Here is a 473,229-nt window from a genome sequence, read left to right as displayed (position 1 = left end):
AGAGCATCTAGATTGGCACGGACACTTTTCCGCAAAAGCACTTTTCGCAATTGGGGCTTTTTTGCGGAAAACAAATCTCTGCTGTCTACACTGGCCCTTTTACGCAAAAGTTTTGCCCAAAAGGACTTTTGCCCGGATGGGAGCTGCATAGTATTTCCGCAAGAACACTGACAATCTTACATGAGATCGTTAGTGCTTTTGCAGAAATTCAAGCGGCCAGTGTAGACAGCTGGCAAGTTTTTCCAGAAAAGCGGCTGATTTTCCGGAAAAACTGTCCAGTCTAGACACAGCCAAGAAGTAATTCTTCGTCTCTACTCCACACTAATAAGGCCTCAACTGGAGTATTGTGTCCATGGTCCATGTGTATCTCTTTGACCCATGAGGCCCTGCCCCTAGGCCAGGCTGGAAGCCGGAGCCTGGTTGGAGTAAGAGTCATACGGGCAGCTATGGGGAGCCACAGGTCCTCTACCTGGGTGGAGAGTCCAGTGGGTAGTGATGCATGTTAGGGACTGCTCTTGAAGTCTTCTCCCCTTCCCCCCATCCTGGGTACATAGAGAGGATCAGGATCCCTGGTTTGGCTTTGGCTCCCCAACAAAGCTCCAGATTCTGTTTTGGCTGGGATAGGGCCTCAGGGGGAAGAGAAGGAGCAAGGGTGGGACTATGGGGGAAGTGGGACCTTATAAGCCCTCCACTTTTATAAAGAATTTGTCACCCCGCAGTAGATAGTACTGTCATACAAATAGCCATTTTTTTCTAATTGATTTCTGGACTCTAAAAAACTGTCATTGTTGCTCTGACATAGAGGGGACATCATTCATAAATTCCAGGAACTCCCACGCCTTGTTGATCTTGTGGTTTGCAAGAAATTGTCTTTCTTTTTGAAGTTCACAAAACTTCTCTAACAGACTCCCCCTACTTAACCAGCCAACATTTTTGTGCTGCTCTAGGTCACTGTGTTTGGCCAAAATGTCTTATAGAAGAACTATAAAAGGACAATATGAAAGCTAGAAATTGAGAGCATGTAGTTCACTAATCTCATCACAATGCCCATTGTTTTTTCAAATCTCCAGACAATTTACTTCATGGGACAGTCTGGTAAATGATGCAGTTAAGTATATTTAATGAAGGGTAGAGCAAAACAGTTCTCTTTGCCTGCCAGGGAGGATATCTCTCTGTAACATTCAAGTATACACTTCGCAGATCTAAACAATTTTTTTTCAAACCAGCCTTTTGCCTTTTCAAAAATATTCTCTCCTGTGCTGTAGGTTTCCTAAAATCCTTCCTTGAAAATCTTGCTTTCATAGAATCTAACAAACACCTTGGCAGTGTCACTTACATTGCTTGATTCATCCCATGAAAGAGACGTATACTTGGCATTTTTAAAATCTGAAAGCAGTGATGACAAACAATTCTTGAAAATTACCACTAATCTTTACATTGCTGTGGAATCAGATTGGGGAACTTGCTCCATACAGTTCGCAATATCCTCTTTGTTTTTATCTCTAGCAAAAAGCCCCTCCAGCATCTCCAACATGCACTCTCTTCATGTGCTGGCCATCCAGGAAAGGATCTTTCTTTTACCTAGTACCTCCTACACCCACTATGTGAAGAGAAGCAGCTGTTGCTTTTTCCTGTATAATTGCTGGTGATGTGAGAATGACATTTGAAGGGTAATACAAAGACACCGGATTTTTAATTCTGTCACATCTTGCAAGGAGGATAGGCCACATTGAAGTTACTGTGCTTTGATTCATGGCACCTCATGTTGATGACCTTACAAACGCGTAGAGTGGCTTGGCATATTAAACAGAAAGGTTCTGTGTTTAAGGGAGGTGGCTTAATAAAAATGAAATCTGCTGTCTGCTCTGGAGTAAAAGTTCAGATTTTGCTCTTGACTTGACCACATTTACTCCCACTGGCATTCATTTTTTTGTTTCATTTCCATCAGTAATGAAAAATAGGTTGTGTCCTAGGTGAACTTACATTTCGGCATCCTTTCTGTGAGTTCAGCCGAGTGGTGTTAGCACAGTTTTTGTAGCAAGGGTGCTGTAAGACACTATAAGCCCTACCTATGATGAAAACCATTTCAAGCCAGGGGGTGCTGCTGCACCTGTAACACCCTTCGTTCTAGCACTCCTGATTCAGCCCTGTGCAGTGGAGCTCTGGCTGTCAGCCCCACATGGTGAATTTAATTATAAACTTTTTTTATAAACTAAGTCCCTAGTTTGAGTTAACGTTTGACTGCAGGGCCTGAGAAATGGCACACTGAGTGAACAACGAACCCCGGAAGGGGGGGCTCAGACTGATGTGGGCAGTGCTGAAGGGCAGTGTCCTGAAGAGGACACCATGACCCGGAGAAAGAGGGGAGACACCCAGCTGGCAAGAAAGAGCTGATTCCCAGGACAGCTGGCTGGTGGCGCTGTGGTGGTGAGTCGGCCCCGTGACACCCCCTCTTGTGCAAGAGCCGTTCTTCCTCATTTTTTCAGGAAGTATGGCTCTTGTGCAAAACCTCTTGTGCAAAAATGGCTTCTAATTAATTATGCAAATGAAGTGCAGCAATATGCTAATCTGTGTTTCATTTGCATAGGCTTTTGCGGAAGAGGGAAGCTGTGTAGACGTAGCTGTGTAGTATGAAATGAGCATGGCTCTGTGGTGATGTCAGTGGTGATTTGCCCAAAGTCTTGCAGCAGGTCAGAGGCAGAACTGGGAATAGACCTCACATCTGCTGATTCCTGTTCATAGTATTTTCTGCTGATGGAATTACTGTGGAAATGAAAACACTTTTGTGAATTGAGTGCTAATGCAGAACTGCTGGGGCGCATCAGAGCAATAGTTACTGAGCTTCAGAGGAGAAAAAAATGTATGTTTGAATGATGCATGTGTGGTGGAGTATGCATACCCGTTGCAGGAGTGAGAATATTCCAGGGCCGTCAGCCATCTCTCTAGTCCATAAATATCCCCTTGTCTCTGGGTAATGCAGAGTCCATAAGCAGCCCTGCTCTCAGGGCAGTATGGCCCAATGGCCAGAGTCTGTTAGCAGCCCTCCTCACAGGGTAGTATGGCCTAATAGCTAGGGTCTGTAAGCAGCCCTTGTCTCAGAGCAGTGTGGCCTAATAGCCAGAGTCTGTAAGTTGCCCTTGTCTCAAGGCAGTGTGACCTAAGGGCCAGAGTCAGTAGGATTGGGGGCCTGCGCCCCAGTATAGGGATATTAAATATCAGTTAATTGAATAGTCGAGTAACCTCATGAATTCTTATTGGTTAGTTGACTAATCTATAGTCCCCAGGGTTGGGGCCGCTAGCCAGTGTGCTCTGTATCAGAGGCAGCAGCGCAGGGGTGCCAGGCAGGTGCTGGTCTGCTAGGGGAGCCAATTTAAAAACCATCTCCCCTTGCAGACCGGCTGCCTATTGCCCTGCACTGATAAAGAGGCAGAAGCGTTGAGTAGCAGTAGCCTGTGTTGGGGGAGGGGGGGTCTCAGCTCCCAGACCCAGCATGAGCTGGAGCTGAGCCAGGTTGCCTACCTGCCTGACTCCTAATACACTTTAAATGCAGAGCCGCAGCAGGGGTAGGTCCTGGACCTGTTGCAAGCCAGGACTAAGCCAGGCTGTTGGCCATCCTGCTAAAAAATTTAGGGGCAAAGGCAGGGGCAGGGAAATGCGTGTAGTCTGTAGCATTAACCTATAAGCTTTTGCTTATCAGTTAATCGACTACACTATTACATCCCTACCTCGGTAGGGGTACCTGGGCCCACCCTGCTCCACCGGGTCCTGACCCAGGGCCTTGTAAGCAGCAGATCAGTCTATGGCCGAAACATGCCGAGTGTACCTGGGCAGGCGAAACCGCTCCTGCACCCTCTCTGGGTCACTTACTACCAGTGCTACTGGGATGTTGTCCCACATAGCGTCTGGGTCTCCCGGTTTCCCAGCGGTGGCTTCTCACTGGGGCTCTGCTGGTGCCGTGTACTGGCAGTCTCCTGGAACTTCAGTTCCCGCTGTCTGGATCGCTGGCTATTACAGCTCCAGAGCTCTGGCTGGAGGTTCCTTCCCTTCGCTGGCCAGCCCAGACCAAGCTGCTCTCTTGCCTTTTAGGCTGCTCCAGCACTTGGGGCATGCCCAGTCTGGATGAAGTGACAAGACTTCCTCCGCCCACAGGTTTTTCACCCTCCTGCTCTAGTGCGGGGTATGCACACCCATCACAGCATCTCTAAGAACAATGCACTGAGTTGTTATTCTTTGACTACATTCCTATGGTCAAACACTCTTAAGTTCCTGCTACCACTACTCAGAATCTTTTGTGGGAAATGTGGGTTTAGCCAGCTGACTGGTTGATATGGGGAGTGGTAATCAAAGCAGTTGTGGTCTACTGAGACGTATAAAAATGGTGTCAAATCTATTTAATGAAGAACTAAAGCTTCAGATAGGACTCTCACAGCCCACTCTGGGATATGCTAGTCTAACTGTTTCAACAACTCTACTCATTAGTTCTCCTAACCATCAAGTGGAAAACTTCAACTACACTTTTGTCATGTTTGGCCCCTACAATGACGGTGTGACAATAAAGCCCAAGCGTGTAATCCTGATGCAATGTAAAGACCTCCCCTACTATGTCGCTGAATTAGCCAGGGAGTGTGTCATTCCTGATGGCATCAAGACAAGATTGTTTGTCAGGCTTATTGCTTCTGACTCACCCGCTATGACATACTGTCTCCTCCAACACACAGGCAGGCAGACAAATTGTCCAACTGCTTGTAATAGCCATTTCTTGCTGAGAGTTATTTTAAATAATTTGAAATAGAAAATGAATGTTCACACAACATAAAATTAAGTTGGACGATACATTCCCCTTCTTGGCAGCCTTGGAAGTCTTGACAAATGCTAATGAATAAGATCTGACACTTCAAAATTCTATTTGGTGGCCCTTATTTCTGTCCATGAAGCTGGGTGGATTATTGCATGCTAAAAGCGAGTTGTACAGATGAGTAAAGATCAAATATCACTTCAGTTGTCTGGTGATTGAAGTAATCTGTTTTGTGCCTTTCAATGTCATGAAAGGTGTCCAATACAGTAATCGTTCCCAGCATGCCTGGATGTTTTAGATGAAATACCTGGCATTTTAGTGATGCGGTCAAATGCTTATGTGAAATAGTCCCTTGACCTGTTGACTGAAAGTCTGCATATTATTATTATTATGCGCGATGACGCCCCTGCCAACATTGGGGCCCTATTGTATTAGACACTGTATATATGCACAGCAACAGACAATCCCTGCCCTTAAGAAGACAAAAGGCGAGAGGAAGAACAGAGGGGTAAAGTGACTTGCCCAAACTCTTGTAGAAGGTCAGTGTCAGAACTGGAAATAGACCTCAGACCTCCTGATTCTAATTCAAAGTATTTTCTGCTGATGGAATTACTCTCACAGTTATCCCTCCTCAAAAAGGAAGCCTTCTAGGGCAGCTGAAGAATGTCATTCACAAATGATGTTCATCACATTCAATGTTCCTACAAATAAAACAAAATAGCTTTTTTTGTGAATTTTAAGAAACCTTTTTGGAAGCGAGCTACATCATTTCCCAGAGATGTTGAAGTGAGCATGTATATTAAGGAAGGTAAATTTAGGGACTTAATTAGAGCAGAAACTAACTAGATACAGGAGAAAACAAAACAATGATGAAATACTATTTTTGCAACTTTAAAATAAAATTAAAATATGAGAGTCAGAAAAGTTAGGATTAATTGTATGGATTTGTGTGCAGCACAGTAGAGACTATTTTACTTAGGGTAGGGAGCACAATGCACAGTTGAGGGTGCAGACTGGAGAGGTAGGGTTGGGGGCATAGGGAAGGGGTTGGCGGGAAGGTGGCATTGTGCAGAGAGTTAGGGAGTGAATAACTGAGGGTGAAATATTCCATGTAATCAGTTTCTTAGTGTAGTAAGCATAGATGGCATGTTTTGTTTTATTTTGCTTAGTAATTTACTTTGTTCTGTGTGCTATTACTTGCAACCACTTAAATCCTACTTTTTATACTAAATACAATCACTTATTTATTAATAAAGCCAGTGTAAATAATTCTTACCCGGGGTGGGGCAAGCAGCTGTGTATATCTCTGTTTACATATGAAAGAGGGTGAACAACATGAACTTACTCCAGGGCTAGGCAAGATGCAGCCTGGGAACTGGATTGGGCCCACCTAGCGCTTTCATCCAGCCCACAGGCTGCATCTGTCTGCTTCCTATTTATATTCTGCTGCTTGTGCCACCAAATTTCCAGGTGGTGGCTCAGGTAGCAAGATCCTATTTAAATTGCTCACAGTTCCCAATTGCGGCATTACCCTGGCAGGGGCCAGAGCTGCAAGCCATTTAAATAGCCTCAGCGACCCCGGATGACTGCCAGGCAATGCAGTAGCAGTGGGGCCAAGAGCCTATGAGCGTTTTGCTGTGCTTTTAATGTAAAGCCTCCAGCCCCAGACAACCCAGGAGGGAGGCTGGTCTCTAGTCCTGCCCCTTCCACCTCAGGCCCCACCGCTTCTGGGGTGGAGTCATCCCATGACCATGTACCACAATTCATTAAGTGGGCCCCCAATGAAAATTATTGCCCACCCCAGCTTACCCGTATAAAACTTTATTCAGAGTAAGATGGATTTATCTGGAGTTCAAGTCTCATGGGGGCTGTGCACCTGGATCCTGATGCAAGTCCTTTAACTGAGCTATCCCAGAGCTGAACTGATTTCAGTGTCTGTTTTGCACTGGGATGTCTGTATTGTTTAGGGATGTGATCCAGCTCTGTGTCAGTGCCTGAGGAGGCTAGAGAGCCTGGCTCAGCAAGACAAAGTATAGGGGGCACCCAGGAAGAAAGAAAGGTTGGCTCAGTGGTAGTTCAGCACATCCAGATGTCTGTGATTGAACCTGTCCCACTGTGCTCCAGCCATAGGAATTATCCACCTGTGGAGAGCTATCATGCCTCATGTTAGAAAGGGGCCATGATCGGGACACACAGGAGTGCAGCGTCAAAATGACGGAGCTGCAGAATGACTACCACAAAGTGTAGGGGGAAAGTCACCTCTCCATTGCTGTGCCTGCCACCTGCAGGCTCTGCAAAGAGCTGGATGTAATAATTGGTGCAACCCCACCTAAACTGTGAAGACCCGCGTGGATACTTCAGAGACTCAGACGCCAGTTAAGAGTCAACTGAGTCAAGAGGAAGAAATTGTGGACGAGGATGTGGAGGGGGACCCAGAAGCAGAGGAAGATGCAGTGATCAGAGATGTACACAGCAAGGAGCTCTTCTCTCCCAGCAGTCAGTGTGATGAAGCAGAAACAGGAGAGGGGGCCCTGGAAAGTGCCTTTGATATTTGGGAGTTGGTGAAAGCAGTAACTGGGGAGTAAGAGGGTTGTGTAAGGCTGGCTTGTTTCTGTGTGCTGAGCTTGGGGTGGGGAAGGGATTTGCAAAAGGCTACTTTGTCTCTGTGTGATGCGCATATCGCTACTTGCCTAGTCAGAGCAGTGGAACAGGGTGTTGATGGACTCCCTCGCTTCATGGGAATTTGCCCTGGAGATTTCCACAATAGTCTCATGGAAATTCTGGACAATACATTGCTATAGATTCTTTGGCAGAGCTGCTTTATTTCTTGTTCCATTAAGGGTAACGTTCCCATGCAACTGTGCCATCATTTTGGGTGGTGTGGGGGACCACTGCTTCACATTGGTGAGGGGAATAAGGGTCTAGGTGGAAGCCACAGTGTTGGAAAGACTTGCCCTTTATTACGTGGTCCTCTTCAGCGGGGAGGGATCTTCATTAATGAACTCCACTTGTAAAAAATGTGGAGACAGTAATGATTTTAATGCCTCTCCTGCTGTGCTGGCTCGCCTCAAGAGCCAAGTGCCCAGTACTGTTCTGAACACTGAATTTTCCTGCCTCTGCCCCTGTGGTTGTTCACCATTTGAAGGGGGAGGGGGAGTTAAACACCAATTCAATGGCCTGTGTGTTGCAAATTGTTGCTTTTTGGCTGCACAGATATGACCTTGGGAGCCCAGCTTTCCTGTTTATCAGTAGCTGAATGGTTGTGCAGAATTAGAAAGTGACCCCAAATAGGGAGGACTTTGTGGGATGTTATGCAGCATGCCAGAATAAAGCCACGGAGCAGCTTATACATGTTATGGAGCACCAAGTGGTCATGCTCCAGGTTCTTGTAGGACTGCAAACCAAGCAGCTCTGCACTGGTCCTTTCCAGCAGCCGCTGTTGCACAGTTACTTCTGTCTGCCCCTCCCACCAGACCTCAGTTAGTATTCCACACCTGCTCTGTCACAGTGTGGCTGTGCAGAATCCCAGGACCCACTGCACTCAACCCCTTTCCTCTGCAGAGTAGCTCTGCTGAAGTACAGTACCTGCTGTGCTCTACTCCAAAGAACAGCATTGCATAGGATACCTGGACATACACAAATCTGTAACTGTCCCTGGACTCCACCCTTTCTCCCTTTTGACCCCTTATTTTGGGAGGCATTCATACAACAGCAGATTAGTAAAGCTGGTTTGTAAATTCCAAAATGCTCTGCTCTTTCATCATAGGAGATTTTGGACAGTGTGCAAGGCCAGCCCTGTTGTCATGAAAATAACAAATGATGTGTCTTTGGCTATGGGTTCATGTGTTGATTCTGTCGTGGGTTATAACAGCGCAGTTCTGCCAGCAAATCTCAAACTCAAGGCTGTCTGTAGGCACTTGCAGTATTATTGCATGACGAGCTTCCCACTCACTGTAAAAATCACTGGGTCACCCTGATTTCTCTAACTCTGCCTTCTGTCTTGCCTATCAGAAAGTTTTAAAGCACCAACAGTACATGCTAACTTAAGTATACTGGAGTATCTGCAATTCCATTTATTCTCTGACAAACAGTAAAAGAGAGAATTGCAAATATATAAAGTATGTAAAGGCCAAATTAAGTGCCAGTCCACTGCCAGTGTAGATTAGTTAGTTGTTGTGAAAACGTGTTTGGTGTTAGAAGGAAAAGGAAAATAAAGCACCAAGTTCCTATCTGAGGGTTCATCTACACTGCACCGTAACTCGAAATAAGATAAGCTACGCAAATTACGTATCTTATTTTGATGCTATTTCAAAATAACTTATGTAATCATTTGGCGCTGTCTACATAGCACCAAATTTTGAAATAAAGCATTATTCTGAAATGTCCCTTATTCCTCATACAATGAGGTTTACAGGGACATCAGAATAGCAAGCCTGAAATAATGGGCTTGCTGTGAAGATGCGGGACAGCTATTTCAGGGTACTCTGGAGTCTTGAAATAGCATTGCAGTGTAGACAGCTAAGGGTGCACAGTCACTACACAAAGGATGAAGTAGCTTTTGTGGGCCCGTGTGAAGGGGTGTCTGCCCCACACTGGCCCTTTAAGGGGTTAAAACCCAGGCCTGGGTGAGGGCTGGAGCCATGGAGCAAGCAGCTGCAGCAGATAGCTGCCAATTAGGGCCCAGCTGTGGGCTGTATAAATAAGGACTCCAGGCAGGTGGGAGGGAGAGACAGACTTGTGCTCTGGTTGGGCAGTAGGACAGACTTAGTGGCTAAGGAAGTTAGAGGCTTCCTGATTTTAGAGCAGGGCTGAGGAAAGTCAGGCAGAGGTGAGGAAGCTCTGGCCCAGGCTGCAGGGCCTGAAGCAAGGTCTCTAGGGCTGTGGGGAGAGAGCCAAGGTAAGCAAAGGCAGCAGGTTCACAACCCCTTACCAATGATGAGTGGCCATTTCAAACTGCAGTTTGCCCCTGTGGCAGGGGCTAGAGGAAGACTGGCAGTGGGTCAGTGAGGCAAGGTGGGCATAGGGGGATTGGTGGTTCCAAGAGGGGGAAGACTCCAGAGTGTGGGGCACTGTGGTAGGGCAGTATTCAGGTGGGAGGGCACCACAGTCTGGGAGAGATGTGGGCCCTGATCTAAAGTGGTGGAGAATAACAGTAACAGGGGGGTAAGACACTAGCCAGAAGGGGGTGCTCCAGAACCAAAAATGCTAATTCCTTGAGCAACCAGCAGGGGCACCCTTGGTGGTGAGGCTTGCCCTGTTACGGCCCATATTCTACCCTGCCGTGAGGAAGTATCCGCTCACCAGCAGAAATTCTGCTTTCTCCTCTGACTTCTCCAGGTTCCATCTCCATTCCAGAAGAAAAAGCGGGAGGGACTGGAAGGGCCAGATGCCTGGGGATAAGGGCGGGGGAGGAACACATTCAGCAGGGAACCGCAGCAGTAAAAGGAGCAGAATGTGGGGATGCCCATTAGCCCCTGCCTGCTGACAGCATCTGCAGGCCCCTGGGCATGGTGTGGGAGGAGGAGCTTTGCACCCCTAATGGGCCTGAGACCTTGGGCGGAAGGTGCAGGGCTGGGGCAGCTATACCTCAGTTTTGTCCAGCCCACAGCACTGATTCCCCCCCTACACACACACTCACACACATGCCCTCAGAGGTGTGTAACCCTTGTGCCAGGTAGGGCTGGCAGCAGCCAGGGCTGGGTTCAATATCTAGGGGTCCATCTCACACAGAACTAGCTCGAGCCCCCACCCAGTAGCCTGGGAAATTCACACACCCCTGGGCGCCTCTGAGAGGCAATGCTTCCCCACTCACAAGCACAGAGTCTGTGTGTAGAAAATAAACTTTTAATGAAAGAGAGAGAGAAGTCACATGGCATTAGCTTGGGAAAAATACCACAAACAGGCTATGTCTACACTCCAGGCTCCTCGCACAAGAAGGCTGTGTGCTTTTGCGCAAAATCTTGCCACCTGTATAAACTGGCCATGAGTACTTGTGCAAGTACACTGACGTTCTAATCTAGGAAATCAGTGCTTCTTGCGCAAATACTCTGATGCTCCCGCTCAGGGATAAGCGTTCTTGTGCACCTATTCTTGCACAAGGGGCCAGTGTAGACAGGCAACATTAATTTCTTGTGCAAGAAAGCCCGATGGCTAAAATGACCATCAGAGCTTTCTTGCGCAAGAGAGTGTCTACACTGGCACGGATGCTTTTGCGCAAAAGCACATCTCTTGCGCAAAGGCACTTGCCAGTGTAGATGCTCTCTTGCGCAAATACTTTAACGCAAAAACTCTTGCGTTAAAAGTATTTGCGCAAAATCATGCCAGTGTAGACGTAGCCAAACTGTTTTGCGCAAGAGTTCTTGTGCAAAAGGTCTTCCACAAGAGCGCGTCCACACTGCCATGTGTTTTTGTGCAAGTGTATCGATGGCAGTGTGAATGCTCTCTTATGCAAGAAAGCTCTGATGGCCATTTTAGCCATAGGGCTTTCTTGCACAAGAAATTCATGTTGCCTGTCTACACTGCCTTCTTGTGGGGAGAGGAATAAATCTTCCAGAAGAAGCCCTGTTTTCTGACGCTGTACTGTAAATTTACTTGCGCAAGAATGTGCGTGCAGTGTAGACGCTCTGCAAGTTTTTGTGCAAGAACAGTGACTAGGAGCTCCAGGGCCTGGGGAAACTGCTCACATTGTCTGTCCCCATCAGTGGGCCTGGGCACAACCATACTGGAGAAGCTGCAAGTGTGGGGCCACTGGGCAAACCCACATTCTCCTCCTTTTGCCACTGCAGTTTCCAGGAGAACCCTGTAGTTCAGAAATCAGTATCCTACATGGCGAGGACAGAGTTCCATCTTCCCCTCCCCCCCCCCCCCACCGCCCTTACCCCTGGTAATATGGAATAGGGAGGGGACGGGGAGAGTGTGGGGATCTCGGACTGGGGGAGGGACGGGGAGGAGTCACATGGGGTGTCATGGGGGAGGTTACATGCCCCCCCTTTAGTGCTGCTGTTTTTTGTGTCCTTCTGTGAATCCATCCCCTGAAGTCATTCCTTAGCGACATCGCACCAAGTAGAATTCCATGCTATGCTGGGAGCATACAAACCCTCCTTTGCCTACCTACTAGTATAGGCACACAGGTTCAGTAGCCATTTGAGACTTGCCTCACCTTAAAGTATTTAAATGGAATAAGAAATACAGGTAAACTGCAATTCCAAATACAACCATTGTACTGTGGCATACAAAATTATGCAATTAATCATGGTTCTATTTTCTCTGTATAGAGGCTTTCAACTTCAAAGGAGTGTGTCTGCCAGCAGGGGCAGTCGACACTTTGCAAGTCTGAGTTCTGGCAGTGTTTTATATCAGACGCACACTCTCATTCAGATGTTAGTTTAATCATTTCTCTTCAACTAGAACAAGTCATTCAGACTGAAAGTATGCAGTTTTTTCTTCGTGTATGGAAAAAGTAATGCTGGGCCAAATTCATCTCTGATGTAACCCCATTGTAACCAATCAAGTAAAAATAGTTAGATATTTATTTTATCCTCCTAAATTTAGACACAAAGTCAAGTGTCCAATTCTATTGAAAAGGTATGTGCAAGTTTAAATTAGGGATCACACCCCAGATGCTCCCACATGCTCTTATTATGATCAGCCATAGTTTGTAGGCTCTGAATTGTACAAGTTTGTGCAAACACAATTGTTCCCATTCAGATCCTCAGTTTCTGTTTTTTATACACACATCTCTCTGAAAATGTAGCCCATGTTGCACAGTTTGGCCTTAAAGCAGAGGTGCAAGGAATGGAACCCTGTTAATTCTGCCACCTCTTTTCTCATGCAGGGGAATAGAACTCCTCAGAGTTAAGAGTTAACATTTCGTAACATTTTTGTAAACAGTGAGGAAACTGCATATTGTACCAAGCCTTCCATGTAGGTTCTGTTTAAGTTAAATCTCTGGAGTAGGCACACAATATTTGCAGCTTTGTCTTACATACAGTACAAAATAACAGTTGACAGGAACTAGTCTCTTGATTTAATTCACTGCACCTGCTATCTTGCCTTACACATGGAATGAGACATTATGGTTCATTAAAGGGAATGGGAGTCATGTAGCTAAAATTCCATGCAGTTCTTTGAGGGCTTATGCACCAGTTACCAGAAATGTAACTAAACCCACTTGCCTAGCTGTGTGTTGCTATGGAAGTTTTGCACAGCTGTAGTCAATGGATAGGGCTCAGTTCTGTTTGGTTCTGACTGCCTACTACAATAGGTTGAGTATCCTCCATTGCCATTGCCTTCTGTGGAAGTGGAAGATTCTTAGGACCTTCCAATATCAACTCCACAGTTTTTGCTAAAGGAGAGCGGAGAGTGTATACATTGCTCTTGTTTGCATTGTTTGCAGCTGTCTTCCTTCAGTAATTCCAAGAGGACTACATAGATATAATCCACCAATTTACCACACCCTTGGTTTGGCCTGGCTGTCCATCCATAGTTAGGAAGCATGAGCTTAAATTTTTTGTTAACTAGGGCAATGTCTACATTGCCCTCTCTTGTGCAAAAAAATATGCAAATAAGGTGGTGTATTATATGCATAATTAATGAGGTTCTATTTTTGCGCAAAACCCCCCTCTGGCGCAAGAGCCATTCCTCCTCATTTTTTTCAGGAAGAACAACTTTTGCGTAAAAGCCTCTTGTGCAAAAACAGAGCCTCATTCATTATGCAAATGAGGCAGGGCAATAATCCATGCCTAGGGGTCTCAGTGCTTTAAATTAAGTTTGTTGCAGTGAGAAGGGCCAGAAACAATGCCCCTCCCTTGATAATATTCCTGATTTCTACCTTGGCCACAAGGGCCACAGCTAGTGAGCCATGCAAATGAAATAATTAAAACTACCCTGAGAACACATATGGTTCTGTAAAGTGACCACAATTTGATCTGACACAATTGTTCTTTTAAAATAATAGAATTTCCCCTGGCTTTATTGCTATGAAGCACCACTGTATGTGAAACCCCATAAATTGTTGGCCCTCTGTAAACAGAAAGCATCTGGGTTTCCTTTAATAGCTAAAGAACTGTAATTAAAGTAACTTTTGTGGAGCCAGATCTTGGAGAACTTAAAAAAATTCATTTATGCACAATACCATCCCTCTGAGCATCATAAACCTCCCCCCCCCCCCCCATCTTGTCCTTCCAGCCCTGTCAGACCCTCCAGTGTGTTTCATTTCTGTGCCAAATTGCTGGTTTCCATTTCAGGGTATGGAGTTAACTCCTGACAAGGCCCTGGATTAGAGCACAGGTATGCTATGCACAGCTTAAGTTTATATGAATGTGATGCATGTGTCTGTACAAAATGGACATTATGAAAGGAGGAACTGTAAATATTTGATATAATTGGGAGTGCATCAGATCCCATGCCTTAATATTACCAAAGTGTTCCAGAAACAGTGTGTTCTGATGAATATTGCAGGCCCATAGGCAGAAATTTGTGTGTGGCGGTGCGTGCACTTTTTTTGTAAATGTGGACCACAATTTTTTTAATATAAAAATTCAAAATTGTCATGCAATGAGTGTGCATTACAGAGGTTAATGAAAAATCTGAGTAGAAACAGTGATTGGTAAAAATGATTTTGTTTTAACATACTATAAATATATACAGTAACAAAGGTTTTATAGAAATTGCCTTTTGGGATCATAGTGGGCAGCGCAACTGGAATGGCCCCTGCTCCCTTGGCTGCCTCTGCCTGCTGCTGCTCTATCTGCTTGGCAAGGACAGCACCAGGTGAGTACAGGCAGGGCTTTCAGACAGCGGGGCCAGGCCTGGGCCACTCCTCGCGGCTGAGGGGGTGCCATTCCCCTGGCCCCACCACGCTGCCACCAGCCCTGCCTGCTCAAACCCCACAGAACAGCGCTCTCCCATCCCCCTAACAGAGTCTCCTCATGCTTGCTTAGGGGATCACGAGGGGTGCATTTGTACCCTTTACCCACCTTCCCACTCCCCCATGTACAGGCCTTCACAGGGTTGAAAGAGATCTTTCCAATCCCTTGCTAAAAGCAGGACCAATCCCAGCTAAATCATAACAGCCAAGGCTTTGTCAAGCTGTGGCTTAAAAACCTCCAGAAATGGATATTCCACCACCTCCCTAGGTAACCCATCCCAGTGCTTCACCTCCCTCCTAGTGAAATAGTTTTTCCGAATATCCAACCTAGACATCCCTCACTGCAACTTGAGACCATTGTTTCTCCTTCTGTCATCTGTCACCCCTGAGAATAGCTTCTCTCCCTTGTCTTTCGAGCCCACCTTCAGTTGGTTGAAGGCTGCTATCAAATCCTCCCTCACTCTTCTCTTCTATAGAATAAATAAACCTAAATCCTTCAGCTTCTCCTCATAAGCCAATCTCCTAAACATTTTCATTGCTTTTGGCTGCACTGTCTCCAACGCGTCCACATCCTTTCTGTAATGTGGACCGCAGAATTGGATGCAATACTCCAGATGTGGCCGCACCGATGCTGAATAAAGGAGAATAATCACTTCCCTAGATCTGCAGGCAATGCTTCTACTAATGCACCCAATATGCCATTAGCCTTTTTGGTTACAATGGCACAATGTTGACTCATATCCAGCTTGTCATCCACTGTTATCCCCAGGTCCTTTTCTGCAGAACTGCTCCTTAGCTAATTGGTCCCCAGCCTGTAGCAATGCTTGGGATTCTTCTGTCCCATGTGCAGGACTCTGCACTTGTCCTTGTTGAACCTCATCAGATTTCTTTTGGCCTAATCCTCCAATTTGTCTAGGAGACTCTGGACTCTATTGCTACCCTCCAATATAGCTACCTCTCCTCCTACCTTAGTGTCATCTGTGAATTTGCTGAGGGTGTAATCCATCCCCTCCTTCAGGCCATTAATAAAGATGTCAAACAAAACTGATATTCCAGCACAGAGGCTGCAGAAGTGGATCTCTGACTAGGGTGTGTAGCTAAGCAAACATATGTGCACACCCTTTGCAGAAGGGCTTGGAAGTGCATCCCATGGTGTGCTCTCAGGCTGAAATGTGTAGGAAAATGTACCCTTTCATTCTACTGATCCCAGCACAATTTCCCTGTGCACAGCCCAATAAAAAGTATTGTGCCCAACTTCGACTCTTTGCTCCTAATAAGCGGAGGGTAGGGAGTGCAATTCCCAGCAAGAGCTAATTTTCATGGAGCTAGCATGCTAAAACCAGAAAGTAGCATGGGACCCAGGCTAGGGACCCAGAGACAGTCAGGCTAGTAGCTGCAGTCCTAAGCTCATACTCAGAATAGCTAGTCCCCAATTTTACACTGCTGTTGCAGCTACCATGTTTAGCTCTCTAACTCCATGAGATTAAGCTCAAATATGTCTTCTTCAGTTGGGAATCACACATCCCCAGCTCCAAGTGTCCAGTTCCCTTCAGGTTCATTAGGAGCACACTCCGCCTCAAGAAACCCACTTCACTTTTACAGATGAGAAAACTGGGGCAGAGAGCAGCACCGTGATGTGCCCAAGGTCACACAGCAGCACATGTGGAAAATCTTGTGTCTCCCCTGCTCTGACGGCTGGACATTGTGCTCCTGGGAGATTGGCGGAGGAGAAAAAGCTACCTGGATGTGTTGGCTCTGTGCAAATATGAAGAGCCCTGCAGGGATAGGACCCAGCAGTGGGTAGGTATGGGATATAGCTTACCTGGAGCTGTTGCACTAAGCCAGCTGTGGCCAACCCGCGGCTCACAAGACGCATGTGGCTCTTGTTCCCCAAAAGTGCAGCTCGCGAAGTCTCTCCTATGCCCCCCCAAATGGCCCCCACACCCAGCTGGCTCCCACCTGACCCAAGTTTCCATGTGCTTACTGGGTTGGAGCTGTGGGGCTTTAAAAATGGTGCCCAAGATGGCGGCCATCTTAAAGGGACAGCCTCCTTTTAAAAAAAAAATTTTTTTTTTGCTCAACAATTCAGTTCTGAGGAGCTTTTTTTTTTTTTGGGGCTTGACAATTCTGGTGCATCTTTTCACATTTTTTCTGCCGCTGTTTTGGCTCTCTTTGTTAAATGGGTTGGCCACCCCTGCACTAGGCTGTTGCACCAGGGGCTGGCTGAAAGTTTGCCTGGTACAGCAGGAGTAGCCACCCTTGCTCTGTCTCCTCCTTGGCAATGTGAGGGGTTGGGGTGAGTATCAACAATCAGCTGGCTCCGGCTTTAGCCCCAGCCCATTGTGCCCCATGGCCACTGCTGCTGCAGCAGTCAGCCTGGACCCACCCTCCTCCCAGGGTCTCATGCCCACCAGCTCTGTCCTTGCTGCCCCTCACTTTTTTAGAGGCATGCATGCTTTCCCAAGTGCTGCTGCAGCCACCGCCGGATGCAGGGGAGGCATCATCCTAGCCAGGCTGTCTTCCCCTGTGCTCCAGACAGCCCGGGGAGCGGGGGAGGAGGGCAGAGAATGCAGGAGGGGTGCACTGACCTAGCCTCCCTCTCTTGTGCTCCAGTCAGCTCAGGAAGGTCGGGGCTGATTCTCTCCCCACATCCCTGGAAACTAGGCCCCATCCCTGGCCTTGCTCCTAGGGTAGGGAAAATCAGCCCCAGCCTTCCCCTGATGGCTGAAGCACAGGGGAGGGAACCCAGACAGAATTGGGACCATGGGAGGAGTGCATTTGCACCCTTCACACACACCCTGTGTACAGGTCTGTATTGTAATGCCAGGTATCCATCCTTCTCAGAGGGTTAAGGGCACTTAACTTCTTGTCTCACAAGTAACTGCTGTGACTGCATGCTATCTCCTGTGGAAGATAGGCCAGTTAATGCACTCTGACAGGAAAAATGCTGAGGGATGCTGAAGCTAGTTGGAAAAACTAGGGTTATAGAATTTCCCCATTGTGTTATGTTATCATAGATTGGAATGGGCTTGTCTCTCCCACATCTGGATGTACAAGGTTTGGATGGGAAATCTCATGGTTATTAGGACATCCTTGGGGAACCAAGGCATCAGTGCAGAGCCCCTGACCCTCTGTGGTTCTCCTTGACATGACCGCCATGGCCAGCCAGTCTCCATCTGGCCCTGCCCTCCCACAACATGAAGAGAAGGCAGGGGGAACCATGTGATGAGGTGATTGACAATGATAAAGCTTGAATGTCTATGAGCAAAGCTGTAGACTGAAATACTTTTGTTCATAAAGAAATACATGCATCAAACTAACTAATTTGCTCATAAGCAGGTCACCATTTCCATAATCTGCTAACAATAAATGGAGCCAACTTCAAAGAATCAAGGTGGTGCTCTGAATAGTGCGTCCACCTCTAGGTGGGACAGTGTGCATGTTACTGAAGGCTTCTCTGCAATTTGAACCATAAGAACTCTTTACATGTATATAACCAGGAGGCCTGTCATTTAAGCAGGTGCTTCAGTTACATTTCAAAGCCAGTAGGAGCCATCCTAAGCTTTTCTCAGCTAGAAGTTTAGTCATTTTCTCATATATTGAAGCCTTCCCTGATAGGGAATATTATTCCTAAAGGAAAGGATACAGTAACAAAAATCTGTATGGCTGTGTCTAGACTGGCAAGTTTTTCCACAAAATCATCTGCTTTTGCGGAAAAACTTGCCAGCTGTCTACACTGGCCGCTTGAATTTCCGGAAAAGCACTGACGATCTCATGGAAAAACTATGCTGCTCCCATTCGGGCAAAAGTCTTTTTCCGAAAGACTTTTGCGCAAAAGGGCCAGTGTAGACAGCATAGTACTGTTTTCCGCAAAAAAAGCCCCGATCGTCAAAAAGGCGATTGTGGCTTTTTTGCGGAAAACCGCGTCTAGATTGGCCACGGATGCTTTTCCGCAAAAAGTGCTTTTGCGGAAAAGCATCCTGCCAATCTAGACGCGCTTTTCTGAAAATGCTTTTAACGAAAAACTTTTCCATTAAAAGCATTTTCGGAAAATCATGCCAGTGTAGACGTAGCCTATGTGTTTAGCTTATAGAAAACCTGAAAGTCTGGACTGGTCTCAATCAACTCATCTTTTAATTTTTTTCTGGTTCTCAGAATCCTCGAATTTTGGAGACTGGGCTCTTTTCAGCCAACAAAAGGAATGTACATAGCCACTGATGTTCTGAGTCTAGCCAGGCTGTGAGCTTTCCAGTGGGCTGACACACAGTCAAGTGTCCAGCACAATATACCTAGCACCTGACCTGGCCATGGGCCATGGCTAGCCATATATTTACTTTCATTTTTCCAATGATGTAAATGTGTGCAGAGCCTGATTTCACATTGGCTTTCCCTTGTTGTGCCTACAATTCTTGAAATACAAATAGCTGTGGCTGTAATTTTGCTCTCCCATATGAGTGCAGACATAATTTGTCATTTAAATGTTTACCTACCATATTATACCTGCATATCTCCTAGTAAGACACATCAATGACAAAGTATACCTGTTTCTTACATTTAATGTGCAAACATGTCTTGTGGAAGAGAGAATTTCCTGTCCAGGAAGAATTAGCTTAGCTAGGGGAGTTTTTTCTGAACTTCCCCAAACCTTTTGCAAATGGAAAAATAATGTTTATAGTTCAGGAATCAAACTGAAGACTCTGAAAAACACAGTTACATGAAATTCACTCTAAAGTGCTAACTGAATTGGCAGTGAAATATTGGATTCAACCATTATTTTTGGGAACTGCTGGGGGGATAAATGAGAACCCAGAGGAGTGGAAAAAGCAAAATTCTTAGTTTTGAGAGAGAGAAGGAGATGTGGAATTTACAGGCCACTGCATTTTAACTTTAGTGGGAGCTTAATAAAAAAATTACTTGGTCACTATGTACTGAGAGGAAAACATGATAATAAATACAAAAACCACATGGTTTGTCAAACATATGCCAATTTAATTTTTTTTTAATCTTAGCGGGGAAAAGTGCATTGAATGCAATAGCTCTCATTTACATCTATTTTAGGAAGGCATTTGCTGTCATTCCGTATGACATTTTCCTAGGGGAACTAGAGAAATGATGTAAAGTTGACAGAGCAACTATTAAAAGGAAATAATTACCTACAATCCTAAACTAAATTGGATCCAAAAAAATAAGGTTGAGATTTTAAAATCAAGTGGTGGGATTTGCTTTTGTTTGGTTTTCGCATATAGAAAAGTAAAGTAATGCTAAGCACGGCTTAGAGTCAGATAACTATATTATCTGGTGTGCAGTTACTTATTTTCAAGTGGGGCTCAGAGGAACTGATTTGAGAGTGCAATGTGCTCCACTAATCCCTGGCTGGTAGAATGGTCATTACACCAAGTTAGAGCAGCTCTATGGTCCAGCAGCTGCTTTAATTTGTGCTGGAGGATGGTCTTCTGCCAGCCCCAAGATCAAGAGGAGAGCTCAGAGCTACCCTTGCCTCTGCTCCCTTAGCTTTTGTTCAGCACAGCTGAGGCTTGCATTCCCTTGTGAAATTCCCTCAGAGGTTCATCTTGGTCCCAGTGTCATTCAATCTGCCTAGTCTTAGTGTCTTGGAAAGATGTATCGAAAAGCATGTTAATCCAATTGGTGGCTGGCATGAATCTAGGAGGAATCTCAAATTCTTTGGAAGATACAGTAGGATTAAAAACTCAGCTGGTATTTATAAAATGGATAACTGGGTCAATATAAATAAATTTAGCTTCTCAGAAGAGGAGTGATAAATCGCATAACTACAGACTAGCCCCGTGGTGTCCAACCAGTTCTGAAGCAGTAGCTACTATAGGGACACTCAAACTAGTCACACTCAACTGGCCAAATAGCCACATGTGGCTACGGTCTAGCATGTTGGCCACCACGGGACTAGAGAGTGCCCTAGAAAAGGAACCGAGATAAGAATGGATAATACACTGGATGTGATGCTGAAAAGAAAAAAGACAAATGCTGCATTCGTGTTAAAGACTGAGCCATGGCTGGTCTGATCTAGCCTATTGTTAGACCAGCGGTTCCCAACCATCAGTCCACAGACCGCTCTCTGTTGGGCAATGTCACATTGCCAGGCCATGCCCCCAGCTTTTATATAGCCCCACTGTCACGTATCTCCCTCGCAGGAGCTCTCCTTGCGGGGTGCACTACCCTTTGCCTGCTGTAAAGGCCGGTTCTAAGCCCTCGGTGCCGACCGTGAGCGGAGGGGGACCTGGGCCCTCCCTCTCTCCAGGTTCCAGCCCAGGACCCTAAGGACAGGCGTCTTGGACACCCTGCCCGACTGGGGGGCTATCGCCGCAACTCACCGGTCCCCGGGTCTCCTTGATCCCATCTTGGGCTGCTTCCTCCTTTCTGGCCGGCCCTGGGCTATCACCACCAGGTCCGGCCGTTACTCTCACCCCGTCCTGGCGAGCCGATCCTCCGACGCCGGCCCCGGTGCTCTGGAGGGTCCGGTCTGGTCCCGGCTTGTCCTGGCTGGTCCCAAGCAGCTCCCTCTCTCCCCTCCTCTGGTTCCCGGCTGGGAGGCTTTTTGAAGCTGGTGCCCCTTCCCCGGGGACGCCGGCACATGCGTTCCGGACACTTGGCCCCTCCCCCGGGTGTATGCCGGGGAATCCCCTGCGCCTGCGGCCACCGCCGAACAAGCTTGGCAGAGCCGCTCGGGCTCCCCGGCCCCTGCACTGTCCAGCGCCCGAGTGCAGGGCACGGGGCTAGCCTCCACAGTCCCTGCCGCCCCGTCACACCCACCCACTGGGGTTCCCCAGGAAATTCCTTCCCCCCCACTTACCCATGCAGCAGCAAGGTGAGTGGGGCAGCGGGAAGCCAGGTGTGCTGCAGCTGGAGCCGGGACTGCAGTGAAGCTGTCCCTACTGAGGCAGCCTCACTGTGGCCCTGGTTTTAGCTCTGGAGGCTGCGACTGGCCAGGCAGGCAGGCAGGGCAAAACACCAAGCGGAGTGCAGCTGCCCCGGCCAGTGGGGCCAAGAGTGAGTGGAACACAGCTGCCCCAGCTGGTGCGCCCAAGCACTGAGGGGAACACGACTGCTCCAAACGGTGGGCCCAAGCTCTGAGTAGAGTGCGGCTGGTGGGGCCAAGCGCTGCCTGGAGCGCGGCTGCTCTGGCAGGTGGGGCCAAGTGCCCCGTGATGGGCAGCTGCCCCTGAGATCCCATTCTCCTCACCGCCCGCTCAGTGGGACCCTCCCTGGGCCTCCAGCTGCTCCTAGCCAACAGGTACACACTATACACGTTATTATTATGCATTATTAAGTGCAAAGGAAAATATGAATATGCAGAATGTGTCAGCATAGTCAGACCTGTTAACTACTGCCTATTTAATTCTGGTCCAATTGAGGCAAAAGGTTTGGACTGGAAAATACTCTTTAACAAGTATTAGCAACTATTTTATTGTTGTTTTTGTTAAAAATGTGTGTGTGCAGCAGTTTTTCAAATTCTTGTTAACCATCATGTTCACCCTCCTTTGATTTGCTATGGGCTAAAATTACCATAATGAATATGCAAATATTTCAGTGCTAGTCTGCCAACAGTTTTTGAATAGTAATAGAAGTGTAGCCGTGTTAGTCTGGGGTAGTTGAAGCAAAATGCAGGACAATGTAGCACTTTAAAGACTAACAAGATGGTTTATTAGATGATGAGCTTTCGTGGGCCAGACCCACTTTTTGATCTGAGGAAGTGGGTCTGGCCCACGAAAGCTCCTCATCTAATAAACCATCTTGTTAGTCTTTAAAGTGCTACATGGTCCTGCATTTTGCTTCAACAGTTTTTGAATGAGTTTGCTGGTTCGCAGTATAAAAAAGGTTGGGAACCACTCGATCAGAGTCCAGGAATGAGCTGAGGATCAGTGCCAGAAGGACAGAAAGCTAATGCCAGAGCTGAAGGGCAAGCAGATTATAGGTGACAGGCAGAGCCGAGGATCAGTACTAGGAGAGACTCTGACTCTGACTGACAGGTCCAGGACCTTTTATTATCTCAGTGGTGCAAAAGTTCATATGATTGACTGTCCTGTGGCGTGCAACTCCTGAGGTAAAAGAGTGTTCAGGAGCTTGAGGTGGGAAAATCCAGTTGTAGCCGGATTGACCCAGCTCTGCCCTTGCTAATGTGATCAGGCCCTTTCACAATGGAGTCTCTCTCCCTGATTCCATCTGAGACTAAACGAAGACCGTGCAACTCCTCATGCTGCCCAGGTCTCTAGCCCTGAGGAATTCCACCAGTGCTATCGTGAAGGAAGGAGCAGATACTTACCATCACAGGATCCACAATTGTCGCCCCTCTCTCCCCTGGGATCTCCCTGGTGTTCCTCCTGATGAGCTTTCAAATAGCTCAATGATTGAGGTCCCAGGTTTCACTCTGTACTTCACTTCCATCGGCATTGTAATATAAACTTCCTTATTGTCCAAGGTCTGTACTTCCACTCCTTTCTTCCTTTTACCACCTGGGATATTGTGGGTTCTAGGCTTCATGCCTGATTAATAGTTCCTGTACGGTGTTTTAAGGTGTTATACTTTACGGATACTGGCTGTTTATTATTGATTGTTTAATCATTTCCCCTAATTATTATGAATTATCCCTCAATACATGTGTTAACTTATTTTAGTGTCTGTTTTTAATTTACACTAATTGGGTAAGATCCTTGCTGGTGATAGATACAGTTTTGCCCAGAAGGCTTGCACTTCTGAGACAGGGACAACCCAGATTCAGGGTTTGCTTCATTTTTATAGTTGCCTTTGTCCCTGAGGTAACAAGAGGCAGGAATTGAATGCCAGAGCCAGGGGGTTAACCATGGGAGAGACAGGAGCTGAAGGGGAAATGAGGCTGGAACAAGAACTAGAACAAGGGCTGCAACAAAGTGGGAACAGGGACTGCACCAAGGGCAAGTGTAGCTGCAGGAGTGATTTGCATTGAGCAGCCAGAATCAGCTGCCAGCCAGTCCCCCTTTCAGACTAATTAGGTGGTGAAGTCAGGAGACTGATTCTGCTGCAGGGCCTGATCCCTGACAATTGGTTAGAGAAGCAGTGCATGCAAAATGAGCAGGGCAATTATTCTGCTCTACTTGGCTTTGATTAGCACCACCCTGAAAAAATACACCGAAATTGGAAAGCATGCAGAGGAGAAAGAAGAGTTCTGGAAAGTCAGGTCTATGAGAAAAAGTTAAGTGAATTTGGCAAGTTGTACTAGAGAATAAAAGACAGAGGGGAGACCTGGTAGTTTTCTACACATGACTGACTGATATGACTCATCAGAGATTGCTTCTAAACCCAATGATGATATGAAATCAGGAAACATAGCCAGATCAAATTTCAATAGATCAATTATTAAACATCTAAAACCAGGACCGTACTCTGGAAACACAAGGTGCAACCAGCGGAGCTGCAACAATTTGTATAGTAAAGGTGCTGACCATTTACAAACGGTAAACCTTGTATAACATGGAAACCACTTTAAGCCAGGGGATGCAGCAGCACTCCCAGCACTCTTGTTACAGCATCTGTGGATGCAACTTTTATCAACCCTGTTTTATTCTTTTCCACCAACCAAAATAGGACTTCATTGTCAAAGTCTGGGCAGAACACAGTATTTCATTCTTGTCAATCCACAGGCATTTGTGCAACTTTGATCCTTCTATTTTTGTGATCAAAGTATCTGTGTTTAAATTGGTGAGACTGATAGCCCTGTCTGGAGCTAGATATAGTGTAGGCAGATGCTATGCAAACTTCTCTTGGATAACATCTGCCAAAGCATCTCATTCCTCGCATACTATGCTCTCTGCTCTGTCAGTCCTTGGGCACTCCTCATTTCTACCCATCTACCTGAATTTTAACCTGTAGCAATTGCTTTTATTGGTATTTATCTAATATATTTGGTATTTACAGAGTGCACCATCACCATAGTATCTCGGGACCCGATTTTTAAAGGTATTTATTTGTTTTTCTTAGGATTGCAGTGCCTAACTAATTTAGGGGCCTCAGTGTCATTTTCTGAAGGGATTTAAGGCATAAACATAAATCTGCTCATATCTTTCTGGAAAATGAGTCTGAGGCTCCTAAACCAGTTGGACATTGCAATCCTGAGCAGCAATCCTTAAATACTTTTAAAATGTGGGTCAATGTATGTCCTAAGCAACTTTGTTGAGCAGTGTGACAACTGTGGAGTGTTAGGTTAAGGATTTGTGATCTGGGCAAACATCTCTTGGGAACTAGACAGAGAGAGTCCAATAGACGGTTCACTTGAGGCAAATGTGAACTCAATCTTCAGATGTTAATTTCTCGGTTTCAGTGGTTTTGGTAAGACCCTTCAAAATAGAAGAAGTTAGGAGAATAGGGCAGAGGAATGATGCTCCTGGCTCACAAGAGTTGCTTTGCACTGCCATGTATCTTTTTTTAGATTGTAGAATTTTAAGTGATGAATTACTGGGTTAATCCAAGCTTGAGAACCAGAAAAATCTGTAATGGTTTCTCTGCCATTTCCTATTTTCTTGGAGATCACAGCCTTTGAAGTGATATCATTTGTATTTTTGGTTTATGCACTTCAGTGTGGACTAAAGCTTGTAATAAAACCTCTCTGTGGCTTTCTTTCTTAATCTGAGATTGTGCAGATTGTCTGAACTCCTCTGTGGTCTCTGCTGACCTGGAGTTCAATGTCAACTTCAATCATTCTCTAGGTTTGATTTATAATGATGAAGAAAGGACCTTTTTGTTGTTGTTGTCTAATTTACACTCTCTTGCTTACTTTCTTTTGCCCTCTCACTCCCCTCCCCTCATTTCCTAATCTTTGCTCTTATTTCAACAGTATGTGAAATGTACTTTTGGAAGGCACTTGGAGGGTTGTGTAAGAGAGAGTTTTGAATAGAAATCAATCCTCCTTGTTACTCATAGGGTATGTCTACACAGCAAAGTTATTTCGAAATAACAGCCCTTATTTTGAAATACGTTCCTAGCGTCCACACAGCCAAACTGCTATTTTGAAATAAAATAGAAATAGCAGAGCGCTTATTTCCAATTTGGTAAACATCATTCTACGAGGAATAATGCCAAATTCGAAATAGCTGTTTCGAAATAAGTGCTGTGTAGACACTTATTTCGAAATAGGGGGCCTCCAGCCTTCCCAGGGTGCCCTGGTGGCCATGCTAGCCTCAACCAAGAACACTTCTCCCCCTCCCCACCTCCACGGAGCCGTTAAAGGGGTAGACTCTGGCCACAGTGCCTCTCCCAGCTCCAAGCCTGCCAGCCCAGAGCCAGCAATCACTGCCCCGACCCAGTGGCCCCAAAACATGAGCCAGCAAGCCACTGGCAGCCAGCCCTCCACCACTCCCCAGGAGCAGTCTGCCAGCTCCCAGGAGCCTGCCAAGGCCCAGAGAAGGTGAGCGCCTTCCTGGTCCAGGGTGGAGATCATGGACCTTATTCAGGTTTGGGGGGGATGCCCCCAACGTCCATGATCTCTGCACTAGACAGAGGAAAGCGGACGTCTATGGAAGGATAGCTGCCAGCCTGGCCACCAAAGGCCACATGCCAACCCAGGACAGGTTTGCATGACAGTCAAATTGGTCTGGCAAGACCCCCCAACCCTGAGCCCTGAGCTTCCCCTCCCCCTTGCTTCTCCTTTCCAGCTCCCTCCTCCCAGGTTTCCCCTTCCTTTTTCCCACCCTCTCTTCTCCCCTCTCCTACCTCCTTTCCCCAGTCTCACCAGAGTTTCATTCCCTCCCCCACAGTTTTGTTAAATAAAGAGAGTTTGTGTTCATGAAAATAAGTGTATTTTATTTTACATCAGGAAGGGGGGGTTACGGAGGGATAAGTGGAAGGACGTGAGGGAGGAATGAGGCACAAGCCCCCAGTGGAGCAGACCAGGGAGGCTCTTAGTGCTCCTCAGTGTGGAAGCTCTCCCGCAGGGCCTCCTGGACACTGACAGCCCGCCGATGACCTCTCGGATGGCAGCCTGCAGAAAGTGCAGCCAGGCTCTCAGCAATGCATCCAAGAGAAGCATCAGAGTGCCCAGGGTCAGCTCTGGCTCCATGTTGCAGAGTGCTGTGGTGTCCCCAGTGAGGGCAACCAGAGCATTCAGAGACAAAATGCTTTGCTGTCCCTTATTGAGGTAGACAAGAAAGCAGGGAAACCTGAGAACTGGCTGTCCGGGGAGGTCCTTTTAAGCTCAGACCTCATATAGCCTCAGGCAGCAGCCCCACACAGTAAGTCCTGACCTGGTGCCCTGCCGGAACTGGTTCTGGCCAGCCTTAAATGTGATTCAGAGTCCACTCAGTGTGGACGTGCTATTTTGAAATAGCAAAATGCTATTTCAAAATGCTATTTTGAAATAGCAAAATGCTATTTCAAAATGCATTTTGTGTGTAGACACATTATTTTGAAATAAGGTATTTCAAAATAACACTGTAGTGTAGATAGACCCATAGTTGTTGCCTTTTCTAAAGCAGAGAACTTTTGGTTGACAGTGTGCCATGGTAAATATTTATCTGTGAAACTTTGCTTTTTTCTGAAACTATTTGTTATTCCTGCTTCAGGTAAGTGGTTCTTAGGAGACCATTTTTAACTCTATCCTTTTTCACTAGCTCCCTTGTTATCCAGTTACAGAAGAAGTTGGAAAGCCTCCAAGCTTGTTGGTATAAATCCTAATGACCCTGTTTCATCATCTCTGACATTACAATCAAGTTTCTGAGATTAACTGAGGTTGCATTTGTTTCCAGACCATGATTTAAATCTCGTGCACATGTTACTTATTTTTCAGCAGTACAGTTTCATTTACTGACTTTTCTATTTATCATTATCTTTCCCCATCTTCTCCCATGAAAGGCACGAATTACGCAACAGTTTCAGGGCATGGGCCTACATGTGATTTTTGGCTTAATTCCTGACCTAAAAACTCACAGGTTTGATCACACAACATCACAAAAGATCTTTCAGGAACTCTGAGGCACAAATGTAGCTGGAGCCTTGCAAGGAAACACTTTTGTTGATTATTCTAAAAGTAGTTTAAAAAAGTAAGAATGTTGGTGAAAGGCAGGCTGGTTAAGTGCTGCTTTGACCAATGATTCCTTTTGTAGGACTCAGGCAAAGTCTAATGGAGTGATGCTAGATGCTCTAGCCCAAGTACTCAAGGAGCTAAAAGCCATATTCAATGAGTTTGAACAAAATTTAAAAAGATACTGTAATAGAGCTTAGGGTCTTTGACTTCTCCTTTTTATTAGATTAACACTTTTTTGCTCAAAAATTAAAGAGTAGGGAAAATGAAAGGACCAATCAAAATCATCCCCCTGTCTCTGTAGGCAAAAATCTTGGGGGCAGCAACAGATGCTGACTCTGAACTAATTTCCCCCAGACTCCTCAACTGACTTTTCACAGGTCCCCAAATCTGTGGTTAGTGAGAGGGCAAAGATGGGGGCCATCCACTATTAATGCATCACCATTTTTATCTCAGCAGTGCAGTTAGGACATTGAGCTAGGACATAAATAAATATGGAGCCAGTATTAACTCATTTGCACACATGCCTTGTGCTATTAAGTAACATGGGCTACCGTTTTTATTGGGCTCTCACAAACCTAATGTACCGTGTTTCCTTGGCAGAGCATATAATTAATAACCTCTATTACCAGAGGGGCATTGGTGTCACTGATAATTTCACAAATGTCAAAATCTATTGAGGAAAAAAAATTGTATGTTGAGCTTCTAATCAAGTTAGTGTAAAATCTGCAAAGATCTCTTTCCACCTCAACACCGCTGCACCAAGTCAGTTAAAAAGGAGCAGGTGCTGTACTGAGCCATCCAAATGGAAAGCAAGTATTAAAATCATAGGAACATGGGTAGAGTGAAGGTCAGAAAGGGAAATAACAAGGGTAAATGAGGCTATGTCTACACAGCAGCATTATTTCGGAATAACTGACACTATTCTGAAATAACAAAGTGTGTGTCTACACAGCAAGCCATTATTTCAAAATAATGTCAAGCTGGAGGACTGTTTACTCTGACTCCTGTAACCCTCATTTCACAAGGAATAAGGGAAGTCGAAAGAAGAGTGCTTTTCCTTCGTCTTCCTGCTGTATAGACAGCACCAAAAGCCGAGTTAAGCTATTTCAACTTAAGCTACACAATTGATGTAGCTCAAGTTGTGTAGCTTAATTTGATTTTTGCCCTGCTGTGCAGACATGCCCTAACAATGCTAGAACAACAACCCTAAGGCTCAGTCTGGAGCACTGATAGCAGTTCAGGGTTATAAGAAAGAAAGGACTTTTTCCTAGGAAAGAGTAGCACTGATTATCAACCAGCACAGGAAGGAAATTTACCTCAGTAGGGTGGCAAGCTATTTGGTCCACGTGCCATAGCAATATCTGGATAGATGGACCCTGGAATGGAGAAACACCACTCAGATGAGAGAGACTGCTGTTGGGAAGCTAAGGCTGCAAAAGAAAGGAAAAAAAATAAAATAGCTTCAGCATATTTTCACAGCCCATTTGAGTTTTTGCTCCTGACAGTTAGTGTGGAGATGCTGGCAGTTCAGTGTGTGGCCTCAGGCCTGAAAGAGCAAGGTTACTGCAGGTGAGCCAGGTTCTAAATCAAGGTAAAACAGGAATCTCCAGGCTCCAGCAAGCATTTGGAGATCACCCCAGGGGGAGGAGGGGACAAAAACCTTTTTGTAATTGCAGTTCAGCAGCAAAGTTTCCTAATGGTGGATCCAGTTATAGAAACATATGTGGTTAATAAATGATGGACATCCTCATGACCCCATTATTGGAAGATTTACTGTTCTCAGGAGAGACTTTCCTGTCATCAAAATATATTTCCTTCAGTTCTTCCTGCAACAACTTGATTTCACAGGTTCTGGTTTATTGTTTCCAGTCAGTACCATAGAATCTTTTACCGAAGTGAAATGGTTTAATGTAACTGTGACTAAGAGCATCATTATGTCTTCATGGAAACATAGAGGGCAGTCTCCCTTGTGAAAGCAAGCCATAAAATGGGTTTGGAAGGGAAGAGATTAGGACTCTGTTCTTATATGGCATAACTGCAGTTTCCATATGTGTGGCCTTGACTGCCCTGGGTAAACAGAGATTTTCACTTGATGTTTTTGTAAAATGTATCAAAGGGACTTGGGATCCCTAGCCCAAGTGAAAAATGAAATTTCACATTAATGGTCACTAGTTAAGTGCAGAGTCTTCATTACTAATTCACAAAGTACATACTTTATAAATTATCTCTCAATTTCTAATGGTGTTCAGAATAAAAGGTGCAGCAATACTGAGGTGTTTAAGATGCTTTTGAAAAAAATTGCCAGGTGTTTGATACTCTCTTTAATGTTCACAGTAGCCCACAATAGTTTTGGAGACTTGGAATAAGAACGTGCCAAGATTTTTAGAAGTGCACACATATTTTTACAAGTATCCTGACTCTCAAGCTTCCAAAATTCCCTGTGTTGGAACTCAGCTCCTGATATGTGCATGCAGACTGATATGTGCATCAATATGTTAGAAACACATTGGCATTTCTGAGGCATATACATTCTTGAAGAAAAATGCCTTTAAACTTTTATTCCTTGGTGGGTTTTTTTTGCCAGAGGTGAATACAACCCTTTTGAAATTTGTGCAGTGTATACCCACATTCTGCCTCTAACACTCATACGCCATTTAAAAATGCTCCTTTTTTTCATCCTAATAACAATTGCCCTTTCAAAAATGAAGCATCTTGGAGACTCTGTAGGGAGCCCCCTTTTAATATTCTTAAAATCCTTCATCATAGAACTCAAAAGCTGGCCATGGCATGCATGGTGACCATGAATCTTTGCAGGGAACCTCAGGTAAGTCTGCCCCTCATCTCACTATTTTTCTCTCTGTCCCAAGTTGTCATGACAACTTGCAGGATTGTCATTGCACTGCAGTACATGAGGCCTATCTGGCATTATATTGTATACTGGGGAGACAAATCAGGATAACACAGCTTCACAACATTATAGTTATTTATCCTATAGGGCTCCAGAAAAGGTGCTCAGCCTACTCTGTAGGGGTATGTCTAGATTACATGCCTTTGCTGACAGAGGCATGTAAAATAGGCTACCCGACATAGTCAACGAAGTGGGTATTTAAATATCCCCAGCTTCATTAAAATAAAAATGGCTGCCGCGCTGTGCCGGCTCAGCTGATTTTCGGCACAGCGCGCGAGTCAAGACACGGATCGATCAACAAGGGAAGCCTTTGTCGACCGCTCTCTTATACCTTGTGAAACAAGGTTTACAGGAGCGGTCAACAAAGGCTTCCCTTGTCGACCAATCTGTATCTTGACTTGCACGCTGTACCGACAGTCAGCTGAGCTGGCACAGTGTGGTGGCCATTTTAATTAAGTTGAAGCTATTTAAATTCCCACTTCATTAACTGTCGGGTAGCCTGTTTTACATGCCTCTGTCGGCAAAGGCATGTAATCTAGACATACCCTAGGGCTGTGTCTACATTGGCACCCCTTTCTGGAAAAGGGATGCTAATGAGACCAGTCGGAATTGCAAATGCCGCGGGGGATGTAAATATCCCCCGCGGCATTTGCATGAACATGGCTGCCGCTTTTTTCTGGGTCGGGGTTTTGCCGGAGAAAAGCGCCAGTCTAGCCGGGATCTTGCGGAAAATAAGCCCTTTTCCGGAAGATCCCTTATTCCTACTTGAAAGGGAATAAGGGATCTTCTGGAAAAGGGCTTATTTTCCGCAAGATCCCGTCTAGACTGGCGCTTTTCTCCAGCAAATCCCCGAGCCAGAAAAAAGCGGCAGCCATGTTCATGCAAATGCCGCGGGGGATATTTACATCCCCCATGGCATTTGTGATTCTGACTGGTCTCATTAGCATCCCTTTTCCGGAAAGAGGTGCCAATGTAGACACAGCCTAGGTGTGCTCTTCCCCAGAAATGCTTTTATTTTACTTGCCCTCTCTTTTGATTTTGCAAAAGTCTAGATGTCATTTACCTAAACCTTCAAACCATTTCAGTGACTCCCACTTTTTTTGCTGCAACCCCCAGACATTTTTGATAATACACTCAACTCTCTGTTCTAGTAGACAGCAAGCCTTTTTAATGGGCTTTGGAGAGGTAAATATGAAGACTACAAATGATGGGAAAAAGAAAGGGGAAAAGTGTGGGATCTGGATTATACCAGTATTTTAAGACAACTTGACAAAAATGTGATGTGCATTGTAGAGATTAAAATTGCTTTGTCCAGGATATGAATCTGGAATTCTCTGGGGAGCTTCTTTCCTGGCTTGCTTTGTCCCTGTAAGGACTTTTCTATGACACAGATGGGCTTCTCTTCTCAGAGCTAACATGCTTTTTGAACTTGCTGTGTGTGTCTGGGTGGAGGGAGGGTTTCTGATTTTTTTTCTTGCATCAGGGATGCTTCCCTCTTACCACTCATGGTGCAGCAGTAAATATTTTCCATTTTAATCTAATCACAGCTCTGCATGTCTGAGGGATGAGGTCATGCTCATTCAGGGAGAGACTGTCAGCAACTTCTCTGCAGTCCCTTGTGGGGGGCACTTCACTATCTCTGTAAAGGCAATAGGACCATTGACACCACACTCAATGCAGAACTTAAGAACAAACTAAAATTGTGTGGACTGCACCTTAATCAATCACATCAAGCTTCCTCCCATATTCTTTGTGTGTGTCTATATATATATATGTAACGTCACATATGATGGCAATCCACTGAGCAACTTCAAACAGTCACATCCCAGAGAACATAAAATAACCTGCCAGAGACATGGCATCTTTTTCTATTTCCAAATTTTAAAAAAAATTCTGCCAAAATCTGCTTGCCCTGAAGTGCAGGATAGTCAATATTAAGCTTTGGAATAGTAAACAGGCTGAAACTCCATTATCTTTTACCACATCAGGTCTATAAGTGAGATATTTATATCCTTGGAAAGAGAAAGGTTTGCAGCTTTCCAGTGAGCAATTAAGCTCTTATTTCTAGCCCTGGTAGGTCCCAAGATATTGGATTTTAAAGTCACAATATTATGGGTAGACAAGCTATTTTAGGTGATGTGTGGTGATTTCTCACAGTTTTAGTTGTAAATCTCCCTGAGGCCTACACAGCTGGACTCATGGTAACTTTTACTCAGACACATGAAGGCAAAAAGTAGCCCCTATTATTATTATTATTATTTAGAACTCCCTCCCATGTTACTAAAATAGCTCTTTGGTAATACGTGGCATGTACAGAATGCATTACAGTGGCACTTGTTTCGGATTTGCTCTACTTCACCACTTGTTACCATTTCAGATGTTCCAGACACAGGCCAAGTAAACCCTTATAGTGTATCACATGATCACATGGTGAATATAAGAGTCTCTCTGTGTATATAGGATATTATTTGATAGTTATATATTTATTCACAGCTTTGACTAAATACAAACGTAATCCTGAGAACAAGAAGCGTGCTTAAAATGAGCATGAACCAAGTGTCTGTACGTTTGTTACCAACACAAGCAGATTGCATCCACATTAGAAAGGGCTGCATGCTTTTTCACTTGGACAAATGAAAATTATGTAAATATTGAAAGGACCAAATAAACTGCTAAGGCAAATACAATGAACATGAGAAGACAGAGAAATTGAATCTGTTCTCTAATACTTAGTTCTGCTTTCCCTTGCCCACTCGGCACTGCAGATTTATGAGTTCTCCACTTCTTTGTCGCCAAGCACTGAAGCTACCCCCTCTAGATTAAGGATTTGAGAGAGATAGGAAGGGATTTTTCCTTTTGCAACAATCCTTTCATGTTACTATAGGTGTTTACAGCGGCTGTAAAAGCCCCTTAGCTGGAGGAGGGACATTTCCTGTCTGATGTAGGCACTGCAGAGGCCAGTCATAGATGGTGTTTCACACATGCCCCTTGCATGTCCCATGGTAGGAGGGATGCTGTAGCTATACTGTACTTTATGCAGCTACAGAAATTCTCAACTGCTATGCTGCAGACTAGCCCTTTGCCAGCCTGGAGGAGGGTATGTGGTTGTATGCCATAATTAGAGCAGTTCCTGGTAGCTCCTTCTAAATTACACCACAGGGTACACTGGCCCCTGAAGTAGCTCTGGTCTTAAAGTCAGCTTTGATCCCTTTCCCCACAGGCTGTACCTCCTGGAAGTGGAGGGAAGACTTCAGATGCAGATTAGTTGAAACTGGGAATATATCACTGCCACAGCCTGTTGACTAGACTGTACCTCTCAGCATTAGGAGAAGGCCTTGAAGAGACTAGGTGCTCTATAATTACCATTAGTATGGACTCTTAATTTTGTACAAGGAAGAAGCAATATGCAGGAGTCCAGGCCCAGTACTTGGTTCTGGAAGTCTTTCAGAAAAGTATCGGTCTCCAAGAGCTATAGAGATGTCACTGACATATCTGAGACAGAAGAGAAAGGGCTGTTCAGTCAAGAAATGTGAGCTCTGACCTAGCCCTGCTGTTAGAGCAGCAGAGGGTAATAAGTACCCCGTGGGCTGGATGTAGTTCTCCAGGCTAGCCCCTGGCGGGCCACCATACTATTTATCTACCTGTGTGGTCACAGAAACAGCCACTTGCAGCTACTGTTGTCCGCAGTTCACTATTCTAGGCCAATGGGAGCTGCGGAAAGCAGTGTGGACTAGGACACCACTTTTTGCAACTCTGATTGGCTGCAAACAGTGATCCATAGCCAATGGGAGCTGCAAGCAGCTGTAGCTGCAGAATTGCTGGTAAATAAAATGTCAGGCAACTTGCCAGGGGTTAACCCTGGTGAACTGTGTCTGGCCTGCGGACTGCTTATTACCCACCCCTGTGTTAGAGAAAGTGGAAACCAAGGAAAAGAGAGATTTAAAAAAAAAAAAAAAAAAAAAGGAAGAACAGCTCTTGTGCAAGAGGGCGGTTTTGTGCAAAAAGGAGCTGTTTACACTGCTTTTTTGTGCAAAAGCCTCTTGCTCAAAAATGGCTGCTCATTAGTTATGCAAATGAAGCATGGTGATATTCCACGCTGAGCTTCATTTGCATAAGCTTTTCCGCAAGAAGGCTACAGTGTAGACGTAGCGCTAGTACGAGGAATTCTCTGTGTGCCACAGTCAGATATATCAATACCTATAATCTACATCTACATCTCCCTTCATACAGACTGAATCAAAAGCACCTCACAAAAAGAGTTAGATGTTAGCAAAGCAGTGACTGGATAGGCAAATAGATCAGTTCTTTTGCACTTTACTTTTGCACTTTACTCTGTTGCAAACCAAATGGTGCCAATGCTTGCAAAGCTTCTATGATTTTTTCTGTAAAAGATCCATTGAACTCAATAGAGTTGCTCACAGGATTAAAATTAAGTGTGCTGCTGCATTAGGATCTTAAATCTCTCTTTGCATTTCTTTATTTTTTAATTAATGTTGCCATTTTTCTTTGGGCTCTCATTCAATTTTCAAGTATAATATAATGATTAATGCAAATGGCACCTGCACCAATAGATGGTGCTATCTCTTAGGCTATGTCTAGACTGCACTGTAAAATTGAAAAAAGATACGCGATTTGTGGTATGCCAAGTCCATATTTTTTTAAATTTAATTTTGGAAGAGGCTATTTCACAATTTGGCATGTCTACACAGTGCCAAATTTCAAAATTAAGTGCTCTTTCAAGCCATCCCTTATTCCTTATAGAATGAGGTTTACAGGGATGGCGAAAGAGTGCATCCACTATTTTTATTTTTTTTCCGAAATAGCAGACGTGTTCCTTGGATGCAGTGTTGCTATTTTGGGATACTTCCAGTATCCTGAAATAGCAATGCAGTCTAGATGTACCCTTAGTGTTAAATTATATTGTTATGTTGTTGTATTTGATCTGGGGGAAAAGAGGGTTAGCAGGAAGTTCCACCTCTCTGTGTGTGCTGGAGACGGTTCTTGCAGTATTTCAATAAATCACTGTAATTGGATGAGTGTTACAATGTCACATCAGTAAAACTTCTTGGCTAAAACTATGAACTGGCAACCATGGGAAAGAAAGCAAAATACTTTTGTCCCAGGTGGGATGTCTGTTATGTGTTAAAGTGAGTAAGGGCATGATTTCCAAAGTGGATATCCAATTAGTGGCTATTTAATGAAATCTGGCTTCAAGAACTCAGGACATCAGTTCCGGATGAGGGATTTTCCTTGTTGGCCTTAGTTCATCTCTCTCCAGAGCTTCCTGACATAAAAGAAAAAGGAAAATGATTACCATTGCCTAGCTTCTGTATAGATGAAGACCCAAGGTCAGGGTGGAAACCAGAAATAGCTCGTAAGACCCACTCCTTGAGCTTTCAGATGATCATCTAGGTCCATCCCCAGGGAGGTGTGGGGGCTTGGGACAACCCCCCCATCCGCTCAGGCTCCCTCTCACACTTGCCTCTTCCTGCCCCTGCTCCATCTCCTTTGCAGCCCTGCTCTGCCCCTTCCCCAACTGACATGGCCCAGGGGATTTGTGGGAGTCTTGGCAGCAAGGGTTAGGCCTGCCCCTGTACTCACCAACAATGGTGGGAAGCTGAGCCACCTGGCCACAGATTGCTCCACTGTCTCACACCTGCATCACTCTGCTTCCCGCCCCCAGTGAGTGCATGGTGAGGGGGTTCCACCTCTTCCTCCAAGTCCTTTCTCCTGACGGGAGGTGGTTGGGTTGCTTTGCTTCCTGCTGCTGCCGGTTGCCCCGAACCATTCAGTGGATGGGACGGTTCAGTGGACATCCTGTTTTCTCAATCCCCCATAGAATTATAGGAATGTAGGGCTGGAAGGGACCTCAAAGAGTCACTGAGTCCAACTGCTTGTGATGAGGCAGGACCAAATGAATCTAGACCATCTTGACAAGTGTTTGTCCAACCTGTTCTTAAAAACCTCCACTGATGGAGGTTTTAAACAATCTTTAGGAGCCTATTCCAGAGTTTCCCTACCTGTATAGTTAGAAAGTTCCCCCCAATATCTAACTGCAATCTCCTTTGCTGCATATTAAACCTTTTGCTTCTTGTCCTGCCTTCAGTGTACATGAAGAACAATTGATCTCTGTCCTCTCTGCAACAGCCCTTAACACATTTGAAGATGTGGGGGGGGGGGGGGGGGGAGGAGGAGGACAGAACAATTTTCTTTTCTCTAGACTAAACATGGTGAATTTTTTTAACCTTTCTTTATAGGTCAGTTTTCTAAACCCTTTCTAAACTGTAAACTCGTTGTTCTCCTCTTGACTGTCTCCAATTTGTCCATATCTTTCCTAAAGTGTGGCATCTGGAAATGGACACAGTACTCCAGGGGAGGCCTCATCAGTTCTCATCTGATAATAACTTCTTGTATCTTACATGTGACATTAGGGTTAGTATATCCTAAAATATTGGCCTTTTTGCAACAGCATAACATTGTTGACTCATTCAATTTGTGATCCACTATAACTCTCAAATCCTTTTCATCAGTACAACCATGCCAGAAATTTTGTGGCTGCACATTTGTTTTTATTTTCCTAAGAGTAGTACTTTGTGTGACGGCACGTTGGGGATCCCCCGACCCTGCACCCCCATCTGCAGCCACACGTGACTCCCAGCCAGCCAGCAGAGTAGAAGATTTTATTGCTTCTCAGAGACACATGGTAGCATAGGAGTGATGTTAGCACAGGAGCCAGGGTAGACAGCCTTATTCCTCTCAGGGGGAATGGGCTTAACCCCCTTCCTTGGTCTAAAACATCCTCACTCCTCCTAGCTCAGCCGAGACTGCCTCACCCCCACAGCCACTGCTCACTCGCCCCAGGCAGCCCTGTCTCCTCCATTGTCCTCCTTCCAGGTCCAAGGTGTTATCTGTTGTCTCCTGGACCTCAGGAGTATGTCTACACTACCACCCTAGTTCGAACTAGGGTGGTTATAATGTAGGCAACCGAAGTTGCAAATGAAGCCCGGGATTTAAATATCCCGGGCTTCATTTGCATCTTGCCGGGCGCCGCCATTTTTAAAGCCCCGGTAGTTCGGACTCCGTGCCCGCGGCTACACACAGCACGGAGTAGGTAGTTCGGATTAGCCTCTCTAATCCAAACTACCGGTACACCTCAAGTACCGGTAGTTCGGATTAGAGAGCCTAATCCGAACTACCTACTCCGTGCTGCGTGTAGCCGCGGGCACGGAGTCCGAACTACCGGGGCTTTAAAATGGTGGCGCCCGGCAAGATGCAAATGAAGTCCGGGATATTTAAATCCCGGACTTCATTTGCATCTTCGGTTGCCTACATTAACCACCCTAGTTCGAACTAGGGTGGTAGTGTAGACATACCCCAGGGCTACGTCTACACTGGCCCCTTTTCCGGAAGGGGCATGTAAATTTCAGGAGTCGTAGTAGGGAAATGCGCGGGGGATTTAAATATCCCCCGCGGCATTTAAATAAAAATGTCCGCCGCTTTTTTCCGGCTTTTAAAAAAGCCGGAAAAGAGCGTCTACACTGGCCCCGATCCTCCGGAAAAAGCGCCCTTTTCCGGAGGCTCTTATTCCTACTTCGGAATAAGAGCCTCCGGAAAAGGGCGCTTTTTCCAGAGGATCGGGGCCAGTGTAGACGCTCTTTTCCGGCTTTTTTAAAAGCCGGAAAAAAGCGGCGGACATTTTTATTTAAATGCCGCGGGGGATATTTAAATCCCCCGCGCATTTCCCTACTACCACTCCTGAAATTTACATGCCCCTTCCGGAAAAGGGGCCAGTGTAGACGTAGCCCAGGAGAATAGTGATAGAAATGTAGCCTTGTTAGTCTGGTGTAGCTGAAACAAAAAACAGGGACTATGTAGCACTTTAAAGACTAACAAGATGGTTTATTAGGTGATGAGCTTTCGTGGGCCAGACCCACTTCCTCAGGAGGTGAGAGATTGCACATACTTCCCCAGTGAGTCACACCCTGCCTCCCCCTCCTCATGCAGCTCTTGGGTAAACTGAAGCATGCACACCCCCCCACACAGTGTCACTACAGAGCAGCATAGGACAGTAGGATCACATATAACCCCATAAGACAAATGGTAAATGCAACACCAAAGCGAACACAGGATTACAAAAATAGACAGCACCCCCACTATGTCACACTTTGCATTTGCCTTTTATCAAATTTCATTTTGCTGATTTCTGACCCAATTCATCAAGGCCATTTTGAATTCTAGCCATGCCTTCCAAAATGCTTGCAGTCCTTCCCTGCATGGTGTCATCATCTGCATATTTTATAAGCATGCTCTCCTCTCTCACTATCCAAGTCAGTAATGAAAACAGTAAATAGTGCCACCCACCAAAAATGCCCTCCCAGTTTCACAGTGAAGTATTGATCATTACTCCTTGAGCAGAACTTTCAACCAGTTCTCTAGGCACCTCATAAATATTTCAGCTAGACCCCATTTCCCTACTTGGCTTATGAGAATATTGTGTGAGACTGCTTCCAAAGCTGTAATAAAACCAGACTATATTGTGTCTACTCTCTTCCTCTACCCGCTAGCCCAGTAGCCCTGCCATGGGATGGATGTGTCTGTAGCTGCCTAATAATGGCTGGCCAGCAGGCTCATAAGGTCCCTGCTTGTACATCTGAGGCGGATAACGAGCCCCAAAAGTGATTGGTTCTGCTGAAGTGAGACCTTGTACCGTGGGCTGCTCCAGTACCAGAGACCCACCAAGGCCGCTGTGTTTCAGGGCTGCAGAATGCCGGGCAGAGGGGCAGGGCTTCGCTCGCAGCCTGCTAACAGCCCGATCCCGCGGCTGGGGGCTCCCCAGGGTCTCCATCTGCGCTCTGCCTGCGAATGGCAGCTGGAGCGACGCTGAAAGCGCCACGTGCAAGGGACCTCCCCTTGGCGCCTCTCGGTGCCTCCCCCAGGAGAGGCCCTCGCTGCCTCCTCCCCACCTCCTGGACTCTGCGGCCGGCCTGACACTCACACGCCGGCGTCACTGCGCGGACCCCCCAGCTGGCACCAGCCTGCGTTGCACAGAGCGGCGGCTGCAGCCTGCCGGGCTCCCTCCCAGCCCGCGCCTCCTTCCTCCCCCTCCCTCCCTCCCCCGACTTTGCAGCGCTAGATCCATGGGGGCTTGTCCAACTCGTGCACAGTGCGGCGGGGAGCAGCAGGACCGGCTCCTGCTCCGCCTGCGTCTCTGCCTCTGACAGCCTGCGGCTCTCCGAGAGGAGGCGCGTTGCTAGCTCCGCCGGATCCCCTTGCGCTGCCCGGTTTCCAGGAGGAGCCGCAGGGAGCCGCGGGGAAGAAACTTTGGAGAGCTGCTTCCCTGTGCGCTCCTTTTCGGAGAGAACTGCCACCAGAAAACGCTTCGCCAGCACCAAATGGATTATCTCTGTGTCATGCTGTCTTGCTTGTTTCCTCTCAACTACTGCTTGGCTACAGTGAGGGCAGCCAAACCCGAAGGTAGGAGAGTTCCTTTCCCTCATGGCTCGAGTTGGTTTTTCCTTTTAACCTACAGCATCCAGACATCACTTAAATCAGCGAGGTCAGAAGGAGGAAGGGGAGAGTCACATCAGCAATTCCAACAGGGCTGCAAGGGGCGAAAGAAGCGAGATAGGGGAAAACTAGTTTTAACATTAAGAGTGTAATTCCTTTACATTTCTCCTGGCTCCAGTGTGAATTTCTCTATCCGTCTGTCTGTTCATCCTTCCTTTAACTATTTTTAGACTTTCAGTTATTTGAACTGGTGGGAATTTAGCATTTTTCCATATTGCCAGAAAGTGCAGAATAATACTTTCTGTACATCAAAACTAAACAAAGCAAAAAACCTTTCCTAGGTCTTATTTACACTCTGAAGATGGGATAGGGGCAGGGAATGGAAATCAAAGACTCAAACGGAAATCATCACACTTACTGCAAGTGCGGAGCCTTCTGTCAGATTTGCAGAACAATTTTAGTGGGCATGTAAGGGTGCCTGGGAACAGTACAATTTGCATTCTGTCACCCACTCTCACTGAAAGCACAGGTTACCTTTTGGTGTCCCATGTTATTTTTGTTGGGCTAAATGTACATAGCGTGGGTGTGTGGTGTGTCAAATCTGTGCAATAACATGCCAATTAAAAAGATCCATTCCTATATTGGAGTTGAAAATCTTAGACTCATTGCATGCTTGTAATTTCTATTTGTCTGCATGTCTGGCTGGTTATTTTTTTCCTTCTCTGATTTAGGTGGTAGGAGTGTTTTAGGTTGGTAGGTGTGTTTGTTTTGTCAGGTGTATTTTTATGTAACTGGCTGGAACTGTGCTTTGTTGATTGTGATAGGTAATTGCAATAAGGTGGCATGTATGTTTTGGGAATCCATTGCAAACATTTTTTAAATTGACACTGATATATTTTTATTGTAAAGGGCTTCCTTATTTTTGAGAAGTAATGTTAGATGGAAACTGTACAGTCAATAGTTTGTATGCTTGTTGTTAGTGGGGTATGCAAAAGGCATAAGTGTATGTCAGAATGAGTTTATTCTGCTACATTTGATGTCCCTGCCGATTTAAAAATACAAAGTAGACACAGAATATTCAGGAGTTTATAGGAGGGGCAGAAAGTTTATTGGCTTGACCATATTTGTCTAATTTAACAAGAAAATCCAGTGTCAAAGCGGCTATGAAATTCCTGATGCATATGGGAATTAACATACAGCAAGCACTATGGGGTAAACACTTGTCATGATGACACATTCACAAAGGATTGCTCTTTGCTTTGAATGTATTGACATCTTTCTGTCTTTATTTCCACTAGAGCACCTCCTGTCTGGAAAGCTGAGTGAGTATGCTGTGATTGTGCCCTTCAGTACGGACTGCCAGGGACGGTTCCTCTCGCACATGGTATCTAGCTCAGTGGTGGCAGGCAGTGGAGAAGCCAGCACTCCTTCCACCCCACCCTCTCCTCGGCACAGAGTGGCCCGCAGCACTCTGGATGAGCCACTGCACCACGACAGAGCTGGAAATCACTTGTTCTACTTCAATGTCACAGTCTTTGGGAAGGAACTGCATCTCCGACTGAAGCCCAACCGTCGACTTATGCCACCTGGAGCCTCTGCTGAATGGCAGGAAGATTTTCAAGAGCTATTCCGAGAGCCCCTCCAGCAGGAGTGTGTCTTTACCGGGGACATCTCAGACATGCCAGGTGCCACTGTGGCCATCAGCAATTGTGATGGACTGGTAAGCAGAAGGCAGTTCATCCTTTTTCAGGACAAATGTTTCCTCTTTCTCTTCTGCCTCGTTATTTAACCGTTGTTGTCTTTGTATGATTGATTATTTATTTTTGGCTTTGTATCGAAGCACCTCGCATCAGAACTTCCAGTACCTCTTTGCTGGCAACCTACGGAATGAGCAGAGAACTATAGCAAGTTTGGCAGTATTGTATCATTGTTAAAATTAAACCTTCCATCTAAAAATGTAACAGGAAGATGCTGGTTGCTTATTTGCAATGTTCTTCTCCTGCCCTGGAGATCCTGTTTGCTCCCAACATGTCCTCAGTGCTCCTCCTGCTGCCAAAAATACATGACCAGGTCTATAATGTGAGGTTATTTCTAGTACAGAAGGCTATGTCAAAGCCAAGGGGACATTTTCCCTGTATGTTAACCCCACTGGATCTTCTCTTTTAGCAAAGAGCAATGCCAGGCTTTCCTAGAAACTTTCTCCACTGTAGAATGTTGACGGCAGGAATCGTCTGGCCAACTCTGTGTGTGTCATTAGATTTTGAGTTGTAGTGCCCTGCGTGTGGTGCTCTTGAGAGATGAACTAGAGATCCAATTAGCTACGTTATCAGGTGGTAGGTTGATCACCTGCAGCATGCAACAGGCTGTCATTCATGAGCTCATTGCCACAGATTTACTTTCCTTGAGTTGACTTACACTGTATTGTCTATTATTTCCCTCAATAGGGTTCTGCCCTGAGAACAACTGTTTCCCCTGCCTTTCACTTACATCTCTCACTGCCTATAGGTCCTCTTGTTTTTGCTTTCTTGCATCAATCTTCTGGCCAAGGAGCATAGGACCAGAGTCTCTTTAGAACCCATCAGCATTGTATAATTGGCTCAGAGGTCAATGTTGGTGTAACATGTCTGTTCTTCTATCTTTTGCCTAGAAGCAGGAGGTTTGTCAGACAGCCTTTCTTATTGTTGCCCTAGTCAGTGAAGCTGCAGGCACCTTTTCTGTTCGTATAACTTTAGACTCTTACAACATTAATATAATTATTATGTCTTACATTGAGATAATGCAAGTGTAAGACCTTGTAGTAGTTTACAAAATATAACTATCTTTGTGTATTTAAACAATGTAGAATCCACTCACCCCACTACTAGTTTGCATCCTGGAATGGAGGAGGTTTGCTGTCTTGGTTCAGGAAGTTTCACAGCCTGATGTAAATTGCACATTAAATATTTTCTTTGAGCTTTGTTTTTGTTTTTGGTTAACTTTTAATTTTATTGAATGAGCCTTTTCAAAAAGGACTGCTTACATAGTATTCTCCATTCTTGTTATTTAAATATATATGATGCTTCCGCATACTATTCTACTATTCTTTTCCTAGATGAAGTATGCTTTGGCTAGGAAATCCACTACAGCTCCAGTGCTTGTCCCAGGAGTGTTTGCATTGTATGATTGCTGCTTCCCAACTCTGGCTATAGTACTGGGTGAGAGCATTCCTGGATCCAACTGCATGCTATGACTAAGAAGGGATTTCTCTGAGCTTGGGGGCAGGAAAGCATGTTTTGTTACCTTAGTCTGCTCCATCTGTGCTGCCAGGCCCAAAAAGTGGTCCCTTATAAAGTAACCTGATTGATATTCATTCTCTTTATAGCAAACTCGGCCACCTCAGCATTCATCCTGCTTTCCAGATTGCTGATAAATGCATTATATTTGAACCATGCAAGTCCTGATTCTGTTCCCTGGGGCAGCCTAAGAGTACAGTTTCCACACTCAGAATGGGGCACTTATTTTACTTGGAGCTTTCTGTCTTTTAACCAAAACAGGTCTTTTTGCTTTCTTCTTGTGGAGGTGGTGATGATCATCACAAATGCTTTTCGTATTGCACCAACAGTATATGCTAGGCACTTTACAGACATAGCTCCTGATCTTTCAGTTAGTAAAGTAATACAATGGTGAGGCCTCAGTTCTGAAATGAGTTCTTAGCAGGCTCATGATGAGACCACCTACTTGGAGCCCATTGTAGGATCAAGGGCTAGGTTGAAGACTTCCCAGTCTAGGGGCCTGATTCTGAGAAGGGCACACACTGGAGCATTGATCCCTAAATGACTGATTGTTTTAATAATCTTTTGTGAGGAGCTTCATTTACAAAAATGTGAAAATCTCAATGCTTTGTACTCGTTGGTTCCCTTTTAGACACTATCCTGTTAACTCCTCTGAAAACTCCTAATGGGTTGTAGCAGTGTGACTTGGTCTTTTGGCTTTATGATTTTATTTTCAAGGAATTTCAGTTTCGTGCTGTTGAAATGAGGTTAAGTGATCTACAGAATTCCTGAGATCACACTGAGCACCTTTAGAAAAACCGTTATTAGATTGCTGCACTCCTTTCTTCTGGCAAACTATGGTAACTTTTTTCACTGATAACATACATGTTTTGGTAGTAGCTCAGCTATTTCAAGACTTTAATCAAACTGAAAGGTGAACAGCATTTAGTATTGCAAATTTATTGCTGCAGTGTTTAAAGTTTTGAGTTATTTCACCACTTCTTTATACCCTTGGCATCCAAATGATATTCCCACAGGCTTCCTAATTTTGATACACTTGGAAAATTTCTTATGACATATTACATCTTCAGATTTTATCTGACTCCATTTATTCCTTATCCACATGCCAATACTTGTTATTTTCTCATAGTCTCATTTGAGCTATATTAAGCAACCTCCATTCTGAACAAATGGATTTTAATTTTTAACCTGAATGTTATGTTATGTTTTGGTTATGTTACGTTCACTGCTTTTGGGTACTGATCAGCCACACTCACTGCCATTTCTTAATCAACTCTTGCATTTGACTAAGGCCCAGGTAAGAGTAGTATCTGCTCCAAAATGAGCTGCTCCAAGAAATAGTTGTTTATGGCACTACATCCTCTGGGATGTTCAGTCAGCTTCTCTTTGGGTACTGGAGGGCACTGCTCATAGTTACTAGCATTACCCATGCCATTGTGATGCTAGACGTACACTTGGCCTCCTTCCAACCCACTGTTCCTGGGAGTGGGGAGGCTTGGGCTGGCTCGGGCTGCGTGGCTCCCTCCCATACTGCTACTCCTGGGCTGGCGAGGCGGGAGCCATGTGGCCTCCTCCCTCCCCACTGCTCCCGGGGCCAGGGAAGCTTGGTCTGGCTCGGACCAAGGGGCCTCCTCCCTACCTATTGCTCCCACGGCCGGGGAGGCTTGGGCTATTCAACCTTTTCCCTCCCCGCTGCTCCTGGGGGCGGGGGTTGGGGCCATGGATCCTCTTCCCTCCCTGCTGCTCTGGGTATGCTGGGGCACGCTTGTGCATGTTCCTCCCCTCCCCTTGGTGGGGCTGAGGACCTGCCTCTCCCTAGAAACTTCTAAAACCTTCTCAAATGTTCTCTGTGACAGACAACGTGATGGACACCTCTCCTTTTATAATAGTGCATAGATTCTAGTGTCTCTATCATGTTGCATCCTTGAGTTGTCCAATTTCACCATTACCGTTTTATCCCTTAGACTAGTTGAACTTCACTTGGATCACAAGAATGCAAACAGAAGACTCTGTGATTTTCTGCAAGATTTCCTGTGCGTATAATGATGGATTCCACTACAAATGGCAGAATATTTCAAAATACACATTTTTCTTCACATGTACAGATTTTTAAGGTTGCCCTTTTTGCTGTTTGAGAACCGTATTCTCTTAGGGTATGTCTACACAGCAAAATTATTTCAAAATAACAGCCGATTTTTCAAAATAACTTTGCTAGCGTCTACACAGCCAAACTGCTATTTCGAAATTATTTTAAAATAGGGGAGGGCTTATTTTGAAATATGTAAACCTCATTCTACGAGGAATAGCACCTATTCTGAAATAACTATTTAGGAATAGGCACTGTGTAGACAGGGAGTAGGGGCTATTTCAAAATAGGGGGCCTCCAACCCTTCCCGGGTGCCCTGCTGGCCACTCTGGCACACACCAGGAAAACTCTTCTCCTCCCCTCCAGAGCTCTTAAAGGTCCAGAGTTTGGCCAGAGCCTTTGTGCCTAGCACCAGCCCTGCCAGCCCTGAGCCACTCTGCTGCTGCCCCTGACCCAGTGGCACAAAATGAGCCAGCCAGCCAGCCCTCCAGCGGTCCCTGGGAGCAGTTCTCCAGCTCCCACCAGCCTGCCAGGGCCTGGAAGAGACGGGCGCCTTCCTCGTCTAGTGCGGAGGTCATGGGAGGTATTGAGGTTTGGGGGGATGTCACCAACCTCCATGATCTCTGCACTAGATGCAGGAACGTGGCCATCTATGGCCAGATGGCTACCAGCATGGCTGCCAGAGGCCACATCCACAGGTGCGGATGAAGATAAAATTTCTGCGGCAGGCCTATGCCAGGGCCACAGGGGGCAGCTCCCAACCAGGGGAGACACACAGAGCTGCCCCTACTTTGATGCCCTGGACCGCATCTTGGAGGACGAGACAGTCCATTCTCCCCAGGTGGTCATTGACCCTGGGGCAGAGGGCCCTGATGATGGCACAGATGAGGATGAGGAAGGCCAGGAGACAGAGAAAGCCAGAGTCACCATGCCGCTCAGCCAGGACCCCCAAGCCGTCCCTGTGGACCTGTCCAACGTGTTGTCTGAAGCTGGGGAAGCAACTACGTGTGAGTGCCATCACTGCCCCCTTATGCTGGGAGTGGGGGGTGGAAACTAGGGACTGCATGCGTGGGCCTTGTTGGCCATGGATCACACAGCAACCTGTGCACATGTGAGCATGTGCCGTGCCACCCCTGGGCACATGACCCCAGCTGACTGCCACACAGGGTCCTTGGCCTGTTAGCCACAAGGGTGTGTGGAGACACATCACATGCTCCTGACCCCGGGGTGGGACATGGCAGGATGCCCTTCCTTCACAAGTCCCCTCTACACAGAGGCAGGGAACATCTCTCCCCCCCACACCCACACTGGTATACAGCACAGGGGCATGGGTGCAGTCTCAGGGCAGCTCCCGCTCCCACTCTGGGGGATAGCAGGACATCCCGAACATGGCCTGTGTGCAAGCACATTGGCTCTGATGGTACGGAGAACTGTCATCCTCACCTTGCAGAGGGGGGCTGGGCTTCATGCACTGTGTCCCCAGGGAGAACTGACCACTTCTCTTGGTTCTCCACAGCTACATCAGCTACGAGTGGAGGGTGCACCACACCTTCCAGGACATCCTCCTGCACACAGACAGCGGCCCCTACTTTGATGCCCTAGACAGTCCGTTCCCCCCCAGGTGGACGAGGGCTCCACAGGCATGCCCGTCCTTTGGACGACTACCAGCGGCTGCACCTAGGGGCACTGCGAGCCCTGCACCACACCCTTGACCACTGTGTGGAGGAAGATCTGCAGCTCCGGTGGGAGAGCTGGAGGGAGCAGCTTGCCCAGGGCTGTGCCATCTGTACCCATTTGCAGACCCTGGTGCCTCCTGCCACTCCAGACTCTGCTGCCTCCCCAGCTACCGCTCTTCCTCTCACTCCTCCCTCCACCCTTTCCCCACTGGGGAAGCTGAGGCCCCCACCCTGAGCCTCTCCTCCCCCTTCCTCCCCTTTCCTCCCTCCTCCCAGGTTTCCCCCTCCCCTCTCCCATCCTCTCTCCTCCTCTCTCACGCCTTCTTTCCCCAGTCTCACCTGAGTTTCATTTCCCCCCTCCCCCCAGTTTTGTTGAATAAACAGAATTTGGTTTAATGAAAACACATGTCTTTATTTTTCACCAGGAAGGGGGGTTAGGGAGGAGTAAGTGGAGGGACGTGAGGTAGGAATGAGGCACAAGCCCCCAGTGGGGCAGATCAGGGAGCACTGTTACTGCTCCTCTGGGTAGAAGCTCTCCCTAAGGCTGTGTCTAGACTACATGCCTCTGTCGTCAGAGGCATGTAGATTAGACACATAGGCAAATGATCGCGGCTTCATTTAAATTTACATGGCTGCCGCGCTGAGCCGACAAACAGCTGATTAGCTGTTTGTCAGCTCAGCGCGCTAGTCTGGACGCTCCCCTGCTGACATCAAAGCCCTTTGTTGGCAGCCCCGGTAAACCTCATTCCATGAGGAATAACGGGGCTGCCGACAAAGGGCTTTGATGTCGGCAGGGGAGCGTCCAGACTAGTGCGCTGAGCGGACAAACAGCTGATCAGCTGTTTGTCGGCTCAGCGCGGCAGCCATGTAAATTTAAATGAAGCCACGATCATTTAAATCGCGGCTTCATTTGCCTTTGCCTATGTGTCTAATCTACATGCCTCTGACGACAGAGGCATGTAGTCTAGACACAGCCTTAGGGCCTCCCAGATGTGGACAGCCCACCAATGGGCCTCCTGGATGGCAGGTGTGCGGGGCTGTGTTTACAGGCTGGCCAAGCACTCTGCCTCCACCACCTAGCCTGGCAGGAAGGCCTCCCCCTTCTGCTCACACACATTGTGCAGCACACAGCATGATGCCACCACGTGCGGAATATTCCGCCGTGAGGTCCAGGCAAGGGAGGAGGCACCTAAACTGTGTCTTCAGCCGCCCAAAGGCACCCTCGACCACGATGCAGGCCCTGCTGAGCCTGGCATTGAAGGCATATTGGGAAGAGTTGAGGTGTCCCGTGTAGGGCTTCATGAGCCAGGGCTGTAGGGGATAGGGTTCATCCCCCACCAGGCAGACTGGCATGTCCACATCCCTGACCCTGAAGTGCTGGTCGGGAAAGAAGGTCCCGGCGTGCAGCCTCTGGCACACAGAGGAGTTGCGGTACATGCGTGCGTCGTGTGCTTTGCCTGACCAGCCAACATTAATGTCCAGAAACTGGCCCCAGTGGTCAGTGACGGCCTGCAGGATGACTGAGAAGTATCCCTTCTGGTTTATAAACATGGAGGCCTGGTAGTCTGGGTCACGGATTGGGATGTGTGTCCCATCGATGGCTCTCCCGCAGTTGGGGAAACCTAGGGCGCCAAACCCCTTGATGACGGCATTTACGTCGGCAAGACGATGACTCTGTGGAGCAGGACTCTGTTGATGGCCCTGACCACTTGACAGGGACATACAAAACAGAGTCACGGGGGTGTCAGGGCGCCTGAGAGTGCCCCCTCCCCGCCACTGCCCCACTACCTGGGGGTTGGGTTGCTACAGCTCCTGTGAGGCAGCCTGTAGAAAGTGCTGCCAGACTTGCAGCAACATGTCCAAGAGCAGCAGAGTGCCCTGGGGCAGTTCCAACTCCATGCTGGAGAGTGCTGTGGTGTCCTGAGTGAGGGCAACCAGAGCATGCAGAGAAAAAAAGCTTTGCTGTCCCTCAGCGAGGTAGGCAAGCAAGCAGGGAAACCTGAGAACCAGCTGTCTGGGGGGAAGAGGGGTCCCTTTAAGCACGAGCCTCAGATAGCCTCAGGCAGCAGCCATACAAGGTAACTCCAGCCGGCCTTAAATGCGATTCAGCATCCAATCAGTGTGGACGCGCTATTTCAAAATAGCAGAACGCTATTTTGAAATGCATTTTGTGCGTAGATGCGTTGTTTGGAAATAAGATATTTTGAAATAATTATTTCGAAATAAGATATTTTGAAATAATACTGTAGTGTAGACATGCCCCTAGTCTGTGATCTGTGTCCATCTAGGATGAAGATCCTCTTTTCTTTACATTTTAGTGAATTTAGATCTAAAGTGAAGGATGCCCAGCTAACAGCTCTGGAGACTGAAATCCTCTGCGCAATGAAAAGGAATAAGCATAGGCAGGTAGAGTTGAAGCCACACTACTTCACCTCCGACCTGGAGAGATCACTGCAAGAGGTCAGAGGTGTTCCTTCTCTAGGCCCATTTAGTCCTTAGGCTGCCTGCTCAGTGTACTAACAATAACATCAATTGTGGAGGTAGTTTGTGAGGTGGATGCTCCTATACTTTAGGCTTGTCTATCCAGAAAAAAATTAATGTTTGAACTATATTGGAATAGTTAAAGTAGTATAATCCCCCTGTGTGAATGTAGTTACACTGATATAAAGATGCTTTATACTGGGATTGCTGTTCCTATATGGGAAAGGCAATGAGCAAAACTAGTGCATGTTACCTGTTTCATTCTGTATCTGCACCCTAACTAGGTCTACTACTGTATAACTATATTGGTTAAAAAATAAATAAAGTATACCCTAACCAAAATAATTAAATCAGTACAAAGTCTGAGTATAGGGCAAGCATAGGAAATGGACAAAATTCACCTATTCTTTTAACATTGGCATGGGTATATAGTGCTGGATTTTGCAACAAACTCAAATTTTCGGAGTAGCATGGAAAAATAATTTTTGAATGGAAGTTTTTCTATTGAATTAAATATTAAAATACATTTTGAAAAAGGCCTTTGTTATGTTAGTTTGCTGTAGAAGTTAGAGAAGTTTGACATGACGTCTAGGAAGCAGTGGTTGGTGTGATGATCAAAATGTTGGTCACCTGGAAGAAAGGAATGGTGGCTGGGAAGGTAGAATTAAGATATTGATCAAGAGGAGAGCAGCTTTACTTAATTATTGGGTAGGTGGGTAGGTGTGCAAAGCCTCTTCTCTTCCTGGCTCTTGAGAGTGGAGATCTATGTCTCTTTCCTGTTAGGTTTTTCAGGAGTTTTTCTTCTGTCTCTTGTCATCTGATAGATATGCTCCTTCTTTTTCCCTTTACCTGTGTAACAGCTTCTTCTTCCACTGTTCAGATAGTCAGTGACACAGTGAGTAAAACAATTCTCAGCCATGTCAGAGATCTATACGTGCCTTTTTCCATTGGCTAATTTACCATATATCACTAATAGGACATGAAGATTTTGGTAGCCTAAAGAAATACCAAACTGTCTTGAAATATTCTAGTATTAGATGGATAGATATTTATGCAGGACCTGCTGATTTGCAGAGCAGGATTAATTGTTTTTTTTGTTTGTTTGTTTGTTTGTTTTGTTTTTGCTTTGCAGAGGAAATTAATAGAATTGCAGTTTTCTGTTTTTCAGAGTTTCAGTAACCACATAGTCTAAGAGCTGCAACTCAGTTTTTGGTATCTCCGTCATACAAGCTAAATCAACCCAAGATGTTACATTTTTTAAAAAAGTAAATATGTTGTCTTTCAGTATTTCCTTTTTTTATAGCTCCAATAGAATTATGGAGAATTTTTCCTACCTCACCTTTCCTACTCTCTTGCTAAAACATAAGTAGCCTTGCCCCAAACAACAAGTTCCTTTCCAACATTAGTCCAAGTCCATGGAACAGGTGTGGCATCTCCAAGTTGGGAGAGAAAGAATCAGAAAGACAGGATCTGAGTGCAGACTGCGATTTCAGGGTATCAGATAACATTTTGCCCAAAGTAGTATCTAGTGTTGCTCTTCTGCATGCCAAGGACAAATCCTCAGCTAGTGCAAATTGCCATAGCCCCATTCCCTTCATTGGGGCTCTGACAATTTACACTAGTGAGAAACTGTCCCCCTAAAGAATTTATAAGGTTGAAGGGAAATAGTAGCTTGTTTTTTAGTGGATAAAACTCAGTGGTTCATCAGACACTCAGGGAGCCAGACAATGGGCAGAATTTTCAAGGCAATATTTACAGTTGCTTTTCTGACTGTGACCACACTTTATTTGCAGATGTGATTAAGCCCAGAAAATGTGGGTGTATTGATTTACAAGGGAAGCAGTAAAATAACTGGGAAATCTAGAATAATATGTACATAATCACATGGCAGATCAGTACAAACCTGCCTCTTTAATAGGGGAGAATCTGGCCAAAGGGGTTTCTCTGTTTCGTTTTGCTAGGCACATGTCCTGTCCTTGTTGCTAACTTTACTAGCAGCTATCCATGAACTTCAAAAGAGAGAATCGAGCCCCAGCATTTCAGCATAGCTTGTCTGGGTCACATAGGATTTCTTCGTCATCAAGGTTTATCTACACTGTTGTAAAACACGGGGCCCCAAGACTCAGAACCCAGATCAATTGTCTCTGTATCACGAGATTCATTCTGTGGGACTGAAAATAGCAGTGTATTTGCTCGGACTGAGCCCTGGGTTCTTCTTCGAGTGATGTCCCAGTGGGTGCTCCACTGTAGGTGCTGAGCTTGCCCCAGCGCCACAGGACAGAGATATTCAAAGTCATACTCAGTCGGACTGCGCATGCGCGGGGAGCATCTTGCGGCGTTCGCGCTCTCCCGCACTGCGCGATCCGGTCTTATCCAGTTCCTCTCAACCACCTCAGGCTGCAGACGGAGCAGATCTTCTCCTCATTATCGACTCTTTTGTGAGACAAAACCAGTTAATTTCCTCAGCTATCTTGTTTCTAGTTAATACTTGTTGACGCTACTGTTCATGTTCATATATATACACACACACACACACACATACATACAGGGGTCAACGATTACGGCAAAAGCCATTTGCCAGCTCCGCACCGCGCATGCACGAGACCCACATTGCGCAAGTTTCAAAAAATGCTCCCTGTGCCGCAACGCCATGCCTTCCTTGGATGGCCATGGGCGTGTCTCCACTGCCTTGGCGAGAGCCATGTACCACAGAAGTGCGTACATTGCTCAAAACTCACGACTAGGGCCCGCCGTGATCGAGAAATACGGCTTAGGATGATTGTTTTTGATAAAGCTCTTCAGCCTGCAGGATCATCCTCTCCGCCAAGTATCAGTCAGCAGCCTCAAAAGAGGAGTGCCTCGTCTCCAACTACAGCATCTCCGAAGAAATCTAAGCCATCCCCCACTAGATTGCTGCCCTTAACTTCCCATGGCAGAACTAGCTTGGGGGCTAAGTCAGGCACTTTGCTTACTAGTGCCCGTACATCTTCTTAAGTACACAAAAGGGCCGATCCGCCTCAAACATCAGGCCACTCAGCCGCAACTTCTTCAGCGGCAAAACCAACAGTATCCGCACTGAAGCCATCGGCACCGACCATGGCGACGGAACTGCGTGCACAGTCGGCACCGGTATGAGCCGCTCCTGTGTCCCCAGAGTTGGACTCAGCACCACAACAATCACCGCCTTTGCAGCCAGCACCGACCCCGGCACGGGAGCGAACGTCACCAACCCTGGCATGGGAGCGAACAGCGCTGATCCCGGCACAGGAGCAAACGGCGCTGACTGTGGCGTGAAACCGAGAGTCACTGACCCCCCCTCTCTCGTGACCACCTGGTACCAACCCCAGCACGCAAGTGAGAGGTGGAACGGAGGTGTGAGGCACCGACTTGGCCTCATCGACAAATGGCCCCACGCTTGGCGCCGGAGCAGACAGCACCTACCTTAACACACGCAGCGGGCTTGGCACTGGAGCGATCAGCACCTGCCAAAGCACAAGTAAAGACCCACCATCTCTATAGTCCATCTCCAGCTTCATCGCCTCTTGCATTCTCGCTGGCCCCATCGCCTTCTCCACCTTCACCATCAATAAGAAGATCTCCCTTGCTTTCTAGGAGATATACCTCTCCTGATAGACTACCATCTCTGTTTCTGACATCCCCAAGAGATACCAGAAGATACTCTCACTGTTTCTCTGCTTCTCCCTCCCCACTGCCGAGAAGATCTTATTCTCCCTTTCTATCCCTCCATTCATGGAGATCATCTTCTAGGCATGACTATACAAAGCACCATCCTTACAAGTGCTCTCCTTCACGGTCATCGTACTATCACCGGGACCGCTATGATTACTCGCTTTACCACAGGAAATGCTCACCGCGTTATCATGAGTACCGTTATTCACCGAGATCTCCACCCAGGTCTGCTACGGGATATTCCTCCTCCATGCACTCCCCACTCTTGCCCCTCCATTTCCTGAACAAGACCCATTGCCAACCCACCCTCTTCCTTCTGACCAGGAGGCGAGGCAATTAACCACAACGGACACACAACCCCCTGAAGTGTCTCTCACAGACCAGTCCGCCTCGCCGGATGAGGCGGTCATACCTGGTGATGTCTTTCCACCAGATGACTTAAGGTAATTCCAGGACCTTTTTAAAAGGGTGGCAGCTTCGCAAGAAATACAACTAATGGAAATGAAAGAGAAACAACATTGCCTACTTAAAAACCTACAGACAACCCAGAGCGCCAAATTAGCTATACCTCTGGATGAAGCCATCTTCGAGGTGGCCAATGAACTATGGCAAACCCCTGCTTCTGCCCTTCCAACTAACAAACGTGCTGACAAGAAGTACTTTGTGCCACCAAAAGGGTCAGAATTTTTATTTACCCACCCGCAACCCAATTCCCTTGTGGTAGATGTGGTGCATCAAAGAGCAAAGGCACCCCAATATAAAAGCAACTCTGTGGACAAGGAGTTAAAGAGTCTCGATTTAATTGGCAGGAAGGTGTACACTTCTTCAACTTTACTCCTTAGAATAGCCAACTTCTTCGCACACTTATCAAACCATAATTTTGATAATTATGAGAAGTTGACTGTCCTGATGGAAGCACTGCCGAAGTCCAAAAGACCGCTGCTCAAGTCCCTCGTTCAGGAGGTCTATGCATCTACATGAGCAAGTCTGCAAATTGCTATGGATGTAGCTGACACGGCAGCTCGCACCACCGCTACTGCTGTAGTTATGAGAAGGGCCTAATTTCTTCAATCCGCAGGAGTCCCTATAGAGTTGCAGACAAAAGTAGAAGATTTACCTTTTGATAAAGACAAATTATTCGGTGAAAAGACAGATTCCATTCTACATTCTAGTAAAGACTCTAGAACAACACTTATAATGTTGGGAATGTACACCCCACCGTACAGAAGAAGGCATTATACACCATTCCAAAGATGCTCTGACTGCTTCCATACCAGACAGCAATGGCAACATCAGCAACATCAGTTCGACCAACCACGTCATCCTCAACGTCAAAGACCACTGAGAACTTCACCAACCGTATGCAGACTCAACCCGGCAACAAACAGCACATCTGATGTGTTGGTCGAGAGCAAGCACACAACCTTCCCAAGCCTCCATATGTTCCACCATCGGCTAAGGCCCTTCTACCATCAATGGGTCAACATTACCACTGACAGATGAGTTCTGGAAATAATCCAGTCTAGGGCAACCATCCCATTCCTTTCTCTTCCTCCCACAACCCCACCATCTCCGTCCCTTTTCAGGGACCCATCTCATGAGGTCTTATTACGCACCGAAATCTCTCACCTGCTTCATATAGGTGCAATAGAAAGAGTGCCTCTTCAATTTCAAGGGAGAGGATTCTACTCCCGCTATTTTTGGTACAAAAGAAAACCGGTGGATGGAGACCGATATTAGACTTCCAGCAACTGAACAAATACCTCCAGAAACAACACTTCAAGATGGTGACCTTAGCCTCCATAATACTTACTCTGGAGCGGGGCAATTGGTTTGCTGCTCTCAACCTCAAAGATGCTTATTTTCACGTAACAATTCATCCCGTGCACAGGAAGTTTCTACATTTCACAATTGGTACAGACTACTTTCAGTATCGAGGTCTACCCTTCAGCCTCGCAACAGCACTCAGGGTGTTCACAAATATGCTGGCAGTGATAGCCGCGCATCTCCGACACAGAGGGGTGATAATATATCCCTACCTAGATGATTGCCTTATAAAAGGAATCTCGTCAGCGAAAGCATCTGAAATAGTGTGGATTACGATCAAAACCTTCCTTTTTTTAGGTCTCCTTATCAACGAGGACAAGTCCACTCTTCAGCCTACTCAGAATATAGAATTCATAGGTGCTCGCCTGGACTCCATTTCAGCAAGGGAGATTTCAGATGATACAAAAACTACTGGACGAACTCCTCTACAAACGCTCAGTACAGATTATAACAGTGCTCAAACTGATGGGCCATATGGCCTCCACAACATACGTCATACCCCATGCCAGATTACGTTTTCGGCCGCTACAACACTGGCTGCTCAAAGTCTACAATCTGATGAAGCACAACGTATGCAGGATGGTGACCATTCCTTCCGCAGTCAAATCCTCTCTCCACTGATGGACCAGAGACGACAACTTGCTGTCAGGCACCTGATTTCATCAGCCGCCGCCTTGTTGTCACATTACCATGGATGCCTCCCTCATCGGCTGCAGTGCTCATAAGGGCAAACTTTCCATCCAAGGCCGCTGGTCGACACAGGAGTCTCTACTACATATAAATCTATTAGCGCTCAGGGCGGTTGCCAACGCCTACAGGCATTTCCACACATACCTTCACAACTCCACTGTGGGCGTTCTCACAGATAATATGGCAACCATGTATTATATAAATCGTCAGGGGGGTGCACAGTCCCGATCACTGTGCGCAAAGTCAACCCGATTATGGAACTGGTGCATTGCCAATGGCATAACCCTTGCAGCGTCTTATTTACCTGGCATCACCAACAGAATAGCGGATTCCCTGAAAAGGAATTTTGCAACAGATCACAAATGGGAGGTTCACCAGGGAGTCCTCATTCCATTTTTCAACTGTGGGGCACTCCTCAAATAGACCTATTTGCCACTGCCAACAACAAGAAGTATCACTGTTCCTGCTCCAGGGCAGGCCTCGGCCTCAATTCCTTGGGGGACACCTTTCTCCACAATTGGAAAGATTCCCCTCATGTATGCTTTTCCACCTACGCCTCTTATATCCAGGGTCCTACAGAAAATCAAACTCAACAAAGTGACTGTGATATTATAGCGCCCGCATGGGCATATCAACACTGGTATCCACTCCTCCTACGACTGGCCCTATACCCGCCAAACCAGCTCCTGTTAATCCCGAACCTCCTCACTCAGGAGCAAGGGTCTCTTCTGCATCTGCAGCTGCACACCCTTCACCTTTTAGTGTGGTACCTAGTTGGCTAAATGCTTCTGAAGCTCTCTGCTCTGACCAAGTCAAGGACATTCTCATCCACAGTAGAAAACAGAACACATGATCTACTTACCTTGCAAAATGGTTCACCTCCTGGTGTTCTCAATATCATATGGATCCTCAAATAGTTCCCATCCATGTTATTCTTGACTATATGATGCACCTAAAACAGAGTGAATTGGCCTTAGCATCCCTAAGAGTCCATCTCGCAGCACTGACAGCCTTTTGGTATCCAATAGATGGCGTGTCTTTATTCGCCCACCTCTCACTAAAAGATTTCTTAAGGGTCTAGTAAACCTAAACCCACCTACACATGCTTCTCCTCCCTTGTGGAGTCTGGACTTAGTACTTGGGACTCTCACTGCACCACCTTTTGAGTCTAGCTACAGTTCCTCTCCACACCTCACGATGAAATTGGTCTTTCTCATCGCCATCACCATGCAACGAGTGAGTGATATTTCAGCACTTACGGCATTACCTCCCTACACCATTTTTAACAGAGACAGTGTTATCCTGAGACATCACCCAGCCTTCATCCCTAAGGCCTCTTCAGACTTCCACCTTACTGATCCAGTGGTGCTAGCCGCTTTTTACCCAAAACCTCATGCATCATCATGTGAGGCAGTTGTCCACACATTAGATGTGTGCAGAGCACTAGCCTTTTATATAGAATGCACTAAAACCTTTAGAAAAACCGACTGGTTACTTGTCTCCCTCGCTGAATGTTCTAAAGGGGACCCTTTATCATCCCAGAGGATATCCAACATCATTATTTCCTGAATAACCCAGGGTATGTCTACACTACAACCCTAGTTCGAACTAGGGTGGTTAATGTAGGCAACTGAAGTTGCAAATGAAGCCCTGGATTTGAATTTCCCGGGCTTCATTTGCATATTGCCGGGTGCCACCATTTTTAAATGTCCGCTAGTTCGGACTCCGTGCCCGCGGCTACACGCGGCATGGACTAGGTAGTTCGGATTAGGCTTCCTATTCCGAACTACCGGTACACCTCGTTCCACAAAGAGTAATGGTAGTTCGGAATAGGAAGCCTAATCCGAACTACCTAGTCCATGCCGTGTGTAGCCGCGGGCACGGAGTCCGAACTAGCGGACATTTAAAAATGGCGGTGCCCGGCAATATGCAAATGAAGCCCGGGAATTTCAAATCCCGGGCTTCATTTGCAACTTCGGTTGCCTACATTAACCACTCTAGTTCGAACTAGGGTGGTAGTGTAGACATACCCCCAGTGCTATGCCATACGAAATGTGCCACTTCCACAGCGCCCTAGAGCCCACTCTATGAGGGCGGTAGCGACTTCTATTGCTTTCCTAATGGGTGTTCCTCTTTCTGATATCTGTAGGGCAGCCTCCTGGGCCTCTTACCTCATGTTTGCCAAGCACTAAGCTATTCAGTGCAGATGGCTTCTGGATACTTTTGTAGCATCTGCTGTGCTTTCATCCATGAGCAGATAAGAGCCTCTGAATCCCACCTTCCTTTCAACGGGTGGGTACTGCTACTCAGTCACCTATAGTGGAGCACCCGTTGGGACATCACTTGAAGAAGAAAGCGAAGTTACTCACCTTGGTGCAGTAAGTGTCGTTCTTCAAGATGTGTGTCCCTGGGGGTGCTCCACTACCCACTAGCCTCCCTGCTTCGGAGTCTGTTTCTGTCTATTGCAGATTCTGAGGCAGGTCCGAGGAACTGCATAAGACTGGATTGTGCAGCACGGGAGAACGCGAACACTGCGAGACGGCTCCCTGCACATGCACGGTCTGACCGAGTATGGCTTTGAACTTCTCCATCCTGCGGCACCAGAGCAAGCCCAGCACCTACAGTAGAGCACCCACAGGGACACATATCTCGAAGAATGACACTGCACCAAGGTGAGTAACTTCGCTGTCTGAGATTCCTCACCCTCATGGTATGAGCCTGCACATCTAACGCTGTTCACCCCACAACCTAAGCCCTGCTAACCTGAGTCAGCTGAGCCCAGCCGTGGCCATGCTATGTGTCTTTTATCACAGTGTATATGCACCACACAGTGTTGATAAAGTTAAGTGCTTCAAATGAAAAAATGTGCACAGATAAAGTGTGTTGTGTAAAAACTGGAACCAAGATTTAAAAAAAAAAAAACTGCTTAAAATTATTATCCAAAATCCACATTTAGACATGTAAGTAGGTGGCCTGATTTTCAGAGGAGTTGAGTCCACACAGCCTGTCCCATTTTAATGCTTAGTCATAGGCACCTGTGTTTGAAAATTTTGTTCCGGGTAGCTCAGGAGCATATGTAATAGGCTGTTGAGTCCTTGTCTTCCATATTAGTTTCAAAGGCAGTCCTGAGTTCAGAAACAGTGGGAATAGAATAGCTATAATCTTTTGACTTGCCATCACACTTTCTCCTCCAGTTATTAGCAGGCTCCTTAGTTTTCTTGGACTTTAAGGAATCATTTTTTTTACCATGTTTTAGTACATATGCCCATGAAATTGAGCTAAGATTCCAAGTGTTTTTATGGGAACAGTACAGGCAGTCCCCGGGTTACGTACAAGATAGGGACTGTAGGTTTGTTCTTAAGTTGAATTTGTATGTAAGTCGGAACTGGTACATATTGTAGGGGAAACTCTAGCCAAACATTTCTCCAGAGCTCAGTTTTATTCTCCCACACCTCACTTCCCTCAGTCCTTTATTCTCAAGCTGAGGTGTCTGCTGAGAAAAGCCGCTCCACGTCTCCCTGGTCTGCTGGGGAGGGGGCACTAGCTTCGCATCTCTCTGGTCTGCTGGGGGGAAGCAGCTAGTGCGGGGTTGCCTCACCCCGTATGTAAGTAGGGATCCGATGTAAGTCGGATCCATGTAACCCGGGGACTGCCTGTAATTAGAACAAGTGAGTGTTGCATGGACACAGATCAGCAGCAGAGTCCTGGAAGTTTTTACTGCTTTTCTTTGTGTATCTTGCTTATACAGTGTTTTGTTAATTGCAGAGGTCATTTTCTGGTGGGGAGAGAGCGTATCCTGTTGTTACAGGAGTCCAGGGATTTAGGTGTAAAGATGGACTCCCATTCTGGGGAAATGCTAAAAAATATTCTTGGCCACTGTTCAGTTTGATCAATGCCTGTATCTTTTGTCATTTTCATTACTAATTATCAAGGATATTTGTGATTCTTCTTTAAATCACTTCTCTTTCTCCTTTTTGATGCTACAGTAACAATACAGTAAGGATGTTAAATTGCAGTTAGCTGGCTAATCATGTAGTTGATACAATTTTATCAACTACACAATTAATTAATAAGGGGCCACTTTGCAGAGCCGCAGTGGGGGGTAGTTCCTGGAGCTGACTGGAACCGGGACTTAGTAGTCCTGGCTTGTGCCAGCTCCGAGAGCCTCCCGCGCTGCAGTTCTGCATTTTAAATGTAGTAAGAGCCACTGGGCTCTTACTACATTTAAAATGCAGAGGCACATCATCCAGAACCAGCGGCCATGCACAGGGGCTGGTGCCGGAGCAGCATCTGCCGGTGGCAAATCTTGACCCTGCCACGGGTAGAGTCTGCTTCACAGCAGCCTCCCATCCTACTGCTGCCTCTCATAGAGGCAGCAGGGAGGGGGAGGCAGTCAGCACTGCAGAGACGGTGCTTCGGGAACTGTCTTTGCATACTCACGTGCTCCACTCGACTACCTGATAAGCTTATGCTTATCAGGTAGTCAAGTAATTCACTACTCACTAAGGGTATGTCTACACTACCCCGCTAGTTCGAACTAGCGGGGTAATGTAGGCATACCGCACTTGCAAATGAAGCCCGGGATTTGAATTTCCACGAGGCGTACAGATAGTTCGGAATGGCTTGCTAGTTCGAACTATCTAGCCCGTGCCGCATGTAGCCGCGCGGCACGGGGTTCGAACAAGCCGGCATTTAAAAATGGCGCCGGCCGGCTTATGCAAATGAAGCCCGGGAAATTCAAATCCTGGGCTTCATTTGCAAGTGCGGTATGCCTACATTACCCTCCTAGTTCGAATTAGGGTGGTAGTGTAGACATACCCTAACATCCCTACAATACAGTTCTGAATTTGGGAAATCACGATCACTTCTAGAGGAACAAACGTGGGGTGAAATCCAGACCCCACTGAAGATAACAGTTTTGCCATTTTTTGATATTTTGAACACAAGATTGTGTCTTCCCAGCAGGAACCAGTTGAAGATTTTAAGTTGTAGAGATGTTTTCATTTATTTAGCAGTGAGTCTTATTCTCTGTTATCCTGCAACTTGTAATTTACTCTGGGGCAAAGTGAGTGTAAAGTGTTACCTCATCAGGCTGCTAGGATTTTACAATTAGGCCCCACTGTCTTTAAGAAGCAGCAATAAAAAAAAGCAAAGGGATAAGTATATTGCTTTTTAAATCTTTCTCCCCAGATTTGTATAGTATATAACAGGGGTGTGCAAAAGGGCCTCCGTGGGCTGCATCCAGCCCGCCAAGGGGGTTGATGCAGCCTGAAGAGGCCCTGCTGCTCTCCCACCCCCAGGCCAATCAGGATCTGGGGGCTGGAGAAAGTGCGCAAAGTTTCCCTTGCCCTGCAAGGAGTTCATGGTGCTTAGAAGTGCCGCGTGCTCCTGCCAGGGTGGGAGGAGACTTTGCGCGTTCCCCTGCCCCCCAGACCAATCAGGGCCTGGGATGGGGGGAAGTGCACAAAGTTTCCTCCACCCTGCAAGGAGTGCATGGCACTTCTAAGGGTTGCCAGATGGTTGAAACAAAAATACCGACCCCTCCCCCCAAAAAAAACCACTGCAAAAAAATTCTGTTGAAGGAAAAAAAAGGGGGGGAGGGCCAAAAAAAGGACTCCAAGACTTAAGCAAAAAAAAAAAAAATTAAATTAAAAATTAAAATAAAACAGCATTAAAACAGCATGTCCCCTTTAAGAGTGAGTGCAGGGATAGGAACAGAGGAGTGGTTGAGCACTAAGACCCTTGGTCAGCAGGCAGCCTTTTGTGCCGGCAGCCTTGCGGAACCAGGTAAGCATGGGCGCTGGGGTCCGGGGGCTGGGGGTGTTGGGAGCCAGGGGGGTTGAGGAGGGGGGTGGGGGGAGTCCAGGGGCTGAGTGTTTGTAGGGTTGCCAGGTGCCCGGCATTTTTGACTCCTGGCCGGGGAAAAAATCAGAAAATACCAGACATCTCAGATGTCCAGTATTCTCTGAATTTTTTTTACCGGACAGGAGGCGAAAATACTGGACTGTCCGGGTGAATACCGAACACCTGGCAACCCTGGCAGGAGGAGACTTCACATGCTCCCCTGCCACCAAGCCCTGATTGACCTGGGGGCAGAAGGGGGAGTGAGCGAAGTCTCCTCCCACCGCCAGGTGCATGGGTATCTAGGGAGAACCTCTTGGGGGAGGCAAAGACTTTACACGCTCCTCCACCCCAGACCAATCATGGTCTATGGGTGGGGTCTATGGGTGGGGAAGAAGGGAAGTGACATGGCCCCGCCCCTTCTGCTTGAGGCCCTGCCCCTTCCGGTGTGGCCTGGGACCACTTTAAATATTTCTTAAATGGCCCCTGGTAAAAAAATTATTGCCCACACCTGTTATATAAGGTCCTCCTCAAGGGCTATTCCTGCTTCCTTAGTGATTGTTTTGCCAATAGGAGGTGTGTTGGACCCCAAAATGTAGCTGTTAGTTGTAGGTTTATGCTTGTAATTTCTGGAGCATGGGCTTAGTGTTAGAAGGGAAGCAGAATACTTGTTTAAATGTTCAGAGGCAGGTGTATCTAATTTTTTATTGTAGGTCTGATATCAAGCGCACTGAGACTAATTTGGCTGTAGTGTATCTCTATCATTTGCATGAAGTTACTCCTAATTTGCAGAGGTGTGAGATCAAAATGAGGCCCTAGTTTGGTTGAAGAGCTAATTAATGGAGTGATTCTTTCCCCTTGGCTTTCACCTCTGCAAAATCTAGATTCAAAATCCCACTTAAGGCACAAGTAACAATGAAGTCAGACTATTTCATGTTCATAGACATCACAAAAACACCATTTTGACCCCCTTTTGTGCTGTTGGCAATCTCTGATAAAGAGAAGCCCATAACGAGATCAGGGAGGTTTTTGCAAGTCAGGATTGATGTGAGTAGGCAAGGTTGCATGGAGGCCCAGAACCAGACCAGTAGGAGATGTTGAAGATCAAGACTGAGATATGTTGGCAAATGTTTGCTGGAAAAACTTGCAGAGTTCTTGCTTGTGATGTGCCAGGCTCAACCAAATTCTATTCTCTCATTTTTCATGAGCATTAAATCTGCTAAAAAAAAAAAGCTATCAAGCTTTCATCTGATTGGTTGCAGAGCCATGAGTATAATATACAGCCTGTTATTCTTTATGGAAGATTGAGCAAGTGAAAGGAGGAAGCTGCTGGGCAAGTTAGCTTGAATAGGAATCACGTTTCTCAGACATAGTTCTGCACTAATCATGTACATATGGGTCCCATTTCAATAATTCTCTTAACATTTGAAGCTAATCTTTTTGATTACTGATCATTCAGCTTCAACTCAAAGTGCTGTAGAACTAAATGTCATGCTCAGGATAAACGAGTGTCCCGTTCTCATTGACTTTAACGGGAATGAGACAAACATACTCGAGAGAAGAACTCACTTTGTAGTCTGAAAGCGGAGCATTTAGACACATTCCACATCCCCACGCAGCATGTTCTTGAGTCTGTGACTCAGGACCAAGAGGGTAAATAAAGCAGATTAACTTCAGCTAGCAGAACTATGCTGGATCAACCCCTTATTCATGTGCAAGTAATGCAAAGGTCTAGAGTTATCCAAGTGGCTAAAAAGGCCTCTAATTTAGTTTTAGTTTATTTGTTCCATACTTTGCTGTGTTTTTTAAAATTTATTCCACATGTAACAGTGTATAAAATATACTGGAAGTGTGTGAGACTGCTGCCTAAATTATGACATATGGGATCTGCCTAAGATGCAGAGTATTATGCCATAACATATTTCAAAAAGGATATTAATTTCATTATATTTTAAATATATTGTCACATTTGAAACATACCATCTGGGCAATAAATTTTATTACTGTACAGAATTTGGTTTTGAATAGTGCCTTTCATAGTTAGGGAATTGTACGTAGCTTGCCAAAGCAATGGGCTGGATACAGAGTGCTCTGGGTAGATGCCACAGCCATCATGCACTCATGACAGCAATTGTTAAACATCAGAACCTGTTTTTTCAGAGGGGGGAATGTGGGTACGGGTGACAGGTTTATCCTTTACCCTTTTTAGTGCCAGATTCTGATACCTCTTCTTTAATTGCAGAGCATTATAGACTTCAGTCAGACTACTCCTGGAGTATGATGCTACCCAACATGAGTAAAGATCAATATCTGGCCATTAGAAATGTATCAAGAGATCAGTTTCTTATGAAATAGACAGTTTCTGCCCATACACACCCATAAAGTGGGCCAACATAGTTTCCAGCTTAACCCAATGCTACCTTCTACTGCAATGGAATACAGTAAGGATGACCTCATACTGATGGATTTCCAGGTGAAAGAATACTCAGTTTATTGTCTAAGCTGGAAGATGGCACCTCTGCTCAAGTAGCACTTCTTCTCAGTACTTTTAATCCACATGAAATGATAAGTTGATATTTCTGTGGGAGTTTGAGCCTCTTTTACTTGCTGATTATAGAGGAAGCATTAATGTGGGGAGAGATTTATCCTTGGCTCCATGGGCCATCTCTGGGCCTATCTGCCTGACTTCCATTTTGAAGCCTGACATCTCTTCAGCTCTGTAAATTCCACCGTCCCTCAATGTACATTGACAGTCAGTAAAGAACTACCCTTTCCCATTCCTCATCCCCATCTTTCTTCCCCTGTACTCTTTGCAAAGGTTGAGCCTGGTTAGAAATAAGTTTCTTGTAATATATTTACTAGTGTTTATGGTGGAATCCTGTCACAAAGGCTGATTAGGAAAAGCCCTGCTTTGATAATTATCTTTGTCTGAGAACTACACACAGCTCCCTAAAACAGTGAGTTTCTTAAGATACAGTAAAACTCCATTAGTCCGGCATCCAATGCTCCGGGACTCCTGATGGTCCGGCACCATCAGGAACCCGGAAGTGCTGGGGCAGCCGGACAGGCTTCCCCCATTCAGCTGCTGCTGAAACTGACCAGCAGCTGAATCGGGGAAGCCGGAAGCAGAGCAGCTGGGGTGCTGCCAGGTTGGTCTCGTAGCGCTGCGCCTCGGGGCTGCGGGACCAAACCGGCAGTACCCCAGCTGCTTTGCCCCAGGCGTCAGGATTCAGCCGCTGCTGATACTGACCAGCAGCGTCAGTTTCACCAGCAGGCTGAATCCGAACGCCTGGGGCAGAGCAGCTGGGGTGCTGCGGGGTTGGTCTCGTAGCACTGCCCCTCGGCACTGTGGGACCAACCCGGCAGGACCCCAGCTGCTCTGCCCCAGGGGTCCCCACATCAGCCGCTGCTGAAACAGATCAGCGGCTGATTCCAGGAAGCCTGGGGCAGAGCAGCTCTGCCCCGGGCTTCCTGGAATCAGCCGCTGATCTGTTTCAGCAGCGGCTGAATCGGGGACCCCTGGGGCAGAGCAGCTGGGGTCCTGCAGGGTTGGTCCCGTAGCGCCGTCCTTTGGACCAACCCGGCAGGACCCCAGCTGCTCTGTCCCAGGCGTCCCCAAGAGCAGCTGGAGTGCTGCTGGGTTGGTGCCGTAGCGCTGCCCCTCGGCGCTGCGGGACCAACCCGGCAGCACCCCAGCTGTTCTATTGCAGGCATCCCTGATTCAGCTGCTGCTGAAACTGACCAGCAGCAGCTGAATCAGGGATGCCTGGGGCAGAGCCGGACTATCGTAAGGGGGGGCTATGAGGGGTCTGGGGTGGCATCCCCTCCCACCCCACTCCAGACCCCCTCATAGCTCCCCCTTCTGATAGTCCAACATATCTGATAATCCGGCACCCCCTGGGTCCTAAAGGTGCCGGATTATCGGAAGTTTACTGTAGTAACAATATTTCTGTCTTGCCAAAACAGATTTAGTTCTAGTTAGTCTTTTAAAAAGTACAAGTCATGCCAATCAGATTATAATTGGCTCTAATTAGCATTCCTGCAAGTTGTGCCACTTTTACCAGCAGCTGATTGGCATTCAAAACAATATGAAACTCTTTCCTACACCTGAAAATATCAAAGGAAATAACTTGAAACGTATTCCTTATGATCAATTATCCGGGTAGTGAATGTGGGTTGTAGCCCTTCACATTACTTATATTGAGTAGTATCTTATTTGGTAAGTGATCCGGATTACTTGTGGAGTAAGGTACTATTTAGGGTGAGCATGGATGGCAGAATCTGTTCTGTGAGACAGACAAGTACCCAGAAGTTAACTACTTCAAGATAGGCCCAACAAGGAAAATAGCAGAACACCACTGGTCATCACCTATAGCCCCCAACTTAAACCCCTCTAGCGCATCATAGAAAATCTACAACCTATCCTCGAAAACAATCCCTCACTCTCACAGGCCTTGTGGGACAGGCCAGTCCTTGTCTACAGACAGCCCCCGAACCTGGAGCAAATCCTTTCAAGCAGCCACACACCACATCTCAGATACACTTACCCAGGAACCTACCCCTGCAACAAAGCCCATTGCCAATTCTGTCCGCACATCTTTATGAGTGACACTGTCACAGGACCTAACCACATAAGCCACAACATCAGGGGCTCATACAACTGCACGTCCTCTAATGTGATATATGCCATCAAGTGCCGGCAGTGCCCCTCTGCCATGTATATTGACCAAGCTGGACAGTCTCTATGACAAAGGATAAATGGACACAAATCAGACATCAGAAACGGTAACACACACAAACCTGTAGGGGAACATTTTAATCTGCCTCGTCACTCAATCATAAATTTCAAAGTAGCCATTCTTCTATAAAGCAATTTCACCACCCAATTACAGAAAGAGACTGTAAAACTGGAATTCATCTACAAATTTGACTCTGTTAACCTGAGCTTCAATAAAGACATTAATTGGTTAACTCATTACAAAGCCAATTTTCTTTGCCTTTAACATCCACATTTTCACATCAAAAGTTACAAATGGGACACATCCACACCACTTACTTAGCTTCATTAGCACATGTCTTACAATTGACAGATACTTCTGTTACTGTTATATATGTCTTGGTTTCCATTATTTCTACTCCAGCTCATCTGATGAAATGGGTTTTACCCACAAAAGCTCATGATACTATATAGATTTTGTTAGTCTCTAAAGTGCCACAGGACTACTCGTTGTTTTTAAAGTTCCTGACTAACATGGCTACCCCTCTGGGACTTTTTATCCTGTGAGCGATAGGCAAATACAGCAATATCAGTAGAAAATGATGATGGAAAGTAATTGTGTATTCAGATAGCTAAAGTGCTGAGTAAAATCAAATTGCATTGCCCTGGAATGGAGCCCATTTAATAAAGCCCTGTCACAGGAGCATATTCCCCACGTTGCATGTGCATGCACACACAGGCTATGTCTACACAGCCACATTTTTTTTGAATAATCGACCTTATTCTGAAGTAACAAAGAGCGTGTCTACACTGCAAGCCATTATTTCAAAGTAATGGCAAGCTGGAGGACTTCTTACTCCAACGCCTGTAACTTTCATTTCACAAAGAGTAAGAGAAGTCGAAGGAAGAATGTTCTTCTTTCAACTGCCTGCTGTATAGACAGTGCCAAAAGCTGAATTAAGCTATTTCAACATCAGCTACATAGTTTACATAGCAGAAGTTGAGTAGCTTAATTGGACTTTTGCCCTGTTGTGTAGACATGCCCACAAAGAGAGTCAAGCACTGTACAAGGCATAGGTGCTGATAAGCAGGAACTGAGTCATGAACTCCTTATTTAAGCAAAGCTTTCTTGGGACTACAAAGGGATTTGTTTTAATACATACTTGAGGATTTATCATGGAACTATCTCATAGATGCGCTAACTGTAGGGATAGGGAGGAGCCTTGTGCTCAGAGTGCCCATGTGACTCTAAAGATATCAGAAGCTAAGGGTATGTCTACACTACCCCGCTAGTTCGAACTAGCGGGGTAATGTATGCATACCGAACTTGCTAATGAAGCCCGGGATTTGAATTTCCTGGGCTTCATTAGCATAAAGCCGGCGCCGCCATTTTTAAAAGCCGGCTAGTGCGAACCGGCTAGATAGTTCGAACTACGTAGCCATTCCGAACTATCTGTACTCCTCGTTCCACCCTAAGAGAATAGGATGACTGATGCTGACTGATGCTGACATCAAGCTGTACTTGCAGAATGCGGGGGGAAGGAGAGATAGAGTGGAGACCATGCTTTCTGATTTCCACAAGGCAGGTCCAGTACTTAAAATGGTGTGTCACTATTGGATCCCCTGATGTCAATGGATGGAGTAGAGATGTGGGGGCAAGACCAGAAGTGGCAAACTCATTGCATCATTGATGACCCAATAAACCTCTTGAAAACATTCAGACTAAGTATTTTGAACCAGAGTTTTTGCATCTGAGAGCTTTTTGCAGTGTCACTTTAGTTCGTATACAGCTGAGATATTTAAATAAATACTGGTTATAGAATGGGCAAACTTGTACATTCCTGGTGCCTTCCTTCTCTTTCAGAACCTGAGAGGCTGATGTAGTTTGTGTTTTATTTTTTAATGTATTAGAACCCTTTGATTATAGTTTATGTCTGCACACTAGTCATTAGAGTTTCACTGGTGGGAATTCTGGACTTTGATAAATGGATTGGAAGCTTACACTCAGCATCACTGTAAGACTTTACAAATGACTCTGTGTCCCGTGCTGGTAAAAATGCTCTTTTGTAATTTCCTTAGGTAATACTCAGTCTATTGCAATTCATATCTCCATGCTTCCTACAACAGCAATACACTAGATAGACTATTTATTGTTTCTTCTTCTTTTTCCAATAGTAGAACAACACCAGTACTGTAAACAGAGGTAAAAGTAAGCTGGCGTGGCCTGGCATGGCACACTGGTAAGAAACTGGCCAGCTGGGGATGGGGGCCTTAATCCTGTCCTTCTCCCTTCCACTGCCCAAAGTTGAGGTCACTTGCCAGGACCCTGAGGCCAGCAGCCAGGAGAGCCCCCGGCATGCAGCTGCATGGCCAGCGGCAATAGAGCTCCCCATGGGGCAAGGCTTGTGGCTGGAGAGCCCCTGCCCCTGGGGCCACAGAGCCTACCTGGAGGTGCAGAGTTGGTTGCCAGAGTGCCCCTCCAGGCGTTGGTGGCTGGAGAGCTCCCCGGGGATGGCAGGCCCAGGGGGGCTAGAGAGCTCTGGGTATGCAAAGTCTGCATCCAGGACTTTGCTGGGTCAAAATCCCAGGGGAGCTGCAGTACCGAGCCTACCCTTAGCTCCCTTCCCATACCTAATAGCACTGCCCCCACAACTCCCATTTGGCTGGAAACAGGAGCAGTGCAAGGCAGGGTCACAAATGGAGACTGCCTCAGCCCTGAGCCTCCCAATCCTCACTCTACCTTACACACTCACACTCCGAGCCCCCTTTCCTGAGCTCCTAACACACCAGCCCTCTACCGTGAGCCTCTTATACACTTGAACCCTGATTCCAGCACCCCCACCCCGCACATCTCCAGCCCCCTGCCTTGACTCCTGCACCGTCTCACACCCCAACCCTCTGCCCTGAGCCCCCTGCATTCCACCCCACACTTACATTTCTTACAGGTGCTGTTGTATCTCAACCCCTCACCCACTGCCCTAGGCCCCTAAAGGGGGGGCGGTTGTGATAGGACAGTACCTGTAAAACATGTAAGTTACTTTCACCACTGGTTGTAAAAGGCCAATGGGTTTTTGTGCACTGAATCTGTTCATGTTTCTACACGGACATGGCAAGCTCTGAAGTTCATGATTTTTCAAATTTATAATTGACAAAATCTTCTGTATCTTAAGCTATAATCACCTTCCCCATATCACTCTAATTGCTGGGACTCTAACTTGTACAAGGCATCTGGCAGTGATCACAGGCAGCTGGCAGTGATTGCAGACATTGGCAGTGACTGCTGAAGTACTGCCTGCTGTCCTCTTGTCCTGAAGCTGCCAGGGTTTTGTGCCAAGCAGTCTCTCTCAGCTCTGACCTGCTTAGACTCTGGAGCTGTTCTGCAGAGAAGATTCCTGAGGGAAATACGTGATTGAGTTCACTGAAATGGTTGGTCCATCAGGAGAGGTAAAATTATGACATTAGGCTCCTGTTTTGGTTCGGATTGGGATTTGTCATTAACAGATGTACGGCTCTGACTTTGTTCCAAATGAAAATTCAAAATCACCCAGGTGTATTCAAGCAATGGAACTTCTTAAATTGCTAAACACACCATTGTCTATTTTCTAAAAGAAAGATGTTCCTGTTTGCAGCATGACTAACTTTCAAGCTGCTCAGTGACTACTTGAGTATTTTGCCTTTGCTCTTGACTAAGGCTGGATGCTTCAGAACAAGGCAGACCTCCCCCCATAATGCACTGCTAAAAATGAGTGTCAGTATAGTGTATGAAGGTGGGGATTATTTCTTCCAGTTGCCAGTTCATTTCTCAAAACATGGAGATTGAAAGCCCTTGAAGTTTAATTGTTTAGTTTATATTCATAGTGGATTCTCATATAGGATCAGATTTTCAAAAATGAAGCAGTTAAAATTATTGTACTTGTCTAACATATACATGGTGATTCTCTATGTGCTTACCGTAATCAACAATTCATAATGTATGGGCAGGTAAGCATCTCAAGCAGTTGATTTACACATGCATCAATGAGTTGCAAACATAAATTAGAGAAGCACGGTGATTTGGATTTGTTTGACTTTGAAAATCTGGCTCACAATGTCTAATCCTCTTTTGAATTTTACTGAGTTGTGTGCCTTGATATTATTCTACAGCAGTTAGCTTCACAGGAATGTAAAGAATAACAGGCAAGTCATTTTGTCCAAGGCCATCATGGATTTTGTATCTAATTGACAAGAAAGTAAGATTTTTTTTCCTTGGATACACAACTGCCACTGATTAATTATGTGGCTTTGTTCAAGTCACTAAGGCCTAGATTTTTAAAGAGACAGAGGGATTTAGGCTGCCTAACACCATAATCCCTTTTGAAATGAGACATAAGCTCCTAAATCAGATAGGCATTACATTACTGAGTGCAGCAACACCTAAATATATTAAAAGTCTGTGCCTAAAGGCCCACTTCAGTGATTTCCTTAAATGCATGTGTTACGGGGTGCCCCCGTCCCTGGGTGCGCCCGCAGACAACCCCGAGAGCCGGGGGAAGAGAGCGGAGACCGGCTCGCTCCCCCGGCAGTGCGGCGCATGCACCCAGGTCCGCCCGCCGCATTTAAAAAGCAGACGGACCAGCTGGGCAGGGGGCGCGGAAGCGGCGGAGAGCGTGGTGCCGGCCGGGGCGTCCCAGGGAGCGACCGCAGATGCCAGCCAACGCCGAGAGCGCGGAGACGAGCGGCAGGCGCCGCGGCAGGGCGACCCGGGGTGCCAAGTCGGCAGAGGCGGCCAGGGAGGTCGCCCAAAGGCGAGACGGCCCAAGATGCCGGCCCCTTGACCGACAGACCTGGAGGGGCCGTGAGTAACCCCCCGACGGGCGCCGGGTCCTCCCCATCCCAGATTACGGGGACTCTCCCCAAACCGTGGGGAAGCGGACGGCTTGCTGGGCGGTAGGTTGGTCTCTCCCAAATAAGTTGGCGTAGACCACGACCTAACCCCCTCAGAGCGCAAGCCTAGAGCAAAGCTAGGGAGTGGGGCCTCCGTGCAGTAAACACGAGGACCCATTCCCACATGAGTTTGGGGGGGGAGGGAATGGGGAGGATCTGTGACAGCATACTTAAAAATAGAATGCCCATTGACTTCATGGAGTCTCACTGAGTTCAGTGGAACTACTCATGTGAGTTAAGTGAAGCATATGAGTAAGTTTGTAAGGTCAGGTCTCAAACCTCTGTGCTTTATACTCCATCTTTAAAAAAGGGAAATAATAAATACATACTTTTTTATGGATATTGTGAATATAATTGGTACAAACACCACCAGCAATTTCACAGGGGTTTCTAAAACTTGAGTACAAGCTAGCCAGATTGGTTAATGCCACAATGAATACAACCGTACACACATATGAAGAACTTAAAAACAATGAATAGTCTAGTAGCACCTTAAAGACTAACAAAACATGTAGATGGGATCATGAGCTTTCATGGGCACAACCCACTTCTTCAGATGACTGGAGTATTAGAAGTCTAGATCCAAGAATAAATAAGGGGAAAGGGAAAGAGGAGAAAAAAGGAGAGAAAAGGAGGGGGAAAAAAGAGAGAAACAGTGAGTAGATGGTTCAAGTAGTTACAAGAGGATAAGAACAAATAGCACCTTCTTTGGCTGCTTGGTTGGTTGGTTAATATGAAGGAAATCAAATAATGCAGACAAGCTTGGAAAGGCCCTAGATTTGCCTTCCTTGTCCCTTCTAAATATGTCTCCCGAGTAGTCATTTGTTTGTACTTCTGGTAAAAAGTGAGGCTTTTACAAACACTTCTAAAATGAAAAGAAAAAAAAAATTCCAGTCGCCTAGTATTTAGGGTTGCCAACTTTCTGATCGAAAAAAATTAAACACTCCTGCCCCACCCCTTCTCCAAGTCCTCTGCCCACTCATCCATTCTCCCTCTTTCCCTCTCACTCCCTTGCTTATTGCCACTGAGATGGGGAGGGGCCCTTTTTGACTAGGTGTTCGGTTGAAAACTAGTAGTAGTGATCCAGTATGCACAGCCCCAGCACTCATAGGCAATGCTGTAGAAACAAACCTGTATGCTCAGCCTGGTACTCATAGGCATTCATATAACAATAAGCTAGGCTATGTCTAGACTGCAAGCCTCTTTCGAAAGAGAGCGTCTAGACTGCACACGGAACTTTCAAAAAAGCAAGCCGTTTTTTTGAAAGAAAGCAGCAAGTGAGTCTGGGTGCTCTCTTTCTAAAAAGCCCTGTTGCTTTCAAGAACGCCTTTTTTCGAAAGAGCACTTTCGAAAAAAGGCGTTCTTCCTCGTGGAATTAGGTTTACCGCCGTCGAAAGAAAAGCCGCGTTCTTTCGATTTAATTTCAAAAGAACGTGGCTGCAGTCTAGACGCAGGTGAAGTTTTTTCGAAAAAAGGCTACTTTTTTCGAAAAAAACCCTGAGTCTGGACACAGCCCTAGTGTGGGGAGTCTACCATTCACAGGCAAGCCTGCGGGAACAAATTATCGTATATGTGCACAATGAAAGTCAACAACTTTCATAACTTGACAGTGTTAAGTTTCAAACTCTTGAAGAAGCCTGTTGATTAAAAACGAGAGAAAAACCCATTTAAAACCGTGAAAGATACTTATTCCTGCGTCTGGAACAATGTTCCCTCTAATCATTTCCACCCATGTGTGGGTTTTTTTCCCATCCATGTGCAGAATAATTTTTATGTGCACCAAGGCATGTGTGAATGTGCATCACCAGTAGAAACAAAACCTAGCTGTGTGTGCTCTGCTAATCAGTTGGATTTGGTGAGCTATAGACCATTGTGCTTGTTTTTGCTAAAACTAGGCATTGTGCAATTTCCTTTTGTTTGCCTAAGGTCCTACCCAGTTGGAGTTTCGGTGCATAAAAGAGCTGGTCAATTTCAAGGTACATTTAATGGAAGCTTCATGCTAGTTAAGAACAGGTGGTAGCCAGAAAACATTTCTAATAACATTTGTTATTTCATACATCTTTTCCTTGTCTGAGAAGCATTATTAGTCATAATACTTTGTATTTATAAAGTGCTTTCCATCCAATGTTTTCAAAAGGCTTCCAGGCTAAGGGCGATGAGCCTCTTGTAGCTGTGAGTGGAGTTAATATGTTTGGTAGAATGGCTGATTTTCCTCCCATCTCCTCTTTAGGGAGAGTTCTGGATAGTTGGTAGCATTTGAAAATGGGAGTACATGGTAGATGATGGATCCCACAGGGTAGATAAGTTAAACAGAAACACTTGTAATTAATCAAAAGAAAATAGATTTTTATAACCACATAGGAGCTTAGTTTGAAATTGTTTTTCATTCATTTTCATTCATTCATTTCTCTTTTCCATCAAGAAAGAGAATTTGAGGGACCTTGTATGAAAATTGTGGTAAAGAGTCTAAGAATATTAAACAGCTAAAAGATGCCCACTCAATCTGCCAAAGAAATTACTGCTACTTGGACTAATTGAAAGCTTACAGACAAAGGCTGCTTGTGGGACATGATGAATTGTTCCTATACATGTTACTGTAAGGAGAATAATGAGGCATGGAACACAAAGGGGATGGCAGTCCCCTTCAGAATGTTCACCTACCTCCTCTTTCTCCTCTAATTAAACCTGTCTTTCCTCAAGCACCAGCATTCAAGGTTAAATAAAAAAGTATTTCTACTATTTTCCATTACAAATATATAGTATTTCAGCTACAATATGGGTTAAATAGGCTTTTGTGGGCTAGTCTGAGAACCTAACTACTAGGGATGTTAAAAAGCGGGTAATTGGGTAATCGTGTAACCGCTGAAAATCTCAGGCTAGGTCTACACTACAGAGTTTTTGCACAAAAACTTGCGGAGTGTCCATACCTCAAGCTCTTTTGCACAAGTAAAACGAAAGAACAGAGGGGTTTTTCTGGTGTATGTATTCCTCCTTCTACAAGGAATAACTCCTTTTTGCACACGAGCTCTTGAGCAAAAAGGTGTGTGTGGACAAGGAATGGGAGGTTGGGGGGGTTGTGCAAAAAGAGGCAATTGAAAAAAGCACAGGTGCCCTGGTGGCCATTCTGTAAATAGCAATCAGAGTTTCCTTTCAAGGAAAGTGGGTCTGGCCCACGAAAGCTCATCATCTAATAAACCATCTTGTTAGTCTTTAAAGTGCTACATAGTCCTGTATTTTGTTTCAGCTACACCAGACTAACACGGCTACATCTCTATCACAGTTTCCTTTCAAGAGAGTGTCCATGCAGTCTGGATGCTGTCTTGCACAAAAGCGCATCACTTTTTCGATGAGCTTTTGCAGTATGGACGCACTCTTGCGCAAGAAGCCTGTAGTGTAGACATAGCCTCAGTGGTTACACCATTACACACTGCAGGCACTGTAGTATAAAGCTTATACTGCAGAGCCCACCATGTAGCCAGCTGCCTGGGAGCAGAGCCTGCTGGCCCCACTCCTGGGGAGTTGACTGCACTGTGGGCTCTGAAGTATAAGCTGTATACTGGAGCCCCCGCAGTGTGGGACAGCAGCCAGCTCCCTGGGAGCAGGTATGCACTGGAAGCCAGCTTTTACGTCGGCTCACCGGCTCCTGCCTGCCAGCCCCACTCCCAGGGAGCTGCTGCCTCTGTTACAAAGGCAGCAGCATGGAGTGGCAGTCAGCTCCTCAGGAGTTGGTGCACGCCAACTGCTACCCTAGGGACTCTGATACGGAGCTAGCAGTGCATATCAGTTTACGGTAATTTATCAGATAACCATTTAAATGGTTATTATATTACATCCCTACTAACTACCATTTATAACACTGTTTCTTTGGGAAAATGTGTTCTAAATTCCAAACAACTGACTTACAAATTAACTTTTGCAACACAAGTTGGGGACTTCCTGCATTGTTTTTGTAAATTATCTTGGAACAGAAGACAGTGTTTTCAAATAGAAGCAGCTGAATGTATCAGTAAAGTTCTTTATGGATGTGCATTTTATTTTACAGTATACACAGGTGTATTAGGTTCTTCAGAGAAAATTCAGAGACATTAGGTTCCACCTCTAAAGAGCTTTTGCCATAAGGAACCAATACTCATATTCATTATTGTGTAGTATCTTTCTGTGCAAGTAGTCTCATCAGTTCATTTCCCTGCCTGGGGACAAATTCTGTGAATAGTGGTGAAAATGTCTCTGGTAATAATGTGAGGTCTAAGAAGGGTAGAGGGTCAATGCACATGCAAGGGAATGACTTTGATTTTAAGATAATAAGTAAGGTGAATTTGCTGACTTCAGATTAGCCTGATTTCTATCATCATCTGTCATTGGTGGTAGTTTATTAATTAAAATACAGTATTAAAGTTTACTTTAAGAGTTGTCTATTGCATTGCACATGACACTTACGTACCTTCTTCCTTTTCCTTTTTTTGCAGTGAGTGGTGATGTGCTAGTGTTAAAGAGTTTAATGCAAATTACCTTTGTCCACATTGTTTTGGAGGATGGTCTTGTTCTCTGGGGTTCCTTTTTACTCCATGCTTGCATGTTCCCTTGAATGCACTGTGGACACCCCTCTTACTGCTTTCTGTCTGTCACCATAGGACAGCATGGCCTAGTTGTCTGAGCCTATAGAGTGGCCCCTGCTGGCAGAGTGGTGCAGTCTAACTGCCAGAGTCCACTGAGTAGCCTTTGCTGGCAGGGCAGCTTGGCCTAATGCTTAGTACTGAAGGGGCCGTTAACACAAAGAGGGGGATACCACTGGTAGGAGGGCCCAGGCCCACCCAACTTCACTGGGTCTTGTCTTAAGGCCCTGGAAGTGGTTGAGTGGTCCACCACTGGCTCAGCAGGGAATCCCAATGAAACACACTCAGCTCATTTGGCTGGGAGGTACCACTTGCACACATTTCCTGGGGCACTCGCTACCATCTTTGGTGACAGGGCAATCCATGAGCCTTCAGGGTCCCCAGGCTCCACAGTGCAAATTACTCCCCAGGTCTCAGTCAGTTCTGGAGGTTTGTTCCAGTCTCCTGGGTCTCAGGCTCCCTCTGTCAGGTTCTGTGGCTGATCTACCTCTGGAGATCTGACATCCAGCCCAGGCTGAGCTGAGTTGCTCCCTCTTATACTAATCCAGCACTTGGAGCATGCCCAGTATGGTGGGGTGGGATGGGGAGGGACTTCCTCCAGCCACGGTGCATTAACTCCTTTTGTCCCAGTGTGGGATAGGCACACCCTTTCACATGCTCTCTTTTAGCAGTACAGTGAATGTATATATATTTTCTTCTTTCTTTTTCCCCTTTCTGTTGTGTGTTTTAGGCTGGCCTGATTCGGACGGACAGTAGTGAGTTTTTCATTGAGCCTCTGGAGAAGGGGCAGCAGGAGAAGGAAAAGAACGGGAGGGCACATGTGGTCTACCGCAGATCTGCTGTCAGACAGGAAAGAGCAGAATCACAGAAGGATCTTCATAATGAAGGTAGGACAGTGTGTGTTGAATACACATGTACACATCCTTTACTGCACCCTGCACGCACATGCTTCATTAGCTCTGGCTGAGCTGCACTAGGACACAAAATCTGATTAATGAGGGGAGCTTGCAGCATTCTTGGTGTTTATTTGAATAGTCAATTAACCTTATGAATTCTTATTGGTTACTCGACTAGTCTATAGTACCTGGGAGTGGGGCTGGCAGCCACTGGGCTCCACTCACACCCCTGAGGAGCCTTCTGCCACTCTGCGCGGTTGCCTCTGTGGGGTGCCAGGCAGGAGCTGGTCTGCGAGGGGACCCAGTTTAGACACCAGCTCCCCTCACAGACTGGCTGCCTGTCGCCCCATGCTACTGCCTCTGATACAGAGGCAGCAGCATGGGGTGGTAGCAGCCTGTGTCCAACGGGGGGGGGAGGGGTCTGAGCTCTTGGACCCAGCATGAGCTAGAACTGAGCAGGGCTGCCTGCCCGCCTGGCTCCTAATACACTTTAAAAATGCAGAGCCACAGCAGAGGTATGTCCCAGAACTGGCACAAGCCAGAACTGAGCTGGGCTGCTGGCCAGCCTGCTAAAAAATTTACTGTTGGGGGGAGGAGGGATGATGTGTGTAATATATAGCATTAACCTATAAGCTTTTGATTATCGGTTCTTAACTGACTAGATATTACATCCCTAGTCCACGGTGCTTCTTAGAGCACTTTGGCAGATCTAACTCCAGGTGGACAATAAGCGACTTGCAGGCCAGACATGATTCACCAGTTAGCCACTGGCAGGCTGCCAGATGCTTTATTTACCTGAGCGTCTGCAGGTATGGCCACTCGCAACTCCCATTGGCCGCAGTTCATTGTTCCAGCCAGTGGGGACTGTGTGTGGGAAGTGGTGCAGGCTGAGCCACTGCTTCCTGCAACTCACCATTGGGCGGGAATGATGAACCGCAGCCATCAGGAGCTGAGTGTGTCTGTGCCCATGGATGCTCAAGTAAATAAAGCATCTGGCATCCTGCCAGGGACTAACCTGCAGACGCTCAGGTAAATAAACCACGTCTGGCTGATGGATTGCTTATTGCCCACGCCTGCTCTAGATTGTGCTAAGCTACCCACAGCTCCCCAGGAACTTTCTAGCAGTTGACAATCACTGGTACCTGTACTGGGAAATGAGAGGAATCCTGTTGAAAATCCTTTGGAGCCCAGTGAAGCTTAAAAGCCACTTTATGCCCTAAAGAACCAGAGAATTTGGCAGCTACAGTCTCCTAAATCCAGTGAAAGTACCCTCGGATGAATCAGATCCATAATTTTGTTCTGATGAATGGGAATGATTTGTGTTTTATCTGTAGAAAAATCAGAGGGTATGTGACTGTGTGCAGAGAAAACCCCAAGTCTCCTCTTCCTGGATAAACACTGAAATGCAGGAGTCTGCTGTCATTGAGTTAATTTAATCTCTTCAGTATAAGGCATGCTTTTTAATTCTGGTTTCAGTGCAATTAAAGATCTGATACTTGGTCATAATGCTGTAAAGATGCCTTTCCTGGAAAGCCAGTTTAAAGCAACCAGTAACGATAATAGTAATACTTTGCATTTCTTTAGCACCTTCCAACTGAAACTCTCAGTTATGTCTAGAATACCCTTGGTTTCCGAAAGAAAATATGCAAATTCGGCATGAATTTGCATATCTTCTTCCGATCCCTTTTTCGGAAAGTTTTTTCAGGAAAAAAAAAAGCAGTCTAAAAATGTGGAATTTGCATATCTTCTTTCAAAAGTAGGGTTGCCAGGTATCTGGTTTTTTACCGGACAGTCTGGTTTTTGTGCCCTCTGACTGGTAAAAAAATTCAGAAAATACCAGACATGTAATGTCCGGTATTCTCTGTTTTTCCGGTTGGGTGCTGGATGGAAGCCTGGTGGGGGCGAGGGGAGTGGCTGGGAGGCGGGGCCTCATTTGGCGCCGGGAGCCTGTGGTCACGTGCAAAAGCCTGGTGGGGGTGGGGGGAATGGCTGGGAGTCCCAGCCACTCCCGTTGCATCCGCCAGGCTTCTGCACGCAACCAGAGGGAGTCCCAGGCTGGGAGGCAGGGCCGCGATCAGTGCTGGGAGCCTCTGGTTGCGTGCAGAAGCCTGGTGGGGGTGGGGGGAGTGGCTGGGAGGCAGGGCACAATCGGCGCTAGGAGCCGTCTGCTGACTGCGTCTGAGGAGGAGTGACGCCTTGGGGAGGAGGAGAAGCCCTGTCCCTGCTGCTGAGTGCTGGTCAAGCGCGTTGTGGCGCCGTAGTCCAGGAGAGAAGCCCACAGGTGCTTTGTAGTTGCGTATAGGCGCCTTCCATGGGCGCTCAGGCAAAACTGACTGGGGTGGCATTTCTGCTCCTTCCCACTTGGACACCTAAAGATCTGGCTATGGGGGAGTCACCTTCCTACCCAGGTTGCCCCCCCCTCCTGCTCCACCATTGTGTTGCCTTGGGGTCTGCCTTTTTCTGCTTTGGGTAGCAGGCGGCTGCTTTGCAGAGCAGGCTCTGCTGCTTCCCCCTTTGTTTCCAGCTTGGTGGCTCGGGGTAGTAGCTGCACAGGATGTGTGTTCGGGGTGGGTGGTTTTTTTTGCTCGACAAATTTTTAGCCCGCATGTTCAGTATTTTTGGGGAGACCATTTGGCAACCCTATTTGGAAGCCGAGGGTAGTCTAGACGTGTCCTCAGGGTACTTCATCAACAGAACTGATTAAGCCTCACAGCACTCCTCTAAAGTAGGTTTTGTAACAAAGGCAGTTAAGAGACTTTCTCAAGGACACCTGGCTCATTGTCAGGCTGGGTGCAGCCCTGATTAGAATCCTCTATGTCAGGGGTGGGCAATAATTTTTGATGGGGGGGGCCACTCCAAGATTTTGGCAAGTGGTCAAGGGCTGTACCCTTCCATGATATTAATGGAGGCGGTGCGGGGTCTGGGATGGAGGTTGGGTGCAGAAGAGAGCTTGTGGTAAGGGATTCAGGTGCAGGAGGGCCCGTGAGGTCTGGGAGGAAGTTTAGGTGAAGAAGGCAGTTGTGAGCTGGGGCATGGAGTTGGGTGCAGGGGTTAGTGTTGTGACCTAGGGCAGGAGGGGACTGTGATCTCAGGCAGGGGATTGGGGTGCACAGTCAGGGAGGAGGTATTGGCTCAGGAGGGGGGCAGAGGGTTTGGGTTATGTGGGGAAGGGAGATAGGAGTGGGGGGACAGAGGGCTGGGGGGTGGGAGGAAGGAGGGACTGGGGTGCCTGAGGCAGGCTCTGGTTGGGAGACTTACCAGTGAGACTCCTGTCCAGTAGCTCAGTACATTTCTCAGGAAGGAGCTTTCCCCACCCCTACACAGGCTGCAGGGCTGTGCGCTCTGTGAATAAGTCTGAGAGGAGAGGGGATTGGTGCTTCCCGCACTGCCTGTTCTTGAAACAGACACCTCCCATTGGTCAGAAACTGGCCAACAGTATTGTGCTGGAGGTGGGAACAGCTGTGAAGCATCACTCCCTGCTTCCCCTTGCTCACAGTTTGTGAAATACAGTTGGTCCCACAGTTGCTTTTCTAAGTGACGTGTGGGAGCAGGGCAAGCAGGGGAGTCTGCCTGAGGCTCTCTGCTGCATCTGTGGGCCAGATCCATTGGCTTGGCAGGCCAGATCTGGCTCACGGACTGTGTTTTGTTCAGGCCTGCTCTATGTTTAACTGGTTAACCTATTACATGGGATTTTACATCCCTAATATGCATGCAAAAGTGGTTAGAGGATCAACACCAAAGTTTGAGAAGTACTGTGTTAATAGCACTTTGGCTATGTTTGAGTAGGAATTAATATTCTTTAGCATTATCTCCTTTAATATCATACTAATTTCCATGGCTACTAATTGTGATGTTAAAAACACAGCATGAAAGCAGGAGCAGATACATCTTTACAAAGAAAAGAACTTATTAGCAACCCTATATACTTCAGTAGTAAAGACGGTGATGGAAAAACACACTAAAAATGCAGCAAGTACTGGGAGAAGAATTATCTCTGAGGAGAATGTGATGTTAAAAGTTTCTCATCTGTTTTCAGCTGTTCTTTAAGATTAAGTATAGCTAATAAAAACATTTGCAAAGAGCTGTAAAGCAATAAGGGAAAAGAGAAGGTGATGAATGACTTTTTGGGATTGGTCTTTCATGTTTGTCACTAGTTTTTATTTAGAGAAGGCTGGAGGACTGGAAGGCTCAGGTGATGAGGGTGCCATCCAGAAATCACTGTTTCCTGTGTGGACCCAATCCATCTAATTCTGTTTCCCTGCATCTTGTCTCACCATTTACACTTCTGCAGAGTGGATGTAAATCACTATTGCATCAGAATGGGGGTAAGTTGCCCCCACTTTGCACTTATAATGTCTGTGCAGGGTTCAGAGGAAGGGGAAAATCAGGCCCTGCACGTAGCCATCACTTGTTGGCCATCTGGTGGGTAAATAGATATCTTCAGAGTTGCCAGTCAGGCATTTTTCATGAGCACTAAGTTCACTAGAAAGAAAGGCCATGCCGTAGGAGGAGTGAATACATCATCCGAGGCAAAGCTCTCTAGCTCTGTTTACTTACTTGCATTCTTGTTGGGTCTTTCCCATCTGTCTGCACAGCCTATGCTGTAACCAGGCACTTGGCCAATGGGGACATCATGTAAGAGTGGATTGACAACTCCGGTGCAAATGTGTTATGTGTCTATCAAAGCTTGCTCTGTAAAACAGAGAGAGGGTAAAAATAGAGAAGGAATTTTTTGAAACACTGTGACTGTATAAGTTATTTTAAAGAGGGGTAGGATGAGGGCCTAGGGCCAAAGGCTGAGTTGTGGTGAGAGTTTAGCTTTTTTTGCTTTGCTCTATTTAAGGTTCTTGATCAACGTTAAACACATTTTCACAGCTTGGGCCTCGCAATCTTCATCCGTCTGCTTGAAAATGAAGCCCCTGTTGGCAAATACAGAAATTCCTGCAGGATGTGCTGTGCAGAGGTCAAAGCTCTTAAACCGCTTTATGTGACTCTCTGTTTGGAATAATGAAATGCTCCTAATATCATCTCTCTTTATTTAACTAGATGGCATACTCCCAAGTAGGGTACAAGTATCAAAGAATTAAGTGGCTATCAAGAGGCCTGGGAGTGGAGAGGTTGCCTAGCTTTGCCTATAAGTTATTATTGTCTTCAGAGAACCCTTCAAACTCATTTTGGGGGCACTTACTCAGAATTTTGGCTTGGGTGACGAATTTAGTGTTGATAAAAGTCAGGGGTGGGATTGTTAATGTTCCTGCTTCCCATGCTGTTAATGTCCATGGACGTCATCTCCCTTTGATGTCCTGTCTTGTACCTTTCACCACCATGATAGACACCGTTAAAATAAAACATGTCCAAGCCCTTAATTAATCCTTTCTAGTTTTGGCAATGCTTGCTCTCAGTGGCCATTTAGAGGTGCTGCTTCCAGAAATGGCATCTGATGGAGTCTGGCCCAGAGCCTCAAGGCATTTAGCTGCCTGTTGCCCATGCTCTGGGCCTTAACTGTTTTGTTATTTTTTTTTGTCTCCTTTTGATCACTCTTCTCATCCCCATTAGCTTTCCTGTGATCTCCTGTATATCTGTATCTTACCTGTCTATGTGTATTGCACAGTTTCTAGCACAGTAGGGTCCCCATCCCAATAGTGAAGGAGAAGGGGCATTCTTATTGCTGTCATTAGTGATTTTAAGCAAGAGAGTAGCCAAAAAATGTTTGGACTCGCTGTTTTACTGTCAGGACTATGATAACATTTCGCTGCAGAAATAAAAGCGTCAGAAGTAGCCACTTGTTCCATGTTATTGGCAGAGGCAGAAGAAGGTAGGCACGATGTGGGATCTTAAGGTATGTGTCGACATGGGGAGTGACATTCCTCTTGGTACCTAGGATAAGCTGTCCTTGGGGCTTGGAGAAGTCTTGATTTGCCAGAAAAAGCTGACAATTAGAAGTGGGCATTGGAAGCAAAACTGCATTCCAGTTCCTCAGTGAATAAAAACTGGAGCATACTTGCATTCTCTCCTTAAATGGAATAGAAGACCAGACACTACAGCTTTGTTGGTAAACAGCCACCAGGCACTTTATTCCTTAGGCTGACAAAACTTGGTCTTTCTTTCCATAACCTTCAGGAGGAGGGGCAGGGAGCTGAAACAAACACAGGGCTCTCTGTCCACAGACTTCTCCCCTAGAGTTAATATACTGGCAGTGTCTTCCTCACCAGCTACTGTTGAGTTGGGGTATAAGGGTGAGTGAATCAGTACAGAAAGCAGGCAGGTATTTTATCCACTTTCACACAGACAGATGACTCATGCATATAAGAAAATGGACAAGTAACTGCATTAGATCCAGGAAACAGCTCTAAAGCCACATTGTTCTGCATGCAGTAGCCTTAACATATCTCCCCATTTCCTCTTTTCTCTCATCCCCATCAGCTCCAATCCACAGTGTGGGTGAGCTCCCAAATTCACTGGACCTGATTGAAGACCGGCTTGGTGAAGTGGATCGGAAGAGGCGCCATGCCAAGAAGAATGACTACAATATTGAAGTCTTGCTGGCAGTGGACGATTCAGTTGTGCGTTTCCATGGGAAGGAACACGTCCAGAATTATGTCCTCACGCTCATGAACATAGTGAGGTTTTCTTTTCTTTTATTGTTTACTAAGCACGGGTGCTAAAAGGGATGTGGGAGATTGCAGGATGAAAATAGAAATTGGTAGTGATAATTACTATTGAAAGTCTTGCTTTGTTTACATTTGCCATGGATATAACATTGTATGGCAGCAATTCTATAGCCAGTTAGTTCACTAGCAGTATAGATGAGTCATGAATATCAGTCGAGTAATCCAGGTATATTTCAGCATTCCTTAGATGTGGATTTGCCTGATAAAGGCTGTTGGTTCTCCTTTCTGGACATTGAAGAGGAGTTTTCACACTAAGGTCAGATAGGAGACAAAAGGGATCTATGTACAAAACATAGATTTATTTTCAGTGTAATTTCCCCTTCTTTCTTGGCTATTTGGATCAGAGTTAAGGATGCCTCCCAGCATGGCCCTGTAGTGAAGCCCTGACCCCCGGTTTGCCATCACAGTCTTCTGACACAAAACTTATTGTGTTCTCTCAATCGATTGTTCTGAAAAACATACCTTAGGAAGTGTTGTCTTTGACAATTAGCAAATGGAGTGGCTGAAATAACAAAATGTGGACATGAGATAAAAATAGTTTTATGCTCATCTCTATTATTGTCTCAAGAACTGAAAATGGTGCACGGATCAGTGTTCATATCACATTCTCTGTCAGGGTATGTCTAGACTACATGCCTCTGCCGACAGAGGCATGTAAAATAGGCTACCCGACATAGTCAATGAAGCAGGGATTTAAATATCCCCAGCTTCATTAAAATAAAAAGGGCCACTGCGCTGTGCCGGCTCAGCTGATCGTCGGCACAGAGCGCGAGTCAAGATGAGGCTCGGTCGACAAGGGAAGCCTTTGTCGACCGCTCCTGTAAACCTGTAAAATAAACCATTTTTATTTTAATGAAGCCGGGGATATTTAAATCCCCACTTCATTGACTATGTCGGGTTGCCTATTTTACATGCCTCTGTCGGCAGAGGCATGTAGTTTAGACATACCCTCAGTATCCAGCTTGGGCCAGGGAAGCTAGTATGAATCCAACCAGCATGAATCCTGGTCATGAGCCACCCAAGATATGTTGTGTACACACTGAGAAGACTGTATAGTGTCCTCCATAATGTTACTGGTCTGTATTGATTGGTGGCTGTGCGTTTTCATATGGGTAGGGTTAATTCATTGTAACCTAGTCGTGCCATTGCACCATCAAGATGTATGTTCATTGTCATTGCAGATTGTCTCAAAATTGCTTCTTAACCTATGCCTCTTGTTCGTGGGAGTCCCAGGAAGGGCAAGCAGGCAGTGTCTGTTGCTATCTGGTTGGTGTTGATGTATTTCACTCAGTTATTTTATTTAAGGGGTGAAGATTTTTCCTTCTCTTTCCCCATAGGTGAGCTTAGATCTTGAAGACCGTTTTGAGCTAAGCAAGCAGGCTATATACCATCAGCAATAAAGGAGGGAAAAGAGAGGGAGTGCAGATAAGGCATAGTTACGGGAGAGAACTCAAGTGAACTATCCCTTTACTGCATTGGTTGCTCACCTCTTCTCTGGCATAGCGCACCTCAATATTTTTCATTATTTTGAGGCACGCCACCATATTGTTTTAAAATGAGTCACCCTTTTAATGCCTGTTTACTACCTGCACTGTTCACAGTCTGAACAAAACAGTTAATAACATTAAAGTCTAACATCATTACCTGTATTATATAGATTGGTACAAGTATTCTCAGTCAGTTCACACATGTACACCAGCAAGACACCAAATTAAAACAATTGTTTTATTATGTGATGAACAACAAACAATACAAAAGTTGTACTAATAAAAACATCAACTAATGATATTATTATGTATCAAGATGTATACCCACGGGCTTTTGAAGTGAGCAACATTAGAAGCCAAACTGCAGAGATTGCAAGCCTAACTCTACCTGACATGGACTGGAACTCTGCAATATTGCCCTGCATTCGATGCTCACTGTGGATACATCTGCATTGCAACGCTATTTCAGGATACCAGAGTATTCTGAAATAGCTATCCCACATCTTCACAGCAAGCCCGTTATTCCAACGTCCCTCTAAACCTCATTCTACGAGGAGCAAGGGACATTTCGGAATAGCACTTTATTTTGAAATTTGGCGCCGTGTAGACTGCACCGAATGATGAAAAAAGCTATTTCGAAATAGCATCAAAATAAGATACGCAATTTGCGTAGCTCAAATTGCATATCTTATTTCGAATTACGGTGCAGTGTAGATGCACCCTGTAATTCACAGTCTGTGATGAAGGATCACAAATTATATAGAAAAAATAAAAATAAATAAAAACATTTTTAATGAGACACATGAGCGTGTCTTGATGCGCAGAGTAATCTAACCCCAGGTAAAAATACTATCAGTGCCACTCTGAACTCTTGCTTTTTTTACCTCAACTGCTCTCTTTTGTTGTTCTTGATGTAAGTCAGGCTTGGAAAACTTAACGTGCACAGGTATCTTGTTGAAAAGGGCAATAGAATGGAGACAGGATAGTCAGAGATTACAGGATATTTGCCGTCCAGCTGCAACCAGAAAGAGTCCAATGGTGTATCTAATCTGTGTATATTAATTTTCCTGAAGTTAGGACGATTTTGATCTCTTCTCTTAGCTCAGACAAGCAATTCTGTAGGGTTATAGATACAAATACAAAGAGCATTATAGTTAGGAGAGGGATAGCTCAGTGTTTTGAGCATTGGTTTCCTACACCAAAGGTTGTGAGTTCAATCCTTGAGGAGGCCATTTAGGGATCTGGGGCAAATCTGTCAGGAATGGTACTTGGTCTTGCTGTGAAGGCAGTGGACTGGACTCAAGGTCCTTTCCAGTCCTAGGAGATAGGAATATCTCCATTCATTTTTTTTTCATTTTAAATTTGTGAAGGAAAACCAGTGTACTTCAGTGTGCATAAGTAAACTCTGTTGCTCCACTTCAGTTTCCTTACACAGCAAGGGCAAAAGGTGTGATATTAAGGCCAACAATTTTATAAAGTTTATTTTTTTTACTGTTTCATCCAACACTGAAGACATTTCTTTTGGCAGTGTTTTGGTGAGAGCTTCATTGTTCAGGAAACAGTGGGTCACCAACACATCTGGTTTTTTTTCTCTGACCTCACTTATAAACCCCTTTGCTTTGCTAGTCATGTTGGTTGCCCCATTGGCACAAACAGTCCAAGCCTGACTTACATCAAGAACATCACAAACAGTTTCCTATTTTCACCACCTTTGCTTGAAGGAATAATTTCCAACACACCAATATACAACACACTGACCTCACTGCTCCCCCCTGCCAATCCCACAAGAAGAAGGCTTCTATGTGGACCCCCACCAAGGGATGTAACGAAAGTCTGGATTTCTACATCGACTGCTTCTACAAACGTGCTCGAGCTGACATTATCAGCAAACAACAACATATAACTTACAACCTCAGTCATGCAGAACGCAATGCTATTCACAACCTCAAAACCAATCCTAACATCATAATCCAAGAAGCTGACAAAGGAGGCGCTGTAGTCATCATGAACAGGACAGATTATGAACAGGAGGCGAACAGACAACTCACCAATATCAGATTCTACAGGCCTCTCTCCTGTGACCCCACTAAGGAATACCAAAAAAACATGAAAAAACTGCTCATGAAACTCCCTGATGCTACTCAGGAACAAATTTACGCTAACACCGCCCCTAATCCCCGACCAGGAACTTTCTATCTGCTACCCAAAATACACAAACCTGGTAATCCCGGATGGCTCATCATCTCCAGCATTGGCACACTTACCACATGATTATCTGGCTATATTGAGTTCTTCCTCAGACCCTATGCTACCAACACTACTAGCTACCTCTGTGATACCACTAACTTCCTGAGGAAACTCCAAAACATCAATAATCTTCCTGAAAATACCATCCTAGCCACCATGGATGTAGAAGCCCTCTATACCAACATTCCACACAAAGATGGATTACAGGCCATAAGGAACACCATCCTTGATAATAACACACTGCACACCTGATTACAGAGCTCTGCGACTTCATCCTCACCCACAACTACTTCCAATTCGGAAACAATTTCTATCTCCAAATCAGCAGCACCGCCATGGGCACTCGCATGGCACCACAATATGTCAACATCTTTATGGCTGACCTTGAACAACGTTTCCTCAGCTCTCGCCCCCTAACACCCCTACTTTACTTATGCTACATCGATGACATCCTCATCATATGGACCCACAGTAAAGAGACTCTCGAAGAATTCCACAAGGATTTCAACAACTTCCACCCTACTATCAACTTCAGGCTGGACCAGTCCACAAGGAAAATCCGCTTCCTGGACACTACAGTACAGTTAAATAATGGACAAATTTCCATCACCCTATATCGGAAACCTACTGACCGCTACACTTACCTTCATGCTTCCAGCATCCATCCCAGACACATATTTCAGTCGATTGTTTACAGCCAAGCCCTACTATACAACCGGATTTGCTCCAACCCCACAGACAAAGACAGTCACCTACAGGATTTTTACAGAGCATTCCTAAAACTGAAATACCCACCTGGGGAAGTGAAAAAACAAATTGACAGAGCCAAAAAAAATACCCAGACATGAACTACTTCAAGACAGATCCAAAAGAGAAAATAACAGAACTCCACTTGTTGTTACTTACAGTCCACAACTCAGACCCCTCCAACGCATTATACACAATCTACAACCCATCTGGGAAAATGATCCCTCACTCTCAGAGGCCTTAGGAGAAAAACCTATTCTTGCTTACTGACAACCCCCTAACCTGAAACATATTCTTTCTGATAACCATGCCACACAACCTCATCATAAACCTCCAGGAACCCAGCCCTGCAACCAGAAAAGATACCAACTCTGCCCACATATCTACACTGGTGAATTCATCACTGGAACAAACAACATAATCCACAAAATCAAAGGGTCATTTGACAGTACATCCAATAATTTGATCTATGCCATCAAATGCCAGCAGTGCCCCACTGCTATGTATATATTGGACAAACTGGACAGTCTCTGCAGGAAAGAATTAATGGACACAAAGGGAACATACAGAAGCCTGGTGGTGAGCATTTCAGCTTGCCTAAGCACAGTCTGACAGACCTGCAAGTAGCTGTCTTGTCACAAACCAGCTCTACAAGCCAAATACACAGAGAAGTCCCGCAATCCCAGTTCATCCACAAATTTAATTCACATGCTAATGGACTCAATCGTGATATGGGCTGGTGGGAACTCTACCTACTTAATAACCACTGAAGGTGCTAACAGCTCCCTGAGTGGTATCCTTCCTGTTTTAGGAATTATCTGCTTAGGTTTAAGTACCCATTCTCCAGATACTTAATGATGCTGTCTCCCATCCCCTCCCTTTTTTTTCTCTCCCCCCTCCCCTTCCCCTCTCCTATTTATTTCGAGTTTTCATATCCCCAACTCATAACTCCGGTCATCTGAAGAAGTGGGCTGTGCCCACGAAAGCTCATGATACTATCTACATATTTTGTTAGTCTATAAAGTGCTACCAGACCATTTGTTGAGTTTTTCTGGTGATATTCTCCTGCTTCATGGTAGGCTGTCACACTGAATAAATCCTTTCCAGTCATTTGACCTGGTGATTCTTTGCAAAACAATTTTTGTAATACTTTCTCCATCAACATACCTTGCATTAGTCAAGAGTTGAGCAAGGCACTGATATCTGTTGACTCGTCAAGTTACAATGTACATTTTCCACTTGATTTTAATTTTTCTTCGAGCATCATCTCAATATCACCTGGTGTCATCAATGTGGCACCTTATCTTGTTACTAGATGGCTTACCCAGCATTGCTCCTGTCCTTCAGGGCAGGGGGCTGGCAGAGTGGTGTGTGTGTGTGTGTGTGTGTGTAGATTCAGGGCAGAGGGTTGGGTGTGGGGCGGTCATGGCAGGGGGTAGGAGTGCAGGAGTCAGGGCAGGGGGCTGGGAGGGGTGTGTGTGGGGACTCAGGGAAAGGGGTGGGGGCTTAGGCTAGGGGGATTAGGGCAGGGGGCTGGAAGGTCTGGAGGGGGCTGCCCATGGTGGTGAGGATGGTGCTGAAGCTGCCACCCCAACTCTTCTTCGGGAGGCAGGGGTGTGCAGCTTTGCCCCAGCCCAGGGCACGAGGAGTACAGATAGTTCGGAATAGCTAGCTAGTTCGAACTAGCTAGCCCGTGCCGTGTGTAGCCGCGCGGCACGGGGTTCGCACTAGCCGGCTTTTAAAAATGGCAGCGCCGGCTTTATGCTAATGAAGCCCGGGAAATTCAAATCCCGGGCTTCATTAGCAAGTTTGGTATGCATACATTACCCCGCTAGTTCGAACTAGCGGGGTAGTGTAGACATACCCCAAGATAGTAGTCAATTGGGGATGGGGCTTCCCCTTTCCCCCACCCAGCTGCACCTGGGGAGTACCAGCATGGGGGAGGCCTGCGTAGCCCCCTGCCTTCCCCTCTGCCCCATAGCTTGTGCTGGGGATCACTGATGCAGGGAAGGCCTACACCAGTGGTCCCCAACCTTTCGGGGCTGCTGGGCGCCCGGGGGTGTGGCCGCTCATGCACTGGGCACCCAGGGGCAGGGCTGCTCATGAACCATGTGTCCAGGGTCTGCCCACGTGCCACCCGCTTGGGGCCAGTACCATACATGTGCCACGCGCCCGGGGCAGAGGCCGTCCATGCGCCGCATGCCCGGGGCCAGCACTGCGCATGTGCCGCGCGCCCGGGGCAGGGGCCACCCATGCATCGCGCCCGGGGCCAGCACCGCGCATGTGCCATGTGCCAGGGGCGGAGCTGGCCCAGATGATTTGGCGGGCGCACATAAATGCCCTGGTGGGCGTCATGGCACCCGCAGGCACTGCGTTGGGGACCACTGGCACGGTCCCCTCTTCCCTCCTGCCCCAGGGAATGCCCGTGGGGGAGGCCTGTGAGGCCCTCTTTCTTCCCCTCCTCCCCAGTCTGGGCCCATGGAGTTCTGGCCTGGGGGAGGCCTGCATGGCCTCCAGCCCTGACTCCCCACTGCTGGCCCTGGCCAGGCCCTCCTTCCTCAACCCCCAGCCCTTGTCCCGGGTCTCTCTTCCCTGGGCTGGCCCCCTTTCCCAAGCCCAAGACGGGCCCCTCCCACATCCCTGGATTAGGCCCCCTACCAAGCACTGGGCTGGCCTGCTCTGGCCTTCAGAAGGCCCCAGGGAATCCTGGCAGGAGGCTGCATGGTCCTTTCACCACTGCTCCTCTGAGCCTGAGCCGGACCCGGGCAGTGCTGGGAAAGTCTACTACTTTGGGTCATAAATTCAAAATTCACCACTGTAACTTCTGAGATTTGTAAGATCTGGAAAACAAACTGACTACCACGTGATTCCATAACATCGGGTTCATAAGATTACAATGTAATGTTGAATCTGTCATAGACCACTCTTACTTTTATCTCATGAATATTTATAAACTGATCCAGAATGAGGTTAGTAGAGTTAAAACAACCATGGTGGCTGATGTTAGATCGCAATCTGTCTTTTGTGCCAGAATTAACATTTTTCAAGAGTGGAAAGTAATATTAAAGCTAAATATAGGAACTCTGGACAAAAGCATGCTCAGTGGAGAATGTGACGTGTGCTTGAGAATAATATTTTGAGATGACTAGCAATTAATAATCTTTTCTTTTCATTCCCAAAATAGCCTACAAAGTGTGTGTAATTATCTCTACTGCTATGAAAACTACTGTTTTTAAATGCAGTGTAATTAATCTAATGTAGTTCCGGGCCCAGCTCATTCTGGCTTTTACTGCACTAGTAAGTGTAAAGCTTAGGCTTTAATTGTATGTTTCTGTATGTACATCATCATCAAAGGCTTATTGCAATGCATTGCATTCATCAGGGTACATCATCTTCGTTTCCTTTTTGTCTCTCTTAACTTCACTTTGGGGAATGGACTTTGACGCATGCATAATATTTGACAGGGGCCTTGTCCCTCAAAGGAAAAGCACAGTGCGATCTGGCTCCAGTACTAATTAAAATACATGGGAAGAGTTCTTTGTTCTCACATGTAGTTTTTCAAAAAATCCTGCAGCACACCTGTTCAGGCCTGGTGGGTCTGTCCTCATTGCAGGGAGATATTAGCAAGAAAGGCGTTGCTTTCTCTACAAATATATAAACAATTCATGGTTTTGGAGAACACTTGAGAGCGAAAGAGCTGGGGTTTTATGACTTTTGAACAAAAGGCTATGTGTGAAAATTCTGGCTAAGGCCTTGTGGACTATGGCTGCTGTCCAGGACACCTGTTTGAGAGGCACTGAAGTTGGGTGGGCAGATTGGGAGAAAGGGAGAGGTGATTCCATTCAGAAAGAAAGGAGAGAGGGAAAATGTGGTGTTTATTCACATTACCTTCTTCAGCAAAGACAGGCCAAGAATGTCCAATTTATTTTGGATGTTCCCAAGAGGGAAGGAAGCGAGAGAAATGTCACCTCCTTTGGTCCCTCTCCAAAAGCTGTCCTCATAATCCCAGGAAATGCTGTGAAAGCTGCTCTACCACAGTGAACAAAGAAGGACCTCTTGCTTTTAGTGTTTTAAATTAGTGCATCATATTGACAAAGTATATAATTTTCAGAGGTTCCTATGTCATGTCGGTGCTTCTGAAAATTGTGCCCAAAGAGCAGCAATTCATAATGAAAATCAGGAACTTCTCCCTCATATCGAAGCTCCCCTGGGCAATCCTCTGCTCCTCTCCATTAGGGATGTAATAGTATAGTCGATTAATCTATTAACCAATAAGCAAAAGCTCGTGCTGGGTCCGGGAGCTCAGACCCTTCCCCTCCAGACAGGGCTGCCCGGGGACTATAGAATAGTTGACTTACCAATAAGAATTCATGAGGTTAATCGACTATTCAATTAACCAATATTTAACATCCCTGCTCTCCATCAGTTCTGACTAACCTCTCATGGTTTTTTCTGAATCGTACTCCAGTGCTTCTCTTCCATTGCCTGTAGGAGTTTTCCTTTAACCATTTATTAAGAAAAAAGAATTCAAAATATGCATATTCCTAAAGAGCTGGTTGACCTGGAAGACTGCTAATCGTTCAGAGCATTTGTACCATTGAGCAGTTAGTACCTAAATAGCTGCAAATAGTGAGCAATCTTCGCAAAGCATTTTATCTCTCTCCTTGCTCTTCCCTCAGTCTTCAATTCCTTCCTCGTTCCCTCCCTGGCTGAATATATCGTGCTAGGACAGAGTAGATGCAATATCTGTGTACCAGATGGGGCCTGCAGTGAAATTCCTTCTAACCCTGTTGTCTTTCCTGTTCTCTTGTTGGCTGCTTTGGTGTCTGGAGGCTAGCGATGTGGTGCTTGAAGCCCTAATTATCTTAACTGGGTTCCCAAGTTACGTCAGGTGGACCAGCTGAAATGTATTGAATGGTAGCTTCTGTATAGTTGGAAACTGGAGAATAGCTTTTGTGTGTTTTCCTCTCCTCCCCGTTTCTATTCTTTTCTGCAATGTTATGGAAAGTATTATGGAGGCATGACCAGTTCTGAAGTGACAAATCTATGAAGACTTTTTAAAATGTAGAAACCAAAACAGCATTAATTCACATTGCAGCCAAATCTATGGTGCTAATCAGGGTGGAGGTAAATTTTAAGAGTGAGATGTAAGGATTTACTTGTATGTCTCCCATTACACATCTGCTAGCTAGTTATCATCTGAAGTCTGAATTGTAAAACATAGCATTTTAACAATAAAGAAATAGTAATGCTTCATGGTAATATTTTTCTGATCATTGCCATAAACATAGTTTTGATGTGGATAAGTTACTACAAACCTACTGTACTGTGCAAGTCCTCAGGCATTCCTAATTGTCATTGTCATCTCCATTGCTATCTTGCATTATTATTTAACAGTGTTGCCATCTCCAAATGTAAAAGTGGGCTTAAAATTACAGAAAGATTTAAATTTTTAAAAAGTATATGAAAATGTATTCTCATTTATTCTCCTGATTTATGTATGAAGCACCAAGCTCCATTTGTTTAGTGCTGCACAAGGTACAAAGAAATATGAGGCAGAAAAGATAAAACTCAAAAATTTACTTTGAGACCCTTAGCATGGTGATAACTTTAGGCCCTTAGATCCTGAAATTATATATGAACTTATTACTTATTTAGCTTTATGCATGTGAATAACCTCATTGAGTACAATTTAGACTACTTGCATATGCAAAGAGTGTGGGTAAATGTTTGCAGAATTAGGGCCTGGAGGTTTCACTATTTTATTATATAATTTTACTCTGCATTTGTTTTTATTTCAGTAAAGATTTAAGGCATGGGTGCCTGGGATAATAGGTGGGGGAAGGCATTGCCTTCCCAAACCGCCGTCCTGGCTCTGCCTACACGCTTCCCCCAGAATATCTACTATAGGGGTGTGTCTAGACTACAGGGTTTTGTCGACAAAAGTATACCTGCGTCTACACTACCGCCGAGTTCTGTCGACATCACATCGACAGAACTTGGCAGTTTTGTTGATGGTGGTAAACCTCATTCTACGAGGAACAACGCCTTTTGTCGACAGAATTCTGTCAACAGAAGACGTTATTGCATCTCCACTGTCCTTTGCGTCTACACTCTCATGTCGACAAAGCGGCTTGCTTTGTCGACAGAACCTGATGCAGTCTAGACGCTCTTTGTCGACAGACGCTTTGTCGACAGTATCTGTCAACAAAGCCTCTGTCGACAAAAGCCTGTAGTCTAGATGTACCCTAGGTGTTCTGAGGACAGAGTGTTGCTGTCCCCAGAGCCCGTCCTCCCTGTGCTCTGGGGCGAGGGAGGTTGAAGTGCATGTGTCCACATACCCTCCTCCCCTCCCTGTGGTGGTGGGGGGGCATGTGGTGCACTGCCATTCCTTCCCATGGTGGAAGGGGGTGGGGATGTGGCTTGGCTCCCTTGCGGGTGGGGCCGCAGCAGAAGGGATGGGGCTGGAGGCTTGCCTCCCCCCCAGCCCTACCTTCACCAACCACCCTTGGTTTGGGGCTGTGTTTTGTAAGTGTGGTTTAGCATTGTGAACTGTATAGGGGCAATGAGTTTTTCAATGAGAAACCTGAGTGAAAAAGAAGGCTAGATATGAAGTATACTGGACTAGGAAGGGTATTGTATGCTTGTGCGGAAGGGGAATATGGAAGAAGGTATGAAGATGAGAGTGAGAGAGAAGGAAGCTAACAGAGTGGTGAAAATCCAGTTCCCTCATTACATACCTGCTTGACATTAAGTTTGGAATTGCATTTCCATCCAGCAACAGTTGATGACAGAATTGGGAATTACTAGAGAGAGTTGCATATCTGTGTCATCTTCAGCTATTGCAGAGGAAATTCTGAATCTTGTCATGGAATTTGAAGTGGTATCTAGAGAGGTTCCTTTGGCAGAGGTGGTGTCTTCAGTACAGCTTTCAGATTTTTTTTTTAAAAAAAATTCAGTTAAAATTTTTAGTTAGCTGAAGAAGCATCAGTGAATATCAGAGCCTGAATGAGTTTAAAAGATGTATAATATTTCCCTGAAATATAAAAAGACAGTTTATCAGGGGCCCCTTGACTTTATTTCTATTTGTGAGCTCATTAATGATAACAATTGCTCTGTCAACCTGTAAAACAATATGCCTGTGCAAATGGGTTTCATGTGCCTAAACCCTATTGTTTGCATGCACAAGTATTGTACATGCAAATCTTGTATGTGTTAATGAAAACAGATTGAGATGAGAACCCTTAGAAAATTTGCTCCTAAAGTTGATTTGTTGGTTTAAATTGTTCTGAAATCAAGCAGGGAAGGGGTTACATTCTCTGACACCAGTCTCTCCCCACACTGGTGGTGTCACAGATGATGTCATTTTTTCAGCTTGGGGGACAGCATGGGAAGCTCAGAATTGTCAGTTTTAATCAAAAGCTTTATTTTCAAACACATTTCATGGTTTATACGCAGCAGGGAGTGCTTTTCACTGTGTGACTGTTCAGGATGCGATGCTGAGTGAAAGAGGGACAGCTGTCTTTTCACATAAAGGACCCATTGGTGAGTTTAATGAGTTTAAAAGAAAAGATCAATAAAAGGGGAAAACATGACCCCTGTGGGTAATATGCAAAATGAATAGTTTACCAAAGCATTTCCCTTCAAGGAGGCCTTTTTCTTTGCTTTCTTAGGTTTTTTGCTTCTGGCTCTGACACATCTCTTGTGCTCAGTGGGCGATACTCACTGTTTAATGGACTCCCCCACTAGTTATCCATCATTGCTGGGACCTGTCTGAGTCTTCTCTTCAAGCCATTGCCCCCACTGTGTCATGATGTCACAATGGGCTATAGCATGGGTTCCCAAAATGGGGGAGCATGAAGAAATTCCGGGGGGGAGCGTTAGCGACCCAGGGCCCCCCATCAAGTTTTGCTGCTCCAGTCAGTTCCTTTCCTCCCCCCCAATAAGTTTTGCTGCTATTTTTTGGGGGATGGGGGGCCGTGAGTGTTTCTCAAAAATCAAAAAGGGGGCATGATGCTGAAAAGTTTGGGAACCACTGGGCTACAGGATTTGTATAGGAATGGAGAAGGCATCTTGGTGTGAAGTTTTCCACACCACCCCTACACACTTTGATAAGCTTGCTTCCCTTTTACATATGGTTGCAATACAATTTCCTAAATTAGGGTATGTCTACACTACAAAGTTAATTCGAACTAACAGACGTTAGTTCGAATTAACTTTGATAGGCGCTACACATACAAACCGCTAGTTCACACTTAATTCGAACTAGCGGAGCGCTTAATTCGAACTAGGTAAACCTCATTCCACGATGACTAAGCCTAGTTCGAATTAAGCAGTTCGAATTAAGGGCTGTGTAGCCACTTAATTCGAACTAGTGGGAGGCTAGCCCTCCCCAGCTTGCCCTGGTGGCCACTCTGGGCACCACCAGGGAAACTCGTCTGCCTCCCTCCCGGCCCCGGAGCCCTTAAAGGGGCACGGGCTGGCTACGGTGCCCGTGCCAGGTGCCAGCCTGTCAGCACCCAGCCAGCAGACCCTGCACCTGGCACGGCACGAACCAGCTACCCACTGCCACCCAGCCCTCCGCCTCTTCCCAGGACCAGGCTGGCGGTTCCCGGGAGCCTGCCCGGGTCTGCAAGAGGCGGGCGCCTGCCTGGTCTAGTGCGGAGATCGTGGACCTCATCCACGACGTCCGCACTAGGCACAGGAAAGTGGCCGTCTAGGGCAGTAGAGCTGCCAGCCTGGCCACCCAGGAGCAGGTTTGCATGAAAATCAGGGTGGTCCAGTGAGACCCTGGACCCTGAGCCCTGAGCTTAGAATGGCCGTACTGGGTCAGACCAAAGGTCCATCTAGCCCAGTAGCCTGTCTGCCGACAGTGGCCAACACTAGGGACCCTGGAGGGGATGGACCGAAACAATGACCAAGCCGTTTGTCTCGTGCCATCCATCTCCAACCTTCCACAAACAGAGGTCAGGGACACCATTTCTACCCCCTGGCTAATACCACTCCATGGACCCAACCTCCATGACTTGATCTCACTTCTCTTTAAATTCTGTTCTAGTTCTAGCCTTCACAGCCTCCTGCAGCAAGGAGTTCCACAGGTTGACTATTTGCTTTGTGAAGAAGAACTTTCTGTTATTAGTTTGAAGCCTGCTACCCATTCATTTCATTTGGTGTCCTTTAGTCCTTCTATTATGGGAACTAATGAAGAACTTTTCTTTATGCACCCTCTCCACACCACTCATGCTTTTATAGACCTCTATCATATCCCCCCTCAGTCTCCTCTTTTCTAAGCTGAGAAGTCCCAGTCTCTTTAGCTTCTCTTCATATGGTACCTGTTCCAAATCCCTGATAATTTTAGTTGCCCTCCCTTCTCCCACCCTCTCTCTTCCTCTCTCCCACCTCCTTTTCCCAGTCTCCCCAAGTTTTGTTCAATAAAGAGAGTTTCTATTTTTGAACACACGTTTTCTTTATTTTGTACATCAGGAAGGGGGGCTAGGGAGGGGTAAGTGGAAGGAGGTGAGGGAGGAATGGGGTACGAGCCCCCGATGGGGAGGACTGGGCTTGCTCTGCGGGCTTCTGGGGGTGGAAGCTCTCCTGCAGCCCCCCAATTGCCCTCTCCCCCCGGATGGCAGCCTGTGGCAAGTGCAGCCGGGATGATGGCCGAGTGCTGTGATGTGCCCAGTGTGGGTACTCCAAGCCAGGAATGCCTTGCAAGCGGGGAACCCTGAGAACTGTCTGTCGGGGTGGGGGTCGGGTCCCTTTAAGCACAGCCCTCGGCTAGCCTGAGACAGCAGCTCCACACTCTAAGTCCTCATCTGATGCCCTGCCGGCACTGCTTCCGGTCATCCTTAACCTCGGTTCTGGGTCCACTCAATGTGGACATGCTAGTTAGCATTTTGCTAATTCGAACTAGTTTTTAGGTCTAGATGCACTAATTCGAATTAAGTTAGTTCGAATTAGCGCTGTAGTGTAGACATACCCATACTGGCTTCAACAGAAAAAGGGTTTTAAAATTCACTTGGTGAGCTAAAAGTGCACCTCAGATTTGGTGCTATGAGAATTACATAACAGCCAGAGTGTGAAGACAGGTCATAGCACTGAAAAAGACTGTCCTGACACTACCGAGGGAACACAAGAGTGTGCTGGACAGTAACATTCCTCTACAGCAGTTCTCTGCTTTTCTTTTTTAGGACTGAAAACAAGTTAGTGGAATGTGCATGTCAGCCACATAGCCTGTGCTTTGGAGTCTGGAGGACACAGGATAGAGGAGGATGCTGGGGTGGGGGGTCATTGGGAAGGAGTGTGCAGGGGGACGATGCCAACATCTGTAAATCACAACCTGACCAAGACCACACAATTGAGTACTAATCCCATTAGTTCCAGGCAACGCTAAGGAGGAGAGGTTTGGCTGGTGTGCCATCAGGGAGGATTTAAGGAGCCGGTGGCTCAGCCAGAGCAAGGCGGAAGTGCAGTATGACTAACTAGAAAGAGTGAGGCTCAGATGAAAGCCAAAACTTCTGGAGCTTTGAAATCGAAATACCTATACATCTTAGATGAGGGGGTTAGATGAACAATGAATTCAGAAACTCACCAAGAAGTGTTTGCAACATTTAGAAGCATTACAGCTCTTAGGGGTAGCATAGATTCTCAATGTATTTTATGCCAGTGGGGAGTGGGCCATTTATTCAGGGGTTTTATTAGGCCCACTGGTGCTTTTAAACTGAGATGCAGAGGCTAAATTGCCACAAATATTTTGAAAAACCTATTGCCTTGTATAATGAGGATTCAGTCAGACATAAATTATTTTTAGTTTTTGTCCAGATCCTGTTTCTGAAAATTCATAACCTAAGAAGTACATCATATAACATATACACAGAATTACATTTATTTATTCCAGCAATTTCCAGCTCAGGATGAGGCCTCTTTGGGTACATCCATATTGCAATGCTATTTTGGGGTACCAGAGTATCCCGAAATAGCTATCCTGTTTCTTCACAGGAAGCCCGTTGTTTCAGGCTCGCTATTCTGATGTCACTGTAGACCTCATTCTGTGAGGAGTAAGGGAAGTGTTGGAATAGCGCTTTATTTCGCTGTGTAGACAGCGCCAAATGACAAAATAAGCTATTTCAAAATAGCATTGAAATAGGATACACAGTTTGCATAGCTCAAATTGCATATCTTATTTCGAGTTACGGTCCAGTATAGACTGGGCTTTTAGCCCAGTGCAGGGTCAAAGTCCTTTCCACCACTGTTTTTGCCCTTGTACAGTAATTAGCACTTGTCAGCTACTGAACAGTAACCCGACCACACCCCTTCCCTCAGTGCTTCTGTCCATTATGGAGAGTCTTTGGGCCAGCACAGTGTGTCAGGGGCTTGATGATATAGAGTGAACCGTGTTCATCTCCTTTACTGATGACACTACTGTGGTTGAACACATCAGGGAACTGTCGCCCCAAATGGCATCATTCACAGATTGCTAATTTGTTGCCACTGATCTGTGACTCTGAAATAACACCCATGACCTCTGGGTGAGCTCAGTTCCATACTGCAATCTAGTCACGTCTCTGAAGCACCAGTGGTCTGACAAACAACAGAAATGTCCCAAAGATCTTTCCCTCCAGAGTTCATGCTTGGTTAACAACCTGCGCTAAGAAGAATGAGACAGTAGCCTTTTAAAACACTGCCAGAAGGCTAATGGAGCTCTTGCTATGGAAAACTGTGCACGCTACTGGTACGCCTACACAGCAGCGTTATTTTGGAATAACTGACATTATTTCAAAATAACATTGTGCATGTCTATACAGCAAACCATTGTTTCAAAATAATGTCAAGCTGGAGGATTTCTTTCTTTGACTCCTGTAGCCCTCCTTGCACAAGGAGTAAGGGAAGTCAAAGGAAGAGTACTCTTCCTTCGATTTCCTGCTGTGTAGACAGCGCCAAAAGCTGAGTTAAGCTACTTTGATTTCAGCTACGCAATTGACGAAGCTGAAGTTACATATCTTAATTCAACTTTTGCCCTGCAGTGTAGGTGTGCCCTAAGAAAGATGGGAATTCTGCCCTAAGGAGCTCTGAGGCCCTGCAAGGCCTTAGATATCCACTTTATATCCGTGTCCGCAGATGTGGATGCAGAGCTGTGCGGCTCATTTTTTTAAGTACATAGGTGGATACAAATTTTCTGACTGGAGCCCTGTAAATTTGTGAGTATTGGCTTTATATCCACAGGTATCCACTAGAGCTGTGAAAGTATAATCATGTACGCAGTTAACCAGTGAGCCTGGGCTCATTGGTTAACATTCACAGTTACACAAAGGCTCCTGGTACATGCAAGAGCCAGCTTAAAAGCTATCTTTTGGCATGTAACAGCTCCTGGTGAGCCACCTGCTCCCCTGTGCTGGTGCTTCTGAGAATATCAGTGGCTCTCTTGTAAGCAAAGGATAAATCTTTCTCTTTTCCAAGAACACAAATGCTTATTGAACTATACTTTCCTCTGGTAAACATAATGTTCATTGCTGTATATAGATACTGGTTTAGTATCCTCACCCATCTGGAAGTATGTTGAGCTTGCAAAGGTAAACAAACCAAAATATTTGTCAATATTCTCATATATATGCAGTTTGTTTTTACATGTCAGACATCCTATGCCTTCTGTTCCTGATACCCTTGTCCTACAAAAGCTGGTGGTTCGTATTTTATACCTCTGCACAATTGGGTTGTAATGATAATGGCACTTCACTTCAGCAGTGCAATAGAAAAAGTGAAGCAGGTTGCAGGAGTTCTGTCTAATGGGATTACCCCTGGTAAAAGAGTACAAGATGGAAAATGTAACACCAGCCGCCAGGCTGTACTGTGCCATTAGCCCATCAGCTGTGTTAAGTAGAATGGAGTAGTACTTTTAGAGGAGAGTAGTGGGGTTGAGACTTATCACCATAGCGCCTCCTGCTGGTCACACCGGGAATTAGCTTTGTTTTGTTTTTAATTGATAATCTCACATTGGCAATGTCTCTTTAGGAAAACTGTTCCCAAATCCATTTTACTTGTGGTTTGCAGTATGCACCTTCATTTCTCCACTTGAAAAATGTATATCCTTGTCTTGTGCTGGGAGGAAGATGGGTACTATGTAAAGAGCCTCTCTGTAAGGTCGAGGTACATAAACATTCTAATGCTTCATTTCTTATGGCTTTTCTAGCATGAGCCTCTCTTTTTCCAACAGCTACTAATTTTAGAGGCTGTAGGGTAAAGTTTATCCTCCTGTCCTGTGATGCACCCATTAGCAGTTGGAACCCCATTACTGAAGTGAGTGCCCTAATTTTAATGCAGGATCTTTAGGTGTCAGTCTAAAAAAGGCTGGTGTCATGGTGCAACACAGCTTTTAATGACAGTGATAGATGTGTCCATTGCAGGGTGGAGGGAGGGACAGAGAGGGAATGAAACCATTGTTATAGCAAGTGTGTTTCACCAAGAAGTGACTATATTAGAATTTCCAAACACCATTTCTGCACAGGACGTAGAGTAGGGAGAGCTGACAACCTTCCAAGTACCAGAGATCCTGCTTCAAATCATGTGAATCTGTAATAAAATTAAACCATGATCTTTGGGCCAACTTGGGAGGCCATTGTGGAATGCTTTAAATTGCACCAGGCAGCCAACTGTCCAAGAGAGCTACTGCAGCAGCTGGCCATTGCTTGAAAAAGAGGCACTGTCTCACCCTGGCCATGCTCCCCTTTGGCCAGCCATGCTGCCTGTGCTGTGAGGGTATAATACAGTCTCAGCTATGCTGGCATTATGTCAGCAGGGTTTCTTGTTAGGTTGGGAGGATCCTCAGCTGGCAGGTTAAGCTGGCTTCTGACCAGAGCAGTTTTGAGAATCAGGGACAGTACAGGTATCTTCATCTCAGCCAGTATCGGCCAAGCCTGAGAGTCAGTCCCATTGTATTTGCTATGACTAGTTGAATGAGTGTGTCATGTATTCCAAGACAAACAGGCTGGAAGCTCTGAAACCATACTACTGTACAGAAATCCAAACAGCAGGACAGAGAGAAGGCTCTCAGAACCTTTACCAAATAAACTCCCCAGCACTGGGCTTTCCAGACCTTGAGAGGAAAAAAAGCTCTTTTCCCACATGATTCTCTGCTTAAGGACTTTAGGCTGCTCTTGTGAGCCTGTTAGCTTTTCATTAGGAGAGCCCACTAGTTCCTGCCACCTTAATCTGATTAGAGGGGGAAAAGCCTTCCTGTCAAATTCTCACACTGAGCTGGGTTCAATCTGTAACAGTTACCATTTGGCATTAACGGGGTGGCCTGATTATCCAGTGTCCCAAATGCTGGTTTTGGAAGTAGATGGAGCCAGAGGAGGGAGGAGTTGGAAGAGTGTCATGTATAGTAGTACATAGACTTTATTGTCAGCTTGGCATTTGTCAAGCTCAATACAGCACTGCTGCAGTTAAGGTTCTGTCACTGTCTCCTTTGTCATGATCTAGTGGCCAACTGAGAGCCACTTCAGGCTGCTCTAAATTGCACAAGACAGACCCTTTATTATGAATTCACTCTCAGATAACTTGCTGATAAATTGTTAGTCATTTGCTTATTTACTTTATTCGGTTGCAGATAATAGGAAAAATCAGGTGTCGGATTTTTGATTGGCTTTGAGAATTAGATGAAATACCTTATCTCCCCTGATTTGACTGCCTCTTTGTGCTGTTCTGAAGGATTCATCTTTGTGCCTGTGCATGTACGTGTTTATTTGGAGTACATGGGTGATTTTCATTTTAAATGGATGAGTTATTTAACCAACGAAAAGCTAAAATTGCCAGAGATCACTCTGTGGAAAATTTAGAAAACATAAATTTTCAAGCTACAAATGGATTTTGAAAACTTATTTGTGATGTAAAAAAAGTTGAACCAAAACCAGATGATATGGAGGAAAAACTATGGTTTTTTTCTATCCACGTTGATACTGCATTTGGGATTCCATGGGAGCAAGCAGTAAATGGATAAGGAACAGCTCCTGACACTTCCGGGATGTTTTGTGGCTCATGGAGAAATGGGGAAAGATAGGAAATCAGATTAGATGATGTAATGTTCCTTTCTGGCATTAAACTGTATCAGACTGAATGATTGACTAACTTACATACAGAAGTTTGAGATTTGATCAACATAAGCATCTTTGCTAGTGCTGTATAACTATATATTTAAATTTTCCATGCATGCACATATTACTCAGTTAGAATAATAGAATCATAGAACACTAGAACTGGTGAGAGGTCATTGAGTCCAGTCCCCTGTCCTCACAGCAAAACTAATCACTCTCTAGAGATCATCTCTGATAGATGTTTATCCAACCTGCTCTTATATATCTCCAGTGATGGAGATTCTACAAACTCCCTAGACAATTTATTCCAGTGTTTAACCATCTTGACAGGAATTTTTTCCTAATGTCCAACCTAAACCTCCCTTGCTGCAATTTAGGCCCATTGCTTCTTGTCCTATCATCAGAGGCCAAAGGAGAACATTTTTTCCCCTCCTCCTTGTCACTAACACCCTTTTAGGTACTTGAAAACTGCTATCATGCACCCTTTCGGTCTTCTAAATTAAACAAGCCCAGTTCTTTCAGTCTTCCCTCAGAGCTCATGTTTTCTAGACCTTTAATTGTTTTTGTTGCTCTTCTCTGGACCTTCTCCAATTTCTCCACATCTTTTTTGAAATGTGGTGTCCAGAACTGGGCACAGTACTCCAATTGAGGCCTAATCAGACAGAGTAGAGCGGAAGAATGACTTCTCATGTCTTGGTCACAACACTCCTGCTAATGCATCCCAGAATCATGTTTGGTTTTTTTGCAACAGTGTCACACTGTTGACTCATATTTAGCTTGTCGTTCACTATGACCCCTAGTACTCCTTTCTGCAGTACTCCTTCCTAGACAATCACTTCCCATTCTATATGTGTGAAACTGATTATTCCTTCCTAAGTGGAGCACTTTGCATTTGTCCTTATTAAACTTCATCTTATTTACCTTAGACCATTTCTCTAGTTTGTTCAGATCATTTTGAATTTTGACCCTATTCTCCAAAGCACTGGCAACCCCTCCCAGCTTGGTATCATCTGCAGATTTAATAATCTTACTCACTATGCCATCTTCTAAATTGTTGATGAAGATATTGAACAGAACCAATCCCAAAACAGACCCCTGCATGATTGTGAACCATTAATAATTACTCTCAGAGAATGCTTATCCAGCCAGTTAGGCACCCTCCTTATAGAAGCCCCATCTAGGTTGCATTTTCCTAGTTTATTGATAAGAAGGTGATGCAAGACTGTGTCAAATGCCTTACTAAAGTCTAGGTATACCACATCTACCACTTCTCCATTGTCCATAAGGCTTGATATCCTATCAAAGAAATCTATCAGATTGGTTTGACATGATTTGTTCTTTACAAATCCATGCTGACTGTTACCTTATTATCATGCAGATGTTTGCAGATGAATTCCTTAATTACTTGCTCCATTATTTTCCCTGGCACAGAAGTTAAACTGACTGGTATGTAGTGTCCTGGGTTGTTCTTATTTCCCTTTTTATAGATGAGCACTATATTTGCCCTTTTCTAGTCTTCTGGAATCTCTCCTGACTTCCATGATTTTTCAAATATGATAGCTAATGGCTCAGATACCTTCTTTGTCAGCTCCTTGAGTATTCTAGGATGCATTTCATCAGGCCCTGGTGACTAGAAGACATCTATCTTTTCTAAGTAATTCTTAACTTGTTCTTTTTTTATTTTAACTTCTAAACCTACCCCATTTCCACTAGCATTCACTATGTTAGGCATTCCATCATCATCATCAAACTTCTTGGTGAAAACCAAAACAAAAGTAATTAAGCACCTCTGCCATTTCCAAGTTTCTTGTTATTGTTTCTTCTTCTTCACTGAGCAATGGGCCTACCCTGTCCTTGGTCTTCCTCTTGCTTCTAATATATTTGTAGAATGTCTTCTTGTTACCCTTTATGTTTCTAGCTAGATTTAGCTCATTTTGTGCAAAGCCAGGTTTACAATAGTGCACCCAGCAGCTCTGATTGTTATAACTGATGATCCAATATAGCAAATCTTATGGTCCTATTCATATAGAAAAAAATAACAGTCACTCAGTAGTTCATTTATGGAGGTGTGTGTGTATTGTGATTCAGATCCTGCATGTACTTTTAGAATGTATTGCTCACTCACTGTATAGCATGATCCTTCAAGAACATTAATGTAGAATAGCTGGTAGTGCATATCCTTCTCTATCATCTTCATTCAATTTCCTTCTTCTCCCACAATTGTTTTCCTCTTACCATTCTCTTTTTAAAGCTTTTTCGCCAACAAAGAACTTAGTATAAACCGATTATATAACTGAGATAATTAGCTAAGTATACATCCTTATACAGGGAGATAAACATTTAGTTATCTGTATTGTTATAAAGCTCATACTTTATAAAGTTTGTTGCCTGTGGGGCAAATAATATTAGAATTCCTGTTATTAAAAAGATTAGCATTTTCAGTGACAATACATTTTGTGTGAGAGGCACTGTATGGCAGTCGGGTTCCTGGGGGTGGGAATTAAGACTATATCTAACACTGAGGGACAGCGGAAAGGAAATGTTTTGTACCCGGCTTTGCTTTTCAATCTGTTGTCATTCTTTGAGCTCATGAAGAGGGAATTAGCCAATTAAGACTGGGGCTTTGAGATTCTAAAGCCGAGACATGGGAAACGTGATTTTAGGATTAAAGAATAATACAAAGGAGTTGTTTCCTCCTTTTACCTTGGCATCACCATCCTGTTCACTGCCTGTTGCTACTACCAGGGTTCATATCATAGCAGGAGGTTTTGGCCATGCCTCTAAATCCTCCTGAATTTCTGAAAGGTGGTGGGATAAAAATGGACCATGCTGGAAGGTGAAAGTTGTTGGCTTTTCCACCCTTCATACTCTTCCCCCATAGGGCAGGAACTTCATCCTGTTCATTGTATGAGGTTTTTTTTGTTATATGTGTGCATGCACCTTTAATCCCTTTAAGGAGATTTCATGGGGAACATTGTCACATAAAGGGTGTCATTTTGCTTTCTCCTCTGGAGTTTCCACCAACATTTGTCTAGATACTTATATTTTTAATGATTAGGCCAAACCCCAGTATGACAAAATAAGAGGATTGCATTAAATACAGAAAATGATTGGCTATGGCTCTATACATTGATATTAGCATATTTGGGCTGGAGCACGATTAGTTAATAAATTGCTCTTGAAGAAACTTGGATAGGACTTGGAGTTTGCATTCGGTTCTGATTTGGAGGAAAGGTGCTGGCACAACAAGAACCTATAGGCTGCGTCTAGATTGGCATGATTTTGCGGAAATACTTTTAACGGAAAAGTTTTTCCGTTAAAAGTATTTGTGCAAGAGAGCGTCTATACTGGCATGTGCCTTTGTGCAAAAGATTTGCTTTTGCGCAAAAGCATCCGTGCCAGTGTAGATGCTCTCTTGCGCAAGAAAGCTCCGATGGCCATTTTAGCCATCGGGCTTTCTTGCGCAAGAAATTAACGTGGCTGTCTACACTGGCCCTCTTGCGCAAGAGGGCTTATCCCTGAGCGGGAGCATCGGAGTATTTGTGCAAGAACCACTGATTTTGTACATTACAAAGTCAGTGTTCTTGCGCAAATACTTGCGGCCAGTGTACACAGGCAGCAAGATTTTGCGCAAAAGCAGCTGCTTTTGCACAAAATCATGCCAGTCTAGACGCACTCATAGAGAAATCAAACAGATAAAGCTATATTCTAAAAATAAGGCCTAACTTAAAGCAACCAACCATGTTCAGGTAGAGAAGGCTAAGTGTGCTATGTGGCACAAGACCATATTGGCTAGGAGCAAATATTGGCAGCAGGGGAGCTACAGTAGCTGCAGCCAAAGGGAATAGGAAAAATAAAGAGTAACGAGTGTGAACTTATAACAGAGAAAACAGAGGGACATGGTAAAAAGCTTGATTCTATTACTGTTTTGAACAAGCATAGAGTAGGAGCCCTGTGTAACTCCCCAGCATCAATCCCTGGCTTGTTATCAGATTTCAGAGTCCTGCTCTCTTTTGGTCAGCACAAATAGTTATAAAGAACACAGCCAGAACCCTTCAGGGGAATTGGAATTTCCACTCTCCCCTAACCAGGAGAAGGTCGAATTTAACAACTTTCAGGTTATACTAGTGCCTGGTAAGTGCCTTTCAATTAGATCATTGCAGCATTTGATTTCACAGGTGATCAGAAGATTTACCCAAAGGGGAATCATTCATACTATATTTTTCAACTGAGCACAGGAATGAATTGACAATGAGGTGCAAAGTGATGAACTCAGGGGGTTGGATTTAGTTCTCATTCTAGGTCCTGAAAGCTGCCTGCAGAGCTAATTCTAGGCAGTTTCTCTCTTCTTGCAGAACCAATTTTAGACGTGCATTCTGCTTACAGAATTCTGGGCATGTTATCCACCTGCAGAACAGAGAGAAGAGGCAGAGTAGAACCAGTATAATTAGATATGAAGATGGTGTTGATATAACAAAAATTCTGCCTTCTGCAGCGGGAAATTCACTGAATTGCTGGAAGATGAAGAATGACTTTCATTTTATACCTCTGTGTAGTGGAATGGGCAGGTAGACAACAATATTTTTCACTGGGGCCAGACTGTAGCCTATGAATTTTACTGATGTTATTTTCTCACTGTACTCCTCATCTACCTAATCAGAAAACCTGAGTGGTATTCTATTTCCAGTGAATTTTCTTGACAGTACAAAGTTACTTAGTATTACTGTTTTGGGTTACTAAGGAAACCTCCAGAGTTAGAGTGTTACTAGAGGAGTGACTTACATCCTACCATTCTGTCACACATTTCATTGTTTATATGTTTTCAGCAAAACAGAACTTTGTAGATCCTCATTTAGAGATTTTAGAAGACTCTAAACTTACTTTTTGTTTTAACTTGTGATTGTTTGGTGGTGATGGAAAGTAGATAGAGAATACACTCAAGAGAAAAAAAATTCCTTTGGAAGAATCTTGCTAGAGAAACAACTGCCTGTAATTGTAGATTTCTAACTCTGGAAAGGGGATTGCCACATTGGGGAAAATCTTTTAGAACAACAGGCTTACACTTATCCTTTCATGGATTACAATTTTCCTTGACAGTCTTATCCAAAATATTTGTGTTTTATCCTCCTCAGGCCATTTTTATTTTTTGCCTAGATCTTGCTGTCCAGTCACAATGATGGATTTCTGAGATCACACCAAGTTGTTCCCATGATTGTGATATAAAAAGTAAAGTATTACTGTGAATTTCTGAAAGGTCAACTAGTGAATATGGTGCTATTTTGGGTTGGGTATGGAGGAAGAAAGCTCTTATACTAGCACACAGCTTCAGCCATGACAAGGTGAATACAGAAAGTCACTGTCAAAGTTTATGATTTAGGCATGACTGGCTTACAAATTTACTTTGGTGTGAAAAGTCCCTTTTAACTGCTGACATTGGGGCAAGGATTACAACTTGGTACAGTAACTAATCCCAGTGTTTTGGAGCTATCACTACAGTAGCCTTATTATGAGAAAAGACTTGTTGGGAGCAGCAAGGAACAGTCTTAATCATACTAGCTCAACCAGCTGTGTGTGACGTGCTCCAAGTTATGAGGTCCCATTTTTATTTCAAAGTTCTTTCCAAGTCCATATTGGCATGGGAATCAGGACAGAAGAAGTTAGTTTGAGATGAACTTGCTGAGCTGAATCTGAGATCTGGGATTTTGAAATGTCAATTATTGTACTTATTTGAAAATTTCTGTTTTTTGTAATGTCATTGCTCAAAGACAGTTAAGTCTAGAAATTGCAAATGTGTTTTGTTGTTGTCACGTAGACTTCCAAGGACTTGCTGTGAATTAGAAGTTCACCTCCAGAACTAGACAAATTCAGAAAGGATCTGATGGAACAGGCAAGTTTATCAAGTGACTGACAGGAGAGGTAGAGTGAAGTATTTTAATGCTCACTTCCTTGTTTTATTGCACCAGCATCATCCACCATGTCAGCACAGTCTAAGAAACTTTGATGTTACCTACTGCTATATAGCCAGCCAGGGTCATACAGATTGATTTTTCTTGCTGATAGCATCTAAATCATAGTTAGACTGTAGGAATTTACAATAATGTTGGTGATAAATAGACATGTTGGGTTTGGAGAGCATTAGGAAGGGTGAGTTTGAGAGTTTTACACTGATTTCATGCAGTCTGGTCCCTTTTACAGATCCGTTTGTGAAGTGGGTATTTGCACAGAGGGGTTTTCTTTTAAGACACTGACCAGCTAATGGTATCAGCAGGGGGCATGAAGAATCATGCCATTCACTTAATGTGCCTCACATTACACACCGGGAAAACATTTTGTTGAAAGAAAATAAAAAAGCGAGGGGGGGGGGGAGACCAAAGTTGTTGAGCAAAAAAGACTCCAAGAACCTGGATCAGTGCTAGGGGTTACCAGGTAGTCATTTTAAAAAAAAATCCAAAACCCCGGACACACTTCATGGGGCAGGGGGGGAGAGGACCAGCCAGGAAGGTAACGGTGCTGGCCGGGAAGGGGGGGGGTCTGGAAACAGCTAATGGGGGGGAGGAAACGGGGCTGTCCAGGAGAGATGGGGGGGCCAACGGGAAGCAGGGCTGGTTGTGGGGGGGAGGGGGGGGAGGGCGGAATGGGGCTGGCCACGGGATATCAGGGGAGAGGGGACCGGCCGGGAGTAAGGAGGGGCAGGAAGCACAGCTGGGGGGGATCGGGAGCTGCGAGGGTGGCTGGGAGGAAGGGGGGGGCGGGAAGCAGAGCTAGTGGGGAGAGGGGTGCAGCGGTGCTGCCCGGGGGAGATCAGGAAGAGGAACAGGCCAGCGGGAAGCAGAGCTGGCGGGGGGGGGGGCTGTCCGTGGCGCTGTCCAGGAGGAAGGGGGGGCGGGAAGCAGAGCTGGCGGGGAGAGGTGCAGCAGCGCTGGCTGGGGGAGATTAGGAAGAGGAACGGGCTGGCGGAAGGCAGAGCTGGGGGGAGGTGCAGGGGAGCTGGCTGGGGAAGATCAGGAGGGGAAGTGGTGGAGCACCGTCTGGCCAGGAAGGGGGGGTGAGCAAATTTGGCTGGCGGGGAGCAGGAGTGACCTGGGCATTTGCTGCCTGTCCCGTGCAAGCTCCTGGCGACGCAGGAGTGAGAAGGAGGTTTCCCCTCCTCCTCATACTCAACCAATTGAGGGCTCCCGGCAGCAACTGCTGCCCCACCTCCCAGCTGGGACTCCCAGCCGCTCCCTCGCCCATGCCAGGCTTCCGTCCGGTGCGCAGCCGGAAAAATCAGAAAATACCGGACATTGCACATGTCCAGTATTTTCTGATTTTTTTTACCGGACAGAGGGCGCAAACACCGGACTGTCCGGTACAATACCGGACACCTGGTAACCCTACCTTCAGCTGGTTCCTGACTTTCTGGCTGGGTGCTCCCAGTGGTCTGGCCCAGTCCTCTGCGGCTCGCAGGTCTGTGGGGCTCAGCTGGGCTCCTGGTGCAGGTGGCGTAAGGTGTCTGGGTCAGTCCTCAGGATCAGGCAGCAGCAGCAGTTTCTCCCGGGGCAGGGGCTGAGGCATGGAATCAGGCTGGTCCTCTGCAGGGTCTGCTGGGGTAGGCAGGCCGGGCTGGGCCGCAGCTTTGGCCTCCCAGGCAGGTAGGCGGTATGCGGCTTCTGGCTCCTGAAAGGTTGGAGGTCCAGGCCAGGCCTCAGTCACAGCCTCCCAGGCCAGGAGCAGGTAGTCGGCCTTGGGCTCCAGGAGAGTTGGAGGCCCAGGCCAGGCCTCGGTCACAGCCTCCCAGACTAGGAGTCCAGAGCAAGCCTTTGGTCCCTCTGCAGGCTCAGCCCTGACTGAGTCTGCTGGCTGGGCTTTTATAGTTCTAGCCTTGCCCCCTGGCTTCCGGTAAGGTGGCTGGGCAGGATCAGCCTTGGCCCAACATGGTGGCCGAAGGGGTTCCTCCTCCTCCGCATCAGTGGGTGGCCACTCTGCCCCACCACACAAAGGATTAATCACTTCTGAGTTATGAAGACAAGGGAAGGCATTTAATTCATTTGGTGGAGAGAAACAAACTGCTACCACTTGGCAGATTGAGGTTGAAGTTTTTCATGATGTCGAGTTGCCCTTTCTCCCTTCTTCTCTCCTCTTTTCCATCTCTCCTCCCAAATTCTTGCAGCCCATCCTCTCTCCCTGCCCTCATTCTTACCTCCTCTCCCTTCCTGCACTCCAGCCAAGTCCAACCCAGTTGAGGGGCGGTGTAAGCTGCCAAAATGCTTCTTAAGGCACTTCAGGTCAGAGCTGTCAGCTTCAGAACAGAGCTGGCATTTGGTGTGCTTTTGAAGCTCTGCCAGGTTTTCTCTAGCTCAACACGCACTTTAGCCCAAGGGCAGGAGGAGCCGGCCGTGCTGGCGTCCCTCCTAGCAACTCTCCCTGACTGGGGTCAGGCATATCACACCAGAGAGCAGCGCACCCTTGTGTGTCTGGCCAATGCAGAAACTCAATCAATTATATAACATGGCTATAAAAAATGTGCTGTGCAGTGTACTTTGGACAATCCTGATTCACATGTGTTCTTTTTTTTAAATTAACCTGTAAACATCATATTCTTCTTGCAGCAGTGTCCCGTGGGTGCTCCATTGTAGATGTCGGGCTTGTCCCGGCACTGCAGCTCAGAGATCTTTTTCAGCTGTAGCCCGCCGGACCACGCATGCACGAGGCGTGTCTCATGCCTTTCTCACTGTTTGTATGCGTGCAGTCCAGCTCCTGCCAATTCCTCCCGACCATCCTCGGCCACGGACGGAGTGAGTGCTCTCTCGTCATCAATCCTGTCAGGATTTGAGAGACAAAAATGTTTATAGTTATTAGTTAATTATATAGTTGTTATTCTTATAGTCGTAGTCCTAGTTAGTTATATTGTTATTCTTGATATCGTTTAAAAAAATTATATAGTTTTAGTTAGTGTGTTACTTAGTTAAAATAGGGAAAAAATGCCCGACTCAGATGGGCACTCATTCTGCATAAGGTGCCTTGGGGTGTGTCTACACTACCACCCTAGTTCGAACTAGGGTGGTTAATGTAGGCAACCGAAGTTGCAAATGAAGCCGGGATTTGAATTTCCCGGGCTTCATTTGCATATTGCCGGGCGCCGCCATTTTTAAATGTCCGTTAGTTCGGACTCCGTGCCCGCGGCTACATGCGGCACGGACTAAGTAGTTTGGATTAGGCTTCCTATTCCGAACTACCGGTACACCTCGTTCCACGAGGAGTAACGGTAGTTCCGAATAGAAAGCCTAATCCGAACTACCTAGTCCGTGCCGCGTGTAGCCGTGGGCACGGAGTCTGAACTAGCGGACATTTAAAAATGGCGGCGCCCGGCAAGATGCAAATGAAGCCCGGGAAATTCAAATCCTGGGCTTCATTTGCAACTTCGGTTGCCTACATTAACCACCCTAGTTCAAACTAGGCTGGTAATGTAGACATACCCTTGGTGAGGGACATATTCCTCAGAAATGTCCCCACTGATCTAAGCTCACGGCGCAAGCTAGGCAGGAGAGAGAGATGAGGCTGAAAATGCTCTTGTTTGACAAGGAATTGCAGCCACCAGAGACTGACTCCTCCCGCCCAACAGACTCCACTGTAATTAGCAGGCGCCAGCCCTCGTCACCCAAGCCTACTCATTCGAAGAGGAGACCTTCTCCCTCATGCTCCTTACCCCCGATGCGCGTTAGCATGGGGGATAAACCAGGCACATTGGGCACGATGTCCACTCATGGACCTGAGGGCTGCAGCACATCGGCACCTAACCCGGCGCCATCGAGAGAAGCAGCACCGAAAGTGTCTGCCGCAACTTGACCGTAACTGAGTCCTGAACCGGCACCGACATAGGCACTGATAACTGTATCAGCACCAACCACACCGGCACTGGCACCGACTGCACCAGCACCGACCATACAACCGGCGCTGCTATGATATCCAACGTCAGCATCGCTGACACAGTCGGCACCACCAGAGCATCCGGCACCGCCAGCACACCCGGCACCGCCGTGCCGATCAGTGACAGCACTGATTCTCCATGCTACTGCGCAGCTGGCACCTAAGCACATCTCAACCTCGGCTTCATCTTCACTTGATCAATCCCCGGCGCCGGCAAAGTCTTGCCAAAAGTCCCGCAAGCTGCCAACTCCCTCGCCAAACCCCGAGCAAATTGAGTTCTCTCCAGAGCCTCCTTCACCATCTCCAGCTTGTTCATTTCCTTCAAGGCATTCACCAGGACATCATACCACTAGGCAAAGTTATTACTCACCGCCATATACTTCACCTCATTACCACCATCGACAACAACGTTCACCTGCATCCTCCATGCACTCAAGGAGAAGGTCACAATCGCCCAGATCTCCTACACTCTCCAGCTGCTCTGGGCACTGTGAGATACATAGGAGCAGATACTCCTCCAGATATTCCCCATATAGCACGTGATATTATGACTGCCCTTACAGGCACTCTCACTACAACAGACACCGTTCATACTCTCCACGACGGGACACAGTATCATCACCATCCTTTTACCAGCCTCACCCCTCACATACCAGAGTTCACTCTCCTACCCTATCTGCAACAAGACCTCCTACTCCTACTGGAATTGAGCCTTCCATGCCACAGCATGCAGAACTGCAGCACGAGTAGTCATCGGATCATGAGGAAGCACAAGGGCACTTGCCTACAGACCTGTCATCATTGTCACCCGATGACACTGTCTTCCTCGGCGATGCATCATCAACTGACGACCTCTGGCAGTTTCATGAGTTGTTCAAAAGAGTCGCCAACTGTCAACAGATGCAACTCTCTGAAGTACAACAAAACCAACATTGTTTTCTTAGAAACCTCCAACTGTCCCAAAAGTCAAAAGTCGCACTTCCACTCGACGATGCAATTGTGGAGATAGCGGACAACATATGGCAAATGCCAGCATCAACTCCTGCTACTAACAAAAAAGCGGACAAGAAATATTTTGTTCCTGCTAAAGGCATGGAATTCCTCTTCACGCATCTACAACCAAATTCTCTTGTGGATGCAGCACAACAGAGGGCTAAGGCTCCTCAGTTTAGGGGCAGCAACAATGACAAGGAGAGCAAGTGTCTGGACCTGTTTGGACGGAAAGTCTACTCTTCCACGACATTAACTCTAAGGATGGCCAACTATGCTGTGCTCTTGACCAACCACAATTTTGATAATTATTCAAAATTGGTTCCACTCTTAGAACATCTGCCAGATAACAAACGCAATATACTCAAGGCGGTGGTACAAGAAGGGTACACAGCTTCCAGATCAGCTTTGCACATAGTCTTTGATACCTCAGATACGACAGCGTGGACCACCACCACATCTGTGGTCCTGCGCAGAACATCATGGCTGCAACAAGCAGCGGTGCAGAAGGACCTCCCGTCAAAGGTTGAAGATTTCCCTTTTGATAGGCAGTCTTTTTGCGGAAAAGATGGACCAAGTCCTCCATTCTGGCAGGGACTCCAGAACTACATTCAAAACTTTAGGCATGTATACCCCATCTTACCGCCAAAAGAAATATACACCCTACCAAAAACAGACTGTTTTCACACCCAATGTCCCAGTAGGAACAACAATGCAACAGGCAGAGACAACAGAGAAGACGACCTCAAACTAAAGTGTCCAATCAGCAGAGCACCCGGCAGCAAGTTTGGTGCCTTTGTCAAGTGACTGCAGGCCGTTCCACTGGCCACCCACCTTTGTGCCACAAATGCACTGTTTCACCATCGTCTAAGTTCATTCCATCAGCAATGGACCTATATTACCACCGACAGATGGGGCCTGCAGCTAATCACATTAGGCTACACCATCTCCTTTCTCTCACTTCCTCCTCCCAACCCCCCCGCTCTGTCCCTCTTCAGGGGCCCAGCTCATGAGTCTCTCTTAAAACAAGAGGTGGCTTATCTCAGCTATTGGAGCAATAGAGAGGGTTCCAGATGACTTAAAAGGCAGGGGGTTCTATTCCCACTATTTCTTGACCCAGAAAAAATCAGGAGGTTGGATACCCATTCTGAACCTTTGATGATTAAATAGGTACATTTGCAAACAACGCTTCAAGATGGTGGCCCTGGTGATTATCATTCCAGCATTGCACAGTGGAGATTGGTTTATGTCCCTCAACCTACAGGATGCCTACTTTCATGTGACCATTCACCCAGCTCACAGACGTTTTCTACACTTTCAATTAGACTCAGACCATTTCCAATACAAGGTCCTTCCTTTCGGTCTCTCATCGGCTTCCAGGGTCTTCTTGAAGACACTGGCAGTAGTAATGGCCTACCTGCGACGACTGGGAATCATCATATTCCCTTACCTCGACGACTGCCTAATTAGAGCACCTTCTTTCAATGAAGCGCTCCATGCTACCAACATAACGAGATCCATATTCAAAGCTCTTGGACTTATAATCAACATTCCAAAGTCATCTATGATACCACAGCAATCCATAGAGTTCATAGGTGCATGTATAACCACCACCAGGCAGATTTGAACCTGGGACCTCTGAAGCGGAGTATAGAAGCCTCTACCCTCTGAGCTAAAAGCCAGCTGGCTCCCAGCCCATACTGTAGAGGTCTCTTGATCTTAACCGTTGTTGTGGTCTAGGTACCACTTGCATTGCTCAGTAACCACACTAGGTGTGTAGGTTACACATGCCTCGATTCCACCAAAGCATGTGCATACTTATCCGTGAGCAGATTGTAAGCAATTAAGACCTGGTACAGGATCTCTCTATGGGTATGTCTACACTACCCCGCTAGTTCGAACTAGCGGGGTAATGTAGGCATACCGCACTTGCAAATGAAGCCCGGGATTTGAATTTCCCGGGCTTCATTTGCATAAGCGGGGCGCCGCCATTTTTAAAACCCAGCTGGTTCGAACCCCGTGCAGCGCGGCTACACGGGGCATGAACTAGGTAGTTCGAACTAGGCTTCCTAGTTCGAACTACCGTTACTCCTCATTTTTACTCCTCATACCCTATCAGTCCCAGAACGTCTAACCTCACCTGCCTACAGCTCATGGGGCATATGGTGTCTACGACATACGTCGTAGCACATGCAAGGCTACACTTCAGATGCCTGCAGCATTGGATTGCTTTGATATATATGTCAAACAACCAAGATGTCCACAGGAGGGTCATGGTACCCTCTCACATAAAGAAATCATTGGTGTGGTGGAGCGTCTTTGACAACCTGATGGACAGAATACCTTTTCATCAGCCTCAACCAACAATACAACTTACCACTGATGCATCACTGCTAGGTTGGGGCGCCCATCCACAGGGTCAACAAACCCAGGGACTATGGTCCGCTTACGAATTTCTACTACATAACAACCTACTCAAGTTGTGGGCAGTCTTCAACGCATATCGGCACTTTCTTCCCCTGATCTGCGGTCGGGTCATTTGTGTCCTTACCGACAATATGACTATGGTATACTATTTAAACAGACAGGGTGGAGCTCAATCCTGATCCCTTTGCATGGAGGCAATATGTTTATAGAATTGGTGCAACCAGCACAACATTACAGTTATCTCAGCATACCTCCCTGGCGAGCAGAACTCCACGGCTGATGCTCTGAGCAGGCATTTCTCCACAAATGGGAATTGCACCCAGAGGTAATCCATGCCATATTCCACCACGGGGGGTTTCCATCTGTGGATCTTTTTGCCATGCACCACAACGTAAAGTGCCCTCAATACTGCTCGAGAGCCAGGATAGGACGGAAGTCCATGGGAGATGCTTTCCTATATGATTGGAGTCATCATCTTCTGTATGCCTTTCCACCTACTCCCCTTATTCCCAAAGTTTTGGAGAAAATAGCAATTGAAGGAGCCCCTGTAATACTGATAGCCTCATTCTGGCCACGACAGACATGGTTTCCTTACCTGTTTTGCATGTCGATCCAGTCTCCATATCATTTTCCCAAATGCTACAACTTGCTGTCGCAGGACCACGGACAATTGATACATCCTCAACTCGACCACTTTGCTCTGACAGCCTGGTTCCTAGTTGGTTCCAACAAACAGAGATGAATTGTTCCCAAGCTGTCAAACACATCCTGCCACATAGTAGGAGATCTAACACGCGTAACACTTATCTGCATAAGTGGCAATGCTTCTCTTCATGGTGCTCCAGTGCAGGCGTGGACCCATACTCGGTCCCTATTCATCGCATTTTGGATAATCTTTTAGATCTTAAACACTCTGGCCTGTCTTGCTCCTCCCTCAAGGTGCATATTGCGGCAATCACTGCCTTTTGGCACTCTGTGGATGGCTACTCCGTATTTTCCCATCCAATGATAAAGAGATTTATGAAAGGGTTGGCTAATCTCTTCCCATACTGCAGGCAGCCCACAGACCCATGGAACGTGGAGCTAGTTTTGGATGCCTTAATTTGGCCCCCTTTCGAGATTTGGCAACTTGTGACTTACACACCCTAACAATGAAGGTGGTTTTCTGTTGGCGATAACTTCAGCACGTAGGGTCGGGGAATTATCCGCCCTCTCGGCATCACCTACACAGTGTTTACTCCCCATGGAGCAGTACTGTGTCCTCAACCAGCCTTTTTACCAAAAGTGAATTTGGACTTGCACATAAATGAACCAATAGTTCTTCCCACATTCTACCCTAAACCCCACTCCTCAGCACAACAGGCACGTCTCCATACTTTGGGGCTGTGTCTTTTGGGGCAGCTGCTTTTGCGGAAAACCTTGCCAGCTGTCTACACTGGCCGCTTTGAATTTACGCAAGAACACTGACGATCTAATGTAAGATTGTCAGTATTCTTCCGCAAATACAATGACTCTCCCATTCGGGAAAAAGCCCTCTTGCACAAATGCTTTTGCACAAAAGGGCCAGTGTAGACAACTGAGAACCGTTTTGCGCAAAAAAACCCCGATGGCGAAAATGGCAATCGGGGCTTTCTTGTGCAAAACCGCGTCTAGATTGGCGCGGACGCTTTTCCGCAAAAAGTGCTTTTGCGGAAAAGCGTCCGTGCCAATCTAGACGCTCTTTTCCACAAATGCTTTTAATGGAAAAACTTTTCTGTTAAAAACATTTGCGGAAAATCATGCCAGTCTAGACATAGCCTCTATGTCCGTCGAGTGTTAGCGCTCTATATTGACAGGACACAATGCTTTCATAAATCTCAGAGCCTCCTAGAGTCCACCATGGAACGTTCTAAAGGCCATCCCTTGTCGGCACAATGTATATCCAGAGTCATTGTCTCATGTATAATATAATTATTCCTTACAGAACAAGCCTTTTCCACATACACTGAAGGCTCATTCAGCGAGAGCAATGGCAACCACAATGGCCTTCCTCAAAGGGGTTCCCCTACGAGACATTTGCCGTGCAGCTACTAGGTCTTCCAGGTTTACATTTGCCTAACATCCTCATGACTGGTGCAGCAGTTGCCTCTGCCATCCTCTCCACGGCAGCAGGGCATTAACTCTGAATCCCACCTCCTTGAAGCAGGCTACTGCTGTGAACTCACCTACTGTGGAGCACCCACAGGACACTGCTCGAAGAAGAAGAAGAAGTTACCTTGTATAGTAACGATGGTTCTTCGAGATGTGTGTTCCGTGGGTGCTCCACAACCCGCCCTCCTCCTCTCTTTTGGAGTTCCTTGTTTATTATGTCTTTCAGACTCTAGAGGATCAGGAGGAACTGGTGGGAGCCGGAACGTGCACACATAAACGGCGCGAAAGGCGCGAAATGTGCATCGCGCGTGTGCGATCTGGTGGACTATGGCTGAAAAAGATCCCAATCTCCGGCGCCAGGACAAGGTTGACACCTACAGTGGAGCACCCATGGGACACACATCTCAAAGAACCATTGTTACTGCACAAGGTGAGTAACTTCTTCTTTTCTTTCTATCAGCAATGGGTACTTTAGTTTCCTTCTAAAGTTCTGTAGATACTATTCTGCTCGCTATCCAGAGATAGAGAATTAGATTTCCGCTTCAGCACACATGTACATAAAAGGTAGGAACTACTAGCTGAGAGCAAAAGTTATCTGGAGTAGATGGTAGGCTGAAGTTCCTTCTGCACATAGCTGTCCTGATGGGAGTTAAACATTCCAAGACATTTTTTAAAGAGTAGATGGAATTCCTTCTCTCAGTAAAACAATTTCCAATGCCCTAATTTTTACATAATCTATTTTTGAGCTCATAATGTCTACAATCATCCCATAGAGGCATTGTGCTACTCTAGATCAAATCTGAATTAATTGCCCCGTGAAACACCTTTTATATATATATATATATAAAACTTAGTATGAAATATGTCATACTGACTCCAGTTTTCTTCTCAGTGCCAAGATATTTTCCTTGTCTATTAAGAAACTGTGTTTCTCATTAATAGAATTGTGCTAAAAAAGATGCTCATATCTTGATACTTAGATACTATGATGATGAATATACTGGAAGATCCAAGATGGATAGATAACTGCTTATGACTTTCAGAGAACCAAGGTTTCTTTTTCCAGTAAGTCTGGATAAGCTAAACTAAACTAAAAAGGTTTCAGTATTTTTACAAAATACATCTCAGAAGGCTTACTAATATGCTATGAAATATTATCACAGCTCCCTGAACTACCTTTGCTGAATACATTATTAAAGAACATTTTGTGATGTGTTATCTTTGCTATTTTGTTGGGCTCATTTGCTTGCTTACTGGACTTGTTGAATAAGGGCCTATAGAGTGAACTTTGCTTGCATGTGTAGTCAGTTTCACAGGAAGCACTGAGACAATCCATGTGAGTAAGGGCTGCAGGATCTGACCTTAAATGTTTGAGGCAACTTGTAGCTTGTTACGTGTGGCCAGATTGTTGAGTGCAAAGGCAGCCCTATTGACTTTATTTGTGTTAGCCAGTGTACAACAAGTTGCAAGATTGGGGCTTAAATTACTCCTTTGCAAACATCAGTAATTCTCAGTAGCTGTATTAATAGCTGGAGAGATTTAGCAAAGTTATTCAAAATTGACAAATACTCCAGTTTTTTTACTGATACAATTTCAAATATAAAATAAGTACATACATTCTAGGTTCTATACATTAATAAGTATTCATATAGTCTGGAAAATTGCAATTCTGGCTTCATACAATGTCTGTTTGAATTTTAAAGAATCCATAATGTTAGCCATCAAAACAGAAAAGTCCCATAAATCTGGATGACATATTTTAAATGTTCTTATAGTCTGGAAATTTATGAAGGCATAAAGGAAAAATAGTTTTCTCTTGGATGAAATAGGGAAAATATTTAAGCTAGCTTGCCATTTTTACTATCACACTGTACATTTTTTTTACTGAGTATAGCTGACAGTTTTAAATATATTTCCTGATAGTTGGCAATCCAATTCACCTTTTGCTTAAATCTGTAAGGACTCTGGCTTTTGTAGTTTAAATCTTTAAATCTGTAACCACTCTGGCTCCAGTGGTTTAGTTGGGAGACAAGCAAACAACTCTGACTGTTTTGGAACCCTTTCTATCCCCACACTCCAGCTGTGTGCCCCTATTGCTTTACTAACCTGACCAGCATTTGAAAAAGGCAAGTCTGATGTTATAAAAATCAAAACATTTTGTAGACCAGTGTTTTCTGCCAAATTCACATCTGTTTTGTGGGTGGCTGAGGGCCACAGATGTCTGTCTTGCTTCTGTGTATATTTTGTCACTGGAGCTGCACGCACAAACTAGCTTTCTTGGCATCTGTGCAAGTGTTTTGCTTAGTGGCTGACTTCATTAACAAAACTGTTTTAAAATGCATTTTCAATATTTCAGACTATATTCTTTCTACTTCTCAGACAGCTCTGTTTGTGTTTCTGCCAGGATAATTGGTTTGATGGACTACATGTCCCAGAAGCCACTAGTGTGTTAAGGAAATTATACTGGGATGCAAGTTATCACTGCAGACAGATGTGGTTCATTAGTCTAAAACAGAGCTAGGGAACCCAAGGTCCAGGGACTGGATGCAGCTCCCAGTTTGCCTGGATCTGGCCCCTGGTGCACAGGGCTCCACGTAGCATTGGGGAGCTACACTGGTGGAGGGTGGTGGTTTTTTTCTCACTTATGTGCAGTCTCTGATTGATTTTTCTGTGGGTTGGTGGCCCCTGACCCAAAAAAAGGTTCCTCACTCCGGTCTAAAAGATCATTCCAAGCAACTGTTTACTGTAAGACTTTCCAATAGCCTCTGAAAGAAAGGACTGAGAAGACTACGGAGGAGAATAGCAGTAGCAAGGTTTAACAAAATCTCCAGACCTAGTTTGAACTTCATGATAATTGACAAATTCTGTCATGTACAGATTGTTTCATGAAATAAATAGGCATGAAGAGTACCTACACATGCTACTGCTCCTTTCTACTGCAATGGCCTATACTTCTTCAAGTGATGTCCCTGTGGGTGCTCCACGGTTGGTGTCAGGCTCATCTTTGATAACAGTGATTGGGTGGGCTGCACATGCATGAGCGGAGAGCAGCACTCCAGCCTTTGAAGTAGCATGCGCGGTGCGCTTCTCTTCCTTCTTCGCTGCCCTCAGCCACAGATGGAGCTCAGTTCTCTCCTCCTCAGCGCACTCTGGAGGACAAAGCATAAGATTACCAGATTAGATAGTCCTGAGGCACTCCGGACTACCTTCTTTTTACACAGAAAACAAAAACAAAACAAACAAACAAAAAGCCGCCCCCACCAACTTTTACCGCCATGCATCGCCAAGCCGCAGTAAGCAAACAAAAGAAAAAGGGAACAAACCAGCGACCCACAAACAGTCTCAGCTGCTTGTATACCTATAAATAGCTTTGGGAGACTTGCCAGATTCTGCTAAGGAGAAAAGATGTGGCAAATGCTGAGAATTTATGCCAGCCTCTGATGCCTACAGCGAATGTATATGCTGTTTGGGGGACACATGTACTTCAGAAATGTGTCCATTGCTGTAGCCTCAAAACCAGAGCTCACAAAGAAAGGGAGAACACAGTGCACACGCAGTCTATGGATAGAGCCCTGGACCCCCATAATTATGAAGGAGCAATAAGGGCTCAAGTGCAACTTCTTCTCAGGGCAAATATCCAAGCCCTTTTCCTCAGAGAACATGCTCAGAACCTAGACCCTCACCAGCCCAATCTCTCACCTCAAGAATTAGCAAAGGAGATGAGCCAGGCACTTCAGGCACGGCAAAGTCTCGAACCTTATCAATAACGGGCTCAAAGATGCACTCGAAACAGCCCTCAAAATCAGCTACCACAAAAAGAGCACCTAGCAAGGGCCCTGAGGTGATAGAGGTGCCACTGGCATAAAGGACACCTGGCTTGCCGCAGGCACATTCAGGATCCCTGGCACATTGCCACCTGTGGTACAACATTTGCCTGTGGCACAGGAAACCGATAGGGCTACCTCCAGCCGCCCCCTAGTACCCTACACTAACTCTAGGTCCCCTCGGGTCACGGCTATATACATGCCACCACCACAAGTGCCGACCAGCGCGGAAGTGGGTCACAAGCCTGCATCCCATTGCCATTCCTCAGGTCACAAAATACAAGGGCCACCAGGACATGACGGGGTCTAGGACTCTGTCCCCTCCTGAGCCTTTACCATGACACTGTTTACAATCCCCACTAGGAACAAAGGGCTCGCCACGATCACTGTCCTCATCACAATTCAGTGCCTACCACGGGGATACAGGGAGTATGTTTTCCTCACAACACTCCTCCCCTCTGCGAAGAGATAGGTCTGTTCAAGATAGGTCTCCAACCTCCTGTTCTCTTTTTGGTGAGAAAGAACAGGAGGTTGGAGACCTATCTTGAACCTGCGCCAATTAAACAAATATCTTCACAGGCAATGCTTCAAAATGGTCATGCTCACCACAATAATTCCAGCACGGGATGGGGAGACTGGTTCACAGCCTTAAAGACCTTAAAGATGCATATTTTCACATCACAATACACGCTGCACACAGGCGCTTCCTATGATTCACGGTATCCTCAGACCACTTTCAATAAAGAGTCCTCCCATTCGGACTTTCCTCTGCCCCAGAGTCTTTTCCAAGACCCTTGCGGTGGTCACGGCATATCTAAGATGCAATGGAATTACAATATTCCCCTATCTAGACAATTGTCTTATCTGAGATCCCTCACAATGGAGCATCAAAGACATGATCACATTCACAAAGACCACACTTCAGTCACTGGGCTTCATCATGAACAAGCAGAAATCCATACTACGCCCCATACAATCTTTGGAGTTCATAGGGGCTTGTATAGACTCCACAACAGCTCGAGCCTATCTCCCCAATCACCAGTTTGACAATATAAGAAATCTCGTTATGACCATTACCACCAGCCCAATGGTACCCATTATAATGTGCCTCAGACTTATGGGGCACATGGTGGCTACCACATATGTGGTCCTGCATGCCAGGCTGAGCTTCTGTTGTTTTCAACACTGGATCTCTTCAGTGTACACACCAGCCAGTTGTCAGATGCACAGGTGCATTTCCCCTCCCCCAAGAGTTCTCACTTCCCTACAATGGTGGACACAGGCACATAACCTCTACAACGGGGTGCCTTTCCACCAGGACCAGGAGCGGCCTGAGGCCGGTTGCGGCAGTTGGTGCCCCAGGCAGGCGGCGCAATTGGCGTCCCCACCTGTATGGCCGTGACGTCATCATCGGGCGCCCGGGGTAGCGGTGCTCTAGGCAACTGCCTAGTTTGCCTAGGCTCACGGGCTGCCCCTGACTGGGACCAGCCATCCAAACAAATTATGATGGACGCCTCACCGATGGGATGAGGGACACACTTCCAAAAACAGTTTGCACAAGGGAAATGGTCCAAAGACTAGTCAAGACTGCACATAAAACTGCTCAAGCTTTGAGCAGTCCAGAACTCATGCAAGCACTTCCTCCCTTACATCCAAGGCTCTTTCATGTGGATCCTCACTGACAATATGACAACTATGTTTTACATCAACCGCCAAGGGGGTGCGAGATCGCAGTCACTATGCACAGAGGCAATCAGGCTTTGGAATTGGTGCATCCACCACAATATTACCTTTCGGCAGAATACCTGCCTGGAGACAAGAGCATTATGGCAGATACCCTCAGCTGCAACTTCCGCACAAGAACACGAGTGGGAACTACACAATCAGATCACCCAGAAGCTATTCCATCGATGGGGGATACCACAAATAGATCTTTTTGCTCCGAATGCCCCCCATACTGCTCCCGAGTGGGCCTTCCCACCCATTCCTCTCATTCCCAGAGTCCTCCAGAAGATACAGACGAATGGGGCCGAAGTGATCTTGATAGCCTCAGCCTGGTCCCGACAGACATGGTTCACAAATCTTTATCACCTGTCTCTACGACCTCCCTACTCACTTCTGAACAACCCAGACCTGCTCTCTCAGAACCAGGGTCAGTACTTCACCCCCAACCACAAATGCTACACCTGACAGCATAGGACCTATCTGGTTCTTGGGAGTGGCGCAACAGTGCTTCCAACAAGTGAAAAATATTCTGCTACATAGCAGGAGAAAAACGATATGCAAGACTTACCTATACAAGTGGCACCGGTTTACACAGTGATGCGCACACAGTGCACTCGAATCATCCAGGGCACCACTCTACCACGTATTGGAGTACAGCATGCACATGAAACAACAATGTTTGTCAATTTCATCACTTCTGGTGTATATGGCCACCATTAAGGCTTTCCACCCTTCCATTGAAGGGTTCTCCATATTAGCATACCCCATCTCAAAAAGATTCTGGAAGGGCCTGCAGAACCTTCACCCACCTCAAAAACCCATTCCCCCTATGTGGGACTTAGAATTGGTAGTACATTCACTCACAAGACCACCCTTTGAACCAATGGCAACTGCACCACTTACCTTTCTTACCATGAAAACATTGTTCCTTCTGGTGATCACGTCTACAAGGCAGGTCAGTGAACTCGCAGCTCTCACGTCCTTGCCTCTATACATGACCTTTCACAAGCACAACATCATCCTGCGGCCATACCTGTCCTTACCCGAAGTGAACTCAGAATTCCATATCAATGAACTGATAATCCTTCCCACTTTCTACCCAAAACCACATCATTTCAGGGAAGAAGCCATATTACACACCTTGGATGTCATAAGGGCAATTGCCTTCTATCACAGTAGAACTTAATCCTTTCGATCATCCCGGAGATTGATGGTTTCTGTGGCCGAGAGGTCCAAGGGAAAACCACCGTCTTCTTAGTGCATATCAAAGCTCATAACATCATGCATTACTACATGCTATCAAGTATCAAAGGTGAAGCCATGTTAGTCTGAATCTGCAAAAGCGCCGAGGAGTCCTTTGGCACCTTATAGACTAACAGATTTATTGGAGCATAAGCTTTGTGGGTAAAGACCCACTTCATCAGATGCTTATACTCCACTAAATCTGTTAGTCTATGTCATAGGCTCCTTCCCCACTCTGGCACGATAAATGCAGAAGTGGGGGCCTGCAAAAGTACCCCAAAACCTCTTCTTTCCAAGCTTTGGTATAAAACTTCCCTCCAAAATCTTAAAAACCTAGATTTTGGGGATAAAAATTGGCTGCCACCACCCCAGTAATGATAAGAAAAATCAGGGGAGAGATCACTTGGGAAATCTTACCTTAAAGTAAAAACCAGGAGAAACAAAAATTAACCAATGCCAGGTTAATAAAAAGAAAAGAGAAAGAACATTTATTATTGCCACAATATTTCTGTTGCAAGCATAATGACTAGATGGAAAAGCCACAAATTAATATAGTAATGGGGGGAACCCCACCATGGGCCAAGACTTAATTACAAAGGAGAGCAAAACCCATTTTTTAAAATGCACAGACATCAGATCCCATTTCCCAAATCATAAAACAATAAAACCATAGGGTATGTCTACACTACCCCGCTAATTCGAACTAGCAGGGTAATGTAGGCATACCGCACTTGCAAATGAAGCCCGGGATTTGAATTTCCCGGGCTTCATTTGCATAAGCGGGGCGCCGCCATTTTTAAAACCCCGCTGGTTCGAACCCCGTGCAGCGCGGCTACACGGGGCTCGAACCAGGTAGTTCGGACTAGGATTCCTATTCCGAACTACCGGTACACCTCGTTCCACAAGGTGTACCGGTAGTTCGGAATAGGAATCCTAGTCCGAACTACCTAGTTCCACAAGGTGTACCGGTAGTTCGGAATAGGAATCCTAGTCCGAACTATCTAGTTCCACGAGGTGTACCGGTAGTTCGGAATAGGAATCCTAGTCCGAACTACCTAGTTCGAGCCCCGTGTAGCCGCGCTGCACGGGGTTCGAACCAGCGGGGTTTTAAAAATGGCGGCTCCCTGCTTATGCAAATGAAGCCCGGGAAATTCAAATCCCGGGCTTCATTTGCAAGTGCGGTATGCCTACATTACCTTCCTAGTTCGAACTAGGAGGGTAGTGTAGACATACCCTAACTGATTTATCTAAACCTTACCCTACTTATAGATAGTGAAGAGTCTGTTCTTGGAGGGAGACATTCTATTCCCTCAGTAGCTGGAGAGAAACTGCCCAGAGACAAAGGAGGGAAAACTCCCCAAATTCCTTTGTCCAAGTATGAAATTCCTACTTGCATTCCTATTGGCTAACTCTACCTGGCTTAGCTAAGGGACATAGTTAACCCCTTAGTCCTCAGGCTGCTGGCTAACCCTCATAATCATGACAATCTATAAGGTGCCACAGGACTCCTCGTCACTCCTACATGCTACTCGCTCCAGAATAGGGCATTACCAACGAATTCAAAGGTCCACTCTACCAGAGCTATGGGGACATCAGCTGCTTTCCTAAAGGGAGTCTTATTCCAGGAAATATGCAGAGCAGTGACATGATTGTCTAAACACACCTTCATAAAGCAATAGTGATAGAAATGTAGCCGTGTTAGTCTGGTGTAGCTGTAACAAAAAACAGGACTATGTAGCACTTTAAAGACTAACAAGATAGTTTATTAGGTGATGAGCTTTCGTGGGCCAGACCCACTTCCTCAGATGAAATAGTGGAAGAAAATTGTCACAACCATATATACAAAAGGATACAATTAAAAAAATGAACACATATGAAAAGGACAAATCAAATTTCAGAACAGAAGGAGGATGGGGGTGGGGAAGTAAATGTCTGTGAGCTAAGGATATTAGAGGTGATAATTGGGGAAGCTATCTTTGTAATGGGTAAGATAATTAGAGTCTTTATTCAAACTTGAGTGTAAAGTGTCGAATTTAAGCATGAATGACAGTTCAGAGGATTCTCTTTCAAGTGTAGTCTTAAAAAGCCTTTGAAGCAGGATGCAGGTTATCAAGTTGTTGAGACAATGTCCTTTCTGGTTGAAATGGCAAGAAACTGTTTTTTCTTTGTGATCCTGTCTAATATCTGTTTTGTGGGCATTGATCCTTTGGCGAAGTGTCTGAGACGTTTGTCCAATGTACATAGCAGATAGACACTTTTGGCACATGATAGCATAAATTATATTTCTGGATGCGCAGGAATATGTGTTCTTGATGTTATAACTCACTTGGTTAGGTCCAATAATGGTATCAGCAGAGTGAATATGTGGACAAAGCTGGCAACGGGGTTTGTTGCAAGGGAAGGTACCAGGGTTGGTATTAGTGTGGTATGTCCTGTGGTTGTTGGTAAGAATCATCTTGAGGTTAGGTGGTTGTCTATAGGAGACTATGGGTCTGTCTCCCAGAGCCTCTCGGCGTTTAGTATCCTGTTCCAGTATAGGCTGTAGTTTATTGATAATGTGTTGGACAGGTTGAAATTGGGGGCTGTAGGTGATGACAAGTGGTGTTCTATTGTTGGTTTTCTTGGGTCTGTCTTGAAGTAGTTGGTTTCTAGGTATTCGTCTGGCTCTTTCAATTTGCTTTTTTATTTCTCCGGGTGGGTAGTTGAGGTTTATAAATGCTTGATAGAGATTCTGAAGTTTCTGGTCTCTGTCAGTGGGATTAGAGCAGATGCAGTTGTATTGAAGGGCTTGGCTGTAGATGATGGATCGTATGGTGTGTTCTGGATGGGAGCTGGAAGCATGTAGGTAACTGTATGAGTAAGTGGGTTTTCTGTAGAGTGTGGTGTCTAATTTTCCATTGCTGATTTGTACTGTGGTGTCCAGGAAATGGATCTCTCGTGTAGAATGGTCCAGGCTGAGATTGATGGTGGGGTGTAGGTTGTTAAAATCTCTGTGGAATGTCTCCACTGTTTCTTGGCCATGCGTCCAGATCATAAAGGTATCATTGATGTAGCGTAAGTAGAGAAGGGGTAAAAGGGGACAGGAGTTGAGGAAACGTTCTAGGTCAGCCATAAAGATATTAGCATATTGTGAGGCCATGCGTGTACGCATGGCTGTGCCGCTGATCTGGAGGTATAAGTTGTTCTCAAACTGGAAATAATTGTGGGTGAGAACAAAGTTACATAGGTCTGCTATCAGATTAGCAGTGGTGTCCTCTGGGATAGTGTTTCTAATTGCTTGTAATCTGTCTTCATGTGGGATGTTGGTGTATAGAGCTTCTACATCCATGGTGGCAAGGATGGTGTTATCGGGGAGGTTATCGATGTTTTGTAGTTTCCTTAGGAAATCAGTAGTATCTCGGAGATAGCTGGGGGTGTTGGTTGCATAGGGTTTGAGAAGAGAGTCTACATAGCTGGATAAAACAGTAGTGAGCGTGCCGATACCAGAGATGATGGGACGTCCGGGGGGTCCAGATTTATGGATTTTGGGAGGCAGATAGAACAATCCTGGTCGGGGGTCAGAAGGTGTTTCTGTGTGGATTTGTTCCCGAGTAGCTGTAGGGAGGCTTTTAAGGAGACAAGTATCAGAGGGGTAGCCGTGTTAGTCTGAATCTGCAGATTCAGGAGACATTTTAAGGAGACAGTGTAGTTTCTTTTGGTATTCCGAGGTGGGATCAGAGGAGAGAGGTTTGTAAAATGTGGTGTTGGAGAATTGTCTGGTTGCCTCCTGGTTATAGTCAGCCTTATTCATAATGACCACAGCACTCCCTTTGTCAGCTGGTTTGATTATAATGTCCAGGTTGTTTTTGAGACTCTGGATGGCATGGTCATAAAGCATTACACTATTCCACCATGCTCCACAACAGATACCGCAGTAGCCAGTGCGGTTCTCTCCACAATCTGTATCAATTGATCGAAGCCCACCGTCTGTGGAGCACTCAGGGGACTATCACTTGAAGAAGAGAGAAGTTACTCACTTCGTGCAGTAACGATTGTTCTTCGAGATGTGTCCCCCTATGGGTGCTCCACTACCCGCCCTCTTCCCCACTTCTTTGGGCAATAGTAGCAGCCTATGAGGGCGTCAAAGAAGAAACAGAGGAGAAGCAGGCTGCACGTGCTACTTCAAAGGTGGGAGCACCGCTTCTCTGCTTGTGCATGCGCAGCTGGCCCTATTACTGCTATCAAAGTCTCTGATCTGTGGTGCCAGGACAAGCCTGACACCAACTGTGGAGCATCCATGGGGACACACATCTCGAAGAACAATCGTTACTGCACAGGGTGAGTAACTTCTCTTTTCCTGTGCCCCTAAAGCTGTCCAATATGTTCTAGCTTGGTGAAATACTGCAAGAAAACCCTTTCTTGAATGATGAAAGACAAGCACTAGTGAGAATAGCAGTAAGAATTCAAACCCTGGATTTGTCCCTCTCGAAGATGACCTACAAAGAATAAATTATGGCTTTGTCCCTATTCTCCATGCTGTATAATGAATGTCTGAGGGCCGCGGTCTTTAAAAGTGACTAGTGATTTCTGACATTATACTCAAAGAGGCTGATAAAGGAGGTGCTATTGTCATCACATATAGGTCAGACTACCAAAAGGAGGCTGCCAGACAACTCTTCAATACCACGTTCTAGAGGCCACTATCCTCTGATCCCACTGAGGAGTACACAAAGAAACTACACCATTTGCTCAAGACACTCCCTACAAAGGCACAGGAACAAATCTACACAGACACACCCCTAGAGCTCCAACCAGGGTAATTCTATCAACTACCCAAGATCCGTAAACCTGGAAATCCTGGATGCCCCATCATGTTGGGCATTGACACTCTCACTGCAGGACTTTCTGGATATGTTAACTCTCTATTCAGACCCTACGCCACTAGCACTCCCAGCTATCTCCAAGACACCACTGACTTCCTGAGAAAACTACAAGGCATTGATGATCTTCCAGAAAACACCATCATAGCCACCATGGATGTAGAAACAACGAGAAGTCCTGTGGCACCTTATAGAGTAAGACAGTGGTCCCCAACCTTTAGAGGCTCCCGGGCGCCCGGGAGGTGGGGCCTCTCACGCGCCGGGCGCCCGGGGGCGGGGCCGCGCATCCTGGGGCACGCCAGGGGACAGGGATGCCCTTGCACCCGGTGCCGGCATGTGCCCTAGGGCCGGGGCTGGGGCCGCCCAAGCGCCTTGTGCTGTGGGCCCGGGGCCGGCGCTGCCGCCCGAGCCGCGCGTCTGGGGCCGGCCCCGGTGCCGCTCGAGCGCCGCACACCCGAGCGCCCGCATGTGCCCTAGGGCCGCCCGAGCGCCGCGCACCCGGCGCCAGTGCGTGTCGCACGCCTGGGGCCGGCACCTCCTGTGCGCCGTGGGCGGGGCCGGCCCAGGTTGTCGGCGGGCGCACACAAATGCTCTGGCGGGCGCCATGGCACCCGCGGCCACCGCGTTGGGGATCACTGGACTAAGAGATTTATTGGAGCATAAGCTTTCGTGGGCAAAGACCCACTTTGTCAGATGCATGTAGTGGAAATTCCAGAGGCAGGTATAAATATACAGGCACATGAAAAGAAAGGAGTACCAATCAAGAGGAAGGCCAGAGGTAACGAGGTCAATTCAGTCAGGGAGGATGTGGCCCACTTCTAGCAGCTGACGTGGAGGTGTGAATACCAAGAGAGGAAAAACTGCTTTTGTAATTGGCTAGCCATTCACAGTCTTTGTTTATTCCTAAATTGATAGGCGGCCGGACGGGAACATGCAAATAAAGCCCGGGATATTTAAATCCCGGGCTTCATTTGCAACTCCGGTTGCCTGATTCACCTACCTAGCTCAAATTAACGAGTTAGTGTAGACATACCCTGTGAGAGTGAGACAGGTGATTAATGACAGACTTTCAGATGATTAATTTATTCATCTTCATAAGATCTCGTATCTCTCTAAAATGCCATTTTTCTCTTTAAAATGCCAGGATGTTAGGACATGAAACATTTCCTTCCACTGTATGAGTTCAGACTTTCTGCTCATGGAAATCACTCATTGCTGCATGATTTAAGTTGATACAATTGCCATGGAAAATCTAACTGTTCTGGACTTAGTTGACAATACCAGGGATATCATCAGAGAACAAAGCACCCAATCATTTGGTTGTTGCTTTATAAAAATAGACCATACATTAAAAGAAGAAAGACATTAACTCTGTACCTGGCCATGCATGACCTTGTAAATCAGAATCCAAGTGAGGAAAGGAGTAGGAGTGCAGCTAGGCTTGGCTTTGGGGCTGTGTTTAAGTGTTGCTATGGAGACTGTTCAGATAGACTGTACATGTGTGTGCATGCGCGCGCGAGTTTTAAAATATTTTTTTGGTGTTACATCTTTTGAAGAGAGTCTGTCTCTTGCCTTGTGTGGAAACAATCAGCCCTCTGTGTTCCTGAAATGAAAGGCGTTTTCATGTGGTTATATGATAGGCGCCCCGGAAAAGAAGGATATTCTAGCTTTGTCATCCTGCTGTCAGTTCTGCTTCACAGTGTTTTTCTACAAACAGAGCAAGGGAAGATTATTTTAACCATTTCCAGCTCCTGGAAGGCATGTGAATTAGGACTTCATAAGATGAATGCATAGAAAACATGAGAGGCGAAGGGGTGGGAGGAGAGAGATGATGATGTGGTCTGGGGCAGTGTTTCTCAACCAGTGGTACGAGTACCTTTAGGGTACTTGAGAGAAGTCTGGGGGGTACGTAAACACAACTGAAATTTGGAGAAAACTGAAAATTTGTTTTACGTTTTTCAGCACTTTATTATTTTTGTACTTTTTACACCCAAACATTTCATCGCCCGCCTGGCTACAGTAGGTACTGGGGGTACTTATAATTTTTTTTTTTTAAAAGGGGTACTTTATGAAAAAAGGTTGAGAAACACTGGTCTGGAGAGATCTTGCAGAGTGAGTGGGAACAGAGTGAATTCAAAGTTTGTTAAAGGAGGAGTGAGGAAAGGTCTTGTGTACTGAAGGGGGAAGCGAGGGGGGAATTACATCTGCAATCTAGCAAGTTTCCTTTATCTGTGAATGATATTCTGGTGTCTCTGGGACATTTCTGTCAGCTGCCCTTCAGAAAGAACTCCTCATAGGACCTCTTCAGGGTGGCAGAAAGATAATTCTCTTCAGCAAAATCCACAACAGCAAAGGATGCTGGAAGAGAGACTGAAAACTTTGTGTCAGAGGCTTTTCCTGATTTTTTTTCCATGGGGGATGGGTGTGAAGTGCTTTTAGAGGGCTGGGGGTAAGGCAGTGATGTATCAAGGCAATAATGCACATTCTAAAACATTGCATCAATGCCACAGAGTTAAATTGCTGGACTTGAAAAACTTTTCAGACTGCATAACCATTGACGGTCCATAGTGAGGATAGGTACCTGCATCCAGCATATTTTTGTCTCCTTCAGTTGGGAGTGATATGGAGGGGAGTGTGCTTTCTGGGGCTGTACACCTGGTCGAGAGGCTACTTAACAAATACAATGCCTTTTCCTTCAAGGAATTAGCAACATGATCCTTTTGGAGAGGGAACCACCTCTGTGCAGGATGATTGTGTTGTGTTCCCAAAGAGGGTTTTAAAATGGATGTAATGAGAGCCATGAACAGAAATACCTGCTTCTTAAAAGATTGTTACACTGCTTCTCCTGAACTGGGATACGACATAGATAAATCCTTCCCCCAAATCAGAACTACTCAAATAGGAACCTCTCTATATGTAGGCATAGGAGGAGCTCAGAACTGCTAGTTACTATACTGGCACTCATGCGAGGGGAAAGAGGAGTACCGCTGGCACTGTGCTGTAGTCGCTCTCTGGAAATTAAAAAGCATCACGCGTCTCTATCACACAAAGATGGACTAAATCCTTGAGGTTTCGCTCAGCGGGGGATCTCTTGACTGTGGCTCACTAGAGAGTTCCAAAAGAAGTTGAAAAGCTGAAAAAGAGTATGAACCTTCAGAGAGATACTGCTTGTTCCAAGTCTAACTGGAAAGAGATCTGCAGTTACTATCTGTGTTATTTTCATGTGGTGAAGAAGCAATTGTGAGAGACAAAATATTAAACTGCTTTTTAAAGATGTTGCCTGCCAGTGTCTCTCTTCTTACTGATTCACTGCAGTGGTTCAGATGAATAGTCCTGTGAAGAAAACTAGCAGATCCTCTGTACTGTCTTAGCATCTGGAGAAGTTTGTCTGTTGTTATAGGCATGGGAACATTTTAGAAGTCAATATTTGGGTTATTTTTAACTTTATTTTCTATTTTGTTTTTCTCCCTAGGTGGATGAAATTTATCATGATGAGTCCCTAGGGGTTCATATTAACATTGTCTTGGTCAGAATGATCATGGTGGGATACAGACAGGTAAATACAGGGGTATGTGAGCAGAAGATGCTATATGGAGGGGGGGTTGTTTCACAATTTGTATCATGCTCAGGCTTGGGCTGAGGGATGCAATGAACGTCCAGACTGGGTTATGTCTATAAAAAGAACATCATTAGCTAACTTCCTCGTCTGTCTGCACCCACTGCTTTCAGATTGTGTATATGTCTGGGGAGATGACTCAGGATTCAGTCTAGTTATATATTAGTGTTTGCATTAGAGATCCTCTCTCTCACAGCCAAGCTTCTATATGAGTTAATCATCAGTGCAATATGTGTATGATATCAAAATCTGCTACATAGAAATGATTGGGATCTCACAAGGTCAGCAACCAGCATTCTAACTTCAGCACAGGACCTGCTAAAATGCAGCTACAATTATTAAAAATAACATGCCATGCAGTGCTGTAAATTTGCCCAGTGCTTTACAAACAGTTCCTTGCTCTGAAGATCTATTTTTGATCTCTTGCTAAAGTGTGAAAGTCAAACAGGTTTCTGTTCAAACATATTACAGGAGTTCCATTCCCTCTGTAAGCAGCTGCACATGCTGTGGCTTTGCTAGACTGAAATGAAACTATCTTGAATCTCTCTCAGTTTACTGTGAGACTTGCTAAAATTCCTAGACTCCAAAGATTTTCCTTCTATGGAAGGCAGACATGAGGACATCTCTGCCTTACAGTACCCCTGTGTTTTTATTGAGAGCTCTTACCCTTCCCCCACTGCTGCTGCTGACTACAGCTCTGAGCTGGCTTGGAAGGGGTAGGGCAAGAGGGTTAATCTCCCAGTAATTAACATCTTATTTGGTTAACTGAGGTTAATTTTTGGTTGCAGGGATTTTCTGTCACATCACTATGCAGAGAGAAGCTTTTTGAATGGGCACTGTGGAGTTTGTTTTTTGTTTTAATATAGCTGTACTCATTTTGTGTTCTTTACCAAGACAAAGAGCACTGTGGAGTGTGTGTGTAATATGTAGTAAGAGTGAAGGCACAACTCTCCCCTGTCATCTTCAAAAGGGAATTAAGTGAATAGCAACAGTGTGGGGTTAGTGTCTATTGGCAGTAATAATTAGTCCTTACATATGCCCCAATTCAGGAAAATGTTGCTGCTCAGGAGAGGTCATACACATATGCTCAAGTCCTATTAAATTCCAGTGAAGCACGTGCTTAAGTGCTATCCTGAATAGGGAAACACACTTAAATAATTGCTTTTGCAAATTGGGGCCTTCACAATTCTCCTAATTTAAAGCATGGAACAACTGTTAATCAGTCCTCACAACAGTTCATAAGGTAACTTTTCATTCCTATTTTACAAGCAGGGAAACCAAAGCACAGAAAGGTTGGGTGAATTGCCCAAGGTCACAGAGTAAATCAGTGTCAGGATCAGGATTGGAGTCGGTTAGTTTGCTGCTTGGTCCAGTGGACAACATTACCTCTCAGGACATGTCTATACTCAGAAATTATTTCAAAATAACTTCTTTTGAAATAATAACTCCTAAAATAATAATTTTGAAATAGCATGTCCACACTATGGGGAAGCCTTGAAATTAGTCCAAGGCAGACTCCCCCCTTAGGCTACATCTATACTACTTCCTTCTTGCGCAAAAGCCTATGCAAGTGAAGCGTGGATTAGCATATTGCCATGCTTAATTTGCATAATTAATCAGGGGCTGTTTTTGCTCAAGAAGCTTTTGTGCAAAAAGAAGCTGTGCAGATGGCTCCTTTTTGCACAAAAACCCCTCTTGCACAAAAAGGAGCCATCTACACAGCTCCTTTTTGCACAAAAGCCTCTTGCGCAAAAATGGCCCTTGGTTAATTATAGAAATGAAGCACGGCAATATGCTAATCCATGTTTCATTTGCATAGGCTTTTGTGCAAGAAGGAAGCAGTATAGATGTAGCCTTAATATGCATGCACTACCTCGACTTAGAGCCCCAGCAAGCACTGGGGAGTAATTACTTTGAATGACTCTGGGGAGTACTTATTTCGAAATAGCAGCAGTGGAGCATCCGCACTACCACTATTTCAAAATAATTATTTCAAAGTAAGTGTTACTCCTTGTGGAAAGCAGGAGTTGTTATTTTGAAATAACCAGACCCTTATTTCGAAATAATGGGCTGGGTAGTGTGGACACTCTGCTTGTTATTTTGAAATAACTCCCTAGAGTAGATCAGGGCTCAGTGAGTGGGAGTAAAATCTTATAGGTTCAAATCCTGATTTTGTCACTTACTCACTGTAATCTTAGACCACTCTGCCTGTTTCCCTTTCTGTAAACAGAATATTTAAATCAAAGGGCTGTCAGCTGATGTGGAACACCAAGATCCTCTCATTAAAAGCGCAGAAACGTACACCATAAACCCAGTGTTGTGATCATGCTAACACAAATGGGCTACGTCTACACTGGCCCCTACTTCGAAGTAGGAATAAGAGATCCTCCGGAAAAGGGCTTTATTCCGGAGGATCGCGCCAGTCTAGATGCTTTTTTCCGGCTTTTCCCCAAGCCGGAAAAAAAGCGGCGGCCATGTTTATTTAAATCCCGCGGGGGATATTTAAATCCCCCGCGGATTTCCCTATTCCCAAGTTCAAAATTAGCATGCCTCTTCCGGAGAAGGGGCCAGTGTAGACGTAGCCATGGAGTACAAAGCTTTCTCTCAGGTGTCAAACACCTACACCGTTAAAGAGTCAAAGGATATGCCTGCCCTACCAACAGAGCTATGTTGGCATAATTGTGCTGTCATGGCCCTGTTATGTGGATGCAGCCTACATTGATGGGAGGTTTTTTCTGTCTGTGTATAACCTTACTGTTTACTGAAGCAAATAGACATTTGATGAGCTGCTGCAGATACAGAACAGCAGGCTTTCCTGATCAATATATGATGACAAGAAAAATATTCCTGGTGAGCAGAAACTGCATGCATCCTGTAGATAGTTATCATGGTTTCCCAGGAGCATGAGGAGTTTGAGGCAGCCCACAGCGTGGCAGACAGCTCCAGACAAGTGACAACAGAACATCATTTCCATATAAGGAAGAAGATTGGGTGTCTGGCCTCTTTGCTAAGGTGTTCAGGATGGCATCAAATTGATGATGTCCTCAAAATGTAAGGGAGTCAAAAGCAGAAGATCTAAGACTTGAGACGTGAACTAGGAGCCACAAGTTGCAATCCTGACAGGACTGACTCAGCCTTAGCCTTCTACAGTACACCAAGGACCACGCAATGTACTGTGTGGGGTTACCCGAACAAGACCTTAAAAACCAAGATCCTTGCTGTTGTACTTGAAAACTTACCTAGGTTTTCATAAACGTAGGCACTTACTTTGGGGTCTTTGTTCAGCATTAGCCCTCCCCACACTGCTGTTCTGTTTACTGTGTGACAGCCTTCATTCCTGGGTGTGCTGCATGTCTAGTTTCAGGGACACAGTGTTGTTCATGTGTAAGTGTAATCCTCACATTACTGGGCTTGGTTCCCTGTCCCATGTAGTGGCACTTAGACCACTTACAGAGAGAAAGAATGCGTTACAGCCTCAACTGAGAGCTAGCTGGCATTACAGCTCAAGCTGTAGATGCTCATGTGCTTAAACTCCAGAGAACCCTGGTTCAGTTCTACCTCTTGGTATTACACAAGACAGTGTACAAGGAAAGTTTTTTCCTGTCTAATGGGTTCTATAGGATTTTTTTTTGGTCTCCTTTCTCTGAAGCACCAGAGATGGCCGTGAGTGGAGATGGGGCAGTAGCTGGAGCGGGTCAGGGCTCTGAGGTGGCACAATGCATTTTCTCAAGCCATACATGAGTTTAGGAAGGAGTCTTCTCCCAGGTCAGTTGACAGTGACCTGTTTTTTCCCTCCCTATCTCCGCAGCATGGGATGTAGGCCATTTGCTGGGATCAGCTGGGTGTACCTCAATGGGAGAGGCCTTGGGCATTGGTGCACCTGTCCCTTCCTGTATTCTCTGTGTGGCACACAAGAACTTAGTCTCTTGAAGGCTGTAATTTTTCTGTCTGATTTTGGCTGTTGGCTTTAATGTGCAGGTGTTGGGTGGTGGTTTGTGCTTTCTGACACACATGAGGTCCAACAAGATCTGGTAGTCCCCGCTGGCTTTAAGCTGAAATTTAAAAATATTATGAAATTTAAAATACTATGTTTTCATTCTTAAATGTTGTGTAAACTTTATCCGTGGAACTTCTGTACCCTCTACCCAAAAACTCTGGACAGATTCATTGTCACCCAGTAATGCCTCTCCTTTCTTTTCTCTCCCCAGTCAGTCAGCCTGATAGAGCGGGGGAACCCGTCTCGCAGCTTGGAGCAGGTCTGCCGCTGGGCCCATTCTCAGCAGCGCTCAAACCCAGACCATGCTGAATACCATGACCATGCTGTATTCCTCACCAGGCAAGATTTTGGTCCTGCAGGTATGCAAGGTACTGTATTCATCTCAATCATGTCTTTGCAGTTTGCTGGGCTTGGGGGAAAGCCAGCAATTGGTAGGGATTTCCTGCTGACACAGTCTGGGTGCCTACAGGCTGTGGTTACTGTCTAGCAAGCTTTTGAAATAAGTTATCAAAATTAGAACTTAATAAAAAGAAAGGAGAAAAGACAAATTTGCATGCCATGAGGGTCTTATTATTAACACTATTAGGATTTTTTATTGCCAGTGGACATTGAGCAGAGGTTTTCAGAGAACTATCCACAGTGGCACAAACTATCTTTCTTGAGTGGTAACATAATTTTGGCCTCATCATTTTGTATGTGTAGTTGGGATTATGTTTTTGAATGTTTATTACTTTGCATGTATCCACACTGCATTTCATCATTTTTTTGACCAGTCACCCAGTTTTGTGAGGTCCCTTTGTAATTTTTTGCCGTGTGCTTTCAACTTAACTATCTTAAGTAATTTTGTATTATATGCAAATACAATGTTTACTCCTTTTTCTGGATAATTTATGAATATATTGAACAGCACTGGTGCCAATACTGATCATTGAGGGACTTTTCAAGCGGATTCATCCCGCTCTCTCTCTCCATTCTGAAAATTGGCCATTTAGTCCTATCCTTTGTTTCCTGTCTTTTATGCAGTTACTGATCTGTGAGTTGAAATCCTCCATTCTTACTGAGTTCTCTGTTTTTATAGTCTCTGTAATCTCCTTGAACATTTCACAGGCACTGTCTTTCACAAAAAGTGTCACTCCTTCACTAATATGACCTACTCTGTCATTCTTATATATCTGTTACATTGGTATTACCGTGTCTCATTGATTATTATGGCCCCACCAAGTTTCTGTTATGCCTCTTAATCAATATCCTCATTTAATACCAGGCAATGAAATTCACCTCTTAGACTCCTAACATTGATATACAAACAGTTATAAAATTTGTCAGTATTTAGTTGTCCACCTTCATATAATGTAATTAAACAGTACTTCTTTTCATTTGACTGTTTCATTTCAGCTCCTACCTATACTTTATTAATTTCTATTCTCTCCTTTTGACTAGGCATAGAAAATCCCTTTGAATAGATCTTCTCCTAAAGTTTGGTCCCTGTCCAAACCACGTGCTCCTTTTCATCTGTCAGGTTCCGTACAGCCCTTAGTTTAAAATCTCTTCTATTATCTTTTTAATTCTACATGCCCACCAGTTTAGTCCCATTTTGGTTTAGATTGGGTCCATCCTTCCCATAAAGACTGTCTTTCCTAAAAGATTCCTCAGTTCCTAACAAACTAAAACCTCTGCTCCACTACACCAATGTTTTATCTATGCAATGAGATCCTGCAGCTTTGCTTGTTTAACTGGCCTGCACATGGAACTAGAAACATTTTAGAGAAAGTTACCATGAAGCTCATGGATTTTAATCTCTTACCTTGCAGCCTTAAATTTGCCCACCAGAACCTCTCTCCAACCTTTCCCTATGTCATTAGTTACTTACATGAACCGGAACCACCAGCTCCTTCCCAGAACAGCACATACGTCTTTCTGTGTACTTCAAGTGGCCCAAAACCTTCACATCTGGCAGGTAGCTCACCATGTGATTATCATGGTCATCACAATCCTAGATATGACTCGTTGGACATTAGACACTTAGGGTATGTCTACACTACCACCCTAGTTCGAACTAGGGTGGTTAATGTAGTCATTCGAAATTGCAAATGAAGCCCGGGATTTAAATATCCCGGACTTCATTTGCATCTTGCTGGGTGCCGCCATTTTTAAATCCCCGGTAGTTCGGACTCCGTGCCCGCAGCTACACGCGGCACGGAGTAGGTAGTTCGAATTAGGCTTTCTAATTCGAACTACCATTACATCTCGTTCCAACCAACTCAACAATGTAAAGAAAGCATTAAACTTCAGCTTTGCTCATTATGCCAGGTAGAACAACCTCTGAACACATATTTTAAAATCTGATTTTTAAATGGCCAGTTCCTCAGCCACCATAGTGCTGAGACTGGGACCATTCCATGAACCCATAAAAGCCTTCTGCCCTTTCAGTTTCCATGCTTCTGTTAGGCCATTAGCTGTAGAGGCTGATACTGTGCATAGGAACTCAGAAGCTCAGATATAAGGGTATGTGATGAAGTGCCTTCTGGCTCCTTTCCATTTTGAAAAATGAGTGTCTGTGGCAGGGCTTCTGTGACCATATGTGGGTTAATTCCTCTCCCTGTCTTAGCATGCTCCATTTTTTTAAAATACCATCATCTTCAAAGGGCTATTTCCAGACTTCCTTCTACTCATTCACTCTGTGATGGCAATGTCTGAGATTTTTGATGGAGATAATGCAGTAACTGGAATATTGCATAAAACAGATTCATTTTTGTCTTGAGTCATTCTGGTATATGTGGGAAAGAATCAGGGGAAACACATTGATCCTTTTCAGAAACATGCTAAAATGCAGCAGGAGTTTAAGAGTCCTTCATGTTAGTGAGGTTAAGGCAGAGTTTACATTTTGGCCTCTCATGGCGGATCTTTTCAAGCTGGAGCTGGAGCTTGGCCCTGGCAAGAGCATGGTCAGGTCACAGTCAGTGGTGTGCATTGATTGCACGTGAGGTACATCACAAATGTTTCTGCGACAGATCAGGATGATGGCACTGTCCTGAATGGTGGTGCCTTCAGGTGACCTCACTGTTGCTGGTGCCAGCCAAACAGGTGTTTGAAACTCCCAGCTCACAAGAGGTGCAAAGATCAAGGGCATGCAGGCTGTTTCCTTTGAGGCTACCCTTGCCACATTGGCCAATGTCCGTGGTGCTTCCAGTTCATACCCACAAGGGCATTAGCTTAACATTGGGGGTATGTCTAGACTACATGCCTCTGCCGATGGAGGCATTCAGTCTTACCAATAGTTGGCCAGGAAGTCAACTAATGTCTTCAGGACATTCATATAGGAGGATTCCTCAGGAAACTGTTGACTTTGCTTTGTTTTATTATCCGTGGCCAGCTGTACAAAGTGCTGATGCACCGAGCCATGCCGTTTATGAATTAGATTCACATCTGCTCAGACTCCTCCTCTTCCTTGTTGCAGAATAATTAATATTAGTTATTCTGTCACCACTGGAGTTCTGGAGAACAAGTGGCCTGGAAGATACATAGTACAGAGAGGTCATTGCAATGACAAACTTCCTGGAAAAGAAGCAGAATAACATCCATGTTCAGAATAGGGGTACCAGCCAGGGGAAGGAGTCAGGCTGAAACAGTCGCTAGAGCACATGTTGATGATTGTTCTTCTTACAGAGGGTCCAGTGCAGCTCCTCTTAAGGTGAGCTGCATTGATTTATTTTAGTTTGGGTTTAAAATGACTAAACACAGAAACTACAACAACTTAGAAATCACAGTGCGATGGGGTGTGATCACAGACAACCACTTCAGGCTGCTTCCCAGGGTGCTGACAAAGCCACTGACACTCGCCTCCTTGCTCTCTAGGGCTTTTCACCACCCTGTCCTGGTGGGCCAGATCTCCTGGTCTTCCCCAGCCAAGGCCCAAACCTGAGATCACTGCCACCCATCCCCGAGGAGACGCTGAAACTCTTCAGATATGAGGAAAATGCATTTTTGGGCCCTGCTTTCAGCGAAACCACTCCCCAAATGGGATCAGAACTCCAAATAAATTATTTCTTTAACAATGAAAGGAGGATGTACACACTGATTACTCCCCCAGGTAACAATTATTTACACTGGGCTTGATAGTAAATAAAAGTGATATTATTAAGTACAAGCAGTAGGATTTAAGTGGTTGCAAGTGAAAACAGGCAGAGCAAAGTAAATTACAAATTTAAAATAACAGAAAACTCATGGCTAATTCTAACACTAAAAGCTCAGTACAAACTTATCCTAAAACAGTACTTATTTCAGCTAAACCTCCAAGCCAGGGAACATCTTTTTTCCCTGTGGCCTCTGGTTCATTCTCTTGGGAGAGACATGGCAGCCAAAGACAAAGGGACATCTAGCTTCCCATTGTTTTATAGATTCCACTTTGGGCAGGAATTCTGTTTCTACATTCCACCCTTCCCTGGAAAATTACCTGCTCAGATCCTACCAGTTGGGGTGGTCACGTGATTTCCTAAGACCAAGCACTGCTTAGACTCAAAGGACAAAAGAGGCTGTTTACAGGTGATCATCCAGACATCGAGGGAAATGTCTGTTAATGGCTTTTATTTGAACGTTTAAAACCACTAATCATTCCATACTTCATATCTCTAACTTTACATACAAGAATGATACATACATCAAAATAAGATACACAGATCCAGCGGACTGTGACATTAAAATTGATAGATTACATGAGGTATTTTGTCCAAAGCATTTTCGAATTATGCCTATTTGTGTCCATAAGTAAGTCAATTACATAAAGCATGGGGCAGAGGTAGCATCACACACAGTTAATAAATCTGCCCACTCAGAATTTTGATACTGTGTCTGTGCACATTTCCTGTCTCTTCTTGCCATTGAAAGAAGTCCATGTGCTTAAAAAGGCTAATTTTTCAGGATAGTCCACAGATCAGTTTCCAGAGCATGGGAACAAGATGGCCAGCTGCATGGAAAGCAGACAGGCTCCCTGATTTCAGGGGACTCTTAGCTGACATCTGGCCATGCACAGAGCCCTTCCCTGTGCCCATCCTCTTGAATGCAGGCTTTTCTGAGCTGGCATTGTGCTGATGGAGCACAGTGAGGCAAACACCATTGGGATGCCAACAGAGGGATGCGGTCTAGACATACCCAAAAGTTCCACTGGAGGACATTTGCGCAGCGGCAACATGGTCCTGGGATCACACCTTCGCAAAGCATTATTCTCTTGCTTCTGGTTCTCTATGACATACTAGACTAGCAAAAGCTGTCCTGCAGATAGCATACTTACCCATCCGAAGTCCCTATTTCCATAACGTGGATTGCTTGTAGTCACCTACTGTGGAGCACCCCCAGGGATGCCTTTCGAAGAAGAAGAGGAGGTTACTCACCTCCTGTAACTAATGTTCTTCAAGATGAGCATCCCTGGGGGTGCTCTGCTACCCTCCCTTCCTCCTCTCTACTTCAGAAACTCAAAAAAGAAAAACGAAAAACAGCAAACATGTAAATTACACTACTCCGCCGGGTTCCGGATAGAGAAGGAACTGAAGGGGGGGGCTGTGCGTGCTCATAGCTACTGGGGGAAGCCCGCATGCTCAGCACACTGTGCATGCACGGACTTTAAGCGCTGCTAGGCAAAACTCCATCCAAAGGTGCTGGGAAGCTCAACACCTACTGTGGAGCACCTCCAGGGACACTCATCTCGAAGAACATCAGTTACAGGAGGTGAGTAACCTCCTCTTGCTGAATCTTCTTGGAATCTGAATCTCCTTCACCATGCACAGCTGACTCACTGCATGTCCCCCTTGATCGAGGGACAATGCACTGGGTAGATGCATGTCCTTCCCTGTTCCCTGGTCCTACCTCAGTTCCTACTGGATATTTGTCCAGATCCTACAAGAGGCATTTTTGTAATTTTTGCTCAGCAGAGCACCAGGATGTGTATAGTGGAGATCTGCAGGTTAGGATGGAAGTTCAGCATTGGCACAGCTATGGGAGTCTTCATGTGCGTTGCAGATTAGCTCAGAGATGCACTGAAAAAGCTGCTTGTGGAACCTTGCACACATTTTGCTTACCTCTCATCCAATCTGTCATTCCCTTTCCTGAAACCCTCTATTGGAGCTTCTGCTCTCACTGGGGTGTGTTTTCTAGGGCCTGTTCTATACTGACTTTCTTCAGAGCAATCAGAACCATCAGCTGCACTGGGTGCTAATTGCCAGAGGCTCAGAAGGTGGCAGCCACCAATGTTGACATTGAATCTGTACATTTGTCAGTGGCCTGTAGAAGGATATGGGGTTAAATTGAACAGTGGTACCATTGTGCACATGCAGTCTGGCTAGTCAAGAGGCATTACTATTATGGAGTGCAAAGTACTAGGAATGTTTGGGTATTTCAGTGTAATATTAGCCTTTTCCTGGCACAGGCAGGCAAGATAACCTCATGGGAAACCATGTCCATGTCCCAGTGAGTACTGACCAGTTGAGATATTTGGTCAACTCCTTGGCTTAAGTTTTTTTTTTTATGATAGTGTTTGTTTTCCCCTTTTGTCACCTGCTTGACATGTTGCTCTCTTCATTCTGCCTGCTGTGGCAGGGCTCCAGATATTTTCACTCACTGCTGAAGAACTAGTGCAAATTAAATCAACTTGTGAGAGAGACAGGAGAGAACTTTCCACTCCTCCTTGACCAGCTCTCTCCATTTGCTTATTTCCCCAAAAGAGCCCGGAATGCCAGGGAGCATTCCAGGGTCAGAGGAATTTTTTAAAAATTTAGTGCTGATGAATGTTGCCAGATAGACTATCCCTTGTATGCCCATTGCACTGACAACAGCAGTGTGCATGCTGCTCTGTACCATCCTTCTCCTTGACCTGGAAAAGCTGTGGTGGTAGATTGGGTTTTAGTCTGATTAAATCTTTGTCTGATGAGATTGTCAGTTGATGTGCACCTCTCTATTAGAAACTGGGCAGAGACTGTCTGTCCTTTTTACATGGGTCCTTAACCAGAGGCATACCTATCCCTGGAGATACTCAGAGGTCTTTCAGGAGGTATATCATCTCATTTAGATATATGTAAAGCCCTGCAAATCCACAGTTATCTGCAGGTATTTGCATATGCAGATATGGATATCTGCAGTTCATTTTTGCAGATACAGATGTGGATGCAGATACAAATTTTGCATCTATATACTTACAAATTTGCAGGTATCCACATCTGTGGAAGTCAATGTGGATATCCTTTTAGTGGGTACAGATGTGGCTATGGATACAAATTTTGTATCCGTGCAGGTCTCTAGATATTTGCCTAGTTTTACAGTACGCAAAATTGTAAATAGACAATGACTTGTTTATACTGCTCTATATAATATGTGTAAATATAATATTCATATTCCAGTTGATTTATAAATATATAGTAAAAATGAGAAAGTCAGAAGTTTTCTGATAATAGAAAACTGATAATAGAGTGCTGGGACATGTATGTATTTTTACAACTGATTTTGTAAGCAAGTAGTTGAGTGAAACTTGGGGATACACAAGACATATCAGGATCCTGAAAGGGTTACAGTAGTCTGGGACATTGACAGCCACTCACCTAGGATATCGAACAGCCAACAGATTATTATATTTTTCAGCAATTGTGGATTGGGCCAGAGTCAAAACAGCAATCTCAGGGTGAAAGACTCTATAACCCATGAGCAGTCCCTTCTGCTACCTACTATAACAAGCTTCTGAGGAAAATTACACAGGAAAATACCATGAGATTAATCTGCGAAGAAGCTGGCAAATCAGACATACAGTCAAAGATGTGAATAGGTGCAGAAAGGGGTGAGGGCTCTGTCAAATATGTTTTCTATCCAGCTGAACAGGTGGCCATTGGAGTATAACAGTTGCAAGTGCATTTGTTTAAGATACAGACTATGTTCGCTGTTCCCGTAGTGTGAGACTGAGTCAGGAATGAAGGCAACACAGTTATTGCAGGTGGCACGGCAAGGTTCAAACCGTGTGTAATTCTAATACCCTCTGAGTCCATTTGTCTCCATGGGATATGAGCCAGTGGAACATATGATAGGCTTCATTTATATGCTTGAGCAGCTGTGGAGTCCGTCCCACTCAGCAGGAAGCTGGGCATGAAATACATTTGGAATGGCTCTAGCTTGTGGTTTTTCCCTTCTCATGAACTGCCTCTTGTTCTTTCTCTTGCTTTATCTTCTGTCTCACTCCAGGGTATGCTCCTGTCACGGGTATGTGCCACCCACTACGCAGTTGCACTCTCAACCATGAGGATGGTTTCTCCTCAGCATTCGTGGTTGCCCACGAGACCGGCCATGTGTAAGTCAGCGTAGGAGACAGTTGGACATTTTATCTTTTTTTTTTCATGATTGTATAGTGGCTCATCAGGCTGTTTAGTCTCCCTAGCTCAGCACTAACATATGCAGTCGATTTGCTGCTATATGAGAAGTTGTGATGTGATGAAATAATGGCCCTCCAAGTTACTAACATGGCTGCTAAAACTGGCAAATATAGGAGTGAATCAGTCTCTTTTTTGTATAGTGAGACCAATGAACAACTCAAGAGCAATCTCTGCATTGGAGTCTACAGTCTACATGTCTGCATATCACAGTCTATCACCTTCTCACTAGAATGAATATAGACATTAAATGCATTTGGATTTTGTGTTTTGTTTCTAAATGAATTGTAGGTGGAAGTGCTGTAAAGTGGACAGAAACATAAAACCTCACTTACTGTGCATGTATAGCTATAGTAAATCATAACCTCCAAAGATATTTAATTCCCAGACACATTCTGATATATACACATGCCCCAGGTTGTCTGTCTGCTTCTCTAGTGGACATAGCAACCTCTCAATCAGATAGAGAGTGATTCAAGGGGCTGTGAGAGGGAATCATGGATAGCAATATTTGGTGTGTAGAGAAGGAAATATTTCCAAAAGTAAGAAACACTAGACTTTGAGCAAAGTGATAGAAAACCCTATTGTCTGAGTAATTTCAAACTAGACTGGACAAACAGTCTGTAAAATATTGTTATGAGCAATCTTGATAATAGATCTCTTCCATCTAGTTTCTGTTAGTCTGTTTTCAGCATTGCTAAAGACAATATATATATATGTATTCAGTGGCAACTCACCCCCTGCATTAACACAGAGCTAAAGTTGCTTGTTGGTATATCATCTCCTACTCGAATGATGACTTGAGCAAAAAAAAAAAAAAAGTTTTGACAACCAGGAAATACAGTCATTCACTTTCACTCACAGAAGTTCAGCTAGTACTATTAGGGTATGTCTAGACTTCATCCCTCTGTCGGCAGAGGGATGCAGATTAGGCAGGTCGACATTGCAAATGAGGCAGGGATTTAAATATCCCGTGCCTAATTTGTGTAAAAATGGCCACCACGTTTTGATGACTAAGCACTTTGTTGGCAAAAAGAGGCAGTCTAGAAGAGGATCTGTCGAGAAAGAAAGCCTTTTTCGACAGATCCCTTATACCTCCTGCAAGGAGGTTTACAGGTTCACATATCTAAATTGTGTTCCATGGCACAAAAAATTATTGTTTGGTGTTCCTCGGTCTTAAAAAGTTTAAGAAACACTGATCAAGATGAAATGTTATCTGCTGAGACCTGTAGTGTTTGCAACTCTTCCATTTCTAGGACATCATTATTAAGGATGTCAGCTGTGAAGATTTAGATGTAAGAAGTTCCTGTCTTAGACAAAGACTTTTCTTATACCATTGTGTTGAGCCTGGGTCATACCCAATCAGCCAGCTCATAGTTTTAATAGCCATCGCTGGCAAGTTCAGTTCCTTGCATTTTATTCCTGCTCTGTCTCCATGCAGAACTACACTCTTACTGGTGCTGGAATTGCATAGTATGTTGAAAAGTGTCAACAGTTGGTCCAACTAGTGGAAGAGTCATGTTGAATATGCCTCCTTCCTCACCCACTTCAACAGGTTTTTACGGGAAATACTCATATTCAAAATGCTGATAACTGTTTTTCTGGCACATCCCTTTGGAACACAGCTCACTGGCTTTTTTAACAGGTTAGGTATGGAACATGATGGCCAGGGGAACCGGTGTGCAGATGAGACCAGCATGGGAAGCATTATGGCACCGCTGGTGCAAGCTGCATTCCACCGTTACCATTGGTCCCGATGCAGCAAGCAGGAGTTGAACCGATACATACAGTAAGTAGGTCAATTTCAACAACTATGATTTACACCAGCCAAGGGCAACCTAAACTAGTGAGTGGGCCGTGTGGGTGGCCCTTCTTCTTCTCAATGGGCCGCAAGATTGTCATAACCAAGACGGTCTCCCAGGATAGGGTAGTTTTGCTAACTGTACTTGCATACTGAGAATTTGCAGGGTATGCTGACTGAGCTGTAGCAGCGCTCACACTGGAAGAAGAGGGGGTATGTCTACACTACCCCGCTAGTTCGAACTAGCGGGGTAATGTATGCATACCGAACTTGCTAATGAAGCCCGGGATTTGAATTTCCCGGGCTTCATTAGCATAAAGCTGGCGCCGCCATTTTTAAAAGCCGGCTAGTGCGAACCCCGTGCCGCGCGGCTACACGCGGCACGGGCTAGATAGTTCGAACTACGTAGCCATTCCGAACTATCTGTACTCCTCGACAACGTGATTACTCCTCGACAACGTGGGGGTTGCCCAAGGCCCCACACTTCCCTAGAACAGCCCTGCTGGTCAGGGAGAGGCTCTCACAGGCAATGTCGAGCCCTGCTGATTGCACACAACAAATAATGTACTCGACTCACCCGTGGTGAGTAGATTACAACCCAGAAGAGCCGGCGCAGAACGATCTGCACATGCGCAGAGCGCAGAACTGCACGGCTGGCGAGCGGGGCTCACGTTGCTCGGGGAGGAGCCTTTGGGTAAGGGGGATCAAAAGGGAAGGGGTGGAGTGAGGCGGGTGGGAGCAGAGCAGAGCCGGAATGAGAGTGGGGCATACAGCAGGTGGATTGTCCTGGCCCCACATCTGGGGCATTGAGGGGGCGGGGGTTGCCCAAGGCCCCACATTTCCCTAGAACAGCCCTGCTGGTCAGTCTGTTTTTATTGCACAGATGAATGACTGCATGCATTTGTATGAATTAACAGATGCACAGAAGAACGAGTGGAAGCATTTTTATTGTAAAAATACATTTGAATAAGGAAAGCAAAACCAAAAAGAATCTTGTTCAGCCAATATAATAGAGCTGTAACTCTGATCTCTGAACACTGACCTTGAAACATGGTTCTTGCTATGGACTGATGACCATTGCTGAATAGGTTCAGAACATACCATACTCAATACATTAAAATTGTGTTGGGGGGAGAGCCCCGGGTCACTCCAAAGCTCATGTTCATATCTTCACTGAAAATTGCTTATGTGAAGATGACTTCTGCTGAACTGATACTCCGGATCACCTGAGAGAGCCATTCAGAAACACAGCAGAAAAACATGTGACCTCCTCCATGTGACCTGCCTTAAGAAACCAGGCTCTTACTCAAAGGACTGTGCAAATGGTAGCCTGAAGAAAGATGCAGATATGAGGAAAGCAGAAGTTCACAAAAAGTTTCAGTGCAGGGTTTATACCAGGGGTGAGCAAATTCCGGGCTGCAGGCTGGCTCCGGTCTGCAGGATCAGTCCCTGGCAGCAGCCCCCTCCATGTTTAGCTGCACCCCCATAGCTCTGGTTGGCCACGAATTGTCCTGGTCCATGATGCTTCCCACTATTTGTATTGGTGACGATCAACAGTTCGTGGCCAACCAGAGCTGCAATTCCCAACCCCTGCAGAGGTGCAGGTAAACATAGAGGCAGTGGCCCACCGGGGACTAACCTTGTGGGCTGCCATTTTTTATTGCCTACCCTAGGTTTACTTACTTACACACACACACACGCACGCACACACACATCATTGCTATTTAGATGACACATCAAAACTGATATTAAGTACTTTTATAATTTGTGTTGAGCAGTTCACACATTTCTACCTGCAGCGCTCCTGCCTAACCTTTAGACAGGCCAGTGTTGCATCTTAAAGAAAAATGTAGCACACCATTAAGTCGTGCATTTGAACTAACGTTTAAAAAGAATTACCGGAGGGACCTATTTATATAACCAGCTGAATCCTGCCATGATTTGGTTGCTTTTCAATCTTTTTTGTCTTGGGCAGGAGAAATAGCAATAAATTCTGATCTGGAAATAACAACTTTGAATGTGTTTTGACAACAGCACCTATCACTGATGTAGAGTTTTTCCTTGACAGTCACAATAAGGCATCAGGTAGTGAATTTGCTGTTCTTCACACCAAAGGAGGAGTTGTAGTGATTATGTTCACTACCAAAGAATACATTTTCCGTGAGGGAAATGATGAAAAAATGCACATGCTTATGGTGGCTCTTGTAAGGGTTGCGGGGGATGGTCAAAGACAATAAAGATCTCTTAGTGCGGGGGAGAGTAAGGATAGAGATACGTAAAACTACACAATAAAAAAGAAAGGTGTGATGAAAGAATACATTTTGCAACATTCAACCCAACTTTTTTTTCCCTGATGTCACTGCAGTTCCTATGACTGCCTCCTAGATGATCCCTTTGAGCATGAATGGCCCAAATTACCAGAGCTCCCAGGAATCAATTACTCTATGGATGAACAATGCCGCTTTGACTTCGGCGTGGGTTACAAAACATGCACAGCGGTGAGTATTGTTCCTACTACGATAGGGTTTGTTTTTTTCCTCTTTCTCTTGCTGTAGAATTAAAGGAAGTTCCCTCGGGGACAGATAGTCCTAAGGAGGCAATGGAGAGGGTTGCTTGGTGGTCTTGTGGGCCAAGTGTAGTCCTGGGTAGAGGTGCCATTGTATAGACAACTGCACAATTAACCGATAACCCTGGGCTTATCAGTTAATCTTGTCAGTTACACGCATTTCCCCCCCCCCCTTTCTGCCTCTGTATCAGAGACAGCAGTGGGAGTGGAGAGCAGGAGTCAGTGCCAGTGGAGAGCTAGCTTAAAAGCTGGCTCCCCACAAGCACTGGATCCACTTGCTCCCCTCACCCCTGCACTGCTTCCTCTGATAGAGAGGCAGCAGCGCAGAGTATGAAGGGGGCAGGCTGCAGCCAATAAGTGCGGGGAGCCGGCTTTCAAGCCAGCTCCCTGCATGAATCAACTTCCACGGACCTGCCTGCTCCCCCCCTTGCTGCCTCCTTCAGAGGCAGTGGGACTAGGGGGGAAGGCAGGATCCGTTGCTGGGGAAGCCGGCCTGGGCCTACCACGGACAGAGGCTGCTCTGCGGCAGTAGCCCCTGTCCATGGGGAGCACGGAGCACCTCCCCACACATGGACTGGGGCTGCTGCCACCCTGTGGTCTGCACGGGGAACTGGTTTTTAAACTGGCACTACCACCTGCCACCCCAATCTGCTGCCTCTGTTAGGCAGGGGGGTCCCCGGAAATGGGGCCAGATTGCACTGGCTGCTGGCCCTGCCGCCGAGGACTATCGAATAGTCATGTAACTTCTAAGATTTCATGCGGTTATACAACTATTCAATTACACAATAGCAAACATCCCTAGTCCTGGGATTGGTAGCATCTCCTGATGTCTGTGGGTATTGAGTGGTATGGTTTATTAGCCTTATTTGGTCTCCAGGAGGATTATGATGGAGGGCCTATCTCCAGTCTTTTCCTTTCCCTCGTGTTCACCAGACTGGATCAGAAGTGATAGTGCCTTGTTTGCCCTGATGGAAGAGCTGCATCAAATTTCTGGACTGGGGGTTAAAAGTTCTTCACTCTACCTGCTCTCTTTCTTACATGCTCATCATTTCAGGGCTGGGAGGCCCTAGATGAGGCCATTAGACTATCTACCCATTAAAATAACAGAAGGGCTCTTGTTTGCTTCACAGTTCAGAACCTTTGACCCTTGCAAGCAGCTGTGGTGCAGCCATCCAGACAATCCTTACTTCTGCAAAACCAAGAAAGGGCCCCCCTTGGATGGGACTGAATGTTCATCAGGCAAGGTACCTGTGGTAGTTGGAAGGATACAGACTGGATTCACTATTACTGGGAAATAGACATCACCCTCCTCATAATGTTGCATTAAAAATGTATGTGCACTGTAGGGGTTCACTGTAGGGGGGGGGGCGTCCGTGTCCCCTGTTTCCCAGACAATGCACTCCTTTGTACGTATTTGGAGTTATCAGGTTTATTAAACTCTATTGCCTTACAAATCCCGTAACGCGATCGATCGCCCTCCACACGCTAGGGAAGGAGGTTCGGGCCCACCCTCGCTCCGAACCCCGACCCAGGGCGCTAAGGTCAGGACTCTGGTCCTCACCTAGCGGAGGGGGTTGAAACCCTAAACTCCCCCACTCTCGGAGTCCACGCCCCTGCCCTGGGCTGCTTTTTCCCTAGCCTCTGTCCGTGACTAGCCAGGGGACCCCGGGTTAGGACTCACCCAGGGTCTCCAGATCTCTGGCCCGCCAGGCTCTGACTTCCCGGAGATCCGTCTCCCCACCCTCAGGCATGGAGCCTACTTTTAAATTACCCGCCGGACGCGGGGGGATGACGCTCCCCTTGATGTCATCCCGCCGCGCTGCCTTGGGCCTCGGGATGCTGACGTCACTGCGGATGTCATCGCGGCCGGCACCCAAGCCCCGCAGATGTGCTCTGTGACAGCGTGATGGGATCTACTGGGTTGGGAGGGCTGAAACATCCCAGCCAGCTGGCTGTGGTGTTCAGCCAGAGGAGGCTGCGCCGTGCTCCAGCTGATTGGGCAGCTTTCCCTCTGCTCCAGCGTACGTGGAGTGTGGTACACCCTGGCTGAGCGCCATGGCCAGCTGTCCAGGCAGCTGCTCCTCTTTGCTCCAGCCCAGCTGACCTGAGCTCAGCCCAGGGAGGCTGTGCCTCAATCCAGCTGGGCTGGAGCAAAGAGGAAGGGCTTCCCAATCAGCAGGAGCATGGCGCAGCCTCCCCTGGCTGAGCTCAGAGCAACTGGGCTGGAGCAAAGAGGAGCGGCTGCCCGGCCAGCTGGCCATGGTGATCAGCCCAGGTGCACCCTTCTCTGCAGGAGAGGTGAGTTGGCCCCAGAGGAGGCACACGCTGGGGCTTCCCTGCTTCACGGGAAAGGAGTCCTGGAAGGAGGCGGGTGCAGGGGACTCCCTGCTCCCACTGGCACCCTGTCCCCTGCTGCAGAACCCTGCCCCCCAGCACCCTGTCCCCTCTCCCCCACTGCCACCCTGCCCCCATTGCCACCCTGTGCCCTGCCCCTGCACCCACTAGCACCCTTCCCCAGTAGCATGTCCCCTGCCCCCACCAGCACAGTTGGGGCCACATTAGTGAGACTTGGGGGGGGTTGGAGGAGGGTTTTTTTCAATCTCCCTTGTGTGGCCCCAACTGATTGTTCTGTGGGTCAGTGACCCCTGATTCAAAACAGGTTTCCTGCCTTTCTCATAAATAAAGACAATGGAGAAACTTTTTGTGTTTGACATAGTCTTTATTTAAAAATGAAGCCTGGCCAACAAACCCCCAAGTGGGGCCAAGCCCCCATCTGGCCACAGCATTATAACACTCTTGCACCCCCAGACACTAGATCTGAGCCTATCATAAACTGGAACCCTCTGCCCTGAGCCTCTCACGTACCCCAACCCAAATTCCTGCACCCTCACATCCACAAGCCTCGGGCTTGCTTAGTAGCCCAACCTCCATCTGACCTCAATGCTCCCCAGCCTGGAGTCCCCTCCCTGACCCAGTGTCCCCTTCTCCACCTCCCCCTGCATCCAGATTTCCTCCCAGAGCTTGCGCCTCTCTCCCCTTCCCAAACCCAATCCCTTATTCCTACCCCAGAGCCCACACATCTTGTCTCAACCCAGTGAGGATACAGCTAGACTGCAGGAGTTTTTCCAGGATTCTAGAGATATCCCGGAAAAACTCTTCTGCATCCAGGGACGCGTTTGTTCTTCCATTTTTTTAGTGGAAGAGCAAACATGCTATTTCAGTAACCCCTATATTCCTTGTTCCACAAGGAATAAGGGGGCTGCCAAAAGAAGGGTTTTTTTCTGACAATTGGTCCAATCATGACAGGCTAAATGTTGGAAAAATCTCTTCCTTCAGAAGAATCGGGAAAAAAAAGTGGCAGTGTAGAGTGTATAAGGGCTGGGGATAACAAGTGATGGAGAGGAGGAGAATAGAGAGGGCCAGGCTTCAAGGAAGGGGTGGTCTCTTGGGCGGGAGAGGTGGGGCAGTAGATCTTCACTTGTTTTGAGATTTAAAAAGAGATCTTGGGTTTAAAAAGGTTGGAGACCACTGAACCCGTATGTCTATGTTCAGACAATGGCTTTTCTTCCTCACAGAGCATCTGCTTCTGCTCCTGCTGCTTGGTTCTAAAGTGCTTGTTAACTTTGTGATATTACAATCATAGCCATGGTAACAGCCTGTGATGTCAATAATTCACAATTATGACTTCATCACAGGATCTGTCTACTTCAGGGTTTCTTATAATGCACATTGTGGCTGTATACAAGTGCCAGTGAGTCAGAAGAGCAGCTGGAGTGTTGTTCAGACATGAATCCCGGAGGCAATGACAGCAGAAAACTGCATTTTTGAAGATGGTGCCCTTCCCCCTGACTTATTTGAAGAGGAAATATAGATATAAAATATTTAGCTGTTGTGCAGTGAAGCCTCCTGTTCCATATTATGCCAACATTTTGGAACATTCCCTTAACTCCTATCCTTAATTTTGCCCTGGTTGATAGGTATATCTCCATATATATCTATCTCATACAGCTGAAAGGGACTTTGAAAGGTCATTGAGTCCAGTCCACTGCCTTCATAACAGAGCCAAGTACTATTCCTGATAGATTTGCCCCAAATCCCTAAATGGCCCCTTCAAAGATTGAGCTCATAACCCTGAGGTTAGCAGGCCAATGCTCAAACCACTGAACTATCCCTCCTCTGTTATGGGGTGTGTTCATGTTACATGTAATGGTGGTGAGGGTGCTGAGACCGTAACATCTGTAGACTGAAATCTGTGGTTTATCCATGCAACAAGCATAGTATGGGCAGTGTGACCTCATTGTATCAGTGTTTCTCAATTCAGACCATGAGCTGAAACTATCTTTCTATAGGTGAAAGATCTTATGAATTATCTTTCTAGAGGTGAAAGTAAGTTCACTCTACAGACCTGCTCACTTCCCTTCCTCTCTCCTGTGGCCAGTTGTGGTGATGGTTTGGTGTCAAGAATCCTTGTCCGTTGGGATCTGGACTGAAATAACCAAGGGTATGTCTACACTACCACCCTAGTTCAAACTAGGGTGGTAATGTAGTCAACCGGAGTTGCAAGTGAAGCCCGGGATTTGAATTTCCCAGGCTTCATTTACATGTTGCCGGGTGCCGCCATTTTTAAATGTCCGCTAGTTCAGACTCCGTGCCCCATGGCTACACGCGGCACGAACTAGGTAGTTCAGACTAGGCTTCCTATTCCGAACTACCGTTACTCCTCGTTCCACATGAAATAAAGAGGAATGACAAAGGGAGGCAGAAGAAACAGAGACGAGATGACTGCCTCAGGTCACACAGCCATTTAGTGGCAGAGCTAGGAATATAACAGGTCTTTTGCTTCCCAATCTAGTAAGTCCTGCTAAAATGCTTATAGTTTGTTATTTTTTTTTCCATATTTTACTGCCACCTTACACTTATTTTCCTACTGTTTGGGAACTTTCCTGTTTGGCAAATATTTTGGTACCTGGTTTCTCAAGAAGCAAGCCAGTCTTTTTCAGAAGTTACCAAATGCTTTTGAGATAAGGCAAGTCATTTTCTAATCAAACTAATATTTGCTCCTTAGAATCAGATTCTGAAATTCATACTCAATTTTTCTTGTAGCAAAATTCCAACTGACTTCAACAACTTTTGCTTACAGAAGGGCTCAGGAAGCCTGTTTTGGCTGATTATTCTTATTTGATATCCTATAGAACACAAAAGTCAATCCAAAAAAATGTAAAAAGCTACCGAATATTGAATGCAAACAGACTTTTGCAGACTGCAGCACTAGTGACAGGGATTATTGGCATAATCAATGCAGTACATGTAGGAGCGTCTGAACAGACTGAAAGTTAATAGTTGAGGGAAAGCCAAGCAGTGAACCCCCAAAAAGCTTACATAAAAAGGAATCTTAAAGAGCATCTCTTTCAGGTGAATCATCTAATGATGTGTGGTTGTGCATTCAACAGCTTCTGGCAAGCTTTGTGCATTCATAGGTAACAAACGTGAACTTGTCTTCCTGTACGTTGTGCCTCTGTCTCTACAGGAAGTGGGGCAAACATACATTAGTGTCATGAATAAACAGTGGCCATTGTGCTTTTCAGTTTCTGAGATACAAAGTAATGATTTAAAACAAAATAAAACACCACAAAAACCACTCCAAACAAACCAGATGCAAGATTTTCAGTTGGTGTAAATCATTATATTGACTGCAGTTGAATTATGCTATTGTGCTCCAGATGAGGGCCTGGCCCTATATAGTTACCAACTAGAGGACATTCTTCCTCCATTTTTAACAGTTCTAAGGAAAGTCACTTTTTTGAGCCTCAGCTGCTTGACAGTGTTCCTCTGGTGCATTCTAGACTGTTAGTCTTGGCCACAGAATCATTCTAGGCTCTTGTGGCACAGCCAAAGGATTTGGATTACTTTGCCATCTGTGGGATACACTCTGCAGTCAGCAATAATTAGATGCAGGGTACCAAGCCCAAGGCCAAAGTCAACAAAAACCATGGCTCAGGTCTTGGGGTGCCATGCTGCCACTTCGTGCCAGTGCTACTCCATTATTGGAATCTGGGCACAGAACTAGCATAACCAGCTACACGGTTTCCTCCAAATGTAGCTCCCCACCCCTGGGATGCCAGCATAAAAGGGGTGGCTGAGAGAAAGGAGGCATGGCTAGGACATCTCTATGTTCTGACAGTGCCCCAGTGCTGTATGTGCTCTTTAGGACCATTGGCAACCTGAATTTAGAGCAGCTTTTGTTACTCTTTCTGAACAGAGCTATGTGCTCTCTGGTGGCAGCTGAAGTTCTGGGTTCAGGCAATTTTCACGGAGATTAATCTCTGATTTATGGGAGATTTTGCTATGACATTGGTTACTGAATTTTGTGTCTGGGCAAGTGAGGTGTTCGTTGCATTAGTGAGTACCAAATGTAGTAGAGGCAAGTGCTATATCAGCTCTCTGCTAATGCACCTCAACCCACATCTGTGATGTCAGTTGTTGTGTTGGCCCTGGGACACAGAGAGCTGTACCTGTGCAGTGAACCCTGCCAATCTGTTCCTAGCTCTCTTCTGAGCATAAGTTTTACCTAATGTGATGTGAACAAATGGGACCCCGGATGAAACCATCAAACTCAGCTAACTTTCATTGGTGACTTATGTCAGATTTGAATTTGGCTCGTTAGTTCATTAGCCCACAGTTCCACCTAAGCCCCCGAGACCTTTCTTTATTAGGTTCTCCGCTTCACAGTCGCCACTGTCTGTCATGTCCATCTGACCAATGGGAGTGGGAGAACCAGATTCTAAACCTTGTGGTGATAGAACTGCTCTGCTCACTAACACTGGACAGTTCTGAAGAGGCAGGTGTTCAGGTAACCCCTGTTTCTTCTCCTGTTCCAGTGGTGTTTCAAGGGTCACTGCATCTGGAAGACTTCAGAGCAGCCTTACAGCCAGGATGGCAGCTGGAGTTCCTGGTCCAAATTTGGCTCCTGCTCCAGGACATGTGGGGGTGGGGTGCGCTCCCGCAGCAGGAACTGCAACAACCCACCGTAAGTTTGGCTTTCTGCTAATTCTCTTAGTGCTTGCCACATTGTACCTGGCAAAGAGCAAGGCCCTCCTCCTTCTCCCTCCCCAGGGGGTCAGTCACCAGGAAGGAGAGAGTGTTGCTCTGGACAATTGAGTAAGTTGGAGAAAGGAAGGGACATACATACCTATGTACCACAGCACTGAGTGCCAGAGCATTAAAGGAACTCTCTTTCCCAGTGCCTAGCAAACTTCAGTCATATGCTTGTCCATCTGTTCTATAGCTCAGCTCTGTACTATAAGTCATGGGCAGCTCTTATGGTCAAATATATAAGATGGGATTGTCAAAGGAGCCTGAGGGAATTAGGCTCTTAGCTCCTATAGGATTTGTCTTCTGCTCCCTTAGGCTCCTTTGAAAATCCCAGCTATAATCCCTAATTTAAACACTGAGATACAATTTGTTTAACTTCTTGTCTTCACATGCACCTAATAGGATTGAAGCTTGACGTAATCAAACTGAGCTGGTCACCTTCCTGCAACCCAGAGGAGAGCCAACATTAAGAACTGCTGTCAAGGCAGATGGGCTCCAAACAGCTCGAACCCAGCTTCTTGGTTCAGTAGCCTGTTGATAGCAGCTAGCAGTTATGCCTATGCATGTGTACTTTGTACCACTTCATTGCTCTTATCTGCTGGCAGGGGATCAAAATCCTAACCTGTGAGCCAAGTGTGCTCCCATGGACTCTCAAACTGGCACAAAGTTGATAGTGGTAGGTATGAATTGTAGGCTCCCCACTTTGGTGCTTTCAGTGACTAACACGATATAAATAGGTCTTTCTGTGCATATGTATAGGTGTTTGTCCTTTAATGTGAGCATAGTTTAGACTTGGCTATGGGAAAGTCAGTCACGTAAAGAGAAAAAAGGTTTCATAGAGATCTTTGGACAGTGTTACTAGAGTTAAAGTTTTCCTGGGTCCTCATGCTGTTGTTCTAGAACAGAGGAACTTCCAGACTTCACAGAGTCAGTCATGAAGGCCTGTCTCACACAAACCCAAGTAGAACTGTGGTGCATCACCCCTTGCTGAAATAGTTTCACAATTCTTTATTCCCCTTTTTATTTTCTAGTCCAGCCTATGGTGGGCGCCATTGTCCAGGCGCCATCTATGAGTACCAGGTATGCAATACTGAAGAGTGTCATGGCCCCTATGAAGATTTCCGTGCCCAGCAGTGTTCTAAGCGGAACTCCTACTATACCCACCAGAACTCCAAACACACCTGGCTTCCTTATGAGCACCACGATGGTGAGTGGAAATGGAGCATTTGGCCAGGCAGTGCTAGTGTAGCCATTGACCAGATGTGTGTGGGCTGTGTACATCTTCAGGGGACCATTGAGAAGAGATTGGAGAGGCTACAGTATAGTAATGGGGATAGCTGTTTCTTTGGACAGTTTTGGAATTGGCTCTGGGTTACCACAATTTATGGCCTCTGTGGGTTTTTTCCTTGCTATTGGAATGACACTGCTGCCACCACTGTTTGCCTACTGCAGTGGCTCCTACAAGTATACTTGATTATCTCTTCCACCTTGCTAGGACACTATCAAAGCCGTGTTGTCATTTAAAGAGAAAAAAATTGAATTGGTTTTTCTGTGATATCTTTCATACGTGTCTGATTTCAGTGCTCTTTAAAGACAAGGGGTGAAAAGCTCCATACTCCATCACCAGTCCTTCGGGTTCTCCAAAATCACCATCTCTTACTTACAGAGGTCTGTGTTGAGGGTTTCCACTACAAGAGCTAGGGACACCACAAGCACTCATAGACTCATAGACTCATAGACTTTAAGGTCAGAAGGGACCATTATGATCATCTAGTCTGACCCCCTGCACAATGCAGGCCACAGAATCTCACCCACCCCTCTTAGTATAATCCTCTCACCTATGTCTCAGATATTGAAGCCTTCCAATACTTTGAAGGCCCCAACATGCAGAGAGTCCTTCAGCTGTGATCTGTGCCCAATGCTACAGAGGAAGGCGAAAAACCTCCAGGGCCTCTGCCAATCTACCCTGGAGGAAAATTCCTTCCTGACCCCAAATATGGCGATCAGCTAAACCCTGAGCATGTGGGCAAGACTCACCAGCCAGACACCCAGAAAGTTCCCTATAGCAACTCCTATCATCCCTCCATTGACCTATTTCCAACTGGAAATGAATGGTCAATTAGTTACCAAGATCATGTTATTTCATCCAACCATCCCCTTATCATAGAATCAGAACTGGAAGAGACCTCAGAAGGTCGTCAAGTCCAGCCCTCCGCTCTAGGCAGGACCAATCCCATCTAAATCAACCCGGCCAGGGCTTTGTCAAGCCGAGACTTAAACACCTCTAGGGATGGAGACTCCACTACTTCCCTAGGTAACCCATTCCAATGCTTCACTACCCTCCTAGTAAAATAGTTTTTCCTAATATCCAATCTGGACCTCTCCCACCACAACTTGAGACCATTGCTCCTTGTTCTGCCATCTGTCACTACTGAGAACAGCCTCTCTCCATCCTCTTTGGAACCTCCCTTCAGGAAGTTGAAGGCTGCTATCAAGTCCCCCCTCACTCTTCGCTTCTGCAGACTAAACAGACCCAAGTCCCTCAGCCTCTCCTCGTAGGTCATATGCTCCAGACCCCTAATCATTTTGGTTGCCCTCCGCTGGACCCTCTCCAATGCGTCCGCATCCTTTTTGTAGTGGGGGGCCCAGAACTGGACACAGTACTCCAGATGTGGCCTCACCAAAGCCGAATAAAGGGGAATAATGACATCTCTGGATCTGCTGGCAATGCTCCTCTTAATGCATCCTAATATGCCATTAGCCTTCTTGGCTACAAGGGCACACTGTTGACTCATATCTAGCTTCTCATCCACTGTAACCCCCAGGTCCTTTTCTGCAGAACTACTACTTAACTGGTTGGTCCCCAGCCTGTAACTATGCTTGGGATTCTTCCGTCCCAAGTGCAGGACTCTACACTTGTCTTTGTTGAATCTCATGAGATTTCTAGTGGCCCAATCCTCCAATTTGTCTAAGTCACTCTGGACCCTATCTCTGCCCTTAAGCGTATCTACCTCTCCCCCTAGCTTAGTGTCATCTGCAAACTTGCTGAGGGTGCAATCTATCCCCTCATCCAGGTCATTAATAAAGATATTGAACAAAACCGGTCCTAGAACCGAACCTTGGGGCACTCCACTAGAAACCGACCGCCATCCTGACATCGAACCGTTGATCACTACCCGCTGGGCCCGGCCTTCTAGCCATCTTTCTATCCATCTTACCGTCCATTTATCCAATCCGCATTCCCTTAACTTGCTGGCAAGAATATTGTGGGAGACCGTATCAAAAGCCTTGCTAAAGTCAAGGTATATAACATCCACTGACTTTCCCATGTCCACTGAGCCAGTTACCTCATCATAGAAGCTAATCAGATTGGTCAAGCACGACTTGCCCTTTGTGAATCCATGCTGACTATTCCTGATCATTTTCCTCTCATTCAAGCACATAAAATACAACAGGAAATTGCTCTTTGCGTTAATTACAAGGGAAATAAAGACCTCTGCATCTAAAGGTATGTCTACACTTGCACCCTCTTTCAAGAGACAGATGCAAATGAAGACATTTGAAATTGCAAATGAAGCTGGGATTTAAATATCCTGTGCCTCATTTGCATATTTGTGTTATGGTGCTATTTCAAAATAGCACTATTTCGAAATAACAGATGTTGTTAAGACGCAATTATTTCGAGAGAAAACCCTTCTCTCGAAATAACTGGTAAACCTCATTGTATCAGGTATAAGGGTTATTTCGAGTGAAGGTTTTTTCTCGAAATAACCGTGTCTTAACAGCATCTGTTATTTCGAAATAGTGCCATAATGCAAATATGCAAATGAAGCACGGGATATTTAAATCCTGGCTTCATTTGCATCCCTCTCTCAAAAGAGAGTGTAAGTGTAGATATACGCAAACTGATTTTCAGATATATAAGGACCATGTGCCTTGGGTGTTCCTTGATGCAGTCCATAAGTTGATCTTACTGACATCATGGTTGGGGAGAGTGAAGACAAGCCAGCAGAATAAGGGAATTATAACCAGTTCTCTGATCTCTCCCCCACCATCTTTCACCCATAGGCTGTGTCTAAACTACATCCTTCTTTCGACAGAGGGATGTAAATTAGACACTTTGAAAGTGCAAATGAAGCGGGGATTTAAATATCCCGCGCTTCATTTGCATAACCACGTCATGACACGGTCTAGATGCGGTTCTTTCAAAAACGGCACGCTTTTTCAAAAGATCCTGTACACCTCATTTTTTGAAGATATTTAAATCCCCGCTTCATTTGCACTTTCAAACTGTCTAATTTGCATCCCTCTGTCAAAAGAGGGATGTAGTTTAGACACAACCATAGGGATCTCTGATTCAAGATCTCTATGTGTTTTAAATATAAATGTATCTGTCTGCTCTTTTTAGATTGGCTTTTTGTCCCTTTTTTACAATCTTTTCATAACATAACGTATTGTTTTACGCTGCAAATTCTGTCCTTAGATATGCACAACTCTCATTGTATTTAAGGAAGCAAATACCAGCTGACTTAATGTGTTGGCAGTTGCGAGGATGTCAGTGGTATTTGCATGTGCGAATCTGCAGGCAGAGTTTGGTGTTTCATTACATACAGAATAATTTCAGATTTCTACAAGGTGTTGAAGTAGCTTGCCCAGTCATGTCCTTCTTACAGCAGGGCCAACAGCCACCATGGGCCAAGGGGCAAGGTGGGGGGCAGAGCCTTGGGCGGAAGGGGCAGGGCCAAGGACAGTCTGTCCTTAGCACAGCCTGGAGCAATTCAAAGGGACCCAGAGCTCCAGGCCCCTTTGAAATACTGGGCCCTGGGGCAGTGTCCCCTTTGCCCCCCTGGCAGAAAGTATGCCTTTTAAGGTCACTCTGGGGGCCCAATAGTTTCTTTGGCTGCTGGGCAAGGTATGGGGGGCAACTTTGCATCCCCAGAAGGGTCAGAACGGAGGGTATGTCTACACTACCCCGCTAATTCGAACTAGCGGGGTAATGTAGGCATACCGCACTTGCAAATGAAGCCCGGGATTTGAATTTCCCGGGCTTCATTTGCATAAGCGGGGCGCCGCCATTTTTAAAACCCCGCTGGTTTGAACCCCGTGCAGCGCGGCTACACGGGGCATGAACTAGGTAGTTCGAACTAGGAAGCCTAGTTCGAACTACCTAGTTCGTGCCCCGTGTAGCCGCGCTGCACAGGGTTCGAACCAGCGGGGTTTTAAAAATGGCGGCTCCCTGCTTATGCAAATGAAGCCCGGGAAATTCAAATCCCGGGCTTCATTTGCAAGTGTGGTATACCTACATTACCCTCCTAGTTCGAACTACGAGGGTAGTGTAGACATACCCCTAGAGTGGAAGGGCCAGGGTCAGGGCCAGAGTCAGCCAGCCCTCAGTACTGCCCAGAGTGTGGTGCAGAGACCTCCCTCCCCCAGCCTTCAGAGCCATGCAGAGTGGCACTCCAGCAGCAATTTAAAGGGCCCCAGAGCTCCAGCTGCCACAGTAGCAGCAACTGCCCTCTTCCCCTCTCCTACTGGCGGGCCTGGATCACTTCATTTGCTGGCTCTGCCAAAGTCAGATTTTAATAAGTTGTGGTTAACATTCACCTGCCTAAATTTGTTGTAAGAGAATATAGAATACTCAGTGGCAAAAGTAGGAGGGAATTGGAGATAAGAAGGGAATGGGTCTGGAGAATATTCTAATCAAAAGTAGCAAATTCCTCTTATGAAGATAATTTTGACTCCATTGTGCGTCCATGGACATGGGTTTTCCAATGTTTTGCTGCAGATGCTCAGAAGTGTGAGCTGATTTGTCAGTCACAGGAAACAGGAGATGTGGTGTTCATGAACCAGGTGGTTCATGATGGTACCAGATGCAGCTACAGAGACCAATACAGCGTCTGTGTCCGGGGGGATTGTGTGGTACGTATGTCACCAGACTTGGGGCCTAACAGTATTGGCCTGTCCACTATTCAAATGAGAGGAAAAGAGAAAGAGCAAGCATGCACCTTTCTGGAGTCAGCAAAATCTTAAACATTTATACATTTTTTCATACTTTTCTATAGAAGTCTAAAATTCCTTTCTGAACTGGAGCACTGTGTGAGAAGCAAATATAGAAAAGGTTCAGGTGTGCTTTTACCCTGGCTTCTCTAGCAATCAAAATGATAGGAAAGCTATGCATGTGTAAGAAACAATTCATGTGCATGGCACTTGCAATGTGAGGAAGCCCATTAGATACTTTGCTCCAGGTTGTTTTATTGCATCACACTGTTGTCAGAAACAGAGACTCAGAGGGGTTTCCACTGCGGAGTGACTGATCATACTGGTAGAGGGGCTAAGACTTCCATCCAAAGCTGGTATCCAGCTTTGGACTTGGAGCTTTCACATGTGTGTGTGGGGGGCGGGGAACACGACTTGGAGCTATCTTATGGTGGTCAAGAGGAAAAGAGACTTGAACCAGGACAACCCTAAAGAGTTGCATCAGCCTAAAAGCTCTTGAGCACCATAAAAGGAGTAGGGCATAGGATATCAGATTTGTCTCCCCAATTGGCATGATGTGAGTGACTGATGATTCAGCAACTGGCAGAATTTTGTGAAGGCTTGCACTGAAAAGTCACTACCATGCTCCCCTGCCATATACATCTCCACAGCTTTTATACTGCTTTCAGGCTGGAAGGTGGCTAATGTGCAGGGTTAGCTATGAGGTGTGTTGCCTGCCTTGAATTTTGAAGCTCTACATATATGATCTTTTTTTTAATAATCTCTTTTTCTCCCTCTGGTGACAGCATGTTGGATGTGACAAGGAAATTGGCTCCTTAAAGCAGGATGACAAGTGTGGTGTTTGTGGGGGTGACAATTCCCACTGCCGGACGGTGAAAGGAACTTTCATCAAGTCTCCAAAGCAGCCAGGTGAGAGTCTGGCCCCAGAGTAGGGGAAGAGTATAGCTTTAATACACGTTTGCACATAACAAATATAACCAGGGTAAAACTTACTCTCAGCTCTGCCTGTGTAAACCTATTCTAGAGTAAGCTCTGTTGAAGACCATTGGTCCTACAGATATACGATATGATGTATGAGATGTACAACTACATCTCGTAGTTTATTATCAGTAGTAGTAGGGTTTATTTGTATTAACCGTAATGCCTAAGGGCCTTAGTTGTTTGCAAGGAGCCCATTGTGACAAGCAGTCTACAAACTCAGAGCAGAAAGATGGTTAGAGTGGTATTGCTGCTGAAATGAAGACTGTCTTTCTAGCCACAAGAGTATCCATAGGCTCAGAATGCTTGCTTATGCCAGTGGCACATTACTTAACAGGCTCTTGCATACAGGCTTTGTGTTTTGTAATTTAAAAAACATATTGAAAAAGAGGAGTAGACCTTTGCCTTACTCTGTAGACACTAGGTAAACACCATTAAAGCCCAGAAATTTAATGGGCATATGCTCAGAAGTGACAGTCATCAGCGTATCATTACTTACTGACTTCAGTGGTGCTCTGCTGGTTGACAGTACCTGAGGGTGTGGTCCTCAGTAACTGACAATGTGATAGCTCCCAGCTGTGCTTGGTCTTGTGTTAACTGAGTGAGGGTCCCATCATTTCTTTAGTTAATTACAGTTACTTATTTATGGGATCTATTTCTTTCTGTCTGACTATTATCTGGCTATTTATGATGATTCAAGCTATTGCCCATCACTGATGTAAGGCACTAGAGGAAAAAACTGCCGAGAAGTTACGGTTCTTACACCATGGTGAATTAAATGTTAAACTGCACAGACTGGCATAACATAAGAGGTAGGGATCACCAAATGAAATGAATAGGTTGCAAGTTTAAAACAAACAAAAGGAAGTTTTTCTTCACATAGCACACAGTCAACTTGTGGAACTCCTCATCAGAAGATGTTGTGAAGATGAGAACTTTACAGCATCTTCCAAAGCCTGCTGACTTCAGATCAGGCTCTGGTTGCCTGTTGAGTCCAAGGCTGAGGTGGTCCTCCAGAAAACCCTTGGGCTACATCTACACTGGCAGCTTCTTGTGCAAGAACTGTTTTGCAGAAGAGTTCTTGTGCAAAAGTCTTCCACAAGAGCGTGTCTACACTGGCATGTGCTTTTGCGCAAGAGATGTGCTTTTGCGCAAGAATGTCTATGGCAGTGTGGATGCTGTCTTGCGCAAGAAAGCTCTGATGGCCATTTTAGCCCTAGAGGCTTCTTGCGCAAGAAATTCATATTGCCTGTCTACACTTCCCTATTGCGCAAGAGCTCTTCTGCAAAACAGTTCTTGCACAAGAAGCTGCCAGTGTAGACGTAGCCCAAGCATTTTCTGGAGGATCACCCCAGCCTTGGACTCAACAGGCAACCAGAGCCTGATCAATGGGCAACTAGAGCTCTTGCGCAAGAGGGCTTATTCCTCGTGGGGAGAGGAATAACTCTTCCGGAAGAAGCTCTGTTTTCCGACGCTGTACTGTACATTTACTTGCGCAAGAACACATGTGCAGTGTAGACACCCGGCAAGTTTTTGTGCAAGAACATTTGTTCTTGTGCAAGAAGCCGCCAGTGTAGATGTAGCCTTGATGTGCTGGGAAGAGGCTATCTCAGCTACTGCTTCCCTATCTGGGCCCACAGGTGGCAGCTTCGTTTAGCTCTCTGCTGTGCCTTGTGAAGGTTATGGAGCTTGCCTCTGTGGTAGATCAGCCTGAGCCGCCTCCAACCTTGCCATCTTCAGTGCATGTTATAAGACTGCCATCCTCATGTAGGTATTTTGCTTCTTGGAGTCTGACCCCTCTAATAAAACACTATGAAGGAAGTGAGAAAAAGCTTTGCTGAGGGTACTGCTTTCCATAAGAGTGCTGAAGATGCTGTTGTAACTTTAGCAATCCATGTGAAAATAAGGTTTTACCTATTCACCTGATCTTTTCCAGGGGTTAGGAGAAGGTCAAAAGAGTGGAAAGGCAAGAGCCATTTTAGAGAAACATGGTGTTGCAAGAAGGGAGAGATGTGATAGGTGCAAGGAAGAATGCAAAGGTTAGCCACAGAATGCTGAGAACCTGATCAGGAGACGAGAAGTTTTGCAGGATTGGGATAATCAGAAAGAGAGTGACAGGAAGCTAGAGCTCTCATTGAAGTAAGAAGTAGGGAGAAGAAGGGGAGCTAGGAGACTGTTAGTTAAATCTTGGGGAAGCTTCACGAGAGGAAACAGGGAGTTATGAGAGAACTGCAGAATGGGAGGGCAAACAACTCCGATTCACATACATTCTAGAATCCACATTTTGTTGATGATTAGTTGAATTAAATGACTGGATCATGCATTTGACCCATAAGTTAATACAAACATAGATTTCCTGTTACCTCAGTAAACTGCCTCCTAGTGTTTTGCTGTATTTATGATTAGCACTGTTGGGTTGGGGCTGATCCTTCAAACATAGAGTTATATAAACCAATCTTTTACAAAGATCAGCAAAAGCAACAGGTGAAAAAAGCACCAACTCTAAAGATCTTCTTCATTTACTTTTGCTCACTGAAGAATCCTTCAAAACCTAGTGGGAATGTAACACAGAATTTAACCTTGACTGCTCTGCTGTCAGTTTTGAGAATGCTTTACTTTGGTTTAATTTTCAGTAGGAGCTTTGAAAATGTTTGAGATGCCGGCTGGGGCCAGACACATTCAGATAGAAGAGATGGAGCCAGCTTCCCATAGCATTGGTGAGTAGTGAACAACCAGAGAGCACAGACAGGCTCAGAGACTAGGACTTAGCTAGTTTGGCCTAGAAACGTTTAAGGCTCAGGTCTAAAATAAATGTGGTAGTCATACTTTCCAAGTATATATAGAAGTGTACACAATATTCAGGTGCATGGATAAAATGGGAAACTGAGTGTAAAAGTATGATTTATCACCCAGATCTCAGTAAAAGGAGTAGCTCTCAGTTCACTTTCTTGCACAAAAGTCAGAGAAGACGAATGTTTGCTCTTATCACAAAACTGCCAGACAATTTAGCCCATTTCTGTGTGACTATGAGCTTCTGCTTAGGAGGAGCCAAGTGACGAAATAACAGAGGGTGGTGACAAAATGAACTATATTGGCAGAACTGGCAGGGGGAGATGCCCACGAGTGGAATAGCAAGGTGTGTTCTGTGATACAATTGAGGTATGATGTCAAAACTGGGGCCAGCAGGCCAAAGAATTTGTACAATATTTGCCTTTCGTCATGGCTGGTGCTAGCCAATAGTTCTATTCCTTCGCTTGCATAAGCACTACCACTCACCTGAGAAAAAAAGAAAATATAAAATCCTAGGGTCAGATCCTTGGAATGAAGCCTTCTGTGCCTGGCACATTTCAGAAGCAGAAGAATGGTAAGGGACATCTCCCCAACCACTCATGTTTGTACTAGGGGCATAGGGGGTAGTGTAGGAGCAGCTATGCTGGCTCTGGGCTGCTTGAGGATTTCTCCACAGATGGGGAAGCCCACGTATCTTGCTAAGCCAGATTTATAGCCCATTTGTGCTGCTAAAACAAGGTCAGGGAGGCACAGAGTGAAGATGGAGTAGCTGTTCCCCAGCCTCCTGCATCTCAATTTGCCGCTCTCCTTTTCTGCTGTCTCCAGAAATCCTTGTTAGTGAACCTTCCAGTGTTGTTGGCAAGTTGAGCCCTGCCTGTGTGATCCTTCAGTGCGAACTCACACAATGCTCCTCTGTGTGAGGTATAGTCTCCGAGGGCTGGGCCTTGAAGCCAAATCTCTTTCAGACATAGGAAGGGTGTGTGTGTGTCTGTGTGTTTTCTTTCTGCTCAGAAGACCATTAATTCAGAAGATGAGTTGGAATGTCAGAGAGATTGGTATGTCAGCAACACTGTCAAACCAGACTGACTGTTTAGAGAAGATGAAGAGAGTTAACATTAAGAAAGCAGGGGGACCATGCAGAGATGAGGGAGTCTGATTCTCTTACAGGGTGGGGAAATAAGAGATACTGGCGGGAGGGGCACAGACTGTGTGGAGCTTGGTCACTTAGATTTTACGCATTTAAAGGGTTATTGCCTGCCAAGACTCCTATCTTGATCACCAGCCTTAAACACACATGCCTGTTCATTCAGGGGCACATATACAGGCTCTTCCATGAGCAGTTGCTCACAACCTTGTTCATCTGCATGTGTGGCCCCTTGAATTCTGGGTCTGAGTCCTCTGCCAGGGCCTCTCAGTTCCAGCCGGCATACACCTTGCAGTTCTAATCCTAGGCCCTAGACAGCTGTGCCAGTGCACCTCACTGTTGAGCTACAGCATCTCTGCTATCTCTTTTTGGGGCCCCCCATATGTAAATTCCTAGGGATTTTATCTTAAATGGTCAGTTTGTGATGTGGGAAAACCCATTTCACTTGCCATTGAAGCTACTAATTGAACCCAGATTTTTTCTGTAAAAGATGTAGTGCATTGACCTCTGGCATAGTCCAGCCCTAGCTCTCACCCGTGAATGAGGTTACTTTTGCCCTTCTGGCAGAGGACTAGGCCACAATGAAAAGACTAATAGGACTCCCTTTGCTTGCAGTTGATAATATACAATTAATATACGGGGCCAGAGTTGCAGATGCTGAGCTCCTATTTTGGCACCGAATCCAGAGCCGGATTTTCCAGATTGTTCAGCTCCCAGCTGCTCCCACAGTGACATTTTTGGCCAGATTTTCAAAAGACCAACCGTCTGAGCCTGAATACTGAGATATTTTATATAAATATCTGGCCTGCCATAGGGAATATTTTCACCGTGAAGGTCTATCCATAAAATGCCCATCCTTAGGGATTTTTTTCTGGTCAGTTAAATTCCCATGCATTATGCTCACAATTCATTTTTCTGTTCCTAAAGGACTTTGACAGGGGGAAATTACTTTGTGGGCTTCTTTTTCCAGCTGTAAAGAATCAAGCTAGTGGTGACTTCATCCTTAATGCCAAGTCCAAGGAAGCCAAAAGCAAAACCTTCATTGAGATGGGCTTGGAGTGGGAATACACCATTGAGAATGGCAAGGAGAGCTTGAAAACCAGTGGTCCCCTGCATGAAGCAATCAGTGTGCTGGTGAGTCACACTGGCTTGTCCTGTCGAGATATGATGGGCACACATCATATAGCAGAGCACGCTGTGCAATCACAGTTACAAATTCTACAAGAGCTTGGTACAGAATGTTGAATGGAGTAGAGGAACTTCACTGTGGACGCACAAATGATGTAAATCCCACAAAACTCTTAAAAGTTATTAAAATAATTGAAATCAACTAGCCACATTCTAATGGCAATAAGATACTTCAAGATATTCAGAATCAAAGCATAAAATCATTGCCTACCAATACACACTCTGTTGTGGCTTATACACGCATTAATGGGAGTTAAATATCTAGATTCCCTATGCCTTCATGGATGAAAAACTCATCCTCCCTTCCCCCAATCTCTTGGATTACATGTTCACTTACTGGTATAGACTGTTACGAACAATGCTTCTATGCTTCCTTGTGTGTTAAAAGTTATAATATAGGTTCCTATTTATGCAAACAAGGGAGTAGGTTCTGTGTATGAAATCTAGAGTTTCAGCATGTATCATGGGCATGTTCTGCATGTGCGCAGTGGTCCAGTACAAAGCATGTTCTGTGAGTATTCAAGAATCCTTCAAGTCATTTTAGATTTAATTGAAATATTTTGAATGGATCAAGAGTTCCTCATATTAATTAAAAGTTTTCTCTTTCCTACCTATGATACTTGTTCAATTTCTTTCTTGTTACTTTCTTCTTCTTTCTTCTACTTTTTATGTAATGTATCTACATGCTACATTGTCATGGTTTGTATCCTCTTTTAATTACTCTCCTCCTTCCTCTATCATCCTTTCCCACAATTTCATTCTCTTTCTCTTGTCTTTGCTCCTTCTATACTGCCTTTCTTCTTTCTCTGTTCCCAGGTTATTCCACAGGAAGATGAGTCCAAGAGCAGCCTGATGTATAAGTACATTATCCATGAAGACCTGCTGCCAGTGATTGGAAACAATAATGTTCTTCTTGAAGAGATGGATTCTTATGAATGGGCCCTCAAGAGCTGGTCTCAGTGCTCAAAGGCATGCGGAGGAGGTCTGGTTCTCTTTTATATGTCTGTAAAAATGTGATACCTATACACAATTGCCTGTATGTCACTATCATATTTCTTGGACCTGTAGGATAGTAAGAGTCATACTAGACCTCTGGGTTCTAAATTTCCATATACCTTAATTACCATATTCTCTATTCTTTGGCAATTCTAAGTCTTACATTCCAGAATGCTTTGCAAGACAATCTAACATCCTTTGGCAGTGCTTTGATAAACTGCTTTATTTAAATATGGTTGGATGCCTCATCTGATGCTCCAATTTGCTTAAGATTTCTAGGGCTTTATGGAACCTGGTAATTTGAGTGTCACAGGAAGATTTCCTTAACTGAGATTACAAAAATTTCTAGTGCACCTGCGATTATGCAAAAACAACATTCACACATAAGAAACGGCACCTTGTGGCAATGGCCTACTTAGAGCTACTCCCTTTTACACTCACACTGTGTCTGAGCAGAACTTGGTTGCTGTCAGGATACATTCAGGAATCCAGTTCTAATTTTCCAGAGATGAAATGACATAACCTTTTGCCTACATAGCAGCTAGCAACCGTATGTGTCAGGCAGGAATATGGGAATGACCAAGGTATTGTAGACTGAGGTAGCAATATCTCTTCATTATCTCCCTGTTGACTGCAAATATATTTGCTGGGTTTGTGTGTGTATAGACTCCTAGAGGAAGTATTGTCTGGCTGCATTATGGCTCTTTGTATGACATGCTGAACTCCGTTGTTTGAGTGCAAAGTCATAGCAGAAAAAAAGCAAGAGGAGCTAGTTAGTGGGATCCAACTAATGGTCATGAAGGTGGAGTTCTAAACCAAATTGTGTGTCAAGGTCATTCTCACCCAGCTGCATAAGGCACCCGAAAATGTGTGGCACCACTGGGTCTTAATGTGCACCTATCTGCTCCTTCTATTTCTGTTCTGTGGCAATTGCAGCCTAGTGACTCTTTTTCTGGAGATGAGTTAGTTAATTTAAAAGTGAAATGGCCCATGAAAGAATCATTCAAGTGGTAGGGAAGCCAATTAACAGGTATATACTGTCAGTTTCTGAATTTACTGTTAATCTATTGGTCCTTAATTTCAAATTTGCTTTAAAATTTTAGTATGTTGTTGAAGATTATAAAATCATATACAGCTTGAACCTTTGTGATCCAGGACTCTCTGGTCCAACAATATCTGTGGTCTGGCAGGAGCACAGATGTTGCAGGATTAGAGAGCCCCAGCAGCAGAGGTTGCTGACTGCTTGGATTGGAGCCAACTGAAGGAGCCTGCGGGGCACCAGAGTCCACAGCTGGGGAGAGGAGGAGGGGTTGGAGCTCATGAGCAGGGGAGCTCACAGCTGGCAGGGCCGCTGGGAACTCAGGCAGGGTTGCTGCGAGGCTGGTAGGGCCACTGGGAGCTCCGACAGGGTGGCAGGGCTGCCACAAGGGCAGGAGGGCTGCCAGGAGAAGACTGGGAGAGGAGCCCAATGAGGAGGCTGCCTCTCCCTTCCAGACCTTGTCTGAAACCGGTCAGGTTCCAAGGCTGCCAGACCAGGGAGGTCCAACCAGTATTTAAAAATTGTCCCTCCCCCTTGCACTGCCATTGGCTATAGAGTCACCTATTTAACAGTACTGCATAGAGTCCCATAAATCTTAAGGAAGTTCCTGTTGTGTGTGTACTGGCGATTCACTTCTTCCCTGTGTGTTGTTCTGTCTGTGCTTCTTTCAGGTATCCAGTACACCAAGTATGGCTGTCGGAGGAAAAGCGATAACCGGATGGTGCATCGAAACTTCTGTGATAATGGCAAGAAACCAAAGCCAATCCGGAGGCGATGTAACCCTCAGGAGTGCTCCCAGCCAGTGTGAGTTCTCTCGTGCTCTGTCTGCAGTGCCTGCATGAAAGTGCTCAGGTTTAAGGCAGGAGGCACTGATCAGTTTCCATTATTGGTGTTGGTGCCAGAGCTACCATGAGGTGCCCTTCTCCCTCCTCCTGCCTATGTCAAAGAGGTGGAGGGATCCAAATACTGCAATGAATGTGTTGTTTTCTGTTAAATCCCTCCCCCTGCTAATAGACCCATTCTGAAAAGTACAAAAGGAAAACATCTTGGCGACCCAGTACTGTCTGTATAAGGCAGGTACATGTGCAAGGAAACTGACCAAGACATAGGTCATGGAAAGCATAACCATTCCTAATGGGTTATGTAGGCTGTCCTGGAAGGACCAAGACAAACTTGCCATTGTTTGGCCATCTAGAGTCTAACATGTTTGATCAGCACAAAACCCAACTGTAAAGCTGTTAGGGACAGATTCTCAGTTTCTGTAAATCAAGTAGCTCCATTGGATTCAGTGGAGTTGTCTCGATTTACACCTGCCAAGGATTTGCTCCTTAATCTGAAGACTATGCTACAGCTGAGTATATGAGCTTCCAGATCTCTTCCAAGGACTCTTAATCTGTGACCTCAAGTCTCCAGAAAGATAAGCCAATCAGAATCTGAAAAAGTCCAACTGTTCTCCCCCTCAGCCCTTTGACAGTGCTGTATTTTAATGATTCAGCTGGATGGCAGAGGAATGGGGAGCCTGCAGCAAGTCCTGTGGCAAGCTAGGAGTTCAGCTAAGGGTGGTGCAGTGTGTCCATCACCTTGTAAATGGCACAAACCGGACGGTGCACACCAAATACTGCACAGGAGATCGCCCGGACACACGCAGGGCCTGTAGCCGATTGCCCTGTCCAGCCCAGTGGAGGATGGGGGCCTGGTCTCAGGTGAGTAAGCCTAGGTTCTGTCATGAATGTGATGTTGGGACAGAATAAAGCTTTTATTCCAAGGATCTGCAGATCTGTAGTTGTTTGCTTCCTGATTCAAAAGCCCCAGAAAGCACGATCATCTTCTATCTCGGTATCCTGTTGGTACCCTTCTATCTTGGTACCCTACTTTCAAAAGAACTGGCTTCCCTGCTAAGGATAACTCAGCAATCTTTGGTACTTGGTGGCCTTGCTGAGTAGCTGGGGATTAGCACTGAAACCTCTCTTATGTGGTGCTGAGAGTGTTTTCTCAGTCAAGGAGGATATTTTTATACAGCACACACAGTGTAACATTATCTGGAGAGCTATTTCATTCTAAGTGCCTGAGCCAAAGCCCAGTGAAGTCAATAGCAAGATTTCCATTGAATTCCTTGGGCTTTGGATTGGACCCTAGAGGTTTATTCTTATCAATAAACTAGGCAAATACAACTTAGATGGGGCTACTATAAGGCTGGTGCATAACTGGCTGGATAACCGTACTCAGAGAGTAGTTATCAATGGTTCACAATCCTGCTGGAAAGGTATAACAAGTGGGGTTCTGCAGGGGTCTGTTTTGGGACTGGCTCTGTTCAATATCTTCATCAACGATTTAAATATCAGCATAGAGAGTATGCTTATTAAGTTTGCAGATGATACCAAGCTGAGAAGGGTTGCAACTGCTTTGGAGGACAGGGTCATAATTCAAAATGATCTGGACAAATTGGAGAAATGATCTGAGGTAAACAGGATGAAGTTTAATAAGGACAAATGCAAAGTGCTCCACTTAGGAAGGAACAATCAGTTTCACACATACAGAATGGGAAGCGACTGTCTAGGAAGGAGTACGGCAGAAAGGGATCTAGGGGTTATAGAGGACCACAAGCTAAATATGAGTCACCAGTGTGACGCTGTTGCAAAAAAAGCAAACATGATTCTGGGATGCATTAACAGGTGTGTTGTGAGCAAGACATGAGAAGTCATTCTTCCACTCTACTCTGCGCTGGTTAGGCCTCAGTTGCAGTATTGTGTCCAGTTCTGGGCACTGCATTTCAAGAAAGATGTGTAGAAACTGGAGAAGGTGCAGAGAAGAGCAACAAGAATGATTAAAGGTCTAGAGAATATGAACTATGCAGGAAGACTGAAAGAATTGGGCTTGTTTAGTTTGGAAAAGAGAAGAATGAGAGGGGACATGATAGCGGTTTTCAGGTATCTAAAAGGGTGTCACAAGGAGGAGGGAGAAAGATTGTTCTTCCTGGCCTCGGAGGATAGGACAAGAAGCAATGGGCTTAAACTGCAGCAAGGGAGGTTTAGGTTGGACATTAGGAAAAAGTTCCTAACTGTCAGGGTGGTTAAACACTGGAATAAATTGCCCAGGGAGGTTGTGGAATCTCCGTCTCTGGAGATATTTAAGAGTAGGTTAGATAAATGTCTATCAGGGATGGTCTAGACAGTATTTGGTCCTGCCATGAGGACAGGGGACTGGACTCGATGACCTTTCGAGGTCCCTTCCAGTCCTACTATTCTGTGATTCTATGATAAGTCCTGTATTAATGCAAATCACCTAGAAAGCAAGTAAATTCTATAGTGAACTCGATAATGGCACTGAGAACAGGTGAAAACATTGTTTGGGTTTGTAGGAAGACAAGAGAAAAGTTGAATTCCATGTAGTCCCTTTAGAATAGACAAGGGTGTGTAGGTGGGCAGGGTAAAGCCTCCGGCTAGCCCAGAAGAAAACTATGTCACTGGTGGCAAGGTAGGTATGTGGGAATAGAGAGGGCACTTATTATGGGTGACCAGTGGTATCAAACCTAGAGGGAAATATTTGGTATTTAATGTGCTTCAGTGTATTTGAGAGAGTCACACCTTTCATCTCCAGAAATAACTGTTATGATATGAAGAGGAAAGTCATTCTGCCTTGGAAGGTTTAGCAGTATCTAGGCAAGAAGACAAATTTTCCCAGAGCCAGGAAGATATCCTTTAGTTGGGTGTTTATATACGTAGTCTTGCACATGTGCACAGACACACACTCACTACTTTTTGAAGCCCCTTGTTGCATTTTGATGTCTCCATCCACTCACTCCCCCTCCCCATCACTGATAGGTGTCTTTTTTCTCCCCCTTGGTGGTTTGATACAGTGCTCAGTCAGCTGTGGAGAAGGCATGCAGCAGCGCCAGGTGGTGTGCAAGGCCAGTGACAATAGCATCGGGCAATGTGAGGACGAGAAACCTGAGACTGTCCAAGTCTGCAAAATGGCAGTGTGCCCAGGTGAGAGGAGCCGCTATGTCACTGGAGCAGACTCTCCTAGAGTCAAACTGAGAAATGATCAGTGATGTAGTAAAAGCTGGACCCCTTTGCACTTAGCAGGTCTATTTCACTGATGTGTAAGGCTAGGGAAGGTGATGTAGTTTACATGCTCAGGAGCAGAAGAAGGTGTTACAAGATATACGTTAAAAATTCAAGTTGTTCCTGAAAATCCACGACCCTAGGTACAGGAAGTCACACGTTCCCATTTGCTTCAATTACGGCAGCTGCTGTTACTATCTTGATAGAGTACCTGTGCTGTGCTCTAAATGTACTAATCAATAAGCCCTGATGTTCCATCAGCTTCAGGGGGATGTTCATGGAACAATGGCAACATCACAAGTGACCTTGCGGACCAGCAAGGAAACAATTTAGCATATAAGAATAACTTTGCCAAAATGTACAGCACTCCTGGTCTTTCCAGTCTTCATCCTCTCTTTAGGACCAGAGGTCATGTACATTTTTCTGATGGTGTTGCAATGTGGGAATAATGGATGATTAAGGTGAGACCATCAAACTTATTTTAATACTTGGCTGAGATTTTTAACTGTGATTTGGGATGCCTTAGTTTTTGGGTGCCCAATCTAAGTTTCCTTAAAGGGGTCTAATTTTCAGAAAGCCAAACACCTGCTCTCAGAAAATTAGGTCTTTTTTTAAGGTGCTCAAGTTGCACATCCAAAAATTGAGGCACCTGAAACCCTTTTTACTTTAAAAGTCTTGACAGATCTCTAGAAGACAAGAGCTGGGGCAAGGAGCTCTCCCCAGCACATACACTACACACTGTATTGTAGAAATGCCTCTGTGTGGCTAATTTTTATGACAAATTGTTTTGGCCTGTATCTACATACAGGAAAGCTACCGAATATTGCAGCAAATGCAGACACCAGTGATCATGTGACTCCGAAAGTACAGTGGGTGCCCCAGGATGGGCCCAAGAATCCTGTAAACAAGATATCTTCAAGTAAGTTTCCCCTCTTCCTAAGTTTGTCTCTTGGAGCAGAAGTCTCTTTGCCTGCATTACTCAGTAAGAATTCTGCTATTAAATATTTATAAGTCGCCCTCTTCCTCTTCCATGACTGAAGTGGAAATAACTTAATGGAGGACACCAATTTTTGGAGGCTAATGGACACCTTTCTCAAAGGGAAATCAAAAGGCTAATGCCCCATAGTGGACACCAGTTGAGAATATAAGCGTAGCTTGGTTGCACTCTGAAGTTGTCAGCTACCACGCTAAGATGGGTTAGCTGGGAAGTGCCCCACCATCTCTCTGTTTCATGCCTAGTGAGACTGAAGTTAGGCCACTCATGCTGCTCTTTGCCCCTCTCTAAAGTCAGCATTCAGCACTCACCTGAGATACCTGTTCAGAAAACAGACCTTTGTGACACTGTTCAAGTGTCATTAGTTCTCTTCCCCATTTCTTCCCTGCCACCTCCCTGCTCCCCTGCTCAAGTTGGAAGAAGACTCAGAATCTCTTCTGAGGGCTTGTCTACACAACCCGGCTGTCCACCTAAGTTACACAACTTCAGGTTATGTGAATTAAGTAACTAAAGTCAGTGTACATAGGACAGCTTACTATGGTATCTTCACTGCAGTAAGTCAACAACTGATGCTGTCCCGTCAATGCTGCCTACTCTTCTCGTTTTGGTGGAGTACCAGAGTTGATGGGAGAGCACTCAGCTGTCAGTTTATCACATCCCTTGACAATTAAGGTATCACCTTTGTCCATAACCCTGAAATTAGGGTGCCACCTAGTGGCCCTTATTATTCAGTTGCAAGGATTTCCCTATTAAATAGCAAGATCCGGACATACAATTCAACTCTTCTGTCATTATGGGCATTGTGTCTTTGTTTAGAAAGAAGGTGGGCACTGCTCTTGGGCACTGCTTACTTTATTTCTATAATTTCTTCCCTTTCCTGTTTGTCTCAGCTGACAGCAGCTGTATGGGATAATTGGAAACCCATGTATGCAGTGATTTTGGATATGTCGTGCTCGTTATTTTTGTATGTCCTGGTTACACTCACTGTCTTCTTTATGCATATGCTTGTCACAGAAGAGCCTTGCCTTGGGGACAAGTCCATATTCTGCCAGATGGAAGTTCTGGCTCGCTACTGCTCCATCCCTGGCTACAACAAACTCTGCTGTGAGTCCTGTGGCAAAAAAGTCTCCACCCCCAGTGTGCCACCTACTGTAGACCACGATGCTTCAGAGACTGGAACTCCCAAGGGTGCTCTCTCTCCCAGCCTGGTTACACCAATGCCCTTTCATCCCACTGCCCAGCACCGCCTGCATAGGACACAAAGCACAGCTGCCAAAGAGACAGATGGGTCCCAGGCTGCTCATGTCCAGCAGTCCAGCACAGAAGGTTCAGCTGCCCATGGAACCTCTTGGGCTAAAGCTGCCACCCCATCGCGGGGCATTTCAATTGATGATACTTCCCAAGTTGACTCCTCAAGACTACTACCTCCTAGCCGGAAGGCTGCAGCAGGGCAGAGTCCTGGGGAACTTTGGGGCAGCACTGCCTTTCAGTGGTTCCCTCCTGCCTTGAACAAACCTTCTGCTGGTGCACACAGTGAAAGTGATTCTTCTGTCCCATCCCAGGGCATAGCACGACACCGAAGGCTCAGTACAGGATCCGAACAGCTGGGGAACAGTCTCAGGGCCTCCTCCCCTGTTGTGACATGAAACATTTCCCCAACATCTCTCTTGGCGATGGTTTACATGGGCAGAGCAGCCATGTTTCTGAGCGACTTCCAGAAACGGCTGAGACACATATTTAAAAACCAAACAGAAGGCTTCCGAAAATATGGCTTTGTTTTTATGAATTTTCAGCCGTGGCACTTTTAAATTCTTTATTGGAATATCAAAAAATAAATCAGCTCAAAGAATCAAACAAAAGGACAGAACAGCAGTGGCCACTGGGTTGCTAATGAACCACAGACAGTGGCTGAGCGGGCATAGCTTGTGTAGCCCACACCTGGTTACCTCAGAGACTGGCTTGAATCCAGGAGGCATTTCCTTCCAAGGTGCTACAAAGAGATATTTCGAGCAATAAAACAAAATGCAACAGAAACAACCTTTGCCCCTTCTCAGCCCAGTCCGCACTCATCTGCTGCTGTTATCCATGTGGCTTGGACCATAGTGGACTCTGAAATCCTCTTGGAAATGGTGCTGCAAATAGATTTTCTATTCTTAACCTCAATGAGGCGTAGAGCAGGGGACAGGGGAACAGCAGGCCAGATGGACTTGTACTCCATACTCGTGGATGGGGAGATCCTGTTTCAAAAGCAGGGTTGGGGAGGAGCTGTCAGCATCCTGGCCCAGCTGGGAGAGGGGTGGGACAATGCAGGGGTGTTTGGTTTCTTTGGGAGGAGGAGCGTGGTCATTGGAGCACTGTGCTCACAACCTGTCTCCAGCTGGGTAGGGTGTCCTTTCAAGGCTGGCAGCCTGTGTTTGTGTATGGAAGCCCTACACAGTGAGGCAATAGCAAGGCCAGTCTCCAAAGAAAGGCAGAAATGGAGGAAGAAGGATGGAGTGAACTGCAGCGAAAATCAGGGAATTCAATACATAAATATGTTACAGATTCCTCTGTTTGGGAAAGAGGAGAGCAGCCCCTGTGCAGAGCAGCTTGGCTAGTGACTTGTGACTCCTGCAATGCACTTCTCTTCATTTGGCTGTGGGGGGTGTGTGTGCTCATCCTCAAACACTGTCTGGAACGGGGGGGGGGGGGCGCTGTTTTGATTCTTGCTGAGACCCCCTGGGTAGGGAGGGGCTAAGAGCCCAGGCTCAAGCCCCCCCCCCCCCAAACATCTTCACTGCAATCAAATAGCTTGTGGCCTGAGCCCCTTGAGCCCAAGGCAACTTACACAGGCCAGCCCTGAGTGTTTACATTTGGCGTGGACTTACCCATGTGACTCTGTTCCTGCTCCCCCTGAAATCAGTGGCAAAAATCCCACGAGCAGGCAAGGTGCTGAACAGCTCCTGAGTGGGCTGACTTCAGTGGCAGGTGAAGATTGGAGCTGGTGTTTGTGCTTTGCAGGAGCCAGGCCTAATCTGGACATGATGGACCCAAATTAGACAAAATAACAGTTGGGGAAAGGCAGGGGAGGGATCACTGCCAAAGAGAATAAAGTAGGCAAGATGGCTGGAACAGGAGGGTCTAAGGGAGAGGCCATGCGTGGCAGATGGATGGTGAGACATGAGTTCGGCTGCAAATCATTTCTCAAAAATACATTTTTCCGAAGTTGATGCTTACAGTGGGCTTGCTTTTGCTCCCACTGAGCTCAGTGGCACAATTCCCTGCCGTGTTCAGAGGGAGCAGGATTGTGCCCTGTATCTGTCACTGGTGCAGAGAAGAGTGGTGGTCAGCTGATTGGCAATATTCCTGCAGACTCTGGACTGCCCACCCCAGAGAGGTAAGGACAGGTCAGAGTTCAGAAAGCATTAGAACGATCTCATGCCTCATGGGAAGGGCTGAGCCCAGACCGTCTCTTGACTTGGCTGCAGAGGAAGTTCAGCCCTTTGTAAGAAGTGCCAAGCTACCTGAAGGGAAGGGTCCTATCTAACCTTCTCCTTGAGTCAGAGACCACGCTGCTCACTTGCCTCAAACCAGTGCTAGGAGTCATCACATCTGTAGGAAGGTTTGGGGCAGCTGCCCCAGCCCCCATGCTTTGGGAGACCCCACAGGGCCTAGGGTGGCCTGGGAGATTACAAGGGGGTTTGGTGCCAGCGGCAGGAGTTGGGCCTGCCTCCACAGTCACCAGCAGTGGTGGGAGCCATGGGAAGCAGAACAATTCAGCCCCAGCCTGTTCACTTCACCGAGGCAGCAGAAAGCAGAGTAGCCCAGACCCCAGCCTGCTCTACTCCACCATCTGCCAGCCTGGTCTCCGTGGCAGGAAGCAGAGTGACCTGACCCTAGCCTGCTCCACTCCTCCAAGTGACATGGTTGGGAGCTGGGTTCGAAGGGTGGAGTGGGCTGGGGCCAGGTCACTCCACTTCCCTCTGCTGCGGTGAGTGTGTTTGTAGGGGGCCTGACTCTGCTGCCAGCCCCAGCCCTAGCTCTCAGTAATTCCCCAGATTGCGTCAATGAGGGGAGGAGGTTTGGGGGAAGAGATGGAGTGGGAGCGGGGTGGGAAGGGGCATGGCCTGGGGTGAATGGGGAGTGTTGTTCAAGGTCTCACATCCCCCTAAAGACGGCCTTACCAATGCTGTGAAAAGAAAGATACTTTTGTTCCCTTCAGGGCCCTGGAGATGTTCCAGCTGGGAGAAACAATTGATGGAGTCTGGTATTTTCTTTGCTGCTGTCTTGTTTATTTACAAGGAACGTGCACAGCCCTCTTTCTCTGATCCTAGGAGGAACCAAGAGCAAAAGGAGTATTTCCTTCGCTTAGTGTCCCAAGCCTCCTTAGCCAGCGGGCCCCAATTTTTTTTCTCACTAACTTTGTCCAGGGTCACACTTTGCTCACCGGCTATTGTCTGGCTTTCTTGGTTTTTCTGTGCCTCTCTGTTATTGTCTCTCTTCAGTTTCTGTGTGGTGTTCTTGTGTCCCCCAACTCAATCCCTCCACCAACACACTTCAGAACTACTGGCTGGGCTCTCTTAGGCTTGTTATAAGTATGGTCCCTTAAACGTCTCCCAGCTATCTACCTACGTGGAGGGTGTATGTGTCTGTTTCATTGTGGGTTTAAACTTAACCCATACAAGGTGTATCCCATTCATATCCATATATTGTTGGTTAGTGCTTCTAAGGCTTTGTTTTTAAATGATGTGTTTGGAATAAGAGGGACTCTATAATATGAATGCAATATATATATATATATATATATATATATACACACACACAAGAGTGATAAAAGGGGTAAAAACACCCAAAAACATAATAATTTGTTAAATTAATGAAATTCTTTGAGGCCTTTTGGAAGGAAAGGGGAGCAGTGAAAATGGTTCTTTCTTTTCTGCCTCTTACATTTTTCCATGTTTTACCTTCTGCTCTAGGGGTATGTCTACACTACCACCCTAGTTCGAACTAGGGTGGTAATGTAGGCAACCGGAGTTGCAAATGAAGCCCGGGATTTGAATTTCCCGGGCTTCATTTGCATAAAGCCGGGCGCCGCCATTTTTAAATGGCCGCTAGTGCGGACTCCGTGCCGCGCGGCTACACGCAGCAAGGACTAGGTAGTTCGGACTAGGCTTTCTAGTCCGAACTACCGTTACTCCTCGTGAAAAATGAAGTAACGGTAGTTTGGACTAGGAAGCCTAGTTCGAACTACCTAGTCTGTGCCGCGTGTAGCCGTGCGGCATGGAGTCCGCACTAGCGGACATTTAAAAATGGCAGCGCCCGGCTTTATGCAAATGAAGCCCGGGAAATTCAAATCCCGGGCTTCATTTGGAACTCCGGTTGTCTACATTACCACCCTAGGGTGGTAGTGTAGACATACCCTAGAAGACTTGTGACATTATAGGCTAAAGCAAAAAATGCTGAGTATCTGGGTTGGAAGTGATTATCTGCACCCTTACACGTGGCTGTGAAGATGGGTGGAGAACTGTCTCTCTGTACCTGAGACAGGGCAGGGATAGCTGAGGTGGAAATAAGATCCTCCGGAAAAGGGCGCTTTTTCCGGAGGATCGGGGCCAGTGTAGACGCTCTTTTCCGGCTTTTCTAAAAGCCGGAAAAAAGCGGCGGACATTTTTATTTAAATGCCGCGGGGGATATTTAAATCCCCCGCGGATTTCCCTATTACGATCTCTGAAATTAACATGCCCCTTCCGGAAAAGGGGCCAATGTAGACGAGCCCATAGGGTATATAAAATGGGTTTAGTAAAAGCAAAAAACCGATTGGCTTACAAAGGTGCCTTGGATCCAGGGAGCTAGTAAATTTCATGCCAAACCATGGCAGACTTCTTATTGAAATGTAACAAACAAGCATTCTTAAAAATAATAACAAATACGTAAGGACATGCAGTAATAGGATGTCTGTCATAGAGGCACACACGTTTCAGGAACCATCATGGACCTGTTCATAGGTTTGCTGAAGATATTGGGCCCACTTCTGGTAACAGCTTCACCACTGTGCATCTAAAGTAACCCACTTACTTCAGATTTATACTGGTGTAACAAATCAGAACCTGGCCCTTAGATGACTTCTTACTCCAAACTGCACATATTAGTGGTTTGTCCCTCTAATTGAAATGTCATTATGAACTCTTTAAGGGAGTGTTTATTATGCCAAAGATAACCTTAATTTTGTGTGTTGTTTACTCTTTAAAGAAAATTCTTTGAAGCTTATATCTCCCACCAAGGGACATTACCTTGATGGCAACATCCACTGGGAGGAACGGGTTGGGAAATACTAGCATCATCCTCTACAGTTCCTGTTGGTAGCCAGTGATCATCCCTGATTAGTACTGTGAGCAGGTTCAGCAGTGGCAGAATGCCGCACCTCCACATCAGCCCCAGCTTCTGGGGAGTTTGGGGCGGCGTAGGAGTAGTTCTCCATATAGCCAACAATTACTCTCCGAACACCAGCATGGTTAAGGTCTGGGAACCTGTCAGATGTAGAGTGATACTGAAAGCCCTGAGATCAGGATTTGGGTTTGACACGTTATATAAACAGCACACAATAAATAGAAATTATGCACTAAAAAAGAAAACCCTGTGGCCTTTGCTTTGAACCCACAGGGAAAAGGTGAGAGGAGGAAACTGGACTCTAGTGGGGGCGGTAACATATATCTCTCCAGTTAGTTCTGTGGCCTGTGACACTCCATACAGTGTTGGGATTAAGATGAACATGGGCAGTTCTTCAGCTTGTTCCCTCTGAAGTAAAACTTTTCTCTCAAGCGGATACAACACATTTGCTCTTTTCCCCACACAAAGTTTGTTCACATCAAGCATTAAAAAGATTGATAACAATCATTGGCTGGAGTATCTTCAGATAGCAGGACATGTGCAAGCCCTTGCACTCCACACAACAGCTGTCCTAAGTGTTGTTTGAGTTTTGCATTACAACATCTGGGAGCAAGTCTTTGTCTCAAGACTGGCTGAAAGCACAGTCTACTGTAGTTTGCCGCTGCTTGAGCAGGAAGCTGTAGGCTTAGTTACACCAGTGCACCCATTCCTGCCTCCTATGTTCCATAGTGCAGTGAGCCAGATTTGGAAATTACCCCATCTTCTCATTCCCTACAGTATTACTGAGCTCTATCAAATGGTGCTTCAAGGCGCCTGGAACCCACTGGTACAACAACAATTGTAAGAAAGATTGTGTGTGGCTGTATCAAGATAGGTCTGCAAAAGTAGTAACAGTTGATGTGATTGATGGCCCTGAAATGGTTTTGTTGTGTAGTGTACACAGATCTATAGTGAGTGGGGCATTTGTTTGATGTTGGTGAGGTCCTACATCCCTGTTTTGCAAAACCAGATCCAGTACTAGTCACCACCAGAGCTGAGACTCAAATGTATATGTATGTGAAGGAGGTGCAGTTTAAAGGCCTTGCACAGGATGTGCTTGTGTCACACCAGCTAATCACACTATAGCTACATCTACACTGCTAGTTTTCTTAGGCAGAAGATATGCAAATCACACTGTTATTTGCATATCTTCTGCTGATCCTTTTTGTGGAAGAGGTTTTGCCGCCAAAAAGCCCCATGTAGACGGGGCCATTTGTCAGGAAAAACCCTTTTGTGCAAGATCCCTTATTCCTCAAAAAATGAGGTTTACAGGATCTTGCGAAAAAGGAGGTTTTCCCAACAAATGGCCCCATCTACACGCGGCTTTTTAGTGGCAAAACCTCTTCCGCAAAAAGGATCAGCAGAAGATATGCAGACAAGAGCACAATTTGCATATCTTCTGCCTAAGAAAACCCGGCAATGTAGACATAGCTTCCATGTAGGGGGTAAGTCACATCACCAATCTCTTCATCCCACAGTAGTGAAGATTTCACTTCCCCATGTCTGCCACTCCCACCCACAAGATTGTATGTTGCAGCTGATACCTAACGGTGGGTGGAGCTGGGACTTCTGATTGCTTCCTATCTCCTGATTCAATGAACACATGAGATCATTCCTGTGATGTACCCTTGTCCAGTGTTATGATGTATACATTTTTGTACTTATAAGAGTCAGAGCTTTTTATTTATTAATTTTGTTGGTGTTTTTAAAAAAAATCTTAACAATGTAAAAAAAATCCACTGAAGACTCCCCCCCCACACACACACCTTTTTCTGTTGGTTTATTTTTGAGGGCAGAGGGGAAATATACCATATGAATAATGCAGTCTCTGTGTGGTTATTAAGACTGGGTTGAGCAGTAGCAGGGCCAGATAGTGATACATTATGCAAGAGGGAAGGAATGGGCAGGAACTAGATTTCATTCTGGGTTCAGGAAGAATGGTAAAGGGAGGGAAAAGTCCTACTGTGAGACAAAGCCAAATGCCAAGTGCAGGAACCCATTGCCCTGGTTTGTAGAGCATTTTGAGGCTTACATGGGCCCTCATTCTCCTCTGCCTTGCACCTGTTTAAGTTTACAAGTCTGCTGAGTTTGGGTTAGTGGGTGTAACATCCAAAGAGTGAGCCTCGTCCATATTTCAAACATTAGAGGACTGTATTCAATAACCCTTTCCCCACCTCCAGTCTACCCTCTGGCTGGGGTATAAATCTGAGGCAGTATCAGTTAATTCAGACTTAAAGGAGAACAGTATTTCATTTCTTTATTTAATTTCAACAAACCCCATAGACACACCTGACTGGGTCCCATGAAATCTTAGAAACATGTTGGCAATATTTCTATTCAGTAAATGAGTGCCCCATGGAACACACAAACACACACACTTATAAATTAGCAAGCACACTGAAAGGACTGTAATAACCACATTTCATAAAACCAGACAAGCCTGTTTGATTCATTCAGTCTGACCTACTGCTACAATGTTTGGCTTTAATCATGTTTCATAGTTTCTGTGCAATGAGACATGCGGCCATCTGTTCAGTGAGTAAAATGGGAATGGATTCATTCAAACAAACGCCACCCGTTCTACGAAGACTTAAGGGCCAGAGAAAGTTAAAGGGCCAGAGAAATTGTCCCCAGTGGTTTTAGGCTACTATTTAGGAGTAAAAACTTAAAAAACAACAAATAGTCTAGTAGCACCTTAAATACTAACAAAACATGTAGATGGTATCATGAGCTTTCGTGGGCACACCCCACTTCTTCAGATGACAGGAGTGTTGGAAGTCCAGATCCAAGAATAAATAAGGGAAGGAGGGATGGGGGGGGGAGAAAGAAAAAATGGAGGAGAGGAAGAAAAGAAGAGACAGTGAGTAGATAAGCAACAGAGGGCAGAGTTTCTTCTCTGCTTCAGTCTGGGTTTCCAGTTTCATCTGACAGTGAAAATATGGGTGGTGTTCTTTGGCTTGAATTGGTCAGTCACCTTCAGAAAGTCTAGATTGATTTTTATTTTTAATATGAAGGGGGAAGAGAGCCTTCGGCCCTCTCTTAATTGACATAAAAGGTGTGATTTGTAATCACATTCGCTTAATAAGACTTGAAAATTCTATCAAGACACAGGCTAACACATGTGAAGTCATGTTAGCAGGTTGTTTTCTAGCCAAGGGTAGAGCCTATGTTAAAACAGGACCAGATTAACATGGCTTCAAAAACATGTGAGTCTGGATCTGGATGAGCCTCCGCAGTCATATTGAGCTAAATCAAATGAGCTAAGACATTTTATCCATCAAGGTAAAACCCTGACAATTAAACTGTACAGAGAACAAGGATGGAACTGCCATGAGTTACAAATACACTTGGATTCTATCCCGGGATTCCAGTGACATTCTGATCTGAGAATGGAGGTCATACTCTGTCCATGAGATGGGATTTCCTGGTGTTTGCATTGCTACATGTTTAAAAGTAGGATTAACCCTACTTCACACATATCAAACAGGTTGATAGGAAAAAGTGTAAAATGTCTTTTAGGTCCTCCAGCAGGCAGTTATATACCACAAGAGGGCACCAGACACCATATTACTGCAGGAAGTGGTGAGCTCAGAATTGCGGTTAATCCTTCCGCTGTCTATGCAACAAGTGCGTTGTCATTTGAGCAGAATGTGCTGCCTCGGTAATGCTAGCCAGACCGGAGAGATTGTATCCGTGACATCTCCACATTTCTCAACACAGCACAGCAGCCTACTGTCAGAGCCGTGGTTTGGGTTAAAAGTTCTCTAGAACACAGCTTGCGTGTTGCCAGCTGCTGGGTGCATGCCCAGCCTAGTGAAGTGGTGGAGAAAGATGTCGTAACTAAAGAAGCTCGCTCCATCCCCTTAGGCCCCAACCCAATAATGGAAGACAGCCTGTGTGCTGCAGTTCAACATCCTCCAAGCTTTGGGGTGTGTGAGGCTGGGATCGGAATGTTGCCTCTTAGCCTGTAACACTGGATTGGCTATAGCACGAATAAAGTAAACTTGAAAGGCCCAGCCTGGTCCTTGTTTCCTGCCACCTCCTTCTCCCTGTATGACAGCCTTGTGCTGCAAGAGAGCCCAACCTCACAGAAGCTCAAGGGTGTGCTGTAGAGGAAAGATGCCGGTGAAAGTGTCTGATAAAGTCCCCTTGCGACTGAGACAGGATATGGTTGATAACAGACTTGGGGATCCATCCCTTTAAAAAACAGAACAACTTTAAATAAGCTTGGCAGAAGATTTCAGTGCGTTGAATTTGCCAGCCTCAGCTCAGTTTCGGAGAGAGTGGCTGGAGGGACTCCATCTAGGCATGAAGTAATGCGGGTGCAAATTCAGGAGTCTGGTGCCTGGAGTCCCTGCTGGGGAATGCACCCACAGGAGGAGGGAGGCATGCACTTTGCCAGGTGCAGAATCAGCTCTGTCAGCTTTGTGCTCCCATTGCAATAGCCCCAGGGCAGGAGTCATAGAAGACTAGAGGAGGTAGGACAAACTGAGGTGGTCCTGGGGGCTGGTAATTAGCAAGTCTGAACAATGGAGGTGCAAGATGCCACCTCTCAGTCCCTGCTCCTGTGCCTGTACAAGCATGAATCTTGCCCCCATCCCATGGCACATCTCCCCCTCACATTTCCAAAGCTGCTATAATCAAGACAGATCTGCAGTAGCAAAAGCTGGACTTTATGCCCCATTTAGAACTTTGCTTCTTCCTTGTCTATATAGGCTTAATGCCCGATTGGGAAAGCATCAAGCTGTGCCAAGAGTTGGCAGCGTTGGGGTTAATGCTATCTTCCTCAGCAGGCAGAGAGATCACAGCTGCAAGGCTCAGTGCAGGGACTGGCGGGGTGGGAGAGTTTGACCAGCTGTGGATAATTAAGCACAGTCTTCCTAGTACACTATAAGGGGGCTGTGCTCTCAGGAGCTTGGGTTAGCCAATATTAGGGGTGTTAGGCTGTAAGAAGTGGTTAGTGCTGCCGCCCTAAGAAGCAATGTTATTAGCTAGTGACAGTTTATGGAATAGGTAACTTAAAATACTTCTCTAATGCTATTACTTCCTTTGAAAGGATGGGGAGTGTTTCTACTACTAGTGTGGAAGCTAAGCTGAAAGAGACTGACTGCATGGTTAGGTAGCAGTGTGTGACTCCACTAGCCTGCATAGGAACTAGCCTGGGATGTGGCCTGAGCTGTAATGCAGCAGATGTAATGCTGATCTCTGACTAGCAAGTTACTGAACTCTGAAGAGCAGAAATTAGAGGCCAAATCAAAATAAACCAGAGAAACTTAATTCTAGGCAGCAATGCACACAAATCCATGCCAATGCAGTGCCCCCCACAAGCATTACAGAATCATTACTCACAGCCTTGGGTCTGGAGAAGCACAGAACATTTATGGGAAAACATCTCAGGGTAGGAATAGTCAGCTCTATGGTCTCTTAGCCACTGGGAAAATGATGCTGCTGGCCTGATCAGTTGTTCCTTTTACTTCTGACTAGGTACATGACCTCCTGTGAAGATCCATCTCAGAACCCAACCCCCTATTGTTTTGGGGAGGTGAGGTTCTCTATTTTACTATTGAATACCCCTTTAAAGATCTTAATGGTCAAAGTGATATTCAGCATTTGGGGGACTTCCTTCATGCATCTCTTGACTTATGAAGTTTTGTCATTTATGCTGACTTCATTGTATGATTCAGCACATGCATTCATCATCTCCCTCAGTTAATTAGCGTAATCTATGCATTATTTTATGGTCAGGGTACTTGGTGGTTTTATAAAGAAACTACACACTGATCTCTGCAAGAGGGCGCAAAGGCTATGAATTGTATCAGTTTGCTTCTGTTTAAAAACAAAACTATTCGGGTGAGTGTAGACTGGCAAGATTTTGCGCAAAAACTTGCCAGCTGTCTACACTGGCCGCTTGAATTTGCGCAAGACCACTGACTTTGTAATGTACAAAATCAGTGCTTCTTGCGCAAATACTTTCCCGCTCCCGCTCAGGGATAAGCCCTCTTGCGCAAGAATACTTGTGCAAGAGGGCCAGTGTAGACAGGCACCTTAATTTTTTGTGCAAGAACGCCAGATTGCTAAAATGGCCATCGGAGCTTTCTTGAGCAAAAGCGTGTCTATACTGGGCATGGATGCTTTTGCGCAAAAGCATCCTTGCCAATCTAGATGCACTTTTGCAGAAATACTTTTAACGGAAAAACTTTTCCGTTAAAATTATTTCTGCAAAATCATGCCAGTCTAGACTGTTTACTGTTTTCCAGTTTACTGTTTTCTATGACCCAGTACAAATATCTAACAGATGATCACACAAAGAGGGGCTGATCCTCCCATTCTGAGTTCCAGCTTTGGTCTCAGAAATCATTCACTAATATATCTAACAATGACCAATAGAAGTTTCCTACAATTAGGGTGCCCAAGGGAATTGTTTCATTTCCTCCTTCCTGGTTCATATGGTATCCAGTACCCATAGCCCCATGAAGCCCCCACGCATGCAAATCTCCAGATATGTGCTTCACGTTCCAATTTAATGCCTGCTCTTTTTTCTGCATTTAGTTTCATGTCCAGTGCTCTCACTAAGATGCAACAGTTGTTTGTAACAGGCTCGACCCTTCTAAACAGCCTGAGTCCCTCTATGCAATTTCTACAATGACATCCCAATCAATGCGATGTCACAAATCCACAGCATAGGGTTACCCTGGCAATCAGGCCCCGGGGGGGGGAGGAGAAGGTGCAGGAAATATGGAATGCTTGTATGAATGTTAAATGGGGTGTTGCTAAGACAATGCATCCTCTATTTCTGGGATTATATCCTGCCCGTGCATTGAATGGCATCAACATTCAATACATTTTTCTCTCCTAAGATCCTCTATAGAATCTGTGATCCCAGGTCTAGTGGGTATGTGGAGTATCTTACCACAAGAATATTCAGTTGGACCTCCACTGTCACTCTTGGCTGACTGGGAGGGGTTTTTTAAAGCAAGGTTTTAAATGTTGATTTTGACTTACATGGCTTAGGACCTATCTGAGAGCCCTCCCCCCCATTCCCTGTGACTTACTGTCACAGCTGACATCAGCAGAGGAGCTTGACGGGAAGCCCCACTGGCATATATACAAAGGGGCTGTTGGTAGAGTGTCCTTAACAATGGCCCCATGGTATTAGCATTCACCCTTCTCCTTGGCCTGAAATGGCTCCAGCCTGCTGACCTCCAGGGCATGCTGCAAAGTTCAGCTCTTTATCCAGGCATTGGAAATGGAGGGAAGTGGGGGGATGAGGAGATTTGAGCTCCTAAACTGCCTGGTTTGGTGATGGAGGGTTACATTGAATGGCCCTGCTTCATTTTAGCTATGTATGCATTTTGGCTGCATTTTCAAGTGCTGTCAAGGGTCCCAAAGGCATTTCTAGAAATGTAAATAAATAACTGCAGGAGACGTTGGGCGAGATTTGTGACCAGGCAAGCCAGTGATCGGGGGAGAAACTGGTGGCTGTAGAATCCCCAGACCCATCTCTCCATTTTCCTTGACTCGTCTAAGGGTAGGATGCCACTCAGGCATTTGCTCCACTATCTCCAGCAGCTCATAGTATGGCTGTTCCACTGGACCATCCACACCGTCTCCATTCGGAAGACTTTGCCAAGCCTGGGAAGAACTGGACTCAGTACCACCTCTCCTTTTCCCTTGGATGAAAGCTCACAGTGTAATCCTGACCACAATGTGATAGTTGTGAGAGCATCGTGACGCAGGCCTATCCCATTTATCATCCCACACGCCCTGCTAGGCCATGAGCTGAGGGGCACTGAATCATCACTGACATAATGGGCCTTTCTAATAAATGACTTTGGTCCTTCTTCATCACCATTTGTTTTATAGATGAAAGTCATTACACTTGAATCATGCCACTATTATTTATTTATAAAATTTCATCACCAGAGATCCATCCAGTGCTTGCTGTTCCCGTTCAAGCTAAAGGAAACTATCCTTCTAAAGATCTTAATATATAAACTCATAAATAAAAAAAATTCAGAACACAGCCATGATTTGATGTCTGTTAATTTTGTAAGATAAACATTCTGGACTTCCTTTGGGACTATGACTGACTGACTTTCCCCCTCAAAGCCTTTTTCATTTTGTCTGGTTTTGAATGTATTCATGTGTGTGTAACAAATTGTCTGTTTCCTTTCACATTGACCACAAGGTACAACGGTTTACTTTAGGTGCTCATGTGATTTATTTACTTTTGTGAATCTTCACTCATACCATGAGCTCTAGCAGCTGCACCTTCTCACACACAGCCTACTAGCTTCTCAAACCAATTTGCCCACACTCCTTTCTGTGCACAGACATATGGAAATAGGCCTTTCTCAGTTGGTCATCTAACACTGGCTTTTTAAAGGGGCTCTGTGGTGGTGGGCATTTCTAAAGATAGTTATTCAAAATAATAAGAGGAAGTGATGGAAGCTGATTCCATCTAGCTCTGTCCCTGTCTCTCCGCCCCTCCCTCCTCCCCCTCCACCTCTGTTTGCTTGCTGAAAGCTTTTTTGGACTACAGTAGCAAAGGTAACAAATGCAAGGACTCTACTTGGTTAATTACTGTCTGTCAGAGATCTTGCCACTGCAATATCTTGATAACCTTGTGCAGGGTGGCTTTCCCGTGCTTCACATAGGAAAGCTCCATGTTCGAAAACCAGCTGGGGCTAACTTCAGTGCCATGTTCTTGATCCGCAACTATAGGAGCAAGCACAAAGTACTTGTCCAGGAAAGTTCCAAAGCCTCCCTAGTTTGCCAGTATACCCTAGTGTTTCATAAGGAATCAGAATACATGATGGATCTGTGAGGTGTCAGAGAGGCGGGGGGAGGGCACTACAGTGTACACTGATGGGCCTTTAGCTCAGGTCTGAATCCTCTCCAACTTTTGGAGAAGTCCAGACCTGAACACCTGTACTTGGGGATATCTCCAATGTAGATACAGAACAACAAAAATGATTAAAGGTCTAGACAACATAATCTATGAGGGAAGATTGAAAGAACTGGGCTTGTTTAGTTTAGAAAAGAAAAGACTGAACGGGGACATGATAGTGGTTTTTAGATGTTATAAGGAAGAGGCAGAAAATTTGTTCTCCTTGGCCTCTGAAGATGGGACAGGAAGCAATGAGCTTAAATTGGACATTAGGAAAACTGCCTCACAATCAAGGTGGTTCTACAATGGAATAAATTGCCTAGGGGAGTTTCAGAATCTCCATCACTGGGGATATTTAAGAGCAGGTTAGACAGATCTAGACAGTGCTCAGTCCTGCTGTGAGGGTAGGGGACTGGACACAATGACCTCTTGAGGTCCCTTCCAGTTCTATGATTCTATCCCATTGCCAGCTACCCATTTAAGCCAGTTTTCCCATCACTGAGTTTAGAGGCCTATGAGTCAGGGTCATGGCATCACAACTGTGGAATAAAATATCTTTAAAGTGGAAAACCATTTAAACAGGTGGCTTCTTAAGCAATAGCATTAATAGTCAAATAAACCAATATCAGCAATATGCTGATTGGTCCAGTCACCTCACATAGTATCATGCCAGCATTCTATAACCAAATTTTCCTGAAATCCAACCAAGTATATAAAACAGAATGAAAAGCTTCTTCCACAATAGCCACACTTCAGCTTACAGAAGCCTAGTTTTGACAAACAGGCACCTGAATCTACATCACAGTTTTTACCATGATAAGAAACTGGTTTTTAGTGCAATGTATAAAAATATCTTTAGTGATCTTGGCTGTATTGGTCAGTAGAGTTGGGATACAACTTGATAAAATCAGTTTATGAAAACCATTCTCAGGAGTCTGTCACTATCTATATGCTGACTTGCTGAAAAGCATTTTTAAAAACTTGCTCTTAAAACAAGTTCCCAACAATGATGTGACAGTTTCTATTTAGTAGCTTTATATATAATCCCATTGCCTCTCCAACCAGTAAGTCAAAAGAAGAGTACAAATAGCTCCTATCTACAAATGTAGATGGGCCTACCCTATACCCACTGTCTAGATATAACAAAACACTGTTGACTGGACTCAACTTTCACTACAAGCCCTTGGGTTTCATTTGTGATGAGCCCCTGTAGTCTCTCTTACAAGTCTCAGGATGAACATAACATCGGTTATTACAAAAGTCTGGCCACTAGCCAATACTGAGAAGGTATTGAATTATTCAAAGTATTGAGACTTCTCGTGTGAGGAGAATAACATTAATTCTATGCTCCATACAGGCACACAAAGTCACTCCTGTATAAAGTTTAATGCTGGGGTAAAAGCTCTGTAATTCTGCAATCCTCAGGATCAGCAAATGTCAAAAATTGGAGGTAATTTGGAGAAATTAGGTCTGTCAAGCAATTACAAAATTTAATTGCACTTAATTGTGTGCTCCTCCCCAGCTGACCTCAGGCTCCATGCAGTGCTACCCCTTTGAAGCACCAGGGCAACATTTCCAAAGGGCAGCGCAAGGCAAAGTGATAGACAAGGGTGATAGACTTAAGGAAATACCCCAGCCTCATCTGCATTGAAGATAGAACAGAGAGACATTTCCATTAGCATACAGAATGGAGAACAGCACTTCCGAAGCAGGAACCACACTTAACTGTGGGATACCAAAAGCAGAGAAGCACTGCCTGATGGGAAATCTCTGCTCCAGATGCTAATGAACCCAGGCCTGCTCACACCCAAATTAGTCATTACCAGACCAGTTCTAGTAATGGATCCTATTGATATCCAAACTACTGAAACTGCCTAATTGCCTTGTGAGCTCATTCAAGAAACATCACCCATAGTCAGTCTCTATTGTCTCGCCTCTGTTTACCCATTAAGAAATCTAGCATTCTAAATACATTCTTGCAAGCCTATCACCTATCTTGAACAACACTAATATTTAGGTGAGCTGGTCTGGTTTCCACCTATGATTTTGTGAGTGCTCAGATGACGCGTCTAGCGTTGGCTAGCACTGGCACCTGGTTTACCAGTGTTATACACACCTGTGTGACCAGAAGGGGTCAACTTGAAACTGTTACATGGATGTGTGGCTAGTCAAGGCCTTAACTCTGCGATGGTGGTAATTGTTGTAGGACCAAGGCAGGACAAAGCATCAGGGAAAGTGAACGTGCTTCTGGGTGCCAGTTGAACTCAGCAGGATCTGAATGAGCTTTGCTCTGACTGCCACAGCTCTAAAAACATCAGTAACAAAAGAGACAGAGAAGTTCTTCTCCTTGAAGTTTTGGCTGTGCACCATGGTACATGGCTGCCTCTGTACATCACCATTAAAGTCCAGTCAGCCCCTCAGAGTACTGTTGGAGACAATCAGTGTCTCCTGTCTCACTCCAGCAGATAGTGGCCATTCTTAACAGTTGCCAGTTGCTATTAAATAGCTTGTCCTCACATTTTGCAGTTGTCAAGGTATGGCCTTAAGTATTTTAAATACATATTTAAACAGCAGTAATAGCTGCAATCTTAACTATGAAGCGCCAAGGATTGTTTCAGAGCAGGGAATGCTGCAGATATTGAGGAAATTATATTTCCTTAGGGTAAAAGTGACACATTTTTTTCAGGGTAACCACTTAAACTCTTCCACTTTAGAGGCCCCAGTGTATACATAATTATATTTTTAATCAAGAATGTGCTGCTATGTATGTAATTTCCTGTTTGACTGCAGGTACTACAGCTCCTCAGCTGGGCTGCAAAGGCCTCTGTAAATCCCAGGAGAACACATGGGAAGTTAAAGGAAACTCGGAAGAAGGTGAAACTCTGGAAATACGCTCAAGTAGTATGTTCACATCTGGCAACCAGACCATTCTGTTGATTGGTTTGGTTTGGTAGTGAAGGAGTATGATCATTTAACCCTTTGCTGTTCTGTTTCAACTGAGGTATCAAAATAATCTTCCCCATGCACCTTGCAGAATAATAAGGCTTCAGATATGAATTAAAACCCACTCAGGTCTCATGCTGTGGCTGCCTACTGTGGCTGCCAATTCATAGAATCAGTTACAGGCAGGGTTCACCACAGAATTGTGTCATTAGCAGCTGACACTTCAGCTCCAGGGAAGTAGCTAAGCACAATGACACATGCCAGTGGAGCTCTGAGGTGCTTTAATTCAAACGGGAAGGACAGGAAAGCAGAATTGGAACCAGAGAATCAAGCTGGCCGGCATTAAAGCTGTTGGTGATGAGAGAGTGTAGGGCCATACAGGGAAAAGTTAAAGATGGAGTGGCAAGTAAATGAGACTCAAAAAGGGACACAGTTTATTGATAGATAACTTGAATTTGAAAGCAATTTGAAGCCCAGAAGTCTAGAAATATAACAAGTGACACATGCTCCTTCCTTCCACAGGCTATGTCTACATGACTGTGGTTTTCTGGGATAGTAGGTATCCTGGAAAAACTCCGCCGTGTTCAGGGAACTCATCTACTCTCCTGGTTTTTTTTTGCAGAAGAGCAAATGCGCTCTTTTGGAAGCCCTGTCTTCCTCCTTCCATGAGGGAGAAGGGCTCTTCTGAAAGAGGAGGCTTTTCCAAAATTTGGCCCAATGTTGAGCGCAATTTGCGTACCTTTTCCTGATAGATCAGTGTAATCTAGACATAGCCACGGTCACGGGGTAGTTCTGCCATTTAGACAAAGCAGCAGGTTACACTGCAATTACTCTATATGAGTTTGGGCCTACTCAGTGCAAATTACCCAATAATCTGAGAAGTTTGAGCTGCTCAGAAAATGAACATTTTACCAACATCTTGAGTGGCATCCAAGCCCTTCACAAAATGGGAGACTCTGGGATAATGTTGGGATGGTTAGGCCTGTGAAGCTCCTAATCTCACAGGATTTATGGTCATCTCTCCTGGGGCTCCTCAGTTCCATAGATGCAGAGCAGAAGAGCTCCTGCAGGGCTTTGGAATTTTGTGAGAATTTAGCGTCAGCCCTCTGGAACTTCTTAACATTGAAGCTGTAAAGCTAACTCCTATTCAGCTCCTCATAATGTTACATATAGCTGGCTTCCAGGACACCATGCTCTCTGGCTTCTGCTGGGAAAGTAGTTGTTTTCTACCTGCATTCTCATTCTGTTCGCATGTGTGGAAAAATAAGTCCATTAGCCCAGGGGCAGCTCTGGCTCCATGTTGCAGAGTGCTGTGGTGTTCCGAGTGAGGGCAACCAGAGCACGCAGAGACAAAATGCTTTGCTGTCCCTCATCGAGGTAGGCAAGCAAGCAAGGAAACCTGAGTACCGGCTGTCGAGAGGCGGGTCCCTTTAAGCACAGGCCTGAGAGAGCCTTAGGCAGCAGCCACACAAAGACACCCCTGACCTGATGCCCTGCCAGACCTGGTTCCATCTGGCCTTAAATGCGATTCAGCATCCACTCAGTGTGGACGCGCTATTTTTTGTGTAGATGCATTATTTCAAAATAAGCTATTTTGAAATAACTTATTTCGAAATAACACTGTAGTGTCTACATACCCTTACTTAAGCACAATCCTATTTAACTTTACATTAATTTTCTATAATGTGTTTAATTATTCTTTCTAATCCTGAAAGCTGTGTGGGTCAAAAGTTAGAAGTTATGCCAGAGGTGAATTCACCCTATTTAAACAAAGGATTTGCCATTCTCAGCCTCATTTTTCTTTCTGGATTTGTGACATCATCATTTCCCTGGCAACAGAGCATGATGTCACTGAAGGATTAAGTAGAAGAAGTTCTAGTTGTGAGAGAACTGAGAAACTCCTCTTCAGTTACAAACACTTTTAATTATACCAAAAGAAATGTATAATTGCTCACAGAATGTTCAGCTTTTTTGTCTTACTGCTTTTTCCCCAAAAATCAAATACCCCTAAAAATGAAGCTCCCCTTTTTCACATGGAACCCTATTATAGTTACCAAATCTTGCAACATTGGATTCCATTAGTTTCCTCAGTCCCTGGAAGTTTTGACCAGTCTCTCTGGAAAAGCTAACTTGATTGCAGTTGCTCAGGTAAGTGGGAAGAAATGTGTCTATTGGCTCTCCATTCTGGGTATCTTCTCTCAGCACACTTTTGTAATACTGGCTGAAATTCACCTTATGACTCTCAAAATAAAGGGACTCAGCTGTGACACTTATGGTGGCCCAGTTTTGCTTCTAAGGGACCATCCCATCTGGAGCATGAGCATCTCAGGGAAGAGTTCATGATAATGCAAATTCTTTTCCCCTTCTTGCTGTCTTAAGGATTCTAAAGGTCAGACCCAGAACATGTTAATTCTTTTACTGTTTCTTTGAGTGTGCCAATAGGATCTTGCACATTTCAGAGTGAGCCCTTTACAAGAGACTTCTCTTGATGGACTGTAGGAATTCATGTCCCACTACTTTTGGCGTCCTGATTTCAGTATATTTCCCTGCAATAGGTTCACTCATTTTTCATGTCAGTTAAAAGCAGACGCTTGTGTGAACCAGAAAGGGCTCTGGGCTGCCCATATCAGTCCCGGTCTGGCTCATGGAATGCAGCTCATTGAGAGTTGTAACCAAGGAAAAGGGAGGAAGGATAAATCCAGTCCTAGCACACATTGATTCCTCTACTGCTCCTTTGCCTCTGTCAATAGGATCTTGCACATCTCAGAGTTGGCCTTGTGCAAGGGAAGCTCGCGACCAGCAATAGTACCCTGTCTCCCCTTGCGAACAGTGATGCTTTGGTTCAGTGATGATTCAGAGGTTGTAAAGATTTCTCTGTTGGGCAGAACAATAAGAAAGAACATCAGAAGTTAGGAGACTTTAGAAAATACAAGATTGGACCCAACTTGTCTGCTCAAATCAGTCTGCTCCATTCTGATGGGCAGGGCTTGACAAATTATACAATCTACTCACCCGTGGTGCGTAGATTGTAACCTGGAAGAGCCAGTTTCGGGCGATCTGCGCATGTACAGAACAATCTGCGCATGCGCAGATCACTGGACAGTGCAGCTCGCGAGCAGATTCATACCTCACTCATTCCTTAAAAGTCTGATCTATTGGGATGTTATGACACATTCTGGCAGGTGTTTTTTTTAACAATGGGGATATATTGCCCCTTGAAATCATTATTCTATCCATGTTATACAACAGTGCTGTGAGTTTAATCTCTAGCACAGGTTAACTAACACACTCTAAGACATTTCCCAACATTTCACCACACTGGGCAGGGAAATTTTGCGGATAGTTTCATCAGTAATGCAGATGGGGCCTAACTGTTTCCATGGGAGGATGAACCACTGCTGTCTGAAGTGATCCTTCTGCTCCCAGCACCTGATTAAAATGGGCAAGATTCTTAGAGAACAAGTTGATCTCTGACACTTGTCTGGGCCTCGGGTGGAAGAGGCAAGGACTTTCAGGAAAAGCTGTGGAGAAATGAATAACTCCTCAAGAGTTTCACTCTTCAAAGGGCTCCTCTAATTGCCTGGTTTTGAGGTGTGACCTGTAGATGAGGTTCCCTTCATGTCCCTGTGGTATCACTGGTGTGGTTAAGAGGCCCAGGGCTATTCTATGGGAGCATGTCCATTTATTATTGTAAGTATTTCAGACAGCTCAGCTATATGCAGCCCTGTTAGTCTGAGTTAGTTCATAAGTCATGGGAACAGTGCCCCGGTGTCTGCCCCTGACGTCAAACAGCAGCAACAAACTGCTTGACATTTATTTATGTCAAGAAGGAGCAATGAAGGATTTATCAGCAGCAGCCTAAGAAAACAGTGATGTTATATCTGGGGTAAGATCAATACTGGCATTAGGCCCAGCAGTTACAGTACAAGAGAGGTTTATCACCACAGTCCTGTAAAAGACAGCCCGACATTCTTCTAGGCACAGGGCTCCATCTTAATACTCCTTAGGCTGACTAACTCTCCAGCATCATCCAAAGCTTTCTTTAACCCTTTACTGACCTCTCCTGATGGAAGGACTAATCAAAACCTGCTTTAAGTCCAATTCTGGACAACCCTTATCACACACAAATGAAACAGGGCAATAAATAACTTGATTCTTATTGGAAAGTGAGAAGTGGCTTTCGTAATGGCTTCCCCTCTTGTACCCTTAGCTTTTGTGTCCCTGGATATCTCAGATGCTCACGACAGTGTGGAAGGCCAAGCACTGCTGGAAGTAGTCAGCACTATTGTCAAAGTTTTGAACTGAGTTCTTGGTTCAGGAAGATGGGGGGAAATAGTGCATGATTTCCCTCCACACCTTTACTGCCACTGGAGTCACAAACTAAACACTATGTTTGGTGTGAGAGTGTCTCTGATGGGAGGAGTGCTCTAATCCCTGTCCCTGAATAGAAAACCACACCTAGCAGATCCTGGACTAGAATATCTCAGCTTACCTGTAAGGGAGCTGCTCCTCCCTTAGCTGCAGACACATGAGCACAGGACTCCCAGAAAATCTAACTGCTGTATCAAAATTGATTGAGGCTTCTGCCTCTGTCTGGCTTTTCACACTGGCTTGAAAGGAAGGGGCATCAATTTCTGCTGTGAAGTCAATGGCCAGTCCACCCCTGCAATGGGAAAAGCATAAATTCGGTCACTGAACACGGTGTCTGTGCAATCCTGGCACTCTACAATTTCATTATTTCTTAGCTGTGTGGTGCTTCCTGATCCTGAAGGAAGGGGAGGTGCCGAAAAATGTTATTTAAACCCATCTGTCCAGGTGAGGCTTTTAGCCTGATCTCAAGTACAGGCTATGGGAGCTTAAAGACAGTGATGAGTGACAGGTGTCTATGTTCATAGGGAGGCAGATCTTTTCAGAAGTTGCTAACTTCTTTTTGTGAGATCCCTGGTTCATTGGGGTAGGTTTCTAGGAGCGTGTAACAGGTGTAGCTCTCAGAGCTGACAAAAAGGTATAGGGGACACTATGCTGCTCCCTCACCCCAGTATAGAATGTGTACTGGTGTATTTGGTGGAGAAGTGACGGCTGAAGAGCATGGAGCTCTAGTTATCTCTGGCCAATCTATAAAATAGCCCCTTGGGGCTGTTACAAAAATTGGAGCAGCCCTAGATCTGTTCTATTTGGAGCAGCCCTAGGCTGTTCTAATTGACAGTAGGGGTATGACTAGACTACATTGCTCCGTCAATGGAGCCATGTAGATGAGTTTACTAGACATAGGAAAATGAAGCGGCGATTTAAATAATCGCCGCTTCATTTACATCAAAATGCCCACCACGCTGTGCCGATCAGCTGTTTGGCGGCACAGCGAGGCAGTCTGGACGCGCCGTGGTTGACAATGGAAGCCTTTGTCGACCACTCCAGTATGCCTCATGAAATGAGGTTTACCGGAGCAGTTGACAAACGCTTCCCTTGTCAACCGCAGCGCGTCCAGACTGCCCCGCTGTGCCGCCAAACAGCTGATCGGCACAACGCGGTGGGCATTTTGATGTAAACGAAGCGGCAATTATTTAAATCGCCGCTTCATTTTCCTATGTCTAGTAAACTCATCTACATGGCTCCGTTGATGGAGCCATGTAGTCTAGACATACCCTAGGTGCCAAATTCCTAAGTCTCCAACCAGAGTGTTCAGAGACTAAATAAGTTTTCTCTCATTTACCTTGTTTTGATGCTGGTTCTTGATTCTTGCTCCCATATATTCATATCAATGGTTGCAGAAATATCTAATCCAAGTGCCCCCTGAAGTTTAACCACGGTTTGCAGCCCCGACTGAAGTGGAATTGCCTGAAGAATAGGAAAAAAAGTATTTCTTTAGGTTTGAGAAGCACCTTTCTTGATCATAGATGTTCATCCAAAAATGCTCAACAGCTGCTGGCCCGTGGGGACACTGACTGTGCTGAGCTCCCACGCCGGCTGGCCTGGGCAAGGGAAGGCAGGATGGAAGCCAGGTGAGGAATCCACTTCTCAGAACCAACTCAGCCAATACGTCACATCCTTTGATCAAGGACACTCTTGGCTAGATTTGACACGCACATGAGTATCGGGCATGAGCAACTGATTGCAAGCTGGATATTCACTGAGCTGCAGTATACCATGGTGCCCGTTCACAGGCAGCTTGGATGCACACCATACGACCATTACCTGCTCATGATCCATCAGCAGGACATTCCCTTTCACCACGCTGGTTGGCTCTCCGCTGCTTAAGAGGACCTTGGCCATTAAATCTGCATAACCTCGGAAGAAAACAATTGGCCGTAACTGGACATCGAAGAAAATGGCGGACATCCCAGCCATCAGCTCCTGTTCCTCTTCTCCTTCAGTGCCACTCTCTCCCAGCACAGCATCCAACCCCTGGGCTTCAAGAGAGACCTAAAATACATAAGTGGAGAAAATGTGCTGCACAGGGCGAGGCTTTCTCCAGGGTTGATTTTCACTACTTCCATTGGGGAAAGCTGGATAAAAACACCCCCCTGCCTTTTGAGGGTAACTCAACTGATGTGCTGATAGAAACACTTGCATTGGGAGTAGTTAGTTTTACATCCATGTACTACTGATTCAAGTAACAGCTGCCCATGGGCCTACTGAATGGGAAGGTGATTGCATTTAAAGCCTAGTGAGCCTGGTACAAGACTGGCCTGTCTCTCGAGCAGTCATTTACAGCCAAGCAAAGTGATTGCTAAATACTATTGATCTGATTCGGTATCATTTTACACCATTTTGGACAAGTGCAAATAATACAGGTGTCATAGCAGGGGAGAATTGGGTTCTAGTATTTTATATTGTTTCTCTGAAGGATGTTAATTAAAGTAGAGAGGAGGGATGTCCACTGGTTAGGATACCAGCTGGGGACTTGGGTGACACGGTAAAGTGTCCTGCTCTGTCACAGTGATCTTGGGCATGTCCCTGAGTGCTTTGTGCCTCAGTACCCCATCTGTAAAATGGGAAGAATAGTAGCTACCTACTTCACATGGGTGTTGTGGGATAAATATATTAAAGATGATCAGATGCTTTGGTACTACAGTGATGGTGGGCATGTAAGTACAATAAATAGATAAAAATAAAAATTTCATTTATAATTAAGCCTACAGAGTGATTAGCACCATAGAAATCTTACACTATGTCTACACTCGCGGTTTCTTGTGCGAGAAATATGCAAATGAGGCTAAGCACGGAATATCGCTGAGCCTCATTTGCATATCTAATGAGCCACCATTTTTGCATAAGAGGCTCTTGCACCCAAAGCAGCTGTCTACACTGCCCCTTCTTGCGCAATGCCGTTATTCCTGAAATTAATCAGCATAACGGCATTGCACAAGAGGGGTTTTTTTGAGCACGAAGGGGCAGTATAGACAGCTGCTTTAGGTACAAGAGCCCGCAAAATGGCGGCTCATTAGGTATGCAAATGAGGCTTGGCAATATTCCACGCTTAGCCTCATTTGCATATTTCTCCTGCAAGAAGCCACGAGTGTAGACATAGCCTTAGAGGGGTTTCAGATCCACAGAAATCTTAGGGGGGGAGGGGCAGATCTCTTTGCATTGTGTAAAGCGTGGATCAGACCATGATGTAAAATTGTCTCTTACTAAAGCATGAGCATGCGAGCAAATTTCTCAGAATATGGGGGCACTCAGTAGCTTCCAGATTTCACCCAAGCTCAGGGTGACCTACTAATGTTAAAACTCCAATTGACTTTAGGGCCAGGAGTTCACTCAGTCTTTGCAATAGTAAATTTACAAACATCATTATTTATAACAGCAGTGTCTCTGCTCCAGTCTTTTTGAAGATGCCATGGGCTAGATCCTCAGCTGGCATAAATAGGTGCAACTTCATCAAAGTCAATGGAATGAAGTTGATTTACAACAGGTGAAGATATGGGCCCATATATCCATAGATGGAAGATGAAAAAAAAGTTGTTGTGTGGGACGTTTAGCCAAGTTGAGAAAATGTCAGTAGAGATACTCTTAAAATGTCAAACAGCAGGTTTGTCCTGGTTCCTACTTCAGAACAGTGAATAACACAGATAACAGCTAAGGCATTAAGCTTTCCATGTGTGACTAGATGCAGCTGATGTTCTGGAGGCTTCAGAATATATACATGAACTTAAATACTAGGAACCACCAGCTCTACAAGGAACGTGAGAGAGGAGATATTGAATGTGCTGGCATGATGCGGGAATTCCAAGTTCCTGCATGTGTATCTGCTGCTCAGGCATTTTAAAAGTGTTTCACCCTTGGGGACAAAAGCTAATAGCAGACCTGAGCTGCCTGAAGCTGGTGGCCATGGCTTTGTAGTAAGAAACCAGAGACGCTCTTCCTCAGGAGACCACTCTCAGTGAATAGCAGCTCCAGACTGAAAGTGGACAGCATGTCCTCGGTGACTGAAAGACAGAAAGAGGCACCAGCAAGGGGAGTTGTACAGCAGCCAGCACTATTTTAAAATATCCCACTACTGGCTAAAAGAGGAGGGACACACTGAAATTATCTGAATGGACAATAAAGAGCTTGGAGGCCTCCCATGTAATGTAATGGGAAGGTTTGAAAATGTTGGCATTGGAATTGCAGAGAAGACCAGTGTGGCCTTCTGTGTTCAAAGTGTCAAATTAGTGAAGAGCTCTGAGGAGGGTGCAGGGAAATTACCTTGCTATATAACTTGGTGGGTTCCTGGAAAAATCAGAGATGTATCTGGAGACTTTTACTAACCTTATTCAGATCACATCACTAGAATTCAATAGCTTCCAGGCTATGGTAGATGAATAACACCATCCCACACATAATCAATTAACAATCTGACCTAGGAGCTGAAATAAGAGGGATGCTGCAGATCTACCAGAAGAGTCAGAGGGCAGGGGAAGCAGGGATTATCCCCTGGTGTGGATCCCTCCCAGCAGAAAGGCTGTGGGTGTTCCAAATGGGAAGAGGTGGGGTGCAACTCTAGCTGGAAGGGCTCGGTGTGTATGTGTGTGTCCTGGCAGACAGAGAGAAGAGGACTCACAAGGAGCCCAGGTGTGGTGGAAGACACTGGAGTATGACATGGAAATATTTCCAGCAGAGACTGGTGTGGGGGATGGCCTGCTGGGAAGAATGGGGCGTTAAGGACTATATGCCCTGCGTGTGGTAGGGGTGTTGTTTAAGTAAGAGAACCTGATATAGAGTTACTGGAGTCTCTAAAAGGGGAAACTGAGGCAGGTTTATTTGGCAAGCTGTGGCTGTCCCAGAAGGGTGCTCCAGGTGGGGCTGTCCTTTGACAAGTAGTAGGTCAAAAACAGGTGTGTCTGGGTGATGGGAACAGGAGGAAGTGTTGAGGTTGAACAACAGCCTCCACACAAACCTATCAGCCAGATGCAGAGTGGCACTGATAGGCTTTGTAAGGAATCAAGAACAATGGCTCTGCCAGTGTGTGTCCATGTCTGACTGCTTCTGTGCCTCACTTCATAAAGGAGTCCTTGTGCTCTATATATGGAGAGCCGCTTTAGGATTGGGATGGCCCTACCACAACAGTTACTTTCCCTCCCATATCTTTCCATCTCCTTTCCTTTCCATTGCTCTTAAACTACACACAAATACAGGGAGTGGAGAAATAGCCAGTGTGCTTAGACATCTGAGAACACATACAGAGGACTCTCTGCACCTCATGTAAAATTTGGGACTGTCAGACAAGTTAAAGATCCCTTGTAACTCCCAGGACCCTTTGACAATGGATTCCAAAAGTAGGCTCTGCCTACAGGTCCTTTCACTTAGCCTTTTGAGATGAGCTTAAACATAATTTTGTCCATGTTGTCACCTGCCAATGGTCCCAAGAAAGAAGAGGAACTGCCCAGTTTGGAGAGGTAGTTGTAATTATTGATGTGTGGATCTTTCAGAATTTCTTTCATTGCTTTCCTAGGAGAAAAAAAAGTAGGAAAAGGTGTGTATGGGTGGGACAGAAAAAGAGGAAAATCTAGTGTCTGAATCTAAAGCAACTCAGAAAAGACAGCTGCTTTTTTGGAAGGTTTTATAGACAGGGCAGGAGATATGCACTTAATTATACATAATATAAAGGACACACTAAGAACAGCTTAAATGGCATGAAAATAGCTATACTTAAACACACTCCTTTATAATCTCTCTCTTCTTTTGTATCGCATTAGGGAGGGAGAAAATAGCTTAGTAATATCCCATATGGCATGGGCAACTATTAATGACATGTATAAGTTTGAGCCTTCATAGTGGTTATAATTAGTGGCTCTGCAGCACAAGAAGAACAGAAGAACAAAAGAACATGGAGCATGACAGAAGAAGAAAATGAGGGTGAGACAGTAGAGCAGAGTGGAATTATGAAGTGGTATAAAAGCCTTCCCTAGCTCAGGGTTTCCTGGGTCTGAGTGTAGTTATGTTCCTACAAGAAGAGAAAGTGATGTGCTAGTGCTGGATGAAGTATTCACACAGGCCAATCTTCTTCTATTATTGAATTATCTGCAAACTTTTTTAATGAATTAGTCTGTTACTCAGAATGATTTAAGTACTGGTTTCTGCCAACATATCCTGGCCTGTGAATTGCTTACAAATGACTTATCCCGAGTACTGCTTTGATTAACAGTTCTCTCCAATTTACTATTCAAGGGTGTAATAGTAATGCAGGTGACTGTGGTATTGTTTCTTTCCTGACTGGATGCTTTCAGGATGGCTATGCGAACACTCCTGTGAATAGCTGTTCACTGGAGCATTACAACACTTTCCCTTTCTGCATATATCTTTGTGAATGAAAAGCTGCTTGTTATAAATGTTTGCAGAAAATAAATGAAGAGATTGTGAATACCTTTGCACTGGATTCACTTTTTTACCCGAATAAATGTATTCAAATACATTGGTGTGATATATCATGGATTCTAAGTCTAGAAGGGATTGCTGCAAAAATCTGACCTGAGCTCCTGTATAACACAGGACACAGAGCTCCCCACAAATAATTTAACATAATCATTCAATCTTGTATATAAAAATGCTCCTGAGGGAGAATCCACCCCCCTCCCGTTCCTTAAATTTACATCTTATTTCTAGTTTGAATTTGTTCTGCTTCAAACTTCAGCCACTGGATCTTACTATCCTTTGTCTGCTAAATTTAAAAAGCCCATTACCAAATATCAGTTACCCATGTACGTGCTTACAATCTGTGATCGAGTTACCCTGTAACCTTCTCTTTTGTTAAGCCAAATAGACTGTGTTCCTTCACTCTACCACTATTTGCCTAGCTCAATAACTTTTGCATTTCAGTCAGCTGTTGATTTGTTGATTTTCTTTTTGAGAATCTGGAGAGTCTGATATCATTGCTCATATGTCTTGCAAACCTGGGGTTTGGCTTCCAAACACCTCTATGTTTTACACTGTCATTTTGGGGTTCCATATAATATTGTTTACTGCTTTCAACTGGCCATCACACAAGGAATAACACTGGACTGAGGCAACAAAGCTGGGAACGTAAATCAATTTAGTTTGCTTAAAGGAAAAAATAACAAAAAAGATTAACAGATGACCATGAAGAGAGAGAATGGTGAGGAGAAGGAAAAATGGGAAAAAGAAGGTGATGGAGTGACTCTAGAGGACAAAGGAAAAAAGGAGTTTGGGTCTGACTGACACTTAGTACTTTCCGGTCTCCATACTAACCAGGCTGGGTGATGGTAAGAATGTAAACTGGTCTGGATTTTCGAAAGTAAAAATGTTGACATTTCTGCTTCCAGCTGTCTGGTGGCCAGCAAGATATTGGTGAGGTCCATGGGCAAAGGCTCATTGTCCAACAGAATTCCAGCAGCAGACAGTCGACAGGTTTTTTCATAGTTTCTGTTTGTCTGATGGAAAATCCTCCTCATTGCCTTTTTCACCTAATATTAGGATATCATTATAATTTTACTCCTCACCATTCCAACACCACAAATACCATAATTGCATGTCACGCTACAATTTCATGTTACATTTTGCATGTTAGATTTTGGGCTTTGAACAGGTGGTCTCCTACTGTTTACAACTCCAAAAAAAAAATCAGAAGTATAGTCATCACCAGTGCTCTGCAGGGCCACTTCATGTTCTTAGTGTAGAAGAAGGGAGGTATGGCCTGGAGAATGCTGCCTCTAAAAGAAAGGTTGAGACCTCTAGAGATTAGAAAGATATGCTGAGATGTAGGCTATGGATAGACTGCAGGCTTCTTTCAGAAGAGATCTCCCGAAAAAACTTCTTCCGAAAGAATGCGTCCACACTGCCAAAGTGCATCAAAAAAGGGATCTGCTTTTCCGAAAGATAGCATCCATTCAGTCTGGACGCTATCTCGCATGTAAACTGTGATTACTATGGGCGGAATGGCCACCATGGCCATTCTGAAAAAACTCTGTAGTGTAGACATACCCACATGTCAGATTTAAAAAGAGTAACCATATATCACTTCCTACTGACTTAGGTTTTGGAGATGCCTATGAGCCACAAAGGTTCCAATTTCAGCTGCAGTAATATGCATAACAAGTTTCAGCAAATCCAGTCATCACATAGAGACTCTGCTATTTGGATAAATCTGTACTAGCATCTAAGCGTACACACCACTTATTCCTTCCAGGTTCAGGACAGAGGGACTTCTGGGAATAGCAGGTAAAGCTTAAGGAAGGATTTTCTCCCAGATGCACAAGCTGGAGATGTCTGGTAGTTATCAAGAGACTAGGTGAGAATTATATCCCAGGTACTTCCTGGGACACAGACACCTGGGCTGTTTCATGGAAGGCTGCTTTAAAAGAATAAGGAAAAGGTCTGATTCTAAGTAGGCTCATTCCATACCTCAGTAGTGATGTGCTGAGAGGAGAACCTTTGTAGGGCAGATACTGCTGTACCTGAGACTGCAGCAGACCCTTCCTCTGCATAATGCAGGAGGGTAGGAATGGTTTCAGGGAGCAGGGCATTCTGCAGGGACAACAGGTAAATGATTATCTCAGAGTTGTCCTCGGTCTCTCTTAATCTTCTCAGAACAGTTTCCATGCCAAGTCCTACTTCCTGTTTATTTGGAGGAGAGAGAAACAGAAGAGGGTGAAAAAGGAGCATGACACAATTTTCAAGATGCCATGGGATAAAAGGGGAGGTCTAAAAAGAATAACTGGAGTCAGGAAACCTACCTGCAATCCACACAGCTTCATCCGGCACAACTTGCCAGCTAGTGAGCCAATGACAATTATCCCTGTTTCCCAGATGGCAGGGTCTAACTCCTTTCCATTCAGCTTATCCTGGGAGAGCGGGCGTAAAAAATTAAGGCAGGACAAGTGGGAAGAGAGAGAGAGAATATATTTTAGTTATTACCCCACAGGGTTTATTGAGCGAATCTCTCCAGTCTTACTCTGACCTGCCTTAGAGGTGGCAATTCATGGCCTAGTCCCACAATATGCTGGTTTCCATAGCAGGCAATTAAGTTTTACTGACTGCAGCTCACTGATATAAAGCCATGCTACACATTTCCTCAGAATGTTTATTCCCATTTCAGGTATGCACGCACAATGCTTAAGTTGGCATTTCATCATTCTCCTTTGCAAGAGCATTATCCTGCTCCACTGAAGTCACTGAGAGTTTTCCAATTAACTTAATCAGAGCAGGATGAAGCCCAAATCCAGTAGCCGGATTACCAAAGAGCAGAAGGGGAGAGAGGAAATGACTTACTAGCACCAGGTGCAGAAGTTCTTTTGAGGGCCGAGGAGAGAAGGCTGCAGCATAGAGAAACTGCTCCAGCAGGGGCGCTTGCTTTTTATTGCTAAAATCTAGAAATTCAGAGAGCGCCGCCAAGGAAGCTGTTGACTGGGCAGCCACTGCAGCATCAATGAAGAAGAGACTGGAATGAGAGGAGAAAATGGATTATGAGCACTATGTACAACTGAAGATGGGGAGATGGGACCAGATCCTTCACTGGTGTAAACTGGTATAGATCCATTAAAATCAAATGAACCCACACTGATATACCAGCCGAGAATATGATCTCTTGTCCCTGTTTCCCCTGATTCTACATAAGGAAGTAAATTCAGACTTCCACTGATGTCAGTGAAACTGCACCCACAGACATCAGGACTAATTTTGGCCCAGAAGCTTTTAAAAAGTGTGCTGGGTAATTCCAGCTCGCTGTCCAGTCTACCTAGTTAAACACCCGCAGCAGCTTCAGTTGGATACATTATAAACATGAATAACAAGCTGCCTTTCCTAGAGAAGCTTTCCTCCATGGGTGAGCTAATTTGCAGCAGCTGATGAAGTGGAACCATATATGTAATCACATGTAGATTTCACCTACCACTAAAATGCAACCACCTCTTGGGTGGAAGGCAGCAGCCTTTAAAAGCACACACTAACACCACACAACAGTTCAGGATAGGAAGTGGAAAATGGCATTGTCCTGGAATTACTGAATGGGATATGTAGAGCAGGGCGTTTATATGGGGCACGTGATTCTGAAAGATTCACTAGAGCATTTACACTAAAAATGTGCTGAATGTGCATCAAAGACATCCCAGTGGCTTATGGTGCCTTGGAAGCCGATGCCACATCCTTAAAACAAATGGTCCTTGATCTTCAGACTGGTCATTTGAGATGATGGGAATGACAATATGCCCTTTTCATATCTGCCTGAATGAAAGGTAGTTAATGCTTAAAAATGAGTCCAGAAACTGCCCACTGCACAGGTGTCAGTAGGAAAAGCTGCAGCCTTTTCTGGAAGGACAGTCACTGCGGCGGGATTTACTTACACCATCTTCTCCGGAGCTTTCCTCAGCAGCTGGAGGACATCCCTCTTCTTGGCATCCCGCAGAACGTGGATGAACCTGTGGAACCACCATGTTGTTGACGACTTGGAGACATCCATTTTGACTCTCTTGTTACCAAAAGTCTTCAAATAGCTTTTGAGCTGAAAACAAACACTCATCATATCAATCACGGCAATTGTACATAGGTGCCACAGCAAGGGACAAAATGGACGTAGTATATACACAGGGATTATTTCACCTATCACTGAAAAGCGGCCGTCTCTGGGATGGACACTGGCAGCCTTTGTACAGTTTGCAGCAACATAAGATCCACATATTCAGGACTGGTAACAAGAGTGCCCCAGCACTGCATGGGGAATTTTGGAAGGTAGAATATTATGGTCCAGCTGGAATTTGGCCAGAGCTAATAAAAAGTTCCATGAGATGCTTAATGGCCATTGACAATCCGTCTCAAGCAGCAAATGGTTCATCATTTCCTCTTCCCCTGGCAATATCAGAGTGGGGCTCTGATTAAACAGTGACTCAGAGGGAGGAGTACTACCTACTGCATCAACAGCAATTCTTCCTTCTGCAGTGTCTTGTACTGACCCTGTCCAACCCCACTTGTATTACGTGGGCTGACAACTTCAAAGTGGTGGGGCTCCAGGCTACTAAGTACTTTTGGGGCTCTTGTACATTTCAAAGGCTGAGGCGCTGCAGGGAACATGGAGCTAGCAAGGGAGTCCCTGCTGCTAGTAGGGCTCTTGCTACAGCTCAAAGGCAGAGGCGCCCTTATAGACTATATAGTCAGAGGAAATCCCATCGACTATTTGATTAGTTAATTAATCTAAATTTAACAACCCAACCTCTGACCAGTCAGTAAGTGAGTTCATAATAGAGCAAAGGGCTGGTTTTGCCTTTGGAGCAACCTGACATAAGACTGAAAAGTTTGTGGCTAAGATCAATGACTCCATCCATAAAATTACAAAGCCAAAGAAAATGCATTTAAATGAGCTGGTGTACAAAACATGTGTTGCAGTGTAGACATGAGAGGGAATCTTGTGCTGTGCAGTGACAGTTTAATAGCTGTGGCTGGAACAGTGAGAGACTGGAATGCTATCATGAGTCTGACCACTTTAATAAGGCAACTTGTACAAGGCATGGTCCAGTGGATAGTGCACTGGATTGGGTGTCAGAAGATGTGGATTCCGATCCTGACTCTGCTACTACACTGCTGTGACCTTGAGCAACTCTCTTCACATTCCTGCTTCCCCTCCCATACTTGTCTGTTTCAGCTGTAAGCTGTTGGGGCAGAGGCTGGCTCTCACTATCCTTTTTATGGGGCTCAGCACTGCTATAATAGAAATAATGTTTAACAATCCTTTGTATAACAAGTAGTCCTGTGGTACCTTCATCTGATGAAGTGGGTTTTACCCATTAAAGCTTATGATTCTATATATTTGTTAAGTTTCTAAGGTGCCACAAGACTACTCGTTTTTAAAATTACAGACTAACATGGCTACACCTCTGAATCTTTGGTATGAAACTTTCAGTAAATGGTTCTTTCCATCTGTGATGCCTACTGTTTGGGTGCTATTAAAGAACCCATTGCACTTCCAAAAACAACAGCATGTAGCCCCAGTATCCTAGGCCACATTTCCTTTCTCAGTTCACTAGTTTTAATGTCTATGGCTCTGTGTGTTATTACAAAGTACTTAACAGCAGCCAGGTTTATCCAGACTCCATGGCTTTACTCAGAGAGCCCTTTACGTCAGTGCTGCAGATGAACAATAACATTTTGAAACTGTATGTGGAGCTTTGGGGACTCTGCATAGCACTATAATCAGATGGGGAACAATGGAAAATGGTAAGAATACCTGACATACAGTAAGTATTTCATGTGCCTACTTGGCGCTGTCTGGAGCAAGTTTCTATGTTTCTCCCCGTGGGTACACTAGAAAAAGCATCTTTACACTAGACTTTAGAAAGAAAATTCTTCTGCAAGTGTTTGGAGCTACTCACCGATGGGCACCGCATGCAGGTTCTCCTGAAAGGCTGGCTAATTATGCTTATGGGATGGTGCTTTTCCAGTATGCCAGCCAGAGCTTCCTGAAGGCTTTGTCCAGGAGTCTCTGCAGGACCAGGCATTGAAGAAGACAGAAGTTCAAGCTTCTGTCTAGTGAGAGAAAAGAGGCTCTTGAGAAGGGTTTCATCTTTTAACCTTCCCTTTGTTCTGGGGCTGGTTAGGACATGTACTGGTATGAGTATGGTGTAGCTTATGGTGAAGTGACATGGACCCAGTGGTAAATGAAGGGGATTTAGTATTGCAGATGGGGCAAGGGAAAAATGAAGAGGCAGGTAGCTAATTTTGGGTGTGTTTGTACTTCTGTAGACTGAACTGGGATTATCTGGGAGACTGATGAACTAGAACCGTCCTGTGAAGATGAAAAACAGAATGCAGACAGGTCTCCCTGGTGGCAGGGTGGCCTAGTGGTTAAGTCCTGGAATTAGCTGGCAGAAAAGGGTTGCAGAACCCTGATGCTGGTGCCCCAGCCTAGAAGCTCTGGCCCAGTATATGAGAAAAGTCCTTCAGTTTGGGGCGTGGCCCCAGAGTCCAGATTTTCCCCTTAGCTGGGTTCTAGCAGGTTTCCCCCTTTGTCCCAGGGGCAGAGTCGGAGGCTTATTTTCTCCTGTGACTGGCCAAGTGGACCGGTTTTGGTTTCTGCCCTGCAGACAGCAGAACCACACTCCTGTCTCCTTGCTGGTCAGCCCCTAACTGAGCCAGGCTCTTTCCTTTTATTCTCCCTGCAGGCTTGGCATTGGCTACAGGTAAAGCGGGGTTAGCTGAGCCAAAAGGCTTTATTTACCCCCTGTGATGCCAGGCCCTCCTCTCTTCACTCCCTCCCACGGAACATATAAGTCCTCCTACTGGAACAATTATGTCCAGTGAGCTTAGTTGGTATCTCACACCGTCTCCCCACAACCCACATACAAGGGTGTCACACTTGCACAAGAGGAGAATCTCTCCGTGCTACCGAATCTGGTAGGCAGACATTGATCCCATTCCTGCCTGGAACCAGCACATCGCTAACCTGGAAATGATCTTGGTGCCAATGGAGGACTTCAAGGCTGGCGAGACCAGGTGGCTTTCCTCTGAGAGCACTGACTGGATGAGACTTCCTTGTACAGAATACAAGCTTTTGCTGGTGGCTTGCCACAGAACTCTGAAGATCTGTAACCAAATTGAACAAACACATGAACTTTTCCCCACTCTAGTCCCCTCTTCTCCTTCCAGTGTCCCTCCGTCCCTTCCCCATTTTGTTTCTAATCGTTGTGCTTATGCATTTGATAGTCTGACCTTTGAGCCTAGTGGATGAAAGAACCACCTTCTCCTAGAACCACAACACACTTTGACCATGTCATCTGAAGAATGACTCCAGTCATCTGAAGAAATGGGCTGTGCCCGAGAAACCTCGTGATACCATCTACATGTTTTGTTAGTCTATAAAGTGCTACCAGATCATTTGTCGTTTTGACCATGTTGTCAGTTTCTAGTCAGTAGGGAAGGTGCCTAGCACTGAACTAATAAGAAATGTGCTTGTGGGGCTTGAGGTGCATGGCTAGAGCAATGTGAGATCTAGGACTACGATGGCAGGGTGCTGCATTGTATATAGAGGCATTATTGCAGGGGTAGGGAACTAAGACCCGGGGGCCATATGCGGCTCTGGATCTGGCCCCTGAGGCTCAGGACTCCCCCCAGCATTGAGGACCAGCCTCCCCACCATCCCACCATGGGGTTAGTGCACACAAAATCTACTATCCTGAGCTCCACTAGGCTCTGGTGTGCTAGGAGAATGTGTAGAGTGTCTTTCTCCTTCTCAGTAGAGGGTCACATCAGTGATGGCTTGTTTGGGTTGTGATTTTTTGTTTGTTTGTTTTTCTTTTCACTTGTGTGGGGCCCCCAACTGATTTTTCTATGGGTCAAAGGTCTCCAACTCAAAAAAGGTTCCCCACACCTGCTTTCTTGTATGGACTCCAGGACTATGATGACAGAGCATACTGCAACTTGAGGCCGAAGTGCAATAACAGTACTAGGAGGCGGTTCAGGACTGGCATAGCAGAGGGGACAGCAGATCACAAGCGAAGTACAGAGACAGAATAATTTAGGAACCCGCAGCAGGCATACCAGTGATTGTTGCAGGTTAAGACTGGTGTCTATTTGTTAAATTGAGCTGGGATCTAGTAGCACTCTATGAAGGTCTGCTTCAAGTTACAACTGAGGTGCACGGAAGAGCTGTGAGGTGGCACATCCTTGGAATAGCTGGTCACAGTGGGGAAGGCTGGCTGAGTGGTAGAAGGGCAGGACTAGGACACTAAGGGTATGTCTAAACTACATGGCTCCGTCGACGGAGCCATGTAGATTTGTTTTTTTGGCAAAGGCAAATGAAGCCGTGATTTAAATGAGGAATAATGGGGCTGCCGACAAAGGGCTGTGATGTTGGCAGGGGAGCGTCCAGACTAGCGCGCTGAGCTGACAAACAGCTGATCAGCTGTTTGTCGGCTCAGCGTGGCAGCCATGTAAATTTAAATGAAGCCGCGATCATTTAAATCGCGGCTTCATTTGCCTTTGCCTATCTGTCTAATCTACATGGCTCCATCGATGGAGCCATGTAGTCTAGACACAGCCTTAGAGACACTTTATCTGAGAGCTCAAGTGCATTGGAATAATTCTGTAGGAAGGGAATCAGAGACTGGAACAGTGAAATTCAGTTCCTGCACTGTGGGCTGGCAGAGCCATCTTCACCAACCTTGGGGGGTGCAAATCAAGGTTGTTCTCGCACTTCTACTTTCATGAACAGCAGAGTCATCTTAGACAAAGCTGATAGTTACTCTTAGGGCATTCTCTGGGTATTAGTAGGATCTGGCTAATCCCTTTGCTTCTACTAGATACATGACTCCCGCATACATGACTCCCACAAGCAATTTTCTGTAAGTGGAACAACAGGCTGTAAGAGGAACATCAAGCTGCATGGGAGGAAAGGGTCTTCTAAGACACATCTGGTACCACATTCAGCTCCAGAGCACTAGAGAGATGTTCTCTGTCACGTTCCCAGGCCATGGCTGAGATTAGCATGGAGGAACAGTAACACCTAGTGGAAGGTTCAGTGTATTACAAGTTGTCATTGCCAAAGGCTTAGCTAAAAGAAAATTAGTGACACTTTCTCATGGTGAAAATAGCTGAAAGGGATTTTGGACTATAGGGGGAAAAATTACGCTCTGGTGTCAACCAGCCTCTACTCACTCATGTATAGCGCAAGACTGTACAATCAGTGATCTAGGAAAAGGACCTGAATGTGGGTTTTGATACATAATTGTGCTTAGTGGTTTTGAGCTATGGGCAAACATCCCAGGGACTATATTGAGCTCACCAAATACATTTCACTTTTGTCTTACTCCATATTTGAGCCCTGATCTCCAGAGATGAACAACAAAATACTTTAATACAGTGCCTCTCTTATGCTTTGGGTGGCTTGGCTATTCCTTTTAGCCATCAAGAGACACATAGTGCTCTTTGCAGTCACTAGCTAAACAAATGGGAAATGAATGCCTTGCAAAGCAATACAAATGGATTCTGTATGGCATTCCATCAGCCTCTGTTGACAGCATTACAGATCTGACTGTCTACTTGTCTGTCTTCAGCTCTCTTTCTAGGTAACTCCCTACTTCCTTTGTTTCATATCACACTTCTGCTCACTGAGGGTTCGTCTAGACTAAAACTTCACTGTGTTCAGGGAATGCCTGTGCTCTTCTGCTTTTTTGTTTGCAGAAGTTCAAACACTCTCTTTCGGAAGCCCTGCCTTCCTCATTCCACGAGGAAGAAGGGCTCTTCTGAACGAGGGGGATTTTCCGAAATTTGGCCCAGTGTAAATGGGCCAAATTTCAGAAAAGCCTCTTCCAAAAAAAAAAAAAAAAAAAATCGGAACAAGCTATGAAAAGTGCGCTTTGCATGTCGCGTAGCTTTTTCTGAAAGAAAAAAACTGAAGTGTAGACCTAGCCAAACATTCAGACAATCTTGATAAATATCCTCATCCCAACCCTCAACATCCTTACAATTAAGGGATAGATACCCAGAAAAGGGAGAATTGTGGTTTAAGGAATTAGAATTGATGCTATAACATCTTTTATAAACGGTGCATAAATATATTCCTAATACACGGTGGCTACGTCTAGACTGGCATGATTTTCCACAAATGCTTTTAATGGAAAAGTTTTTCCGTTAAAAGCATTTGCAGAAAAGAGTGTCTAGATTGGCACGAACACTTTTCTGCAAAAGCACTTTTTGCGTAAAAGCGTCTGTGCCAATCTAGACGCAGTTTTGCGCAAGAAAGCCCTGATCGCCATTTTCGCGATCGGGGCTTTTTTGTGGAAAACAATACTGTGTTGTCTACACTGGCCCTCTTAAGCAAAAGCATTTGCACAAGAGGGTTTTTGCCCGAACGGGAGCAGCACAGTATTTCCGCAAGAACACTGACAATCTTACATGAGATCGTCAGTGTTCTTGAGGAAATTCAAGCGGGCAGTGTAGACAGCTGGCAAGTTTTTCTGCAAGGAAATACTTTCCAGTCTAGACGCAGCCAGTGAATATGTCTAGACTATGTGGTTCTGTCAACGGAGCCATGTAAACTAGTTTACCCGCCATAGTCAATGAAGCGGGGATTTAAATAATCCCCACTTCATTAAAATAAAAATGGCCACCGCACTGTGCAGACAATCAGCTGATCCGGCAGAGCACGGCAGTCTAGATGCGGATTGGTCAACAGGGGAAGCCTTTGTCAACCGCTCTTGTAAACCTTATTTCATGAGGCATAAGGGAGCGGTCGACAAAGGCTTCCCTTATTGACCGATCTGCGTCTAGACTGCCGCGCAGTGCCGAATCAGCTGATTGTTGGCACAACACGGTGGCCATTTTTATTTTAATGAAGCGGGGATTATTTAAATCCCCGCTTCATTGACTATGTTGGGTAAACTAGTTTACATGGCTCCGTTGACGGATCCATGTAGTCTAGACATACCCAGTGTGACCAAATCATATTAAAGTGGCAATGTGAGGGGATCTTCTGTGGATATAGAAAAGCCTTATTCTGTAGCAATGTCAGTCCAATAATAACGCCCTGCCCACAGGTGTCCTGTGAAAAAGTTAAGGCCAGAGAGGGAAAACCTCCAGGGTTAGTGTACTTGTTCGCAAGGCCATTCTCCAAGTCAAAAAGGGAGAAACAGCAGAAATAATCAAAAGTGAATCCAGGCCAAAAATGTTGGCTCCTTTGCTGAGCTGCACAGTGACCCAGTGTGAAATTCTTCCCCCCATCCCTCCAAGAAATGATACACTTGCTGGACTTCACCATCACCTCTCTGCTGCCCTAAGCTTCCTTCACAGACCTCTGAGAACTTCAGATGCTATCTGAACACCTGGATCATTATCTGGAGGATTTTTTATGAATGGGGGAGTCACAGAGGAAGAACAGAGCTGCAGGAAACAGCTAGGTTTGCTTTGTGATGTTTGTACGAGACACAGTGACTCCAGTGAATTATAAGAATAGTAGCTATGCTTTGCATCTGTAGATTTCAAAGCACTCTACAAACGTGGGTCAGTATCATTAGCATTATTTCACACGTGGAAGACACTGGGTCCTGATCCTGATCAGAATTTCCATTCACTCAATGGGAATTATTAGATATCACACACACATACACCCCCCTGGCAAACACACACACACACACACACACACACACACACACACACACACACACACACACACACACCCCTGGCAAATCTGTGTCCTCATAAATTTGGCCCTCTCTGGTCCATTATTTTCTCTGGGAAAATGTGCCATGTTTACATGTAAATGGCCTTTCCTGTATAAATATTCCTGTTAGGTCACACAAAGTGCAGTCCTTGCCAGTGCATATTTATAGTGTACAATTCACTCTTGGTATAGGCAGGTGTAAAGTCACTAACACCGGTAGAACCATGCCTAATTTTATCAGGTCTGATTTAGGAATGTAAGAGGTTAGCCAGTTACTCAATAAGCATAATTGGCCAGCTTAACTGGTAACTGGTTAACCTGCCCTGCCAGAGCAGTCTCCCACCTGCAGCATGGGCCTGGCCGGCAGGCCCCTGTTTACAGTGCAGTGAGCCATAACAACCCTGTGGCTGCAGCACAAAGTGGCAGAGCAGCCCCCAACCTGTGGCGCGGGCCTGGCTGGCAGAACCCCAGCCATGGTGTGGCGGACCTGAGTAACCTCCCACCCATGGCCCAATGGTTAACTGGTTAAAAGACATAATTTTAATCATTTAACCAGTTAACTATTTGAATGGGTTTTTACACCCGTAGTCTGAATGCCTGAAAAATTCTAGTGGAGCTTCTGCCACTTCCATTGTCACACTGTTGCACAATCCAATTGAATTTCAATGTTAGCAAACATTTCTGGATACCCAGTCTCCTTTGCTCCTTTTGCTTAGGACAATCATTTCTTCTGATTCTGCTTTAATTCTTCAGTAGCCAACAAAACTTGGGCAGAAGCAAACCTAAGAGCTTCAGAAGTGAGCTCTTCTTACTTTTCAAAACTTTCTGTAAGCCCCTGCATGAAATGATCAGAGTGCACTGAGACAGTTTACTCTAAGAACTCCCTGGAGTTACTGACTCTATGGAAAGATCTGGAGAAGACTGCAGTATGTTTAAATGGAGGGTCACTAGGGCAGGAGCTTTCTAACCCATCACCATCAATGTAGGAATGGACTTACTTTGTTCACAGAGGTGAATCCAAACTTTGGCCTTGTACAGCTGTGCAGATCTTTTGTCTTTACAATGGAGTCCTTAGAAACATCATATGAGACTTGACAGCTCCCAGAAACATCCTCCTAAAGCCAAACAAATATGAGAAATTGTGTCATGAAATTACAGTGTTTGAGTAGAACTTGTGGCAAAACAAACTACAGTTCACTGTACATAAATGGTGCAATCTAATTGAAACACGTTATGTAGAACATTTGCACAGAGACAGGGCCATATTTTAAAAATAAGGCCCCAAAACCACACACCTATCACAGCTAGCATAGTTACTGAAATAGAGTGTATAAAATTAGACAATTGCACACCCAAATAAATGTTTGACATTTAAATCATAGCATGTAAACACAAAAAAAGGCATGAATATATTAATGGAAATTCTGAAAAACATTATTGTAAGAGGCATTAATTGGCACAGGCATAATAGAAGAATGGGTTTGGAGAAGGAAAACCCTCTCACTCCAGAAATGGCTTTAGTAATGTACTAATATTAGGTTTCTAAACTATTTTTCTTGAAAACAGAACTATATTCTGTACCTACCTCAGTTGCTGTCCCAGAATGCAGCTGGAATTGGAGGAGACTAATGAGACCTCGTTTCAGATCCAAGACCAGGGGCCTTCCTCCTCCATCTCCAAAGATGCCTTCAACCTATAAGGAGACATTTATGATGTGTGGGGGAGAATCCCTGATACTACTGAGAAAGGGGTAAGAACTCAGCATGAAGATATAGAGGCTACGTCTAGACTGCAAGCCTCTTTCAAAAAAGAGCATCTAGACAACAAGAAGATTTTTCAAAAAAAGCGGCTTGCTTTTTCGAAAGAGAGTCTGGATGCTCTCTTTAAAAAAAAACCCTATTTTCATGTAATAGTGCCTTTTTTTGAAAGATGACTTTCGAAAAAAGGCGTTATTCCTTGTAGAATGAGGTTTCCCGCTGTCGACAAAACTGCCAAGTTCTTTACTGGCGACAGAACGTGGTGGTAGTCTAGACGCAGGTAAATTTTTTTGAAAAAAGGCCACTTTTTTCGAAAAAATCCTGTAGTCTAGACACACCCAGAGATGGCATGGTGATGAACATGATAATGAGAGAATTCCCCTCTCCCCAGGCTCTCAGAAGGTGAGGGGGCGGTAAGGAGAACTTAAAGGTGGGACTTCATGGGAAATGAGAAAAACATTCATTATCCTATCACTGCACTAATACTAGGCGACAATTTCACTGCTAATACTCTTCTACCTAAAATATTGCCCTAGTGCCACTACTGTTGACCCAGACTGCTCAAGCCTATTGAGTTGAACAGAACTACCACACCTGGAGCCAGCAGTTTTGAAAGGCTTCAGATGAAAACTGATATCCCTGACTAGCACAGGTTTAATTTCACAATAAATGTATGGCCGGGGAATCTTTTATAAAAGAGAGGCCTCCCCTCTTTGCACACACCACAAAGCAGTGTCAGTTCTACCTGGGGTACCTGGAATACTGCTCTGCTGTGAGCACTGACAAAAGAAATCAAAGTAACATTAATTTGTCCTTATTCTATGAGACAGTCACAACTGTTAATAGTAAATGTAGGACCAGTGCAGGAACAGTTACCGTAGACCACCACAATGTGTAATGATCGACAGAGTAGCAATCGTAGGACTTGAGAAGTGTGTCTGTACTTCCCTACAAGTCACAGTAGAGATGAGACGGTATGGCAGGGGTGGGCAAAAGGGCCTCTGTGGGCCGGATCCGGCCTGCCAAGCAAGCTGATCCAGCCCACAGAGGCTCTGGCGCTCCACCCACCCCCAAGCCCTCATTGGCCTGGGGTGGGGGGAAGCCACACACTCCTTGCTGGATAGGGGCAGGGTGGGAGGAGACTTTGCATGCTCCCCCACCCCCCAAGCTAATCAGGGCTTGGGGGCGGGGGGAGCGTGTGAAGTCTCCTCCCACCCTGCAAGGGGCTCAGCACTTAAAGTCAACCACCAGCTGCTGCTCAGCTAGTGGTTGACTCTAAGTGTGGTGCTCCCTTGCAGGGCGGGGCCAGGGAGTGAGAGACTTCACGTGCTCCCCCTCCCCAGGCCCTGATTGACCTGTGGGCAGCAGGGGGGAACACGTGAAGTCTCCTCCCACCATCAGGGGAATGGGTACCTAGAGGGAATTGCCAGCTGTTCAGAACAGCTGGAAGTTCCCTCTGGGGGGACAAAGACTTTGTGCACTCCTCTAACCCCAGACCAATCAGGTGGAGAAGCACGGAAGTGTCCTGGCCTCGCCCCTTCCTCCTGAGGCCATGCCCCTTCCAGGGCGGCCCAGCGCCACTTCAAACATTTCTGAAGTGGCCCCCCAGTCAAAAATTATTGCCCACCCCGGCCGTATGAGTAGGGCAGGTGTAAGAATTCTTTCAAGAGTTTGTTCAAGAATTTTCTTCAGTAATGAGCTTATATGTAGCAATGACTAATACTCTTCTACCTCTAATTTGCGCACTCCTTCTACCACTGCTGTTTGGGACATCCACCTTTGATTTCTCTAGTCTAGTCTAGTCTAGTCTAGTCTAGTGCCCATAGTACCTTCCCCACCATAATACTGGAGTGCCTTCCACTAGTGCACAAAGTGAAGTGACTAAGTGTCTGGGCTGACAGGTGTTCAGACTCTGGGTAGGACACTTATTCCCAGAAAGGGAATGCTGCCTGCGACTCAGCAGTCCTTCCCACTAGCCCGTTACCCAACAGCCGTGATAGCAGCTGAGTGGTCCAAGGCCAGAAGGGGGGGGGGGGCTATCATGTAGAAAACGGAGAGCGGCAAAAATGTAAAGTAGGGAAAATGAGGGACTCCTCAGGACTCAAATAGAGATGTGAGGGGCTGTCTGTGTGTCTGAGCGTGGGGTACTATCAACACACCTTCCCATTGTTCCAGTGGAGAAAAACTGGCAGCTGAAGCTCCGCGTTGTCCTCTTTGCCCAGCACAATCATGGTGGATGGATTTCCAGTCAGATTCTGACTCTTCTCATGTTCTGAATCATGGTAGGCTTTTAGGTCTTGGAGCTAAAACCGTAAAAGGCAGATGAAAGCTATGAGGGTGCGGTTCACAGAGCATGTGTGTGTCCCAGTGCTCAGCAATTCTGGCCTTTTGACTGGAGGAAAACCAGAACGTTCATTTTTAACATCTCTCTGACTCTTCACAGACCCTGCTTTTGTCAGAAACAGAAGGGCTGTGTCTACATTGGCACCCCTTTCCGGAAAAGGGATTGCAAATTCCGCGAGGGATTTAAATATCCCCTGCGGCATTTGCATTTACATGGCTGCCGCTTTTTTCCGGCTTGGGGATAGGCCGGAGAAAAGCGCCAGTCTAGACATGATTCTCTGGAAAATAAGCCCTTTTCCGGAGGATCTCTTATTCCTACTTTCACCTGTTTACTTTCAAGTAGGAATAAGAGATCCTCCGGAAAAGGGCTTATTTTCCAGAGAATCACGTCTAGACTGGCGCTTTTCTCTGGCTTATCCCCAAGCCGGAAAAAAGCGGCAGCCATGTAAATGCAAATGCCGCGGGGGATATTTAAATCCCCTGTGGAATTTGCAATTCCGAAGTCTACATTAGCATCCCTTTTCCAGAAAGGGGTGCCAATGTAGACACAGCCTAGATGTACGGGACTGAGTGTTTCCCATGCCCATCGGCTGAAGTTAGCTTTCTGCATGTTTACTCGGTGAAGGAACTCTCAGGCAAGCCCTAACTCTGGCCTTAAATTGGCTTATTCATGTTTGGGTAAGGACAAGCCACTGGTCAGTTTCTCCACAGTCAGCATGCCCGAATAAAAACTTCATGGGAGGAAACTGTTTGCTGTTGGAGCACAAAATGATCCAGCAGCAGCAACTCTCCCACTTCAGTTCAAAGGAAAGCTTCATTTTCAAAGGAAAATCTATTTTCAGACCTGCAGGGGACAATACCATCACATACCTGTATCTGGAGAAGCTGCTGCCCTGCATGATTTCTCCAGAGCAGGTGCACCTGAACCAAAGCTTCAGCCCGCATCCAACTTCCTCGCAAGGACAACCTTGAGACATAATCTAGCTGCACTTGCAGTGAGTAGTGGTATTGATACAGGATTCCAGGCTGGAAAGATGGTGTCTCCAAGTTCCCTAAGAAAGGAGACCAGAACTCAAGTCACCCATAAGCTTTCACTCCTCACTACACGTGATTGACTTGGATTCAAATTTATCTCAGCATATAGGTAAAGTGTCCTATTGACCTTAATGGGTTTTGTAGCAGAACCTGTCTGAGATAAACACATATTTTCTTACTCTGCTTGCTCCTGCTGCTAAGGCCTGCGTTGGTAGAAAGAACTTCCTCTTATCCTGCCTATAGTAACTCCTATTCCTGGGCCCTTCGGGATACTAGTACAGGGGTACTAGTAGGAGTAAAGATTAAAAAGGACTTGGAACATACCATTATATTTGACTGGGCTTCCTGAGAGCTTGTGTCTGAGCTTTTCTTTTCCCTAGTCAGTGCCAATTTTCAATGGAAATAAAATGTAATCTGGTGAATCTGGTAGCTAAATAACAGACTCACCTTACACCAGTGGTCCCCAAACTTTCGGGGCTGCCAAGCATCCGGGGGTAGGGCCACTCATGCGCTGGGTGTCCAGGGGCAGGGCCACTCATGTGCCGGGCATCCGGGGGCGGGGCAGCCCATGCTTCGCGTGCCTGGGGGCAGGGCTGCCCATGCGCCATATGTCCGGGGCTGGCACCATGCATGTGCTGCGTGCACGGGGCAGGCGCTGCCCATGCGCCACGCACCCAGGGCCGACACGGCACATGTGCCACGCGCCTAGAGGCGGGGCCAGCCCAGATCATTTGGCGGGAGCACATAAATGCCCCAGTGGGCGCCATGGCACCTGCGGGCACCACGTTGGGGACCACCGCCCTACTCAGATGATAGATGTTTCCAAGACTAAGAGCCTTTAGGTGGTACTTTGCAGAAATTGCCAATGATTTATGACCTTGTGAGAGTTTTAGCCCAGCAATAGATCTTGTACCATGATTTCAAATTTAAAAAGAAAAAAATCTGGCTAAATACGAAGAAATGCTTCCCGGTCACAAGCTCTGTAGCCTGCGGTGTAATCTCCCAACTGGTGGAACTGCCATCCAGGCATATTTAAAATCAGACTTCACAAAGAATTTAAAACACTGTACAAATGAGAGGGTAACCCAGTACTGGCAAGTGGATGGGCCAGGTTGCTTAAAAGACCTTTTCTATTTCTAATGTCTAGGACAATACTGACAATGTGCATTTCCAGATGAAGTTCGTAGTGTGACACCAGGGATGAATCTGCTCCCATGTCTGACAATTTTGGATTTCTCTCTGTCCAACTCCACTGTCACTGAAAGTTTGAAAGTCTGTATGTAACACCTTAAAAACTGCATTGTGCTATTTGCACTAAAGCCTAGGCGTTAGTGGCTGGCAGGGGAAATAATGCTTTTATCTTGAAACAACAAAATGATCTGATTTGTCTGACTGTATCTTCCATTTTACGGAGTAACAACAACAGAGGAGAATAAACTAAGATGAATTTCTTTTAAAAAAGTGTAAAAATTAAATGTCAAGGCCCTGTACGCTCAATGTAAATTAGCCCAAACTTCAGTGAAGCTACCCCCAATTTACAGCTGCTGGGGTTCTAGTCTCAGAGGAATATCTGGGTGCTGCTGTTCTGAAATGAACAGGATGGCTCCCACAGGAGAAGCTCAACCCGGCTTCAACTGATTCAGCTTGGGGTAGGGGGATGCCCCGTAGCACTAATGGATGCTTGAGAGGATGGAAAGGGCTGATCAAAAGCTCCTGGATACAATTCCATCGCCTGACTGAAGGGTGAACTGGGATGATACTACAGCTTTTGATTCACTGCTTTCTCTGCCTGAGATGACTTGTCCCTGAGCTTGTGAAAATACTTCTTAATTGTATTGCTTTGATGTTTGAAAGAGACAATATTGTACCACTACTGGCAGGTGGATATAATGAGGTTTTGTTAGAAAACACATCATCCCCCAGTTCTGTCACCTCTTCAACCTATACAAGTAAGACACTATAGTGCATTGTCAATATACTCGTAGGCTACGTCTAGACTGGCATGATTTTCTGCAAATACTTTTAATGGAAAAGTTTTTCCGTTAAAAGCATTTGCGGAAAAGAGCGTCTAGATTGGCACGGACGCTTTTCCGCAAAAGCACTTTTTGCGGAAAAGTGTCCGTGCCAATCTAGATGCGGTTTTGCGCAAGAAAGCCCCGATCGCCATTTTTGCAATCGGGGCTTTTTTGCGCAAAGCAATACCGCGTTGTCTACACTGGCCCTCTTGTGCAAAAGCATTTGTGCAAGAGGGCTTTTGCCTGAACGGGAGCAGCATAGTATTTCCGTAGGAACACTGACAATCTTACATGAGATCGTCAGTGTTCTTGCAGAAATTCAAGCGGGCAGTGTAGACAGCTGGCAAGTTTTTCCGCAAAAGCACCTGCCTTTGCGGAAAAACTTGCCAGTCTAGACACAGCCATTGTATTTTGCAGGAACAGATAAACATTTCCACAAATGCCTATAGCATAAGTCAACAATATGAGTCAACAATGTGATGCTGTTTCAAAAAAGCAAACTGATTCTAGGATGCATTAACAGGTGTGTTGTGAGCAAGACACGAGAAGTCATTCTTCTGCTCTATTCTGCACTGATTAGGCCTGAGTTGGAGTATTGTGTCCAGTTCCGGGCACCACATTTCAAGAAATATGTGGAGAAACTGGAGAAGGTCCAGAAAAGAACAAAGAGAATGATTAAAGGTCTACAGAACATGCTCTATGAAGGAAGACTGAAAGAATTGGACATGTTTAGTTTGAAAAAGAGAAGATTGAGAGGAGACATAACAGTGGTTTTTAGGTATCTAAAAGGGTGTCACAAGGAGGAGGCAGAAAATTTTTTCTCCTTGGCCTCTGAAGATATAACAAGAACCAATGGTCTCAAAGTGCAGAAAGGGAGGTTTAGGTTGGACATTAGGAAAAACTTCCTAACTGTCAGGGTGGTTAAATGCTGGAATAAGTTGCCTCGGGAGGTTGTAGAATCACCATCTCTGGAGATATTTAAGAGCAGGTTAGATAAATGTCTATCAGGGATGGTCTAGGCAGTACTAGGTACTGCTATGAGAACTGGGGACTGGACTCAATGACCTCTTGAGGTCCCTTCCAGTCCTCGTATTCTATGATTCTCTGATAAGTCTGTTTGCCCAGTGGTCCTACCCCTTTCCTTGGTTGTGAGAGTGAACCCCTTGCTCATACTTCTCTGGGGTATTTGCAGTGGTCTGCACTATTTACTGTGGGTAAAGTTACAGAATAGCCCAATCATACACCTTTGGGTAGTGTAATATAAAACTCCAGGTACTCACAATGTACATGGAACCTTCAATCTGTTTCTTAATCTTTTAGAAAATGTTGAATTACAGATTGCTGCTATCATAATACAATAACATTTACTATTGGCAGCCAGTCGAAATCTGTAAAAGCTTTTTTCATTTAGTGCAGTTCTTTTCTATTGTATTCTGTGCAGGTGCTATATAACACACCATCATGGTGCTATTGGAGTGTCAGGAGATCTTTTCCTAAGGTTGATAGTGCTTAATTCATTGCCCTCTAGGGATTAGCTTCCATAATTCTGCTGAAAGTTAAAAATATACTGGAACCGGCTGTGGGACTTCAAGACCTTGTGTGGAAACTTGCAGAATAGCTCTCAACAGATGACTTCAGTCCCCTTTACATTTCCTATGCCTGTCCACTGCTGCGGGTCCCAGGGTTTTCTTCCCAGGGAATGAATTATAGAACAGAGGGTCCCCCCTATAAGTCGCCCAGGTATACATCCATTCCACACTAAAGTCGTTGACGCTTGTAGGAGCTGATGCATAATAAGTCCTCCCATTCCCCACTATAAGTCATGTGAAACACTCCCCACAATTTGCTTAAATGGAAGTCAGCCACGGGAATAAAATTCCCCACTTTAAGTTGTTTCGCTATAAATCCAAGTTTTTTGAAACATATCTTGGACTTATAGCGAGGACCCCCTGTACTGTAGCTCAGTTAAATGGATATGTTCATGCTCAGCAAAGTCTGAAGAACCCTAACAGAGATGGCTATTCATTCCCACAATACCTTAGGCAACTACTTGAGGTGAGGGAAGAGATGTGATACTCCTCCTTTCCGCCATTCTTTTGCCTGTTTCAAAGCAGCAATGATGAGAAGGCTAGCTAAGTCATAATCCCCATCCCTAATTTAATCATTGACCTAACCAAAGCCTGCTAAAATAAAGATGCTGGAGAGGTCTTGCCTCAGAATGTTTTTGTTTTTATACCTCAGCCTTAATGTTCTTTAATTTTTCATTTCATGTGCGTGTCCTAGAATGATCTGAGATCAATCTTCTTATGTATTTTATTCTTTGTATATATTTCAAGATTGATTCTGATTTTTATGATCACTTTTGCCATGAGGAATAATCAGTATAATCCAGTGCTCTCCAACCCTTTTAACCACAAAATCACTTTTTCAATTTAAATGCAATGTAAGATCTACCTCAAACCCAAATACCCTTGCCCCGCTTCCTTCCCGCTTCTTCTTTGAGGCCCTGCCCCTGCTCCACCCCTTCTCCAAGGCCTCACCCTGCTCACTCCATCCTCCTTCCTCCCCCATCTTCATTCACTTTAGCCAGGCTGGGGTAGGGGGTTGGGGAGCAAGCTCTGGTCTTAGGCCAAGGGGTTTGGCATACGGGAGGGGCTCTAGGGTTAGCCCAGAGTGGGAGATTGGGGTGCAGGAGGGTTTTCAGAGTGCAAGTGCTGAGAGACTCACATCTGGAGCAGGAGGTTGGGTGTAGGAGGATGTTCAGGACTCAGACAAAGGTTCAGGTAGCAGGCTCTGGCTGGGCACCGTTTAACTGAGAGGGCTTCTGGGTGATGGAGCAGTGGGGTTAAGGCAGGCTTACTTCTTCCCTGCCTGCACCACTCCTGAAAGCAGCTGGCACGTGCAGCAATGGCTCCATGGCGCCATATGCTGGCCCTCAACTACAGGCACTGAGCCCACAGCTTCTACTGACTACAGTTCCCCAGTATTGATCAATGGGAGCTGCAGGAGAGGTGTCCGCAGGCAAAGATAGTGTGTGGAGACTCCCTGCTCTGCCTTTCTCAGGGGCTACAGAGACATGCCAGCCACTTGCAGGAGTAGCAGTTACCTCAGGGATTATGACTCCAGTCACGACAGGTTCTGCACGTTAGAACTGACTTCTCAAAGAATTAAATGTAAGCATGAGAGAGAAATGAAAATTATGAAATGCACAGACCAGTCCAAAACCAAAAATAACCCACTTTGCAAATAGTAAAAGAAGCAACAACAAAAACAACCCAGCATGTGTTGAGTCGGCAGATGAGAGTGAAGGACAGTGTGTGTTTTTGAAAATGACAGACACACACACAGTGTGAGGCTATGGCTACGCTGCCTTTTTTTATGGAAGAAGATATGCAAATCGCGCTCTGATTTGCATATCTTCTTCTGATTCTTTTTGCGGAAAAGATTTGCAAATAAAAAGCCCCGTGTAGGCAGGGCCATTTGTAGAAAAAAAAAAACCTTTTTCGCAAGATCCCTTACTCCTAAAAAAAATCAAGGTTTACAGGATCTTGCGAAAAAGGTTTTTTTTCCCCCAACAAATGGCCTCATCTGTGTGAGGCTTTTTATAGGCAAAACCTCTTCCGCAAAAAGAATCAGAAGAAGATATAAAAATGAGAGCGCAATTTGCATATCCTCTTCTGCAAAAAAAGGTAGTGTAGCTGTAGCCTGAGAGTGACAGATTTGCATTGCCAAGTCCCTCCATCCCCTTCTCTCTTGTGAAGATAGAATAAGGAGTGGGGGAGGGAAAGGGGCACCCTTACATCAGCACCCCCTCACACTCTGCACAGCAAGCAGGAGGCTCTGAGGGGGGCAGTTCCAAAGCAGAGAGTGGGAGCATCATGACAGTGAGTGGAGGGGCAACAGAACTGCCAGCACTTGAAAGCTTTCCTAGCCAAACCAGTCAAGATCATGTGTCAAAGAATCCAAGTTCTACCAGCAGAACCCAATCTACTGGATGGTGACCACTGGTATAATCTTTTATTTAGAGACATAATTGTGCTTAAAATTTTCAAAGGAACCTACTGTTCTTCCAATTCATTGCGAACTCGGTAGGCTACAGAAGCATTTTGGAATCTGTCATCTGATTCTTTAAAATGATCAGCAAAATAGGTTTTAAAACTCTCCCCAAAGGATGCCAAAATTTCCATGACTGGAAAACTCCACAGTAGATTCAGGCATATACAGGTGTAAATCTAGCAGAATTCCTGAAACCATTTTCTGTGCATCATATGTAAGTGGTGCCTGACTCTTTTAGATGAAATTGAACTTTGACAGACCAATATTCCTAGGCACCTAGGAAGAAGCTTCTAATTACAAAGCCAAAAACTAAGTCATAGCCACTTGTCCCTTAATTCTGGAGGTGTACAAGCTGTTGTTAGTTGCCATGCTAATAGATTAGTAATTTATTGGTGAAGATTTGAGCATTTTCAGAGCTTTCCTTCAACTTCCTTCTTTGAGCATGGGACTGTACTTTTTTGCTTTAGAATTACAGTATGCCCAAGGCATTATACAGAGTTTTGTGTAAGGAGATAAGCATCCTGTTTCTCAGGTGCACAAGATACTTCCCCTTTCATGTTACTTCAAAAGCTGAATTGCAAAGTCGCTTACCTTTTGCTGAACTGGAAAAGAAAAAGAAAATCAGCCAAACGTGTCCTGAAGCTGTGAGTGAATACATGGTGTGGATTGTGTGTGAGCAAAACAGAGTGCTAGAGAAAGAGGAGAAGGCTACAGAAAAGAGCTGGAGCAGGAAGGGGGGCAAGAGGAAAATACAGCAAACCCCCTTCAGAGTGGCCAGAATTGACAGGATTCACAATGTCAGGTGACCAGGCCTGACCTTCTCCCTCTCCCTGAATTACACATTAAAGGAAAAGCAAATCATTAATCCCCTGCTCCAACCCCCAGCAGCAACAGCAAAAGAATAAAAGGTTTGGAAATCACTTGGATTTTCCAAAGCCTGAAACAAGGAAATCAACAAAACCTGCAAAAAGGATTTTTTTTGCCTGGGGGTTCGGAAGAGCAGCTCTATCCCTTTAACATTTACCCTCTCCCAACTCCCAGCCCCTCGCCCTCTCTACCATAAAGAAAAGGGAAAGAAAGGAAGAGAAACTGACAGCAAAGTGGCAAAAAAGCTGCAGCAGAGTCATCCCTCTTCCTTCCCTTTTCAGAGGCTGAGGCGTTCCAGCCTCTCGTGTCAGATTACTTAAAGGGCCAGGCTGGAGCAGAATAAGAAAGCTGGGCTCTGTGAATGAAGCTTATTGAATAGACTGAACACACACACACACACACACACACACACACACACACACACACACACACACACACACACACACACACACACACACACACACACACACACACACACACACACACACACACACACACACACACACACACACACACACACACACGAAAGCTTTCCATCCATCACTTCACCCTGTGTCCGGGAGAGATGATCAGAATTAATCTGTTTTGAAAGGAAAGAATAAAGGATTCGGGAAAGTAGAGCGTTAGGGACGGGTTAGGAGGATAGTACTATGTATGCAGTCATATGTCAGGACACAGACAAGCCACAAGACCAGGGGCTCCATTTCAGATTTTGTTGTGTGCGAGGGCAACCTGTGCGTGCCGTGATGGGGGGAAGGGAGGAGAGTGAGAGCATAGGGTTAGACTGAGGAAGAGGCTTCAGCAGTGTTACTGAGCATGCTCAGTAGAAGCCAAGCACCAAATGGAGCGGGGACAAACCCCATCTGTCACCCACACACACATATCTCTATTCAGGGGCTACCAAGGCACTGGAAAACTACTTTTTTTGGCAGACAACTTAGCAGTTAGCTGATAGGAGCACTGTATCTAATTCCTACATAAAAGAAAGAAAATTAAATATTAGACCCTGACAAAGAATTTTAATCCAAGTGTTCGGATGGGGGTCCAAGCCCCTTCCAAATCAATTTCAGACACCCTTCTTAAGCAACCAGCTTTATTCAGGAATGCATTCCAGGACAAAAATCTCTAGGATACTCTCAGGAAAGTTTTGCAACTTCCCAGCAAAAGGCAATGTCTTTTGTACTATCTTAGGGTGTGTCTAAACTACATGGCTCTGTCGATGGATCCATGTAGATTTGTTTGTTCGGCAAAGGGAAATGAATCGCGGCTTCATTTAAATTTAAATGGCTGCCCCGCTCTGCTAATCAGTTGTTTGTCGGCAGATCGGGGCAGTCTGGACGCTCCCCTGTCGACATGAAAGCCCTTTATCGACCTCCCCGGTAAACCTCATCCTACGAGGCATAATGGGGAGGTCGATAAAGGGCTTTCAGGTCGGCGCAGGAGCGTCCAGACTAGCGCACTGAGCCGACGAACAGCTGATCAGCTGTTTGTCGGCACAGCGCGGCAGCCATTTAAATTTAAATGAAGCCGCAATTATTTAAATCGCAGCTTCATTTTCCTCTGCTGATCAGCCTAATCTACATGGCTCCATCGACGGAGCCAAGTAGTTTAGACACACCCTTACATGGTAATCACCCCTTTCCCACTGACCACTTACAGTTACACACATATACAGGTCATGCCCTCTGCACCAAAACTCCTCCAATCATTACCTACCCCCTCACATTCCCTTCTCAGGCCGTACAACAGGTTCATACCAGTAAAATAGGTTTATACCAGTTTCACCTATCCCCTTCTTGTTGCATACCTGTGACCAAGCATGTACCCCTTTACAAAGACCAGGCTCAACATCCAGGTCACACAGAGGTCATACTGACAATAAATTAATGTTATCCTTCAACCCACTCAGCTCTAACGCTAACATATTCTGACATCTTGTGGCACGTCACTTAAGGGCACGTAGATGTAGGGCCATGTAGATTAGGCACGTCACATTAGCCTTAAAATGTATTGTATATTCTTACTTTGTTAGTAACTCTGTGGAGAGAGACAGACTTCGTCAGGACTTCTGGGCTCTATCTTAGCTCTGGAAGGGGAGTCAGGTCTAGCAAGTTACAGCAAGGGGGCAGATACATTTCAGGTCTGTATAAGAACATCAGAACTGCCATACTGGGTCCTTCTAGCTCAGCATGCTGTCCTCCAACAGTGGCTAATGCTGGGTGCTTCAGAAGGAATAAACAGAAGAAGCAATTATCATGATCCATCCCCTGCCCATTCTAGCTACTGTCCTCCTTGAATTTATTTTGTTCTTATTGGAACCCTGTTATAGTTTGGGCCTTTCCACCATCTCCTGGCAAAGAGTTCCGCAGGTTGATTGTGAAAAAATAATTGTTTTTGTTCGTTTTAAATCTGCTGCCTATAAATTTAGTTGGGTCAGCTTCTTGTGTTAAGTTAATGAAGGAATTAATAACATTTCTTTATTCCACTTTTGCACACCATTCATGATTTCCAAGACAGCTAACATATCCCCTTACTCGTTAGTCATTTCTTTTCCATTTTCTTTTTTTCCAGTCTTGTTAATAATCAGTTATCTTATGGTAACTGTTCCTTACCCCAATCATATCTGTTGCTCTTTCTATACATTTTCCAAATCCAATATATCTTTTTTTTAGATGGGATGACCACATCTGCATGCAGTATTCAAGATGTGGGCATACAATGACTTTATTTAGAGGCAATATGATATTTTGTCTTATCTATTGCTTTCCTAATTATTCCAAATATTCTGTTAGCTGTTCCAGTGTTTAGACAGCCACTGAACACTGAATGTGTAGATGTTTTCAGGAAACTATCCACAATGATTCCAAGATCTCTTTCTTGAGTGGTATCAGCTATTTTGTATGTATAGTTAGGATTATATTTTCCCATGTGCATTACTTTGCATTTCTCAACACTGAATTCCATCTGCCCTTGTGTTGCCCAATCACTCAGTTTTCTGGAATTCCTTTGTAACTCTTCAGTCAACTTTGGATAAGTCCCTGTTTACCACTTTTTCATGAACTTTGGTAAGTTTCACAGCAGTGATACAAATGCAAACTCCAGCAGCACAACACTCATTCCTACTTTTCCTCTCTATAGTTTAAGTGGTGTACCCAGCAATGTTTTCATGATGATCCTTCAATTGCCTGCATGCCAAGCCTTTTATTGTTCTTAATGCCTCTCTCTTTTTATAACAAACTTCCTGCCCCAAAGGCAAAGCTGCAAACAGCTCAAACTCTGTTGCATTTAAGAACTGTCTCTGGAGTCAGGGCATGCAGCTTTAAGTAGACCTCAGGTATGAAATCCAGGGGTTCCAACCTCAGGAGGGGGCTACTGTCCCCCCTAGTTCGCCATAAATAGCGCCCTTGCACACGTCATCCAGATCTAACTAGTCTTTTGTTGTTATTTGTCATTAGGCGCACACAACACAGAAGAAGGAATGGCCTTCACCAGAAAGAGCATAGACCAGACAAATGCATAATTAAAAAGCTGGGGAACTGTGATCTACAACCTATGATGAGAGGTTCAAGTGGTAACTAGCCTTGCTAGGTAACAAATGCTGTAATAACTTAAAAAACAACAAGTAGCACCTTAAAGACTAACAAAACATGTAGATGGTATCATGAGCTTTTGTGGGCACAACCCACTTCTTCAGATGACAGGAGTGTTAGAAGTCCAGATCCAAGAATAAATAAGTGAAATAGTGAGTAGATAAGCTTCAGAGGGCTTCAGGAATATTTGGGGGGGGGGGGGGGAGGAGGGAGGTGAAGAGGAGAGAGGAGAAAAAGGAAAAAAGGAGAAAAAAATGGTGGAGGAAGAAAAAAAGAGAGACAGGGAATAGATAAGCTTCAGAGGCCTGATAACCCTGAAGCTTATCTACTCCCTGTCTCTCTTTTTTTCTTCCTCCCCCCTTTTTTCTCCTTTTTTCTTTTTTTCCTTCTCCCCCCATTCCTTCCCTTATTTATTCTTGGATCTGGACTTCTAACACGCCTGTCATCTGAAGAAGTGGGTTGTGCCCACAAAAGCTCAAGATACCATCTACATGTTTTGTTAGTCTTTAAGGTGCTACTAGACTATTTGTTGTTTTACCCCACTGAAGCTTTTGAAAATGCTGTAATGTTAACTGTAGAAGTGGGAGTCTAAGTCACTTAGGATGTGTCTAGACTACATCCCTATTTCGACAGAGGGATGTAAATTAGACACTTCGAAATTGCAAATGAAGCAGGGACTTAAATATGCCGCGCTTCATTTGCATAATCGCATCATAGCGCTCTTTTGAACAAGCGCCATTTCGAAAGTAAAACCGCGGTCTAGATGCGGTTCTGTTGAAAATGGCAGGCTTTTTCAAGAGATCCTGTGCTCCTCAAAAAATGAGTACAAGATCTTTCAAAAAAGCCTGCCATTTTCAACAGAACCATGACTAGACTGCGGTTTTACTTTCGAAATGCTGCTTGTTCAAAAAAGCACCATGACGTGATTATGCAAATGAAGCATGGGATATTTAAATCCCCGCTTCATTTGCAATTTCAAAGTGTCTAATTTACATCCCTCTGTTGAAATAGGGATGTAGTCTAGACACAGACTTAGGCTGTGTCCAGACTCAGAGGTTTTTTCGGGAAAAGTAGCCTTTTCCCGAAAAAACTTCCCCTGCGTCCAGACTCAAGCCGCGTTCTTTCGAAATTAATTTGAAAGAACGCGGCTTTTCTTTCGATGGCGGTAAACCTCATTTCACGAGGAAGAACACCTTCTTTCGAAAGTTCCTCTTTCGAAAGAAGGCGTTCTTCAATGTAAATAGGGCTTCTTCAAAAGAGAGCATCCAGACTCACTGGATGCTTTCTTTCGAAAAAGCAAGCCGCTTTTTTGAAATTTCTCCGTGCAGTCTAGACGCTCTCTTTCAAAAGAGGCTCTTTCGAAAGATGCTTTCGAAAGAGCCTCTTTCGAAAGAGGCTTGCAGTCTAGACATAGCCTTAGGGTTTATCTAGACTATGCTAGAGTGTTGAAAGAGGAACTCACTTTTGAAAGCAGAGCTTTTGAAAGTTAAAGTAGTTTAGATGTGGCTTTTTCGGAGACCCCCCCCTCCTCGTTTGTCGAAAAGCCGCTCTTCCTCAAAAAATGAGGAAGTGAGATCTGAAGAAGCTATGAAAATTCCTGCGGAATTTGCATATCCTCTTTCGACACTCTAGCGTAGTCTAGATAAGCCCTTAGATCTCCTGTGAAAATTACAGGCATAATATTTTAATAACACAGTGAATATTTGTGTATGGTGCATAATCAAGCACCCGATTCAGAGGGGCTTAATCAGTTTTCATCTCTGAGTTGCAACTGAAGTGGGTTTCTTGGAGGGGTTTGCATGCAGACAGAGTAATGACCTCTGGAGAGGAAAGATAACCAAAGAATGCATCTTGTGGTGTGTCAAGGATTTGGCTTGAGAGATCAAAGGAAATGATGTTCACCTACCACATCCTGATGAACCACTTACCCTCTCTCCCTCAGGATCTTGCATCTGACTATTCCAAGTGCTGTCTGCATCACATTTCACAAGGTCTTACATTTCAGGCAGATGTTCTGGCAAGGCAAGAAAGTGTGATGCAGTCAGGGAAAGGAAGGGAAAAACAAGAGCTCTAACAAAGGATTTTTGTGAAGAAGTTTGGCTTAATTTATTTACAAACTCTTAACTCGGGTTATGGTGTGATGACATGCTCGTGACCAGTTCCTCACAGATTGCCCAGACACAAAATAGGATAAATTTAAAAAACAACAAATGGTCTGGTAGCACTTTATAGACTAACAAAACATGTAGATGGTATCATGAGCTTTTGTGGGCACAGTCCACTTCTTCAGTCCAGTTGAATCTTGCTCCATGGCATTGTTCTTGGCTCTGCCATTGTCTCCGGAGCTAGTTATTTAGGCCTCGTCTATACTGGGACGTTAGCCACTGGTGCAGCATCACTAATGCAAATCCTTAGTGCATGCACTATCTACATTGGAGCAATGCAATCTGCAGCTTACCCTGGCATTGAAACAGGTAGCTAAAAGTTCAGTGTAGCACTGTTTGTAAGACTATGAGCTCCCTTTCCTGTAAAATGGCATCAAACCCAACCACATCACAAGGGTATTTTGGAGCATTTTGAGCTCCTCCATGGAAAGTAACATACATGAGCAAATTATCAAGGTTGGCAATTATTACAGAGGCAGTGCTGGCTGACTAAGGGGTAGCTTCATTCAAGGAAAGAGACATGTGATGGTCTCATCTCCCATCAGCCCCCAGTGCTCTTAAAACCACTGTCCTTTTCAGCACCAAATTTGGAGTCACTTAGGGTATGTCTGGACTATATGCCTCTGCCAGCAGAGACACGTAAATTAGACTACCCGACAGTCAATGATGCAGGGATTTAAATATCCCCTGCTTCATTAAAATAAAAATGGCCACCGTGCTGTGCCGGCTCAGCTGATTGTCAGTACAGCACGTGAGTCAAGACGCTTAGTTCTGTGGTAAGAAGAAGAAATTACTCACTCTGTGCAGTAACGGTGGGTCTTTGAGATGTATGTCCCTGTGGGTGCTCCACTCAAGTCTCGGTGTGTCTCCGCACCAGGGATCAGAGATTTTCAGTAGCAGTGCCCTTTGTGTTGCAACTGCGCACTCAGCGCCTCCCCCCCCCCTCGGAGGCCGTGGAGCGCACACGCAGCGCAAGTCGCATCTGTTCCTTTTCTACCTGAAGTCCTTGAAGACTCCAAGCAGAGGGGAGGACAGGAGGGTAGTGGAGCACCCACAGGGACACACATCGAAGAACCATCGTTACTGCACAGAGGAGTAACTTCTCCTTCTTTGTCGAGTGGTTTTCCTTAGGGTGCTTCACTCAAGTGACTCCATAGCAGTATCCACTCAATGGTGGTGGGCATTGGAGTCTCTCTAGGTGGAAGGAGGAAGGACCACATCTGCTAGAGATGTGTAAGGCATCAACCCTTTGTGTAGGGCATAGTGATGCATGAAAGTATGGTGTGAGGACCAAGTGGCTGATCTACAGATGTCCACCAGTGGCACTTTATTGAGGAAGGCTCTTGTGGTGGCCATCACATGTGTGGAATGCGCTCTGATTGGGTGCAGTGGCTGTCTGCCCTTAAGTTGATAAGCGGTGTGTATGCAGCCTGCAATCCATTTGGATAGGCGCTGTGCGGAAACTGCTGTTCCTGTGCATGGTCCTGACCATGCAACAAAGAGCCTATCTGATTTTCTGGTCACTCTAGTTCTATCAAGGTAGAACGCAACTGCCCTCCTTGCATCCAACGAATGTAATATAGCCTTCTTGGGAAGGCATGAGGTTTAGGGAAATAGGCAGGTAAGTAAATGGGTTCATTTACATGAAAGTTGGATATAACCTTAGGGAGAAACCTGGGATGGGGTCTAAGTATGACTTTATCCCTGGTAAATGTAGTGAAGAGAGGATCCGCCATGAGCACTGCGATTTTTCCTACCCTTCTTGCTAATGTTATCGCCACTATGAATGCCACCTTCATAGACAGGTATTGTGGTAGTGTAGTGGCTAATGGCTCAAAAGGTGGCCTAATGAGCATGTCGAGGACCAGATTCAGGTCCCACGGTGGCACCAGGAGGTGGATGTTTGGACGCATTTTCTGTAAGCCTGTGAGAAAACATTTCACTGGTGGATGTGTGACGAGGGAGAAGCCGTCTACTGGATCATGGAAGTCCATGATTGCGGACAGGTGAACCCGGATGGAGCTGATGGAGAGGCCAGCCTCACTGAAGTCCATGAGGTAGTTGAGTAAGGTAGGTATGGGGGCTGTGATGGGATGCAAATTGTGCATCATGCACCATTGATGAAAACGCCTCCATTTGTACTGGTAGGTGCTTCTCGTGGAGGGACAACAGCTGTTTAGAAGAGCTTGTTTGACCCTGTCCAAGCAGGTAAGTTCTTCATTCTGGAACCATTGAGAAGCCAAGCCGTGAGTTTCATGGTCTGGACATTGAAGTGATGTATACTGCTGTGGTGCTGTGTGAGGAGATTCAGCACTGCTGGGAGAGGAATAGGTTGATATATGGACCAGTAGGATAGGTAAGGGAACCAGAGCTGTCCCGACCAGGCTGGGCTATTAAGATTACTGTGGCCCGATTGGATCGAATTTTGTTGATCACTATGGTGATGAGCAGGAATGGTGGAAAGGTGTAAAGAAGGGGAGCTGTCCAGCGGATGGTGAAGGTGTCCACTTCTGACCTCTTGCCTAGCCCTGCAAGATTCCCGAGAGCAGAATCTGTGGCATTTGCGGTTGTGCAGTGTTGCAAAGAGGTCAATAGTTGGGAAACCCCATTTGTGGAAGATTGAGAGGAGGACATTAGTATTGATCTCCCACTTGTGCTGATCTGAGAATCTCTGCTCAGTTTGTTGACTCTGACATTCTGTTCTCTTGGCATATACATTGCAGTTGGCATTATGTGGTTCCTGATGCACCAGTTCCAGAATTTGACTGCCTCGGCACTTAGAAAATGTGATCGGGCACCCCCCTGCCGGTTGACATAAAACATGGATGGTGTGTTGTCCATGAGGACACGGATAGTTCTGCCCTTTATGAGGGGAAGAAAATGGGCGCACGCCCTGAGACTGGCTCTGAGCTCTAGGATATTGATGTGGAAGTGTCTCTAGTGTTGAGCCCATGTGCCCTATATTGACGCTGCACCACAGTGGGCTCCCCAGCCCATGAGTGATGCATCTGTTGTTATAGTAACTGAAAGGTCTGGTCGGTGGAAGGGTATGCCGGCAAGAAGGTTGTGCAGAAATGTCCACCATTTGAGGGACTGCAGTACCGGTGAAGGAAGCGGGAGGTGTTTCGTGATTCTGTGTCGGGCTGGCATATAGTTGTTTGGAGCCAATGCTGTAGGCAATGGATGTGCAATCTTGCAAAAAGAACCACAAAAGTCGTGGCCGCCATATGCCCCAGCAATTGAAGGTACGTCCGGACTGTGGATAAAGGGACCTGTTGAACAAGGTCGCAGATCACCCTGAATCTTTGCAGCAGAAGGTAGGCTCTCGCTGTGACTGAGTCTAGCAATGCCCCAATGAACTCTATTTTTTGTGTGGGCTGTATGGTGGATTTTTGCATGTTGATAAGTAGGCCCAGTTGGGAAAAATATTCCCTGGTAATAGTTGTCATGATAGTGATTTGGTGATAGGTGAGGCCCTTAATTAGGCAGTCGTCTAGGTAAGGCAAGATAATGATGTTTTGTGTTTAGAGAAAAGCCATGACTATGGATAGGGTCTTTGCAAAAACTTGAGGGGCTGTAGAAAGGCCAAAGGGGAAGACTCTGTACTGGTAATGATCTTGTCCCACAACAAATCTGAGGAATCTTCTGTGGGACGGGTGGATAGACACGTGAAAATATGCGTCTTGTAGGTTGAGGGCTGAGAACCAATCACCCTCATCCAGTGCAGGTATTATTGTTGTTAGGGTCGCCATTCTGAATTTTGAGTTTCGAATAAACTTGTTGAGTTTCCTGAGATCTAGTATCAATCTCCAGCCACCTGCTTTTTTGTCTGTGAGGAAATAATTGAAGTAGAACCCCTTTCCACGATGTTGTTTGGGCACAGGTTCTACAGCTCCTAGGGTAAGTAGCTTCAGGACCTCTGCCTGTAACAGAGGTTCATGAGAAGGGTCCCTGAAGAGGGATGGGGTAGGAGGATGGGAAGGGGGCATGGAAGTAAAGAGGATTGAATAGCCCGATCTGATAACTTCTAGGTCCCATTTGTCTGTGGTAATTAGGGTCCACTGATGATAAAAAGGACTCAGGCAGTGACCGAAGATAACATTGGACTGCACGGGGGTTGTGGGGTGGTCGCTCAGACCCCTAACCAAAATTTCAAATTTGCTGTTTGTTGGAGGTGGACTGGTTTGTGGAGGACTGGCTTTGGTGGTTCCTTCTCCTATTAGAGCATTGCTTGGGCCTGTTACCATATGGCCTCTGCTGCTGCCTGTAGTACTTGTAATTATAACCCCTTGGTTTCTGATAAGGAGTGTATTTGCGCTTCTTTATAGGAGGGGTGTACATTCCCAGGGTACGTAAAGTTGTGTGAGAGTCCTTCATGGAATGAAGGATCTCATCTGTATTCATAGCAAATAGCTGTTTTCTGTCAAAGGGGAGATCCTCCTTCTTTGCTTCAATTCTCTTGGGACCCGATGACTGCAGCCACGAGGACCTGCGCATTAATATGGCTGTGGCTGCGGTTCTGGCCGCGGTGTCTGCAACATCCATAGTGGACTGAAGAGCCATTTTTGCTATTGATAAGCCCTCCCTCATGATGGATTGGAGGTGAGGGCGTTTGTTTTCAAGAAGGTCCTGAAACAAATCTTGTAGATCGGTATAATTGGCCAACAATGCTGTGTAATTAGATATGCGGAATTGGAGTGTGGCCAAAGACTACACTTTGCGGCCCAAGGTGTCTAGGCGTTTATGATCTTTGTCATGGGGCGTAGATTTAAATTGTGGATTCTTCGCCCTGTGATTCACAGTCCACCACCAGCGAATTTGGCTGTGGGTGGGCAAATAGAAAGTCCATGTCCTTTGCAAGGACAAAGTATTTTCTGTCCGCTCTATGGTTTGTGGGCGGGACCGAGGCTGGATTTTGCCACAAAGCATTCAAAGGTTCAAGGATAGCTGCATTGATCGGTAAAGCTATTTTGGAGGATGCTCTGCTCCGCCCCACCGCTTCCCCAAATCTGCCACCGCTGAAACTAATTAGCGGTGGACTTGGGGAAGCGGTGGGGCGGAGCAGAGCAACTGGGGTGCTGCCAGGCACCGAGCAGGGGGGTGAGGGTCAGCGCTATGGGTCCAACCTGGCAGCACCGCAGCTGCTCTGCTCTGCCGCTTTCCCAAGTCCACCGCTGCCGCTGCTGAAACTGATGAGCAGTGGACAAGCAGTGGAGCAGAGCAGCTGGGGTGCTGCCGGGTTGGTCCCACAGCGCTACCCCTCATCCCCCTGCTGGGCGATAACTACTGCAGTCTGGGAGGTGGGGAGACTGCTCCCCTCCCGGAAACTCTCGGCGGTGGCGTGGGGCTTCCCCCGCCTTCCTGTAAAACGGCGGAGGGTTCGCACCTAGCCGCACCGTTCCCCGCCAGCAGCTCCATTTGTCTGGCTGGCCGGAGCACTTCCGGGTTCCAGTTGGTGCCGGACTATTGGGAGTGCTGGACCACTGGATGCCGGACAATGGAGTTTTACTGTAATACGGTGAGTAATTTATATTGTTTATCCTGCACCTCTTGTAGTGTAATTTATTGTGACTGTGCTACCCGTTTAAAAAGTTCCTGAAAATGTTTCAGGTTGTCTGCCGGGGAGAAGGTGAGATCTGAAAAACTGCTTCGCCCTGTTTAGACCTGGACTCACGGGAGGAGGTCTCTGAATCCAGCTGAGGTAAGTGATCCTGCTCAGTGGAGCCTGCCTGTGAATTTACTGAGGGTGGGTGAGGAGCATGCAGATATCGAGGGTGAGCGCCTAGAGATGTGGTGTTGCCTAGATGTAGAGGCCGTGTGCCTCGATTGATAAGTGTGAGAGGACTGCGGTCAGCATCCCTGTCGTGTATCCCAAGGACTCCACTGAGGCGGGAGCAGATGTGGGGGAAACATCCATGGTTGGGTGGGCCAAACAGGGTGTTGCTGAAGGGAGTAATCCCTGTATGAATGCCAGGAAGTCAGGGAGGGAACAGGGGAGGAATGGCGTGATGAGATCCTGCTCCTATGTCCGCTACCATAGTCAGATCTTGGGGACAGCGGTATAGGCTAATGGGGGCCACTCTGAGAGGTTTCAGAGTGTCCCTGCACTATGGAGCGTGGTGAGGCAGTTACTTCTTTTGACTCAGGCTGAGGAGATCTTTGTAGGTGCCACGTCTTGTGCAACGCTTTCTTATACTGCTGTGCCATAGGGCGGTCCCAATTACTCTGCCTGTTTAAATTGGGTGCTCACCAGAGCTTATGGAAGAGGCATATGTGGCACTGATTTGCATTTCTCCATGGTACCAGACACTGATGGTACCGGGTAACAAGAGGCTCTAGACAGCTCGGACAGGGAGCATGCCGGGGAAGCCCTTGCGGCTTGAGAGCCTTTGTGGTGTGATGAAGGTGTCATACTGGAGGGCTTTTGCTGCACCCACATGTCCTCTGGTTTGTCCCTTAGTGACTGAAGAGACTTTTCCCAGATAATTGCTTTGAGCCGCAATTCGTGGTCTTTTCTTGCCCTTGCCGACATGCTCAGGCAATGAGGGCATTTCTGTGCCACATGAGACTCCCCCAGGCATTTGACACATGAGGCATGGCCATCTAAGGTAGGCATTGAGTCTCTAGAGGAGTCACATCTTTTAAAGCCGGGGAATCCGGCATTGTAGTGAAAAAGAAAAGCCGCCCCATCTGCAGCTGCTGCTTTTTTTTTCTCTTGAAGTTAACGTTGAGAAGGTTAAACTAAGTAAAACTATGAGGTAAAGGGAATTAAATAACTAAGGATTCAAATTTTCTCTCTCAGGAGGAAGAGCACTGCTGAGCTCCGTCTTCAGCCAGGGACAGTTGTAAAGGAACAGATGGGACTCACGCTCTGGTGTGTTCCATGGCCTCTGAGGGGGGAGGGGCACTGCTACTGAAAATCTCCAATCCCCAGCGCAGGGATGCACCGAGACCTGAGTAGAGCACCCGCAGGGACACCAGTTGACGAAGAACCTCCCATTTCCATGACATTCTGCTGCAAATGCTTACAGTAGTTTGAAATTTCTGTGGCAACATGAAATAGTAATACAACACTATGGTTACAGCACCTTTCCCCTAAGCACTTCAGAAATCCTAATTAAGCCTCTCAACATCTTCAGTTTCTACTCGGAGTCCAGTAGCCCTAGCACAGTGTCAGGGAGATAAGCTGGCTACACAAGGAGGTAGTTTATTCCTAAAGGGACCACAGGCAAATATTTGGAGTCTTACATTTTTTATTGATATGCAATGATATTAGTAACAAAGAAATCTGCACATTTCAGTAACCGAGTCAGGAGGACACAAAGACATGGAAGATTGTTATAAAATCCACATGGGAAGAAAAGTCATATTACAAAAGGAATTTTACTACTGCAGGCCACCACAGCCACCTGAAAAGACAGGAGCATCAGTGGTGGATCCAGTAAGAACAGGCAGCCATAAGTGATTTTGACAGAATGCAAAACATGCATCCTCTACAGATGCATGCATGAAGTGGGTCTTTGCCCATGAAAGCTTATGCTCCAATAAATCTGTTAGTCTATAAGGTGCCACAGGACTTCTCATTGTTTATGCAGATTCAGACTCAAACGGCTACCCCTCTGATACTTGTTAATATGTTGATGACTCTCCCACCCAGCATGGCTCTATCTCCTCCAGTGGCTTTAAACAAGTACTGACAGGACTGATCTGCGTCCTTTGGAATGGTGAGCAATTGCTCAATGCTACCCCTGGGATATTAGAGGAAGGACTGAAATGCTTAATGGCCAATCTTTCAATCAATGACTCAGCCCACTTCAGGGATCATGGTATCAAAGCTGCACCTCCTGTCTCTGAGACCACTGACAAAACACTGCCACATTCTCTTTGTGATTCCACACATTACCCAGCTGGAGCATAGCAGAAGCAGAACTTTAAGCAGCTATAGTTATGGGGAAGTTTGAAATTTCAGAGACTCATTTCATTTTGCAGTATGACTTAATGCCAATGGCACAGGCATTAAACAAATTCTGTTTAAACTTGCCATTTATCAACATTAGATCTCAAAATGAAGTGAGAGATTAGGGGATACTGCATGCCTTTCTTATGTATTCTACAGAACACTTTTTCACTAGAACTTTTTCACTAAGTGAATAATGAGAGTAAATCAGTACAGTTATAGCAGGAAATACATTAGCATGTTAGCACTTCTTGAGCTTCTTCCATCAGGAATGAGAGATGATTCTATGTTAATTAGGTGGATTTGGCAGGTTCTACTTTCCATCCTGGGGTAAAGGGAACTGGAGAACTTCTGCAGTACCCATATGCACTGAAAATGAAAAACACATTTGGGATGGGTTGATGTGGGTCAACACCAGTTATAATCACACAAAGGAACTCCTCTATTCATTGTCCAAAGACCAGACTTTTAAAGGCATTGAGGCAACTACAAATGTAGAAAGTCATCTACTAGGATTTTCAAAAGCCCCTAGAACACTATTTCCCATTGAAATCAATGGGAGCTAGGTGTCTAGCCACTTAAAAAAAATTCAAACTAAATGTCTATTTGCATATGAAAGCATCTAAATATCTTTAAAAAATCAAGGTCACTTTTGAAAGTGGGATAAGAGTCTCAAGAATTCTTGAAAAAGTAGCTCCTTGTTTTCACTCATTATAACAATGCACTTTATTTAGCTAGAAATGACAAAAATTGCTCATGGAAGTGTTCATTGTGATAAACCTCAAGATTTGGAAAAACAGACATTTGGAAGTAGTGCCAGGTTTGTTTATTTGCATTTGAATATTTTCTTTTTTGAAAACTGGAGCTCAGGGGAATGGCAAGTCGCAACATATTTTACTCTTTAAAAATTGAATGTACTTATTTCTACCAGCAAGGATATATCACTTAGAAGAATGTTTACAGCAAAACTAAGGATCAAATTCTATCCTGATCCCATGCCCAAATTCCTGTTAGGCTGAAAACACTCACAGGGTATGCACTATTGTTCATTCAGAAGCATAGGTGTGCACATGGGGTGTGCTGGGTGTGCCCAGGCACACCCTAATGTTTCAAAGGGCCACCCTGGTGCGCTGGGAAACGGACACTGCACTGGGTTTGCCATGCATGCACGGCCAAAATCGGCAGGTCTTAGGACTCCACGGAAACAGGCGGCAGGGAGCAGCATTGTCATCCCGCCTCCCAGGCAAGCGAGGTAAGTTTAAACCCCAGGCGGGATGGCGGGGTGTGTGCCCCGGGCAGGGGATCGGGAGCAGCGCAGCTGGTGTGTGTGGGGGGGGTCGGGTCAGGAGCAGCGCACCTGGGCTCGGGTTGGGGTAAGGCGGCTGGCCCGTGGTCGGGGGCAGCACAGCTGGCCTGGCCCGGCCCAGCCTGGGGTCGGGGGAGTCCGGGGGGCAGCGCAGCTGGCCCAGGAAGGGAGGGGCCCAGGGTCAGGGGGGGCTGGGGACAGCGCGGCTGGCCCCCACGCCCCAAGAGCTGCTTCCCATCCCCCCAATTCCTCCCAGCCAACCTGGCATTCCTCGACCTCCCCCCAGCTCTGCTTCCTTCCTCCGGGCCCCGCTTCCTCCCTGTGGCCCCTGGTCCCCAGCCAGCTCAGCTTCCTCCCCCCCTCCCTCCTGGCCATCCCCCCTCCAGTCCAGTCCCTCCCCCTGGTCCATGATTAAGTGTGTCTGGTTTTTTTGGGGGTGGTCTACCTGGTAACCCTACCAGCTGTAGCTCCTCAACATGCTCAGGGACAAGGCTTCTCCTCCCCAAGACATCAGACTCAACTAGAGGATCCCAGAGCTGATCGCTCCCCACCTTCCAGTCATTCCCCCCGCCGCCACTAGGCTTCAGTCTGCTGCTAAGCCGGAAAACCAGGAAATACCAGACATTGTATGTGTTGGGTATTTTGTGGATTTTTTTACCAGAGGACCCAAAAACTGGACTGTCTGGTAGAAAACCGGACACCTGGCAATCCTACGAGTCAGACCCGGAGCAGGCACCAAGTGATGGGGAGACTGCTGGAACTTTGGGAACCAGAGACTGCGGGGTGGGGGTTTGTGGCCCAAAAGGTGGCTGAGAAACTTAAGAAAGACAGAGTAGGGGGAGCATCAGAAGGGTGATAGTCAGGGTGACCCTAGAACTCTGTTACAGACCAGCTGGTGGCTGCTGGAGGAGGAGGGAAAAATAGGCGGAAAGGGTCAGAGAGGAAGGGGCTTGTGCTGAGGGGAGGGGGGCAGGTCGGGAGAAGAAAGGGGAAGGCACCAAGGGACAGGGTGGAGGAGAGAGACAAATGCCAGGGGGCCAAGTGGAGACAATGAGGAAAAGGGAAGGAGGGGAAGTGTCAGTAAGGGGGGAGAGGAAAGGGGAAGGGCTTTGGGGGCTAGAGGGGAGAAGGGGAGGTGCTGGGAGAAGTCTTGAAAGAAGGAGTGCACATGAAGAAGGCAGGGATGGAGCAAGGCATGTGTGAGGGCACAGAGGGGCATGAGGGGAACAGGGGCAATGAAGGAACAGGGAGGAACCAGGAGGGTGCAGGGGTAAGGGAAGGTGCAGGTGCCAGGGGATTCTGGGGGTGAAGCAGAAGGGCAGACACCTGCAGAGGAGGGACCAGCACCAGAGGAGAGCGGCAGGGCAGGTGTGTAGTGGGAGGTGTTAGGAGAGGGGATGAGGAGGGGTAGCTCACATGATCAGAGTGGGGCTACTGGAGGAGTGGGCACAGGGGGGAGAGAAAGGCTGGTGGAGGGGGGCAGGTCTCAGAAATGCTGAGGGCACTGAAAAGGGCAGAAGTCAGGACAGCAGAGGTGGGTGAGGGGTTGGGAGAGGCAGCAGGCACCAGGGGATCTGATGGAGCAAGGGGAGGAGACATGACAGCAGAGGGAAAAGGTAGAGGTTTATAAGATACTTATTAATAACTTGCGTGCCACAGTGGCACATCCAAACAAGCCACAAACTCAGTATTGGTGCATAACACAAAGGGTGTGTCTAGACTACATGCCTCCTTCGACGGAGGCATGTAGATTAGCCAGATCGGAAGAGGGAAATGAAGCCGCGATTAAAATAATCGCGGCTTCATTTAAATTTAAATGGCTGCCCCGATCTGCCGATCAGCTGTTTGTCGGCAGATCGGGGGAGTCTGGACGCGATGCCCCGACAAAGAAGCCTTTCTTCATCGACACAGGTAAGCCTCGTGAAACCAGGCTTACCTGTGTCGATGAAGAAAGGCTTCTTTGTCGGGGCATCGCGTCCAGACTCCCCCGATCTGCCGACAAACAGCTGATCGGCAGATCGGGGCAGCCATTTAAATTTAAATGAAGCCGCGATTATTTTAATCGCGGCTTCATTTCCCTCTTCCGATCTGGCTAATCTACATGCCTCCGTCGAAGGAGGCATGTAGTCTAGACACACCCAAAATGTATTGTGCTCATGGGAGGAAACTCTTAGGGGGAACACGTCCCCCAGCCTCTCTGCCCCAGAGTTAATGTCACACACATTGGGTTAATGCAATTGCAGGATAGTTGCATGAGGGGGGTTTGGTGAGGGCCAAACTAATCCCTAGTGGTAAAAGGATGGTGGGAAGAATCCTTGGGGAGGGGGGGTCACATGACACCTTTTATTTCTGGTCATGTGTCCATATTGCCCCGAAAGTATTACCTCCAGAGGTGTGGCTAATGGGGGTTAGGGAGTGTGCCTAATGGGGGGGTCAAAGAGTACATTTAAAAAAAATTATTTGGGTGCACACCCTAATGAAATGTGCTGCGCACGCCTATGCTCAGAAGTAACCACACAAAGGTTACTTTAACTCCGACTGTGTTACCAAAATATAGCCTGCAAGGAATTTGCTGTCATTTATTTGTCTATCTGTAGTACAATCTTACACTCATAATACAGTGTGAATGTACTATGAATGTGTGATCAAGTGGTTAAAGCATTGCACTGGGAGCCAGGATCTCTTTAGTTCTATTCTTAACTTTGCCACTGGCTCACCGTGTGACTCTTGGCAAATCATTGAACTTCACTAAGGCATCATCCATAATATGGTTAAAATCAGGCCCACCAACAGCGGGAAGGGGGAGCAAAGAGGGCAGTTGCCCTGAGCTGCAATTATTCAAAAGGGCCAGGGCTGCCTCCACTATCACAGCAGCAGTGATGGCTGGAGCCCTGGTCCCTTTACATTGCTGCTGGAGTGCCAGGTGGCATGTTCTGGGTGGCGCTAAAGGCAGGCTAAAGGGGGTGTGGCATGGCACGCTCCTGGCACTGCGGAGTCCTGGCTGCCGGAGCCCCACTCCTTCCATCTAAGGCCCCACCCCTTCTAGCAGTACAGAGCTGCCCTCCGCCTTGCCCAGGGGCTTGGCAATTCTGTTGGCCCCCTGGATAAAATACGTACCTACCTCCAAGGTCTGGTAATTAATTAATGTTTATAAAATGCCTTAAGATCATTGGATTCAAAGGGAGTTTGTAATCAATATAAAGAATGTATTTAATATTTTTACCTGGCTTGTCTTCCTCTGGAATGGGTTCTTGCTTCTGTCTCTGAGACAATCTGTTATGAATAACGGCAGAGAAAATTAAGTATTTTTCTAACTCTAAAATTCTAAATTTTGAATAAATCTGGTAGTCACAGAAATGAAGGGCTGATGATTGCACTAGTCCGCCACTTTGCCATTCACATCCTGTGTTTATGTGTATTTTTAGTTTCTACTTACTCTGCTCATGCTATTGACTGGAAGTTCACATGCAAGTACTGAATCCAAGCCCCTGAACAATTTGAACGGTTCACCTTAATCTCTGACCCATGTGCTATTGAAATCATGGGCCTCCATTGAGCAATGACTGCAAGCTGTACCATTGACTTAAATGGGCTTTAGATCAGGCCTTCAGTTAAATCATTAGAAATGCAAGGGGAGGGGAGAGTTCAGTAGGTGTTCTAATCAGTTTTACTGCTTGCATGGTGAATCTCTTTCTCTCCTCTAGCTGCTGTTCATGCAAAATAAGGTATCCAGTGTGTCCCCAGTGCTCTAAGTGAAATGTTTCAATTCTCTGTCCCACTGAACATCCAGTTAAATAGTTTTTATTAGAGAACCTGATTGGATGATTCCTTTCCAAGAGTTGCCCTCTGCAGTACAGGCTCACTGCAGTCTGGGACATCTGGGACTGAAGCCTCTGCTCCATGCTGATGCCTGAGGATTGGGGCTCCGGTTTTAGGTTGGCAGTTGCAGTCTGTAACATCTTCATAACAAGATCCTTTTCTGGAATGAGAGAAAGACAAGTAGAAAGCAGAAGAAACCATATCTCACCTGCAATCCCTGCCCCCCCCCCCCCCCCCCCACACACACTTTGCTCCTCTCAAAAAGTTCCAATCTGGAAACATTTGAATGTCATAAATGTATTCCCCCATTTCCTGTATTCTGTCACTTTCTTTGCCCACATGCTCTGCCCTATATACTGCATGTGTTCAAGCAAAGTAGAGAGATGGGCAATCAGAACTACAGTAGGACTGCAGTGATAGCCTGTGTAATGGTCTCTTCTTGCAAGACAGATCCATGGAACCATGAACTACTATGTTACCTAAGACAGAAAAGCTGCTCCAGATCCCACTGTATCCCTTTTTGGGGAAACAGGGATTTTCCCTACTCATCTGGTGGACACCCAGAATAAATATCCTTAAAATGAATATAATAACTACAATTACAATATTACGTTCCTACAGTTGCACTTTTATATTGGAACTCAGTAGTGCAGCTTGAATTCAGCAGCAGCAGCAACATTACCTTCAGCTGCAGCCTGTAATGCAGAAGCTAAATATTCAAACATAAAAGCCTAGAGTTAAGCATCTAAAGTCATATTTAAGCAGATAGATCAGTAATCTGATTTTCATAGGTATGAGCATCTGAAGCCATTGAGTCTATGAGAGCTCAGTACCTATGGAAATAATTTTGGTCTCCAACTTTTACATAGAAATAATCCTTTAATCTAACATTGGCCATATTCAGTAACTGTCAGTGGAACCCAAAAGGCAAGAAAAAACCGAGACCAGTGAGAGACAATTTTTGGAAAGCCATGCACGCCATTCTTCTGTCCAGATTCGATACCAGTCCCATCACTGCAGCAATTGAGTCTTTGAATACAAAACAAAATTCATATCCTTAGTTCCCCCAGTTACTGCAAACTAGGATATTAAAAACCCTAACAGATTCCATACAAAGGAACCTTTTCTCCAGAAGCAAACCTTTCCTCAAAGAAAACTGCACTTCAGAAACGTGGGTTGACCTGAATTGCTATGAAGTGTGTATTGGGACTAAACTAGTGGATGCTGAAGTAGAGATAATTAGGGTGCCAAACTCTGAGAATAGAAGTGGGTATCTATTCCTCTTGCCCAGGCACCCTGTTGAGGTTCCAGGTTCTCCTCACCCCTCTGACCAGCTGTGAGCAGCCATTGCTGAATAGCCGATAAGGAGTCTGTCTGCAGGATCTGACACAGCAGCTCCAAAATCTGTTGGCAGAAGAGCAAAGTAGAAAGTGACAGCATGATCAGGTCAGAGTGACACTTATTGTATCTGGAACACAGAAAGCCAGGAGGTCAGAAGGGTATGCACACACAGGCACCTTGCTTATCTATGCACTGTATGGGTGTGGACTTTGTTTTTCAGTTTTATGAGTTACTGTTCCCTGCCCAAGGTCTAATCCACACATTACAAATATAATAAAAGTAGACGCTGATCTATCAAAGTCAACTGCATGCATGGGAGATGATCTGTCCTCCCAACAAAGAGAAGGATAAGGCCCTGATCACTGACCAGGACACTGAGTCTTCTGTTGCATTGCAAGCTCGCCTCTTTCATACTCTCCCTGTATGTAGGCACTCGAACGCACGACATAAGAGTATGTTATCAGTTAGGAGTGAACTCATGTCTCCAGGTTCTATGTTGTTTTTTATCATCTCTTGTTTCTATCTGTTGTGCCTAGAGCTAACAAATCAGAGGCAGGCCTGGTCACACTTGCTAGATGCCCAACTGGAACTTCTCATTCTCCTCCCAGCCTACAAAGGACATGAATTTCAAAAAAAAAAAAAAATTGTCACTGCTGCAGATTTTCATGACTCTCTCTCCCCAGTACCCCTTTCAGTTGCCTTGCTGCAATTAACCTGGTGCTGTCTACTGTCACATCATCATTTAAAAACAAAATAACAAATTCATGATGAGAGAAGCAAACTGACATCTAGTATATAAACGTGTGTCCTTCTCGAAGGGAAGAAATGACTCCTACCAGGGCAGGATTCCCTTCCCTGTCCACTTCAGCCTGTTATCAGTTAAAATTTTTATGTATGACCTCAAAGTAAATATCACAATATTGCTGATAATCTGCAGATGACACAAGATTGGTGGAGTGGTAAATAATGAGGAGGACAAGGCAATCGTACAGAACAATCTGGATCACTAGATAAGATGAACCCCTTCAACTAAAATATGTTTGCCCACAATCAAAGACAAAGTCATACAGCTAGGAACAAAAGAATGGCTAATGCTGTCCTTGGGTGTATAAACAGGGGACTAGTGAATAGGATGAGGGAAATGATTTACCTCTGTATATGAGACTGATATTGGAATACTGCATCCCTTTCTGGGGTCCACATTTTTAAAAAGGTTCAAAAGGGTGCAAAAAAGAGCTGCAAAATGATTTTAAAGTTTGAGAAAATGTCTTAAAGAGCTGAACTGAATGTCTTAAATGTCTTAAAGAACTGAACTCTGTTCAGTTTATGTAAAGGACTATTGCAATTACATGATTACAATGTACAATAGAAGAAAATGTCAGATATTAAGTGGCATTTTAATGTTATAGCAAAAGGCATAACAAGAACCAACAGCTAAAAGTTGAAGCCAGACCAATTCAAGTTAGAAATACGGCACATATTTTAACCGTGATGCTTATTGTACCACACTATGTAAGGGCAGTGGTGGATACTCCATCTCTTGATGCCCCAAGTCAAAACTGAAACCTTTCTGAAAGATAGGTGTTTTTTTCTTTTCTATGTAGATTCTTCTACCGCCCTCCCAGAGTGCCTTTCTATACCTCAGTTAATGTGCTTAGTCAAACATACACTATTGGGCTCAATGAAAGGGTATGTGGATTCAATGGCCTTTGATAAACAGGTCAGATTAGAGTTGAAATTTATTAATCTATTAATTATCATTCATTTTATCTGTCTTATTTAGACTAGAAACTCCTGTATGCAGAGTTTTTGTGTCCTTACTTCTCTCCTTTTCTTACTAAAGCACCATGCACATTTATAGGCTACTCCTTGTGACTGTGTGTACCTAAGCACATCATTCCTAAGAGTGTTAACTGTGCTTTGCAGGCTGAGGAAGCCCCATTCCTCTGCCCCTGCTGCATTTGCTCAGCCTAGGGACACAGAGGCGTAGTCAGGGCATTATGTGCCCGGGAGCAAAGGCAAAATTTGTGCCACCCCCCCCCCCACCGCTGGTGGGTCTCCAAACCTGGCGCACAGCTGAGCCCGACCCTGGGAGGAGAGGGGGGAGCTTGTACCGCGTCATCCCCTGCCCCCTCCAGTCTGGGGCTGGGCCCCCGCATGCACTAACCCACCGGCGGTGATGGAGGAGGGTTGGGCTGGGGGAAGAGAGGTGGGGAGCAAGCTCCAGCCGGCAGCAGCAGGAGGAGGTGCAGGTGAGCTGAGGGATGACAGGGGGAGCAGAGAGGGACTAAATTGGTGCCCCCCCCTAGAGTGGCGCCTGAGGGCAAGTGCCCCCCTGCCCTCCCTCACTATGCCACTGAAGAGGCAGGGTTTGAAAGGAAGCAGCCCAACTCAGTCTAGGCAAACTGTGAAGGGGGAGGATGCAGATTCTCTCCAGGGAGCTGCTATAGGCCCTGGTTATGGCACCACAGCACACAGCGCTCCAGATGGGCTCTGTGCTGCCTGGTGAGCCTGGAGAAGGGTTTGCACCAGCAGTATCTACATCACTTGAGGACCCCAGAGACCTGGAGGATAAGTGAGGGTTGTGGAGCTTGCTGAGGGAGAAAGTCTAGAAAGCAGCTCAGGGGACTAGTATTGTCTGGTGAATGAACCAGGGAACCAGTCAGTGTGTTCTGGGAGGATCCCTGCTGATTTGGTGGTAAGAACCCGCATCACTGCCAGAGCTCTGGGCTGGCTTTGGAGGAGCAGGAAGGACCCAAGTCCCCTACCAAGGGTGCCACACACCCTGAAGTGATGCCCCACTTCCCAAATGGGCCATTCGGAGATGCAATCCCACAGAGCGGGCTACTTTATTGACTGGCCATTAGGCCATTCCTTAAGCAGAAGGGTCACACTTATTGAGTCTGGCCATTAGGCTGTAATACAGGTTGGACCTCCTTGGTCCAGCACCCTCGGGACCTGGCTGGTCCCAGATGAGGGATTTTGCTGGAGCAGGGAAGGTTATTTCTGGGCCCACCCCTGTCACTGCCACCTCCCCCATCCATGACCTTGCTGCCAGCTTCCCAGACGGCTTCACCTGCCACCAGCCCCTCCGCACGCAGGGCTCCTGACCCCACCACTGGCACGAATAGCCCCACTACCAGGCTCCATTCCCGTGGGGCAAACTCTCTACTGGGGGGTAGTTGCACTGCTGAGTGACAAGCCTCTCTTGGGCAGCCCCACTGGCTGGGCAAGCCCCACTGCCTTCCAGCCTCACCAGGCAACTCCTCCGAGCAGTGGGGCTGCCAGGCTTTTTGCCGTGCCGTTGGGCAGCCCCACTCCTGGGTTGCTGGCCCTGACTCCAGGCAGCCCCGAGGTGAGGCTCCTGGCCCCGCAGGGCAGCTGCGCTGCCTCCCAGTCCCGCCAGGCAGCTGAGCCACTTGGCAGTAGCAAGGCTGCTGGGTTCCTGGTTGTGCTGCTGGTTGGCCCCGCTGCCTCCCGGTCTCGCAGGGCAGTTTCACTGCTTGGCTCCAGCTCTGCTGCCTCTCATACCCCATTCCCACAGTGTTGGCACCAGGCAGCACCCCTAGTAATGGGCTCCCGGTGGGCTCTCACCCACCAGCCCTCCACAAGGATTCTCTAGTCCTGGAACATCCATGGTCCTGCCAGACCAGGTATGTTGCTGGACCAGAGAGTCCCGGTTAAGTCCTGGTTAAGATAAAACCTGTATCATGTTTTATAGTCAAGAGTCAAGAACACAGGGCCTAACTAGCTTCTATACAGGAAAAACTTAAAAAACAACAAATAGTCTGGTAGCACCTTTAAGACTAACAAAACATGTAGATGGCATCATGAGCTTTCGTGGGCACAACCCAGAAGAAGTGGGTTGTCTATTTGTTGTTTTTTAAGTTTTTCCTGTTACAGATTAACTTGGCTACTCCTCTGTAGCTTCTATACAGTTTTTCACACCCTTCTTACCAGTGGTTACCCAGCACATGGGATGGAGTGTACCTACAATCCCAAAGGAAAAACAGTCACACAAGAGAAGTGAACAACAGAAAGTGCTGGATGTAGCTACTTTTTCTCATTATGTTCTACTCACTACCAGCTCTTGGTCTGGCAAAGACAGGGCAGCATCTTTGCCTTTGTTCTTTGCATTATTCCGGCACAACTGGTGGGATGAGTGGCGGGTTGTTGTCCGAGAGGAAGGTGGGATGAGACGCCCAGTTTCTGCTGAGTATTGTGTTGTTCTCCGGGGCTCTTCCACCTGTTAAAATGCAAATGCATACACGCTTTCTGAGGAGACCCCCTGAGAGTGGTACAGGGGTAGCACAGGCGATAAAATGATTAGAACAAGGCTGAGTGTAAAAAGGCTGTGACAAAAGAGGAAATGTTCACATCACATGAACAAAGAGGTGCTTGGATGTTACAAAAAATAACATCTGCTGCTGTTAAAGTGAAGCTACTTTAGAATACCAAAAGGTCACCTTGAGAGGTGAGTTTCTCTCTAAACGTGATATGTGCACTGGTTTTGCCAACCATTTGTTACTGAAGATTGAAACTTGTGGGCCACCTACTGTTGTGAGTCATAAGAAACACAGATCTGAACATACAAAATCTAAATCTGCACCTAAACCCAAAGCTATCTTTATGCAGCTATAATCCTGTATAATGCTGAGACTCCCAGACCCAAGTATTAAAGAATATTAATACAGGCTGCTGAATTTGGTGATCTTGAAAGTGATTGATTGGTTGATAGCACTCACTTGAGCTGATACAGTGCATGCAGGGATTGTGTAAACTTCCTGTACTGAGGGCTACATATTCATCTCAGGCCTGATCTGTAATACACATTGGTGTCCCAGCTCTGGCTCCCCACAGCACTGCCAATATCCTTCAATCTTGATCTAAAGCACCTCTGCTCTGTCCGGCTATGTATGATCTTTCACATTTGGCCAGGTCTACACTAGGGAGCAATGTGAATAGCATACCTGGAGTCAACGTACCTTAGTTCAAATTTCTGCAGCATCCTCACTGTGGACAATCCATGGGAGAAACTCCCACATTGACTTCCCTTTCTCCTCATGACACAGGGGAATACCGGAGTCCACGGGAGCACAGTCAGTGGTCAATTTAGTGGGTAATTACTAGACCCGCTAAATCAACCTTTGGGAGACTGATCGCTGCAACGTCTATCTCCTAGTAAGTGGAGATAAGGCCTTTCACACAGTTTTGCTCCTTAACCCTGATCCTCCCACCACTGAAGATTAACCATTGTCCTATTGTGCAATTGTTTTGTGATGTATTTCTACAAGAGTTTGAAACCAATTTCATTTGTACTCTATCTTTACAAAACAGATTTCCACGCGACCCTTCAAGTCCTGATGCTGTCATCAACAGATGTGGATGCATGACCCACAATTGTGATACAGCAGCCTCTCTGCAGGTTTTTTTGCTCCCTCCCCTCCATTTCTTTAACTTCAGGTGTTAGTTAGATGATACTCAATAGCAAAGCAGCCCTAAGAGTCATGCTCACAGTATGAAAGACTCACCTGCTCCTTTTGCTCCATTTCAGTGGAGGAGGAAGCCAAAGCACTAACTCTGGCAGTGAGTTCCCTCAGTTCTTCTCTCCATGCATCTGACAACAGGCCTGTGAAAGGTGTGAGAAAGCTCAGTAAAGAAGCACCACTTAGTTTCTACTGCACTTACAAATCTTGCATGTGTCTGAACACAGACTGCACCTTGAATTCCTCCCGCTATGTATCTGTGATTTCCTATTTTCACTGTGTAAGGGAATTTGCACATCTCATCCTGAGGCCAACAGTTGTCCTGTAGAGCTTGGATGGAAGTGAGATGCAAATAAATGGTAACAACCCTTGGATACACTGCAAGGTATTATGGGATATACTATATCTTGAACAGTGACAGTCTTTGTATGAGAGAGTGGAAAGGAAGGTTCCCATATTTCACACTATGAGTAGCCCTAGAGGTAACACAAACATGTACTTGCAAAAATGGTGGTGTAATATGAGAAGGAGACAGAGGTTCATACAAGAGTGTTACAGAGCTAGATGAGACGATGAGGAGGGAAAGGAAGAGAGGGGGAATCTCTCAAATCTCTAATCTTTTCCATTGTTAAAACCTCCTATATGGGCTTTTCAGGGAGGGTGAGAGTTGCAGGAATACAGAAGTCTAAACATGAGAGCACTAAGGAGGCAAAGGGAAGCAATGCCTTCCCTGGTTCTTAGTGCTCAACCTCTCCCCTCTTCCTATCTGTACTCTGAGCATCCTAGCAGGCTCTCACAACCTGGTGAGTCTTCCTCCGAAGTGGAATTTAGGTCTGGCAAGCTAGAAGGCTTTTCACATTTATTAGCATAACATTGAACCTGTGAAAGAGTGATTAAGTGGTAATGAAGCCATTGACAGGGAAGTATATACTTCAAGTTTTTGAATTTATTGACAAACATAGCTATGCATTACTGTGCTATATTTACTGGACCTTAGCTTAAAATTTGCTTTAAATATTTCATTAGCTTGTTGCTGAAAATTATAAAATCACATCTCTAAAAATAATCCTTGCATAGATATTTAGATTCACTATCTGAGTATTCAGCATTAGACTTAAACGCTTGGATCTTCAGACATAGTTTTGAAAATAAATTTTTCAAAAGAATACCATTATCTAAAATACACATTTTAATTACTATAGTAAAAACTTGCTTCCAAAGTCTTCCTGTCATTTCTATCCATCTTTGTTGTAATTTTTTCCTTCACCCCATTTTGAAGAGAGTCCTTAAAGGGACAACATCCCTTTTCTTCCTGATAGGAAAACTCATTTGTCCAGTTTTCTTTACTTCTATTTGATGAACTAGTTTTAAGAGAACCCTTATCCAAAATCAGAAACTTACTAAGATGTCATAGAATTATAGAACACTAGAACTGGAAGGGACCTTGAGAGGTCATCAAGTCCAGTCCCCTGCCCTCATGGCAGGACCAAGCATGGCCTATATCCTCCCTGATAGATGTCTGTCTAATCTGCTCTTAAAAATCTCCAGTGATGGAGATTCCACAACCTCCCTAGGCAATTTATTCCAGTGTTTAACTGCCGTGACAGTTAGGAAGTTTTTCCTAATGTCCAACCTACACCACCCTTGCTGTAGTTTAAGCCCATTGCTTCTTGTCCTATCATCAGAGGCCAAGGAGAACAATTTCCCCCCCTTCTCCCTGTGACACCCTTTTTAGATACCTGAAAAGCACTATCATGAAAATCTTTTATTATTATAAAATAATAATATTATTGTCATATCATATTATTATTATAATATAAAATCCTTTGTTATACCTAAAATCTTTGGAAACATTTTTTTAACAGATGGTGAAATGTCATAAACATGTTTATTGTTACAGAAATCCCACAAAATAAATTAGTGTCCCTTTTTTTGAAAGCAATGAACTTTGTTATGAATACTACATTGTTTAAACACTAAATTGTTAACTTATTTAAAATAATGTCATTTTTTTCAGCGTGTTAAATATTTAGTAATCTGGAATGATTATTTTATGAAGGCTTAAGAGTACATTCAAGACATAAAATCAGCTTAGAAATACTGATTAAGAAACTGTAAAACAGAGAAGAGCTGCACCATGTATTCCATAATATTTAATGTATTCAGCAAGACAACTGACTAGCTCTTTCTACAAAGTTTTTGTGAATAAATCACTGACAAACTTGGCAAGGTATATATAAAAAGCCTGTGACTGACATTTTTATTCCCAAATTGAGTGCTTTTAATTAGGGACCTTCTGCATGTCTAGTCTTCAAAATCTGGCATGCAGTGAAAAACATACTCAATTTTCTTTACAAGTGTTTCTGATTTCCAAATGTCATTTGCTGTATTTGTGTTCAGGGATTTGGCTGGAAGGAGTGAATAGGGAGGGGGAGGAGGAGGGAAGAGAAGAGGGATACAGTGGGGTGTGTGTGGGGGTGAGGTCTGGGCAGAATGAGGGCTGGGCCTGGATACAGCAAGGGTGGAATATGAGCGGGGCCACAGGCTGGGGGGCTTGCCTCCCCAATCAGCAGCTTCACACACAGCCCGTGACAATTGCTCAAGATGGGCAGTTCAGAATCAGACATACTGTCCCCTCCTTGGATTCTGTTGCACCAAGTGGTTGGTGCAACACCAGAGCATTGTGCGTGTCTGAGGTCTGATGTCTTCCAGGTGACGGGAGAACACATGGCTTCATATTACCAGTTATAAAGTTCCTGGGGACTGGGGAGGAGTCCAGAACAAAGGGGCACTGTGCTCACAGCCGTACCTCTAAAAGATGGGAAAGGACAAGCAGGCATCTCTATCCTGGTGGCTCTCAACCTTTCCAGATGACTGCTCCTATTTCAGGAGTTTGATTTGTCTTGCGCACCCCTAAATTTCACTTCACGTAATAACTACTTGCTTACAAAAATCAGACATAGAAATTCAGTGTCACAGCACACTGTTACTGAAAAATTAACTACTTTCTCACTTTACTATATAAATATAAAATAAAGCAATTGGAATCGTACTTACATTTCAGCTTATAGAATATAGAGCTGTATAAACAAGTCTGTATGAAATTTGTACTAACTTTGCCAGTGCTTTTTACATCACCTGTTGTAAAACTAGGCAAATAACTAGATGAGGAAGATCTCTGAGTATTCACCATAGTATGAATTTCCTGGGTTGAGAACATCTGCTCTAACCTAAGAGGCCATAGCATTAGGAAATAATTACTCTCACTCCATTTATTTGACATATTGATAATTAGGTTGTTTGCAAGGAGCCAAATTAAACCTGATGATGATATTTAGTGGCAAGGCCCACAGTTTAATTGCCATGGTAATTCCACTTGCTTGTGATGTGTACAAGCAATTAAGTGGCTATCAAAGAGGGCTATCTGTCCCTTGTGACAATGAAAAACTGATGGTGCTTTTGTATGCCACAAGCAGACCTTTGGTAGGGCAAAGCTGCTTTTCCACCTGTGTTATGTAACATTAACTTTTCAGGGTGGCAATACATGTTGTCTCTGAAACCCACCATTATATTTCTCTACTTCACACCACTTCAGCTCAAAGGCGCAGGAAAAATAATCAACTGAGATTTTTGTCAGTATAAAACCAGAGCTACCTCTAGACCTGTAGGGAGCCAAAACAAGTGAAACAAAATTATTTGAGGACCATTTCAGGTACAATGATTAATTCTGTTTATTAAAGAATCCCACTTAATTGGACAAAAGGCAATTGAATGGGACATCCTGATCAGGCAGTCTACCACACCAGAGTATGTGAGCAGCACACTGACCTACAGTTAGCCGGGGGATCAGATTACTATGTGGATCTCCAATTGGCAGTTGGGCCCCAGGCACCCCCAGTACAGTAGTAGAGAGCTGGCCTTTTATCATTGGATGAGGCGATAGAGGGGTCAGCACAGACCACCCATCATTAACCATACAGATGGGGGCGCCATTTAAGCCTACAAAAGAAAATGAAGAGAAGGAAATATCCGTCAGTAACGCAGTGGAAGAAGCACACAAGAAAATAGTGTCTTTCACCTTGCAAAACACAAGGTGTTTTTACTGTTACTTTCTGTCAGAATAATACATCTGTAGGTGCGTGAGTTCTGCTGTGGCATACTTATATCAATTTTTGTCTTCTGCCCAAATAATACTGAATAGATTGCTGAAACATATGTTTATAGATCTCTGCTCTGCCACTCCAAGTGCCTCTGAGGGCTTTGGGGAGAATGCACCATGGTCTGGGCACAGCTAAGTGCTGACTGCTCTCAGCCCTACCTCTTCTTGAGATGCATAGCTGCCCCCCCTACACTCCCCCCCCCCCCGTGCCCGCCATCTAGCCATGGGGCCCATGGTGGCTGTCAGCCCCAATGTTAGTGAGGAAATACAGCTTGGATGAATTACACTACAGCCTCTATCATCTTTAAACAGGAAGCCAGGCCTGGGATAAATTCCTCAAGGGTGTACATTGGAAACACACAGCTGGGATTATGTTACTTGGTTACTGCCTCATCTGGATGTCTGACATAGGCCTGGGATGGAGCAAAGACTTGCATGGGATTAACCTAAGAGTCTCAGGGTATGTCTACACAGCAAAGTTATTTCGAAATAACAGCCCTTATTTTGAAATAACTTTCCTAGTGTCTACACAGCCAAACCGCTATTTTGAAATAAATTCGAAATAGCGGAGCGCTTATTTCGAATTTGGTTAACCACATTCTATGAGGAATAACACCAAATTCAAAATAGCTATTTGAAATAAGTGCTGTGTAGACGCTTATTTCGAAATAGGGAGCCTCCAGTCTTCCCAGGGTGCCCTGGTGGCCACTCCAGCCTCAATCAAGAACACTTCTCTCCCTCCCCCCTTCCTCGGAGCCCTTAAAGGGGTTGACTCTGGCCACAGTGCCAAGCCTGCTAGCCCAGAGCAAGAAGTCACTGCCCCTGACCCAGTGGCCCCAAAACATGCGCCAGCAAGCCACTGGCAGCCAGCCTTCCACCACTCCCCAGGAGCAGTCTGCCAGCTCCCAGGAGCCTGCCAGGGCCCAAAGAAGGCGGGCACCTTCCTGGTCCAGGGCGGAGATCATGGACCTTATTCAGGTTTGGGGGGGATGCCCCCAATGTCCATGATCTCCACACTGGACGGAGGAACGTGGCCATCTATGGCAGGATAGCTGCCAGCCTGGCCACCAAAGGCCACATGAGAATCCAGGAGCAGGTTTGCATGACAATCAAGTTGGTCTGGCGAGACCCCCACCCCTGAGCCCTGAGCTTCCCCTCCGCCGCCTTCTCCTTGCTTCCCCCTTCCAGTTCCCTCCTCCCAGGTTTCCCCCTCCCCTATCCCACTATCTCTTCTCCCCTTTCCCGTCTCACCAGAGTTTCATTCCCCTCCCCCAGTTTTGTTAAATAAAGAGAGTTTGTGTTCATGAAAATACGTGTATTTTATTTGACATCAGGAAGGAGGCTTAGGGAAGGGTAAGTGAGGGAGGAATGAGGCACAAGCCCCCAGTGGGGCAGACCAGGGAGGCTCTTAGTGTTCCTCAGGGTGGAAGCTCTCCCGCAGGGCCTCCTGGATACTGACAGCCCCCCAATGGACCTCCCAGATGGCAGCCTGCAGAAAGTGCAGCCAGGCTCGCAGCAATGCATCCAAGAGAAGCATCAGAGTGCCCAGGGGCAGCTCTGGCTCCATGTTGCAGAGTGCTGTGGTGAGGGCACCCAGCGCATGCAGAGACAAAATGCTTTGCTGTCCCTCATTGAGGTAGACAAGCAAGCAGGGAAACCTGAGAACTGGCTGTCCGGGCGGGGTCCCTTTAAGCACAAACCTCATATAGCCTCAGGCAGCAGCCCCACACAGTAAGTCCTGACCTGGTGCCCTGCCGGAACTGGTTCCAGCCAGCCTTAAATGTGATTCAGAGTCCACTCACTGTGGACGTGCTATTTCGAAATAGCAAAACGCTATTTCAAAATGCATTTTGTGTGTAGACGCGTTATTTCAAAATAACACTGTAGTGTAGACATACCCTCAGATCATCACTGCTGCTTAGAAGAAATACCAGGGTAACACTTACTCTATAAATATGTTGTCAGAGTTCTGCTACTTCCCTCATATCTCACTGTGCTCTGCAGTCAGACCTGTACTGAAACATTTTATGAATTTCCTCCTATCCCATCTAACCCTGCTCCTCAGAAGAGAAAAGTCACATCAATACCTGCCTTCAACCCATGTTTCTTGCCCCATCCTACGGCCATACCTTGCAAGTGGGTCACTCGGTGCGGATGGGGGTTGTGCCGTGAGAAGAAAGAATGGTGACTGAGGTTGCCAAAGCGAGAGTTGTTCTTCGACTGGGGTCTCATGGCCTCCATACTAAACTGCAGTGGCATGTTCAGGGCCGCATGTGTGAGTTTTCCTGCAAATGCTGTGATGTCTTTTCCTTTGAATGGGCCAGCAACTGGGCTCCTTAGCATCTCCATCTTCTCCTTAGCAGATGTACACTTGGTTTTGGAAAGAAAGAGAAGAAAACCACTTATCATCGTGCAATCACATATTATGAAAATGTCTGTATCTTAAGTGTGAGCCAGGTTCATGAAAGTAGAGTTTCCAAGTAGGCACTGAACTTCAGTACAGATTATCTTTCCTCTCATGGATTTCTCCTCAAATCCATTCTGACCAGGCAGAGAGATCCACTATCACTTATTCTTTTCCCCCGCTTCTCAAGGGATTGCAGCAAACTGATGGAATCCTTTTCCTTATTGACACTGGAACAGACTTGGTTAGAATGTTTTATTTACAGAAAAGGAAATCTTGGATCTGAATTTTGTACCCACCTGAAATGCACTTAATGGTCTAGACTAATTTACTGAGAAAAACAGATTGAACAAAATAGTTGAGTGAAGAGAAGCTGATAGGAAAGCTTTCTGTGTGTGTTGAAAAGATCTGTTCTGTATTTATGAGAACACCTTGTGACCTGTAGGCCAGCAAGAGCTCACATGAGTCTGAAATCTGAGAAGCAAGCCCACACAGACTCCCTTGTTTCTGCTGACATGCAGAAAAAGGAGCCGTCCAAGGAAATCCCCATGAAAAGAACTGAGAACTTTCCCAGCTGGCAGCTTTGGAGGTGACTCAGAGTCATGGCTGAGACAGACAAGGTTAGGAGTTCAACTTTATCACAGCACTGCGATCAGATTCTCAAGACTGACAAAAAAATCATCTACTCAGAGGTTTGTTAGCTGGCTTTGCTTCATCAGATGACACTTGGCTTTATCAGCATCAACACTAATAAAAGGAGCAGGAGCCATTGTAGCACCATGCTCATGTTTCACTGCATTCCTTAGCTAGAAAACACATCAACCCATTTCATTGGAGTGTTTGGCTCAGTATTCTGCTTCCTAGATCAGAAGCAGAGGAGACCCAGGAACATGTGTTCTGATTTTTCTTCACAAACATCTTAACTCAGCTCTGATCTTTTTGAAGTGCAACACAACAGACCATTTCAGGTCTCCCCACATACTTACCTGTAGCAGCCCACTGAGGGCACATCTACATTTCGAAATAACGTGCTTCTTATTCCAACTTCTATAACTCTCACTTCACAAGGAGTAAGGGAAATTGAAGGAAGAGTGTTTTTCCTTCAACTTCCTGCCGTGTAGATAGCACCTAAAGCAATTAACATAGCTGAAGTTGCGTATCTTAATGTGACTTTAGCCTGCAGTGTAGACGTACCCTGAATGACATAGCGCTCTATGCTTTGGCAGGAACAAAGCTTTCAAAATGCTCTCTGATGCAGCAGGAGAATAATATGCAGTGAAGTTTTCTTTGGACTGGCATGTCTACACTATCGAGAAGATTGAACGATTGGAGGTCAATCTTCTAGTGTTCAATTTAGCAGGTCTAATATAGACCCCAAAATTGAACTTTGAGGGCAGCGCCCACAGGTGACCTGTACACCTCATTCTGTGAGAAGTAAGGGAAGTTGATGGGAGCATGTGCTTCTGTTGGCCTCCTAGGGTACGTCTAAACTACATGGCTCCGTCGATGGAGCCATGTAGATTTGTTGTTTTGGCAAAGGTAAATGAAGCCGCGATTTAAATGATCGCAGCTTCATTTACATTTACATGGCTGCCGCGCTGAGCCGACAAACAGCTGATCAGCTGTTTGACCGCTCAGCGCGCTAGTCTGGACGCTCCTCTGCCGACATCAAAGCCCTTTGTTGGCAGCCCCGGTAAACCTCGTCCCGCCTCAGCGCAGCAGCCATGTAAATGTAAATGAAGCCACGATCATTTAAATCGTGGCTTCATTTACCTTTGCCTATGTGTTTAATCTACATGCCTCTGATGACAGAGGCATGTTGTCTAGACACAGCCCTACTGTGTGGACACTGCAACGGCTCAGCTTAAGGTAAGCCAACTTCAGCTATTCATTTTGTGTAGCTGAAGTGACATACCTTAAACTGACCTGCCTGGTCTAATATAGACCTGGCCGAAGTGTTTAGCAAGCCCATACAGTATTTCAAATAGGGGCTGTTAGACGCTGAGTAGAGCTGAATGAATGCTAGATTTTGCCTGAATATCCATTCCGAGCCTTTCTATAATTGCTTTACATGAATGCAAGTTTACTGACAGGCATGTCTGTAGAAATGGCATGTGTTCAGGCAACTCTTGTAGAAAGCAAATTTGAATTCATTACCATGAGTTTTAGCTCCAGAAAGCTGATTCTAAGCATTATGCTTATCCAATCAGGGAATGGAAATGTATGTTTTCTGGGCAAAACTTGGAGTGTTGGGGAAAAGATGGTTTAGAGCCATCTTTGTATTCCCTATTGGGCCAGGAGCATCCAGAGGACAATTCATCCCCTGCTGTATGTATAAGTCCCCTAGTTGGCTGTTCTGCTGTCTGAGAATTACCAACATGCCTCTTCCCCCTGACATGGGCCCTGTCTTTGGAGCAGGGCATAACGAGGTGCATACAACTGGCTACTCTGCTTCTATACCAGCCTAGTATTCATCTACAAAAAGGGAATTCCCAGTAATCCTCCTTTATGCCAGGAGCAGAGTAAAAGCTTAACTATAGAAACTCTAGCCATAGGCATCCAAATAAAATAGCTCACTCTGAAAGCACTGCACAGTCACAACAAATTGCTCATAAAGAAGCCATAGATCAAGGAACATCAACAGAAATTACTCAGTGGATAATTTCGTACAGCAAATACAGCTCTGAAATTTTTTTTCTCTTTTTCAAACAAAGCGGGAACAGAAGACAAAATGAAATTCATTTTGAATAATTTGTCACAAATGAGTCACCCAGGTTTAGTCCTCAGAATGGATGCTGCCTCTGTAGCCAGTCACCTATGGTTTCAAAATGGAAACCCAAATCTGGCTCTTTAATGGAATGTCACTCAGTGTTATAACAGCACACTGTCACTTGAATTCGGCTTATGTCCCTGCACAGGACATCTGGTGTGTGCAGCTTCATTAGCTAACACACTAAGTTTCAAGCAGAATGTTTCATTTGTCTGCCTGATGAAGATGGGCCCAGCAGCAATGTTCCCTCTAATTTTTTCCATCCACATGCAGAATAAATTTTATGTTCGCCCAGGCATGTGCGGATGTGCACTACCAATAGACCAGTGTTTCTTAAACTTTTTAAGACCGAGGAACACCAAACAATAATTTTTTTTATGGGGAACACCAAGGATTTTTTATTGAAAAAAAAAAAGAGGGAAAAAGGGTTAGAGGAAAAGTTATTGAGGAAAAAAAAGGATTGAGGGAAAGGTATTGAGCAAAAAAAAATTACCTTTATGGGTGGCCATTTTGAATTCTGTTGTGCTCTGTGGCACACCTCCAACTGCCTCGTTTAAGAAACACTGCAATAGACATACGTGCTGATGGCTGTTAATGCTGTGGGCTCTCTCCTAGGTGGCTGCCCAAGTGCTTAGCTTCCAGGGAACACTGGCCAACAGACTTTCCTCACTCTTTGTCACCACTGAGACACCCATCATTACCCCATATGACCATTTCTAGTTAGCAGTCCCAGTCTCTCATTTACTGTTTGCAGGGGTACAAGCTATTGTTTCCCCACTTGCTCACTTAGGGCATTGCTACTTAACTGTTTCTTCCACCTAAAGGGAATGGCACTTGGGTACTTACTCCAGCTGCTGAAGAACAGGTTCTCAGTTCTTTGTCTCTATTGCATTTTAATAATTCTATGAGAATACAGAAAAATTGGTGATTATTCCAGCATACCTGGCCACATAGTCCAGCTGGGAATTCAGACACATAGATCTATATACAAGAACTATATCTGCACTACACCTACTCCTAATATTCAGCAGCACCCCAACAATACAATCACATGTAAATGGTGCCTTAAGTTCAGCCAGTCTTCACTAGCCATCACTGAGGTGACACCTTAACAAGTCACTGTGAGTTGTTTAACTAATGTTCATTTCATTAAATCCTCTGAAAACAATCATTTCCCCAGTAACTTGGGACTGGTTCTTCCCTTTGTGAAACAGACTTGTGGCAGTTTCAGACTACTGTGATACATCTACCATATGAAATCAAATTGTGAGCTGTATACATATAGTTGGTTTCCCGGCTAAGGTGTAGAGGATTGACATGTGTTGAACCTTAATTAGATGACCTAATACATCTTTTCCATCCCTCAACTCTATAACTCTTTGAAAACTCCTTTCCTCATGAAAATGTATTTTAATTCAGATGAAACCTTCCTAATAGCAGCATGCCTAGAAAGCATAGTAAGGATGATCTTGTGGGTAAGCCACTAAACTGCAATTTGGCAGATAAGACTCAAACTGTAGCTGTGACACAGATTTCTTGTGTGACTTGAGGCAAGACACTTAAGCTCTCTGTGATTCAACTTCTCCATTGTAAAATGAGGATGATGGTATTTATATTCTCCCATGGTTTGTTTATATTATCTATGTATATACATTGTATGCTATTTAGAGCAGGAACTGGTTCATACTATACATATAAGTACACAGCAGGTAGCACAATGGGGCTCTGATCTTGGTTGGGGCCTCCATGTCCAATGGCAATGCTAAATAATGCCAGAAGGGATGCTGCTGAACATGCAAATAGTCAGCTCCAAGAAACAATACTAGCCTGACCCTGCAAAATGCTGAGTATTCCTGCTGAAGCCAATGGGAGTTGAGAATATTGAGCACCTCATGGGATCATGACAGAGGTCTGTAAAATCATGACTGGTGTAGGAAAAGTGAATAAGGAAAAGTTATTTACTTATTCCCACCATATAAGAACTAGGGGTCACCAAATGAATAGGCAGGAAGTTTTTCTTCACTTGGTGCATAATCAACCACTGGAACTCCTTGCCAGAGGATGAGGTGAAGGCTAGGACTTTAACAGGGTTCAAAGAAGAGGTTAGGTTCATCAATGGCTATTAGTCAGGATAGGTAGGAAGGGTGTCCCTAGCGTCTGTCTGGAAATGGGTGACAGGAAAGAGATCACGGGAGGGTTACCTGTTGGGTTTCCTTCCTCTGGGGCATCTGGTATTGGCCACTGTCAGCAGACAGGATTCTGGGATAGATGGACCTTTGGTCTGATCCAGTATGGCCATTCGTACGTTCTTATGATCACGTACAAGATAAGAAAAAATACAAACAATAATAACCAATGTAATGCATAAGAGTGGACACTCGAATGTGAGAGCTATAAAAGCAGAAGCATTAAGTTTCAGACTTTGGAAATTACAAGGCTACCTACCAATGTTCCCTCTAATATTTTCCATCCATGAGCGGAATGAGTTTTGTCTTGTGCACCAATATTGAGGTCATGCGTGCTTGTTTGGATGTGTGCCACATATCATCCAAGTTATTAATATTTTTTATATATTTTTTAAAATGCTCTGGAAGAAAGGATACTAAAATAAGGGATAATTAGCAAAGTGTGTGACTTTAAATGTTTATTTATTTAATGTGAAGTCAAATAAAAAAATTAATGTTGCAAAATTTTCAATAGCCAACTTTCTCTGTTTACAGCCCTCTACTAGACCCTGCCCCAGCTGGGCTTCCTCCTCAATTAAATCTGGTTCTCCTTTCAGAGAACTATGTGAAATGGCTTTTCAGAATAACATTTCTGAACTTGTGTAGAGTATCCTCTGCATTGCACACCTGGACAACAGCTTATTTGGATCAGAGGTGAAGTCAATCCAGTGTCTCCTCATCACTGACCTGAGTTCTTTTTATTTAGACAGTTCTTTTTATTTATTATCAATAAATAGCCAACTTAGAAAATGTAGTTAACCTGGAATGCTTGCTCTTCACACAAGACATAAATCAGAATTAAAGCTCTCTGATGAATCAAATGCATATTTCCCTTGTCTGACTTGATCAACTCATAAGCATTCTTCGAAGCTTAAATGTCTATTAATACAAAAATGTATATGAAAGGTGACAAATAATATTCTTTGCTTTATGCCAGAGTGCACAGGCTGTCCAGCAGTAACTCGGACAGCTCTGTGTCAGGATGGCCTGTACATTCAGGACTCATGAGTAGCTGGACAGGGCAAGTAAATCCTGTGCAGCCTTCCTCCTTCAAACTCTCTAAGGTCCAGTGTACCTTTCTTTTCACACAGAGGTAGCCTGGGACCAAAGCTTGTCCCTACATAGTTGCATAAACCAAGTCTTCTTTCTAGAAGCTCCCTCCCCAGCTTCCGAAATTGCAGAGGGCTGCTGTTTCAAAGGGGAAGTTACAACTGTAGTATTTGAACAAAGAAGAACAGTAAAAACCAGAAACTGGCCAGTTATTAAATATATATAATGGGCCTACTTACCATGTACACTGCTTCCACAGATTGGGGAATGAGTCCCCCAGCTGTACCCAGGGCTCGGAGGGAGACTTGCAAAGTTACCTCACTTGTGTTAAAAAGTCTGTTTACTTTGTGCCTGATTATGTTCAGGTTGCTAGGTTACACTTTTGGTGGCAGCAGCCAAGCCCCCTGCCTTCCTTCTGCCAGTGTTCCATTTCCTCTCCTCCTCCATCCCCCCAAACAGGGCACCCAGCTGCTCTTTACCTGACTAATCTCATTATCAGTTGCTTTCCATAGTTACATTTCCAGGCTTTCCATGACAGAGGCAGGTAAGATCAACTGGGTGTGTCAAAGTGGGAAAAGCAAATTCCAACACTGTATGTTTGACGCTTAAGCACTCCTGGACCTAAACAAGCCCACAGCCAAACTGCATATGCCTCCTCTAAGACAGATAATCTTGAGAAAGGACTAGGCTACTTGAATTCCTAATGAGATTTGTTTTACATTCTGGTGTTAATTTTCTCTTCTGGGATCAGTGGCATAATACATAGTTCAATTCTGTAGGGGGAAAATGTGTGTCTTGATATCAGGAATGATCTTACATCATTTCCCTGCTCATTTAAAAACCCCAATGATGCAAAGTGTGATACATTTTACTCCAGAATTATTAACGCACATATACATTGCATATAAATAGGAAGGCAGATATTTAAACAGGTGAAGCACATTCTGCCCTGGACACCTGCCACTATGGAGATGCTATATCAATTGAACCAAAAAATGCACAAATGATTAATACACCCCACTGCCTTACCTGCATTTATACAAGCTTAGGATAAGATTTACATCAGCTAGCAATCTTTATGCTTCACTTCATGAGATGATAATCAGCTGCAATGAGCAAGACATTCCCCTACCACCTCAACACAAACACGCCACACAGCTATAATATGGGTATTTTCACCTTTCTCTGCAGCATTCATTAGAGGTTCCTTCTAAGGAGAGAACACAGAACTAGATGGAATGTTGATCTTTCTTGTGTTTCTCCTGAAACATTGTTAACCCATTGTATGAATATATATTGACATTCATCTATTTTGCGTGCTACTAGTGTGTTAAAGTACGCCAGTTTGCACCATAGGCTCAGTAATGCATTCTTGCACATTACGCTTTTATTACATGTACAGTGAAAGCTTTGTTAACCGGCATTCTGTTAACTAGAAAACTTTGTTAAACGGCATAGCCCCCAGCCACAATACTGTCACATCTTCAGTCGCACAGGCCTGGCTTGGTTTACCATGATTAGCTTAACAATTTTTTATTTAAGAAGTACTAATCATCTTTAACTCAAAACAGAAATGTGAGATCAACTGCCTCACACTACAAAACTATCAATATTAAAAACTTGAGTTTTACTATTATTGTCCATTGGATTTTTCTAGGTTGATGGGACCCTCAGATAACCAGAATTTTTAGATAACCGGAATGCCCTAATCCCCGAGCATGCTAGATGACACAGGTTTTACTGTTCTTGTAAAGATAAGGCCTTTTTCAGTAGCCATATTATAAGGCCTAACTTGTACTGTCTTCATTTGCAGCCAGACTGAAAGGGTGTGTCTAGACTACATGCCTCCGTTGACGGAGGCATGTAGATTAGCCAGATCGGCAGAGGGAAATGAAGCCGCGATTAAAATAATCGCGGCTTCATTTAAATTTAAATGGCTGCCCCGCTCTGCCGATCAGCTGTTTGTCGGCAGATCAGGGCAGTCTGGATGCGACGCGCCGACAAAGAAGCCTTTCTTGATCGGCACAGGTATGCCTCGTGAAACCAGGTTTACCTGTGCCGATCAAGAAAGGCTTCTTTGTCGGCGCGTCGCGTCCAGACTGCCCCGATCTGCCGACAAACAGTTGATCGGCAGAGCAGGGCAGCCATTTAAATTTAAATGAAGCCGCGATTATTTTAATCATGGCTTCATTTCCCTCTGCCGATCTGGCTAATCTACATGCCTCCGTCGACGGAAGCATGTAGTTTAGACGTACCCAAAGATCAGAAGCCGTTAGCTGAGATATAGGATGTCAGAGCCTCTCCACACAGTCTATCTAAATGACATTAATTTAAAATAGTGTAATATCAGGCCGCTAAGAAGGAGACCCTGCCCTAATGGTGTACAATATCACCAGATAAGGAAACAGATGTTAAGAAGGTTAAAGAAAACTTAGTTTGATAGCATCCTGTCTGACAGGAAACTATTTATTAATAGTTGGGGTTGCAAAATCTTCATTTCATTATTGCTCTGACATTATGTTTTCCACTTCCCTATTGTTCATTTGCGTGATCTCTGTCTGGATCTTTACTTGTTTCTGTCTGTTGTATAAGTGCCATCACTGTCCCCTTCCCAGGGGTGGGGAGGGAGACCAGGGACTGTGCACGTGGGCCTTGCTTACCACAGATCACGCAGCAACCTGTGCACGTGCAAGCACATGCCGTGCCATCCTTGGGCAGGTGGCTCCAGCTGCATGCCACACAGGAGCTGTGGCCTGATAGCCACACACGTGTGTGAAGAGACCTGACATGCTCCTGATCCCGGGGTGGGACACAGCAGGACGCCCTCCCTTCACAAGCCTCTTTCAACATCTCCCCTCCCACCTCACCCACACTATACACAGCACAGGGGCATGGGTGCGGTCTCGGGGCAGCTCCCACTCCCGGGGATAGCCGGACATTCCGACCATGGCCTCTGTGTAAGCACAGCAGCTCTGACAGTGAAGGACACGGTCATCCTCACCTTGCGCGGGGCTGGGTTTCACCCATTGTGTCCCCAGGGAGAACTGACCACTTCTCTTCTTTCTCCACGGCCGCACCAGCTGCACGTGCAGGGCGTACCACCCTGCCACATGCTCCCGCACCCGAGGGCTCCACAGGATGACTTACAATATGGCAGGGGTCCCGAGAGCAGCAGCTAGGGGCCCGGCAAGCCCTGACCCGCATAATGGAGCAGCAGGCACAGGAAGAACAGGAGTTCCAGAGGGAGCTGCTCGCCCAAAGTCGTGCCATCTGTACCCATCTGCAGCCCCTGGTGCAGAGCGTGCTGCCTCGTGCCGCTCCAGCACCTGCTGCCCCCCCAGCTACCATTCCGCCTCCCACTTCTCCCTCCTCAACCTCCTCACCCTCCTCCTCAATCTCCACATCCCCCACCTCAACCTCCACACCCTTCTCCGCACCACCCCGGGGACGCCGAGGCCCCCGCATCCGCCGTGCTGGGAGATATGTGGCCTGATGAGACCCCCACCCCGAGCGCTGAGCTTCCCCCTTCCATCTCCCTCCTCCCAGTTTTCCCCCTTCCCTCTCCCACCCTTTCTCCTCCCCTCTCCCGCCTCTTTTCCTCAGTCTCCCCGGAGTTTCATTCCCCTCCCCAGTTTTGTTAAATAAAGACAGTTCGTGTTTATGAAAAAACGTGTCTTTTATTTGACATCAGGAAGGGGGGCTAGGAGGGGTAAGTGGAAGGACGTTAGGGAAAATGGGGCATGAACCCCTGGTGGAAAGGACCGGGTGACTCTGAGGGCTCCTCGGGGTGGACGCTCTCCTGCAGGGCCTCCTGGATCCTGACAGCCCCCCGATGGACATCTCAGATGGCAGCCTGCAGCAAGTGCAGCTGGGTTGATGGCAATCACCCCATGAGATGCACCGGCGTGCCCAGAGGCAGCTCTGGCTCCATGTGGCCGAGTGCTGCAGTGTCCCAAGTGTGGGCACTCAGGGCACTCCAAGGTAGGACTGCTTTGCTGTCCCTCATCGAGGTAGACAAGGAAGTGGGGAACCCTGAGAACTGTCTGCCTGGGGTCCCTTTAAGCACAGAGCTCAATTAGCCTCAGGCAGCAGCCCCACACACTAAGTCCTAACCTGATGCCCTGCCGGCACTGGTTCCGGCCAGCCTTAACTTCGGTTCAGGGTCCACTCAGTGTGGACACGCTATTTAGAAATAGTAAAACGCTATTTCAAAATAGTTTTTGTGTATTGATGTGTTATTTCGAATTAGCTTAATTCAAATGAACTATTTTGAATTAAGTTAACTCTGTAGAGTAGACAAATTAATGCTGTAGTGTAGACATACCCTCAGAGGGGTAGCTGTGTTAGTCTTTAAAAACAATGAGCAGTCCTGTGGCACCTTAGGTTATAACTCACTTTATTCCAAAATAAGAAAGTCCATATTTATACTACAAGCTGTTATTTTAATATAATGTCAAAATAATGTCAAGCTGGAGGGCTTCTTACTTAACTCCTGTAACCCTGTTGTATGAGGAGTAAGGGAAGTCGAAGGAAGAGTGCTCTTTCTTGGACTTCCTGCTGTGTAAATAACATCAAAAATTGAAATAAGCTATTTCAACTTAAGCTACACAATTGATGTAGCTCAAGTTGTGTAGCTTATTTCGGCTTTCGCCCTGGTATGTAGATGTACCCTGAGAGACTAAGGGTATGTCTACACTGCACAGCTATTTTGGGAAACTGGCGGTATCCTGAAATAGCTTCCCCATGTCTACACAAGCCACCTGTTATTTCAAAATATTTTTCAAAATAATGGGCATGCTATTTTGGCATCCCGATGACCCTCGTTCCACTAAAGGTAAGGGATGTCTTGAAATAGCACGTTATTTCGAAATTTGGTGCTGTGTAGAGGCACTACATTTCAAAATAAGCTATTTCAAAATAGATTGGAAATAAGATATGCAATCTGCGTAGTGGAAATTGTGTATCTTATTTTGAGTTTGGGGTGCACCTCAAGTTTACCACTGCTTCAGACACTTCCCCGCTCCCCCACTACCTTCTTCAACATGGGTACATCTACACAGCAACATTATTTTGAAATAACTAGCATTATTTCAAAATAACTTAGTCCATCTGCATCTAGAAAGCCGGCAGTTATTTCGAAATAATGTTGAAATACTGTCAAGCTGGAGGGCTTTTATTCCGACTCCTGTAACCCTCATTGTACTAGGAGTAAGGAAGAGTGCTCTGTTTAGAAATGAGTGCTGGAAAAAAGCTATTTTGAAATAAGCCATGCAATTGGCGTACTTCAGCAGCTCTCAGGCTATGTCTAGACTGCAGGCTTCTTTCAGAAGAAGCTTTTCTGAAAGAGCTTTTTTAAAAAAAGGCTTCATAGAAAGAGGTTTACCAATGTCGGGAAAACCCCTTTGTTCTTTTGATTTTTTTTCCGAAAAAACGTGATTGCAGTGTGGACACAAGTGAAGTTTTTTTGGAAAAACGTCCATTTCCAAAAAAACTCTGCAGTTGGTACTGCATGGTGCTGCATGGTACTGTATATGAGCTATTATAGGTTATTGTGTGATGATATAGATTTCCTCTCTAAAGTAGAACAAAGAAATAGTCATAATTTGATTCCTCATATGCCAGGTTCAATTGTGTCCCAAGAGTAAAATTTCAGATAATTGTTTAGTCAGTTGCAGATGCACAGTGAAAGCTTGTTTTTGTAAATCTACCAAGTTTCTTAAAAGGGCAGTTTAGAGAAGCACAATACAAATAGTGAATCTTTGTTTCACATAAATTGGTGGCATAGTGGTTAATATTGATGGTCTTACAATAAATGAAGTTTTCCATGCAGCTGAGCTTTTTTAAGAGGAAGGATAATATTATGTTTAAGCCCTAGACTGAGTCTTAAGAGAAAGGGCTTTAATTCCCTGCTCTGCCATTTATTTCTTGTATGATTAAGGGCAAATCACTTAATCTATGATTCAATTCCCCATTTGTAAAATGGGAATAGCAAAGCTTCTTTTCTCCAAGCTCTCTAAGGCTGGGACTGCCTTACTGTGTACGTATGGCATCTAGACAAATCTCAGTTGGAATCTCGAGATTGCAACTTAGTTGTGCCACCAGTTTTGTTACCGGTAAGTGTTGCTTTAGCATGGCAGATGGGCCTTCCAGATTCTTTCCTTTTCAACTGCTTAAGAAAACTATTATCTGCTATCACTGGTAAATATTGCCATCTTCAAGCCTCCAGGGGATCATGTGAAGATTTGAATTCCTTGTGTTTTTTTACACAAAGGTTCACGGCCTCTGACAACTTATGTATAGTGACTGAACTCATTGGCTGAAGGGTTGCTGTGGGTAAGGAAGGATGGATTAACTTGAAGTAAGAGGTTAGACTCCAGTAGCAACATGCTCCAGGCGATTTCTGAGAGATAGGCAAAAACGGGGACATTTGAATGTGGGTCACACTTATCTAAATATTTAAATTTGGGGATATTTCAGGTAGAAATATTTGTCTGTTTGTATGACGGACAATAGATCTGCTTTTCTCTCTGAGTAAAAGAGGGAGTTCCTGCAGCCACTTAAGGCTATGTCTACACTACTGTTTGTGTTGGTAAAACTTTTCTTGGTTAAGGGTGTGAAAAAATACACACACATACACACTTTGGCATAAGTTTCATTGACAAAAGCGCTGGTGTGTACATGGTTATGTCAGCAGGAGATGCTCTTCTGCTAACATAGTTACCACTACTCATTGGGAGTGGTTTAATTATCCTGACAGGAAAGCTCTCTCTTGTTGATATAGAGCATCCACGCGGGAGTCCTTACAGCAGCACAGCTGCAGCAGTACAGCCTTGCCACTGAACATTAAAAAGCTTTAAACCCAGTTACAGAAATTCTTGCTCTCCTGGGATATTCTGAAGTCTGAGAAGCATGAGTCACTAGTCCAACATCCACTGCTTTTTATGGATATTTTCACAGTACAACAAGTTGATAAGATTGACATGTCATATACAATTTGAAAGCATGTTAAGTGGAAGGGTATGTCTACACTACAAAGTTAATTCGAACTAACAGACGTTAGTTCGAATTAACTTTAATAGGCGCTACACATACAAACCGCTAGTTCGAACTTAATTCAAACTAGTGGAGCGCTTAATTCGAACTAGGTAAACCTCATTCTATGAGGACTAACGCCTAGTTCGAATTAAGTAGTTCGAATTAAGGACGGTGTAGCCACTTTATTCGAACTAGTGGGAGGCTAGCCCTCCCCAGCTTGCCCTGGTGGCCACTCTGGACACCACCAGGGAAACTCTTCTGCCCCCCTCCCGGCCCCGGAGCCCTTAAAGGGGCACGGGCTGGCTACGGTGCCCGTGCCAGGTGCAAGCCTGCCAGCACCCAGCCAGCAGACCCTGCACCTGGCACGGCATGAACCAGCCACCCGCTGCCACCCAACCCTCCGCCTCTTCCCGGGACCAGGCTGGTGGCTCCCAGGAGCCTACCCGGGGCCGCAAGAGGTGGGCGCCCGCCTGGTCTAGTGCCGAGATCATGGACCTCATCCATGACCTCCGCACTAGGCACAGGAAAGTGGCCGTCTAGGGCAGGAGAGCTGCCAGCCTGGCCACCCAGGAGCAGGTTTGCATGAAAATCAGGGTGGTCCACTGAGACCCCTGTCCCTGAGCTTAGAACGGCCGTACTGGGTCAGACCAAAGGTCCATCTAGCCCAGTAGTCTGCCGACAGCGGCCAACACCAGCTACCCTGGAGGGGATAGACCGAAGACAATGACCAAGCCATTTGTCTCGTGCCATCCATCTCCAGCCTTCCAAAACAAAGGCCAGGGACACCATTTCTATCCCCTTGCTAATACCACTCCATGGACCCAGCCTCCATGAATTTATCTAACTTATCTTTAAACTCTGTTATAGTTCTAGTCTTCACAGCAAGGAGTTCCACAGGTTTACTATTTGCTTTGTGAAGAAGAACTTTCTGTTACTAGTTTGAAGCCTGCTACCCATTCATTTCATTTGGTGTCCTCTAGTCCTTCTATTATGGGAACTAATGAAGAACTTTTCTTTATGCACCCTCTCCACACCACTCATGCTTTTATAGACCTCTATCATATCCCCCCTCAGTCTCCTCTTTTCTAAGCTGAAAAGTCCCAGTCTCTTTAGCCTCTCTTCATATGGGACCTGTTCCAAACCCCTGATCATTTTAGTTGCCCTCCCCGATCCCACCCTCTCTCTTCCCCTCTCCCACCTCCTTTTCCCAGTCTCCCCGAGTTTTGTTCAATAAAGAGAGTTTCTATTTTTGAACACATGTGTCCTTTATTTTGTACATCAGGAAGGGGGGCTAGGGAGGGGTAAGTGGAAGGAGGTGAGGGAGGAATGGGGTACAAGCCCCTGATGGGGAGGACTGGGGTGGCTCTGCGGGCTCCTCGGGTGGAAGCTCTCCTGCAGCCCCCCGATTGACTCCCCCCCCAGATGGCAGCCTGCGGCAAGTGCAGCCAGGCTGATGGCCGAGTGCTGTGATGTGCCGAGTGTGGGCATTCAGGGCACTCCAAGCCAGGACTGCTTTGCTGTCCCTTATCGAGTTAGACAAGCGAGCGGGGAACCCTGATAACTGTCTGTCCGGGGTAGGAGGTCGGGTCCCTTTAACCACAGCCCTCAGCTAGCCTGAGACAGCAGCGCCACGCTCTAAGTCCTAATCTGATGCCCTGCCGGCACTGCTTCCGGCCATCCTTAACCTCGGTTAAGGGTCCACTCAATGTGGACATGCTAGTTCGAATTAGCAAAACGCTAATTCGAACTAGTTTTTAGGTCTAGATGCACTAGTTCGAATTAGCTTAGTTCGAATTAACTAATTCGAATTAAGTTAGTTCGAATTAGTGCTGTAGTGTAGACATACCCGAATCCTTTAAGCACCTCTGGAAATGTAAAGAGCATCAAAGACAACAGTTTACAGGCACAAGATTAATGTAATCAACATAGACATGCTTGATGCTATAAGTGCCTTCTCTTAAAAGTAGCTTGAGCATAAACATTCATTTAATTTAGGAGCTATAGAGCAGTGGTTCCCAAACTTTTTGGCATCACGCCCCCTTTTTGATTTTTGAGAAACCCTCACGCACCCCCCAATAGCAGCAAAACTTGTGGAGCAAAAAAGAAAAAAAAAGAACTGACCGGGGCCAAAAAACGGCAAAACTTAGGGGGGGAGATTAACGGGGGGAAGGGGAGTTGCCTTGCGCACCCCCTGGAATTTCTTCATGCCCCCCCAAAGGGGCATGCCCTCCAGTTTGGGAACCCATGCAATGGAGCTTGACAAATTTGCTTCTGGACTATTGAGACTGTTTTCTGTCAGATCTTTTTCCTGTAGCTATATCAGCAACAGCAATTAACCACATTTTAAGAAAGTGATCTTTCCTAGTGATCACCTACAATTTAGCTGCAAATGCTATCCAATTATATCTAGGAAGCCTTATTGTTTTCTTCTGTGCATGAGTCATAGCTGCTCTGTTGGGAAATGGGGCCAGTATTCTTTGCAGTAATTTGAATTTCCTGGGCTTCATTAGCATAAGCGGGGAGCCGCCATTTTTAAATCCCCGCTGCTTCGAACCCCGTGCAGCGCGGCTACACGGGGCTCGAACTAGGTAGTTCGGACTAGGTTCCTATTCCGAACTACCGTTACTCCTCGTGAAACTTCAAAGTAGGAATAAGACCCTCCGGAAAAGGGCACTTTTTCTGGAGGATCGGGGCCAGTGTAGACGCTCTTTTCCGGCTTTTTTAAAAGCCGGAAAAAAGTGGCGGACATTTTTATTTAAATGCCGCGGGGGATATTTAAATCCCCCGCGGATTTCCCTACGACGACTGGTGAAATTTACATGCCCCTTCCGGAAAAGGGGCCAGTGTAGACGTAGCCATATAGTTTGTATTGTTAAGAGTTTTCAGATAACTATGTTACATTTAGCGAGTTTTGTAATACTTTGTTACTTTAGATCATTGAAGGTTTGCCCTGTTGTATTAAAATGTCTAAGTCTGTTATGAGTTGATGGTCGCAGTTTCAGCTTACCATTTCATAACAGACCATCAAGGAGGGGAAATGTTAACCCTGAACAGTGCACTATATGGACTATATAACTAACATCTATAAGATGATAGATTCAAAATGGAGTTTGTGGACTGAGGGATAATTCAAAATGGGAACCTGAAAAGCTTTTGCCGCCAAAATTACCATCTGCACATGGCACATGGCTGTGCACACTGCACCACAGTGCTGCACACAGTGCGAAAGTTTGCACCCGACTCTAGTTTTGCACCCAGCACTAAACCCTGCTTTGCAGTAGAGACACTTAGAGTTTTCCCACCTCGAACTTTATAAAACCCAGAATCCTGAGGAGATCGGGTCGGCAGTTTTACTACACCATCGTGGAAGAAGGAGACCTCTAGTCAGAAGACCGTGGTGAAGGCCCAGTCGAGCTGACAGATCTATCCATTCCATTCCTGCCTCCCTCAGGGTGCTTCGGCCCACACAGTGGCAATAATAGTGAGCCTTGGCTACCTGATTGCTCCCTACATATAATCAGAGCAGGCCCCATTAAATTTCATTTACTAGTGTGCCTTTGCTGGTAACATACCCTTGAGTTAGGTTGAAGCTCTAAGGGAGGAACTCCAGGGAGATCACAGCAGAGACCATCTATACTGGTGGTGTATCTTCTCCTTCCCTCATCACAGCTTCTATGGTGGTCCGGTGCTGACAGCAGCATAGATGGAAACCCACATCCTCCCCTCAGCAGCTGCGCAGGTCTTTAAATCCTTTCTGTGGTGTGAAACTCTGAGGTGATAGAATGTTCTGGTTGGGCGGGTGTGATGTTGTGGGGGTTTTGTCTGCTCTTGTAATCCTGTGTTCACTCTGGTTTTGCATTCACTCTTTGCTTTGTTGTGCTTTATGTGATCCCTACTATCTCATGCTGGTCTACAGTGATTCTGTGGGTGCAGTGCCCAGCAAGGGGATGGGATCTCTGGGAGAGAACTCCTGAGGGAAAGCACATTGGGAATGGCCCAGGCTGGCCTGACACCTGAACTAGGTGGAGGATTCAGTCAGGTGACCCTTTGCCCGAGAATCTGAACAAAGCAGGTGGAAGGGCAGCCTGGAAATAGGGTGACCAGTTGCTGTGAGTGTGAGGTTAGTTTTTCGGCTGGCTAGAGTAGAAGGGAGCCTCGCTGGCGTGAGGGGTCCTTAGGTCAAAAGTTCACTGTCTCCATTTTGACTGGTTTTTACATTAACTCCTTTAGTCCCAACATTTCGATGAAACTAGAGACAATGAAATCAATTTAAAAGGGAAACAGAAGATTGCCGTTGAGACCATCAGTGTTGTTTGTGACACAATAATAGTGCAATTGCAGAGTAGGGGTGAATCTCTAAGGAAAAACCTTGATTTATTTTGCCTGTTTTTTGACAGACATATGGCTAAAGATACTAAAAGCAACTACAGTAAGAAATTAAGTAAATTCTACCTAGAAGACATAGACCCACATTTTTGTGAAGGTGAAGTGAAACATTTCATTCATTTTATCGAAAATGATGAGGACTGTGCTTCAAGATCATTGGTTGATTTGTGTAGACTTGTACATGACGCAATCTTTCCAAATGTAGAAACCATTCTGAAAGTATTTTTCACAATACCTGTCACAAATGCTTCCGGTGAATATTCTTTTTCTGTATAGAAATGAGTTAAAATTATTTGTGAAATGTGATCAGTCAGGAACATTTGATTAGTTCAGCAATATTGACAATTGAAAGTGCCTCTTTACAAAATATTACTTACAATGACTTAATTGACAATTTTGTAAAGAAAAAGAGTAGAAAGAAAGCTATCTGAATAATTTTTTTTCTAATTGAACAAGTTTCTTTAGAGGAAGTTAACTTTTACTTTTCCATTCATGCATCATCTATACATTTTATTTTTACACATTTTTCATGTTTGCTTCATGCAAATACAAGCTTTCATCTAGACCAGAAGTTTTCAAACTGTGGTCCGAGAACTCCATTCAGGTGAACTGAGGAAAGGTTATTATGTGGATCTATCTATCTATCTATCTATCTATCTATCTATCTATCTATCTATCTATCTATCTATCTATCTATCTATCTATCTCACTCTTATCCAAAGCACTTTACAATAGTTAGCTCATGATACAAACAATATTTGGAAAGATCATTAAGTGGTCCACTAAGACCCTGTGGAAAAAAATGTTAGACTACAAAAAACATCAAGGTACCTCACTTTATTTTCATTTACTTCTTATTACTTATAATATAGGAGGAGGATAAAGAAAAAGGAATGAAAAATGGGAAGGCAGGAAGAGTGATTTAACTCTAAATCTGCCACTGGGTTCCTCTGCTTTCTTCATTGTGCACAGCACTTTATACCTTGGTGTATTGCACCTGGCATCTGTACCTGCCCTTCACAGGGCCCAGACTGCAGTTTGTCCAAAATCTGCTGGGCCCAGCTGGGGCAGAGTTACGACGAAGGTGTGTTTGGGAGATGCTGTGATCATTATATGGGGTGAGGCAGTTATGAGATTGTTTGTTTTCCTGAGGCTTATGCTCCCCATGGCTAATGCAATGCTCTGTCTACTGTGAAGTTACAGTTCTCTCCACTCAGGAAGGAAACAATCCATAGGACTTAAACCATCAGCGTATGTCTACACTACAGAGTTTTTTTGGAAAAACAGTAGTTTTTCCGAAAAAACTTCAATTACGTCCAACTGCAATTGCGTTCTTTCAAAAGAAAATTGAAAGAACAGAGGGACTTTTCCTACAGTGGTAATCCTCTTTCTAGGAGGATTACCAGTGCATGTCCTTCCTGGTCCCCTGATCCTCCTTTCACTCTGCCCAGGAGACCAGGAAGGACATGCACTGGCAGCAATGGAAAACCACAAGCCCCCCACAGCACTGGAAGGGGAAGCTTCTCTGCCCCTCAGCTAGGCTCTTGAGTAGGGTGGGAGGGGAGCTATTTCCATCCTGTTTGTGACCCAACCCTGCAGATCCCCAGGCAGGGGCACTTCACATCCTCTTCTTATGCTGCCCCTACCCTAGGTTCTGTCCCCAGCGAGTGTTGGGGGCTGCTCTGCCCCTTAGGCACCCGCCTCTGTTAAGCCACCTATCTGGCCCCCAATCCCTGGCTCTTGAAGGTAATGCCTTATATGTTAGGCCACTGTGTTGCACAGGGAACACTGCAACGATTAATTTACTCTGATTAAAGTGAACTTAAGCTCATGCTGACTATCTGGTTATTATATCATCCCGGTTTCAGAAGCGAGATTCGCCCGAGACCGTATCTATCACTGGTGGAGTTTTGAAATAATAGACAGACTCTCAAGTTTGGGGCCAGATCATATATTGTAAATGAATTTAGGTAGCATACACAGAATATTGAACAGCAACTTGTGAACCAGCCCTAACCCAGAAAAGAAAGGAGATAGTAAAGTCCCTTAAACAATAGGTATATACATTACAATTACTCAGTCGGTTGATAATGCAGCCGTTGCTCACAACCTCTACACTTTGGCTAATGGAAAGCCTCAATGGAGGAACGGTGAAAAGATCCCTTGAGCTCAGTCACCAGGTCTTAAGACACTGGTTTGTCTTAGGATCCTCGGCTCCTCGGGTAGCAGTCACACACAGGAATCATGGGAAAGCGACTGTTCAGCACGCTCACGGCAATCCAGAGGCAATAACGATGATGGCCTAGCTGCCACTACTCCTGGCCTAATACCTCAATGCGGGAATATACCATGCGCAGGTGGCCACAGAAATAGACAGCTAGTTAAACACTTGCTGCTATACTCCAGATGATAACAATTGATCTATCAACCTCACACACACTCATACCAAACCTAATAGACAGTCTTGAGTAGACAGACAAGACAACAGACTAGCTCCACACAATCTGGTAGGTACGAATCCACAGAAGGAACAAACCCGAACCTTTCAAAACAAGGAGGTTTTATTGCCTCTAAGGCGGGAAAATCTGAGGAGGGCTGAGTGCACATCTTTGGTTACATGTGCACATAGGTTACCTAGGGTGGTGTGCAGATCTGAGGTGCGAAGTGCATAATGGGTGGTGTGCATAGCCTTATAGTGTCATGTGCACACTGTTAGGATGGGGTGCACAGACTAGTAATGAGTGCAAGGCGTAGATTAGATGGGAAACTCTGAGTTGGGAAACCCTGACCTTTGCCTTTCACCTAAAATAGAACCCATTGTGACTCCATTTTGTATTTATTACCACATTATCATACACATTTCAAAATCCATGGTAACAACTGGGACCTACCCCACTCTAAGTACCCTTTGTTTTTTTATGTCATTAGGATGTGGATTGTAGCAGACCATCCAGCCAACATCTTTGTTGAAGGAATCAAACTTGTAAATGAAATTAAATTCTATAGCTCATGCCTTATCCTCCCTCCCTTCTGCCAATGCCAGCTCTAGGAAGGCTGGTGGTAGGACTCAAACCCACAACCCCAGGCTCTGGAGGCTGATGCCTTATCCTCCCTACTTTCAACTGATGCCAATGCCCCACTTTGAGGTGCTGGTGGTGGCCGCCCAGCTGTTCTAGGGTCAAGAGTGGGACTTGAACCCACAATTCCAAATTTGTGGAACTGTGTCAAATTGTATCAGATCAGGGATGGTAAGAAAACTGGATACTCCTCTCAATGAAATACCACCTTTAGCTGGGGGTGGCTACACAATATGGCTATTCAGTTGTCTTGTAAGAATGAATAATAGAGGTGTAAGGGATCAACCCAAATACCACTGACCTGACCTATTTCTGCACACAGGTGATTACTGCTGTGGAAAAGCTGTACCATGTCAGCCATGTAACCTGGAAACTGGGTTAGATGCTCTTTAGCTGTAAAGATTAGCTTAACTTATTACTTCTAAAAACTCACTTGTGGCTTCTCTCTGGACAATTTATCACTGTTACTGTTTATGGCTGGAATTAGTCTGCAGTGCAGGGGGTAATGATTTTTCTTTTCATTGTGTGATCATAGAGAGTTTAGAAAAAATGTCTTGCTGAGATGAGGGTGGAGAGGCGATTCTGGGGGTATGTCTACACTACAATGTTAGTTCGAACTAACGGACGTTAGTTCGAACTAACATTCATAGCCGCTACACTAGCGCTCCGCTAGTTCGAATTTGAATCGAACTAGCGGAGCGCTTAGTTCGAACTAGGAAAACCTCATTTTACGAGGACTAAGCCTAGTTCGAACTTACTAGTTCGAATTAAGGGGTGTGTAGCCCCTTAATTCGAACTAGTGGGAGGTTAGCCCTCCCCAGGTTTCCCTGGTGGCCACTCTGGCCAACACCAGGGAAACTCTATGCCCCCCTCCCGGCCCCGGACCCCTTAAAGGGGCACGGGCTGGCTACGGTGCCCGTGCCAGGTGCAAGCCTGCCAGCACCCAGCCAGCAGACCCTGCACCTGGCACGGCACAGAGCCACCCACCCGATGTCCCCCAGCCCACCCCCTCTTCCCGGGACCAGGCTGGCGGCTCCCAGGAGCTTGCCCTGGACCGCAAGAGGCGGGCACCTTCCTGGGCTAGTGCGGACATCGTGGACCTCGTCCACGATCTCCGCACTAGGCACAGGAAAGTGGCCGTCTAGGGCAGGAGAGCTGCCAGCCTGGCCACCCAGGAGCAGGTGTGCATGAAAATCAAGGGGGTCCACTGAGACCCCCGACCCTGAGCCCTGAGCTTACAATGGCCGTCCTGGGTCAGACCAAAGGTCCATCTAGCCCAGTAGCCTGTCTGCCAACAGCGGCCAACCCTAGGGACCCTGGAGGGGATGGACCGAAGACAGTGACCAAGCCATTTGTCTCGTGCCATCCCTCTCCAGCCTTCCACAAACTTTGGGCAGGGACACCACTCCTACCCCCTGGCTAAGACCACTCCATGGACCCAACCTCCATGACTTGATCTCACTTCCCTTTCAACTCTGTTCTAAGTTCTAGCCTTCACAGCCTCCTGCAGCAAGGAGTTCCGCAGGTTAACTATTTGCTTTGTCAACAACAACAACAACTTTCTCTTACTAGTTTCAAGCCTGATACCCATTCCTTTCCTTTGGTGTCCTCTAGTCCTTCTTTATGGGAACTCAGGAAGAACTTTTCTGAATGCACCCTCTCCACCCAACCCCTGCTTTTAGAGACCTCTATCCTGTCCCCCCTCCGTCTCCTCTTTTCTAAGCTGAACAGTCCCAGTCTCTGTAGCCTTTCTTCATCTGGGACCTGTTCCCACCCCCTGATCATGTTAGTTGCCCTCCCCTCTCCCACCCTCTCTCTTCCCCTCTCCCACCTCCTTTTCCCAGTCTCCCCCAGTTTTGTTCAATAAAGACAGAGTCAATGTTGGAAGAAACGTTATCTTTATTTTGTACATCAATAAGAAGGGGGGCTAGGGAAGGGTAAGTGGAAGGAGGTGAGGGAGGAATGGGGTACGAGCCCCTGATGGGGAGGACTGGGCTGGCTCTGTGGGCTTCTGGGGGTGGAAGCTCTCCTGCAGCCCCCCAATTGCCCCCTCTCCCCAGATGGCAGCCTGCGGCAAGTGCAGCCGGGCTGATGGCCGAGTGGTGTGATGTGCCCACTGTGGGTACTCTGGGCACTCCAAGCCAGGACTGCTTTGCAAGCGGGGCACCCCTTAGAACTGTGTGTCCGGGGTGGGGGTCGGGACCCTTTAAGCGCAGCCCTCGGCTAGCCTGAGACAGCATCTCCACGCTCTAAGTCCTCCTCTTATGCCCTGCCGGCACTGCTTCCGGCCATCCTTAAGCCCTGTTCAGAGTCCACTCAATGTGGACTTGCTAGTTCGAATTAGCAAAATGCTAATTCGAACTAGTTTTTAGTTCTAGACGCATTAGTTCGAATTAGCTTAGTTCGAATTAACTAATTCGAACTAAGTTAGTTCGAACTAGCGCTGTAGTGTAGACATACCCTGAGACTGATGACTATTTGTATTAAATAGCAGTGGAAAAAGTATCTCAATCAATAGTCTATAACAATTTGAACCCAGGTGTTAGAGCTTCATAATTAACAAGGTTCTGAGCTCCAGGGTCTTAGAACAAAGGATCATGGGGTCCACCTGCATCAGCCTAAGAACCCCTCCCTTTTCACCCGCAATTGATTCCTCGAGTATACAAAAGGTAATATGGAGAAACTGCACATAAATGTCAAACTAACTGTCTGATCTTTCTTTGCACCTCCCTGTAAAGAATCTTGAACGCGGCAGGACCATTGTGGTTTCATTTGGGTGAACAGGACAGGATTAAGAACAGGACTTTAGGGGCTCTGGCCCAATTCCCAGGGCTGGGTCGCGGGCGGTCTCTAAAAACATCTCCTGGCTGCCCAAAGTCCAGATTTTTTTGTGAGGTCCCTTTAGCTCAGGCCCCTGGACTGCAGGCACTGAAGCCCCTGTGTGTTATCCAGCTCTGCCCGGCCATGAGGGAAGAGGGAGGCAGCTACACTTGCTGCCATCCCCCGCCCCTGGATCTGCTGGAGCTGCATCACCATGAGCACCAGTGGAAGCTCCATACCCATGCTGCCCTTGCCCGCAGCCACTACCTCTGCAGCACCTATTGATTGGGAACCCTGGCCAATGGGAGCTGTGGGGGGCACTGCCTGCAGGCAAGCGCATGGCAGCATGGGCCACCTGGAGAGCTGCTTCAGGTAAGCGCCCTGCACCCCAAACTCCTGCCCAATCTCTGAGTCCCTTCCTGCACTCTTAAGTCCCTACTTCCTTGCTAGACCCCACAACCCAACCCTGAGCCAAGTCTGGCACCCTAACTCACTCCCAGACCCAGCACTTCCACCCTATCTCCTCTCTTGAGGCCTCCCTCACACTTCAAAACCCTTGGCTCCAGACTGGGGCCCCCTTCTGCACCCAAAACAGCTCCTCCCCAGCCCCACCAGAAGCCTGCACCCCCAGTTGGAGCCCTCACCCCTCACAGATCCATCCTTCTACCTCAACCCACAGCCTTCTCTTGCACTGACAGCCCCTCATTCTTGGCCCCACCCCAGAGTTTTGGGGTCCCACAAAATCTAGTAGCCCCAGCTCCCAGAAGAGTTAATCCAGCTGTATGGATGAGTGCCCAGAACATAGGATAGCAAACACAGAGAAGCCAAAGATTTTCAGGTTTGCAATCCAATGTATAGAAGAAATCTTTTTTTGGGGATGGGGGGGGACAGTGTAGGTGGAGCCATAACAATACAAATCCACAAGCAGTTCCACCTGTAGAACAGAGTGGCCATGCTATTGTGCCATGATCTAGGACCCACTTCATGGTCTGGTTACTCAGGCAGGGTTCTGAGAAGAGAATTTGGTTTTGCTATTAATTATGATAGTGCCAAGAGGACCTGAGTGGGGGATTCAGGACTCCATTGGTTTATATACCGAATACCACATAATAAAGAATTCCTGGCCTGGACATTTCACAATCCAAGTATGTTTACATTCTGCCCTGAAAGACTGAGGGAAAGCCTCTTACTGTTATTGAAGCTCTAAAGAAATCATTGGGGAAATTTACAGTGCCACACTTTGAAGACAAGAGTCATAAATGTGGCATCATTATAAATTCAGGACCATAATACAATTTTTGCAACAATCTAAGCATATATTTCTAATCACAGTGTTTGTCTCCAGAATCCTGTGCTTTCATGTCAGTGATATTAATGTCTCCAATACCATCAAGAAGAGGATGTGCTTTTATCAGCAGAAAAAGTTGAAAAGTTGGAGTACAACGTAAAGGCTCAAAAATCAGAAGGTAAATAAGAAGATCCCCAACTCTATTATTTGAAAAAAAACTTTGTGATTTTTTGAGGGCTTTACTCATGAATTTTGAATGCTTGGGGTTGACAGTGGTAATATTCTCATCAACTGTATAGCAATATAGTGGAAAAAAACAATGGCAAAGAGACAAGTAAATCTAAACCCAATTCTCTTTCTCCATCATCAATCTACTGCAATTTTCATGGCTCATCAAGGCCTGACATTTCATTAAACAATGCTTGCTGCTGAGCACCATGGACATCTTAAGGTTTTGAACCCTTTTTTCTTCTTCTACCTTCATCTCCGCACTTAATCATTTTGCAAATTTTTACTGTGTGTATTTTAAAATGCTTTGTCAGTGTTTTTCTCCTGTTGTATATTTGCACTTGTCAGATTGTTAAAACCAAAGCCAGAAAACTTCTCTTGAGTAGAGTTATATGTGGCTCTGGGAAACTGAGCAGAGTTTTTTTTTTAAAATCAGGAACTAGACTTATACCTATTTTGTCTTTTTCTGGTACATGGTTATAATCTGTAACCCAACTCAGATCTTAAATTCTGAGGAAATATTAAAATTTATTATGACCTTTTTAATTTCTGGGGACTTTAAATATAAATATTTGATTTAGCTGAATGTTGTATTTCTTTTTCATACATTTTTGGATGAGAGCACTTTGATTGCCTCTTGAGTCCAGAAGGGTGGCAAATGGAGGAAAGCATCAACCTTTTAAAAAACCCATCTGTTGCTGTTTTAATCACTCACCAGATAATGTTACTGAAATAGGTGGAACACAAAGTGTCCTACTACAGAAAATAACTATAATAGTCTGTTTGTTTATTTATAAATCAACCACCAATCAGTTGGAAGATTGTAGTTAAACAGGTTAGGGTAGTGGTGTTAGTCTCTAACTCAGGGTTTCCCAACCTATGGGTCGGGACCCAAATATGGGTCTCCATTACATTTCAAATGGGTCACCAAGTGTCTCCCCAGGTGACTCCTCCCCCTGTTTTTGAATTGCATTGGGTCACAAAGTCTTCCTGACTTGTCAAAATGAGTTCCCATGTGGAAAAGTTTGGGAACCACTGCTCTAACTGAAAAAACTTAAAAAATAACAGTCTTGCAGCACCTTAAAGACTAACAAAAATGTAGATGGTATCTTGAACTTTTGTGGGCTTTTGAAAGTCACCATATTATTTCAAACCAATTTCAAAAGCTGTGACGGGGAAGCTACAGAACTTAATTTCATTTACAGGTTTGATTCCTACAACAGGGCTGTGTCTACACTGCACCCCTTTTCCGGAAAAGGGATGCAGATGAGACAAGTCGAATTTAAATATCCCCTGCTTCATTTGTATAAACATGGCTGCCGCTTTTTTCCGGCTCGGGGCTTTGCCGGAGAAAAGCGCCAGTCTAGACGGGATCTTTCGGAAAATAAACCCTTTTCCGAAAGATCCCTTATTCCTGATTTTAGGAATAAGGGATCTTTCGGAAAAGGGTTTATTTTCCGAAAGATCCCGTCTAGACTGGCGCTTTTCTCCGGCAAAGCCCCGAGCTGGAAAAAAGCGGCAGCCATGTTTATACAAATGAAGTGGGGGATATTTAAATCCCCAGCTTCATTTGCAATTCCAACTTGTCTCATCTGCATCCCTTTTCCGGAAAAGGGGTGCAGTGTAGACACAGCCCAGAAGTCTGAACAAAGATGTCGGCTGGATGGCCTGATACATTCCACATCCTAATGGCATAAAAAACACCAAAGGGTACTTACAGTGAGTACTAAGTGCTCTTTTCAGTTTCATTTAGCATGGACTTTCTATTGACAATTTCTTTCCCCCTTTTTCCTTCTCTCCCCTAAGCCTCCCTCTGCTACTTATTTGAAAACTGGGTCTCTTAAATTCCATTCATCTGAAGAAGTGGATTGTGCCCACAAAAGCTCATGATACTATCTACATTTTTGTTAGTCTCTAAGGTGTTGCAAGTCTATTCATTGTAGTTAAACAGAAGTGCTAGTTGCATTTTTGTGTTAATCCACCACAGAGTTTCATGAGAAACCTTAAGTCATCTTAAATATTTTATTTCTCCAATTAAGAGTTAGTCCTATCTAAACTATGGCCAGGCGTATGCAAAGATTTACACATTTACTTAACTTTATGTACTGCAAGTAATCACTTTTACTTGGCAATACATACAGTTAGGCACAGGCATAATTGTTTGCAAGATCAGGAACTACATTTCCTTGATCTGGGTGTATAACAATTATGTATGTAAGTATTGTTCTTATAACCAATGACTGCTACCTTCTGTCCTCCTCAAAATCACATAATTGCACTAATAAAACAAATAAAATAAATAACAGGAGAACTGCAGTATTTTTTGTGTTAGGTTAGTTGGATTGACTTGATATGGTGAACATTCTATTCTAGATCTTCAGAAACCATTTGCAGTGAACAATTCATTCAATGAGTTATATTCCTTTATTTTTCCTGAATTTGTCACTTTAAATTTAATCTATAACTTGAAAGTATTCAAATGTATGTGAATAATTTTCAGCCTATGAATTATTTACTGACATTATCTACCCAGGTTTTCATTAGTGCTTTGACATAGGCATGGGTAGTAGGTGTGCAGGGGTGCCACAGTGTAGCCAGACAGACTAACCCCATATCATCCATCTTATTTGCCTCTCTGAAGCACAGGGCAGAGAAGGAGCAATAATATCAGCATAGTCTATGCTGGCTCATCTAATCCTGAGGAGCAAAAAAAAAAAAAAAACAAACAGATATGTGGATAGAGAGCAGTTAAGTCAATAAGCTGGCCTCGAGGCTGCGGCTGGCACCTATGTTGATTCGAACACACACACAGTCCCTGGGAGAGGAATTTCCCACTGAGAAAACAATGTCCCGTACTTCCAATTTAATCATCTCAATTCTCTCTTACAAGTGTAAATTAAGTTCACAACTCCCTTGTAAGAACTGGTCTCACAGCAGACAGACCAGCATCAATTGGCATTACAGACAAGAAAGAGAAATACGTGACCCCATGGGTATATAAGATGGGCCCAGCACACACTCACTTTGAGTGTCATTCTACCCTCTACCTGCTGGTCGGGTTAGGTGTTTGACCTCCCGAGGTTCTATGGGGACGCCCACCTCGTATTTTCGTCTTTCCTAGGAATTGAGGGACCGGCCCTGGCCTGACATGCTGGAGTCGAGAGGCACAGAAGGGGGTAAAAATTGTACCTGGATGTGGTCCTCTGTCTTAAGTGTACACATAGAAAGAGTAAGCTGTTACTTGGTACCATTATTTCTATTTTTCTATCTTTATCTTTTTTGTAACCATTTTTAAGATCTATATTTTGCTAGTAGTTAAGAAATAGAACAATAGCCATTGCAACCATATGATTTATAAGCTTCTTTAATAAACCTGTAACTGTTTAAGTTTTAACCTGACTCCTTCAGTTGCTGTAACAGAACCAGGCACAATTTAAAAGAACTTCAGCCGGTCTTAAGGGACAGATATAGGGAGCCCTGACCGTCGGCTGGCACACAGCATCCCAGGATTTGGACCAGATGTCTCCACCGCTGGCCCCTCGCCTGGGGGTCCTGGTCACCAGCCTCTCTGCTACCCAGGATCCCTGCTGCCAGCCCTGGGGCTTTGCTGCTGGTCCTACCCATGGGCCTCAGCTGTGACCACAGCCTTGAGATTGAGGGATGCATAGAGGAGTAAAGGGGGAGGCAAAGCTTAACACTCCCACCCTAAAAATTGTTCCAGCGCCACTACATTTTGGTCACATTATATTGTTTTTGTTCCGAATAAGTGAAAATGTTATAAAGGGTATATGTTAGTATCTTAGTATGAGATCTAGGACTTCGATTTTCTCAGGAAAATTAGTGAATGAGGTTTGGAATACCTACAAGCCTCGCCTGAAACAACACTACTAGACAATATATTTTAATACTGGCTCAGGGTAAACTTAAAATTAATGTTTTTTTTGTGGTAATCCAACAAAATAATTGTACGTGGTGTCAATTGTAAAGAGGATGCATGAACTATTTAATTGCATCTGTGCCAGGGTTTTAGCATGATCATAGTTCTGAAGGATGTAATTACATACTCTTGCCTTCTCCTTTAAATATTAGTGTAAGAGAGTTAGCCAACACAGGGACTCCTTGGAGTCTGCAATTTTACAGCTTCTTTGTGCTACCAGAGAAGCTCACAGAAGCTGTAGCTGGGTGGATCAGGCCCACAGCCACAAACACTATAATTTTAGTCAATCAGTATGGAGTAAATTAAAAGGAAATGACATCACTGTGATATACAACACATATATAAGGTATTTTTAACAGCCAACATATTAAAGGTTGCAATTCCTGTTTGTAGTCACATTGTGGAGCTATGTTTTACATTGGAAACACAGGCTTAGGGAGTATGCATTATGTTTTGAGAATTGTGCTTGGATTTTGTTTATTGAGGCTTAATTGTTGGTTCCCATTTTAATGAGTTGGTATTAGGCTTAGGTTAGTAAACTTAACTTTGTGCAGTCCTGTTTTTTGACTTTGACCAACATTTGTTTCTACTTGTAGCCTGAATCATTTGATGTATGACTGATGTATTTCTAATAGGGATTTAAAATCCTGTTTAATTGGTTCACTGGTCAATCAGAGAAGCCCTGTCTGCAATGTGGCCTGTCCTGCTGCAGACAGAGACTGCTCTGGATGACCAGAGCAGCTCCTGTCTGCGGTGGGCTCCGTGATGCTGGAGCAGCACCCTGCCTGCTCCAGTCCCCACTGGTTAACTGGAACTGGTAAGCATCAGCCATTAAGGGTGATGCTTACCAGTTAACCTTTCACCTCCCTAATTTTCAGTAGCCTTGTTGTGACACCTGTTGCCTTGCTGCAAAGAGCTTTCAATCCATAGAGATGAGACGTCGAAAAGGTAGTGGAGAATCAGACACAGAGAAATGAAGTGATCTGCTCAAAGTCAGTGGCAGAGCCAGGAACAGAACTGGGATCTCCTGATTCCCAGTCCAGAGCTCTTTCTACTCCACAGCGTCTTTTTTTTTTTGAAGATCCATCCTACATTGAACTTCTGGTTGACATTTCCACTTCCTTTTTTTCTCTTATAAATTTATTAGAGTGAACAGGTTACCTCTGATATGGGACCTTGATGTCATCTTTATGATGTTCTTCAGCAAACTAAGCCCTACATACAGTCTTCAGCTAGGTAGCACTAAAGTTTTGAACACTCTTATTACCGGCTTTGTGTTGAAGAGATTGCCGACAAAATAACAGGCAAGAGGCTGGCTTACTCTTTTTAGTTTACTGAAAGTATTTTTATGTAGGTGTTGCAACCCTGAACAGCCATTTTTCTCACTGGTTTAGAAATTGCAAAGAAAATACATTAACCAAGAGATGGTAGAAAGATCAAGTGCTACTGACATTTCCACTTTCAAAATCTTTCTTCTAAACATTTCTTCTTACAACAGCATGTTAAAAAGGGGGGGGGGTATTGTGATCTAGGAACATGTTGATGCCAACTGGCAGGAGGCCCAGAGGGCACAAGGTTTTTAGAAGGCTCTTTTGGGTTAGATATATGCATAATAGTTCACCAAAGATTAGCAGGTGGGGTCTCTGACAGTCAAGAGCCCATTGGTTGTCATTATCATAATTGGTTGTCATAATCATAGTATGTTTGAGTAATACTTAAGGAGTTATATATCTAAACTAAAAATTACATTCTTAAGGTTAGGAGTTAAGAAAGTTCACCAAGAAGTGACACACTTTGGGCAAGTTCCTTTCAGACAGGAAGCAACAGATCCTTATCTCTGTGCCTGGTCATGAGAGTACTATGTATTGTCTGCCTCACAATGGATGCTTATTTGCATATTGACCCAAATACCAGTTGAAAGATTGCAAAATCCACAAATGAAATTTTACATGAAAACACAATCAGAAGGGAAGTGTTCTATTTATGACTAAAATTAAAGGATTCGTCTGGAGTATCAGGGAATGTAAAGAAATGCAGGATCCTTCACCCAAGAAGGCACATAGACAGCATGTTGTTTCTCATGAAATTGAGGTCACAGCCAAACCTGGCTGTATCGTGCTTGTGAGGAAAACTGTATGAGTCATGAGAGTATCTTGTTAGCATGCATTCTGAGCCTAGACTTAATTATGATTTTATTATACACGTAGCCATTTGTTTCGATAAATTTACTTGCTATTGCTTTGAATATCTGTTTTGTTAAAGAAACCTATTTTTGATTTCACTATTGTCATAATCAGGAGTGCTGACCAGCACCCGATGACTAAGGGGTTAACTTATGTACCTTGCCAATCACAATGCATTTAGGAAATTCAAACCGGAAAAGAGGGGTTTTTCTCTCTTTCTTCTTTGTTTGAGATTCAGAGCAGTTTCTCCCAGGGATTGAGGGAGATGGGAAACACTTCTCTCTCCAAGAACAGACTTCTTAAAATGTGTAAGCAGGGAAAAGTTTTAGATAGTCCATCAGGGTTTATTGTTTTCCTTGTTTGGAGTTTTGGAAATAATGTCTGAGCTTGCTAATTGTTTTTTTCTCTTTTGTAACTAAGCCCTCAGCCCAGGGGCGTTCCCTGAGCATCTATATCAATGGTGGCTCTTTCCATCTAGCCAAATTACTATGCTTGCAACTGTAGTTTTGTTTTGATAATAAAATATTGTTTTGGTTTTTTAATGAACTGGTATTGGTGGATTGTTGTGTCCTTACGACTTAATGCCTAGATACAATGGCAGAGTCCATTGTTGTCTGTGGATTCCCTCTGTTTTTTCCCACTCCAAGCAAAACAGATGTTGGGGCAGGGTGGAGAGCTTTACCTTAGGGAGGGGATTTCCTAAGTGATCTCTTCCCTGATTCTCTTGGAATTACTTGGGTGGTGGCAGAGGGTCCTCCTAAATCTGAGTATTAGGATTTTGTGGGGGGAAGTTTTTATACCAGAGCCTGTAGAGGCAAGGTTTTGGAGTGATCTTGTGGGCCCCCAACTTCTGCATTCGCCGTACCAGAGTGGGGAACAGCTTTGACAACCATAAGCATCTGAGTTGGAATTTGTAAGCTGGGATGTGCTGTTTCTTTGGAAGCAGTAGATCTATGAACAGTGTAAGTGTCCAATGAAACAGAGAATGGAAACTCCAGAGAGATGTTCAGGTCTTGGAGGTTGGAATGTGCCTATTGTTAACTTGAAGAGAGATGGCAGAGCTTCTGCAGGCCTAATCAGGAGTGCTTATGCTGCCTGTGGCCGGTGGAGTTGGGGAGCTGATCCATCAAAGGCATAGACAAGGCTTTATTGCCAGATGGGCAGGTGGTAATAAGAATCCTAAACCCTGGAGACCTCCTGGAATTGTCCCAGATCAGGCCCGCACACAGGAATTTCTGTGGGGGTGTGTGCTTTTTTTGTAAATGTGGACCACAAGGATGTGAATGCACCCTCCATGGTCCCTCAAGTAAACAGGAAAATCAGCCCCAGTCTTTCCCTGGCTGGTCAGAGCATGGCGGAGGGAGGCTCGGGCAGTGCGCTGCTCCCACCTTCCCCTTGCCGACAGAGCATGCTTACTTGAGGGACCATAGAGGTGCTTTCGCACCCTCCCCCTGAGTATGGGCCTGCAGATATAATAGGGCAAGCACATAACAAGAGTGTTATAGTTCAAGCCATCCAATTCCTTGCTGCGGCTGGGATAACATGATCTCCTAATAGTAGTTCTAGCTACATGAATTGGTGAAGGAACATGCTGGTGGTGTAATTTTCTTTCAGTGGTTGAGCAACGGAGATAAAATAAAGTAGAGATGAAAGGACGAATCAATTTAGGTCACATAAGAACTGCATCATTCCAACCCCCCTCCTAAACCTAAATGTGTGGTTTTTCTCCCCTTTTTGAAGGTGAGGGTGAAATCCTTTGTACTTTTAAGGCCTATCCATGACTAGAATTAAAGTGCTGAAATACCACCCAAGACCCTCATCCTGCAATCAGATTAATGTGGGTTCAGATTCATTTATGCAGAACTCATAGCAGGCTCTGGGCCCAAGTGTCTCTGCTTTGCCCCATCTCAAATCTCTTTCTTCCTGTTAGCTCTGCAGGGGTGTGGAAACAGACAGGAAAGGGCTAAAAGGTGTGGAACATGTGCATGTTCTACCAGACTCAAGTGCTTGGCACAAAAGAAGGAAGTAAGCCGTGGAAGTCTGGGTGGGAATTGACTACTAGGCTAATATAAAGAAAGAGAGAAGACTGGCCTCCCATTTGCACCCTAAAAAGAACAACTTTTATTTGAAGGATGGCGGATAAAGTTTGAGGAGGATACTAGGGTATGTCTACACTACAGCGCTAATTCGAACTAACTTAGTTCGAATTAGTTAATTCGAACTAAGCTAATTCGAACTAACGCATCCAGACTAAAAAACTAGTTCGAATTAGCGTTTTGCTAATTCGAACTAGCATGTCCACATTAAGTGGACCCTGAACCGGGGTTAAGGATGGCCGGAAGCAATGCCGGCAGGGCATCAGATGAGGACTTAGAGTGTGGAGCTGCTGTCTCAGACTAGCCGAGGGCTGTGCTTAAAGGGACCCGACCCCCACCCCGGACAGACAGTTCTCAGGGGTGCCCTGCTTGCAAAGCAGTCCTGGCTTGGAGTGCTCTGAGTGCCCACACTCGGCACATCACAGCACTCGGCCATCAGCCCGGCTGCACTTGCCGCAGGCTGCCATCTGGGGAGAGAGGGCAATTGGGGGGCTGCAGGAGAGGTTCCACCCCCAGAAGCACGCAGAGCCAGCCCAGTCCTCCCCATCGGGGGCTCGTACCCCATTCCTCCCTCACCTCCTTCCACTTACCACTCCCTAGCCCCCCTTCCTGATGTACAAAATATAGGACAATTGTGTTCAAAAATAGAATCTCTCTTTATTGAACAAAACTGGGGGAGACTGGGAAAAGGAGGTGGGAGAGGGGAAGAGAGAGGATGGGAGAGGGGAGGGCAACTACAATGATCAGAGGTTTGGAACAGGTCCCATATGAAGAGAGGCTAAAGAGACTGGGACTTCTCAGTTTAGAAAAGAGGAGACTGAGGGGGGACACGATAGAGGTCTATAAAAGCATGAATGAGGTGGAGAGGGTGCATATAGAAAAGTTCTTCATTAGTTCCCATAATAGAAGGGCTAGAGGACACCAAAGGAAAGGAATGGGTAGCAGGCTTCAAACTAGTAACAGAAAGTTGTTCTTCACAAAGCAAAGAGTCAACCTGTGGAACTCCTTGCTGCAGGAGGCTGTGAAGGCTAGAACTAGAACAGAGTTTAAAGAGAAGTGAGATAATGTGATGCAGGTTGGGTCCATGGAGTGCTATTAGCCAGGGGGTAAGAGTGGTGTCCCTGCCCAAAGTTTGTGGAAGGCTGGAGAGGGATGGCACGAGACAAATGGCTTGGTCACTGTCTTCGGTCCATCCCCTCCAGGGTCCCTAGGGTTGGCCGCTGTCAGCAGACAGGCTACTGGGCTAGATGGACCTTTGGTCTGACCCAGTACGGCCATTGTAAGCTCAGGGCTCAGGGTCGGGGGTCTCAGTGGACCACCTTGATTTTCATGCACACCTGCTCCTGGGTGGCCAGGCTGGCAGCTCTCATGCCTTAGACGGCCACTTTCCTGTGCCTAGTGCGGAGGTCGTGGATGAGGTCCATGATGTCCGCACTAGACCAGGAGGGTGCCCGCCTTTTGCGGTCCCGGACAAGCTCCCGGGAGCCACCAGCCTGGTCCTGGGAAGAGGGGGAGGGCTGGGGGGCATTGGGTGGCTGGCTCGAGCCGTTCCAGGTGCAGGGTCTGCTAGCTGGGTGCTGGCAGGCTTTCACCTGGCACAGGCACCGTAGCCAGTCCGTGCCCCTTTAAGGGGTCCGGGGCCGGGAGGAGGGCATACGAGTTTCCCTGGTGTTGGACAGAGTGGCCACCAGGGAAAGCTGGGGAGGGCTAGCCTCCCACTAGTTCGAATTAAGGGGCTACACACCCCTTAATTCGAACTAGTAAGTTCGAACTAGGCTTAGTCCTCGTAGAATGAGGTTTACCTAGTTCGAACTAAGCACTCCGCTAGTTCGAATTAAATTCGAACTAGTGGAGCGCTTGTGTAGTGCCTATCAAAGTTAATTCGAACTAACGTCCGTTAGTTCGAATTAACTTTGTAGTGTAGACATACCCCTATAGTTATCTCATATCATAAGCCCCTGCTGACGGTATGGCTGTTTCTTTGTCAGGCTAGTCTACTGCAAACAACTGAGGGCTAGTTTGTTTTCATTTGGGCGTAGTCTGCTCACACGTTGTCAGCCAAAATGGTCAGGGCAGTTTGTGCGTGTGTGTTACACCCAAGTCTTCAACTGCTGAGACGCAAAGTCTCGTTGCAGTGGGCAGCCTAGGAAAATAGTTTAACGTCTGTGACTTTACTGCTAGGACTGGGGTCCCATCGCAGAGGGCAGCCAACAGGCTCTCAGATGCCCCGAGTTTATAGGAAGAGCTTATTACACCTCAGATTTTAGCTGCTAGGATACAGAAATCCCTTCGCAGCGGGCAGCCTGGGGAGGCTGAGAGGTGCCCCAACAGATCTGTCCCCGGAAGCGACACGATCCAAAATGCCGAAGCTCTTCCTATACCTGTCCCTTTTGACCGGCTGAAGTTCTTTTGTTTGTGTTCGGTTTGGGTACAGCAGCATGGGTTCAAGTCAGAAGCTTGACACGCACTGGCTTGTTTATAGGAGAAAGAAAGAGAAAAGACATAAAGAAACTTGGTTCAGTATATATATATTTATAAGTGAATGAGGGCACCCCACTTATTCCCAAAGTTTATAGCTAAATCACCTTACCAAAGGCAGTTTACAATAGAAATGAAGCAGCTTGACTTAAGAAAACTATAATAAAGTAACTAAACTTACAACAGAGTGACAATTAAAGTGTACACATAAAGAAAACACATTGCAGGTACAATTCTCACCCCTGCGTTCCAGACTTGGCGTGGCCAGTGTCTTTCTCTCAATCCCTCGGGAAGAAGTAGGGCGAGGTTGGGCGTCCCACGGACCTTGGGAGACAATCAATACCTGCCAGCAGGTGTAGGTGATTGGAGCTCAAAGGGGGTGGGCTACTAAACCCCTCTTTATACCCCTTGGGTCATGTAGGCTTCTTCCTGGTCTCAAGTGGCCAATTAGGAAAAATGGCTTTGAATGCCAAGTTTCCCACGAAAGGTGCAAAGCATAATTCACACCTGGGAAAATGCAGACAATGGACACCTCTGGTATGTGATGGGCGAAGATTCCTCTCCTGAGACAGTGCAGGCGTGTCAATTACTGATACTAGCCATCATGGTGATGGGAGGCCTCCCAGTCGTCAGCTAGCCCATTTACTGTCTGGTTTCTGTTTATGGTAGAGTCAGGGACAGGCACCACACCTGCGTTCCCAGGGCATCGAAGGCTGACTGCCTTTCTCTTGCTCTCTGGGGGGGGGGGGGGGAAACAAGATGGGGTTCATGTCTGGCTACACACCTCCAACATGTCTAGTGTCCACCCAGATACCTGCTCAGTTAAAACACTCTCACCTCACCTTCCACTCATGTATTTTGTTTTAATACACCCACTCTAAGAACATTCCTAACCCAGTCTCCTAATTCTAAATAGAAGATGGAATTTTTCTGCAGCAATGTCATCCCTAACGAACTATTCCATGGTGCCATACAGCATGGGGTCAGAATGGAGGAACTTTATTTTTGAAACATAATTTAATGAATATGTATAAAGGGTTTTGAGGTTCATTTCCTGTTTCACAGCTCTGCCATTATTACAACACTACACTTTTAGGTCACTGTCGACATGCCGGTCTTCAGGCTGGTGTAATCCTGTAGCTTCTTTTTGTGCCATGAAATGATGTCTGAAAAAGGTAATGAAAAGATAATGTCATTAGAGGAGGCTTTGGAAAAAATTGATAAATTAACAGCAATAAGTCACCAGGACCAGGTGATAACTGAAGGAACTCAAATATTAGGGATGTTAGCTATCATGTATTTGAATAGTTGTGTAACCATATGAAATTTTATCAGTTACATGACTATTTGATAGACCCCAGGGGCAGGGCTCTACTCCTGGGGAGCCCCCTGCCACCCTGTATTGCTGCGCCTCTATCAGAGGCAGCAGCATAGGGTGGCAGGCAGGAGCCAGTCTGTGAAGGGAGCCAATTCAAAAACCAGCTCCCCACACAGACCGGCTGCCTGCCACCCTGCACTGCTGCCTCTCATATAGAGGCAGCAGTGCGGGTGGCAGCAGCACCTGTCTGTAGGGTGCAAACAGAGAACAACATTCTTCGCTCTCAAGAACCTAAATTTTTAAAAAGGACACCATAGGTGATCTTGGTAATTATAGGCCAGTAAGCGTGACTTCAAACTAGCTACAGGCATAAAGGGAAACAAGAAGACCTTTTATAAATACATTAGAAGCAAGAGGAAGACCAAGGACAGGGTAGGCCCACTGCTCAGTGAGGAGGGAGAAGCAGTAACAGGAAACTTGGAAATGGCGGAGATGCTCAATGACTTCTTTGTTTCGGTCTTCACCGAGAAGTCTGGAGGTGTGCCTAACGTAGTGAATTCAAGCAGAGAGAGGGTAAGTTTAGAAGATAGGATACACAAAGAACAAGTTAAAAATCACTTAGGAAAGTTAGATGTCAGCAAGTCACCAGGTCCTGATGAAATGCATCCCAGGATACTCAAGGAGCTGATAGAGGAGGCATCTGAGCCTTTAGCTATGATCTTTGAAAAATCATGGAAGACAGGGGAGATTCCAGAAGACTGGAAAAGGGCAAATATTGTGCCCATCTATAAAAAGGGGAATAAGAACAACCCAGGAAACTACAGACCGGTCAGTTTAACGTCTGTCCCAGGGAAGATAATGGAGCAGGTAATTAAGGAAATCATATGCAAACACTTGGAAGGTAATAAAGTGATAGGGAATAGCCAGCATGGGTTTGTGAAGAACAAGTCATGCCAAACTAATCTGATAGCTTTCTTTGATAGGATAACGAGCCTTGTGGATAAGGGAGAAGCGGTGGATGTCATATACCTAGACTTTAGTAAGGCATTTGATACAGTCTCGCATGATATTCTTATTGACAAACTAGGCAAATATAACTTAGATAGGGTCACGGTAAGGTGGGTGCATAATTGGCTGGATAACCGTAGTCAGAGAGTTGTTGTTAACGCTGCTAAATCCTGCTGGAAAGGGATAACAAGTGGAGTTCCGCAAGGGTCTGTTTTGGGACCCATACTGTTCAATATCTTCATCAATGATGTAGATATTGGGATAGAGAGTACGCTTATTAAGTTTGCAAATGATACCAAACTGGGTGGGGTTGCAACTTCTTGGAGGATAGGGACATAATTCAAAATGACCTTAGCAAGTTAGAGAAATGGTCAGAGGTAAACAGGATGAAGTTTAATAAAGAGAAATGCAAAGTGCTCCACCTAGGAAGGAAAAATCAGTTCCATACATACAAGATGGGAAGCGACTGTCTAGGAAGGAGCATGGCGGAAAGGGATCTAGGGGTCATAGTGGACCACAAGTTGAATATGAGTCAACAGTGTGATGCTGTTGCAAAAAAAGCAAATATGATTCTAGGTTGTATCAACAGGTGTGTTGTAAGCAAAACTCGTGAAGTCATTCTGCCGCTCTACTCTGCACTAGTTAGGCCTCAGCTGGAGTACTGTATCCAGTTCTGGGCGCCACATTTCAAGAAAGATGTGGAGAAATTGGAAAGGGTACAGAGAAGAGCAACAAGAATGATTAAAGGTCTAGAGAACATGACCTATGAAGCCAGGCTTCATGAACTGGGCTTGTTTAGTTTGGAAAAAAGAAGATTAAGGGGGGACATGATAGCGGTTTTCAAATATCTAAAAGGGTGTCACAAGGAGGAAGGAGAAAATTTGTTCCTCTTGGTTTCTGAGGACAGGACAAGGAGTAATGGGCTTAAAGTGCAGCAAGGGAGGTTTAGATTGGACATTAGGAAAAAATTCCTAACTGTCAGGGTGGTCAAATATTGGAATAAATTGCCAAGGGAGGTGGTGGAATCTCCCTCTCTGGAGATATTTAAGAAAAGGTTAGATAGACATCTGTCAGGGATGGTGTAGACGGAGCTTGGTCCTGCCTTGAGGGCGGGGGGGCTGGACTCAATGACCTCTCAAGGTCCCTTCCAGTCCTATGATTCTATGAGCACTAGGCAAACTGGTTGAAATTATAGTAAAGAACGATGTTAGCAGACACATAGATGATCATAATTAGTTTGGAAGAGTCAACATGGCTTTGTAAAGGGCAATCATACCTCGCCAGTTTACTAAAATTCTTTGAGGAGGTCAACATACATGTGGGCAAGGGGAATCCAGTGGATATGGTATACTTAGATTTTCAGAAAGCCTTAGACAAGGTTCCTCATCAAAGGCTCAGCAAAGTAAGCTGTCATGGATTAACAGGGAAAGTCCTCTCATAAACTAATTACTGGTTAAGATAGGAAACAAAGAGTATAAATGAAGTCAAAATGGAGAGAAATAAATAATTGTGTCTCCCAGGGGTAAGTTCTGGGACCAGTCCTATTCAACATTCACAAATGATCTGAAAAAAAAGGGGTGTGGCAAAATTTACAGTTGATACAAAACTACTCAAAATAGTTAAGTCCCAGGCAAAGAACTAAAAAAGGATCTCTCAGAACTGGGTAATGGAAAGCAAAATGGTAGATGAAATTTAATGTTGATAAATGCAAAGCAATGCACATTGGAAAACATCCCAACTCTACATATAAAATAATGAGGTCTAAATTGGCTGTTACATCTCAGGAGAGAGATCTTGGAGTCATTGTGTATAGTTCTCTGAAAACAACCACTCAATGTGTAGCAGCACTCAAAAAAGTGAACAGAATGTTGGCAATCATTAAGAAAGGAATAGATAATAAGACAGACAATTGCATATTGCCTTTACATAAATAATGCATAGTACACCCACATCTTGAATACTGCAGGCAGAAGTCGTTGCTCCATTTAAAAAAAAAATTTGGAATTGGAAAAGATTCAGAAAAGGGCAACAAAAATGATTAGGAGTAGGAATGGCTTCCATATGAGGCGAGATTAATAAGACTTGGTCTTTTCAACTTGGAAAAGAGATAACTAAGGGTATGTCTACACTACCCTCCTAATTCGAAGTAGCAGGGTAATGTAGGCATACCGCACTTGCAAATGAAGCCCGGGATTTGAATTTCCCGGGCTTCATTTGCATGAAGCCGGCCGGCACCATTTTTAAATGCCGGCAGTTCGAACCCCGTGCCGCGCGGCTACACGCGGCACGGAGTAGCTGGTTCGGATTAGGCTTTCTAATCCGAACTAGCTGTACTCCTCATTCCACGAGGAGTACAGCTAGTTTGGATTAGGAAGCCTAATCTGAACCAGCTACTCCGAGCCACGTGTAGCCCCGCGGCACGGGGTTCGAACTGCCGGCATTTAAAAATGGCGCCGGCCGGCTTCATGCAAATGAAGCCCGGGAAATTCAAATCCCGGGCTTCATTTGCAAGTGCGGTATGCCTACATTACCCTCCTACTTCGAATTAGGAGGGTAGTGTAGACATACCCTAAGTGGGGATATGATTGAGGTTGATTCATTCATGACTGGTGTAAATAAAGTAAATAAAGTAAGAAGAGTTATTTATTCCTCATAACACAAGAATTAGGGGTCACTGAATGAAATAGGCAGTAGATCTAAACACAAACATACGGAAGTATTTCTTTGTACAGTCAACCTATGAAACTCTTTTCCAGAGGATGCTATGAAGGCTAAGACTATAACAGGGATCAAAAAGGAAGTAGATAAATTCATGGAGGATAGTTCCAACAGTGGCTGTTAACCAGGAAGAGCGAGGATGATGTTCCTAGCCTCTTTTTGTCAGAAGCTGGAAATGAGAGACGGGGGATGGATCACCTGATGATAGCCTGTTCTGTTTATTCTCCAGGAGGCAGCTGGCACTGGCCACCGTTGGAAGACAGGATACTACTGGGCTAGATTGACCTTTGGTCTGACCCTATATGGTCATTCTTACGTAAATGATTTGAGTGAAAAGCTCACTGTAGGCACTGGCTGCAGTGACTACTGACACAGCCTCGCAGAAGAATGAGTGCTGAGAATGACTTCATGATTCTGAATGCTAACGCTGACTATTTCCCTCCCCCCCCCCCCCCGATAGTGAAGCAATAATATCCAGAGAAAGGAAATTGCTTTTGTAATGGGTTAACCAGTTGAGATCCTTATTCCATCCTGAGTTGATAGTGTTGAATTTGCAAATGAATTCCAGTTCAGCTGTCTCCTTTTGTAACCAGTTTTTAAAATTCATTTATAAATTCTTTGTAAAAGGATCCTAAAGATTTAAAATGCTGTGAATGATCCACTTCTACCGTGACTTGATTAGCTTCATTAACACAAGCAACTTCTCCCTTATATATACTCCTGTTTCTGTAACTTCCACTCTGATTCATCTGATGAAATGGGTCTTACCCATGAAAGCTTATGCCCTAATAAATCTGTTAGTCTCTAAGGTGCCACAGGACTCCTTGTTGTTTTTGCAGATAGAAACTAACACAGACGTCCCTCTGAGGCTTAGCATCATTACATTAGCTTGCTGTGTCTTAGACTTCACTGGGTTGGGACTCTGCCATCTTCCTCATCTTCCTCTCTCTCCAAGGATTTTACTTCCACGGCCTTTCCCCATCTAGACCATTAATACAGAGAAAGCCGATCTTTTCCATCCATTGTTCCACGTTTGCCCCATCCCTCCACTAGTGAATATAAAGGTGAAACTGATCTTTCTGAAGATTGGTTTCTCTCTACTTCAGACACACCTTTATCTCCTTCATATTCTGGTTTTATTAACTGTTCAGACAGTACGCTGTCATTTATCAATGTCATGTGTTGTTCATTTTTGTAGCTTGTGTGTTTTGTGTACATAATTATTTTAGAAGTGTAATTTGGAATATTCCCTTACTGTATGCTCTATCAATCTTACTGTCTTGGGGCTGTGCTCTGCTGCTATAAACACGAACTTTTCCTACAGCAGCAGGCAAAAGGGTTGTAGTGTGTGATAGCCTGGGGACTGTCAGATGAAATAGTATCCAGAGGAGATTAAACAGGGCTAATATTTGGGGATTGGAGCTGAAGAATGAGCATGTAGGCTAGTTATAAGCCTGATTGCCAGTACATGTATTCTAAAACTGAAAATCCAGTCTTTCTGAAGGCAGCCATTAGTAGTTGAATGTTGTTCTGTTGTCCTCAAGAGTATGTGAAAGTAAGTTAATGCCTTCTTCCATATTTAAGGTAAATCTAGCAGTTAGCACACTTGTTTGACATTGAATGGGATGGCTGGTTAATTTACTGCCCCTTAACTGCAAGTTTTACAATGTTCTAGAAAGAGTGTTTCTGACAGTGAAAATGCTCTGCCTTTAGTACAGTGACTCCCTGAGGTAGAGTGGGGATGGAGCACTGTATGCAGAAAATAAAGCGCTCAGAGTTATGTGTGTACGCATGCAAAAGCACTTGCAAGAAGTTTGTACAGCATTTAGAGCAGGTTGAAGGTTGTGGAAAAGGGATGTCTGAGAGGGAGTGTGTGACTTTCAAATACCTAAATGATTTAGGAGTACATGGCACTTAGGAATGTTGGAAAATCTGATCCACTCTCAAAAATGCATTGATCAGCAGCTGTTCTGCTTATACTGAACATATATCAGAGTATTTTGTGGTAGCAATGTTCTGGGTGTGCATTGAAATAACTAGCTACATGACCAAACGTCATCTTGAACAGGTTACTATACTCTTATTCTATAGGACCTTTTTCGGAAGGTCCAGAGAAGGTGGAACAAAAAATGTTACAGTGGCCCTACATGTTTGTTGTCTTTTCATTCCCTCTCTTTGTCTTGTGATCTGGTGGCTGGATCTTCACGGCTACCTACAAGGGGAACATGAGCTGTGATTTCTATTTACTATTAGAATTTCAGAGAAGTAATGTCTGGTGTTGCCTATATATCCATGTGTAGTATATGGGCTATCTCACATTACATTGAGGAAACTTTGCAATAGCCAGGGCTGATGCACAAGTCTGTCATGTGCAAGAGGTCAGCTGACAAACAGAATCTAGTTTTCCTTTAACCACAAGTGAGGAAGCAAGTAACTTCACCAATTAGGCTGCATTTGAATTGGGATAACTTGCTATGTGCAGCATATTAATTATAGGTTGACACACGGTCTGATTTTCTTCAAGCTTGTAATACATGGACTTTCTTCCACAGAAATGCAGAACAGAATTTACCTGTCAAATGTTATTTTTTTATGAACGACGTAAACACTCCACAGTATGGTCACGGTGTCCTTGTGTTCCAGAAGCCATACTTTATGATTGATGCCTGCTTTGATCTTAGTCTTTTTCTCAAAGACTGCCTTGAGAGTATCTTGTCTTGCTCTTGATGACCTAAGGAAGCAGCATAGGTCCTTTCTATACTACATAATAGAGATGTTAGCGAGTAGCTATTTACATGAGTAACCCGTAAGCCTGGGCACACTGGTTAATCGTGAGGGTTATATGGTATCAGTGGCAGCAAGTGGGGGTGGGGTGGGGAAGGCAGGAGTTGGTGCTGGTGCTGGTGCTGGTGCTGGTAGGGAGCTGACTTTTAAGTTAGTTCCCCACGTGTGCTAGCTCCTGCAGAGCTGCCTGCCCCCACCTCCCACAGAAGTTAAGCTGACTCCCTGTGAGCACTGACTCTCACTTGCCCCCCACCCCTGCATGGTTTTTAAAGGTGTAACCGCTAAAAAAATCCTGTGGTTACACGCTTAATACACAGCTTTTGTTGATAAAACAGTGGAGGTGTACAGTGCTCCTTTTGTTTATGAAACTTTCCTGCTTGGCTGACAAAATAAAGCCATTTCAACAGGAGGCATAAAGCTTTTTTGTGGCTGCCTTTTATCTACAAAGTGCCGGTGTAGATGCTATACTTGGTTTTGTTGCTGTAAACGGTCTCCACAGAGTGTCCCACAATGCGTATCCTGACCACTCTTGTTAGCAATTTGAACTGCCCTGCAGCTATAACCATCCACCTCTCCCTCTTTAAAGGCCTGGGGATTTTTGAAATGTTGCTTGTGTGGAGAGCTCAAATTGCATTTTCCCAGCTCTCCTGCTTAGACCACTGTGGAGCTTTTGAATCTGAGAATACAGGACAAGAAGCTTTCCAGTTCCAGCTCCGCTTCAGCCATAGGAATTTTGATATTTATGAATACCCCTGCAGCACATTAGAGACTGCCTAACAAAAAATGTAGATGGTATCATGAGCTTTCATGGGCACAACCCATTTCTTTAGATTGCAAAATAAATAGCAGAGAAAGAGAGGAATGGGGAGGGAACGAGAAGGGGAAAAAATGGGGGAAAATGGTCAGTGTCCATGCTAAATGAAACTGATATAAACTACTTTTTATTTGATTCTTGTGTCCTGGAAGGTAACAAGAAGTCTGTATGTAACAGAAGCTTTGTGTGTGTCTGCCTAGCCTTGGAGATCAGCTGTCAGAGATACAGTTTGTTTTCCTGTGCTTTTTGCTGCTTTTTTCAAGCTCTCTTGTAGCAAAAGAGCTTGGGGTACTACGGAGAAGGAATTTTAAGAGTTCCTTCCTGTTTTTTTCAGGGTTAAATCACTTGATGGTGGTAGCTTCCCCCCAAAGTTGGTAAATCTATGAGACTGGGTTTTTTTTGTAAATAGAGCCTATAGAGGCAAGGTATTTAAGGTACCTTGCAGGCCCCTATCTTCTGCACTTGGCGTGCCAGAGTGGGTATCAGTCCTGACACAGCACAGGTCTCATCCTTTTCACACAGGGATGGCAGGTGCACAGTAAACAGGACCATTGACAAAATGCTGCAAAAAAAGAGTGTAGTGTGAACATGCAATAGTGATGTAATTGTGACACTTCGATAGTCAACCTAAATTTTCTTGAGAAATCTCTGTAGTGCAGAAAAGGCCTTGTCATCTCAGCTATTACAGGGTGAAAACAGGGATTCTCACAGAATTATTTTGTTCCTTACCTTGTCCTGGAACTAAAATTAATTACCTTGTTTTGGAAAACTTTTAGAATGTAATTTCTTTGAATTCTAATCTGAGTTGTTCCCATCTCTTTGTAAATAATAGTGTGTTCAAACTATTTTAATTCTTCTCCCTTCTTTTAAGAGATTAAAGAAACTAAAAATGGCAGCTCTTTGTGTAGACTAAATGCTTGAATGGTCTTTCTATTGCTTTTGTATTAAATGGGCTCCTTCAAAGAACTATGAGCAACACTTTTATGCTTTCTTCAGATTCATAATGAAGTCTGTGGAGCAGGAATGCCTCAATTTCAGTTCTTCAAAATTGGCTGGCTTTTTTGAGAGCAGCATTTGGCCTGGCCTGGTGTTGGCAGCTAACATCAGGTGGCAAGGTGGGGTGTTTCCTTAAAAAAATGAAATCCTTATTTCATAAAATGTGCACACAAATATAAACCAAAACTTTGGCCTTTTGAGCCTGTGCCCCTTCAAGCTGACCAAGAAAGATCCATGTATACAAGATGTCAATAAAAGCATATGCTCTATTTTGAGAGCTATTGCAAAACCTTTTGTTGTTATTACAGTGTTGGTATTTAGAGATTGGAAGTCTTCTGTTATGATTGTAGCAGAGAAGGTGGATCCCTGATGTGTAATAGTTTCATTCAATTAGTGAGTAAACAAATGGTCTTGTGAAATGATTGCATGACTCTACCATAGAACCTTAGAGTTACAAACACCAGAGTTGCAAAGTAATTAGTCAACCACACACCTCATTTAAAACCAGAAGTATACAATCAGGCAGCAGCAGACTAAAGCTAGTGCAGTACTTCGTTAAATGTAAATTACTGAAAAAATCAAGGGAAGCAACATTTTTATGCATAGTAAATTTCAAAGCTGTCTTACATCAACATTCAGTTATGAAAGAATAATCATGTTTTGTTCAGTTACAACCTCCATTTCTGAGGTTTGTAACTCTGAGAGTCTTCTACATGGGTAAATTGTGCCAGGCATTGTGTTAGAATTAATCAAAAAAGGACAATTACTGTACTCTAGTCTGCTTAATAAAATTGCCTACTACTAGATGTCAAATATCTGTAGTGCTGCTGATACCTTGGCATGGTGCTGCAGTAATGGTAGAATTTGTGCTTTCGAGAGGCATGGGAAAGTATGTTATCTACAACACAGCAAGCAAACTATATCAGTCAACTAATTTCTATAGAAAAGTCATAGAAAACAAAACTGAATGTATTGGTATTTTGTATCCAAAGAGCTTTCAAGTCTTTGCTCTTCTATGAATTGGGAGAATGGGTTCACTTTAGGAATCTAGAGCAGGAATCGGCAACCTATGGTTAGTGAGCCAAATGTAGCTCGCTAGGGAGGCAGATGTGGCTCTTCTGGAGCCCCAACTCAGCCCCCCCAACAAGGAACCCATGTGGGTGCTACAGCCTTACAGCCCCTCTCTTCCCCCTCCCCCCCCCCGCAATATTGGAACATGAGTGCCGGCATGGGACTGCAGGGGGACCAGGGAGAGAAAGGCCTGAGCCACCCCGCTGGATCAAGTGTGCAGGGAACAAGTGGAACTAAAATTGATTCCATGTACTCTGCCATTTTCCCTCTCCTGGGACTCTTCTTCCGGGACACACTTCCTGGAGGCTTCCCCTGTGAATCCTCCCTGGAGGCTTCCTCCCGGTGACTGGGAGCAGGAGGATGCTGTAATGCAGCATGAAAACAAGTAAGTGCTCCCCCACCCTCTCATGCCCAGACCCCACACCTTAACTTCCTCAATCACCCTCCCTCCCTCCCTCCCCCGGCCAGACAGCCTGCCCCTCCCCTGCATCCAGACACCTTACTCCCAGCCTGCTCCTGCACCCTACCTCCCATCCTGAGCTGAGGGGGACTTACAGAATCCACTAACCTTGGAACCTCTGAAAAGGAAATCTGGCCTGAGGCCTTGAACCTCAGTCCTCCCTGTATCTCCCACCATGGGGCTGGAGCACCTGGGAATTGAGGTGTTTCAGTTGGGGGGGGGGCACATCAGTGAGGGTTGTGGGTTTGGGGTTTCCCCCTCACTTGTATGGTTCCTGACTGATTTTTTGTTCTGTGGGTCAATGACCCCTGACTCAAAAAAGGTTCCCCGCTTCTGCCATAAAGACAATGTTGAAATCTTTTGTGTTGAACATAATATTTTACTTTATTTAAAAATGAAGCCTGGCCAACAAGTCCCCATCTGGCTGTAGCATCATAACACTCCTGAACCCTCCTCCCCACACCAACTATGAGCCCATCATACACTTGAACCCCCTGCCCTTAGTCCCTAATACCCGCCAAATCCTCAAACTCCTGCATCCTCACATCCAGTGCTTTTTTTGTGACGGTACTGCCTGGTACGCAGTACCAGCACCTTCAGTCAGAGCTCAACAATTTTTCCCCTGGAGTACCGGCATCTTTTTTTTTTAAACAAAAAAAGCACTGCTCACATCCCCAGTCCCCTACCATAACACTCCTGCACCCCCTACACACTCCAAATCCCATCACAGTTTCCTGCATCCTCACATCCCTGGGCCCCTACCATAAGATTGACAGAAGACAGCCTGAATGCCTGCATGAAGCTGGATTTGACCAGTTATAATGTAAACATCAAAGAAATGTGTGAAAAGATGCAGTAACTGAAGTCCCATTAAATAAAGTCTGTATGTTTCATTTATGCTATTATTAATCATTGTGTCAATTATCAATAATATTAAGTTGTATGTTTTCAGTTTTCAGTCATGCAAATGGGCATTGTTATACTGGCGCTTTGTTGACCACTTATTCTGAATTTTGATGTAGTTTGGCTCTTTGGTTTGTAAAGGTTGCCAACCCCTGATCTAGAGGTAAAATCAATAGCTCTTAAGTCAGTCAAGAGGGTTAGTTTCATATTGGTAAGATCTGCTGCCTAGAAACACATTAATTTTTTTTAAAGACTTGGGATAAAATTTTCATAACTGCACAATGGATGCTGCTCCCTTGTCCCATTTCCCAAAGATAATTAGGAGTTATTAAAATGCTACCAAGTCTTTTGAATGAAGATGTGGAATAACTGGTCTATTTTAAGAATGGAGAGAGGTGAAGAGTAGTGTCTCATCAGTGTCTGTACTGGGACCAGTCTTGTTCAAGATATTCACATGATCTGGAGAAAAGGGTAAACAAAACTTGCAAATGATCCAAAACTGATCAAGATAGTTAAGTCCACAGCAGACTGCAAAGAACTTCATAAGGATCTCACAAAACTGTGTGAGTGGGGAAAATGGCAGATGGAATTCAGTATTGATAAATGCAAAGTTATGAAGATTGGAAACCATAATCTCATCATTTTACAATTGAGATCTAAATTAGCTGTTACTGCTGAATATAGAGAACTTGGAGTCATTGTGGATAGTTTTCTGAAAACATCCACTCAATGTGTAGCAGCAGTTAAAAAAGCGAGCAGAATATTGGGAATGATTAAGAAAGCGATACAGAAGACAGAAAGTATCATATTGCCTCTGTACAAATGCATGGTGTGCCCACATCTTAAATACTGCATGCAGATGAGGTTGCCTCATCTAAAAAAAAAGATGTACTGGAACTAGAAAAGGTTAAAAAAAGGGTAACAAAAGTGATTAGGGGTATGGAAAGGCTGCCATATGAGGAGAGCTTAATAAGATTAGGACTTTCCATCTTGGCAACAGTGTTCCCTCTAATCTTTTCCATCCACGTGCAGATTTTTTCCATCATTGTGCAGAATAAATTTTGTGTGTATTGAGGCATGTGTAAATGTTCACCACCCAGAGAAACACAAACTTAGCTGTGGGAGCTCTGCTAATCAGCTGGGCGGCACTAGAATCTCTCCTGAGCAGTTACACAAGCAGCCAGCTTACAGGGAACTCTGCTTGGGAAAGAGATCATTTAGGAGGGTAATGTAAGAGAGGTCTATAAAATCATGACTAGTGAGGAGAAGGTAAATAAGAAAGTCTTGTTTACTTTTCATAACACAAAAGTTAGGTGTCACCAAATGAAATTAATAAGAAGCTATTTTAAAACAATTAAAAGGAAGTATTTCTTCACACAGTGCAGTCAACCTGTGGAATTCTTTGCCAGAAGATGTTGTGAAGGTCAAGATTATAAAAGGGTTCAAAAAAAGAGCTAGATAAATTCATGGAGTATAGGTCCATCAATGGCTATTAGCCAGGATGGATAAGTATGGTGTCCCTAGCCTGTTTGTCAGGGATGGAAATGGGCCAGGATGGGTAGGAATGGTGTTCAGAGCCTGTCTGTCAGAAGCTGGGAATGGGTGACAGGGGAGGGATCACTTGATAATTACCTTTTCTATTAATTCTCTCAGAAGCATCTTGTATTAGCCACTGACTGAAAGAATACTGGTCTAGATGGACCTTTAGTCTGACCCAGTCTTGCTGTTCTTGTGTGCCACCTAGAAACTCACCTATTAACATAAAGCTGAATCATATTTTCACAAGTGACTTGGTCTTTGTCCCTTGGGTACCTTTGAAAACTTTACCTCTGAGAAATGTATGTATTTGTAAATGGAGTTTAGTAAATTTGGCATATGCAGCATTTTGCCTGCAATTCAGAGTAAATGGTGTTGCTTTGCAATTGGAGAGCATTTGTTTATCACTGGCAATCAGTATTTAACTTTCTAGCTGGGACAACTGTTAAGGGCAGGCAGCTTTCTGGAGTTTGACTTCGTGATCAAAATCTTTGGTTTGCATGTGAAGTCTTGATCCGATCTTTATTTTGCCCTTGGGTTCCCTTGGGCACTTCATATAATTACATTCTTTAGGACTTGCTTAACATAGGCCCCTGTCTGTCTCACTTTTAATGTTTTTTCCCCTTTGTAAATGAGAACTTGGAATTCTTCTGTTTTATTCTTACTGCTCTGTTTATTCAACCTCCAATATATTTTTATGCTAGACCTATAATAAGCCTTTGCATAGCTAGTCATCCTGATTTGTTGGAGCTCACCCAGCATCTACACACTAAATCCAACAATGAAAATAAGACTAAAGTCTTACAACACATAAGAGGAGAGAACAGTCAGAGGCAGAGAACAAGAGAGACTAAGGTGCACCATTGCCTCAGTCTCCCACAATAGCAGGGAAATGAGTGAGAGAGACACCCAGGTAATTCTGCCAAGTAACCTGCACTAACATACTTTAGAGCAGAGGTCAGCAACCCCTGGCATATGTGCCACAAGCTGCATGTGAGCTGATTTCCCATGACACACGGGACGGGAGCTCAGCTCTGCCCCTCCCCTCGGGGCAGCCAGGAGCTCATGCTGAGGCTCTAGCCTCAGCCATGTAGCTGCAGACTGGAACACTAGCTCTGGCTTCCTGCTGGGAGGGAGGGATGGGAGAGGCACATGTGTGTGTCCTCCTGGGGTTGCCCCTGTCCAGCCTGGGTGTGCAGCTCCTGGGAGTTCAGGGGTTAACCCCTGCTCCTGCGTTACAGGCTTCCTGCTTCAGGAAGGGGCGGGGCTGGGCAGCCACCCACATGTTGCGCATGGGGGCCTGGGCTGCTCCCCACAGTCAGTGTGCTGGGGCAGGAAGCCCCTTCCCCAGTGACCTGCTGCCCGTGGCTGGGCTAAGGCCAGCCCAGGCCAGCCCTGGAGCTGCAGGCAAAGGGCTGTTTTGGGCTGAAGAGATTGTGCTCCCCCACCTCTCTGCGCCCCAGTGCTGCTGCCCTGCTGAGTGCGCTGGGGACACAAGAATGTGGGGGTAGGGTTGCTAGATGGTTTCAACAAAAATACCGGACACACTTGACATTACATCACAATCTACATTACATCTTATTAGAAAATACCGGACATTTATATTTTCTCATTTATATTTTCTTGATTTGTTTCCTGAACAGAAAGCTCAAATACTGGACTGTCTGGTTCAAAACCAGACACCTGGCAACCCTATGTGGGGGCGGGAGAGGGGTGAAGGATGATGTGGGGGCAGGTTAGGAGGGGTTGCAACTGAAGAGGATGGGTAATGCCGGGGATCAGATTGGAGGCATCATGGGGCTGAGGGGAATGAGGCCAGAGCAGAGAGATGTGAGGGGGATACAATTTTACTTTGCAGAAGCTGCACTTTTCTTTATTCTTCTCTTCTTTGCCTCCCTCCCCAACTAGCTATTTGGCTGCATTCTCACCCTCTCACCTTTTCTGCATTACTCCCCCAGCCCCCTTCCGCTCCCAAACGTCCTCATACCCACACCCTCTTCTGCCGCCAAACTCCCTTCTAGACTCTGTCCTGCACCCCACCTCCCACCCAGATCCTACATCTCTATTCTACTCACTGGCAGCCCTGTCCCACACATTGAACCCCTCATTTTAGTTCCCACCTCAGAGGCTAAGATGGTTTACAAAATCCACTAACTCTGGAACCCCAGAAAAGTAAATCTGGCCTATGAGATGACCAGAACCTAAGTCCTTCCTGTCCCTTCCCCTCACCCTGCGTAGCTGGAACGCAGAGGAGTGAGGTGTTTCAGTTGGGAGGCCACATCAGTGAAGGTTGGGGTTTTTTGGAGATTTTCACATCTCACTTGTGTGATCCCCAGCTGATTTCTCTGTGGGTCAGTGACCCCCAACCCAAAAAAGGTTTCCCACCCCCTGCCATAAAGAAAACTTTGAAACCTTTTGTACTGGGCATATTTTACTTATGTTTATTTAAAATGAAGTTTGATAAACAGAAAGTTAAAATGCTTGATCTGTTTAATAATTTAAATTAAACAGTTCTCCCTAACTGCAGCCCTAGCAAAATGGCTCAAGTGTAATTATGTAATTAACAGTGAGTTTCCATTAGCAAGTGGTAAATCAGCTCAAAGATTTGCATTGAGCCAGGGTGTTCACAGGGGGCCCGGTGGAGAGAGCTCTTCCCCGGAGAGCAGCACCACCGAGGCAGAAGAGTTAAATCTTAGCAAGCTTCTTCGGAAAGGCTGCTGATCCCTGCTTTAGAGGAAGGTGAACTATTTCTCAAGGTCACTCAGGTTGACCTGGGGACAATTCCTTCCCCACACCAGGCAGAGGAATGAGTGAGCAGGAACCAGCCTAGCAAGCCCTAGAGCAGGCATGCGAACTGGCGTTTGGCGCGCCGCCAGCGCATTTTTATACAGGAATAAAGCGCGGCCCCATGGCCGCTCGGAGCACGTGCCGACTGCAAATCACAGTCGGCCGGGCCGCGCTCCGCCCAGTGTCTGCTCACGTTCGGATGGGCCGCTGAGCGCTCTGCGCACGCGCTCACAGCCGGCCGGGCCGCTCAGCGCTGGGCGTTCTGCGCACGCGCTCACATCCAGCCCGGCCACTCTGCGCACAGCGCTCACAGCTGCTCGCTGAGCTCGCGCCGCCGCAGCGCGCCTGAGGAGGAAATGAGCGGCGACTCCGGGACCCAGGTACTAGGTGTGGGGGAGGTATTGGGGTGGGGGTGCCTGGCTCTGGGGGAGGGGGGAGGTATTGGGGTGGGGGTGCCTGGCTCTGGGGGAGGGGGGAGGTATTGGGGTGGGGGTGCCTGGCTCTGGGGGAGGGGGGAGGTATTGGGGTGGGGGCGCCTGGCTCTGGGGGAGGGGGGAGGTATTGGGGTGGGGGTGCCTGGCTCTGGGGGAGGGGGGAGGTATTGGGGTGGGGGTGCCTGGCTCTGGGGGAGGGGGGAGGTATTGGGGTGGGGGCGCCTGGCTCTGGGGGAGGTATTGGGGTGGGGGTGCCTGGCTCTGGGGGAGGGGGGAGGTATTAGGTCTGGGGTGCCTGGCTCTGGCCAGCATCTGGTCCCCTCACCTTTGCCCGGTATCACCAATCTAGTCCCTTGGTGTAAGCTTCATGTTGGGGGGGAGGAGAGCACTGTCCTCCCCAATTGCCTACTATGGGCACAGCCACTGGGGCTGGCAATTGGAGGAGGGCTGGAGCTGGGCTCTGACAGAGGCCACTCTCTGCCAAACCTGCAGTGACAAGGGCAGCTGGAGATGGGAGGTACCACAGTGGAGGGAGGATAGGATAGTGGGAGACCCTCAGCAGGGAGAGGTGTGTATATATACTCACAATTGTGAGGAGTAAGGGAAACCAATGGGAGCGTTTGCTCCCATTGGCCTTTTGCTATGAGGATGGAGCCAAGCTTGGTGTAAGATAAGTTGACTCCTGCTACGAACTTTACATAACTGGAGTTGTATACCTTAACCCAACCTTCCGGGTCTAGTGTAGACTTGGCCTTAATCGACCATAGTAATCTGATCGACCCACACAACCAGAGGAGACAGGTCGGGGGGAGGAGGAGGAGGATCCTGTGGGCTGCTGGTTATGTGACACTCTCCACCCCAAGGAAGGACTGAGACATACCTGTCTGTTCCCTGCCCTTGCTCTGTCCCCATTCCACTTCTTCCCCAAACCCAGGCAAGTGGAGCTGGCAGCAGGGGTCTGTCTGCCTCACCCCACAGTGGCAGAGGAAGTGGAGCAAAGCTCTTACTCCCTGCTCCCCCCTTGCTGCCTCTGACACAGTAGTAGATTAAATAAGGCTAGGCTTATCGGTTAATCAACTAATGATTACTTGTTCACATCCCTAGTCTGGACCATGGATATTGCTGGATCAGAGTGCTCTGGTGGTTGGGAACATGGCTTTGACCTCCTCGGGTCTGGCAGACTCCCTGGTTTGGGACTGCTCAGGTCCCAAGGATACTGGACCAGGGAAGTCCAACCTGTACTTCACTGGCAAAGCATTCCTACTATGGATGCTGCTTATACAATACAACTTGAATCAATTTGGAGTGCAATGTTTAACAAGCATACAACATTCACTAGATAAAAATGAGTGCAGGCTAAGTAAAGTTTGTGTTAGCCATAATGTCTATTGACACATTGAAAAATGGAACTGAGTATTTGAACACTTTCTTCAATATTTTGAGGTATTGAATTATAAATGGGTGCTAAGATGAGACAACTGAAGTATTTTGTATACACCAATCCAGAAAATGTGCTGAAATGGTCATTCTAACAATCTCCTTGTGCTGTCACATGCTTTTAGATGTAGATAGCTGTATACAATTTGGTCTCTAGAAATAGATCTAAACATACCCTTAATTACATAATGAGCATAAGATTTCTTTTGGTACTTAAAAAAAAATCTATACTGCCATTAAAACGTAGTCTTAGTCTTCACATGATTTTGTGATCCTCCTGGGGGAATTCTTTTTCCTTATGAGATCTTATTTTTAGCTCTTCCTATAAGTCAATTTAATGCTAGTGAATGTTGCCGTTTTGATCATGGAGACTTGCATTTTAGTTATGCACTCTGGCAGCAAATCAAGATTCTTCATATTAGCAATTGTATGGTCTGTTAATTTGCTGTACAGGGACCCACTAAAGTTTTAAACTTCATTGCCAGGATAGTAATTTTCTGGCATAACAACCATGTCCACTTTGGTTAACTTGTGTGTGTGTGTGTGTATATATATATATATATATATATATATATATATATATGGTGATGGACTTTTGCTGTGTCTCTCTGTCATTTCTTTTGAGGTGTAAGATGGTAACAATTGTTCCATGTTTGTAAAGGTAGGACTGCTATACCTAGAACGAATTAAATCAACTAATGGATTTAAAATATAAAGTCATCAGGAGATTGTCCCAGTTTTTATTGATAAAAGCACTGCAGTTGCCCAGGCTTCTGAATAAATACATAAATAAAAATAATGCAAGTACTGAAGATGTAAATATTTGAATGTTTATTTCCAATATTTGTGTCATTCTTAGCATAGTACTTTGCGAATTTGTCATCCTGCCCCACCTCTCAGCCAACCAGCACTAGACAGGGGCAGAGATTCCTCCAGAGCGGAGGAGCTGTTTGCTATGCAGTGGGAGGGCCACATGGAGCTCTGCACTGCAGCCTTAGAGCAGCCATGACCTGGACAGCAGAGCTCAGCTGGTGGCTGGGAGGCAACGCAGGGCTAGATGAGGAAGGCGGAGCAGGCACTGGGGGACTCTGGGAGTGGGACTATCAATGGGGAGCGCTAAGGTGCGGGGAACTCTTAGAGGCAGGGGGTTGACAATAAATGTTACTGGTCTGCCAGAAGTTTGTGAATGGGCTTGCTGGACTTCAGTATAAAAAAGGTTGGGAACCACTGGCTTAGGGAATTGTTTCAATCAATTAGAAACATGAGCACACTGATAAGGTCTTAGGAGTTTTTTTGCCTTAAGTCAAAGTCCCTCAATCACAGAAGCTGATTCATGCCATCTTGTGTTTCTCCCATAACATACAAATCAGGGTGAAATAGGTTTGTATTTTTTTCCACAAGGTTTTGTAGGTACATAAATGTTGATTTAATTTCTCTTCAGGCCACTGAGCTTGCCCCTCCTTTAAAGTGAGTGATGGAGGAGAAGAAAAGAAGGTCGATTGACTTCTGTAATGCTAAAAATATCTTCCCTTTAAGCATGTGTGGTCAATAGTTCCATTGCTGAGTCTTGCTGAAAGAAGCAGCAGAAATAAAATAAATGCGACCTGTCTGAAAAAGATTACAATGGAGAAAGGATGTTAAATATCGATTAATTGAATAGTCGAGTAACCTCATGAATATTGGTTAGTCTACTATTCTGTAGTTTCCGGGGACGGGACCAGCAGCCAGTGTACTCTGACCTCGCTCCTGAGGAGACCCCTGTCACCCTGCACTGTTGCCTCTGCATCAGAGGCAGCAGCTCAGGGGGGCAGCAGCCACTGTCTGGGGGAGGGGTGTCTGAGCTCCTTGACCTGGCACAAGCTAGTACTGAGCTGGGCTGCCTGTCCACCTGGCTCCTAATACACTTTAAATGCAGAGCTGCAGTAAGGGTAGGTCCTGGACCCATCGCAAGCCAAGACTGACCCAGGCTTTTGGCCATCCTGCTAAAAATTTACTGGGGGCAGGGAGGGAGGGAAATGCATGTAGTCTAGAGCATTAACCTATAAGGTTTCGCTTATCGGTTAATTGACTACACTATTACATCCCTACAATGGAGAGGATTGTTATCTCTTGTATTTGGGCAGAGGACTGTGGTTTGTAGGATTTAATCAGTGCATCTCTGTGCTAGTGTCCTGAAAATAGCAAATGGTGCAGTTGTATCTGAAGTATGAGCCTGAATAAAATTAAAATTCGACTTACGGGCAAGGATACGATTTAGTCATGTATTCCATAACTTTACCAGACCTTTGTGACTTCTTTTGGCATCTGCTGTGAGCGGCTGGAGCTGTGCACACCTTGCACTCTGCTCTTTGGCTTTGGTAGAGGCCTTGCACACTCTGCTACTCCCCCTTGTGGCTGAGGCTGGTGGAGAAAGGGCTGTGGCCGTCCCCTTCCTCTCATGACTGTGGAGCTCTAGCTATCAGCCTCTTTCCCCCTCCTCCCACGTTATATTTAGTGAAGTCTTAGACAGGTCAGCAGCTTCTGTGAATTTTTATCTGTTGCTGGTGACCTGTCTATGATGTGTGCTAAAAATAACCATGACAAAATGTTAATCTTAGTTTTTTGTGTACAATGGAATGAAAAACACACAGAATCATTGTTCAGGACTTGTGCCAACTGCCTCCTTGATATAGCTCTATTCAGAAGAAAGTGAGAAGTGTGTGTGACTCATTAAGTGCTGCAGACTGCAAAGAGTTAAATGAGCTGTATGGATCAAGCTATTCAGATTTGTTAGGAAAGGGTATAGAACTATGGTAAGCTTGAAAACAGCATCGTTATACTGATTCAAACAATCCATTCCAATTGGAATGAATTAGTATGGACTCTCTTTTTTATATTGTTTTGGTTTTATCCTATTCAACTCTAAAATGAGAGATGCATTCTAATTTACTGATTACTTTTGAGCAGGGAAATTCAATCTTTGTGTATATTTTAAAAAGTTTGTGTCTGCCCAGCCATCTATGGGTCTGTTTGTTCGAGAACTCCTTCTAAATGGTAAGAGCTAGGACCACCAAATGTGATATGCAGCTTTCTCTTCTTTTAGCTTAAAGCAAGGTCAGGATTTGATTGTGCCAGGAGTATGGGATGTACCTGGACTGGGATTGTTTTCCATAACATGGAAAGGGAGGGTCTGATAGAAGGGACAGTTATATTGCAGTGACCCCAGGGGGTGGCCGATGGAAGAGAGCAGCCAGCTGGGGCCAGGACTCTCCTTGTTGCTGGCAACTGGCCTAAGTAAGTGGGCCCCTCTGTCCTAATTGCCTCCCCACCCAAACTCTGGGCCACAGCACCAGATGAGGGAGAGGGAGCCCTGCTAGCCAGCAACACCATCATCCTAGAGAAGCTGCGGGCCAGGACCAGGCAATGGAATATCCCTGTCCCCAGACAAGCTGGAGGCCAGAGCCAGCCAGTGAAGACTCCCTGCCCCCTCCCAAAGGAGTTCCATTGGGGGTGAGCTGCATAGTCCCTCCCCCCAAGCACTGCTTGGGCTAGGGCCAAGTGATGCAGCCCTCCCCTTGCCCACCCCGAGGATCATGGCCATGGCCAGCTCATGTAGCTCCAGTCCCCTTTCCTGATGAACACTATCCACTTCTCATCCCCACCCCCTTGGAGAAGCACTGCGGAGGCTGGACACTGCAGCCTCCCTCCTCCAGAGGAGCTGGGGAGGGGGCGGCTGCTCCAACACTGTTCTCATGGCCAGTGGGCAGCCCTGATGAGCCTCCCAGCCCTCTGCCCTGATTCCTGCACCTCCACTCCCTACGCGGAAGGAGCCAAGTAACGCCAGGTACATTTTCTAGTGTACTGTCAATTGACATGTTTAAAATGCCCAACACTTTACCATCCAAGAAACTCCAAATTAATAAATAAGGCATGAATTGTTGTTTTACTCCATTCCCTCCCTCCCCATCCTGATTTCCATCTGTCTTGGTTTTGGTCTCCTTTCACAGTTCCCCTGACTAAACCAGCATTTCCTTCCTGAACTGAAATCACTTTTTAAAAATAGTAAACCCAAGGGCTACGTCTAGACTGGCATGATTTTCCGCAAATGCTTTTAACGGAAAAGTTTTCCATTAAAAGCATTTGTGGAAAAGAGCATCTAGATTGGCACGGACGCTTTTCCGCAAAAGCATTTTTTGCGGAAAAGCATCCATGCCAATCACAACGCGCTTTTCCACAAAAAAGCCCCGATTGCCATTTTCGCGATCGGGGCTTTTTTGCGCAAAACAAATCTGAGCTGTCTACACTGGCCCTTTTGTGCAAAAGCTTTTGCCCGAATGGGAGCAGCATAGTATTTCCGCAAGAAGCACTGATTTCAGACAGTAGGAAGTCAGTGTTCTTGCGGGAATTCAAGCAGCCAGTGTAGATAGCTGGCAAGTTTTTCCACAAAAGCAGCTGATTTTGCGGAAAAACTTACCAGTCTAGACACAGCCAAGGAAAATGGCTGAGGAGTAGGGGAAAATCCTTTTCCACCCTATTCCTTCTGCCCTCCTCTGCTGCTGAATCCTTGCTATCTCACTGTTTTCTGTGCAGAGTGTTTTTGGGCCACTAGTTCTAGAAATGGAAGCAAATCTTATGTGTGTGAGGATTAATCGCATCAATATTTATTAAGTATTAATAGTTGATAAAATTAGAACTGGAAGTGTAGCTCTGTAAACACGGTCTTGTAACTACACAGTGGAGTTTCTGCAGCGAAGTACCACACTAGGCATTCAGTTGTTTATAAATTATGTGAAGTACATGGAGAGTTAAACAGTAAGTCAGAGCATGGGCATGGCTATGGTAAAGTGGACCAGAGGCCTTTGTAGCATTTGTGTGTATGCTGTAGCCATGCTACCACTGAGAGTGAACTCATTGGTATAGTACCCTTTCAATGCTTAGGGCATATCTTCACTACAGCCGTATGCGACAACCCCTCTAATATTTACCATCCATATGCACAGTGAATTTTTCTGTGCATCGAGGCATGTGCACCACCAATAGAAACACAGCCTAGCTATGTGAGGTCTGCTAATCAGCTGGGCAGCATATGAATTTTTCCTGAGTGGCTGCACAAGTACACAATTCACAGGGAACACTGGCCCTAAGTAGATCTTTTATTAAGTTAACTTACAGCCAATGACTGAAATGTGTGTGGGGAAGATGGTTCTGAGAACCTGGGCTTTAGCTCCTTGCTGGAGCCCACCTGGGTTCCTTGGCTCCCTGAGTGGGAAGCCTTGGAGCAGCAGCCTGACTGGAGCTGGGGAGCTGGGCTGTAGCTGTTCTGCGTTACCAATTTCATGCTGGAGCCATGAAATTGACAATACAGTTGATGTAAGTAAGTGCCTGTACAAACACTGCATTGCGTTGTTGAAATGAGCCCTATGAAGAAATGGATTGTTGCACTGTTGAAATGAGCCCTACGCTGAAGTGAGCCCTACAACTCTTATGGAGATAGGAGTTATGATGCTGATGTGGTAGGACACTTACAACTGTGGACTAAGGCTGTAGTATGTACACTGACATAATTAGGTCAACATAAGGCATCTGTGTAACTTGGACTTATTGGTTAATCTTAATGATAGAGAGGCAGCAGTATGGAGGGGAGCAGGTATGTGCAGGAAGCCGGCTTTCAAGATCTATTGGCTCTCGCAGAGTCACTTGGCCCCCGTTAGTGCTTGTGGGGACCTGGCTTAAAAACTGGCTTCTGCCTTGCCCCCCCCCCCCCATTGTAAACATGAACTGTTAAAAATATTTAGCGGTTCCATGTTTACAAAATACCCATTGATTAATGTTTTGTTAGTCTATAAAGTGCTACCAGACCATTTGTTGTTTTTTCCCTAATTAACTGTTACCCAGGAACAGCTCCCCCTCCCATTTAATCCGTTAACTGGTTAAACTTAATATTTAACCACTTAACTAATTAAACAGGATTTTATATCCCTAACCTGCACTGGGGCTGCGGTGCTCCGCTTCTTGCTGCCGTGGTGAGGCAGAGTGACTGGGCTGGCCTGGGAGATGGTGGCAGAGCAGAGGCTGCTGCATTGCTCCACATTGCCACAGCTTCTGCTACTGCAGTGACTGGGGGGTAAACTGACTCCCGCTGCCAACCTATTTCACCCTGGTAATCCCCATGGTCATATCCCTTGTGGGAGGAGACTTGAGGGAAGGGGTGGGATGGGGTAGAGCAGGTTCTGAACTTGGGGGAAGGGTACAGATACCCCCACCTTCCCAAGGGCTGCAGGCCAAAGTGTAGGACTGCTTGGGCTACTGATGGCCCACTGGCTGTGAATTTGACACCCCTAGTCTAGCACTTGCTTCTCCTGCGCTAATCAGGAGCACAATTGATGGCAACTGACGGCCTGTCCTAATTATGGGACACGTAGCTGTATTGCTAACCTCAAATGTTAAACAATCATGAGATGGACTTAAGGGATGTAAAAGCCACTCAGAATAATTAACCAATTAAACAATGTATTTAACCAGTTAAACACAGGCTGCAGGCTGGCAGGGGGCCTTCCGGTTAAGGAGCTAGCTGGCAAGCATGCTGGTAAGGTGTATGCTTGGACTTCAATATCACAAGAGTATGGAAAAATAATAATTTGGTTTTTTTTTTATTTGCCTTGATTTTGAGCCTTAGGGTGCATTGGGGTCATGTTTTGAAGCTTTCTCTACAGACAGAAGGCTAAAAACTTCCTTTTTCTTTAAGAATGAAGGCTGAAGTCAGAGGCAACTAATGAAGGAGAATGGGGGAGGATCATTGGCCACACCTCCCCCTCCTGCCCAGGGAAGGCCCAGAACAACCCCACTCCATACCTCCACCCTGCCTTTTCCCCCAGTTGAGGCAGCCTGGGGGGAATAATAGGGCTGGTGCTAGCAGCAGGAGTCCGCCCTACCCTCCCACCACCTGCAGTCACCAGCAGCTCCAGGGAAAGTGGACCAAGGTGGTGCCAGTTCACTTTGCTCCCTTCCTGCGAGTGAGTGCGCAGGTGGTCCCACCCAGCCCCCAGGAGAGACATGGCTGGAGAGTGGTATGAGCAAGGGCCTCCTAGTTCTGCTTCCCGTGCTGCTGCTGTGTGTGTGTAAGAGAACCCCTGCTGCCAGCCCTCCAGCTCCATTAGTCCCACTGCTGGCCTGTTGGCTGGCCCCTCCCACTCCCAACACTTGAATATTTTAAATAGAAAGGTGGGGTAAAAATATTTAAATAAACACTTGAGGTGGGGCGCACAGCCTCTCGTGTCCCCCATGCTTGGCCTTGGCTGAAATAATCATTTATCTCATTGGCCCCAGAAGTTGGGGCTTTAAGGAAAATCATAATTATTGTGAGTTTTATAATAAAATTATGACAGTTGGCAACACTGATTTTAGCTGCAATATACTGGGCTCCTTTCCAATAGGAGCACAGACTAGCTGGCAGTCAGTTTAATGTCTGCTTTAGGCAAGCTCTTTTTGAATGCCCATATTTGCAGTAATTTGAAGAGGTGTGGCTGACCTTTTGTAATGTGATGTTTTTTCTTTCTTTCCCCCTCCTCCCCCAGGATACCTTTGTTCCCTTTAAAGAAATTGTGCTGATGTATTTAGAAAAAGCCAGGAACATCGTGAATGGACAGTTTGCTGGGATTGAACCTTGGCAACTGATTGGCTCAACATTTGCTTCTACTCTGGTGGTGGTGTGGCTGCATGGTATCCTCTTCCAATCAGAGAGTGAGTACCTTGGCGCACATGTCTGGAGTTGGGGTTTTGTGACGGCTGGGCTTTTTTTCATATAAATATTTTTCTGTTTATAAACAGGCTTCTGGCATAAACCAGTGTGTGTCAGTAAAGTATTTGGCTATTATATTTAAGGTCAAGATTTGGCAAAGTTTTAATAGCTAAACCATTTCATATCATGGAGTGGTGGAACGCCATCTAGAACAGGGATGGACAATAATTTTTGATGGGGGACCACTTCAAGAATTTGGTATGCACTCTTCCATCATTAAAAGAGGAGGTGCAGGGTCTGTGTTGGAGATTGGGTGCAGAAGGGAGCTTGGGGTAGGAGATTGGGGTGCAGGAGGGGCTTGTAATCTGGTACAGGGAATTAGGGTACAGGGTCTGGGATATGGATGCAGAAGAGGAAGGTGAAGGGTGCAGAGTCTGTAAGGAGGTTGTGACTTGGGGCAGGGTATTGGGGTGCAGAAGCTGGGCTGAGATGTGTGCATGAACGATGGTGCAGATGATTGGGGAGGAGGGGATAAGGTACCAGGTACAGGATCTGGCTGGGAGACGCTTACCTTAGGCAGCTCCTGGCCAGCAGGACAGTCAGTCAGGCAGGTTCCTTGCCTACCATGTCTCCATGTGCTGCTTAAGGTGGTCAACTGCAGGGGCCATATGCTTCTCTGTGCATCACATGCCTGGGGGGCAGGGAAACTAGGGATGTAAGTGACTAGTTGACTATCCGATAAGCATATCGGATAGTCGACTAGTGATGAGACTAGTCGCTTCACCACCCCCTTCTCCCTCCCACTTTGCTGCCTCTATCAGACAGAGACAACAAGGGGGGAGCGGGAGCCAGCTTAAAAGCTAAACTACTAATGACTGACTAAACCATATTCTTAAATCGCTTTTGCTGGTAATCTGGGGCAGATTGAAATTTCATTCTTCAGTGTGTTAAATCTCTGCACATCAATCTCTTCTTCATTGTTTCTTTTAGCCAAGAATTCCTGCCATATACCAGCAGTACTAATCTTTAGGAGTTTTTTGGCTTATTAGATCAGAGCAGGCTGTTTAATTTTGTTTTTTGTTTCTCAGGTTTAACATCACGAAGCAAAAAATGGTTCTTCAAAGCTCTAAGAAAAATGCCTTTTGTTGGTACAATAGTAAGTATTTGAACAGCTTTCCTTAATATTCAGCCAGCACTGTCTCTCCTATTTGTATTGCAGTAACACCCAGGAGACTTTTGTGCTAGGTGCTGGCAAACCTGTTCTAGATGCTTACAGCCCAAGTAACTTTTCTGTAGCAGTATTGACTTCAGAAAAGGGAGATGACATTTTTGTTACCAGTAATCCCAAGTACCTGAGTTTCTGCAACTCCTTTGTGTATTATCAGACTTTCCCAAAATAGCTTTAGCTGGTGGATAAAGGCCATAGAGTTTACTATGGGTTATTTTTCTGAGCTAAGTTATCATTCTACTTGTGTTATCCACATCTGGTTATTGGTCTGCAGAAATATGATAACTGAACCTCGCGTTAAGCAAGATGCAGAGGTTATTCTCCTTGTCTTTGATTGGTTTAGAGCCTGCATTAGGATGGTTTGGACTCTTTAGAGAACAGAAGTGATGTAATAATTAAAACAAGAAATACAATAGAGGTTTGTTTTTTGGTGGGTTTTTTTATTGAAACTTAAACCTGCATATTACAAGATTCAGCAATTCTACTGCCATTCCTTGTAATTATATGTCAGGAATTCTTGGCATCAACAAGGATAGAGCTGCTTTTAAATGTATTTGGTAAATGACAGTACTGTATTTGGTGGCTATGAAATACAGTCTTTGTCCTGAAAACATCAATCACAATAGACAGACTACATAAAATGGGGTATTCAGGTGCCAGGTTGTTTCTATATGTAACAGACGAAAAACAGTAGTTTTCAACCTTTTTCATTTGCAGCCCCCTAAACATTTTTGAATGTTGGTGTGGAGACTTTTAAAAATCTTTAAACATAGTCTGTGACACTCCCTCTTCCCCCATAGGTTGAAAACCACTGGTTTAGCATGATAGAGTGCTTTCTCTCTCAGATCTTCCCTTAGCATTATTACTGATGTATGGAACTAGTTTAAAAGCACTATCCAGTTCAGATAAGCTACAAATACCTCCCTTTTTAAAGGAGTTGATGTCCTGACCAATACATTCTACCATTGTTTGACGTGGTTATCATAGCCAGTGAGTTTAGCAGCTGAATTCATAACTCCATATTATATTCCACTTGTCTGTTCTTTGCTTACTGTTAGAGCGCGCACACAGTAGTTCTGGACTCCCTACAACTGTTTCTTATTTTTACATGACCCATATTTTCAGGATAGTGCTACTGAGATGTTGGCCCATTTCAGAAGAACAGTTTAGTTTCTCATTTGCTTAGAGCTTCCACTGATGAGTAGAGTCTGACACATAAGCCTGTCATATTGCTTACAAGAGGCCTTGACTCCCAGGCATTCCAATGTTCAAAAGTCTCTGGTACTGATCAATATCTCAACAGCTATTGTAGATAATGCTTCTGGAAGCATTATCTGTGCTGCTATGAGAGCACTGTCTGTGCTGCTATGAGGGCAAATCTGGGCCTTCAAAGTGGGGGAGGAGTGAAAGTGTCATAATCTTATCTGTATGTTCAGATATGTTTCATTTGGTATCTCATTGTGCAACAGTGATATTTTTCAGGGTTTCTAAAAGTACAGCTGATTTCTGAAGCAAGATGGTCCAAAAGTTAATCCATTTTGAAACTATATCTGATATAAAATTAGTGATTGTATTATCATGGTCTTGAACACCATAAAAAGCCTGGGGGGACCCCGGGAACTTGTTTTACTACATTTGACAATATTATTTTCAAGGTTACAAATAGGCATTAAGGGATTAAATTAATATACACAGCATTTGACAGTATCTGTTCAAGGAGGTAACACACTTCAGTGTTGAGCTCAGTGTTCCAGTGACTAGCACTGAGTGTTCTGTGCAACATAAAATGTATGGACCCTATTGTTGAAGGCATTTTTTTCTTTGTAGATACAAAAGCAGTTTAACAAGGCCTTGGATGACGTAGCCTCTGGTTTGCCATTCCTGAAGGAAGGAAAAGGTTATATCAAAGCATTGCCAGCACAAGGCCTGAGCCAACCGGCCGTACTCGAGAAGATGAAAGAGTACAGCTCTATGGGTATGGCAGTGAGCTCATACTGGTATATTGCAAGCAGAGACATCATGTTTGTGAATTCCTGGAGGGTGCTTAACCCCCACTCTGCCCCAGACCCTGTGCCTTCCTGGTCTGCTTTTTCCCTCCTCTGATCGTGCCCTGCCCTCTCTCTTTGCTTTCTCACTAGGGCCTCCTGCATGCTGTTGAACAGCTGATCTGTGATGGATAGGAGGTGCTAGAAAGGCAGGGAAGAGCTGCTGGGTTTTTTCCCCAGGATGCTCCAGCCCCAGTGTATGCAGGTCTCTGTATGGCACCTGTGTATGCAGGTCTACTTCATAGGCCTAATATTAGAATTATGCTATATGTTTACACACCTATAAAAATAAAATTGACTCTGGTGACTGCTATGAATAGTTTAATTGAATACATGTCTTAGTATTCATCAACTGTTAGTCATTTACAGGACAGCATAAATTAATACCAATCCACATGTTTCTAATTAACTAATACTCAGACATCCCATAAACTCAGGTGGCCAGTATTAACTGGAGGTAATAGAAAAGTAATTTAGTTCCATTTTGTTCACATCGTGGTAGTGAAATATAATCCAGACCATTTGTGTTTGAGGGTAATGTTTTCAAAGGTAATTGGCAAGTTTTTATTGTGTTTCACTGACCTGTTGGAACAGTAACGAGGAAAGGATAAGGAAAGGTTACCTGGGGTGGCAGTGGGCAAATTTGACCAATTCTTGTCTTGGGAACCTTTTTCTAAAACAGATGCATCAATCTTCCCTCCTCTTCCACCTCCAGTTCTAAGGGAAATAAATCAGTGGCAGCAGTGTAGCTCTCACAAGCATCCCTGTAGTAACAAATCAGTGAGCATTCAGTGGGAGGGTGGAGCACTAATTGCCATTATTGAAAGAAGGAGATCTCTTTGTAGTTGGGGTGAGGGTTTGAATAGGGGCTCCAGGCTGGGGCAAGTAATTGGGGTGAGGGCTCTGGCAGGAGTTGTGGGCTCTGGAGTGAGGCTGGGAATGAAGGGTTTCAGGTGGAGGAGGGGGCTCCAGGTTGGTGGGTGGGGCCGAGTTATTTGGAATACAGGAGGGGATTATGCGTGGGGTCTAGGAAGGGATGAGGTCTCTGGAGTGTGCCTGGGGATTCAAGGGGGAGTCTAGGGATTCTGGGCTGGGGAGCAGGAGGGGATGTAGGTTCTGGACTGGGAGTGTAGGCTTTGGGACAGGACAGGGGATGAGGGCTTTTGAGTGTAGGAGGTGGCTCTGAGTTGCAGGGGCTCAGAGTGGAGTGGGGCTTGGGTTTACCTGGGTAGTGGTGCTAAGACAAGCTGCTTGCCTATACTTGAGCATAGTGCTGTGCCCTGGAAGTGACCAGCAGGTCCAGCTCCTGGAGCAGGAAGGGGCTTGAGGCACTTGACTCTCGCCTGCAAGTACCACCCCCTGAGTTTCTGTTGGCTTGAAGCTGTCCAATAGGAGAGAGGGTGTGCAGAACTGGTGCTCAGGCCTGGGGCACTCTGCCTATGAGTTTGACCTTCTGCTGGTTACTTCCCTGCTGGTCTGAGCACAGAGCTGTCTTGGCTATGGCAGCTCCATGCTCAGGTGGGGGAGAAGGGCTCCTCTTCTCCAACTGCAGCACTTTGGATCTTGGGTAGAGGCATCTTTCCCAGCTGCATCCCTGAGCCCCCTGTAGGACTTAATGGCCAGTGTGCAGGGATTAATAAGAAGCTGCATGGCCACATAGATGAGGGCAGTTGCAGACTCCTGATACTTTTTGTCCCAGAAAAGCAAGACAAATTTCCTTTTGATTGACACCTGTAACTTGGAAAATATTTGAGTCAGGTCTCATGCTTCAGAACTACTATCCCAGTGTTAGACTCTTGCCAGAAGCATGGTTTGTTTTGTTTTTGTACAGCAAAGTACAAAACAAATTGTTTACAGGGATTTCTTGCTTATCTCAGTCACTGAGACTTGCAGTGTGCTAGGTGCTAGAGTGTTTCCTTGGCTTAGATCCACATAGACAGCCTCTGAAACTTCACTGCTGAGTTGCTTTTGTAGTCTGAAATTTCTTCTCCAGTTAATTTACCTTCCACATTCTAATAAGAAAATTTAGGAGGATTTACAGCTTCCAAAAGAAGCTGATTAGGAGGACTGATTTAATATTTTTTGACATTGGAACTTTCTTGAAACAGTTTAGCTATCACTAAATCTGAAAAACAATATTGCATGTAGGAAAACTTCTACTGTTTTTCTATTCTCCACAATTCTTCTGGAGCTTACTGTGTCCTCTTTTTCTACATCTGTTTTCCCTTACACTAACTTTCTGGTTTCAAAATGCTCTTTCTCCTAGACTCCCTCAAAGGTATTTCTCTCCTCCCTCCCTCCTCCTCCCCCCCATGCCCTGGTCAGTTGTTCACTGCTCCTTTCTCCAAAAGCTATTTGGGAGGGAGGCTGGGACCTGAGTCTTGTATCTGTAAGTGAAGTTGATACCCCTGAATTATGAAAGCTGCTTCTTCCGAATGGAAGAAAAGGAACTCTTTTTGAGAGTTTAAGAGGAGGAGGATGGTAAAACAGATAACTGAATCCCATTGAAAAGATTCTCTGAAATGATGCATTTGTTACAGCTTTTCTCTTATTGGTGGAAGATTACCCAGTTAAAATGCTTGGATGATAACATGTTGAGATGCTTCTTGATTATTATTCACCCTAGCACTATCAGACATACGTGCTATGTTCGGAAGCTGCAGTAATTTACATGCACTTTTAGATGCAAACAGTTACTGGAGTTTGCACTGCATATTTTTAACAGTACAGTTTGGTTTGAGCTGTTTTTCAGATACTTTGTAAGATAGTTGAATGTTGTTGGTATAGATTGAACCTCCGAAATCTGTGATTCTCTGGTCCAGCAACATCAGTTGCTGGATCAGAGAGCCCCGGCGCCTGGGGATGCAAACTCTGTCCCTGGGGAGTCCCGGGTAGCTGGGAGAAGTGGAGCTGTGGCAGCAGAGGCGCTCCACCCTGTGGAGCCCTTGCCAGGTGGGGCAGCAGCAGGACTGGCAAGCCTCATCCCCGGAGATTCCAGGCCAGGCTGGGGAGAAGGGGGGCTGTAGAGGCTGGGGAGCTCTCTCCCTGGGAAGTCCCATCTGGGTGGGTAGCAGTGGGACCAGTGAGCCCTGTCCCTGGGGGACCCCTGGCTGGGCGGAGCAGCAAAAACAGAGCAGCTGGCACACTCCGTCCCCAGGAATCCCCGGTTGGGTAGGGGAGAAGCAGGGCCATGGCAGCTGAGGAGCTCTGTCCTGGGGAACCCCAGCAGGCTGGAGCCCAGTGGGAGTGGGGCTGGAGCAGAGCCAACTGCAAGGAGGGGGTACAACCTGGGAGTCCAGTGGCAGGAGACCACTCCATATCTGGCAAATTCCCTCATTTGGGATGGGCCTGGTCCTGAGAGTGCTGGACAAGGAAGATTCAGCCTGTACAGTTACCACCTTCAATGAACAGGATCCGGCAGTGTGGCCAGGTTTTGGAATCTTCAGTGGGAATTACTGCACAATTGTTGGTTTGTTGTATGTACTTTGCTGTAGGTACACATTGCTCGACTACTCCATCTGTTCGAGCCATTGCATTTGGTAAAATGTGATGGAGTACTTATGGTTTCTAATTTTTTCTTGTGAAATTTTGTTTATGCTAATCATCCTGATACCAGGGAAGCGGGAAATGTACTGTAGGGAAGAGTTTAGCATTTTACATTATTGAATGCTCTCACCCCAAGTATAGTCTGGAAGTAACACACTAACCATAGTGTTTTTTTCTCTCCAAAGCTCTTTATAATTGACTTACAATGAAGATAACCAAAAGTGTATGGGCGGGGAGGGGGCGGCGGTGGCAACAAAAACGCTTGACCTAACCATCTTCAGAATCTGGGCAAACCTGTTTAGGACTTGTCGGTGCTTAGAAGTTGCAAGTCCATCAGGCACTCCATTTAAGTTTCTTTCTTTGCTCTGATTTTATAAAGTAGAGTTTCTTCATGTAATTCTCAGCTTTATTAATGCTAGAATGGAGAAAATAGTCAGTGCTAATCAGTAACTGAGAAGATCATGCTTGTGGTATGTATTCTTACTAGCATTGATGCCATTTTTGTGTGTGTGCAGTTTTGAGTAGCTTTCATACCAGGATGGCTGGCTATGCGAACTTTTGTTGTTTATGCTTTTTTTATTTTTCAGCTGACGTACATTGGGAGGATGGGAAAGTTTCTGGGACAGTATACAGTGGGGAAGAGAAGCTCACTCACTTGCTAGTGAAGGTAGGTAACTGTTCAAAATTCATCCCATAAAGGTATTTGTATGAATTCCCATAAACGCTTCAATTCCTTATTTATAATTCCTATTTATCTTATCTTGGAATATGGTAGAACAAAGCATTGGTCTGAAGCCAAAGGAAAAGTTTGAGATGGATATGGCTGAGGAAGGAAGAGAGAGCAAACCATTTGCACCATGGAATATCAGTGGTCCCCAACGCGGTGCCCACGGGCGCCATGGCGCCCGCTGGGGCATTTATGTGCACCTGCCTAGTGACCAGGGCCAGCCCAATCCATTCTTGCACCCCAGGCACCCAGCGCATGCACGGTGCCGTCCCCGGGTGCATGGCGCGTGCGCAGCGCATGTGCTGCTCTGCCCCTGCTCACCCGGCAGCCCCAAAAGGTTGGGGACCACTAGAATAGATGCTCAAAGGCTGTGGTTGTCAAAGCTCCATTGCTGTAGATATTCAAGAACATATTAGGTAAAACATTTGGCATGGTAAAGCGAGTTAAACTATAAGAGAATGGGTAAACTGACATTGGTTTTCAGCAGCTTTACCACCACTGGTTCTGTGAAAGCGAGGCACTGATTGGACTACACTGAATCTAGCAAAGCTGCATGACAATAGTGACTGACTACACCTTGAATCTGGCCTGCAGCTACCCATTCCAGGACTAGGCTTTTGTGGAAGTTGTAACTGGGACAGCCTTTTAACCTGGGCTGCTTAGCCAAGGGTAACAAATGGTACAATGTAGCCAAGATTCATACAGTAGTAAAAATCAGATGGCTGTTTTGCTGATATGTCATAGCTAGGAACTTTTCTCCTTAGAAGGATTAAAGTTATAAACAGTCCAAACAAGCAGCCATTTGTTCTCAGCTTACCTCTATTAAAAGAAAACAGGTGTATTTGCATCTTATAACTTATTTAAACAACATATGTTACTGAATGAGGCCAGTCCTTGTGTCATGGTTTATTTTTGTTTTGTTTTGTATTTTTGTTGGTGCCTAGGGGTAATGGGCAACTAAGTCCAGCTGCTTCTCCTTGCCACTGTGGCTGAAAATAGCTATGTTACCACATTTGTTACCCATTACTAATTTGTTAAATCATAATCCAGACCTTTTTCTGCAATATGTCATTGAGAGACAGACATGCTGTTTTCTTTCTGAAGGTTTATGAGGAGTTTGCATGGAGTAATCCTCTTCATCCAGATATATTCCCAGGCTTGAGGAAGATGGAAGCAGAGGTGGTGAGGATTGCCTGCACGCTCTTTAATGGGGGACCTGATTCCTGTGGTGCAGTAAGTAATGTAGAACCTAAATTTGAGTTCCTGCCCCCTTAAACATATGTACTTCCTTAATATTGACTCTGCCTACTTCCTTTTCTACTGACTGTGCTAATTATCCCTGTATGTAGTCTTAGGCTTTTTCTGCAATAGAAAGAATTTGCGGGATACCGCTCCACTGGTAAAGGTTGGTACTGGAGATTCAGTTTATACTGGCAGAATTCTTTTGTCAGTATAGTTTTAGTACAATTCCCTGAAAGAGATATGTTACTCTGGCAAAAGTCTTTTTGCCAATATAGCTACATCTGCACTAGGACTTTGCCTGCATAACTGTATGTGCATGTCCTAACTGGCATAGTCGCATAGCCATGTCTTAATGAACAATTGTCTTCTGATATTGCTATATTGGCAAAATATTGTAAGCATAGACTAGGCCTTAGGTGGAGGAAAGGGGGACTACCTACTATAAAATGTAACTAGGGTTGCCAGGTGTCCAGTATTCGTGCCCTCTGTCTGGTAAAAAAAAAATTCAGAAAATACCAGACACGTGCAATGTCTGGTATTTTCTGTTCTTCCTGCTGGGCGCCAGACGGAAGTCTGACAGGGGCAGGGGAGTGGCTGGGAGGCAGGGCCACGATTGGCGCTGGGAGCCTGTGGTAGTGTGCAAAAGCCTGGCGGGGGCGGGGGGAGTGGCTGGGTGTTCCAGCCACTCCTCCTGCCCCCGCCAGGCTTCTGCATGCAACCAGAGGGAGTCCCAAGCTGGGAGGCAGGGCTGCAGTCTGCGCTGGGAGGCTCTGGTTGTGTACAGAAACGGGGCGGGGGGAGTGGCTGGGAGGCAAGGCGCAATCGGTGCTGGGAGCCCTCAGCTGATTGCGTCTGAGGAGGAGTGACGCCTTGGGGAGGAGGAGAAGCCCTGTCCCTGCTGCTGAGTGCTGGTCAAGCGCGTTGTGGCGCCGTAGTCCAGGAGAGAAGCCCACAGGTGCTTTGTAGTTGCGTTTAGGCGCCTTCCATGGGCTTTCAGCCAAAACTGACTGGAATGGAATTTCTGCTTCTTCCCACTGGGATACCCAAAGACCTGGCTATGGGGGAGTGACCTTCCTACCCATGGGTCACCCTCCCCTGCCCTGCCATTGTGTTGCCCCGGGGTCTGCCTCTCAGCTTTGGGTAGCAGGCAACTGCTTTGCAGAGCAGGCTCTGCTGCTTCCCCCTTTGTTCCCAGCTTGGTGGCTCTTAGTAATAGATGTGTGTTCAGTTTGGGTGGTGGTGTGTGGCGTGTGTGGGTTTTTTTGTTTGTTTGTTTTGCTCATGTGTTCAGTATTTTGGGAGACCATCTGGCAACCCTAAATGTAACTGGCTTGGGATGGTGTGTGTTTATGTGGATGGGGGAGGTAAGCTGTGTTTAGTTTTGCTCTAATCTAGAAATCTATCAGCTTGCCAAAACTAGGATTGCAAACCATTCTGGCTGGTTGGCTTGGTGACTACTGAGAAGCAGTTGCGGGTATTATATGTCTTTGATCACAAGGGTGTGGTACATATTGTTCTTGTCCAACTTCAAAGCTGTCTGAACTAATTTGCTTGCATGGTTTTAAAGCTCACAGGACCTGAAATTAACAATTTGAAATCATTGAATTAGTTACTTGCAAAATGAGTTTTAGTCCATGTCACTGGTCTCATACTTTTCAAAGGTTTATGCTCTTTGTTGTACTATCAAATGGACCCTTCCCATAAGAAAATACATGCTATATTTTTGTGTTTCTCTTGTCTCGGTTGGATTGTTAAGCTTCTCAGCTGGGGCTTTTTTTTTTTTTAGTTTGTGCAATGCTGAGCACAGTGGCACCTTAGTCACTAAGGGTATGTCTACACTACCCTCCACTACTACTAGGAGGGTAATGTAGGCATACCGCACTTGCAAATGAAGCCCGGGATTTGAATTTCCCGGGCTTCATTTGCATAAGCGGGGAGCTGCCATTTTTAAAACCCCGCTGGTTCGAACCCCGTGCAGCGTGGCTACATGGGGCTCGAACTAGGTAGTTCGGACTAGGATTCCTATTCCGAACTACCGGTACACCTCGTTCCACTAGGAATCCTAGTCCGAACTACCTAGTTCGAGCCCCGTGTAGCTGCGCTGCACGGGGTTCGAACCAGCGGGGATTTAAAAATGGCGGCTCCCCGCTTATGCAAATGAAGCCCGGGAAATTCAAATCCCGGGCTTCATTTGCAAGTGCAGTATGCCTACATTACCCCGCTAGTTCGAACTAGCAGGGTAGTGTAGACATACCCTAACTGATGTGTCTCAGGGCTTCTGCAATGTAAGTAAGAAGTATGCTGTGTTTGTAAGTTATGGCAAACTAATTATGTTGTGGACAAATAAGTACTGGTAGTAAATATGAATTTAGTTTTCAGAATCTGCCATGCAGTTGCTATTGGTGATGTGCAGCCCATGTGCTGGTGTACTGTATGGCCAGTTGAAGGGTTTTAAAAAAAAATCTTTATCTCAAAGACACTTATTCTGGTCTCTTCTCCCATACTGACTTGCAATTGCATAGAACTTTTAAGTCATCTGGGCAGGGTAGGCTTGATCAGTGTTTCTCAATTAGGAGTACTCAAGAGAAGTCTGGGGGTACATCAACACAAATTAAATTTGGAGAAAACTGAATTTGTTTCAAGTTTTACAATGCTTTATTATATTTGTACACCCAAAAATTTCATTGCCCGCCAGCTATGATTAAGTTGTTAAACAAAAGTGTTGCAATGGTTGAAAAAATTTGTGTGTCTGAAAACTGGGGGTACTTATAAATTTTTTTAAAGGGGCACTTTATAAACAATAGTTGAGAAACTGGACTAGATCACACCAGTCTCTGTCTACAATTGTGATTCTAATTAGTCTCTAATTTAGTAGTTATTCTGTACTTAGCAGAGTTTTGCAACACTCTTGCACGTTTGGAGAACTTTACTCTCAAACTTTCAACACCTCAAACTGTTATTTTCTTTTAATTGTTCATGATAGCTTTAAAAAGTGTCTAGCCTTGGGCCAAATGTTCTTGCCTAAATTTAAAATAAAATGACATGAAGGTTAATGCAAGATTCACTAGTTGCTTCTCTCTTCAGAACTAGAAAATAAATGACATTAACCCTCCCCAAATATCCTTGATTAAAAGTGCCAGCACTTGTTCTCCCCCCTTTCCTAAAGCCTACATAGTTAAATGGGCCTTGCTTCATGCACGAAAGCATGTGGGTTGGATTATAAGGCATAAGGCCTGCTGAGATTCAAGTAGAAGCCTAAGCAAAATAATCAGGGTAGTGTTACATTTGGTGTAGAAGCTACATACTGCCTTGTTGAACAATTACCCAATATGCAAGGCCAGGGGGACAGTTGAAGTGGTTAATCAGAAACTTCTAAAAATGACCTACCCATGTAACTAACATCTTGAAACTAGTCTTGCAGATATTTGAGTTCCTGCAGTGTACAAGTTGGGTGCTTTGAAACCGCAAATATCAAAAATGGAATTAGCAGTTTGTGACCTAAGGACTTCTTAGTGCCTCCGAATGCGGTGGAAGTGTCAGAGAGCTAAAGCAAGGCATTGTCGAGGAGATGTAGAGATGGTAGTGTTTTGAGCACAAAAGTGTGACATGATCTCTAAAGGTCAGAGGTGGGCCTTGATTTCAAAATAATAACTTCTAGGAACAGGGCTGGCCTTACCATGAGGCGAACTGAGGCGGCTGCCTCAGTTGCCAGACTGTGTGGGGGGAGCGCCACTAGGACACAGAGTATAGAAAATTGTGTCTGCTGCTGGTGCATATGTATTCTCTCTGCTCCAGATGCACAGACGGTGGAGTGCCATGAGAGGAGTAGAACAGGAAGAAGGCAGAACTGAGACCTTTCAAAGTTTTGGCCCAAGCAACGGGATATGGGGGCCTCATTTGAACTCCCCACCTCAGGTGCCAAAATGTTGTGGGTCGGCCCTGTCTAGGAAAGATTTTGATCTTAAATATTTCATCAAAATTTCTGATAGCTCAAATAGTCATTCCAGAGAGTTGTGCCAAACAATAAAATAATATTTATTTATAAACTTTTCAGACTTAAATGTGTCCCCCCCCCCTTCTGTTTTTCAAATTAATATGTAAGATCACTGTCTCTCAAGGGGTGGGGGGGGAGGAGGGGGAGAAAAACATTTCTGTTTGTCATGTGGTGAGGTCACAGAAGACCCTTTTGGGAGTGCCTTCCAGAGGGCTGACAAGGCCACAGCCACTGCTACTCACCTTCCTGCTTTCTGGGGCTTTTCACCGCCCTGTCATGCTGTATCAGCTCCCTGGTCTCCCCCAGCCAAGGCTCAAAGCTGAGGTCAGTGCCTCCCTGAGAAGTAGTACAGACACTGAATCTCTTCAGGTCCAAGGAAAATGTAATTTTGGAACCAGCTTCTTGTGATACCACTCACCAAATGGGATCAGAACCCCAAATGAATTATTTAGGAAAGCCCCCTTTAACATGAGTGGGGTAATATATACACTGATTGCTCCCCCAGGTAACAATTATTTACACTGGGCTTGATAGTAAATAAAAGTGATTTTATTAAGTATAAGTAGTAGGATAAGTGGTAATGAGTGAAAATAGGCAAAGCAAAGTAGATTACAAACTCAAAATAACAGAAAACGCTTAGCTAATTCTAACACTAAAACCTCATTATAACTCATTACAAACTCACCCTAAAACTGTTCCTTTTCTAGCTAATCCTTCAAACCAGAGCAGCTCCTTACCCTGGGGTCTTTGGATCACTTTCATGGGAATGCCCCAGCCAAAAAAAAAGACCTGCTAGTTTCCATGGCTAGGTCTACAATAAGAGTTTTCTCGGAAAAAATATGCAAATGAGGGACTCATTTGCATGAGTCACGATCTCATTTGCATATTTTCTGCTGCTCTGTTTTTGCTCTGGCATACTGCAAGATCGGTAAACCTCCTTTTTTGGGGCATAAGGATCTTGCGGGAAAAGGGGGTTTTGCGCAAAAAGAAAACATCCACACTGCTTGTTTTTGCACAAAAATGCAAGAGCAAAAACGGATCGGCAGAAAATATGCAAAAAAGATTGCGACTCATGCAAATGTGTACCTCATTTGCATATTTTTTGAGAGAACTCATTGTGTAGATGTAGCCCTATTGTTTTAAAGATTCCCACTTTTGCATGAGAAGTGATCTGGCCAGTCCCTACCAGTTAGGGAAGTCATATGACTTCCTAAGACCAACTACAGCTAAGACTTCAGGACAAAAAGCAATTTACATATGATTTCCCAGACATTGAGGCATCCCAGCATTGGAAACAGCCTTGATGGCTTTCCTTTGCAAGTTTAATACCATAAACCATTCCATACTCCATACGTCTAATTTTACACACAAGAATGATACGTTCAGCAAAATAAGCTAAACAGATCTAGTGGATTATGACATGAAGATGGATAGGTTACATGAGGCAATTTCTCCAAAGCAGGTTTGAATTATGCATATTTGTGTCTGTAAGTCCATGTCACAAAGCATGGGGAGTACAGGACCTGTCACAATGTTGACCTTGTATGAGGCAATTAGCCTTCTCTCTCTCTCTCTCTCTCTCTCATTCTTTCAGACTTCAAAAGTCAAGCATTTTGGTGGGGACAGGGTGAAGTCACAAAATGAGGCTGATCATAGGCAGCTGTAGTGTTTGAATCTACAGTAAACTTCCGATAATCCAGCACCTTTAGGACAAAGGGGGTGCTGGATTATCAGATATGCCGAACGGTCGGAAGGGGGGGCTATGAGGGGTCTGAGGTAGAGTGGGTGGAATGTGCCCCTCGGTGCTGCGGGACCAACTCGGCAGCACCCCAGCTGCTGTGCCCCGGGCTTCCCGGAGTCAGCCGCTGGTCAGTTTCAGCAGTGGCTGACTTGGGGAAGTCTGGGGCAGAGCAGCTGGGGTACTGCCAGGTTAATCCTGCAGCGCCGAGGGGCGGCGCTACGGGACCAACCTGGCAGCACCCCAGCTGCTCTGCCCCAGGCATCCCCAAGTCAGCCGCTGCTGAAACTGACCAGCGGCTGACTTGGGGAAGCCGGAGGCAGAGCAGCTCCAATTGTCTTGCTGCCCGGAGCACTTCCGGGTTCCAGATGGTGCTGGACCATCAGAAGTGCCGGACCATTGGATGCTGGACCACTGGAGTTTTACTGTACTTCAATCTGCTATCCTTTTAAAAAAATCGAGTAGTCTGAAAGTTGTTCCTTTTTAATGCATATAGTTTTATTCCACCTATAGTTTTGTAGTTTAAAATACTCAATGTCTCCGGGAATTGTTGGTCAGAACTGCTGTTTTTGAGACATCTAGGCTGCCCACATCTGGAGACATTACTGTCTGGTTTCTTTTGTTTTGGATCAGGAGTCTGCTGTTACTAATCTGAATTAAGGAATTTGAACTTTTAATACAATTTCAGTGTTGCCCCGTCTGTGGCCTGTTAAGGCCTGTGCACTCTACTGTTTTTGTTTTGTTGCGAGAACTGGTATCCCACAATGCCTGCTGTGATGGCTGTGCTTAGTGATTTGTGATCTCTGCTGCTCTGCATGCATGCGCCCCTCCCCTTTCAAAGCTTCGGGAAGAATCTGACAGCTGAGCGAGCTACTTCATTTGGGAACAAAGAGCAAATCATTGGTATGTTTCTGCCCTGAACTAGCAATACAGTGGCAGGCAGACTGCTGCTCCAGGGGGAGGGCTGGAGAGACCTCTGTGAGGCTTTGACAGCACGGACTGCTCACAGACCTACCAGGAAATCCCAAGAAACGCAAGGATCAGCTCTGTCTTCCCACAACACTGCACAGTGGGATGCTTAACCATGTTGCTTTGCTTTGCTTTGCTAGCAACTCTTACATGTCAACAGCACCTTTGTGGCCAAAACTTCCCAATGTAGACATAGAACTCATGAGAGAAATTCAGGTCTACTCGTGTATGACTGTTTTGAATGATACTGATGCCTTGGATTACTATTTTGTTTTTACACTCAATCATCACTGTTAACTGCTACTGGTTAGCTTTCTTTGATAGGATAACAAACCTTGAGGATAAGGGGGAAGTGGTAGATGTGGTATACCTAGACTTTAGTAAAGCGTTTAGTATACTCACATGACCGTCTTATAAATAAGCTAGGGAAATACAACCTAGGCAGGGTTACCATAAGTTACCTGGATAACTGGCTGGATCAGTGTTTCCCAATTTTATTTGGCCACGGGACCCTTTTAAACTTGAAATAATATTGGAGAACCCCTAATAAGTCTTATATATGAAGCTGAAAAGGTAGACCACAAATAAGTAAGGAGAATAATAAACAAATGGTAAACAAAGTCATGAGATCAACATTTAGTTTAATTACACATATTTAAAAACAAAAATCACATTTAATGTGTACAAAAAATAAAGTTCAAAAACTAATATGCATTATATTGGCAGTTTTTCAGTGCGAAGAATGGTTTTTCTTCTTTTCTTGTCAAATTCTTTTTATATTTGCTTTAATACTGGAAAGTTGAATTCCCATATCTGGTGCAGCATTGTCGATTTCCGTATTTTGTTTTTGTTGCTGTGTAATTTGAGAACCCAGTTTCGCAGAAGTATATGCTGGCGAAGGGTAACAACTCACGAATTGCACATCTTGATAAAGCTGAATATTTTTGACATAAGCTGCCCCAAAATGTATTGAGAGAAACTTCTATAAAATTTTTGTATTAATTGGCTGTCTGAAGCGATTTCGATCAGCTTCAAATTTGTCCGACGTGGCTCTAATATATTTTTATTCAGTCACTCACATGATCCACACTCTCTGAGAGTATGGGAATTTACGATGATATATAACAGGTGTTATATAACAGCACCACTAACTGTGCATGCAGCGCTGAGTAGTGACATCATCATCCCCACACTCTGGCTAAGCTGGCATTACACAGGGACACTTGTCATGGCAAACACAAATGAAAATTGTTTTCAATAAAATTCATAAATGCTTAAATATATTTTTTAAGCCATAAAATGTTATTGTAATGGAATTTTCTCACTGAACCCTTATTTTCACTTTGCTGAACTCCGGGGTTCTGTGGAAAACCATTTGGGAAACACTGGGCTGGATAATTGTTCCCAGAGTAGTTATCAGTGGTTTGCAGACATACTGGAAAGGCATAACATACTGGTTCTGCTTGGATCAGTTTTGAGACCAATTTTGTTCAATATCTTCATCAAGGATTTAGATAATGACATATAAAGTACATTTTATAAAGTTTGCAGATGATACCAAGTTGGTGGCAAAGTGCTTTGGAGGATAAGATTAAAATTCAAAATGACCTGGACAATCTGCAGAAATGTGTCGTGAGAATCACAGGTCCGATGATGCATACCCAAGGGGGGGAAGGACAGAACCAGGTAGACTGTTTTAGCAAATAAAATATATTTATTTATAACAGTGATGAATTTATAGTATTTATTCTAAGATTTTTTAATAGACCGTGTTAATAATGAATTTACAGTATTATATTTATTCTGCGATTTCTAGTTAAACATGTCAGAATTATAAGGATGGGAATGGCAAGGGGAATAGTCTCTATTCTAAAGATATCCAGCTACACTAATTAATAAGAATAATAACTACAAACTATGTGTACTACCAGAAACAACTACAACACTAAGCTTATACAACAAAGAAAATCAAATCATACATACCAACTTACACAGCACACGGAACATTTCAAAAATATCGGTTCGGTTGCGAAGGCCTTGGTTACGCCCGAGAGTTGGGGGAGGTGGCTGGTCGGTTGATCAGGTCGGCAGTGCTTTGGAGTATACAGGAAGGCACACGCATGGTGGTACGTGTGTTGCAAAGACCTCCTCAAGCGAACTGTGCGATGGGTATTTAGCCCCAAATCTGCACATTGCTTTCCCACGCTTGCATATTACCATATACGGCCCAACGGTCACCAAGTGGGGGGGGGGGGTCTGTGTCCCAGGGGTTGGGCTGAAACTGTGCAGGTTTCATGCGAGCAGGTAAGCCCCACAGTTCTCCTGCCAAGGTGACAGGTGGGAGCGTCTGAGGCTATTTTCCCCTTTTCACACCTTCCCTTTTTCTAAAGGCAATGATACGCAGGAAGGGTGTGGCCAGTTTCTCCCAAGGAGTACTGCAGCCCACTATAGCAAGAGCGGTCTTGCCAAACTTTTTACTGCGGGGCAGGGTTTTTTTCCCCTAACAAAATGGTATAAGGTAAATAGGATGAAATTTGATAAGGACAAATACAAAGTGCTCACAATCAGTTTCACACATACAAAATGGGAAATGGTGGTCTAGGGAGGAGTACAGCAGAAAGAGATTGAGAGGGTCATAGTGGACCATAAGCTAAAAATGAGTCAACAGTGTGACATCGCAAAAAAGGTAATTATCATTTTGGGATGTATTAGCAGGAGTGTTATAAGCAAGATATGAGGAGTAATTCTTCTGCTCTGGTCTGTGCTGATTAGGCCTCAGCTGGTGAAATGTGTCCAGTTCTGGGTGCAACATTTCAGGAAAGATGTGGAAAAATTGGAAAAAGTGTAGAGAGGAGCAACAAAAATGCCTAAAGGCCTACAAAACATGATCTATGAGGGAAGAGTGAAAGAATTAGGTTTGTTTCTTCTGGGAAAGAGAAGACTGAGAGGGGACATGATAACTTTCAAGTACTTTTATAAGTGGTTACAAAGAGGAAGGACAAGGAGTTCTGTGGCACCTTATAGACTAACAGATTTATTGGAGCATAAGCTTTTGTGGGCAAAGACCCTCTTTGTCAGATGCATGTAGTGGAAATTCCAGAGGCAGGTATAAATAAAGAGAAGGGAGGAGAAATTATTCTCCTTAACCTTGGAGGGTAAGACAAGAAGCAATTGTCTTAAATTTGAGTAAGAGAGGTTTAGGTTGGACTATAGGAAAAACTTCCTAGTTGTCAGGGTGATTAAACACTGGAATAAATTGTGTACAAAGGTTATAGAATCTCAATCATTGGAGATTTTTAAGAGCAGGTTACACAAACTCATGTCATGGATGATCTGGATGGTGCTTGAGGACTGGACTCAATGACCTCTTGAGGTTCTTTCTGGTTCTCATATTCGTTCTAGACATGCTCTCGAAATTTCTGGTTTTCACCCCCCCCTTCTTCCCCCCCCCACACATTTTTCAAGATAATGCTCAGCTTTCTGGAAATATTTTCAGCTAGTCTTTTCCAAGAGGAAAATGTTTCAATTTTTTCTTAATTCTCTTTATTGTAGCACTTAATTTTAGGAGGCAGTAATAAGAGAGTCAGGGAATCAGTTTTGAATCCTTTCATGTTCACTTCATAGTCTGGGAGTTTCTTTCTCTTGTGATCTGGGGTTGGAGTCTCAAAGGCAAGCTTTCTCTCTTTGTAGAAGTCCTTCTGAGAGTGCTTGTGGATTTCCCCTATAATTCATGAGAAGAGGGGCTTTTTCCATGTAACTTCGGTTAATGATTTTCCTTTTTTCCTGTTAGGCAGCAAAATCCATGACACATTAAAGACTAACACCAGGTTTCAGTGCTGTGCCAGACAAGAAGGGAGCACTAAAAAAAAAAAAAAACCAGCAGCATTTCCTTCAGTCCGATTTCCCCTCATGCCCACCCTGTCCTCAGCTAGAGATGAGCTGTCAATGTGGAGCTCTTTCACCGACTTCTGTGTGCATATGTTTTTGCTACCATAGAGGCCTGGTGTTTTCTCTTTAAAGCTTTGTGTCTTAAGTTATTTGCCTAAAATTTTTACATGATGCAGAAAGAAGAGAGAAAGATGAGTCACCCATGTGAGGTAGCTAGTTTCACATTGGAAATCAGCTTTTAAAAGTGAAATGTGAGCACTGATCTTGTGGACTTACCTAGGACTTGCCCTTCTGCAGGTCTGTAAAGTTTTATCTACCAGTAGTGAAACTGGAACACATTGGGATGTGTAAATAGGGGGATTGGTGAGAGATTGGCTTGTAGCGGCCTTGTGTGATGCTGTGACCATGGAATAGCTGTGTGCTGATCCGGGTGTACATGCTTTCCCAGCAAACTACAATTTGTTAATATCATTCATAGGGCTAGTACAACCCAGAAAACCTTGAAGACATTTTGTCAGCTTTGCCTCCTGTCTCTAAAGGTTTTGTTTCCTAGTCAACAATTAAGCAAACTCCAGAACTCAGTTTTGCAAAAGGCCTTACGGTAGGAGTCGGATGTATTTCCTTTTAATGAAGGGGTAAATGAAAAAGGATGAACCACCACCTTAAAACCATATTAAGTTGTAAGGACCAATAAGTTTTCCTTTTCTTGATAATGAGACAAAGATAGTCTAACTTTGGTTAAACATCACTTTTACTTTTAAATGCTAACTTCATATGAATAAAGAGGTACTGTACTTGCTTTTGAAGTTCAAAGGGAATGTATAAAGTTACAAATGGCAAACTTTAGAAATGGTAAAGGGATCCTGTTCTTCCTTTACCCTCCGTGTCCCAAAACATTCTCCCGTTCAAGATAGTTTTTGTTTTTGCATGCACTTGGGAAAAACACAAGTGGTATCTGATTTTAGTCTTTTCATACTGGGCAACTTCTGTTGTTGTAGACTTTTTTTTTCTTTTGAAGGGAGCAGAAGGAAATATCTAACAAGGCTGTGGGCTGGTGCTGATTCAGCCTGCATTGGCCAATTGCCTAGCTCACCACAGACGCTACAGGAAGAGAGGTCGTGTGACAGTGATTCAGGTCTTATGTACACGAGAAACCGTCTGCCAGTATAGCTATACTAGCAGAAGTACCCAGCGTTGCTCAGGTCTTTAATGGAAGTAAAAAAAAATGTTTAAATAAATGAAAAATGTACAGGCTTTCTTCAATTACTATTTTTCTACAGTAAAAGCTGTAATGAGTTCAGAGTGAGGAGGGGTAGGGGATTGGTGACTTAGGGCAGAGGGAGAGAGGTGGGGAAGCTCAGGGCAGGGGGGAAGGGCAGGGGCTCAGGCCAGGGGTTGGGAGTGCTTACTAGGGCTGCCCATGGTAGTGAAGGACCACAGATGTTCCTGGATCAGAGAACCCTGGCAGTCTAGCGGCAAGAGGGCAATCCAGGAGGGGCTGGGCTGAAGCAGTGGGACAGGGCACTGGGACTGGGTTGAGGCAGCCCCCAGCAGCACAGGGCTGGGGCCAGAGCCTGCAGCGGAGCAGAAGTGCAAGCCCACAACAGGGAACTGTAGGCTGCAGGCTGGAACTGGAGCCAGAGCCCTCGGCAGCCCAGGGGGATGGAGCTTGTGGCAGACCATGGCACTGCAGGGGGATGGAGCCTGTGCTAGGCCACAGCAGCGCAGCAGCAGTGGGACCAACAAGCAGCTTGACCAGGGCTGGAAGTAGTGGGGGGCTCCCCTGGAGCTAGCAGAGTAAGCTTCTGGAGGCCATGGCAGGGCACTGTTATATACTGTATCACTCTTTCCACTGGGAGGATTTGCCAATATCTTCTTTTTATTATATTATAGTCAGAGTCTATCTGTGTGTCTACAAGTCTGTTTAAGAACTCCTTCTAAACCTTAAGAACTAGGACCACTGTATTTGGCATGCAGCTTCCTCTCACCCTACCTTAAACAAAAGTCAGGGTTTGGTCGTGCCCAGAAAACACGAAGCACCAAGAATAGGACTTTTTTCTATAGCACAGAAAGGTAGGGCAAAAAGGAAGGATTTGCTACTGCGAGTGGGCACTGAGGCAGCTGCAGCACCAACAACAGGGCTGGGCAAAATATTGTCCACAGGCTGGATTCGGCCCACAGAAGCCTCAGTCTGTTCCCTGCCCCCCTCAACGCTCAAAAAAGCCGGCTGTGGGGCCAGAGAATTCCAGATTTGGGAGGTGCAACCTGTACTTCAATAAATAAGTCATATATTTCATTTAAATACCACCAATTATTAATAAAGGGAAACCGTTCTCTCAGTATTATATTACATTTAAGTAAGGAGGTCTCCGAATGTATCAGCAATTTTTTTTAAAATAGGTAAGGAGCTTGCAGAAGAATTTGGGAATAATTGGTATGACTTACAAACAGCATGTTTATAATTTTTCTGCCACCACCTGCTTGCTTAACAGTAAACACAGCTGTTTTTCCCCCTTCCTCTCTGCCAGTTTGAAGCTCTGTTACCTCAAGCCTTTCAGTTGATGCTTTTTCAAACTATGAAGATCACAATTTGTTTTCAGATCCATGGTGTGGATACTGCCTGAAGCAGCTGTTGCTGCTTGGCACAGAGAGCAGCAGGAATAAATACAGTGGCATTTTTTGTTTCTGTGACCTTTATTCTTGAGATCTGTGTGTTTTTAGTCACTGTTACGCTTTCACACTTAGTTTTGCAGATGAAGCTTTCTATAGGCATAGCAGACCAGCAATACATCTTAAAGCATGAAAATATTGACTATTACCATCCTCCTTTCTGCAAATGTACTTAATGTTTGATTTGTTTTTCCTTTTCACAATAGATGACCTCTGGTGGGACTGAGAGCATTCTGATGGCCTGTAAAGCCTACAGGGATCTGGCCTACGAGAGAGGAATCAAGCATCCAGAAATGTATGTAGCTACCTCCATGGCTTGTGCTTTTTTTTTTTTTTTCTTCCAAAAAAATGTGTGATTTTTATTGCTCCCAAAAAATGATAATCCCTCTGCTCTGGTTTGGGGCAAGCTGTATGTTTACAATAAGAGATAACATTGACATTAACAACATTGTTCGTGATTAATTTTTTCTTTTTTGAATTTGAGCGAATATGTTTGGGGCATAAGTATACTTGACTCTAAAATGGGTGAGAAGCATTTCCATTTCTATCCCCCAAAAGCTTTCCCAACACCTAAATGTTCACTTACAAAACCCAGAACATTTCAGCTTTGGATCTTTCTAGAGCAGAGTTTTTCTCCACTCTGAAGAGTGTTGGAACTTAGGTTTGTTCAAATAAACCTACCAAAATACCTCTTGCATATGACTTAAGGTAGAATTTGAAATGCTGTTGTATTGAACACTACATCATCAAGCCCCAGTGATTTCTTCATGCAGTGCATGTTTTCTTAAAGCTTGTGAAGCAAAGAGTATGCATAAATTGCTTTTGGAGGAAGTATTGTGGATAAGAACAGCATTCCAAATTTCTAAGCCTGGAGGAAGGATCCCTTTTCCTGTATAACAAACTGTTGCCAACTACTAAACAGTTGAAAAGTCTCATGAATTCAAGTGTAGCATCTTGGGTTAATCTTTTTCAGCCTTCGTCACTGCCATCTATTGGGCTTATTATAGGTTGCATGTTACTTTTGTTTGGCTTACTTGCTTCTCCACTCCTTTTGTATTTTGATGTATGTTTGCAGAGCAAACCTCAGTGATATTGCATAATTTTCAACACTTTTTATGACAGGAAGTCATTTTGGAAGACATAAGAGAACTTTATTTGAAAGAACTGGAGAATTATGAGTTTTGTTTTTACTACTTCTAAATCCATATAAACAAAAATAGTCCCCTTGAAGCAGTTTCCTCTAAATGTGTCTTTACAATTTGAGCTGAATGGTGGAATAGTGTGTATTTTTTAATTCAGAAAAGCACAAGCCCTATGTGGTCAAAATAGTCTTTGGCCCATAATTCCTGATTTTTTTTTCTTTAAATCATGCCATTAGGCTGACAATCCTGCCTGCCAGGAATAAGGTTTTAAAATGCCTGATGTATGAATTTTGATGTATACCTGTATAGATATTCAGATGCAACCTAAACATTCCATGGTTGAAGTATGGCCTTTCCTTTTCAGACTGGTTCCAGTGAGTGTTCATGCAGCATTTGATAAAGCAGCTCATTATTTTGGGTTGAAGATTGTGCACATACCATTGACCAAGACTATGCAAGTGGATGTTCAGGTATAGCTCTTGGCACTAAACACCTCTTCTGTGGAAAACTTTCAGTAATGTTCCTGAAATCAGTTTTTTGCTTCAGAGATGGGTTGATAGGTAGGGATAGTAGTGATGAACACTGATTATCATAAAGACCAAATAAAACTGCAGCAAAAATAATTGTTTTTGCAGTTTACATTAGGCCATGCTGTCAGCAATTTAGATCTAAACTGTTCCTTTGATTTCACATATTAATTGAGAATTGAATATATCTTTGAGTCTAGGCAGAAGCACACTTAACTGGGTTTCAGACAAAATACTAGAAAACCTGGGATATGCTCTTACATTTGCTGGGTGTGGGTTAAATGACTTAATTGATCTCTTATGCCTGTAAACAGCACTCCTTCAATAAGTGAGGAGTGTGCTACTTCATTACAACAGCTATAAAAGGGAAGACACAGAATACAGACTGCTATGGTAACAGAGTTACAGTAATTTATAGTTCTTCAGAAGGCAGACCACTTACCTATTGCCTAGGCACAAAGGCCCTCCTATACACTTTATAAGCTCTGTTCATGGGTTTATCTTAAATCTAATAGCATCTAATAGCATTTTGGGGAGGGTGGAAATTAGAAAATGGCATATTTTTATCTTCTCTCTTTAAATCTTCAGGCAATGAGAAGGGCTATTTCTAAGAACACTGCAATGCTGGTCTGTTCGGCTCCCCAGTTCCCCCATGGAGTTATAGACCCAATTGAGGAAGTGGCAAAGGTAGTGTTCCCTTGAAATGTAAGGTTGCAAGGGAAGATGAATTAAATAACATTTGAATATCCTGGGCAACTGCTTTCTTTGTAGAAAATGATGTGAATGCAGAATTGAGGCGTTGCTGAATGAAGAAGGAAGAACAAGCTAGTGGAAACATAGCTGCTCTTTTGAAGCAGATACAGCTGCTAATCAGCAATGAGGTTGGAAAGCAGTTGGGGAGGGTGGGTAGTATAGCATTGTCAGATTTGGGTATAATTTATTACATATTAATTTAAAAGTTGTCTGAAGAATGCAGCATTTAAGCATTTGAAATGACAACTGGATATTGTTGTAGAATCAGCTATTTAAAATGTGAGCTGTTTCATACAATGATATGTCGTGCTGATGAGGATTCTTGCAAAATAGCAAATTTTAAATGCATGCTTCTGTCCTCAAAAGCAGAATAGACTTCCAGTCTCTTATCTTCCGTCTTCTATTGCTGAAGATGCTTTTTGTAATAGTCTGTTTCGTAATTATCAGGCACTAGACTTCACTGCAGGGTCAAGTCTGGGGAGAGCTGGAGTGGAGTGGGGTGTTGGAGGAGAAATGGTTTCATTTAAACAAGCATGGTTAGAAAACTACTTGAGAGAATATCAGGGGTTTAGAAATTCCTTTCAAGTAGGTTCATAAGTAGGGTGGTGGGAAGAAAGACCATTAGATACTTTTTTTTTTATGCAACAAATCATGGGGACTCAGACTTTTAAGATGCGATCTACTGTAGGAGATAGTGTATCAAGGGCACTTATTCCCATTCAAGTCATGCTATGTCCCAGGACAGTAATACATTTTAAACAGTGTCTTAATGCATTTTTTTTATGCCTAGAAGCAAGAAGAGACTACATCAGGAGTGGGCAAAAGGGCCTCTGCGGGCCGGATTCGGCCTGCCAAGTGGGTTGATCCAGCCCACAGAGGTCCTGCCGTTCTCCTCCCCCCAGACCAATCAGAGTTTATGGTCACAAAGTTTATGGTCCGAGGGTGGGGAAGCCCGGAAGCAGCCTGGACCCACTCCTTCCGTTTGAGGCCCTGCCCCTTCCTGTGCAGCCCGGGGCCACTTCAAAAATTTTTGAAAATAAATTATTGCCTTTCCCTGGACTACATCATATAATCAGCCAGGTCTTCTGGATCCCCACCAAGTACTCCAGAATTGACGCAGTGATGCTTTTTAGACCTCTTTGGAGTTCCCAAACACTGTCTTAAATGTGAAATGCAAAATTAATGTGGATCTCCCAAGAACGCTATTAAATGTACCTCTGGTTTAGTTACTTGAGTAACTAACTAAAACTTCTTGTCTGGGTTCAGCTGGCACTGAAGTATAGAATCCCCTTCCATGTGGATGCCTGTCTGGGTGGCTTCCTCATTGCTTTCATGGAGAAGGCAGGATTTCCGCTACAGTGTCCATTTGACTTCCGTGTGGAAGGTGTGACTAGCATTTCTGCAGATACCCACAAGGTGAGAAAGGGAAGCAGTTGGGAGCATCTGTCTAAGTAAATGACATTGCAGAACATTGTAAGAGACTGTCTTTGTTTCAAGTGGAGTAGATATACCTGTCATAATGGACTTTCAAGGAAGAGTTCTAATGTCATACTGTCTTTAGCGTCCCTAATTTACTTTGTATTACTTCCATTGCACTCCACTGGACTTGAGCTGCTAAGTGCAAGATTTGACAGATACACAACAGAAATAGAATTGCATGTGGCTATGAGAACTGCCAGTGCACAGAATGAGCACTTTCGTATGCTCAGATTTTATATTCTTGCTGGCATTATTGGGGGTTGGTGGGCTTTTTTAGGTGTCTGGAGTAACATTTTTCTGCCTGGGAGTGGCTCAATTGTACTGTATTGCAACAATAGGTATTTAAATGTCTCCTTTTTGTTATAAACCTAGGTTCCAAACAAGAAGAACATTGCAGATTCACTGCTGCTGTTCAGAAAAGATGTGCTTCATAATGGGTACAAGAAGTGTGGTTTAGCTCCCTTTTTCAGCCCTGTTTTTAATACAAAAAGAAACCTTTAATGAAAATAAAGGGCAGTCCAATTTGGGGAGAGGTGGGGGGGGGAGAAAATAAACTCTGCTTTATATCGTATTTTATCATTCTGTGCATTTTGTAAAAACTTAAAAAACAACAAATAGATGAGTAGAACCTTTAAGACTAACAAAACATGTAGATGATGGTATGAGCTTTCGTGGCGCAACCTACCTCTTCAAATGAATGGAGTATTAGAAGTTCAGATCCAGGAATAAATAAGGGGGGCGAGGGGAAGGGAAAGGAGAAAAAAATAGAGACAGATAAGTAGATGGTTCAAATAGTTACAACAGGCTCCATTGTTTGGTTGGTTGGTTAAGTCATCAAAAGGTGTAAGATAGTGTGCGAGCCATCCTATTTCCTGGTTCAGACCATTTGCATAAGAATTAAACTTGTAAATGAAGTTAAGTTCAAATCCTTCTCTGTGTGTGTATTTGGCTTGTGAAATTGGCCTGAAACAAAACAGCGACTTAGAGATCCATTAATGAGTGTCCAGGTATATTAAAGTGTTCTCCAACAGGTTTTTGGGTATTGTCTTTTTGGATATCTGATTTGTGTCCATTAAGTCTTTCCCGTAGAGACGGTCCAGTTTGGCCAGTATACATGTCCGTGGTGCATTGTTGTCATTTAAGGGCATCAATCACATTAGTGGATGTGCAGTTAAATGAGCCTCTGATTTGGTGGCTGATGTGGTTGGGTCCAGTGATGAAATCGTTTGTTTAGATGTGTAGGCAGAGTTGGCACTGGGGCTTATTGCAGAGGTGGGTTTCTGGATGATTATGATGGAGGTGTGTGGCTTGGTTATTGGAAAGAATTTGTTTGAAGTGAGGGGGTTGTCTGTAAGTGAGGACTGGCCTTTCCCCCAAAGCCTCTGAGAGTGAGGGGTCATTTTCCAGGATAGATTGTAAATTGTTGATAATGCATTGGAAGGGTTTAAGTTGTGGACTGTAGATAAGTGGAATTCTGTTGTTTTCTCTTTTTCTCCTGTCTTGAAGTAATTCATGTCTGGCTACTTTTTTGGCTCTATCGATCTGTTTTTTCACTTCTCCGAGTGGGTATTTCAGTTTTATGAATGCTCTGTATAGATCCGGTAGGTGTTTGTCTCTCTGTGTGGGATTAGAGCAAATCCATTTGTATCTTGGGACTTGGCTGTATACAATAGATTGAGAAATATGTCTGGGATGGAAGCATGAAGGTAAGTGTAGCAGTCGGTAAGTTTCCAGTATAGGGTGGTAGAAATTTGTCCGTCGTTTTGTACTGTAGTGTCAAAGAAGTGGCTCTCTCGTGTGGACTGATCCAGGTGGAGATTGATGCTGGGGCGGAAGTTGTTGAAGTCCCTGTGAAATTCTTCAAGGGTCTCTTTCCCATGGGTCCATATGATGATGTCATCAGTGTAGTGCAAGTAGAGTAAAGATGCTAGGGGGCGAGAGCTGAGGAAGCATTCAAGGTCAGCCATAAAAACGTTGGCATGTTGTGGTGCCATGTGAGTGCCCATGACTGTGCCACTGACTTGAAGATACAAATTGTTTCTGAATCAGAAGTAGTTGTGGGTGAGGACAAAGTCACAAAGCTCTGTAACCAGGTGTGCAGTGGTGTCATTGGGGATGGTGTTCCTGATAGCCTGTAATCTGGTTTCATGTGGAATGTTGGTATAAAGAGCTTCTACATCCATGGTGGCCAGGATGGTGTTTTCAAGAAGATTACTGATGTTTTGTAGTTTCCTCAGGAAATCAGTGGTGTCTCGAAGATAGCTAGGAGTGCTGTGGTAGCATGGGGTCTGAGGAGAGAGTCAATATAGCCAGATAATCCTGTTGTAAGTGTGCCAATGCTTGAGATGATGGGTCATCTGGGATTTCCAGGTTTGTGTATCTTAGGTAGCAGATAGAAAACTCCTGGTTGGGAATGGGGGGAGATTAGTGTAAATTTGGTCCTGAGCAGCATTAGGGAGCTTCATGAGTAGTTTCAGGTTTTTATAGTACTCTTTAGTGGGATCACAGGAGAGAGGCTTGTAGAATCTGGTGTTGGTGAGTGGTCTGGTCGCCTCCTGTTCATAATCTGATCTGTTCTTGATGACTACAGTGTTCCCTTTGTCAGCCTCTTTGATTATGATGTTAGAATTGTTTTTGAGGCTGTGTATAGCGTTATGTTCTGTGCATTTTGTATTGAAGCTGGATTTTTGAACTCTGTCCTCTCAAATACACTAATTATAGGTACTAGATATATGTATTTTTGTATATTTATCTTCTCATCTTATAAGTTGAACACGTAGAATTAGAATGGACAATTTTATGACCCCATAATAGTACAGCTGTGTACTAAATAAGGGGAAAATACAACATCATGCTTCGGAATATAAGTTGCTTCCTTCCTGCTATAATTGGGCATTTCTGCCCAAGCAGCCTAAGTGATTAGATAATGGCCAAAGCTTGGCAAAATCTTTCTGGTGCCCCCTCTGTACCATAAAGTAGCATTGATGTCCTGAAAGGCATGGGGGAAGCAGTTTTAAAATGAATGATTTCTGTATTTGGATACTTCAGGACATGAGAGAGTAAATGTGAATGTAAACAATGCTTATTTAATGTGACCTTCAATTTGTCTTTTGCCTGTGTACATGCTCATGCATATCCTTTGTCAATTTAATGCTTGGCCTGTCATTGTGTGTGTCTCTTGCAGTATGGCTATGCACCAAAAGGCTCTTCAGTGATATTGTACAGTGACAAGAAGTACAGACACTATCAGTTCTTTGTTGCACCTGATTGGCAAGGGGGCATCTATGCCTCCCCCACCATGGCTGGCTCCAGGCCTGGTGGCATCATCGCAGCTTGCTGGGCAACCATGATGTACATGGGAGAAGACGGTTATGTTGAGGCTACTAAGAGGATCATTAGTACAGCGCGGTTCATTGAATCAGAGTATGTTTTTGGCCTTATTTTTGTCTTTCCTTTTGACCCCTTCTGGACCTTGCACATAGAACCTATCGCAAATTCCCTTAACTTTTGGCAAGTAGTTAAGGGCCACGTTTCTACCGAGGGGGTTTGGGTCTGGGACAGAAGCTTGGTGCAGAAGGGAGTTTGGGATAGGAGACTGGGGTGCAGGAGGCAGTGTGGGGTCTAAGAGGGAGTTTGGGTGAAGGAGGGGGTTGTGATCTGGGGCAGAGGCTTGGGGTGTAGAGTCCAGGAGGGAGCATGGGTGCAGGAGAGGATTCTGGCCTGAGGGGAGGGGCTCTAGTTACATACTGACTCTCTGAACTGACACCCATTCCCAAGGGATTGTGGTGCCAAGGGGACTGTCTGTATCTTTCACTCAATGGCTCTAGAGCTGTGGAATTTCCCTCCTTTTGGACCTGAGGAGGCCCACAACACAGTTGTCTTTCTGTTGAAAAAATAAATCGCTTCTACCTGTTTCAAGGTTGCGGAAAATTGATAACATCCTAATCTTTGGGAAACCTGAGGTGTCTGTCATCTCTATCGGATCAGACATGTTTGACATCTATCGGCTGTCCAATTTGTTAAGCATGAGAGGATGGAACTTAAATATCCTGCAGTTCCCATCAAGGTAAGTTGACTGCCAAAAGGGAATTATTAATTTAGATGAGAGGTTCTCAAGCCTTATTGCCATACAACCCCCTACTGACAGTAAAATTTGTATAGGATGCTGGGGATAGAGGGTCAAAGCATGAGCCCTGCTACCCCTGGTGTGAGGGAGAGGGGGCCAGAGCCCTTTCATGCTGGGTGGGGATGGAGCATGGGCTTTAGCTTCAGCCCTGGATTTCAGGAAGTCTAATGCTGCTCCTGCTGACCCCATTACAATGGGGCCATGACCCACTTTGGGGTTCCGACCAATATTCTCTGGAAGCTATGCATTCCTAAGGCTGCTCAGGAAAGATTCCATTGGCACTCAGCTGATTAGCAGACCGTCCACACAGCTAGGTTTGTGTTTCTCCTGATATATGCACTGAAGCATGTGCACTAACAAAATTTATACTGTGTATGAATGGAAAAGATTAGCGGGAACACTCGTCCTCCCAACATTCCTATGCAGGAAATAGGTAAGTAGCATCCTCGCTTTACAGATGGAGGGTTATATGACTCCCAAGGCTACTGTGTCAATAGCTGTCTGAATTAGAATTTCAGAGTTCCTGAAATCGGTCACTTGTATGTATGTCTATACCCGTGGACTGTCTCTCTCTAGATCTCTGATTTTCAGGAGATTGTAGTTGTCTGTGGTCCTTAGCCAAGCATCTCTGAAAACTGATTTCTAAAATGTGTTAAGAAAAAAACAGGCACAACCATGTCACCCACACAACACTGGGAGAGGGGGGAACATTGCAGTGCAAAACTAGAAGGTAATCTAAATTATGCTGGCATCCCAGAGTTTTCTTGGAAGCCCAGAAAGTTGCAAGCTTTGTAAATTTCTATAATACTCTCATTTAGTTTACTGTATTTGGCCTATTTGCATATCTCGACTTTAAAAAAAAAATTACTTTGTGTGGCCTGTTTACTCTTTCTTTATCAAGAATTGGTTATGCACGTCTGTTAACGACATGTATTTGGCCTTTGTCTTCACTGATCATCAAAGCATGGCAATTAAAATCCTAAGAAAGACAAGGCAGTTCATAGCTCGAACATGAGTTAGATAAAGGTAAACTTTAACTCTTTACTTCTGCCTGCTAATGTGTGAAAACCACAAACTTCTTTCTTTGCTAGTATTCTATCTCATGTTAGCTAATATGTTAGCTTAACACAAGGTTAGTGAAAATGCACACTAATTACAGAGCATTTGAGGGAGCTTGTTAGGAGTAGATCACATACAACAATCTGCTAGAACTAGGTATTTCCCAAAGGGTGGGGCATGTGAAGTGGCACCTGTGGGGGAGGTGAGGACGGAGCTCTCATATGTTCTTCAGAGTCTCATTTTGCAATTTTTAAAAGAATGTGCAGTGGTGGCAAAGAAAACCTTCAAAACGTGAGGGTAAAGTAAAGGGAGTTCATAGAGCTGCTTAAACAATAGCTTTAAGGTGGGAACTGCCCTAATTCGTTTCAAGAGATGCTAATTCAGAGGGGGGAGTATGTGTGTGCGTTGAGGGGGAGGATGTGAAAGAAAGGTGGGATGTCATGTATTAAGTTATGTGCGTCTTTAACATGTGGTGAAGCTGCAGAGGGAGTGTGACTGTCATTTCTGTGGCGGAAGAAAGTCCCGGCCTTCAAAAGTTTGGGAAACACTGCTGTGAATTTGTATTTTCCCTGGATTTATTGTATTTAAATGGGTGAGAGCAGTGCGTGAGATGCTTTCACTTTTTGAAAATCAACCTGATTATTCCTTAGAACGCCTGGTTGAATCCAACACATTCCTTAAGTTTTCAAAGGGGTCTCAACTCCTCAATCGGAAGAACGGTGTGACTTAAACCCTCATCCTTAGGTTTTCAGAGTAACAAATAGTTTTCTGCCCTTTCTATTGTGAAATAGCTTATCTTTCCTCTCACCTTTGCCTGCAGCATTCATCTCTGCATTACGCTGTTGCACACACAAGCTGGGATTGCAGAACAATTCTTGACGGATGTCCGAGACTGTGTCTCAGAGATCATGAAGGACCCTAAAGCCAAGACTACTGGCATGGTAAGGAGACCGTGGACAACAAGTGTGATTTAAATCTCTAAATTCACACATCCCTGTTGGGATGAAGTTCTCCTGTGTAATACGTTTTTCTTCTTCTTCTTCTTTTTTTTTTTTAAATCATAGGGTGCCATCTATGGAATGGCGCAATCCATCCCAGACAGGAACATGGTAGCAGAGATTTCTCATGCATATTTGGACTGCCTCTATTGCACAGACATCCCTTCTAGTGACAAACACATGAATGGTTCTCCTGGACACCCTTGAATGTAGTAACTGGTACTTAACCAGACAGCTCTGGGGGTGGTGTTCCTGGAGAGAAGAGATTACACTAAGCGACTGTCTTGATCCTGCAAATGCAGGTCTAGTGGCAGTTTTGTCTACAGAGCTTTCCTCCCCTCTCTTTCTTATCCCTCTACTTCCTGAAATCAACTTTTGAGTAATTTCCACTGTCTTTGCCATTCTCAATTGTTGGTTTCGTTTTAATTGTTCTATTTTATCACCTTAGCTGCTAAGACTAGTCCTAAAAGTCTTGGATGGAATGGCATTTTTCTGGCAATTGAGTGCCCGTTCCACAACCTCCTAACTCCTCAGGTATTTTGCCTCTGTTTATTCTGTACTATTTCTTTTTCTGGGAGAAAAGCTGTGGATCCTTTATTTAGTGAATGCTCCACTAGGATCTGGATTCTCTGTAGTTATCTGAAACAGAGGCACTGTAGCAGCCTCAGAATTTGGAGACAGAAGTGAACTGAACACAGTGTAGTATTTAGAGACTCCAACTGTACTGCTAACTACTCTAGGAAACTGCATTTAACAAGTTGTTTAATGGGATTATACAATGCTAACTCTGTACATGATTATCTTTCTTTTATTGATTTACCAGTCCAGTCTTTGAATTGTCTACATGTGGAGATCCAGTTAGGTACAGTTCTCAGTTTATAGTTAGCGATTTCTTTGGATGGAATTGTTAATGTAAGCAATTCTTCCTGGGCTTTGCAAAAATTGCAATATAAAAACAAAATGTGTTTTAAACCAAATTGTTAGAATAGGGGAAAAAGTCTGAAGGTACTCCTCAAGAACCTCTCTTATACAGTCTCATTGCTTTCCTGCCTCTTTTTCTAGAACTTTTACATTACCACCCATAATGCTATTGTATCTTGCACAACTCTGGAGGAGAGAGAACTGATTATTTCATTGTATGTAACTTGAAGATTTTGCACTATCCTAAAATGCTGCAGTGAAGTCAGTTGAGCCCTGCTCTGTGTAATGGCTGGGGATTTATGTGCAAACATATGGCACCAAAGTTAACTTTTTTTACACCATCTTTAGTATGAAGTGGTGACTTTTGTAAAAGAAAGAAATGGTTTCTATCTGCTCTTTGCACTGTCTCTTTTAAGGCACATTTTCAAAGGGCATTCACCATTGTGCCTTGACCCCGCTCCAGCTTTTCCTTAGACTCTAGGAAGTGTCTGATGGATCAGCTACTGACTGTGATGTTGCTATGGTCATTTCATTATGGTACTCTATTGAAAATAAGCACCGTGGCAAATTGGACTCAGGTACAGTACACTCCACCCTCAATGTAATAGTCCTATTGAGCCTAGTGTTTTCATTGTTTATAAAGGTGTTGATACAGTGCTGAGGGTGAGGTGGTATGATGGCATCTAATTAATATTAAAGGTAAGGTTCTATGGAGGAAGAAGAAAGGAAGGAGTCTCTTAAAAATGAGTTCCACCGTGCCTACTTTTTTGGCATAATTTTGTCTGTTATGCATTGAGTAGGCTTGTAAAATGGTTGCAGTCCCCTAAACAAACAAGAAAAGTTTTTTATGCTAATCAGTGCTGGGGTTACCCCTGCAGAGCTTTATAATTAGGGTGGAATGCATTTTCTACTACTCATTCTTTTGATCCGTTTCTGCATACTACTAGCTACTTCAAATGCAAATAGCTCTCACAAGAGTTGGTTGCACTATGCAGTGCTTTCTGGGGGTAGAGGTGCTGAAAATCTTAAAGGAGGCCCCCTCAACCTCAGTACTAGATTTGCTTGCATACAAAATGCTCCAGAGTGGCTCAACATGTCTGAAGTGCACACTTGTGTGGTAGCTGTGCAAATGAAAGTGACTTACTAGGCATTGCTAACACAAATTTAATGTTGGGTTCAAAGTCTGTGGGCAAGGATACCTTTTTTAATATACATCTACCATTCTGTACTCTGAATCTATTCAGATTACGCTACTTATAGATATCAGTAAGATATGGCAGGCATGTGCCTAGTCAGAATTCTTTTAGGCCCTCTTCTTGAAACATTTCATTCAAATTGCTGGATACTTCATTTTTATCTTGCTGACTTAGTCAATATGTATTGGACCTAATATGTCTATTAGCATCCTTCCATCTGAGGATCACTCCATTTCATAGTATATTGTGCTTTGGAAAGAGGGTCATCTAAGTAGCCAGCAGTTTTGATGTCTGACTTCCAACCCAGACCTAAAAAAACAGAAACATGGTTTTAAAAAAAATCCTTCCCAATTCTCCTCGTTCTCTTTCCCAGGAATTACATGGGACTAACAGATCAGTGTTGCAATTCACACTTTTTAAATGTATTTGAAGAGGTATTTCTCTCTCTCTCTCTCTCTCTCTCTCTCTCTCTCTCTCTACTCCATTCTGTGTTTCACATACTGTTAATGACTGTGACTCTTTTTGATTGTTTTATGTACATTTGATCAATATTGTAAATGTAGTCTGTTCTGGATACTGTATTTTACTAATAGGCAGTCTTTATTTGCCTTTGTCATTTAATATAGAATCTGTATCTGATTCATCATGCATACTGTTTTTAGAAAAATGGGGGACTTAATACATTATGTACTGGGTTTTAAAATCTTCTGAGTTGGTTATAATCTGAAACTTGATGGTACTTTTTAGGGACAAGGAGGTTCCCAAAATATCAAATTCTACCTTTCTGTAAGAGTTTTTCAAACCAAGTTTTAAACATGGGCATTCTTTCAGTGTAGAGAGGAATTAATGTACATATGAAGTGCTCACAAGGAAAGTAGCTGCTCGCAGATGTTAGTCTTCCATTTGATAAATAAAGGTCACTCTCCTGTGTACAGTGAGAGGGTGCAGTGGATACTGAGCCATTGAATCCATCTGTGCTTTGATGCTTTCAAAAAGATTAAAATGCATATAATGAGACTATTGCACACATTAAAAATATACCCATTGCTTTTAAGGGGCTTGAAGGGCAGGATTTGCTCTGGTGGTGATATTCTGTAACATTCATTCTAGCTTATTACTGTTTAAAAATGCTGTAGTGGAGGGCTCATTTTGTATTAAAGTGGTTCACTTAATTATCCAAGCCCACTGTGTTTGTGTTTTATTTAAGAAAGGTTTTCTGAACTACTAGCCTGCATCCTTGATGATCCAGCTCTGCTTTTGTAAGGAATGGTATCTTTTCAGTGTTGATGCACAAGTCAGGAGTAGTGATCTAGACTATATATTAGTGTGGTTTCCTGTTAATTAATGTGAATTACAGCTTTTCATCTGCTTTTCTTTCTGCTGCCCAGATTAGGGCACCAACTGACTCTTTTTTTTTTTTTTTTTTTTTTAAATGTGGTATTAAGGGGAGATTGTAATAAGGAGCTGTTGAATTCTGAGGTTAGACAAATATTCAGCGGCTGAATCTGGAGCCAGTTCCGACTTACATACAGATTCAACTTAAGAACAAACCTACAGTCCCTATCTTGTACGTAACCCGGGGACTGCCTGTACAAACTAAAATTTCATACAGTGATTTGTTTATATCCATATACTCTATATTGAAATGTATTTATTCCAATTTATGTATTTTATAATTGTATGGTACAAATGAGAAAGTAAGCACTTTTTCAATAATAGTGTGCTGTGACACTTCTGTATTTCTATGTCTGATTTAGTGAGCAAGTAGTTTTTAAGTGAGGTGAAACTTGGGGGTCCAGTAGCCCAGAAAAATTGAGATCCACTGGCCTGCCACACCTCCAGTATAATCTTGAATACTGACTCTTCAATCCCTCTTACCCAAGGACACCTTTCCCTGTTAAGAATTATTTGGTGTTTTTTACTACTGGTTTTATCAGCTCCATTTCGCTGGAGATATCCTCCTTCTAGACCTTGTTATTTCTTGGTTTGTTTGTTTTTGTAGTGCCATTCCACCTTGAGGTACTAATGTGTAAAAGCATATGCAGTTTCTCCAGAAGGTATTTATGCAATGACATGGAGATTTGTGGAGTAGATAGGGGAATGGGAAGAGAAAATAAATTGAAAAAACTACGCAAAGTCATTCATAGTTCAATCAAAACTACACAATGAATGATCCCTTCAAATTGACAACTTGTATATTATGAGAACTTTATTGTAAACATTAGATATTTTCAGCAGACTTTCTTGGCTCCCATCTCTGTATTATGGCCAGTTACAACACAGGTAACCCCACAAACCTGATATAATACTATTTGAACAAAGCTTACAAATGTAACCAAACTGCACATCACAGATACTGGTCTGCTAACAGAAGAGACCAGGCAACATAAGCTTTGCCATGGACAAAACAGCATAATTGTAAAGTTGGAAGCAAGTAAAAATAAACTCCAACTGCATGCACAGACAGTTAAGCAATACTGTTCTCTTCTGCTAAATGCCATATATGCCAAAAGTGCTAGAGGTCAAGTAATTTTACACGGTGGTCACTGTACCAAAAGTGGAAGCAAACCATTTAAAAGAGGCAGCTTTCCTCCTGGTGACTGGTAAGTAGAAAGTATATTTACGCTAACATAGCTCATTCCCGTGGAAACTTTGAGCTGTGGTGGAAGTAGAGCTGGGCATAGTATCATCTTCTGCTGGATCAGTAACTGCTTTGGAACTAGCAAATGTGTTAAGTTTTAAGAATGAAAGAGGAGATGGTAGCTGTTCAGTCAATTCAGGCTTATGTACTTCCAGCCTTGTTCAAGCCAGAGAAGCTGCAACTTGCTCTATGAAACTGGCCAAATTGATATCCCGCTCAGATAAGCCAGCACACTCATGTGTGCTCAGGATAATGTGAACCTAAGAAAATAAAAAAAAACAACCTGCAGTTGGTGGAAGGAACAGCCATATTCTAAGCTTCTCCCAACATTATAAATGGTTGTCTATCTGAAGTAGTGAAAGTATTTCCATTACTTTTTCCTCAATAATACCCATAAAAACTCTAATAGGTAGGACAGCAGAAACAAGACTTCATGTTGTTAAACCTGAAGTACCATCTATGTTATGAGATCTAATTGCTTGCTTCCATCCTTTACCTTGCTGTAAACGTTGAACCATTCGGGGTGGTGGTCCAGTTTTTCTGCCTGCAAAGCTACTCTGGTCATGAACCCAAATGCCTTTCCAGGATGAAAAAAATACAAGTTAGCTGTGAGTTAGCTAGTGGTGGCTCATAATTTCATCAAGAATGTGTCAACCATAAATAATTAACTTCCTTTCCTTTTTGGGAATCCAGGCAAACACAAAACTTGCCTATGCTTAGGATTTCCACAATTGACCACCTGTTTGTGTGGAAATTTCTGCAAAAACCAATCATTGCCTGGTTGATCAGTTGAATGCTTCAATAATCGATGCTATAGCTCAATCAGAAGAAGCTTATGAATGGGGTGCAGGAATTACTGGGGGAGATTCTATGGCCTGTTATGCAAGCATTCAGAGCAGAGGAGAAGGATCCCTCCCAGTCTAAACCATCTATGAATAGAGGGAAACAATTTAAATAAAATAAACACAAACTTCCTTGTTGGGATGCCTGAACTGAAATGCAGACCACTTGCAGTATGGGATGAAAGAGTCCATGTCTGTACCCGATTGAAGTCCTTGAAATGGAATTCTTTGAAGATGGCATCTCTCCCTTCCACCTCATTCCACCCTACCGCTTTCAGGTTTGGCAACAGCTGCTCCCTCTCCTCAGTGCTTAGCTGGTGGGCTTTTCCTGCCTAGGAGAGGAAAAAGGAGAAGACTAGACCAAGACGACCAAGGCTGTTGACATTTGCTTGAGCAGAGGTAACTCCCCTCTGTCCTCCTTAATCGTTGGGTAGTTACACTAGTATTTATTTTGTGAATCATCTGTACAAAGAAATAGAATGATGGTTTTCTCTGGCTCCAATAGTTTGAGGGGATGCAGAGCCCCAAAGGCACTGAGCAGCTACTGTTTCTCTAGTGTGGGTTTCTGTTTTTGTGTGCTCCATAAGTATGAAAACTACTTGTATGCCCACTTTTAAGCTCGCTGGGCTATAATTATGCAAGAAAAACTTAAACAACAAATAGTCTTTAAGGTGCTATTAGACTAACAAAACATGTAGATGGTGGTATGAGCTTTCATGGATAAAACCCACTTCTTCAGATAACCAGAGTATAATACGTCCAGATTCAAGAATAAATAAGGGAAGAAGGCAGGGGGAGGAAAAAGGGGAGAAGACGAAAAAGGGAGACAGCGAGTAGATAGTTCAAATAGTTACAAGAGGCTGGAAGAACCCTTAGCACAGGGGTGTCCAAACTTTTTTCAAAGAGGGCCAGATTTGATGAAGTGAACATGCGTGAGGGCCGACCATTTTGCCTGACATTCTTTGAACCATTAAAATTAAACGCAAATTAACTATTTTATGCAAAGTTTATTGCAAACGGCATACTTTTCATTTCGTCACATGGATGACAAATCTAAACAGGTGTTAAATCACTCTGCCTTTCATATCTGAAGGCCAGATGAAAAAAAAACAAAACAGGAAGCTGAAATATATGTCAGGAACATTGTAAAGTACATTACATATTATTGGTAATAAAGGTTGTCTGTCAACTTTTAAGTTCAAAAAATATGAACAGGAACATAACACCAAGTATACATGTTGTGTCCAAATATATTTATAACTGATTTAGACCAACTGACATTAACTGAGATTTTACAATGTATTCATCTCAATACATATGGATTCGTTGGGGGCCATAAAAGATAGATATTGCCAAATTACCTGTGGGGCCGTATTAAACCGGAACACGGGCCGCAATTGGCCCGCGGGCCGGACTTTGGACATGCCTGCCTTAGCACCTCCATTGTTTGGTTCATTGGTTAAGTCATTAAAAGGTGGAAGATAGTGTGTGAGCCATCCTATATCCTGGTTCAGACCATTTGCATAAGAATTAAATTTATGAATGAAGTTAAGTTCCAATCGTTCTCTGTGTATGTGGCTTGTGGAATTGCTCTGAAACAAAACAGCAACTTGGAATCCATTAATAAGTGTCCAGGAAGATTAAAATGTTCTCCAACAGGTTTTTGTATGTTGTCTTTTCAGATATCTGATTTGTGTCCATTAATTCTTTCTCATAGAGATTGTCCAGTTTGGCCAATATACATTGCAGTGGGGCATTGCTGGCATTTGATGGTGTAGATTACATTTGTGGATGTGCAGTTAAATGAGCCTTTGATTTGGTGGCTGATGTCATTGGGTCTCGTGTTAAAATCGCTGGTATAGATGTGTGGGCAGAGTTGGCACCGGGGCTCATTGCAGGGGTGGATTCCTGGATGATTATGATGGAGGTGTGTTATGCATGTAGACAAAGGCACACTATGTTTTTCTGCTACATCAGGATTTCTCATAAATGTACCTAGTAATTCAGTAATGATGATATACAGGTAAGTGTGCCTATGCTGTCGCTAGTAACACCCAATGGGCTACAGAGAAACTGTACTGGAGAAAGTGTAAGATGAAACAATAGGTTAAATGTGACACTATTGAATTTATTTCAGAACTTCAGGTATATAATATGCGAGATTCATTAAAAGTGCATTTTGAGAAAAGATTCCTTGTGCCGGCCTGCCAGCAACCTAATTATAAGCACCATTCTCTGCCCAGCCTGCCACTTCCCTTGCAGAAGCATTACTTTTAATGGTATCCCTGTTTCTATTACTGACTTCAGCCCTGTCCCCCATCCAGCTGCTTTGTTGTGTGATCCGAGGCAGAGATTTTTTATTTATTGAAAATGCAGCGTAAACACTGCTCAGCACAGCAAAACCTCAGCCATTGCCCTTTGTGTGATCTCTAGATAAGCTTATTCTACGTATCTTAGCAACCAGAATAAAGTGGGGATGGAAGCTGACTTACCATAACGCCATCAGAACCAGACACTTTCTCCTGTGCTGCAGAGACACTAGCTAGAAGGGAATAGCTGTTACAAACATACAGCATATGGTATGTGTTGTGTGTGTGTGAGGCAGGGGCTGGGTGTGCAGGGGAGAATCACTTAACATTTCAGTGTTGAAATAACCTTTCTGGCTGCCTGGTAATCTAGAGGTTAGTGCTCCAGGCTCAATCTGCCTTGCAAGAGCAGAGGAAGAGAAGTCTGGCTGGAGTCTGGCTCTGCTATTTCTATTGCTTTGCTCTTTGTTTGCTATAAAATGGCCAGAAATGCCTGAACAGCTGCGAACTGGTTAATAGTCTAGCCACACTGTCACTGTGGAAGTGCGTCAGACTTCTGTGCAAGCATTACAGTGGGGAGGGACTGTGATGAAAGCAAGATAAGCTAGTGATGACTAAGCAGAGGACAGGTGTACTTTCCCCTTTAATAGGAGAACATAACAGCTATGGTCTCCTCACCTGTACTCCGCCCCTCCCCCCCCTGCAACTGTCTCTTACAAAACGGCAGCTGTTGTAACACACTGCATGGCTATAAAATACACTGTGGGTGTCTCTAGGATGACAGGTCCTCAGTGCTGCACATATGTTCAAGCTGACTGCTGAAATCAACAACGTTCCAACCGGATGGCTGATTTTCCCATGGTCTACTAGACCCGGTCTGCACTGGGGAAAAAATTGATACATGTGACTCAACTCCAACTATAAGAATTGTGTAGCTGGAGTCAGCATAACTTGAATTGAATTTCTGGGACAGCCCCACTGTGAGAGGTCAGGAGAAACTCTCCCATTGACTTCCCTTACTCCTTGTGACCCTGTGGAGTACTGGGGTCGACGGGGCTGCCCTCAGCATTCATTTTAGTGGGTCCTTAATAGACATGCTAAATCGAACCCTGGAAGATCAATCTCTGCATAAGTATAGACAAGGCATGCCAGCCTGACAGTTCTTTGTATGGTATTCCCTCCATCTTCCACCTGTGACCTTGGGCCCAGCTGCTTCTGCACTAAGCTTTACTTGCCTATTGAATTGAGGGTATGATGATGCTATGAGATTTTCTAAATCCTAACTTTGCAGTTGGGCTACTGCAAACACAAATATATGTTTGAGTTGCTCAAAGTCAGGATGAGGTGCCATGGCACGGTTGAGTAAAGGGGCAAAATGGTAAAGCCAGACTCTCTCATCAAGGCTAGAACATGCTATAAGAAGGTAGAGGCTTTTGTAGGCCCTAGTCATCTTTAGCTTCTCAAGCCTCTGGCTCTCTCTTCTCCTGACAGGTGAGCAAACTTGCCCTCCTCCCAATTACCAAAGCTGCCTGAGTTCTCTAAACCCAAATGCTTCTATGCAAGCTCCTCTGCTCTCTTCACAGTATTAGAAGTGTCCTAGTTTTTCTGTCCTGAATTCTGGCCACAGTGGACTGCTGCTTCGTCACAATTGCCAGCTAATGCCTTCCACATGCTCTTGTTTGTTAAAACATGTTTCCCATTACAGCAAATTTAATAAATCTTAAAATGTTTTGCTGGAGTTCCCAGCAGCCATATTGTTTGTTCCTGTCTGAAACGCAGCAGATTTGCACACAATATATTTAGCCTGGACACTCTAATTGACAATATTTTCCCCCATTTTTTCCTTCTCTTTCCCTCCCCATCCCCTCTCTTGCTCTGCTGTTTTTGTATCCTGGACCCCTTAACTCTGTTCATCTAAAGAAGAGGGTTGTGCCCACAAAAGCTCACAATACCATCTACCTTATTGTTAGTCTCTAAGATGCCACATAGTCTCTAAGATGCCATTCATTGTTTTTTTTAATTTTTTTCAGTTACAGACTAACCCAGTTACAGACTGAAACTATCAGTCTTTGTAACTTTAACCTTAACAAAAGTTCCAGTAATTTCCTTTTAGAGTTTGCTTGGTGATTATGAAGTGAGAAGCCAATATTACTGGCTAGAGGTAGATATACTGCAAGCAGGACTGCAAATGACCAAGCAGTGCATCTCAAACCTGACATACAGCATCTTCTGCTCTTATAGTGCTGGGCCCCCAACACATATCTGCCCATTCACCTTAGCTCTGATCAGCAATTTCTGTTGTTCTAACCCTAGGATCCCTTGAAGCTGTTAATAAGATACAAGTCCAACTTGTAGCATCCTTGCTTTAGCTGTACCAGAGCTCTGGCCCTAAGCATCTGTGGAGGGGGGGAGGGGGGAAGCAAAGGTTTTCTATGCAAAAGTTAATGGAACCGTATATAAGAGAACCAAACAGTGTTGCAAATCTGTACCGATGTGATTCACAAGATAAAGTGATTGCAGTGGAAGTTGTATCTTTGGAGTGTTAGTGGGGACTAGTCATATTTGTAACTCCTTTTTGCAGAAAGGGAAAGCCTAACAAGCCCCCCTCCCACCAGTCCCTGAAAAGAGACTCCCACTGGTGAATACCCACTACGTACTGGAGTAGCTGCCTATAGGTTTGCCTGGGCTAGTCATTACTGAATAATAAAGCTTTGTTCTTTCTTTTCTCCCTACTCTTTTACAATAGAGCAGCTGGTTTAAACTTTCTGCCTTTCCAAATTAGCATAGCTGTCACTTACAAAGCAAAGGCTGGCTGTCGAAGCCATGACTTACCATGGTTGTTGATTGCCTGGGGACTCAGTGACTGGTATTCAGATGCAGCAAATGCATGTGTATGTGAAAGACTAGATGAGCAACAGGCAAAGGCACAGCTTGTGTCAGAGCGCTCCTTGCAGATAGTAAGGGAGGGAGGAGAGGAGGCGTGGCAAGTGTGTTTAATCCACCCACTACAAACAGCTGCATCTGCTGCCCAGGTCCTAATGATTTACCAATTGCAGAATCAAAGGGCAAAGCTTATCTGTTTCCTGTAGTGCTCTTTCATGTACATAGCAGGACTGGTTGGCTATCTTTTGAGACATACTAAAATTGCCCTGTGTGTTCATTTGTTTTATGTAGTGACACAAGCTGTGTGCATCCATCTTTCCTTTCTCAGATGGAGACCAACCATTTCTGCTATCACAGGTGCCTTGTTGAAACAAGAACAGGATAATGATTAAAACAAAAAGGTTTTCTGTACAGTTGATGGTGGAAATACATTTGATTACATAATCAGGTTGTTTGACTAATCCTGAGAGGTTGTGATAATCTTATTTACCCTTCACTCATTAGATTGCACAATACGGTTTCTGAAAAATAATGCAAATGAAAATTTTAGTGGGGACTATTCAGATTAGCATTTCGATGTTATCTACCCAAAGTCTTTAGATGCATGTAAATAAGTTAGGGGAAGAGATGCAGTGTCAATAACCCCTCTGTAAGTCATTCACTTCTATCACTAGAAGAGACTGAAATTACATGCACTCAAGTTCATCCAGCTCATGATCTCAACAGATCCTTCATGACAACATAAAATACTCTTGTTTCAGCAGATCCACCACACACAGGATTCTCAGTCTGTTCAATTGGAAAGTTATTCTGACTCTGTATTACTGAAATAATTGAGACTCTAGTGCAATACAAATAACACACCAAGACTTATTTTTATGATGTACAGCTCTGTGTGTACACGCTGTGCAGTTTCTTAAACAAAATGCTTGGACAACTTAAAGCTTCTCCCATAAACTGTAAACTTTGTGTGTGCACGTGCTGAAAAAAATAGAGCTAAATTAATCATTACTTTGCCACTACTGAAATTGTCATTTCTGATGTATAATGCTGCAAGTATTTGATGGAACAAAGTGGTGTTGTATGATGTAGGCAGAAAGTAAAGAATACAATATCCTGTTGAAATGGTAGATGGAATGTAGAAAAGCAGAATGGAATTGTTCACACTTAAATTTGCCCTTGGCTAAAATCTGGCTCTTGTGAAAAATGCAAAGGAATTTCTGACACAGACCAGTTGGGGCCTGTGTGGATGTGTCAGGGTTAGTGAGACTCAAGTCTGCCGACTGATTTTTTTTTTTTTTTTTTTTAAGTCCAGAGCTGGAGCATCTGCATTCATTAATGACCAAAGGTTTACAGTTTTGCAGCTGGGTCTAGAAACTTGGGCTCCAGCATTCACACAGCAGTTCACAGCCAAATCAAACCACCATATCCCAGGCTTCCTAATGCTCTTCCCAACTGCAGACATAGGAGTCCTTGGCTTGTGGTGCAGACATCACTTCCCTCAGCTCCCATTGGCCAGGAACAGCAATCTGGCTAACGGGAACTGCAAGTGGCTGTACCTGCGGATCTGCATGTAAATAAAGCATCTGGCAGGCTGCCAGACAATAACCCTGAAGAACCATGTCTGGGCTGCTTATTCCCCACCCCAATCTGCCTGGAGGCTACATGCAAATATAATATAGACTGTCAAGGAACACACAGTTGTTCCCCCTCCCCTAGCACGTTTCTAGACTACATACTTCCTACAGCCTTCCTACAGCCAATAATTCTGGCCTACGTTTAATGTTCTTCTCTTCCAATCCCCACCATATCTCTACACAATTTATTGTTTAAAGGAGGCTCATTAATTTGTGACCTTGCCAATTTGTACTGCATGGTGCACTAAAAGAGAAGACCGTATAAAGTTCTTACTTTTTACACCCTGGTGCATCTTTTTAACATTGAACAAGTTTCTTGTTTAAAAAAGAAAATTTTGTTTCAGCGGTGTTTACATGTCTTGGCCTCCACTTTGAATTCCTGGAGGAGAGGGGGGGATGCTAAGATACTGGACAGCAAATTCATGCCGCTTTCTATGAGTTGTAATACAATTTGTAGTGGGCCATCCATTAGAAATCCTTCCTATATGAATAGCCAGTGTGGAACCAGAGACTTATAAAGAATAAGGTTCACTCTGCTTGTATCTCAGTGGTCAGAATAAAATGGAAGGGTGAAAGTCAGACAGCAGCTGCCCTTGAGTCAGTGAACTACTTTCTTTTCTTGGGAATCACTTGGCCAGCGTAGGAGGAGAAAGGCCACTGTCCCATGGGATTGAGAGAGAGTGCTGACGGACACTCAGAATCAGGCCTAGTGATCCTGGCCCTAGCCATGTCCATACTGCAAAATGATGAAATTTGGGTCTGAGATATGCAGGATTCAGCTTCAGCCTCCACCCTGCAGAGTCCTGCAGCACAGGCCCAGAAGGCTTGGTGGCCTAAGCCAGATGGTCTTGAGTCTAAGCCTGTGTTACACTGCTGTGTGGATGTGCCCTGTACCACATCTTGCCCAAATGACAGCACGTCTGCTACCAACAGCACTCTACAGATGGGAGATCTGGGAAATATACTTAATCAAATATACCACTTCCTGCTCTACTCTAGGCTTTCCTTGAGGGTTTCTTGGCCAGCACTGGATAGGGATGATCCTGCTTACCCTGTCGAAGCTATTAGGAAATAGGGAAACCTAATTCACATATATCACAGCTCGTTAAGGTGAACTTTTTGTCGGCTGAGCAGTTATTCCCAAGTAGAGCAATGTGAACACAGCAAGTCATTATGTTACGTCTAGTGCTTTCAGTTAATGATGGTTTCCTTCTAATGCCACTTTCCCTTCATTACTGCTTTGTTATAATTTAACACTTTTCCATTTATCCGTTGGTGGTTGACAAGCATGTCTCAAATCACAGTGTTTACATGTATATAAAATCACAACACGAATGACTGCTCAGGCACAAGAGTGGGTTTTTTTTATACTTTTTTTAATAGATTTCAAAGTACAAGGATACATTTGTATTTAAAAAGTGTCAGTGATGGAGTGATCACTGTGACCCTAAAGAAGTTATTCTGATGGGGTGCATCTACACAGCAGGGCTTACCTCGAAATAAGCTATGCAAATTGAGCTACGTCAATTGCGTAGCTTATTTCAAAATAGGGAGTGTCTACACAGCACTTATTTCGAAATAGAGCACTCTTCCTCTGACTTCCCTTACTCCTCGTAAAATGAGGGTTAAAGGAGTCAGAGTAAGAAGTCCTCCAGTTTGACAGTATTTTGACATTATTTTGAAATAACTGCCTGCTGTGTAGATGTGGACTAAGTTATTTCAGAATAACGCTAGTTATTTTGAAATAATGCTGCTGTGTAGATGTACCCATGGTTCATTACCTTCACTGTTTTTTTTTTTTTTTTAAAGGAATGTATGCCTTATTTGTATTCTGAATTTGTCTAGCTTTGACTTCCAGGTAGTGGATCTCATTGTACTATTTCTGCTATACAGTAATTACGCGTTTAACACATTTTTGCAATAGCACGATTTTTGGGGGGGGACATTTTTCAAATAACATGACCGTCCCCAAAATAACACGAAAATAATCAAGTGGCGGACTACTTTGTGAGGCAGTATAAGTTGGTGAAAACAGTGGTAATACGCATGAGCGGATGAATACACGTGGTCACAGCGCTCCACTCACTCACTCACTCACTCACTCACTCACTCACGTGTTTATCTTTGTGTTTTAACAAACTGCAGTGACTTGTGTTGCTAGATATCTAATGTTGATGCTGACGACCCAGCACCAACAAAAAATTGACTTTGCCACCACCACCTGAAACACAACCCCCTCCTTTTCCATGATTTTTAATGGGAAAATTGACCCCGTATAGCACATTTTTGCTTAGTACGAACGTTTTCAGAAACGTATCTATAGTGCTAAATGAGGAATTACTGTACTGAAGAACCAAATTTCTGGCCTCTATATAACTGTGTAGACTGAGAGCAATTCACTCTTACCCTTCCTTTGTAAAGCTACAGTTATTGAGCTCCTAGAGTTGATTGCTATAAGGCATGTTTCCCCAACATCTTTAGCCATTCTGGTGCTATGACTCTGAACCCTCTTCAATTTTATCAACATCATTCTCAAATGTTGGGTACTAGAACTGGATGCAGGAGCACTGGAAGTTCCTAGCAGTGGGAGCCATGCCCAAAGTGGGGCCTGGCTGCACCACTCTGCCCCTTCCTCCTAAGGTCTTATCCCTGCTGTACCCTTTCCCATAGGTCCTGAGCCCACTCCACTGCTTCCCCCTGAGGTCCTGTCCCCACCACTCCTCTCTATACCCTTCCTCCCATTGCTGGCTGTTAAGGCAAGTAAAAAGTGCCTGAGCCATGGCTCCCTGCCTCCACCCCACCCAGTCCAGCATGCCTGACTGGACACAGCTATATTCCAGTAGTGACCACAGTTGTGATAAATACTGAGCTTAAAATAACCTTCCAATGCAAAGTTCCCCTGCTCATACACCCAGGCTCATAGTATCATGTTGAGAAGCTAAGTTGGCAAGACTTATTTACTATAAACCCATATTATAATTAATTCTGAATGGCATTAATTAGCCACCTTTAATTATTGAGCCTGTGATGAGGTGTCCAGACCGACACTAAAAGGGTTAAGGGGAGCTAGAGTGCTCAGGGTGGTTGGTGGTAACTACAGGGCACGTCAGGCTTAACTAAGAATGAGGCCCAACTGGAGAAGAGCCAGGCAGCTAAGATAAAGAGCTTCAAGGCAGAAAGGAGGAGGAAGCTTGGGGATAATAGGGTTCAAGGTGCTCTCCCAAGAGCAGAGCTTTGGTAAAAGTTTAGAAGACACACTAAGCTACAGGGGTAGAGTAAGGTCCTGGAGTGAACATTGATAGAAAGTCAAGAACTGGCTCTCCAGGGAAAAAATCTGGGCCAATAGTGTCTACAAAGGGTCTGAGGAAAAGGGCCAGGAGATAAGGCTAGGTAGGGAATAGACCAGCAAAGAGTCTCAGGAAACAGATCTTAGCTACTTGCTACAGGTCCCTGGGCTGGGAACTTGAGCATAGGGAAGGCTTGGCTTTCTCTAATGACCACTGAGGAAGGTGGTGTAGTATGTCATGATACAAAGCGTAAGGACTATTGAAAGCCCAGAGACAAAGCATGTCAGGATGATTGGGCCAAGAGGTAGGAGGCTAATGACCCGGTGTAAGATCACTGGATCATGATTTAGGGGACTCTCGCCTCAGAAGGATGGGAATGAATGTGACCTGGATGGAGGGCTGTGTCATGAGACCACTAGAGGGGTGTAATGTAACAGGTCATCTGGGTGCACCGTTGTAAGGGTCAAATCAGAGCAAACTGCTTAGAACTAGGGCTACTTACAGCCCAAGACTGAGGGTCTTTTTCTATAAGGCACCACACAAGAGACAAAGAACATGTCAGCTGCTCATCTGGCCAGCAAGAAGTCTTCTAAACAATTCCCTTAAACACTCCAGCTTTACTTGTGCCACAACCAGCACCACTCTTTACACAGGTGAGAGGTTCTCAAAATCAATCCCACCAACTCCAAACAGGTTCTACTGATCCCAAAGGACCAGCCGTATTTTCAGGTCAATTTATACCTTAGATCTTACCCAAAAGAGCACACTGTGCCAGTCCTTTAGAATAAAAAAACCTAAAGGTTTATTAATAAAAAGAAGAAAAGGTCAAGAGTAGAACTGTTAAAGAAAGCACATTATGTACATCAATCACCAAGTTTTTGGTGCAGGATCTTAGCAGACATGTAATAAACTGCTAGCTTAAAAGTTTCTGGAGTACATCCTTGTTAGGATGGGTCAATGCTCCTTCCCAGCTCTCTGTTTACCCCAAAGATGCTTCTGAAATGAAGAGCAGGAGTGAAGACAAAAATGGAGGAACCCCTAGGCTCCTTTTATAATCTTGCTCATGGGGAGGGAAATCCATTGTCCTCCAGTGTGGTGGTACCAGTGTGGAGCTGATCGCATGATTAAGTAACTTCTCCGTGTTCTTATTAGGCAAGACATACCTGCTAGTCTGCAGGTTCCCAGCAGAATTCCTCAGGTGTTTATTTGCAACACTTAAGGGTGAGCCATTGTCCATGCAGCATAGCTATTCACTGAGTAACCACCCCCCACAATAGGTGGTTGACACCTGTGGCTGTCTCGCAGACAGAAAACATTTAAAATACAAGTACAGAGCCTATATTCATAACTTCACATGCAAACATACATGTATATGAGCAGTATAAATAGAATCAGCAAAGAACAAGTTTTCAACAGATACTTCACTTGGTCCACTTTGCAATGGGCATACACACACCACTATGTGCAATAATGATCTGCATGCAAACATTAAAATCCAATGTCACAAGGGGCTGCTCGCATCACAGGGGGTCTTGGAAGACCATCTGCTATGCCATTCCCAGCAATGAATGGTTGCACTCGGAGGTAAGCCACGCTCCTATGTACAGAATCTAATATCAGGTCTTCTGTCATCATGCCTGGGGTTGATGTCAGGCTGACAAGTCTATAATTATGTGGGTCAATGCTGCTGTCTTAACCTTTTAAAATACTGGTACAACATTAGCTTTCATCCAGTCCTCTGGAACATCACTGAATTTGTCCAGAGAGCGTCTTGACTAGATTGTTTAAAACTTGTAGAGGAAAGTTATCTGGATTTGCTGTCTCACTCTGGGACTTCTTGCTACTGTTTAAGATCTAAGAGAGTTACTGTTGGACTGGAAAGTATTTAGTCATGTGAGTGGAATACATGTGTCTTTTTCCTGAATACAGAACAGAGATATTTGCCGAGCATGTATGCCTCTCTGGCATTATTACTGACCATTCCACCGTTTCCACCTAGTATCTATCAGTACCTTTATGGCTGGAAAGCCAAAGGACACATTGAGGCACAGAGCCTCCCGGAGCGCCTCCTTGCATCCAACAGGCCTTCCCCTGTCTGACATAACATAGTCCTGAGTGCTGATCACAACAGCAATTTACACTAGTGTCAGCCGACGGTCAGGGCAGTGTGTGTGTGTATGCTTCCGAGAAAAGGTTTAACGTCCGTGTCTTTACTGCTAGGACCGGGGTCCCGTCGCAGAGGGTGGCCAGCAGGCCAACAGACGCCCCGTTATATAGGAAGAGCTTATTACACCTTAGATTTTAACTGCTAGAACACAAAGTTCCTTCACAGCGGGCAGCCTGGGAAAGGCTGGAAAGGTGCCCCAACAGATCTTGTCACCTGGGAGTGACACAGATCCAAACGCCCAAGCTCTCCCTATGTCTGTCCCTTTATGACCGGCTGAAGTTCTTTTAAATTGTGCTTGGTTCTGTTACAGCAACTGGAGGAGTCAGGTTAAAGCTTAAACAGTTACAGGTTTATTAAAAGACTTATAAAAGCATATGGTTACAATGGCTATTGCTCTATTTCTTAAATGCTAGCAAATATATATATGTCTTAAAAATGATCACAGGAAAAAGGTAAAGATAGAAAATAGAAATAATGGTACCAAGTGACAGCTTAATCTTTAAAGAGCTCTAACACTATGTATATATATACTTAAACAAAGGACCACATCCAGGTACAATTTTTACCCCTTTCTGTGCGCCTCAACTCCAGCGTGTCAGGCCAGGGCCGGTCTCTCAATTCCCAGGAAAGACGAATACGAGGTGGGCGTCCCCTTGGAACCTCGGGAGATCAAACACCAAACCCGACCAGCAGATAGATGGTAGATTGACACTCAGAGAAAATGCGCTGCTGGACCTATATTTATACCCCTGGGGGCCCGTATTCTCTTTCTTATCTAAGATGCCGAATTGTACTGGTCCATTTTGTGGCGCCAGTTCTTACAAGCAAGTTTCAAGTTAATTTACACTTGCAAGAGAGATAACTAAATTGTGAATACTAGACATTTTTTTTACTGGGCGAGAGATTCCTCCCCCCGCGGATGGATGTGTGTTCGTATCAATATGGGTTTGAGTCAAGGGCACTCCTTGGCAGCCTCTTGGTCAGCAATTGGCGTATCTCTGTTTACAGCCATTCACGGTCACACAGCCTGGGCCTTCTGCTCTGTGTGCCCTGTATGCTCCAGGCAAGCAAAAATGGATGTTAGAGGGGGGTTCCTGTCTGGCTACAACTAGTTCATATGTAAGTATATACAATTGGTGCTGCTGTTGCTATGTTATAAGGATAGAACTTGTTGCCAGTTTTCCTTGTGATCTCCTCCTCTTATGTTCAAGCATGGTCCATAATCACTGATAATGGCATCTGCTAGACCTGGAGGGATGAGGTGTGAATGAGTTGTTGTGAATGTCAGTATGCCTGAATATTTCACACTGCATTTCAATGCAGCTCTGAACAGAGGAAGGACTGTAGGTTATACTAGTTCAGATCAGCTTCCCATTGTGAAAGCTCCCAAGATAAAGTGTCGTGCACTTTTCACTGTGGGTAAACTGTAAATTGTATTTGAAATCAAATACTTTATAAAAATCGGCATGCCTGGCTCACCTCTTTAGGGTGACCATATTTTTCCAAATAAAAATGGGACAACCCTGGGCTGGCCTGAGATCTCCATCCTCACCCTGCTAATTGTCCCACCCAAGGTTTTTTTTAATTAAAGTAGGTCTATACTCAATTTGCTTTTGTTAACCGATGATCAATTGGCATGAGCAAATGGGACACATGCTCATTTTTGTCAAAAGTCAGGAATGTCCAGGACAGTGCCAAAAAAATGGGACTGTCCTAGCAAAAACAGGACCTATGGCTACCTTATTCTTCCTGGAAAATAACATTATTTGTGACTCCCTCGGGAAAGAGGTCTCTGTATTTAAGATTATCAGTTACCCACTTTCCATCTGTAATCCTGGTTTAAAAATCACATGGAGATCTTTGCTGTTCAAATTTGAATAAACTATTCTTGTTTGAACAGTATCCTTATTTTCCTAGTAGATGGTGTTTGACTACTGAAAGAGCCCAAATTTGCACAGTAAAGCAGTTCTCTTTCTCACTTTGATTCATAGCACACCTCTCACTCACTGGCACATCTGTCATGCTGGTGTCTTACCAGAACCCTCTTCAAGTTCTCTTCATTTTGTGAGGTAGAATAACAATCACTCTTTGTTTCTATCACAGACCTTCAGCTAGCAGACACTGTGAGGGCAGTGGGACTATTTTCCATGCACAAAGAGGGAGCATCTTTTGGGGGTGGGAGGGGCAAAAGAGTTGGTGTTTGGGATTCTATTCTGCTTTTTAAAAAGTCAGAATAGAAAGTGGTAGCCGTGTTAGTCTGTAACTTTAAAAAACAATGTATTTATTTATGTATTATCTATATCGATATAGATAAAATCATGAGCTTTTATGGGCAAAACTCACTTCTTTAGATGATTCATATATATATTTTTGTTAGTCGCTAAGGGTATGTCTACACAGCAGTGTTATTTCAGAATAACTGATGTTATTCCAAAATAGCAAAGTGCATGTCTACACTACAAGCCTTTATTTTGGAATAATCTGAAGCTGGAGGACTTCTTACTCTGACTCTTAAAACCTTCATTTCATGAGGAGTAAGGGAAGTCAAAGGAAGAGCGCACTTTTATAGCTGAATTACGCTATTTCAACTTAAGCTACGCCATCGACATAGCTGAAGTTGCGTAGTTTCATTTGACTTTAACCCTGCTGTGTAGATGTACCCTAACGTGCTACAGGACTACTCGGTATTCTGCCTTTAGTTCATCCATTCGAGGAGACTGCAGCTCCCATGTTGAGGAGAAAAGTGGGACAAACAACCTCTATTAGTCTCAAGACCTCTGTGTGCATGCATTTTCAAAATCTAAATCCAGAGTGAAAATAACTTAAATTTCTTACAGATACTGTCCTATTGCAACCCGGTTTCCTGCTAACTCCTTAAATAGATCCCTGCTGGGTTTTGCCACTGCTTAGCCAGCTCTTGCCAGAGTTGCAAGCCAGGCTGCATCTGCCTACTTTCACCTCTGCCTAAATTTACATTAGAATCTTTGATTATTCAATGTCAGTATAACAGAGTTAAGGCACAGCATAGGCAGGAAAGATTCAAGCTTCCTCGGACTAGCCCCCTAACATACTTCAATGCTGATTTGGAGGGGCTATTATTAGAGGGGCGTGGGTAGTTTAGTGTCCGGATGCAATTATCTTTGACCCCTCTGCTTGTATTTATAACGTTACTATTGGGATATAATAGGTTTAATTGGAGGATTTCTTAGGCTTTGGGGATTTATGGGATTTGTGACTACTTTACATTGACCAAGGGCCCAGATAAATAGAAATGAATTGTTAATTGTCCCAGTGAAACACTGTTTTGTCAAGTCACTTTACCAATGTCGTTGAGGACTTTGGATTCATGTCATCATAATGAATAAAACAGGTTGGAGGCCCATAAAAACTGGGACTTCTCTAGCCAACTCACACAATGTGCGTGTTAATTTCAGATAGGGGTCTTGGCAATGTAGAGGATCAGAGTACCAGACTGTCTTCTGCTTGGGAAAACTAGATTTAATAGATTGTGTTAAAGGGAAATACAGCTGAAAGGTGTCGAGGACATTAACACCAAGGGTGGAGAGGAATTGATCAGGGCTGCAAAGGGGATATAATAAAGAGGAAGGAGATGAAATGAAGCCAAGGAATCTAGACTGAACATTGAGAGGGTGAAGGGGGAAGCTGCTTTTGGTGGTGGAGTAGTTTACCAGAGGAAGTGGTGGAAGCACAATTCCAGCACACCTGAGACTATATTGGAAGGACCATTCCTACCCTGGTAGGGCATGGATTACATGTTCCAATGGGGCTTTTATAGAACTCCCATATTTTCATGATTTGGAGAGAGAGAATGAGTCTGGTGTCCTCAATTCAGGTTTTGTGGCCAATGAAATGTCACTCACACTTTTATATATTTGCTGTTTTGTACAAAAGATATTTGTAAAATCAGATAGTATATTAGGTGATGAGCTTTTGTGGGGCAGACCCACTCCTTGTTAGTCTTGAAAGTGCTACATGACTACTTTTCTTGTTTTACCAAGATAAGACTAACATGGCTACCTGTCTGTAAAATCAGTGCTCATCTAGACTACACTGAAGTTTCGAAAGAGGATATGCAAATTCCGTGCGAATTTGTGTATCTTCTTCCGATCTCTTGAAATTAGTCGGGGCGCAGTTTTTTTGAAAAGAGGTATAAAATTCATTTTTTTGAGGAAGAGTGGCTTTTCGAAAAAGGGAAAAGGTTGCCAAAAAAAAAAAAAGAATCGCTCTGATTTAGTCCAGTTGGCAATAGTCTGCATAGCTAGTGTACTTCACGCTCTGGTCACACATCCCCATAATTGGCATGCCACATGCACCGCAGGCTGTGGGCAGGAGCCATATAAATGGGATATGCTGGCTCTGTGTTCACTGGGGACTCCCCCATGCTAGGAGAATTTCCAGATGAAGGAATGTAGCAGGAAGATTTTGCTTTCTTTGCGCCATCGAGTGGCCGAAAGGCAACAGGCAGTGTCTGGGGTTGACTCCTGACTGCATTTTCAAGAAACAGGAAGAACTAAAGTGTCTTCTGTGTTAAAACTTTGCCAAGTTATATGCTAGAGCATACTTAGGAGTTACTAATCTAATGTAACTGTTTAGCCATACAATCCCTGCATATGTGACATATATGGAGCAAAGAAGCTGTTAGATGTATGTGGCACATTCTCTCCCTTAGGCTAGGTCTATGCTACAGCTTTCTCCAAATTTTTTTGGAAGAGGCTTTTCTGAAATTTGGCCTGTCTATACTGGGCCAAATTTTGGAAAATCCCCTTTTTTCAGAAGATCCCTTCTTCCTCATCGAATTAAGAAGACTGGGCTTTTGAAAGAGTGCGTTTGCCCTTCTGCAGGAAAAAAGCAGAAGAGCAAACGTGTTTCCTGGATGTGCTGGAGTTTTTCTGGGATACCATCTCGGAAAAACTCCGTACCCTTCGTTACTGTCTGCTTTTGTGAAGTAGCTAGCCTCCAGTGATCCTGTGGTATTCATTTTTACCCTATCCTGGTGAGTTTGTGCTGCAATTTTACAAACTCAGTTTGTATATCGATCACACTGCCTCCATTGTTTGTCCAAAGCAGGATAAAAGTACATTGGATAATAATGCTAAGAACCATAATACCAGTGTGACTTTCCTATAAGGCAGGCATGTCCAAAGTCCGGCCCGCGGGCCAATTGCGGCCCGTGTTCCGGTTTAATACGGCCCCACAGGTAATTTGGCAATATCTATCTTTTATGGCCCCCAATGAATCCATATGTATTGAGATGAATACATTGTAAAATCTCAGTTAATGTCAGTTGGTCTAAATCAGTTATAAATATATTTGGACACAACATGTATACTTGGTGTTATGTTCCTGTTCATATTTTTTGAACTTAAAAGTTGACAGACAACCTCTATTACCAATAATACGTAATGTACTTTACAATGTTCCTGACATATATTTCAGCTTCCTGGATTTTTTTTTAATCTGGCCTTCAGATATGAAAGGCAGAGTGATTTAACACCTGTTTAGATTTGTCATCCATGTGACGAAATGAAAAGTATGCCGTTTGCAATAAACTTTGCATAAAATAGTTAATTTGTGTTTAATTTTAATGGTTCAAAGAATGTCAGGCAAAATGGTCGGCCCTCACGCATGTTCACTTCATCAAATCTGGCCCTCTTTGAAAAAAATTTGGACACCCCTGCTATAAGGGGTTATAAAGTAAATAAATAGTGACCTATTTCAGATTTGGGGGAACAGGGGGGAGGAAAGGCCTTTCTACAGATCTGAAAAAAAGAGATGAATTAGAAAGTTGTACTCCAGACTTCTTACACCTGCCCAGTGGCAACAGAAGAATCGAAGTATTAATTCTCTGGATGGACTGGGACACGTACCTACTCTCTACAGCACAATGGTGTTGTGCTCATTTCTAGCACTTTAACTTACTCCTTCGTCTCCTGTTACCGTGGTATCTAAGTGAGTCACAGTTTTTAATGCATTTCTTGTCCACACCCCAGTGAGGCCAGGAAATACGATCCTCTCCACGTTACAGGTGGGAAACTGAAGCACACAAGGAGCCTTGCCCAGAGTCAGACAGGAAAACTGTGACAATGCAGGTAACTGAACTCACTTCCCTGGAGTCCTACACCAGAGCCCCAACTACTGGTCAATTCTGAGGCGTGAGCATCAGTAGAGACTAGAGATTGTCAGGGCCTGTAAATATATATGAATCTCTGGTTAGACTACTGTATGTGGTGTTTACTGTAGCATGAATTAATAGCAAAAAGAGTTATTTTGGACAGCTTAGATTTAGACCCTTATGAAGTTAAACTATTCAGAAGGGTGGTGGTTGCTGGCCCGTGCTACATTTGATGGTAAGAATTATCTCAGGAGTTAGCTAGGTGGCGCTAGAGCATCCCATATTGTGTGTCTGTACTAATATGATTTTGGAAGTATAATCTTTGTGACTGGCTGGAATGACCTGCTGTAAAGAAGTAGTTTTTGCTGTATGTTACTGCAGCTTTCTGCATAGACAATACAAGCCAAAACACTGGGGAAAAGTGCTAGAAGCCATAGTTCTGAGAAATAGTGTCTCAGCAGGCCTGGGGAAAGGAATCTTCTACCACAGCGTGAAAAGGGCAGCTGTACAGCTGAGGCATGATTAAATAATAGAATCCGAACCCACTCCGTAACAAGAGCCTTGCTTCATTTTGGAAAGCACCAGCCCTTCTGTAAGAAGAACAAAGGGGTGACTCCATGGGTAGTTTGCTCAATGCTGAAGGTGAAATTCCAAGGGCACTTTGGAATAGCAACTGACCAAGGGATACAGGGATAATAGTATTTTTGTGAAGAGAATTTTCTTAACCTCTAAGGTTTTTTCCTGTGGCTTTCCACCCTGGCAGGCCCACAGGTTGTGCAGCGTGGCTAACCAGGGGGGCCTGCTGAGCCCCTGGGCAAAGTGGGGAGGCATGCTACCATAAGGGGAGTGGCCTCCGGCAGAAGAGGTGGTACTAGGGCAGGCAGCCCTCAGAGCTGTCTGGAGCATGCTGTGCACAATGGCACCATTTATGGGGGTTATGGGGGTCATTAGCCCTCCTAAAATTTAACCCCCTGGATTTCATACTTGAGGTCTAGTTAAAGTCCATGCCCTAGCTCCAGAGGCAGTTCTCAGCTACAACAGTTTGTGCTGCTTCCAGCTTTGCCTCTGAGGCAGGGAGTTTGTTTATAAACAGATAGAGGCAGGGTGATAAAGATTTAAAAAAGGGCTTGTCATTCAAGTAATTGAAGGATCGATAGAGCAGCATGAAAGCATTGTTGGGTTCTCCTTTTAAAAGGGGGGGGGGGCGCACAAAATAGGGATCAGTAGTGGTATGGTTCAGGGATCTGCATATGGACCCCTACTGTTCAACTTTTCGTTAATGTTCTTGAAAATAGGGTAAACAGTGACAAGGCAACATTTACAGGGGATACAAAATTACACAAAATAATTAAGTCCAGAGCTGACTGCAAAGAGTTATAAAAGGCTCTCACAAAACTGGGTGATTGGGCAATACAAGGGCAGATGGAATTCAGTGTTGAGAAATGCAAAATATTGCTCATGGAAAAATGTAATCCCCATTACCCATACAAAAACGATGAGGTCTAAAATAGCTGTTACCACTTGTGAAAGAGTGGGGTAACCTTTCACTCCAGCAGGGCCACGGTCGGGCCCTCGACCTTACCCCACTTGGGGGTTTCCCAGTCTATTCTGCCTCTCCAGCAGTTGACGTAACCCTTAGGTTGTCCAATGGTCTTTCTATTGTACCCGCTTTTGGCAGGTGGTGTAAGGGGACCTGGACCCACCCTCTCTCATGGGTTCCAGCCCAGGGCCCTGAAGACAAGTTCAAACACACCCTTGTCTGCCTGATGGGGACTCCTGCTGCAACTCGTCAGTCCGCGGGCTCAGGCAGGGAACCCCGCCCTGGGCTACTTCCTACCCCAGTTCTACCCGGAGAACTCTGTGTGTCCTCTCAGTAGTCTCCTCAGCGTACATGGGCTGTACGCAGAGGCCACCAAACCTCCCCATGACGGAGGGAAAATCTATCCCCTGCTTGCTCACTCAACTCCCCCCCCCCAGCTCTCTCCCGCCCCTTTTGTATCTCCTGCCCCGCTCCCACTGCTCACCCCTCCCTCCATGATGCCTCGCCGACGTACTCTGGAGCTCCGACTCCCCTTCCCTTATGTCACCAGCGGCAGGGCCACACCGCGGCCACAATGCCCCGCCCCAGGGCTGGGGTGCCATGCCGCTCAGCTGAGCCATGGCCTGCGAACAGTTGGCACAAGTGGTGGGCCATGCCCCGCGCTCCCCATACAGTGCGGGTGCCAGGGCATTCTGAGTGCGGGGCGACGGTGCCCCATCACACCACTCAAGAAAAATCTTGGAATCATTGTGCACAGTTCCCTGAAACATCTGCTCATTGTGCAGTGGCGATCTAAAAATCTAACAGAATATTGGGAATCATTAGGACAGGAATAGATAATAAGACAGAAAATACCATATTGCCTCTATATAAAGTCATGGAATGCCCACTTCTTGAATTCTGCATACAGATTTGATCACTCTATTAAAAAAAAAATATTGGATTTGGAAAACGTACACAAAGGATAGGTCCATCAGTGTCCACTAGCCAGGATGGGGAAGGATGGTGTCTGTAGCTTTTGCCAGAAGCTGGGAAAGGGTGATAGGGGATGGATCACTTGATGATTGCGATTGCCTCTTCTGTTCATACCTTCTGAAGCATCAGGCATTGGTCACTGTTGGAAGACAGGATCTTGGGCTATATGGAGCATTGGTCTGACCCAGTGTGGCCATTCTGATGTTCTTATATAGAGCCCAAATGTATCTGCCCCCTTGCTGTAACCCACTAGACCCCCACTCCTCTCCCAGGCTATGTCTACACTGCAAGGCTTTTCCGCAAGAGGTAATGCAAATGGAGTGCTCATTTGCATAAGTCATGCTCATATTTGCATTTCCTCTTCGGATCCCTTTTGCGCATGAGGTTTTTGCACAAAAAGAGCTGCATAGACAGCTCCATTTGCATTTCCTCTTGTGGAAAGCCTTCCAGTATGGACGAAGCCCTAGAGCTGAGAGATCACCCAGAAATCCTGACCGTGGCTCTCTCCCCTCCCCCCACTCACTCCCCACAGAGTTAGTAACAAAGTTAGGAAATATATTAAAATTTTAAGGCTAACCAGTGTCCCTTAAGTGACTTTCCACAAGATGCCAGAATATATCAGTATTAGAGCTGAGTGGGTCTCATATTTATTTAATTTTCTTTCTTTTACATAGGAATTGGCCCGTCAGCTAATTGCTTAGTTATCTGCCAAAAGCCCCTAGTTTTCCAGTGCCTTGGTAGCCCTGGGAAAGAGGTGATGTGTGTATGTGTGTGTGGAGGGGGTGGGGGGCAGATGGGTCAGACCCCCCCAATTTGCTGCTTGGCTTGTACTGAACATGCTCAGTGACACTGCTGAAGTTGCTGTCCTCGATCTGCCCCTTCATGCTCTCACTTTCCCCCGCCCACAAGCATGGCATTCACAGGTCAGTCCTCCCCCCACCAAAATCTGAAATGGCACCACTGTCTGCACGGTGCTCTAATGGTGATATAAACAGGTTAAGGCTATAGCTGCCACTGCTCTTGTGGCAGCGGCTGGGAGCCCCAGATGCATTTGAAGTGCTGGGCCCCAGGCAACTGCTATCTTTCCCCTTCTGCCCCTGTCAGCAGGTGTGGGTCCAACCAGGTTATTGGACAGCTTTGGAAGTCATGGATTGAGGAATTAGTGCTTGAAAGGGGAGAAGGCTGGTACCAAAGTTTTTCCACTGCTGACAGCAGCAAAGAAGTGGAATCACATCCTTGCTGACTTTCGAACCCCTCCCCCCAAAAACCCATAAGCAGATGAGAAATATGGTCAACTCTGTCAAACACAGGGTATGTCTACATTACAAAGCTATTTCAACCTTAAGTTCTGGCAATGTACAGCCACTGCAGTAATTAAACTGCTTTTGCATGTCTGCACTGTGCTCCTTGATTCTGGGGTGCATGTCCCCACCAACCAGTAGCTGCCAGTGCGGGGCATTCTTGGATAGCTTCTGAAAGGAAGTGACAGTTGATGCAAGCAAGGCAGCGTCTTCTCTGACACTAGCTACATCAATTTGACTCTGCCTCTCATGGAGGTGGCATTAACTCAGTGCAGAGAGCGATTTACATCAACAGGAGTGACAGTTCAGCATAGATGCTTACAGAGTTATGTTGCCATAAGCTTCCTTACATCCATCTAATTCTGTCGTGTAGACCAGGCCACAGACTGCCAACATCCTTAGAGAGGTACAAGACTTAGTCCTGACAGGTTGTGAAAGAAAGGGGGTGTATTTGTGTCTCGTGCAACTTCACTTACTCTTCTCTACATGGGAGTCAGCACTGGGACCAAAAAGTCAAAGGAAAGCATGCCTTGGAAGTGGGTTTAATGAAGCCTTTGGGTGAGGCAGATCTGAGATATTGGCAAAGAAAGGAAGGATCACTATGCTATAAGAAGCTTCAGGGGGTAGCCGAGTTAGTCTGTTAGGGTATGTCTACACTGCCACCCTAGTTTGAACTACGGATGCAAATGCAGGCATTCAAAATTGTTAATGAAGTGAGGATTTAAATACCCCGCGCTTCATTAGCATGATCTCGCCGGCATGCTAGTTTGAATCACAGCTGATTGGAACAAGGAAGTGCGCGCCAGGACGCGTTAGTTTGAACCAAATCCCTTGGTTCGAACAGACGTTACTCCTCGAAAAATGAGGAGTAACATTCGTTCGAACCAAGGGGTTTTGTTCGAACTAATGCGTCCCGGCGTGCACTTCCTGGTTTGAATCAGCTGTGATTCAAAATAGCGCACCGGTGAGATCGTGCTAATGAAGCGCGGGATATTTAAATCCCCACATCATTAGCAATTTCGAATGCCTGCATTTGCATCCCTAGTTCGAAGTAGGGTGCAAGTGTAGACATACCCTTTACAGAAAAAAACAACAAATGGTCTGGTAGCACTTTATTGTGCTACCAGACCGTTTGTTTGGGGTTTTTTATGCTATAAGAGTGGGGCCTGATAGAGAGTACAGCCACCAGCACAGACCTAGAAAGCAGCAAGTCCAGGACTGAGATGCTGGGACACTAGCTATTCCAGGCTATCTGAAGCAATAGTAATGGCATTTCTGAGCAAGTGCTTCACATTTTAGACGTGTTAGTGATGTCTCTGTTTTGTCATCGTTCACTAAACAGCGTGAAAGCTCCCACTCCTGTCTGGAGTATCTGTCTTCCGTAAGTAGCTATTGATTGATAATCTACAATAGATCTCTAGAAAAAGTAAATATAAATATATATTGATGAGCTGTCTGTCTGCACCCATCTATCTATGTCTGTACAACATGTGATCAGGCTGGTAACATAGGTTTCAGTTTAGAATGATAACTACAATTGACATTTTAAGTAAATAATTAGTGGCCCCATGGATCTTCAGCTCCTTTGAGACAGGACCTCAGCTTTGAGGCTGAAATTGCTCTCTGTGTGCCCTGAAGCTCAAACTTGACCCAAGGTTCATGTGTTCTATAAGCAGCAGCTCCATTTGTGTTAAGTGGGAAGTAGCTTTTTAAAAGTTTATTCTTGACATACAGACTGTAGCAGAAAACTAGCATTGATCCATCAAAGTGCCTTGAGCTAGGTAAAGAGATGCTGTGGAATTTCACATCCCTTTTGTTCTTTGGAACAAATGTCAAATTAGGAAAAAATGCAATAAGTTTTTATGAAATGTATCATTGACATTTTCAGGATGCAGGTAAGTTCAGCAGATTCCATGCTGTCTGGAAAAATGGATGGCAAATATGGGATCCTTCAGGGAGGTACAGGGACTGTCATTCCCACAGTGTAAGAACTGATGCAGAGTAAAGTCTGGGATCAAAATGGTTTCTCTCGGATTCTTCATCTAAGACTAGTCCTTAACAAAATGGACTGTTTTGCCAAATTGTTTCTTGACCTCTGAAGTATAGGCGACATTGAATTTATTAAAATCAATTTTAATTCCTACAATGAGAATATTAAAACTTTGAAAAGCTTTTATTAGTGCCATAAAGGTTAGATATATGTGACTTAGTACCATAAGGGTTAGATACGTCAATGGGCTGCATGTTATATGCAAATTGTTGAAACAAAAGGATTCCTAGGAAGGATGAATTTGTTTTGCCTCAGTGGTGGTCTCTCTCAGTGAAATCTGAGAGGATGTTTCAGTTCTGTCTTCATGCAGCTACTCAATTAAATTAAGAGGCGGAAATCCGTAGGCTGTGTCTAGACTGGCAAGTTTTTCCGCAAAATCAAATGATTTTGCGGAAAAACTTGCCAGCTGTCTACACTGGCTGCTTGAATTTCCGGAAAAGCACTGATGATCTAATGTAAAATCATCAGTGCTTTTCCGGAAATACTATGCTGCTCCCGTTCGGGCAAAAGTCTTTTTCCGAAAGACTTTTGCCTGAAAGGGCTGGTGTAGACCGGATAGTAGTGTTTTCCAAAAAAAAGCCCCGATCGCAAAAATGGCGATCGCGGCTTTTTTGCGGAAAACCGCGTCTAGATTGGCCACGGACGCTTTTCCGCAAAAAGTGCTTTTGCGGAAAAGCATCCTGCCAATCTAGACGTGCTTTTCCGAAAATGCTTTTAATGGAAAACTTTGCCGTTAAAAGCATTTTCGGAAATTCATGCCAGTCTAGATGTAGCCATAGTGTAGTTGAAAGGAAAACTGGTATACTGTTTATCATTTCTTATTTGAGGAAGAAGGTATTTAGTTTGCCTAATAGCTCACAAGCTGCCATTGCTAGACATAAGCATAGTGTGCCAGTGGAATCCTGAGGATACCATTTTTTGTTGGCCTGTTTCTCTGAATTCTGGCCTAGACATCAATGAGAGATCAGATCTTGAATCTGATGGGTCCAGTCCATCAGACATCCTAGTTGGTTTTAGTACTGGTGTAGGATTAAAACCAGCAAGTCCTAAATCTTGGACTAATAAAATTTTCAGTTCTCATAAATAACCCAGTAATATTTCTTACTGGTGTGCAGGTTCTTGACTTCCCATCTTTTCCTGTTCTAGGCTTTGTACATACACCCACACAATGTTCCTGCCCCAAAGAGCTTGTAATCTAAATAGACAAATCAGAGTAGAAAACAGGAAGTGTCAGTTGTCCAAACTTTACAGTTATAGAGCAGGTATCCTCATCCCCAGCCTTAGCCACAAGACCGCTCCCCCTCAAGCTTTTATTTTGCTTTTATCCAATTAACCAGAAAAGATGAAAAAAATAGAATGCTTAAACCTCGAACATCCAGGGATGCCTCTAGCATTGGAACTTGGCTACCAGTCTCTTCCTCTAAGCCAGGGGTGTCCAAATTTTTTTCAAAGAGGGCCAGATTTGATGAAGTGAACATGCGTGAGGGCCGACCATTTTGCCTGACATTCTTTGAACCATTAAAATTAAACACAAATTAACTATTTTATGCAAAGTTTATTGCAAACGGCATACTTTTCATTTCGTCACATGGATGACAAATCTAAACAGGTGTTAAATCACTCTGCCTTTCATATCTGAAGGCCAGATTAAAAAAAAATCCAGGAAGCTGAAATATATGTCAGGAACATTGTAAAGTACATTACATATTATTGGTAATAGAGGTTGTCTGTCAACTTTTAAGTTCAAAAAATATGAACAGGAACATAACACCAAGTATACATGTTGTGTCCAAATATATTTATAACTGATTTAGACCAACTGACATTAACTGAGATTTTACAATGTATTCATCTCAATACATATGGATTCATTGGGGGCCATAAAAGATAGATATTGCCAAATTACCTGTGGGGCCGTATTAAACCGGAACACGGGCCGCAATTGGCCCGCGGGCCGGACTTTGGACATGCCTGCTCTAAGCACTTTACCATATAGATTCTCAGATCCAAACTCTGCTTTAATCACAATTAAGTGGGCTGCAGCAATTTATCCTGGGCACATCACTTTAAAACAGGAGGTCAGAGATATAAACAAGCCTTTGTTACTTGCAGTGAAGATGAGCTGTGATCCTACAGTTACACCCTCCTCATCATTATAGCTATGTTGTTAGTAGCTGAGATGCCATTAGAGTCTGTCTCCTCCCTGCCTTTGCTAATTAATCACCTCTCAAAGGGACAGCTTTTGACAATTAAATACTTTTCTTTAGTATCCAGGGCCCAACAGCATGGAGGAGTCCAGTCCCTCTCTTGTCATTACATTTGAGTTCAGCACCAGGAAGTGACATCAGCAGGCCAGCCTATTCCCTACTCGCCTCCTGCTTCACGTTTCTTTCTTAATGATCACTGGCCATTCTGGGTGTGTGTGTGTGTGTGTGTGTGTGTGTGTGTGTGTTGTTGTATGTTGCTTTTTAGGAGATTACACAGGGTAAGTAACTCCACCTTCTCTCTTTCCCAAGGGGACTTCAGTATAGAGCCTTAAGAAAAAAAAGAACAGCATCCTTTTTAAAGGTAGATAAATAATGCATAATTACTCTCATTTTGTCAGTAACCTAAGAATGGTTGTCCAGGTCAAGAAAGAAGAAAGGACGATCAATATTTATTGATGTCTGAATTATGTTCCTCCAGACTGAAAAATTAACTTCTGCTGCTGCTTATCAGAATCCACCCTGTAAGTTGACAGATCCTGGTGCGCATTGCCAACCAGGGAAGGAGCAGTTGGATTTCTTGGACAATGTGACTACATTCAGCCAATGAGTAGAGAGAACAGATTGGCATGTATTTGTGACAATATAGTGCAGGAGGACATCAGTGGCCACCCACACCATTGTTAGGTAGAGCAAGCACTCAGTTAGGGTATGTCTACACAGCAAAGTTATTTTGAAATAACTGTTATTTTGAAATAACTTTCCTAGCATCTACACAAGCCACCTGCTATTTCGAAATTAAATCGAAATATTAGAGGGCTTATTTCAAAATTGGTAAACCTCATTCCATGAGGAATAACACCACTTTCAAAATGGCTATTTCGAAATAAGTGCTGTGTAGACATATATTTCGATATAGGGGGCCTTCAGCTTTCCCAGGATGCCCTGGTGGCCACTCCAGCCTCAACCAAGAAACTCCTCTCCCTTCCCCCTCCCTGGAGCCCTTAAAGGGGTTGACTCTGGTCACAGTGCCTGTGCCAGCTCCAAGCCTGCCAGCCCAGAGCCAGCAGTCACTGCCCCAACCTGTTCTTAAATGTATTATATCAAGTGCCTGACTGCTCACTGTAGCTTGTTCATTGATTGACACTGTAAAAAGGAAAACGACAGTGATTACCTGAAGTGAAACTGAATTTTAAATTGTCATCCGGTGCCTGCAAAACCCTCTTGCCCATTTGTAAGTCTACACAGCAGGGATAACGTCGAATTAAGCTACGCAACTTCAGCTACGTCAATTGCATAGCTGAAGTTGAAATAGCTTAACTCGGCTTTTGGTGCTGTGGAGGCGGTGGTGCAGGGTGAGCACTGGCAGCTGGTTACTTCCGGAAGCAGGCAGTGTTCCACCCCTGCTCCTAACCCTCCCACTGTGTTGTTACATAACCGTTACACTTTACTTTCTGCAGGAGACAAGGAGTCACCCCCCACAGTGGAGGAGACCAGGCCTTGCACCACCAAGGTTGAGCAGTCTCCTGCCACCACTGCGAGGAAGAAACGTAGGGTAGTGGTGGTTGGAGACTCTCTTCTGAGGGGAATGGAGGCACCCATCTGTCGCCCTGACAGTTCATCTCGAGAGGTATGCTGTCTGCCAGGGGCCTGTATCCGAGATGTTACGGAGGCATTGTCGAGGATTATCCGGCCCTCTGACTACTACCCCATGCTACTCATCCACGTGGGCACAAATGATACTGCCAGGTGTGACACTGAGCGGATCAAGTGTGACTACAGGGCTTTGGGAGTACGGGTGAAGGAGTTTGGAGCGCAGGTGGTATTCTCTTCGATCCTTCCTGTCAAAGGTAGGGGCCCGGGCAGAGAGAGGTGCATCCTGGAGGTGAATGCCTGGCTACGAAGATGGTGTCGCCAGGAGGGATTCGGCTTCCTTGATCACGGGGTGCTCTTCCAGGAAGGACTGCTTGGCGGAGATGGAGTTCACCTTTCCAGGAGCAGGAAGGCCTTGTTTGGACACAGACTGGCTAACCTTGTGAGGAGGGCTTTAAACTAGGTTCGACAGGGACAGGTGAGCCAAAGCCCACAGGTAAATGCTGAATGTGCGGGACTGGGAGATGGGTTGGAAATGGGGGGGACTACGGCCTATAATGGCAAGGAGAAAGGAGGGTCAGGGCACAACAGGGAGGCAAGATCAAATCAGTATCTTAGATACCTATATACAAATGCAAGAAGTATGGGTAATAAGCAGGAAGAACTGGAATTGCTAACCAATAAATACAACTATGATATCATTGGTATTACAGAAACCAGGTGGGATGGGACGCATGATTGGAATGTTGGTATGGAAGGGTACGGCTTGCTCAGGAAGGACAGACAGGGGGAAAAAAGGGAGGAGGGGTTGCCTTGTATATTAAAAATGTACACACTTGGACTGACGTGGAGATGAACGTAGGAGATAGCTGTGTAGAGAGTCTCTGGGTTAAGCTAAAAGGGGTAAAAAACGAGGGTGATATCATGCTAGGAGTCTATTACAGGCCACCTAGCCAGGTGGAAGAGGTGGATGAGGCCTTTTTTAAACAATTAACAAAACTATCCAAAGCCCAAGATTTGGTGGTGATTGGGGACTTCAACTATCCAGACATATGTTGGGAAACTAACACAGCGGGGCACAGGCTATCCAATAAGTTTCTGGACTGCATTGGAGACAACTTTCTGTTTCAGAAGGTTGAAAAAGCTACCAGAGGAGAAGCTGTTCTGGATTTGGTTTTAACAAATAGGGAGGAACTAGTTGAGAACTTGAAAATGGAAGACAGTATAGGGGACAGTGATCATGAAATAATAGAGTTCATGATCTTAAGGAAAGGTAGAAGGGAGACCAGCACAATTGAGGTAATGGATTTCAGGAAGGCAGATTTTGATAAGCTCAGAGAACTTGTAGGTAAGGTCCCATGGGAAGCAAGACTGAAGGGAAAAACAACTGAGGAGAGTTGGAAGTATTTCAAAGGGACGTTGTTAAGGGCCCAAAAGCAAACAATTCCGCTGTGTAGAAAATATGGCAAAAGACCAGCTTGGCTTAACAAGGAGATCTTGCATGATCTCAAAATAAAAAAGGAGTCATATAAAAAATGGAAACTAGGACAAATAACAAAGGATGAATATAGACAAGCAACACGGGAATGCAGGGGCAAGATTAGAAAGGCAAAGGCACAAAATGAGATCAAACTAGCTACAGGCATAAAGGGAAACAAGAAGACCTTTTATAAATACATTAAAAGCAAGAGGAAGACCAAGGACAGGGTAGGCCCACTGCTTAGTGAGGAGGGAGAAGCAGTAACAGGAAACTTGGAAATGGCATAGATGCTCAATGACTTCTTTGTTTCGGTCGTCACTGAGAAGTCTGGAGGTGTGCCTAACGTAGTGAATACAAGCAGAGAGAGGGTAAGTTTAGAAGATAGGATACACAAAGAACAAGTTAAAAATCACTTAGGAAAGTTAGATGTCAGCAACTCACCAGGTCCTGATGAAATGCATCCCAGGATACTCAAGGAGCTGATAGAGGAGGTATCTGAGCCTTTAGCTATGATTTTTGAAAAATCATGGCAGACATGGGAGATTCCAGAAGACTGGAAAAGGGCAAATATTGTGCCCATCTATAAAAAGGGGAATAAGAACAACCCAGGAAACTACAGACCGGTCAGTTTAACGTCTGTCCCAGGGAAGATAATGGAGCAGGTAATTAAGGAAATCATATGCAAACACTTGGAAGGTAATAAAGTGATAGGGAATAGCCAGCATGGGTTTGTGAAGAACAAGTCATGCCAAACTAATCTGATAGCTTTCTTTGATAGGATAACGAGTCTTGTGGATAAGGGAGAAGCAGTGGATGTCATATACCTAGACTTTAGTAAGGCATTTGATACGGTCTCGCATGATATTCTTATTGATAAACTAGGCAAATATAACTTAGATAGGGCCATGATAAGGTGGGTGCATAATTGGCTGGATAACCGTAGTCAGAGAGTTGTTGTTAACGGTGCTAAATCCTGCTCGAAAGGGATAACAAGTGGAGTTCCTCAAGGGTCTGTTTTGGGACCCGTACTGTTCAATATCTTCATCAATGATGTAGATATTGGGATAGAGAGTACGCTCATTAAGTTTGCAGATGATACCAAACTGGGTGGGGTTGCAACTTCTTGGAGGATAGGGACATAATTCAAAATGACCTTAGCAAGTTAGAGAAATGGTCAGAGGTAAACAGGATGAGGTTTAATAGAGAAATGCAAAGTGCTCCACTTAGGAAGGAACAATCAGTTCCATACAAACAAGATGGGAAGCCACTGTCTAGGAAGGAGCATGGTGGAAAGGGATCTAGGGGTCATAGTGGACCACAAGTTGAATATGAGTCAACAGTGTGATGCTGTTGCAAAAAAAGCAAATATGATTCTAGGTTGTATCAACAGGTGTGTTGTAAGCAAAACTCGTGAAGTCATTCTGCCGCTCTACTCTGCACTAGTTAGGCCTCAGCTGGAGTACTGTGTCCAGTTCTGGGCGGCACATTTCAAGAAAGATATGGAGAAATTGGAAAGGGTACAGAGAAGAGCAACAAGAATGATTAAAGGTTTAGAGAACATGACCTATGAAGCCAGGCTTCATGAACTGGGCTTGTTTAGTTTGGAAAAAAGAAGATTAAGGGGGGACATGATAGCGGTTTTCAAATATCTAAAAGGGTGTCACAAGGAGGAAGGAGAAAATTTGTTCCTCTTGGTTACTGAGGACAGGACAAGGAGTAATGGGCTTAAAGTACAGCAGGGGAGGTTTAGATTGGACATTGGGCAAAAATTCCTAACTGTCAGGGTGGTCAAATATTGGAATAAATAGCCAAGGGAGGTGGTGGAATCTCCCTCTCTGGAGATATTTAAGAACAGGTTAGATAGACATCTGTCAGGGATGGTGTAGATGGAGCTTGGTCCTGCCTTGAGGGTGGGGGGCTGGACTCGATGACCTCTCGAGGTCCCTTCCAGTCCTATTATTCTATGATTCTATAGTTCCAGTAGCTAAATGTTGCCTCCTCTCCCTTGCTAAAAAAGAATTGGTGCAACTTTCCTGTGGCTGTCTCTCAACTGGTCTCTTCTAACTTAAAATCTACCTCTGTGCCAGTGTAGGGATTAGCACACTTCCACCAGCCCACTTACCTCATCGTTCCACTCAGGTGCTTTACGTTAGTCTTCTCCTGGGTTGAAGCAGGAAGTTACTACTTGACTCCGTACCACTGCTGGGTGCCCTGACTACATAATTCTACACCTCTTTACTCAGCATTCCATGATATGGCACAGGGCAAGCAAGTAGTTTGTTTTCTTCTCTAGCACAGTGTCCCTGGAGGATGCACCATGCAACGGAGAATATGCTGCCTGTAAAGTTCAGAGCAAAGGACTGTTTCTGAATATATTGCATTTAATTCAGCCCCACTCCTTCACTTGTTTTACAAAGAAAAAAACCAATCACTCAGCTCGTGTATTAGTGAGTAAGTTCTGAGAAGGTGTTATTCAGTTGTAGTAAATCATAGAATGGAACCATGCATTCATAAAACATTTTATGCATCCATACATCAATATTTCAACATGGAACACAGACATCAACATTTCATTTTAACTACATTGCAAATTTCCCTGTCAGGGAAGAAATTTGAAATATTTAATCCAGCCCAAGATGGTCTCTAACTCCCACTTTCCCAAGGGGTCATGATGACTTCATATTTGCAGTGCCATCATATATGAGACACCAGGCCTGATTCTAGCCTAGTAAATCTCCATTGCAGCCCATGCAGTTACACAGGAAAAACCCGACCCATTTTTGCCCTTGTCTAGACTTCTCTTTTCACAGGATAAAGGGAGATCTAAAAGCCATGGATGAAAATATATATACGGGGGAAATGTTGCTATCAAAATTTCCAGAGTACTGTGTCGGTGGGAGATGCTCTTCTATCGATTTACCTTATCCTTCTCGGTGAGATGGAGAATTGGAATTGACCAGAGAGTGCTTTGCCCTCAAATTAGTGGGTCTACATTAGCCTCACTAAGTTGACACCTGCTGCATCAATTGCAGCCATGTGGATCTTCCCAGTATTGAAGACAAGCCCTCACAGTTGTTAAATATTAACTTGGCTCAGTGATACAATTAGATGGTGGACACTTTGGTAATCACTTCAACAGAATTTAACAAAATCCTCTTCAAATATCTCTTTTAAGCACAAAGCTCCGAAAGGGATGGAAGGGATTCTGAACAATCCAGGAATCATTATAGAACCAGCTAACCAAACACAAGAAAAGTAAGAGTGAATCGTGTGTGACCCCTACTGGGAAAAATATGAAAGGTTTAGGTCATCTGCAAGTTTTTCAACTGATTTCCTCTTTCATGCCTATCATACCACAGGTTCTGGGATTTGCATTCACAAGGACAAGGTAATGAAAGGTCAAGACAAAGTTGGCTTCCTTCTGCTGTTTCCATAAAGTAAGATGTCTACATGGCTGTCAGACAAAACTATTCTCCCTGAATGTTGAAGAAGCTGAAATATTGATCTGTGAAGATACACAGAGAGAACTCAAGTTACTGAGAATGTACTGATCTAGGATCTTTTCCCCTTTACCTGGCAGCTACTACTGAGTATATGTGAAAACATTTTCTTCCCCTAGAATTGCCAGACCTCATTAAGGCATGGAGGTCTTCGAAAGAGAACACATTAGAAATCAGTGAGAATCTCCTAGGAATTTTTATGCAGACAGTGGAGTAGAATAAAACTTGGTTTTTAAAGGCACTGTGTCTTTGTGATATCTTGAGTTTGAAAGTACTTTACGAACCATGAGTACTAATAGGCAATAACTAGTCAGTGAGTATAGTGGCTACTGTGTTCTCAGCAATAGCCCCCACAGAAGGGTGGGAATGCGGGAAATTGTCCAACACACTGAACTGATCATTTGTTTTCTACGAGCATGCCGAGGTCTTACCTTGATACAGTTTCTTTAGTTCTAACACTCTTCCAAATCTGTACCGCAGTAACAGCATTTGAGTATGATTCCACCTTGTGACATGGGACTTTGAACTATGATTTGCCCCACCCACAAGAAATCTGTCCAGGGAGACTGATGGTAGCACATAAACCACCATGGATTTCTGGGCCTGGAGGAGGCTTGTGTGTCTTTGTTTTGATATATTCTCAGAGTCCTGTCTCAATTCTTTAAGTGTATTTCCCATTGATACAACCCTTAAAGTAGAATTATAGGCATTACATTTCCTGCATAGGTTAAAAAAGACAGCATGTGTGTAACCTTTGAGATCTATATTAAATAGTAATGGTATCTGTCCCTCACCATAATTTCTAGGTAAAGACTAGTTGTAACTCAAGACTAGGAGTGTGATAGTCTCTATAGAGTTGGTAATGATCATCCTGTCCTGAAAAAAGAGAATGTGTAGTGTGAGAAGCACCTGCCCCACACAAAGAAATGGGAACTGACTGGGGGGAAAGAAAGCGCTCTTTCCTTGTTAGTGCATCAAAATGTGGATATGTGAAGATATGAAACCTAATGGCTCTGGCTCAGGAAAATGTCCTTAAAAGCATGTAATCAAATTAAGACAATACATATCAAATAATTTGATATTACTGTATATGCATTGGCTGCAAATTCAACAGTTCCTCCAGACAGGCATTTTAAAGACATTAGCAAGCCACTTGTCCATTTGGGTGGTGAAGTAAATTTTTCTTTCTTAGTGGTAGCACCATAGCACAGCTGCAGGAGCCAGGAGGTTGAGAGATCATGTCAGCTAGGGGAAAATCCCTCTCATAATTAGAGGGCTTGAGAAGAGAGCTCCTTCTTGGATGAAAGCATTAGCACCTCTATGTATGTTGTGGTTTTAAGAATTCAAATCTACTCGATAACAAAGAAAGGGTATGTCTGCACTACCACCCTAGTTCGAACTAGGGTGGTAATGGAGGCAACCGGAGTTGCAAATGAAGCCCGGGATTTGAATTTCCCGGGCTTCATTTGCATCTTGCCGGGCGCCGCCATTTTTAAATGTCCGCTAGTGCGGACTCCGTGCCGCGTGGCTACACATGGCACGGACTTGGTAGTTCGGACTAGGCTTCCTATTCTGAACTACCGTTACTCCTCGTGAAACGGAATAGGAAGCCTACTCCAAACTACCTAGTCCGTGCCTCAAATCCCGGGCTTCATTTGCAGCTCCGGTTGCCTACATTACCACCCTAGTTCGAACTAGGGTGGTAGTGTAGACATACCCAAAAAGAGAGGCCGTTGTTTTTGTGTCTAGCACTAGGGTGGGCAAGACAGCATCCATGGGCCAGATCTGGCCCACAGCTGCCCTGCTGCTCCCCCACTCCCCAGGCCAATTGAGACTCCTGGCCTGGGGGCAGGGGAGCATGTGAAGTCTCCTCCCACTGTGGTACCTAGAGTGAACTTCCAGCTGTTTTAAAAGAGCTGGTGCTTCTCTCTAGGTGGAGGAAGGGGGAGAGGGCAAGGGAGGGGTAAAGTCTTCATGCGCTCCCCCACCTCCAGGACAATCAGGGTCTGTAGGTGGGGAGGATGAGAAGTCTCCTGGCCCTGCCTCTTCTGCCTGAGACCCTGCTGTTACCCGCACATATTTCTCTATCCCTTCCACACTTTAGGGACATACACCTTTACCCAGTTCCTAGGGCTCAAGGTGCAACCCTGTTAATTTAAACACTCACCCTTACCCAGTTCCTTGGCTCAGGACGTAACTTGCTGTGGATTTGCAGGATCTTTTGCCACTGAAAGAGCCTTACACAGTAATATTCTTATTCTCTATTTATTGACAATTCGAGCAAGCAGAATACACATGCTAAGTACACAGTGTCATGCTCATCAATCCTGATAAAGGCAGGCAGCCTTCCCCTGTTGGCCAGGCAAGGCCAGTCTCTCTGGATGTTAGCTGCTGCACATCATGGTTGTGCAGAGGAATCCTGGTAGCTCTGGTGTTAGGCTGTGTCTCGGAGGTGAGTTCTTCCAGGTCTTCCCTCCTCCTTCTTGGTCTCCTCTCCTCTCCTCTCCTCTCCTCTCCTCTCCTCTCCTCTCCCCTTTTCCTTCTTTTCTTTTGCTTTTTGGACCCCAGTTTATATAGTGAAACTTGAGTCCCGCTTAGCTACACCGTAACCAATTATTTTAGTATAATTTTACTAAATTATACAGCAGACAGAAACAGTTACAAACCAGACAGAGATCACACAGACGAACAATAGGAAAGTGAGGACAATAATCATAGAATACGGATTCCACAATCTCAACTATTGATAAGCAGTTTCTTGCCAGACAAAATGCTCTTAACTAAGTTTTCTCTACCCATCTTGATAGCTATGTCTTTATCTGGTGACAGTGGGTGCTATTAGGACAAAGTTTCCTTCTCACAACCTGGTGTGACACTATTTTAATGCAATTTAGATGGAATGTGAGTATGTGACTCCAGGCTTTATAGCTAATGGCTTCTGCTCTTCAGTCTGGCTGCAGAAGAAGGCTTCCAATACAGAAAAAACATATTGTTACACTGCCCCTTCCAGGGTGGCCTGGGGACACTTCAGAAGTTTGTGAAGTGGCCTCCTTTTAAAAATGATTGTCCACTCCGGTCTAGTACCTTGTTTTATTTGCCCTGAATGCTGCAATTCTGGATTCCATAATGGAGCGTTACACTTCAGACCACAGGAGAATGCAGATAGAACTGGATTTTATTCAGCACCTAATGCTGAACCTCCTCAGAGAGAGTGAATGCTGAACCTGGAGCTGAAACAGTGAATTTCCCCCCCTAAGATCAGTAGCAATTCTCAGATTATGCAGAACAACAATAAATCACTGGAAACATGCTAAAATAATGAGAGCCACGGGATAATGTCTGTCTTCATGCTTAATTGCTATACTCATATATCATTAAATGTACGGGTTATATGAAGTTTCACACTGTCCACACAAGTATACAGAATATACACAGGATCAGGTCCAATACCTGTTGAAGGCAAAGGAAAGGCTCCTTTTGTTTTGTGGATTTGGAATTAGTCCCTACATATAAGGAATTATGGCAGGTGTATTGGAAAACATCACAATCCTTATTTTGCGTCTGTGCTGCGCCCATCTGCTCTAACCTATGTACTTTTTTTTTGTGGGGTGGTGGATGGGCATTAGAGTTTAAACTCTGTATGGTAGCACCTGGCACTATGGGATTCTGAATCCTGACTCAGGCCTCTGATATCTATTGCAATAAAAATAAAAGTAATTAGTGTTAGAAGTGAAAAGCTGGGTTCTTACTACATTTAAAGTTCACAGCATAGTGGTCCTGGGGTGGAGTGAGCCAGGACTGTTCAGCTGCCCCTGAGAGCTAACCCGCTGCAGCTCTGTACTTTAAATGTAGTAAAAGCCCAGCAGCCACAGTGCCCCTCTTTATTGACAAATCGCGTAGCCAATGGAAATTCCATCGACTACATGATTAATTAACTGATACTTAACATTCCTAATCAGAAGACTAAATGGCAGGTGAAGAGCCTCCGGGGAGGAAGCCCTGGTGGTGATGCTCCATCCCAGAGCAGGAACCTTCACATGTAAGCTCACCAGCTAGGGTGCTGAGATAGGCCCCTTGGTTCGACTGAGGACCAGGGCCCTATGAGAGCTACAGAACACTCCTGAGGGCTTTGAGATAGGCCTCGTTGGACAGTGTACCCTGGAAGGGGGGATAATGTAGGTGGCTCAGCCAGAAGATTGAGTCACTGAAGATCCACCAAGAGAGCCATTGGCTGGAGGGTGGTGCTTGTGAGAGGTGGGTGTTGTCCTGATGAAAAGAGCTTAGCGATTGCAGGTACTATTAGTCAGAGAAAAGTGCCATGTGTGAGTGGCAAGTGCTGACCTGTTAGAGGTTGATCATTTATAATTGTGTTGGGTTTAATCAGGGGTGCCATGTAGGGGGGCTCTCGGTGCTCCTGAATTTTGTACTTGGGATCTACTCCAGGGGTGGCCAACCCATGGCTCTCAAGCTGCATACAGCTCTTTGCTTAAAGAAATGCAGCTCTTGCTAATTCTGAGCCGTGTGCCTGGACTGCTCATGGCTGGCTGCTCTGTGCACGCGCCCCAGTGCCTGGAGGGAGAAGCGCATGGCGATGGCGGCAGCTTCAGGACCAGGCATTGGGTTAGAGTGAAGGGGGGCTGGGCTCTGGGGGAGAGTAAGGGGATTGGATTAGAGGGGGAAGGGATGGGAATGTCTGGCTCTGTGGGAGAGAGATGGCATTGGGTTAGAGCAGGGGGCCTGCGAGTGCCTGGCTCAGGGGGACAGGAGGAGGATTGGGTTAGAGCGGAGGGATGGGGGTGCCTGACTCTGGGGAAGGGGTGGGGCATTGGCTTAGAGCGGGGGACTGGGGGTGCCTGGCTCTGGGAAGAGAGAAGGGAGATTGGGTTAGAGTGCAGGCAGGGGACTGAAGCATCTTAAACTCAAAGTCTTCATGGATGCAGAATAAGGCAGCCAACACAGATGTCATATTTAAATTCCAGGGCAAAAAAAGAATCAGCATGTACCTGGTTTACACTGTTTTTTTAAAGAAAATTCAAAGGCTATTGTTTGCCAAGCTGAAGCAATTATTCTGAGATATGAGTCTCTCCCTTACTGTTTTTGAACCTCTTGTATTTGCAGTCTGGGACAGACCTGAATTTTTAGAACTATAAAAAAGCCATAATCTTCATAAGTAAAAAAATGAGGAAACCATACCGGAAATCAACAAGCTGGAGTAAAGCAGGCACTTCAAATTGTGCTAATTTACATCTTAGTTCTGTTTAATTTTAAAAAGCTCACAGGACGTAATAGGGCAGTAGTGTTAAATTTAAAATACATGCTGAGGATGGTTTTTTTTAGGGTGAGAATATTGCGGTGTTTTTAAAGGTTTGGGGTGTTTTTAATTGATGTTTGTTCTTTGTCAAGTTCTCTGAAGATCTATGGACTGGCCATGATTTTTTTAAGTGACTAGAGATTTTTATATTGTTTTTTGTCCGAAATGTCCTGTAATGTTATTTTTATCACTACATTTTGTGTACTATAGCTATCTGTTTATTGATCGATTGATTGATATATAAAATAAATATATAATACCTGGCTCTTTGCACTCTATCCACAGCTGTTTTGGCTCTTCATCTCTAACTGATTGGCCACCCCTGGTCTACTCACTCTAGCCCCAGGCAGAGCTCTTAACTACTATACGGCCTGAGTGTGATCTGTGACGAATTTGGAGGCTGGGCATAGCAGGGCTTTTGGGGAAGAGAATTTGTTTATAAAAAGAGACAGTGTGATAAAGTTTGCCATTTAATGATCCTTAATTTACTTTAATGATCCTGAAAGCATTGTCAGGCACTCCAGTTAAAAGGCAGGAAACAAAGGATGGGAATAAATGGTGAGAAGTAAATTGTGTCCCCCCAGGGGTCTGTTGTGCTAGTCAACATAATCATAAATTATCTAGAAAAAAAGGGTAAACAGTGAGTTGGCAAAATTTGCAGATGATACAAAATGTATTCAAGATAACTATGTCCAAAGCAGACTGCAAAGAGCTACAAAGGGATTTCACAAAACAGGGTGACTGGGGAACAAAATGGTAGATGTGGCTAGATCATCAGAAAGGGATAGATAATAAGACAGAGAATATCATTGCCCCTATATAAATCCATTATATGCCGACATATTGAATTCTGTATGCAGGCTTCGTCACCCCATCTTAAAAATATATATATTGCATTTGGAAAAGATACAGAGAAGGAAGTATTTCTTCAGTTAACCTGCGGAACTCCTTGTCAGAGGATGTGGTGAAGGCCAAGACTTTAACAGAGTTCAAAAAAGAACTAGATACATTAATGAAGAATAGCTCAATGGCTATTATCCAGCATGGTCACATATCTTTTGCAAGGTCTCATCATCTGTTTGCCAGAAGCTGGGAATGTGTGATGGAATGAATCATCCAATGATTACCTGTTGTGTTCATTGCCTTTGACACACTTGGCATTTGCTATTGTCAGAGGATAGGATACTGGGCTAGATGGACCTTTGGTCTGAACCATTCTGGCCATTCTGTTGTTCTTACATACAAGAACCCAGATGTATCTGCCCTTGCTGTAACACACTAAACCCTACTTTCTTCCCAGGGCTGAGGCAGAACCCAGGAATTCTGATGGGCTTTTTCTCTCCTTCCACAGAGTTAGTAAAAAAGTAAGAATCTATATTAAAATTGTATACCTAACTGTATCCCTTAATGACTTGCCACAAGATCTTAGAACATTTTGTTAGAGCTGAGTGGGTCTCATATTTATTTGTCTTTGTTTTATATAGGAATTAGATGCAGGGCTCCTGTCAGCAACTGCTAAATTATCTGCCAGAAAACTAGAGCGTTCAAGTGCCTAGCTAGCCCCTGGAATTATGCTTAAAACTGTCCCCTTCCAACCAAACCTGAAATGATGCCCCTGGGTTTAATGTATCTTAAGCCAAGTTATGTATCTCATAGCTCATTGTACCTGGCAAGAGGAACTCTTAGAAAGAGAATGGAGAGAACTTGCAGATCAAAGCTGAGACTGAACTTTCTAGGAAAGTTCAGCTTTGTGATGATACATTGACTGGTCCCTCTTTATATCTAATCAACAGATTGCATACCTGTAATATTCGAATTAAAGCTAGGTTTGAGATTAAAGCACCACTCTGTCTCACTCTCCTACACAGGGCCTGGTCACTGGATCTGTCTGCACTGTACTTGCCACAGTGTATGTGTATGTGTGGAAAGAAGAGGTGCTTTAAGGCATATTTCTGCCAGTTGGAACAACTAGAGGACTGAAATACTCTAAGCCAGCTGTATTTGAACTGAGGAAGTGGGTCTTGCCCATGAAAGCTCATCACCTAATAAACCATCTTGTTAGTCTTTAAAGTGCTACATAGTCCTGGCTTTTGTTTCAGCTGTGCTAAAGCACAGTTAAGGACCACTCCACTTCCTAGATATCGCTGGAGTTCATTGGTGACTGGCTCCCCCCCTTTCCACCAGTCCCTCTCCCCACCCAAGAAGGCAGCCTACGTCAGACAGGAGAGGCAAGCGGTGGGCGGCTGGTTAAAATAGTTTAACATTGTTCGAAGAATCGCCATGGCAGGAGAGCATGCCATCTTTCCAGAGTGACAAAATGGGAATGGAATTTGGAGCCAACATCAGGAGGTTTGTAACCCTAAGCTCTCACTAAACTAGAAAGGAAAGAATGCAAAATAAAGTCCAGTTCAAGCCAAAGTCCTGGCTCTAAGGGTATGTCTACACTAGCCCCCTAGTTCGAACTAGGGTAGCCAATGTAGGCATTCAAACTTGCAAATGAAGCCCAGGATTTAAATATCCCGGGCTTCATTTGCATGTTCCCAGGTGGATGCCATTTTTAAATCCCCCTTAGTTCGAACTGACTGCCTGCGGCTACACGCGACAGTCAGAAGTTAATCCGAACTAAGTTCTTAGTTTGGAATAACTGTTACTTCTCCTGCAATGAGGTGTAACAGTTAATCCGAACTAAGGATTTAGTTCGGATTAACTTTAAACTGCCGTGTGTAGCCGCGGGCAGTTCGTTCGAACTAAGGGGGATTAAAAAATGGCGGCCGGACCGGAACATGCAAATAAAACCTGGGATATTTAAATCCCGGGTTTCATTTGCAACTCTGCTTGCCTTATTTGCCTACCTAGTTCAAATTAACGAGCTAGTGTAGACATACCCAAACATGACCCATGTTAGGCTTCTCTCTTCAGTCATGGTGATTTGTGTTGCAGCCCAACCTCCCCTTGTATTTTGTCTATGTAGGCCATGAACGCTTTGTGGGAGGGCTCTTTATCCTTATATTCTATAATAAGCCTACTATCCTGGGCATAAATAAATTATAATAGCAATAGCTTAGCATGGAGGGAGAAAGGGGGAGAAAAAAGACCTGTGTTTCCTTCTGCAATAAGTGAATCTATTTATATGGCTACAGAGCTGTTCTGTCCCTATCCTATACAACACCCTGAATCCCAGAGCACATTTGAAATAAATCAGGGAGTCATTTGTCTAAAGAGTGTTGCTACAACCACACAGTGGGAAGAGTCCCTGGGTTTGCCTTCTCTGGCACATATCACATTTCATTACTTTGATGAGACCAAGCAAATTCTTCCAGTTGTGTTAATTTGCCCCCAAGCCAGTTTGTGTCATGTTTGCAAGAAGCCTGTGTGACACTTTTTAGCCTTCTCGGTTCCTCCTGGTTTTGAGACCTAAAATAATAATTACAGCACATTTCAGTGTATCATTTCTGAAGTGAAGAAGGCTTGGCATGTGGCGAACAAGGCCCTCTGTTGTAGTGGAACAAAACTTGTAGCTGTGGCAACCTAGAAGGACCCTGAAGAGATTTTTCCTCTGGTCACATAGGACACCAAATGTGTTCACCAGTGGAATGAGTGAGCAGCAACACACTAAGCCAGAGTGCATGGCTCTTTCCTCTCCAGGCTGAGTCTGCTGAGTGGCATATTTCTCATTCTTGACAGAAGGGTCACTATGTAAAGAGAGCCTTTTGGGAAATGGCAATTGGAGGGTGAATCTTTGAATGATTTTGATCTCTCCAGCCAGCAGACCAGGCAGTGGAATAATTTTTTGTGTGTATGTGTGTGTATGGCGGGGGGAGGATTCTTCTATCTTCCCTGGCAAAGTGTACCGTTCTCATGCTGCCCACTACTATGACATGCGTGATTCCTGCATGAATATGTACTGATGAGAGGCTATTAATGGATTTGTTACAACTTCCTTGGTGCTCTGGATCAGTGGCTCTTAACCTTTCCAGACTACGGTACCCCCTGTGAGAGTCAGATTCTCTTGTGTAACCCAAGCTGCACCTCATTTAAAAATGACTTGCTTAAAAATCAGACATAAAAATACAAACGTGCCAAGTATGCTATAACTGCAAAAGTACTTACTTTCTCATTTTAGCATACAAATATAAAATACATTTATTGGAATAAAAATATTGCATTTAATTTCAGTGTATGGCATACAGAGCTGTATAAACAAGGCATTGTATGAAATTTTTATTTGTAGTGATTTTGCTAGTGCTTTTTATTTGGCCTGTTGTAAAACTAGGCAAATAACCAGATGAGTTGATTTACTCTATAGAAGGTTGTTGGGGGTGTATACGGGTTAAATAAGGGGTCTTGGTAAATGCGACCATGGTAATGGGGAACAGCACAGGCAGACCTTGATTTTATTGATTTACAGGGTTGTTTTGATTCCTCCTTCCCTGCTTGCTTGGGATAGATAAGCACCTAATTGTACCCAGGATGTAACTTTTCATGAACAGTCTATGATGTGTTAATCATGCTATCCTCCTTTACCCTCTGTCATGAACAGGGGGAGTGCTGACCAGCACCCAGTAACTATAGCTACATCTAGACTACAATTTGTGTATCTTTTTCTGCTTTTCTTTCGAAAGAGGCTTTTCCAAAATTTGACACGTCTACACGGCACCAAATTTTGGAAAAACCTGCTCTTTTGAGCCATCACTTCTTCCTTGTAAAATAAGGTTTACAGGGATGTCGAAAGAATGCGTCCACTCTGAATTTTTTTTCTGGAAAAACAAACATGTTCCTTGGATGCAGCATTGCTTTTCCGGGGTACCTCTGCTATCCTGGAAAAGCACTGCAGTCTAGACGTAGCCAAAGGGATTAATTTATGTACCTAGCAAAGGTGTCAGCCAAGGGGCTGGGAGAGTCAATCGAGACAGAGGCTTGAAATTTGAATTGGATATAGATTCCCTGGCTGCTTTTTTGTGTGTGGGAGAGTTAATACCAGGAGTTGAGAGACACCGAGGCTGCGTCTAGATTGGCATGATTTTCTGGAAATGCTTTTACCGGAAAAGTTTTCTGTTAAAAGCATTTTTGGAACAGAGCATCTAGATTGGCTTGGAAGCTTTTCCGCAAAAGCACTTTTTGCGGAAAAGCATCCATGCCAATCTAGACATGCTTTTCCACAAAAATGCCCTGATTGCCATTTTTGCGATTGGGGCTTTTTTGCGGAAAACAAATCTGAGCTGTCTACACTGGCCCTTTTGCGCAAAAGCTTTGCGCAAAAGGGACTTTTGCCTGAACGGGAGCAGAATAGTATTTCCGCAAGAAGCACTGATTTCTTACAGTAGGAAGTCAGTGCTTTTGTGGAAATTTAAGCGGCCAGTGTAGACAGCTGGCAAGTTTTTCTAGAAAAGCGTCTGATTTTCCAGAAAAACTGGCCAGTCTAGACACAGCCCGAATGATTTAAACCCAGGCAGGACTACCATGTCGCCCCCCCCCGCCCCCCCCAGCAGAATTCAGGGCCTGAGAGTAGGCTGAACAAAGAGAAAAATTAGAAGTGAGTACCAGGGAAATGTGAGCCCAATCGCATTCAGGGTAATTTTTCTTTAGTTTGTGGTTTGGTTTAAATGCTCTGTGTGTATCTATGCTTCCCCTCTCCCCTTACCATCTAAGCATTGTGCCAGTTTTTTTTCTCTGTTTTTTAAATTTCTATTTCTTGGTTGCCCTGTAACATCTAGCAATTAAGTATGCTTTATCAAGTTTATCTTTTGTTTTGTAATAAAAATAACTTCTTTTAAGGGGGTGATTTGATTCTTATGTCTTGGAAGTTCTGTCTATGTGTATCTACATGCCTCTATGAGGGGTCAGCTACCAGAGACTGCAGCTTGTTTTTCTCTTTTCTTTTTCAAGTTCCTTTGGGCAAAAGAGCTTGAGTACCCCTGGTTTCAAGTGTTCACCCCTGTTTTTTAGAGATCAAAAAGCACTTGATGGTGGCAGTGAAATTCCCAAAAACCTGTGTATTGTGATTCTGGAAGGAAGTTTTTGTAATCAGAGCCTGTAGAGGCAAGGTTTTGAAGCTCTCTTTCAGGCCCCCACCTTCTGCATTTGTAGTGCCAAAGTGGAGAATAGCCTTGACACCCCGTTATCTGTTCCCATTCACGCTGAAGTATACATTCAGGGTCATGTAGCCTTTCCCCCTTCTATGTTGCTGATACAAGGAGTTTTGGGCTGTGAGAACTACTGACATCAACTAAAAGCTGTAAACAGTAAACAGGGATGGGTATAATTATATTCATCACATGGTTATGATTATGCATTATATGAGTATTTACATTACTAACTTAGGGCTTAAAAGTGATATAATTGATAAGTGTATTTACATATTAACTAGGATAAAAAGGTGTACTTGGGGTTAATTTGTTGCTCATTCACATCCCAGGTAGGGGGGATCTGAGACAGAACAGGTATCAGCAGTAAAGGTGCCCTTCTACCTCATCTGCCTCTGGGCAGCCTTTTCTTTTTTTTTCTAACAAAGGTCTTGGTGTACCCCTGGTTGAAAGTCACTGCCGTAGGTGCGTGGTTTGTGAAGCACAATGGGATACCTAGAGAAGATGCTAAATGTGAAAGGTTCTTCTGTCTGTGCGGACAGTCACTGACCAAATGCGCCCAATTTCATGTTCATGACATGTTTCATAGTGCATATGAAACCAAAACTGAATTACTACATTGAGCTAACAGTAAACATCACTTAAATGAGGAAGAGCTTAAAAATAAAAGGATGGGTTTAGATGAGAAGTAGTGCTTTTTATCTTGAACCTGAAGCATTCCCTCCTTTTCTCCTCCTGCAGCTTAAGTTTCATAGTTTATATTTCTGACTCCATGGGTTATGGGTGAGACTCAGAACTGTTTTGCAAAATTTTAGTACCATGCCATTATGTAGGATGTACTTTCACCTATATTATTAATATTTTATTAAAGTTTTAAAAAATAATCATAATCCTGCTTTTCTTCAATCAGAATTTTTGCAAAGGAAAAAATAAATTTGGCTATTGAAAAACTGGTTTTAGTTGTTGCATCCCACTCTTTAACAAAATTTTTTGTACTAGGGCGAGGTGTGAATAGCACAAGGACTCAAACTAGGCATGGTTGGGGAGAGAAAATTAAACACTGATTATTTTTAGGAGACATGAAAATGTACTTTCAAAATACTTCTACCATGAAGATCATTGTGAGGGAAAAAATATCCTAGGAAAGAAAGCCAACAGGATTTGAGAGCATTAGGAAGACTTATCATCTTCATTGAAATGTGCCTTTTCTATAAAGATTGCTTTCCCCATTTATATACCGGGAGAGATATGGCTCAAACATAATTTTGAACATAGGGAAATGTTTCAGACTCAACACAAAAGTGCCTTGATTGCACACAGGGGAGTCTTAACATTGAACATAGAAAAATCTTAAAGTGATTGAGGAAGTACCTCAAGCTAAGCATGAAGAGGACTTAAAATGAACTTAGATGTATCACAGACTGATTGGAGTGGAGGGGTGTGTGTCTTAAACAAAGCACAGATAGCCTTTGACTAGACATAAATGTGTGTGAAATCAAACATGAGATGTCATTGCTTGAACATATGCAGATCTCATAAGTAGTGGATTAGAAAAATCATCATGTAGAAATTCTGAGGCAGGAGGAAAGATAAATTGTAACTTAAGGCTTTGAAATTTGTTAGCTTAAGTGCTTTACACTTACATCACATGAAGTAACTATTTTTATATGTACCTTAGCTCAGTCATACTTGTACAGATGAGAATTTAACTGTGTACTGCAGATCTGTGTACTCTTACAAAAGAATATTTTGGAATCAGATGAGACAATGGCTACAATTATGCGGCCTAACATTCCTGATCCTCCTTTTACTCCTCCTTCATGGTGCATAAGCAAAACCTTTGACATTTCCAAGAAATCTAGCACCTAAGTGTAAACACAAGACTCTCCTCGAAACCAATCGCAATGAACTTGAAATATTTATATTATTCTTTATGAATATAGTCCAGGCCGCTGTGTGTTTCTGATAGGTTACTTGGTATGGAGTTAGATCAAAAGGGGTTGTTAGAGGAAAAGCAAAACAATGACACAGGTAAGAGTGGGAAAGCTGTTTACTGGGAAGTACACTCTATTGGGCTCCTTCTAGGATGGAATGGTTTATTCTTCCCAAAGGTCAGGCTAGGATCAAAGGAGAGTCTGCACCATTGCACCATGAAAGGATCCTAGAAAAGGGAAGGGGTCAGAGTGAATTTTGAGAGGCTTATCAGAGCGTGCTATGACAGCTGACAGGCATGCAAGGAGACCCAGACTACATCTACATTGCAATCTCTGGGGGTGATAGAGCTCATATACACATACCCAACCTAGCTAGCACTGGTAACGCAGTAGTGGAGCTGCAGCAGCACATGCCCAGAACCTGTGTAGAACTAGTCTACAGTGATGTGCTGCTGCAGCTTCCCTCCTCTGTACCTGAGCTAGCTAAATTAAAACTAACTTGGGTATCTCTACATGAGCTACACTTGCAATTGCCATGTAGACATACCCACAGAAAGATAGTGAGATAGCAAAAGGGCACCATTTGCTTCTCCTAGCTCAGTTGGTAGCGGGAGATCTTTGTACCCTTTGCTGTAAATGCTTATACCTTAGAGAGAATTAATAAATAATGCCTGGTTGTGGTGGGGCAGCTGCCCTACAATATCTGGGTGTGGGCTAAATCACAGTGCTGGCCAATCATGAGAGGCTTTTTTGTAGCCTAGCAGAAGGCAGCTTGCTGGGGGAGCTCTGCATATAAGGAGCTGCCCAACAGAGAGAGCCATTGGTCCTGCACCCACCAACTGGTTCTGCACCCACCCTCACCAGGGAGGGTACAGGACCAGTTCCCTAAAACGCATGTTAGAGCAGGGCTGGGCAGACTCAGGGGAACTAGAGACGGGGCTCTAGCCTGATACAAGGGTCAATGAGATGCAAGAGTAATGCGGGTAGAGGCCCATAGAACAGGAGAGAGTAAAGAGGGCAGGATGAGGCTGCTGCCAGAGGGTCCCTGGGCTCAGAGCCAGAGTAGTGGGATAGTAGTGAATTTCTCCTCTTTCCCCTTTATGCCACACCTTGCCACAAAGAATAGTGGCCTGTACAAACTGTGGCTTGCCCCTGAGACAATAGGGCTACATGTTAGGGTCATGGTTAGCTACAGTGGCAGGTGAAACTGGGAACTGCTGATAACCTCCCACCTCAGGAGGGGGTGTGGCCCATACAGACAGTGGCTTGCCCTGAAGCAGAGCCATTAGGCTTTGGGGCTACAGTTGCCACAGAACCAGGTGAAACTGAGTTCTGCTGATACCCCTGGAAGGGGGACAAGAGACCACTGGGGAGGGCACTGCCAGAGGGCAATATGCTGAAAAGGACGCTGTGGTCTGGGAGCGACATGGGTCCAGAATGTGAGGGTATGTCTAGACTACCAGGTTTTGTCGACAGAAGTTTTGTCGACGGTACCTGTCGACAAAACTTCTGTCGACAAAGAGCGTCCAGACACATTGAATTCTGTCGACAAAGCAAGCTGCTTTGCCGACAGAACCCTGTAGTCTAGACGCAACCCTACAGGCAATAACACCTGCTGTCGACAGAACTCTGTCGACAGAAGGTGTTATGCCTCGTAAAATGAGGTATACCAGCGTCGACAAAACTGCTGAGTTCTGTCGACGTTATGTCGACAGAACTCAGTGGTAGTGTAGACGCTGGTATAGTTTTGTCGACAAAAGTTCACTTTTGTCGACAAAACTCAGTAGTCTAGACACACCAGCCAGAAGGAGGACCCCTGCCGACGATCGAACTAATTCCCTGGAGCTGCCAGCAGGAGGTGCCACAGTAGTGAGTCCTGTCCCGGGACACTTGTTTTGAAGACACTGCCTTTGAGTCACTTCAAACAACTCACTGGTCACAGTACCCTAGAGGGGCCTTATAAATGCTAACTGAGCTGGGCCTGCCATGGTAACATAGGTGGGAGATTATGGCTGGATCTATGGGAGGCAGCCCCTGAGGGGTAGAATCACATGATTTTGCCAAGGGAGGGACTAAAAAGGATCTACAGGGCAGTTTGCTCAATAACCATGACACTAGTACATATGCAATCAATACATAGCCGGGGTTGGAAGGCATGAATCCCAGTTTGAACCTCATGGATGCAACTTATCTCTAAACTTTCTAATCCTGAAGAGAAACTGCTGCTGTGAAGAAGAGCTTGTTAAATAAGCATGATTCAGTTTTGCTTAAAATGAAGTTGATGTAATGAATCTGTAGAATGGCCAGGTACTTGCCTTATTTAAGAGTATTGGGGCTTTGGAGGCTGAGTACTAAAGGCATTTCGTTTTTATTTGAGCTGTTAATTGAAAATCAGTTGATTTGCGCTGTTCATTCGGCAGCTCCTCTCCTCCTTGTCTCTTCTTGCCTGGCCTCCCCCACACAGATACAATAACAGCTGTTAATGCTACATCCTGAACAACATGTTAGTAAAAATGTGGCATGTGGCCAGACTTTCAACTTGTGGTTTATTGATTTAATTAACCATGGTCTTGCAAGTACTCTGGAAGTATGATATCTTTGGTAAAGTGGAGATGAGTGAGAATCTAACGTCTCATGGGCTGGATCCTCAGGCAGTCTTTATGCAGCAGCAGTAAAACAAGGGTCATATGATTAACTTCAGCTAAAGAGAATCTTGTTTTGGAGTCATGTGATCAGCCACCTTGTGAGTCACCTTTTTTTTTGTGGCACCTTATAGTCTAACAGATTTATTGGAGCATAAGCTTTCATGGGCAAAGACCATGCATCTAATGAAGTGGATCTTTGCCCATGAAAGCTTATGCTCCAATAAATCTGTTAGTCTATAAGGTGCCACAGGACTCCTCGTTGCTTTTGCAGATTCATACTAACATGGCTACCCCTCTGATACTTCTTTTTTTTCTGTTTTTTAATTTCTTTTCTCTCTGCCTTGCAATAGCAGACTGAAGCTGATGAACTAGGGAACAGGCTTATAAAATAGCTACTGATCGCTCACGGAAAAACTTTTTATTTAGAAAGAATTTTCCTTCCACATTGCATGTTTCCATTGTTCTGTTCTGTCTTTTACATACACAGACATTTGCAGGAAAATAAGGTATTGCTTCAAGGTGATCCTAACCTAAGGTAACTTTTTTTTTATTAATTAATTTTATGATGACATGCTGAATGCTCCAAATAACCAAGGTAATTGGAGCATTCATTAATAGGTCTTAATTCTAAAACTCTTCCTGTGTGCTGCCTCACAATGTCATCTTGATAGTGCACATGAGCTGAGCATTATCAGGCTTACTTTATTCTTTGGTGGGATGCTTCCCACAAAAATTAAGGGTGCTGCCAGATTTGGTGTTGGATGACTTACTGTCATCTTCCTTCAGAATCACTCCTGACATGAATGTCCATCATGATGGTAGAGGCACTGTTCTGATGAAGGCATTAGATAGTATTTTGGATGAGACATAAAATAGAAGCCCTGGCCACTTGTGGTTATTAAATATGCTTTGGCATGTATATAAAATAAATCCCATGGTAATTTTCACAGGGAGAGGCAACTGGCTCCAGCATCTGGACAAACTGCTCTATGGGCAGAGATTTTCAAAACTACCTGCATACATCTGGATGCATTAGCTGGTTTTAGAAACCTCATTCCTGTTGTAATCATGTTCCCAAATGCCATTGTGAAAACAGGAAAAACTTAAAAAACAACAAATAGTCTGGTAGCATTTTAAAGACTAACAAAACATGTAGATGGTATCATGAGCTTTCGTGGATACAGCCACTTCTTCAGATAGGAACAGTTTGCCTATGAAAGTTACAGTGAGATTCTTTACAGTTCTCTACCTCTCTTGCTAAACCAGTATCTAATCTCATTCTAAGCGGCAGCCTTCACAGAGATCCTGTAATCTGCCTCGGAGGAGACTGTTTTATTGGTGGGTAAAGTGATTCCTCTGCATAGTTTCCTGGTATCCTTGAAGGTGAAAGGTGGTACACGAATGAATGCCAGATTTCATTGAAGGTTATCATTTTAACTTACCACTTTTTAAGTTCCCCTGATGTCAGAGACTGGCAGCTCCTGTTCCAAGCATTTACTGTTGCATGGAAATTTTATTAAATGTGGAGTTGGTCCTTGGGAGGGTTGGAGGTAAATGCCAGTATTTAGCATAGATTGCAGTTGTTCAATTATATTTAGTTATTATTTTTAAAGCAGTGGCTGACCATGGTATTGCAGGTTCATTTCTGACAACTCCAGAGAAGAGTGGCCAATACATTGGTTATTCCATTGGTGGTCTGGTAAAACACAGCTAATATGTTTTTCCCATGGCCATGAATAATGTGATCCCTCCAAGTCAATGAGTAAATGGGAAAGGAGGGAGGATGGAGCAACCATGATGGAAGGCCAGTTCTGATCCTGACTATGATACAAAGCATGGTTGAAATCTTAATCGGTGGCTGTGAAGGAAGTGAAAAAAGTTTTTTTTCTCTCTCCCCTACCACAATGTCTTGAAATTTCAAGTCTGCAGATTTGCCTGGACAGTTAAGGGACCTTCGCTAATTGGGCTGTTATATTAGTAAGAGGGCCTGATCCAGACGTGTCTGAATCTGAATCAAATCTAAGTTAGAGTAAATTACATCACTCTTGCCTATCCACTCACATCCTCTACATATATGATGCCCCTTGATTGGCTCACTCAGATTCATTCCCACCTGCTGCTAGTATTTTGGACCTAGCTTTCCATCTCCAGAGCAATAGACCCATATTTAGGGAACAAGCATAGCTTTCTCTTCTTAAGTTTCATCCATGGCTATCATTAAAGTTCGGAGATACTGACTTGTGATTCAGTGAGGAAATATAAGCTACCATATCTAAGATGCTCATCTGACAATAATGCTCATCTCATCAAGTTGATGGAGCTGAATAATTGGATGAGGATAAGCCAGTTGAGACTCGGTACAGACCTGACTGAAATAATAATAATAATAATAAACCAAAGAATTGGATATCTTTGTTGGGGGTTTGCATGACATATGGGAAAGAAGGCATGGCTACCAAGTAATAGCCTTTTTTAAAAAAAATGTGGATCATGTCATAGTCATCCCAAGATTAGATTATTGGTGTGCACAGAACTCTAAATGAGACTATATATGAAACTATATCTTATCCTCTAATCATAACTCTGGTCATCTGAAGAAGTGGCTGTGCCCACGAAAGCTCATGATACCATCTACATGTTTTGTTAGTCTATAAAGTGCTACCAGACCATTTGCTTGCTGTATTTTTTCTGTAACAGACTAACTCAGCTACCCCCTAAAGCTCCTGAGCATCAGTTAGAAACTTCAGCCACTATAACATTTTGCAGCTCATTTGTAGGGCAATCTTTTCTGAATGAAGTACATTGAAACAATGTTGAAACAGTAGTGCATTGAACAGCGTTGTGAGCTGCATTGTCAGTTTATTTCCAGGTGCAATTTAAGATACTGAATTTGACAAAGTCCTAAATAGTTTGGGACCTAGCAATCCAACAATTCAGATCAGCCAAGGTATCTGAGTTGCAACTGCCAGTCCACTAGTTTAAACACAGGGCAATCGTGGGAAAAGGCATTCTATAAGTACACCTGGTTTGGAACTTGCTTTCCCTTCTCAGACCAGTAGAAGTCGAATCTAGTAATTTCAGCCATACAGCACATTCAAGCTATTTTTTTTCAAGTTTCTGAGGAAAGGGAAAGTACAAGAAGTCATCTTTGTGTAGGATATACGAATAAAGATTGATTATTTACTAATAATAAGTGTAAGACTTGTTACTCTTTTTACGGTGTATGCAGATGAGGAAGGATATGTTTTTAGAATCTCAAATAAACAAACCATTAAAAAGGTCTCTTGCCGTTTCCTTAATAAAACAGCTTCTTGGCACCACGGAGTCATAATGACATCAGATTAATGCATCCAGGAGCATCATTCTGAATAGCGTCTGGAGATCTAGACAGTTACGAAACCTAACATGAAAAGAAAATGTTTGTAATCAGTTATGTGCTGCATTCTCCTCTTAATACAGCAACCTGGAATATTCAACATATAACAATAACTAAATTAAAAATATATTGCAAGTCACCCATAAAAAACCTTAAGATGCTATTTTCATGCAAATGTTCCTGTATACTAAAGTGAATTTAAGAATCACAGTAAGCACACTACATGTGAGGAAAATACTTTCTAAATGTAAAAAGTTTCCCAAGAGATGTCAGAAACTCTAAAAAGTGTATTTCCCAATTCTTTCAGCAGCTTCTCTTTGCGATTGCCAGGGAAAAAACAACATTTACCAAAACGGAAAAGATTCTTAGTACTGTAGTCGTTGCACTGAAGAAACAACTCTGGAGAGATGATAATGGAACAATGACATTCTACCATGCTCCTTTTGGGTTTTGATGATAATCAAGATGACAACAATATCAGAACTATTTTTTCTGGCTTCAAAATGAGACCAACCTCTCCCCCTCCTCTGTCAAATGGAATGTTGCATGTTTTAAAACCAGAGCAAGCCACTTCTCCAAACCACACAGAATGCTCACACGATACCTTTTTCTAACAGGAAATTGAGTTTTAAATGTAGGTGGTTTATTCGTTGGAACCAGAGATGGTCAATATTTTTTTTAGTTTCAAAATTTCTAAGACATATTGAAATTAGTAAAAATAAACAGGAATATATTCTGGGAATTTTGCCATTTACTTTAGTCCACTGGAAATCCTTTTAGAATTACAATTTTTTTTCCCTAAAATTTCTTAGAAAACCTGAGCACTGAAAGCTCACCTACAGTGGAACATCTGACGAGTGCTATTAACATACCCTCAAGTGTGTCCATGATGAAGAACCTTCCAAAACAGGTGTGACATTCATCATTGTTAGCCATTTTACCACATGAATTCCTATTCCTTAGGATACAAACTTGGATCTGCTGAGATGACATTGGAACACTTAAAGCTGCCTCTTTTCCCAGCAGCATGAGATCTATATTTTTATGTGGAAAATCTATTTAGTCCTCTGATGGATGAAGTAAGAAGCTCAGGTGAGCTTCATTCTACCGAAGGATTCTCAGCTTGCCATTAACAATATTACATCAGCTGTAACTGTGCTTTATTAAAAGTTACAATCAGAGTGCTATAAATGGGTAATTCAGCATATATTCTAGTATAATGTAATGCTTGTCCCTGGCACTAGCTTCTTTGACTCTGTTGCGGTGTGTGCAGCCCAGCAATCCCACAGTCACTACTGTGGTGGAAAACACACAGTCCCTCACTTAAATAATACATCCCCTCCTGCTCTAGCTCAGCTTTGGTTCAAAGACAGCCCCTTTAAAATTTAATCAGTAGCTTTATCATTGCCTGCAGGCAAACGGTACCCTGCAAAAATGACTTTGGAGCCGAGAAAACTGACATCTAATGGAATTGTACCCTCCTTCCCTTTCCTCTTTTCATTTAATCTTCATAAAAATGATACAAAATAGTACCAAAGAAAGGGAGGGCAATTTGAATGCTATTGTCATTGCTGAGTACTACTTCTCCAGTGAACATATAATACTAGATGTCCCTGCTATCAGTCGCCCCCGGTATAGCACATCAGTTCCTACAAGCATCAAGGACTTTAGTGTGGAATGGATATATAAGTCCTCCCATTCCCTGCTCTTAAGTCACACCACTCCCCTCCCCAATTTGTGCAAATGGAAGTCAGCCATGGGAAAAAAAATTCCCACTTTAAGTTTTTTCGCTATAAGTCCAAGTTTTTTGGAACGTACCTTGGACTTATAGCAAAGACGGCCTGTAGCTGAGTTCTCAGCACTTTTGCGACGAGTACAGTGTGGGTGAAACTCAAGCCCTCTCCCACAGAGCAACTTATGAAGAAACAGGCACTAACTGCTCTTTGCCCCAGAAATGGGTGACTGAACATCTACCCTGTGGATGTGCATGTACATTTTTTATCACTAGCACAAACCATTTCTGAAATTTCAAAATGGTATTTAAAAAAAAAAACATGAAGATATTCCTGGAAGATAGCCAGCTGTAGGTGTGTTTGTGGGAAAGATTAGAAGCAAAAGTTGGGAGGTGGAAATTTAATTAACAGTTTTCTGTTGGGACTCGTGTACTTTATTCAAAAGCCCACTGTTACTTTTTCTTGGAGAAGAATTTAGCCACAGACACGGGAATGTAATCAAACATATCATGAATATAACAGTGGTGGGAAACGTGGTTGGGTGTGGGTCACAGCACAGAAGAACCAGGACTAAAATTATTGGAAGAAATTGGGATGGGATGAGAAAAGAGTTAATTTCCAGAAGTGGTGTTTGGCCTAGAGTTTGCCCTCCTGTTCAAAGGCTGTAGTTCATTCTTCCTTCTTGAATGAAACATTACCTTTTAGGAAGAAAGTAGTCTCTAAGTTCATCTTCTTAGGTTCCTTTCTGATATCTAGTCACATGGACATAGACAGGTACATAGTCGTTTGGTGCAGAACTTGTATATGTGGCTTAGCATGTAGGCATTTACTAAGTATCTAAAAGAAACTGAAATCTTTATGGTCCTGTTACAATACAGTATTATCTTGAGGAGGTTGTTCATCTTTTCTTACGTCACAAGTAGGCCATTGACTGAGGCCTAGTTTTCCTCAGACTGGCTTAGGGACTATTTGAACCATGCTGTGATGTCTCCTATCTCATACAGATTCAGTTTAGCCTCATTGCAACTGCAGGGTTTTCTCTTGTGCTCTGTAATGTGAGAATGCATTCCCTCACTGCTGCTGCTAATATGAAAAGCTTCTGTGGTTGTGCAGGTTTGAAGATGTAACAGCCTTTTAAAAAATCCTGTTATGTCAGATATACTGTCAGCTTTTATAATAAGTGTGTCTAAAATGTTTGCAATGGCCTGCAGTCTCAGAAAATGTGCATATGACCCACTTGCCCACACCTGCAGGAGACAGGGTTGCCAGATGGTTTCAACAAAAATACCGAACACACTTGACATTACATCACAATCTACATTACATCTTATTTAGAAAATACCAGACATTTATATTTTCTCAATTTGATTCCTGAACAGAAAGCTCAAATACTGGACTGTCCGGTTCAAAACTGGACACGAGGCAACCCTAGCAGGAAAGTTTGGGGCTATTTGCTACAATGATGAAATCCTTGGTTATTTCATTGGAGTTTTCTGGCGAGGAGGTAACAAGATGTATCTGCCCAAAGCTGTGGTTATGGTTCTCTGAATTCCCATATTTGTGCTGCAACCTCTATTTCAGCAGGATTCCTAGAGATCATAGAACATAGAACCATAGGGCTGGAAGAGACCTTAGAAGGTCATCAAGTCCAGCCCCCTGCTCTAGGCAGGACCAATCCCACTAAATCAACCCGTTTGAAATACAGGCAGTTCCCGGGTTACGTACAAGATAGGGACTGTAGGTTTGTTCTTAAGTTGAATTTGTATGTAAGTCAGAACTGGTACATATTGTAGGGGAAACTCTAGCCAAACATTTCTCCAGAGCTCAGTTTTATTCTCCCACACCTCACTTCCCTCAGTCCTTTATTCTCAAACTGAGGTGTCTGCTGAGAAAAGCCGCTCCGCATCTCCCTGGTCTGCTGGGGGGAAGCAGCTAGTGCGGGGTTGCCTCACCCCATTTGTAAGTAGGGATCCGATGTAAGTCGGATCCATGTAACCCAGGGACTGCCTGTAAACTTGTTTGAGATACAAAACACTTGTGTTAAGCGTGACTGGTGGATTTGTCTCTTTTTGGTCTAAACAGACAGACTAAAATAATGATTAAAAAAATTAACTGAATCTTTTTCCAGCTCCCCCCTGTACCTCTGATGAAGCTTGAAGATCCTTCCATAGTTGCTCTCACTTTACCTCTGAACCTCCATGGCCCCAATTGCATCTGTCATTCTTCCAGCCACAAAATAAGTGATGGGTCTCTCTTCAGCTCCTGTTAACATTGCTCAGAACAAATTTAAAATAGTTCTTCTTTCCTTCAGCCCAGTGGCTGACAGGGACACTATTTAAGGCAAGCTGGGGGGGACTTACCCCTTCCCCCGGTTCCTATTCTAGCAGGACACTTTCTCCTGCCTCCCCTCTAGCCAGGAGCAAGAGCAATGCAGGCAGCTTCCTTTGTTTACTCCTCTCCCCTTCCCTCACTGGAATGAAAGGACTGCAGGCTCATCAAGTACTACAAAAGCTTCTGAGATACTGGTTCCATCTTGTCAAAAACAGAACTGCAGCAGCAAAGGCAAAACACAAAGGTGAACAGCCACACAGCTTGCTGGCTTGTCTTGGCTTGCTCTTCTCCCCTCCCCTCCCCACCCAGCCAAAAGCTACCTATGCTGCTGTTCCTCTCCAGGCCTTCCCCCCTTCTCCACCTTACTGATTGAAAAGCTAGTTAGTTCACTCTTCTCTTCCTGGCCTCTCCTCCTGGCTGGCTCTTTGCTCTACCACCAGGAAGGCAGGGCTGTATCTGGCAGATCCAATAGCTGGGCTGGGAGCTTCTGCAGCACTTTTAAAATAATTCATTGAGACAATCAGGCTCAGGGAGTGGTGGGTGCTCAGAACAGGATTGCTGCAGATTTCATCATGGTCTGCCCTCATCCTCCCAGGCTGCTATGTTACAAAGGCTGGGAGGAATAAGCCACTTGTGACACCAGTAGACATAGGGCTGCTCAGGCAGGGGAGAGGGTGGCTGTCCCATCCACATTAAAGTTAGTCAGCTTTGGATGCTTTAGCACTTCATTGCAGGCACAGCTGAGCTAAAGAATGACCCCCGGGGATCTTTCCCTGTTGTCAGGAAACAGACATGAGGTCATACCACAAACATTGTTTAAATTACACTTAAATCTTCCCCTCTTTCCAGCTCTCCAATTTTTGGAGGGAATGGCAATCCCCCAAGGTGGCCACCTTTTCTTCCATTTAGTCCCATTTGTCTGTGGGAGTCTTTTCTTTGATGACAATGGGCTTTGGGTCCAGTTACTAGGTAGAACCATACAGGCTGTTACACACAAATGTTGGTTCCTCAGCAGGGTTACAATTGCACTTTTTAATCCTAGGACTTTTTCCCAAAACAATTTTTTAAGGAGCTGCTGATTTTTTACATGGGCAGATACAAACAAATGCTGCCCTAAGCAGCCAGACATTTTATAGCGGTGTGTCTGCTGTTCTGTACATCCTTCTCTTCCAACTGGCATGATAAGTCTTCTTAGCTCCTGTTTACATACTCTTTAATATTTCTGAGGGTGGCAGCATCTCAAATACTCACAAATCCTCTGAGCAACACACAAGGAACCCCCTTTCAATCTGGAATGTGGTTTGTTTTTCAGTAATTTATTTATTTTTAAAGATTCTCGGAAGAAATTCACTATCTTATTCTCCTCATCACAATTTGGACCATAAGACATTTAAAAATAGCAATAATTGCAAGGCTAAGCAGATTTTATTTCTACTAAAGATAGTATACAAAGTATCGAACTTGTGTTATGGTTCCAAAACTGACACCTCGAGATTTGGGATTGGAAGTATCTTGTTGCTGATCTAAATGTAGCGCCCCCTCTCCACCCAGTTACCTTCTTTAATGCCAGTCTGCTTACAGGTTTTGATGGACAGGTCTGGATTCTTCTGGATCGTGCCACCCACTCAGCAGGGTGTATCCTCTTTATTTTTCCCCATGCATTTATTTGGCGGTGGCTCCACCCCCCTCACTCCTTCCTGGCAGGGTCACCAGGGCAGCTTGGGAGGAAAATTCTAACCACAGGGTAATCCCTCCTTACTTGCCAGATAGTTGGAGACTTCCAAGAAATAACACAAACACATACAATATATTCAACACAATAATTATATTAAACAGGAGACAAATATAACATAACAGGGTAAAACACTGTTTTTAGGTTCATTGGTACCCATGCTGCTAATACCTGTGACTTGCCCCAGTCATGTGACTTGATGTAGCAAATGTAAGATTAGTGTCCCGTTGGTACGTGTACTTTGTTGGGGCCCTTGATGACCTATGACCACAAAATTCTTCTTTAGCAGTGGGGCTGACTGGGTTCAGTACAGCCCAAAGGACTCAGAATCGGGAGAAGGTGGTAAGTCCCTCCACAGATTTAATATGCAGCAGGTTATAAAATCCCCAAACCCTTACTCCCTGATTTGAGGACACAGTTCAGGGAGTAGGGGGTTCCCAAAACAAATTTCCTGACTGACTGACTAAAAGATGGTGCGCTCACAAACTCTATGAATGATCCTCAGGTTCAGAGATGACTCTGGACTCCTCAGTCATTGCAGAGGCTGATCTCTACTAGAAGCAGGGGCGGCCCATGAGCCAAAGCAGACGAGGTGGTCGCCTAGGGTGCCACCAGCCCGGGGCACCCGATGATTACATTACAGCCATTGATGGCTGTGCAGGCGGGGGCGCTGATCGCACCTTCCGCTTGGGGCGCCAGCTGCCGCAGCCGGCCTCAGGCCGGCCTGGCTAGCAGGGATCCTCTTCAGGCAGGAATCAGGGTGCTTCGGTCCCAGGATTTCCCCTCACCACTAACGGGTGCAGATTACACAACTGTACTAAAATCCAAACTGTAGTCTCCTAGCCCAGCGCCCAGACACACACACAGCAGGCAGCAGCCGTGAACTAGCAGACAGAGCAGAGCTCTCACCTAGGGAGCTGGAGGGCTAACTCAGCCTGGCTGGGGAAGTTTCCCAGCAAACTCTACAAACTGGGAATCAAGAGTGGAGAAAGGAAAAGCCCAGCTGAGGGATCTTGCTTTCGGGTCCGTAAAGGCCAGTTCTCAGGGGGAACCCTGCATGTAGGCCTGGGGCTTACCAGCTCCCCACACAGCCAGCCCTGCCCTTGCCTTGGCTCGCTCCAGGCTCCACCAAAAATAAAATGGCTTCTCCCCCCTCCTGAACTCCCTGGGAGGGTATCTCACTCCCTGATGGTTGCCAGGCAGACTCTAAGTTTGCCTTGGTTCCCCATACCTACCAGAGACAGTGTGCCTCTCCCTGAACTGCCAGCATACAGAGCCCCAGGAATCTAGGTAATCTCCTTGGGGTTATATAAATTTACAACTAAACTTAATATGTGGCTTTACTTGGTATTTGTTATATTTTTTCTTTATAAGAATTAGGAACACTGCTCCTGTCAGTTAATTTCTAAGTTATCTCCTGCATACAAACAACAAGCAAACAACAACAAAATCCAGGAGTTTTCAGGTGCTTAAATGCCTGGAACAGAATTATGGCTCAAATTACCCCACCTACCACAATCTAAAATGGTGCCCCTGCTGGCTGAGCTGCTCTCAGAATTGTTCAAGGGCCCACCGGGCAGCCCACGGTCAGAAAGGCACATGGGTGACTTATTTGGCTACCTCTCCCACGAGGCTGTTCATCCTCTGCATTTTTCATATTCAGAGTGGAAGCCTTTTTTTGTTATAAAGAGCAGAATCTGCTGCTCTACCATGGAGATTGCTTTTTCATGTCATTGCAGGGACAGAAATTGCCTTCCTCTCTGTGCTGCCGGTGCATCGCCACAGTCTGTTCTACATGAGCACAGAATTCCAGTTCAGACCTTCCCTTCTCTCAAGAATTGTATCCAAAGTCAATTCCTGATTAGCACACAGTTACATTCAGAAAGTGATTTTGGGGGAACATTGGCATGGATGTCAAGCAAATAACTTGTATCTTTAATCTCTTTCTGCAGGGGGGTTTTGCATAACGCAAGCATTATGTCATCAAATGTTTTATTAGTGACTATTTGCTGTACATTGCAAATAATTCTAGAGGTGTAGATGGCTTGCCACTTGCTAATTGGGAGTATTAGATATTCAAAACTTGTAGTGTGAAACATTTGTCAGTTTTGGTACGACATACTGACTATGTGTTCCCAGTGGCGGCCCGTCAATACAGGCGACCTACGTGGTCGCCTAGGGCACCAAGAAAAACAGCTGTTGAGGGCTTTGGAGACGGGGGCACCGATCGTGCACCGATCGCTCGTTTCGCCTAGGGCACCAGTTGCCGGCGGCTTGTCTAGGGCCACTCCTGTGTGTTCCCTGATTTGAGAAGACTAACTTTGTTCGAATCAGGTTTATAGTATGAAAACCCATGTTTATAATTCACCCTGTGAAGATGCTTCAATTTTTCCTTAAAATTCTTTCTTTCAGCAAATATTCTTTTGCTAGAGTATTCATAGACATTGATCACAAAAGGGATAAAACAGCCAAAGTGAATTAAAAAACCCCTCAAGGCCCCAAAAGGTGTATTTGTAGAAATTGTGGTCAGTATTCACCTGGCTCTGGGGAAGGTGTGGCAGATACCCTGCAATATCCTTAGGAGAGCTTAGAGTATCTTTGTGGTCCCCTGTATTAAATTAATGGCTTATGCATTGTGGCCTGGGATTGTACATAACCTTTTGATGGGGCAGATATGAAACCTGGAGGTTCGAAGGACTACATTAAACCATGTGCCAAACAAGAACGCACTCTTGAAACAAAACACATGAAGTATCTTTCCTTGGAATATCTACCGGGTGGTTAATGCAAATTGTTCCCCCTGACCTTTTGAAGCTATGCTCTGAGGAGTGGGCCCCTGGCTGCTGATCTTCAGAGCAAACCCTAAACTGTCCAAAGGAAGAGACTGAACTATTGCTGGTTGTTCTGGCTGTGAATCTGAGATCATCATGAGCTTGTAAGCATGGGGAAGGAAACCATGTTGTATGTTTAAAGGACTGACTTGTGCCAGAGTTGGAGTCTGGGTGAGGCTCCTTTGAGCTTTTTAGCATTCAAGTATGTTTTATTGTTTTCAGTATGTTTTCGCTGTGATGCTTTTCCTTTGAGGATAAGTGTGGTAACTGATAACTGTTGTGGGCCATTACACAGTGTAAGCAGCAAACTGGAGCTTGGAAAAAGCCCTGGTCAGGAGGGAGAGAGATGTGGGTCTCTGCCAAGAAGAGGTGAGAGCTGAGGAGTCAGGAGCCTAGGGTAGGCATGACAGAGGAGGGAATACAGGTACAACTGCCCTGACCTGTGACTCCAGGTGCATGGGGCAACCTTGCATATGCCACACACCTGGCATGTCAGGGACTTTTTGTGGGTGGGGTCTGAGGGAAAATCTGAGGAACATGGAAATCCACTTCATTTTCTTCTCTTCTAAGGGCCTATCTACATAGACAAAATGTGAATTTGTTACTGAATTAAGCAACATCTATGTCAGCTGCTTTTGAATTGAGGTAAGTGTCTTCAGAAGAGACTTGCAATTATTTCCCTAATTTGAACTAGTTAAATTGATACAATGTCAACATATCTATCAGCCCAAAGGCTGCTTGATATGGACAAAACTCAACCCAGGCTCCTCTCCTCACTTCTACTGGTCTGAGGGCTCCTTCTCTCTGCCTGACACTAGTTCACACATCCTTATGTACCATTTCACAGATGGCAGTCACCTATAAATCCCGATCTGGAGCTCTGAGCCCTTCTGTTTATTCTGGCTGTGGTGTTAGTTTCTACCAGCAGAGTGCCTCCCACACTGAGAAATAACTGCTCAGCACAAAGTAGCACTGACATGCAGGAACATGATCAGGGCACCAAGAAATGGGTTAATGTAGGATTCCAGCGATCAGATAAAAGTGCTGAGTCTTGAGAAAGGTAGATTGGCAATTGGCTGGGGACTGGATAACCTGTACTGACCAAGATATACAGTGTGCAAGTTACTCTCCCCACAATCTGCAAGCACAACACTACAGTGTGGCCATTCTGGAAATGTAGTACTAGTTCGCATAGGCCTCGATCCTACAGCTGGATGCACACAAACTGAATCTTATGCTAGCATGCAGTCCTGCTGAAACCACTGGGGCTCACTTGGGCACAGGAATTTGCTTATTTGTGAATTAGATTGCAACATCAGGCCTGTAGTCTCCATTCAGATATGGGGGAAACTCCGGATATGAAGTATGGAGGTTAAACCAGAACCAGGGCTGGATTCTTGTGCCCATTAGAACTCTGGTCTCTTTTCACCCCTAGCTAAAGGCATGTTCTGTACAGTACCCGAAGAAGGCTACCCTGTGGACAAAGCAAGTCAAAAGATCTAGGTTTCTTTTCCATCTCTGTCACTTAATTTTCCTGTGCCTTCTCCTCTCCTATTCAATCGGCTACCTGCCTCCGTCCAGGGGACTGTGTGAAGTTTTTTCATTAATGGTCGTAGGGTATTCTGAGCTTTTCAGAGGTAAAGTATTATTCAAGGGTATGAATACAATCTAAGATGTAATCCTGACATTGTACCACCTAGCCCATGTGTTTGTGGCTATATTCTGGGCTGTACCTCTTAGTTGAATGGGGCAAAAATGACAGCAGAGTTGCTGGTGGGGATGAAAAGTTGGTTCCAACCATTTTTGTAACTTCCAGATTCTTCCTGTTAGAGGCCAGCAGTTTAGGCATACATTTGAACATCTCTAGGGGCTGCTGTAATTTATGGTGGGTTCCTTGACAGCTGCGTAGGGGTGCTCTATGACACAGGATAGGCATAGTGTATGTAGCCATAATGCTGGGTGGTGGTGATGGCATTTTGGGGGCTGTACACACAGCCCTTGGCTACTCCCACACTTAGGAAATTCACTTTGGGAGCATTTGCAAATTCTATACAGCCCTTGGTTACCAGGAGTATAGGAGCTTGAGCAGTCGCACATGACCATGGGTTGCACTTGGTCCATAGCTTATATAAACAAGAAAGTCTTCCCTTTTGATTTATATAGATACCACGGCCAGAAGGGAACAATGTCATCTTCTCGTCTGACCTCCTGTATAACACTTCCCCAAAATAACTCCTAGAGCAGATCTTTGAGAGAAATATCCAACCTTGATTTAAAAATCAGCTGTGATGGAGAATCCACCGGAGGCAATGAGTTGCATCTGTTAATCTTAAAATTTACCTTGGACTCTAATTCTACCCTCCCCATTCTAAGTAATGGAAACTGACAATTACCTGTGCTTTCTCACACAGCTCTGTTCCATTTAAAGTGATTGGAGGAGATGGGCTGAGGCGTGGGGTAGTAGATAAGAGGGGCAGCAGGCAGGTGGGGAGCAGGTGCAGGACAGATATGAAGTGAAAAAAGCTTCAGGGGGTAGCCAAGTTAGTCTGTACAGGATAAACTTAAAAAACAAATAGTCTGGTAGCACTTTATAGAACATGTAGATGGTATCATGAGCTTTTGTGGGCACAGCCCAGCTCTTCAGATGACTGGAGTTTTGAGTTTAGGATGTGCAGACCCAAAATAAATAGGGGAGAAGAGAGAGGAGGGAAGGAAAAAAAATGGAAGGGGGCAGGAAATAAGGAGCAGAGGATATGAAAATATCAAAGGGAAAACCAAATAGGCAGAACTGGAAATCAGTAAGCAGCTAAAGATTGGACAGGATAAACTTAAAAAATAACAAATTGCAGGAGAGACAGTGAGTCTATGCCCCAGCTGCAGATGTAGCAGGTTGGCCCAGGAGAACTTACAAAGGTATAAGTAATATCAATGCATGCAGGCATTCCATTGGTTTTACCCTTTGCCGTATTACAGTCATTGCACCTTTTGTTACAAAGCTGCTGTTTGTGTCCCTGCAAGCGTACACTTTCCCAAGCTCTCAAAGGGAAACCTGTACACATGCCAAAACCAAGTTGGATCTGTGTGATTAACATGTTGGGAACCCAGGGATTTCAAAGATCCAATCTAAGTGGCTGGACTACCTCGTTTTACCCAGAGTACGGTGCAGGAATCTGGGCCTGTCACTGGTGAGATGCTCTCCAGAGGGACTAAAAGGAGTCTAAGGCATGGTCCTCTCTGTGCCAGCAGCAGAACTAATAGATCTAACAAAGTTCCTGTCTCACATCTCTACCCAGGCAGTCCATCCCCTATTCTCAGCTGAAATTCTCCATGAATTCCCTTGCCCCTAATGTTCTGAGCTAGGATCATGGGTTTGTTAGTTCAGTAAACATTTTTCAACAGTAAACGACATGAGTAAATCCATTTCCTCCCCTCCAACTAGTTCATTATTTAAGGGGAGCAGATGATTAAATCTAGTACAGCTGTTTTAAATTTTCTGTTAGGCAGGAAGAATGCAGCCGACTGGGATCTGTCAAGGCTCGGTGTTTGTATTCATCAGCATCTTGTGAGAAGCAGAGAGGCCAGCTGCATGGAAACTTTCATCTGTCTTCTATTTCACTTTCCCTATTTTTTATAGCTTTTGTGTTTTTCATTATGGGGGATGGATCGGCTATAGGGAGCTGCTGCTGCTTGCATACAATCCTCAGGGCATAGTCACCCAACAGATCACCTGGGCACCGCCATGGAATGAGGGAGATAGACAGATCTTCTTCAGAAGAATATTGGCCACTCCTGTTTCTGAAGTGAGCTGGTGACCTCTTTTTCTGCGCCCCTCTTTGCTTCCTGTGTGCCAGCACTGCTTGCAAAGAGAGGTTTAATGGTGAGAGCCAAATTCTCTGCTGGTGTCACTCCACTGAAGTCACTAATTACACTAGCAGAGAACATGGCCCAATGAGCTGGTCACTCTGTTGGAGGGGAAAAAAGGTGGGTCCCTGGAGTGATGGTGCGTTCTTGCCCTCAGGTTGTGCCAGGCTTCAGGTTTCCTTTCTCAGTGCCACTCCTTGAGGCTGACTTATAAAATCTTGCACAAAATAGTCTGTGATGAAAGTCCCAGCATGAATTCCATTCCTCGCACCCTAGGTAAATAGTCATTGAGATCACCTGACACCTCAGCCCATGACACACTACATCGCAGACCTGGACTCGACAATCTCCTCTTGTCCCTGGTCTAGCACTCCAGCTCTTCCAGTAGAGGGGACTTCTACTGCCCCTCTGCTGGGAGCTGAAGAGCATCTCTCATTCCCACAGCCCTCTCATGTTCCTCTGGATCTTGTATCTGGCCCTGGAGAAGTCGGCAGGTATACTCTACCACTCCCCCCTGCCGTCAGCTCTCTTTGGGCCCTGGATCCAGTTCTCTGGCTTAGAGCCAGAGGGTAGCACTTCCACCGCTACCTGGTCCATCCTCTTCTCCTTCCTGCCCCTCTCTTTCCCATTTCCACTGTGGATTTCCCTTCCTCTGGCTGAACTTCCTCCCTATAGATCTTTCTACATTTTCTCAATTTCCTTCCTTCCTCTTCCGTTTTCTGTCATTCTCATTCATTCCCATCTGGCTCAGCATTCTCCCCTTTACCTTGCCAGAGAGTAGCAGGCAAGAAATATGGAGACATTTAACCTGTAACTTTTAAGCAGGATCAAAGTCAGACTCATTGGAAATACTTTGTTATAAATTGTAAACTGCTCTTTTTAAAGCTCAATATCAGGAGGAACTAATTACATGTTTTGGTTTCATATTAATGAGTCTGATATACAGAAAAATCATTTGCATTTTGGCATAATCCAAGACGGTACAAATAGGAAGGTCTGGACTGGTGCAAGCAGGTTCCATTGCCCTCTGTTACTTGTTCTGTTGCTCTGTGATACTTGGACTGAGGCTCAGGAGCTGTAAGTGGCTCGTTAATGTATCTCTTGTGGCTCATTCTGCCACATGATATTAAACCACAGTGTGATTTTTAATTATTAACCATTCAGGGTGCTTTTACTCTGTTATTAACCAATTGTAGTTGATAAAATAACATTCGGTCAGAATAAGTACTTGGCCAAGAAACTATACATGTAAAAAATAGCGATTGAAACAATGATTTCACACTACAGAGGCTCTTTGGGGTAGTGTTGATCACTGACTTGGCTCTTGAATGACTGAGGCTATGTCTACTCAACAAAGATAAATCGGAAATAGAAATACAATTTGTGGTATGCAATTTGTGTATCTTTTCCCGGTTTACTTCCGAAAGACGCTTTTCCAAAATTTGGCCCATCGACACGGGGCCAAATTTTGAAAAAAATCCTCTTTCAGAACATCCCTTCTTCCTCATAGAACAGGGTTTACAGGGATGCCAACAGAACATGTCCGCTTTTCCGACATTTTTTTCAGAAAAGTGGATGCATTCCTTAGATACGTCAGAGCTTTTCCGGGATACTGGAGGTACTGGAGGTATCCTGGAAAGGCTCTGCAGTCTAGACATAGCCTGAGGCTTGAGTATCACTGTCATAGATGCTCTCTCTGATATCCCTTTGGGTTTGTGATCCTGCTTGGGTATATGAAAAGCACATTTGATATTTATTTTGTTTAGACTGCTGTGCTGGGCACAGGATTTTCTCTGCAAAATGTCAGTTGCAGGATCAGGGCCCTGCACAATCTATACCGCATGCCACCGTGAGCAAATTATCAATTCTGTGTTTGCCACTTGAATAGCCTTAATAAAAGGTCCAGAAGATTGTAATTAATTCTGTCTCTGTGTTATTACAGCCATAACTGGCCCTTAAAGTTAATCTGCCTTTTGGGAATAGCTTTCAGAAGGGAACAAATCTTACAAGAGGTCAAAGAGGAGAACACCAGCCTGTCCCAGTCAGAGCAAGGATGAAAACTTTTGTGACTTTGGAAGTGAGATGCTGCCCTTGTCTAGATGTCTCCCAGTGACTTGTGAGTCTGGGGATTTTAATGCCTCCGTGCAGTTTATCTGACTGAAAGTAGCCAAACCTTTTAGGAATTGGTAGCTGATACCGGAGTCTCCAAATGGATCATGTAACATTTGGACATTTGCTTCCTGTAACTTTTCCTTACATGCATGTAGACCTACAGATGGTGATTTATAACCTTTTCACACCTTTATTGAATGACCTGTTCTGCTGTGCCTCATTAATTACATATAGGCAGCCTGACCTTCTGGGTTGGGTGTTTTAGCACTAGTTTTTGGGTGGAGTTGTCTTGAAAGGCATGAGGAGCATCACAAAATACATTCATTGATACGATGATAATTTCAACATGCTGTTGCCATTGATGGTTATGCTGCAGCGTGATAATGCACCACACACATGTCAAAATGCCTCTTTCTCCTGGAAGAAAGCCTTTATCTTATTCACTCTGTGCATGTACTGCTCACTCATACTAACCACTAAATTCTCTGGGTAACTGTAAACCTTATGGATGTTGCCCCTGTCCACCATCTTTTCCCTTCCTTACTACTTTGTTACTCTCTTCAGTATATTATTTGTATTGGCAGAAATCTCGTGTACAGCAAGGGTGCTATTGAAATGATAAATAAGACTGCACAGAGAGGTATGCAGGATTCCTTTCCAGCTATGCAAGCTGGGCTGTGCAAAATCCGTTTCTCCTGGGGATGTGGTGAGCTAGCATTCTTAGGGTTAACTGGCAAGTTCTTCTATACTTCCTTCTTTTGACCCTGGAAAGGCAGAGGTGATGAATCTCAGTGTCTGTAAAAAGATTCTCATCAGAACAAATGCAGCAGGGCCGTCTTGGAAAAGGCATTGTCTTTTTAGTTTCCTAAATGAACAAAAACGGTGGGGTAAGGTTGAAAATGCAGTTTAATGCCAACTTGCTAGTATTTAACAGTATCTTCCCTGACCTTGTCCCATGTGCCTGATAAATGCTGGAGTGGAGCTGGCTGCAGCATGGAGGAACTATCAAAGCTGCTGGTCTCAAGGAGTTGGAACTTGGCGAATCACTGACAGCTGGAAATGCCAACCTGTCAATCAGGAAGTAAATATCTAGCAAAAGAGTCTGAGAGAGATACTCGACTTCATCCATCCTCACAGGCACAGCTCACAGTAGGCAGGAAAATCTCACTTCATTTGAACCTTGGGGAAAGTTCTGGGTAGCTGTGATGGATGGCAAGGAGCCTTCTGGACTTCAGATAACTAGCTCAGGATGCATCCTTTTCCCTGGCATGTGGAGAGATTCACATTGGGGGAAATGTATTCATTAACAACATTCGACCATTCTGCAATATGTGACGTCCATGAAAAGAGCTTTCAGAAGCCCTTGGAAATGGTGGAGTGTCTTCAAAATTAGCCGCTTACTTGGAAGTTTGTTTCTTGGGCTGAATGTATGATCATGACCGCTGCCTAGTTTGAACATAGGGTTCTGGGGAAGTCCAGAGAGAACTTTGTCTTCTCCACATGTAGTTGTTCAACTAAGCTCTTTTTTATCTCTACTGTTATACTTCCAACTTCCCTCTGGATTCCTAATGGCTATGATTGCTTCAAATGCAGCACCTTTCATGAACTCCTGAAATGATTTTTCAGGCTCTCTCTTGCTGTGTCTTGAGAGTCATTAAATTTACTGCTCTTTAAAAGTAAGGTTTTCTCTCCTCACCATCCTGCTTCTAATCCTGTTATCCTGCAAAGAAATAAAAAATGCTGAATTTTTGATGTTGCATCAATTAACATGCACTTGTATCAACATGCTTTAATGTCATAAATATGGGAGTCTGGCTACACAGCTGGATTAAGGAAGAGGAGGGAGTGAAGAGGGGAAGAGCTCTTTAAAATCCAAACTGAATGCTTGCAAGAGCTAGGGAACCAGAAAATTACTCACAAAGTAAATTGTTTTGCTTAACTGCACCCACTCTCTTTCCCTTCTCTATATTCTCCATTAAGAGGGAGCTGTTACAGTCTTTTAAACTATGCCCTGGCCTAATGACACCCATTAGAGATTCCTTAAGCTGTCAATCTGACTCTCCATGTGCAGAATGGAAGCCTGCATTGCCTATAGACTGCTTTTCAGTTTCTTTCTTGCTCACTTTTTTTAATCAATCTGTGAAAATAGTGGCCCAGATGGTGCAGTTCTTACTTATGTGAGCAGTGCTTTTGGCTTCAGTAGGACTACTGACACAAGGCAGTGCACCTCAGGAGATGAAGGGCTGCAGGAGATTCCAGCGTGGACATGAGAGGATATAATGGTGGCCTTGCAGTATAATAGCATCATTGAGCAGTAAAAGTTTCTATCACTAAAATGTATAAATCACAACTGCTCTGTCAGCCTCCTCATACACCAAAAACATCTCTGTACTTGGGCTGAGTAACCACTGCCAGTGCGGGGAGAGGTCTGGTCGTGGCATATGTCCCCAGACAGTACAGGCAGTCCCCGAGTTACACGGATCCGAATTATGTCGGATCCGCACTTACGAACGGGGCTTTCTCGCCCCGGAGCTCGCAGGCAGCGGGACCGCCCAGAGCGCAGCGGTCCTGCCACCTCGACCTCCGGGGCGAGAAAAGCTGCTCCGGGTGCCCCTGGTCTGCTGGGGACCGTCTCCAGCAGACCAGGGACACCTGGAGCAAAGCCGGGGAGGCGGAGGGGTCCCGCGCCTCTGAGGCTTTGCTCTGCCACCGCTGCGGCTTTGCTCCCGGTGTCCCTGGTCTGCTGGAGACGGTCCCCAGCAGACCAGAGGCACTGGGAGCAAAGCCACAGTGGTGGCGGGGTCCCGCGCCTCTGAGGCTTTGCCAGAGCAAAGGCTCAGAGGCGCGGCACCCTGCCGCCACTGCGGCTTTGCTCCCCGTGTCCCTGGTCTGCTGGGGGGGGGCGCAGGTAGTGCGCCCTCCCTCCCCCAGCAGACCAGGCTTTTGTTGTGGACCCTGGAGCAGAGCATCTGGGGTGCTGCCGGGTTGGTCCTGCAGGGACCTACCTGGCAGCCCAGCTGTTCTGTCCCAGGCTCGAGATTCAGCCGCTGTTGAAACTGATCAGTGGCTGATTCCAGGAAGCTGGGGGCAGAGCAATTCTGCCTCCAGCTTCCTGTAGTCAGCCCCTGGTCAGTTTCAGCAGCAGCGGCTGAACCTGGAGCCAGTTCCGACTTACATACAAATTCAACTTAAGAACAAACCTATAGTCCCTATCTTGTACGTAACCCGGGGACTGCCTGTACAAGAACACTGCCCATTTCTGTATGTGTAAGTGAAATTACAACAGGGCGAGATGAAAAACAAGCAAGTGTTACACTTAAGACAAGTTTAGCCTGTGCTTCATGCTGCTTCAGTTGTCTCACATGGGATGTGGTGGCCTCCTAATCTCCCAACTATCAATGTTTGCCACAGATGCTCACCTTAGAACCACTGGCTGAACGTTTAGCCTTCACAGTTCATAATTATGTACAAAACCTGGACGGGAAGAAGGCCGATAACTTCATTACCACCTGAAAGCCAACTATTACACACAGTATCTAATTTCAATGCTGGCCAAATGCTCCTCAGCAAATATGTGATTTAATGAGTCTTGCTAATTTTCATTAAATAATTTATTCAACGAGAATTTATTTTTGCACCGTTCGACCCATGTGTGAAGCTGATCAAATGCTGCTCATGCATCATATTCCTTGAAGAATAGTGGTAACATCCTTTAATAACATACATATTTTGCTTTTGTTTAAATGCAGAATAGGATACTTCTTCATAGGTTGGTCTATTGCATTGTTATTTGTATAGTGCCATCAGCAGGGCAGGTGCTATACCGGAGTGGGCAATGATATGGCGACGGTTTGCAAGGGTGAGTTCCTGTTGGCCGTGGATCAATGTTTCTGGTCAATGGGAGCAGCAGAAAGCAGTGTAGACTGAGAAGCCACCTCTCATTGGCTGCGAATGGTGATTTGCAGCCAAGGAGATCTGCAGTCGCCAATACCTGCAGCCTTACAGGCAAATATATTGATGGGATCCCACCAGGAGCTAACGCTGGCAGACCAGCTCCAGCATTCAGGCTGGTATTTGCGAACTTATCATGATAAATAAATCATAATTCAAATCTAGTCTCTTTTACACAGTCTCAATCGAGTAAAAAAAGAGCTGCCTGCTTGTTATGGGTTTGGAGGCATTCAGGGACACAACCTTATCTTCAACTTTTCCAAATACATATTCAGGGAAAATTGACACTGGAAGAAGTGCAATAGAGAGGAGGGCAGGGAGTGGTTGATGTGGCGAAAACAAGAAATTAAATGTGGCAGCTATCTCTGCATTCCCCGATGAAGTACATCACAACCCACTCTTGTCTAATGCACCTTGCCACACATGAGCTCTGCACAAGGCAGTGTTGATCAGAAGAGACTAACTTTTAAAAACTGAGGGAGTTTCCTGAATGTGAAGTGGTGGCACTTACACGTAGAAAGCAGTGGACTGACAGTTCTTTAATAGTTTGATCAAAGCAAGTGTTCACTTCTCGAGTTCTAAGTAACTGCCCTATGAGATCTGGTGGGCGAGGAGGTCTGGGGTATGCAGGTCACTCAAAGCTTTATATGAAAAGGATTAATCTTTAAAAACCATTGTGCCTAGCTCATCCTGGAGGTAGCTTCATTGAGTTCCTGGCATAATTCCGCTGGATGAATTTGGCTCACTGTGCTGAGGCTTTTAGATTCAATTTGGGGGAGGACAGGAGAAGGATGATGTGACCAAAGAAGGAGACAGGGTTTGACTGATCTATTCTGGATCCACAAATTGGCACTTGAAGCATTGTCAGGAAGCAGGGCAGAATTGGGAGTGTGGCTGTGATGGAGCCTTGTCGTCTTGCCTGTGAGCAAAGCCTCTTAACCCCAGCGACTTATTTCTCCCCTGGGTGATGAGAAGCTGATGGATTGGGACTGAATGGCTATGTCTACACTGGCCGGTTATTACGCAAGAACGTCTGTTCTTCCACAGAGCGTCCACACTGCCCACCCGCTCTTGCGCAAGAAGAGTTACAGTAAAGTGTGGTAAAGAGGGCTTCTTGCGCAAGAGCTACTCTTTTCAAACAGGTGTAAACTCCCTTGTACAACAGCTCTTGCGCAAGAGGGCAGTGTGGACGCGCCGCAGAGGTTTCTTGCACAAGAAAGCCCTATGGCTAAAATAGCCATCAGAAGTTTCTTGCACAAGAGAGCATCCACACTGCCATAGGTGCTCTTGTGCAAAAGCACATCTTGTACATGGCAGTGTGGACGTGCTCTTGCGCAAGACTTCTTGCATAAGAACCCTTGCACAAGATATTCTTGCACAAGAAGCCACCAGTGTAGACATAGCCAATATGTTGACATATGCTCAGGATCCAGACTTGTACCGTGGCCCTTTGACACCAATGTACAGAATAAAAAGGGCTCTCCATGGGAGATCCGGGGCCTGATTTGGCTCTAAGTGAAGTCAACAGGACTTTTACCTGTGACTGACTGACTGGTGCTTGCCCCTTATGATTTAACACATGACCAAATCCTGCTCCCGGAGGTGCGCACAACATGGTAGATCTGAGCAGCACAGAGCCACATCAGTAGCAGAGTAATAACATGGTAAGTGCATGGTGGCTCTGTAGAATCTTGTGGTGATGTAGGTTAAATTGTTGCATTACCTGGCATTAACCAAGGAGCTAGATTCATGACAGCATCAAACAACTGATCCGTGAAACTCTCTTTATTTCCTCCATATATGCCTGCTAACCTATGGCTCTCAGACTACTTCTGCACTCAAATATCTCTAAGGAGCAAGGGGAATTCAGAGAATCACTAGGCTATTTTACTAGTCTTCGTGATTTGCCACACATGATGAGAGAAATAGGTGTAAAATATTGCAGATCTGCTCCATGTTTAATCAACTGCGCTGTAAAAGCCATGTAGGGCCTAATTCAGAGTGCAATCAGGTGAGTGGAAAGACTCCCTTTACATTCCAATGGGCTTGAATCAAGTTCATGCTGTACACGCAACTACATAAACATTGCAAAATTGGCCATTTTTATAAAACTCCGTTATGGCACAATATTTTTTAGACTGGAAAAATGTTCAATCATATTCTGTTAGCATGCATGGAATTTCAGACATTCTAAAACTAAGACAGTTTCGTGAGATTGAAGTGCTAGTCAAGTTTTCAGCCAGGAATAGGCTGGATTTTCTAAGGTGCTGATCATGTTCAAATGAATGAGGCTGCTTGTGTGCAGAAAGGGAAGCATGTGTGTAAGTAGTTGCAAGATCAATTGTAAAGATTTCCTTCTTTTTAGCATGCTCATGTTCATTATTTCTATTGTTTTAAGTACTGATTTTTCTCTTTGCTGTGTCTTTAGATGTATGTGTTCTATAGCGGGTGTCTGCTAAACTATCATTTTTAAGGATGCATCAGGACTTCTCATAAGGGTCAGGAAAAATCATTGAAGCCAAAGTTTTCCATGCTCTTTCCACAAGGGTGCTTTGTGTGTGGATAGTTTGAACATATTAAACTTTTTAAGCATCAAAAGTTTGTATTTACTTATCTAAATTGCTATTCAGAGTTTCTGCTCCAAAGAGTTAACAATCTGAATGAGATTAACATGGGAAGCTACTGCAACAGAAAAGGAAATTAAAGAGAAGGGAGAAATCTGTGCTGACCATAGGCAGGTGCAGGATCTATGGGACACCATATAAACATAAGGAGGCTAGTGGATGGTGCCCCTTTGCAAGATGAGTGGCTGTTGGCTTCAGGGAGAGATGAAAGGAACAATAACAAATAGGAAGAGGTTAAAGCAGTGTTCTGAATTAAGTTTGAAAGTACAAGATTTTATAGCTTTTGGGACTAATGCAGATAACCTGAGATATGAGGCGAACTGTTGGAAATAGTGAGTGTGAAGGAGAGATTCGAAGGCAGGGTGAGGATGGCTTGTGGCCAGAGAGAGTGAGGTCGCATGGGCAGCATGAGAAAAAGAAACAAAGGCACAAGTGGGAGGAGATATGGCAGAGTGTGAGTCATGAGGTGGGAAGCAAGCATGCACCAGGGCTCAGGTGTAGGCCTGTGCAATTGTGCAGCATCTTGATAACGAGGCAATTTATAGTGGTGCTCAGCATGGGTAAGAATAAGGATCTGAATGTAACAAATATGAGGAAGATTTTTTATTGAGGCCACTGGGCACAGACAAGACCCTACAGGTCTCTTTGGCTTTCTAAGCTTCCAGACTACATAAATAGAGCCTGTAAAAGACAAACTCCTGGCCTGGCCTAAGCACTCATGGGGAGGACTGTTAAGAACAATGAGTTCAGACCTGATGCAGAAAGGGTTGGTCAATGAATGTGCAAACAAAAGGAGATGAAAAAGCCAAAGAGTGGGTGGAAAAATAATCACTAAATGCTGCACGTAGGAAGCATTGAAGGGGACAATGGTTGGGAGAGATTCTATTTTCTTCATTTAGATGGACCCATGATATAAAGTTATACCTAAGCATTACTGTCTATGAGTAATTTGAGTGATTGTAGCTTTGAGTGATTGTAGCTTAAATATGGAACTTGATATGGGGTGTGGGACACTAGGTATCAAAAAGGGAAATTCCTTAAAGGAACATTCACCCTCTAATAACTGTGAACTTTATGGACTTTCACTGACTTTTCCCATATTTTGTGAATTAATGGTAGAGTTTTGGTGCTTTTTGTTGGAGATGCTAATCTTTGCTGTGTTGTTAAGTATACTTTAAAAAGTGTATGTTGGAATCATATACTCGGAGACTCTGTAGCCAAGTGGATAAGGCACTGGACTGAGATCCAGGAGCCCTAGCATCTATTCTTGGTTCTGTGAGTGGCCTGGACAAGTCACTTAACTGCTTTGTGGCTCACTTCACCTGTCTGGAAAAAAGATACTCCTTTGTACAGCCCTGTGAGATTGCTGATGAAGAAACATAAGACCCAAGCAGGGTGGGTGACAGACTTTGCTGGGTCCTAGGCAATGTGGGGGGACCTCAACTCTAGTGGCCCCAGAAGGGGTGGGGCCTCAGGTGAAAGGGGCAGGGCTTGGGGCTAACCAGCCAGTCCTCAGCATTGCCTGGACTGCACCACTTGGGGTTGTGGCAATGATTTAAAAGGCCCAGGGCTCTGGCCGCTGCAGCTGCTGCAATAGCAGCGGTGATGGCTTGATGCCCCTTTTAAATGGCCAGACCCTGGGGCAACTGCCCCCTGTGTTCCCCTCGTTAATGGCCCTGGACCTAGGTCTTATTAAAAATAATAATTACTCTTAGATCCCTGTCTCATATGAGGCTATACATAATGGGGCACATTTTCAAAACAGCTCAGAGCACTGAGTGCTGGGCAATTCTGAAAATTTGTCTGGAAGTGCCATAGTGAGCGTGGAGCACTCGGTAATTTGGTTTAGTGCCTAAATGGAAGTTGGGCTTGTGATGGTCTGGTCCCCCCTCCATGCTTTATGAAAATTGGTTTATGAATATAAATACAGGCAGTCCCCGGGTTACATGGATCCGACTTACATCGGATCCCTACTTACAAACGGGGTGAGGCAACCCCACACTAGCTGCTTCCCCCCAGCAGACCAGGGAGACGCGAAGCTAGCGCCCCCCCCCCCCCCCGCAGACCAGGGAGATGCGAAGCTAGCGCCCCCCCCCCCCCAGCAGACCAGGGAGACGCGAAGCTAGCGACCCCCCGCAGCAGACCAAGGAGACGCGGAGCGGCTTTTCTCAGCAGACACCTCAGCTTGAGAATAAAGGACTGAGGGAAGTGAGGTGTGGGAGAATAAAACTGAGCTCTGGAGAAATGTTTGGCTAGAGTTTCCCCTACAATATGTACCAGTTCCGACTTACATACAAATTCAACTTAAGAACAAACCTACAGTCCCTATCTTGTACATAACCCGGGGACTGGCTGTATGCATAACTTGGAGATGCTTTAAACAAAATACCTTATGTAAGTAAATTTATCAATTTTACTGTTACAACCTGCTGAATCTGCACCTCCTGTTTTGCTGCATGTATCATTCTTCTATGTGAAGGTAGAAATAGGAAGTGTGAATCTGTTTATAATTTAACATTTGTTAATGAGAGCCATTACTGGTGCCCCAGAAGCCTACTGACTTGGTGATCAACTCAAAGACTTGAAAACAGCCTTGTTTGTCCTGTTAAGTCTAGAAGGTGGTTGGTGCTAGAAAGACATGTGGCCATACCATCTGGTACTGAACTCTATTTTAATTCTGAAGTCTTACCATAGGAACGGGGAATGCCAAACAAAAGATTCCCACTCTGGGGGTGAGTCTATCGCCTCTTTGTCTTCAGCTGGCTTCCGAAACTGCCCAGCACACTCTAAAACAGACGTAGGGAACCTCAAGCCCGGGGGCCAGATATGGCCTCCAGCTTCCTGGATCCAGCCCCCCCCCAGCATTAGGGACCCCACACTGACACTCCAGTCCTCCCACTGCCCTACGACGGGGCTAGAGAACACAAAATCTTCTAGGCTGAACCCCTCTAGGGGTCTGGTGTGTGAGGGGAATGTGGGGAATGTCTTTCTCCTTCTCAGTTGGGGGCCAGTCAGTGAGGGTTTCATTTATTTATTTATTTATCACATGTATGCAGCCCGTAACTGATTTTTTGGTGGGTCAGTGGCCCTGACCCAAAAAAAGATTCCCCACCTCTGCTGTAAAAGTTAAAAAAGACCGTTAAAGAGGACTGGATACCAGTGTTCCCTCTAAGCTGCAGGGCAACACATCTTCACAGGTGATCAATCAGCCCCACCCAGTCAGTCAGCTCCCTGCATAGAGCCCTGAGCCTCTGACTGGGCGGGGCTGATTAATCACCTGGGAAGCTGAGCTGCCACCCACCTTAGAGGGAATGCTGCTGGTGGCCCAAGTCAGAGTAAAAGAGTTTGTTTCTAACTTGAAGATTATGCGGAAATAAGAACAGCTGGTTAGGGTAAGAATCTGCATGCAATACATTTCTTAGGGCACATAGGGCTGGCCCACAATATTTAGGCACCTGAGGCAGGGAGCTCAAATGATGCCCCCATGCCACCTTTTCTCCTGCTTGCCGGTTACGTCTCTTGTGCCTACCTTCCTCCAGCACAGCACTCCACCATCTCTGTGCATCTAGAGCAGAGCGAATACATATGAACCAGCAGCAGACACAATTTTCTACACTCTGGGTCCTAGTGGCGCTCCCCTCCACACACAGTCTGGCACCTGAAGAGGCTGCCTCAGTTCACCTTATGGTAAGGCCAGCCCTAAGGGCACATCTACACAGCAGGGCAAAAGTCGAATTAAGTTACACAACTTGAACTACATCAATTGCGTAGCTTAAGTTGAAATAGCTTAACTCAACTTTTGGTGCTGTCTACACAGCAGAAAGTCAAAGAAAGAACACTCTTCTTTCAACTTCCCTTACTCCTCGTAAAATGAGGGTTACAGGAGTTGGAAAAAGAAGTCCTCCAGCTTGCCATTATTTCAAAATAATGGCTTGCAGTATAGACATGCTCTTTGTTATTTCAGAATAATGTCCGTTATTCCAAAATAACACTGCTTTGTAGACATAGTCTTAGTGAATCAGAGTTAGCTATACCTTTTCTTTTCATTTTAATTTAGTAACTTACTTTGATCTGTCTGTTTTCACTTGCAACCACTTAAATCCTACTGTCTGAACTTATTAAAAACATTTTTGTTTACTATTAGGCCCATTGTAAATAACTGGGGAGAGTAACCACTGTGCATCTCTCTCTTTCACTGATAATGGGAACTTACCTGATGAGCTTTCGCTGTGTAAAACTTTTACACAGAGAAAGGCAGATTTATTTGAGGTTTTGATTCCTTTTGGGGGTTGGTTTCCTGGGTGCCGTGCCCTAAAACTGCACCCTCCCAGAGCTGAACTGGTTCCAGTGTCTGTGGTGCTCTGCAGGTAGGTTGTAACCAGAGTTCCCTCTAATCAGCACAACTTCCCAGGTGATTAATCATCCCCGCCCAGTCAGAGGTTCAGGGTTCCATGCATGGATCTGACTGACGGGGCAGGGCTGATTAATCACCTATGAAGCTGTGCTGCCATGCAATTTAGAGGGAACACTGATTGTTATCCCAACTCTGTTCCTTGTCTGGGGGAGACCAGAGAATCTGTCCCTACAAGACAAGATGGTGAGGAGCCCCAGAGAGCAAGATGGTGAGTGTCATTGGCATGATCAGCACACTGGGGAACAATTCTAAGGGGATCTCTGGGACCACACCCCATCATAGGGCTCTTTTGAAAATCTTGCCCCATTTGTGGGTGCTGAGCTCCTAAACACCTGACACTATATGAAATATACAGAAAATATATGTTTTTATTTTATCCATGGGTCCTTTGCTTTTAGAAAGGCAGGCACCGTCAGCTTCACATGGCCGAGTGCATTGCTGCTCTGAGAGCTTTCAGAATGGAAAGGAAATCAAAAGCTGCTTCAATTATTTAAAAGAAAATATTTATGATTATAACTGACCCCATCAATCTTTCTCTGCTCTGGCAACGTTAGCAAAGCTGGAGCAGTAAAGCTGGTACCCTGTATGAGTGAAAGGTGCTGTAATTCAAAGGAACCTGAAAGGAGCCCAACCTGAAAAGAAGCATTTACCCTTACTATGGCTCAGAGGAAGTGGAAGGGTAATTCACTTATCCTGTTCATCCCTGGAGAGCTACAGCCTAGCTAAAATAGAACCCTCTCAACACAGGGCTGTCTCTGCTGGCTATTGCTGGGGAACGGGAATCAGGATTCCTTTTGGTTCGACTCCTCTTTTTAACAATAATTCAAAGAGGGACTAATTCTAACCCCTCATAGGTTAATGGGAGTGTGTGTCTTTCCACTGATTTCTTTGGGCACTAGATCAGGTCCAGACTCCTCAACACTCCTCTGTGCCTCAGTTTGTCCATCTGTAAAGTGGGTAAAATCATTTCTATTACTCACAATTGAGAGGCTTGGTTAAATAGTTTGTAAAGTGCTTTGAGACCCTTAGCTAAAACACAGGACTGTTTTCTGGCCAGTATGAGGTTTTCCTTCTGGTTTGAAACCCCTCCCCACTCCTCAGACACCCCCACTTGGTTTCAGCTCTATATAGGGGTTATACTTTTGTTACGCTGGAAGCTGAAAACTTTACGCAAAGCAGACTCCAGGCTTGACCAGTGCTTAATGCACTTAGCCACCTGTTTCCACCCTCTGCTGATCAGTCTCTTCAGAAAAGACCCCTTAATTCTTTAGACAAATATTTTATGTATTGTCTATATTATAAATTAGCAAAATAGAAGAGACACCACGCCTCTGGTTACTACAGTGATCTGGGTACTCACTGTTAGAGGAAAAAAACTGCCCCCCCCAGTAAAAAGTTTGGCCAGGCCGCTCTTGCTATAGTGGGCTGCAGTACTCCTTGGGAGAAACCGGCCACACCCTTCCTGCAAGGTGTGAAAAGAGGAAAATAGCCTCAGACTCTCCCACCCGTCACCTTGGCGTGAGAACTGTGGGGCTCACCTGGTCACATTAAACCTGCTCAGTTTTGGCCCAACCCCCGGGACACAGACCCCCCACTTGGTGACCATTGGGCCATATATGGTAATATGCAAGTGCAGGAAAGCGATGTGCAGATTTGGGGATTAATACCCATCGCACAGTTCGCTTGAGGAGGTCTTTGCAATGCACGTACCACCGTGCATGTGCCTTCCCGTATACTTTAAAACTCTGCCGGCCTGATCAACCGACCAGCCACCTCCCCCGACTATCGGGCGTAACTAAGGCCTTCGCAACCGAATCGATATCTTTGAAACGTTCTGTGTGCTGTGTAAGTTGGTATGTGTGATTTTATTTTTTCTTGTTGTATAAGCTTAGTGTTGTAGTTGTTTTGGGTAGTACATAGAGTTTGTAGTTATCACTGTTATTTAATTAGTGTAGCTGGATATTTTTAGAATAGAGACTATTCCCCTTGCCATTCCCATCCTTATATCTCTGACATGTTTAAGTAGAAATCATAGAATAAATATAATAAATACTGTAAATTCATTATTAACACGGTCTATTAAAATCTTAGAATAAATACTATAAATTCATCACTGTCATAAATAAATATTTTTTATTTGCTAAAACTGTCCACCTGGTTCTGTTCTTCCCCCCTTGGGTATGCATCATCGGACCTGTGATTCTCACGACACTCACAAGTCTGCTAGTTAATGATTTAGCAGCCTCTTGCCCACTCATTCCTCCTTAGCATAATGTGAGGGCCCTATTGCTCCTCCATTCCCTATTGTTTTGTTAATTACTAGCTGAATGTTTGTCCCTTACATTCTAATTCTCATCTCTAGATGGCAGCAAGTGTTAAAGCTGTTAGTGCCAAAACCCTGGCAGAGAGCACAAAGCTCTTGCGCACACTCACACTATAGTATAAAGCTGGCAGTATTAAAGGCTGCTCAAGCTGCAAGAACTATGTTCATAACACGAATCACATCTTAATAGCAAGATCATCTTATAGGTACTTCTATGCCCCTTCACAATCCTTCGGATATCTTCCCTTCCCATTGTGATCACATAACATCCCAGGGTCAATTTCAGCAACTGGTTATGTGGAAAAATTACATTAGGAAACCATTTATTATATTTTTGGTGGTCTTGATCCAATTTAGCAGCTGGAAACTCAACACCATGTGATACATGCCTCTTTCAATGGGCTCCCAACAAATGCTTCACAGCACAGTTTGAGAACTTTTATAAAAACAATGAGGAGCCATCTGGCATCTTAAAGACTAGTAGATTTATTTGTGCATAAGCTTTTGTGGGTAAAAACCAGTTTGTCAGATGCAACTTTTATAGTATAAGAACAAGGATTGGGCATTGAATTAAGTCAGTGATATGAAATTCTACTCAGGAATGTCTTACACAGTTAATAACATGCTTTAAAGTTACACTTATGCATAGGGGAAGGTGTAGGTAGCCAGGGTGAAGGTCGCTGTGAGGTGTGTGGTTGATACTGGGTCTCACCATTCCCATATAAGCACAGGCACAAGGTGGGGTTTTTACAAAAGTGCAGGAGATTTAATGTTGATAAAATCTGTGGCTAAATGCCCAGCAATGCTTTAAAAATCTTAACTGTTACAAACGATGCCAATGCTAAGACCATGTGCAGGCAGACTGACGCAGTATAAGAGATGGGGGAACTCATTTTTCTTAATTTTGAATCCACTTGAGTCATGCAGGACAAAAATTTGACTCAAATTTGAGCATTTAGGAAATTGTTCCAAATGGAGAGAGACTGTGAAACAAAGAAGAAATGGGGAGGAGTACAAGAAAATTATAAAAGATAAAGCTGACTCAGTGGGCCAGATTCATAGATCCATTCCAGCAGCACAATGCAACTACGCTCTAGGGGTATGTCTACACTACCACCCTAGTTCGAACTAGGGTGGTAATGTAGGCAACCGGAGTTGCAAATGAAGCCCGGGATTTGAATTTCCCGGGCTTCATTTGCATCTCACCGGGCGCCGCCATTTTTAAATGTCCGCTAGGTAGTTCGGACTAGGCTTCCTATTTCACGAGGAGTAACGTTTCACGAGGAGTAACGGTAGTTCGGAATAGGAAGCCTAGTCCGAACTACCTAGTCCGTGCTGCGTGTAGCCGCGCGGCACGGAGTCCGCACTAGCGGACATTTAAAAATGGCGGCGCCCGGCGAGATGCAAATGAAGCCCGGGAAATTCAAATCCCGGGCTTCATTTGCAACTCCGGTTGCCTACATTACCACCCTAGTTCGAACTAAGGTGGTAGTGTAGACATACCCTTGGTGTCTAAACTGGCAAGTTATTCCGGAAAATCAGCCGCTTTTCCGGAAAAACTTGCCAGCTGTCTACACTGGCCGCTTGAATTTCCGGAAAAGCACTGAAGATCTACTGTAAAATCATCAGTGCTTTTCCAGAAAAACTATGCTGCTCCCATTCGGGCAAAAGTCTTTTTCCGGAAAACTGTTCCGGAAAAGGGCCAGTGTAGACAGCATAGTACTGTTTTCTGCAAAAAAGCCCCGATCGCGAAAATGACGATTGGGGCTTTTTTGTGGAAAGGCGCATCTAGATTGGCCACGGACGCTTTTCGATAAAAAGTGCTTTTCCAGAAAAGCGTCCTGCCAATCTACACGCGCTTTTCCGAAAATGCTTTTAACGGAAAACTTTTCTGTTAAAAGCATTTCCGGAAAATCATGCCAGTCTAGACGTAGCCTAGGTGTAAATGGACAGCAGAAAATTTCCACGTCAAGGCACAGAAGCCATTTCCAGGCTGACCCCATCCCTGTGCCTTGGCAGAGGGAATATGCCAGGGGAGAGGGTGGAGAGCAGAGGGTCCACTGTGCTGGCTCTTTATTTGTGCATGGTCCTTTAGGAACTATACACCAATGGTGTAAGTTACAGAAGGCCAGTGGCTGCTCTCATTGATGTAGAGGGGCTGTAGTGGCACAAAATGAGTCATCGACTAGGGGGCTATGACTGACCCCTTGACACCGTGGAATCCTCTCCCCAATGTTGAGTGGAGTGTGGCTGCAAGGGAGAACCAAGCCAGTAGACATAACTGTGTAGAGGCTACCTTCTTGTGGCAGCCCTGATTTTGAGCAGTTCCCTGTCCTACAGCACAGGCTTCCCTCTTGCTAAACACACTTTTTATAAATTTTTCTAAATTGATATTGGTGAAAAACCCCGTGGTTCTAAACGACAGGAAAAGTGTTTGTAAACTCACACTGACTTTGCAGTGCCAGAAATGGTGTGTGAGGTTCAGTGCTTCAACTCCAAAAGGTTCATCAAAGCCAATGGTGAGTAATATCATTATCTGCAGCACATGGAATGTGCTGGGAACAAATGTTTTCTCTAGAAATACTGAATCTGGCTTTAAAAAACATCAGCTGCTAGAAGATTTACCCAGTGCTGCTCGGGTCCTTGACTCAAATCAAGTTTTCTTTTTCTTCATTTAAATCATTATTTTGGGGTGGGGCTGGAGATGGAGGGGTTCAGTATGCAGACTACCCCAGCCTTCTCTCACTGCAGCAGCTTGGAGCCAGGTGAGAAGTGCCTGCCACAGCTGCTGCAGCAGGCACAGCCAGGGAAGGGATGAATGTCCCCTGGGGGGGAGGGGAGGACAGATATACAGAAAGACACATAGACTAACTCTCTGAAATACATGGTAGATAGCTGTCCCTTTCTCCACCCCACCCCTTGCTGGTCCAATGGGTTATAGCTATCCTGGTCCCCATCTCTGTCCCATTGCTACTCCCCTGTGGTCACTCTACAGCAGTGGTCTCCAACCTTTTTACACCCAAGATCACTTTTTAAATGACAGAACAAGCCAAGATCTACCGGAAAAAAACCCCTTCTTTTGGAAGCCGCCTTATTCCTCATGGAAAGAGGAATATAGGGGTGACTGAAAGATCATTTTTGCTCTTCCACTAAAAGATGCGTAAGAACAAATGCATCCCTGGATGCAGAAGGGTTTTTCTGGGATATTTCTGGAATCCTGAAAAACTCTTGCAGTCTAGCTGTACCCTCGCTGGGTTGAGACAGGATGTGTAGGCTCTGGGATAGGAATGAGGGATTTGGGCGTGGGAAGGGGTGAGAGGTGCAAGGTCTGGGAGGAAATCTGGATGCAGGAGAAGGTGGATAAGGGAATGCTGGCTCGGGGAGGGGGCGCCAGGCTGGGCAGTGTTGGGGTCAGATGTAGGGTTAGAGTACTAAGCAAACCACAGACTTCTGGATGTGAGGGTTCAGGAATTTGGGTTGGGGTATGTGATAGGCTCAGGGCAGGGGGTTCCAGTGTATTATAGGCTCAGATGTAGGGTCTGGGGGAAAGGGGAGTGCGGGAGCATTATGATGCTGTGGTCAGATGGGGGCTTGGCCCCAATTTGGGGTTTGTTGGCCAGGCTTCATTTTTAATAAAATACTGTGTCAAACAGTTTCTGCATTGTCTTTATTTCTGAGAAGGGCAGGGAACCTGTCTTGAGTAAGGGGTCACTGACCCAAGAAAGGTCGGTTGGGGCCACACAAGTGAGATGCAAAAAAACCCTCCTCCAACACCCTCCCCCCCACGCTTGACTAATGTGGCCCCAACTGTGTTGGTGGGAACAGGGGACATAGTACTGGGGAAGGGTGCTAGTGGGTGCTTTGGAAGGGGACAGGGTGCCAGTGGGGACAGAGTTCTGCAGCTGGGGACAGGGTGCCAGTGGGGACAGAGTTCTGCAGCTGGGGACAGGGTGCCAGTGAGGACAGAGTTCTGTGGCTCGGGACAGGAGAGTGGGGACAGAGTTCTGGGAGTGGGGATGGGAATGGGGACAGAGTTCTGTAGCTGGGGACAGGTAGTAGGGACAGAGTTCTGGGAGTGGGGACAGAGTTCTGTGGCAGGAGAGTGGGGACAGAGTTCTGTGGCTGGGAAGAGGGAACTGGGGAGTGCGGGCAGGGGAGTGGGGAGTGGGAACAGAGGGCAGGGGAGTGGGGACAGGGGGCAGGGTGCCAGTGGAGGCAGAGAGGCCCCTGTATCTGCCTCCTCACAGGATTTCCCCCCCCTCCCCAGAGGGAAGCCAGAGCGTGCCTCCTCCGGGCCCGATTCCCCCCTCACCCTCCTGCGGCGCAGGGAAACCTCACATGTGTCTCGTGCGCCTGCCCCCCGGGATGCAGGGAAACCCCGTGCGCATCTGCCCTGGGGCCGAAACACCCCCCTCCTCCGCCCCCAGTGCAGGGAAACCCAGCGCGCGCCTGCCTCGGGGCTGACTCACCCCTCCTGCGCTGGTGAAGGGAAGTCACCGTGCTCCTCTTCCGAGGCCAATGCCCCCTCCCACAGTGCGCCTGGCAGAGCAGCCAGCACACTTCTGGAACCCCCAGAAGTGGCACTAAGCTGTGGGACTTCCGTCTACCTGCGGGAAGCCAGCATTACTTCCATTTTTGCTGGAGGTAGGTAATGGAGCTTTTCGGGGTGCATGGATAATGGGGGGGGGGGCGGATGCCTCACGATGGACTGGTCGAGGCCTCACGATCGACCAGTTAATTGCGATCGACCTGTTGGTGACCACGGTTCTACAGTATAAGTGTGCCTCCTGCCAGACCCCCTCCCTTTCCATTTTATGAAAAATGGTTGAATTCCAGGCACATTCCAATTTCTTGGCACAGACAAACCTTTACCTTGATTTAAGTTATGATAAGAGGAAACTGCATACCAAATTTGGTGGTGCTAACTCTTGCCATTTAGGAGGAGTTCTTGAACAAATGGACTCATGAACAGACAGACAGACAGACACAGATATGCACATTTCTAAAATATATAGGAAGAAGATATCGCAGTGCCACGCAAGTGAATTCCACCTTGGAATGCTAGCGAACTGCGGGCTAATTTCCATGTGTAAATATATTTTGTAAATCAAAATGCTGTTTTTAGCCCCCTAACAGGGCTGGGTACTGCTATTAGAAGCAAAACTGCACTTGCAAACCTAGGGTATGTCTACACTACTCTCCTAGTTCGAACTAGGAGGGTAATGTAGGCATACCGCACTTGCAAATGAAGCCCGGGAAATTCAAATTCCAGAACCCCGCTGGTTCGAACCCCGTGCAGCGCGGCTACACGGGGCACGAACTAGGTAGTTCAAACTAGGCTTCCTAGTTCGAACTACCTAGTTCGTGCCCCGTGTAGCCGCGCTGCACGGGGTTCGAACCAGCGGGGTTTTAAAAATGGCGGCTCCCCGCTTATGCAAATGAAGCCCGGGAAATTCAAATCCCGGGCTTCATTTGCAAGTGCGGTATGCCTACATTACCCTCCTAGTTCGAACTAGCGGGGTAGTGTAGACATACCCCCAGGCACTAACTAGACTCAAGAGTTGGGCCCTGGCAAAACCCCAGAAACTGTTGATATGGGGGGAAAACATAATAAGATACAAACTCACCAGCCCCTCACATTTGGGATGTCCCATTGCTACTGAGGCAGTAGGGAATTCTGGCTGATAAGTAGCCCTTCTGCCAGCCTATGTTCTGACCTACGTCTCCCTGTGAGAGCTGCTGTGTTCCCACATAAATAGTTATGGGAGCTGAAATATTCTCAGGCAACAAGTAAAATGGCAGCCTTCACTCTGGATTTCTTGATTTCTTTTCTTCTGAGGTTTCCGGTAAACCTAGAACTTGTTTGTAATTTCTTGTCTTTACCATGTAATATATCTGCATAGAAGATGGTATTTGTACTTGTCTAGATGCTGGCTTACTAAAATTTCCCTTTGGCCTGACAAATATCATAGCCTTTTCGTTTCAGGAGCCAGTTCTTTAAATCAACAACATGATATAAGTGGGGAAATCCCTCTGTTTTAGCAAGACCATGTCTGTGCCCTCACATGTAATGAGATTACTAATACAGTGCACGAACCACACATTCCTGATGTAATTTCTTTGAAGTATATCTAATAAATCCTGTCCCAGATGGCAAAATAAGCTGCAATAATGAGCCATCACTAGATACTTAAGGCTGTTTTAATAGGCCGCATCAATGTAATCTAAGTGTTTGCTGTTTAGAAGATCACATTCACACACACTATCATTCATGTTTATATCTGAGCAAAGATACAGTAGTGATAGGCGCAAGGCAGATTTCTCCACAGGCTCTGCTAGGAAGAGATTAGCATTCCACTGAGGTCCTGCAAGGAATCACAAGAAAACTTTTAGGATAAAACAAGGGACCCCATGCCCTCAGAGTAATATTGTGTCATTAAGCCTTTTTGTCCCCGTTGTATAATTGATCCCAAACCATGCTTACTTATGAGCATGAAAGAGTTTCATTTAATGGAGCCTGTCTCCTTTCAGCTTTTCTCATATTTCAATCATAGTCACAAGTGACATGTAGAGTTTTGGCATATACAGAAAACATCAGAAGTAGCAGTAGCCATGTTGGCTGAACTAAAGATGAGGAAGAAGAAAGTTCAAGTTCCAAGCAGATTCCAAAGTTGTAGAAAATGGAGGCAAATGGGAAGTCATAGTCCAGGAAAGGAAGAAGAGAGTGGCTGCTTTTGAGAATGTTCCTGCTGCCCAGAAAAAGTTCTCCTGTCTGTGAGAGAGGTAGCTGTAGGATGCTGAATGAGAGGGTCACAAGGTAGGCAGCAAGTGACAAGGAGATAGGGAATCATAGAATCATAGTGTTTGGAGAGAGCTCAGAAGGTCACTGAGGCTATGTCTAGACTATGGGGCTTTATCGGAAAAAGGTACCCAAACTACGCTCCGCAATTTGCGTACCTTTTTTTGGAAGAGGCTTTTCCAAAATTTGGCCCATCTACATTGGCCCAAATTTTGAAAAAAATGCTCTTTCGGAAGAGCCCTTCTTTCTCATGGGAGGAGGAAGACAGGGCTTCCAAAAGAGTGCAAAAAAAGCAGAAGAGCAGACACATTCCCTGGACTCGGCTGAGTTTTTCTATCCCGGAGAAACCCCATAGTCTACACATAGCCTGAGTCCAACTGTGATGAGGCATCTGCCTTTCACTGGCCCTTTAAGGGTAAAACCCAGCCCTGGGAGAGGGCTGAGAGTGAAACCTGCAGCTGAGGCAGGTACTGCCAGTGAGGGCCGGGCTGGGGAGACCTACTTGCTTTAGCTGGGAGCAGGGAGGACCTGGCTGCTAAGGAAGGTTGGAGGCTTTGAGAGCCAGAACAGTGCTGGGGAAAGGCAGGCAGCGCTGCTGGGGAGCTCTGGCCTGACCTCACTCCCAGGCTTCAGGGCCTGAGGCAAGGCCTGAGGGCAGTAGGGCTGCAGGAGGACAGCCAGGGCAGCAGAAAGCAGCAGGTCCAGACTTGCCAATGATGAGTGGCCATTTCAGAATGCAGTTTGCCCCTGTGGGTCATTGAGGCAAGGTGGGTATAGGGAAATTGGGGCTTCCCGGGGAGGACAGGACCCCAGAGTACAGAGACTGATAAACACCCTCCCGGAAGGGGGCTGAGAGACACTGGAGCGGGCAGTGTCCTAAAGAGGACGCCGTGGTCTGGGAGCGATGTGGGTCTGGCACTGGAGGACGGAGTGATGCGGGAGACAGCGGCCAGAGGGAGGTGCCCTGTGCGCTGGCAAGAACTAATTCCCAGTGCTACGGGCGGGAGACGCCGTGGTGGTGAGTCAGCCTGAGACACCAACCCCTGCTAAAAGCAGGACCCATCCTATCTAAATCATCCCAGCCAGGGCTTTGTCAAGCTGGGACTTAAAGACCTCTAAGGATGGAGATTCCACCCCCTTGCTAGGGAACCCCTCCCAGTGCTTCACCTCCCTCCTAGAGAAATAATTGTTCCTAATATCCAACCCAGATCTCCCCCATTGCAACTTGAGACCATTGCTCCTCATTCAGTCACTACTGAGAACAGCCTCTCTCCCCCCTTTAGATAGTTGAAGACTTCTGTCAAATCCCCCTTCACTCTTTTTTTCTGAAGGGTAAATAAGCCCAACTCCCTCAGTCTCTTCTCATAAGTCATGGGTTCCAGCCCCCTAATCATTTTTGTTGCCCTCCATTGGACTTTCTCCAACGCGTCCACGTCCTTTCTGTAATGGGGGCCCCAGAATTGGATGCAGTTTTCCAGATGTGGCCTCGCTAGCGCTGAATAAAAGGGAATAATCACTTCCCTAGATCTGCAGGCAGTACTTCTCCTAATGCACCCTAATATGCCATTAGCTGTGGCTACAAGGGCACACTGATTCATATCCAGCTTCTCGTCCACTGTGGTCCTTTTCTGCTGAACTGCTGCTTAGCCAGTTGTTCCCCCACCTGTAGAAGTGCTTGGGATTCTTTCATCGCGAATGCAGGACTCTGCACTGGTCCTTGTTGACCATCATTAAAGATAAAATATAGAACCTCCTCCAAGCTTGGACAAAGGGGAAACAAAGGCTAACCCTGAATGAATAATTTGCAGTAAATAATTCAAAAAATTGAGACACTCCTTCTGTGTGCAGATTGTCTCTGGCCTTGCAGTGTTTGTGGATGTGTTACATACTCTGAGTTCTTTAATAAATTAAAGGCCATACTAGTGAAAAAAGGGGCTTGCTGTAAGCAGCTATTAGGGTGTATGGTTCCATTGACATTAATAGGATTAGGCAGTAGAGTCAGTGCTAAGTAATGTGAGAAAGGGACTCATCATTTGCTTTGGGCAATATTATGCTTCTTTTTGAAATCATTCCCAAATAAATATTCAACCTTTGGTTACTTTTGCTTGGAAATACAGGGCCCATGACAAATGTGTATGTCTGGCCTCGGGACAGGGATCATGTCTTCTTATAAGTATAAAGAGGGCAGAGCACACTATCATCAGTCAGAAAGTAAAGAATAATTGGCAGAAAGCGAATGTGGGGCCTTTGGAAACAGTTTGGCAAGAAGGGTGCTGGAGAGAGCCCTCAGAATTAGAGACCTGCCCAGCTGCAAATACCACAAGAAATCTCAGCAAATAACAAGCCGTGCTATTTCCACCAGCAGTGGATAAAGGCTTGTAGCAGAATCTCAGCAGCCCGGCGCTACGGCATGATGCAAAGAGGCTGAGTAAATTCTGGAGATGATTAAGTGGCAGCTATGCAGCCTGGTGGCAAGGAGTTTGAAAAGTGAGCTGCAAGTGAAGAGTGACTTCAAAAAGAGGAGAGAAACAGTACTAGAACTTCAGCCTGAGTAACCATTAACCTTTAGGCAAATATCAGTCCCCACCAGGAAGTGGGGGGAGGGATCTAACCAATAACAGACTAATAAGAGGGAACTGTGTTCCGCACTCTACTTTGAAACGAAACTCAGCAGAACTATTCTGTATGAGACCTAAATGAAACCTTATTTTTAACCTATTGTACATTGACAGTTTTTAGATTTTCAGCCAAATGAATGCACAGAGGGATTTATTATGGAGGTGCCCATAGTGATTTCCTGCTAAAGGTTGCAAGCAGTTCATAATGTACCCATTTGTGCTATCAGTTACAGTACTGTGAACCTGGCACAACTTCACTGCCTTCAGGAAGCCCCACCATCTCCGAAAGCTTTAGTTGAGAACACATGCCTTGTCCTCAGAATACCAGCATGGCTTTAATCACTTTGCAGTACTTTGATGCACCTCTGCCTTCAGAACACTTTAAACCTTCTTCTCCTCTCTCTGCATAGGCACAGCTCCCATTAGTGTTTCCAGCAAGCAGTAAAACTGTAATGCTTGCAAGAAAATTGCTGGTTCGAAGAATTAAATGAAAGAAGACCACATTTTGTCTCGCTTTCCAGCGAGAAGATTCATGAGGTAGGCAGGTGAGTTTAAGGGAACTTGCAGTCTTTTTATCGCATTGATGGGTGAAATGGATTTTGTTTCTTGGAGTATCTTTTAAGACTTTAATTAAGTCAGGAGTGCACTCTCCACCAAGGCTCCCTGCTGCTTATCAGCCTCTTAAGGCCTTGATTCATTACCCAGTATTATTTTTTTCATCCTGAAAGGAGCTTTAAAGACTTGCTATTGAAGAGATTAAAGTTGCATCATAAATAAACTCATATGCATGTTGTTTTCACACACAAGATGCTTTTAGTATCATATTTAATGTTCCAGACACAAATGTACTGTGAGCTTTGCTGTTTCTATGCCTTTGAAAGAACAGCACCGGCCCCTGTTTGATCTTGTGCTTCTTGGGCTTTTTATTTGCATTTCATGGCTGTCATTTTGTAAACAAAGAGGCCTTTGTACATCTGAACATCAAAATGACACTCATCAGGCTATGTGAAAATGGAGGACAATTCTGGAGGATGTAGGACTAAGGGTGAGGGGCATATGGAAATCAGATATAAAAAAGTATATTCACTGCAAGATTTGGTTAATCAGAGCAGTGTTGCATTTGACTGGGGCAGGGTTCTTTTCTGATACAGCAAATACAGGGCAACTATTAGGGTTCAGAATACCTTCCTAGTGCTTTTATCAGTTGTGGTGTCTTTGTGAGTTGGAACTTAAGCCCTGGCATATTCCAGCTAATTTACAAAACAGATATTTCTAAAACTCTATACAGAAGCATCATCTTTGCTAGTCTGCATGCTGCTTCATTCTTCAGGGTCAAATCCCACTTGCCTAGCACAAGTGGTTGCCCTGATTTCGGAAGAAGTATTTGCATGAGAAAAGAGCACTTGTCTGATGAAGACAAACAGGATTTGGCTGAATGTGTTGGCACAATCCAGTATTTGTGACATCAAGATTCTTCACCATGGAAGCAGTTGTTGTAATCTCTTCTTTGTCCCAGGAAGTAGGTCCCTGGGCCCTGATCTACACTAGGGAGTTATTTTGAAATACTCCCCCCTATTTAGAAATAATAAATGGCACATCCACACTGCCAAATCCATTATTTCGAAATAACAGGCTGGTTCTTTCAAAATCTGTAGTCCTGCTTTCCTCGGGGAATAATGCTTATTTCGAAATAGCATTAATGTGGACTCTCCGCTGCTGCTATTTCAAAATAACTACTTCCCAGAGCAATTTGAAGTAATTACTCCCCAGTGCTTTCTGGGTCCCTAAGTCGAGGTAGTGCATTCATATTAAGGGAGCCTGCCTCAGACTAATTTCAAGGCTCCCTCAAAGTGGGGACATGCTATTTTGATTTTGTTATTTCAGGAGTTATTTCAAATTTGGTTACTTCGAAATTTCCTAGTGTAGACATGCCCTGGATGAACTTGCGAGATAGGACTTTTCTTAGTAGAAACAACAGTCTATCTAATATTGTTTCTGGTAGTGCCCAAACTGGGTGTTTCAGAGGGGGAGGGTATAACTTCTATAATGCATCTGGCTGTGCAATACCATACTACTGAGAAAAGAGAGGGATTTTGTTTAACTCTGCACATGATCAGTTTATCCCCTGAACAACGACACTTGATTCCCCTTAAAAGATTGATTCTAGTGATGGATCAGAAAAGATTCTATCCATGTGAGTGCATAATCTTCTTTGACATAATTTTTTCCCTCCGGGCTGTTTGTTTTGATAAGTATTGTTTGTTTTTCACCTTTGTGGGTTTTCTTTTCTCTTGCACATACAATTTGATTGTAAGACAATTGTGAACACCTGGTTGAATGTGGAAAGTGATATCAGAAGTAACCTGCCAGTATAGTTGATATAAGTGAATTTGCCCAATTGGAACTGTTTAAAATATTCCAAAAATTGCCTTAGGTTTTCATCATAGCTGAAGGAAAATGTCATGATGATGCTCTCTCATAGCTTTGAGAAACAGCTTTATACTGACTCATAACCATTAGATATTTCACTAGACTTCCTATCCTGACTTGGGACCATATCCTGAGAGGTGAATTGTACATTTCAGGGCCTGGCCTTACCCATGTGAGCTGTTGATGAAGGTTGTTACACTACAGTAGCACATGCCGAAGCACCATGCATAATCTTCCACACTCAGGCGATGTCTATACTACAGGCTTCTTGCGCAAAGAAGCTTTCTGTGGAAGAGATCTTGCGCAAGAAGTTTTTGCAGAAGAGCGCATCCACATTGCAAAAGCGCATCGAAAAAGTGATAGGCTTTTGCGCAAGAGAGCATCCAGACTGCATGGACACTCTTTCAAAAGGAAACTCAGATTGCTATTTACAGAATGGCCACCAGGGCACCTGTGCTTTTTTTGATTGCCTCTTTTTGAGCAAAATCCCCCTGTTCCCTGTCCAAACACACCTTTTTGCACAAGTCCTCGTAGAAGGAGGACTACCTACACCAGAAAAAACCTTCTGTTCTTTCATTTTACTTGTGCAAAAATGCACTTGAGGTTTGGACGCTCCACAAGTTTTTGTGCAAAAACATCTGTAGTGTAGACCTAGCCTCAACATGTTATGACATTGAGCCCTTATGTGCTCTCTTGCTAACTCTGGAGAGAACCAAGTAAAACAAGAGTTGGTGGGCAGAGACAGGTGTGTGTGAAAGCGCATGTACTTAAGTGTGATGTTGAGCATAAACACAAGGGGTATGTCTACACTACCCCGCTAGTTCGAACTAGCGGAGGTAATGTAGTCATCCGCAGTTGCAAATGAAGCCCGGGATTTGAATTTCCCGGGCTTCATTTGCATGAAGCTGGCCGGCGCCATTTTTAAATGCCGGCTAGTTAGAACCCCGTGCCGCGTGGCTACACGCGGCACGGAGTAGCTAGTTCGGATTAGGCTTCTGTACTCCTCGTGGAACGAGGAGTACAGCTAGTTCGGATTAGGAAGCCTAATCCGAACTAGCTACTCCGTGCCGCGTGTAGCCGCGTGGCACGGGGTTCGAACTAGCCGGCATTTAAAAATGGCGCCGGCTGGCTTCATGCAAATGAAGCCCGGGAAATTCAAATCCCTGGCTTCATTTGCAACTGCGGATGACTACATTACCCCCGCTAGTTCGAACTAGCGGGGTAGTGTAGACATACCCAAGGTATTTAACAAGATACTCTTTCTGGCTTCACTTTTCTTACTATTTGTTAGTTTATGGCTCACGTAGGTGTACTAGGTGCTTCATAGTAAGCAAATACCCCCAAAGCTAAATGATGGGCTTGGCAGATAAATGAGGCAACAACATCAGGAAGAGAGCAGGAGAGAGGGAGGGAGCAGGCTAGGGATTGTAGAAATAAGATTGCAGTTACTCCTGTTAGAGCTCTGATAACTGATGCTTGAGCTGCTGTTGGTTGTGGTGGTAACTGGTAAAAGCCCTTTTTTGTAGGTAGGGGGCTGCATCAGTGGGTTTGCAGGAGGAATGTGAGTGAGGTAAGGTTGGAGGATTGATATAAACTCATTGGATTGATGCTCCAGGCACACAAGAAAGTGGGTTGCTAGCAGGAGTACCTTGGCAGCTGTGCAGCAATGCTCTCATTAATCCTGGATTAGATTTGCTTGTGCTTTCTGTCCTGCTTATCATACTTTATTTTGCACACTACTCCTCCCCCCCAACAATTTAGTCTGCACATGTTAGTGGCACATAGGATTAAGCCTCTGGGGCCTGATGCTTTTTTGGAAGTGCTGAGGAGCCGCGACTGTAACTGACTTCAAAGGGAGATGTGGATGCTCAGCACTTCTGAAAATCAGGACTTATGGGTACGCAGGTTAGAGTGGAGTCCAAACTATAGAATTTGGCTTTGGATCCAAATCCAAGTTCTCCCAAAGTCTGAGCATGTTCAGGGACAGTGTTCTGGTTTGGATCTCCCTAGTTAACAGTCATAGCCGCTGTTTCATAAGAGTGAGCTACATGCTCCCATCATTCAGTATTTCACTGGATCAGGACAGTATACAGGAAAGAGAGAGTAGTGCGGGTATCTCTTGTTTCCTTAACATTTATAAAAATAATCCCACGATAACTCTTCTGTTGATCGTTGCCTACCTGTGGGTGACTAATACACCAGAAAGGACTTAAAAAAAAGTGAGCAGAGTGCTTAAGTCTGAGAGCATGTCCTGACGTTGTATTTTCTCTTTCTGTTTCCAATATTCAAAGCTTATTAGCTCCCCCCACCCATCCACTTAGGTGTTTAATGTGGGGAAATTTGTGTATTGACTCTAAATTGTTTTCTATAACAAATTCGCAACTTGCTGACATGGCACCTCCCCCGGTCACTCCAGGAATTAGCTCAGCCCAGTGCTGGGACACCTCTTCTGGCCAGCACCTCGCCCACTGTTACAAGGTAGAGGGGAATGAACAACAGGTATCAGAACCTGCGTCCCTCCCAGGCCACAGAGCCCTTCTCACAGGTACTGCCCTGCCACAGTGTCCCCACACTCTGGGGTCCTCACCCTCAGTGAGCCCCCACCCTTCAGGTTCTTCTCCCTCCAGAGCTGGAGCAAGAGCGCGCATCTCTCCTCCAGGGCTATGTCTACACTCGCGGCTTCTTGCGCAAGTAATATGCAAATGAGGCTATGCGTGGAATATCGCCGAGCCTCATTTGCATACCTAATGAGCCACCTTTTTTTCAGAAGAGGTCCTTGCGCAAAAAGGAGCATCCACACTGCCCCTTCTTGCGCAAGAAAAACCCTCTTGAGCAATGCCGTTACACCTATTACTTTTCAGGAAGAACGGCATTGTGCAAGAGGGTTTTTCTTGTGCAAGAAGGGGCAGTGTAGATGCTCCTTCTTGCACAAGAGCCTCTTCTGAAAAAAAATGGTGGCTCATTAGGTATGCAAATGAGGCTTGGCGATATTCCACGCTTAGCCTCATTTGCATATTACTTGCGCAAGAAGCTGCGAGTGTAGACACAGCCCTGGAGTCCTTTTTATGGGCCTAACTGAGCCCTGGTTGGCTGACTTTAGTCCCTCTCTGATTGGCTCCTGGGGCAGTTCTCTCCTAGGGCTGTGTTTAACCCTTTTTACACCTGGAGCAGGGTGACTGCCCCACTACATTTCCCATCAGTGAAAGGATTACTAAGCAGTTGAATACATTAAGGGAGTGGAATAACATCCTAGGAAAGGTGGCCTGCTCCAAACAGCATAGTGCTAGACTTGTAGGGTCATTTATAGCCCCAGCATTTGTGACAAAGGAGCAGACAAAATTCACAGAACATGTAGAAACATGGGGTTTGATTGTCTACTTGGTTATCCTAATAACTATCACTAATTCCAGTAGAGTTAAGTCTGCATTTCAGTCATTGTCAAAGAAAATGGCTCGAATTGCAAAGGTCCTGAGCACCATCACTGCTCCTGTTCACTTCATTGGGAGCTGTAGGGGTTCAGCAATATTGCTAATTAGGCCACTCATTTGGGTGACAAAATATAGATTGAGGTAGCTTTAGGTACCCACATTTGAAAATAGTGGCAAGGGTTGACAGTTTCCCCATGTGAAAAAGGGGAAATATCGACCAACCTATCTTTGTTGTGCTATGATTAATGAATATTCATTGTTTGTCCATAGTTATCAGTGTAATAGGCTTCTTAGAAATGCCTGAGATCAATTTCTTGTTTAAATCCTGGGCTGCAGCTTAGAAGCTCTGGGCTGCCTGGCAGGAAGCGTGGTAGTGAAGATACAGTCCTTGATCTTGGGGCTGGTGGGATGCTCGCCCAATTCAGTGTACACTAGGGCCATATGGATATAACAGTCGATCAAATGCATACAATAAACATCAATTCTAAATTCATAACCATCCATCAATGGACTATTTCAGTGTATATGGCTTGTTGTTACTGATGTGCTCTCTTTTGCTTAGTGCGCTGTATGAAACATACAAACATTATACACAAAGGCAGAAAGAATGAAAAATAGCCACTGGGTCTCATTTTATTTAAAAAAAAAATCTAGTACCAGATCTCTCCATCTCTTGCTCTATTCTTGAAGCCTTAAACCAGGGGTGGGGAATCTAAGGCCTGGAGCCTGGATGCAGCCTGTGGCTTGCCTGGATCTGGACCCTGAGGCTTGGGGCTCCCTCCCAGAATTGGGGAGCCTGTGCAGGCACTACAGCCCCCTGCCATCCCACCATGGAGCAGAGCACAAAAATCTACTAACCTGGATCTCTCTAGGTTCTGGTGTGTGAAGGGAATGTGGGGAGTGTCTTTCTCCTTTTCAGTCAGGGGCCATGTCGGTGAGAGTTTGATAATGTTTTTCCACTTGTGTGCAGTCCCCAACTGATTTTTTTTTTCCTGCGGGTCAGCAGCCCCCAACCCAAAAGAGGTTCTCCAGCCTGCCTTAAACACACCTCTCATTGTATTTAAGTTTCTTCTTCAGTTTGATGTTCATTTGTTTATAGATGGGGAATATGCTGCCTATAAACCATAAGCTCCCCCTCATCCAGCCTGTCCTGTTTCATCAGCACCAAGAAGACTTTTCCAAAATTCTCTGGTCACTGGTTGACTCATCACTGACCCCTGAAAGCTTCCACTCCAAAGGAATAACATTCCACCCAGGAATGATTTCAGCTCCCCCTCCTTGCACAAACATGCTATACCATAAATTCTAGCACGGGGAGGGAGAAAGCAGCTAATCTTTCTGCTAGCTAGATTTAGCTGTGCCATTAGCTGAATCCTACACATAAAACTAATTTTATAATTTGTAAACGTAGCTGAGTGGTTTTTATAGAGGAATGTCAGGAAGTGATAAAATACCATCAATAGATTTATAAAGAAGTTTAATGCCAATGACTTTTTTTTTCCTTGAGTCACGTACAACAGCAAACATGTCCAGAGTCAGGATTTTGTGGCCGACATCCAGGCCTTTAATTTTGTTTTTACAAGACATTTTTACAATGTTGAGAAGAATGGAAAAGCTGCAAGTACTGCATGCTTAGAGCCGTTTGGCTGGAGAGCTTTGGATAGAATCCAGACAACATTTGGTGGCAAAGGAAGATAAGATAAAGGTCTTTTTAAAAATCTTCTAAACAGAGCCATTCCATGTAACTTAGAAGTGTTGGAGGTTGGCATGGGTGGAGGATGCACCTCCCTGGAGCACCAAATGCTTGAGGATAAGTTTGGCAGCACAAGATGGTTGGCTCAAAATGAACTTCCTGAGCTGCTGGATTTCTTCCATTTATTCCTGTTTGAATTTTCCTTTCACATCTCCTCATTTAGATAATACAAATAAAAGTGCAGGGATGTTTTTTTTTAACAGATTTTTCTGGGAACATGTGTAAACTTCCCCTTTAGAATGGGAAAATTCGGTTTGGCACCTGCATTCAGTCATAATATCCCTCCCTACACAAATGGAATCCCATTATACTGGTGGGTGGGGGTAGAAACCTAGAAAGATGGATTAGCAGGGAAGAAATTAGCAATATAAGTAATGCCAATGTGCATTATTATTGAAGTTGAGACCAACCCTGCACTCAGCCACCTGGGGCATTGTGTATGTGCCAAAAGTAGAAATCATGTCAGTACAAGGATCTGTCCGAGGGCCATAACTGCTTGAGGCAGTCACACATCTAGGCCGGTTACCCTACCATTCCCCATTAGCTCCTCAACAATCAGGGTTCTGAGTTGCTGGTTTATGGTGCACTCTCAGACTTTCCAAAAACAGCAGAAAAGAGACAGACGACTCCTCTCATGCTCTCCCTTTTGGGGCTGGGATATTTTGGGTGCAAACAGATGGACAGTGCCAAGCAGAAGTTGGCTACTAGAAATTCAGTCCCAGACAATTGTCCGTGTGTGATTTAATATGACTATTATCCAGTGCTCAGCTACCTGCTGGCGCTGAGCCCACCAGGAATAGATAAGCATGTTTTCTGTGGGAATATTTGTATAATAAAACTATATTTTCCATACCTTTGCCATATATTTAATGAAATAATTTCACATATATACTATACATAGCACAGGCAACCAGTGCTCTTAACTGAACAGACCATATGTTCCCAAATTGTTACATATCTAGGGTCTGTTCCAAGTCCTATTTGAAGTCCAATGGACTAGCTCCCTACTTTGGTCATGTGATAAATACACACAGTTAATAATGAGACTTAATGCCTAAGGTCTCTCATGTATATATATATATTTTTTTCTTATATGAGCCTGAGCCTTGTTTACATAGGGTCAGCTCTTGTATACATCAAACACACATGTATCTGAAACATGAAAATGTATAGTGTGGTGCACAATATGTTTCCTTCCCTGTATGGAAATCTGTGTGTGGGAAAAGGTTTCTCCAAAATGCAGTGACAGAGCCACAGAAATGATGAAAGCTCAGGTTCTTGTGGGTGTGAATAAAGGAATTAAAGATGTCACTTAACGCTTTCCTGCTAAGGGTATGCAGAGGTCTTCCAGAGGTCTTCCACATCAACTCATCTAGACATTTGCCTAGTTTTACAACAGGCTACATAAAAAGCATTTGCAAAGTCAATACAAACTAAAATGTCATGCAGACAATGACTTGTTTATACTGCTCTCTCTATACTATGTAAGTAAAATATTTATATTCCAATTGATTTATTTCATAATTATACGGTAAAATGAGAAAGGAAGCAATTTTTCAGTAATAGTGTGCTGTGACCCTTTTTGTATTTTTATGTCTGATTTTTGTAAGCAAGTAGTGTTTTAAATGAGGCGAAATTTGGGGATACACAAGGCAAATGAGACTCTGGAAAGGTTGAGCGCCACTGGCTTAAGACATCCTCTACTACATAATTCCTGTTAGCTGGGCAAGAGGCCATAAGGAGAGATTGGGTGCGGATGGGTTGAAAGGTGGCTGGAAGGACTCTTTTTCCCCCCTACTTCTCTGAACAGAAGCCAGCAGTTGCTGGTGATTGTGGCTAAAAGTGCCTCACCCTGCACTCCAATTACACATTTTAGGACATGGTGTCTGAGCTAACGTATTGGGTTTGTGTTGTCTGCAGACGAGAAGAGTGAGGGGGGATTTGATAGCAGCCTTCAACTTCCTGAAGGGAGGTTCCAAAGAGGATGGAGAGAGGCTGTTCTCAGTAGTGACAGATGGCAGAACAAGGAGCAATGGTCTCAAGTTACAGTGGGGGAGGTCTAGGTTGGATATTAGGGAAAACTTTTTCACTAGGAGGATGGTGAAGCACTGGAATGGGTTATCTAGGGAGGTGGTGGAATCTCCATCCCTAGAGGTTGTTAAGTCTCGGCTTGACAAAGCCCTGGCTGGACTGAGTTAGTTGGGATTGGTCCTGCCTTGGGCAGGGGGCTGGACTTGATGATCTCCTGAGATCTCTTCCAGCTCTATGATTCTGTGATTAGCCAGCTTGCTTTTTTAGTTCTATACTGAGTGCTGTAGAATAATCATGCCCTGTCTCTAGTATGGAAGAGACTCCTTGTAAGCTAGGTCCTACCCATCTCTATACACGAGCACAATAGAAGGCAGAATTCATCCTGTTAAATGTTAAATCTACACACACATGAGAAGGCAGGGGCCCAAGGTGGTCAGAGGGCAGAGGAATTGCCTCGGGGAACATCTACACTGCGGCGCTATTTTAGGATACTTCTCATATCCTGAAATAGCTATTCCATGTCTTTTGAACAAGCCCGTTATTTCAAAATATAACAGGCTCACTATTCTGGCGTCCCTGTAAACCTCGTTCCACGAGGATTAAAGGGCATGTCAGAAGAGCAGTTTCTTTCAAAATTAACTCAAAATAGGCTGCACAATTTGCAGAGCTCAAATTGCATAGATTATTTCGAGCAAATGGTGCAGTGTAGATGCACCCTTACAGTAGAGCTCTGCTCAATTTTTAGTATTGGAAATGGCTCCCAATTAGGGCTGTCCCCTGATGTTCCTGTGGTTATATGATACTACACTGAGACCAGAGTTTCCTCTTGTCTAGATAAATCTTCAGCTGACTCAGTATAAAAGTCAATCACACTGCAAGCCTTCAAAGCTTGTTAACCAGTGATGGGCAACCTAGGCTAGTGAGTGGGCTGTATGAGTGGCCCTCCATGTCAGTGGGCTTCAAGATTGTCAGAACCAGATGGTCTCCTGGGACAGGCTAGTTTTGCTAACTGTTCTTGTGTACCTAGAATTTGCGGATTGTGCCGACTGAGCTGTAGCAGTGTTTTGGCTGTGAGAGCAGTGCGCTTCCACTGCAACCAGTGTATTGTGCAATCAGCACACCCTTCGTTTCATGTGCCCTTGCTTTATGTGTGTGCCATTTTATTAATACCGGTAGGGGGGGAAATTGCATTGCTAGAAACCAGTGGAATCTGGCAATCCTGAATGTGGGCAAAAAGTAAACAAAATGTCTTGCTGGCCACTCACAAAACCCCAATGGTCCACATGCAGCCCTTGAGCCTCAGGTTACCCACCTGTAAACCACCGAGTAAGAGAGGAGAAGAAGAGTCATCGGGCAAGATGTGTTTTGAAAAGCCTCAGAGTAAAGAATCTCCTTCCTTTAACTTGCTAGCTGTGTTCATACAGATCATGCTCTGGTCAATTTTTTAACCTAGTATTTCTTTCCCATTATCTTTTTTCCTGCCTGCCTTTGTATCTGTAGTATTAATTTCTCTGGGGCACTTTGCCCCAGGAGAGTTTGAATCAGGTCACTAAAGCACAGGGACTTGGAGGCCCAGTGTATTGACAAGAAATCATTACTAAAACCTCTTAATGCATCTTCTGCAATTAATGTAGGTGGGGGAATGAGGAGAATTTCTTGCAGATGAAAGGTTTTTATGCTTTAAATGCACAGAATATGCTGAACTTCAGTCATTTCTCAATGGGTTAAAAGATGCAGTTGCCATATATTTTTGGTTCTGTAAATACTGTACTGTCCTCTTTATCTGCAAATGCAAAGGTGGGAGGCAGCTGGTGCCCACGAACCAGATGGAATGAATCACTTTCCATCCAGAAAACGCAGGGTGAGGTTCATGGCAGAGAAGAAATCTGCTCAGTGTCCATTTGCACACTCATCTGAACTGACCCCAGCTCCACAGTTATTTGCACCTTGCCCCACACTCATGTACTCAGCTATTTGATCTGCCACCACACACCCATCTGTTCATACACTCAAGCATGGTTTAAATTTGCAGTCCCTGGGAGCATGAAAGCTGAGCTACACCTTTGGATGGGCTGTCGTCTTCCATCTCTGCTGCTGGGCAGCTCACTCTGCTGAGGTAGAGGCAAGACAGGACCATAGCCCCTGTGCACCCTGTCCTCTTTTGGGCAATTTACTTCCCACTCTCAGCATAGGAACTGGGATGGCCCCTGTGCCCTGCATGCATAATTCACCAGAGTGTGGGTTACGTGTCCTCTTCTGTGTCTGACTCACACAGGATGTGAATCCGCTGTATCAGCCAGCTATAGGGTCTGGCTTTTAGCTCAAACGTTAGACTCATGCCTTTAGTTCTGCAGATCCCTGTCTCAAGCCCCAGTGAGTCAGCAAATGGTGCAGCCATCACACAAGGAACATGGAAGCGGCTGTAAAGACCTTTGTTCCCATTGCCACCATTCCATGCAAGAGCCAAATACAGTCTGACACGTAATGTTATATAAGTCTGTCAGTGCACAAACATGACCACGTAATGGCTCTCACACACACAGTCCATGTTTAAGCTCCCCACACTTATCTATTCCTGCGAGGGTGACCATTATCCCACTTTGGCCAGGACAGTTTCTTTTCTAAGCCTTGCTCTGGCCATCCTGACTCTTTTCCCTTTTTTCCTCCTTCTTTTCATTTCAAAACGGGGCATTTGTCACTAGTAGACGAGAGCAAACTGGAGTTTTGCCAGAATAGTTGGGTGTGATCTTTCACTGGCTGAGGTGGAATGTACAGCGGGAGGAAGGGGTGAGTGCCAATACCAGCCTTATATGGCAGAGAGGGGCTCAGGAGAACATCTGGGTCTGGACCAGCCCCATGCATGCAAGTGGCCAGGAATCTTGGGCCTTGCAGGAGGGGACAGGGGCTTGGATGAGTGGCAGAGGCTCTTGAGCCAGCCCCACACATGTGGAAGGGAAAAAGAGGATGTCCTCAGACTGGCTGCACAAGTGGGAGGCGAGGGGGGGACGGGACTCATGCCAGCCCCACACATGGGGGAAGAAGGAGGCCCTAATGCCAGCCCCAGGTAGTATTCCATTTTCCCTTTGAGAAGATATGGTCACTCTAACTCCTACTCATATATTCACAATGCTCCCCCAGATGTTTTGAGAGAGATTTCAGCCACTGGATACATTAATTTTTTTGGATCAGTGTAGAGTTTCCCTTACCTGCTGGGCTTATTCTAGTATCTGTGCTGCTGTAGGCTGTACAATTTTCTTGATTTTTAGAAACAGGTTGTGTGCTAAGCTCAGATACTACAGCTACAGGTTCTGAAATAAGAACTTAGATAAGAAATTAGGTAGATAGTATGTCCCAGACCCTCCTAAATGGTCTGATCTTGGTCCCCTGCTATAAATGTATTTTACACTTGCTTTCATTTGTCAAACAAACTGTAAAAATTGTTCTGAGCTCTTTTAGGCTCTTGGGGTACGTCTACACTACAGCGCTAGTTCGAACTAACTTAGTTCGAATTAGTTAATTCGAACTAAGCTAGTTCGAACTAGCGCATCTAGAACTAAAAACTAGTTCGAACTAGCGTTTTGCTAGTTCGAACTAGCGCGTCCACACTGATTGGACGCAGGGGGGCATTTAAGGGCAGCTGAAACCGGTTCTGGCAGGGCATCAGGTCAGCAGTTGCTTTGTGTGGCTGCTGTCTGAGGCTATCTGAGGCTCGTGCTTAAAGGGACCCCCCCTGGACAGCCGGTTCTCAGCTTTTCCTGCTTGCTTGCCAACCTCGCCGAGGGACAGCAAAGCGTCGGTCTCTGTGCCCGTCTGTGTCGGTGCTTCCCTTCGGGGGGGACTGCCGCAGGTGGCAACATGGAGCCACGGCTCGCCCTGCACCTTCTGGTGCACGTTCTGGACTTGCTACTGCAAGCCTGCCAGCAATGGCTCGAGGCTGCCTGGCACCACCTGGGGAACGTCAGCCCCCTGCCTCTCCGCCTGGCCGCCCTGGGGGCCATGGAGGAGCCGCAGCGGCGCCCCGGCACCGGCGTGCCCCGCCGCATCTGGCGTCTGGACACCAGCAGCGACTGGTGGGACCGCATCGTCCTGGAGCGCTGGGACGACCGACAGTGGACCCAGAACTTTAGGATGAGGAGGGACACCTTCCTGGAGCTCTGCGAGTGGCTCGCCCCTGCCCTGCAAAGAAGGGACACTCGCATGAGGCCCGCCATCCCCCTCCAGAAGCGGGTGGCCATCGCCCTCTGGAAGCTCTCCACGCCGGACAGCTACCGATCCGTCGGGAACCAGTTCGGCGTGGGGAGATCCACTGTCGGAGCAGTGCTCATGCAGGTACGGCGCTCGTCGGCCACCGAGCCGGGGGGGAGGGGGGCTGCGAGGAGGGGATGGGCCGCCCCAGGGACAAAGGGGGGGGCGGGAGGAGGCGAAGGCGCCCCGCACCGGAGGGGTCGGGCTGTCCCGGCCGTACTACACGCCGCCGGGGGGTTGCTTCCGGGAGTGGGGCGCGGGGCACTGCCAGGGCACGAACGCTCCCAGCCACCCGGGCGCCCCACTGATTGACGCTTTGCTGTGTCTCTCTCCGCAGGTGGTCAAGGCCATCAACCGGGTGCTGCTCCGCAGGGTGGTCCGCCTCGCCGACCCGGATGCCGTCATCCGGGGATTCGGCGCCCTCGGCTTCCCCAACTGCGGGGGGGCCATCGACGGGACGCACATCCCCATCCGTGCCCCGGAACACCAGGCGTCCCGGTACGTGAACCGCAAGGGGTACTTCTCCGTCATCCTGCAGGCCGTGTGTGACCACCGGGGACAGTTCACGGACATAAATGTGGGCTGGTCCGGCAAAGCACACGACGCCCGGGTGTACCGGAACTCCTCCGTGTGCCAGCGGCTGCAGGACGGGACCTTCTTCCCCGACCGCCACATCAGGGTCGGGGACGTGGACATGCCCGTCTGCCTGGTGGGGGATGCCGCCTACCCACTGCAGCCCTGGCTCATGAAGCCCTACACGGGGCACCTCAATCCCTCCCGCCAGGCCTTCAATAACAGGCTGAGCAGGGCCCGCATCGTGGTGGAGGGGGCCTTCGGGCGACTGAAAGCCCGCTTTCGATGCCTCCTCACCCGTCTGGACCTGGCCGAGCACAACATCCCTCCCGTGGTGGCGGCATGTTGTGTGCTCCACAATTTGTGTGAGCGGAAGGGGGAGGCTTTCTTGCCAGCCTGGATGGCTGAGGCTGACCGCATGGCTGGACACTACGGTCAGCCCCGCACCACCGCCGTCCGGGAAGCCCAGCGGGGGGCCATCCGGATCCGGGAAGCCCTGCGGGAGAGCTTCCAGGTGGAGGAGGAGGAGGACTGACCTCTCCCTGCATGCCCCACCGGGGCCTTCTTCCACCCTACCCCCCCCCCCTTCCCCTCTACTGTACAATAAAGACACCTGTTTTTCAAACAAAAACGTCTGTTTATTTCAGAGAACTGGGGTGGGGGAGGGAGGAATGAAGGTGGGAGAAGGGAGGGGGAAACCTGGGACGAGGGAGCTGGAAGGGGAGGGGAGGGAAGGGAGGAAGGGAAAGGAAAGCTCAGGGGTGGGAGTCTGGGTGCCTCTCCCGTCTCGCCACACTGCGGGTCCGGGGGCGTCGGTGGGGAATGGTTGTGGAGGGGGGGGCAGAGAGGACAGGGGGTGTGGAGGAAGCAGGAGCGGAAGCAGGAGCGGAAGCAGGAGGAGCAGGAGGAGCAGGGGGAGCAGGGGGAGCAAGAGGGGGAGCAAGAGGGGGAGCAGGGGGAGGAGGAAATGGAAAGCGGTCTAGCAGGCTCTGGAGGTGGCCTCGCAGGGCACGGCCCTGCTCCTCCAGGGCCTCCAGACTCCTCTGGCGCAGCCTGAGGTCCTCCTGGACCCAGTGGTCCTGGAGACGGAGCTGTCGGTCCAGGAACCGGAGATGCCGCCTCTGGTAGTCCTCCTGGTTCCTGGCTGTCCTGCTTGCCCGGGCGCGGGCGGCTGCTGCAGGCGGTGTGGTGCGCCCTGCAGTCCCCGGTGCTGCAGCTGTGGTGCAAGAAGACCAGCGGTCAATTACCCCAGGGGCCCAGGTGTGTGAAACCCAGCTCCCCTCTGCAAGGCCAGGGCCCCTGCAGGATCCCCAGCTGCTGCTCCGTAGTGGGCAAGGCCCAGGCGCACGGTCCCGGGGCTCCCTCTCGCCCCAGCCCCCCGTACACATAAGGGGAACACGAGGGTACTCACAGGTGGACGCCTCCCCGGCCTCTGATGATGCAGGCGAGCGGCTCTGTGGGGTGCCTCGGGGGTCCCGGGTCCTGGGAAGGCTGGCGGCAGGCTCCTGGCTCTCAGAGCCCTCTTCCTCCTCCTCGGTGTCCAGGAGCGGTCCCTCTGCCCCGGGGTCAATCACGTCCCGGGGGGCAGGGACGGCATGAGGCCCCAGGATGCGGTCCAGGGCATGGAAGTGGGGGCAGGCCTCCGGGTCAGCCTCTGGCAGGCAGGCCCGGGAGTAGGACTGCCGCAAGTCTTTAATCTTGCAGCGCACCTGCTCCCGGCTGCGCTGGTGGCCCCTGGCGGCCAGGCTGGCAGCCATGCGTCCATAGACGGCCGCGTTCCGGTGGCTAGTGCGGAGATCGTGGACATTTGAGGCTTCCCCCCAAACCTCGATGAGGTCCACGATCTCCGCACTTGACCAGGCGGGCGCCCGCCTTTTGCGCCCCCGGGCAGGCTCCCGGGAGCCGCCAGGCTGGTCGTGGGGAGCAGTGGAGGGCTGGGAGCCCTCGGATGGCTGGCTCATCCTGTGGCAGGTGCAGGCTGTGCAGGCACGGGTGCTGGCAGCCTTGCAACTGGCACAAAGTGAGTAGCCATCCCGTGGCCCTTTAAGGGCTCCGGGGCCGGGAGGGGGGCAATAGAGTTTCCCTGGTGTTGGCCAGAGTGGCCACCAGGGAAACCTGGGAAGCCTTAGCCTCCCACTAGTTCGAACTAAAGGGCTACACAGCCCTTAGTTCGAACTAGCTAGTTCGAACTAGGTGTTAGTCCTCGTAAAATGAGGTTTACCTAGTTCGAACTAAGCGCTCCGTTAGTTCGAATTAAGTTCGAACTAACGGAGCGCTAGTGTAGCGCATAGGAAAGTTAGTTCGAACTAACGTCCGTTAGTTCGAACTAACTTTCTAGTGTAGACATACCCTTGCAGACTTTTGTTTGTAAACCAGCTTCCACAGCGCCTGTTCTGTATAAGCAGAACAGGTGGTCACCTAGGGCAGCAAAATGTTTAGTGGCTGTTTATTGTGTAAGTGACATTTTCCAGTTTGCCTGCGGAAGCAAAAAAGCTCAAGAACTGGTGCTGACCTACATACATGCACAATTATGTCTGCGTGCGTGCACACACACAGCCCACTTCACAAGTTAAAGGCAGTGGATTGGGCTTGGGGTGATGATATGCCAAGATGAAAAATAGCCGGCGTGGAGTGTTTCTGAGAGAATGCCAGACTCGGGAGACTTTGGCAGATGGGGGAGGACCAGTGGCGAGTTCAGAGGAGACATACTGTCACATTAAGCCAAATGCCTATTTATTCACCATCAGAGTGAGAAATGCAGCTGATTCTGTGGTGAAGAAAAAGTAGCCCAACCTATGTCTCCTGGGACCTTCAATGACCTCCATTCATTATTAATCAGCGAAGACTGAGGGGTACCCAGATTTCTCAGTGCAGTTTCTGCCTGTCTGTCTTGAAGAGAAGTATGGCATTGGCCAAAGAACCTAGCAGTCTGAATAACTTCTGGTTTTGCCTCTGCACTGCTCTCTCTGATTTATAATTTCCCATATTTTGTTTCTATTGTAGCTTTTGGCTTCTTTGATTTTTTTTATTTGTTGTTTGAAAATGAAAGATGGGGGGGGGGGAAGGGTTCTTCAGTTTGATTTTCATTTTATTTGATGTCCCTCGCCTTACTTGTTTCTTCCCTTGGATATTGAAAGTTTGGAGGCAGCTTTTGCTGATGCATGGAGGCCTACTGGGGATATTTTATCTCCCTCCCCCATCTGAAAACTCTTGCTATCATCTGGGTTCCAGAAAGCATGTTGTTATATGTGATACACCCCCCCAAAAAAATGGAGATAGCTCTTCCTCCAAGATGGGTACATGCCAAGAGGCAATTCAGAAGAATGGAGAAGAGCCTGCCATTAGGCAGTATGTGATTCTCCATGGAGTGTGGCCTGGGGCAGCAAGTGCCTGGCGGGAAAGGAAAGATGATAGGTCTCTCAGTGACACTTACAATATTTTTGCTACTGTCAGCAGCTCAGGCTCACTCCTGCATTTACAGTGGCACCATTTAAGGAAGCTGAGAACTGTGGGTTTTAATATTTAGTAGAAGAATCGGCAACACAGACTTATGTCTAGGGAACGTTTGCTTCACTAGCCAGAGCTCTGGGAGTCACATGGTCTGTGGCTACCAAATGGTTGTGTATGGATCCTGGGGAATATAAACTGGGCATATGAACTCTCTGTTGCTCTGAAGAGTTACTGTCCTCATACATGCGATGGAACTAAGAGGGAGGGGGAGTCAGCATTGGGTAACAGGGGCAAGAGAGGAGAGGGTGGGGCAACAATAAGCTTGCTCTGTAGTAAGATATTGAATGTCCTCAAATCAAACAATACAAACCACTTCCCCCCGCCCATTGTGTTTTCCCTCGTATACCATTCAGCCACTCAAACTAATTAGCTAAATCAATCACCCAGCAAAATCCTCTCTCCCTCTCTTAACCTCCTTCCCACCACCCCCGGGCAGGCCATCCATCTTTGCTTTCCTCTTTGCAGGGTGGAGGCAGCAGGGTGTGTGTGACTGAATTCTAACCCCCTCCCAGAGAGGAGAGACGGGACCGAGGGAAGCCTGTCGAATGGCAACCAGTGTGCTTCTCCCATTAGACCACCACCAGTGTAACCACAAAATTTATTGCTTGGTCCCCTCTCCTTCACCTCACAGCAGGTCATAATTGCTTGAGCCAGTGTCACCATCACCCCTCATAATTTAGATAGTCTGACCTTAGGCACCCCATTGGCATGCTGCTGCTGTAGGCTACAGATGATGGAAAAACGGGAAGGGCTGCAAGGATGAAATGTTACAATTAAAAGACAATATTTCACCAGCATTAGACTCTGCATTTTCAGTATTGATATTAATAATCCTAGTTTAGCTAGCAGGCATCTGCATGAGATCCTGTTTCTAGCCATAAGAAAACCCATTACAAGCACCTCTTGAGTCTTTGGTAACAGACACTTCTCTCTTTGACACAAATTGTTTGCTCAAGGGGAAAAAAAAAGAAAAGAAAAGAAAATTACCAAGAGAAAGAGCTGTATTACAGAGAAATTGTAAACTTCAATATTTATTTTTAATGCCCAGTCTCTGTAAATCCCCACTTAGATGTGCAGAAATAACATTTCCCACCTCCGCTCCTGCTAATGTTGTCATTTTGACAAAGATTGTTTGTGCGAGTCAGTTTCTAATGGTTCTTGAAGTTAACATGGATTTTTTGTGTGTGTATCCTTGCACCAGCATTACTTGTGATAGCGACATGACAGAGAAGGGAAATAACTGCTGCTCCGTTTTATTTCTTGGCATCATGGCTACATTTTTGTAACTTAAGGGACAGAGTTCCTCTGGGGTACCTCTCATGTTCCTCCTCCATATTTTCTCTCTACCACCCTCCTCATTCATATTGCAGGGATTCTATCCCTGGCTATTGCAGCCGTCTCTCCCCATTTTGATCTGGAATATCTACAGAATGTTCAAAAATGACACTCAGAGCCTGTGAAATTTCAAGTTGTGAATTGACATAATATCGTGATGTCTTGTAAATGGTGGCATGATGGCATTTGGAGGTAATGTGCTGTTTGTAAGTGTGTGTTTATGTTGCATCATGGTGCCACGTCTCTATGTTGTCATGGGTCTCAAATTTCATATAGTTACTACACCTCTGGACGGAGTATCATATAGATTCCACCAACGCTTCTCCCAGCATTTACACGAAATGCTGCTTCCACAAAAGGGAGATCGTGTTGGCTGCACAACAATCCCACCATCTGCTGGCAAGAGCTCAGGTGGAGCTCAGGCTCTGAACCCAGAGATTCCCACATGTTGCTGTAAAGGGCTGCCATTAAGCCAGTAAAGTGATCCAGGCCATGTAGTGGGGCGGCGGTGGGGGTGGGGAGAGGTAGCTCTCTAGAATCCAGAGGTTGGTTATCACTAGATTCACATTGTTGTTCTCATGTCCCTCTTGGAAAAGCAAAACACCAGGGGTGCGTCTAGACTGGCAAGATATTGCGCAAAAGTGGCTGCTTTTGCGCAAAAACTTGCCACCTGTCTACACTGGCCACGAGAATTTGCGCAAGAACATTGACGTTCTAATGTATGAAATCAGTGGTTCTTGCACAAATACTCTGACACTCCCGCTCAGGGATAAGTCCTCTTGCGCAAGAGGGCTGGTGTAGACAGCCAAGTTAATTTCTTGCGCAAGAAAGCCCGATGGCTAAAATGGCCATCGGAGCTTTCTTGCGCAAGAGAGCGTCTAGACTGGCACAGATGCTTTTGCGCCAAAGCACCCGTGCCAGTCTAGACGCTCTTTTGCGCAAATACTTTTAACAGAAAAACTTTTCCGTTAAAAGTATTTGCGCGAAATCATGCCAGTCTAGACGTAGCCCAGGGGTTTGATGCTGAGAAGTGCTGAGCTCCAGCAAGTGTCATAGGCTTCTGCAGCTCCACATGGCAATTTAAATCTGAGCTCCACGAGATGTTACATACATGGAGAGCCTTCTCCAAACTAAAACTACACATTTTATAACCCCTTGGATCCAATTTTAAAACTGTTCTCCTTGGCTGTTTGTATCCGATTACTGAGACTTGTCTATAGCTGGTGAAATCTAGCAGACACACGCTGTCAGGAAAGATAAAATGGGGTTTTCTGAACAATTGTTTTAATGAAGAAGTTGGTTGGTTAGCCCTGGACCTAGTTGAGATTGGGAATGGATTGGGGTTCATCCCAGTAAAGACACAGGCAATCTTGGTTTGTTTGTGGAAATAACTAGAGGAAATGGCTGAGATCTCTGTCCCCTCAGCTGAGTGCAGGGCCGGCCCAATGGTTTTTGGTGCCTATGCAAACTATGGCTTTGGCGTGTTCCCCCTCCCCCCCCCACCCCATGCATTGAACCTTTCCCAGTGAGTTATTCCCATGTAACACAAATCTGATAAATGTTAATGTACTTGATCATTTTTACGCTATTTTAAAAATTAAACCGGCCAGAATTTCTATTTTTATTGTAATTATAACTGAAAGAATTGTATATGTTAAGTGGTATTTAGTATTAGCAGTCAAGTGTTCAAAAATCAGGGCTTAACTATTTTAACTGTAATTGTACATTTATTATAGACTATCTTAATCTGATAAGTACTCGTGATTCTCTTTTTATAGTCTTGTTAAAACCTCTTACAAAATTTTTCAGGTCCAACACATAGGGTTGCCAGGTGTCTGGTTTTCACCCGGACTGTCCATTATTTGGGGGTCTCATCCAGTAAAGAAACCAGAAAATACCGCACATGTGAAATGTCTGGTATTTCCTGTTTCCCTCAGACGGAAGCCTGGTGGGGACAATTTTCCCCTGTCTGGCAGGAGCGGGGGAGTGGGCAGTGCGGGGCCATTTAAAGGCACAGCACCCCTTTTTTTTCTCAACAACTTTGGTCTCCCCTTTTTTTTTTCCCCAACAGAATTTTTTCCTGGTGCTTTTTGTGTGTGTGGGGGGGGTTCGTTATTTTTTGTTAACCCATCTGGCAACCCTATCAACACAATACAAATTCTTTATGAGCACATCGTTTTTGGGATCATAGCTTGTAACACAGCAGAACAACTGTTGCAGGTTGCTGACCAGCCTTCACTAAGCAGCAAGCAATGCTGATTCAGCTGCATGACTGGTCAACACTGGGCTACTGAGAATGACTGACTGAATTGCCAGGCCCCGTTCCCAGGTAGCAAAGCCAGGCAGTGCTCTTTTGAAGTTACAACGTAACACATTTTAGCTATATTTTCATACACAGCCATACTCCATAATATGAAATAAATAATATAACTCAACTTCTGAAATGGCAGTGATGCACTGTTTTACAAGTGCAAAATTTGGGTATGTCTACACTTGCACCCTCTTTTGATAGAGGGATGCAAATGCAAACATTCGAAATTGTAAATGAAGCCTGGATTTAAATATCTCACACTTCATTCCTTATAAAATGAGGTTTAACAGTTATTTCAGAATAAGGGTTTTCTTTCAAAATAACTGCATCTACACAGCGTTTTTATTTTGAAATAGTGCCATAATGTGATTATGCAAATGAAGCACGGGATATTTAAATCCCGGCTTCATTTACAATTTCGAATGCCTGCATTTGCATCCCTCTATTAAAAGAGGGTGCAAGTGTGGACATACCCTTTGATATTTTTGTTCCTATGAGTAACATATTAATGATCTTTTAAATAGAGTAAAAAATCACTTCTATCTAATTTGGTACCCCTTAAAGCCTGGTGCGCTAGACAACTGCCTGGTTCATCTGTATGGTCTGGCTGGCCCTGGCTGAGGGAGTTTGCCTGGCTTTTGATATCAGGTTCACAATGTGGA

The 473,229-nt window shown here is 45.0% G+C and overlaps 6 protein-coding genes, 2 long non-coding RNA genes and 1 pseudogene across 12 annotated transcripts; 3 read left to right on the top strand and 6 right to left on the bottom strand.

Annotated features, from left to right (window-relative positions):
• The first annotated feature begins 38,405 nt into the window (after window positions 1-38,405).
• On the top strand, window positions 38,406-181,862 carry ADAMTS14 (ADAM metallopeptidase with thrombospondin type 1 motif 14). 3 transcript variants are annotated; one of them, XM_075934971.2, is made up of 22 exons: window positions 38,406-40,069; window positions 41,401-41,822; window positions 76,649-76,805; window positions 83,238-83,434; window positions 133,628-133,711; window positions 137,980-138,136; window positions 145,983-146,088; window positions 147,813-147,956; window positions 150,334-150,466; window positions 151,665-151,778; window positions 157,413-157,561; window positions 158,658-158,833; window positions 163,412-163,545; window positions 164,409-164,532; window positions 167,235-167,318; window positions 169,506-169,669; window positions 170,540-170,705; window positions 172,430-172,562; window positions 173,254-173,461; window positions 175,615-175,744; window positions 176,631-176,741; window positions 177,831-181,860. In XM_075934971.2, the coding sequence occupies exons 1-22, from the start codon at window positions 39,988-39,990 to the stop codon at window positions 178,460-178,462; spliced, it is 3,807 nt and encodes a 1,268-aa protein (XP_075791086.2). In that variant the 5' UTR covers window positions 38,406-39,987; the 3' UTR covers window positions 178,463-181,860. The 3 variants fall into 3 exon arrangements, with proteins under 3 accessions (XP_075791086.2, XP_075791087.2, XP_075791088.2); XM_075934972.2 differs by lacking the exons at window positions 38,406-40,069; window positions 41,401-41,822; window positions 76,649-76,805 and adding an exon at window positions 80,168-81,139 and having other exon boundaries at window positions 177,831-181,862; XM_075934973.2 differs by lacking the exons at window positions 38,406-40,069; window positions 41,401-41,822; window positions 76,649-76,805; window positions 83,238-83,434 and adding an exon at window positions 118,007-118,935 and having other exon boundaries at window positions 177,831-181,862.
• Window positions 181,863-186,642: 4,780 nt separating this feature from the next.
• On the bottom strand, window positions 186,643-194,587 carry LOC149523996 (steroidogenic acute regulatory protein, mitochondrial-like; annotated as a pseudogene).
• Window positions 194,588-196,958: 2,371 nt separating this feature from the next.
• Window positions 196,959-229,953, bottom strand: LOC102444059 (microsomal triglyceride transfer protein-like). The gene is made up of 18 exons (XM_006122788.4): window positions 229,428-229,953; window positions 222,601-222,782; window positions 221,547-221,690; window positions 219,216-219,323; window positions 218,629-218,745; window positions 212,918-213,057; window positions 211,848-212,001; window positions 209,829-209,986; window positions 208,759-208,927; window positions 208,224-208,331; window positions 207,892-208,104; window positions 206,740-206,954; window positions 204,884-204,981; window positions 203,359-203,480; window positions 201,247-201,474; window positions 200,765-200,889; window positions 199,547-199,717; window positions 196,959-197,928 (listed from the first exon to the last, which is right to left on the bottom strand). Exons 1-18 carry the CDS (start codon window positions 229,492-229,494, stop codon window positions 197,778-197,780), a joined length of 2,670 nt encoding a protein of 889 aa, XP_006122850.4. The 5' UTR covers window positions 229,495-229,953; the 3' UTR covers window positions 196,959-197,777.
• Window positions 229,954-242,677: 12,724 nt separating this feature from the next.
• TBATA (thymus, brain and testes associated) lies at window positions 242,678-278,771 on the bottom strand. Its single transcript, XM_075934969.2, has 9 exons — window positions 278,583-278,771; window positions 261,656-261,896; window positions 259,196-259,366; window positions 255,413-255,510; window positions 253,963-254,127; window positions 249,863-249,944; window positions 248,535-248,700; window positions 247,945-247,994; window positions 242,678-243,784 (listed from the first exon to the last, which is right to left on the bottom strand). The coding sequence occupies exons 1-9, from the start codon at window positions 278,709-278,711 to the stop codon at window positions 243,729-243,731; spliced, it is 1,158 nt and encodes a 385-aa protein (XP_075791084.2). The 5' UTR covers window positions 278,712-278,771; the 3' UTR covers window positions 242,678-243,728.
• A 35,349-nt stretch (window positions 278,772-314,120) lies between these two features.
• On the top strand, window positions 314,121-358,914 carry SGPL1 (sphingosine-1-phosphate lyase 1). Its single transcript, XM_075934965.2, has 14 exons — window positions 314,121-314,278; window positions 323,323-323,488; window positions 324,575-324,642; window positions 326,542-326,689; window positions 330,893-330,972; window positions 332,137-332,265; window positions 345,740-345,828; window positions 347,040-347,145; window positions 347,791-347,889; window positions 349,222-349,371; window positions 352,619-352,857; window positions 353,354-353,500; window positions 355,440-355,560; window positions 355,684-358,914. Exons 1-14 carry the CDS (start codon window positions 314,255-314,257, stop codon window positions 355,822-355,824), a joined length of 1,707 nt encoding a protein of 568 aa, XP_075791080.1. The 5' UTR covers window positions 314,121-314,254; the 3' UTR covers window positions 355,825-358,914.
• On the bottom strand, window positions 357,674-366,494 carry PCBD1 (pterin-4 alpha-carbinolamine dehydratase 1). Of its 2 annotated transcripts, none has more exons than XM_075934966.1 (4): window positions 366,356-366,494; window positions 361,418-361,549; window positions 360,872-360,952; window positions 357,674-358,043 (listed from the first exon to the last, which is right to left on the bottom strand). In XM_075934966.1, the coding sequence occupies exons 1-4, from the start codon at window positions 366,356-366,358 to the stop codon at window positions 358,002-358,004; spliced, it is 258 nt and encodes an 85-aa protein (XP_075791081.1). In that variant the 5' UTR covers window positions 366,359-366,494; the 3' UTR covers window positions 357,674-358,001. The 2 variants fall into 2 exon arrangements, with proteins under 2 accessions (XP_075791081.1, XP_006111945.1); XM_006111883.4 differs by lacking the exon at window positions 357,674-358,043 and adding an exon at window positions 359,924-360,635.
• A 21,435-nt stretch (window positions 366,495-387,929) lies between these two features.
• Window positions 387,930-395,590, top strand: LOC142830399 (uncharacterized). The gene is made up of 3 exons (XR_012905603.2): window positions 387,930-389,771; window positions 393,949-394,028; window positions 394,133-395,590. It is a non-coding gene; the product is annotated as an uncharacterized LOC142830399 (long non-coding RNA).
• A 12,112-nt stretch (window positions 395,591-407,702) lies between these two features.
• LOC106732339 (uncharacterized) lies at window positions 407,703-417,965 on the bottom strand. 2 transcript variants are annotated; one of them, XR_001368615.4, is made up of 4 exons: window positions 417,497-417,965; window positions 413,516-413,646; window positions 409,917-410,052; window positions 407,703-407,828 (listed from the first exon to the last, which is right to left on the bottom strand). It is a non-coding gene; the product is annotated as an uncharacterized LOC106732339 (long non-coding RNA). The 2 variants fall into 2 exon arrangements; XR_012905602.2 differs by having other exon boundaries at window positions 409,917-410,047.
• Window positions 417,966-466,000: 48,035 nt separating this feature from the next.
• On the bottom strand, window positions 466,001-467,560 carry LOC149523995 (uncharacterized). The gene is made up of 2 exons (XM_089780127.1): window positions 466,823-467,560; window positions 466,001-466,627 (listed from the first exon to the last, which is right to left on the bottom strand). Exons 1-2 carry the CDS (start codon window positions 467,370-467,372, stop codon window positions 466,167-466,169), a joined length of 1,011 nt encoding a protein of 336 aa, XP_089636253.1. The 5' UTR covers window positions 467,373-467,560; the 3' UTR covers window positions 466,001-466,166.
• Window positions 467,561-473,229: the final 5,669 nt, after the last annotated feature.

The sequence above is a fragment of the Pelodiscus sinensis genome, chromosome 8 (genome assembly GCF_052426305.1).
Source record: "Pelodiscus sinensis isolate ZL-2025 chromosome 8, ASM5242630v1, whole genome shotgun sequence".
Classification (NCBI taxonomy): Eukaryota; Metazoa; Chordata; order Testudines; family Trionychidae; genus Pelodiscus; species Pelodiscus sinensis.
The sequence above is the reverse complement of the archived record's forward strand: the minus strand, read 5'-3'. Positions and strand labels throughout refer to the sequence as shown.

Coding starts and splice junctions, on each gene's coding strand:
- ADAMTS14 (XM_075934971.2), top strand. CDS start 39,988: ATGGATTATCTCTGTGTCATGCTGTCTTGCTTGTTTCCTCTCAACTAC. Junction 164,533..167,234: donor CAAGTCTCCAAAGCAGCCAG/GTGAGAGTCTGG, acceptor TTTAATTTTCAG/TAGGAGCTTTGAAAATGTTT. Junction 175,745..176,630: donor CAAAATGGCAGTGTGCCCAG/GTGAGAGGAGCC, acceptor ATCTACATACAG/GAAAGCTACCGAATATTGCA.
- LOC102444059 (XM_006122788.4), bottom strand. CDS start 229,494: ATGTATTCACTCACAGCTTCAGGACACGTTTGGCTGATTTTCTTTTTC. Junction 204,982..206,739: donor TCTTACCATCACCCAGCCTG/GTTAGTATGGAG, acceptor TTTTTCTCCTAG/GAAAGCAATGAAAGAAATTC. Junction 201,475..203,358: donor ACCAGCTTCAGGCAGCTCAG/GTCTGCTATTAG, acceptor TATGTATTTTAG/GTCTCTCTTGAAGCCCAGGG.
- TBATA (XM_075934969.2), bottom strand. CDS start 278,711: ATGCTGCTGTCAGCACCGGACCACCATAGAAGCTGTGATGAGGGAAGG. Junction 248,701..249,862: donor GCTCACAGCTGGTCAGAGGG/GTGAGGAGAACC, acceptor CTCTCATTCCAG/AAAAGGATCTTGTTATGAAG. Junction 243,785..247,944: donor TCCAGAGGAAGACAAGCCAG/GTAAAAATATTA, acceptor TTTCATTTTCAG/TGCATATGGGTACTGCAGAA.
- SGPL1 (XM_075934965.2), top strand. CDS start 314,255: ATGAGCGGCGACTCCGGGACCCAG. Junction 324,643..326,541: donor TGCCTTTTGTTGGTACAATA/GTAAGTATTTGA, acceptor TTTTCTTTGTAG/ATACAAAAGCAGTTTAACAA. Junction 326,690..330,892: donor GAAAGAGTACAGCTCTATGG/GTATGGCAGTGA, acceptor TTTATTTTTCAG/CTGACGTACATTGGGAGGAT.
- PCBD1 (XM_006111883.4), bottom strand. Junction 360,953..361,417: donor ATTTCAAGGACTTCAATCGG/GTACAGACATGG, acceptor CATCCTGGAAAG/GCATTTGGGTTCATGACCAG. Junction 360,636..360,871: donor GGTTCAACGTTTACAGCAAG/GTAAAGGATGGA, acceptor TTATTTTCTTAG/GTTCACATTATCCTGAGCAC.
- LOC149523995 (XM_089780127.1), bottom strand. CDS start 467,372: ATGAGCCAGCCATCCGAGGGCTCCCAGCCCTCCACTGCTCCCCACGAC. Junction 466,628..466,822: donor GGCCGGGGAGGCGTCCACCT/GTGAGTACCCTC, acceptor CTTGCACCACAG/CTGCAGCACCGGGGACTGCA.